Here is a 576,716-nt window from a genome sequence, read left to right as displayed (position 1 = left end):
GATACATTCTTTATCCCTGTTCGTAGAACTAATTATACTAGCAATTGTTTTATTATAAGAGCATGCAACAATTATAATAATAATTATAGTCACTTAGATATTTTTCATAGCAGCTATCCAGCTTTTACTAAAAAAAATAAAGAATATCTTAAACATTCTTAAAATATGTCCAACCGATAAATTTGATAAATTTTGTTTCGACGGTTTCCCTCTGTTAAGATTTTTAACGTGAGGGCCCGCAAGCAGGAACGCGTCGCGCATTTCACGCGTGCCAGACGTTCACGCTCCTCTCAAGCACCGGGCGTCGATCCGATTTGTGATCACGGCGTGTACTGATATTAATACGTTGATACCGCTTCTATTGCGTGTCATCATTTTTATTATTACCCGAAGGGACTCTCGTTACTGAACTTTCATAACATACAATCGGCCCATCGCCGATTTATGATTCGTTCATCGCGCACCATGCCTTTGAGATATATAGTATACAGTGTGCGAACGGATATCTCACGATATGTTCAAGATATCATAGTCGCGACGCCCTAAGGGGAGATCGCGAAGCCCTAAGGGGAGATCGCGACGCATGACGCCCTGAGCGCGACAACAATCGTTGTTTGCAGCAGCTCCCTGGTTGATCCTGCCAGTAGTTATATGCTTGTCTCAAAGATTAAGCCATGCATGTCTCAGTGAAAGCCGTAGTAAGGCGATACCGCGAATGGCTCAATATATCAGTTTTGGTTCCTTAGATCTTACTCAGTTACTTGGATAACTGTGGTAATTCTAGAGCTAATACATGCAATCAGGGTTCTGACTAGTGATGGGATGAGTGATTTTAGTAGATCAAAACCAATCGACGGAGGGCCTCGCGTCCGAATTCGTTAATTTTGATGAATCTGGATAACTTTTGCCGATGGTCCAGTACCGGCGACGCATCTTTCAAATGTCTGCCTTATAAACTTTCGATGGTAGTTTCTGCGACTATCATGGTTGTCACGGGTAACAGGGAATCAGGGTTCGATTCCGGAGAGGGAGCCTGAGAAACGGCTACCACATCCAAGGAAGGCAGCAGGCGCGCAAATTACCCACTCCCGGCACGGGGAGGTAGTGACGAAAAATAACGATACGGGACTCTTACGAGGCCTCGTAATCGGAACGAGTACACTTTAAATAATTAACGAGGAACAATTGGAGGGCAAGTCTGGTAATTAACAGCCGCGGTAATTCCAGCTCTAATAGCGTATACTAAAATTGTTGCGGTTAAAAAGCTCGTAGTTGCATTTGTGCGCCGCGCTGTCGGTGCATCGCATCCGCGGTGATACTGGCACGTCTGCGGAGCATATCGTCGGTGAGCCGGCGGTAAAACGCCGGTACAATAACAAAATCCTATCGCGGTGCTCTTCAGTGAGTGTCGAGATGGGCCGACAATTTTACTTTGAACAAATTAGAGTGCTCAAAGCGGGCTCAAAATGCTTGAATATTTCGTGCATGGAATAATAGAATATGATCTCGGTTCTATTCTGTTGGTTTTCAGAACTCCGAGGTATAATAGGGATAACTGGGGGCATTCGTATTGCGACGTTAAAGGTGAAATTCTTGGATCGTCGCAAGACGAACATCAGCGAAAGCATTTGCCAAAGGTGTTTTCATCAATCAAGAACGAAAGTTAGAGGTGGTTAGATACCGCCCTAGTTCTAACCGTAAATATGTCATCTAGCGATCCGCCGACGTTACTACAATGGCTCGGCGGGCAGCTTCCGGGAAACCAAAGATTTTGGACTCCGGGGGGAGTATGGTTGCAAAGCTGAAACTTAAAGGAATTGACGGAAGGGCACCACCAGGAGTGGAGCCTGCGGCTTAATTTGACTCAACACGGGAAATCTCACCAGGCCCGGACACCGGAAGGATTGACAGATTAACAGCTCTTTCTTGATTCGGTGGGTGGTGGTGCATGGCCGTTCTTAGTTGGTGGAGCGATTTGTCTGGTTAATTCCGGTAACGAACGAGACTCTAGCCTGCTAAATAGGCGTCGTCATTTAGGTGTGCGCGGCTTCAGGGTCGCGCAACTCACTGGCGGCGTATTGAAATTCTTCTTAGAGGGACCGGCGGCTTCGAGCCGCACGAGATTGAGCAATAACAGGTCTGTGATGCCCTTAGATGTCCTGGGCCGCACGTGCGCTACACTGAAGGAATCAACATGTTCTCCCTGACCTAGAGGCCCGGGCAACCCGTTGAAACTTATCGTAACTTTTAACTCAGATCTTATCCTCATCGTAACTCTTAACTCAGATCTTACCCTCATCGTAACTTTTAACTCAGATCTTATCCTCATCGTAACTCTAAACTCAGATCTTACCCTCATCGTAATTTTAACTCAGATCTCATACTCATCGTAAATTTTAACTATGATCTTATCCTCATCGTAACTCGTAACTCAGATTTTTCCCTCATCGTAATTTTTAACTCAGATCTTATCCTCATCGTAACTCTTAACTCAGATCTTACCCTCATCGTAATTTTAACTCAGATCTTATCCTCATCGTAACTCTTAACTCAGATCTTATCCTCATCATTATTTTAACTCAGATCTTCCTCATCGTAACTCTTAACTCAGAGCTTACCCTCATCGTTACTTTAAACTTAGATCTTATCCTCATCGTAACTCTAAACTCAGATCTTACCCTCATCGTTATTTTAACTCAGATCTTATCCTCAAGATGACATCTGACAAGTGGCGTTACTTGTCTTTGGACGGCACGTGGGTTGCTGTGACAGGTGTTGCAGGGGGTGCTCCCTTCTGCAATTGCTGCTCCTTTCCAGAAAGGTGTCCCAGGGGGTGCTCCCCTCTGCAATTGCTGCTCCTCCCCAAACAGGTGTCTCAGGGGGTGCTCCCCTCCGCAATTGCTCCGCCTGACGCCTCTCCAGACAGGTGGCTAAGGGGATGCTCCCCTCAGTTTTAAAGAGCTCAGGCCCAAATAGGTGCTCCCTCGGTACATCGAAGAGTACCGATCACCACAAACAGGCGCTGAACGGACTTGACACAATCAACCGCAATGCACCAGTTAATGCACTCAAGAAGAACCATGTCCAAATCCCAAAAAATATCCCTCTTATTAAGGTATTTAAACACTTATTAAGGGCGTACCAATCATATATTCAACACACACGTCGGTTCTTACGTCCCCCATGACGTTTTTCCTTCCGTTTTTCATCTTTACTTCCTTCATTTGGCTTCTTGGTTGGCGCCCCTGCTTGTCCCGAGCGATCGAGCCCCGTAGGAAGGATACACGGGGCGATCAGCTGGTCGGCGAGGATTTTCGGCTTCAAGACTTCCGGGACTAAGTGTTCTAGTTGGAATGTTTTTATGAAGGAGCCCAACATTCCAAATGCCTCGTCACTTATGTCCTCACTTCGCAATGGTGGTTTTTCCATTATGCGGGTACTCTTCTTTTTTCCTTTGGCCTCTCGAGGCAGGGCTTGATTTGTCGAGGCCATGGGTTTGGGTTCGTCTGCCGCCACGTCTTCTGGTCGTGGGGTTGGTTCTGGATCGCTTCTTTCTGGGCGCAACAACTCTTCATGGTTGTTGCGGGTATCTACACAAAACTCACTGCGGGTAGTTTCATATTCCTCATCTTTTTCCGCTCGCCTTCAACTCAACTATATTCAACAGTTACATAATAAGTAACGTCATAGTTCTATAATAAAATTCTATAACGCGTCCTTGATGGCTTAGGGCGACATCTATGAACAATATCAAACACTATTCGATTACAAACCTTAACAAAGCTTGATACACTTAAGAGGGATACTGTGCCAAAGTTTGTCAAAGCAAATAAATCGTTGCAAACCTCCAGCACCTTGATGGAGTAACACATGTGAACAGAGTGTTATTAAAACTTATGAAGCTTTAAAACTGTACAGAAGGCACCCAACCATTGATAATTACATTAATTACAAAAGACTTGATGCTGTTAAGAAAAAGACTATTTCAGAACATAAGCGCAATGGTTGGGCGAACATCTGTAATACTTTTAACAGAACTACACCTGTTAGTATTATTTGGAAATACATCAAGTTATTTAAACGAATAAAATGCAATAACAGAACATATAAAGACGAATTTGTTGTCCCTCTCTTAGAAAAATTATCACAAAATGGATGTAGGGTTATTGATAATCTAGAAAGTTATTTTCAAATTAGTAATAGCCTTCAGAAGTCCAGTTTCCTCATAGAACCCTTTACTTGGAGTGAGTTTTGTTCAAGTTTACAATCCAGACGAAACACAACCCCTGGTTTAGATGATTGTCTATACATTTTGATCAAAAACCTGAATGAGTCCGTTCAAAAGAAACTATTAGCTAATCTTTGCTCTAACTAATAAACTAATTACTTAAAGAAAATTCCTAAATCTTGGAAAACACAGTGTGTAATCCCTCTACTTAAGCTTGACAAGCCACCTGAAGATCCTAACTCATATCGTCCCGTATCATTGTCATCTTGTGTTGGGAAGCTTAATGAAAACATGATAAAGATGCGTCTTGAGTATTATGTAGAGGTGAAAAATAAGATTCCACATGTTCAATATGGGTTCCGGAGAGGCCAAGTTGTGCTGACAGCTTCATCTCTCTCTTGTCAGATCTGAAATATGCCAAAAAAATAATAAGTCCAGTGTTTTTGTTCTGGATGTTCAAGGTACGTTTGATAATGTAGACCCTGGCATTTTGGTTCAAGTTCTTTCTGACATTGGATACCAGGCATACTTTGCCATTGGTTATTTAATTTTTTAACAGATAGAATTTTGTATTTAAGGCATAATATTCTCCATGGTCCAAGAAGGGACTCCAAAGGTACAATGCAGGGAGCTACATTATCTCCATTGCTGTACAATGTATATACTAGTCAAATTCTTAATTTTGTAAATATAGAAGGTGTAAATATTTTACAATTTGCAGATGATCTTGTACTATATTGTACAGACAATAATGTAGTAAGTATAAATAATGCTTTAGATCAATTGTACATATATTATAATGACAGGTTGGCTCTACAGATTAACCCCAACAAAAGCAAGGCCATGATTTTTAGTAAAGACTTTCCCTCTAATGGCATACTATACAATAATCTATTTCAGTTTTACCTAATCATAAATTCCTGGGTGTTGTCATTGATAACAAACTTTGTTTTGATTTATACATCAATCACATTATAACTAACTCTCTGAAGGGCTTAAATATTATAAGATGTTTAGCTGGTGTGACTTGGGGTGCAAACCCCAAAGTTTTAAGTGTGCTATATAAATCTATAGTCAGAAGCCACTTCGATTACAGTTGTTTAGCCTACTCAAATAGTAGTTGTGTAAAAAAACTAGATATAATTCAAAACAAAGCTCTGCGAATTATTTCTGGGGCTATGTGTTCAACTCCCATACGAGTTATGGAAGTTGAAACCAAAATAATGCCACTGTGTCTTAGAAGACTTCTGCTAATAGAGTGATATTTACTAAAGCTGTTATCTGGTAATGATAAAGTTCTCAAAAAAATAGTGCCTTTTCCTGTACAATGCTTGGTTCAGCAGACTTCGGGAGGTGAGCTTTTACGAGGTTATTTCCCAGTTCTACCTCTCATTGTACTACAAATGAATGAAGATTTAAAAAATGTAATTAAACAATCAAAGTGGACATGCTACTCATATCCATATTCCTCTATTATATTTGAGACCAATATTGTTACTAAAAAATTTTTCAATAATTGTGAATTATTAAGTTTTCTTTCCAACAATAACTACTGTACTTTGTATACAGATGGTAGCAAAAGTGAGCTCTTTGTGCGCAGTGCTGTTTATGATCCCCAATCCAAGTTTACAAGACCCTAAATGCAGTGTTTTCACTGCAGAGGTATATGCGGCCCTCGAGGCCCTGAAGTGGATTGCACGTATAAATAGTTTTAATAATGTTATAATTTTAACAGACAGCTTTAAGTATGGTCCAAAGTTTAACCTATCTCAGACTTTACTTTAAAAAAAACTATATCTCGGAGATTTATTCGGATTTAAAATCGGGCGTCACGGTGTTGGTATCCTCCATGTTGTTTTAAGTCAATCAGTGCGCACAACCGGCGCGGGCGCTAGCTTGAGGACGAATGCGACTTCTCAATGAGCGCTCTACTGATGGACAATAATAACTAACTTCAATCACGTCACCGACAGTGACGTACACAGTGACAACTTCTAACACACTTTGAAAGATGACGTTCGCCCTCAGTTCAGCCCAAATATAAAATAATATACTATATATATACAGGCTATATTATTTTTATATTCTAATTCTCCGACATATATTTTGTATAATATTAAAAAATTGTTATTTAGTTATGCACAAAAGGGTATAAAGGTCTCTTTTATGTGGATTCCATCACATAGGGGCATAACAGGAAATGAGGCAGTAGATAAAATTGCACGTGATGGAAACAACATGTTGGATGTTAGCTCCATAGTAAAAGTACCTTTGACCGACTGCTATCAATCTTATTGACAACCAGGTCAATAGTTTATGGGTCGAATTTTGGAAACAAGACCAAGAATAGAAGGGTAAATGGTATGGAAATATTCAAGCAAACCTACCTGTAGCACCATGGTATAACAAATTGAAAATGGCCAGTCGGGACTTTATAACGACTATAAACAGACTGCGTTTTGGTCACTCCACCGTTCCGGCCCACCTGACTCGGTTGGGCATAGTGGAGAGTAGCTACTTCACCTTCTGCAATAATTCTGTTGGTGATATCGAACATTTCATATTTAAATGTGAGTGCTTTTCGTTTGACAGATTGATTCTTGTCAGTGAAATTAGTGAAATAGTGCAAAATCAATTGACAGTGCAAGATCCCTCCCACCATCTGAGTGATATGTTGAAAAATAGATTCTATTACGTGCCTCTATATAAATTCATCAAAAATACAGTTGGGAAATTATAATAAACCGAATAAAAATACTCAGGCCATAAACTTCAAAAAAAAAAAACTGCAATGACTTTTGTATTTGATGATGAGTGGTAATGGCTATGTGTCAAAACTCAAAAGTTTATAACATAATATTTTAGCTGCGAAGTACTATAGCTTCTCACTATTTTTTCATAAAAAGATATATTTAATTCAAAAGTGAGTCCTAAAAATATAAAAATGCCTGACCACTTAGGCGATGCAATGAGGAAGGTGAAAGATGACAAAGAAGAACCAGAGAAAGAAATAAAATGTGAGTACCTACAATTATTATACAAAATACATATTTTATAACTTATTGTATATAATATAATTAACACCAATAAATGTTTGTTTACAGCCCTAGATGAAGGTGATATTGCATTATTAAAATCATACGTAAGTACTAAATCTAAAGCTACTAAATCTAAGCTAAGCCTTTTTGTAAATTGACATTGTTATTGGTAAATTATAATATTGTTTGCCTTATGCAGGGCCAAGGCCAGTATACAAAGATCATAAAGGAAGTGGAAGATGGTATCCAGACTGTGATGAAAAGGGTAAATGAACTCACGGGAATTAAGGAGTCAGACACTGGACTAGCACCACCGGCATTGTGGGACTTAGCAGCTGATAAACAGACATTACAAAATGAACAACCTTTACAGGTATAAATTAAGTGACATTTTTCTGAATTAATGCTTACACATCACTATGGTTGGGTAATAATATGCCCAGTGTGAGAAAGTGATTTTTCTAAAAATATTAGTTTTTGTGATCTCACTGTGTTTATGTAATATTCCATTTTGTTTTAAATATATATTATCAATAGATACCTTGAATTTGAGAGGTAATTCCTGTGAGAGATGCTGGAATTCATGCACAACATGTGAATTTCTTCTAAGATGATTGTAAGTTTTCTTATCAAATATACATACATATGAATTAGAAAATATAGACATGACTCGGAGGGAACAGACTGGGGGCTTCAAAATGCATATGCCACAGAAACTTTTACTAGTGCTAGCAGAGAATGTGTTAACATAGTTTGAGCATAAAAATCGGATGTATGCTATTGGCAGACTTAAGTATTGAACTAACGAAAAAATAAACTAAACTAACTAACCCTATAACCTATAAATATCTTTTTGTTTTAGGTAATGGAAGATTCACTAATTCATAGTGTTCTCATATTCATGTATCACAGAATGCTACACCAATGATCCCTGAGTTGAATCACTTATAAGTATCACTCATCATGATCTATAGGCCTATTCCTGCCCTAACCAAAAAAAATGAATATGGTCTTCTTTTCTTTTTATTTAGTATTATATTAATAATTTTACTATGGCGTTGCTTAAAAAAGAAACCATCCCTCACACATTCCCAGAAAGTGATGATCTGAGAATGTGATAGATGCACCCAGGGTCATGGTTGACATTCCCACTACAGTAAAACCTGTAATACCCCAAGAGGAATTACCTATATCAGTTGGAGATGTATTGACTGAAGTAATACATCCAATATATCACTCAAAATGGGCAAGCTTAAGTGTAGAAAATATGAACCCACTAGCCTATCTTAACCTGAAAAATCTCTTTTATATACACAGGTAGCAAGATGCACAAAAATCATCAATGCAGACTCCAACGACCCAAAATACATTATTAATGTAAAGCAGTTTGCCAAATTTGTTGTTGATCTTGCTGATTCTGTAGCACCAACAGATATCGAAGAAGGAATGAGAGTGGGGTAAGTAATTTAGAGTCAAGCAAATAGATTATTATTGTATATACAGTTAAGAAGTTATGTTGAAGTTCCCACTGAGAGGCTTCGTTGCACAGGATGCCGGCTATATTATGGGTACTGCAATGGCACTTTTTTCTGCCGTGAAGCAGGACTGTGTAAGCATTATTGTGTTTTGGTCTGAAGCGTGCCGTAGCCAGTGAAATTACTGGGCAAATGAGACTTAACATCTTATGTCTCAAGATGACAAGTACTTATAGTGCCAGTCAAAATTTTTGGGTTTATCAAGAATCCTGAGTGGGACTGAATTGTAATGGGCAGGGTGTATCAATTACCATCAGCTGAATGTCCTGCTTGTCTTGCCCCTTACTGTCATTAAAAAAAATAAGGGAGATCAAAATAAAGCTTTCATTACCTTAAACTTATTTCATGAAACATTTATAATGGATATAAAACTAGTTGGAAATTGTCAAGGCTTACAGTTTCCTGGAAGTTTATCCTATACTAATGTTTACTGCCTAAGGTCATAATTTGAAGATGTAATTGGTGGCTTATTACTTTAAATGACAACTTGTTTAAAATTACAATAACTGCAGTAAATGCGGTTGTCTGTGTGGACTAGCGATGGGTCATCAATGTGTTTATTGTCAACTAAACCAATCATTTTCTTTAGTTGACTAGTCGATGGACTAGTTCAAATCATTGACTGTCGTTCATCTTCGACGGTATTGTAGACACTAAACTTTTGTGTCTATTACAATTTTATGTTGTGAAACAGCCATGACGAGCCCATACAGAATTGACTGTATGGGCTCTTCACCATTGCTGTGGCTTAGAAGAGACTCTGTTAATTCGTAATATAAAATTTTTATTGTTATAATTAAGTAAAATTAATGAGGATTCCATATATTTAAAAATTTATATATTTAATATAGTTTTTACTATAATAATAGTTAAATAGATGATTTAATACACCTTTTCTACTCATATCCAATTTTTATGTTCTTTTAAAAAAAATATTTCTATTTGGTATAATATAAATCGTAATAAGCAGTAAGTGGTAGTAGGTCCGAAACTTATCTGTATATTAGAATGTGGCGAAATATTAGACCAGCCAAGTGCAAATTCCAACCAATGTTTTAATTTTTGCATTTATTATTTGTTGTTCCGGCAATAGTAATACACTCTCTGTAAGATGATGGTCAGTGGACTCTTATTAATCAGGCATTGGTAATCCTCTGGGTACTGAATCCTAAAAGAGAAATCACAAAGGTGTTATGAGCCAGTTAAAAAACATTCAAACATTCTCTTTGGTTAACAGATATGGTTTATTTTGAGTTAATTATGCAAAATTATAGAGTTTTAAAAATAAATTAATGCAATCAACTATAGAGTATAAATTGAATTGTTCCATATGCTTAGTGTTGACCGCAACAAGTACCAAATTCATATACCACTGCCACCAAAGATAGACCCTACAGTCACAATGATGCAGGTAGAAGAGAAACCAGATGTGACATACAGTGATGTTGGCGGTTGTAAGGAACAGATTGAGAAGCTAAGAGAAGTTGTGGAGACTCCATTATTGCATGTAAGTGATTTAGATTTGAGTTTGTCTCTCAGTTTTAAAATCATCAGTTTTATAGACAATCTTGTTTCAATTTTGCACAGGTTACCGGGCAGATTATGGGTACCGCAATGGCGCCTTTTTCCGCAGTGTAGAATTTGTAAGCATAATTGTGTTTCGGTCTGAAGAAGTAGTGAAATTTCTGAGCAAATGTGACGTAACATCTTATGTCTCAAGGTAGGACGTGCGCAATTGTAGCACCAGTCAGAACTTAGGGTTTTTCAAGAACAAAAAAGAAGAAAAAAAACATTGGTGTCACACTATGAGATACTATAATAGATCTTTAATTATTTTTTTATTGAAGTGAGACTCCTTTGGAGATGGTGGGAATTGGATTTTATGAAACAAAATTTGTAGTGATGGACGAGATAAAACTCGTTTGTGTATTTCTATCTATATATTATATATCACCCGAACTACTCACCAATCCATACAAAAGACTGGAAACTACTCTACACTCTAAATATATGAAGAATAGAGAGGGAGAGAAACAATCAAATCTATAGTACATTATTACTTCATAAATGTAGACACATACAACTCCTTTTCTATCATTATTTCATATCATATATTGTAGCGAGTCATCAGTCTATGTCTTCCTGTCATCTCCATGTTGTCTGTTTAATTTCCTTTTGTCTTGTTAATAGAATACTTGTTATTGATTCATAATGTCTATTTCAGCCTGAGAAGTTTGTGAAGCTGGGCATTGAGCCACCGAAGGGTGTGTTACTGTTTGGGCCCCCCGGTACCGGTAAAACATTGTGTGCAAGAGCTGTTGCCAACAGAACTGACGCCTGCTTCATTAGGGTTATTGGTATTATACTTTGTTTAATTATAGACTCTGGTATTAAAAAACGGGAAGTAAATTTATTCAAAATTTAAAACTTTTTGTCTTTGTCTTACCTTTGTTAATACAGAATTATATGACTTGGAGTAACTTTATATTGTGTTTATTAATAAAGACAGATAGTGTTTGTTTCATGTGATACTGCTATACATTGTGCGATCATACTTAGTACTAGGTGTAGCTTTGAATAATAATAAAATATAGTCTTCAATTAGTGTAAGTAATAGTTTTCAAGTACACATAACAAAAACAATCTCTAAGATAGGAGCCACAACCTGAGAGTTGAAGAAGGCATATTAAGATTTGCGAACCATACGTCACTCGAACGGTTATCTCACTTGGAAGAGCGCTCGGACAGTTTCTGAGAGGTCGATTTCTGTATTGTTCATAAATTTTGGTTATAAATATAATCTCTAAATATATATAAATTTTATATTGCATGTCAATTTTTCTAATTACTACCACCATTTGGATATGTGGCGGTCCTCCACTGTGCGCTTTTCAAGTAGCTTTCTTCTACGTACTACAAAGCTGTGGAATGAGCTTCCTTGTGCGGTGTTTTTGGGACGATACGACATGGGTACCTTCAAAAAGAGCGTGTAGACCTTCCTTAAGCCGGCAACGCTCATGTGATTCCTCTGGTGTTGTAGGAGAGTGTCGGCGGCGGTGATCACTTAACACCAGGTGACCCCTGCGCTCGTTTGTCCTCCTCTTTCCTTAAGAAAAATACTTCAGGATTAACAATCACTTGAACTCACCGTGCCATTATAAATAATAATTTTACTCAAACTACGGACAGTTCATACATATGTTTATTATTATTGTCTCAGATATTAATGTAGGTACTGAGTACTAAATATTTCCTTGCATATTTTAGGTTCAGAATTGGTGCAAAAATATGTTGGTGAGGGTGCACGGATGGTGCGTGAGTTATTCGAAATGGCGCGCAGCAAGAAGGCCTGTCTAATTTTCTTTGATGAAATCGACGCTATAGGTGGCGCTAGGTATGTAGTTAGTATAAACAGAATATGATTAATTACTGTTTACCAGTAGGAATCTTTTTCTCTCAGGATGCTGGCTAAATACCACGGCGGCACCTTTTTGATGCGAATCATCTATAGGCGCGGGTAAACCTGATTCTTGGCGTGGCGAATAAGGCCGTGGTGATCATCACCACACCATATGATGGAATAAATTATGTACTATAAAGAAGTCTATTTTGAAATATTTTTTGAGGATTTTTCGTTTATTATTTTTAAACTACATTTCATAGAAAGTTTTTTTTTTTTTTAATATTTATCTTTGAAATATTTTTTTAATGTTTGAAAGTCGAAGTTTGACTTCTACTATGTGCTGGGACACACACACATCGATCGTTTATTTTAGCTTTTTTATTATTTTGTGTCAGTAAAAGGAAAAATGTCTGAATTTTGCATAATGTTACGGCAACAGATAGTCGCCGACTTTCTCCCCGAGTTGCCAAAAACTTGTCGGTAAGTTGGTGGCAAAATATCTGACACCAACTAGTTGGTCAGGAACTCAGACTGAGTTTCGGGGATCCTGTCGTAAATTATCCTTTTAAGCAAATTACCTGTAGATACATTATAATTTCGATGTTTCAAATCTTCCAGGCGTCCCGTGAAGTAAATTTTTTTTTCTGTGTACCTATTTGTATTTTGGTTTGAAAATCGTTGTAGCTGGTGGCATCACTGGGCCGAGACTTCACATATTTTGTGTCAAAGTGACGACCGCGATTGGGTACTTGGATAATCGCGGTTAGAATTTTGGAATTTATGAGAACACTGAGCGTCACTGCATTGTAACGGCAAGGCGTGTCACTTACCAGGTGAACGTCTTGCTCGTCTGAAGAACTGACAAGTTCTTCTCAAAAACGAATATTTCTATCGAATAATTTTCATTTTTCACCGCGTGTCAATACGGGTCACCTCATAGTAAATGATCACCGCAACTCATACTCTATTGTAACACCAGAGGAATGAATTTGAAAACCGGAAACAAATTGGTACGTGACGGGCGAGGATCGAACCGGAGGCTCCGTGGTGAGAGTCAATGGTTTAACCTATTGCGCCACCTACGCTTCAAAAATACGTTATGCAGTGTTTTGATGAGTGGTTAGAATTGAATAGAAACACGTTAATAACAAGAACAAACACACACCTTCAATTTACTGTATTAATTACAATCTTAAAATAATAAATTTAATGAAATAAGTAACAAAAATTATTAAAATATCAAAAAAATTAACTGTGCGGCGCGTGATCCCCTGCTAAAAGGAGCTAACTCAGTACATTGCTGGTCAGTGTAGAAGACACCAACACAACACTGGTTAGGTCATTTTAATATTTACAAAAATCCCAGATATGGATGTCTTTAACACTGTGGTTCGAAATTTTCGTTCACACTGAAACCTAACTTTTTTGGAACATCCGTTGCAAGAGTATTCATATGACCTACATAAAAATATATTAATGGTTTGCAATAGCTTATCAGCTATACCTAGAAAAGTGTGTGTGTGCTTATGAACACATCCAAGAAGTTGTACTTCTTTGGCGTAACAAAACAAAAATCTTTAAAAAAAATATTCCTCGCGTTTTTTCCGTTTGTAGAAAGAACAATATTGTATATTAAATACAACCTATGAAAATCTTATCATAATTTTGTTAAATAACGTTTATTTAAGTCTCATTAGGTACATTATTTTTATACAATTAGAAAGAAATGTTTTTTTTTCTTTATTTAATATACATATTTTTTTTAATTCTCGTCCATTGGTTGTGGTTCAGTAGAGAAGAGGCTTATCGTAGCTGAAATCTGGTACAAATGGTCTAGTTGACCAACTTACGTCAGGGTGTCGAATTTGCGTGACGGTGTGCGCGCGCTACGTAGCATTCACTCTGATAATTTTTCCCTATCGCGTCAAAAGAAGTAGGTATAACCAAAGAGGATGTAAACTAAAATAAAAAAAAAATAAATTTAGTTTAGTATGAAACGTGCAGTAAACATGACATAAGTTTGAAATAGTAGTAATTACAGTATCGCGATTGGCCACGAAGTATAATCCGGCTATGTTTAAAAGCGAACAGTTGCCTAAAACGTAGTGGATTTCGGCTATCTCCGTTTTTTACAAGATAATAGCCGTCATCTGTCAATCTATCAATGACTGTACTTTTTATACAATCGAGTGAATCGCTTTTTTCTTAAGAGTTTCGCTAGGCTGGGTATAACTTCAATATAATGGAGAGTAAAGAAAGAGCACTGCGCACGAATTCAGCCCGTGTTCTGATACACCTCTCCCACAGTATTATATCAAAATGAACAACTGTACTGCATGAAGACAGGCAGTATAGCTACACTATTTGGTACATGCCCTTAGTATTTTATTGGAAAGTCCTAGATTGGGCGTCAAAAACTAACAACCATTTGATAATTTTGCCGTAGACCTGAGAAAAACGGGCGCAAATAACTCGACGGGCTTTTTTTTACTAAATTTCGTCACAACAATACATTTATTATCAACTAGCCTGAGGACGGTCGCTCCATTCCCAATCTGTGGTATTAAGAAAGTCATTTACGTTATACGAGGCACTGAAAATTTCGGGAATCAAGGAACTGACACAACTTTACTATTTAAAAATGTATTTATTGCTTTTCGAAGTATTCTCCGCAAAATTTGACACATTTTTCCATACGATGGAACCAATCATTGAAGCAACCATTCCATTCGGAAGTTGGGGCCTACAAAACGGCCATCTTGGAGACTTCTGCAGGTGATGAAAATCTCTGATCACACAATTTATTCTTTATTTTAGGGAAAGTATAGAAATCATTAGGGCTTAGGTCGGGGCTGTACGGCGGATGGTCTAATAATTCTATGTTTTCTTGCTTTAAAAACTCTTTTGTTCTGTGCGCGGTGTGAGAACTCGCATTGTCGTAATGGGCAAACAAATGCTAGCATACCATTCTGCATTAACCGCTCTTTGTCCCTCAAGAGGAATAGTTGCAACATGGCCGGTTATGGAGACCTTGGAACGTGGTTACCACTTTTTTTAAAAATACTCCGTGAAGGAACAATTTTTGTTGGCTTTAACTCATTTTCGAACACCCAAACTCGTGACTGGTTTTTTGTTTCGGGTTCGTACGTGTATATCCAGGATTTGTCACCTGGTACGATGTTGTATACAGCATTTGAGGAACCTGCGTGGAATCTTTCGAGAGTTCTGACGCACCAAGTAACGCGAGCCGCTTTTTACTCTTCACAGTGCAAATGCGGTATCCATCAGGAAAACAACTTTTTTACACCTAATTATTGTTCTTGCAAGATTATTTGTATTTGACACATGCCAATGTCTAAAGTTGCCTGAATTTCGCGGTATGTCACATGTCGATCTTCCTCATAAGCTTACGCACAGCATCAACGTTTTTAGTGACTGCAGTTTTTGGACGACCTTGACAGGGATCATCACTGAGCTTGACACGTCCACGTTGAAATTCAGCAAACCAACCATATATTGTGGTTTTGGATGGCGCTTCATCACCAAATGCAGAAATCATCCGGTCAACACACTGTTTTTGCGTTAAACTACTTCGAAAGTCATAATAAATCATCGCTCTAGAATTTTCTCGAGTCAATTCCATTTTCTCAACGACTACACAAATTTGTACCTTGTGACAAGACCGAGAATCTTTTTTTAAATAAATAAATGGTATTCGATTTTTAAAACCAAGGAGTTTTCAATTAAAAAGATTTTAATATGACAGGAACAGTGGAAATATTCCATTCCCGATACTTTTAGTGCAGCCCTCGTAGTAACCTTCACCACATAAACGTTTTTAAAATGCGTAACACATTTGTAAATTTCCTGAGATCATGTTGTAAAAGCATAAATCGCACCACAAAAAGGAACAAAAAAACGAACTCGGCTTAAACCGAGTAGTAAGCATAACAAGTTATGTTTGTTCCTGGTGTAAACATTATAATAATAATATTATTTATTTCAGGCCACATATTATAGTCGATATAATGTTAGTAAAATATATATATAAACGGTTGTTTCAAGGATGAAATGACCTCGATAAAGATATTTAGATTTCATTCATATATAGAATAGATAAGATTGCATTCATATATATACAGGTGTCCCAAAGTTATGGGACATGAAGGGAAAGAACCTTAAATATCGATGATAGGCTATTTTACTGAAAGAAGACTTTATGTTATTTTTAAAAGTTAGTACTTCTGCATTCAAAGATTTTCTAAAAATTACTTGCCTCGTCTGGGAATCTAATCGACTGAAATGTAAAAAAAAACACCCCTACTTTTATAATGCCAATCGAAAGAATCCCCAAAAACTAATAACTCTTCTTAAGTAACATAGTATTTTAAAAGAAATCTATCTTCGATATTTAAGGTACTTTCCCTTCATGTCCCATAACTTTGGGACACCCTGTATAGTTCTTATTTTCTTTTGTGGCTTAATTTAGTTGAATAGCATGTAATTTTCGCCTATAACTGAGGCACCACTTACCATATGAATGGTATTGTAGTATTATATTGTTTGTAGAAGTGTATACAGAACTTATTGGAATTGGAATTTTTTAAATAAATATATCTATATATGTAACCATAGAGAAGCGTTAATACCCCTTTAAACTTCTAAGCTTTGTATCAAAGGCGCGGCCACTTAATTTTTAGGTAGATATATATACTTATTTAGTTAGATATATATACATTGATTGTTAATAATATTTGTTTGTAGGTTTGATGATGGTGCCGGAGGTGACAATGAGGTTCAGAGGACTATGTTGGAACTCATCAATCAGCTGGATGGATTTGATCCAAGAGGAAATATTAAAGTTTGTTGTTTAGAAAATTTATTGAAGTAGGCGTTACTTTGCGGAAATCAATAATTATCCAAATGATTTGAGTTTTCTTTAGATAGATTTTGGCGAGACAACACGTCCTGAGGATGCCTCGTGTAGAGGCGAAACATGCGTCGAATTGTTTAAAGACAAATATTGGCGAAATTAACACTAAAGAAAACTCAAATCATTTGGATAGTTTGTTGTTTTAGTTAATTACAACATTTCAAGCTGAAGGTATGAGCTCTATACTATCACCTCAAAGGCCGAATTTATATTACTGAATTTGTCATATGTTCATAAGAAGTAGAGCTTGTGAGAAGAACATACAAGAAACTCAACGGTCACCGTTTTCATTAAAATAGAGTATTAAATGGCTGTAATATACATAACAAATTTAAGGTAAAAAGCGTTTTAAATATCATATTTTCCTTAAAAAGTTATAAAGAATAATTATCGTATATTGGATGTATCAACCTTTAGAGCTTGAATTCATTATTTGTGTAAGGATGCTTCGTGAATATGATGGTCGTGATTACTGTCACAATTAGTAATTGCAGCCAACGAATACCATGATTCATTAACTATAACAGGTCGACCTGGCACCACATGCAGCACCCGTGCTCGATTTGACGCATGGACCAGCCATTGTTTCCTTTGCACATATTTTAGAGTAATTCCAGAAAAACGTTCCAAACCACAATCATTTATAAATTGAGTTGAGAACAGAAAACTGGTCTCGTGATTCATATGGCAAAAAAATGGCTGCCCTACTGTCACTCTTTAAATGACAGCATGACGTAGTAGCCCAACGCACATGTTTGGAACTAATATTTGTTCAACTTAAACACGAATTCCTTAAAGTATGATGTTTGTGGCTTGGAACGTTTTTCAGGAACTACGTCCAATTGTACTATTTATTACCATGTCAGGTGCTGATGGCCACGAACCGACCGGACACATTAGACCCGGCGCTGATGCGTCCTGGGCGTCTGGACCGCAAGGTGGAGTTTGGTCTGCCGGACCTGGAGGGACGTGCGCACATCTTCCGGATCCACGCGCGCGCCATGAGCGTCGAGAGAGACATCCGGTTCGACCTGCTCGCGCGTCTCTGTCCCAATTCCACCGGAGCAGAGATCAGGTGAGAGCATCGATATAACGTACACCATAGATAATTTATACGGATAGAGTCTCTTGCTGCTAGATAACCGATGAAAACAGGCCAGGCTTATTACTTACGGATACATTGCTGTCACCGTTTAGTGACAAGATTTTATCTATCCATACTTATGTCCAGTATAGTTATAGTCCAATGCTTTATGTCGATAGGTTATTGAAATGTAAGTAAGCTTAAAAGGATAGATTTGTCTTACCAAAGTTTTAAGTTAAACTTAGGTTAGATAGGTTATTGAAAACGACCGTAAAATATGATCTAAGACGTACACCTTCCTTAAAGGCCGGCATCGCTCCTGTGATTCCTCTGGTGTAGGAGTAGAAGGTGGGCGGCGGTGATCACTTGCCACCAGGTGACCCTTACGCTCGCTTGTCCTTCTCTTCTTTGAAATAATAGTAAAATCAATTGCATAATATGTTTTAGTTATAATTACTACATATATATATATATATTTTATTAAAGTTGCGCTCTTCATTAGCACGTTTACTAAAGCTCGCACTTTCGCATTACTCGTACTGAAGTAGTTCAGCTACACAGTATGTTAAAAATAATTGATGTTGGTTTGCATTATATATTATGTAGGTAGCGTGGGTAGTAGTTAGTAAATTATGCGGCATATATTAGGTCCTTACATATGAAATTGGTGTTTTCTTTCGGCAAGTTTGTATCATTTTTAAAATCTGTAATACAAACTTTATTAGGTCTCTAGGTTCTCTACTTGTAACATCGACATGATATTTGCTAATTAATATACTTAATTTGTTTTTATTTTCTCAAATTGCGGTTTCACTACTCTGGTGTAGTTCTGCCGCCGGCTTTGCCTCGTTCCTACAAATCACACCCTTATTGAATGGAGTATTGGCGATTTCAAAATTATGCAGAAAAGACACTCATTACGCACTGTTCTTTAAAATATATATTTAATCAAAGTAAAACTATAACTAATAAAGACACGATGCTTACATCAATAGGCTACCGGAACGGAAAAAAAAGTTGTCATATAAACAATACATAGAATATAAGTGCTGCCACTGAATAACCCTTATGCTGGGGCTTCATTAGGTACCGATCTTTCGTGTCGCGCTGTCGAACAACACGATATTCTTGGCCACATATAACTACTCGCCTACCGCGATACCGACGTAAATATTATAATGTAGCGCCGAGGTGTAGCCACGCAGGCGAATGTTGTCGCGACCAAAACCCTTTGACCGTGACCCTTTGATGTGCACTCGTCTGCGCCCGTCACACAACGCGAAGCGACGAATGGCGTGGCTTCATCAGCAGTCGACGGCGAATAGATCAATATCTATTCTCCGTTCCAACATCCTCCGTTTGTCGAACAATGTACCACTTTGTTCCAGATCTGTGTGCACCGAGGCGGGAATGTTTGCGATCCGAGCGCGCCGCAAGGTGGCCACGGAGAAGGATTTCCTTGAGGCTGTCAACAAGGTCATCAAGTCATACGCCAAGTTCTCGGCCACACCGCGCTATATGACTTACAACTAATTATTATAGTCATCCTATCCTTGATATTCAATAAATAATAAAATAAAATAATAGCCTTTTATTTATTTTCATAAATTTGTATTTATTTGTGTGTCTTTGAATTTTTATCATCAAAACTAATGTGGCAAGTTATTTGTCAGGGTGCGTATAAATTACGCGGGGAGGCCACCGAGCCCATGCTCCACTCGACAATTCTAAGTCAAGACCTTTTTTTTATGAAAATAAGGGACTTCCCTTCCCAAGGGAAGGGGGACAGGTGAGTTCAAGACTATCCTGGATGACACAAAACTATGGACGACCTTGTGTCATCTAGAAGATACAAAAGAGTAAGTGACACACACGACTCAACTCTCAAGATACTTTGTTGAACGTACAACCAATCAGCGGCGGATAGAAATTCCTAGTAAAGTATTTTCAAGTCGACAATACATGGGTACTTGGAAAAAGCGCGTACATCGACCGTACCATACCTACGTTCGAAAAAAAAATTTAAATTAGATTAATTATTTAATACGAGTCCGGCGTGGAATTAACACAACTGAAACAGCTCTCAATAAGATTTAAAATATGGAGCGGATACAGTTAATGAATGTATTAATGTTTTTGGTCTAATCGGTCCTGTAAAGGAAACTGACTTGAACAATGAACACCGAGGAAAAGCAGCCACTAAGCTAAATTATGATGAATTGAATGCAATTGTTTAAGCCGATTCGCAACTACCAAAGAATTTGTGGCATGGTTTAATCTTATCATAGCCACAGCTCGAGAAATTAACACAGGGGATGTTCTAAAGAGCTGTTTCACCTGATTCCTGCCACGACACACCACAAAAAACGATATGATCTCCACCATCTGGACGTGTAGCGTTCCTCTACAGTACGGTTTTCAAGAAACTTTCTTCCATGTACAAGCTGTGGAATGAGCTTTCTTGTGCGGTGTTTCCGGGACGACATGACACGGTCATACCTCCAAAAAAACGCGTACAACTCCTTAAAGGCCGGCAACGTTCCTGTGATTCATCTGGTGTTGCAAGAGAATGTGAGCGGCGGTGATTACTTAACACCAGGTTAGCCGTGCGCTCGTTTGTCCTACTTTTCCATAAAAAACCGTTTTAACTCTACAGAACCATTAACGATAGACTTGCAATCACACTCAAAACGTGTCCAAGACAAAAGACTGCTCAACACAACGAGTGAGCAGAGTTTTTAGTTAGTCAGCCTTGTTATGAAGTATAATATTCACGTATGAGTTTAATAGACCTTAACTATATAGTAGAACATATAGTCTAAAATTTAGTAGATCTTTTTACCTTACCAATATAAGGTCAGCTTTACTTTTGCAACAACTCTCGGACAGTTTTTGGTCGCGCTTTCTTAGCTTTGTCCACCTAGGTACTTAGTAAATATTATTGTTCAAAGACTGGTATAGTTTAAATTGGTGTTAAATTTAATAACTTTAAAGTTATTCTATATCTATCTAATTCTACAAAAAATTGTTACGTACATCTAACAACTCCCTACATCCACCGTCTCTCTACTGTATACCTAAGCAATTTGAGAAATAAAAATGAGGGTAGACTTATATTTTCATTATCATCGTTCTAATAAATCTAAAGCAAACTTTACTTAGGTAGTTCTATGTCTTATAAAAAACTGTGTTTTATCGTTCAAAAAATATATTCAACATGGTACGTAAAATTCTACTTTATACATTATTTAAAAAACTGAAGTGTATGAATTATAGAACCAAGATCTCGAGGTAGAAAAAAAACCTTTTACTGATTTAGTTCATCTTGTTGATTTGAAAATTGAAACAAATATTTTCAAATACCCATGTAACCAAGAATGAGTGGCTCAATCACAGTTCAAAACTAAATCTCAAACCTATACTAAGTACTTCGATACCTGCATGAGGATCATAGCATTTGGAATGCCTTGTAATTTGTATCGATAACTGGGAGACAATTTTCAGCGGGCTGAAACTTTGCCAGAGTATGTAATACCTACGATAAATCGCACCAAACCAATAAATAAAACCCAAGGTGCAAATTATAGCCTCCATGCAAATAAAAACTGAAACAAGATTGAACTCTTTCTTTTGCAAAGGCATTTCAAAAAGTAAGGTGTACCTACCTAGTGTTTGGTATTTCAAGTGCAATGGAACAGAGCCTTTCCGAGTTTTGTGTGCAAATCCACCTCACACTATGTGAAAACAAAAATACCTCACCATACTAGGAAACTAAGTGCTTTTGAGTTTTAGGAAGTCAGTGCTGATGTCATAGAACTATGCGGGTTGCTTCAATGCCTTGGTTACAATATCAAGTCTTTGGACACAAGAGATGGAAATACTAGCATGGATCGTCCGAAGACTGTTACAATAACCTGCCAGGTTTATATTTGTTTTATTAATTTTATACAAGTAGATTTCATCTGAGTGGAAATGGATATATTTAAACATAGGTACAGTTGACGCAGTACAGTCAGTATTACTAAAAACGATAGGTACTGTTTGCATAAGTTTCCATACAACATTTAAAACAGACTTATTTTTCAGGCATCTGGAATTCAAGTAATGTTGGAAAGTGCTGATATGGGCTGTTCATGTCCAGGTAACGCCAATGAGTCCAACAGTGGATTCTGGCAAGTCTCTGGAATGACGGGAGGTAAACAGCTCAATAAGGTTGGTATTTATTAACTAAGTATAGTTAGGACTTGTTAGTAAACATGGCCTAGCGAAACATTTTCTAGCAATCTTTAGTACTTAAAGAATGCTAGAAAAATTTGATTAGTTCATGGTCAAATTTAATTTCTATTTGCTATGTTAAGTATTAAAAAAGTACTTGCAACAATCTAAAAATAATCCGTAGCCAAAAACAAATCAGTCAGGCACAGTAAAATTATTAATTAAAATCAGCAATAGAATAATTACAGGATTTCGTTGTGCGGGGGGGCTGTGGGACGCCCCCTGTGGACACAATTACTTACTTTTACAATTTTACCTTTAAAATTCTTTATGAGTTAGTTCTACCAGCGCATAGGAAAAGAAATGCCGTCTGAGATAGAAGAAACGTTTGATTGGTTTTAGTTAATTATAAATATTTTTCTTATTTTTTCACAGGAAACCACCAGTGGTCTGATTGGCTCTCTACCCCGCAAAACGCGAGAAGAAGTAGCTAATAACTTAATAAAAATTATTAGTTACATAAAGGATCATAATGAGTCTGAACTGGACAAGCCAATGCAAGCAAATAAATCTACAAGCATGCTTGAGCTGAATACTCCAGAAAAAAGGTAAATATGTATCTAGAGTTAACAATAGAAAGAATTTGAAGTTACTCTTTCAGATACTCTAAAGGAACAGGGTCAGCATGATGCAGACTAAGTATATCCACTTATCTATAATACTAGGTATGTACATAACTCAGTGAGTCTCTAAAGCTTAGATAGATGTACCGAAAGGAAGACCTTTTCATATCCTAAGCTACAAAATGGGCTCCATGTTTAAAGTCGCTGGCAAATGCAAGGACATTAATTCAGTAAAACCTGTCATGATATTCTAAATTATTTGCCTCGTGGATGTGACTTAGGATGATGTTGTATAGATGGGCAAACGATAAAATGTATCCGAATATGGCGGACTATTAACGCTCTATACTCAACCCTAATTGAAAATAATAATATTCAAAACTCTAATTTTAAATAATAAATAATCCCGCGCTCAAATAATGGTGAACGACTAACCTTACCCACAGAACAGTTTATAGTTATTTATGCAACTGTTGTGTAATAAGGGGTATTAAAACACGAATGTGGATTTGTGATTGTGATAATAGCATCACATGAGTGTTTTAATACCTAATTATCAACAGTTGCATACAAGACTTTACTACATCCAAAATATGAATCCTCTAAAAGATTCTGAAACAGCTTACTGCTAACATTAAAACTTCAGTCCTAGTAGTAACTTAATATCATTAATAACTGATTATATACAAATAAACTAAGTATTTATGAAACAATTATTTATTTTAGTAGTAATTTACATTTTTATAGTGCAATTATTAAAATTCACTAGAATATTATGTTCTTTTGGAAATTAATCGCTCATTTTTTGTAAACAAAACAATAAAAATATCGAAGAAAAATGGCGGGGATTCGAATAACCTACTTTTTTTTACGGCGCGCGACGTTCGGGTGTGTGGAACGCGCGTAAACCAAAATGTTCTTTTTTTGAAATTCATACAGATGCCACGCGTTGAGCAAAAATAATGTGGCTGTCTGTTAAAACTCTTTGAGCATGAAGGGAATGAAAAAAAAAATAGGAGTTGTTATGAAATTCAGTACAACATTACAACACTCTTTTGGATGATGTAATGGTTATTAGAACATGGGGTGTTTTAATGTTGGCAATAAGCTAACTGTTTCAGAATCTTTAATAGAGGATTTAAAGCATGGGTGTAGATAAAAGAGATTACAATATAGGTAACATTAAGGTATATAGATGAAACAAATCTTTGTTTAATAATGAAAAAGAAAGCGACAAAGTTGTATAGAAAATATCTTAAGTACTTACCACAACGCAATCTATTCATCAAACTTTAAATTTTAACATTTTGAAGGCTAGGCAGGAACCTACCGTATTACCGCACCGTTTCATAAAATCATAATCTCATCTACAGTGTGGACGTTATTTGTTTAAGGCAATTTAGCAGTTTTAATTAATTGTTATTAAAAGGCATTTATTTACTCAAAATTGATTCCTTTAGAATTCTTTTTGATGTCATTTCTAATATACTAGATACTACTACCGCTTCGGAAACAAATGGCGCTCTGAGAGAGAAGAAGCGGCGCAAGAAACTCTCCCAGCATTCTTTTTATGCGCTCTTTTCAATAAAATTGTACAATATTGTACCTACAGTAATTGCTATCGCTATAAAATAATCACAATCTAGTCCCAGGCTGTCCGATCATTTAGATATTCAGCTGTGGAGTAATAGGATTTACGACAGAACCATTTATTTATAAAACATTTAAATTCATGTATAGATAATGCCTGAACAGTGGTTGGCACTTTATTAAAGAAGTGTATACATTTACCCTTAAAGCTTATTATGTATCTAAGCCTACTAGAATTAGTTACAAGCAATCCCTTATTTCTAGTGTTATAATAATGAAAATTACTATTAAGAGCAAAAAGGTGACGATTTTTGTGAACGTATATTAAATTTTCATAAATGTACTGACAATGAACAGTCATAATATTTATTTCTTTAAATTTTTCTTTGAGAGACTGTCTATAACCAAGCTGATATATAGCACGAACAGCTCTCTTTTGCAGAGCAAAGACTATATCAATGTCAGCAGCATGACCCCATAGTAAAATACCCTACGTCATGATGCTGACGTATAACTGAAGTACACTAATCTAGCGGTCGCAACATTCGTGTACTCTCTAATCTTTCTAACGGCATATGCCGCAGAGCTGAGTCTATCTGCTAGATGGGCAATATGTGGACTCCATTGAAGCTTTTTATCTAACGTGATATCCAAGAAGACTGTTGTGTCCACAAGTTCCAACCTCTGGTCATTTATAAGTACGTTGGTTTGTACCTCCACTGTGTTGGGTGTAATAGTTGTTTGTGTGGTGTAATGAACCGTAAATACTTTGTTTTCTTACTGTTTAAGTGCAGATTATTCGTCTCAAACCAACGCACTATCTTTGTTTGAGTGCATTGTTTACCTCGTCATCAATATCTGCACGTCGCTTCACTTTAAAAATAAGTGAAGTATCATCAGCAAACAATACAATCTCATGGCTATCATCTACCATAAACGGTAGATCGTTAATATATATAAGAAACAAGAAAGGACCGAGAATAGAACCCTGTGGAACACCTATTCCCATAGGTTTACCCGAAGACCGTTTGCCATTTACATCGACTATCTGGACTCTTTCGCTTAAATATGATTTTAACAGATTTAGGGCTTTATTTTTACTCCATAATGCTTTAGTTTTAGGAGTAAAGTTTCATGGTGGACGCAGTCAAATGCTTTGGACAAATCACAATAAATGCCCAATGCATCTTGTGACTCTTTCCAGGCGTAAAAGATGTGCTCAATGAGTCTAGTACCCGCATTAATTGTTGATAAGCCCCTAGTGAAACCAAATTGATTTTTGTTCATTAATTTACAAAAATGCATTTGTAGCTGTTGAAGCAAAAGTTTTTCAAAAATTTTACTAAAAACAGGCAGTACTGAAATAGGTCTGAATTAGCAGCGTCAAAATTATTTACACATTTCAGGAATGTGGAGCTTAAACTTGAAACTCCAAATCGATGCAAATCTCTGGATACTCTCGCATTAGAAGGTGGCTCAAATATTCCTGGATCATGGCTCCTGCAACGACAATTGACCCACAGCGCTGACGTAATGCCCAAAAAGACAGTACGTTGATAATAATACCTTCCTTAGATAAGAAGTGATGACATAAGTAAGACTTTCATCTGGTAATTAGTGACACGAGGGAGAGCGAGGTCGGATCGTTCCAGTCCCTTCATCTTCCCTCGCATTCGCTCCGCTTCTATCGGTTTCCCGGGTGCGATTAGGACGTAAGAAGGCGAGGCGAGACAATCAACCTCCCTCTCGCCTACCCTGTCATTTGAATCATGGCCATCATAAGCTCCAACTAAATAAATCGACAGTAAAGATGGCTAGCACTCCTGCCGCCTCCACTCGCCAAGTCTTGTCCGAGAATAGTTAGGAAGCGCCATGCGAGAATCTTTTTTCTGTATGATGCGGCCATTTAGATGTAGGATGTTAGTAGATGATGTCAGTAACTACCTGTAGGCCACAGATCGCCGGTGCTACAATATTACAACATAGTTCTGTATTTTTTCTAGCGCGTTGAGTGATATCACTTAAAGCGCTAGAAAACATGCAGAACTAAAAAATATAGCTTTCTTTTTTTAAAGGAAAACAGCTATCACCGCCGGCCAGGCTCTCTTGCAACACCAAAGTAGTCATACGACCATATAAGCTTTGGAGAGTCTTAACTCTTTACACTTCTTTAAACCTTACTTATATTTTTTACAGTCAATGTATCAACGGCAGCGCACTTACACTGTCTCTACAACATCCGGGTCTATAAGAACACGAAATAAAACATCAAGGTAATTAAGATTAAGTAAGAAATAGTACATTGTTTATCAAGGAGACAAAGGAAACGTTTCCTATGAGATTAAGATTTGTAGGCACGAAACACATTCGAGGGCCTCAATACATCCTATTAGTGGCATAACACTTTCTCACGAAGGAGACATAATGCTTTACTACACCTCCGAGTTATAGTTGTGTATTAGTCTGGTAAATTTTGCTCTGGCTGATCGCGTTATATTGCCCAGTGTGACGACTCGGTCTCATTTAATACCCACAAAATAAACTGCTCAGCGAGCCAACACAAGATTACGTAATAAGAACCTAAAAATACAATTCGCATTTTTCACGTCCGTTAACATTATTAATTTTATGATCGTTGATTCTTTGCCGTCAAGTGAGAGTCAAACACGCACACAAATAGGTGTTCCACAATGTCGGTTCTTTCTTTTTCCTTTTCTTTCATTTGACCGCATAGAACGAAGAGCGGCTCTAATCATCGACAATCGGCTTGATTCTTTGCCGTTACGTGGATATGTGGGTTCTCGCTGCATCTTCTACCGCATTTATCACGGGGAGTGCTCAGAAGAGTTGTTCGGACTGATACCAACAGCCGAATTCCAAATTGGACATAACGTCAAAATGCGAAGTTCAACCCGCATCATGTTGACGCCTGCCATTCTACAACTGCGTGATTTACGAAAAAATTTTTACCTCGCACAACAACTTTGTAGAATCAATTACGAATAGCAACTTAAAGGCCGACAACCACAACATCAGATGGGCGGTTACCTCACCACTTCCCATTACGTGTGCCTCCTGCTCGTTTACTCCCCTTTATATAAAAAACGATCGGTAATCGTCGAAGAGAATGAATTTTATTCGCCATTTCCGATTGCGAGTTTGTGAATTGCATAATATACCTACTTTTTTATTTTATTTTACAGCCCCATTAGGAAATGTCCAGTATCACCAGATTTACTTGCCACGCTAGTTCAAGCGGAAACGAATTGTCACGATTTAAAAAATTTACTAAACTATATCATCCACTTACTTGCTGAGGACGAAAAGAATGATTCATCAATGTCTTCCCTCGCCTTGGATGTATCTAGAATTTCACTAATAAAGGTAAAGCTAGTATTTGTCTACTATTCACTCAACAACTTTAATTATTTAGTGGAACGTTTTTATAGATTCATGTTTCAATTTATACTGGGTTGGTACCTTCATGTGTATCGTTAGTTGACCACAAACAATTTTTCAAGGAACTTTCTTCTACGTGCAACCCAACTATAAAATGAATTTCCTTGTATGTCTTTTCCAAGACGATACGACATCTTATCGATACGATACCTTCAAAGTATCGATACAACTATCTTAGAGGCCGGTAATGCTCCAATAATCCCTTTTGGGTGTTCTAAGAAAGTAAGAATACCATCAGGTGACCCGTATGCTCGTTCATCCTCTTCTTCGCTGTGAGCAAGGTACCCAAGTTTATAGATCATTTCAACCTAATCGGAATTTCTAACACTAATAAAAACTTGTCTTGATTAAATAGGTAATTGCAATATTTTTCAGGGTCCAGAACTATCCAAGCCTTTTACATCTAGTCCTAACATATCTTCTTTAGGAATGGCAAACGAAGATATAACAAAACATCTTAGGAGAGCAGAAACGGGTTCAACAACCAGTTTAAAATCCGACAACAATTCTGCGAAACAATCAAAACTGCGTAAATATACACCAGGATTGCTTAAGTTTAAAAAGGAGAGTAAGGAACCACCCAAGCCTGATAAGAAGGAAATCAAGAGTCGTTTATTCAGTAGTGAGTTACAATAAATATTGCTACTTCTAAAACTGGTATAAAACTCCTATGATAAATAAAAAGCATGATATGTTTTTTTTCTCAGACTTTATGAAGCCGAAACCCGGATCACATTCAGTATCACCTAGTACATCAAGATTGAACGTAGACGCGAGTCCGAATTTATCTGGTGCCAAGAAAAAGTACAGTCACATCAAGTCCACAATTCCTAGACCATCATCCAAGAAGGAGTAGCATAAACGTTTTGTACACATTTTCACTAAGTTATTTAAACTGGTCGGCTGGTTCAAGACTAAATAGGAAATAAAATTTATAGTCATTACATACTTATTTCATTAGTTTCCATTTCTAAGCTTGAGATACATCGTTATTATCGCTCGTGCGAACTGGCGACGCAATAATGATTCTTATTTTCAATAGGGGGACAAACGGGCATGATAGTGTTGCGTAGCAACGCTGCAACGTAAATGACGAGAATGTCAAACCGTCAGCCACACCCTGCTCCTAGAAAAACTGCAACACATCGGTATAATAGAAACCGCACACAAAATCCTAGAGTCATACTTAAAAAGTCGGTACCAGATTGTAAAAATCGGAGCTCATCAAAGCAAATCCAAGCTGCTGACATGCGGGGTTCCTCAGGGATCCCTTCTAGCACCTTTATTATTCCTGGTGTACGTAAATAACATACATCAAGCCGGTTTGCAGGGTCATCTTACCCTTTATGCAGACGATACATGTCTATTTTACTTCGGCAAAAACTTAGAAGAACTAATGGGAAATGCACAAGATGATTTAAATATACTGCAAAAGTGGTTTCAATGTAACCTTTTAACTATCAATGCCTCCAAAACATCATATATGATATTTAGTGCTAAAAATAAAAAACTACCTGACATTCCTAATTTTACCATCAACGGAGAAGTATTGCAAAAGACTTTTGAAGAAAAATACCTTGGATTGACACTCAATAAACACTTAACATGGAAATCACACCTAATAAATATAATAAACAAACTTTCATCTCTAGTAGGCTCTCTACACAAAATAGTTCGGTGTATTCCAAAACAAGCTCGACTATTGATATATAATGTCCTAGTTAAGCCACACTTACTCTACCTCATTGAAATATGGGGTAATGCAGGTAAGACTAATATAAAACCAATCCAAACGCTACAAAACCGAATAATAAATTTTTTACATAATTATGACTACTTAACTTCTACCGAAACTATTGAACATTACTCAACTTTACAACTACTACACATGCATACTTATATATAAGATAACTCATAGACTCATTCACTCAAATACAACATTCACAACAAAACACAATACCAACAAATATGTATTACGTCGCGCCAGACACCTTGTATTACCTAGTATTAAAACCAACTATGGTAAAAATAATATAACATTTGCAGGAGCACAGCTATACAATAAGCTTCCGAAAACTGTTAGAGAAGCGACTTCGCTCAACATCTTCAAAAAAAGGCTGCTATATCATTTTCAAAGTAATGAATAAAAACATCTTATCATAATAACAATAAACTATATCTTGTAACTTGGACCACCGCCTTAAAAAACCGTAAAGCACCAATGAGCAAATTCGCCTCTCACTCACTGATTTTATGTTCTCATGTAAGTGACGATAGTCTTAATGAGAAATTAAAGTTCTTTAAACCGAACTTCAAGACATTGTTAATTTCAACAGCTCCGTCAGCAATACTCGTAGCTCAGCGGAAAAGTGTTTACTTTAGACGCTGTAGACCCGGGTTCAATACACCTACCAGTGTATGGAATTTTTTGGGTTTTGTTAAGTTAATGGAAATTTCTAGTAAGTTCAGGATCAAATCGAACAGAAAAAAAGGGATGGAAAATGTGGAAGCAGTATAGAAATAGTTAAAAGAATTTTCTAGTACAATTTAAATTTAAAGATGGAATGGGAGAATAATTTCGAAAATGGAACAGATCCGGGGGTATATAAGCCGTACTAAGCGTGGCCTACGTTCAGTTCTAGTTGTGACTCGAAAGTGTAAAAAAGAAGAAAAGAAGAAGTAGTGAAAAGTGAAAGTGTTCCAAGAAGAAGAAGATAGAAGAGACTTAGTGTTCGGTGCGGTGTGACGCGTTGATGGTACTGCCACCCACAAGAGGAGCAGCGGCAGACCGACGAAGTGAAAGTTCAGAAAAAGTGAACGCAAATAAAAGACTCGTTCCTATAAGCGGAGCATTATTTCCAATCCCTGACCCACTCCCGTGTCAATTGGTGTCAGAAGTGGAAGGTCTGTGGAAGCACTCGGCGCTGGGAAGCAGGAAGTGACATACACAGACCTTCTTGACGCGTTGGAGGCACGTTATGGCGATAAACACCTTGAACATGTGTATCGAGCGTAATTTAAGGACCGCAGTCAAAGGGCCAACGAAACTCTGCAGCAGTGGTCCGTGGAAGCTGAGAAGCTAGTGCGTAAAGCATATCAGTCGTCGCCAGCTGCAATAGAAGAAATGTTGCTCCAAGTGTTCATCGATGGAATACGGGACGCCGAAGTAAGAGCAGCCGTACGATTGAGTCATCATACTAGTTTAAAGGAAGCGGTGGCACATGCGTTGGAAGTGGAAGCGGTTCGCCACGATTCTCGGGCGTTGAGACTCCGCGAAATTGTACCAGCAGATTCCAGCCAAATGCGAGAATACAACCCGGTATGCTACGGCTGTTGGGAGAGAGGACACCTCAGGAGCACTTGCCCCAGACGTGAGCGCATAACGCAAGGTAGGGAGGATGCGACAATCACAACGTCACCGCTGGAGCAACAGGAAAAGGCCAGAGCAGCGGGGTGGGTGCTGGCCCGTAAAAGGAAAGCCCCAAGGATCTTCGTGAAGCAAGCATGTGACGGAAACACTTTGGTTATAGAAGGAATGATTAATGGAAAATCTTGCCGTTTCACTTTGGATACGGGAGCCTCACGTACAGTCGTAAGCCAAAGAAGACTAGAGAGCATCGGAAGACGACATATGCGAGAAAATGTAAACTTAACACTGACAACAGCTACAGGCCAGCGCATATCAGTCCAGGGAGAGAAGGTCGTGGCCATGAAACTCGGGGATACGTTGTACTGGCAAAAAGTGGTAATAGCGGATATCACAGATGACTGCATCATTGGGTTGGATTTTCTTCGGAATCATCAGTGTACCATTGACATGAAACATGGTGTATTGAAGCATGGAGGTGAAGAAATTCCAATAAAAGGCGGAACTTTTGGGTAAGTGTTGTGCTTAAGAGACACTACTTTAAATCCGTGATCACAGACCCTAGTCCCTAGACCCTAGTCCTGCCAAGGGATGACAGAGGAAGACCTTGTAAATGCGAAAAAATAATAGAAAGAGAGACATCGGACACGACATGGATCCCAGCCAGGACTGTTGTGGGAAACTCCCGAATTGCGGTGGTTCCCGTGTTTAATCCTCACGAGGACAAGCAAATCATTGGGAAGGGAACAGTGATCGGAGCTTGTGAGGAGATAGCTTGGTTAAGAAAGTGTGAAAAAGGGAGGAAGACCGTAGCTGCAAGCCAGGATGAGAACATACAGAAACTTCTGGATGGCTGTAAGGACAATCTTACCAAGCTACAGTTAATAAAAGCGAGAAATTTCCTGCTACGCTACGCCGGGATGTTCTCGAAGAACGAAGGGGAGATCGGAAGAACTGGTTTGGTGAAACACAAGATCGACACAGGAGACACTGTTCCGATACGGCAAAGACCAAGACGTATTCCGTTTGCACGCGAACAAGAAGTGGAAGACATGATTCGGGATATGAAAGAAAATGGTGTGATAGAACCGTCATCGAGTCCTTGGTGTTCTCCAGTGGTTCTGGTAAAGAAGAAGGATGGATCAACTAGATTTTGTGTGGACTATCGGCGTTTGAACGATGTAACTAAGAAAGACAGTTATCCATTGCCAAGAATCGATGACACCTTAGATTCACTTTGTGAAATGACGTGGTTCTCTACTCTGGATTTGAAAAGTGGATACTGGCAAGTCGATCTGGACCCTAAAGACAAAGAGAAGACGGCTTTTTCAACTGGAAAAGGGTTATGGCAGTTCAAAACAATGCCCTTCAGATTATGCAATGCCCCAGCTACTTCCGAAAGGTTGATGGAGCATGTGCTGGCAGGTATGTTGGGAGAAACCTGCCTTGTCTACTTGGATGATATAATCATTATGGGACGAAGTTTTGAAGATCATATTAAGAAGCTCGAAAAAGTCTTCGCAAAACTGCAGGGTGCCAACTTGAAGTTGAGTCCAAAGAAATGTCCCTTCTTTCAACGTCAGGTGAATTACTTGGGGCACGTTATCTCGGAGCAAGGCGTTGCGACGGATCCTGCCAAGATAAGTGCTGTCAAGGACTGGCCGACGCCGACAGAAAAGACACATGTGAGAGCATTCCTTGGACTATGCTCTTATTATCGACGCTTTGTGAAAGGGTTTTCCGATGTTGCTAAACCCTTACATCGACTGACGGAGGAGAAAAGAGCCTTTTCCTGGGATGAAGACTGCGAACAAGCTTTCTTAGAGTTGAAGAAACGACTATGTGAATCACCTATCCTCGGATATCCTGACACGGAGGGAAGATTCATAGTAGATACTGATGCTAGCAATTCTGGAATTGGTGGAGTGTTATCTCAGAAGAGGGGAGATCAAGAAGTTGTAATTGCATACTTTAGCAAATCTTTATCGAAGCCGGAGAGAAACTACTGTGTAACTCGTAGGGAGTTACTTGCCGTGGTGAAGACATTACAACATTTTAAAAAGTACTTGTTGGGTCGCAAATTCCTCGTAAGGACTGATCATGCCGCCTTGAAGTGGTTACTAGAATTCAAGAACCCGGAAGGACAAGTGGCCAGATGGATTGAGCAACTTCAAGAGTATGACTTTGAAATCGAACATCGAGGAGGAAAAACTCATGGAAACGCAGATGCTTTATCTAGAAGACCTTGTCCGACGGAATGCAAACATTGCATTCGTCAGGAGGAGAAAGAAAATCCAATAATCCGACTGATCAGAACAGATTCGATCGATAGGAACTGGAGCAACGATGCAATGAGGAGAGCTCAGGAAAATGATAAGGATCTTCAACCACTTTTACATTGGCTAGCAAGTGGATCACTTAAACCAAAATGGTCTGAAGTGGCTAGACACAGTACGGCTACCAAGAGTCTCTGGGCACAATAGAATAGTTTGGTGATGCATGACGGGTTGCTCTGCCGGAAATGGGAAACCCCGCAAGGAAAGGATTGCCATCTGCAACTGGTCGTTCCCAGGGAGAAGGTGAACGAGATCCTGAGAGCTTATCACGATGGTTCTTCAGGTGGACATTTGGGAATAAGAAGAACTCTCATAAAAATTAAAGAACGATTTTACTGGTTGCATTGCCGTGATGATGTGGAAGACTGGTGCCGTAAATGCAAGAGTTGTGCAGCTGTCAAAGGACCTCAAACCCGGAGCAGAGGAGCTGTGAAGTTGTATAATGTTGGGGCTCCATGGGAGAGAGTAGGTCTGGATATAGCCGGACCGTTTCCAGTCACCAAAGCTGGAAGCCGTTACATAATGGTGGTGATGGATTATTTCACGAAGTGGCCGGAAGCAGTTACCGTTGCGACGAAGCTGGTGAATGAAGTTTTCTGCAGATTCGGTGTGCCTTTGGAGTTGCACAGTGACCAAGGGCGGAACTTCGAGTCACAAGTATTTCAAGAAGTTTGCAAGATCTTGGGAATCTATAAGACCAGAACTACGCCATATCATCCACAGTCGGACGGGATGGTGGAGAGGTTCAACCAAACATTGGAGCGACCTCTGGTAGTAAAAGTAGTGGACAGTCATCAGGATAACTGGGATGAGTACATTCCACTGTTTCTTATGTCGTATAGATCCGCAATACACGAGACGACTACGGTGACTCCTGCGTACGCCAATTTTGGAAGGGAATTGAAATTGCCAGCTGATTTACTCTCAGGCTGTCCACCAGACACTCCAAAAAGTATAACAGAATATGTGGATGAGTTACGGAACAAGATGGTTGACATCTACGAGGAAATTAGAACAACTGGGCTTAAGGCAAGTGAACGGATGAAGACCCGCTACGATCGAAGAGCTAATAGTCCTAGTTTTCAAGGGGGAACCCTGATTTGGTTACACAATCCTGTAAGACGAAAGGGGAAGTCTCCGAAACTCCAACCAAGTTGGGAGGGACCATACAAAGTAATCACAAGGATAAATGATGTGACTCTCAGGATCCAGCGTACCCCTCGAAGTCCCCCGAAAATCGTACATGTCGATCGGGTGGCTAAGTACTACGGAAGCAACGATGATCGGGACGATCATGTCTTAGGGGGGGGGGGGGGCAGTGTTGCGGAGCAACGCTGCAACGTAAATGACGAGAATGTCAAACTTCAAGACATTGTTAATTTCAACAGCTCCGTCAGCAATACTCGTAGCTCAGCGGAAAAGTGTTTAACTTTAGACGCTGTAGACCCGGGTTCAATACACCTACCAGTGTATGGAATTTTTTGGGTTTTGTTAAGTTAATGGAAATTTCTAGTAAGTTCAGGATCAAATCGAACAGAAAAAAGGGATGGAAAATGTGGAAGCAGGATAGAAATAGTTAAAAGAATTTTCTAGTACAATTTAAATTTAAAGATGGAATAGGAGAATAATTTCGAAAATGGAACAGATCCGGGGGTATATAAGCCGTACTAAGCGTGGCCTACGGCAATTCTAGTTCTGACTCGAAAGTGTAAAGAAGAAGTAGTGAAAAGTGGAAGTGTTCCAAGAAGAAGAAGATAGAAGAGACTTAGTGTTCGGTGCGGTGTGACGCGTTGATGGTACTGCCACCCACAAGAGGAACAGCGGCAGACCGGCGAAGTGAAAGTTCAGAAAAAGTGAACGCAAATAAAAGACTCGTTCCTATAAGCGGAGCATTATTTCCAATCCCTGACCCACTCCCGTGTCAATATGGTCATGTGATTATTTATTTATTAAATTAAGAAGGATCATCACTGCTCCTTAAGATTTCTGAAGGTTCAGACCTGAACACCACCAAGGAATGTGGATTTAACCCACAGTAAGATTTACGGGAAAGAAAACTAGAGATGCGGGCGGGGGGATGTTTCTGCCATCACGGCGATATAACTTTGTTTTTGCAGTTCTAAACCAGTAAATCAGAGATTAGTAAATATTTGTTTTTAATTTATACAAGTGAGAAACAAAATTATTTTTTATGTTTATTACAACGAAATTCAACATAATTATCATATCTATCATATTCTAGATGAAATGCAACAAATGTAAATCTGAATTTATATAATGTGGTTGCAACAACAATTACAAAATCTACTTCCAGTCTACAGTACCAAATAGATTAGAAACTAGGTATTGTAGGCTGTCTCAATATTTAAATTGTGGCGAAAAATTAGCGTTGATATAGACTAATACACTTCCTTCGACCTTTGAAGGCTGTCCACTGTTAGCTCCTGGAAGTTTCCGAATTATTACAGTTAAAAAAAATTCTTTCAACTTCTTTTTCCAGTTTATTATTCTTTACTTCTGATTCGGCTCTCACTAATATGTTTTCCTTTTTTTGTGATCTAGACTCATGACTCTTTTTTATATTAGCTTCCTCATTTACAGGATGTATAATGCTATTGATCAGATCATCTTTTATGTTACTTGGACCACATTCTCCTTTACTTTTCTTTCGGTCTTGTCTTGCTTTATATTTATGCTCAGTATGTCCTCTGTCAATTTCAGTATAATTCACTACTTCTTCTGAATCAAACTCTGAACCTGTATCAGTATCAGGTGGCTCATGTAACCTATCACTTTTAATACATTTTTTCTTATCTTTTCTTGTCATTTTTAAACAAATTGTTGCTTTTGGATAGCCTGTGAATTGCTGATAACAAAGCCCTTTATCAAGAGCACAAAATTTGTTGAAAAAATTTCTAGGATGTATTTCTTCTGGAGTTTCATTCAATAGATTGTATGCTTTTTTTATAAATGTCTTTTTATCTATCGGGTTCTGGTTGTGAAAAAAGTTTTCTACCTGATCATGTGTTTTCTGTTTTTTAATTGCATTCCTTTGAGTGATACTGTATGACGCTACAGCAAACAAAATAAATGAAGGTTCATTGCTCAGTATATGGTCCCAAAGTATTAACCATTCAGAACATGTCAGTATTTCACTAAAAGCGGTCTCTAATATTTTTAATGCATATGTTTGACTTGTAATTTCAAGCTCACAATAATGATCTAAGAGGGGTTGATCATGTTCAGCAACAATATTCTCAACCATAGCCAGTATACTGATGGGAGGAAATGGTGCATATTCAAACCATAATTGATACTGGTTCAGTAGCACAGTGGCTACACATTCAAATAAAAGTAAGGGATCTTTTTGTAATACTTTTACAAATGGAAAAACAAATCCAGGAAGGAATTTGATAACAGCAAAAAGTGGGCACCAATGTGAGAGACAAGAAAGCAGCCTCTTCAAACTTTTCAGTGTTATTGAGCTGTGAATAGTAAATTGTTTTTCTATATCTTTATATGCAGGATGAATACCTTTATCCACTAAGGCTGAATAGGCCAATTTGTTTCTTGGAGTACGGAGTAATGATCTCCATATAGTAGCTCTAAATTTATCAGGGTATTCTCCATATTGCATTAGTATTCTTCTTAACCTAGCTGTATCCATGCAGATACGCATTCTATCTTCAACTTCTTCTTTAGTTGGTGTTGGTGATTTAGTTATTTTATGACATTTGTGTGGAACAGATGTACATGGCTTATCTACTAACTCTTTGTTACTCTGGGACAAATCCATAACACATGATGTGTTGTAGATATTTACTTCTCCCATTTGCAGTATGCAAAGGAAATACTTTCCTGTTGGACTTACAATAAAACTCCTAATTCCTCCTGATTGACATTGAATTGTGTAAACTATTTTAAGTATTTCAACATTTAGAAATTGAAGTATGCAATCACTACTGAGAATACCCAGAATCTTATTAGCACCCCCATCAAACACTTGAGGAACAAAGTATATTTGCTGAACACCATTTATACCATATTTGGTCAGATCAATAGATTTCAATACTTTCCATGTGTCCATACCAAATAGAATTAATAATGGAGATAAGCCAGCCATAGCCATTGCTCTGCCATTCATTGTGAACGCTATACTCTTCATATGTTTGAGCTCACTTGGAATAATCTGTTTAACCGACTTCATAGTTTCGTGTCGCCATATTTGGATGGTGTCATTTTGAAAGCAAGAAACCAAATAATCACCCGCTGGTGTAAACATGATTTGTTGGATATTAGCACTTGCATATGTGTTTAATGTAAAATATTTTGTATAATTTGTAAGCTCCCATAGTATAGCTTCCACTGGACTAGCAGTGAGTAGGTTTTTCATTTTATTATTTGAAAAAGATATATGTTTAACAGGTGCAGAGTGCCCGGTAAGCTTCAAGGAAATATTTCCATTCTCAATATCCATAAATATTATTTCGTACTTTTTATTAGCAACAACTAATGTATCCAAATGGTTTGGGAAGAACTGTAAAGCAGTGCATGAAGCTTTACTTAATATTTTCCAAAACTTTAACTGAGAAAAGTCGAGTATAAAAATGTTACCGTTATTGTCTGCGCATGCTAATTTCTCTTGAGCATCATTAAATGTGCCGGTGATAAACCTAATGCGACGGGTTCCCCCATTAGAACCACGAATTGTATGGTGAAGCTGTAAAACTAAACCATCTTTAGGTTTTGATTTTATCTTGATGTCAAACTTGTTTATCACATCACTCCGGCCATTTCTATTTTCCATGAAGATAATATTTAAGTCTTATTTCTTGGTCAGTATGGGTGAGTATTTCACTATTTGAGTTTTATAGGACACGAGATATATTACAATTTAAAATTTGGCGGATTCAAATTTCAATACAAACAAACAACAGCTGGTGATACCTGACCTACCTATATTAGTTGTCACCAAAGAGAATTTAACCACTACTTTAGTCATCACAGAGTACTTATATATATATATATATATATATATATATATATATATATATATATACTTACTCGATACTTGAGTAGGTATGTGCAGGATCAGTCGGTAGCTTGAAAGTTGACCAAGTACTTAAACATAATAAAATTAAAGACTCTTCATGTTAAACAAAAATGATAAAGAATGACTTAAATACATTTCTATTAAAAAAAGAGATTTATAAAATATATAACTATACAACCGTACAATAATTTACTTCCAATATTTAACTTACATAACTAAGATCTTAATATTTTAAGGCAGTCAGTTTTATTTTTTTTTTTATTAACCATTATATAATATAATAATATCTAGATTACCATTTTTTGCAGTGATTTCATTTATAAGAGCTCATTGTTCTGTTTAAGGGTGCGGTTTTTTTTATGTTATAGGAGGACAAACGAGCGTACGGGTCACCTGTTGTTAAGTGATTACCGCCGCCCACAATCACTTGCAACACCAGAGGAATCACAGGAGCGTTGCCGGCCTTTAAGGAAGGTGTACGTGATTTTTTTGAAGGTACCCATGTTGTATCGTCCCGGAAACACTGCACAAGGAAGTTCATTCCACAGCTTTGTAGTACGTACGTATACGTACGTATACGTGTTATAGTTTTGATGATTGTTGGCCTGAAAATATTTTTGATAGAGTCTTGGTCTATTTCTAGGGACTGTAAGGTTTATTTTTAAGAAATTCTGGGGATATGATTCTACAATGTATAATTTTATATAAAGTTAAAACATCAGTTCTTGTTCTTCTTCATACAGGCGCTTTCCGCAACTCGACGTCATATGCGCCTATTTTGCGTGCGAGGGTGGTAGAGGCTACTCCAACCAGCCAAGCTCCTCCAAGAAGTCACCCAACTTCTTAACGTCTCGGAAGACTTCCCGAAGAGTGCCTGGTGACCCCAGGTGCTTCACCCTGTAGTTTGCCACCTCACTGCATTCCAGCAGAACGTGAGTAGCTGTTTCCTCTGCCCCCAGGCAACCTCTGCATAGAGGCCTGTCCGTGACACCTATATTAAATAGATGCCTGTTAAAATTGCCGTGACCTGTGGCCGCACATAATATTAATCTTAGTCGACACCGATTAAGTTGTAAGATTCCCTTGGTAAAATGCAAGTCGGCGCAAGGTAAAGCTGCTTTGGCTTGCCTGCACTCCTCAAGGCTATTCCAGTATTGTTGATGTAGTGCTTTTATCTTTTGATTTAAGTGGTTCCTGAACCAACTATGTGGCAGAGGCAGGAAAGGCTCTGGTCCAACCGGTTGGGTCTCAGAACAGTTGGTCTACCGCCCCTGACCCCACTGTGACCTTTGATCCACTGAAGTGTAAGGTTGTTGTTTTTGCCAGCCACCTTATTTAATGCTGAGTGGCATTCAAGTAGTAGGCTGGAATTGATTATATTACCTTGAAGGGATTGTAATACCGATTTGCTATCAGAGAGTATTCTAATGGTGTGATCTTGAACCTCTCTGGCCAAGATAGCATTGGCAGCTAGCAAAATCCCCATGCCTTCAGCCTGGTATACAGTGTTAAGCTTACCCATGGACTCGGATATGCTGATATTTAGATCTTCCGAGAAGACTCCCGAACCTGTGCCTGAATACGTCTTCGAACCATCTGTGTAGAGGTCGAGCTCATGATGTGTAAGGACACTGTCGTTCCTTTCCTCGAGCTCTATTCTGTATTTTTTATCAAAAATGAATGTCCGCTCTATTTTATCACAAGCTGCTTCCACAAGTGGCATAGCTGACCATGCTTCTGAAAGTATGCTAAGATGTCTAACTTTGTCTATTCTTTGTGTTTTCAGATGTTTTAATCTTAGCGCAGTCATTGCCGCTTCTTCAGTCTCAGCACAGCATGCTTGCCTTTGAAATTTTGCTATGCAAGTTGTAAGTCTGATCCTGGTCCACCACACTACACAGCCATAAATGAGCATTGGTCTCACCACTGTTGTGTAAAGCCATAAGGTGAACTTTGGTTGGAGACCCCATCGCTTGTCAATCATCTTGCGGCATTGCCATAAGGTGATACTGGCGGAGTTGATTTTGTGTTCTAGGTGGCTCCAGTTCAGTTTGCTGTCTAGAATCACACCTAGGTATTTGACCTCTTTTGATAACTGAAGTCTTGTATTGAAGATACTGGGCGGTCTGTGCTTTCCTACCAATCTTTTGTTAGAGAAGAGTACTACCTGTGTTTTCTGTGGGTTTACAGAGAGCTCATGGTCTTTACACCATTCTCCGACTTCTAATACATCAGTTATTTTTTGTCTTATCTCCAACTTATTCATTTTGAATTGGTCTAGTCTTGTTTTAAAGTCCGCACGATAGGGGGCAGGTTTTGTCTTGAAAAGCTAGAAAGCAAGTGAAATTACGTTGAATACTCTCTAATCTTTCAATATGGACATTATATTGGGATTCCGTGAAACGTATTCAAGTGCACTTCGTATGAAAGCATTGTAAAGACATGCAATTGCAAATGGATTTATGAAATCTTTGCAAGTACGTTTAACAAACCCCAGCATTTTCCAAGACTTAAGGGTGATGTTATCAATATGATTAATAAAAGTTGTTTCTATATTTATTCTTATAACACCACGCTAGCGAAACACTCTAAAAAAAATGATTCACCCGATTGTATAAAACCTGCAGTCATTGACAGATGACGGCATGTACAAGAAGGAGATAGCCGAACTCCATTACGTTCCAACTGTTTGCTTTCAAACTTAGCCGGATTATACTATTTCAAACTTATATGTGAAATCACTGGACGTTTCATACTAATTAAATTTTATATATTTTGTAATAGAGCCTGGCTAATGAAAGCTGAACCCAGCCATAGGAAGGGAAATAATAAATAAAATTAATATTACATTTTATAAAAAAATATAGATTAAGTATATATAAATATAGCTAATCGGGGAGCCACAATACATCCACTCCCGCTCAACACCTTAGCGAGGAGGGGATGGCTGAAAAACAGCGCTGCATGGAAACATAAATCCATGATTCCATGTCAGGTGAAGCTGAGCTTTTTTCTTTTGCCTTTTGTTTCATCGCGTATCCTAATTGTTCATTTTATATTTGTAATGATTTGTATGGCAATAAAGATTTTATTATTATTAAAATATAATTATGTCTATGTCAATTAATCTGTTGTCTTGCGGTTACATCGGTGAATATTCTAAGCATCGGAGTTTGTTTACATTTAGTTTCTTGAATATTTCTAAGAGAATATGGGTAAAACGATAAAACTTGGCGCACGAGTGTTGTTTAATATTTTTGACTGACTTCAAAAAAGGAGGAGGTTCTTAATTCGTCGGCTTTTGTTATGTTTGTTACATCAGAACTTTCTACCGGGTGAACTGATTTTGATAATTCTATTTTTTATTTGTAAGTTGGTACTTCCCATGTGGTGTCATTGCAATTTAGCCCAGATCTGACAATGACATCCTTGAGAAAACCATAAAAGTCTTCTTATATTTGCCATAAGTATGTGCGCAACAAATTTACTAATAACTCAATATCTATTTCGATGATTCGATGATTCTTTTTTTATTGGAAATAATATTCTGCAGAGTTATTTTGGTAAGAGTTTGGTTAGATTCTGATTATGGGATCCATGACAAAGTAACAGAATCATCAATTCTTAGGAGCAAATTAATGATACTCGGCCGAATCTTTTTTATGCTATCCGAATATTTGAGACACCTACCGTAACATTATGTTCAAGTTATTATAATAGTCGAATATGATGATCATTGGAACGTCTTACAGTAAGGGTGCGATCTGTGGCAGAAGTTCTAACTATCGGTTATAAAATTGCAATGCGCTTACATTCATTGCTGCATTGCAAAATTTAGTAGATCTGTAGCTGTACCTACAACCAATAATATCAATTAATACAAATGTCTAATACCTAACTTGTAACGTAGCATTATAGATTGTAGAAATAGTAATCGTGCATAATAACTGTAATAAGCGTATGCCGAAAGATTCGTTCTGACAAGAACATTTTATTTTATATAACGTAATATTAGCTCTGATAAGAACCATTTCATAATGCTGTACATCAACTCATAGAATCATACAGATCACCAGTAGTCAACTCAGTGAAGTTTCACGTGATCAGTCATATGCTCCGCGTTACACCGCACAGCAAGGCCGAGCGTCCTCGAATGACGCGTCGGGACTCGGGCGTCGATCGCTATTCATGCAATTTTAATCAATGAGCAATAGCGTAGGTGCGGAATACTCATTGACATCGTATGATCGAGGTTCGACGCGAGTTTACACAAACTGCGATAGCATTAGTTTTAGAGCGTGATAGAACACATAATATTATTCTCAAATCTTATTGAATGAAACGTTTTACTATTGGTTAAAATGTAAGCTTTAGTATTGGTGTGTATTTTCTGAACATGTAAATATTTTTTAAGTAACGATTGTAATTGGGTAACTAGTTTTAAGGATTTTGTATATATATCGTGTAATCTTTTAATAAATCATATCTTCCTCACAGTCAAGCAGTTGTTTTATTTAATCGCCAAACGCTCAGTCTCTAAAGATCTATACATATTATTGGTTATTGTACCTCAATTTGACTAAAAATCAAAAAATTAAAATTAAATTTAACAAAAAATCGACGGACTTCAAAAACATTTCTACACAATAGATATAATAATATGCACTAAAAAGTATAAAAATAATTGCGAGTTTTATATAATCGGCTGGGGTTTAGAGTCCATTGGCACGATTTTTGATAAAACAAGATTACTATTATCTATACACTATCACAAAAAAATCAGGAATCCAACGGTGGTATTCATTTTGTGAGGAAACGTCTACTTTACGAGAGATGAATTTTTAAAGTTTTAAATATTTCATTAATTGATAACCTCTTTATGAAGTTTGACTTTGACAGTTAGTGATTGCAATCAGAAATATTTTATGATTCTGTTCATATAAAATAATAATAATCCAAATCCTTTTCCAGAAACTAAAGGTAGGTTATAGAGTTGAGACGTACTAGGCAAAATGCAATACTAGATATGACGGTGACTGTGACTCAAAAGTAACAGCGACAAATACCTGTTACAAAATACTAGCTGTTATTTTAATACTATCTGTGATAATATACTAGCTACTGTAGTGAGGAGTATATTTTTCGTTGTTTGGTGTTACTTGTTAGCGCCATCTATACGTATTACATAGTACTTTCTCTTGTGGTAACTTCGAATTTCAAAAGTTCTGTTTAGGTAAAGCTGTACAGACCTATTGATTATTTTTATAGTTTTGATGTAATAAAAATAATCATTATAATTTCGTATTCATTATGTTTCAATACTACCTGTGCTTAAACAGTGGTCCTTACCTAGTACACAATAAAAATGTGCCCTTATCATACGAATAATTCAACAATAAAGTAGAAATAAACATCATAAAAATATATTATTCAGTAGGTACTATCAAATTACCAATATAGGTTTTTTCTTTCAAAGAAGCGAGCTGTATTTTCCTGCTCGTAGGCACAATATAACTGTGAATAAATACGATTACGAAAAATGATATCAGAGACAGGGTCTTCCATTTGAAATTTACTTCAATATTTTAATTAGGCACCTACCTATCTAATCTTTACAATAGTGTGTTAAATAAATGTATGAAAGTGATGTATTTATTATTTACAAATGTGTCTAAAAGAAAATTATTCAGTAAACAATAAAAGTAAACAGGGTTTTTCTTATCCTATATATTTTAAAAGAATAGTTGAACCATAACTATTTTATTACCTATTGAATTAAAAATAATATAACAGACCTACAAATCACACAATTATAGCTGTATCAAAATACTGTAAAAAAAATACCTACTAACTACTCCTAATTATTTGTTCAATAACAGGTATTACTCAAATATCAGTTGCTACTAACATACTAGCTGTTATTAAATACTTGTTTAGTAACAGTTGTTACTAAAATACTAGTTGTTATCAAATACTTGTTCAGTAACAGGTGTTACTCAGATAACAGTCGTTACTAAAATACTAGTTGTTACAAAATACTTGTTGTTACAAAATACTCCTAATACTTGTCACTGTTATTTTTGATATCCTGTCACAGTGACAACCGGTGATATTTTAATACCTGTTACAAATACCTGTGACGATAAATACGTCTCACCCCTAGTAGGTTAGGCTAAGTCAAAACATAAATACATATGAGCCCGGCCGCAGGCCGGGCAACAACCAATATTTATAGTAATATTTCAGAAAACAGAATCTAGATGAGAATAAAGATTATAGGTATACTAAGCTAAAAGTCATCTGAAAACCAAATCCTTTTCCAGAAACTAAAGGTAGGTTAGGTTAAGTTAGAACATAAATACATATGAGCCCGGCCTGTGTTGCAGGCTGGGCTCAAAGTAATATACCGAGTTTAAGTAATTAATAAAACTAACGAATTTGTGTCATTTAAATGTTATTTATTAATTTTTGAACATTTTGAGGTTATGATATAAAAAAAATCTTAATCTGAAACTAAAAGTTTCCTCACCCTGGGAGTGCTGGAGAGTGTAAAGGGGACCTTTACCCTCTAGGAGCTATTGAAACAAGCTATAAGACCATGTATAAATTATTCATATTGTGTTTTTATTTTATTTCACACAGACTTTTCTTTCGACAATAAGTGTAAAAATAAGTATATTTAGAATAAATAATGATTTTTAATGATAATTACTTGTTTTATTTACTAACTTTTATGTTTTTGTAATAAGCATTATAGGTTCTTTATAAAATAAAACCAAAATATAGATGCCTACATAGTAATATTTTGATATATTCATGCAGAAAGATACCCACCAAAATGATGATCAACAGAAATTGCTCGCGTTAGGAGCCTTTCTTCCAAAACAATTTTATGAATAGATATTTAGCTTCTAGACTTTTATTTATATACCATTCGGTAGGAAATTTAATCTAGATTTTTTTAATAATAGTAGATCAGATTATTTATAAACTCCTATACAGTAACTAGACTGGGGTAGAAAATTCATTCTAAAATCCAAAGATTTTTATCCTGTACATTTTAATAATAGTAATCTATGTTTTCTGTTCATACACAACATCTATCAAAATGGCAATGAAATGACCTTTTCAGCAGTATAAAAACATGTAAACCATAAAGCAAAAACTATTGAAAAAAGGTAAATTTAAGTGGCTTGCGTGGACACAAAACACACGCATGCTTATACAAATGCTTACGTGTATTTACACGGCTGCTCTATCTTCGCGCGCTGCTTGAGTAGTTTTTTATACAGACATAATATATCTGCTTGCCACTCAACGGTAGTTTTGTATACAGACATTATATGCCTGCTTGCCACCTCGGGAGCAATAGCAATTGTAGATTATTATTTATAACTCCACAAAGAACAATCTTCGTGCGCTGTCTTGTAAGTGAACCGCTCGCTGCGACGCCCGGGAAAAAGTGAACACAATAATGTTTTGTCCGTAAAGCTATGACGTCGAATGTTGGTGGACTAACCAACCGAAATCTGTATCGGATTTCATTCGTTCATAATTGTATAGGTAAATAGATCATTTTGTACACGTAATAAGCGCTAAAACTGGGTGAGGTACAACAGTGCCATACGGCACTTCGCATCTCTGCGTGTTTGTAAAATCAAGTGCCAATTGGCACCGACCGATGTTGGAAGGCAGATTGAAATAAAATATTTATATAATATATAAAATAAATTTTAAACTTTTCTAATGCACCAGCAGTGTGCGCTATGGTCAGTGTTGAAAAACAAATATACATAGAGTTAGCAACCTAATAATAAAATAAGATGTTGTCTTCTTCATTTTGACAAATTTGTTCTTTTTCCGAAAACCTTTATTAATTGACGGCTTCATTAATTATTCAATCAAGATTTATTTTTAATTAATTAAATTTATATATTATATTAGAATATTTTATATATCATTATAGTTCTTGTTTATTTTCTGTCACTGAGTTGGTATCGATTACACGCATCACGAGAAAGCAGTAAGTACTTTTGAGAGTGCACGATTGTGAAGTGTTGCTGTAGTTGGAACATTCAACGTTGAGCATTGTGCAACATAATGAGCTTTAGTGCTGTAATTGGTCATGTTCATCAGAAACGCATGTTGTGTTGTGAGGCCGTTTGTCTCGAGTGGAGTTGAAAATTGAGCTCCTTCACATTGTCACCACATCGTCTGCATACAGAATGTTCTTGAAAAGCAATGGGCTAATTGTAGATCCCTGATGAAACCTGAGTTCAATTTTTTTCGCCTTTTCCGGCTGAGCTCAAGACCTGAGTGGAAACAGCCACAGCCTGTATTGGCATACTTGGCGTCGATATATCGAGCGACGTTCAGTTCCGTGGTCACTTGGAAGAGAAGGCCAAACTGGCCTCAAAAAAGCTTGGTGTACTTAGTAAGGCGAGACAGTACTTAACTAAAAGCCACCGCCTGCAACTATATAAGGCGCAAATTCAGCCTCACATGGAGTACTGTTCTCACCTCTGGGCGGGTGCTCCCCAGTACCAGCTTCTTCCATTTGACCGTATACAACGAAGAGCGGCTCGAATCATCGACGATCAAGTCATTTCCAATCGGCTTGATTCTCTAGCATTGCGTAGTGATGTGGGTTCTCTCTGCATCTTCTACCGCATTTATCACGGGGAGTGCTCAGAGGAGCTGTTCGGGTTGATTCCGGCGGCTGAATTCCACCACCGGACATTACGTGCAAAGTACCATCCGCATCACGTAGACGTCTGGCATTCCACAACCGCGCGTTTTGTCCGAAATTTCTTGCCTCGCACAGCCACTTTGTGGAATTAACTACCGGCAGCGGTCTTCCCGAACAGATACGACTTAGGGACCTTCAAGAAAAAAGCATACTCCGGCCTTAAAGGCCGGCAACGCATTTCTTGACACACCTGTTGTTGCGGATGTCCATGGACGGTTGCCTCACCTCTCCCCATCCCGTGAGCCTCTTGCCCGTTTACCAAACTCATAAAAAAAAAAAAAAAAAAAATATATATATAAATATAATGTTCGAAAAAGGGCGGGAAACTTAAGATCGGTCGCACGTAATTTAAATAATTTTTTCCATTTTATTTTTAAATTTCATGTAAATATTTAGATATTTTGATCAGATAAGTTGTAGTTTGTATATATTTTAGTAGTTAGTTTTTATTAAAGTGTTAATTTGTGTAAATTTCATCCTATTGGTAAGTCTTCTTTTCTTCACTTTTCTATGAGATGATGGACCCCCCGGATGTTCCGGGGGGGACAGCCCCTGATATAGGTCATGTAGTGACAATTTCTAATAATGACGAAGGTAGCACTATGGATACAGATGGTTCTGTGTCTCAGACATCTAGTGGCCGTAAAAGAGTGTCAGCTCGACCCAGAATATGCAGAGACTGTAATAAAAGACGACGAAAACACCGTGGTGATAAGAAAGATATTAAGGAAAGTGATTGCAAATGTGTAGACATTAGTGACAAACAAATTCTTTCCAAAGTCGATTCCTGCAATAATTCTTCTATAGTAGTAGAGACAATACAAAAAAATAACACAGACACTCCACAACAGCCACAACCCCCTGTTGCAAGGCTGTTATATAACTCATTAGATGCTGCTCCTTTTGTTATACACATTCAGAAACAGTATTCATCTCCCGATGATAATGTTACTTTACATCCAGTTACATTTGGTCGTTTTCTCAAAAGAAATTCTATTAAAAATATTGTGAATGGAAGTTTAAAAAGGATAGGCCGGAATAGGTTATCTATTTCTTTTTCTAAGTACCAAGATGCAAATGACTTTGTTGAAAACAAAAATTTAGAAAATGAAAAATATAAGGCTTTTATTCCATCATTTTCTGTGAGTAGAATAGGAATAGTCAGAGGAGTACCAGCTGAGTGGTCTGAAGAGGAAATAAAAGATAATGTTTCTGTTCCTATTGGCTGTGGCCCAATCATAAAAATTAGGAGAATAAAACGAAAGATGATGATTGATGGACAAAACCATCTTAAATGTACTGTAGGAGTCTGTGGTATTTACTTTTGATGGACAGTTTTTGCCTAAACGAGTATATATGTGCTACACTTCTCTTACTGTAGACATGTATATATATCCTACTATTCAATGCTACAATTGTTGTCGGTTTGGTCATGTGAAATCTCAATGCAGATCTAAACCAAGATGTTTTAGATGTGGTCAAGGACATAGTGGTGATAACTGCTCTGTTCAAGATGATTTTATATCTTGTTGTTTATGTAAAGGTTCCCATATTGCAACTGATAAAAAATGTTTAGAATATGAAAGACAAAGAGCTATAAAGGAATCAATGGCTAAAAACTGTATTTCCTATTCAGAAGCTTCAAAGATACATCCATCTGTCTCTCGAATTTCATATGCAGATACATTACTGTCATCACCTAACATTACTCCTAATACTTTTCCAACCCAGCATCAACATTCAACACCTAAAGCTATAAACAATACTTCATATAAAAAAACTGTTTTTGTTAAACCAAAGCCTCCACCTACACTTAGCAAAGGATATGACAAATCTGCTCACCAAGAAATTTTAAGGGATTTTAATATTCCCCAACCCTCTAATGGATGTGCATTAATTAACAAAGAAAATGAAAATCCTTTGGAATCCTCAGTAATTGATTTAATTATTTCTCTTATAAAATCTCTTAGTCAATCGAATGAATTTTCACCGTCCAACACTGCCTTATTAGTTTCTGCAATTACTCAAATTTATAAACCAAATAATGGACAAAGTTCTTCAATGGAATTGTCAAAGCATCACTCCTAAAAAAAGTGATCTTATTTATTTATTAAATAAATATAAACCTTATATCTGTGCTCTTCAAGAGACATGGTTGAAACCAGGATCTTTATTTAAGATTCGTGGTTATTCATGTCTCAGAGAAGATCGTGTGGATGGGCATGGCGGAGTAGCCATGCTTGTGAAACACCCTCTTTCCTTTTCTCTCTTCTCTATTCCTTCTCACAGTAATGATTTTTCTATTATTGCTGCTTTAGTTGAAAATATCTGTTATGTATCTATTTATATACCTCATCCTTCTTCTGCAATCTTAAATGAAATTAAAGATATTATTTCCATTCTTCCGAAGCCTTTTATGATCCTTGGTGATTTTAACTGTCGCCATGAATCCTGGGGTTACTTATCTTCTAATAGTTATGGTAACACATTAATAGATATATTTGATTCAGTGAATTTGTGTATATTAAATGATGGTCGTCCTACACGACGTTCTCATCCTGACGAGGGCCCAAGTGCTCCAGATTTAACAGTCACTACACCTAATCTTGCTTCTTCTTTGTCCTGGGATCCATTACGATCTACTTTTGGTAGTGATCACTTCCCACTATTATTATCATTTCCAACCTGCAATAATAACAATAAAGTATTACATAAAACTTATTCTCCTCGTTTAAAATATAAGCTTAATGATGTTGATTGGGATTTATATAAAGATCTAATAAAAAACAAAATTATTACACTTCCAAAAATTAATCCAGGTACAGAATCTCAGTGTGCAGATTCTTTAGCAAGAATCTTTATTGAGGTTGCCAATGAGATATTTCCAAGTAAAAATAGCTCTTTGGGTTTTATTCCTTCTCCTCCTTGGTGGGATAACGAATGTACTGTGGCAGTAAAGAGAAGAAAATATGCTGACATTACATACTGTCAATGTTCCACTGATGAGAATTTTGAAATTCTTACAAAGAGTATGTCAGAAACTTCAAAATTTCTAAAGAAAAAGAAATTTGATGGCTGGAAAAATTTCTGCTATTCAATATCACCTGATGTCAAACCATCTCTTGTATGGCAAAATATAAGAAGGTTTAGATCTGCATACAAAGATTCACCCCCAAAATCAATCCCTTTTCATTTAGTTAATAGCTTTTTAGATAAATTGGCTCCACCTTTCGTTCCTGAAGACTTAATAATTGGTTACCCTGTAATAAATATAAATAATGACAACTGTTTTGGTTTAAACAGTATATTTTCTCTCACTGAACTAAAAGGTGTATTGTCTCATGTTAAGAATTCTGCTCCTGGACTGGACGGTATTCCGTATTCCTTTATCTCTCATTTAGATGATGATGCCTTATTTTATTATTTATCTCTTATAAATTCCATAGTGACATCTGGTAACATCCCCTCCACGTGGAAACGTCAAGAAATAATTCCCGTACTGAAACCTAATAGGTGTTCTTCAGACCATTCTGCCTATCGCCCAATTGCACTTTCTTCTGTTTTGATGAAAATTACAGAACATCTTATAAAAAATCGTTTAGAATGGTTTGTTGAGCATAACGGTCTATTATGTGAATCCCAATTCGGTTTCAGACGTGGGAAAAGTACTATTGATAGCTTAAGTATATTCATTTCTGATATTCAATTATCATTTTCAAATAATAAATCAGTAATAGCTGCGTTCTTAGATATAAATTGTGCCTATGATAATGTCGTAATAAGTATTTTAAAGAGTAAGCTTTGACAACTTAATATACCTCTATTATTAACAAATTTTATCATAAACATGCTTTCCGAAAGATACATAATCCTGAAACTAGATGACAGGAAGTCACTTACTCGACTTGTTTCAAAGGGCCTCCCCCAGGGATCAGTACTTAGCCCAATATTGTATAATATTTATACACACGATTTAAAATCATCACTTAATAGTGTAAATGTTCTTCAGTATGCTGATGATCTATTAATTTACTGTCGTGATATTTCTACTGAAAAAGCTAGTTCTTCTATAACACAACCGCTGATAAACTTAAAAACTTGGTTGGACTTTAATGGCCTTGATCTATCACCTGAAAAAAGTACAATAGTTTTATTCACGAGATCAAGAACTCCTCCTCCTATTTCTATATTTTATGAGGGTTATCAGATTCCAGTTAAAGATAATGTTAAGTTTTTGGGAATTGTCTTAGATTCGAAACTAACTGGTATCCCACATTGTGATTACCTAAATGCTAAATGTGAGCGTACTCTTAATATTTTAAGATGTCTGTCAGGTGTTTGGTGGGGTGCGCACCCTTTTTGCATGAAATTGTTATATAATGCTCTTATAAGAAGTATATTAGATTATGGTACATTCTTGCTAGAGCCTGGTAGTATTAGGCATTTAAAAAACTAGATTTCATACAGTCCAAAGCTTTACGAGTAGTTTCTGGTGCTATGCGGTCAAGTCCTATCAATGCTCTTCAAGTAGAATTTGGTGATCCTCCACTACATCTACGTCGTCAATATTTAGCAGACAAATTTATATTCCGATCTTTTCAGTTTCTTAACCACTCTCTTTATAACAAACTTCAGAAACTTTCTCATTATATAGATTCATCTGTATATTGGTCAAATAAAAAACCACCTTGTCTAATCAATAGTTTTAAGAAATTTATCACCATAAAAGCTCCTATTCATCGATCCATTAATTATCCTCTTTTCAGTACTAGCTTTGAAGCATTAATGTTGCTTCCAGAAATTAATTTTAACTCAGATTTAAATAAGCACGATATTAGTACAAATTTTTCGTTTAATCTTCTTAAAAATACTGTTTGGGTTGATTACCATCATATTTACACAGACGCGTCTAAACATTCCTCCTCGGATCCCGTTGGTGTGGGTGTCTATCACGCTCAATTTAAAATATCACAGAAAATTAAACTACCTCCGGAAACATCGGTGTTTACTGGGGAATGTTATGGTATTTTTAAGGCTATTGAATATATTATTCTATTTAAACTTCCAAAAACAATAATTTTCTCTGATTCAAAAAGTGCCTTACAGTCTCTCAATAGGTTCCCATTTAAATCAAAAAACATTTCTTCTGTTGTCATAGAATTAAGAAATCTATTAAATAAATGCAATCACTTTGGTCTTTCTGTGATGTTTGTATGGATCCCCAGCCATAGCGACATTCCTGGTAATATAAAAGCAGACCAACTAGCTAATGAAGCCGTGGTCGATGGCGACATTTTCCCTTATAAAGTTTTTTGCCAGGATCTAGGTGCTCTTCCTATAGTTCACCTTCAGGATTGTTGGAATAGACTTTGGACTGAAACTGGTCAATCAAAAGGCAGGAAATATTTTAACCTTTAGCCACTTATTTCATTTAAACCATGGTTTTTCCGTGCCAAATGCAATAAGTTAGTATGTTCTTCTATCATAAGAATGCGTTTGGGTCATGTTTGCACTCCTGTTCATCTTAATAGATTAGGCATTGTATCTACTGACATGTGTGAATGTGAATCCGATAAATGTGATCTAGATCACATTTTCTTTTCATGTTCTCTATACGACCGCTCCTCATTTCTGAATGATCTAATATCTCTTAATGTTCCTTTTCCTACCTGTATATCCCGTCTAATTATGTATCCATGTAAATTTTATACAATATTGTCATCTTTCATTCTTCAGAATCATATTAAAGTTTAAATATTTGTAATGTTGTGTAAGTAGCAAGTATATATGTATATTTATGAAATTTTTAATATCCGTTTCAATCCTCTTTCTACTTATCTGATCCTTTCCCATGTTCCGTATCCTTTTTTAACTTAGTTTCCCAATCTTTTAATTTACGTTATTGGCAAAAAGTAAACGCTATTGCCAAAAGAAGAAGAAAAAAAAAAATATAATGTTCTGGCACTGATTATTGCCTCCGTGATTACCAGATGAGGTCCTGCACTCCTGTGTGACATGGTCAAATGCCTATAAAGACCATGTGGAGATTGGTATTATAAGATTTGGCCATTTAAAGAATGAAAAGCCGAACCGGAAAAATAGTATCCGATCAACCTAATTCTAGAGTTATTTTCGTTCTGTGTTATACATTGGCCTCACATCTAGACAATCTAGATGTCATGTAAATATGTCGAATGTCAACGTTTCAAATTGAGTGACAATTGACACGAATTGAAATAACAAATTAAGATGATATCTGCTATACCTAAATGTCAGTTCCTACCTAAACTATGAAGTTATTATTTATGATTGGCGAATTGTTTAGTTTGATATTCTAACTATATAATATTGATAGCAATATTGAGTATCTGCAAAGTTTTTATTACTGGTTTTATTACTCGCGCAGTGTGAATCATACATCTTGAGTGTAATTGATAGACTACTAAGAGATCGGTGTAATTAAATAAACAAATACAATGTCGGGTAAGTTATAACCTATACAACAATTTGAAATTAATTGATTTTGAGCACAGCTTGAGTTGAATACGTTCCAGATGTACCTATGGCAAAAGATGATGCTTCCGGAATTCCAAATGGAGCCGACAACAGTGGCGACAAGTCGCCTCAACCCCCTGCAACACCTCCACCTACCGAAGAAGAAACCCAAGAAATAATTGTTGTTAACGAAAATACAGAAGAATTGGATCTAAATCATGGTCGGATCGGGAAGATCGAAAACTTAGAGCCACTTAAAAACTTAGAAAGGTAATTTTAAATAATATTTAACATCATTTTTTAAAATATGAGTCATAGAGCAAATGCTGTAGCACTTATAAAGAATGTATGATTCATCTTGATGAAATTAAGAAAAGTTCGAACCATATTATTTTCCTGCTGCCATACACAATCAAAGGCCTTAGCTATACTCATAACTGTCAGGCCACTTAATGGAATTCGACCACAGACAGCTTCAGCAGAATTCATAGAAATTTTGTATTCTTGGTCACCTTCAATGGGCTCTTTTTCAGTAATACATACAGATTTTACTTTCATCCATCTCACCATCATTTATATGACAAGACCATTTATAACATTCAATTCTTAATTACTTGAATAGTCTGTTTAACTGATACAGTGTATTTAATTAATTACCATACACCATAACATTATTATGTGTGATTATGTTCAATCTAGATTATATCTGAGATGGAATTTAATAAAGAAGATAGAAGGTTTGAGCACCTTGACTACATTAGTAGAGTTGGAGCTGTACGACAATCAGATTGTAGTCATGGAAAATCTGGACAACTTGGTTAATTTAGAGTAAGTTGAATAAATATATTAAATTTTCAAGTTGGCATGAATGGAAGAATTGTCAACATTGATAAAAATTTCCATCAATTTAAGAAAAACAAAACCTCCTGTATTCATTACATTACTAGAGGATTTTGTTTACATGGAAAAGAAGGAGGAATGATTTTACAGGTCACCGAGTGTTAAGTGATTTCCACCATCCACATTCTCTTGCAACACCAGAATAATCCATCATGATATACCATATTATTTTACTCTGGGGTCATTGACATTGACAGAGTGTTTGCTCTGCAAAAGAGACAGACAGTCTCTCAAAGCAAAATTTAAAGAAAAAAATATTATGACTGTTCATTGTCAGTACATTTATGAAAACTTAATATACATTCACAAAAATTGTCACCTTTTTGCTCTTAATAGTGATTTTCATTATTATAACACTAGAAATAAGGGATTCCTTGTAACTAATTCTAGGAGGCTTCATAAGATACATAATAGCTTTAAGGGTAAATGTATACACTTTTATAATAAAGTCCCAGCCACTATTCAGGTATTATCTATAAATAAATTTAAATGTTTTATAAAAAAATGGAATCAATTTTGAGAAAATAAATGCTATTTATGCCTTTTAATCACAGGAATGTTGCCAGCCTTTATGGAAGGTGTACAAGCTTTATTTGAAGAGGTACCCATGTCATATCTCATTCCACAGCTTTGTGGTACATGGAAGAAAGCTCTTTGAAAACCGCACTGTGGAGAATGAATGAAAGTTGAATTGAAAAATAAATGAAGTTGCAAGAATCCTGAGAGGCACTGCATTGTAATGGGCAGGGTGTATCAATTTCCATCAGCTGAACATCCTGCTTGTCTCATCCCTTAATATCATAATAAAAATAGAGATCTGGAATTTAATAGCCCCTAAAAAATTATTGCTGTATACTGTTCCTGTAGTCTCTTGTGTCTCAGAACACTTTCATGGAAATTAAATGTTTTAAAAATTACAAATGAAATTTTTAACAAGAATAACATTTTGTTGAGTGTTTGTAGGTGATATTATATTAAAGATAAGTTGCAAAACTAGTGCAGCGCAGCACACTGACACTTTGAAATGATGTCAAGAGGGTGGTGTGACTTAAACAATAAGCAAAAGGAAGACACCCAGTGTTTGTCATAATCTGAACTGTCAACAAGCGTCCAAATTAATATGTGTTCAAATCACGCATACAATATCATTGGAGAAAACACAGTTCAAAAACCATGACCAAAAATATTATTATTATTAAGAAAAAGTGATATCATAGCCAGAAATAAATATTTATTATTTATAAACACATATTATCTATGTTCTAGTAAATACTAGAACATAGATAATATGTGTTTATAACTAAAATATCGATTTTAAAGAGTGGCAACAAGTTCATTGTCAGTTGTTCTCATTTAAGCTCAACTTTTTTGACATGGCCAGCATTCATTAGTATTTAATAATTTTTACACTTATTTTATTAATTCACCTATTTCCAGGATCTTGGACCTTTCTTTTAACAGAATAAAAGAAATAACTGGCCTCGAGAAGCTTCTGAATGTAAAAAAACTGTTTCTAAGTTCTAACAAAATATCAGAAATAAAGAATGTCAATCATTTACCCAAGTTGGAGTTGCTTGAGCTAGGTGACAACAGAATAAGGGTAAGTTGTGGTTTTGAAATATAACTGTTAAAATTTTCAGTATTATAATATGCAGAAGTAAAAAACCAAACAAAATACTAGACATATATGTTATGTCTCTGTAGCCCAATTACTTCTCCCACGAGGGCACCAATGAAACGGAAATACGGGTTTTGTTTGTATACTGCTTGGTGGAAGAAAATAGCTAGCATCCCTCTGTGAACAAGTTTATTTTTATTTTACAAGTGGCTCAACTTATTAGATGTTTAATAGATGAGATGTGATGTGTCTTTGACGTGAGATAATGCTCTAAGCTTGAAGGTTCTTAAGTCATGTTTGTTCGGGAATACTGGGACCAGCATATGATTCCAAAAAGTGCAGTGTAGGGGCAACCCTAATTACCAAAAAATACATCCATCCATTTAAATAAAACACTTTTAAAGGATTAAAAATTGCGTAAAAGTTACATTTTTATTTTAGTTAACCCAATGTTTCAAGACCTTTCCAGATCACCAAGTTGTGACTCCATCCAATCTAATGTAAAAACATTTACAATCACACGCGTTTTAATCCTTTAAATGCGTAACACTCACGATAATCAAAGAAAATACTATTCCCTCCATCCATACATCAAAAAAATAAGGAAAAACGGCACATATGGCCAGTTTTTATTATTGTTGTTGAATACTTACTACCGATTATTTTCAGGAATTAAAAAATCTGGATGGCTTAAAATCACTAAAACATCTTTATCTAGGGAAGAATAAAATTACAAAAATTCAGAATCTCGATGATTTGACTAGCCTGGAGATCCTAGTTTTGCAAAGCAATCGGCTGACTGTAATTGAGAACTTAGAGAATCTCACCAGCTTGGACCAGTTGTATTTATCTGAGAATGCAATAACTGCTATTGAAAATATGGATTATCAGGTCAAACTACAGACTTTAGATTTAGCTATGAATAGAATAAAAGTTATTGAGAATGTGAGGCATATGATTGATTTAGAAGAGCTATGGGTAAGTAGTTTGTTATATAATATACTATCACACTTGTTTTGAGCTAGTTAAATTACACAAACAGAATCCGGTTTCTGGGTGGTATTTTAGCGAGTTTCGAGAAAATTCTTATCAAAGAGTTTCTTGTTTTTCCATATCACTGAGTCATGAGCCTCTTGGTTAAGCAGTTACTATTTCTAATCAGACTGGGAGCATTGCAAATTTTTCTACATCTGGTCGTACAATCGCCACCCCTTGAGAATGTAACTTGACGTCAGGTTGAGGGAGGGAGAGACTGAACTGATGATGGCACACCAGTTCTAACACGCGGGGCTGTGTTGTTACGCGACTATATTTTTTTTAATGGAAGAGGAGGATGAACGAGCGTACCCGTAAAGTTAAGTGATCAACCACCGCCCAGATTCTCTTACAACACCAGAGAAATCGTTTTCGTATCTTCCTGGAAACACCGCACAAGGAAGCTCATTCCACAGCTTGGTGGTTCGACGTCGAAGACAACATAATTTAGGTGGTTCGACGTTACAGCCTTACGATGTAAATTCCTACTATACTTGAAGTAGAGATACCGCCTGGATAATGGACCTTATAGGCGAACATAAAATGCGTTCAATGTTATAGTAGTCGCATCGTAAATAACTAATTAAGAAGTTATTTTGAGAAAGACTTTTTTCGGTTGCAGTTAAATGACAATCAAATATCAGAATGGTCATCAGTTGAATATCTGCAGGAGAACAAGAAGTTGGGCACAATTTACCTTGAGAGGAATCCAATAGCATCTGACCCAGCATACAGAAGGAAGCTAAAACTCATTCTACCCTCACTACAACAAATTGATGCTACACTGTGTAGATAAACCTAATTTTATTTGTAGCATAGTATTATCGTGAGGTTATTAAAATTTGTGTATTAAGAGTAGTTTAGTGTCATTAAATTATTATTACCTTAATACGTAGATATAGTTTTGTTTAATTTAACTGTGGTCATGAAGGAAACAAATTATCTAACTTTGATCCAAATGTTTAAAGTAAAATACGTAGCTAAAATATTAATATGTTACAATTTCCTAAATTGTCTTCGTTTTGTGACCATGGTATAGAAACATAAGATCTTTTTACTGTTTCTTAAATATTGTATTTATTGGATTATTTTAGAATATTTTGAGAGCATTAGATATGTAAGCATTACATTGATATTTTGTATGTTGTTCTAGATATTTGAGTAAAAGTCAACCCGTCCTAACAGCTTTACCCAGATAAATCCTAGAAAAGTTTGTAAATATTATAAGCTATTTAGAATAAAATAAATCAATCATGCCTACATACTATCTGTTTAGTAAAATTCGATTCATTTTCTCAAGTTATTCCAATTATTGTATGTGATGTTTGATTGGCATAAAAATAATTTCATCACTATATCGCAATTTCTTATCGAAAAAAATGGTATAAGGGTAATGCATATTATATGATATTAATGTGTACCTGATTCTTGAGAAAAAGTAGAAAATATAGACGGGGTAGCAATGAGATCTTATAAGGGTTATATTTTTTCGTTTAGTGTTACGGAACCCAACTAAACTAACTTCATTTTATTTTTTCAATGAGAAAAATAAGGACCTATAATTGAACCTTGTAGTACACCAATTCACATTACAGCTCTAGTGGTCGTTACTCTATTATCATTAAGTGCAAGTTGTCTTGTATTCATTAAATATTATGTGATAAGATTGCGAACTTTATTTTTCATACCATAGTGATTAAGGTTTTTTGAAAAGGTAGCACGATCCACACTGTCGAACGCCTTTCTTAAGTCAAAAAATAATGCTATTCCATTAATGGATTGTTTTAAAGCGGAATATATTATTCCTACATCATCACACGAACTCAAAAATCTCATTTTAATTTTTTATTCGTTATTAAAACCAACAATAGCATCATGTAAATTGACTGAAATCAGTTTATAAGACGATGTGCTAAGCTGTTCTATTTATTGCATAGTTTAATAATAATAATAATATGCGTGAAGTACGTTCTATACTTATAATGCCAGTCCGTCTGTATCTCAAAATGTTGCAGTTGCCGCAAAAATCCGCCTTATTTGGCTTCCATTCCACGACTTAAAGATGTACTGCAGATATTGTGTTTCCAGGCAGTCTCAGACTCTGCCGGGAGCCTTGTGCAGATGAAGGAGCGAGCACTCAGTGTACCAGCCATCAACAAAGTTAACTTTAAACTATAAATATTATAGCCACTCAATACTAAATGTGCATCAATATGCAACAAGGGTACAAGAAACATAATATGTAACTAGATATGTTCCCGATTTTTTTTTGTAGCAACATATGCTTTTTGGCAAAACTAATGCTAAACCATACTCCCAAAATGTATGTACTTCGTCCTGTAATTTAGTAGAAGTCGCACTAAATGTATGTGCATTGTGTAGTGTTCGTCCGGGTCAGAATAATTGTCGGGGCGCCCAATTTCGCCGTAAAACTTTTTTATAAGAGCAAGTGATAACAGCTAAATATTGTCACAACTGATCGGTGCTGTCATTTAAAAAAAAATCTTAAATTTGGAGGTTGCGCCATTACTTGAATTGGTGTTAACATTACTTGTGTCAAAAAGCATTTTGCTACTGCGATTCCTCGTTATCGGAGGATATAACAATGTTTTATTCTATATTATGTACCTAAAGACATTTAAAGCGATTAGACCGACACAACAACACTATTACTAATAAGTTCGTGCCAACCAATTTTTGCGGGGCATATGGGCGTGGCGTACAAAACGCGATCAAAATTAGCCAATCACATCGCTTTCCGCCAAAAGCGGTCACGAGTCAATGTGTCCTTGCACTGTATAGTATATGACTAAGATCTATGGTAATTGTTTTCAGGCAAAACTCATAATTTAGTAGAATTATACGCTATAACATACGTTTTAATATTTATATTTATAAAACTTAAAACACGTCAATTGTACTCAACGGTGATAGGTAATGCTTGTCAGTCAGCTTTGTTATAAACTACTGGTCAATTTTAACACCACAAAACGGAACAATTCGTAATTTTTATCGTTTTATGTCTCACGAGTCGCGTTGCACGTTGTGTCTGAGATGCGGACTGAACGGAGAACGCGCATGTAACGTTATTTTGTAATTTTTGGTCACTTGACCGCAGCGCGGTTCAAGGGCTGGCGAAAGCTTAGTTGGTCTGCCTATCTCAATAAATGTCTTTGTACCTATACCTACTATGTTAAATAAATATTAATTATTTGTAAATTATTTTGTTGTTTTATTTTCGTCGATTAAAATTTCTTCAATAGTAATATCTGTTATTACTTTACAAACTTGGCCTAGGTAGTTACTTAAATATTCTAGATTACTTTTATATACTAGCATAAAATGTTATTTTTGGAATAATCATAGCTAATTTAAACTTGAATGTGAATTTGGTTCGCTTTCACGCCTTTGCTACCGAATCGAACATTATGAAATTTTGCACACAGAAAATTATATATGATACTAGTACTTTATCCCGAAATTTTAAAGGTTCCTGGGAGTGTGAATACAATTTAACAAGAAAGAAGTCATGGGCTAAATCTAGTTCTTTAAATCAGTAAGTAAGTTTAGGTATTGCCTAGTTATGATATAATTTGAATGCTTTTTCTAGTGAAAATTTCGACTGTAACACAAAACATGGGTAGTTATAGGTATTTCTATACATAAAAGCTAAAAATTAAATACCTAGTAAAAAGAGATACTTGCAAGCGAGGTCAAAAACAGTTATTTCTTCAGAACTTTTGTCTGGCGGTTTATCTATTTGTGCACGCTTATCTCAGAAACATTTGTATTATCATTGTAGCAAGCTCCGATTAATATTTAATGTTCGTGTCACTCCAAAAACCAACAAACAAGTAAATTAAATAATATGCATGTAATAGGCATGTAAATAAATATTGTTGATTGACCTTGAATCTCTGCCCATATAGTACCTACATAGAACACGCACAAGCAGGCCATACGGCCTACCTGTGCATAAGCAAATTGCAGCCAGCGCTATATAATATAATAGGTACCTATTCGTCGAACGGCGCCGTATTTATACTAACTTGAAGTCTCTGGAAGCCAATAAACAAAGTTCACTTCATACTTATTTGCATAAATAATCTTGCTACAAAACTTGTATCAATTTAAACAAGTTTGAAACACGTAACCAGATAAGTACCATTCTTGTGGTGACAAACAACAAAGACAGACGTATCAATATGAAATCTTTTATAGAATATTCATCCAGTTCCGATTTCCCCATAGAAAACTTGCCATATGGGGTCTTTACTTCACATAAAAATGTAAGTACAATAATATAGTAGATCATGCATTAGGTATTAACTTATTTATTTTCCTATTCATTGATAAGTATTTTAGGTTAGGACACATGAAATTATTTTATAAGTATTACCTTTTATATGTTAAATCTACAGTTAGGTATGTATTGTTTTTTCTAAACTTGTTATCAGATAAAACAAATAGCTATCTGCAATCTGCACCTACCAACATGACATTCGTGCTCGTAAATAGAAAATCGCGGCAAATTTAAACTTTGTGAAGTTTCAAACACAGGTTTTTTTTGTTGTTTTAGTGAAATTTACTTAATTTAAAATTGTCATTCATTAACGTTCATTAATTCAAAATAGTTTTTAAAGTTAATTAGGTTATTTACAGTTTAATTAAACTGATTATTTCCTATACTTTTAGATGATTTTGATGACTTTTGTTACTTAACTACTTATTTTACAATATTTCAAAGAAAGTACCTTGTACTAGGAAACTTGACTAAAATTTGTTTGGAATTGTGATGATATTGAAATGCTTACCAATTAGAAGACATTAAATGCTGTTAAATTGAATGTTAAATGATACATATATTTTTGCGTTTTGAACTCATATCAAATAATTGTTAAAAACCTGTGGAAAAAGGCAGATGAAATTCAAATTCATTCATTTATCATGCCTGTCAAAATTATTTGATATAGATAGTCACTATAGTAGGTATATCCACATATATAATAATCACGTCCAAAAAGAGAGCTACATGCAGAGACCTGCTTTTAGGAAGAGAATGTTAGTAGAAACTAATTTGACATCATTAATGTCATCAATTTTTCTTGGAGATAGATGGAGGGCGAAAAGTTGATACAATTTATACCGATCTCAGTACCGCCTTTGATAGAGTAAGCCATTTAGCATTGCTAACGATAATCCTTATTCCGAATATCCGGTTCACTTCTAGAATGGTTTAGATCATACCTGTCAAAAATACTTCGAGCGGTAGTAATATCTAGCTTTCAATCATGCACATATTTGGCTCAGTCTGGAGTTATGCAAAGCTCTCACTTAGGTCCCATACTTTATTTTATTTTTATAGATGATATTACTTCTGTTATTCACCATAGCAATGCTTCTCTTCGATGACCACTTGAAGATTTATAAAACCATAAATAGCCCTCTAGATGTCCGACTACTTCAAACAGACCTGAGTCTGTCTGAACAGTATAAACGATAATGGTATGTTTCTAAATGCAAATAAATATTTTTATATTAGTTTTACAAAAAAGTTAAAGTTCGTTTCAACCAGATATACCATCTAAATGTCATAAAACTGAAGTGAAAATATGAAGTAAGAGATAAGGGTGTTATGCTAGATGTTGGGATTAAAAGCTGCTCGTATGTTACGTTTTATAAATCGAAATAGGTACACGCGGATTAAAAAACTCCCAATTAAGGACTATAGGTACTTTATAAAAGATTAGTTCACAGTCAGCTCGAATATGTCTCCACTCCCTGGAACCCCACATACCGTGCACCATCCCAAAGAGTCGAGACCATACAACGTGCATTCACGAGGCATTTAGCCTATGTGCCACCGCTCCGAACAAGCTTCCATACGATCAAAGGTTAAAACATTTTAAACTCACAAGTTTATGTATGGAACATCATATATGCAGTAGGTAATCCTTATCGCTATCACATTTTATTTGTCAACGTTGTAAATGTCGAATGAATGTCTTGATAACTCATGTTAAAGTCAACAAGTTCAAAAACTTTTATTCTTGATAAAGCCAAAGAATATATAACAGCTTCAAAATATATGCGATGGCTCATTCGATTAGGAATACCGTCTAGTAAAATGTACCGAAAGAACGGAGCACATAAAAAAATCAATTGTGATGAAGAAATAAACATAAAAAAGATAGCACTTTTTAAGGTCCTTGGAAGCGTTCCTCAAGATTTTTAAGATGGTGTCTGTATGTCTGACTGCGTGTGTGTCTATATGTATCTATGATTTTTAATACAATTCGCACCGGTAGATTTTGAGAAATCTCAAAAAACCACAAAAAGTTTTAGGAATAGATCGACTGAAAATCAGTTTATTCATTCAAAAGTAATTTCAGTTTATAAATTTATAAAATAGGGTTTTATTTAACTGTTATTAGACCTTTGATCTCGAAGAGCTATATATAGTTGTCTGGACCCAAAGTAATATTTAGAAGCCTATTCCGAGTTTGAGGCGAGGGCAAAGTATTGATAAAATATAAAGATCAGTAGGTAGGATAATTACGAAACCTTTTTAGGGTTGCGTAGCCAAATGGCAAAAAACGGAACCCTTGTAGATTCGTCATGTCTGTCTGACCCAAACTATAAGAACTATACTGTTGAAACTTGGTAAGTAGATGTATTATGTGAACCGCATTAAGATTTTCAAAAATAGAAAAAAACAATAAATTTTGGGGGTTCCCCATACTTAGAACAGAAACTCAAAAATTTGTTTTTCTTCAAAACCATATGTGTGGGGTGGGGGGGGGGGGTATATATGGATAGGTCTTCAAAAAATTATACTGAGGTTTCTTATATCATTATTTTCTAAACTGAATAGTTTGCGCGAGAGACACTTCCAAAGTGGTAATATGTGTCTCCCAATGATAAGAAGATACAACTAAAGAAATATATGATTTACATTACGATGCAAACTTCCACCGAAAATTGGTTTGAACGAGATCTAATGTCATAAATCGTATTATCAATAACTTAATTGAAAAAAATATACACTTTGATTAACACATCGATCAAAGTTACAGCGAACTACAAGAACTTTTATATTCTGTTACTTGCTGATACGGAATCCTTCATGGGCGAGTCCAACTCGCACTTGGCCGCTTATTATTTCCGCAAGTGAATTTCAACCGAACAGCAATCAATTATTTTCTTCATAACCTATCTAAATCGTAAGAAGGCATAAACTGGACCTTAGAATCTCGCAATCTTTCAGGAACAAAAGCACATTGGTGTGGCGATCGGCGAATGGATACTCGATCTCAACATTATTTCACATCTGTTTAGCGGCCCGCTGTTGAAAGACAAACAACATGTTTTTAAGGTATTTATTAACAATAATTTAACAAATAACAGGTTCTATGAGGTGTGTTCAACTTGTTATGTAAATGGATTTAAAGTTTACCTATAGGGACAACTAGTAGTAGACGTTTCTATGTACCAGTAGGTACTTAATATCTTTATATGCTTATATATATATAAATCCAGGGTTCTGATGTTTGTTTCCAGTGAACTTCTACACTAATGAACGGATTTTAATGGGGATTACTTCATGTTGTGCAATTTATTTCAACTTGAGAGATAGGGTAGTTTTTATTTCGATTTGGGACCCATAATTATTTTAATTTTGTATTTACATATTTTCTATGAGAGAATTTGGCGCACGGTTTGATAGTTCTGCTATGAAATTATTTCATTATAACAACAGGGCGCATATTTTACGCAATAAATCTTGATGTTATGAAATATGATTAACAAAATCATAAAAAACAGAATTTTATTTATTATGTAAAGAACAACGTCTGTCGGGTCAGCTAGTAGAAATATAAATATATAAGTGCCAATTGAACGGAATTACTTCAGCAATTGAGATCTTTAATGGCAGCCTATGGTAGAAGACAGACCGCAATTAAGGCCTATCTTGTAAAATTTGCTCTCGAATTAGGTACTGTACGTAGTTAATACCTACGCGACGTTTCGAAATGAAAGGGATTATGCTTTTCTTATCCCCCTGAAAACGTGCTCTGAAAAGGTCATGAAACGTCGGATAAGCTAAAATAATAATAAAAATGTGACTTTTATGCAAAAACTAATGTATAAACACAGTTACAATTACACGTGTTTTAATCCTTTAAAATGTGTTTAATTAAAGGGCTTATTATTATTTTTGAAAATGGTTCCCTAACTTTGGTTAGGAAAAGTGAATCAGTTTTTTTAAATACTTATTTTTTAAATAACCAGGAACAAACACTTAATTCGTTCATGGGGCTAACGAAGGATCATTGGACCGAAGCAAGGGTAACACTGCAACAATTACTGGACGTGTCCAACCCGATATTGCAGAATGATGCTGCTCTACGGCAGAGGTATAACCATGAGCCATATAATAAGTGTTCAGCTTCTCCAAACCATACATTCAAAAACCGCTTCGCTACACGAGGATAACCTTTGGTGAAGTGTGAACGATCTCTTCGGGTTGTATAGTAAGTTACGATCCTGGGGCGTGCATATCATGTATTCAATTAGGCAGTGCCTACCTTCTTATGAACCTAAAATTCATAGGCGTGCATTGATTTTCCAGCAAGGTAGGCACTGTGTATCTAACTAGTCGTAGTTGAGCTTTGGAATAAGCAAACTAGGTATTTAGAATCTAGTGTAAGGAAACATTTTACGAGTGGAAACCACATTAAACTAAATTAACTTTAATACTAGTGCTACATTTATATGGGTTCATAACGAGGTAGGCACTGTCTTATTGCCTATATGATATGCATTATGCACGCCCCTAACCTAAATAAATATAGCACTAGTGTTAAAGTTAAATAACTACTTACGGTAGGCAGTATACAGATTGCATATACGGAGCAAGAAGCGTTTCATACAACTTATGTCGTATTGTCGGACTAAAGCGCAATTTTACAACTAGTTAGATCACCAGTCCTTGCTAGAAAACCAATCCACGCCTCTAGATACAATCCCGTGTTATTTTTTTAATTTGTATAATGACTGAACTGAGTCATCTAGTTACGTTCCAAAAAATAAGAGTTTTTATTGATCGCCAAGCACGATAAATGGCGCAAAATGATTTAGACATGTGCGTTGAAGAAAGGCATAAGAAAACATTTGAGATTTAACTATTAGTACTATTAAGTGTAATATGGTAAAGTTGAAGCATTTTTTAAATTTATCGACACACTCATGATTATGGTCATCTTTAATTATCACATCACTATCGCATTCCTGAACTGAATTCAACTCGTGCGTTTTCTGTAGGTACTTTTTGTGTATTCTATAATCTTCTACGTGTGTATTGCAGAGCTTTTGTGAAGCAGACTGAATCTCGTATGCACGTTCCTGCAGACATTGGCGACTACACAGACTTCTACTCCTCAATACACCACGCCACCAACGTGGGTATTATGTTCAGGAGCAAGGAGAACGCGCTTATGCCTAATTGGTGAGTTATATGTCGTTTTTAATGACGAACAGTTGACGAGAAAATTTATACCATGACCTATTTTTCCTTTGTGAAGTGCTTAAATAATATTGACAGTAATAAAATTATTGACACACTTTGTTCCAAAGTAGGCGTAGTCTGTACTATGACAACGATATATTTTAACACAATATTCTAATTTAAACATATGTAATTACTTATTAACATCCATATTCATCATATTATAAATGTTTCCACCTGGGCTATAGGGAAAATGAGGGCTCTTCTGACATTCTGAGGTGAAAATTATCTTTGTTACATTTAAAAATGTATGAAATAAATATCTTTAAATTATGATTAGTAAAAATAGCCAGAAGATGCAGCTTACCAATGTAAATAATTAATTTGTAATAATTAATTAATATAATTGGTTAGCTTTTATGCTGTATTCCAACTTGTATAACTATTTGACCTTCTGTAGAATACTTTAAGCGCGGACAAGTAATTCAGACAAAAAGTGTGTAATGTGTAAGTGTGTAAACAAAATGCGATATAATCTTCACTATGTTACACCGCAGTCCGTATTTCAAGGATGTATAGAATGAACTTCCTTGTGTGGTGTTGCTATGGTGGTACGATATGGGGTCCCTTCAAAGAAGCGCTAACTCCCACCTCAAAGGTCAGAAACTCTCCTGTGGTTGCTCCGGTGTTGCAACAGAGTGTAACCTGTAGACTTGTACTACTATAATATATTCTTTATATTCATAAAACCATCCAACCAAGCAACAAAGTTCAAGTACGTATCCTGAGTTGTGTCATTAATTACCTCGAATATTCCACGCGGAGGGAAGCGCAGACCGCATCCAATGTAAATTCAAAACAAATAGTACCCACGCTCCTACCTACGTAACGATGCTCGAGGTCTATATCAACTTGAATTTGCAATTATAAAATCTTTTTTTTATGATATTAAGTCACGAGACGAGCATGACGTTCAGCTGATAGTAACTGGTACGCCCTGTCCATTACAACGCAGTGCCGCTCAGGATTCTTGAGGAAATCAAAAATTCCGAGTGGCACTACAACTGCGCTCGTCATCTGGAGACATAAGATGTCAAGTCTCACATGCCCAGTAATTTCACTAGCTACGGCGGCCTTCAGACGGTAGAAATAGGCGCCGTTGTGGCTAATATAATCTAGCCGGCATCATGTGCAATGGAGCCTCCCACTTGTGCACCCCCCTCCAATCTTATAGTTAGTGACTTACTTAGATAATATTTATGTCTAGGAAGACTGTGACAGCTGTGAACACGTTGAAAAAAATAGCAGCGAACTGTTAGCCTCTATTATCAGCAACGCACGCACACTAAATCAAAGTGACATACGTATCTCGAGTGTAAGATGTAGATTGTCATGCACACTAAAGTAATAAACCTGGCCCGTTGTCATGCCTTGCCTTGTTAGGCAAGAAGCTCTAGACGTATAAAATATGTAAGGTGAATTATTTTGAAACATTCAGGAAGCACCTCCCAGTCGGCTACCACGGTCGTTGCAGTTCCATAGTGATATCTGGTACGCCTATAACGAGACCACAAGGGCAGACTCTACCCGTAGAAGGTAAGACCATGTATTTTTCATCTTCATATATTTGTATAAATATTGCATGCTTCACTAGCGAGCGGTGAGATCACTGAAAATCTAACATTGATAGTTAATTAAATAGATATGTGATAGAAACTAAATAAATAATTGCACACTGTGTGGTATTGCATTATCTGTCTCTCCCCAGCCTTCCACTAGGAAGTAGTTCGTCTAGGGTAAGGATGGTGAGACAAGGATGGAGATATAAGGAATAAGGTATGGCGCGGACACACACGTAACCACAATTCTTAGGTTGTAGGTTCCCTATTATTATGTAATAGAGTTAAAAAACATATTTAACATTAATATTAAAGTTGAAAAGAACATTATTTTTCCTCTTGTTGCGCACCTAGGTAGGTATATAATATTTAATTTTTATTTATTCCCATAAACATATCGTGGGATTCATTCAGTCGTTGTGCTAAACCAATTGAATTGATACTTATGTATATACTTATAGGAGCAGAGCCTCATTTTGGTCCCTGCAGATTGATGGACTTCGAACTAGAGATGGCCTGCTTTGTGGGGGGTCCGCCAACAGCCCTGGGAGAGAGAGTCACTGCAAAACAAGCCAATGATCATATCTTTGGTTTTGTTCTAATGAACGATTGGAGTGGTAAGTATTATTATTTCTGTTTCTATTGAAGCATCTTGAAGTTTTATTTTACTATCGGCCACCATTTCAAAAAAACATATTTTATTTATTTAGTATTTCAGTAAACACAATTTGAAGAACTTCCCTTTTAAGTTCGTAGAACTTAGTCCAATAATCCAAATCTTATTTTTATTTCCATAATTTATCATATTTGAAGGTACTTTTATATTTGAGTGGAACGCACTTTACTTAATGTTGACAATACACACGAAGCAACTTCAGCACTATTTATACTTCATTAGGTGCAAGAATATGCATCCACTGTGACAATGAACTCAGGCAATTTATGATTGATTATTCGAATGTATTTTTTTTTTCAGAAATTCGATAATTGTATATAAAAATATCAATTATGACCTTATATATATCTTTCAAATAATTCATTTTGATTTTAAATTCTGTATAATAATAATTAAATAGAAACTGCCACTCACTGCGAAGATATTCCAACAATATACCGAGGCAAGCCCTAGACGGACGTGCAAATAAAAACCGACGGACTGTCCTTGACGAAGCAAAAGATGCCGGAAATACCTGGAGTGAAATCAAGAGAGGTGCTCAGGAACGATCGTGATTGGGCTAGGGATTACAGGAACTTAAGACAAGTTTATATTATTTTACCCTCACCAGCAGCATCCATACTTTATGTGAGTTTCGGTTTGAAAGGTGCGAAGACTTAACATCTTATGTATTAAGCTGACGAGCGCATCGATGCTGCTTGGAACTTTGGACTTCCAAGTATAAAGCGGCATTAGGTAGTATTAACAGTTCAACGGTACCTCTCGTTACTGAAATAGATAAAAAGTTATAACTATTTATTAAGCCTAAGAAAATTTAAACATAAGTCTATCTCACATTACGTCTAAATTTATCTTGACTCACATACTTGATTTATGCTGCCTGACTCTTAATGTTTGTGATCATATATTAGAATTAATGTCATCAATCGTTTCCATTTTTCAGCTCGAGACATCCAGAAATGGGAGTATGTGCCTTTGGGTCCCTTCACATCCAAAAATCTGGGCACCACAATCTCTCCTTGGATTGTGACCGTGGAAGCTCTGCGTCCATTCCTCATAGACAACTTCCCTCAGGAACCTCAGCCATTCCCCTACTTGAAGCATGATGATAAATTTAATTTTGATATCAAGTTGGAGGTCGATTTGATATGTAAGTTTATTTTAAGTAATATCGCAAAAACTGAGGTTAATCTAAAACAAAGGTCACGTAAAGGCTCATCCAGGAAGCCGCCGGCCGGTTTGGTCCCATCAGTACGTACCAATGGCTAACTATTTCGAATGCGTACGTAATACGTAATTCCGTAATTTCGTGGCTCTTACTGTGAAGGAATCGGGTTGAAACTTACACACACCTACGTATTAATACATAGGTTATTGGTGAATTTGACCCACTTGCACTGGGCCAGCGTCGTCGACTAAAAACTAAAGGCCTTGACTCCGTTGTCGTCTCATGCGAAAGGCCCCACTCGGTTGCCGCCTCGTTTGAGGAGCTTTTTTCTCAACTTTGAACTATCGAAATTCCTTTCTGATAGTTTCGAGGTGACAATGGCATAGAAAACGTTCATAAATATCAGCAGCGCTATTTTAACAGAAAGCAAGTGGGAGGCTCCTTTGCACAGGATGCCGGCTAGGTTAAGGGTACCACAACGGCGCCCATTTCTGCCGTAAAGCAGTAATGTGTAAACATTACTGTGTTTCGGTCTGAATGGCGCTGTAGCTTGTGAAATTACTGGGCAAATGAGACTTAACATCTTATGTTTCAAGGTGACGAGCGCAATTGTAGTGCCGCTCAGAATATTTGGGTTTTTCAAGAATCCTGAGCGGCACTACATTGTAATGTGCAGGTCGTATCAATTTCCATCAGCTGAACGTCATGCTGTCTCGTCCATTTAAAAAAAAGCAATCAAGTGAAAAGCACATGCGTCTGCCCCTACTCTAATAAGTTTCAAAGTCATAAGCCATATATTATTTTTAGTTAACCATAATCACACGAGCTTACGTGTTGGTAGATAGTCATCCACCACCGCAATGTTAAAAACCATATGCTTGCGATTATCTTAATTATATCTGTAAATATTTACCAAGTGAAGCATTTAAGAGTTTCTTGTTTAAGTTTTTCATATATTGCAGCGGACAAGTCGCCGGTAGTAAGCACGATTTGCCGGTCGAACTACCGATTCCTGTACTGGACAGTGAAGCAGCAGTTGGCGCAGCAGACAGTGACAGGGTGCAACCTGCGGCCTGGTGACCTGTTGGGATCTGGGACTATCAGTGGCGATGTTAGTTCACAATTAACTGAAAATATTCCTTTTCAAATATTCTTATTTCTCTTGCAATTAAAATATAACGTACTTCTAAAAACAGGTTCAGCCTTTAAAAGGCTAGAAAAACTCTTGTACTTTTAGTGCGTTTCAAATTCCCATAATTATTAGGTATAAATATAGATTCATTAAATAAATTATCGTTGAATGCATCTTTCTTGTAAGGGTGAAGCAAACGGAAGGAAGAAAAACATGCTTCTTCATCAGAACCTTGTTTGTCTCCCCATTCTGAAAAAAGAGTTCTAAAATGTACAACAATCATTTAGCGTGACGAATAAGTAATTAGAAATTGTTTGATTCTATTTCAGACATCAGATTCTTACGGAAGCATGTTGGAGTTAAGCTGGAAAGGCACAAAACCTCTCCGTTTGAAAAATGGTGAAGAGAGAAAATTTTTACAAGATGGGGATACTGTTGTACTCCGAGGTTATTGTGTTGATGAGTCTGGCCTTCGTATTGGATTCGGCAAATGTGAAGGAAAGTTGTCGCCCGCTGTGCCCATGGAATAGTTTTACGAAATACCTAACTGTGAAATGTGAATAAAGTTTTGTTATATTTTGTTGTTTATTACCTATATCTGTCAGTATAACAAACTCAAACATCGTTTTAAAGATGAACTAATATAATGTTACCTACCCATATGATTTTCTAAAGTATAACAATAGATTGAAATCCGTAGAATTGATGCAATCAAATTAGTTTGTTATTCCCTCAGGCTTAACCTAGTTGACTACTGTAAATATTATTAAACAAATACGCTTATTCCAACATTAATGATAGCGAGACGTCAAGTAAAACTACCTACATAAGAGTATTATTCAATTTTTATTTTAGACGAGTAAAAGGTCTCTAGGCACAGAATGCCTGCTAGTTGGGTAAGGGCCGCGTAAAAGGCTTATAAAGCTAATCAAATTGAATGTTTTGAAACGTGTAAACGTATATGTGTTGTCGGGAATGTAAAATAGAGCTAAACTATATAATAGTATATCTATCAGGGCATCTGTAGGGTCGACGAACCATTCGTATTACCAACGAATGGAATTGTTGAAATTACGGTCACAGTTGTTAACATTAATTATTAATATTTATATATATACATAAGCAAATTGAGGAATTTGCTAGAAACAGTGACACTCATAACTCATAATAATACGAGGAACATACATAAATTTATTATGCCTACTACTCGACTTAGTCGATTTAGTAAGTCTTTTGTGGGGTGTATGTATGTATATACTTTTACAAAAGATCCCAGAAAATGTTCAAAACAAAAGTACCACGATATTCAAAAGAATTGTAAAAAAACGTCAGTGTGAAATCAAATACTGTTACGTATTATGTTAATATGTCGGACTCGAGTGTCCGCGTAAGCGGACACCCCATACCGACTAAAACCTCCTCTGTGCTGTTAGCCCTGGCTTTCACAGCGAAGTAGGACGTGGGCCGTGGAGGCCGCAAATACTACGCAACAACAGTCGCGGGGCGTCTCCTGAGGAGACTTGAACCTGGGACCGGCTGTGTGCTTGTGGGAAGGAGAGAGAATGAAGATGAAAAGATGAGAAGAACACACTCGCCGGCGAGTGTGGTGATGTTTTGTGTAATGTATGTAAGTGTGTATGTATATATATGAATATGTACATACACACTTAATACTATTTTATGATTGTATGTATGTAAGTAGTGTAAATGTTTGCGTGCATGTATGTTTGTGTTTGTGTCTGTTTGTGGAGTGTGTTTGTGATTGTGTAAGTAGTGTATGTCAGTCCGTCAGTCAGTCCGTGTGTGAGTGAGTATAGTGAAACGATTACAGGACGAGGACTAACGTCTCGTCGGGTATCAAAACAATGTGTGGTGTATCTAGGGTGCGGGCCGCTGGCCATCGTCAGAGTGACGAGTGCCAGTGGTTTGCGGTGGTTGACCGCGCCTATGCCTGCGAAGGCGGTGTGTGCGTGTCTGTGTCAGTGTTTGTGTGGGTGTCGCGTTCGCGATGGTGATGTCGTCATCCGGGTCTACCGTGACGTGTCTGGGACGTCTTATTGGGTTGAGACTATGGTGAAGGGGGGTGTACCCACATGCCTTCCTAACCAAGATGTTGGGATGGTTAGGCGCCTTGTCAAAGAAGCGTCGCGAGATCTCTTTAAAGTGTTGAGCTATCGTCGGAAGCTCTAGGTCGCGGTGAAGGTCTACGTTTCGGACGAACCACGGGGCTCCGGTTGCCATGCGCGTGAATTTATTTTGAACTACTTGCAAACGACGTAAGTAGTTCGGTCGGGTGTGCGCGAAAACGACGCTTGCGTATGACAGTATGGGCCGTACGATGGTTTTGTACAGCGCCACTTTGTTATTGAGCGGAAGTTTGCTTCGCCCACACACAAGTGGATGACGAGTGCGACTGAGGACAAATCGGGCTGGGACTCGGGGGTCGATCGCTATTCATGCAATTTTAATCAATGAGCGACAGAGTAGGTGCTGAATGCTCATTGACATCGTATGATCGAGGTTCGACGCGAGTTTACACAAACCGCGTTCGCTGGCCGGCTTACTGCGATAGCATTAGTTTTAGAGCGAGATAGAAACACATAATATTATTCTCAATTCTTATTGAATGAAACGTTTCACTATTGGTTAAAATGTAAGTTTTAGTATTGGTGTGTATTTTCTGAACTTGTAAATAGTTTTTAAGTAACAATTGTAATTGGGTAACTAGTTTTAAGGATTTTGTATATATACCATGTAACTTTCAAATAAATCATATATCTTCCACATATTCCTCACAGACAAGCAGTTGTTTTATTTAATCGCCAAACGCTCAGTCTCTAAAAATACTTTCTTTAAAAAGAAAAGAAATAGAAAATGGACTTGGATATCTCCGGATCGAAAAACTTTAAATGAAATCCATTTTATATTGACTAATATTCCAAAAATTGTAACGAATGTTGAAGTTATTAACAACTTGAAATTTCCCACCGACCACAGGCTAGTGAGAGCCACTCTTACCACAAAACTACCAAAAAGGTCTAGGAAAACCTTCAAAAACACTACAAGCACGACCAAAACAAGCGAAAAAATCGAAGAGTATTTGAAAAATCTTACAGAACTTTTGGGAACTTCAAGCTATCTTAGCAAAGCTACAGACGTACAGATTTATTACAACCAGCTAGAAAGTACCATACTTAAAACACAACAGGTAACAAAAGTCAAAACACATAAAATTTTCAGTAAGGAAACAGAAACACTAATCAATAGACGAACAGAACTAATAAAAATCAAAAACAAGAACATTGATATGAAAAAAGAACTTAGTAGATTGTACAAAACTAAAAATAAATCAATAAAAAACAGATTATGCCAATTACAGATACAACATTATAACTAAAAAATAATTAGAAAAGTTCAGAAGTACAAAAAGAGAAGTACAACACACAAAAAATGAATACATAACCTTAACCATGTATCAGAAGAAACGAAATCGAGGAAATACGTGATTGAACATGCAACAAACTTTTATAAAAATCTGTACATGAAAAATGAGAACGATGTCACTGGAAACCAAACTTGCAGGGAAATAAAAACTAACACTGTTGAATTATTCGACGAAAAGGAAGTGCATATACACATAATACAATTAAAAAAGTCCTGGCCCAGATGGTATCAGCAATGAAGCTATAAAAAGGGGAGCACCAGTCCTACTACACCACCTGACTCAATTATTTAAAATGATCCTGAACACAGAGACTGTTTCCAAAAGTTGGTGCTCGTCAGACATAATTCTTCTTTTTAAAAAAGGCAATCCGCAAGATATAAGCAACTGTAGACCAATTAATCTTCTTAAACATCGACCAGAAATATATCAACATTATAAAAAACGTGTATGAAAATAGTACAAGCAAAGTTAGACTGGAGACCAGTGGACAACCCTTCAAAATTGAACGAGGTGTAAGACAAGGTGACCCACTGTCACCTAAACTTTTTATAGCGGTTTTCAAGACATTTTTAGTAAAGTAAATTGGACACATAAAGCAATTCTGAGAAATGGTAAATACCTCAATCATCTAAGATTTGCAGATGACATTGCGATACTGGCTGAATCACCTAAAGACTTAGAGGAAATGGTAACGACACTCGATCAAGAAAGTAGAAAAGTTGGTCTTGCAATGAACACAAACAAGATAAAAATAATGACTAACCATTACAGAAGGCCAATACAAGTCAACGGACACACAATAGAATATGTTGACAGTTACATCTATTTGGGGAAACAAGTCTCATTCAATATAATAATAATAATAATATTGACACACTTTTTACACAAATTATCTTGCCAATATATAATATATTAAAATATAAACAGCAACTCAGAAGAAGTTATGAGGAGAATAACATTATCGTGGAAAAAATTCTGGTCGCTTAAAGAAATATTTAAAGGCAACTATAGCCTGCATATGAAAAAAAATGGGATGGACAGTTGTATTATGCCATGTCTGCTATATGGCGGTCAAACCTGATTTGATTTGATTCTCAAAAGAAATAAAACAAAATATAGAAAAAACACAAAAAGCAATGGATAGAAGCATAATGCGGATCAGGAAACTACAAAAAGTACGTAGCGAAGATATAAGAAAGAAAACTAAGTTTACCGATGCACTAACTCACGCGCTAACATTGAAGTGGCAATGGGCTGGCGACATTGCATGCTACACAGACAGAAGATGAACAATAGAGACCACCAAATGGAAAGGACCACCAGGTAAAAGAAGCACTGGTAGACCAAAGCAGCGATGGGCAGATGACATCGTGCGGGCGGTGGGGAGAAACTGGATCGATCAGGGCAAGGACAGAGAAAAATGGAAAAAGTTGGAGGAGGCATAGACCTCCTAGGTATAGACCCAAAATGGGGTCCATAACCAAGAAAAAAAATAACTAATTTGGTCACTTTAAATAAAACTAACATTAAATTTTAAGAACTTTCAACTACTAACATTTGTTTGTAAAATAAGTGTTATGGAATAAATGGCTTATTATTATCACTCACAATTTATTAAGAAGTCTAACCATTTTTGCGACGACGAGGGGAAGGAAGATGCATAATAACTCTAGACCTAAACACACTCTAAAATATCTTCTAAGCTCAAAAGAAAATATAGTCTTATAGCCAATGCTCGAAATAAATGAAAATATAAACAATAATTTGCATGTCCATTGTCAATTGGACGAACAGAACCAAAAAAAAACATGTCCATTGTCAAGTGTCATTTGTCAATGTCAAAATCATCCATCATATTTGGCTGATGCTGTTGACTGTTGTTTTCCTACTTGTGAAGTTCTGAATTCTGCATTCTGCAATTTCATTCCTCATTTTTTACGCCATGCTTTGTTTAATTTTTACTTAGTATGTACTTTGGTCTTACATACTTAAATGTGTAAAGTACTTCCTTTCTCTTCCACTTGAAATAATTAATGGCATAAAAGCTTCACGGGGCTCCAATCATGGACGATAAAATCCGAAAAAAATTTACAGTACAAGCAGTGAAACTCATTGCTGATTACGGATCAGATTCTGATTTCGATAATACACCCCCCAACGAGAAGACCGATGAAAATAATATGGAAGAAGAATCTGATTCAGTCGAGCTTAGCGAAATGGTTCTAAAGCATAATATAATAAATGCATGTGCTCACGGTCCGCTTTCGGAGCCCAGCAATAATGAAGAAGTTACTAGGCATATGATAATTGATAGTTCGCAAAACAGTGTGACTGAATATGATGTCACTTCATATAGAGAAGATGATAAGAGTGAAAGTGATTCAGATTCAGACAGTTCTGATGATTCAAGTGATATAGTAGGTGTTAAGTGTGTAGATGATTTGTCCAGTGGGTAAGTCGGGATCTAGACATATAGTTTCAAATAAGTGTATGGCTCTGACCTCACCACTATTTTCAATCAGATATCTTTCACACTATGAATGTGATCATATCTGTGTTATTAATATTGTCATTCCTGACTGTTGAAGGAACTAATAGTGTTATGTGTGCCATCATACCCTTATTATCTTTGTGGTGGTGATACATGACTTGTATGATAGTGATCAACAATACAAGGTATATGTATCAAGACATGCACCTGTTGGAAAGTGATACACCATGCACATTGCTATAGCCTCTCAGGATTGTTGTTTAAAAATGAAATCAAAAATGATTGTATGCCTACACTCAGCTAAGCTTTATGTAAGTAAAGTCTAAGTACACTCTTGAGATTGAGAGAGATGAGAGAGTTTTATTATGTGTTTCTCAACCCACTTTAAATATGCAGGCCATGGACATAGAAACATAATATTGTGATGTGTCAAACCTGTTAATGTGGATGTTAATTATAATTGTAGAGATGAAGGAGGAGACACAAATCCAAGTAAGATTGTACCACCTAAAGTACAAGGTGAGTTAGGTTTAGATGACCTGCCTCCTATTGAGGACCTCACCATTAGTCTGCCAGCTCAAGAAACCACCAACATTGGCAAGGTTTTAAATATAATTGATAGATTAGGTAAGTCTTTAAGAGTTATATTAGTATTGTTTTAATTTACATAACTATATATAACAATACTATGGAATGAACTTTCTTGAGTAGTGATTCCTAGGACTTTCTGACAGGGTTTGTCATACCACATACCTAATGTAAATAGATGCTTGTTTAATACACAAAGGACCTTACAACCCAAGAAATTATCAAATTATATCTAAAATTGGTGATTTGACCCATTGCCTACATAACAAACCATTGGACAAAATGTGTCTTAACAACAGATGAATATCAGCTCTGCTCTTTATATCGTGAACCATATAATTTCTACCTTCTACAGATAATATAATATTATTAATATAATAATACAATGATGATTAGAATATGATAATTAAATAATACACACATCAACTTTATATCAGGATATTTCAATATTTTAATAACTTCATACCTCAAAAACTATTTAAAGTACAAAAAGGAGTTGTATGCTAAAACAAGAGAAGAAATGAATAGAGCAGCCTTTACTGACCAGCCAAAATGTAATCTACAGGTTATGGACATGTTATTGTTTCATGGTAGAGGTCATGGAACAGCATTTGGACAGAAGTTGCACCACAAAACCCAAACAGGATTGTTTTTTTCATAATATAGCCAGAAAATAATGTAACATTACGGCCAAACAATAGTGCAATAGATGTTAGTCAGTTTGTTTATTTATAGATCAAATTATTTGGAGAAGATTGCATGAAACCGGTCAATTCTCGCCGACCACTAAGAGTACCGTTTTTACGGAGTGGCAATTGCGGACAAAGATTTGTGGGCTTAATAACATTTAGAATGCACTGATGTTCAATTATCACTTAGACTCTTTTAAAGTTGTATTTCATAGTACAATTCTGTTTGGGTTGGAATTTGAACAGATCTAATTTGGATCTGTTTTTAAATACCGCACTGATGTAGTAGGACTTGTAATTACCAAATGTCCAATGCCCGAGCCAATAGCCAAGAAATATTGTTTAATTCCATATATCTCTCTCACTCAAGATTTTATCTATAGATTTTCTGAAAATTAAGTAAATGTGAAATATCCTTTAATAAAGTTGACACATCAACTATACCAATATGTAATTATATAAACTTAGGAAAAATATAGACTGGTATTGTGTGCAAGCGTTGCTGTCTTGTCGAATTTGTTGAGTTTGAAAATAGTAATAAAAAACCAATACTATTACCAACTATTATACTATTAAATACTCTTAACCTGCTACTTGGTATTGCAGTTATTGTTCAAGCATTCCCTGGCACCTCGGCTGTGGATATAGATACTATATTATTTTTAGAAAATGGTGCAAAAGCCCTGGGAAAGGTGTTTGATGTTTTTGGACCTGTAAGTAAATCAAAAGATGCTGTTTTATAATTTTAACTTGTATATTGCTTTAGGTATGTAATGTAGAAATTTGTTTGTATAACATTTTATTTTAAGTATCATGATGGTAGGTAGTGGTAGTGTCTGAGTTTCTATAATTAATTTACTACCTACTTCTTAGAATAAATAATTTATGCAATTGTTTACGGTATTGTGTAAATTGTTAATAAATGAAATAATTGACATCTTTTTATTTAAGTGGTTTGATGAGCTATTAAATTTATCTATTTATTTTCCACATTCAGGTTCGAGAGCCCCACTACTGTGTACGGTTTAATTCCCCAGAGCACATAGTTGGGCGTGGGATTGAGATTGGCATGGAAGTGTGTATAGCGCCAAGGACGTCACACACCAACTATGTGTTTGTTAATGAACTCATGAGGTTTGTAATACAAAAAGCGCTCTTACGCGTACTCCTTCCTTAAAGACCAGTAACGCTCCTGTGATTCCTCTGGTGTTGCAAGAGATTGTGGGAGGTGGTGATCACTTAACACCAGGTGACCCATACACTCTATTCCATAAAGAAAAAAATACACTAAGTAAACTTGATTTATAATCACATACATGTAAACTAGATAGACCCAGCTACCCACATAATCCTGACTGTTGCAAGGGATTTAAAAATTATAATTTTTTGTTATAATTTAGTTTATATTTTATAATAGAATGTGATCATTACTTTACCTTTTTTTAAATGAAAATAAGGGACGAGACAAGCAGGACGTTCAGCTGATGGTGATTGATACGCCCTGACCAATTGACTGCATTGATACAATGCAGCGCCGCTCAATATTATTGAAAACCAAAAATTCTGAGCGGCACTACAACTGCACTCTTCACCTTGAGATTTAAGATGTCAATTCTAATTTGCCCAGTAATTTCACTAGCTACGGCGCCCTTCTCACCGAAACACAGTAACCCTTACACATTACTGCTTCACGACAGAAATAGGCGCCGTTGTGGTACCCGTAATCTAACAAGCATCCGGTGCAAAGGAGCCTCCCACTGGTAAAAGCTTAGCTTTCAAATTACAACAATTTAGCCAATGTCAGGCATAGGTAGGCCACTATGTATAGAGTATTTTTACATTGATGAATTTTCAAGTCTTATAGGTAAGGCTTGATGTTTATATACAATAGTTTTATTTAACACTTAAACATATTAATTTTAGTGTTAGGAGTGTTACTTGTAGTTTAATTATCCAAATATATGTTCATCAAGTATTTACAAATGTATATAAGTGTAATAAAAGCTTATATACTCCACATTTCCCATATCTAGGCAACAATCACAGAGAGAGTGATCGCTAATTCTAAGTTTAGCAATAGTTTTAGAGTAGTGCTCAATAGCACATTCATGTGCACTTTCATTCCCCAGGATACCTTATTGGTCTGTGATCCATGCTTAATATATGTTAATATTGATGTTTTGTGACCCATATAAAGTGAATCTCTTAGGATTAGGTTGGAATGATGTTGATTATTGTAGAAGGTAGTAACAAAGAAAAACTTGTTTTTGTAACTAACTCGCAAGATTTTGTTTAATTTTAGCAATCACATAGTTGGAAGGTCGTTTAGTAGAACCAACTTTATTCATGGTGGTTCTTTGATTATAAGTCAACAAACAATTTCACTACAAAAATCGTAAAGACATCGAAGCATTATCTGTTGAGCGTGTAGTGGAAATATCTGCAATAGAGATAAAAAATAATAATTGTATGTGTATATAGACCGCTGCTGGCAAATTTTGAAATTTTTGAAAAAAACTATGGAAGATGTGTTATCGAAACTATGAGGTAGTTCGATCGAAAAAGAAATTAGTTGTATGTGGCGACTTTAATGTTAATATTATAAATAACCGCTGCGATTGCTGAATCTGTTCAAATCATCTAATCTCTCTTATTTGTTTGCGGAGCCTACTAGAATATCTGCGACTAGCGCCACGTGTATTGACAATATATTCACTGATATTATTCCAATAAGCAAATGTATTATTAGGAAATTAGACTCGGACCATTTTGGTCAACTAATAAAAACTAAAGAAATCTGATCTATTCTGAAAAAACAAGTTAAATGTACTCCTGTAACAAATAATCGTTTAAATTAATTGAACAATTGCCTCAGTTCCAATTCTCTATTCCTACCTCAACTTAACTTGGATGCCAATGCATTGTACAACATATTTTTTTTCAATCATTTACTAAACTGTTTAACTCTATTTTCATTTCAAAATCATTTATTCCAAAAAATACTTTCTCTTTTAATGACGGATTCCGTCGATTTACACGAACGTTGGCTACGTTTGTGTAAATTACTACAAGTGCAAAATTTAAAAATGATGTAAGGTTATATTATAAATAATTCAAGAACGATTGTAAATTAGCTAAGTCTCAAAACATAAGTTTAAAGATTAAAAATAGCAATGACAAATAAAAACAACTTGGAAAATTATAAGTGAGGAGATCAGTAAAACAAATAAGAGAAATAATGAGTTGAAATTAAAGATTGGTAACAGAAACATAAAAACAGATTCTGAAATCGCTGATGCATTTGAAAAGTTTTTTACTGGTATACCGGGTCTATACCTATATCTGCAGTGAAACTTCTACAGAAAAAACTTTATGAAGAAAAAAAAGAAAAATCTTTATGTAATACAAACTTTAAATTTAAGCATCTAACATCAAGCATTAATATCGCATAGAGATTATTAAAACGTTTAGACTAATTAGCGTTAAGAAATCTAAAGATCTCTGGGGAATCACGTTAACAGTAACGTAGTGAAATCTGTAATAGAAATTGCAGCCACAGACTTAGCTTTAATTTTCAATAAGTGTGTAGATTGCGGTATATTTCCTAACCTAAGGAAACAGAGCAAGATCACTCCTCTATTTAAGTCAGGAGATAAAGCTGACCCTACTAATTTTAGACCCATATCAGTATTACCAACCATTAGCAAGATTTTCGAAAAAATTATGTTAATGCAATTAATTATCCATTTTTACAATAATAACCTCATGCATAATAAACATTATGGTTTTACTCAAGGTCTTTCAACCACAGATGCTAGTATCGAGTTAATAAGAAATATTTTGGATGCTTCAGAGGATTCATTTGATGCGTTAGGAGTGTTTTGTGATTTATCAATGGCATTCGACTACGTCCATCATGAAACCTTACTTAAAAAAATTACCACTATGGGGTTAGAGATGTTTCTCTATATTTAATAAAATTATACTTGTGTAATATATGTTTGTGTGTGGATTCAAAGAGTAGACAATAATGGAAAAAGATCAACTGGCTCTATCATATCAATGGGTGTACCACAGGGCTCAATCATGGGTCCTTTTTTGTTCCTGGTTTATGTCAATGATTTACCATATATTATTCAAAATAAACATGATATTATACTGTTTGCTGACGATACACCTTTGTTATTTAAAATAACAACGCCAGCAAAAAAAATTCTGTCAGGTTGACGACGACATTCAAACATAATTCAAACACAATACACAAAAGTAGGGGTGTTTTGTATTTTACATTTAAGTCGGTTCGAGTCCCAGACGAGGCAAGTTATTTTAAGAAAAATCTTTGAATGCAGAATTACTAACTTTTAAAAATAACATAGTCTTCTTTCAGTAAAATACCCTATCTAAGATATTTAAGGTACTTTCCCTTCATGTCCCATAACTTTGGGACGTCCTGTATAGTGGCGAAATTAACCTTTGAATTCTAATGTTCTTGTAGGCGTTTCTCATTAAAAACGGATAGAACTACATTTTTTTAAATTGAAACCTAGCTAGATCGATTTATCGCCCTCAAAATCCCCTGTATACTAAATTTTATGAAAATCGTTGGAGCCGTTTCCAAGATTCAGATTTTATGAACAAAAAAAAAATTATAAAGTCTAAAAATAATGAAACTTATAATACTTTCCAGATCTAAAGGGTCGGATGCATCATGGTTGAATGATGTCGAGCCTCCTCCCGGCCACATTGAGTACTCTGATGATGAGGAGGAAAGAAGAGCCAGGAAAGAGAAGAAACAAAGTAGACAACATGCAGATAATCACGACAAAGGAGAGGCTTCTAACAATCCACAGAGAAAGATCATTGAACCTAGAAGAAATAGACCGGTGCAGCAATTTAGCAGATTTGGTGCAACTAGCCGCCCATGTAACGCGCCATTTAGAGTTGCGACTCCTCTGTTAAGCAATATGTTACATCAAGAGTATGATAACAGTATCCCACCTCCACATCTCATGGCTCCCAGATTTTCTGTACCACCCGGCTTCAGTGCTCCGATGCATAATGCATTCCGAATGCCCAGACACCAATTCGGGAGAATGGCTCCTATGCCGCCACCAAATATGCCCAATTTTGGACAGAATATGTCTGTCTTCGGCGCAGCAAACTTTTGGAATTATGGAGGGCCGTTTGGCCAAATGATCTACAGACCACCCCCACCACCCCCCGGGACATAATCAATTGATGATACTCTCCTTGTACCAATAAGTGTTTGATATTCTAGTGTTGTTATCCAAATACTTGTATTTATCTCTAAAATATATAGTTACAGCGTGCATTAATTAATTTTATTGCATTATATTATGTATATTACTGTGAATAAAGTTTGTTAAGATATTCCTAAAGACTTCATAATATTATGAATTACCTACTTACGTAACTATGTATTAATAATAAAAAAAATATTAATAAGTATAACTTTTATTGATTTTAATTTATCAATTATCACCTCGCATTATAACCCAGTGCTCTGTGATCGGCTGGATCACCTAGTGTTGCGTAGAAATGCAGAATATCACCTACGCACGACACGCCACAAATTAGGATGTCATCCCCATCATCTGGATGTGCGTACTACAAAGGTGTGGAATGAGCTTTTTTGTGCGGTGTTTCCGGGACGAGGAAGGTACATGAACACCTTCCTTAACCCGGCCGGCAACGTTCCTGTGATTCCTCGGAGTTGTACGAGAATGTGAGCGGCAGTGATCACTTAACACCAGGTAACCCGTATCTACGCTCGTTTGTCTTCCTTTTCCATAAAAAATATTCGCTACTCGCTCGCTGAATGAAAATTTTACACTTCTCTTATTATCAGCTAACTATATTAAAGCTATATCGACAATTTTTTTTAATTATTGTAAATTATAATATATAAGACATGTTTCTCATTATATGTTTAACATTCCATTGGTGTAAGAATTTTTATAGTATTTTATGCAACAGTTGTATAAAGAGGCTTAAAAGTCACGAGTGGCGGAAGTGGGTTGCGCTGTGAGCCGCAGGCGAACATTTTTATGAATGACGCCACGAGCGTAACATTATGTATCGATATGTGGTACGAGCGTATCGCATATGTGTTGGGAATGGTCGACCTAGGCATACAATTTAGGATCGTCAAGTATCCTTTGAAAAGGATCAAGAGTATCTAGCTAATGAGAATAGTCCAAAAATTCAACTTGGTCGGTTATCCTCGTAAACATCCTCAAATTAAAAAAGGATTTTAAAACTCTCACTTGGTTACACTTAGGCCTCTGCAGTTCTTTCGGGTAGCGGAACTAGCTTCACGGGTTAAGCAAATTAAAAGAACAATAATTTTGTGATTTCTTTATTAAATATTTCATTGTTAGAAATAAACTAACGATCGAACTTCATAAATGTTAAAATTAAAAAAAGTTTATATAAACACTACAGCTAAACAATACTGCTCTCGGACTATGCAGAAATAAATCACCGTCTGCTGCCCTTGCGTCGACTGACTCAACTTACATTGGCTCAGGCTGTATGACCCCCGCGCGATAACATGAGTACGTGCCGCCATCTTAGTGACGTCATCTAACACCCACGTGCTGAGATAAGGACTGGGGCCGCCTTAGTGACGTCATCTCCTGGCCTGCCCCTCAAACACGTCACGCACACATTAATGTGACAAGCATCCGTCCCTTTTCCAACGCGCGGGAGTTAAAATAAAACCTTTTTATTATAATAGTATCTGGAGCGATGTAAGTATATAAGAGGCTGTTAATTCTAATTTATTTTTGGTTATTTCCATTGTTTTAACATTACTTCGGATTAATCATTGATGGTTTGCTAGTATATTTTAACTTCGGTGCACATTTAATTCTTAAACACAACATGTGTGAGAATTTGATTTATATAAAAGAACACGATATAAAATGGAAAACTCTATATAGATTATAAGGTTTTATAGCCTGGATATGAAGTTCAAATCACCTCATGCCAATGAATTTGACTCAGTAACGACACAAAACATAATTTTGCACTCACATGATCACAACGTAAAATGATTGCCATTTCACAACAAAACTTAAACTAAACATCGGTATATAAGTAATTGATTCCATTCAAATAATATATAATATAAAAGATACAAATTTTGTCTCAAAAAACAAATGTCTCATAAAATTACTTGACATATCGAATCAGATTCTCAATTTGTATTTTTGTTAGTTGTTTAATAAATTTAAAGTTTACTGGCAATAATTGTAGTAGGTGGAAATCTTCCGCCATATTTTTTGTGTGGACTGTAAACTACATAGTCTCTTCGAAATTTGGAATATAATATTTTTGCCACACAAAAAAGTTGTTATTTTCATGTCATATAATTTTACGAGACGGTTTATTCAGTTGTATAGGTACATAAAAAGAAAATAATCTGTAATAAGAGATTTTATACTGTGATTAGTAAAGAATAAAAGCAATAAGACACCACGAGATGTATGAAACAAGGCAGTGGTGAGGGTTTTTTAAAAATAACAGCAAGCTGTATTTAGTCTTATAAAACGGAAGTGCGTAAGCCGTTAACAGGCCAAGGACTATGGCCGTTCAGCACTGCGTATGTGGAGTGCGAATGCTAATCGCATTCGCACTACACTAAGTAGGCTGTTAAATGCCTGATGACGAATGGTCGTCAGGATTAAAGTAGGTAAGGCTTAAATTGAAGATATGAGAATATAACTCACATATCCATTACATAGCCTTTGCCTTGATAACATGCATTTTTAAGGTAAGCTTGGGCTTACCACTCAAATGATGATTTATTAAAACAATTCGCTGGTTTTACTAGTAAAATTTACAGTTTTAAATCGGAACCGCGTTTACAAATGCGTATGTATTATTATGAAAATTGTAGAATGACAATACATTGTACTGTTTAAAATAATAATACCAGACTCCGAGAAAAAAATTCACAGAATAACGGCTAACATTCTGTTTATGAAAAAGGCTAAGGGGCGGAGACTATTGACACACCAATAGAGAGATCGATACATCATACGTCACACTAACTACCAATAAGAACGTACAATGGTTGTTATGCCATAAATAATTATTTACTTTGATTTGTACATGATACATCTCGTGGCGGGTAGTCTCAAATAAAATATAAACTTAACATAAATGCAATTAATCGGGCGCCCACGTTTGTAACATCGCATTTATTACCAACAATATGACATATACTCACAATTAAATGCATAGTCTTCCGATTTAAATATTTTGGTGTACATATTATAACATTAATGAAAATAGAATCAGGTAAATAACACCTTATTATTTTTAGTCTGTGACTGCTTTTTTTTTAAATTAAATGTTTTGTTTCTTTTCTTACAGTAAACCATTTCATGACATTGAATATTAAATAATTGTGAATATACACCTCATGGTGGCCATATTGCCAATAGACAATTGTCTGTCTGTCTGACTGTCAACTTAAACAACTACGCACGGGATACACGAGTACTGTCCTGTAACTTATTCTTAGATATAAAAATACAGATTCATTTGTATTAAATTAAACTCTAATCATTGGGTATGACTCGGGTCTGACGGAGGGCGTCGGATTATTCCTCAATGTAATCATAATTCATTGGGTATTGGGCGTTCGCCAGGCGGACCATTAAAATAATTCATAACAAGTACTTTGAAATGGCTTTTTATCTTTAAGAAGCCCATTGGGTTTGTTGCACCCGTTCCTCTCATATCTGAGGTAATATCTTTAGGTGGTAGATTAAAATATCCAACATTGATAATTTATCATTGTTTTAATTTAGTCCATATAGTATAGAGCTTAAAGTTCATGGCTGCATGTCAGTTCTGCGTCCCATACATTTATAACGTAATTAATTAATAAGATGGGCATTAATAACGTACAAATTAAATTTGTAACCATAAACCTCAATTTCAAAGTAAGACATTAATAATGTATGTATGTATGTAATTCACACATCTAGCTGGGAATGCCACTACCTCATTTGCCGAACCTCCGTCAGGTCCGAGTCGGACCTTAGCTTGCCATGAGACTCGAGCTATATGCCTCTTCGGCTTACGATTTATCGGTTATGAAAAATCGAATAAGCGAGCAGTCTTCGATTAAATACGTAAAAAGCGAACTTATAAAATTAAATTACGTGTCTAGTAGTGAACCGCTAGTTGTTCTCGAACTTACGAGCTAAAATAAGTATTTGAAAGATTATAATTTTGTATCGATTACACATAGGGTTTAGGAACTATGCTACTGTACAGGAATAATGAAACAATTAATACTTCAATGCGAACACGAGGAACTGAAAGTAAACGTTTAAATTATAATAATATTCCAATCTTGACTGTTTCACAATGTCGATCGGAGCTGGGATAATATTGCGAATTATGTACTTAATTAGTTTCATTAAATATGGGCGAAAATATTAGAGAAATATTTCATTAAATTAGGTTCGACTAAACATACTTAGCGAACGTATATCACTTATTCATATGGTGTTGCCGTATTATATTTAGAATTTTAACTTTTAAATCTAATCTACTCGCTACTTACTATTCACAAAGAGTAAAGGCATTATACGTTACAGCTGCGATACTACACACATCCAATATTCTCGATTACATTATAGAGAACAGAAAGTCTCAAATATCCTACCAATTTCTACCATCGCAGATATTTATGTAGACAGCCAATGAGCTATTCAAATACTACAGAATTTATAATAATAAGTCTGTGTGGTTCGCTAAAAATAAATCAGATCAAATACATCTTGTCATTACAAACACATTAACTCCGTCACATACGGCTTTGTTCTCGATATAAGGGAAGTACATTTTTTTTAAAGCTAAACATTCCCCGTTCAAAACTAACTGAATATTCCTTAAGAGTTACAATATAAAGCATACGTAGGCCATTGCGAACAGAGTCGTACACCGGAGTGAAGACTAAAAACCACATTGAAGGCAACCAAGAAATCTTATCTTATAAATACACAATACTCAGTAAATATGACACCTCTATGTAGAATATCGCAAAATATTACTGTTGTATACACATTACACACCTTATATTACTAGCAATGTTTTATATAAAAACTATTTTTCTATTTTCAAATAAAAAAATAGTGTATGGCAACATTTGAACCGTTAAGTACAAGCTCTATGGTAGTTTTTATATATAACATCGCTTTGTGACGTATTTGTTCAGAACCTGTTGTGTTCAATGAGTATCACTGTTTTATAATCTGTTTGTCAATATTGTACTAGATTGTTTTATTTTCACAAAATTTAATTTCAACCATTTTCAAAAAATATCTTACGTTCATTTTGGGGCTGCCCCGTTCCGGTTGATGAACCGGTCGTCTGGCCAGACGCGGGGGAACCATCGTCGCTCCAATTACACCAATACTATCAACCGCGACACCCGAACTTGTACAGCAACCAATTTGTAATATTCCCGCATACGACAAACTGTTACCAAAATGTTGGAGACATTTTTTTTTTCACTCTTTCCGTCGCCACCATATGGTCCTTCGAACCCAATCACCGGTTCCCCGCTCTCGTCTGGCTAGACGACCGGTTCATCGGCTACAACGATTTATAAAAATCGTCGAGACATGCACGTAAATACAACAACATAGCTCTTCGTTAACATCTAACTGTAATTAGAAATTTCTAACATATTCAAGCAACTCCAGATAATTTATTTTGTTTATTATAACCATCCAGTAAAATACCAACAAACGACAATTACTGTAAAGCTTACTACAATCCAATCTCAATTTCCAATAAATTACTCCAATTAAATGCATCTACAGTCGCTTAATATCTAGTTATCATTGTAGTAGCACTTTATCAGGATATTCACCATTTCTACCAAATTAGTAGCATTTTCATATCTATCTGGACACCCAACAGGGCAACTTGAAATTGGAAATTACTTTAACGCGCATTAAACATGCGCACGAACACTCACATAAAAACATAAAACTTGATCAACCCAATAAAGGTTTAGCTTATCAAATTAAATTAGAATATGATATAGTTTAATAATAAAGCTTCATAGCGTGAATAAAACTATTTGTGCAACACTAACTATAGTTTTATTCATACTATACGAAATAGGATTTAACATAAACTGAATCACATGATAGAGAAAGGCCTGGCCAAATAAATACTAGTTAGTATAATGTTGGCCATATAAGTCTGTATTAAAGTTATAGTTTACAATAAAGCAAAAAACTTATAAAGGTTATTTTAGACTGAACAGTCTCAGGCATACTTACATACAATAGGAAGACATCATAGCATGGCTAACCCGTGAGGGTCTCCTGATTGTCAATGCTACCACAATAATAAGTCTACCCCGTGGAATATATAGAAGTGGGAAGACATAACATAGGGCTAACCTAATGATTAATAGCTGGATAGTTGTGCCAGATCCAAATTTGTTAATCTTTAATTAATCAATTCATATACGCCAATTTAAATAGACTAACGAAAGGCAATAATTTTAAATTCATACATGATCAATCGATTTTCTATAAAAAATAATAATTTTATTTTATTGGTGAATCATAATACATCTAGTATATAAGATATAACGATATCATACATTTGAACCTGGGCTAATATAAAGATTAACAAAGTTCAACCGCATAGTGGAGGTGGAGGGGTAGACATAAAGTCGTGAATGGTTTGTTTATGTATCGAGCGGCCGTATGGTACAGTCGCCCACCGTACTGATTGGAGTTATCGTCACAGAACTCGGCGTCGAAACAGTGGCCATCGCCTCGGGCTGTACCTGCAATTTTTATTTAGTTTAAATATCATCAATAAGCTCAGCCAATTTCAGAGTCACCAACTTATTTGTAAACTGATCGGTGTTTCAGTGTTGCTACTTAATTCCAATGTGCACAAAAATCGGGGCATATTTACCGCATAAAATTCAGAAGTATCGCAACAAAACAGACGGAACACTCGAAAGCAGTAGACACTGACAGTCGAATGACGTTTCAACATGGCGACCGTAGTTCCTATTTTTGCCACTTCACAGGTAAGTTGGTATAACTATAAAATTTGTTGACAATAGTCGAACCAAAAATGTATAAACACAATTAAGGCAACAGTGTATAGTATGATTGAAACATTGAAATCTAAATAAGGTAGTAGAAGTATCATAGCCGCCTAAATTATAGACCACCAGCACAACACAGTAATGTAACAGTACTTTAACTTCAACTAGAGCGCCCGAAACGACGCAATCTTGGGGAGACAAAACTGTTGAGTCCCAAGCCATACGCCGCTGAGACTTTCTTTTTCATGAAATTAGAGACGAGACGAGCAGGACGCTCACCTCAGATAGTAATTGATACGCTCTACCCATTACAATGCAGTGCCGCTCAGGATTCTTGAAGAACCCAAAAATTCTGAGTGGCACTACAAATGCACTCGTCACCTTGAGACATAAGATGTTAAGTCTCATTTGCCCAGTAAATTCACTAGCTACGGCGCCCTTCAGACCGAAACACAGTAATGTTTACACATTACTGCTACACGGCAGAGATAGGCGCCGTTGTGGTACCCATAATCTAGCCTGGTCGCTGTCCGAGTTTAAAGTAGGTAATAGTCAATCTTTTTGTACGGACGCGCGCTCCTAGCGCTCCGACCAGACATAGGTAGGTATAAATTTCAAGGAGACAGCTGAGTTACGCTACTGTTCCATTATTTGTATTGTGCCACCATCGAGTAATAATATATGATTTAATGTTAATCGGAAAGGCAGACGTGGAATAAACCGTAACTATAAACTGCGGAGAATCTTCCACAACCTGCAATATACCAATGTCTATTTTTTATGGAAAAAGGAGGAAAAACGAGCGTACGGGTCACCTGGTGTTAAGTGATCACCGCCGGCCACATTCTCTTGCAACACTAGAGGAATCACAGGAGCGTTGCCGACCTTTAAGGAAGGTGTGCGTGCTTTTTTTGAAGGTACCCATGTCGTACCGTCCCGAATACACCAAAAAGGGAAGCTTATTCCACAGCTTGTTGTACTAGGTCGAAGAAAGCTCCTTAAAAAGCGCACTGTGAAGGAACATATCCTGATGGTAGACTTTTTTTAACATATCATGTACGATTCGTGCATGTTTATATGTATTTAAGTATGTTTGAGTAAATATATCGTATTAAATATATCAATGTCTTGCACTCATAGTACGGGCTACTGCTTAGTCTGAGGCAAGATAATTTGTGTAATAGTGTGTCAATATTATTATTTGTTTGCGCGTCAAAATGGCAGCAGAATGGTATTTTGTGTGAAAATGTGTTATTTATTATTATTATTAGAGCATTAAAAGTGACCTGGTCAATCTTATCGTCCTTGTCGTCGTTTGCGGGTAGTTTCACAATCTGGCAGTCTCCGACGGTCATTATCTGCGTTTCGCACGCGACCGCGGGCACATTCTCGTCGGCCTCGAGCCTCTGTTCGTCTTCGTCGCTCGACGAGTCGGAGACGTCGATGGTGCGGTCGTGCGACTCGTGCGACTCGTCCGCACCCCTCTCCGAGTCCGCGATACCATACGTGTAGGCCAGCGGGTTGTACATCATCTCGGTTAGGTATGAGAAGTCTCCGAAGGGTAAGTTTGTCGCGTTGTAGTTCTCGTTAGGTCGGGCATCTGAAAACATCACATCATCAGCTACTCGGACAACAGAATATACCGATTATTATTATTAGTTTAAATAAATAACCATATTAACTGCAATTAAGAATTTTTTTTGGAAATTTAATTAAATAATACACCTTAAGATAGATAATTACACCAATAATTTGACTGATTTCCAATTGTATATCAATAAGTAAAACAGTATGATCACTGTGGCAGAACAACAAATAATGAAAGAAGTGGAGAGGTTTAGGGTTGAGGATGATCAACTGGTATCTGAACTCTAATAAATATGATTTAGTATTGTAGAATTGTAATTTTGTTGAATAGAGGCTTTTAAAATTCAGATTGGTGTTAAACAGATACAGCGACAAACCACCGGTTACATTTCTACTGACATCTGGTTGTATTTTTTGGCTTTAGTTTGTGAAACATCCAGGTATAATGATATAAAATAATCTAATCCAAAATCTGTCGTAAATTTTATTGGCCTGAGGTGATCATTACTATAAAATAAGCATTGTTCATTATTTCATGGTTTACAGATTTTATTAATTTAGAGTATTGTAAGCAATTTCTATCATTAAAGCTTGTTTGTTACGAGTTAAAATATAACATTATTGTGTGAACAATGTGTCTAATACTATTTAAATTATGAACATATATTTCTTCGGTTTCGATTAAAAACATGCAAAATTAATAGTAAAATCAATCAACATGCAACTACTACATACTATATTATGTTAAAACCATTATTTAGAGGATCGTGACTATGTTCTTCATCTTACAAATGCTACCATATAAATATATATTATTATTTATACAAAGTATTATTTATTGTTTATGATGCATAGATATTTCAATAAAATAATAAATTATTCTTAAAAAATGGTGCAATAATCTAGTTTAAATTAAATCTCTATTATTAGAAAAAATATAATTATTACATTTATACTTTTTAATTCCTTTCGAGGCGAAAAAAAAATTACTATTTCACTTTTATGAATTAAGCTTTCTATTAAATGTAACATTAATATGTTGTTTTCTCTTAAACTTATCTTAATATTCAGAACGTTCCATAGTCACGACCCATCAAAAAGCTGGTAGTAAAGCGCATGCTTATATAATGGCAATACTAACAAAGTTTGTTTATTTCGGCAGCTAGCCCATACTGCATCGGTATTGCCACATCAAGTCCTAGGAAAATATTTTATTAGCTTCACTTTGAAAAAGTGCAATTCAGGGATACACTTATTTCAGTATTACACCCAAATCTTTCATAAATTGCTACTCAATATAAATGATTAATAACTACCATTACACTCATTAACCATAGAATGAGTTTTGTAAATTATGAAGTTATTTGATCTTACTTCCATCAAAATTGACGGAATTCTTACTCCATAGGACTACAATAAAACATAGAAAAATATAAATGAAATCAAAATGAAAAAGCTATCATGACTAAATCTCTAACAAGCTACAAATTAAAATATAAAATCGATTCTAAAATCTCAGTAACAAAACTGGAAATTACAAAAAATAAGGGTGGAACATGAACACAATAAGCATACAATGGTGATAAAAAATAATTCTCTCAAAAACACACACGCACTCAAACAAATTCATTTATATCGAAAAAATGGTCTAAGCAGTCTACAAATCATATTTATTAACTGTTTTAATCATATAGGTGGGGAAAAAGTATTTTCGCATTTAGTATGTATAAACTTTTACCGCCGGCCAGAACCTTCGATTCGGATCTCTACTGAAAATAATGGATGAGAAATAAAATGAGAGACAAACTGAAAAAACGAGAAGTTTAGAGACAGCTGCCGGAAATGATCAATCGAAAGTGTGTGGTATTTCATCAACGCTAGACCACACACATCTTTAGCCACTAAGCAAAATTTAATAATTTGGTTGGAAAGTAGGTACCTATTATTAGCATCGGCCATATAAATCTGATCTTGCACCTTCAGATTTCCAGAAAATTTGACGAGAAAAACAAAATGGCATCAGGGCATCGAACAAAACGGCACATATTAAACACCGTAATTAAATGTAAATAAATTTTTACCACAGAAATCCTTAAATTTTTATATGAAATGCGAAACTATTTCCCCAACCTATTATATAAGCCATTGACATATTCTTGTCGTTTTTCATTACAAATTTAATACATCCGACTTTAAATTAATTCTTGAGGTCAATAGGTAATTAGGTCTTCTTGTGTTATTATTTTCAATTAAGAAAATTTATCTCAAAACAAGACTATGTGTTTATTGACTGTACCGAGTGTCACGAAATCTATGATAAATACGACTGTCAATGTACTTGATGAAACTTCAAATTACAAAACAAGCTATCAAGCTAAAAAAAATTGTTGGACCAAAATTAAACCAGTCAAAGAAGCGTATGAAATGGCTTAGCGAAAAAATGGATCGTTACAAGTGATCATTAATTGTACACTCTTTGGAACCGAGTGATAAGTGAATTTCAACGCAAGATTAAACCAGATTCATTGATATCAAGAGTGTGGCATTAACATGAAAGTTCAATTACATACCAATAGTGACCATAACAAAAAACTATAAAAGTGAGACAAAGCTTGTCCCACATTCGTTAATCAATCTGCGATCATGGCAGTATAACAGGGCCCAAACATCGGGAGCTATTCAAAGGTCACCACACCAGAAGGATAAATTCGTTTCATATCAAAAATTTGAATAACCGAGTGTTTAAGAAATTTGAAAGATTTGAGTAATCTTGCAGAGTACAGGATAGTAAGATAACCGTCACGTCGTAAAGTGACCGTCGGGTTGTAATGGTACATCGCGACATTCCATTGGCCCACTTTCAAATCTCAGCCTTTTGTCTTTTATCCAAACTCACTAGTTTCAGAACAAACTTATATGAAATCTTAACTATATCAATGTGAACTCAGCCTTCTCTTACCAGGTCTACCAGGCACGAAGTAGTTCTTCGGTGGGCGTCCTCTCTTCCTCTTAAGAAGCAGCTGCTGACCTGCCGGAGACAGTTGTGACATATGCTGCGGACTTGGACCCATCACTGTGCCGCCGGTAAGCACGCAGCCTTCCATATCTGGTGGACACTTAATCATCAATATCCAAACAGTCAAAAAGATAAACAGAGATTGACAGCACTGTATTTATGTATTGTGTATTTATATTTGAATTATTTATTACTTATATTATGATATAGAACAGTAGAATACATTTATAACACCGGAACAAATTTGGCGCATTACAGAAGCAGATGAAAACGATACTAGCATGAAAACCAGTGTATCAATTTACAAATGGAAGGCTCATTTGCACAGGATGTTTGGGTACCACAACGGCGCCTATTTCTGCCGTGAAGCAGTAATGTTAACACATTACTGTGTTTCGGTCAAAAGAGCGTCGTAGCTAGTGAAATAGCTGGGAGATTACTAAATGAGACACAAAAGTGACTTTTGGGGTTTTTCAAGAATCCTGAGCGGCACTGCATTGTAATGGGCAAGGCGTGACAATTACCATCAACTCAATGTCCTGCTCGTCTCGTCCCTTATTTTCATAAAAAATGAGTTTTTTCGGTTTAGATAAAAACGGTTTGTCGTACCATAGCTTAGTTAAATCATGTCTGGTCAGCTCCATACAATTTAAGTTTCATGCCAAGAAAATAACAGACCCTTTCCGGACCTATTAGGTTTTTGCGTGAAAGTGACATATTTGTTATAATAGTTTTTGTGGATCGGATGGACGAGGGCTCACTTCCATGAGTCAGGGATTACGTCTTTTGAATAAGAGTGCCGGAATAAACGCGTTAGCGCCGGTATCAACTCAGGGGCACACGTTCTAAGCACGATTGGGGAAATGCCATCCGGCCCGCTCGACTTCCGGACGTCCAACGAAAACAGAGCTCGCCTAACAGTTTTCTGTCTGAACTGTCTTTCACGCATGGAGCTCTGACCGTTTTCCGTTGACGTCAAGAATCGAGTTGGAGGCAAAAAGAGCGCACAGGAGATCGGCTTTCTCTTTTGCCGTATGGTCCAGGGTGTCATTCTTCATGTGCAACGGCGGCAAGGACGGCTGATTGAAGTTACCAAGAACAGCTTTCGACAACGACCAGAACTTGCGTGTTCTGGTCGGGTAACTGGAAAGCTGTTCGCCGATTTTGACGACGTGCTTCGAATTAGCACGGGCGATTTGCCTCTTAAAAAATCTGGAGGCACGGTAATATTTCCTCTTAAGAACTTTGCAGTCCGAATCCTTTGTGCCCAGCGCCGCAAACCAAGTTCGATATGCCTGTTTTTTGCAGTCAGATGCTGCTTTAACTGACGCATCGAACCAGGGCTGTGATCTGCCACCGATCGGTACCACAGAGATTGGTATAAAAATATCCATGCCCTGTAGTATCACATCGGCTACTGCAATGGCGCAGGCAGCCGCGTTGGCGACTCAACCAATTGGGACAGACCATACGCCAATGCAAAATTATGCACAGATCGCCCTGCGTAGTCTGTGGTACGTGATCCAAGCCATTCGGCATTGTGCCCGTTGAAATCACCCAAGACTACGATTTCAGCGGAAGGGATCTGTGCAAGCATGTCGTCAATTGCCGCTTGAACGCAGTCTATGAGATGATCGGTTTCTGCGTTACCACTATGGGACCTGTAGATGCGGACGCGGTCCTCTAAATCTACGCGCAGCTAGAGAGTAGATAGGTCCCTACCCTCAAAATTCCCGAGACGGCGACAGCAGATATCCTCCCTAACGAACACACATATCCAGGCATGAGGCAAAAAATTGTGCTCAATTTTGTACCCGGGGTACGTTAAAAATGACGTATCGCTAGGTCGAGATATCTGTCTCTCCGTAAGGAAACACAAGGGGCATAGCGGCTACTTCACGCCGGTAGTCTGTGCGAGAGTAGTAAATAACCCGGACGAGTCTGGCCTGATTGTGCTGACGTCATAAGACGGCAGCGTGACTCTCCCACTTCTAAAAAACCCTTAGTCGCCTCTTACGACACCCATGGGCCTGGGTTTTGCCCTATTCTTTTTACGCCCCGGGGGAAGTCTGTACTTTGCCCTGTGGCAAAAAAAAATTAAGCTTAATATTCAAGCTTAAATTATAAAAATATTTTGAACGTATCAAATATTTTTTTAACCATTCGTTGGCCAGGCCAAGACTGAATGTGTTGTAGTAGCACCATGATAGTAGTATTTGTAGATCACATATGATAAAGCATTCTTTCAGATGTGATACTTTTAAACTTGTCTTTTATCATTTCGGTCTGAAGTCAGAAGTCGTAGATTAAAGATAAGCGTTAGATTAGATGTCCATCCGTGTCCCAAAACCAGTGGGAGGCTAATTTGCACAGGATGCCGGCTAGATTAGAGATACCACAACAGCGCCTAATTTGCCTTGAAGCAGTAATGTGTAAATTTTACTGTGTTTCTGCCTGAAGGGTGCCGGAGCTAGTGAAATTACTGAGCAAATGAGTCTATACGATATGAGAGTACATCCCGTCTCAAGGAGTATCAGTAACCACCAGTCACCTAGCGAGGTCTTGGGCGGGCGCCCCCTCCTCTTCTTGACCTTGGGCGTGAGCGGCAGCGGCGTCTTGCGCGGGCGGCCGCGGCCCCGGCGCGGCGGCTCCAGCAGCTCGCCGGGCTGCAGCTCGTGCCGCACGGGCTCCAGCGTGGCGTTGAGCAGCAGCGGCGCGGGCGCGGGCCGCGGCGGCAGCATGACGTCGCCGCTGGCCGTGAACACGAGGTGGCCGCTCTCGCGGTGCGTGGTGCGCACCATCCCCGACATCACCTCCGAGTTGCTCTCGCGCTTCACGGCCGGCTGCTGCTCGCCGGTCATGTCCACCGTCGGGTCCTCCTGGAACATTGCATCGCGAAAACTTAACAGCGATCCCACTGAGGAACCTTCGGCGCTTTTTTTGACCTCTGAAACCGCGGATGTTCGGAAGGAGGATGATGTAACTTTCCGTCAGATGATGGCTTACTCGAATGACGGCCGGTATGATACCATTAATATAGGAAAAATTGTATAGAGGTGCTGACATTTTTGAGGCGAAAACGTTAAAGGCAGTGATAAAAGTAGATTAACTGTTAATATTAAGTGGAGAGGGTGTGCAAATATAGTAAATATAATAGAGAATATAAAAAAAATAAGGTCAATAAGTAGGGATTGATACATATAATGCCAGGGAAGCATGTCAGGACTATTTTTTTTATATGTCCCCTGCAAACGGGCAAGAGGCTCACGGGATGGAGAGAGGTGAGGCGACCGCCCATGGACATCCGCAACAACAGGTGTGTCAAGAAATGCGTTGCCGGCCTTTAAGGTGGGAGTATGCTTTTTCTTGAAGGTCCCTAAGTCGTATCTGTTCGGAAAGATCGCTGCCAGTAGTTGATTCCACAAAGTGGCTGTGCGAGGCAAGACATTTCGAAAAAAACGCGCGGTTGTGGAATGCCAGACGTCTACGTGATGCGGATGGTACTTTGCACGTAATGTCCGGTGGTGGAATTCGGCCGCTGGAATCAACCCGAACAGCTCCTCTGAGCACTCCCCGTAATAAATGCGGTAGAAGATGCAGAGACAACCCACACCTCTATACAATGCTAGAGAATCAAGCCGATCGGAGATGACTTGATCGTCGATGATTCGAGTCGCTCTTCGTTGTATACAGTCAACTGGAAGAAGCTGGTACTGTGGAGCACCCGCCCAGAGATGAGAACAGTACTCCATGTGAGGCCGAATTTGCGCCTTATAAAGTTGCAAGCGGTGGCTTTTAGTGAAGTACTGTCTCGCCTTACTGAGTACACCAAGCTTTTTGAGGCCAGTTTCGCCTTCTCTTCTAAGTGACCACGCAACTGAACGTCGCTCGATATATCGACGCCAGTATGCCAATACGGGCTGTGGCAGTTAGAGGAGTGATCTCGAATCGAGGGAATACGACAAAGGGAGACTTTTTAGTGGTGAGCGCACAAACTTGTGTCTTCTTGGGGTTGAATTGGACTAAATTTTGTCGGCCCCATACCGAGATTTTTGCAAAGCATAGTCTCGATTTCAGACACAATTTTGTTCCGGTTCTCGTCGACGCTATCCCGGGACATATTGGCACGGCCGGTATAGAAAGCATACCCTGTGCTGTCGTCTGCATAGCAATGAATATTGCTGATTTGCAGCATATCATTGATATGCAGAAGAAACAGCGTAGGGGATAGCACGCAGCCTTGCGGGACACCAGCGTTTATGGGTTTTAGGTCGGAGAATGCACCGTTGATAACCTTGATGCTCCGATCAGCCAAAAAGCTAGTAACCCATAGGAAGCCCATAGGATGGCAGTTTCGCTTTGTGCAGTGGCGGAATGGCTGGCTGGCAGAAGTTTCCTTGGAAGTTTACGTGGCGAGCGACCAGAACGCACGAGTTCCTGAGGGAAGGCGTGCAAGTCTCTCGCCAATTCTGCCAATGTGCTTCGACTTCGCGTCAGCAATAACTCTTTTGAAGGACCTGGAGGCATGATAGAAGTGTTTTTTAAGTTCGCTGGAATTCACATCCTTAGATACCACCGCATTGACCCAAGCCTGATAGCAATCCTGCTTTCGGCGAGAGGCCATATTGCAGGAGCGGTCAAACCATGGTTGGTACCTGCCACCGATAGGAACAGAGGAGGATGGAATGGAGTGTTCCATACCTTGCAGTACCACATCAGCAACAGCGTCAGCAGCGGCATCTGGATCTCCCAGCGAAAAACAGATCTGCCTCCAAGGGTAGGATGCAAAAAAGCACCGCATCTCGTCCCACTCTGCTGACCTATAGTGCCACACGCGGCGACCGCCTAAGATGCGGGGCCGTGTTAGGCGCGTGATCGGCACGGTGCTCCGGATCAGGCAGTGGTCCGACGATCCCAGAGGAGGGTCAACGGAAACTAGTAGCCATCCGGATGTGAGGTCAACAGAAGGTCCAACAGTGAAGGAGTATGATCTTGCACATCTGGGATTCGCGTTGGCGCAATAACCAGTTGCGTCATACCATATTCTAAGGCGAAGTCGTGAACAGATCTCCCTGCTTGATCGGTGGTAGGTGAGCCTGGCGTGGTGGGCGTTAAAATCGCCAGGAAACACGATCTCTGCAGTAGGGATCTGCTCCAACACGGAATCTGTAGCCATTTGGATGTGTTCGAGGAGCCGGTCAGTCTCTTCGTTTCCGCTATGGGACCTATACAGGCATGCGTAGATTCGCGGATGGTCATCGCGTCACACAGCTTCTTCGCGAATTTATATTTGAGCGAAGACCCCTGATGTTGCAATAGTACACAGCGAGTGTGGAGGAGGGTGGTTTGAGCCTCCTGCTCTGTTTGCCCCGAGTCAGCGCAGATTTGCCCCCTACAGAATACGCGGGGCAGCCTAGGAAACCACTATTAGGTACAGGCCCTAATTGTGGACGCCCAGGGACCGATTCTCCAGGGCTGCATAGCCTGGTACCGTCCTGGAGTAGTCTATTGCTAGTCCGTGCTGCCATTTGTATTTGGGAGAGGGGGTGTAGGCCTCCACTCATCGGACGAAATACAGCGGCATAGCCGTTATTTCACGCCGGTTTCGAGTGGGGGAGTGGTATTTCACCGGGCGTGCCGGCCCAATTCAGTTGTGTCCGTGAGGACCCAACATGGTACTGTCCATTAGGTCATCGGTTATACCAGTCCTTGTGGCATATAAGCTCTATATGGAGGGCGTTAATCTCAGGCCCAAAAGTCATAATGCATCTGGTCAACTTCAATCACGCTATAGGTGTTCGTTAAGACTAAATCTTTTGTATTTATTAGCACGTATAGGCGTAAAACAAATATGTTGTGGCATATTAGCTGGAGTAAGTGATGTGGAGTGAGTGTGTTAAGAAATAAATAAAAAAATCAATCGTCGTTGGGCCTTTCGATTTGCGGGAATAATCGTGCGAATAAGTGTGGTAATTCATGTTAGATTTTAGGTAGCTGTACTGCGCTACAAAAGCAAATTATTATTAATAATAAATCTTTATTGCAGGCCTAAAATCACAATATTTAATAATACAAATAAATAAAATAGTATACAATACAATTTTTTACAAATATTAAATTCAATCAGATAAAAGCTAAAATCTTTATCTGCAAAGCTATTGTGTATTTGCTTCCCGATGTGTTATCAAAGAGCTATCTATTATTATTGGACTACGCAGGTCCTGGCCCACCACCTGGAGGATGCTGTTACCAGAGCTACGCAATCTTTCCCAGAAGGAAGATATACGAGCTCTGATAACAGCAAAGAAATCTGAAATGACTGACCCGCTCGCAGATCTTGGTGTGCACGCGCAGCTTATCGGAGCGCGCGAATGATCGGCCGCAGCCCCCGCACGTGAAAGGTCGCTCGCCCGTGTGGGTCAGTCGGTGACGGCTCAGGTGCGACGACCGAGCGAACCTGCAGCACGCCGACATTACAACCATCATGTTTCAAATCAAATCATAATCACTTCATTCATGTAGGTCACGGAAATGACACTAATTAATGTCAAACAAATATTTTTTCTTATTGAATCTACCGCTACTTCGTAAAGGGTTGAGGTAATGAGAAGAAGTCGCAAGAAACTCATTGCCACTCTTTTTTATCAAGATTTACAATTACATCGATTTACAAATCATTTCATTTACAATATATAATATCTAAAGTGATGCAAAAAAAATAATCAAAAGTCAAATTTTTTTATTACGACAAAATAGCTTTTATGAAATACAGAAATATTACCTTAGATCACGAGTGATAAGTGATCGTAACGTACCATTAGTCATTAGTCTCTCAGGAGTTCTTTAGAGCGTACTTAGACTCTGCTCAGACTTTACTTACGTAAAACATACTGAGTGTGATAAAAGGCGAACTCGACTTTTGTATTGGGCTGTCTTAGCTTAAGCTCAGCATAATTTCAGCTGTCAAATGACTACAAAAATGAAATCAAAGATTATGCTAAGCTCACACTCAGTTTAGTTTTACGTAAGTAAAGTCTGAGCAATTTCTAAATATGCTCTATAGATCCTCAGCCACAATTTTAAATCCATAATTTAAAAAACCGTTTGTCATGTTTCTAAAGTTATAACCCGTGAGGGTTACACTCTATGAAGTGTATTAATCCTAGAAGTGATCTAGGATTGATACACAAATAAAATTTGAAAAACATAATTTTATGAACGATGCGGGACTCGAACCTACCTCGAAATTTATTTGTGTATTAATCCTAGAAGCGAGGATTATCACTTTAAAAACATAATAAATTGTTTAGCTTTACAAGAGCCACATCTCAAGTCAATTTCCTAATATGCAAATATTGGGGTTGAGCAGGTTATCAACTGTAAAGTAGATCCTGTAGATGAAGCCACAAACTTTAAAAAATAGACTTAAATTATATCTATATAATGCTTTTCTTTCTTGTAAATTGAGAGTTATTGCAGTACTTTGATCTCTACTACACTGGTGGATAGATTACCTGACGTCACAAACATCGCACGCATAGGGGCGGCCATCTTGCGAGTCGTTCGCGGCCGAGTCCGACACCGAGCCGCTGGAGTCTGTCTCCTCGTCATCCTCAGCACCCGCCTTGCCCTTCTCTGAAAACAAACAAACTCTATTAACAACCTTACTTACTACAGAAACCTGAAGAAGATGGAAAGATGAAGTAGGCTGGATTTTGCAACTACCAGTGGGAGGCTCCTTTGCACAGGAGGCCGGCTAGATTATGGGTACCACAATGGCGCCATTTTCTGCCGTGAAGTAATGATATGTAAACATTATTGTGTGTCGGTCTGAATAGCGCCGTAGCTAGTGAAATTACTGGGCAAAAGAAGACTTAACATCTTATTCTCAAAGTGTCGAGCGTATTGCCACTCAACATTTTAGGGTTTTTAAGAGTCCTGGCACTGCGCAAGGCGTATAAACTACCATCAGCTGAACGTTCTGCTCGTCTCGTATCTTATTGTCGTAAAAAAACTTGATGGCAGTTTTCAGCCAGTTGGTCGGACGTCCACTACAAGTTTTAGTTTTATCGGTAGGAGGCCCCTCTGCACAGGATTATGACTAGATCGAAACTACTGCGCAGCGTTTTTCTACCACCATGCAATTGAATAGAACATAAATATATTTATTTACCATAGGGAGTGACAATAACATATTGCAAAAACACTTACGTCATGAAGCTACCAGCTATCAGTTCGTAAAGGGGCTATGATGTATGGAGAAGAAATGATAACAAACTCCCAGCCCATCTTTTAAATTATATAACAGCTTAGCCCACTTAATGTAATATTATACAATTTTTACCAGTGGGAGGCTCCTTTGCACAGGATACCGGCTAGATTATGGGTACCACAACGGTACCTTTTTCTGCCGTGAAGCGGTAATGTGTAAACTTTACCGTATTTCGGTCTGAAGGGCTCCGTGGCTAGCGAAATTACTGGGCAAATGAGACTTAACATCTTATCTCTCAAGTTGACGAGCGCAATAGTGAGAATAGGAAAGAATTAGCAGAAGAAGCAGAATTTTTGGGCTCAAGAATTCTGAGCGGCAATGCATAGCAATAGGCAGGCCGTATCAATTACCTTCAGCTGAACGTCCTGCTCGTCTCGTACCGTATTTTCATAAAAAAAAACCAAACAAGAACCATGCATCATTATTCTCTATATAATCTATTATACTATAATAAACCATCTTTGTCAAAAAAGTTTTAATATATTTCTTGCAGTTGTCCGTAAAAACGTGCTTTTTGGAACAAACGTCTTGCCTCACACAGCAAAATCTGAGCAGTACTGCATTGTAATGGGCACAACATATCACTAACAACCAGCTGGTGAACATCTTACTTGGCTAAAACGGCCAAAGGGAAGGCTATTTAATCGCACGATAATCTTTAATAGTTTTTCGTATGTTAATATTATCATCTCTCTCTCTGGAGCCGATCCCTCATGACTGAGGATTGTGTTCAGCATTATAGTAGCATCTGGAGCGGATGATCTGCCTCCATCGGATTCTGTCTTTTTTCCGTCTCTTCATTTCCGTCTCTAACAACCGTGGAGAACTTGGGTGAAGAGTCTTTAATTTGGTCGGTTCATCCTGTAGGAGAACGACCGCGCGATCTTTTCCCTTCGACAGACGTAAGCACCATTTGCAAAACGACGAATGCTTCCTTACTTCCTGTCTGAAAGTCAGACAAACCCAGTGGCGGATTTACCAGCAGGCTTAGTAGGCTGGAGCCTAGGGCGGCAAATTTAGTTCATAAATTTTTTATTTCGGTTAACAAATTAAAAAAAAAATATACGCACATAAAAGGCATTTCGAAAATTGGAGAGAAATTAAAATATTTAACAAAAATCGAAATATTCTCATATACAGTGCTAATTGATAAATATTTCAACATCTCTGCATGAACAATTTCTAAACGCTTTACTTATTATACATTAATGATTATGAACTTTTACAATATCGCAATAGCGATTCGATACTATAATCTAAATTTAGTAATTTTTACATATATTCTTCACTGATAACTGCTATAATTTTTTCTCCGTGTACCTAATAATTATAAGATCTGCTTACCCAATTCAATCTTAATATAATATCGATGGTTTAATCATGATCGCTGCAGCAAGTTTGCAACTTGTTAAATTCAATTTCAGAAAGTAATTTTATTTTATGCGTAAAAAATACTGACTAAAATTGACTAATTTTTATTAGATAGATAGAGATCATATTAATCGAATAACTGATTGTTGAACGACTGTGACTTGACAATAAAAAATTCCCTCCGCAAAATATGAAGTGAGACAATTTGCTCATTAGAAAATTGATACATTTTATCAGTTAATTATTTTATTTGTAGTAAGAAAGTTTGGAAAATCCAAATGAACAGGCCTTAAGCGCTCATGTCGTACACGAATTATTTAAATTAAATGTTTACATCAGTAGATTTGATAACTTTTCTGCAAAGCCAACTTTTTCAGAAAATGCCAATCGGAATGAATTAATAATAATAAGATAAAACAATACTCAGCTGCAATTTTTTATTCAACGGCTACTTATATTAAAAAAATTGAAGCGAAAAAATGATTTTTTCGAAAGTTATCGAGTTTACTGTGAACACGATCATCCAAAATCCATACGATACGGCATTAAAATTACTTCCTTTTAAATAAAAACTAATCATAACCGAAAAAACAATTTTTATAAGCTCAGCGATCATTTTTCTTTCTGATAAGTTTATTTTTAAATAATATTTTTGTACATCATATTTGTTAGGTACCGGTTTAATGTGAGAAAACATCGGATTTAGATTTTTAGGCAAGAGTAGAGCGTACCTACTACGCTTCGCACTTAAGGCATGCAATTGAGTAGTCGTATTGTATTGTAACGCCAGAACACACGACATGACGAAGTGGTATATGATTGAGATATTTTATCCTTAAAATAATGTTTTTTGATAATTCTTTACTGTTAAAATAATCAAGGATCTAACACGGTACCATAGTTCTCAATAATAATAACTATATGGGAAAAGTTGATGTAACGAGGATGATGGAGCACAAATTATAAAGTTGGAATTTTATTGATAGAAAATTGATATGATTGTGGACTAAGATATCAAAATTTAGAGGCGGCAAAAATTTAATAGCCTACGAGCGGCAAATCTATAAATCCGCCACTGGACAAACTTATTCAATTCGATCGACGGATTTACATTATTAATGATGCAATAGACGAGGAGCCTACAGTCAAGTTAACTCAATACTCCTCCGTGGATGACATAACTAACTGATATATAAAAATATGTTGTACATAAAGAAGTTTTTTAAGAACTTTTACCGAACATATGGTAGATTCAGTAATTTAAAAGAAATATTTATAGTGAAGATTCAAAATTTATTTGACTTTGACTTTGACATAAGCCCACGTACCATCAGAGTCATCGTGGTCGTTATTCATGGGTTTCTGCAACGCCGCCAGTTGCACCACCTTGATGCCGCTCGGCTTTGCCTCCGTGTCGCTTTTGGCCGCCTCAGAGCTGTTCGTACCGTCTGGAATGGAATTAAAACAATTTTAGTATTGCTACAATAAATATAATACCACCAGAATATGCCACTATGAAGAAAGTTGTTTAGCGAAGCATTATTGTGTTCTGTTATTACTGTACTCTCTAATATAGGTACTGTTTTTGGAACGAAGTTCCTTACGGCAGGCTTGGAGGGGATAGGGATTTTGCTGCGCGACCGAACTGAAAAGAATGTGATAGTAAAACCGTAAGAAAAAATCCGTGGAAAAAAGTGCGTGGAAAAGTGCGTGGAATAAAACCGTTAAATGAGACGTGCGCAGGCGCGACAGTCGCATACACAAGCGAGTAGTGTATAATATATTATCAATATTTTTATATTAATATATGATAACGATTATAGCAATATTAGAACGATTTTTTTTGCAATTTGCGTCGATTCTACATTAGCCGAAGGAACTTCGTTCCTACCTGGTGTCCCACGACACCACATCATTTTTTTTATATAAGAGGGGGCACACGGGCAAGCGGCTCACGGGATGGGGAGAGGTGAGACAATTGCCCATGGACATCCTCAACATCAGGTGTCAAGAGATGCGTTGCCGGCCTATTTTCTTGAAGGTCCCTAAGTCGAATCGGTTCGGGACAACCGCAGCCGGCAATTGATTCCAGAAAGTGGCTGTGCGAGACAAGAAATTTCTTGCAAAACGCGCGGTTCTGGAATGCCAGACGTCAAATAAGTATAAACTGCAAAACATATCTATGATCTCTATGTTTTGGAAACCTCCATTAATAGATATTAATATAATTATCACGTCTGTCTCTCAGATAATATTCAGCCATTCCGGAGCTCCTTTTATACTTCTCTCTTCTATTACTCACATCAATCCATTCAGTTCGTGGTTAACATTTTTTCACATTCCATTTATATTCGCTTGTTTAAACAAATTCCATAACAATAAAAAAAACTACTTCATTAAATAACCTGGCGCGATCCAATTCCAGAAGTTATATCTTTTGTTACAAACGTTGATTAACGTTTTTTTTAATCTCGCAACTTATTTTGTACATTTATTTATTTGAACTTGTTTCAGTAACATGGGTACTTTGCTAATTGCTGTTTCCATATGTAAGCTAGTGTGCTATACACATACTATGTCATTAATAAACGCGAAATAAGTTATTCCAAATTTAAAACTTTTTGTCTTTATTTTATCTTTGTCACTACAGAATTACATGACAGGGGGCAGTAATTTTAAACTTGGAAACGCAACGTATAGGTATTTAGCGTTTATTAATAAGAGAGATAAAGATGTGCCTTTCGTACTAAATTTACGTTATATTAGCCATACATGTTCTACAAGCTTCACAAAGTATCCTTTAAAATTCAAAATAAACTCAACGTAACTTTTTCAAAAATTACTCGAATCAGGGGAGAAAAATAAAAAAAAAAACAACCACAAGAACAGAATGTGGCGTTAGAGGATGGCATTTAAACAAAAAATAATAAAAGGGATTTATTCAAGCATAATAAAACCCATAGTTACGAAAAATTTTAGACACTGCAAAGGGGAAAAGTAAAATTAGAGTAACTAAAACTATATATTGCACATAATTGTCATTTTTTGTTCTTGTTAATGTGAACAGAGATCCAACGCTTAAAAAGTTGATTCCTGATGTCGTCAGAGACAGCCACGAGTTTTTTGTTGTCGGAACATCGCAGTCTCCGCCAGAAAGAGGCAATTTGAGATCAAATATTTACAAGAAGTTAACAGAGCTTAAAACAAAATAATTCAATTAAAACATATTATTTAAAAAAATGTTTAGTCGCCCACAGGTTTAAAACTAAACACGTTACAATAACCGGACCAGACGTAAGTATTTTTTATCTTCCAGCGCCCCAAGTATATTGTTTAGAATATTTTATGGTTTTGTAAATAAGCAGGCCTTTAGAAATACGGTAAAAAATTGGGTCGGCTCGCAGGTACCGGCCGCTGTTCTAACAACCTTTTGTATTAAATATTTATATCGCGTTCGCAGAATATAAAATAGGATTACGCACACGTTATATTACTACTCGGTATTAATGAATAATCGATACCGTTACATAATTCTAAGTCTAGTAACTACTATGGAATCATTAGTTAATTATAACATTAATCTATACATATAAATAAAATTGGAGTGTCTGTATGTAATATTGAAATAACCGTTTTTTACTACATGAATATGAATATATATACAACAAAATATTTTTTTTTTACAATTTTTGTCTGTCTGTCTGTTTGTTCCGGCTAATCTCTGAAATGGCTGGACCGATTTTGACGGGAGTTTTATTGGCAGGTAGCTGATGTAGTAAGGAATAATTAAGGCTACGTTTATTTTAGAAGAAAAAAATATTTTATTTTGGTTAAATAAAGTAACGTTGCAATGTCCAAGAAACGGTCTAACTCTAAAAATCATTTATAAGGCAAAACAACGTTTGCCGGGTCAGCTAGTATGTATATGTATTTTAGCGTGATCTGTTTGTATGTACCTATACTTCTTGTTAAATATTATAATTGTATTAATTAGATCTCCGATAACCTAAAGCCATCTGTAAATCATCAATATTAGATATCATTCACAGACTGATTCATTTATTATTGATTAAAAAATAAGCACGTCTTATGTCTCAAAGTGACAAATGCAATTGTTTTTCGCGTGGGGATTTTGATTGTGCTCCTCTTGTATGGGCAATGCTCCTGTGACTTCTCTGATGTTGCAAGATAATGTGGTTGCGGCGGTGATAACTACATAAGGTGACCCGTTCGCTCGTTTTTCTTCCTCTTCCATAATAAAACGACGTGCTTACGTGTCGTCTGATGTTAAGTGATCACCGCCGCACACGTTCTCTTGCAATACCAGAGGAATTACAGGAGCGTTGCCGGCCCTTTAGAAAGATAAACACGATTATCTTTGAAGTTACCTATGTGCTATCGTCCTGGAAACACCGCACAAGGAAACTCATTCCACACCTTCGTTGTATGTGGACGAAAGTTCCTTGAAAACAGCAGTGTGGAGGATTGTGATGATCAAGAATCCCGAACGGCACTGCATTTGTAACTGGCAGGGCGTTCCAATATCAAAGCAAAATATTTGTCACGCGGACAAGATTTAAAAAGGGAAAAATATTTTTTTAAAATCTAATTTAATTTTTTTTAAAGTAATTTTCGTAGCGCTTAGCAAAATTGTAACCGACAAGTAAAACATGATGGCCGAAGTGTAATATTTTGTTTTGTAATTTTCAGCCGTACCGACGCATTGTTCATTTCGAACGCGTATATTGTAAAAACATCACAATCCTTGTATCAACAGCGCAATTTCAAATAAAAACATAATTTTCTACTGATAAGCAAATTATTATATGATTAAAATAAAGTAATAATATTTTATCACTGTGTCGATAATATTTGTTTTTAAATATTTCATTATTAATGGGTTATCGCATAGTAAAAAGTTAATAAAATACTTTAAATATATTTTTATCAATAATACTGATATAGATAGCTTTTTTTTACAGTAAATAATATTGTAAACTGAAGAGGGCGACTCCAATAATAATAAACAAAAGCGAAAGAGAGTGGGGAGACCTTTACATATCTTTATGTGAACAAGACCTTAAAAAAAAAATAGTTTCAAAATGCTTCTACGATTTAATAGACCCCGGCAGGTTCTGTGCGGTGATCAAAACAAATATGCTCACATTGCTTTCTCAATCTATCAATAAATGCATTATATTTTACTAAGGTTACATTCCGCCATAAAAAATAATTCAGCGGCCAGACTCGCTGAAACGTGAACCCCTCTCCCGTTCCCCTTTCTTCCCCTCGCGCGCGTCCTGTTGTGTCACTACGGTTTGCAGTTTCATTGCATCACTGCTTTGTTTTTGAAGTTTTTATTACGTTACAACTTTTGTTGTTAATTAATTATGTTGTTTTTCTTGTTCTGTGTCGCTACAATAGTACTGCCAGAAAAATAAATATTTATTTTCTTAACCCAGATTCTTTCATTGACTTTTCACCATTATTATATATAACTAGTTGTCCCAGCAAACGTTGTCTTGCCAATTATGGTAATAAATAAAATTTTCGGGGTATAAAGGGGCTATTAGATGACGACCGATAAGTATATTCGATTGCCATCTTGCAAATCTATTGTGGATATTCTGTGGATGAAACAGAATAATATAAAATTCGCGATACAAAAATAGGCGTTGACCGTAGACGGATGAAAATTTTAAGTTGTATGTATTTTCAATACTGAATCATAAGAAAATAAAAATTTTGGTCAAAAAAAAGGTTTACGGGTACTTATACAAATCGGCTTAGCCGTTTCGGAGGACTTTGGTAACAAACACTCGGACACAAGAATTTTATTTATAAGATAATCAGCATCACTCCACAGTCCACAACACCGTCACATCATAAATAAAGTGATAATAATGAATCAAATAAAATACTTTTTAAAGGATTAAAACGATTACTATAATACGAACGAAGTGTAATTGTAGCTGTATTTAACACTAGGTCTTTTGTAAGAGTTACAATTTTATCATTATTTATTTAGCCCGACGTTTTGTGAAGTTTGCAGCCTCACGCGTTCAGAGGGACAATGGGTACGGAACCCTGAGTACACTTAGGTAGGACACTTGTATGCACGGCCTGCTAATAGGCGTGGAACACAATGAGAATATGAGAAAAAAAAAACGGTAATTTAATGTAGAGCTCGTACACATCATATACGATAATATATGATGCTACAGCGAGACATATTCTGCAAGTGTATCATGCGGTTTTAAGTGCGATATCGAGGATTCGTCATCGGTTTCGCAGTCTCCCCTCGCCTAGTTGTAAAAAATATAATATCGCGTCTTTAATATTTGAAGTACTTATTTTATTTAAAACTAGCTGACCCGGCAAATGTTGTTTTGACATATAAATTATTTTTAGAGTTACACCGTTTCTTGGACATTGCAACATCACTTTATTTTTGTAAAATAAAAGAATTTTTCTAAAATAAACGTCGCCTAAGTTACTCCGTATTACATCAGCTACCTGCCAATAAAAGTCCCATTAAAATCGGTCCAGCAATTTCAGAGATAAGCCGGAACAAACAGACAGACAGACAAAAATTGTATAAAAAATGTTATTTTGGTATATATATTCATTTACATGTAGTAAAAAACCGTTATTTCAATATTACAAACAGACACTCCAATTTTATTTATATGTTTAGATAAACTAGCTGACCCAGCAAACGTTGTATTGCCGATATTAAAATCGCGATACAAAAGTAACGGTTGATCGTAGATGGGTGAAAATTTGAAGTTATATGTATTTTTTAATGCTGACATGCTTTCATAATCAAACAAATTAAAAAAAAATGTCAATAAAATTAAAAAAAAAAATTCGTGTGGACCACCCTTAACATTTAGGGGGATGAAAAATAGATGTCCGATTCTCAGACCTACCCAATATGCACTCAAAATTTCATGAGAATCGGTCAAGCCGTTTCGGCGGAGTTCAAACGTGCGTTTACATAGTCAGTCGCCATGTAATCTTTTGTGTGCTTACAATTCTATAATAATGTCAAAGACACACAATAACGGACGAGACGAACAGGACGTTCAGCTGATAGTAATTGATACACCCTGTCCATAACAATGCGGTGCCGCTCAGGATTCTTGAAAAACCCAAAAAATTCAGAGCGGCACTACAATTGCGCTCGTCACCTGGAGACATAGGCTGTTAAGTCGCATTTTCCCCGTAATTTCACTAGATTCGGCGCTCTTCAGACCGAAACACAGTAATGCTTATACATTACTGCTTCACGGCAGAAATAGGCGCATTTGTGGTACCCATAATCTAGCCGGGATCCTGTGGAAAGAGCCTCCCACTAGTAGATCTAGTCTCATCTAATAACGTTAGTTTCATCATGATTAACAAGGAGCTACTTTAGGATGGCAATGTATTATATCGAAGGACTAGCTGACCCGGCAATCGTTGTTTTGCCATATAAAGTATAATTCACGCGATAGTTTTATAAGTAATAAAATATTGCCTATATTATAGCCTGTACATTATTTTGTTCTATTGTCAATAGTTTTTGCAGCGCACCCAAAAATAGGTTTTCGATTTTACACCTTGTGTTACAAAATAGCAATTTTATTACGGATCCCTAATTTTGAAAAAAAAAAAAAACAGAATCATTCAAATCGGACCAGTAGTACCAGAGATTAGCGCGTTCAAACAAACAAACAAACACTGCAGCTTTATATATTAGTTTAGATTATTGTTCAATTTCAGTTCTTATGGAACAGGCTAGTGATTCTTCCTTGGGAAATAAATTCTGCGCTATGTCGGAACGCCCTACACGTTCAAATGGTAAATGATAATGGTATCAGACTATAATATTATAATTTCAATTTGGGGGGTCGGGATCGAGTGATATAACTTCCTGGAACATTCTCCGTGATAGGCGGTAGAAGACGTGCAACGAAAAGACGTCTCATAAAGAAAATCAAATGAAATACTATATTATATACCTATATGCCACACTATTGACCATCGTATAATTTATTAACTTATATGCAATTATAATCTCAATACAGACATGGAAAAAAACACTTGAATGTCTGCTTTTAAAACTTGTTTATAATGGGATATTAAATATAAAATTGCCTTTGTTCGACCCGGGTCGACGCGGGAACAACTTCTTTAGAAATGAAATGAAAAAAGCGTAGCGCTGGTTTGTGAGAACTTTAATGGGTGTGTCTTATAGATATCGACCGACTGCGACGCAGAACACACTGCAATGTTATTTTATGTTTAACACATATATTATATACCTTATGTTGTTGATACTCAATGTCTAGGGGAATAATAGCCTTCACACTAGGCTATAAGACTTGCAATGCTTCACACATCTATGAAGATTAACTTACTAACATTATAACTACTAACTTATAAACATTGCTTACAAAAAATACATCATATTTAATTTAGTTCACTGAAACGGTCACTCATGTAGGGTCAATTTGGGGGTTTGCGACCATGCATTACTTTGCGACCGTTTTAAGCTAATACTGCAGCAATACTTAAATATTAAGCATTTTATAGTTTTCTTTCACACGAACTTCAGCTAGCGAAAAGTAAGCTAATACTATTCCTCGGGTTTCTTAAAATTGGCAGGATAACATCAAACGTATGGCGATAGGCTTTCGTTTATTTTGCTACCAGTGCCAGCCGTGTCTGTAAGCTCGCAAAATAGGAAAAAAAAATAAGAAACACATGCTGTTTTCGAAGTGATTATTTTCCTTAATTTTCTACTTTTGCGAGTAATTATAGTTTTTGCAATATCTATAGTGCTTGGTTGATTCGTTTTTGCATTTATTTACTGAATAATATAAACAAATATCTAAAAAACAACGTGGTCGCATACTCATACATGGATTTTATAGATATTGTATTTTGCGGCCGGGTGGTCGGTTAACTGACATCTTGAATCATAAATAATTTGTCTTTTTTCTTACACTTAATACAATTAAAGTCTTGATTATGAATATATTATTAATATTGTGACCACAGCACTACTGTTAGTTTGCAGCCGCCATATCATACTTAAATCTTAAAATTTTTGTGTTGACCACCTAATCATTATAGGCGAGTTCGGAGAGGCTAATCTAGGTCGCTAAGGTAATATGCGGCCACCGTGGGAATGTAAGGAAAATTTTCAATAAAAAAAACCGCGTGAATGCATGAACAAAAACCCTGCTATCCATCAAAAATCTGGAAGTAGCCCTTATAGAAATCAGAGAAGATAATATAAGAATCAGATAAACCTCTAGAAAATATGTGATTCCTACGTACTACCATCCAAGATAGGCTTATCGGGAAACGGGCCGATGAGTTAAAAAACCGAGGACCAGCACCTATCGTAGGCTCAACTAATGACAAGGAAGTTGTACAGTGAATCATAAACTTAGGAAAAATGTGGGTTTTCCCTTAAAAAACAGGAACTATTGGACACTGTTCAAAAATATTGAAAATTAAAAAAAAAAAACCGTTACCGATGATTGCCCCGGCCAATCCCGAAACATCCCTCCGAATACTACGCACATGCTGCAACCTGCCGACGTCAGTGTTTTTGCCTCGTTGAAAAGTAATTGCAGGAATGAATGAAGCCTAGACTTCCTGCTGCCATTGCAAGGAGAAAGTGGCGTGAGTCTTACGGAGAAAAGGAAAGTGTAAAGATTTAAAAAATTTAAGCTGTTATGCGTAGCCAGGAAGTATCAAAAAAGAAAGAAACTGGAAATGCATCAAGCTGAGAAAAAGAAGTTGAAATCTCTCAATTTTCTACAGACAAATGTGCAAGTTATGAAAGATAATTGTGCACCAATAATATATTAAACAGTGACACAGAAGACGATGAAATTAAAATATTGGTTGCGATTTTGAATCTACTTCACATTGCTACTCTTATACTTAAGAAACCCTAATATACGGGTTACGTGAATTTTATATTAAGGCTGAATGTTTTCCGCCTAATTAAGATTGTTCTTTAATTTTAAACTAAATCAGATAAATTTTGAATAATCTATTATTTTTAATTAAATTTTGAACATATATGTTATGTCCACATAAAGTAAAATATGATGATGTTTAAGAAACATATGCTATTCATTTTATTTTACAAAGTCTGCTGTTCCGCTAATCGGTCGCAAACTGGCGAAATGACCCTACAGGAGTGGCCAACCAACGCGAACGTGCAAAAATCTTCGAAATTACGAGGACGCTCCGGGAAGTCTGCGAACATCTCAGGATTGTCCTAAGCTTCTGGAAAGAGTTGGACTGGTTGGAGTAACTGAGCAATACTGCACAGAATATGGAGCCAATTAAATAGACCAACTGCACAAACAACAGCACCATAGATTTTTTTTATGATTATAATTCGTGGAGAATCGCCATACTGTAGTTACTACTATTTCACACTAATGTCAAATAACTGCACGTTTCATACAAAACTAAATTTCAATTTTTACTCAGGCAGTCCACCTCTTATTACGTAGTATCCTCTTTGGGTAGTACTAAGTATACTGTTGTATGTATGTGAATAAGTAGGCAGTATTTCCGTTTATTTATTATAAAAAAAATGTCACTGGACTCTTTATTCCTATAGAACGACTTGCTTTTTTTTTATGGAATAGGAGGACAAACGAGCGTAATGGTCACCTGTTGTTAAGTGATCACCGCCGACCACAATCTCTTGCAACAACACCAGAGGAATCACAGGAGCGTTGCCGGCCTTTAAGGAAGGTGTACGCGCTTTTTTTGAAGGTACCCATGTCGTATCGTCCCTGAAACACTTTTTTACTTTTATACTGATCACTAGTAAATAAAGCGTGTGTTTTACATTTTAGAGTATTTTTTACTTAAATGTCAATGTTAAATGTAATTAAAGAAAAGTCTAGAAATAGTCATCACACAATATTTAAAACAAATTCGTGAATGTCATGTATTTTATATTTTATTATAGTATTTATTATTATTATTTTCAACTTAAATCAGGTTAACGGCCTTCCATTTGACATAAAAATAACGTAGATATAATTTTACTCCCCTAAAAGTCCATACACAAGTCGTTTTTCAAGTTGGAACTGTTTTTTTAAAATCAACGACCGAATAATAACCTCGGAGCATGAAAGAAATAATATCTCATATTAAAATAAATTTTATATCAGCAATAAAGCCAACCGCGATAACAATATAACATCGGATACTTTAAGCGTTTTAAATCTTAATACTTTTTTAATTACTTACTCATTTATTTGGTAATTAATTGAATTAAATAATTGTATGCCATTTTTAATGTATAACAACAAAATATAACTACTATAAAAAAGCCCCCTTCGCGTCTGCCTATTCGCGATGAACTAAAAAAAAACTACTGAACTTACTTTTAAAAAATTTGAAAAAATATATAAAAACTGTTCTTTCAAGACCTCCATCAATTTTTGTGTTAATTGATATTAAGTTTATGTTCGTAGATATATATTATAGTTCTTATTTTATTTTGTGGCTTAATTTGGCTGAATAGTATGTAATTTTCGCCTATAACTGAGGCATCACTTACCTTATATGAATGTTATTGTCGTTGTATTATACTGTGTTTATATTAGTGTATACCATGTTGGAATTTATAAAATAAATAAATAAATATGATTTTCAATATCACTCATCCATGATTTAGGTTTTACTCAGAATACAGAACAAACCAGAAACCGTCAACGCGCTCAATAGTAACAGAAAGTACACCTAAGCTTGTTGATTTTTATAATATTATTTTATATGCCTCAAATAGTATTTATTACATATTGTGAATGTTTTCTTTATGAGTATATATTGATAGGTGTCTATAATTAACATGGTGATTGCGAACGTTTTGTTACGTCGTCAACGATAATATTATTAGTTATTTTGGTTTATTTTCACGTTGTATTTATGTAGATAGTATGAATTACTTTTTTTAATTTAAATGGAATAACTCCATTTAGGCAGCCAGTAGGTACTTTCGTCACGGGCTATTTATTTTTGTGCATAATTCATGCTTGTTCCGAATTCAAAATGATTTTATATTATACTACCTGACCCGACAGACGTTCTGTTCATAATAAGAAAACTCTTGCGGATGGAATTTTGGAAAATCCGTTCTTAGCTGACCTCTACTCGGTGAAATGAATATTCCTACCAAATTTCAAGTCTTTAGCTCTCATGGTTCCAGAGATATCGTGATGAGTGACTATATACGTGGAAATCTCTTATATATATATTAAATGGCTCTGTTGAAAATCTTACTATTCAACTGAACATTTCTAATTCAAAATGTAAACGATGAGACAGCGTGGGAGTATATTGTGATCATCTTAAAGCAACCGCAATGACATAGCACAATATTGTATGAGTTGTATTTTTTAAAAGAAGACAAAAAAAGTATTTGTATTGAGGGAGTTTATTGCGCCGTACATTCTCGTTCACAGATTTATTTCCAAATTGAATAATATATAAAAAAAACATATTTTAAAGTGTTAAAATATTAATTCCTTTTAACAAATAGTCATTTGCAGCCTTGAGCAGTATATGCTGCAATAATAATATCGACACACGAGTTTGATACTGTTTTTATTATTAAAAAACCACTAGCGCTACAGAATAAATTCTCCATATTTATAAATAAATAATTATTTCACTTTATAATATATCTACTAATTCAATAACATATGTATTCAACCAAAAGCTGGTATAAAATTTATTACACAGGATAAGTCCTGTATAGCGATACGCAATGAACAAAACGTGGCATTTGGTAATCTCAGTTCTACACTCTAGTCTGTATCAGAGATGCTAGTCTATGGCCTTACACGGATTAAAATATTTGTGTAATATCTAATTTTAGATATAACTAAATGCGTGAGTCTTTATGTATAATTAGTGTAATATTTCAAATGTATAACATTTTGTTTAGATAATTGAATAAATTTGCATCGTTAATTCAACATATTCTCAGACACTTTATGCATAGAGCAAAGTTTGAAACAAGGTTTCGAAAATAACGGTTATTATTTATTATTAAATAAGCAATGGAAAGTTCCCAAGGTTTATTATTGAGGGATTTTGTGAAATAAATTTACGAAAGTAAGCAGGAAAAATTGTAATAAACTTGAACCACAGAGTAGGGTGGATTACGTATTAACTTAAACGAAAAATGCGATTGACATTCGCGACACACTAATTAAAGGTTAGATAGAGGTTTTGCCTAATATTCCCAGCAACAGTGTCGTCATCACAGAACACCTGCCAAACAGAAATCTAGGAAAAAACTCAAGGAAGGTAAAGTAAAACCATTTCTGTACCAGAGAGATCAACTGTGAAAGAAAATCGAATGTATATAGACATATTGTGTATTTAATCCAATTGAGATACCTAAGGAGACTAATTTAAAAAAAACAGTCACTGGGTTAAATGAAAAAAAATAATGCTGGGAGAGTTTCTTGCGCCCCTTCTTCCCTCTCAGAGCACCATTTGTTTCCGAAGCGGTAGTAGTATCTAGTATATTAGAAATGACATCAAAAGAATTCTTAGGGAATCAAATGAGATTGAGATTTAGAAAATAAATGCCTTTTATGCCTTACGTCAACAATAGGGGAAAATCCAATCCTTTTGGAAGACCATTTCATGAGTCGAAAACGAATTTTCAAGGAACAAGGATTGTTCAGCCATTCATTATGTATACGTGGGAAGACACAGATACCGAAGAATTTACCCGAGAAAGTGATTGATTAAAGAAAATATTAACTGTAAGTAGATTTTATTTAATAAATTAAGGTTATTTAAACGTAATAAAAATGTTTAAATAGCAAGATACATTATACCATCAAAAGCTGATTAGTTCGCATTACCAAAAATCAATAAAATAGATACCTCAGCTCCAAAGATAAAACAGAAAAGGGTTCCAAAAGAAAACATCTCGACTTGTTACTGCTTTCATATTTCTTTCATCTTCCTTAAAATATTTCAAGTGACAACTAAATTGTATTCACCTATCGACTTGTCTCTCTGTGGTAATGGCAGGTAATCGTTTAAAGAACGATTTCTCAAAAACTATTCAAAATTACTAAATTTCAGATTTGTTACACTTTCAAATTCAATTCAATTCAAAAAATATTTATTTTCTCATAAATTCCCATAGTATGAACAGTTTATTAATATATTTATTTAGACATGGTTTGTGAGAGACCAGTGCTTGATACAGGTAATGAATACCTGTGCTACAAGTCACCGGGCCCCCAAAGCACGTGGTTATGATAATGGAATGGATAATAAAAAAATAAATATATTATAATTAAATGTAAAAACAAAATTTATGAATGATGCGGGACTCGAACCCGCGACATCTCTCGTTCCATTCGAGCGCTCTTTCCACTGAGCCAACCGTTCGAGTAACGTATCGTTAATAAATCTTGTATTCTTTGATCTTTCATCTACAGGATCTACTTTACAGTTGGTAACCTGCTCAACCCCAATATTTGCATATTAGGAAATTGACTTGAGATGTCGCTCTTGTAAATCTAAACAAATTATAAAGTTTTCGAACTGAGGGATCGCAACACTACAGCCCTTATTTATAAATCTCAAGCGGAATCCTGCTATTCCATTTGGAATGAACTATGTATATATATATTATTATATAGTTTAGCATATCTTATTATATCCACTGGGCAATTATAGATAATTTTGATACATCAAAACCAAAACAGCAACAATTGTAAAATTATTATGTTTCTTTTCTTGATTTCATTTCATGATTAAGATAATTAGGAGACCGGAATATGTTTTCACTTTTTTTTTATTTTAAATCTTTAAACGGAAAGGTTAACGAGCTTGAATCGATTTTAAACAATATCAACGGATGCAACTTAAGTCGTTCGTCAGGCTTAACAAGGGGAGCTACAAATTTAATTAAATAATAACTCACTGTTCTATTACATTCAAGTAATGGCCGGGCAATGTATTAATTTCATTTTTTTATTTATTTATTTATAGGACAACGAGTAGTTCTTACATTCTACAATACGCTTAAAATATATTGAATATTAACAAAATATGTGTTGAATGTACAACAAATTAAGGTGTCACAACATGCACAATCTTTACTTTCGTGACACAAAGAACACAATAATATAAAATAAAACAAAATTACAAAATCAAGAAACATTTGCGAATTTGAAAGAAGAACAAAGTCATTCGGCGCCTAACAATCTCGTAATTTTTATTTTAAACGCAAGTAACGAATCTATAAAAATATCTACCTCACCAAAGATGGAGTTATAAAGTCTTGATAGACGTGGTATGGGAGAAGATTGCTTAAGGTTAATTTTGGTAAATGGCTGATGGAACAGGCCAGCTCCGACCTGTATGATTTTATTTTTTTATTATTATATTATAATTATATGACTTTAATTTTTCGACGTTTTAGTTGTATAACTAGTTTGTTTGTATGAAAATGCCACGTCATGAGTGGTCCTAATGATTGTCTCGAGTGGTGCGCGACCACGCTTTGTGAAATTTTATCACAAGTATCAAAACTAGTTCATTGACTAGAATAAAACAAATAACAGAACAAGTTTATTATATTTTTTTTATTTAGGTAAAAATATAGTTTGAAAGTGACTTCATCTTCATTAGAATACGAAAATTTAAGGTCTTGGTATATTTTTAAATTTAGAATACGTTTTAAAAATAAGAAAAACATACTAATAAAGACGATAATAATATCGACAGTTAATATGATCGTCTTTTTTTATGAAAATAAGGGACAAGACGAGCAGGACGTTCAGCTGATGGTAATTGATACGCCCTGCCCATTACAATGCAGTGCCGCTGAATTCTTGAAAACCCCAAAAATTCTGAATGGCACTACAACTGCGCTCGTCACCTTCAGACATAAGATGTCAAGTCTCCTTGCCCAGTAATTTCACTAGCTACGGCGCCCTTCAGACCGAAACACAGTAATGCTGACACACTACTGCTTCACGGCAGAAATAGGTGCCGAAGTGGTACCCAAAACCTAGCCGGCATCCTGTGCAAAGGAGCCACTGGTATAATCTTTTGACTCAACGATAGTAGTTTTATCCATATTTGTTTGCACAAGCAACGCACATTTTTTAATTAATATTTACCGAGTAATACAAGACAATTTAATAACCCAGACAGGGGGGCGCGGAACTCTACTCCACCCGGGACGTTATTAAACTGAAAGCAAATTATCCTTTGAAACTTGCAGCATTCCGCTATTGCCTCCCCCTTGCATATACAGACAGACAGTTACATAGTACCTATACCTATGTAGACTTTATTAGTATCAGACATTCATTAAAACTTGCTCGCTCGTATTTATTTTAGACACAAGTTAGATTACACTGTTTAGGGTTCCGTAGACAAAACGATGGTATTTTCTGCACGGGAATAAGTGAGGATATTGCAAGCAGATGATCTCTCCACTTTCTACCTATCACCTGATGTTAAGCTATCACCACCGCCTGCCTACGTTCTGTTGTCAAACTAGAGGAATAACACGAGCGGTTACGGTATTTAAGGAAGGCGCTGCGCTGTATGTTGTATCGCCCTTGAAACGCCGTTGATCGGCGGAAGGTTATTCGCGAGTATTTTATCGTTTGTCAAGCAGCTAGAGGCCCTATCTAGATGTATAAATTACCTAAGCTTATACATATTATACAAAATATTGTGTGCCATGTGGCACACACACACGCACGCACGTACGCATACGCAGTCAGACATACAAACACCATCTTAAAAATCGTCAGGAACGCTTTCTAGGACCTTAAAATGACAAAAATCAATATTTTCCCAACTCTTACAAAATTTTCAACTTTCTCAGGAGGTAGTTAAATGTTATTTTGTAAAAATACTTGTATCACAGTTTTCAAAATTGCATATTTCGCGAATGAATTTACGGATATGACTTCATTTGGTAATAATAAACAAAGGTTTATGTAAATGTTATAGTAAAACACTACTTTTTCGAATTTTCAAACGGCAATAACTTTGAATGAATGGACTGATTGTCACGCAGTTCGCGGCATTTGTGAGCCTCTTTGAGTTTCAATTGACTGAACTCGGAATTTCGAAGTAATTCCGAAAAAACATTTTTGTTTTGGTTTTCTTACGTAAACGATGACTCACGAACGAATCAACCGATTTTGATCGGCTTGATAGCGATCGACGTGGTTTTTTATGTTTAAGAGCTGATAAGATAACAATAACTATTTTTGGAATCGATCAGTAAAGCCGTTTAAAATAAAATCCAAAAAAACCACATACGAAAAAGGTATTTTTGAGATTTCGTTAAATCTACCGGTCCGAATTTCAATCTAAGTTTGGTCAAGTCCTTTCGAATGGTGTCAACCGCGATATAATCGGTCGAGCCGTTCAAAAGTTATAAGAGGTTTACATACGTACGGACACCATGTCGGGAATAGTCAGGGAAGCTTCCTAGGACCTTAAAACGATCTGATGAAAATTCTGATCTGAGATCTGATCAAAATTCGATTTTCGAAAAACGGGGTAAAACCAATAACTTCCCCAATTAAAAATTAAAATTTGGAAAGCTAGACTATGAGCGAATAATACATATAAAGTAATGTAGTGCCCGCGTACAATATATCTGGTAATGTTTTAAGAAATGTGAAGACATCCTAGCTTGCGTTTACGTGACGTAAAGTAATAACCGTCACCCACACAAGACAAGGTAATTACAGGAACTGAAAATATTATGTGGGATGTTGTTAGTTTCATAGAAGAAAGTTCGTTAAATTTCTTAATATACAGTTGATTACACATAGATTTTCTGATCATAATGTTATATTAAATATCCAAACTGAACATGAGCTACACAAATTAACCTCAATTGTCTGTAACCAATTGCTTGAGCCTCTTATATTTGCTCAGTTTAAAAATTAATTAAGATATGTACTCAGACATTGAGTCACATACAGTTTGAGTCAAACTCGTCTCATTTTACTTTTCGCTGAAGTTTTGAATTAATTTTACCCACACTTCTTTTGCAATCACCAATCTGAATTTCTAATAGCAACAAGTTAAGAAAACGATCCGTACAAAACAGATATCTGAAGAGACAAGCTTAAAAAATTCCACACGACTTGAGAAACACCTCTGAAGAACCTTCTAGAAGACCATTAAAATTGAGTGTTAATAGTATCACTACTATAGAGTAGTACATATAGTTCTTAAATTCAGAGAGACTAGAATATTTTCAAACATCTATATATATATAAAGCACAAAACGGCGATGGAAATTTTATTCCTTAGCGACCACAATATTTAACCTTAGAGACCTCCATAATCGAACTAATAATCCTCTATATCGTTGGAAAGGTCCTGATGAGAAAAGCTTAAAATCGTTGTTTGAGTTTCTAGGTGGTAGGGATCAAAAGCTAGTTAGGTTCAAACATTTTCCATAGATTTACATTGAAGTTTGTTCACTAGAATAACATTACCCACAATGACCATTAAATACAGTAAATTTGTGCATATTAAATTTACTCGCAAAAATAATATTATTCTGACAAGATACGAACTGAATGGTAATCTAAAAGTAACTCTTAAAGAAGTTGAACTCATAAGGGTTGGGTGTTATGCTTGATAGGAAATTGACTTATCTCTACCACATAGAAAATGTAATAAGCAAAGCGTCAAATTATTAGGTTTTATTATGCGACAAGGTCGAAATTTTAAAGATGCCAAAACAAAAATCTGTCTTTACAACAGCCTTGTCCACAGTCATTTAGAGCACTGTAGCGTTGTTTGGCGCTCACCTTATTCTACACACTACTTAAGATTGGAGCGTGTGCTGAAAAGGTTCATGTGGGATCTATCACAAATTTGCGAATATTTACAAAAAATTAAAACACTTTAGCATGATGACTCTTGAACAAAGATTTTTGGACTTAGTTTTATATAGATTGCTTAGAAACAATTTAGACTGCCCCAGTTTTCTACTGCACTATCCCTCGCATGTGTAAAGTATATAAAAAATTCAGTTCGATAATTATTATTGATATAAATAATTATTCCCCTAACACTATTCCTAAATTAGTTATCAGCAATCTAGTCACGAGTGTGATAGATCACTTTTGGTCCGAGAGCTGGCACCAATTTTTGGGTAGGTATTTGAGGCAAGCTGAAAACTTGGTCTCTACCTCTCCTGATATACACCAACTCGGAACTGCAAACATGGCTGGTGAGTAGCGGAGCTAAATAAACACCTAAATTTTTAAAAATATTTTTTTTTTTTCAAAAAATATGTATGCGGCAACATACAATTTATATATGTTGCAGTTTGATGTTTACAAAATAAAAAAAATAAGCTAGAAAATTTAGTCGGGGTTTTTACATTGCCAGGCGAGTGCAAAAATATGTAAAAAATGTATTCGAGGCAACTTGAAATTTTTAAAAATAATAATATTCCCAAAAAGACAGGTCATTTTAGTTGAACTTTCTACCTGCCAGGTGATCTAAAAGTTATGTATAGGCGAGTGAGTAGCGCTATAGGCAAGCTGTAGTGTGAGAGAGAGCGCTTATCGGCAGCTGTCTGCGTTCTTGCTTGCCGCGTTACTATTGGCTCTTATAAGATCACGTGACTTACAATAGTCACGAGGTTTCTAATCGAAATTTCGGAGTAAAAAAAAGATAATTTTGTGATTTGTGCTGAAAACGGTTTGTGTAAAAATGATTGTATTGATTTGTTTCTTTTAAATGGACATAATATTTATTACCGATCGCTTTAAAGTAAGCCAGATGTGGAAGGATCCCAAGTGAATAAATACATTGTCAAACAACGGCTTCTCGATTGACTGAATTTGCATCGCTACTTTAGCGATGGCTAAATCATATGTGTCTGTTTCACTTCTTCAGCTATTTTTTGGCTTTCTTTCAATGTCTCGAGACAACGTTTTTAGCTGTTGGTGACTCGTTGATTGGTGTGAGATAACATATCTTCTGTCTTGAAGTATTAAATATCCTTAACAAATTTACTATTGAACCCAACCCACGTGTTAGGGATTTTCAATGCATTTGACAACATGCAAAGTATCAGAGATTGTGGGCGGCGGTGATCACTTAACACCAGGTGACCCGTACGCTCGTTTGTCCTCCTATTCCATGAAAAAAAAGTATATCTATTTTTTTTACTTTTTGTAATGATATAACAGAAATAGACCTTCGCCCACCTGAAGATGATAATAATGTTTCAGATAGTCGTACTTGTTTCTGAAAGGGTTAAGTCTGGAACAATAGCTTCAAACTTACGTCGTCTCTTTTTGGTTTTTGTTTTGTCATTACTTTCAATTTCACATAGTTCTTGATTATCTGGTATTTCTTCAAAAACATCGTCTTCTGAATCCTCAACCCGAGGTGCATTTTGGTAACTAATACCTACAGTGTCGTGCAATGTATTCTTACCAGATGCGGTATCGACGAAACGATCGTAACTATCGTATGCTACTCCAGTACAAAACCCAACTGCTTTAATAATTCCTTCAGGACTTGATAGAGATCAACTTGAAGATGAAACTGTAGCCTCTGTTTCCAACTCCTCAATAGTATTGCAGCTACAGCAATGGCCATATTTACTAACAATCTCAACAACTTTTCGCGAACTTGTTATACTTTTTAATGTCATAGCAAGGGTAATGTGTTTTAACGTTTTTATTTTGCCATGTGACGCATTAAAAATTAAATCTTCAGGCAGTGATGAACTTTTGCCACACTTTTTTATGAACCACATAATACAATTGAGTAAAATTCTTTTATGATTTGGGGTACCACGCATTCGCCTTTTAATAAATCCGAAGTTGTAATGTATTCAGGTAATGGTGTTTTTTTAATATCTAGAATTGTTCGCCTTAAAATAAGCGCCGCGTTTTGGAGAATATCCGATTCTTCTATTAGATTAAATAAGTCGTCGTTGAATAAGTAACCTGCTGGTCCACGAATTTTTTTACTATGTGCTACTAAAATTCGTATTTTATCTTTATATTTATTTCTTAATTTATTTTCAAAGTGAGACTTGCTGAAAACTTTGTTATATTCTTCACCTTTTTCCGCAGCAATATTTGAAATAATATCTAAATAATTATTACAAATAAAAGTGAAAGAATAAAATACATATTTTATTTTTGATCACACTTTCATCGGTAAAGCTGCAAATTTCGTTAAAAGCTTCTTTGTGTGATTTTCTTTGGTAATTTGTTTCAGGTTTGTTTTTCTTCAAGTTCCCGTAATTTATTGAAATAATTCTTTCGGCAAATGCGATGATTATATAAATTATCCGAATTTTGGATTTTTTGGTTAGTTTCTGTTTCATGGATAAATGTTTGGTATCTTTCTAAGGATTTTATTAAAACTTCTTTATTTATCTCAGAAAGCGGTTGTCGTTCTCCTTGATATTTTTTTGAGATTTTGTCTCAAAAAATATTTTTTTTTTGATTAAGTTGGGAATTTTTCTCAATACTGTCATTAAAATTATTATTATTATTGTATCTTTTACCTTACAGAATATTTCATATTGACGGTAAAAAAAGAAGAAGTATCACCTTTTCTACTCCTATAAGGAGTAGAAAAATTAGATCCAGTCACAATATTTTCATAATATTTTTTCATCAAAGCTATAAAGTTCTTATAACAGTTTACATGATATCCATCTATATGGATAGGAATCCCCGGCAAAATAATATTATTATATTTTAATCCATGATGTTTACGGATCTCTAACACTTCGCGACTCTTTTTAAGAGTTTTCTCCACAAAAGCAATCACTCTATCATCGTCTTTTTTGCAAATGACACAAACTAACTTTTCACTAGACATTTTAAAATTATTTATAATTTTAGATTAGTTTATTTTATTTTATTATATATTTACTTAGCTTAGTCGGTCGTTCCTTGTCCAATCTGTAGAATTATTTCTATAGTACCTAGGTAATTAGGCCCAGCCGTTAGGACGTTCACTCATATTTTTATTTTATATTTTACTATTAAATTGAAATATTATATACATTTTAATATCGACCGCGCTGAAATATTTTTAATACATATTTAAGTTTAACAAAAAAACGTAATTATATCTTAAAATATTTGATTCTCTATGAGTTACCCATTACCAAGCCGAAGCTGCCATTAACAAAATATTTCATATCTTGAGCTAATGAAATACAAATATTTATTACTACAAAAAGGTGTTTTAATACAAATACATATTTGATGAAGAAGCCATAAGATATAAATACAGATAAGGAATAAAATATTCAAAATAAAATTTAGATGCTGACTGTACGCCTGCCTGCCGACGTCACGCAGACGTTAATATGACAACAGTTCCGTCCCTGTATCAAACAGCGGAAATTATATATGAGATTGTAAGAAAGATTATGGAGTGAGCTGGTTATTTTTTTTTATGATAATACGGGACGAGACGAGACAAAAATTCTTAGCGGCACTACAATAGCGCTCGTCACCTTGAGACATAAGATGTTTTGTCTCATTTGCCCAGTAATTTCACTAGCTACGGCGCCCTTCAGACCGAAACACAGTAATGTTTACACATTACTGCTTCACGGCAGAATAGGCGCAGTTAAGGTACCCATAATCTAGCCGGCATCCTGTGCAAAGGAGCCTCCCACTGGTTATGATTATACGGTGCACTGAGCACGCGCTATGCCACGATACTCACTCGGTGAAGTGACCTTGTTATGTTCGTCAGCCTTGTCGTCCTGGAAGCGGACGTTCATCTTCTTCTTGGCGCGGAGCCTCTCATCGTCCGGCGACATTATCGACACGCGCTTCTTGGGCCTCTCATCTTCGGACTCCCGCTTCATGTCCATAGAGGTGGATGATGCTGAGAAACACGATGAATTATGAATGACCGTTTTAATTTCAGTTTGGTTTTGCGTAATAACAAATTTACTAAAGGAATCTTGGTAATTTTTGGGAAAAATTGAGGTATAGGTATTATACATCGTGGAGCTACAATATAATACATATAAAAAATAATAATAATAATATAAATCAATGTTCTATATCATTTCGGAACAGCCTGTAAGTAATCTACTAGCGTATTTACGGACACCTACTTGTCCCACGCTGCGCAGTAGCAGAACTCGTAGATGAGTAGCGCCCACGTAAGGGTGAAAATTATAAGTGTAATTTAAAATCTTAAATATTTACTTTACCTTTAAATTTATTTTTTTATGACTACGATTCAGTATTTCTACCCGGGTGTTCATTTGTATGTATTTATTTTAACCAGTTGCACTTATCTATGTTATCTAAACGAAGCTGAAATGTCTGTGTAGCTTTTTATCTTTTCTCGAACTGATTTATATATTTATAAACAGGTGACCAAACCTGGTTTCATACGGATCTAATTCGCAACAGTCTATATATTGTATAAAATATGCATAAATCACTTAAAAGAATTGATTTAAATGAAACCCACGTATGTTCTCACAATACTTGAAGTATCTTTAAAATTTTATTTTCTATCCTTTAGTATACTTAGCATAGATCAAAGAGGATGTAAGTACTACGTAATAAGAGGAAGGACTACCTAAGTAAAATAGAAATTTAGTTAAGTATGAAACGTGCAGTCATTTGACATAAGTGAAATAGTAGTAATTACAGTATCGCGATTGGCCACGACCTATATATATCCGGCTAAAGCGAACAGTTGCTTATAAAACGTAGTGGATTTCGGCTATATCTACTTTTCATACAATCGAGTGAATCGCTTTTTTCTGAGAGAGTTTGAGCCTGATTGGAGTCTAGGATCTTTTGGGGATTTATCGGAAGAACATTTATTCGGGTATATCAAGTTTTCGGACGTGAAGAGGTTCCTAGCGATCAATGCAAACTTTGAACTTACCATCTTGATCTGTCTGTATGCTCGCGACCACTCTGTCGCCAGTCTTAGCGGCCTGTCTGGCTTCCTCCATCTCCCTGACGGCCGCAGCTAGTATGTTGTTCACTGCGGTCTGTGTTGTTGGCATGTCTTCTCTTCGTCTGCGGCGGACTTCTTCAGCTCGCATCATTGATTGCTGGTACATGTGAATCTATAGAATTTTACAATCAATCAATTGGCTATATTCTTGTCACTCATTCAATATGTATAAAAAGAGTAAGGTAAAGGTCAGGTGAGGATAAGTTTTCTCTTAATGTTTATTATAAAGCTCGAAAATATTATTTTAGATTACGCCTTGTTTGTTTCTACTGTTCTTTTTTAAATTGACTTTTACATTGTTGTTTATGTTTTAAAATAAAATAATAAAGTTTATTTATATTTCCATTTACGTATAGTTAAGGTATATTTTTTTTCATATACAAAATGTGGTACTTTAATGTATAATATTTCGCAAATGCAACACTGAACCTAAAAGTACTTATAAATTGTGTCATACCAACAATATTTTTGGAATCTTATTCAACAACAGCACAACAAGGCCGGCCCATTTTCAAAACTTTACCTCTGTTGCCGATTACAGCTGTCTAATGCATATTATATATTATTTGCTAGTACAAAGATCTCCACTTAATGCCCGTAAGCAAAAGTGCGCCTTTGAAGTGCATAAGACATCATTAATATTAATGCATCGCAAAGAACCGTAACCTAGCCAGACATAGTTATCGATTGGTATACCGAACCTACATTACCAACATTGAAATATTATAACTCCCTTTCAAATATTTCGACACAAACTGGGTTTCTACAAGTCACCGTTGTAGGCATTTTTTATAATTAATTTCAATGTACTTTAACTATAAGAATGATGTAATATTTTTGCCTTAAGTACATAATGGCGGAACATTGATGGTTTTTTTGTTACTATGAGTAACTAGTTAACGGGAAAACCGAAACCTTCGACGGTATAAGACGGCTACCATTTTTGGACAGACATATTCTAGTTAAGTCAAAGTTGTTATCATATACAATAACAAAATATCACGCTATGAAAACAGAACACTACTATTATTAATTAATATTTAGATTATAAGACAATGAGAGTCAATATATTTAAAAAATATTATCCTCTACAGTTGTAGAGTGTAGACTGACTGTCTTAGATAAACGGGACCAAACTGAAAGTTCAAACGAATAAAAAAAATCCAAATTAGTCCATAAACAGAAGAGTTGTGTGGTAAAAAACTTAAGCAAATTACACACGACCGGATAACACTGAAATTATGTTTGTAATAGGTAAATAATAAGTAATCTGAGAAGTGTGCGAGCTGTGGATGGATTGACTAATTGACAAGCATTTCACCACCAATATAAGCACGATTGCAGGCTAAGAGGATGTGCAAAAGAGGAAACAGAGTTAAAAAATCGAAATGAGCAGTGTGTTATCTATCGTCGTAGAAGGTCTAAAGTTTAGGGAAAAATCCCAATTGATAATGGGATTACAAAAAGAAAAAAATTAAATTAATTTGTATGTATGTTTGTGTTGTGACATATGTATATCACTTCGAAATGATCATGTCACGCCATTCACATAAAGAAAAAATAGTATGGGGTTTTCTTTTTCCTATATAAGACGTTGCAAACGGGTAAGTGGCACTCCACATGGAAAGTTAAATGCAGCCACACTTGCACATTCTCAATACAATGAAGCCAAGAGATGCGTTGCCTGCCTTTGGGGTGATAGTTTGTACGTATTATTTCTACTGAAATTCCCTTTTCTATATATTAAAAGCCCAATGACGGCGTTGGATATTTTATTCCTCAGAAACCACAATAGGTACATACCCCCATATAGTACATACACGTTGTATAGGTGTTGATGAGAAAAGCTTAAAATCATTTAGTTTGTGTATCTAGGTAGTCTCTAGGTCAAAGGCTCTTCAGGTTCAAATATCTTTCATAGAGTTAGTTTTAATTAGCATTGCATCTGCTTAACCAGACATTCATTTTCTTTGGCCTGTGCTTTGCCGGGGAATAAAACAAAATAGGAATGCCCCTCGTAAGAGGCGTTTAAGGGTATTTACCAGTGGGAGGCTTCTTTGCACAGGATGCGGCTAGATTATGGGCGCCGTAAATAGTGAAATACATACATAAAATAAAAATACATAAAATCACGCCTCTTTCCCGTAGGGGTAGGCAGAGACCACTTCTTTCCACTTGCTACGATCCTTACATACTTGTTTCGCTTCGTCCATTTTCATAGCGAAATTACTGGGAAAATTAGACCTTACATCTTATGTTTCAATGTGACGAGCGCAATTCTAGAACCGCTCAGAATTTTTGGGGTTTACAAGAATCCTGAGCGGCACTGCATTGTAATGGGCAGGTCGTATCAATTACCATCAGCTGAATGTCCTGCTCGTCTAGTCCCTAATTGTAATAAAAACAATGCATACACAGGGGAACGGGGACGAGCGGGTCGTCACTAGTTTTTACATAAAACTCAAACTTCAACTCAGAAGAGGTGCAAATATTTTTTAATTAATAGAAATATATCTACACTCAGACCTCTTTCCACCATATTTCAACACGACTTTTATTAAAATTAATAAAGGCTCGGTTTTATAAATAATTAATGACGTCATAACTTCCACGCAACTTTAATTAACTTTGGTAATCAGTAACGGAATAAATTTAATTAGTACATATCTCATTTAAATTTTTATTAAATGTCAATATGGTTTTAAAAGTAAAGCGTTTTTATTACATTTTTTTTATGAAAATAAGGGACGAGACGAGCTGGACGTTCAGCTGATGGTAATTGATACGCCCTGCCCATTACAATGCAGTGCCGCTCAGGATTCTTGAAAGTCCCGAAAATTCTGAGCGGCACTACAACTGCGCTGGTCACCTTGAGACATAAGTTGTTAAGTCTCATTTGCCCAGTAATTTCACTAGCTACGGCGCCCTTCAGACCGAAACACAGTTATGCTTACACATTACTGCTTCACGGCAGAAATAGGCGCCGTTGTGGTACCCATAATCTAGCCGGCATCCTGTGCAAAGGAGCCTCCTACTTGTAAATTCCAAATAGCTATCTAATGTTACTTTATAATTTAATGTAATGAATTAAGTATTAATACAATATTTTTTTTTATTCTGAGTCGACTCAGTTCGATATTTAAGATTGAATAATCATTTCATTAATGCTTTTTGGCACTAGCACCACTGTCAGAACAGAACAAACTAGAAACAGGATATAACAATTCGCTTTGCAAATATTAAATTAGATATTTTTTATCTCACAATGAGCTCCAACAGCTTAATGTAATTCAATAAGTGACTGTAGCGAGAACATTGAATAGTTTTAATAAGGAAACTTCGGTTTCTATTACCAAGTATAGAAAATAACGACGAAGAAGAAATAAGATATGATTGGCTGTGAAATAATTTTTCCGGTAAACTCGACACAATGAGTGTTAATTACGATAATTATTGTACAATTTTATTGTAGCACTTCGGGTACATGGAATTGATATTTAAAAAAACTTCGATCTATCTCAAGGGCGCCGTAGCTAGTAAAATTACTGGGCAAATGAGAGTTAACATCTTATGTCTCAAGGTGACAAGCGCGATTGTAGTGCCCCTCAGAAATTTTGGGTTTTTCAATAATCCTGAGCGGCACTGCATTGTAATGGATAGAGCGTATCAATTACCATCAGCTGAACGTCCTGCTCGTCTAGTCCCTTATTTTCATTAAAAAAAAAAAACTTTTTTTATGTATTTTTATTATAGTAGCCTCAATATGGGGTTCATTCAACTTTTAATTGAGGCGACCACTATTTTAAATAAAATGATAAATATTGAGATAGAGTTCCGGGGGTCGGGGCCTTTTTACTAGAAATTTCCTTATCTAACACGAAGGTTTTATTTTTTTTTTAATTATCTCTAGCTATATAAAGAGCTATATTCATTATTGCTTATAATTTAAAGACCTTTAAATCTAATTTTCACGTTTTTCAATTTATTACCAGACTAGTATTTAGGCGTGAAAGAGTAACAAACAGACAAACCCACATTTACATTCATAATATTAATCATATAATCAAAATTAAATCTTATTGAAAATTAATTTTATTCGGGAATTTTTTGACTAAGTTGTGGGCCTGTTGCCACCCACAGTTATTTATTTTAAGCCACGTCAGATCTGTCACTTGTCTGATCTCATCATCCCATAATTTATTTGACCACCTCTTTTTCTTTTACTTTCTCTGGGGTACGGTAGGTACCGTATTAATACAAATTTGCTCGATTTGTCTTGTCTTTTTATCATGTATCCTGGTGTGCTCAGTTCCAGATATCATTGATAATAATATAAATGAGGATTAATTGACTTGCGTAATTTGAATAACATTAAGAACAATTCTGATTTATTTTCAGCGCTGATCGAAGTCGCAATGATGCCTAAATGTTTCGATCAAAAATATTGTATGTACATATTTCATCGAAACTTTCAAGACATATCATAGTTTATAATTACTCAAATCAAAATCTTTTTCATTCATTCGCTTATGTGTCAAAAGTTATTGTGATTTTACCATTTACTACTAATTCGGGAAAGGTTGCTCAACTTTAACTTTTTTTTTTTGAATGAGAAGAGAAGGCAAGCAATTATTTTGGATCAACATTTACAGCTTCATCGTTTTACAAATTATTTAAATTAGAATCTATGACTTTACATATGATGCAACAAAAAACACAAGCACTTCGCCACTCACCAGAGCTTCACAAAAATAAAAAAAAAGCTATATATTATGCTATAAAACAATTTCTCCTAATACAGAGTGCATTTAAAACAAAGCAAATTACCAGTATGTACCCATTCTATCTACATTTAAGATCGTTACTTCGGAGCGAGTTGTCGGTAAATCTATGACGTCGCGCTTTTGAATCGAGAACGTGAAGAGAGGTCATTCCCATTTAAGACTATTTGATATACATTTTTTGACTCGAAACAACAGCGTTCCGTCGTTTCATATTTATGGGCGTTGCGAGATTGTCTTATTGCTTCCATATCGTGTATTGTAGTCGTATGCTAAATGATCACGTACATTTCAGATCATGTTAGAGAACGTAGTTTCTCCAATACATGTTCTGTACGCTCAAGATTGTATACGTGCCCTGCGATTTCTACCGCGTAGATTTTTGTCATTGTATTTCTTCTGACTATTTGTAAAGTATACAAAAATTACATTATGGCTACCTACACTACGTCTTCTAGTACGTGATAACCGGTAGATATCCTATCAATTTAAAGCTAAGCGAACTACACGCTTTTTTTAAAGTTGGTATCCCCACCTAATAATAGTAGCTAATCTATATCTTCTAAATTCAAATTAAATTTTGTTATTCACGCATTGGATTGTTGCCTGCATTTTTAAAGGGCCGTATTTGTTGCAATGATCATGCTATTGTAGATATTCATAACGGTGGATATTGACTTGTTATTTATAGACGACAAATTGATAATTCATTTGGAAATAAATTCAATACAATACCAGCGAGAGAAATCATTTATATGCGACTGTAAAAGGATATTTAATACTTGCAAGAAATTAAAAAATGTAAAATGACGATATTATGTTTTTATTTATTAATAATGCAAGGACAAGTGGTTCTCTAGTGGCGTATGTATCAGTAGCAAGTGTCTTCGTATCGCAGCGACCTATGGGGATAAGTTCAAGGCCGGGTATCGAACCGCGAACCAGACTGCAACAATTGATCATGTGGAACGTCAAGGGAGAAAGGTCTTCGGTCCATTGCCATTATACGAGCATATTGGCCACCTGATGTTAACACATTTACAGCTGACCATTCAATGCGTCAATCATGCTAGGTATATTTTTTTTCGAGACAATTTTTAGGATTCCGTAAGGGAAGGGTATTAACGGGTGGAATATCGTTTGCATTAACTTGATTTAATTTTGACGTTTGCATTGATTTGATGTTTGAATTGTCTTGATTTTTTTTTGACATTTGGATTGATTTGATTTTGATTGCGGCCATTTTAGAATGCGCTTTCTTGTTTAAATTTATTTATATTCGTTGTTTCACAGCAAAGCCTTAGTAACAGAGTTCCCCTTGGTTATTCTAAATAATAATAATACCGCCAATATTACAGTACACATAAGTGAGACAAGCAATAAAACTATTACAACGGTAAAATGATATACCGATAAAGTTTCATTGTTAACACAATTTTATATCTTGTAATATTAACATTAACATCAATAGAGTATGCAAATTCTAATTAACCTCTTTGCATGTGGAATATTTACTTTTTCGCGCGTTTTTTTTTCCACAGATTGCTATCAACTAGATAAGACTCGAGTAGCAAATTAAATAAATTACAAACACTTCCCGTCATTGTATGTGTGAGTGTAAAAACATCCATTGTGTTATGAAACATTATTAAACATAATATTCAAATGTTTCACTCTATATTCTAAGTTGTAGTACATTTGCGAGGCGAATTATATTTAATTATTATATCTCTGTTCTGTTCTTGAAGAGTTTTTGTAACTTGTTGTAATAAATCAAACACGCAGAACAATTTCGAAGTGATGTTATTGACTAAACATACTTTGAATTATATGTTGCCATTTTTGGAAATAATGAAATAGCATAATATATGTTGCATTAATAAATAAACCTAGTTTCCTTGTAATAAAAAATATTGTGTTTTATAATATTTTTGATTTTTTGCTTAACAATGTCCCTGTTTGCAGCTTTACTGACGATGCTCTAAATAAATACTATAATAATTATGGAATATTTTAATGAGAAAAAATGTCAAGGCAAGGAAAAACTTTACTCGAAGTGATACGGCCTGCCCAATATAAAACTTGATTGTGCCCAGATTTTGAACACCATCGTAACTGCGCTTGGCAATTTAAGGCATAAGATGTTAGCCCAGAACCTTCCCTAGCTACGGAGCCCTTCTATCTTTTCAATGCGGGATTGCGGATTCGATTTGATGCTCAATGCTCGTTAAAATAAAAGAATTATTATGTACCTAAAAAGTGATGACCAAATCAGCATAGAACCCACTTATAAAATAATCTTTTAAACGAAATGGATGAAGAACTTCAGTTAGTACTTCAGTCAAACTTAAGCAAAAAAAAACAAGTACATATGTATTCTATAACGTTATTATATGTAATTGACGGTCCGCGTCGCCATGACACAAAATACGAAATATTCCATAATAATATACAGCGGCGAAAATGACTCATTGTTTTATTTCGTCATTAAAATCAATTTACCAAACATGTGTCATCTGGCTGGCTAAAATATTAAACTGTGTTATAACTGGTCTACATTATAATGTTTATTTAATGATAATTAACTTAAAAACATCGCGTCACTGCAAATACAGTAACTTCAGGTAGATGATGTGAAAGAGAAGCTTGTGACAATGAAGATAATGCTAATCCTGACTCTGATGATTACGGGGTAAAGTGATCACCATAGGGGAATCGACTTGTTTTTGAAAGAAGCTTTGTATGTAATGAATGCGAAAATTGTCTTAGTCAAAAAATACCATAGAGAAAAGTCGATAAGGAATAAAGTAAGCGAGTTGCTCAATTCAATTCAAATATTATTATTCGATTTTGGATATTTAAAAAAAAACCTGAGAAGCTTCATTTAAACCTTACTTATCAGCTTAGAAGTGAAAAGTAACATTTTTGTGTTTGGCTTCTTTACAATTAATCTTATTTAAAGCATTATGGGTTAATTTTTGAGTCTATGCGAAAATTAAGTGAAAACTGGTGTCGCGCTGCAGGTAAAACCTGCTTTTTTATGGAAAAGGAGGATAAACGAGCGTACGGGTCACCTGGTGTTAAGTGATCACCTACGTCCACATTCTCTTGCAACACCAGAGGAATCACCGAAGTCCCGGAAACTCTTTGAATTCGCTCGTGCTGTGCTCGAAATTATCTCCTCGGCAACTTTTTAGTAGTACATCCCCGGATCATGAGAATTACGCCTACATTGACAGTTAACTTTCGTGAACTCTACATGACCAAACAATAAATGCCTCTTTATTTTTACATCCATTTTCGCATTCAATATAGGTTCTAACAAATACACAACTATACATTAATTACTAGCCTTTTTAAGTTTTTTGCCTATTTCATATTAGTCAATGAGCTCCAATCGGCATCGGTTTAATTTAGCAGACGTCATATTTGTTATAGTACAACAAAAAACGCTTTATCTACTGAGTATATAAAAATATATAATATTATTTTCAAACATTGATTATTTATAAAGTGTTAACAAATATCTAATTATTATTAACTATAGAAATAATTGTACTGATACAAGGTCGCTTAACAGTGTGTTAACCTGGGCCAAAAAAACGATGTATTAAAATATATAAAGCCTCTTTACAATAAATCTATTCAGCCATTAACATTGCCAGGATCAGAAACAATGTTTTATTTTTAGTCTACACTGGTCTGGTTTGAGCGTTCAACAGACAATCTTGTTTTTTTTTTTAAAATACCACTGGCATTATGTACCTTTAATATACTATTTTGTAGTTATACTCTTTGTTGTTAATGCATGCATATCTTGTATTTGAGTGGTCATTGACTTGTGTTTTATTACTTACAATTTAATTATTTAAAATATATCATTGAAATACACGAGTTTCAAGAGTATTTTATTAATTTTAATAATGTCATTCTTGAAATGAACTGCTTATTAGGGTACCGTAGTAAACAAAGAACGCGTATTATTTCGCTATGTTCGTACGTCCGTCTGAATGCGCGGCTTTGCTATGAGACTATTGGTACTAGAAACTTTTTATTAGACACATATATACATACTAGCTGACCCGACAGACTTTTGTACATAATAAATAAAATACTGTTTCTTATTTTTTGAAATATGATTTTGTCAATAATATTTCAAAACATCAATAATTATTTCGTAACATATGCTATTGTTATAATGAAATTGATTCACAGCAGAACTGTCAAACCATGCGTCAATAAATTCTCTCAAAAAAAAAATATGTCCATACAAAACAAATTGGAAATAAAAATAATTATGGGTCTCAACTCGAAATAAAAACTATCCAATCTCTAAAAACTTCCATAATAAAATAAATTCGAATAACTTAATAAATTTATATACATAGGCTAAACAATTTGTTTTATTTTTAAAGTGATAATCCTCACGATGCGGGACTCCAACCCACGACCTCCGGCGTTCCATGCCGGTGCTCTAACCAACTGAGTATCGTCATAAAATCTTGTATGCTTTGTTCAACTCTCAGGTTGTGGCATCATTCAATCATCAATGCCGGAGGTCGAGGGTTCCAGTCCCGCATCGTTCATAAAGTTTTGATTTTCAAATTTTATTTGTGGCATCATTCAATGATCAACGCCGAAGGTCATGGGTTCGAGTCCCGCATCGTTCATAAAGTTTTGTCAAGTTTTCAAATTTTATTTGTGTTAGGTAAGATTCAGACTCTAAACAAGAGCTTTAGACCAAACAGTTAGTCTTCTTCTTCCTGAATGATTAGTTTCGATTTACAATTTTTAAAAATATTTTTTGTTGAAATTCTTGATATAAAAACAATTTCAATCCCTCTAGTAGTGAACTGATTGTCCTACGTAAAAATTGAAAATTCCTACCACATGACTTACTGAAATACCTACACAGTACTTACTGAAATAACATTACAAACACCTAAGTAAACTATTTTTATTCAGCAAATATACAATTTTGTATAATCAAATATGTATTATCATATTAATGAAATAGACATGAAACTTGCCTACAACAATTCAATTTTTTTTTTCTAATTTGCTAACGAACGTATTGTCCAGCTTAAAAAAGCCTAGAAGATATTATTTAAGATTTTCTTGCTTTTAAATTATGACTTTTTTAACTATTTCATATTTTTTGATTATATGAAATAATAAAACATGGCCGATGCGGGATTTGAACCTGCACATCCGGAGATAACACCATCCGACGCTCTCAATGCAACAGATTATAGATATACTTGTTCATTTCTCCAGTAGGTACTCTCTATATGTACAGTGCATAGCGTAGTCAACTGTCATACTTGACTATTAACTTTAGATTTCGCTCTTTCCAATCTAAACGAGCCTACGTCTTTTTTAGGGATCGGTAGGACAGGTTCAAAACTACGGCTTATGAATATGAGTCGCAGAATAAACGCGTTAACACTGGTATCAACGCAGGAACACTATGGAAGAAATTACATCCGGCCTTATGGAATTCTTACTATTCAAGAGGAGCAGAGCCCGCCGAACAGTTTTTTGTTTAAACTACTTTTCATGCACAGAGGTCTGACACCTCAGAATATTCTGTGCTATCTTTCTGTCGTTAAGAGTTTCGGACAGGATGCCCATCGTCATTAAGCATAGAAGTAATCCGGACAGGGTACTGTTAAGCTGCTCTTCTTTCTGTTTGACGTGAAAAGATTTTGCTTAGGCCATATAATATATTTAGCTCTTAAACTGTAAAACTCCAAAAAATCTGTAAGGCATGTCTGTAATTCTTCTTCAAGACTTCACACTCAGTTAAACCATAAGTTTTGTTTGTATAGAAGAACCAGGTTGAGATTTGCCACTGCTTGGCATTAAAGCTACAAAAAGATTTGGGTCATAGAAGGGGAAATATAAACAAAAAGGATATCATCCTAACCCAATCTCCTGACTTCTAATGTTGCTGATTCTCCAACATATTGCACTATTTTATAAAAGGGAAAATATAAACAAAAAGGATATCATCCTAACCCAATCTCCTGACTTCTAATGTTGCTGATTCTCCAACATATTGCACTATTTTATAAAAGGGAAAATATAAACAAAAAGGATATCATCCTAACCCAATCTCCTGACTTCTAATGTTGCTGATTCTCCAACATATTGCACTATTTTATAAAAGGGAAAATATAAACAAAAAGGATATCATCCTATCCCAATCTCCTGACTTCTAAAGTTGCTGATTCTGCAACTCCTGACCTCCCGAGTAGGTTTCAATGCAGACCTGACTGATCTGACAATATGACTCTCCCACATCAAAGAGGTCAGTTGCCTCTCACATTACCTAGTTGCCTAAGATATCCCTTTTCTTTCTCTACCTATAAGGCTTTGTTGTGGATAGGAGAGCCATATATACACATGCCAATTGCCATTAACTACACAAACCTAGGCAGGTATGTATAAACTTATGAATGTTTCACTGTTAAGATGATTTATTGCAAGGGCTTCACAAGTTTTTTAACCTTGAGACCTTTATATTATACCTGAGAGATAGTTTCATATTTAATAAAAACCCCACAAAGTGAAAATATAATTAAAACTATTTTCAATTGACATTTTTATAAGAAACAGATAAGTAATGCCGAGGTCAGGTGACCTTTAGTTGGTAAGGTTTCCTTATATGAATTAATAATTATTATGAAAACATCTCAATGTTTATATACTGTAAAGAAATGTAATGTTTTATATTTGAACCAAAATTTCAGAATATTTAATACTTGGTGTACATAGAAAATCAAAGAGTCCAACATTTTACAACAGTAATGGCTCTGACCTTTTTTTTTTAATAGGAGGACAAACAAGTGTACGGAACACCTGGTGTTAAGTGATCACCATAGCCCACATTCTGGTCTGTAGTCTCCACAGTCTTTGTAGTATTTTATAGTCTATAGCTAAGGTTTACCAGTTTTGTTGTTGTTTTGATAATGCAAGATTACCTACAATGAAGTCGCCTAAATTGATTTGCTTCAATTTTCTATTAGAAAAATTGGTAGAGTAGTAACAAGCAAATTATTCAGACTAAATTCAGGAACTCGGAATCAAATTCTTTCATGAATTCTTGATTATTTTAACATAGTTTATTTCCTTTTCTGTACCCAAGACACCATGTTTGCAAAGTTTATAAATTATTGACTGAATAGTTAATGTTACATTTTGACTGTATCACACAGATGCATATTTGAATTTCTAATAATACAGGTTAGGATTATGAAAGTATGATTAGATTACAAATAATACTTACTTTAATCTTAGCAGTGATCATTACTACTAAACTTAGAAAACCTACTCAAAGCTTGAAATTCTACTTTAAAATGATACTGTGAAATTTGTGGTGTGTCTTCCAAAGACACCACAGTAATAAGAATAGAAGAGAAGTAATATAATATAGAAAAATACACTAAACAATTAATAGTAATTTGAAAAACAAGAGTGTGTACTTAACACATGAGAGAAGTAAAAGCTTTAAACACTCCCTTAGTTGCATAGAGCCGACTTTACCCAACTAAGGCTAGTCTCGCAATCTTCTTCAATACACGAAAGTTTCTACCTCAAAAAACTAAATATAAGAATAAGTTCAATAAAAAATAAGAAACACTATTTAAATCTGATATAACAATAATAGACATAAAATTATTTCTACATCACACTGAGCAAATACAAATTTAAGTAGTTTTTAAATATTAATCATTAATTTAATATTTTTTTATATAGATATTACCAATCTAGATATGGCATACACTACTCTGATATTGATTTGGATATTATATACTTTTGAGTTCAAAAATGTATCTAATTAACATAATATGTAGTAGCTGATCCGATAGACATTGTACATAATAAATAAAATACTATTTTTATGATGTTGTCAATAATATTTCATGACATCAGGAATTATTTAGTAAAATATGCTCCCTGTTGTAATAATAAAATAGTTTCACAGCAGAACTGTCTAACTGTGTGTCAATAAATGCTCTCATAGAAAATATGTCCATAAAAAACAAATAATTATTGGAAATAAAAATAATTATGGGTCCTAAATTAAACTATCCTATCTCACATCATCATCGTTGGATTAAACTGTACTCCAAGAAGTAATCCCCATTAAACTCTGTTCATTAGTTTATGAGTTCACTGGAAACAAACAGCAGGACACTGGACTTATATATATTAAAATATTCAGGAGTCAGAGGAGAGTATTAATTAATAATTACTTTAGAGACAGAAGTTGATGATCACAATAAGGTCTGTCTTTTGAACATAATAAATATTATGTACTATAGACATAGATACATTATAGATTACAGTGTTTCAGAAAACCAGATACAATCAAAAATCATACTTCATATTATGTCGCACGTTGTAATAACATTTAAAATACAATTATAATTGTGTATCTATTATTCTGCTAAAATATGCAGTAACTGTGCTTACATAGTCGACTAGACAATAGAAGTAAACTCTGCATATGTACAAATGAGTGTTACATAGTAAAATATGTCAGCCTAGTCTCTCACTAAATCAGGTGCTCAATGTGTCAAAAGAAGAATTCAAATAATACAAAAGTAATTTCTTACCTGTTTAAGTCTTTCAACATCAGTCCGAGTGGCAGGAAATGACTGAGATGTAGAGACAGAAGCAGTGGTTGCAGTCTGGCTGTATGATGCTGGGTATTCCAGGTTCACATTCAACAACTGTGCTGCATTATCTCTGGCTTCATATGCCAGGCCTCTAATCTCCAGTTCGGATGCTGTATGCATGAGTGACTGCAAATCTAGCTCTTGTACATCCACTGAGCCTTTGTACATAAACTCCACTAAGAGGTTTATTTCCGAAAAAGGTATTCCTTTCAATATCACTATCGGATGCTGACATGGATTGTCCCTAATAACAATTAAATATATGAATATTTCTACACATATCAATTTCATTTATTATTTGACATAAATCTGAATTCTGAGTTCTGAATATCTATAATATATATTATATAATTTAATTATTCTTCATTAAACAAATATAGCATATTTAATTTTGTAATAGATCTTATCACCAGATAAAATAAACTTAAATGACCACTTTTATATAACAAATTTGTATATTTAATACTACAAATCATTTGTGAAAGAGTACTTCATTGATATTAAATTTTGACTAATTATATAAAAAATGAACTCATAGTACAATGACTCACTTGAATATTTGTTCGAAGTAAGGACTGCATGCTGAGAGCACTAGCTTGTGAGCTTTGAGGGTACCGTCCCGGCAGGAGAGCGTCACGTCCGCAAGAGCTGACGAGGAGTAGATCGTGGTGAACAACTGGCTCAGGTTTTGCAGGTGGTTGTTCCACTTCAAGTGGAACGTCTTATCGCTCACCAGCCCCTGCATCTGCACCACAACACTTATTCACTACTTTCAATATATATCCAGAAAACCGTCGCCGCACAGACCGCTACATAAAATTATAATTATTACAATTTATTTTTAGAACGATGCCCGTAAAAAACACTATACGTACGCGGTATGACAGTATAATACTGTAGGTACGCGCCGACGGAATTTAGAGCTATAAAATTTTATTTATATAATATTCGGTTCAACTGAAACATTATTTAACTACCGCGATATATTTTTCTCACCTTGTATCCGATTTTCCCACTTCCCGAATTTTATAAAATATTACTAAAACATCGAATCATTTCACAAAATTTTTTAATACTTATTATGTTACACAGAAAGCCGTGTCGTAAAAAACAGTGGGGCACGCCGTGGCCCCCTCCTTTCCCCTGCCCCCTCGCACACAATCAATATACGGAATATGAGAGCGCGGCGCGCCGCCTCGCCCCCCGCATACTTTATTATACCGTAATTAAATATATACAACTTTGTAATATACGTATAAAATTGTTTATTGTACATTGCTGCACGGGTATCAATATTTAAGCGATGTATTATTCTTTTATATATTCTTATAATACCTATTCGTAGCTATAGTGTAAATAATACCTAAATACTAATATTTTTACAATATTTTTTTAAACAGTAGAATTTATTGTTGAGATTAGACAATAATATTATTCTAATATTATTGTAACACAGTTGTGCATCTAGTTTTATTAATTTATTAAATTAATTTAACAAAAAAACTATTAATATAAGTACTAAGATAAACTTAAAATAAGTATTAAGTTTGTCTAAGGATTTAGCATTTTCAACCCTGCTTGGGCCCCTTCCTAATAATAAATTTATGTCTGCGTCGATGTAAATATGTGTGTAATGCTGTAATAGTACTTGAATATCTTTTAACCACATGCATAAACTTTTACACGCACACATACTCAATAGCTATAGGTGGTATCTGTTTTCTTTTTATTTAGATTCCATCCGTCCTTTCATTTTTTTAAATAGGTACCTATCTACTTATAGTTCGTCGTAGGTTAGTTACGTATCGGTATAATTAATTGTCAATGTAGGTAGGATCTCTATTTTTTATCATATTAATATAAAGATAATAATTCATGAAAATACGTAAAATGTTATTGTAGATATTAAATATATATTACTTAATTATGTACTTATATTATTTTTGTTACCTTAAAGATATATATTACATAAAGTATTGAAATAATAATAAATATTTCTTGTAATATAGAGTTCAATGTAGACTGTGAACAAGGCGTTCAACGTAGTCTTGGCCCACGGGACGAGGGCGCATGAGCGGTTGCATGAATAATATTTCTTCATTACAATTTAAGTATCCTACCTAAGTATGTACATATTATATAAAAGTTATATTCCTCTTTACTTAATGTTTTTGCGAATCGCGTTAGGTTCTTATAACGACATCTGTTCGAATGTTATTAACTATTTTAAGATATACTTAAAGTAATAATAAGAAATTCATTTTATAATTGCTCATATCCAAGTAAATATTATTAGCACTCAATCAAAGAACATGTTTCATAAAATCTATTAAAGTGGAAAATTTAAAATGGAAATAGGAAATGCATTACCATAAAAAAATGAGACCAATGTCAATATTGTCAACTCAGATATATAAGTAATATAATACTGGAAAGTGGAATAGATAGATACTCTATTATTACAATATAAATAATAATAATCTATTTTGTGCAAGGTTACTAGGATTTTGCTCGGAGCAATTAAATAACATGGGGATTTATTAATATAGGGATTTTGTGTTCTTTTAATGTACCTATGCCATATTATGATAAGCCCACGCTTTTTTTTAATTTTATGACCTGGTAACTAAAGGTTAGAATATGCGACACAGATAATATAACAAGACAACTTAGTTTATGACGTGCCTATGACATGTATGAATAATATGTTTAGGACAATGTGTTTTTGGCTTTTTAAAAGAACATAAAGAGTTGATAAGATTGTAAAATCAACTATTTATTTAATTAATTTAAAGCGTTAATACCGATGAAAACAGCGATTAACATTAGCAAAGCCGAAAACATATAATCAAAAACTAACTATAATTTTTTCTTCTATTAATACGATTTGAGACGCTAACGTCTCCCTTTTCTGAAAAAGGGTTAAGTTTTTGAGATAAATAAATGACGCAATGTTACTTTCATAATCCTACCTGAAAGAAACATTATATACTCTGTAATTGCAATAAAGCACAACATAGAAAGAGAATATAAATGTGAAGTAAGAGTTTTAACCTGCCGCGCTAAAAAAATAGTAATTAATACAAAATGTTAGTAATCGGAAATACCATTTTTACATTATCAAAAATTAAATAAATATATCTTATAATTTACGGAAAAACAAGTGCGGAAGCCGATGCCGATGTAACAAAAATATTTAAAGTTTTCTTTAATATATTTTTATGTCGGTTAATATCTTATTTTTTGTAAATACTTAAGCGTTAAGACAATATATTATTATTATAAACTTTTACAATACCACACTCTAGCAAGAATAATTTTTTATGGTAGAGGAAGACAAACGAGCGTATGGGTCACCAGATATTAAGATATCACCACCACCCACACGCTCTTGCAACATCAGAGGAATCACAGAAGCATTGCCGGCCTGTAATGAAGGTGTTCGCGCTTTTTTCGAAGGTACCCATTTCGTATTATCCTGGAATACCGCACGCAAGGAAACACATTCCACAGCTTGGTTGCTCTTGGAAGAAAGTTCCTTGAAAACTGCACTGTGGAGGAACGCCACACACCCAGGTGGTAGGGATGGTATTGTAAATTGTGACATGTCGTGCGAAGCTGGAATACGACGGCAGGAATCAAGCCAAACAGCTCTTCGGAACACTCCCCGTGATAGATGCGATAGAAGACACATAATGAAGTGACGTCTCTATGCAACTCCAGATGATCTGGCCGTTCACACAGTACCGGATCCTCGTGATACGAGCAGCTCTGCATTGCACGCGATCAAATGGCTCAAAGTAGTATTAGCTTGGATCATTTCACCACGTGTGGCAGACCAGGGATGACAGAAATTCTCCATATTTGGCTGGACCTGAGCTTTGTAAATGTGGGCCAGCTGGAAGTACTATAATGCTCTGTTTATGACGCCTAGTTTCCACGATGCCAATTTGGTCTTGCCTTCCACATGTCCGTGGTATTAGCAATCACTTGAGATTTCATGACCCAGTAGTCCGATCCGAGTAGATGACGCTTGAGGGGGAGGGTAGTTGAAATAGGATTTTTTAAGTGAAAACTTCTTTAGCGGCGTTGAGCACTAATCTTGGGATGGGTATAAATTGGTATAAAATGTTAAACTCGCCTCAGGACTCCTGATCTAAAATTCGTAAGACAGTCGTTCAAGTTATGAATGAATATAATTTTTCTGAGATGATAACTTTTTAATGTAAAATAATTTTAATTTTTTTTATGTAATTTAATTCGTCATTGTTGTGTACGATAGCGCAATAATAATATTGTATTTATTCACATTAATGCTAGTACTTTTATGCTGATAAACAAAGCAATTTATGCGAAATTATTCCCTAACTATTCCAAAATATTCAAAAATGCACAACGTTAATGTTCAAGTTTTCAGTTGTGCCGGCACTCCCGGAGTGTAAGCCGTTATTTTAGTGGTATACACGCATACTTAATTCTTCTGGGGGTTAGTGTGAACGAGGTTCATGTTTTCATTTGGCGACATTCTCAATAGAGGACTCGATAGAAGACACAAGTTTCCTACGTCACTGGTCGTCGATTTCCGAAGAGAGACCCTGCATGGCCTGAGCATACGGCATTATCAGTACTGTTGTCTGCATAGCAATGTATATTTGCAGAAACAGTAGGAGATAGCACACATTCTTGGGGAACTGCAGCATTCACGGGCTTTGGATTTGAGAAAAAACCATCTACAACGAACTATATTTTGCGCCCAGTGATAATATGGTAGCCCACTTACTTATGCTCTCGGATAGCCCAAATAATGAACAAAGGTCTTCGTTATATCCAAACTAACTTGCAGGCCTTCTCACTTGCATTCAGTAGCTACCGCCCATATGTATAAGTTATACCAGAAGATCGCCCGTCGACCAACCATGGCAAAACCCGTAGGTATGCCGAGAGTTAAGCGGCAGTTACCAATGTCTTCCATGATTTTGTACAGCAGGAAGGTAATAGCAATGCCCTGTAGTTAGCTGGATCTGATTGTCTTTTTTTTTGGATAGTATGGACAAGGGCTAAGCTCCCTGCATCTTAACGTCCAACGAAAACAGAACTTGTCGTACTGTTTTTCGTCTGAACTGTCCTTCAGGCATAGAGCTTTGACACCGCGGGATGGTCAGGTGGTTTTTCGCAGTCGTCAAAAATCGTGTTAGATAAAAAAATAGTTCACAGAAGTGCGGATTTCTCTTTTGCCGTATGGGCCAGGGTGTCATGCCAAGTGCAGAGGTGGCAGGGTAGTCTGGTTGAAGTTGCCATGAGCAGCTTTCGACAATGCCCTGAACTTGCGTTTTCCAGTCGGTTAACTAGGAAGTTGCTCGCCGTTTTTGACGATGTGCTTCGATTTCACACGGGTGATGTGGCGCATAAAGAATCTTGAGGCTTTGTTATATTTCCTCTTTATAAATTTGCAGGTCAGATTCTTTGTGATCAGTGTCGCAACCCAGGTTCAGTACGCCCGTTTTTTGCAGTATTCTAATAATGCATAATACATACTTATCTATAGACACTAGGTACCTAACGAAAAATAATTGTTTTGTAATCAAACTCAGGAACATTTTCTTTAACCTGGCAACATTATGTACGTTACCAGAGAGCGCGCAGCGCAGTCTTACTACTTGCACTCTGAGTACCTATTGAATTTAATTGCAAGGCTAATTTTAATTCAGAACCGTTGTGCACCTGTTGCGAATATTTTTTGATCCTTAGTCTACTGCTCCTCACAAACTGCGAATTATTGTCAGTTGCAGCATGGTTCCAGAAATCTGCAGTTCTTATACTTCGATCAAGTATCAACTGGACTGGCCATGCGCTCACACCTTTATATAAAAGATATCCTTTGTGCCGAGAGTGGTTATTTAGACTTTTAACATGTTAGTTTAAATATTATAATGGTTTTGGTGTTCATAATATTATCCACATTATTTCAATTGTGTAATTATTTATCGCGTTAAAATATCCTATTGATCTTCAATCAATAACCAAATCAAGGCTTTTTTTTTAACTAAAATCTTATTTACGATTTCCACTCATTACACCTATTACAGTCTAACTGTTCTACATTAGGCTGCAATCAAAATGTTTCGATGAGATATCGCAAAACTCAAATAATTCTTCATTTCACTACCTAGATATACTTTCAATTTACTAATAAATAACATCTACAATCGACGTATCCATCGCTAGTAATGGTTTCGACCAAAAAACAATACAGAAACTCTCACAAAGATACAGATTTTTTTTCCTTGTAATTCCAAACAGTTTTAGTATAATATGTTGAGATCTAGTACATACACTGTATTTTAATTTGCTTGTTATTTCCTCGTTTAAACTTTATCCTATATCTTTCAACCAATGGATGAAAAGTAAACATTGACAAATAAATACTAACTCTAAGTTGATTTAGTTTTAACTATTCCAAGGTATCATTGATATTTTGACAGTAATTATACCAATTTTTATTTTAATTTTGATTGGTCTTTTGTACATACCTACATATTAATTCATATTTCTATTTCATTGATCATAGGTATCTTCCTGCGTTCACAACTATTCATTCCCATTTGACATATCTCATTCGCAATTTCACATTGACGTTTGGGGATTCGTTCGAAGTGGACGAGTGTTTTGATTAAGCTATTTCAAAATTACTGCTAAAAAAGATTAGTGGACAAGAATATTATATTTCAGAATTATACACATGCAATTTAATAACTTGTTATAAAGTTGTATTATCCGAGATTGTCATTCAATATTTAAAATACAACGTCATGGATACTAACACTAGTTTAGTGGTTTCCTCGCCAAATATAAAATACACCGATGAATATATTTATTCAGATTATAAATATCAGGAGTCCTTGGTAACAAGAACAGAAAGTCAGTTAGTGGTAAGTTTGACTTTTTTTCTTGCATGTTTTCTATTATATACACAAAAATATTATTAACATGGTATGAGCTACCGATTACATATATTGCTCTGTATATGAACATAATTTATAATTTTCCTCATAAGTATCAGCTTCTAATGTTAATTCTGTCAATATACCTTTTCACATTGTTCTTATGCTATATTATTAGAGTTATGAACAAGTATAACCTCAAATTTACTATATTTATTTTTTGTTAAGTATTATAAATCATAAAAATATTCTTCAAATAACATATTGGGTAATCTGTATTTTAAAAATCATTACTATATATTGATACTATTATTTTCATTCCTTTTATTGATTAGGTGAAGCCATATCATTCTTCTTTGCAAATCAGAACATCTAGGAAGGTCGGAAAAGTAGGTGTTATGCTTGTTGGATGGGGAGGTAACAATGGCTCCACTTTTACTGCTGCAGTTCTTGCAAACAGGCATCAACTATCATGGAATACGAAGAATGGAAGACAAGATCCAAATTGGTGAGCATTACAATCTTAACATACATTCATATTTATAATATAAATAGGGATTTAAGTAACATTGGAATTAGAAGTTATTGTCGGTCAGAGTGTACCATACAAAAAAGAAACACCTTACATAAACAGGCTCAAAAATGTTGCAGGACTTTTCTAAATTTCTCCTAAGACTTATAATATATAAGGATAAGGATTACATGAGGAAACATACTTTTCTCAATAAAAGACTTAATTCAACTTATGTTTGTTGCTGCTTCATCTACTTTACTTTTTATTAGTTCTTATGATCCCTGAGCAATGATTCAATTTATGATAAGATGTAATTTAATGCATGGAACATGCTCTCCCATACATTCAATTATATGATATTTTCTTAATAAAATTGCATAAATCCCATTTTAGTCTGCACATATAAATATACTTTTGTGCAGCACAATAATTATTGGTTTAGAAAAATTGTTTCCAATGTAAAAAAAAAAACTTTTTATGTTGTGTAGGTTTGGTTCAATCACACAAGCATCTACTGTCAAACTTGGCATCAATGAGAAAGGTGAAGATGTATTTGTTGGCATGTCACAACTATTGCCGATGGTGGACCCTGATGACCTTGGTAAGTGGTTATTAATATTTGACTACTTTTGATTCCATATTGAGTGCTCATATTAATATTATTCCAAATAATAAGACTCTAAAATATTTCCAAAATATAGTCTTAGATCATTTATATGTCTAGATAGACTGTGACAGCTGTAACTATGTTGTAAAACGGTTAAAACCGCTGTAACTATGGTTAACCTGTATTTTCAGCAAATGCACACACACTGTGACATAGCAATGTGACTGACATATTGTTATTGTAAGACATTGCTGTTAGGCACACTAGACGGTTGCTCTACCTAGACATATAAAATATCTAAGAATATAGGATGTCTATAGTCCCACACGTTGTGCGCGACCATACCACGGGATGACGATGTCAGCGGGTAGCGGGTTACGGCAGTCTCACGGGTTGCGCTTCCCTGCAATACCACCCGCTACCCGTTGACATCTTACTACCCCGTCCCCATCGTCTGTCACCACGTGGGACGGTCGCGCACGAAGTTGAGACTATAATAGCCATCTTATAACTTGAAAAGATTTTATATTAAATAGCAAAGTTGATTAACATTTAATACCCAGGTAACACTGAAAATGTTTAGAAAATGAAAAATGGCTTAATGTAGAAAGTTGCCAATACTTTTATTGTTTTTCCAAGTAATCTCCGTTCCTCTCTACACATTGTCGCATTCGATGGAACCACTGAGAAAAGCAGTGGGTCCATTCTTCCTTAGAGGTCTCTATATGGCATTCTCGCACCGCATCTTCAGGGCTCGTAAAGCGAATACCTCGAATTTTATCTATAGTTCTTGGGAATAAACAAATGTCGCAGGGTGCCAGGTCAGGACTGTATGGCGGATGACTCATTATCTCGACACCTGACATAGTCAAATATTCAACAGTCCGTTTTGCGGAGTGCTCTGAAACATTGTCGTGGTGAAGGAGGATCCTGCTTCGAGGGCGCTGCTGTCGAATTTTTTCCAATACAACAGGCAAACAGCGATTGACATACCAGTCTGCAGTCAGTTACAGTCCTTCCATCTTCTAGCACAACTGTCGCAAAATGACCTTTCCGACCAAAGAATGAGGCAATCATCTTTTTTCCTTTTGACTTCTTCCTTTCTTTACATTAGTTGGCCGATCCTCGGAAGGAAACACCAACTGAGCTGATTGTCTTTTGGTTTCGGGTTCGTAGCAATATATCCAGCTTTCATCACCTGTGACGATGTCAAATACAGCATTTGAGTCACCGCCGTCGAACTTATCTAAACATTTGGCGACACCAGTCCATGCGAAGGTATTTCTGGTCGTCGGTTAAAGTATGGGGAATCTATCTGGTACAAAGCTTCCTGACACCTAAATGTTCTTGTAATATTTTTTTAACTTTACTCATACCAATGCCTAGGCATGCCCGTATCTGCTGATAGGTCACTCTCTTATCTTCCTCTATCATGCGTCGCACAGCACTGATGTTATCTTCAGTAGTCGCTGTTAAAAGACGTCCCTCACGCGGATCATCATTGAGTTTGCTACGTCCACGCTTACACTCGTTAAACCAATTGTAAATAGTGGTACGAGATGGGGCTTCATTAAGAAATGCTAATCGCAGCCTATTATAGCTTTGTTGTTGAATGAGCCCACAACGAAAGTCATAATAAATCATTGACCGAAAATTTTCTCGCGTTATTTTCATTTTCACGTGTAACAAGAGTTTAAAATTTGCCGCCAATTCACAAAAACAAATGACAAATGAATGCAATATACTACATTAGGTTACCAAAGAGTTCTAAAATTGAAATTCAAAAAAAGTTTTCATTAGCAATGTTTCTAACTGACCAGTTCTAAATATTTTCAGTGTTACCCACGTATAATTAAAATTATAAAGATTACTTTTCCTATAGTGATTGACGGATGGGACATCAGCCCGTTAAATCTTGCTGAGTCCATGGTACGGGCCAAGGTGATCGACTATGATCTGCAGCAGAAACTGAAAAAGGAGATGTCAGCTATGAAGCCACGACCGGCTATATATGATCCCGACTTCATAGCTGCTAATCAAGTGAGTGTTCCTTTAATAGCGAATTTTTGCCACTTTTCAATATTTAAGTGAAAACTTCTTTACGTGCGTTGGTGTACTTTATGGTGTGGGTATTAAATGAGACAGGGCACTCACGGCTCATGGGCAATAAATTTACGACACTAATTGTACACTATTAAAATAGTATGTTTTTTTTATGACAATAAGGGACGAGACGAGTAGGACGTTCAGCTGATGGTAATTGATACGCCCTACCCATTACAATGCAGTGCCGCGCAGGATTCTTGAAAAACCCAAAAGTTCTGAGCGGCAGTACAATTGCGCTCGTCACCTTGAGACATAAGATGTTAAGTTTCATTTGCCCAGTAATTTCACTAGCTACGGAGCCCTTCAGACTGAAACACAGTAATATTTACACATAACTGCTTCTTGGCAAAAATAGGTGCCATTGTGGTACCCATAATCTAGCTGGCTTCCTGTGCAACGGATTAGTATTATGTAGTGTAAATATTATTATTTTATTAATAAAGAACAAAAAAAAAGTATTTCGTAATATTAACCTCGCTTTGAAGTCTTCACTTCTGTGTCTGTATTAAGCGCACACTGTTTTTTTTTAACACACTTTTATTAACTCCATACATATGTAAGTATTACTTTGAAGATGATTTTCAGCCAGTTTAAAATGTTGGATTCAATTTACACTAAGATAAGTCATGGACCTGTGACAATACATAGTAATTACAACAGTCTGTTCCACTTTTATTAGCTTGGTATGTATGTCTGTTTGAAAGTAACTTTAAGCGTTATTTTCGACTCCATGAAAACCTCGGATTAATTTTAAATTTTTGCGCACTGGTTAAGGATTGTTGTCAATTTGATAATTTATGTAGTCTGATTTTTCGATTTTTTTTTGTCTAATACTCGGTAATGGCTTTGTGCCAAAGACTGGCGCGTGCTACGACATTATTATCTTTGTAAGACGAAAATAGCATAAAACAAATAATAGAAAAATACTAAAAGACCCATTTAAAGAACCTACATATACCTACTTATAAGAAAAGGAAAGGGTTTTTTCATTCTTCGTTATAAATTGAAATCCATAAATCATAAAAATAACTAAAATTCTGTTGAAGCTTGTGCCAATTCATATCTCTCAATGACTTTTGTCTACCGCACTAATGATAAATTAACTTGATCATCGGCACACAGACTTTACGATAATATCATTGATTCGTAGGCCAAATTAGCGCTCTTTCAAATCTGTTGGGCAAATGTCTATGGATAGAATAGACTGCCACGGTGATGCAACACATATCTATCTAATACTACGTTGAATGCCAAACCAATCAGTGTATGTAAGTCTTATCCAAACGCTCATGCAAAAATACAAACAACTACAATATACATAGTTAAATTTACATAGATGCGTAAACATACGTTTAAGGCCGGCAACGCGCCTGTGATTCCTCTGGTGTTGCAAGAGAATGTGGGCGGCGGTGATCACTTAACACCAGGTGACTCGTATACTCCTATTCCATAAAAAAATACGTATCCCTACTGAGATACGAACCGTGGTCCCTGGTTAAGTATTGAGGGTCACTAATTGCCAGGCCAGGCCAAAGTCGCACATATACGAGTACTGGTATATTTTACAATTACTACCAACGCATATTGTGAAATATTTAATGGTTTTTTGATATTTAAAATTTTACAGCCACTTTTGTTTTACTTAATCGAGTTATTTATCAGTTGTCACCTTCATGCCTCGCATAGCCTAGATTTATTACAAAAATTTCCGTAGACACGTGTATGATAAGCCATTTGTTCTGGCATTCATGCAGTTTTGTCAGCAGTAATTGTTCTAGCGGTGACGCAATTTGTGTTTCAATGATGACTTTGAGAATGATGAATTTCGTAAAGGATAGGTATATACTGGATGGGAAATGATATTAATTGTCATCGTGTAATCTGGAAAATTGGAAAAATACAGGCTGGGTAAAACGTATCTTCGATTTCAGTATATAACTGCCATTTTGATCGATGCATTTTTGCCATCTTTTAGGAAGTTACATGATTTCGTTGTCGGAGAAATGTTGGGTCTTCTAATAAACGCGACAAATAGTTTTGGCAGTCCTTTCTTGATATCATCCTAACACTACCTAAAGAGTTGTGAAGGCACCCGTTAGGGGTGACTTAATTCTGATATCTCTTATCATATATATATATACGGTATCATATTAATACAGGTGAAGTCGCGGACATAAAGCTAGTTTTATTATATGTGGGCATGTAATAACGTCTAAACACTTTTACATTTTCATGAGTTGTCAGTAATTTGATAACCCAGTAACTGAGTACTTATAAGTTACTTGTCAACGTAATTTGAAACATATGTAAATAAGGCATTTTTATATTCGCTTCCAATTATGATAGCATACGTGTTATAAATGAAACATTAAATAGAATAAATTAAATGATATATTAACCTGGCGTGATGATATTAATTATTCATACCGCCTGAATATACCCACACAGCAGAACTAACATTAAACCTTTTGCCAAAGAAAATTTCTTGAAATATACCTATAGGTAATCAGGGCTATTTCACGCTACTCGACTTATTCTGTGAGCCTAATTTCCATGGTTGGGTGGGCGTCAAATGTTGTCTCCACAACTCCGCAAGGTATTTGATCAAACATCTGATATTATCCTCACGAATCTCCCAGAGGTCATCCTCGCGGATAGTCTTCCCACACTCCAGAGCGCAATGTGTTAGGAGAGTGGCCTTCATTAACATAGAACTTTGTTTAACAGTGTGGCATGATTTGTAAAGTAGTTTATGCTAAAGCTATGTAAGTTACTGCTAAAATATAAAATGTTTCCTGCAAAGGTCCCAATAAATAGACAAGGAAAAAGTATGATATCCTGTTGTGCAAACCTTCTAAATCATCAAACATTCCTAAATTGTTTTATGAAAATAAGGGACGAGACGAGCAGGGTGTTGAGCTGATGGTTATTGATACACCCTGCAAATTACAATGTACCGCCGCTCAGTATTATTGAAAAACCCAAAAATTATGAGCGGCACTACAACTGCGCTCGTCACCTTGAGACATGATTTCAAGTCTCATTTGCCCAGTATTTACACTAGCTACGGCGCCCTTCAGATCGAACCACAGTAATGCTTACACATTACTGCTTCACTGCAGAAATAGGCGCCGTTGTGGTACCCATAATAGCCGGCGTCCGGTGCAAAGGAGTCTCCCACTGGTAGAATACGCACTAATTATTTTTTTACTATAAGTCAAATTCAAATAAACTTTATTTAAATAGGCTTAAACTAAGGGCTTTGTAATAATTTAAGTTACTGCCTCTCTACCATATATTCGGAAAAAGTAGAGTTCGTGACAAGAACTTCATATACTTACCAAACAAATTAGTTTGCGTGTTCAAATTTAAAAAGATAAACTCATAAACTACTGCACCGATTTTTGTGCTGTTTTCACCAATGATCGCGTGGTTCTCGAGGAAGGTTTTCGTAAATAATTTGTTAAGTTTTTGTTTAATTTTTAGTACTACATATTTATTTAATTAGGCGTTACTTTGCGGAAATCCATAATCATACAAATGATTTAAGCCTTCTTTAGTATTAATTCCGCCAATATTTGTTTTTAAAACAATTCGAAGCAGAGTCTCGTGCCAGATTTTGGCGAGACAACATGTCCTGAGGATGCCTCGTGTAGAGGCGAAACACGTGTCGAATTGTTTTAAAAACAAATATTGGCGGAATTAATACTAAAGAAGGCTTAAATCATTTGTATAGTACCTACTACATATTATAAAATCATGCAGAAATACGAATTTCTTTCTTTTTTAGGGTTCCGTAGCCAAATGGCAAAAAACGGCTTCCTTATAAATTCGCCATGTCTGTCTGTCTATATCATATAAATGATTGCACCTACCGGGATTCGAACCCGGGTCCTCCAGCTTAGTAGTCAGGGTCACTAACAATTCGGCTATATGGATCGCCTGTGTATACTCAATATAAAATGTATCAAATGAAATCGACGCAAGTCCGTTTCCGGCTGAAAGTTATTTATTATTGTCTAATAGATGAAGCGGACTGTGACCTTGCCCTATCGGTTACAGGTACCTCTATAACGCTAATAATAACCGATCGATTCGCAGGCGACACTGTTAGTGGTATTAGTAGCCAAAATTATTCGTATTAGCAAATATTTTATATTCATACAAGATATATATTGGTTTAATCAACATATTTTTTTTATGTTTTACCTTTACATAATTTATTCGTCTAGATAGACTGCGACAGCTGTGAAGACAGCTAAAAAAAGGAGATTGACTGTTAAACTCTATCACAAAGTGACATACATATCGCGACACACTAAAGTAATAAACCTGGCCTGTTTTCATCGGCTGTCTAGCACCAAATGACTCTATCTAGAATTAATATATCTAGTTTAAATTATGTAAGGTTTTACCCAACCTTTTATATTGTCATGTCAATATATCATAGGTATCTTGGTTTTGCTGGTAAAAACAAATCTCGAATTTCAATTTATACCAAACATTGTTAGATTGATAAATAGTAGTAGATTGTGTTTTAAATTTATTTTAGACGGATGTATGTTCTCATAAATACATTTCAGGGTTATCTACTTAACTTGCCGCCTTAAATCGACAATAGTTCCATTTCTAATTACAGAACTGTAGCAAAATTCGTTTGACCAGTGCGAGTATGTAATGTGGTGTGGTTGGCGCCCGGGTGCGATCGTATCACTCTAGGGCTGTCAGTGTCAACATAGATTGGAAAGAAGCTCTTATTATTCATTTAATATAATAATTTTTTTATTGACAAACATACTTCGCATAAAAAACGGCTCAAGTATCGGGTATTTATGTAAGATACAACTTCAGTTCAACAATCATGTCATCTCAGATCGGCTGGCAGATATAGGTTCTCCCTGCATCTTCTATCGCATTTATCACGGGCAGTGCTCAGAGGAGCTGTTCGGGTTGATTCCAGCGGTCGAATTCCACCACCGGACATTACGTATAAATGCAATATTCCACCCGCACCACGTTAACATTTTGTATTCCACAACCACGCGTTTTGCAAGAAATTTCTTCACTCGCACAATCTTTTTGTGGAATCAATTACCGGCTCCCGAACCAATACCATTTAGGGCCCTTCAAGAAAAGGTCATACTTCCACCTTAAGGCCGGCGACGCATCTCTTGTCCCCTGTTGTTGCGGATATCCATGGGTGGTTGCCTCAACCCTCTCCATCCCGTGAGCCCTCTCTTATATAAAAAAAAAACAATTCTAGACGATTGTCTGCTAGCTACATGAATGAGCTTTCTTGTGCGGTGTTTCCAGGACAATACGACATGGGTTCCTTCAAATAAACCGCGTACACTTTTTTACAGGGCCGGCAATGCTAATGTGATTCCTCTGGTGTTGCAAGAGAATGATTAATATCAGACCCGTACGGTCTTTTGCCCTCATCCATAATAAAATACATTTAATTTTTGAGAGACCTTTGAACAATCAGCACAATACATTTGTCTTTAAAAGTTATTCGGAATTTCTTGTAGCCAACTAGAACAACTGCAGATCTAAAAGAACGATGATATTTTTCTATTAGGAGGTGGAGAGGAGCGGTTTTATATTTATTTTTTGTAATCTAGAGATGCAATTTGTAATGTTATTTAAGTGCTTTTTCGTTGTTCCCCAATTTAGTAGAAATGCATTGTTCATTTCGGCCTCATTGCGCAAATGTCCACGTTAAGAATAAGTAAGATCAGCGGTCAAAGGGGAGGTTACCACCAATCATTCATTGAACCGAATCGCTTGTCAATGAATGGCATAAATAAATACGTGGCACAAAAACAGAATACCATCGGCGGTTTGTTTGTAATTTTGATCCATATCTGAAACAATGATTATCTGCAATACAACGCCCAGTACAATTGAAAAGTAAGGAAGCAAGGAAAAACAATTCAAGGAAACTTCTAGAGCGTCCACACAATGAACGCGTGTGCAGTACGTTACGTTTCCACGGCTGTTTACAAAACACATCGTGTCGGACGCATGCTCGATATATGAGATTGTGATGATGAGGCTATTGCCAACATCGTCTATATGTAAGATGATATCGAACATGCCCTATATTTTTTTAATGACAGTAACGGAAGACACGCGCAGGACGTTCAGCTGATGGTAATTGATACGCCATTACAATGCAGTGCCGCTCAAGGATTCTTGAAAGACCCAAAAATTCTGAGCGGCACTAAAAAACATCACACCAGTGGGAGGCTCTTTTGCACAGGATACCGGCTAGATTATGGCTACCACAACGGCGCCTATTTTTTGCCGTGAAGCAGTAATGTGTAAGCCTTACTGTGTTTCAGTCTGAAGGGCGCCGTAGCTAGTGAAATTACTGGGCAAATGAGACTTGACATCTTATGTCTTAAGGTGACTTTTGGGTATTTCAATAATCCTAAGCGACACAGCATTGTAATGGGCAGGGCGTATCAATTACCATCAGTTAAACGTCTTGCTCGTCCCTTATTTTCATAAAATAAAACATGCATATAACTGTTAGGGAATTATTGAGTTCTGATAGCTATAGTCAATGTTTCATCAAATTATTACTGCGTTTTGTGCGAAATATGATATGTATAATTATTGTTAATTAAGCTTATCTATCTACTTATCCATTTTAGCTGAATATGTCTATAATGTCGTCATACATGGTGTTATAAAGAGCTGCACAGTATAATGTAAATATAATATTTGTAGCAATTTTAATGCCGGTTAACGATCTCGTCGTATTTAAATATAAATATTGACACACTTTTACTCAAATTATCTTGCCCCAAACTAGGCATAGCCTGTATTATACACAGTCACAAGACAACGATATATTTAATACGATATAATTACTTAAGCACACATAAACACACATAAACACACATATAAAACATCGATGACTCGGAAACAAACATCCACATTCATCATTTAATTGTTTGTACCTACTGGGATTCGAACCCGGGACCTATAGCTTAGTAGGCAGGGTCACAAACCACTGGGCTAAATGGGTCGTCGCTATATTATATCGCTCATTAAAAGACTTGAAAGATATTTATGCACCAGTCAAAATATTTATTTCTTGAATTTTTTCTCTTAATAATTATTCTTTAGAACCTAGGTTCTAAATGGCGGGAATAGCCCTCTACTGCAGCACAAAGATTGTATTAATATCAGCAACGTTGGCCCATGCCAATTTTTTTTTAATGAAAATAAGGGAAAAGACGAGCAGGACGTTCAGCTGATGGTAATTGTTACGCCCTGCCCATTAACCCAGTGCCGCTCAGGATTATTAAAAAACCACAAAAATCCTGAGCGGCATTACAACGGCATTACGGTTGTCACCTTAAGACATAAGATGTTAAGTCTCGTTTGCCCAATAATTTCACTAGCTACGGCGTCCTGCAGACTGAAACACAGTAATGCTTACACATTACTACTTCACGGCAGAAATGGGTACCACACCCATAATCTAGCCGACATCCGGTGAATCCGAACCACAGGACCATATAGTAGAATACCATAGGCAATATACCGTAGGACATAAAACTATGAAAATAACTAAAGTAAACTCGTGCGCTGTATCTATGTCAGTTAACTGTCTCAAATTTTTATTGCTACACGCAATTAATACTAGTCAGGTAAGATTGTACTTAATCGGTACTTGCTGCAGTTTAGACGGTCACAGTTCCTTTTGCTTTCCTCCGACATGAACCAGGCGCGTGTTTTCAGGCCGACCGCGCCACGAACCTGATCACCGGCACCCGCTACCAGCAGTACCTGCAGCTCCGCGCAGACATCAAGGACTTCCGCGAGAAGAACGGTCTGGAGAAGGTCATAGTGCTGTGGACCGCCAACACTGAGAGGTTTGTGTTTTATTCATGACAATAAGGGACGAAACTAGCAGGATGTTCAGCTGGTAGCAATTGATACGCCATGTCTATTACAATGCAGTGCCTTTCAAGATCATTGAAAAACAGAAAAATTCTGAGCGGCACTATACAATTGCGCTCGTCACCTTGAGACATAAGATCTTAAGTCTCATTTGCCCAGGAATTTCACTAACTCGGCGGCCTTCAGAGTGAAATACAATAATGTTTATACATTACTGCTTCACGGCAGAAAAAGGCGCTATTGTACCCATAATCTACCCGGCATTCTGTGCAATGGAGCCATTGATAGGTAAACTTTTGGTAAAATGTTGACTTTATTTTATTAATGCGAATCGAATCGGGCAGTGTAATGAACAAATCATTTCGTTTATTGTTGCTACAAGGCTAAGGTTTCTACAGACTACCCGTTTTTACTAGTTTTTACCAGTGGGAGGCTCCTTTGCACAGGATGCCGGCTAGATTATGGGTACCACAACGGCTTCTATTTCTGCCATGAAGCAGCAATGTTTACGCATTACTGCGTTTCGGTCAGAAGGGCGCCGTAGCTAGTGAAATTACTAGGCAAATGAGACTTAACATTAAGATGTTAAGTCTCATTTGCCGACGTAAGCGTCTCAAGGTAACTTTTAGGCGTAAGATGTTAAGTCTCATAAGTTTGTCTTGTGCCGTATTTTCATAAAAAAAGACTAGAATTATAAGGTGTCTTTCCAAATGAAACTCGGGCTGAAATCTGTAGAGCGTAGCTTTACTTACGTAAAACTTAACTGAGTGTGATAAAACGCGAACTTGACTTTTGCATTGGGCTGTCTTAGATTAAGCTGAGGATAATTTCAGCTGTCAAATGACTATGAAAAAAACTAAAAACGAAATCAAAAATTATTCTAAACTCACACTCGCCTCAGTTCTACGTAAGTAAAGTCTGAGCAAATAGAAGACTCTAAAAAGATCTCAGCCTCATAGCTTAGGCAAGAACTCATGAACTAGTTCAAACTAATTAGGTTATAAAATGATAAAACTGTGAATTTAATCGTTGTTGTCATTCTTTATCTATACGTTATAGAATTATCGTTGACAGTTTGTGGGGTTGTCTAAGTGACATTTTTTGTATGGAAGAGGAGGACTAATTATTAACCGCCTACATTATACTGCAACGCCAGAAACACAGGGGCGTTGCCTTTAAGTAAAGTGTACTCGATGTGAGCTTATTTCACATTGCTATGTGTGCAACATTTACACCATAAGATAAATCGATATTATTTAAGGCCTATCCTTGGCGTAATAATTATCCACATGTCTTTGCTATATACACATTTTCATCGCCATCAGTGGAAGTCACTCTTCAGTTTTAAGGAAAAAAAAATGTGTTAGTTTCTCTACAAATTCTTCAAAAGTAGTATAGATTAAAAACTTTGTGACGAGGCTAATAAATACTGTTTCTATGTGACATAGATTCGATAAAACTGCATAATGTCATGTCAGTAATATGACACGAAACATGCGTTAAACTGATGAATAGACCATTCCTTCGTACAAGCTGTTTTATAAATGTATTGCGTATACATTTATTGTGAGCAAATGCAATCGCCTTATCGATTAGAATAAGAATTGAACGTAGATTTTGAGTTGATACACTCTGAAAGTAAAGCACATGCAGTTTGTAGAGAACAACTTTTTTTAATTTTTACTAGAATAATCGCGAACAACATTCTAACTGAAACTCTATAAGAATGTGGGGTTTCTCTGAATCTTCTACCCTTCTTTACTTTACTTTAGTTTCACTGCTTAGCCATTATCGACCAGATTTGTTGACCTCTTTCAGATTGCGCTATTAAACTCAGTCTTGTTAGTCGTTGGTTCCATCCAATTCTTCACTGCAGTTTTATGACAGTGTCATTCCATCGTAACTGTGGCCTGCTATTAGGTTTCTTTTCGCCCCAATGCCTCCATTTCCGGGCAGCTTTGCCCTACAAGCCATGTCTGCGGGCTATGTGTCAGTGTGTATGACCCACTGTCAAACTTTGATGGCTGTACAATTGTCGAGGTTAATATTTACAGCCGAGTGTCACCTGAATCAAGTTTATGACTGGCATTCCACAACCTCGTGATTGGCAAGAAACTTTTTGCCTCTTAGAAGCCTCTTTATGGAATCTTTTGGCGGCTGCAGCACCTTCTTATTTCTTACTTAGTAAAATGATATCTGTGTGTTTTGTTCCAGATTCTGCGAGGTGATAGCCGGGGTGCACGACACGTCAGACAACATCGAGAAGGCGTTACGCGCCAACCACTCTGAGATCTCGCCATCCACCATCTTTGCGCTGGCTGCTATCGATGAAGGAGTGAGTTTACTTTATAAAACTCTAGCACGACATCTCCTCGGCGAAATTTGAATTGCGAAATCGCATTATGAATTCCGCTGTGACAAGTGTAGTTTGAGAAGTGGAACTGCGTCGAAACGTCACGTGAATCAGTCGAGTTGATTCAATCGGATGATTTAATAACTAGAGAACAGGTCTATTTATGCTTTAATTAATTTTATAATAAAAACAAAGTCCATTAAAAAATGTCGTTTTGCTCTTTATTTCGATTTCACAACTCTTTATGTCGACTTACACAAACTCGTCAGAAAACAACGCGGCACCACAACAAAATGGCGGCCGGACCGGGGACTGGCTGGCTGCATCGGAGCACATCGCCGAATCTGCGCGGGGAAAGAGATAGAAATATAGTCTAATCTATGCGCTAGAACAAGCAGTTACGCTTATGTTTCGCTCTTCTTACATAAGGACAAGACAAGGCGAAATTACAGCCGTTACGCTTTCATGGTTTCGCAGCAGTGGTGTTACTAGCTTCTTCAATTTGTCATCAAGTCAAGTCATCTCTTATCAGCTTGATTATTTGGCGTTGCGTAGAGATGTGGGTTCTCGCTGCATCTCCTACCGCATTTATCAGAGAAGCTGTTCGGGTTGATTCCAGCGCATGAATCCCACCACCGGACATTACGTCAAAGTGCTACCATAATACCATCCGTATCACGTTGACGTCTGGCATTCCATACACGCGCGTTTTGCAAAAAATTTAGTTCTCCGTGAACGGCTCGACGCCTTGGCGTTGACTTATCGTTTGTCTTCTATCACATTTATCAGTAGAGTGTCGAAGAACCATTTAACCTGATTCCTGCTGCAGAATCAGCCCAACAAGGCATAAACTTCAATATTTTTATCAGTACTTCGTGAATGTCTTGCGTTCCTCCACATTGCGTTTTTCAAGCAACTTTAGTCCACGTACAATCAAACTGGAAAGAATCTTGTGCGATGTCTGTAGGTCAATATAAAACCACCTTCATAAAAGGGCGTGCCTTAAAAAATCGTGCATTCACTTATATAATAGTGTATTTGTCAATGTAACAATATGTTTCAGTGCTGCTACATTAACGGGTCTCCTCAAAACACTATTGTGTCAGGAGTGATCGAGCGCGCAGAACAACGTGGCGTGTTCGTCGCTGGTGACGACTTCAAATCCGGACAGACTAAGCTGAAGTCTGTGCTCGTGGACTTCCTTGTGTCTGCCGGTCAGTATTAACCATATAACAATGTAGTATCGTTATTTATTAACACGGCTTTACTCACTGTTTATCGGTGTGCGATATGGTATTGCGAACCCACTACGATGAAGGACCTCCGAATGGTCCCAAACTAGTCGGTACCCACACCGATAAACCGTCAGTAAAAGTGAAAGTTTTACTAATTTAATGTACTAACGATGTATATATGTGTCAAAGTAGTGAAGCTATGACATCATTGGCGAACAGGCGAAAGTAAAGTCTGTTTTTGCAGAATTCATGAATTAACCAATCTTCAACCTTATCGTGATGGTGTTATGATAAATAGTTGAAGGATTTGACATTGAAGTCTATATCCGGACAGGCGTAGATGAAGTCTATTTCAATGGACTTCGAGTGTCTGCGGGAATCCGCATAATATTTATAAAAAAAATATTTCAAGTTCTCACAGACTGTATGTGCTCGAAGATGTTCAGGTGCATGTAGTTAGTTCATCATCATTGTGAGGTGGTTACGATGCATCGTAATATATTGTAGCGATGGCTTCATTGCGGGTAGAAGGAGACTAAGGCCGTTTGTCCACCGCCGCCGTCACCGGGACGTCACCGAGGACGATATGTCGGCGCCGATTTAGCTTTCCGGGAGTCGGTCCGAAATTGTGACGGGCCGAAGTGGCGGCAATACAAAACACGTTTAAACGTGTTCACCGATGACGTCGCCGCAAATAGCTTTTGGTTGCTTATGTCAAAAATATGTTAGGCACAATAAATAAAATGACCAAGAAATTTAAATACGTCATTTATTAATTAATAGAACTTGTAGAAAGTAAAAAATGTTAGTAGGATAATACTAAGGATGCGTCCAAAGATAACATTTTGTTAAGAAATGCATGACAAACTCGCTAAACCACCGAGATCTTCTCAGTGCATATGCAGATGACGTCTCGGTGCTGGTATACAAAGGGCCTAAAGCGCTATTCGTGTAATTTATAATTATGGGGACTGATATTTTAAGGATGTTACACATATTGAACATTGATTGGCGTTATAATTTTTGTTTTGTTCTTTTCAGTTCTAAAGCATATCTTTTCCAAATAACCGTTCTTATTTATATTCTGACTTTCAATAATTATTTATAAAAATAAATGTTTTATAAAACATTTAACAATTAATCAGAGATATGTCAAATACTTTTTACTTATACATTTTTTTTTATTTGTGTAGGTTTGAAGCCAGTGTCTATAGTGAGCTACAATCACCTTGGCAACAACGACGGCAAGAATCTCTCTGCGCCCAAGCAGTTCCGGTCTAAAGAGGTAAGTCGCCCATATTTTAAGGAATGTCCTTGGTATAAAAATCGAACAGGTGCGAATCGTGGTTCCGTACAGTAAATAAAATATAATAAACATGTTTCGGACCCTCGAAACAAGCTCTTTCTTTCTATATATACAGTCTGAAATTCTTTTTTTGGCCCCCACTAAAACGTTTAAAATTAATTTATTTACTTAATCCGTGATTAGGTCTCTTGTATTCAGAAATAAATCGAAAATAGTCGAGGGGCAGGCGATAGTTCACCTTCCTTCGACTGACTACAGCTTGTGATGTTTGCCCATCATTAGAAAGTATTATTCCACATACACCTATAGGTAGAAGGAATAACAATATTCCCGGATCCTAGAAAATGTTTTCGGTGATAAAATATGGTTGAAATGATCTTTGCAACAGGTGTAAAGTTTTTGAGGATGCAATATTTAATTAATAAGCTGGTTTTATTTGAATTGTGACTTCACGGGTTCTAGTCACACATCGTTCATAAATTTTGGTTCAAATTTAATTTAATTAGGCATAAAAGGCATTTATTTTCTCAAAATTGATTCCTTTAGAATTCTTTTTGATGTCATTTCTAATAACTACTAGATACTACTACCGCTTCGGAAACAAATGGCGCTCTAAGAGAGAAGAAACGGCGCAAAAAACTCTCCCAGCATTCTTTTTTTGCGCTCTTTTCAATAAAAATATACAATATTGTACAGTCATTTCTATCGCTATAAAATAATCACAATCTAGTCCCAGGTTGTCCGATCATTTAGATATTCAGCAGTGGAGTAATTACGACAGAGCCATTTTTTTATAAAACATTTAAATTTATTTATAGATAATACCTGAACAGTGGCTGGGACTTTATTATAGAAGTGTATACATTTACCCTTAAAGCTATTATGTATCTTATGAAGCCTACTAGAATTAGTATTAATCTCGGAAGTGAGGGATATCACTTTCAAAATAAAAAAAATGTTTTCTTTGTCAGATTACTAAGAGCAATGTTGTGGACGATATGGTGGTCGCCAACCATATCTTGTACGAGCCCGGCGAGAAGCCGGACCACGTGGTTGTTATCAAATACGTGCCCTATGTCGGTGAGTGTTCCGCTTGTCGTGCTGAAGAGAATATAAACACAGACATATACCTACAAATAAAAATTGTAGTCGTATAGTAGAAGTGACAATGATTAAGGGTGGTTTTTAAATTTTATGTTGTCACACTATCTCTTGTTCTTTTGAGCATGGTCTTCGTAGGGTGTTCCAGGAGATTTGTACATAGGTATAAAAGTTCGACAAAGCTCCTGTTATTTCTCTGGTGTTGCAAGAGAAGTATTAGAGGTACGGCCAGGTGACCCGTACGCTCGTTTGTCCTCCTCTTCCACAAAGAAAACACTTCCACTCTTTACAAGTTCTCTTACATGTAGGTAGAGAGGTATACATTCATAAAAAATATTTTTAAAAGCAAAATGTTTACTATTTTTATTCCTAGATTGGTGGTCAACTTAATATGTCCAAATGTTTTAAGTTTTCTTTAGTGTTAATTCCGCCAATATTTGTCTTTAAACAATTCGACACGTGTTTCGTTGCTCGCCAAAATCTGGCACGAGACAGTCCTGCAGTCTCAGTAAATGTCCTGAGGATGCCTCGTGCAGAGGCGAAACAAGTGTCGAATTAATTAAAGACAAATATTGGCGGAATGAAAACTTAAGAAAATGTAAAACATTTGGACAATTATGGATTTCCGCAATGTAACGCCTACTTCAATAAATTAATTTAATGTGTTCTTTTTTAATGATAACCAGGTGACTCGAAGCGCGCCATGGACGAGTACACGTCGGAGATCCTGCTGCATGGCACCAACACCATCGCCGTCCACAACACCTGCGAGGACTCGCTGCTGGCCGTGCCGCTCATTCTGGACCTGCTCGTGTTGGCCGAGCTCTTCTCGCGCATCTCCTTCAGGAAGCTGCACACCGAGGGTATGCTGACGAGCCAGATCAATGTCTGGTAGCGGGCTTGTAAAGTCCAGACGCTAAGATGGAAGAATTTCGTTCGTTGACCTTTTATCACCTGTCCCTTTCACTCCCGCATATATATAATGCGTCTCGCTCGCACAGATGCAATGGCTGCCGTCCGCATGGATTGTAAATATTTTAAAGCTAACAAGACACATTATATTTACGCGGAAATGACAGAGACAGGTAATAAAGGTTAACGTACCAAATTATTCCTGCTTGGCGGACGGACTTTAGAAAAATGAATAAATAGATGTGTGACGCCTTGAGTGTTTTTTGACGTAGTAATGCATTGTCGCATACAATATTTTTCTTACGACTATAATTTTAAATAAAACAAAAATTAATCAAATAAAAACCACAAGATTTTGAGTTGCCGTTTTAATGGACGGGAAATGTATTGTGTACATATTTATCTCTGATGTGTGGTTTTATTTTTACTTCAAGGAATAGCAACGGTACACTTATTATATTATATAGGAATATATTGCCAATGTTTAGTCTAATGATTTAAACGTGTAATAATATCTGCCTAATATATCTAAGGAACTACTATACCTAACCTAGATTTATTTGTCTGTACCACAAAAACCACTGTGCTTTTTTGGCGACAGTAAAGTGTTTAACAATGCTTTTTCATTCCAAAGGGCATAGAGTATAAACATTTGCAAAGACTTAATAAACTATGTACTTATATTAGTGATCGTGGCTGTATAAATGACAGATAAAAGTAGAGGAGTGGAAAAAAAAAAAAAATTCTATGTTGTTCAGGCACATGAGATATAAAATTATCACTGTTCTTGTTATTCCATAAAATAATGTTATTTGTACTGTTTGTATGGGTTCTATATTTTCTCATCCCTTCTAGAGTTCATTCATCTTCATACAAATGAACTATGGAATAAGCTTCCGTGCGCAGTATTTCCAGGATGATGTAGGGTGCTGTAGTGGAAGACTGAGAGAAAGCACTCTGACATCGGAAATCATGAGAGAATTAATGATGTATGAAAAAGTAATTTGATCAAAAGGGTTATATGAGAAATAGATTCTAAAAATAATTGAGTGAGGATTCAAGGATTTTATTTATTTATTTATTTAATTCAGAGACATCTCCATATATATTAGTAAATGTATTAATAACAATATTTCTTATGAACTACTTTAGTATTATTAGTGAAATATATATATATATTATATAACCTAATATTTTTATAAATAAAATATTAGGTTATATAATATAAGCTAAGAATGATTCATTCCATAAATCTTATTATATCTTTTGGAGTGAGCTGACATATCTCAAGTGGTTGAAGAATTAGACTTCCCAAGGAGGTGCTACGTTTACGCATTAAAGGACCACATTCAGAGAGAATGTGTAACGGGGTTTTATCTGCACTATTACAGACACTACAAGCTCTGCAATCTCTGAGACCTAAGATTGAGAGGTGTTTGTTTAATCTGCAGTGCCCCGTTAGTGTCCTGGTTAGAATGCGTAAGTTTTCTCTACTTAGCCCTAGTGCCTCATGCGGAGATACAGCTTACTTTATTGCTGAAATAAAGATTTTTACGGAAATAGTACATGTGTACCGACATGCCCGTTACATGTACAGCTCTGCGGTGCACGCGGACAAATATTTAATAATGACGAAAATAGATTTAATTAGTAATGCATACACGAATAAAAATTGAAAATAAAATTTTATGAACGATGCGGGACTCGAAAGAACAACCTCTGGCGTTCCGTGCCAGTGCCAACTGAGCTAACCGTTCGAGTGACGTATCGTCATAAAATCTTATCATCAACTCTCAGGTTGTGGCTTCCTTTTTTTTCAGTTTTTTATTAGGTTCACTAAACGGGATACACTCTTAATATTGTATAAAACAGAAAAATACGTTAACATGTTGGGGTGAGTGCCTCCTTCTGGAAGTGAACATAGCATGCTTTAAAATGTGTTCTAGATTTTATATAAAACTAAAAACATTAACTTAAGCTGGATGAACACAATTCAACCCCACAGTCCCCAAGCTAATAATCCGCTTTTTCTAGCAGAAGTCTTCTGAACCACAAAACCTGAAAGACGAGAGATGACTTTTTGGAAATGTAGTCAATGTGCTCTCTAAAATCTAATTTTGTGTTAAGCATGACGCCAAAATCTCGCATTGTACAAACTTCTTAGTGGATTTATGAAGTAAGTAAGTAGTGAAGAATTTCGTTTTCGAGAAAAGTTTAAGTAAAAACATTTTGAGGAATTCAAAACCATCCTATTACTAAAACACCAATCGCAGATCGTATCAAGATCACTCTGTAATATGATCGTATATTCTGTAGATTTAATTTCACGATAAAAATTTTAAGTCGTCTGTAAACATTTGAAATTTGGATTTTAATTTAGTCGCTAGATCGTTCACAAAGACCAAGAAAAAAAGGGGCCCTCAATGGGAGCCCTGTGGAACCCCTGATGGCACGGCTCTTGAAATTGACTTAAAGCCACGGATCTTTACAATCTGGGAACGGTTCTGCAAATAGAATACGCACCACCGCAGTAGAGAGCCACATATTCCTGCGTGACCAATTTTTCTATGAGCAGTACGTGGTCAACCACATCGAAGGCTTTTGATAAATCAGTGTAAATAGCATGCAATTCGTAATCACTAACAAAATCCACAAGATTCGATGTAGTTGATCTACCAGGCAGAAATCCATGATGTATGAGCAAGGGTTTAAGGTGGAAAAAAATATTTTTCTGAACGAGTAATTCAAACAGCTTACCGATAGCAAACAAAATTGAGATGGGCCGGTAGTTAGTAATATTTCCGGGATTTCCCTTCTTGGACTGATGAGCGCAACCTTCCATCTTGAGGGAAAAGTCCCACATAGTAAAGACTTATTGAAATGAAAAATTGAAAATTTTCATTTATTTGTGTATTAATCCTAGAAGGGTCACTTTAAAAACATAACAAATTGTTTGGTAATACGTGTTGTAGAATGGAGCAGCATGCACGCCGTGCTGTCTCCCCTGGCCTACCTGCTGAAGGCGCCGCTGGTGCCGCCCCGCACGCCCGTGGTCAACGCGCTGTTCAAACAGCGGGCCGCCATCGACAACATCCTGCGAGCGTGTCTGTCGCTGGCGCCCGACAACCACATGACGCTCGAGCACAAGGTACGTGGCAGTACTAGGCCGCCATCGACAACATCCTGCGAGCGTGTGTGACAACCACATGACGCTCGAGCACAAGGTACGTGGCAGTACTAGGCCGCCATCGACAACATCCTGCGAGCGTGTGTGACAACCACATGACGCTCGAGCACAAGGTACGTGGCAGTACTAGGCCGCCATCGACAACATCCTGCGAGCGTGTGTGACAACCACATGACGCTCGAGCACAAGGTACGTGGCAGTACTAGGCCGCCATCGACAACATCCTGCGAGCGTGTGTGACAACCACATGACGCTCGAGCACAAGGTACGTGGCAGTACTAGGCCGCCATCGACAACATCCTGCGAGCGTGTGTGACAACCACATGACGCTCGAGCACAAGGTACGTGGCAGTACTAGGCCGCCATCGACAACATCCTGCGAGCGTGTGTGACAACCACATGACGCTCGAGCACAAGGTACGTGGCAGTACTAGGCCGCCATCGACAACATCCTGCGAGCGTGTGTGACAACCACATGACGCTCGAGCACAAGGTACGTGGCAGTACTAGGCCGCCATCGACAACATCCTGCGAGCGTGTGTGACAACCACATGACGCTCGAGCACAAGGTACGTGGCAGTACTAGGCCGCCATCGACAACATCCTGCGAGCGTGTGTGACAACCACATGACGCTCGAGCACAAGGTACGTGGCAGTACTAGCACCGCACATATACCCTGTGCTTCTCTGGGGCATAAAAAGAATAGGGGATTATTATTATTATTAGGGGAATAGTTCAGCTGATGGTAATTTATACACCCTGTCCATTACAATCCAGTGCCGCTCAGGATTCTTGAAAAACCCAAAAATTCTGAGCGGCATTACAATTGCGCCCATCACCTTGACATATAACATGTTAAGTCTCATTTACCCAGTAATTTCTCTAGCTACGGCTCCCTTCAGACCGTAACACAATAATGTTTACACATTACTGCTTCACGGTAGAAGCAGGCGCCGTTGTGGTACCCTTGCATCTTGCTGGCTTCCTTTGCAAAGGAGCCTCCCTGTGGTAAAGGGTGTCGTATGGCTATGTACTAATGGCATTTCCCAGTAGAGTCTCCTTTGCACAGGATGCCGGCTAGATTATGGATACCACAACGGCACCTTATTCTTTCGTGAAGCTTTAATATGTAGGAATTATTGTGTTTCGGTCTGAGGGTACGGTTGAACTTCTACTGATGGTAAGAGATAACTGTTTAAATAAAATACTTTTAAAGGATTCAAACGCGTATATTGTAACTGGTTTAACATTTTTGCGTAAAAGTTACATTTTTATTTTAGTTAACCCGACGTTTCAACACCTTTCCAGATCTCGTTTTCTGTCCTCCTGAATTACAATTACACGCGTTTTAACCATTTAAAAGTGTTTAAAAGTTTTTATTTGAATGTGTAACACTCGCGTTAATCAAAGAAAATACTAAGAGATGGCTGTAACGTCAGCACACGGTGACACAGGTTATCACTTCTGAGTGGCAGGAGTGTTTTTTTACCAGTAGGGGCAGAAACACCCACGAGTTATGCCGGCTAGGTGTTTAACACAGCGGCGTCTTTTTCTGCCTTGAAGCACTAATGTGCAAGCACTATTTGAGTGTGAGCTAATAAGAGTTATATTTCAAAGTGACAAGCGTAATTATTACGATGCCGCTCAGTATCTTTGGTTCAATCAAGAATCCTGAGCGGCACTGTCTTCTAATGGCAGGGCGTATCACTTACTATCAGGTCTTGCTTCATTTCGTAATTTTTTCTCATAAAAAGTTATATTTTCATTCATCACTTATTAATAATAATTCGTAAAGTGAGGGATTGATGTGGGGCTCGATTCTTAGAATTTCTCCCGGACTCACTTGAAGTTTCGTAATTTTTCGAAAGCTTTGAAGTTTTACTTCGAGTTTTATTCTTACACATGTTATTTGTTCTGTACTGTGGTATGAACCGCCGCTAAGACAAAAGTTATGGATATGACTTAACAATATTTTTTTTATTTCAGGTGCCTTTCTTGATGAAGGAATTACAGTCCGGCGCCATGTTTGCTCAGTCCCCACCCTCCAAGAAACCAAAACTGGGCCACGAGAACGGTGATCAGTAGACACTTATCCTAAATATTATCTCATTTGTCTCCATTGCAATCTCCTTAAAGATCTTTAACACATCAGTATACTATATTTTTTTCAATTTATGATGAACTATCCAAAGTCAATGGCACTTTTATGAGTCGGATGTGTTGAAATTCCTATTACCTTAAAAAAGTCTTTTTCCCTTTCCTTCCAAAACTTGCATTAGCCGAAATCTATATACGTCGAAATAATCAGCGAGATCTTTCTAATTTCAGTTCTGTACTCCTCTCCTTCTTTTAAGTACACGTTGCAATAACCCCTTGAGCTTCGAATTATTCTACGTTTATAAGTAACAAGAATCCTGTAGAGTTAGACCATCAGATATATAATATATACCGACTTATAAAACTCACTCACCTTTTTTCCCTTTCCATACTAGACTGAAATGCTTCTATTGTAATGCCAACGAGATGAAACAAAGAATGTAAACAAAGTTAAGGGCTTAAAAACATTTTTATCTGAATAAATTTTATACAAATTTTGAATTACCTCTTCTAATCGCTGCCGTCTGTGTTAGAAAAAGATGATTCGTCTAAAGAGTCCGAATCCGCCGTATTTATACAATATAAGTCAGCAACGTTCCGTTTGTTTACATTTTTTGTCTTCTCCCGTTGGCCTTAGTATGGTGTGTTTATACATATATATTTTTTTGATTTTAGATTTCGTTGTTTATGTCGTAATAGATCTGATATTTAATTTTATTCAGTACAAATATTATATGAATTAAATAGTTCAGCAGTATTATCATTTTATGGTACTTAAATTATTTCATTCCGTACTTTTAGATGACCAATTAATTAACTTACGGAGCACAAAATATTAATATAGAATTTGAATTTAATTTCTCTTTGACTATATTTTTTTTGGATGATGTGTGAAAGGATTTTTTTGCTTCGGTTTGTCATAGACGTACTTTACGTACGTACGTGTATTTTGTTACGTAGAAGATATATTTTTTCAATGTAGGAATAAGCAAAGTTGACATTAGCTGTGAACAGCCATTATGTATTATTATATAATAATATTTTGTTATATCTAGGAGTAAGACTCGTCTAGTGAAATCTATTTTTGTTTAATTTTCGTTGAATTAAAATTTTATTTAGAGCGACGTTTATATATATATTCATATTGTATAATACACATTACGGTTTGAAATAATTCAGTTAATTTATGAAAATTACTATTCAAGGTTATTAGATCGTAATTGTTTTTATTTACCAATTATATTTGGACCCCAGATTATGAAAGTGAGAACAGTAATTAGAATGAAAGCCATCATTATATTGTTGTAGCTGTTAAAAAAAAATTTAATTTTATATAATTATATACAGTTAAGAGAAGATTACTACTATATTTTATATGAATTGATTTAATAAGTAGTTTTTGCTCTTTTATTTTAAATATTTCTTTGTGTAAAAGATAATTGTGTAATAATTATTCAAATGCATCTGAACAATTTAGTAATTCGTTTTTAAATTAAAAAGCATTCGCATAGATTTGATTATAGAAATGTAAAATTGAGTCCATAATCGTCGAAATCTCTGTATCGATCTTAAAAAATGTACTTGAGTTGTGAAATATGTCTTTAGTTCCTTTTGATAAGTTGGCTTGTTTAAATTTCTGTCACTACTTTAAAATAGAAGATAATTTTTATTTTATAGAAGTTTAATTTAACCATTTTATGGACAGAACTTGAAAAAAAAAACATATTAAGATGTATTAAAGTTCAGATTTGAATGATTCTGTTCCATTTTAACGAAGCGGTTAAACTTGAAAACACCCACCAGTATTAAAGATTCATTCATTTTGTTTATTTCTATTATCTATTTAGATAATTTGATTGGCATTGCATTAATTATGTTGTTGACACTGTGCTCCGCGGGAGACGAGTCTCATCTCAGTATTAACACAAAGTTGGTACATCAGTATTTTAGATTTAGTTTCATTTGCATTTATTTATTTATAACGTGTAAAACACATTTGTTTGGGTTTGTATTCGCACTCAAAGTTTATTGTTTATATAAATATCTAGCGAGTAGAATTCTACTACTTCTTCTATTGGTTGCACTTTTAATAAATTTATTTTATCCTATTTATAGTTTGTTTGACTTTTAGAGACCCTTTTCGTTAAAAACGATTGAGGAGCCAGTTGGACGAGTTTGGTGGAAAACTGGAGACAAGTGTCTGTGTATCAAACATCTAGCAGCTGGTTCAAATCACGCTATATATTTGAAGTGAAAACTTCTTTAGCCGCGTTGGGCATTTTTGGGTAGGGAAAGCCTTATTAGTTCGCGTTACTGACATGCATTTGACTAAATTAACACCCGATAAATTTATGATTAAAAAATAAAATAAATATATATAGTGGAAACTTTTTGACTGCGTGAAATCTCATGAGTTCGCGTCACCGAAATGCTTATAGCAGTATATCTGTAGCTATACAGCTGACGTATTGTGCAACATTACTGCTGTGTATATTTTGTAAGTGAAATTGAATGGATTTAGTGAAAAGTTCAATGTGTATATACTGTGCATTGTTAAAATAGTGTTTTAGTTTGATTAATGTATAATTGAAAAGAAATTTAAAAAAAATAATGAAATTAATAATAATATTGTTTAAACTTTTAAGTTTTCACTTCTATCGTCTCTAATACTGTTTGTAATTTTTTTTCCACGTCGAGGTTCAGTATGTGTGTAATGTGAATGTTTGAATTTAGGAAGACGGAGATTTTCGAAGGGTCCACTGCTACAAATAATCGAGATGTAAAGTGCTGGTAGGAAATTTGGCCACGAAAAATGAACGACATTATAAAAACTTATAAATTAAAAACCACAACTGAGGCAATAATTGGCGTAAATTATTTATTAATAAGTACTACAAATTACTTTCTTGACTCCTGTTTGTTTTCAAGGGGATTGCTGTTGCAATCCCCTTGAAAACGTTATTTTGAAAGAACGTCGGCATAAGTAAATAATGTTATAATATTTACCTTAAATTCTTAAAAAAGTATTATAAATAAACAGTTGTTGAAAATAAAACAACTAAATTCTGATTAATGTATCTTTATTTTCCATTAAGCATAGAATAGTACAGTTTCTCAAGTTCACCAGTCTAATTTGACATTCGCATTCACGCACCAAGCTTCGCCGAGTTACCTGCGGCTACAATCGTAACTATTACACACTAACTGCTTCCGCGCTCCGAACCAAACAACTTAACATAGAACGTGCAAAACTAACTAATTTGTAACATATCAAACCTATAGCGACATTAAATATAATACTCGTCATGCGATTAGTACAATATAGCAAAAATAAAGTGCTCGTCGCATATTACACTTTACACTGATATCACTGACGTGTATAAATACCACTGGACAGGCTGTTCCATATGTTTGAATACCAAATTGTTTGTGCCTATTCGAAGCGCCACTCGCGACCGTCCTGAGAACTAATATTGACATATAATACAAATGGCTGCGAAGGAATGTACAATACTCTGAAGTATTACATTTTGAATTAATTTCGTTCGTTTTCCGTGTTTTTTATACTTAAAGAATCAACATAAAGTTCACTTTTTTTGTGTAAATAGTTTCACACCATGTATGTTGTCCATTACATTGTCAACACTAGTTTTAGTACCACACTCTCGTTACATGGCCAACAGCGCCAAAATGGCGAATATCAAACAAGCACAAAAGCACTTTGACAGCCGCCAGTCCAGTGGTATATAGTAGAGGTCAGTGACTGATATTCAGAAACGCCAATTCTTAACAACAAACTTGTCAAAGTCTCATTTGACGTAACATTTGACATGTCAGTCTTTAGTAATCGAAAATATATGTGTGTCATGTTGGTACTACGTCATAACAGCACAGACATTTTAGCCACAATGTAATATATAATCTGTGATGTGTTATCTCCTCACAAATGGAATGATAAATAAAATTATTCGATTTAAAAACTAAACTTAAAATAAGGAATCTATACATAACATCGCACGACGCAATAACGGTACAGAGCAACGCAACACAGGCTCATCAACCCACAGAGAGACACGACGCATTTACCAACGACCGGAAGCGACGATTTAGTATTTGTGTTAAACGGAAAAGAATTGTTACTAGCGCGGAGAAAATTTCTAAATTAACGTGCAAATATCTAATAGTCTCTACTAATCTGCACATCGTGTAAATAATCTAATAATAGAATATGTTAATTGTAATATGTTAATCAATCATCGTCTCATATTTTACTCACTGACGGAGCTAATAGTACCTAACCATGTACTGAATTTTAAGTACATTTTTTTACTACTTTAATGTTTTCTTTTTTTTATGGATGAGGTCTTCCTGACGAGCATACGGGTCACCTGATGTTAAGCGATCACCGCCGCCCACATTCTCCTGCAACACCAGAGGAATGACAGGAGCGTTGCCAGCCTTTTAGAAAGGTGTACGCGCCTATAGTTTGTTATTACAGTATTTTTTTCAAAACCCAATTCTTACCATTTTTATAACTTTTGGGTTTTTATTAATATTTACTCTTGTAAACATACATTATTTGTAGGTTTTTGGAAGATGATCAATTAATATTAATATTTAATACACAGAAAAATATGTTTTCAGAGGCTAATCGATACAATACATTATCACCATTAAGGAGACTTATTTACCAATGTGCAAGTAATGCCCATGTGATGTTACACAAACATACAGACAGGACACCGTTTCTACTTCAACCACAATGTAATATATAAGTATCAGTGCTCATTTAAAGTATAATTAATTATAAAATTCGTTGGCTACCTAACGATTTTAAGGGGGAAAAGTTTCTACGATAGGAAGGGATTAATAACTATTCGATGCCAAACATCAATATAAGGCTAAATATTACGAGGTATTATTTGAATACACATTCATAAAACACAACATCTTACTATATCTTTAGAGATTGTTATTTATCTTAAGAAGTTATCGACGGCGACGTCATACAGGTCGTGTCATAACAATTTACAATGATTCTTTAATTTATTTAGAATTTTGTTTACACTATAAGAACGTTAATTTATCACGTCTTCTTAATTATATATTATAATACTTAGATCAACAATACTTGAATACAACGTACCATAATGCTTGAAAAGTGAAAACATTCCAAAGAAAATTTATACAAATTGATATCTACAATTTATAGGTATGTAACTATAAGTTATAGTACTCCCATGAAAATATATATAGATTTAGAGTATTACTAGTAAAAATTGTAATATCGTCAACGATTTCAAAATATCAATATTCGAACTTACAAAATCGCAATATTAATAATACATGTACATACATTTAATTATAATTAAAACCATTTATTCAGTTGCGAAAAGGATTTATGAATCAATTGTAGTAAAAAAATATTTGATCCAAAACTTTAGTTTTCAATAAAAAGAGAATTAAAATGAAAGTATCATAATATCGGATCCAAGCGATTGTTGATCATTGATATAACGCCACTATCTTTGATGCTACGAAGCAGCTAACACTAGCTTAGGGCAGTAACACACTATCGAGCGGCACATTTTGATTTTCGAGAAAAAATTGTTTTCCTTCATCGCGGGGTCAGCCAAGATGTTTTAATACGATTTAAATTAATAATATGATTACAGGTGTTAATAACAATCGTTTTATCACAATTAATTAACCATACAAATTTCGATCTTGAGAATGATTTCAGTGAACCTATATGAAAAATTTAATCTTAATTAAGGAATTTTAGGACCTGCTTTATTTTATTTCCCCAATTAGGATCACATTACATTTTTTGCGGGATCACATTATATTTTGTACTTATGTTTTGTTCCTGTATATATGTTGTATTTATAATATACACGATATCGTTAAGAGCCCTTAAACAGGATATACAGAATATTCTGTTTGAGACTCGAATTCGAAACAATATCATACAGAACGAAGTGTGCTCCGGCCCTTATAATCTACGTTCTATTCCCCAGCGAGCGCGTATCGCACTTCGCGTCGGAGACGTCACTACTATTAATTCCTTACGTGCCTTGATGCGGACCGACCGCCATCAATATCCATATATTATATTAAATATCATATATAATCCACGATATACACATATTACACAATGCTTTCAGAAGACGCTCTTCCATAGCTTGAAGCTTGAATGACGAGTCGCGAAGCGGAGAGAACTTACGGTATATTTCTTGTATTTATTTGTTTGGTTTTTCGATTCACTAGCACACAGGCCCCGCCTCGAACGTATGTTTCATCTCAACCTGATTATTCAACCAGCTAAGCACTCGTGATAAACAATCCGCATACATTTACTAACAAATCCATTTTTTATAAATATAATCACTTGATTCCCGTTGTAATTCTCATATTAACTTTCTTATCCCGGCACGCCCTAAATACTCTTTGCTTCGCGAACATAAAGTACGAAGTTCAAACGAACGGCATTTACAACATAATTTAACAATACTTACATACTTTATTCAATTAAATGGAATGCTATTACATATCTACGCATAATTTTGAAAATCACATTTATTTACAAAAAAGCGCTTCGGTGACAAAGTACTATCTACTTTGGATATTATATTAAGTGTAGAATATCGTAATAGGAAAAGTGTCATATTGTATGTATATATACAGTAGTAAAGTGAGATACTATAACTTGTGTATTTCTAGAAACAGCTACGTAACACGAATATTAGATAAATATCCATATTATATATACAAAACTCGAATTATATTCTAATTATTAGATGAGTTAACTTTTGATCACTTTTATAACCATTTATATCGTTCATATAGCTGTCTCCCTCGCACTAAATATCATAGCAACACAACTTAGCACCAGACGTGTTCCAATCTGCTACAATAATTTCAATATTTCCTCCACATTGTATTTCACACACACTAAAGTCAATTGTACGCGCTTTAAATGAATAAATACTTAATTAAATTAAAACTTACATTAAATATGTTTAGTAAGTACACCAAGTTCACGCACACAATGATAGTAAATAACAAAGTGTAAGAGTGTGATTATTAAAGATAGAAAGTGTTTAGAATAAGAGGGTAGTTATAGATTTTATATTGGAATCAAAGTAGAACGATTAAACTAGATAAAGATAATTAGTCGCATAAATTCGGGACAAATTATTGCTGGTTGTCCTGGGAAACATGCTGGCAATGATTCGAAATTTGTTGTTGAGTATCTGAATTGATTCCGGTTAAGTATTCCTGAAAATATGTTACAACCAACCTCGAAATAGTAATAAATCGTCCCGCGATTATATGTATCTTTGAAATGTTCGGAATCATTAATTCGCTCATAATCTGGCGAAATCTGTAGTATACTGTCATGGGCTACGCGTTGCGGATATGGATTATACAAATTGTCCAAAGACAGGTTTGGAGTTGTATAAAATATATTCCTTTCTGCAGTTTGGGGTTGCATGGTTGAAACGCTTGAAGAAGTGTTTGGCTTGTAACGGAGAATAGTTAGATACTGTATATTGAGATCCATTATTGATCAATCTGTGAGATAAATATTGATATGGTTTATACGATGAGTCCTGCGCTCTATGGTGAGTATTGATCCGAATCAAAAGAGACAAATCGATTAATAACTCGGTTTGTATTCTGATTTGTAGTACAGGATACATACCGATTTGTATCTTTTGATACGTGTTTCTTTGTATTCCTGATAAGATGCTAAACTGGTTGAAACGTGTCCTGGTTTGGACTTTGTACTATATCCCGGGATACGGATGATTTTATTCCCCGCTCAGAATACTGGCTACAAGAGGATTTGTGTTGCATTACGTCATGGCTTGTACGTAGTACAACGCCCCGGGATACAAGTTAATTTGTTCGCCGGTCTGAATGCTGGGTAAAACCGGATTCGTGTCGTGTTACTTCCCGGTTTGTATGTAGCACGGCGTGGGATGAATTTCGTCTAAAAGGTTGATGTTGCAGTGTGTGTGGGTGAGGGTGAGGGCGCGTTGGTGTAGCGTTGCGTTGCGTGTGTCTGTGTGTGTGTGTGTGTGTGTGTGTGTATGTCTGCGTGTCGCGTCAGTTGAGCGGCAAGCAGAACATGTGCTGCAGCAGCGTGGGCTTGCGGGTCACGCGCTCCGAGCACACGGAGTCATAGTCGGAGGAGGACGACTCGCCGTACCCGTATATCTGCACAAAGTGGAGCCAGCTGTTATACTTTATACGACTAGTGAGGGTTGTTATCTATTTACATGGTCAACTTTAGTACTAAAGAAGAAATTTCAGAATAGGCTAGGTCTTGCACCTCTAAAAAAATATATATTTTATGAAAATAAGGGACGAGACGAGCGGGACGTTCAGCTGATGGTAATTGATACGCTATTACAATGCAGTGCCGCTCAAGATTCTTGAACAACCCAGAAATTCTGAGCAGCACTACAAATGCGTTCGTCACCTTGAGACATAAGATGTTAAGTCTCATCTCAAGAATCACAATAATGCTTACACATTACTGCTTCACGGCAGAAATAGGCGTCGTTTTGGTATCCTGAATCCTCCCACTGGCGTAAATGTAAATGCAAGGAATACCGCAAAAATACAAAAAGAAAGTGCACGAATAGTTCAAATGGATGAGCTTTTTTCCCTAACTCCAGTTTAAGTTAAGATTATGATTATACACGCAGGTGTCGTGTAACCTATCAAAAGTACCCATTCCAGAGATACAGAAAAAAACGCTATTGATACTTGATGGATAAAGAATCTACAAAATAATTGCTTTGTTAGAACATCACTTCACGTCATTCCCGAGTCCAGATTTCGGTATCAAAAAGATAAAATAGTTGTTTCGCATAGCAGTTTTGAGTTTTTAAGTAATTGATGATTATTGTTATTTATTTTGAAATGTTTCTAGCCAAAAAGCTCCGTAAAGTTAATTAAAATAACAAATACAGCGCGGTTCTATACTTATTTATCTTTTGGTATGGTGTACAATGGTGTACAAGACCTAGCCTAGACAATAGGGCCACAGAAACATTTATTTCAATATAGTCAGAATTGCTTACTTATTTCTTTTTGCTTACAATTTTGTTATTTTTTTTTAATAATTATGCCTTGCCAACTTAATTACTATTTATTTGTATAAAGTTGTCTTTACGCAATTTATTTTAACTTTAATTAAAACATCAACAACACCTTGCCAACTTAATTAAAACATTCCTGCCGAGTTGCTTGCGTCACTTCTTCTAAGATCTGAGGTATAACTTTTCCTTAATGGGAGGTAAATTTTGTCTCAACAAAGAACCCAAAGTTGAACGAACAGTAATGTTTATAGTATCTAGTATCTTAAAACTATGCTCATGACTTAATTTGCAAATTAGGCCGCGAAACTAGTCTGAGCAATCCAATTTATTCTACACCATGCCAATTAGGTGATCACCTGCGTGTGCTCGTGCGGGTGCAGCAGGCAGGCGTGACGTCACACACAGTCCTCCAGCGACATCAGAAGTGGGTTCACGTACTCGAAGCCCTCGAACTCGGACTGGTCAATGTCTGCTATCTCCGTACTGTTTAACATATTTTATATTTAAAGTTTTTCATTCACAAGCGAGAAAATAAAAGAAAATATGTAAACAGACACATGAAATATGACAATCAGATAGTAAAACAGAAATAGTACCTTGTTTTTTAAATTATGACATTATAAACAGAACAACTAAGACCAACACATACTTCTTCAGACAGCGACTTCAGATTTGTCAAGAATAAGTCTTGAAGGAGTGGCAAAAAAACTCGAGTCTGCACCGTATACTTTTTTATGCACGACCACTGCTGCCCAACTTCTCTTGTAACACTTGAAGCACAAGAGCGTTGCCGGCCTTTTAAGAATGAGTACGCGGTTTTTTTGAAGGTATCCATGTCGTATCATCCTGAAAACACCGCAGAAGGAAGCTAATTCCATAGCTTGGTTGTACATGGAAGAAAGTTCCTGGAAAACCGCAATGTAGAGGAACGCCGGAAGTTCAAATGGTGGGGATGATATCCTAATTTGTGGCGTGTCGTGCGGAGGTGCAATTCGGAGGCAGGAATCACGTCAACCAGCTCTTGGGAACACTTCCCGTGATAAATGTGGTCGGAGACACACAATGCAGCGACATCTCTACCACATCGCCAAGTTATCAAGCCGTTCACTGAGTGAGCACTGGGGTCCCCGATAATTTGAGTAGCTCTGCATTACACGTGGTCAAGTGGTTCGAGCTGATACTGGTGTGCTCCATATGTGGCCGGACCTGCGCTTTGTAGCGCGGTTGAATGTGGGCCGGCTTGAAGTATTGCCGTGCTGCTATAGACGCCCAGCTTGTTCGAATTAGCCAATTTGGCTTTACCTTCCAGATAACCGTGGAGTTGGCACTCACTCGAAATTTCGAGACGAGACCCAGTATTCCGATACTTTAAGGGACGTATTTACAAAAAACGGTGATACGACAAATGATTTTTTAATAGCAAACGCGCAAACTTGAGTCTAATACCAGCTTTGTGCTGCAGAAGAATGCTATTCCCGCTATCTACAACTTAGTTTGAGATTAAGAGAAAAATAGTAAGAAATTAACATATTAACTGTTGCCACTCAATATATTCCATGTAATGTAATATCTTATGTAAATAAGGACATTAAAGAATATTCTGGTATTAATGTGAATACGAGGAACAAACACATTTACTACTCGGTTAAGTCCAGTTGGTTATTCTTTTGTTTGGCGAGATATATGTTTTAAAACAAGATCGCAAAAAAAGTTCGATGCATCGCAAAAAAAATAAATACATAAAATCATATTAATTATAAAGGCAACATAACATGAATTACTTTAGCTGTTGAGGCTATTTATTTAAGTAATTTAATTGTAATGTAATTATATAATAATAAATTTTACTGACAATATTTATAATATGTGTATCATGACTTACTCATTATCAGGCGTGAGGTGCACGGGTTCTTCTGTGAACTCTGGAGGGAAGTTGGCGAGGTCCCTCTCTCCCTCCAGACGAGGTTTGAACGGCGGCACTACTTGTTTCTGCTCCAGCTGCAGTCAAACAAACACTCTGCATGTACTCTATCAACAAGTGACTAAAGTATAAAACAATATTCTGTAAGAATGTCTGTACCCTTGAGAATAACGTTAGTCGAAACGTTTAAGAAGGTATTTTTTTTATGAAAATAAGGGACGAGACGAGGAGGACGTTCAACTGATGGTAATTGATAATGATCCCATTAATTGTAATGGGCTGGGCATATTTGCATTGGCAGTGCCGCTCAGGATTCTTGAAAAACCCCAAAAGTTCTGAGCGGCACTACAACTGCGCTCTGCCTAGCTACTTCAATTTCACTAGCTACGGCGCCCTTCATATCGAAAGACAGTTTACACACTACTGCTTAAATACGGCAGATATAGGCGCCGTTGTGGTACCCATAATCTAGGCAGCATCCTGTGCAAAGGAGCCTTCCATTGGTAATAATAATCTAATAAATAACTGTTCCAGATATTATATAAATATTTTCTTTATTGCTGACGCTCTTAATGTTTATTTTAAAACAATTAACGACTCCAAACAAAGTAACTAAAAATTAAACAATAAACTGATCTCCATTCAATGAAGAGCGCACAAAGGCAAATTTCGCACGAATTATCATTTATCATATGGGGAGAGGTGTGGTCTATTTTCACTCCTATATCATATAAAATTTCAACTTTTAAATGCAACAACAACAACTAACTCTTGACCTTCAATCTTAAATAAAGCATACTCCAACTTCTTGACTATTGATCTTGCAGTGCTTTCCATGGCGTGAGTCTGTCTTATCCTCCTAACCCTTCTTCCTTCTGTCAGAAATGTTTTCAGGATGATGCATCCAATATATTATGATAATTTATATTTATACAGTTTATTCTTTATAACTTTTTATAAAATATTTGAGATTATTTAAACGCTATTCATATATTGGATGCAGTACCTTACAACCTAATTTGCTATGTACCTATATTACAGCCATTGTAAAATACTCTATTGATTGAAAAGATTGGCCGTTGAGTTTCTTGTATGTTACTCTTACTTACTCACGAGCTCTACTTTTTCCAAGAATATGATAAGATTCAGTAATTTAAAAGAAATCTTTATAGTGACGATTCCAAAGTTGATTTGACTTTGACTCTACACTTTCTATGAACGGTGGTGGTTACTTAGCGCACGTAGCTTAATTAAATTAAAATATATACACTAGTGGACCCGACAGACGTTGAGATTTTTCAAATTTGAAAAATCGGTCCAGCCGTAAGGAGGATTCCATTAACATACACATGAGCAGGAGAATTATATTATATGGACGAACCAATCTCAATTCACTGGAACACACAAAATATCATCAAAATCGGTCCAGCCGTTTAGGAGGAGCTCAGTTACAACCGACGCAACAAAAGAAATATATATATAAAGATTTGCAAGTGGTTCTCACCATTTCCCATTCGATGCTCTTGAAGAACGGGTGATTAACGATGTCCAGGAATCCGTTTTCTCCGCAGCCCAGCCGCTCCACCGGGTTCTTGTTGAGGAACCCTTTCAGCACAGAAGCTGCTTTAACCGATAGTGAACGGGGAATACGAATTGTCTTCTCCAATATAACCTGGAATTTATTATTTATTTTTGGCCATACAGCTAAAAAGCTTGACATTCATATACTACATCCCACCAAAACACATAAATTACACTAATAAATAACATACGCAACAATCACGGCCAACATTTTGGAAGTTCTTGCTCAGAAAAGAGTTTAAAAAAAAGTGAAAAGCATATCATTTAATTGGATGACGATGAAGAATGACGCATCAAATATTACATAAGGCATGTGTGCAGTGTATGTGAGCAGGCCAATTGCAGGAGACCTCGTAGAACATTCGTCGACCAAATTAGGGACGTTTTGAGAAAAGGAGAGGCGAGCATGTATGAAAAGGGCAATGAAATGAATGTAGAGGAAGCGCGTGAGGTTAGTAAGGATAGAAGCAAATGGCATTTTATTGTCTCTGCCTACCCCGACGGGAACAAGGCGTGAGTGTGTGTGTATCATTTGTTAGGTCTGGAGAAGAAGAGGAGAGGTTGCTGCGTTTTACCTGGAACAGGTAATCCTCAGTATTTTGATCAGGATTGTCAGCGGCGTGAGAGATATCGAAGGGCGACCTCCCTGCTAACATTTCGTAAGTGAGCACCCCCAGCGCCCACCAGTCCACCGAGAAGCCGTATTCCTCTCCGCGGAGTATCTCTGGTGCGATATAGTTCGGTGTTCCGCAAAACGTCGACGTTGTGTCTCCAGGCCGAACTCCTTCCTGAAATTGCCAATAACAATTAACTACACTTTTACAAGATGCATGCTAGTATCGCTCAACACATTCAATTATAGATTCTAAATCAAAATCTTATATTTTCTAAATTGAAGACGAAGGTTTTCAACCAGTGTGTGCTGCCAGTGATGACTTACGGTACACAGACGTGGTCGCTAACTATGGGCCTTATGAGAAAGCTTATGGTCGTTCAGAGAGCAAAGGAGAGGGCTATGCTCGGACCTCGGCCTGCGAGGTCGAATCAGAAATGAGATCCGTAGGAGAACCAAAGTTATCGACAAAGCCCAAATGATTGCGAAACTGAAGAGGCAGTTGGCGGGGCACATAGTTCGACGGAGAGATGGCCATTGACGCAGTAAAGTCCTCAACCACGTACCGGAAGACGCAGTGTTAGTAGGCCCCTCACAAGATGGACCGATGATCTGGTCAAGATCGCCGGAATACGATTCGGATTCGGAGGGCAACGCACGACCGATCGTCGTAGAAATCTGTGGGGGAGGCTTTTGTCCAGCAGTGGACGTCTTCCGGCTGATGATGATATTTTCTAAATATGTTCGGCATTATACGTCTTCAGGGACAAAGATAAAATTTCTGCATCATTACACTTTTGCAAGAATAAGAAGAAAACAAGCACCAATGAGCAAAAGATGGCCAAATGAGGTTACCTTGCACATTCCGTAGTCTGTCAGTTTGATGTGTCCCTCGTGATCCAGCAGCACGTTGTCCAGCTTCAAGTCCCTGTAGATAACGCCACGCTCGTGCAGGAAGTGCAGCGCTAGAGATATCTCCGCAGCGTAGAACCGCGCGTGCTCCTCGGGCAGACGACGCTGTCGTTGCATGTGGAACCTGAAAGACCCTTCACTGATACACCTGAACACCAATGGGAGGCTCCTTTGCACAGGATGCCGGCTAGATTATGGGTACCACAACGGCGCCGTTTCTGCCGTGAAACAGTAATGTGTAAGCATTACTGTGTTTCGTTCTGAAGGGCGCCGTAGCTAGTGAAATTACTGGGCAAAATATCAGACTTAACATCTCTTGTCTCAAGGTGACGAGCGCCATTGTAGTGCCGCATAGAATTTTTGGGTTTTTCAAAGAATCCTGAGTGGCACTGCATTGTAATGGGTAGGGCGTATCAATTACCATCAGCTGAACGTCTTGCTCGTCTTGTCCATTATTTTAATAAAAAAACACCTGGATTAACCTATTTTAAATATTGTAGGTTTGAAGTAGAACGCCTAATTGAACAGTGTTGTGAACTTTTTACTATCGTGATAACCGAAGTCTTTTTTTTCTGGGTACTTATTACTGTAATGTATTATATTACTGTAATTACTTACTTAGTAAATTATTTTTGTTTATGGATGCTTACGTCTCACTTACTAATTATACATTATTGCCAATGAAGCACAGTATTGGAAACTTCGTACACATAGATTATCTACTAAATAACTTGGTATTATTTTTAAATATCTTTGTGCATATGTTTTTCCAAAAGTAAAGAATATATAATCTTACATGAGGTCTCCGCCGCGCACGAACTCAATGACAAAGAATAGTCTGCTGGGCGTCTGGAAGCAGGAGTGTAGACCCACCAGGAACGGATGGTTGGAGGCTGTCTCGAACACGTGCTTCTCTGTCTGCACCCAGTCGATGTCCTCGTCATCCGTCACGAGAGCCTTCTTTATCACCTTCATGGCGTACACCCGCTTAGTTCGCTTCAATTCTACCATCAGCACCTAAGGAATCAAAAAATGTTTTAAACGCAACTTATCGCAAATATTTTTTTTGATGTATATATGAGGTCACCTAGTGTTAAGTGATAACACCGTCTCTTGCTACACTAGTAGAATTACAGGAACTTTGCGGCTTCTTAGATTTCTCATTTACGCATCCGCTTGTCGTATCGACCTAGAAAAATCGCTCAATATAGTTTATTCTACAGTCCCGTTGTACGTGGAAGATAGTTCAGATCTATAGATCGGAAACATTTATTATCTTAAAAACCTCTTTAAATCTTCAAAACCCCCACCAGAAGTGGCCTTTAAGGCTTTCTGCATCCAACCCGGACCAATTTGAATGTATGCTCCAACTATTTCCATTACAGCGTTTGGACATTGTTAACATGTCTCGTTCAAGGCCTCTTTGGAAGTAGCAGTTATTATACGTATTGGATACTTTACCTTAGCATAGGAGCCTCGCCCGATCACCCTGATGAGTTCGAAGTCCTCCAGCGAGTACTGCCGTTGTGAGCCTGGCTCCAGATCCTCATTCCGGACCGTGGAGAGAGGAGCGGGGGGAGTCTCCGGCAGAGGTGGCTCCGGCTCAGCACGAGACCTTGAATTATCAGTTAGGCCAATTGAAAGACGTTTCTAGTAGTGATGCTTTCGATAGTTAAGAGATTATAATTCTTATTAATTTCTAAGAAATTCTTTCGAAAAATTTGAATTTGAAAAGTTTTTCATGCAAATCAACTACAAAAAAAAATCTTGGACAATAAATAATAATTAGGCTTTTGTTTGTAAATTCGGTGCTAAAAATATATTTTAAACCTAGTGGTAACATTTTTAAAATAAATAATCTCAAGTTTTATTCCGAAAAGATTTCTTTTATATATGCTAAGAAGTAATGGAATTAGCAGTAATTACAAATACGGTAAACCTTTTTCTATTGCAAAACAGTAGTAAAAGTGCAAATATCATTAACGTTTCGGTTTGAAGAGGCAGCAGTGACATTACTGGCTAGTGAGACTTAATCAAAGAGGATGTTAATACTTTGTAATTAACGGCGGGACTGCCAAAGTAAAAATTGAAATTTATTTTAGTATCAAGCGTGCAGTGATTTGACATATGTTTCAAATTGGAGGGTGGAGGCAAGGAGTATCATCTCTTATGGGAGAAAAGTTGAAGTGTCCAGTTTATGTAGTAAATAACAGTTTAAACAAACGTGCACCTAGAGTGATAAGTATTATTTTAAATTTGGCGCTTCATGAAAGGCTTACTCTGATGCTACTGTGGCGCCACCCTAATGCATTTTGACGGACACTTTAACACATACCTAGATCATTCTCGCTGCCTCTACCCTCCATAGTTTGAAAGAGTAATTAAAATACTATAGCGGCGAAGTATAATTCGGCTAAGTTTGACAGCGAACAGTTGCGTAAAACGTAATGGATTTCGGCTATCTCCGTTTTTTACAAGATTATAGCCGTCATCTGTGAATCTATCAATAACTGCATGTTTCATACTTTTTCATACAATAGCTTTTTTCTTAGAGTTTCGCTAGGCTGGACTTAACATCTTATGTCTCATGTGACGACTGCAATAGCGCTGCCGCACAGGATTTTGTATTAAGAATCCTAAAGGCAGGTTGTATCATTTATCAATAAGTATAATTAAATATTTAATGTAAATTTTTAACATCAGTACAGTATACAGTTAGTTTAAATATATAATTGAACGCATATTCAAATTCAAATTTAAAAAATCTTTATTCACTGTAAAACTTTATAAGTTATGCAAGTCAGGATGAAGTATAAAAGTTACAAATGAGTGGAACAATATTCATTAACAAAAAATTTAGAAACATAAATCCCAACTATCGGCAACGCTCCTGTGATTCCTCTGGTGTTGCAAGAGATTGTGGGCGGCGGTGTTCACTTAACAACAGGTGACCCGTACGCTCGTTTGTCCTCCTATTCCATAAAAAAAAACTATCTTTATCATATATTATCATTACTTATTTGCAAATTAATACATCTATGGCACTTTTTACTCTTTTGAGATTTTTTTTATGTTTAATCACTTTTTTTCTTTTTTTAAGTAAAACTTCTTTAAGCACGACTTGGGGGACTCAGAATTTTTTTCTAACGGAAGTAACAATCAGTACAAAAGTCTATTGAAAGAATTTTTTAAGCCGTTAAAATATAATGGTTATAAAAAATAATTCAAATTTCCCAGTAATATTTTTTAAAAATCTCCAAGTTTTTTTGTAGTTTATTTATTAATACTATTGCAATAAATAATATATAAGTTTTCAGAAATTTTCTGACATTCGTTAAATTGTTCTTGGTTTTTGTTTTTCGTTTCCATTATTAGGATAGGCCATATTTGTTAATATGCAATAACAACGTCATATTTATATTATGTGCTATGTTATGTTAAAGTGGACCGCAAAAATGTACTTAACATAATATAACTACCTGACAGAAGAAGCTCGACCGAGTGTCTCCCCGTTGGTATCGTCCTTCACCTCGATCGGGTCCACGTGCTCGTTGGAGCACGGTTTCTGCACCAGCTTGTGACACTTCTTGTGAACCAGCAGCTTGCATTGGATGCACTTGAAGCCTTGCCTGCCCAAACCCCAGATACGGTCTTGGCAGAAGGCACAGAAAGCGCGCTGGAAGACAGGATGAACATTTTATTTAAAGAGAATATAATTGCAATGAAGATATTCTTTAGTCAGACACCCTGCCATTGTTTCAGTAGACATTTAAAAAGGTAGAGTTTATATAGTTGTTTTACTTCCTCCTTCAGAAGTCTGTCATACATGACCCGATATGGACAGTAATTATTATTTCGATATTACTTGCGATGCTCCAGTGAACTAAAGCATAAGTCCTGAAAGGAAATATATTTTTTGACCATTCAATTATTATCAAGGTGGATCTGTTGAATTGATAAATTCCGTCGGCGCTTCGAACGAATTATACGTTTTAACCATACTGGATCGGTGGCGAGTGGTCATTGTTAAGGTGATCACCGAATCGACTTGTCAGTGGCATACTCATATATACCACTAACTTGTTGGTCAACCCGATTTCCTTTTGGTTGAATTTGATAGGATAAGAAAAAATGTATATGCTGCTCAGAGTATTTTTGTAGTCGGTCAAGTAGTTTTTGATTTTATTCATTACAAACAAAAATACAAATATTTTCTGTTTATAATATAAGTTTAGTATAATACAAGCGACCGCCTCCGACTTCAGTTAAACACGCAATATTACCTTTGAATCGATTTTTTTCACAATTTATTGGGTATTAATTTTAAAAGTAGTACTCCTTAGAACATTACTATCACCGACAGTCCCCTCAGATAGGTCCAGACAGACAAACTAAAACAATAAAAGTAATTTTCGGGTAAAAACATTTATATTAATGTACACGTACAGAAATAAATTTTAATACAGAAGAAATGTCTGCCCCTCCGGAAGGGAGGCGTGATTATTTGTATGAATGAAAATGTTTATATCTATATTATGGTGTATTTCGAAATCGGAATAATTTAATGAAATTTAGTACGCAAGTTGGTAAATTTTTTGATTTTTGGGGATTGATTCTCATACCTAGGAAAACGCGCTTTTCTGGGTTACCACCGAGTGGAGCTCGTCCAGGTCCGAAAAAATAATTTCTATAAATATTTCCTTCATTAATTAATATATTTGAACAACTTTTAAATAACATATATTTCTTTGTCAACGCTACTAATCATCGACGCATATCGTTATAGATAATAGTTATATATAAAAAGCGCTCGGTAAATTAATATGAGTCCCCAACTCACTCTGTTGAACCGCTTGGCCTGGAAGATGTGTCCGTTGACTCGGTACAGCTTCCGCCAGCGGCGCGCGCCCCGCCGGTATATGCTTCCTGCAACGAGATAGAACCTTCAGATCCTGACTCACACATCGCTAAACACGCTTACTATGGGATTAAGTTATAAAATGAGTAGATAGCCGAACACAATATGTTAATCCTTTTTCTGTCACCGACCAGTAGAGTGCAAGCACTGTTTGTGCTTCAGCTTGAAGAGCGCTTGTGAATTTGCTGTGCTTTCTAGATCTCTAGGTAGCAAGCACAATTGTGTGCCGATTTGATTTTGAGTGGCCTAGAAAACCGGTATCATCACCTACCATCAGTTGAATCTGCTGCTGCAGCGAAAAAAGGCGACATCAACTACCCATGATGATGCGATCTAAGTGGTTAGGCATCACAACATGACCCAGTGCGCAGCGTACCACAATTCGACCCTGATCACATCGCAAATAAAAAGCATAAAAGGCATTTATTTTCCCAAAATCGATTCCTTAAGAATTCTTTTTAATATAATAATATCATTTATTTCAGGCCATAGCCCATATAATGTTAAAAAAATCTTATTCTAGGGTTAAGGTTAGGTTAGGGGTTCTAGGGTAAGGTAACACATTAAATACACTTAGGGCCGATTTTCAATCCTCAGATACATCACCAGATAACTATCGAGAGAATAAGATTAACTTACTGTTTATCTATCGATTAAAAGTTTTGAATTTTTCAATCGCTTTTTATCCAAACAATAGTTGTCTGTGGTATTGTCGAAGCAACTTCAAACTTCATACGTGCAAGCGAGATGGACATATATATTATTTAACGCATAAGACAGAGAAAGGATGCTTGTTTGACATTAGACATTTATCACAACAATTAATAACAACAAACCTCTAATTCAGTCGTTTATTAGTTCAGTTTATTTCAATTAAAATTTGGTTTCGTGGTACTTACTTCTATGATATTGAGGTATCATTAAAAAAATAACTACTACAAACCTTTGCGTTTCATATTTAATTTTATCCTCAATCAATGAGATTAAGTAGGCAACAGTATCTTTTTTTAGTCGAAATCTCCTCTAAAACTCATTATCATTCCAGATAATGTTGTGATCTGGTCTCTCTCTCACAAATCTGGTTTTTCTGTCCGGAGGGTTTACAAAGTTGAGGAAACGGATTTCTTCTTCAATCGCGAAGTCGTCAATTTTCTTAAAAATATCCATCATAATATTATTTCTACTATATTAGATAATAATAACATAAATTACGTGTGTAGTCGTTAAAAGATGATAGTTATTAGATCAATAGATCTTTTGACATGAGGATAGATAATACACTCATAACTAGAGAATTACTTATCTACAATATAGCCTAAAAAAATTAAAAACACGTCCTAATTATCCCACCGATAGCTCTTAACCGGCTCCCAAATGGGCCGATAAATATAATCACCCGATACAGTCTTTATTCGTTCGATAACTTCAGTCTGCCTGTTGAAAAATTCGAAATTGCGCTATCCGTCGATATTCTCTTATCTAGTTGTTTAACTGAAGATTGAAAAATCGGCTCTTATTTGAACATATTAATTTTAACAGCCAATGTCTATTCATTATATTTTCTAAACTATTATGTAACTATATTACATTTAAAACAATATTGGAACTTGTACTAGTGCGGTCTCTAATAAAAAAAAAAAAAATTCTAATCACTGCATAAAAATCATTTACCCTGTACAATATAAACATTAAGGAAGCGCTACAATAACGCGGCAGGTCCATAAACATTCTAAATGCGTTGTTATATTGAACTCTTAAGATGTTCATGGCCTTACGCGTATAACTAACCTAGAGATTGCTTGAATAAAAAGACTGACAATATGAGGTAAACAGAAGATTTTTTACACTTATACTACACTGCTTAAATCTTCTTGTAATCATATTAGATCTTACGGCTAAACTTCGCCTTTCTCTCTCTATGTCAACGTCGTCTCTTAGAGTACTGGTGACAAAGTGACCTAATTTTTTTTTGATGTCACTTCTAACACTACCACCGCTTCGAAAACAAAATGGCACTCCGAGAGAGAAGATGCGGCGCAAGCGCCAGTCATCCTAACATTCATTTTGTGTCACTAATCACAATAGCTGCCAACATTAGTTATTAACATAACAACAGCAAATTATATTTCCAGCATCTAGGCGGACATTTAAAAAGGAGTTGACACCGTAGAAACATGGTTCGGGTGATAGACATAAAAACAAAACCTCTAAAATTAGGTCAATTCTAAAAATCGGTGAGAATATTGAAAATGCTTATATCATATACATTATATCAAATCTTGCAAGATTCACGTCTTTGACCCTGAGGCATAAGATATTAAGTCTCATTTGCCGAGTAATTTCACTAGCTACGGCGCCATTTAGACCGAAACACAATATTTTTATTGAAGATAAGCCTCATGTCGATCTTAAGCAATGCGGAAGGAAGCTCGTTCCGAAGTTTGCTTGTACGTGGATGAAAGTTTGGGAATCGCATTTTTGATTTTGATTTTTCTTTGATTCTGAAAGTCGGCGCATGCAATCAGGTTAGATAGTTCTTCGGAACATTCCCGCATATAAAATGCTGTTCATACTGACTGATAATAAAATGCGAATATAAAAATACGCTCTGATACAACATTGTTTTGTTAAATTCCTTTTAAACTCCGAACTTTTAAAATTTGGTTTAGCGGTCGTTAATTTAAAAACCTCAAGTAACGTTACTAAGCTTAAAATTGTTGTCTTGTCGTGTCCTAAATTGAGTTCATTACACAGCTATTTCTATAAGAAGTGCCTTTAGTTTGTTTAAATGTTATAAGGCAGCTTGGAATAAAGAAACTAAACAATGGGCTTGGATTTTATAGTATATTGAACCAAACCTTTGGTCTCAAAATAAGTTTTGTAATTCGTTTTGTTGTTCTATGTTTCTTATATACATATATATTTATTAGAAAAACACGGTCGCACTTTACTGTGACTAATTTCAACATTTTTCATTCATCCTGTAAAATTAAACAAAAAATGTTTGATATGTAGAAATTGTGTCTGATAATTACTTGTTGGGACCGAAAATAAGAGAAAGGAGCATTTAATATTTTGATATTTTTTGATATACAATGACAGTACAATATTGTATATTTTATTAAAAAGAGCGCAAAAAAAGAATTCTGCAAGAGTGTCATGCGTCGCTTCATCATAGAGCGCCATTTGTTTCCGAAGCGGTAGTAGTATTACAAATGACATCAAAAATAATTGTAAACGAATCAATTTTTAGACAATAAACCCCTTTTATGCATTGCCTATAATTTGTCGCACAGTTCTTGACAAATCAAGAGGTATGCAAAAATGTATACATAAACTTAACAAATTTTATACTAAAACCTTCCTCGAGAACCACCTTATCCATTGGGGAAAACAGCATGAAAATTGCTGCTAAGGACTTTGTTTTATAATATGTAGTGATAATATACTAGTAAAAAATATTAATATTCATTATGATAATGGTTAATAATAATATTCATTCATCACCTACCGGGATATGAGTGCGGATTCCCTAGCTCATTAGTCAGGGTCACTATCCACTATATGTATAGGTATATCAATCACCACTATATGAATATTGTTTATTAGTCATCACTATTCTTTATTGGATGAGAAAGAAGTTCACCTGCGAGTAACTGACACGACGTTCCGCTCAAGATTCTTAAATAACCCAATCAATAAGATCCGAGATAATGTTCAAAACAAATGTATTACGAAATTCAAAAGAATTGTTAAAAAACGTTTGTGTGGTAAAGGTTACTGTTACTATATCATAAATGACTTTCTTGATGATACCTCTGATTGGGAATAGAGAGACCGCCCACAGGCTATTAAATAATACATTTTATTGTACGATTTTACATTGTAACTATATTTATATAAAAAAAAGAAGCCCCCGAGTTTGTTGCGCCCTTTCTTCTCAAGTCTGAGGCATACTTTTTGGAATGGGTGATAGTTTTTGACTTTCAATAAGTGATTTTATATCCTATTTAGAATAAAAATATTTGAATGGTAATACTCTAAGTGGCACCACGATTGCACTCGTAATATTTCAACGAAAAATATCAACTCATAATAGTGATTCCAGCAATGTTTTATCAGCTACAATGCCTTTTAAACATCTGTCAGTAACTCAACTGCTGCTACAGAAAAAGCCGAGTACCTACTTATAAAACTTATTCATAAACAGACAAGGAAATACGTATTCGTCCAAACGAAGGTTTAAAGATTGGTTACAAAATTGTATATTTTTATTGCGTATAGCTTTCATAACATCACGGTTGAGCACCTATGTTGATATCATTTAAATATTTAACAACTGTTGGCAGCGAAATGAGAATTAAAATGAATATTCATACGAGGATAGCGTGTTTTACTTTTTTGTGTTATTTATGTTGTAACACACAAACTATAAAATACTTTATATTTTTATCAAAAAATACGTAATATCTAATATTGTAAGTTATAATTCGATTAAAGTCGATCGGAGACTCATAATTGGACGAAGTTAAACAGAAAGGGCTCAAACCACACAAAGGCACTTTTAAGTTATAGGCTTGTGAAGTTTCAGCTCTAAATAATTTTCCATATAAATATCCAAAAAAATGTGGGTCGAATGTGTTGTCCACTTTTTCTGAACGAAGTAAAATATGTCTCATCATGTGTAAATAGAGAGTACAGATAACATAAAAAAGAGAACAATGTTTCTTTTCTTCACTAAATGAAAGTCATTTGCAAAAAAACTGGCGGTTTTAGCTTTTTCCGTCCCTTTAGGAAATACAATACCAAAAGAGATTTTAATCATTTGAGAATATTACTGGCACATTTATTAAGTGTGCATAAAAAATTTTACTCTAAATTCAAATTTAAGACATAGTCGGACTTTAATAAAAATTGCAGGCGTATCGTGGCGGGAATCGTTGATAGTTCGTAGTAACTCTAAATCATTTTTAGATAATTATAGTCGGAATGTCCTATATCCTTGATATTCTTAAGTCTTTCCATAATTATTTAGAGGTCTCTAAAATGGTAGAACGATAACAGCGAGCATAATTATAGTGCTACTTGAGGAAGGGTGTAGTCAATGTTATGTGTCGCAGAGGCTAATTACAGAGAACTTGGAAACAATATCAAGAGACTGTTTCCGTCAGTATAAGACCTCGCTCTGGAAGAAAACCATGCACAGAACTTCTTATGTCGACCTCAAAAAGACTCTAGAGTAAGTGAGAGGTCTGCAAACCAGCCTATGGACTGTCCGAAGGAGGCTTCTCGCTGCCAATATATGCAGTCGCCGTCCAGCCCGTGGCCCTAAGTTACTAGCTAACACAGAGTTGCAACAATTACCTTCGCTCGAAATTTCCCAAAGTCGCCGAGAGAACTTAGGTAGAGGAGGTAGAGTATTATTCTCAGATTAAACCAGAATATCACTATATGGTGAGGATCGACGTCGGCGAGTACTGCGAAGGCAAGGGGAACATTTCGCAGAAGTTTGCTTTGAAGAAATAACCCCTTATGATGGAGGCTCAATTATGTTTTGGGCAGCGATTAATGTATTAGACCGTACGGAGTTAATCTTCATAGAAAACGGCACTTTGAAGGCACACACACATCAGAAGTCCTTATTCCTTACGTATAACCCGCATTAACGGTTCTTGTAGAAAATTTTATTTTTATGTACGATAACGCTCCCGCTGATCGCCGTTCTGGCGATATCAAAGCGTATATTCAAGAGGTACGGATTCCTCGTTTGGATTGGCCAGCTCGAAGTTCCGACCTAAATCCCACAGAGCACATTTGGGATGTTGTTAAGAGAAGAGTACGGTCGGTGCAGCCCGCTCCGCAAAAGATAGCATGCCAGGACGAATCCAAGTTGTCATTTTAGCAAGATTTTAACAAGAGTGTGGCGCCCACTCGATATTAAACTTTTTATTTTTATGTTAAGTAAAACTTAAGTTCTTAGCCTGCTTTATATTTAATGATCAGATACGCAACTAGCTGTTTAGACTCAGGGATCATTGTTCATGAATTCCATCGAAATGTAATGCGAAATTAACAGAAACTACTCTTTGCCTATTTATTTAAAGGATTATGATGATACAAGCTACTTGTGATTGTGGCCGTGTCTTCAGAAACACCCGATTTTTTGTAATTGGTACCCAAGAGAAAATTTTCTGAGAAAGTCTTGTATGCGTAATATATAATGCGGAAGAGTATTGTATAGTCCTTTAGGAGTGTTTTAGATTATATAGCGCACCTACATGAAATAAAGAGTACAATACTCTATTTTAGAGTACCATACTTATTACATACATGAATGATGAATGAAACATTATCTGTGACGCGGGCAGAAAAGTTGAATGAAAATTCACTACAAAATTGATTCATTGCTTAAGTGTTCTTCGTTTGGTTTTTAGCTTGTACATTAAATACTTCGATAGACAACTTTATATAATATTATATATAATTGGCTAATAGCAATTTATATATAAGTTTGTATATCAATAAAAAACACGTGATTATGTAGCAACCATATTTTAAATTAAAATAAAATTACAAAATTGAAAATTTGTAATATGAAATTTTTAATGCATTTTTAATTTGTTTGTAGGTAATAGTTTTATTATAAAGCTGAAGTTTTTGTTTGTTTGTAAAACACGCTCTGAATCCTCCAAATTAGGCTACAACTTTCCAAACCGAAAGAAGAAAAAAAGAGTTTCGGAATTGCTTTACCCGCGTACGCTGCCCTAATCGTTAACGATTCGTAAAATACAATAATATACGACAAATATTGCAACCCCACTACATTAGCACAAATAAAACCCCGGGGTCAAACTATCCAAAATAAAATTAAGCGTAGTTTGATACCATGACAGACAAAATGAACACTAAAGCCGTATAAAGTAATGTACTAATTTCATTTCTCCTACTGTCCTGCAAATGGACACACATTAATAATCGCATTAGCATTTCGCAACAGTGAAACGTTTAATATTTTCCTTGTAGTAGTTTATACTTACACAATGCATTCTGCTTTGAATTTAACTTTATTAGATTCAAATTATTTACAATTCAGATTTATACTACTTTTGATTTGTACTTTAGAGATTATATCTTTCATATTAGAAAATTTATTGAATTAGGCGTTATTTTTTGATCCAAATGTTTTGAGTTTTTCTTTATTAATTGTAATTGTTAATTCCGCCAATATTTGTCTTTTAAACAATTCGACACGTGTTTCGCCTCTACACGAGGCATTCCCAAGACATCTTGACTCAGGACTCAGTCTGAAGTCTTGTGCCAGATTTTGGCGAGTATTGATATAAGACAAATATTTTTTTTGGATCCCTTCTTAACAGGCCTGAAATAATCTCTTTCTATAATAATGGCCGCTGGCTGATGGGAGCTCACTGGTATAGTACCGGCGAGCTTGACCTCGCTGAGCAGTGGGTTCAAGTAAACCACTGACATTAAATCCTGCCGCAGTCTGCAGATCGCTTGCGACACTGCTCGGGCTCGATCGCACTGCAGCAGGATACCACCGGATATGACATCATGGACAGGACACCACGGACCAACTGGTCCCAACCAGACCCCCCCGGAAGTTGCAGGCAGCGATGATATTAATGAAAGGGGCCATCGCCCCTTACCATTACCCCGAGGACCGTGAGGGCCTACGCGGATGACCCAGGAGGATTCAATTCAGTCTCGTGCCAGAGTTTGGCGAGCTTACATCTCCTGTGGATGCCTCGTGTAGAGGCGAAACACGTGTCGCATTCATTGATGACCAATATAAGCGGAATTTACAAGATAACTCAAAAAGTTTGGATAACTACGAATATTGCAAGATGGACTTGTGTACTTTTGTAAATTTAAAACTGGATTTATAAAGAACTTATTAAAAATATCTATCATGTATTCAAAAGAGAATTTTTCAGGGCTCTTATGAAGGAATACAAAAAAATCTCAAGATAATATATCGAAATTTCTTGACACTCGATGATGGTTTGCATTTATATTCAGATCACTATTAATTTAGTTCTTACCACCTTTCAAAAGGGATTTTTACCAATGTAGATTACGGTAATAAAACAAATTGAACTGCTTATAGTCAGTAAAGCAGTTGATCACAACAAGACATTGGCCGGACTCTTCATTATACCAACTGGATTAAACACCGCCCTATCTTGCTAAACGTATCAGTATCATTTATATCGCATATCTTTATCTTATGCTATCGCTACATTTCAATTTTTTGTTACTGAACTCATATAGTATTTCACTATAAGGTTTGTTTTTATAAAGAGTGGCAGGACAAGCAAGTCGTTCATCCGATTGCAAATGCAGTACGCCCTTGTCCGTTACAATGCACTGCCACTAACCCAAAAACCTGAGCGGCGCAATTGCACTGGTCAATTTGAGACTTAAGATGTTAAGTCACACTAGCCATGTAATTCACTATCTTAGTCCCTTTAAATCGAAACTTTAATCTAAATTAATTTCAGGGTTATTTCGGATATAAAGCTTGAGCTACTGATGATTATTTATACAAGTTTCTTTGTCTCTCTTTTTACCAATTTAGCAGCTTGAAAATATTTTTGTTACATTTCATACAAAGCAAAGAAACCTTCAAACAGTTTAAAAAAAACAAATAGGTGTTTTACCATTTGTGCCTTTCTTCTTGCAACTCTGGAATTGCATTCTCATCACAATTCACCACATCGATTTATTTTTATTGAACACATCGCATGTGCCCTTTCCAAATACACTTAAGATTACCGCACGACATATTCTTATGCGGCTACATACCTGTCTGCATAGCTTTTCTTTACTGCCAAACGTATTGTAGTCATAAAGCATGACAGCCACATGAAATTCGCTATGTAGTCTTTTCGTAGGTTTTTTTTATGTAAAAGGAGGGCAAACGAGCATACGGGTCACCTGGTGTTAAGTGATTACCGCCGCCCACATTCTCTTGCACCACCACAGGAATCACAGGAGCGTTGACGGCCTTTAAGGAATGTGTGCGCGCTTTTTTGAAACAACCCATGTCGTTTCGTCCCGGAAACACCGTACAAGGAAGTTCATTTCAGCTTTGTAGTACGTGCAAGAAAGCTCCTTGAAAACTGCACTGTGGAGGATCGCCACACATTCAGATGGTGGGGATGATATCCTAAACTTGTGGCGTGTCATGCGAAGGTGGAATTCGGCGGCAGGAATCAAGTGAAACAGCTCTTCGGAACACTCTCGGTGATAAATGCGGTACTAACGGTAATGCGGTAATGCTCTACGCAAAGCCAAGTCATCCAGCCGTTCACTGAGTCCCCGACAATTCAAGCTGATCTGCGTTGCATGCGGTTAAATGGATAGAGCTGATACTGGGGTGCGCCAGACCAGAGATGACAGCACTACTCCATGTGTGGCCGGACCTGCGCTGTGAGCTGTTTTTTCTGTCATTAACGCTTTCAATCTATGAGTGTAGCATATTATAATATATTTACATATATACAGATAAATTAATCTAAATTTCCAATTTTGTGGCGCCCACTCAGTTCCTATGCTGGCAGGTTTACGGTACTCATGTATTCATAGCATTCAATAAACAATGCCGATAGTAATTACGAGTACATTGCTATATCAAAATGTATGACACCGCGTTCGGCTGCGCGAGCAACAATCATGAATAACATTACAAGTGCCGAGGAGTTCCCAGTTAATCGAAATTTGTATGATGTATGCCGTGAGAGATGTGGATAATAAAGATATTTGTGAACAGTCTATACTATGCTTGGTACAGCTTTGTAACTGAGCTGGTGTATCATATGAAGTTTCCTGAGGACATTGCGATAATAGTGAAGCAGTGAGAATCCCAGCTGTACATTTAGTAGCGAAAAGGATGAAACACCATGCCACAAACTAAGCGAGTGTAATGCGCTCCACACGAAAAACAGCCAGGATTTTTGGAGGATATGAACTCCCGACAAAGTTTATAAGAGAATTCTCTACTAAGGTTATTTTCGGCTTCATAGAGGCGGTTGCTCAAATAGACTTACTATATAGAAGTACTATACATTGTATGGATAAGAGAGGAAAAAAATAGGTACAAGAGAAAGATAGATAGATAAATTTTGGCAGTGTTAGAGAAAACTCGTGTCCTTTAGCCCGCAGAAACCCTTTTCCCAAAAATAAAATATAGTGTAGCAAAAGGATCCAAAAAAAGGACAGCTTTTCCGAAGTGTAATAATGTTAAAATAATAAAAGTTCACAAGAACACATATTCAGAGACATTGCATAAGAAAAAACCTTGATCCATCAAGGTAATTAAGCACCAGCAGAGAAATGTCAAAAAGTAATCGAAAGCATTAGATTACTTTGTACAACTTAAGTAAGAACGAACAAAAATAATAGATTGTTGATTGACAGTTGATTCATCTACAATGAACAGAACCCAACGCATATCTACTGTTGTCCAAAATAGAACAAGGTTTATTAAAGCAATGAAATTTAAACAGTGTTTGTAAAGCTGCACAAAAATTTCGCAAGCTTATACAATCTGTGTAAATTTTAGGCTTTGGAATCACCGCTTTTAGCAATATTGTTGTCAATATCTTAAGAAAAAAAGATCGTTCATTTGAAACGTAGCAAGGCACAAATATATAGTCTCAGATGATTTGGTTTGGAAGTGGGAACCAGCCTCAATTCGAATAAAAAAGCGATTTTAATACCAATCACGAGCCTGATTCCGTTTTATATTCGGATATTGTGAAGTTGGTGATTGATCTTTTACTTATGCTAACAAAACAAAGAACAGTTGAAAAACTATTTACATCAAAAGGATTTACTAAAATCATTTTGTAAGCTAATTTATTCCGACTCCCGGCATTAAAAGCTCCAGACTAATATGTAGTAAATTTGTTTATTTTTTGTGTGTAATTGTGTATAATATTGAGCAAACTCGATTTGTTTTAAGTCGTTCGAAATGATGCCTATACGCTATTTTTGAACGTATTTTGTCTTTTTAAGACCTTCTCCGACCTAGAATAGGCTGTGTTCCGTCATTCGCATCAATATTAAATAAGTGCGCACCTTTGAATAATTCGCGATTCATATGGCGCCGAGAGGTGCAGAGGAAAATAACTTCTATATAACCCAACAACTGCTATACGAGTAGGGCGTTTGCAATATGCTGCCGCATGTCGCGATAAGGGTCAGTTTCGAACGAATATTTCCCGAAGGCTCCCATTACCATATTGAATTTCAGAGGCGGCTGTGCCTTTTGTGGAAAAGCAAAATAAAACTTTGCGCAGTTGTCGTCGATTTTGCATTGTTTTGAATTCAATTAACAACGAAAGGGTTTCACAAACAGGTTTTATTATCACTATACACAGTGAAAATGATACAAACAATACGTCAAATAAACGCATTAACGACATTTTATACACAAACGATGAATAAAACACGCGATATATTTGGTTAATGGTTTTGGCTTTAACTTTTCAGTTAAATTTTTGATTATCTCGAGTCGTGTATAGAGTTTTATAAACGGTTTCGACGACATGGTTCCTTTTACTATACGCAGCAAGAAAATTATAAAATTTGTGTTATATCATTGATTATTATGCAAAACAGTACGAAATCGCGTAGCACTGTTATTATAGATAAATACTCACTGTCCTCTCCGGCGCATGGCATCCCCGGCGCCGCGGGTACGTTGGGGAACACTGAAACAATACACAATATTATATAATAGACTAGGGCTGCTACCACTACTACTAATCAAAAATTTTATCAGATTCTTTTGTAGTTGTTAACACGGGATTTTATTATTGATGCACCCTTATTCAAAGTCATTATACATATTATCTAAACGAGTGATTACCTAACTGATATGAGTATTGCTGTTTCGAAAAACTACCACCCGTTGGAAAAAGTATGCCTCAGACCTGAAAAGCACGGGCGCAACAAACTCAGCGGGCTTCTTTTTTTTTTAAATATTATGGTTACAATGTAAAATCGTATTATTCAATAGCCTGAAGTTGGTCACAACATTTCCAATCTGAGGTATCATTATGAACCTTTAATGTAATGTAATTAAATGTTTTACGTATGTAACGCGTAAAACATTTGTTTTGAACATTTTCTGGGATCGTCTTGTAAATGTAACAAATTTTTATAATTTTTTTTAATGAATTACTATAATTGTTATTGATATCTTTATGGATTGTTGAATTTCTCAAGATCTTGTAATAAATTGATAAATTTTGATAAAATGAAAAACTTAGATGTCGAACAACCGTGCGGTTCAAGAGGAGCATTCTTGAACAATGTCTCTAATTAATAAAATGGGGCATCTCTTGTCATTCATCTGGTGTTGCATAAGAGCTGTTGGATCTGTGATTGATAAACCGTTCTTTTTCACCTTTGTATTTGTTGTTCACTTTAAGAAAAAACATATAAAAATATTAATTCAGTATACCACTGGTAGGCAGCCCTACGCTTTTAACTTCTGCATAATGAGATACGAAACGACTTTGCTTTTTGTAATATTAGACTTTTGATAACAAATTTCACTTGTTATCATTTGAATTCTAAATTTATACGTTACATTAAAAAGATTATTTGTAAGTCAAACGAAACGACTAATTAATAAGTAGTGGACGAGATGAATAGTAGTTGTGGATAAAAAATTCCGGCTAGATAATGAATAACTCTAGCCGACGATATCACGCACAAAATTTTGGTACCCAGAAAAGGTAACTGAAAATAAAGCGCCTATGCCTATATGTAGAGAACAGTTCATCGACGCACAACGTATAACTAAACAACAACAGTAAAGTGGGAGAAATTAATCGTTCACAATAAATTACCCAAAAACCCAAAAAATATGGTTATCACTTGCATTTCGAATAGGTTAGGTCTTTGCCAGAGATAAACTAGGAAACGTTTAAATAACTTACTATAACGTTATATTTTTTTTTGGAACATAAAGGAGGCACCAATTCAAACGCTTCTCAACACTACGTTGCGACGCCGAAGCCCGTCGTGTTGCTTCCCGGTATTCACGTTTCCAAATCGATACGACATGAGCTACCTAATAAAAGCACGCACTATCCACATCAAAGATTCACTGGTGTTCTTTTTAGATCAGGTTATAATAAAAGTGATAGCCCTTGAGGTCATATCTTGTAAGTCGAATTCGTTGAATCGTAGCAACTCAACCAATTTCTAGCACAAACAATTTTTTTTTATTTCTAAAACGAAATACTAAGAAATGCCTTTATTAAATAACGCCAGCATTTTTGTCATAAAATACTTATAGTATGCCATATACCATGGATGTACTTAATCTGTCTTACTAATAAACGCAGTGTAAAATTACTTGTGAAAGTGGCATAGGTAAGAACATAAAGATATAAACTTAGAATAACTTTAATTCGCGTTTATAAGTAACACAGAGGATAAATATAGATAAAGACCAAAGTTTGCTATATAACACACATTATTAAAGTATAATGACGTGAGTATAATAAAGTTTAAAGTAGTTACACACCACTTTTACTTTTGACTTACATCGCAAAGATATATAAGGCCAGCTAGCAGACAGTGGCCTAATTGCTAGAGGTTTGTTTGTTTAATCGCGCGTATCACTAAAACTATCCGTTGGGTTTGAAAAGGCTATAAGGTCTTTACTTTAATATTACGTTAGAAGTCTCAGATAGCCAGAAATAATACTGTAAGTTTGTTTTATTATGAAAATAACGGACAAGACGAGCTGGACGTTCAGTTCTGGTAATAGATACGCCCTGTCCATGATGGGATTCTTGAAAAACCCAAAACTCCGGAGCGGGACTATAATTGAGCTCGTCACCTTGTGACATAAGATATTAAGTCTAATATGCTCAGTAATTTCACTAGCTACAGCGCCCTTCAGACCGAAACACGATAATGTTTACGCATTACTGCTTCACGGTAGAAATAGGCGCCGTTGTGGTACCCATAATCTATCCGGCATCCTGTGCAAAGGAGCCTCCCATTGGTATATAAAGCAAACCGGAAGAAAAACCGCTACCTAGCTTCATTTTCACAAGCGCTGACTAATAGTTCAACATAGTTAGTATTTATAACTATTATAGACGAAAATATTGGCCATATTTCATCACAAAAGTTTCTGAGGTACAAGTGAACACCTCACAAAGTAACTCGTAGCGATACCGCTGTACGAGTAATATCGAGCGCCAATTATTTGCATCGACGGTCTTGATCCCAAAGGCCTCTTTTAATTAATATATAATCTTGCCTCCCAATTAATCTTCCCCAAAGCGTAAGATTCTGACGTAGTTTAAATCAATTTATGCATTAATTTTCCACAACTTCGATCACAGCAAATATTAAACGAAAAAAGTTGAGCGTGGAGGTTCTTGTGCGATTTTACAGTACTTCTAGAAAATTCGCTACGCTAATGTTTCTCAAGAACCTCATAAGTCCTTGGACCTTCAGCAACGACAAACTTTTATAAAAATGGGCTGTGGAATCTCATAGAATCTCTAGTCTCTTTATGGGGGACAGCACAAATATTTCATTCGTGCCGTTTTTATGACTTTTTCATTTTGAAGGCCAAGCGAACGAAAATTGTTAGTCTTAAATGAGTTTTAAGCATTTAGAGACCCCGCAGACTTTCGATCGGACGATAGTTTGGTTGAGTGCGGCTATTAAGTGCGCACACTGGCCCAACTAAACAGTTGGGTCTGTGATGAGTGCGCACACTAGACAACTATCGGCCGACAGTTTTAGGGACAATTCGCTATTAGTTTTAGAGACTCCGCAAACTGCAGACTTACGATCGGCCGATAGTTTGGTCGAGTTCGGCCGTTAAGTGCGCACACTGGCCCGACTAAACAGTTGGGTCTTGCGCACACTAGACAACTATCGGCCGACAGTTTTAGGGACAATTCGCTATTAGTTTTAAATCAGCTATTGATGAGTCTGGCCGACAAAGCAATCGGTGGTGTGCGCGCCTAGAAGAGCGCTGTACTGATTTAACAGTCGGTCGATAGTTTGCTGACGGTTCAGTTTGAGGGCAATCGTGTAGCCCATCAAACTTTTTTGTCGGCCGATATCGAATCGTTATAATGTGCGCACTCTCATACATCTTCATACTGATTAAGAAACCAACCAAACTATCGGCCGATCTAAAGTCTGCAGTGTGCGGGGTCTCTTAAATCGGCTTTAGATGAGTCTGACCGAGTAAACAATCGGTGGTGTGCGCGCCTAGAAGAGCGCTGTACTGATTCAACAGTCGGCCGATAGTTTGCTGACGGTTCAGTTTGAAGGCAATCGTGTAGCCCATCAAACTTTTTTTTCGGCCAATACCGAATCGTTATAATATGCGCACTCTCATACATCTTCATACTGATTAAGAAACCAACCAAACTATCGGCCGATCAAAAGTCTGCAGTTTGCGGGGTCTCTTAATACGTTTGAATGGGCACAACAATGCAGCTTATTAGCCAATAGGCAAGTTTCACATCGAGATTGCGTAATACCATCCAAAATCTACACACAATACGTAATTGAGCTCAGATCAAACGCTACTTTATCCATCACGGCGTCTAATGATGCGGACAACATCGGTTTACATTTCCATACGCTGATGCGGTCAACCGTGCACGTTAACGGTCATTATTTCACGAACGCTTAGGATCTACATCATAGGCTAGGAGGCGGCTTTAAATATATGTGAGTCGATCAAGATTTTGTAATGGCGTATGTAAACCAATTGTCAGCTATTTTAATCAATTTCTCAATAATGGATGAGCCACAAATAAAAAACCATTAAAATAATACAACTTGCATGAGATATTATAAAGTATATAATAAAAACAGTTTAACTCAACCGCGCCGCGGGTTGTTAGCGCAAGCAAGCAGTGCTTTTAAAAAAATGTGTACACAACGAAGGTGATATTTTGTATACTTAAATGTTTTATGAATAAATTTTTCATATAAAGTTAGAATGTAAAAAAATCATTGATAATTGATATGCATAGTAAAATAATAATTGCAATATGAACTAAATAAAAAAAATCACTTATATGAATCTGTATTAATATCACATAATTTATATATTATTTAATAACAGTAAAACAGTCAACCACAACTTAAAATCGCACTTTCAAAGAATTCCGTAGAATTTTTTGAAAGTTAGCTTTTTAATCATACTTTTTTTATGGAAATAATTAAGCAAATAATGTTGAATAAAATGAAGAAATAATTATAAAATAACTAGATAAATAACTATATTATCATACTAATAAAAATAACAATGTTATGTTAAAATCATAGTTACATAATATATAATTAATAACAGTCGATAGCTAACCGAATTACTAGTTTCACTGAAATGTGTAAAATGTTCTGACTTCAGTATAATTTCTTCAAAGCCAAGTTGCATCAAGTATTAAAACAATTGTGATAAATGGCTTGGAGCCGCCTCTTAGTCTACGATTGTAATAATCCGAAGCGCGAGCGTCTGCTTTGAATATTAACAGCGCTAGGATTTACTGCTTCAATAATAACATATTATGTAAATAAGAACTGAACGAGAATATTTCAATGCATATATTTATTTTCTATGCTATGCTAGAAGCACCTCCGAATATGTAGTTTTTGACATATATATAGCGTATAGTGCTTAAAATGAACAGTTAAATTTTTTTGTGAACGATATACGGCTGTTTTCAAAAAAGTATCTCTAGTTGCGTATATATGCTATCACTGTTTAATGATAAGATCTTATCTATTCATAGTTGTCATGTTGTATAGTTATGTCGATGGGTTATTGAAATGTAAGTAAGCGTAAAAGGAGAGATTTGTCTACCTCTAATAAGTTAAACTAAGGATAGATAAGTTTTTGAAAACGGCCGTAAGACAATCCCGTATTAGCAGAATATATAACGATCGTAAGTATCTTTATATTATTTTATTTCGCATAGATTAATAACAAACATCGTTGATGTTACATTTAGGTGTAATACATCATTGAGTTTGACGAATTTGAACTATTGTGTATATACTTGGTCCGGTGTAAAAATCTATTACCTCGGACTACAATAGTAATTTACGCAGTTTTTTAATACAATCACAAGCCCGTTCGTGAAAATAAAGGCAATAAATTCCAAACAACCTCCATACCTCTAAGGCGTATTGTTTAGTTCACTTCTTCTAAGTGACGCTTGCCCTTATTTACGAAGCGAACGCGCCTGAGAGTGACGCGACTATCTCTGCTTCTGTTATTCTTCGTGATTATTTCAGCGAACAACAGATGACTGTTGGCTGCGACTTTCTATAAATCTTTCGTTGAAGAATTATCTGACCTTACGAATCCATTATCAACTTGTCTTACGGTCGTTTTCAATAACGTATCTCTAGGTACGGATAAATTGCTGTCACCGTTTAATGACAAGATCTTATCTATCCATAGTTATGTGTAATATAGTTTAACGGCCATTTTCAATAACGTATCTCTAGGTACGGATAAATTGCTGTCACCGTTTAATGACAAGATCTTATCTATCCAAAGTTATGTGTAATATAGTTTAACGGCCGTTTTCAATAACGTATCTCTAGGTACGGATAAATTGCTGTCACCGTTTAATGACAAGATCTTATCTATCCATAGTTATGTGTAATATAGTTTAACGGCCGTTTTCAATAACGTATCTCTAGGTACGGATTACTTGCTGTCACCGTTTAATGACAAGATCTTATCTATCCATAGTTATGTCCAGTATAGGTAAGGTGTTAGACGATACGTTATTGAAATGTAAGTAAGCGTAAAAGGATAGATTTGTCTACCTCTAGTAAGTTAAACTAAAGATAGATAGGTTATTGAAAACGGCCGTTAATAGTTCTGTACTTTTAAACTGGAGGAGATACACGAGTAAACCCATGAAGTAGTATTGTTATATAGAGATAATAGACAATTTTATAAAATAAATATGCGTGAAACTGCTAAGAAAAGATTGGGGTACATCCCCCGTAGACCTAGACTGAACAGACTAATCTAAAACAAGGAAAACAGAGTTATGAAAAAGGTTTGATGCTAGTGAAATACACTAGGGGAAGTATGACAGGACCGTTGCAAATGGAGGAATTGACGTGAATAAGTGTGTGTAATCAAGAAATATAGAATCACAAGCAAAATAATATATCTGTTTCTATTGTAACACATGAATGTATCAATGGACTAATATTTTTTCGACTAAATATTTCATTATGTAGTTTCATTTGTTGTATCTTGTATAAGTTGTCACAACAGTTCGCAATTATCTTGCCTGAATTGATGTCACTTTTACGAGATTGTTTAATCACCTATAACAACGATGGTTTCATCGTTCAAAAAAAAACTTAATTACCATATCTTTGTGCGGCCGTAGTAAGCTCACCTCTTTATTTTTTGAAGAAGTCTTCCCAATCAACATTAAGGAATCTTTAACGTCAAATAATCTTAGTAATCATTCGTCTTCAGTGAAACATATTTAGTGTATGAACACAATATAGATTGTTTGTTCCGTAGCCGGCCCCGGGAGGCATTGGGGGAGCGCCGGGAACACACAAATGATCGATGACAAACATACAACACAAACAACACTCTTACATATTGTTTCATAAATCAGTTTTATAAGTTATCTCCTATTCGTAATGAATTCATTTCTTTAGTAAATGAGAAACTATGTCATCTATGTTCACGGAGAAACTAATGTAATTCACGATAACGTCGTAATTATTTTATTAGGTTTTTATTGCAAAGTAGAATTCAGTTTTATGAAAAAGTCGTCTTAAAGATTTTTCCAAATATTTTGATACTGTTCTCAGTTTGACCAATTTGAAAATGATTTACCAGCTATAAAGCTGTCTGCCTTTTCTCCTTTGACATCACTGTGACGAAGATTTCACAATATATGCAGCCACTCTGTCGACTCCTTAGCTTCATTTCTTTTGCAATCCTCATTAGTTTTCCTAACCCTGTCTATTTTAAAGTATTTTACTATAGTATTTTACAACCATAAATATTGTTTTGATTTTGTATTCTTGCGGGTCAAGCTTTTTCCTATATTTTAGAATTAAGTTAACTAATTTTTATGGTCTATGGGTAGATTTCTAATGATGATGAGTTAAGTTTGGCCAGGAAAATATGGCTGCACAATGGCAAATGGAAATTCGTTATCACTGCCCCCGAAGAGATCATAGAGAAGAAGATATAAGAGATGTGTTCTCACCAAACTTCAATCTAAGCCCAATACTGCAATCCCTATGGGAAAGAAAAACGTAAACAAAAAGAAATAGAAAGCTGCCGTTGAGACAATTGAAACAGTGCAGGCAACTAAGGAAGACCAGTAGCCAAGTAAAGCCGTAAGACCAGGATTTCAGAAATTCAATCTGGAGGTAAAATGACACAAGACGAAGGATTGTAAATGATCAAAGAACCCGAGACGCTCAACATAAACATCCGGCGCCACCTTAATTGCACATCGGTGATTTGTAAATTTCCTTTCGAGAACACACTCACAAAGGGTGACTCCAAATTGCGTTTTTAATTAATTACCATTTTTATTGTTTCCTATCGCGATTGGCTCGTTCCTTTATAGACTCTTGGCATGTCATAACACTTTGGGGGAGGTTCAAAGTGATCATTATCGTAGCGGATCGTTAGAAAATTACCAGGAATAAATTGAAATGTCTTAAAAGTAACAATCTTCGATCTGTCGTTAAATTCCATAAGATCCCCCAATAAGGATCATTAAATAAAATTTTATGTTACAGTATTTCGGTTGTTCAATGCGCAACCGCGTTAGTAGTCGCACAGACGACACTGCCGTTACGCCGTTTGTCAATTAAATTTATATATTTAACTAGCTGACCCCGCAAACGTTGTATTGCCGATATTAAAATAGCGATATAAAAGTAACTGTTGATCTGATGATTCTGATTTGAAGTTGTATGTATTTCAATTTCAATCAAACAAATATATAAAAAAATGTCAAAAAAATTAAAAAAAAAATTGGCATGGACCACCCTTAACATTTGGGGGGATGAAAAATAGATGTTCTCCGATTCTCAGACCTACCCAATATGCACTTAAAATTTTATGAGAATCGGTCAAGCCGTTTCGAAGGAGTTTAACTACAAAACACCGCGACATGAGAATTTTAAGTATTAGACTAGCGGACTCGACAGACGTTGTCCTGTACACACGTGTTAAATTTAAAAATCGGTCCAGACGTTACGAGGAGATCACTAACATACGCAGGAGAATTATATATGGACTGCATTGAGAATCTATACCAATCTCAAATTCACTGGAACACTCTAAAAAACGTCAGCCGTTTAGGAGGAGTTCACTGTCAACACACGACAGAAGAATTATACATATATAAAGATTATAAATACTATTATTTACATATTTATTTTTCTTATATTCATTTATTAATTATTATACTCGTGTAGCTCGTATGATGCATGGCAAAAAACTATAGAAACGTGAAACGGGGGGAGGGGGAACTAAGACACAGAACATCAGCGTTGCAACACATGATGGGTGGCTCCTTTTTAAAACAAATAACAAAAATAAATATTTTTCTTTGAAACGAAAAAAAATATTTTGTTATATGTAAGTTCAACCTAATGGAGAGATGGATACTCCATATAGTGCAAAAAATGCATAACACATCAAATTCAAGCGGAGTGCGGATAACTCCTTGTGTTTATACTTGGGTGCCGTCTACACGAGCACAACGTCTTTAAGTGAATACAGATAGTTTGCTGGCATTTAAAATTTCTTAAACGCGCTATCTTCTATACAATCGACTAATCTAGATAAATGGATCAACAGTTGAACCAGTTACGAAAAAAACAATTAAGTATTTTACAATTTGAATTACGTTACCATTTTCATTTTGAGAGTTGCAATAGTAATATATTGTTGCTCATTGAAATACAAGAGAAATAAAATGATAATCTATATATATAAAAGGGATTTCCACGTATATAGTCACTCATCACGATATCTCTCCATTAGAGCTAAAGACTTGAAATTTGGTAGGAATATTCTTTACACCGAGTAGAGGTCAGCGAATTACGAAATTCCATTTTTTTTTACTATGAACAGAACAACGTCTGTTGGGTCAGCTAGTAAATTATAAATAAAATCATTGCCATACTCTGAGCAAGATATCTATGCTTTAATGTCGCCAAAGATATTGAATGTAACTCCTTTAAAAAAACACAATTGCAAGTTTTTTGAATTAACAAATAAAACGTTGTATTTATGATAACATTTACGTATAACTGAACATAAAACACAAAGAAGATAACCACATTAAACCCAGCCGACATATCCCGCTGTTTCCGAGCGAATGAACCGCCTGGCTTTTGTTCAACGCCCCCCGCTTCGTGGACATTAAACAAAATACCAACATAAATTAATGCACGCTGAGATATTACGATCTACGAATTATATATTTTAATTGAACAAAAAGACTTACTACTGTAGATTCATAATACGGCTGTGACAATTTTTTATCATAAATTTTTCCACGTTATATTTGCACGTCTATAAATAGTTGTATCATGCACAACAGAAAAAAAATATAATAAGATAGTGACATATTAATGTTATATCTTTAGTGACTTTAAGATCAAATAGTTTTGAGATAATTTTAAGGCCAACGTTCTCACAGTGTTATCATTCTCAAAGCAATGACCATAAAGTACAAGATCTATTTAATTTTAAAGTATTTGGATTCGTTAATACCTCGATCAGACAGCAGCAGAAAATAAGTACCTTTTTACACATAAAATTAAGGTGACATTTTAACCCGTCACATGGTTTAGATTTTCATAACTGCTTAAAATGTATTTTTTTATGACAATATGGGACGAGATGCCCTGCCCACTGCCTGTAACTTTGGTTCTCCTATGGATCTCCTCATCGCTGATTCGATGAATCTAGCAGGGAAACTCTGAGCATAGCCCTCTCCATTGCCCTCTGAGCGACCATGAGCTATTTTACGAGTGTAAAATTGTGAAATTGAGACATTTCAACTTTATATCTCACAGCGCAGTACGAGACTATCGGGTATGAATAGACTGTGGTATAACCCATCTGTATTGGCGCGTGCGTAGGAAAAATGATTTTTGCGTTGCGTTACACCAAGAACTTTAGGAGAGGCGATTAGATCGTTGATCACTGATAAAGCCTCAATTTACTTATTATATTAAGCAAATATTATGCATATAATATTGCGATTTACGTGCGAACTGTGTTGCTCGGTATCAATTTTGTTATAAGTGACACTGAAAGTTTTTAGAACTGGCCCGTTAAAAACATTGCTGATGAAAACTTTTAATGAATTTCAATTTTAGAACTCTTAGGTAACCTAATGTTGTATGTTTCATTCATTTGTCATTTGTTTTTGTGAATTGGCGGCAAATCTAAAGCTCTTGTTACACGTGAAAATGAACCTAACGCGAGAAAATTTTCGGTCAATGATTTATTATGACTTTCGTTGTGGGCTTACTTAACAACAAAGCTATGATAGGCTGCGTATTAGATTAGTATTTCTTAATGAAGCCCCATCTCGTGCCACTATTTACAATTGGTTTAACGAGTTTAAGTGTGGCGTAGCAATCTCAATAATGATCCGCGTCAGGGACGTCCTTTAACAGTGACTACTGAAGATAACATCAGTGCTGTGCGACGCATGATAGAGGAAGATAAGAGAGTGACCTATCAGCAGATACGGGCAAGCCTAGGCATTGGCATGAGTCAAGTTCAAAAAATATTACACGAACATTTAGGCGTCATTAAGCTTTGTACCAGATGGATTCCCCATACTAAAGTATTCTTATTTATTTATAGTCGGTTAAAACCGACGACCAGAAACACTTTCGCATCGACTAGTGTCGTCAAATGTTAGATAAGTTCAACGGCGGTGACTCAAATGCTGTATTTGACATCGTCACAGGTGATGAAAGCTGGAAATATTGCTACGAACCCTAAACCAAAACAATCAGCTCAGTGGATGTTTCCTTTCGAGGATAGGCCAACTAAGGTAAAGAAAGGAATAAAGATGATTGCCTCATTCTATGGTCGGAAAGGTCATTTCGCGGCAGTTGTGCTAGATGTAAAGACAGTTACTGCAGACTGGTATGCCAATTGCTGTTTGCCTGTTGTCTATAAAAAAATTCGACAGCAGCGCCCTTGAAGCAGGATCCTCCTTCACCACGACAATGCTACAGCGCACTCCGCTAAACGGACTGTTGAATATTTGACCATGGTAGGTGTCGATATATGAGTCATCCGCCATACAGTCATGACCTGGCGCCCTGCGACTTTTATTTATTCCCAAGAACTAAAGATAAAATTCGAAATATTCGCTTTACTAGCCCTGAAGATGCGGTGAAAGCGTACGAAAATGCCATAGAAGAGACCCCTAAGGAAGAATGGGCCCGCTGCTTTTCTCAGTGGTTCCATTGAATGCGACAATTTGTAGAGAGGAACGGAGATTACTTCGAAAAACAATAAAAGTATTGGCAACTTTGTACATTAAGTCGTTTATCATTTTCTAAACATTTTCAGTGTTACCTAGGTATTAGCGGCGCAAGAGACAACTGCGCTCGCCTCAGGTAACAATGAGTCTATTGTCTATGGTATTTCTCTATGTATTTTTCTTTCTACAGGAAATCGTCTGCACTATAATTTGCCATAACCGTAATAGTACAAGAAAAGAGAATAGAGAATTGCGGCAATTAATAAGTTTAATTGTTAAATCATTTCTTCTTTGCACGGGGTGGCCTTAATGGAAAAATCCAATATTTTTCCGTTAATTATATCGAAGGAGGCGATGGCTGGCCCATGATTCATGCTAGTGAACGGGCACTAGTTGTGGTGGCAGGATGATCCTGTTACGAGAAACTCAGCTTCATGATTTTAAAATTAAATATATTATATTTTTTGCGAAGTGGCGGAAAATGTAAAAAGAAAAGAAAAATTGACATTCATAAGTGTCATTTCTTTGACCTACATGAATAAAGTGATTTTGATTTTATTCTTATAGTGATAAGATAAGATAAAAATTCTTGCAAAGTTACTGACTGAGTATAATCAGTAACTTCTGAAAATAATCCTGTAATATTGTCCTAACTTACAAAACATTGAGGAACATAATACATTCTACCGTGTAGTAATTTAATACGAATATAAATTGGGAACTAGCTTATCGAAGATTATAATGTAACACTGAAGGGATAAAACCGGGATATCTCATAGGGATAGCGAAACTATTTGAACTTTCCCGTCCCAATTAAGATATCTACATTAAGGTTTATCTAGCTGTCAGGTTGTTGAAGTTGTTGAGGTTTATCAACCCAGGAGTTGGTTTTGGTACAGATCGCTGATGTAATTATAATGTACTGACACAATCATTAGTAGTAAGCCAAACAATTTTTTTATATGAAAATAAGAGACGAGACGGACAGCAGGACGTTCAGTTGATGGTAATTGATACGCCCTGCCCATAACAATGCCGGCACTCAGGAATCTTGAAAAACATATAAATTCAGAGCGGCTATACAATTGCGCTCGTCACCTTGAAACATAAAGATGTGAAGTCTCATGTCCAGTAATTTCACTAGCTACGGCGCCCTTCACACTGAAACACAATAATGCTGAAGAGAAATAGGCGCCATTGTGGTACCCATAATCTAGCCGGCATCTTGTGCAAAGGAGCCTCCCACTGGTGAACTCTACCTATAATACTGAAATACTGCAACGGTTCCAATCAAAAATATTTCGAATGATTACTAAGGCTGCATGGTACTACTTTAAAAACGACCCTCAATGTAATAATTAATACTATAAAAACGGAAGAAGCAGCCTTACACAAGCGTATACCAAACCACCCAAAGGAACTTGCTAGGAACTATATGGTAAAAAAGGTTCAAATTAAAAATTCAAGCGTCAGAATATCTAATGGAAACGCAGATATTACATTATCTTTGGGAAAATCACTGGATTTTACCTCAATCACGTCCATAGTATAACTTAAAGTCCAGCTGAGTATTCCAATGCAAGCAGCATACAGGTATAATTAATATACTACAAAAACTTTTAACATAAAAATGTCGACTTTAATACTGGATACACTTTAAAATACAAGGTATCAAAAGAAAAATAAATGTTTTTTACAATATATGCTGTAGACAAACATAATATTAAGATTGAAGACCTGAAAATTGTTGCAAATTGTCGATATACAAGGACATGCTTAAATCAGGTAAATAGAGTGGCTCTATAAAAACGCTTGCTGCCTCGATAGGCGGATGAAACATAAATATTCTTTTCACTGATGACATTTTTTCCGGTAAGCAGTCCAAAGAAGATTCACAAACGATCAGAGAATTGCAACTCAGTCATCATCCTGCGTCAGTCACTATCTGGTGTACCCCCCACACCAGATATATGAAGGAGTCACAAAACAATAATTGAGTGATAAAGGAGTGAAGACTGTACAAAAGTATATCGAGAGACTGTCTTAGATTGTATTTAGAAACTTCTTAGCAATAAATACACTTTTCAAATATGTACCTTATCCTGTCCTTACCCTATCCAAGCTTCTCTGGAAGTCTTAAGATTTTATAAGCGTAGAAGATAGGCCCTCGTCTAGCCCAGATCTAAGCCCCTTGGACAACAAATTATGGTCAGTTTAAGAAGACATAGCCTGCCCTAAATGACATACTGACATAGAATTGCTTAAGAAATAAGCAGTGACAAAATTTCCCATGACACAGTACATAAATCCATAGATTCGTGGATAAACATATTAAAGACCCGCATTAAAACCAAAGCTAGACACTTTGAATATGATTATTTTAATTAAGTGAGACTTCAACAAATACATGTAAATTTTATAAACATTACATTACGTAGAAAAATAACGTAATTTTAAATGTAAATTTTAAATGTTTAGAATCTTGAATTGTTTCACTACACACTACAGTTCCAATACGCCAAATAACGGCTAGGATAAGCTTTGTTCGTTCAAGGTAAGTATTTATTAGCAAGGCTTTCGTATTTTATTGCCATTCGTGAATACTGTGCACTAGAGTTAAATAAATTAAATCGGAAACAAACCCGGAGTATTTATGAAAAATAAAACTAATACACAAGACTCGATAACATCCTCCATTTTGTGAAGTCAATTAAAAAGGGTGGAGCCAATTGGGGCACTGTTGATTATTTTCTTTGACGACTTTAAATACTTGTGTATAAGTAAAGACTTGTGATGGAAAATTTTGAAATAGTAATTCTATTCAGGCATATTGTAAGTTCCCAGACTACTTAGTCTTGGGTTAAACTTTATCAATGATGTACTCGTAATGGGTGGAAATAGGGAAATGAACTAGAAAAACATTATGATTGACATTATAAGTTCACGATATTAAGTTCACGATATATGATTGCTTTTTGCATAAACGCTTCAAACATATCTGCTGGTTAGGAATTAGATCGGCTCCTAGCCAGTACCGACTTACGTAGTAGCTACGGACCCTCCCAAAACATAAAATAAATGATATAAATCTGATTTCAAATTATTTATCCCCAGTTGGTCACTACGCAGCATAAAAATACCACAGGGAAGTTGTACAAACAACTATGAAAAGAACAATTATAAAGTCAAATATCCGGAACAAAAGCATCAACTATTATTAAAATGTTTAATCACTCCGCAATGCCAACAAGGCAACATGCGAGCAAAAAAAAACTATGAAAAAAATTGTTGATTGTGGATTCTTAAAGAGATATATACACTCACAGCTCCCGTAGTTTCGGGGACATTGTTCGAGCACTTTCACAGAACTGGGTCAAGTGTAGGGTAGCAATTACTAAAAAATATTACTCTAGGACAAAGGCGTTTAAGATTCTTGCTTTTGGCATTTTCTTTAAATCGCATTGGTTATTTTTTATGCGGAAGCTGTTAGTTACATTTTATGCCAAGTACTAGTACTTGGAATGTATTATTTGTATATATTAGATCTCCTAAATTATCATTTTTAACGCAAGATCATATATTCTGGTTGTCAATAAAATAAGTCTTTTTGCTTCATATATGTTGTGGATAGTAACTAGCCTTATATTGGGCATTATAGTATTCTTACGGCCGTTCCCAATATTCAGTCTATCTCTTACTTGAGATAAAAATCGTAAGTATCGTTGACTTTTCTGTCCCAATAAACTTATCGACGGAAACTCACCTTATCCGTGCACACTGTCTTACAATGGGACGACGTATAGCTTACAAGCGATATAAAGTTTGTATGGAAAATGCAATTCACGCGTCCCACTATAACGCGATAAAAATGACTTATTGAGTATATTATAATCATAATAACATATGATTTTGCTGTTATAGTCCGGGTATTAAGAAGCTTTATAACAAATAATATAACTTCAGGTATTGTCTTTATTTATATATCCCCTTTTATTGTATTGTGTTATCCCTTTTCTGCTAATTGAGCGGAATATATCCTCGAATGGAATGGACTGATAAAATATACCTTGGACAGTCCCCTACGCGAGTACCTACAACCGAATCTCTTAAAACAGCGAGGTAGGTAGGCTCCTTTGCATACTGTGGTATGGAAATAATAAAATATAATTCAATCATCCTGAACAGTAATAGTAAATTTTTTTGTTAATTCTCTTTGGTCACATATAGTTATCCTATATCACAGTTTGCGTAACAGAAAGAACAGTTTTCATCAGTATTAAATCAGTGATTTAAGACCTACATCCATTTCATTTAATTAATAGAACAGATGCGCTGTTTACTCATAATAATTAATCCAACCAAATACGTATACGGCAAACAGGAGATATAAAAGCAACAATTATTATAAACGAGATTCAATAGAACTGATTAAACAACGAACGAAACTCATTAATAAATCACATAAATCAATTTAATTTGTTTAAACTGCAGCGTGTACAGCACAATTAAATCGAGCCAATTGATAATTAATGTTTAAACAGTGTTTATATTGACGATCAAAACATTCACATGTTTTTCATCACTCGTTACCGTTCATATCATTATTATTTAAGTGCACGTACATTATTTGATGCGATTGTAAATATATCAATAATTGCCTACGCCACAACTTGTATATAGGTATTTACATATTTCGCCTAGTCAAGTTTTCGTTCAATTTTCTTTTGGTTACATTTTTTTACCGTTGAAATACAGTTTGCCAGGATGGAGTTTTATTTTATGAAAATAAGGGACGAGACGAGCAGGACGTTCAGCTGATGGTAACTGTTACGCCCATTTCAATGCACTGCCGTTCAGGATTATTTAAAAACCCAAAAATTCTGAGCGGTACTACAAGTGCGCTCGTCACCTTGAAACATAAGTTGTCAAGTCTAATATGCCTAGTAATTTCACTAGCTACGGCGTCCTTCAGACCGAACCACAGTAATGTTTACACATTACTACTTCACGGCAGAAATAGGCGCCGTTGATATAGCCATAATCTAGCCGGTATCCGGTGCAAAGGAGCCTCCCACTGGTGGTCGTAGAGTGGTATACCGTAGGATTTGTTTTATTCCGGAAGTTGTAGGGCAGACTTGGAAGAAGTTCCTTCAGACTGCGGATGAACCCTAAGTAGGTACACATTTCTATTATTGAATGGATGCCTTGTTCACTGACTTGAAATAACTGAGTTAGAACGGAAATTAACGGTAGGAAACAAACAAAACAATAATCTTAACAGCCTTTTGAAAGATGCGGATCAATACGACATATAAAAGGGGTTGTATAAAACACAGGGGGTTGTGTGCACCGGGGGTTAGTAGATACACAACGCCAAAGGAAGATGATTGGGACATGAGAAGACTTAAGCTTCGTAGTGTAGAGAATACATAGAAGGCGTGTCACCACACACAAACAACAAATTGTGTATAAATGAATCAGCAAGAATTTTATCAAACAGGGCAGTGGTGATCTTGATAATCATAAACTATAAGTTTTTCATTCATTTCATTCGTCCATTTTCGAACGTAGACCACCGTAAAAGATGGCCATAACGATCGATCTTGCGGTGAGTGGATAATGCCGTTCCCAATAAACTATCTACAGATAGAGATAAATTACTACCTTCTACTTTTTGTCTTTAGTTATTATCTATTAATAATCGTATCTGCTGTTAGAACGTAACCGTTGCCGATTATTGAAAAAAAAATACTAACACTGTCTACAGAAACCAGGTGCCGCAATAACGACATCTACTGGCGGGTAGCTCGGTGTCATAAACGAGTGAGCGGCCCCTATCCTCTCGCAAGCACTCAGTCCGCAATACACCGTCTGCCACGCACACTCGCGGAGACACTCCGACGCCTGCGTCCACGATACTGACGGAAACCGCATATCGATAACAACTCAACACTACACAATACACATCCCGCTTTACACACGCAAGTCCCGTGCACTGAGCTCGCATTCCTCAAACTGATGTATCGATAGTATCGATGTGTGATGAATCACTGTGTTGTTCCCACTGTAGTTTCATGTGACTGAGTTAAGGCCCATACACAATATCAAGTTGATAAGCCGTGGTTGATAACGCTATCATACTTTGCGCAATGCTTTATTTATGGACATATCGAAAATGTAACGACAATGTTTTGCGACTAATATAGAGGCGAAATTAATATTGTATCATATATTAAAAATACATAGGTACTAACGTGTCATAGTTGTAATCTATTGTTATTATATTTGATCGCTTATCCTGTATTACTATCGCTTGAGTACCTAACCATACACTTTTTATGGAAAGTGAAAGTGAAAAATACTTTTTTTAATCACAATATTATAAAGTATTTAACATAGAAGTATCGTCACATAATACCAGTGGTTAGTGACCCTGCCTACTGAGCTAGAGGTCCCGGGTTCGAATCCCGGTAGGTAGGCAGACATTTATTTATGATGAATATAGATGTTTGTTTCCAAGTCATGGATGTTTATATGAATTTATGTATGTTTAACTAAATATATTGTATTAAATATATCGTTGTCTTGTACCTATAGTACAGGCTATGCCTAGTGTGGGGCAAGATAATTTGTGTAAGAGTGTGTCAATATTATTATTATTATTAATTTAACTTCTACAGATCTGGTCAGTTAAAGGCAAAGTTTGTGGTCAAACTCATCTATCTATCTTGTATAACACAGTAACTTGGTCGACGGTGATTTGTTCTTAGACTCATGGTGACTAAAGCAAATTCTTTGTGGAAAAGAATATTAATGATATGGAGTAAGTGATCACATAACATATAGAAAGGAAATTACTGCAGAATTTTTCACATGAGCGTCTAAAGCCAGTACCAACTCTAATTTTAAGACAGGTAACGCAAATGTAATTCTTGTACCATAGCGTTACACAAATAGTGCGTTAAAACATAAATTTATTTAAAATTATCAGAGAACAAAATCATTTCCATATGTACAGGCTCCCTTATTGTCAGTTACAGTAATTAGAGTGCATTAGAGCAATTTGAGCAATCGCCAAATTAACAACTACAATTATGTACAAATTTTCCGCTGTTTATTATTTTCGTATCCGGCATATCCATTTGTCTAAGGATCTGGTCGTAGTCTGCAAATGAGTATGTATAGATAAATAGAGATTCCCTCATTGTACAATCAAGTTTTATAAATTCTCAATAATCTGCAGCATTATTTTGTAGATTAGCAATCTTTTTCAGCGGATTTGTCACAATGACGTTTAGGAATATTAATAAAAGTATGTAAATTTTCAATACTTTTACATTACATAGGTATCGATATCGCGGCGCTGTGATGCCAATACCTATTTTGCTAAAATTGTATTTTTTCTAACCCAATTCAAGCAAGTACGTTTTGAAAAAGCTATTGCATTGTCATAAATTGAAAATGATAGCTGCACTATTGCACTGAAAATTCGAAATGTTTGATCTAAAATTATTAGACATAACTCTTACATAATAAGCCAAAACCAATATCTAACATTGAGTTACAAATACATTATATAAGAGATTAATATCATAATATGTGTCATGCATTATTTATAAAATCCATTAATAATTTTAAGCACCAACTCTTTTCAATCAGTTTAGTAATTTCCATATTGTGAAATAAAATGTCAGTTTCACTACTACAAACAAAAAACCACGACGACATTTGTAATTAGGACGTTTAAATTTGTAAATGATTAGGATTATTTATTGACACAAGTTCTTATCTGGACAAACAATGGAGGTATACTAACAGACATCACTCTGATCTACATCAAACGGCGACACTAAGTCCCCAGGCACCGCTGGGAACGGATGACTCGCCGCCGCATTCAAAAACTCCGCCCAGAAACTTCTCATGTCAAAACATCGTCAATTTATCGATAGCCCAACACATCACTACAAATGTCCAACTGCAGCCGTATTCAAAAAAGTTTTCATGACATTCCAAAATTGAATTTGCCGCGTGTTTTCAACAAATATTACAGTTCTGTTTACAAATAACTGGCGGGAAAGTTTCGCGGTGAAAAGCACAGATAAAATATACGAAAACTGTATTGACACAGAGTGAATATATTTACATAAGAATGGAACGTTTCAGGGTAGTTTCTCGTTTGGTATTTAGTTTATTTATTATTTGATCGACGTTGTTTTATATAAGTGCACCGATATGCACGCCGCGGGCGACTGTGTGGCGTTATCACGGGTCTCATCGTATCGTGTGATAAGCCGCACCTTCAACAATTAGGTGGAACAGCTGATAATGTTTATTCGAAACCCGAGTTTTGAAACTCTATAGTTCAGTTTATTATCATCGTGAAAGTTACAGATGCACTGACACTTACATATGTGTAACATCTACTATATGTGATTACGAGATTGAACCAGCCGGCCTCCGGTGCAAAGGAGCCACTTTGCACCGGAGGCCGGCTAGGTTATGGGCGTGGTAACGGCGCCTATGTCTGACGTGAAGCAGTATGTGTAAGCATTATTGTGTTGTTAAATTACTGGGCAAATGAGACTTAACATATTATGTCTCAAGGAGACGAGCGCAGGTGTAGTGGCGCTCAGTATTTTTGGTATTTTTCAATAATCCTGAGCGGCACTGCATTGTAATGGACAGGGCGTATCAATTACCATCAGCTGAACGTCCTGTTTGTATCGTCTCTTATTGTCATAAAACAAAAAACTAAAGCTGTTGTTATGAATTTCGTTAACGCCATGCCATTGGCTAACCATAATTGAAATTAAATAGTATTTATCGATGACAAAATAATGAATCTAAAGATATAAAGGTAAATCTATTTATCCATGAAGGTGTGTTAATTGAATATTCTCAGAACTATTCAGTTCTTATTGATAGAAGATGAATATGACTTTATCATTACTACACTAGCTACAGCTAGTGTACTTCCAATCTGAAAATGTCACAGGAATGCATTTCTGTACAAGCAATATGTTATAGTATTCAACCATTAATATTTACATAACAGGAGCGGAGCACAAATGAGAATTCAGGAATTTATTCAACATAATATAATTCACTCCATACAACAATACATACAAATATAATGAAACGTAAATATCACAACACGCTTTATATCGCGGGGTAATGATAATTGTTTAATAAATAATTCAATGTCGGTGAATCCAAAGATAATAGAAAAACAAAGTAGGTCAGACGACAATCTCTGTTTTCCTGTTGGCTGTGGTTTAATGTTATATGCGATGATGAATATCAGAGCGACAACTGTTTTGATAAAAATTATTTATTTTGCGTTCTGTACTAAATCATATCTCTTTTATTGGTTCTGGAACTCTAAAAGATATAATTGTGCGCCATGCCATGAGATGCAACATGCTGGCGCGCAGGTTGTTTAAATGTAAATATCTGGACGACCGAGCCTTGCTCGGATGTTTAAGATAGTACAAAACTCGAAAAAAAAAAAACAAAAACTAATACGAACCGGGTTGTTCTGCTTTCCGGATCCCATGTCACATCTGAGCTATTATAGGCTTGTACATAGTGGCGAAATTTACTTTTGTAAGGTAATGTTATTGTAGCTGTTTCTCATTAAAACACGGATGAATTTACATTTTTTAAAATTGAAACCTAGCTACTCGTAGATCCATTTCTCGCCCAAGAAACTACCTGTATACTAAATTTCATGAAAATCTTTGGAGCCGTTTCCGAGATTCAGATTATATTATACATATATACAAGAATTGCTCGTGATCCTATCTAAAACTTCTCACTTTATTATTGAAACAAAACTTAAAACGCTTAGGATTCATGAAAAACCCAAAAATTCTGAGCGGCGCTACAATTGCGATATTCACCTCGAGACATAAGATGATAAGTCTCATTTGCCCAGTAGTTTCACTAGCTAGGGGAGCCGCCCTTCAGACCGAAACACAGTAATGTTAAATAAAACCACATTTACTATTGATTAACTAATATAAACAAGCAATATATTTTTATCAGGCGAAAGACGTCCATTTTCGAACGTAGACCACCGTAAAAGATGGCCATAACGATCGATCTTGCGGTGAGTGGATAATGCCGTTCCCAATAAACTATCTACAGATAGAGATAAATTACTACCTTCTACTGTCAGTAATTAGCAGTCAATAATACGAAGCTGTCCAAATATACCCGATAAGTCATTCTTATCGCCTTATATTGGGACGCGTGAATTGCAATTTCCATACAAACTTTATATCGCTGGTAAGCTATACGTCTTCCCATTGACAGACAGCGTGCACGGATAAGGTGAGTTACCGTCGATAAGTTTATTGGGTCAGAAAAGTTAACGATTGTTACGACTTTTAACGCAAGTAAGAGATAGACTGAATATTGGTAACGGCCGTTAGTAGAAAATCTCGTTTATCTTGGTTTAAGATGTCTTCTATTTCGCATTCTATACTAGAGCAAGGATATGCCTTCATTAGCATTGGCTTTTTTTGCTCATTGCAATGAAATATTATAATAATTCTAAGCTGATCCGGCAAACATTCCTTTGCCATATCAATTAATGTAAAAAAATGCAATACAAAAAAAAATGGGGCGTATCCTTTAAGACATACGGCTATAAAAATAGTTTACGACCTGCCGAATATACACAAATAAATTCATAATAATCAATGCAGCCGTTTCGGAGAGTATGGCAACTATAATTTTGACACGAGAATTTTATAAATATACACATAGTTCACGCACACACATAAGGGAACAAACATATATTATCAGCATTAGACAAAATGTTGACTAAAGTTGACTTTGATAAAAAATTATAATGATGAAAATCGGCTTAAGGAATTTGGTAAGTTTGTTGATTTACTTTCAATAACTTTCGGCTCACCCTTCCTGTTCGTTTGTCGAAGTTGTTTCCTTTTTAGTGGCTTTCCCTGATCACAAAGTAACGAAAACAGCTCTACAAAGCAATCCTCATTTTTGTTACGAACCATTTTTATTAAAATAAATTCTTTCGAAAAATCGTAGATCACGAACTTTATCGATAAAACATTTCTTTAAAAGGCATTATAAATTTAAAAAAATAATGTTGCAACACTTGAATTCGCGTCACGTCCCGCTCACTGTTCAGCGTTCATTATCGTTCCTTCGAAATTTAAATTTCAAACATCACGTACCAAAGACAAATGCTAGACTGTCGGCAAATTTGCAAAAATATCGATCCGACGTGATATATTGGTATCTGCGTCCTAGTTTCCCGCCGATAAAATGTGAATATCGAATACAAGGCCAGACCGAATCTCAATCTTCGGCAAAGGGTGAGCGTTGAATGAATAATTGGCGTATTTGCAAATATAATAATATTACGTGAAGGATTATCGTGTTTTCGCTTCCATATAGATAATGTATTTAAAGCAAACGCTGGTTATGCCATTGTTTCAAGGTTTGGTATTTAAAGTGAAAAAAATCAGTGAACCACTGGCATATGCCATTGTCAAGCAATATGCTTGGCTTGACAATGCACGAGAAGGTACATAAAACATGAAGTCAATATTCACAATATTGACTTCATTAAAGCGCACACGCTTTGTGGATAGTTAGATTTTATCAAAATTACATTACTCAGTAACACACTATTATTAGGCTTACCAAGGACCGTTATTATGACACATTCTATTTATGGCGTGAAAAAGATACTTTAAAACGATTAAAGCTTTACGGAGATATGAGATAAGGGACGAAAAGAACGCACGCTAATTGTTTTAGCATGACTTCAAGATGAGCGTGGCATGAATGGGACAGGAATGTGTTCCGTCATCACGATTGATCAATCTATTCACAGACAATAGCATAACAGATCTGATAGATAGTTTGTATAGTTTACGAATGAATAATCATTAGAAAGTGTCATCTGTTCGCTGATGATTTTATGTAATTCACCTTCAAAAGAACTTTAGAACATGGATAAGAAAAGGATGAAAACAAACGTATACACGTAACTAAAAAAAAATAAAGTTTTAAAATATGTTAAGTAATTTTAATGTTTGTGCAACGGATAAAATGGGTAACTGATAGGTATATAATACTTACGAACTCGAATAGCGTCATTATGTAACACAGAACCTGGTTCTTACCTGAAACAAAATTAAAATCATATAATATGTACAATTACTTATTCTAAAATAAACACCTTATAATCTGAAGATTTACTTTTCTTCATTGGAAGCAGCAAACATTGGCCTCAATACTTTATTCTAACATTATCATTTCTTTCGCGAGCATAAATTTGTTTGTTGGCAACCCATTTATGTGCCGCCACTGGTCGTAAATTTATTACAGTGTATCAGTTCACAGGGTATACCATATCTGGTTGTATTTGCTGTTAAACGAGTATATTCTGAGTGCAACCAATGTTTACTTAATATACTCCGAGGGCACAGAAGCACTGCAATACCAAATGTAAAGCTGTGAAGTTGAAGTTTGCACGTTTTAACCCTAGTTTTTGTTCCCGAGTAATCAAAGTGAAAATAATAATTCGATCATCCGCTTATTTATGCTGTTATATTAATAGATTCCTGATTAAAGTTGTTAAGTCTTAAGAATTTCTTATCTTTTGCAATATTGCAAATATAATTTGGTTAAGATATGAAGTGGATTGTTGACTAAATATTGTTTCCATTATAATTTATTTTTTATGAGGGCAAATGAGCGTACGGGTCACCTGATGTTAGGTGATCACTGCCGCATACATTCTCTTGCAACACCAGAGGACTGACAGGAGCGTTGCTCGCCTCTTAGAAAAGTGTACGCGCTTTTTGTACCCATGTCGTATCGTAATGGAAACACGGCACAAGGAATCTCATTCCACAGCAACAATGCTGTAAGGAAGTTCCTTGAAAACCGCATTGTGAAGCAACGCCCCACATCCAGATGGTGGCAATGATATCCTAATTTGTGACGTATCGTGCGAAGGTGGTGTGTGGTGGTGGTGTGAGTCAACCCACGAGTGTCGAAAATGTCATTTTTCACATCAAGTATATCAAGAACTGATAGAGATTAAATTTAACATATTAGGAATTCTGGGCGATCTAAATACACCCATTTGTATTTATTTATAAGAAGATATGATACGCCCTGCCCTGAATTTTGATTGAACTCAAAATTCTGAGCGGAATAGCAATTAAGCTCGTCACTTTGAGACAGAAGATGTTAAGTGTCCATAAGCCCAGTAATTTCACTAGCTACGGCGCCCGTAAATAATAATGCTTGCACATTGGTGCTTTACGGCGCCGTTGTAGTCCCCACCTGGTCGGTATCGTGTGCAATGAAGCCACCCACTGCTAAATTAGGTTAGGTTATGAACTTCATTATATTATAACCAAAGTAAGTATTAAAAGCCTATAAGTTAATACTGGGTCACCAATGCCTTTTTTAGGATTTCGTACTTTAACAGGAAAAATTGGAACCTATATCATAAGTTGGATCTCTTTGTCTGTCTGTCAGACAGACAAAGAGCTAGATTTTGGGTACGCATGGAGGTATCTCGAATATCGGTATATAATGTCTCTTGGAGCTGTGAAAAAATCAAACTTCTTAGTATCTAACGTAAAAAAAAGATACGGTCGCTTATGTAGCAAAAAAGTCTATTTCGACACTCTCGAGGGAATCAAAATTTATAGGGTATTGTTGACATAGAACTATAAAATGCGGCAAATAGTAGCGTCTTGTACAAGTGTGGAAAAAACTCTCAACTCTATACATTTGTGATTATACACTGGCCTGCAAAAGTAAGTATCACACTTTTCAAATTAATTTTTTTTCTTAACTGTAGAAGGTTAAGATTAAAAACGTTTTGTTGCAAATTTTATAGGCTTTAATTCTTAGAAACTGAAATTATACATTAGTAACATTTTTAACTTATAAATGATAAAACAATGAAAATAGACATTTTTAGTTAAGTGTAAAAAAATTCAACTAAAATGTATTACATGTTATTGAATTTTTAATAACTGGTATTGCCTCCTCGAGCTCTGATTACAGCTTCGAGCCGGTTCGGCATACTGAACACTAGGTTTCGGAGCCGATGTTGGGGAATATTCTCCCATTCTTCTACCAGCGCCTGCTTTAGTGCCCTGAGTGTAGTAGGTGGTGGTCTGCGATTTCTGACTAGCCTCCCAAGCTCATCCCAGGCGTGTTCAATCGGGTTGAGATCAGGACTTCTTGATGGCCAAGCCATCACGCTGATACCGACCTCCTGAATATACTCTTGTACGATATGAGCCGTGTGTGGCCGGGCATTATCATGTATCAGCATCGATCCATCACCCATATTTGCTAAATACGGCCCTGCATACTCATTGAGAATCTCTTGAGCATATCTTTGCCCAGTGAGGGTGCCATTTTCTATGGCTACTAGCTCTGTGCGACCTTCTGAGGATATGCCAGCCCATACATCACTGCCTCCACCGTATTGGACTCTTTCTGAGATGCAGGCTTGAAGGTATCGCTCACCAGGTCGCCTGTAAACACTTCGCCTTCCATCAGAAGTGTAAAGGGAGAATCGAGACTCATCTGCAAACAAAATTCTTGACCATTCTTCTTCATCCCACTGCATGTGTTCACGGGCGTATCGCAGTCTCGCTACTCGATGCTGTCTCTCGAGTTTTGGGCCACTCACTGGTCTTCGGGGTTTCAAATTTGCTTCAGCAAGTCTTCTCCTCACTGTACTATCACTAATGTAGTCCCTCCGGGTCTGAAGTAGCTGTTGCTGGACTTCAACTGCATTTTGGTGGCGATTTCTTAACACAGTGGAAATAATATAACGATCTTCTCGGGCACTGGTACACCTGGGTCTGCCATTACAAGGTCTCCTCAGATGGTGTCCAGTCTCTTCGTACCTTCGCTTTACCTTCTGGACCGTTCGTACCGTCACACCCACCATTCTTGCAGTGCGACGCATACTGATGCCTAGTTCCAGAAAAGCCATGATCCTAGCACATTCTTCAACTGAAAAAGGCATGATAAATAAATTTTATGTGCTTTTATCATAAATTTTTAAAACAAGACCCATCGATCTCGAAAAAAATTTAAAACAGAAAGAAAAATGTGAATGGTAAAATTGTAATTCGGAAACGTCCACTTTGAAAAAGGAATGGTTTTGTTTTTGAAGTTTTTTTCAGCCAATTCTTACAAGAAGGTTACCAACTATAAATATTTTATGTACAAAATTTAATTCTCTTTGGAGTCCTTTTTATTTTGAAAGTATATCTTGTGAATTTAAAACGTTATCCCAATTTTAAAAGTGTGATACTTACTTTTGCAGGCCAGTGTATTATAAAAAACATGTAAGTAGAATCATAATGAAATAATTTTTTACATTGTTTAAAGTGTTCCGTGTACCATATTAACTTCTTGGAAGTATATTAGGTCGCTCCTAGGAACGAGAACAAAGTAATAAAACGCCGGCAAATTCCCAGTACACTGCTAATATTTTTATGAGCATGCACTTTATAGCGTCCTGAATTTCTTTTATATCGTTAATCATATAAGGAGGTCAGCAGTTTTCAATTATAAACACGATATTAAATTGTTGTTATATTTATAGTCTGCAAGGATCACAAATAAATATTCGTATACTTATAACCGGTCCAATAAGCTAACAAGTTCGCGATAGTACAGCACAAGCTCAAACCCCATTCCCACCATCTGGCTGTGTGGTGTTTTTCATAGCGCTGTTGTTAAGGTACGTTGGTAAGGTTTTTTCACTCACAACTCAATATGGATATTTTTTATGGAGGACAAGCGTACGGGTTACTTAATGTGATGTGATCACCGACGTCCACTTCTCTTGCAACATGAAAAGAATCACAGAAGTGTTGCCGGTCTTAATGAATCAAAATTCTTTCCGCGAAATTTTTATGTACATATACTAGTCAAACAAAATAAGTGCCACCACGTTTTTACAGTATTCTCATGAATTCTTGAGGTTTAAAGGTTGATCAATGTTTCAGTTGGATAAATTGATTGATTTTTATTGTAGACAGCATAAAATAATGATGCATTCCATTAAAAAAAGAAATTTGCTCCAATTTTTCTAAAAATTGAAATTTTTGCAAAAATAATAAGTGAGGAAAAAAATCTGAAAAAAAAAACATAAAATGTTTCTTGATTTATGACTTTTCTCAATATCTAGTATGCCGTCCTCGATTACTAATGCACTCTTGAAGCCTAGAAGGTACATTCTCCACCAGGTGAACCACTGTTTCTTGAGGAATTTGTTCCCAGCTTGATTTCAGTGCCAACACCTGTATACCAGCCTCCTCTAGGGCTTCTCTGGTGGCCCTAGCTGTATGAGCGCGAGCATTATCGTGCATCAGATGGAATCTTGCGCCGATTCTATGTGCATATGAGACCACATGGGGTCTTATGATCTCCTCGATGTAACATTGAGCTGTTATTGTGCCTTCGTTTAGAATTACCAGCTCGGTTCTGCCTGACATAGAGATTCCTCCCCATACCATTGGGGCCCCCAAATCTGTCACTTTCATGGATGCAAGCATCCGAAAATCGCTCACCTTCACGCCTCCAGACCCTAATGCGACGGTCATCACTAAAAAATTTAACTTTGCACTCATCCGTAAACAATACAGTCCTCCAATCATTCATATCCCACGCCAGATGCTGCCTTGCGTATGATAATCGGTTTGCACGATGAGCACTTGTTAATTGTATCCTCACTACACGTCTCCTGGAAAACTGCTGGTCTTCGTGTAAACGATTTCTAATAGTTTGATAACTAACACGTGTACCGGGCGCCTGCTGCAAACGGTTTTGTAACGAACGGGCTGTTAATCAGCGTTCTCTACGCGCAGTCAAGCGCACGTAGCGGTCCTCCTGTGCTGTAGTTGCTCGAACTCTGCCAGATCCCCGTCTCCTGGTTAGTCTCCCAGTCTCTTGAAAACGATTCCAAGCATTCTGGATCGGTCGCCGGGAAAAACCCAGCTGCAACTCCACAGAATGCTGCGAATGGCCTTCTTGAAGCAACGTTACGGCCCTAGTTACGGTTGGCAAGTCCATATGACTTCGAATTCTCGGCATAACTTTTTTAAAATGTTAATTCAGCCACTAGTCAAACGAAACTTACAGTGTTCCTGAGAGAATCGTCAATTTGACTGAGTTGAAATCCGTCTTAAAATCGGGTAGAATCAAGTGGTTGCAATAAATTATGTAAAACTACCCACTTTAAACAATTATGCGGGTGGAATGCTCAAAAAAAGTGTGTAAACAAATAAGGTAACACCACAATAAAGTATCAGCTACTTGAGAATGCATAAAAAATAAATTATCGCTAGCGAGGCTAAAAAAATCAAGTGGCCCTTATTTTGTTTTGACTAGTATATAAATAAGGGATCCTCCACAATAGTGGAAATAAAATTAAAATATGTCAGTAAACAAACTTTAATCTTACTAGTTAAATTAACACAAATTTTCGGGTGGCATTATTATTTCTGACATTATTAATCGGATATTCTTGCAATTATTTAGACGCACGACTACTAAATTAGCTTCATGTGACTGCAGATATAATTTCACTTTTTATTCTATTCAAAAACAGTGAACTTTACTCAGCTGTTCCATCATACTGTAAGACTTAAATATGAGGAGAATGTACGTGTTTCTACAAGGCTAAGTACACAGTTGTGAAGCAGATGTTCTCCGAGAAACTTAGAAATTACAAGAAAACTTGCCTTCAGGTTTGATATTCTAACTCAACGTTTTACAGCACGCTTTTATTAGCTTTGTATGTATGTATCTATGTAACGGAATACTTCAACGTTACTTTCAACCCCTTTAAAACGTCGGACTTATTCGAAACTGCACACAACCCAAGAATCGATGACAATGCAAAAATTTCAATAGTCCGTTTCATTGACCTTGTCAGGATTAGCGATTTTCTTTATAACCCGTAGCGTATGTGTGCCAGCCTAGCGAATCACTCGATTGTACGAAATGTGCACTCATTGATAGATTGACAGATGACGGCTATAATCTTGTAAAATACGGAGATAGCAGAGATCCCCGACGTTTCAAGCAACTGTTCGCTTTCATTCTTAGCCAGACTATAATTCGTTGCCAATCACCATACTGTAATTACTACTACTTCAATTAATAAATAAATAAAACTTAAAGAACACGCTTATGCAGATAAAAACTTAAAAATAGAAAATAATTTTCAATAAGTTCAAATTAGGAATAGTGTAATTTCCACAACATAAATATATATATAATTTTATTATTTAAAAAAAGGTTCTCAATTCGTTGACACCGATTCCAAAAATAATAATAATCGTAACTAGAATAATTAGATAAATTAATTAGATTCTATAAAAATAGGCAATTATTTCTATACCTTTAAGTGCATTATATACTTGTTTTGGAATAGTGTTTATGGAGTCGGTTGTTTTTTTTTTGTTTATTTTTTTTTAAATTTATTTTGTGATTAAGAACTTCTCGTATACATATACGAAGACAATCAAATTTTCTTAACAGTACTATTATAAAATTAATTCCGTGTATAATTTGTTAATATTGTTACTTTAATTTTATTTTACTTTCTTTTAAATTTAGTATTGATAAATTTGTAGTTTTTTAGTTAAATTATTATTTTACAGTTGTATATAGTGTCTTCAAAATTTGTAATAGTAATGCCAATGATGACTACCAAGATAATGGTTTACTGTTAATCATACGTTTATTTGATCCCACGATACAGTCTCCGACTAGTGTGGTGATTCAATGGCAATCATAATTTAGTCATACTTATATATAAGCTTGTAAAATATTTGAAGTTAATGTAATTTATGTAAAAAGATCAATTTAAATAAATTATTCTTATTCTTAATGAGCAATGTCAAAAGTAGGTGTTCAAGACGTGGTACCAATTCAGGAACATAAAGTTAAGGGAGTCTCTCGCATATGTAAGCTTCACAGAGAAACTTCCCGAGCTCGATAAACTTGCTCCCTGTCCGCCAAAAAGGACAACTTATTAATCTCATATAACACGACCCGCCCCAGTTTAACTTGGACGAGCTTTTGTGACACACGGTAATGTACAACAAATTACAATAATTTTTTTATTTAAATAAAATTGAAGTATCCAATAACATGTACATACAAACACGTATATCTATCAAGATATTACTATACTTTTGATATGAAATGATAAGGGTGGACCTATCCCATAATATTTTATTTTTCTGACAATATTTTTTTATTTTTATTTTATTATGATTCAGCATTAAAAATACATACAACTTAAGACTTTTACCCGTCTACGATCAACACCTATTTTTGTACCGCGATGTTTATATTATTCTGTTCCATCCACAGATCCGCAAGATGGCATTCGAATATTATAATTAATTTAGTACGATAAATTTTATGTACGATATATTTGGTAGGTCTGAGAATCGGTCGTCAACTATTTTTTATACTCCAAAAATTTTAATTATAGAATTTCTTTTGTTATTTTTTATGAAAATACAACGTTTGCTGCGTCAGCTAGTATATATATATAATAATAAAATCTTAAAAAAGTAAAAACTGTACAGTAAGTAACACCGAGTCCAAAAAAGTACTTTATAGAGTTTATGTCCAATTGTAGGATATGCTACTGAATAGATTTAATTCGAATTTTGTATAATTATTAACAAGAGATTGGGAGATCATATAGGCTACATATTGTTACGTTAGATTCAGGCATACTTGGTGATGCTTAATACGATAGATTCATGAAGTAATAGTATAGGCTATATAGCATTAAATTGATCTCTCATGAAGCCTATTTTTAACAACTAAGTCGGAAAAAAAGTGCTTCAGAAGTTCGTCACCTTTTTCAATATATAAATACATTTTACACTATTCTACTAAAGAAGTGCCAAGGATCAATAAAATAAAATATAATTTTATAATTATAAGTGCGTGTTATTATTGCATGCATGTGTATTGTACAAAAAACCAAAGGGTATTTTATGTCGAAGATATAGAAGTGTACGCGGGCAAACACAACTAGTTTTAATATATCAGGGATATACTAGGGAACAAGGAATGAATTATAATGAAAATTGACAAAAAATACAGTATTGCCGAGCGAAACGAAATTTATTTTAGGAAATCGAATAAGGAATAACGATCCTGAAGCCGATTAAATCGCAAGAGAACAGCTATTTTATCAATAAAAATCGGCATCCATTGGGGACACTGAATCAGTTGGAATGTAAGTTGTGAATTAATAGATATATCTTCGTGTTTGGCCCGAGATATCCACCGGAGCGTGACCGCCTTACTAACTTCCGCAGCCTCCGAGTGATTGGCCGCGCCTCCCCGCGATCTTACTGTACGAACAGCTCTATTGATAATATCGCGACCTCTTAATCTATGTCTGTTTACACCTGAGTAGTTAGCTGTATATTTTTGCTTATTAAATTATTAATTTAATCGTTTATATTGATACCTTGTACCAAAAATAAAATACTTTCCATTTTTGTAGATTTTTTCTATTCTTTTCAGCAAGCGCTTTCATTTGATATCATGGGTCTGCGTGAAAATGTGTCGTGTTGAATTGGTCTTGTTAAGAACCGATACTGAGATACTTTAAAACCGACTACCATTATTCAAATATTTGTATTCAAACTTGGATATAAAATCACTTATTGAACGTCATATAACGTTTACAAATCAACGATTTCTAAGTCCGGTCCATGTATGTTGTCGTAAATAGATCGAGTGCATAATCAAACATAAGTCATCCGATAAACCGGATGCGGGATCATGCGAGCGTACGTCCGGCTCGGCGACGGACCGGACGTCAAGTATCCGGTTTCAAATGTACAATCGATACCCAGTTAACTAACTTCGTACAACGATTTTGGTGCTATTTTAGGCGCGGTTCTAAATCTATTTACTCACAAGTTCGGTGATAAATAAATAAAGTAAACTGGTACCGCAATTGACTAAACAAATAAAGTAGTAATAAATAGACGAAGAAGTTTTGAAGTAAATAACCCTCAAGGCCACAGTAATTGATTTTAAATTTTGAATGAAATTTTTGTATTCCACCCAGTATGTTTTATATTATAGCGTTCGGGAAGCTCCGTAAAATCTTCTTCTTCTCGTAAAGCTTCCCAAATACCACAGTGTCTGAAGACGAAGGTTTATTAACCAGTGTGTGTTGCCAGTAAATACTGAACGAAGACGTGTCACTAACTGTGGACCCACCTGGTCGCTCAGAGGGCACAATGGTGATGGCTATGCTCAGAGTATCCCTGCAAGATCGAATCAGAAGTGAGGAGATACGTAGAAGAACCAAAGTCACCAACATAGCCCAGATGGATGCGAAACTGTCGAATGGCGACCACGTACCGGAAGATGCTATGTTGGTAGGCCCTACAGAAGATGGGCCGATGATCTGGTCAAGATTGCCCGAACAGGTTGGATGAGGACAACGCGGGACCATTCGTCATGGCGATCTTCGGGAGACGCTTTTGTCCAGCAGTGTACCCGACAAATGTTGTTCTGTTCATAATCAAAGAAAAACTAATAATTTTCGTAAATCCCGTTCTTAGCTGACCTCTACTCCACCAAAAGGAATATTTCTACAAAATTTCAAGGCTTTATGCTTCCGAAGATATCGTGTTGAGTCAATACATAGGTGGAAATCTGTTATATATTTATAACAATTGATTGGAGTTGGTTTTGTTACATAGGACATTGGTCGAAGCCGTAGCCGGGTGGGGACCAACTTGACAATTCTTTCTGTGCGCTCTGAGCATGAGCTGGGGCACCCCTCTGATAATTGTCAACCACCGTACCGTAAGGTCACGTCGAAGTCATCCTCAACTGTTCTTTGTGTTCAAAATATTGGAAGCTGAATGGCAAGGAAGCATTCTGTGACGGGCTGTTTTAATTTTTTGCTCATTGTTGTCGGATTTGTACACTAGGCCTCTGGTTGCGATTAAGCCGTTTTAAGCATTTTTTCATTAAGTACTCTGGCACTTATAAATATAAAATTATTAAAAAAAAGCAAAACAGAAAGATTATTTAATTTATTTGAAATAATTTTGCTCTAGGATTATAAAAGAAAATAAATAAACCAAGGTAAAAAGTCGAGAACTTTTGTAAGGAAAATGTCCACAAATGTTTCCTCTTAATAGTTGGGATTTGCAACGAAACCCATTTGTTATCTCTGCAGCCTATAGATCCGTATTCTAACTCCCGAATCAAATCCAGAAGCGCATTAGGGGAGCAAAATAAAAGTCGAGGTAAAAAGAAAAGAAAAATACCACGGATAGCTTTATTTGCATAATATGCATCCGCAACGACTTCGCTCCAAGATTAATGCTCGGTTTGTATAATCTACTCGTTGTGTTTGCTACTCGCTTGTGTGCCATGGATTTGTCTCCTGTGCTATTTCGCATAAAATACAAATACTACACAAAATGTCCGGAGATCGGATTATGTGCTACAGGGCTCTTATTATAAGTCTGTCAGGAAAGAATTATCAGGAAAATATTTATGTAGGTACTTATATTCTGGATAGTAATACTAAAATGAAAATTATCATCTTTTGTAAAAAAAATAATTACGGAAAGTTTGAAAAAATATATTATTTAACAATTATTGTAGTTACATCATGCTCACCAGGGGTCTGCTGAAAATTAGCGCTGTATTGGTATTATACAAACGCAAACGTAGGTCTGCGGTGTTCTTGGTCTATATTGACACAAACACACCTTATATGTTTGCAAACACAGCAATAATTGAATTATGCTTTTATTTTTATAAATCTTCAAGATTAATAATATTCAATAATTCTATGCTTACAGAGACATTAATTAAAATATTTTCATTTAATATAAAAATATATTAATTGTATTATATATATATACATGTATGTATGTATTGTTATGTATAAGTGTTGTATAAATAAGTGTTGTATAAATTATGTATAAGTGTTGGCGCGTACACCTTCCTTAAAGGCCGGCAACGCTCTTGAGATTCCTCTGGTGTTGCAGGAGAGTGTGGGCGGCGGTGATCACTTAACACCAGGTGACCCGTACGCTCGTTTGTCCTCCTATTCCATAAAAAAAAAAAAATGGCACGGACAAAAAAAAGGAATGTTTTATTAATTACGATCTGAGCGTGGAGAAGATTCGGTGCGCAATTTCAACTCGTTTAATTTAAAGAAAAAGATATCTGGTCCACCAAAAGTCCTCAAATTTAACCTGTTTTATTATTTTACTCTGGAAAACAACCAAGGAAATGTAATAAATTTATGAAAAGGTTTCTAGACGTAAAATAGTTTAAGGAATTGAAGGAAGAGAAAATGAAATAGACTTCAACGAGACAAGATTATGCTAATGGTGGAGTGCCACTGCGCGAGAGCCCATTAACTCAAGTCTCTATTTTATTTGTAGGTTTCATCTATTGAAATGCTCATATACACTGCCTGACATAAATTATTTGCCAAGGATGGATTCGATAAAAAACCACTCTTGGGGAAATTATTGTAGTCACGGACCAGCATTTAATACAATTGCTGGACCTCTCCATCTTTCTATTCAGAGTAATGCGTGTACACTCACGTCATTTCTTTGAACATTAACAGCCGTTCCCATTGATTCTATCTACAGATAGAGATAAATAATTACCTTCTACTGCCAGTAATTAGCTGTCAATAATCTGAAGCTGTCCAAATATACCCGATACGTAATTCTTATCGCCTTACATTAGGACGAGTGAATTGCAATTTCCATACAAACTTCTATCGCTGGTAAGCTATACGTCATTCCATTGACAGGCAGCGTGTACGGATAGGGTGAGTTACCGTCGATAAGTTTATCGGGACAGAAAAGTCAACAATAGTTACGATTTTTATCTCAAGTAAGAGATAGACTGAATATTGGGAACGGCCGTTAAACGTCTAAATAGACTGTTGAATCTATTTAGAGTAATTCACACACACTAACACAAAGTATCGTAGAAATCGCGCGAGTATAAGACACACTCAACTAATATGCCTGGCCTGTTTTTATCGGTTGTCTAACAGCAAGAGACTCTACCTAGACATTTAAATTATCTATTCTTCATTTAAAATGTCTAATGTCATAGATAATTTAATGTCCGTTCATAACGTGGGTGCGTGAGCCGTGACAATGTTGACCCTCTTTATACTTTCGTTGGGATGACTTATTTTAATATGTTAGAGAAAGTACAATTGACGAAAGTCTTTGTTTGATATGAAGCTCTGACAGGTAAATATAAGTGAGGTCTTACAGTCCATTTTATCCTCTGCAAGCGCCTAGAGCACCGCAGCTCAAAGGGTATGAAATCTTTTTAAGACATTATTTTTACGAGAATTTTATTACGGATCGACATCATATGTAGGATTTATTAAGCAATGAAAAACATTTGAGCTTTTAGTTACACGACGATCTATCCATATCTTCGTGAGCTATTCAGGCCTGTTTTCGATTGTGGAACCCAAGTACAATTACTCAGAAAACATCGCAATTAGCTGTTTAACTATTTTTATTTGCCAACCTTACGATCTACCACCATCCATTGGTTTAATATCAGAATTGGTAGTACGGCCTAAGCGACAGTTACCAATCTATGTTGCAAAGTTGCAAGATTGTATCGTAGTATGGTTAACGTATAATATGAAATTACAATGTGGCCCCATATTGAAGGATTGGCGAACAGACTTAGTTCTGCAGCATACGCGGTTAAAAAGATTAGACTATTAACTGATATAGATACGGCGCGACTAGAATACTTTAGTTATTTCCATAGTATTATGTCCTATGGTAATTTGCTATGGGGCAACGCTGCCGATATTGATACAATATTTGTGCTGCAAAATATTTAAATTTGAATATTTAACATACAACTAGTGAAGATGAAGGTATCGGACGATTGGCCTAGCGGTAACACCCGTTGGGCTGAGAGCGTTAGACGCGTAATCTGCAGAAGGTCTTATCTGTGTTATGTTTATTTGACATTAATAGAATTTATAGAAGCAATTTATTTGTAATCTATTAATATTATTTTAGTTATTATAGGTATTTAGTAATTGTTATGTTATTTAACCTTAGTGACATCAATTTGTTATGAAGTTGGTAGTTTCGTATTATTAAGTTGGTTGTATTGTAACAGTTAGGAATTGGTCTCAGCTATTGGGCACTTCTCCTTGGAGCAGTCAAAAATGGTGGACGTGCAGGCTGCTGGTCATCCGACTGCCCTAGTGTTATATAGCATTCAGTCTTACTATGTATATAGTAGTGACTATAATTAAATTATTGAATATATATATTCTGTTCTAGTGGATCGTAGAAGTGTTTTTATTATATATGGTGTATTTATTATAAATGTACAAATATAATCTTTACTGTATACAAACCTATTAGACAGCAAGTAAAAATTTAAGGATTATTTCATTAGTTAGCATACATAAATAAAAATGGATTAGACCATCGATGTTAAGGAATTTGAGATGTTCGCTTATATGTATGAGGATAATAGGAGATCATTGCACCAACCTATGACTTCAATTATTAATAAGTGCTCAGTTGTATTAGTGAATAGCAACTGCTTTTATATTTGAACATCAGTATCGTTACTCAAATAGTAATCAAATGAGTTTATTTCATTATAAAAATAATAAATTATTAATTATATTCGAAAACATTATCAATAAATCATCGTAACAAAAGCGGCCACTCACAGCCAGCGCTGTTACATTTGCATAATAACGCGCTGAAAGCGCTGCCGACATTTTAATAAAAATCACTTCACTCTCATTCCCGACATCAAGCAATCCGTTGAAGCGTTGTTTGCTCACGCTTTTTCCAATACATTTGCTTTGCAGCACTCGAATTGGTATTTCCAATTTAAATAACACTTACTATGATGAAAACCTTGTAGTCCGTAGGCTACTTCGTAGTGGTATGCCGTAGACGTGCTACGCAGAGAAAAAGGAAACGTATATTGTAGCCGATGTATATAGTATGCTACGATAAACTAAGACTACAAAAGTAGCGCATTATTTACTACACTTTAAAACTTTCAACATTATGAATAAACCCATTTCACAGATAGCTAAGTGTGAGCTTACATTGCAATTGATAAATTTCAAGGCAAAGCACAATTAAGATGTTGATGGTGAATAAATTATTCAGTAACTGTATGAAGTATTTGCATTCTAAATATAATTAATTGAAAATCAGGATATGATAAAAAACTCCCTTATTACTCTATTAACCTGGGGTTGAACAAACATCCTTTCTATTTTAATTGAAAAATAAAGGCGTGCAGAGAGATATTTAGTAAATTTTTTCCGTTGCCAGTGAGTTTGAAGCCGCAAAATGACTTTAATTATTATACCAAGTCTATGGATTATAATAAAGCGACCAAAACCATTTTATATGTCGTGTTATAACAGAATCCAAAAAGAGAACCCTGTAACAAATACAACACTCATTATATAAAGTTCGCCGTTTTACCGCAACATTCATGTCCGCAGGGGACTCACAAAGCAACACGTTTCTCTTAGCATTAAAGAAACAAATATTTTATTGTAACTTCAAATGTTAGGGTCCGTCCCTTCCGCCCAATTTATGAACTCATTAGGCGATGCCCACACCTGCACCTTCACGTATAATTGCCGTAATTTCTTTGTTCCAAAATATTAATTATTATCAAATGCTATGACGTGTATACGTGACTCCTTGCCCGGGAATGGAATTAATTTAGCGCGGTAACAACGGTCGAAATTAATTGGGTAAAATAAAATTATTTTGCACAGAAAACTTTTTAGTTGATGTTATACGATGTCTTAATTGTATCAAAATATTTCATTACACTGATGTTGAATGTACTGAGATTTTTTTTCCTCGCCAAGTAGTAAATCCCTGAATTTCTATAATTATATCAGCGCAAATCCAAATTAAGTAATTAAGAAGAAACTAGGTGTCATAAGTAGAGCGAGTCAATATTTTATGCCGCACATGACATGCAGTATTGCTCTCATCTCTTGCCTGGGGTATCCATGTTCAGCTGGAACCTAATGATTTCCTTGTGGCATCTTTCGACCGCACCTAACACGGGGACTGTTCCAAAAAGAGAGACCTATAGGTACTATAGCAATGGTAAGATTTTACATACAACTAACTGACTACTGATTTCGTATGGAAAGTAAATTCAATTTTTTTTTATTGGTACCAAAAGTATTACATGATATAATTGGTTTTAGGTGACAAGCCCTGTGTCAGAAGATCCCGCTCCTCCATATCTATAATCACTAAGTAGGTACATACTTAACACTAATAAGAAGTGGGTGTGTTTGTGTATGTAAATTCTACGTACATACGACGTCAGTAGAAAAAAATATGCGTCAGCGATGAAAGAGAGATGATGTTGATTCAAATAAGCATGGCTGGATAGAAGTAGAGAGAGAGAGAGCCGGTTATTTATCTGACTTAACATTTATTGTTTCTTTTCGCAGACTCAGTTTGAAACTGAACTAAATAAAATTATTCTAAATGTTTACATCTTGCATAGCGGTCTCTATTTAAAAACAAGCATTGCGCTCTATAAAAATGCCTACACTTTCGCTTAACAAAACAAAAGGCCACGTAACCGTAACATTCTAAAACAAACCGTGTGCTGAATCAACCGAGGCATGCAGTCGCGGGTTTGCGTTGAAAATTTAAAAAATTCTAAAAGCATTTCACGCTGAGTGTTTCAAGGAAAATTTAATACGAGAATTCCGTTTTTATACTAACGGCTGACCAAACAACGGTACATGCAGCTCGATATTAAATACCCGACTATTATGAGTTTAAATTTGAGTTAATGAACAAAGTAGAAACAGTCTGAAGCAATTAAAAAGTTATATTTTACAGTGTCGGTTTTGCGAATCCGTTGTAGTTTAATTATTCAGTGTGTGTAGCGAGCGAGTATTGTCACCTGTTGTTAAATAATTTCGTCGTAATCCGATTAAATTGCAAAATAGATCTATCGACAGATAGAATATTGCAAGTTGTATATTTGTCAATTACAGTTTTGTGCCAATTTACACAAAACGTGATGATTAGATTATTTTTTACATTTAAATGTTGCGCTATATCATGCTGAGATTTCATGGTTTATTTTTCTTCGTTACTTTCATTTCATCACAATCATGCGAATACATTTTTTACAAGGGACAAGACGAGCAAGAAGTTCTGATGGTAGATAAAATAATGGAGTGCTCAGGATTCTTGAAAAATCCAAAAATAATGAGTGGCGCTACAATTGCGCTCGTCTCCTTGAGACATAAGATGTTAAGTCTCGTTTGCCCGATAATTTTAAATACATGAAAAGAAAACTTTGTTCCTCTCTCTGTGCTCACACTACTTCGTGTGTGTGAGCTTTGGCACAGTTAGAAAGAAGGTTCATATAAAAAAGTAATGAAAAATACACACTTCTGCTGAAGTGTTTTTTTATATTACAATAAATTTCTTGCACTTTTATCGAAAGAAAAATTTTATTTAAAAAACAATATATATGTAAGTAAATTGTAAGTGCGATTTGTTTCGAAAAAAGGATTGAGTCGGCCTTAATACAAGTGGACGCACTTTACAGTTGCAAATAATAATAATTATCTGAATAATTCCAAAGAAAACTCAATTTAAATGGTTGTAAGTGTTGTGAAATATAGTTGGTTATATCATTATTACTCTGTGGCTAAGACAAATGTATGGTTCTTGTAACATTATCTGTGGTTATCATATTGTGAAACAGAATCTTTGTAAATGGACGCTAAGCTAAATTTGAATATACTACTTCAATTATTAAAACTGGATCTTTGATTCAATGATACTTAAGTATGGGGAGTGCAACCGAAACTATCTTTAAATCCTAAAAGTATAAAATTGAAACAAATATTTGGCACGAGGCGAATAGAAATATGAAGAATTAATAGCGGACTCTGTCACCTGGGGTGTGATGTACGAGTGTGTTGTATGAGACACGATTCGCTGCGCAGAGAACTCCGCCATATATCACGCTACTAAGCGGGTTCACTATTTGCTTGCAATGTGATTTTTCAATGTCATACGAGAACACTTTAAATGTAATCAAAGTGAATCTTTCCTAAGGTTGGCTAAACTTAACTTTACTATATTTCAAGCGACTTAACCAATAAGAAGCTGCTCCCAATACGTGTGATTTGTCATTTGTTTAACCTGATATCTTCATCCTTTATAAACTAATTTGTATTTTTTTTCATTCGAAAGTGTGTATAGTAAAAATACTACCAGACTATTATTATTAGAGCAATTTGTAGATAAATCCTAGACTTTCAACAAACATATAATTTAAATTTAATTCCTGTATCCCCTGGCTGGGGCAGAGGGCATCCACATTGCATCTCCATCGCGATCGGTCCTGAGCATCTCTCTTAATTTCACTCCAGGTCTTTCCGATGTCCTTCGCTTCGTCAATGACAGTCCGCCGCCAGGTTCGCTTTGGATGGCCACGTTTGCGTTTTCCTTGAGGGTTCCAATCTAGGGCTTGCCACGGTATATGGTTGGGATACCTCCGGAGTGTGTGAGCCTATCCAGCTCCATTTGCGGCGATTTATTTGTTGGTCGATTGGGACTTCATGACAGCGTTGCCAAAGATGATAGTTGGAAATTTTGTCGGGTCGATATTTCGAAGGCATCGGTTAACGAAGACCTGAAGTCTGAAGTCGATGAGAGATGGGCTTGGTGACCTTCCACGTCTCACACCCATACATCAATACGGTCTTCACGTTAGAATGGAATATTTTGAGCTTTACTCTCCGTGTCAGTTTTTGTGATTGCCATACGGATCGGAACCGTGCGAAGGTTGCTCGTGCTTTAACGATCCGTGAAGTGATATCCTCTTCAGTCCCTCCAGTCTCTGACATGGAGCTCCTGAGATAAGAAAATTAGTGGACGCGCTCCACCACCTCTGTGCCAATGATCAACGGGCCTGAGTTCGTTGCGCTGCACCTCATTTCTTGATCTTCAAGATTAACATAACACCACTAATTTTGTCCAATATATAAATTATTTACATTTTGTCACTTTGTATTGAACATAAGGTCAGGGAAAAAAGTCTTCTCGAATAGAAGTATGTATTAATTGGTAAATTAATCTCTGTTTTTATTTTATACTTTTTGTGTCTGCATTTGATGACATTAAGAAGGTTATATTTCAAAAGAGAAACAAATTTAAAATTTTACTACAAGAAAGGAAAAATTGCAATGTAAGCTGCGAAAAAACCTTGTACAGTCAAGTAGTTTGATTCGTGTACCTTTTCACTGACTTTCGCTTAGCACTTCTGCACAAACGTCATATTAGCGTTGCAAAGAAAGATAGCCCTTAAAGAAACAAAATGAGAGTTTGGTTTTCAGTTAACTTCATTGTCAGGAATTACCTATAGAATTCCAAAAAATCTAAAAGAGTGTTCACTGTTGAACGTATAATAAAGCAGTGGATTGGCCGTTTTGGCATTCCAGCGCTACACTGGAATAATGTAAACGGAGCATTAGGCTTAAGGCAGTCCGCGAATCAAGTTCCTTGACTATACGTCTATAGATCTACGCAGTGTCAGTAAGAGCAGCATGAAGTTGGGTTAAGCGTTTTCAATCCGGGAATTGTGATGTCAAAGATGCACCTTGCTCTGGTCAAGTTGAGCGAAATCGGCATATTAGTAGTTACGACAAAAAACAAGTTTTTACCAAATTGAAAAAAACTAGGTACACAAAAGGTCATTAGGTGCCCCACGAGCTCTCTGAAGGAAACCTTAAAAAACGTACTCATTTACGATACTTTATTGAGATGTAATGAAACCGCCTTGTTTTCGATGAGATTGATAGGTAGTGACGTAATGTCCGTCACGTACGACAAGAATGTCCGAAAAACGTCATGGTGAAAATATGTCGGTCAGGCTAGCTTAACTTAATGAGGTGATAAATATAAAATTTCGTTTATTTTAAAGATTGCATACATTTTAGTGGTTAAGACTTCCCAGTTAGTTGTCTTAGGACACTTGTATGGGAATGTCTCGCAAGTTCCCAACATAATATTTGATAAACAACAATGATTAAAAACCAAATTTTACAAATATCGCACAATTAAAACGAGTCTGAAAACTGTGTGTGTGAGTGTGTGTATGTGTGTGAGTGTGTGCATGTGTGATAGAGCTTGGACCTTTCATTGGTTTCCATCTATAGACTCCATGGCGTTGTTAATTATGAGAAAAGAAGAAAAAGAATAAAACAAGAAGTTAAGAGCAAGCGACGGACATTTATTAAATAGAAAGTCTGTGGTCTCTCATAACAATAACGCGAGACCACATACATCTATTCTATTTACTATAATTCTCGATAAAGAAAAACAAAACTGAAATCACTATTGTTTTACTTTTCACTTTCATAACAAAAACTAAGTAATTCTCGCTTCACCCTTCTCGTACAAATATAAGTTTATAATAAGTTTGTTCATTTCTTTTGTATTATCTATCCGGTATCTAAATATAGAAATAATATTTTACGTTGAAACAAGAGTTTATGAGTTGGTGAGGAAATAATTGAAGATATCAATCTTGTCGGGGTAAGTGTTTTCATTTACGAGCATAATACACCTACACACAGACCGTAACTTAAGCATAGTCGAGATTAATAGCGCAAATATTTTTAGGACTTTGATTTCGTGTCAGCCATGAAGGTCGTTTAAAATACTTTTATTTTTTATCTCATCTATCTATAGATGAGCATAAGTCTTGTTGTAATTTTTTATTAATTATTTATTATTTTATAACGTAGGTATGATTTCATAGTACCTAAAAATCATCGAAGTTTTTTGCCTCTTTCATTATAAAATCTATATAATTTGATGCGCACCTCTGTAACTCAAAATCGTATTAACGGCCGGTTACACGAGCGCGACAGGCATATAGCCGTACCTTCAGCCCCGCGCCACTAAATACCTGACTGTTTAAGGAATAATTTGAATGAAAATTTTTGATTGAATACTATATTAAAACAGGTTCCCCCTCATACACTAGTACCATAGAAATAGTAGTTATTCACTACGATTGCACCTATGTATAGGATTGTCAATAAACAAAAATTATCTTTTTTGCTATGCATTTGAATCTTTGAGGCCAGGCAAATGCGCATTTGACATTTGGCGTAACCAATGCAAAAATAAGAAGAGAAGCATGATTTGGTACAAAATTTAATGGCTATCCGGAAGATTGATAAGAACTAAAGTTATAAGAGTTACAAGACAGTATACTAGGACTCGCTGAGCACAAATTCAAGAAATATATTATAGATTCTTTGAGAAAGAAGGTTTAAACTATAGTATTGAACTATAGTATAGAAGATTGTAAAGAGGTATAGAGGTAGGTCTGGTTCTGCGCAGGCTACCTAAAATTGTATAATTCTATAAAGTAGGTTAAGATATTTTTTTTAATACAATAAGGGACGAGACGAGCAGGACGTTCAGTTGATGGTAATTGAAACGCCCTGCCCATTACAATGGCGCTACAATTATTCTCATCACCTTTTAAAACAATAATGCTTACACATTTCTGCTTCACAACAGAAAAAGGCGCCGTTGTGGTACCCATAATCTAGCCGGCATTATGTGTAAAGAAGCTCCCCATTGGATTAAAAAATTAAAAGATTTAATTAACAGATGGGGTGGGAGTTTCTTATCAGCTCTTATCCCCATGTCAAAGCCCATATACGAAATGATGTTTACCAAGTGTTGTTGCAATATGTTATATTATTGTCAAAGCCAATAAATATTATTGGCAAAGTAAATAAATATTATATTTCTATTTCTATGAAAGCCTTGAACAGAACAAACACTGGTTGATTTTTTAGGTAATTAAAGTTCTTGTTCCTTATATTGAATATTTAACTCAAATTCACCCCATTTCATAAATTCGTATATAATCTAAGTATTTCAATATGGGTTGCCATTTCGAGCTCATATCATCCAGTGTGTTTAGCAAAACTTAAAGTTTATCAAGCTCAGTGCTCGTATTAGTTGGCCAAACTGCGGAAGTGGAAAACTTGTCCAACGCAGAACACATGGCCATTTGTACGTTCCAACTTAGCTCCTATATTACATCCCGAATAGAAATTCTTCAAGCTCCATTGTAAATACGAAGGGTTTGAACATCATAGCCCTGCTATTAAAATTGTAATTTATTTAAATATATAACAAAATGTTGTTATATATTACAAAAGGTACCGAATTTATTCTCTGGTACTCAAAAACGCTGTTTCCTTCGGTTGTTTGGCCTAGTTATTATAAAAAGACAGGCAGTGATATATTATTTTATTAGTCAGTTTTGTTAGCCCACCAGAAATAGTTAAAACTTTCAGATCTCTAGATATCTTTCAATCGTTTCTAATAGTTGTATTAAACATGGCGGGATTCCTGAACTTCTGAAATATAGTAAAATTAAACCAATATTTAAATCACGACACACTTTGTGACCCGAATAACTATAGTCCTGTTTCGGTGTTGCCGACCCCTAGTAAAAATTTTGAAATAATATTTTCAGCCAAATGCGTACTTTAGCAATCATGAGTATAAATCAAATTAGAATATCAAATTAGGATGGAGGTGGTGAGCTTATCAAGAATATCTTTGAAACATGGGAGGAATCACAGAATGCACTTCTGTTTTTATCGAAGGCTTTCAATTGTGTACAATATGCAACGCTGGTCAGGAAGCTATGTCACTATAGTATATTATATTTTCATATTTAAATATACATATACAACTAGAATTCAGACGGTCGATGTGAGTGACAGGAGGTCTCCTGGGAGTTGGGTAGTTCCTCTTCCTAATATACATAAATGATTTAACTGACTTTGTAGAAAAAAAATTAAAATATTGTTTGCGGATGACGCTTGACTCATATTCAAAGTGAAAAGAAGCCAAGTTTTATATGACGAAGTAAACAATACACAATCTGACATCGTATACTGGTTTGCCGCCAATAACTAATATGTAGTTAAATAGTCATAAAACTAAATATATAAAATGTACACTGCCAAATACCAATAATGTAAATGCGAATATTTTGTTAAGCGGAGAGGTGGCAAAACCGGTAGAATGTGCTATATTTCTTAGCGTAACTCTTGAGTCCAAATAAAAACAAAGTTTATACAATTAACTGAAATAGATACGGCGCGACTAGTTTTGACATTTAATTTGAGGTACCTACTCGAATCTGTTGGAGGTTTTAATGAGCTGGCATTTATTATAACTATGATTTTGAGAAGCTTAGCAACGTATTATGATAACCTACTGACTCCTATAAAATGTGATAGCTACAATTTATTCTATATATGTCTTCTTTGCTCAGGATGTTGGGTAGGCGGGTATCACGGCGGCAACTTTTCTGCCGTGAAGCAGTCATATGTATGAGCATAACTGTGTTTCCATATGTTAGTAAAAGATTTATTATTGAATCTTAAAGGACAAGCTGGTTGCCTTTTTGATTTGTGGTAAATATGTAAGATAGATATTACAGAAAGTTTTTGGTGAACCTAAAAAACAAGCCAGTGAAAGCCCTAGTTTACTTTTCCCTGTCACAACTTTACATAGAGCTTCCAGTCGCATCCGAACCCATTATCTTACAAAATAAATATAGTATACATAAATCTTCTTCTGATTCACACACAGCATAGGACTCATTGAAGGACTCACCTCTATGAAGAAGATTGAATTTTATATCCATAAATTGAAACCCAAAAGAAGTGATTCATACCTATTTGGAATGGTAATTCTTTTAATTCCTTTTGTAAAAATTAAATTGTACCAAGTTATAGCTGCATTAAACTTTAAATTCATTTTACAAAAATTCATAATACATCATAGCCATATTACGAGTAATTACAACTCTACTTAACAGTAACAAACAATTATCATTCACATAAAAGCTCCTTCAACACATGAAAAGTAAAGTAAACAGTCTATTTTATGAATCTCTTTACCCACACAAAGTTTAGTAACAAGAGTAAAATCACAACATCTCGCTCGAGCCGCGCCGAAAAGAGCAAACGGTTTTTCCAACTACCCGCATTCAAAATAGAAAACTCCTTTACAAACGGCTATTTCTATTTTTTATTCACCTTAGCGAGTCTGGCGGAAGCATACGATATGAGGTATATTTTTGTGAATATTTTATGAGTAGTGAATTTTCCAGCATCGTAAAATGTGCCCTGACAAGTTTAAATGAAATTACTTGAATAGGGCACGGGACTCAGTATACCTTCTATCTAATTATAAATATTTCAATAGATATATAAATACAGATATATTATTATAGTTTTATAGTAGCTATGGTGACCGTTCGTAAAAATCGTTGTGTCAATCATCATATAGACAATACTAAAGATTCGAGGTTTAAGACACACGATAAAACCATTCTTAAAATTTTACCCAGTTTTATAATCCTTATTATCATTGATATTTGTATGTCAGTATTTAGGAAAAGTATAAAATACAGCAAACTGGCACGTTCAGTGAACCATCGATTAGTACTATTATTATTATTAGATTATTACCATGACGTAATTTGTATACGTCTCCTATTATAGACAATACAAAGACTTTACATATGTTTGTGAAACTTGAATTCTGTTTTAATCAAATTAAATCTGGAAACTGGTTATCCTATTTCTACAATAGATAGTTAGCATTTTACTTAATAATTATTCACTTTACAAGAGAGAAAAATATTAATTCGTGTGATGGAGTTTTTGAATTAGTATGTATTATTACTTAATTTCCGAAAACTGTGCGCCTATTTTGGGCGGAAATGCATTTGGGTTCAAGCCTTTATTATCCCAATGCGAGTTGGTCAACTTCTTATACAACTCTTGAATTTATTCGCAGGTCTGTGTAGGTTTTCTCGTGTTGTTTTCCATAACCTAAGAGTGTGGAATAAAAATATAAATTCGGAAAATGGAAGGCGTCAACGATACTGCGTACCGACGCTAAAGTTTAGTTTGAAAGTTTTTAAATTACTTAGACGACTTTTATGTTACGATCAGATTGTACGTTATGGATCCAGCTCGACTTTGTGCTTATTAAGTACACTGTCATATTCAAGCATACCATGCACTTCAGCCAACACAATTAGACTAGCACACGAATTGGTTTTTTGATCAAAAACACAAGACGACTGTGTATGCCTGAGGCAGGTATCTGATTAACAAACGTCAGTGCACGGACAGATGATTGATGTAAACAGCCTAATTTGAATCATGCTTAGCTTGCCATTCAATGCGGTTTCAGAACCAAAACTTGTAGACGTTAGCTAACAGTTAGTAATAGCATTTATTTTAGTTTTCGTTCCTATACCATTTCAGACTAGTATGACAAACGCGACTAAATTGCAGTTTGACAAAAAAATAAATATTATAAGTAAATTTTGATACTCTGATTTGGCCTCTACAAACATTATAACTATAATATTAGACTACTCTAGGCTTTGCCGTGATTTCACATCAGCTGAATTTGTAAATAAAATAATAAAAAACCGTAATCACTTGCCTTTTTGATAGCAAATCAACATTTGGTTAAGATTTAAAAAGATTCATTGTTTTGATACATTCAAATTCTTTTGACGCAGTGGTAATATATTAAAATCAGTAAAGAAATTCTTAAGTTTATCTAACTATAACCATGAACGCAAATTTCCCCCTTTATAATATTATTATAGATATTATAGCATATAATTGAAAGTTACAAATATGTTATGATGCAGCCCTCGTCAGATTGATGTTCATTCAGATCGAACATGAAATGCGGGACGGCTCTACATTTTTCATTCGAGCTGGATGTAATTGAAGAGTCTCGTTTTTAAATTAATAACCAACGGAATTTTCAGAATATTGCTATCCACTAAACCACATACAAATTATTTCACAACGGTTCCAGTTTATGTTATATTTTCCGATCGGTTGCATAGGTCATAAAATCGGTATTTTATTATCTACTAGTCACACTGTAGTGCCTTCATGTTTTAACAGCAGTATTGCTTACCAACATTAGCTAACATGTTTACCTACTTTTTTACATAATTGCAACTTATATTAACTTACTTGGAGATCTCTATTTTAACCGACTTCAAAAAGGGAGAGGGTTAACGACTTCTCAATTCGAACGGTATTTTTATGTATGTACACCGATTACTCTGATATTTATGATCCGATTTACGTAATTATTCATTTGTTCGATGCGAAATAGATGCCATTTGGTCCCATAAAAAAATACACAATTTGGCCAGTAGTTTTCATCTTATGAACATTTTTTATGAACATTTTTATCTATCTGGATGACGTAATTGTTTTCTGTGTACGGCTATTTTTGGAGTTTTCATTCAGGTTAATTATATATTATTATTAACTGACACTAAAAAGTAAAAAATAGTCGGTGCCAAGCCAAATGTAATAAAGGTCTACACTCGCCACGCGTGACTTTGAGTGGGAAAGCTTGGTCTGAACAAAACAACCCAAGCGGACAGACAACCTTAATACTTATTACAGTAAGTAAGCTGTTCATAATATAAAATTTTATTTTGTTTAGGGCTTGGCACTGACTTAAAACCTATCAATAGGTAGCACATATAAATAATATTATTTTTATTAATATTAAAGGGAAAGGTTTGCATAAGAGGTGTATGAAATAAAATTTTTAGTTATTTAATAGTTTTCAGTTTTTGAAGTCAGTTTTTTTAGACGTAGTTTTTTTTTTCTTAATTAAAATACAGCCCATGCGATAAAATACCAAGCTACTGGTGAAATAATGTTAAAATCGCTTATTTAGTATCGGGTTTATGAATTACTAACAAAAATACAAAACTTTCCTCTTTATAATATAGGTGTATTTATTTACTAATCAACTAGTCTGGAACTTAATATTTACGACTTAGGGGATACATAAATACAATATATTTTTATTTTTTAGTCCTGAGTTTTAAGTGAAGATTGAGTGGAGGTAAGGTCAATAGGCCCTTGAAACTATAAAAACAAAATTATGGCCATGTGTCCTACACACAATATTTAAAAGAAATTAAAATGGATTTATAAAACAAGCAGTCATAGAGTAATAAAAAAGTGAATTGAAATAAATACTGTCCTATTTACATCACACAAAATATACAAGTAATAAAAATAGTTTCTTATAAGAATGTTATTTGTGAGACTGATATTTCTTGCATTTTTCTGTGTGAGTTAATATAACTTCTGGTCGAGATTTTTCGTGTAGTGTTATAATATGGATTAATCAAATTAAGCCTGTTACCAAAGCGACAGTGTTATCGGCTATTTCCACTGTACTAAGATCTAGTAATATATAGTATATAATATTGCTCTTCGTTGGTAAAATGAAAAGAGATGATACTGAGAAATCATGTGGGACCGATTTTGCTACTTAAGTTGGTTCTCCGGCAACAGAATTTGCCTCTATCTTTGAATATATTCGAAGGGGTGTATTGGTTTTTTCTTAACCGAAGAGCGTCGAATACATATGAGTCTGAAAGATGGAAAAGACATTGGTACGTGCCGTATATGCGAGACCACGATATCATCAGCAACGTATAACTTAAGACTTATTGTTAACTGATCTCGAATCAGTGAAGTTCGTTCCACGGATCCTGTGATTTAATACTTATGTTTTAGGCACAGCCTTAGGTTGTAAAAGCAGTACGTTTACAGTTTTTACGATTAAACTTTACGATCTGACCCAGTTTGAAACTTGAAACGTATCCAAGAGAGAGGTTTGCGGTACTCCCAAGTTACTTACTGCTAAATAGCTGGCTTCATTTATTATTTATAAGTATGTTCAATTTATTTATAAACCGATTGCGGAAAAGATCAGGACGAGAGAAACGTGTTCGACTTACGCTAGTCCCTATGTTATTTCTTTTTATGCACAAACATTTTGAATTTAATTTTGGATGTTGCAAATTAGATCATTTAAAATAAAATGCTGGGTTTGATTGAAATAGTTTATTACGTAGAAGTATTAGAAGTAACGTATATTCATTCCTCTTAACAATAGATCAGTTGTCTTGAAGTTATTTCATAGTAATTACTTAGAAAATTGGTACCAATTGGTAAAAATTTAAGACCAAATACTAACTTTGTATATGTGCAGTTTATATATAATTCTTTTCACATTTTTTTAGTAACAATAGTGATGTATTGAATTATTTGTTGAATTGTATGACAACGACCGAACTCAGTCATATCATAATTCTCACGGGGTGTATTCCGAAGATCTGTTTCACCTGATTCCTGCCGCCGAATTCCACCTTCGCACGACACGTCACAAGTAAGGATATCATCCCCACCGTCTGGATGTGTGGCTGTCCACCACAGTGCGGTTTTCAAGGAACTTTCTTTCACGTGCTACAAAGCTGTGGAATGAATCTTGTGCGGTATTTCCGGGACGATATGACATGGGTTCCTTGAAAAAAAGCGCGTACATCGCCGGCGTAAAGGTCGGCAAAGCTCATGTGATTCCTCTGGTGTTGCAAGAGAATGTGGGCGGCGGTGATCACTTAAAACCAGGTTCAGACCAAACTCGTTTGTCCTCCTTTTCCATAAAAAAAAATATCACGAAACCTGTTATGACGTAGCATGTCGCGATAGGATCCCCATTATACAGCACTGCGCCTATCACTCAGATTAATGTGGAATAATAATATAATAATATGTAATAATAAACAACAAGAATAAATATATGTCTAGGCGAAAATATTAATTTAACTCTTTCATCACATTAGTTACATTTGTATTTAATTGAAAAAACGATAGGAATGCAAAATGAAAAAATACAGGGAATGCTGCAAGTAAGTGATATCGCTCTCTCCTTGTGACAGGAAAATAAATAAATGTAAAAATACCTATATAAATTTACAAACAAGAGTTTACGAGAGATCGGGAGGAATTTCATTTCTAATGGAAGTCTCCCGACAGCAATCATTTGAAACTGAGCAATTATTGTCGAAATACTTAAAATACATCCAACAGCTCTATTATATTACTGTAAAATAAAACAGTTGATTGTACTGTTTATTGAGTCCGTGGACTGCCATTAAGTTTTTACGTATAACAATTAATTTTGATTGTATTTCTGTTTCGCTTGATTAAGTCATTGGTGGTCGATGTCCGATGTGACCCCGTTTCACTCAGCAGTCCCCAGGGTGATATGACCGATCGCGCGAATATGAGGTATGTATTGGAACAATAATTTGAATTTATTATATCAGGCCTCCTAAATTTTTAATCATTCCTGATACACAGAGGGCAAAGGGAGAGAGTTTTTCCTTCGATAAAGTAATCAAATTCTGAAAAACTTATCTGGATTCTTCTTCTCACATCAAACCTTTCATACAGAGAACATACTCTTGTTGTTCGAGGTTTCAGGTCTCTTTTTATGACACCCGAACTGATCATGGATGTATGCTTTCATCGCTATTCTATGAGACTTAGTAGTCAGAAAGGGATAAATATATAATAATGTACAAAGACCACCGAACGGATTTGGACTTTGGGTTAATGTAATAATATTCCATTAGAGCAAACGCAGGCTCATAGAAACAAGATCTTTTTTACCACGTCTTTTCTTTCAGGGGATGACCTGATGTTAGTGATCACTGGCGTCCATGTCGCCTTGCAACACCACAGGAGTCATAATAGTGTCACCTGTCATAAGAATATTTTAGTTAATATCAGGCCCGGTATCCACCAAAGCGGAGAGGAGAGGAGACGACAGCCGATAAGCCACGAAGGTGTGAGATTAATTCCACCAAACCGGACAGGAGATGTGAGCTGTGCGAGCTCAAACTAATGTCTACCAAAGGAAGACGTCTTCACGCCCGCCTATATGCATCTCCACTTTGTCGGGTAACGCTTCATCGCTGGACGCGGCACAAAATCCTATGGAAAAATGACACATCTTCTCTCCTCTCCTTTCATTTCAACCGAAGCTAAGCGGAGAGGAGATGTGAAAATAACGAAATCTGATTGGTTATCAAAATAAATCTGCCCTCCTCTCCGCTTTGGTGGATACCGGGCCTCAACCGAGCTAAAATGGAAGGCAGGGGTAAAAAATTTTGTAGGTAGGTTTTGAATACTATAAAAAAAAATAATAGAAGAAGCCGATAATGGAAAATAAGAACATTTCAAAGACGAGTCTCAGCCGCACATTGCTCAATTTGGCTTACAGACTTGGAAACAAGTACGTAATAAGTATAAAGAAGTTTCGCTCTAAGTTACCAACATTCGTGTCGAGCGCGGTGAGGGCTATAGGCACTTGGCATTTGCATATTAATTACGTTAGTGTACATTTGCATAGATTGTTCATTCCATGCCAGGAACGTGATTCACATGTTGTTCTACATGTTCGATAATATTCATTCATTATTTTATTCGCGTGAACTCACATATTTTACAAAATTTGTTTACAGTGTGTGAGTCGAAGCATCAACTGTACTCAATAGCTCTTTGGGTTTTTCTATATATTATTAACATTTTTAATGTAACAGCAATGACGTAAGTTTCTAAAACAGCACAAAAAGAAAAACTGTTAGAGTTTTATGTGTCGTTTCTTTTCCCTCAGACCCCCATTTGAACCCGAAGCCGTAGTAGGCTTTCATTGACTTAAAAAATTTACTTGAAAATAAATGCATTTTATACTATATATAATAAAATCATAAGTCTTTTGTATCTGTACGTTGAACAGTTTTTCAAAAGATTTTAACAAAAGAATAACCAAAATAATAGATATAATATGCATTAAAAAGTAAAAAAAAATAATTGCGTATACAATCTAATTAATATAATTCAAGTTAAAATTATAGTTATTATGGGAGTCGGTGTCAGCCAAGGTAGGTATGAAGCTATTTACTTACTTATTTTTATATTTTTGTTGTTGTTGTTAAGGAGTTCCATTAATTATCATATTCGACTACGACAATTACATGACTATAACGACGTTACGGTAGGTGACTCAAATATCCGGATAGCATAAAAAAGATACGGCCGAGTTTCGTTAATTTGCTCCTAACAAATGAAGAGTTCCGTTATTTTGTCATGGATCCCATTATCAGAACATAACCAAACTCTCACCAACCTACCTTTAACATCCTAAATATCCTTTCCAATAAAAAAGAATTATCGAGATCGGTTGGCGTAATATTGAGTTATTTGTCCATTTGTCGCGCACATACTTTTAGCAAATGTAAGACCTTTATAGTTTTCTAATGGATGCCATTTTTAGATCTAGACCAAATTGGAATAATGGGAAAAATAAGGTTTTTAATTGTTGTCTGTCTGTTTGAGCACACTAATCTCAGAAACGGTTTAGCCGATTTGAATGCGGTTTTCACTGATATATATATACTGGCAAGTTTGTCATAATATTTAGTGTTTATATTATTGATTAAATTGAAATAATACACCGAAATCTTCACGGGCAAAATCACCGACCCCCCCAAATATTTAATATTTGTACTTGGTACAATATCTGTATCAGTATGAGGCACCGATGTTTAAAAGCGCAGTGCGGTACTCAGACGGGGGTACTTTATGAGCCGACGAAGTACGACATACCATAAATCAAATTAAGAGTTCATGTGTAATGTGCCGTTGCTCTGTTAGCTTTACCATCGAGCGTGAGGGATGGATAAACAAAATATATAGCTTAAATGACGAACATTAAATCAAATTCTATGCACCGTTTAACATAGTCGTGTACCGTAAAGGGCGGTAACGTTCTGTTGATTGACAAGCAAGACTCCTCGAAAACACAAAATCGTAACCGGCATTACATACTACTCGGTGGCAGTAAGATGCCGCTATGATGTGCCGGATATCTTGAACCAGATCGTTCCCTGTCAGATCCAGTCAGATCAGGTGGCTGGATGATCTTGTTATCGGGAGTTTGCTTCATATTTTTTTCCATTTTGTTTTATTTCGTTTATTTAATTATGTTAAAGTTATTATATATTTTATTTCATAAAATACTCGCATAATGCCTTAATTTATTTACGGTATGTGTGGATTGATGCATCTACTGTACTCAATAACTCTTCTGTTTATAATTATAAATTTACTTTTTTTTTTTTCTGTTTATGACGTTTCAGTATTTTTGTTGCGTCTCTTTGCATATATTGTAATTGAAATGATTTGTAAACTGCATGAAAAATTAGAACTTGTAAAACCTTATCTGTTTTGTAAAGAGCAACCTTAGAGTTTCTTGGTCATTCTTCTCCGAGGAAAAGTGCCTTCCGAATGAGCTGTATGAAAAAAATTACATATTTCAAGTGTGATATGATTTACCTATGAAATAAAATATTTTCGATAAGATTTGATGTGATATGCATCATACCGATGTACCATATTAACTTGAAAACTTCCAAAGTTTGCTTACAATTTTGAGTACAATTTACTAATATCTGTCACCTAACAAAGCTTCATATAAAGAAAGAGCGAAACATGAATCAATTACACAGAATAATAAAAAAATATATATGCATTAACACAATGCTATAACATGTGAAAAATATCATATCAATTATCCACAAACATCACGTAATACGCTCCAGTTCTAAGGAATACTGTTTCACAGCGGCAACATATTAACCCCAAGAGCAATCAATGAAGTACAAGATAGAAATAATGAAAGAGTCCCCATTCTCCAAGCGTATTAATCTAATATTCAAATGATACTTATAGACGAGAGGTACTCCCGCTAAGATTCTTATGGTACAAGGGTCATTTAAATTAAGGTAGCCAAAGAATATTAACCGAGATGTTGGCTTTTCAATAAAATATTGCTTCAAAAAATATTATTAAAAAGACATACAGCGGCATAATGAACACTCAAGGATTTTAAATAGGAATAATATAATGAATTAAGTTTTGTAATTTAAAAAAGTAACTTAATCGGACACCGGTTACAAAATAAACCAGTTACAATAAATAATTGTTAGAAACTTCACTGGTGAAAGTGTGAGTTTTAAGACTTGTTAATATTTATTATAATACTGTTTGTTTCCTATACATGAATAAATAAAATAAAACAGACAAAGGCAGCTCACAAAAGCAAAGAGAAATAACAAAAGGATGCGTTCCAGTTATTGCTAATAATAATAAGTATTTAAAAACTGTTTTATAAATTTATAGATTTCATATTAATTTGATATATGTACACAACATAGAACTGCAGGAAATACTAAACAATAAAATAACGCTTCTATTTCATGATAATGATGCAACTGATGATGATGCATTGAGTGTAAGCAAGTGGCTACGCCGTAGCTGCTACATAATATCTATTGTAGCTGCTACATACTCTCTCTATTGTAGCAGTACATTCAGTAGTTTCGAAGAATCTTCGATAAAATTTACTCAGTTATTCAACTGTAAAGAGCTTACTTTATCAGTTGCTAATGCGGTATGGCTGCTCCTCAAGACGTTGGCTGATAAATAGTGGCAAAAACGAAAAGTCGGGTGTCGTGAGCGACGAGCGGTTTTTACTCCAAGTGACACGGGAGAGGCGGTCCGAGACGGATTCAGCGAATTGAGGTCGACCTTCAGCGTTCTGTTTCTATTTCACTATTTATTATCCAATCATGTAGGTCAACGTCTTTGGGATATGGATTTTTTCGCAGTTCTGAAAGTGCTTTCATTTTAATTCAATATCTATAAAAAAAAAGCCGAGAAACATATGTGGTAATTGATGATGAGATTAGATATTAATTCCATCTCTTAGATAACTCTTTTAATTCAGCTAGTGTAAATAACATTGTGATAAATTATCATTTTTTTTACATTTTCTAAAGCAATTTTTTTTTTGTGTAAATTTGCGTCAAAAGCCAGTATTATAAATAACTTCATAAAGCTACAGCCAATATAGAAAAGAATTTGAAACATTGTACGAACCGAAACTGTATTGTAAAAATTAGTTATGTATAAATTTATATAATATTATAGTTTAATACAAAATGCTGTACAATGTTCCTTCCATTGTAACTGTTATGGACGGCCATTATTCACATAAAAAATAGTAGAAAAAGAAACTAAAAAACACGCTTTTTTTGGAAAACTAACTAAAATATTTAAAAATTGATTTTGAAATTTAAAATTAACATCAATTACTGCCTTACAGACGATTGATGAAAATTATATAAAATAACAAAATTATTATTTTGCATATTGGAAAATGGAATAATTTTATCAAATTAATAAATTGTCATTGGTCCTCGAAAAATCATCGAAGTTTGAACTAAATCAAGCCCTTTAAAGTGCGTCTAAACCGCGCCCGAATGAGTCGGTTACAAACAAACATACATACAGGTGAAGCAAATAAAAAGCGTGCAAATGCGCCTAATAATCTACTACAAAAGACACATAGAACTCAAATGACCATTTCAAAAACGCACATTACCTTGAACAAAACGTTGTTACGTAATAGGTACGTAACATTAGAGTAAATATGAATATTTTTATGCGTCGTTTTTATCCCTGCGGCACACTAGTTGAAGTTGGTTTCCCTCACACTTTATTTGTTTACTTGTCCCTAACTTTAGCCGACGTTTGGTCTTTATAGGACCGTCCAGTGCCGTTACATAAGTTTTTTAATTTCACCTCGGCGTATCTTGCGGATGAAAGAGCAGCTTTTTCTCCATCAGACTTTACGACTCCGATACTTAAACAAAGTTCATTATATACGAAACATGAGCCCGAAGAAAGTTGAATATTAAAATGTTTCGAAAAATCTTTTGAAGTTGATCGTTATGTCCGGGTACCGCTTTAAATGTTTATTGAGAATACAGTTTAAAATGAAAAACAAATGGAATATTTCGGATCGTTGCTAATATGAGTCACAGTTAAAATAAAGACGTCATAATATAGTGATAAAATTATTTTATAGGAGCTTCGCACGGATTTAGGTCTGATTTAAAACATAATTCCTGTCGAACTTGCAATTATTACTACGCTGCGCTAGCTTTACAGCATACATGGTCATCACTTATGGACGATTGAAACAAACGAGAGCGTAATAGCCCAGAGATGGATCAATAGTGTATATTGCCGCAATAATTATAAATTAAATTCATCAGTCCTAATTGCACGTGAATAACGCGGGTTTAATCCTGAAAAAAGTCGTTCATGCAAATATTTACACATGAATGTTCACAAATCTTAGTTTGGGAAACTTATGTCCCAAACTACCAATCTTTGATAAAAGGTTGGGTAGTGTCAAAATTCTACTCACTTAGATACAGTTTTTTACCTGATACCATTTGCCCCATACAAGAAGCGGAATTGCTTATCGAGCCTCTTCATAAGCGCCAATATCCAAATAATGAAATAAACTTCCTTCAGGTCGTTTTGCTCAGATTGGTTTACATATTCAAGATGATATCCGAATGGTACGGTAGAGTAAGAACCCGCGACGGCCACATAAAAATATTTAAAAACTCAACCTTTCAATGCTACCATCATTTAAACTTCAAAGTCAGAATTTTTTTACTTTTATTAGTTAAGGTAGGAAGTTACTCTATGTATCTCACATATAAACAGCTTGTATAATATAACGAAAGTCTGTTCGTCGCTGTCTCTTGTATCGCAAGATTTATCACGTTAAATGGCCGTCTATCCCGCCCGCTGATAAGTCAGTACGTCCAAATAAGATTTATCCATCCACATCCACAGTTCATTCTTACTGAAACCGTATTATTTGAAAATCTTTGATAGGTAATAATTATTCAAAAATGGTTAATATGGTTTTCTAATCCATAGCTTTCCATGCCGGAACGAGCAGATGACTCAATAGATTTTTGGATCATCAACTGAGTCGTAACGCAACGAATCGAAATCAAAACGAATGAATGCGTAGAGTATCGCGATACCACACCGGTTACACACTTTGAGTGCTTCATTCTAGTTTGCTTAACAGGCAAACTCACTGGATGAAAAGGCTCCAATTTATAAAATAAAAAAATATTTGTTCTTGCAGTAGAAACGAGATTCAGTACGTATTATGTTCAACGGTTAGACGCAAGGGACAACTCACGCTGTATGTATCCGGCCCTTTGAAAACCCGTCCGTTATCTCTACTCAGAATGACTGGAGTAAAAACTATTGAGCGAGCGACACCTGTTGGCGACGCGTCGGAAACAAAACATTCCTTATCAGCCGCTATTCAACCCTTGTTTAAAAGGGACTCCATTAGAATTTTGCGATTACAAAACCGCATCGACGTGAACAGATATTATTACGGAACGACGAAATGTGAGAATGAATTTGAAATGTTTTGTGAAAATATTTAAGTAAGTGTATATTATAATACAAACAAGACCAAACTGATTGTGATTTAATGCTTATTATTATTTTTAATATAAGATGGGGCAAATGGGCTATAGGTTCACGTGATAGAAAGTAGTGGAGCAACCACCCATGGACATTCGCTACACAGGAGGTAAAACACCTAGACATCGACATTAATTGTGCTGTAGCTCGGGGTATATTTCTTCTCCGGCCGTGCCAATATCTCGGGGTATAGCGGCGTGAACCGGAACAAAATTATGCTAAAATAGAGATTCTATGGAGACGTTCATATGTGAACATTCCACATCCACAAGTTCTACGGCAAATTTGTGTAATCATCTACCATCCGAAACAATTATTCGACTTAGAAACCATCACAAAGGATGGAAACGCATCTCTTAAGATGGATATATATTTGTCGAAGGCAAGAACGTCGAGCTGTAGAAACGAGTACGAAGATGATTCGGTATTCGTCTTAGCTCGGGTGTAATCAGCGTGTAGTGCGAGTGCGGACGAGAGCGGGCGCCAGGCCAGCGCCCAGCAGGCAGTCAGGGAAGAACTATCGAGCGCAGCAGTTGTGTTGCACGAGCATGCCGGGAAAACCACGCTCTTATAACATAATCAATAGGCTTTGTGAAGTGTACCTACCATTACGATTGTAGCGTTTGTTACAATATTGATACTATCATCATCATCAGCCAGAAAACGTCCACGGCTGAACAAAGACCTCTCACAAAGATTTCCACGAGGCTCGGTCCTGCGCTGCCCTCATCCAACGTATTCCGGCGATCTTATATTATATACTATATTGTGCTATTATTACTAACGTGTGTTACATGCTGTTGTGATCAACGCCCACAACAATGGACAGCCACGAAGATCGTGGCCATGTGACTATCTAAGAGCGACTAGTTTTAAACCTTGTATCAGGTGAGCTAATCGCTTGTTTCCCCCTTCTAGTACATAATTTATAATCATCGTCTAATACATGACCGCAGGCCGCAATCGTCGACCGGTCGTTAATAGACACAAATAGTCCGTATCGAGCTCTCCGCTGCGCCTTTGTTTCCTCTCGTTAATATTCCCCGTCGCTCTCTCTTCATTATTTATGACCAAGTATAAGTTCGTATTTTCATTAATTATTCCCGAAACGGATCGCTATTTATTTCTATTATGAACAATTAATTTGTGTTACAATTTCTGTTATGGCCTACTACTTTATAATGTATATAAAATCATTCTGATTTTCCAGTAACTTCAGCTGAAAATTTTTATACTTTTTGAGTGATTGAATATTTCGTAGATGGTGGATTCATAGTACTTACCTATGAGGTGATGTCGACTACGTAATAAAATCTCATAGTGTTGTCCACACGTCCACAGGGGACCCGAGTTCTAGTTCAATCACAAAATAAGTTCTGTAGTTTGAAGCGTTGCCAATGTCATGGGCACCTTACCTGTGGTCTGAGTCTTAACGAGGGATACAAATTAGTTTATTCATAATAAGTTTTGCTGTAATAGTTAAATTTTATGTAAATTTAAAGGAATATTTAATTTATTCATTACGAGAGAGCACACCACTGCTCATATTATGTATATGCATCTTGTGTGACGCTTAGTACTCGAAACTAATGACTTAATAGAAGTAATCGGCGGGATGTTATGATTACATTTGATCCGGTTGATCATTAAGAATACCTACAATCAAATCCGTGCCCCTTGTAGGCGAGTGATATAAACTTTATATGATAGATTCAGTTAATAAAATGAAAAATATACTGTCGATTCAGGAGTATAGAGCTTAACCCTTTTTGAGTTTTAAATACTAGGAATCACATATTGCCAAGTAAAACATAGTTAGTTAAGTTACATAACTTACCACTACTTTTGAAAAATCTGCTTATGGAATTATGGCAAGATAATGTGTCCATCTTCAATCGCGGCACATAATTACAGTGTCAGTATAACAAGAGAATTATATTCCAGTCGCAAGAAGCATCTTGTATGTAGCAACATCCAACGAGAAATTGTTTTACCGTTTATTAATAGAAAAGTAAAAACATTAAAATACTAAGTTTAAATTTTCCGTGAAAAACGTGCTTTTTTATATTTATGAGAAAGTTACCAGAGGAACAGGAAGTTCATCTGATAGTAAGTGATACGGCCCGCCAATTACAATGCAGTGCCGCTCAGGATTCTTGCAAATTACAAAATTCTGAGCTGCATCAAAATTGCGCTCAAAACTCTGATACATAAGATGTTAAGGCTCAGTAGCCCAGTAATTTTACTACCTATGGCACCTTGAAAACCGAAACACATTAATGCTTCTATATTACTGCTTGATATATGCGCCGCTATTGTGCTAACCCGTGCTAAGAAGCCTCCGACTGCTAAAGATTTTTGAAATTTATAATTACCATAAGCAATGTCGTATATAGACAAATTACGCCGTATAAAAACAGAGCCAAAATATGGAACATGCCACAAATTACACCATAATAAGCTTCAACTGCAATATCTATACATTGCCGCATTTACTCTTGTTGTTTAGAATAACTTGGTCAATGAGCAGCAATGTAAATCATTTATTCAGTTTAGGTTACGTATATAGAATTTAGAACTTGATTCGGACAATGACAGTTGACACACGACTAAGGAGAAAAGTGTGCTTAGTTTGTCTTTAAGCAAACTTTCCGCTATCAAACTACGAATGATATGTCCTTATATTAAGTGTATAGAATGTCACTGACACTAATAAATAATAATAATTCGTACACATACACAATTTCAATATAATCTCTCTGTCTACTTTGCAGATAATTAGCGCACCTCTAGCTGTCAGCGAAGGCGAGGCAATACATCGCGAAGGATACTTGCTGCCATTAAAATTTAATATCAACGAGTACTCAATAGGGTTGCTTTCAGAGTGTACTTCGCTACGTAGAGTGCTCCTGTTCAATTTTACGACGAGTGCTTTAAACATTCAATTAAATGAAACGTCCGTAATTAACTGAGTATGCTATTTTCGCTTTTATTGCACCCTATTTACTGTCATTATTGTTGTTAAAAAGCAGCTGAAGGATTAAATTATTTTTCGTCTACGTATCCTCATACAAAAAACTAGAAAAACTTTCCAATTTGAAGTTACCTTGTTATTTTTTTACGACACATGAAAATCTTCAAAACTCTATTCAATTACAGCTGGCAATATCGAGTGTCCAATTCAGTTATTGTTCGAATTCATGGTGATGACAATCAAATAATTTGGATGAAATTATCACAACTGGCTCATCCAGTAATGTATAAGTCATGTGAAATCATTTTGCGGAAGACTATATTGTCATGACTGAATACAACGACAATTCATCTGGATATATACAAGCATGAAATAGGATACATTTAACAATCATTCCATTAATTCACTATTCACATACCCTCCTTTTCAAATCTCCCAAAAATATTGACATTACAAAACCCTGTTTTACAGCACAGATAACGCCAAACCAAACAATGTGCGTAATTTTGGAATCAGTACGTTATTCACCCCTTAATTTTCTCTATAACAGTACATGTCTCTAGCGCAGGTCTAGTGCACATTCGGATTTTTGTATTTAATTTGAATAAGTCCAATATTACGATATCCGGCAGCAATATTGCTACGTTCATAGTTGACCAAAATCTATGTTTTATTTTTAATCATTAATGTATGGTTTGGCCAGGTTTGATATTTTGGCCACATGTATTCCTTATTATAAAAATTATATAAATTATTAATTATAAAAATATTATAGAATTAACTTTTGAAAAACATCGATACTAGTTATCAAAATAAAGTATACTCCGCTTCACATAAATATATCAAGACAACTTGAAAAGTAATGGTTGCCGTTGCGCATTTGACCGCAACCTCTTCGTAAACAGGATCAAAGATACACCTTCATACGTTTATTTATTTTTTCCCCAATAACTATCAAAGTAATTCGGAATCTTGCGTCATGAGTTCTATAATCCTATAATAATGATGCCTCTCTCCACTCCAACCAACTGTTTTATATATTTTTTTATTTTCTTAATAGTCTTGATCTGGACCTTCTTCAGTTCAGTTAGTTATATTTGTGCAATCTGCCTACTGTACTTAATGATACTCCCACTGGTGGTGGGAGGATCCTTTGCACCGGATGCCGGCTAGATTACGGGTACCACAATGTCGCCTATTTTTGCCATGAAGCAGTAATGTGTAATCATTACTGAGTTTCGGTCTGAATCGCGCCGTAGTTAGTGTAATGACTGGGCAAATGAGACTTGACAACTTATGTCGCAAGGTGACGAGCACAGTTGTAGTGTCGCTCAGAATTTTTGGGTTTTTTAATAATCCTGAGCTGCACTGCATTGTTATGGGCAGGGCGTATCAATTACCATCAGCTGAAGGTCCTGCTCGTCTCATCCCTTATTTTCACTAAAATTTGTCTATGTCTAAATTCTCAACACTAGTAAAATCAAGCAACAAATCGTTTGCAAATCGTAAAATAAATAGATTTTGTAACATACATGACCAAAGGTTATATTAAATAAATTTGCAGGAATAAAATATTGTAGAACGTTCGCCAATAAGCTGCAACAGAGTCTCAGTTACAAGAGCGATGCCGGATAGCAAGATTCAAAAGTTCAAGTGGCGGTTACAGGAGTTTCCGCTCGACTGAAAAGTTTCGCCTAAAGCACTTCCAAAGCTCTATTAAGTCGACTACATGCTAGAAATTTAAAATGTATTATCAATAATAGACTCTAACCGTGACTTTGTCCTCGTTAAATTGTTAAAGGAAAATTTAAAATGCATCCTAATCTTTTTCTGTACATCTGACGACGTGTGATAACTTTAAATACTTAGCGATACAATACAGACAACATAATAAAAAAGAAAGTAAGTAAGCTTACAGTACATAACAGGATATTAAAAAAGGACTCAAGGAGTTTTTAGTTTCCTTGATATTTCTAACATCTCGCTGATTAGTTATTTATGTTTATTGTTACTTATTGGTAAATATATCGATCTATCTAATTATGATAAATATTCCGGTATAAAAATTTCAGAGTATTTCACCATGAATGTGTAAAAAGTGTTATGTAACTGAGCGTATCCATCGAATTACAAGCGACGTAATACCCGCTAACCCCACAAAAGTGGTTTTGACGAATACTTCCTAAAACATACACAAATTCAAATCGATTTAAGGTTAACCAGAGGAAGTCTACTTTGTTTTTTTTTCTCTATAGAGATAATATTATCGGGTTTTCCTTTCCGCCATTTTCAGATCCCAAATCAACTTCACTCTTCAATACTAAAATTAGACATATTATATTCTCTTAAAATTACAAGTTATGATGAATCAATAAAGGGGGCTATATTTTCTGGTATCCTTTAAGATATTTTACGCGATTACATAATCTAACTTCAAGCATTTTGCTGTGATACCCATACTAACATCAAATAATAATTTTTTATTTAAATAGTGAAATATACAGTTTGTATCCAGCGCGAATGTGTAGGTATTCTAAATTTAAGTGAACCATTTTGGAAATCACACCAATTCCCAAGCCTCCACAGCGCTTAAATTCAGCCAGTGTTTAAAGAATTTTCTTTCAGGATGAATCACCAAGAAGATCATCATTATAATTAAGTATCATACACTGGGGTAGGCTGAGATTTTTCAGTTAGCATTGATTTTATATTCTTTCCTTTCTTTTTTATTCTCGACCTCTTATTCAAAGGTACAAAATTATGATTACTGATTACACCCGAGCTAAGACGAACACCGAATCATCTTCGTACTCGTTTCTACAGCTCGACGTTCTTGACTACGACAAATATATATCCATCTTAAGAGATGCGTTTCCGACCTTTGTGATGGTTTCTAAGTCGAATAATTGTTTCGGATGGTAGATGATTACACAAATTTGCCGTAGAACTTGTGGATGTGGAATGTTCATATATGAACGTCTCCATAGAATCTCTATTTTAGCACAATTTTGTTCCGGTTCACGCCGCTATACCCCGAGATATTGGCACGGCCGGGGATGAAATATACCCCGAGCTACAGCACAATTAATGTCGATGTCTAGGTGTTTTACCTCCTGTGTAGCGAATCTCCATGGGTGCTTGCTCCACTACTTTCTATCACGTGAACCTATAGCCCATTTTCTTTGTTCGTCCAGTACAGGACCTCCTTATTCTTGGTACTGTTGTCCTGATCTTGAATTTTAGACTAGTTTATTTTACTATAGAGCACAGGAGAGAAACAATACTGAGACCGAAACGTGCTAACGGACTTCGAAATAGAAATATATTTATTCACCATAGGGAGTGACACTAACATAACGTATTGCAACAATACTTGGTAAACGTTATGAAGCTACATCACTTCGTAAAAAGGCTTTGACATGGGCAGAGGTAACGATAAGAAACTCCCAGCCCGTCTTTTACAACATATAACAGCTTACCCTACTTAATATAATATTATTCAATTTAAGGTGGCCTGCGCAGAACTAGACAAGAATTATGCATTATTATCCTTAAATACTCTACTACAGTATAGTAAGCCTTCTATGTCAAAGAAGCTCAATTGTCTGGTCAATACCAAGACCTATGAAGGAGCCCTTAACTCTAGCTAACTTAATAATCGACACGTACAGTTTCTTGCTTCTTAAATTGGACTGAACATTACCAGTTCATTATGCCCCACCGTATGCATCTACTTCACTAATTACCTGAATTGGTATTCTACAGTATCTACAGCCTACCTTCTCGGATACAGTATAATTTATGATGAGAACTTAGATAAGTTACTGCACAGGTTAAGGTCAAAATAACGATAAAGATACTAACATCCACTTGATAAATAAATAAAGTATAAGGCGAGTGAGCCGCTGTACAAGTTGTTGAGGCACTGGAAATACACTTGAAGTCGGTATCGGCAATACGAGTGTGTGCCGCTGTACCCTCAGCGTGATTCATAACGCTTCAATTAGTTTTAAAGAAACTTATTCGTGCCATTACTAGATCTGACTGCGTTTACGTGGAAGTTATATTAAATCAATGATCATAGTTCAACCTAAATTCATGCTTAATAATAACAAAACTTTACTTCTTATCTCACATAAAACATCGTTTTTAACCGACTTCGAAAAGGAGTAGGTTCTCAATTCGATTGGTATTTTTTTATGTGTGTACGCCAAATGTAACAGCAGATACCTACACTCGCCACGCGTGAATTTGAGCGGGATAGCATCGTCTAGAAAAATACAACCCAAGCGTTGCCCGCTTACACGTACCGACCTAAACCGTATCAGTGTGTAGTACATACAAATAATAGTATTTTATTAATATTAAAGGTATAAGATTTGCATAAGAGGTGTGTTAAATTTAATCTCTATTAAGTTAGTTTATATTTTGAGTTTTTGAAGTCGGTTTTTTTTTTCTAAATTATAATAAGGCAGTAGTGTAAGGAGTACAGTTTTGTAAACATACTCTTTGCGAGAGACTGTGATCTGAACTAAGAGTATGACTGAAAATATAGTACCATTATATACCAGATCGATTAAGCTGAAATTTTAGATATCGACTCAGTGACAATACATTTTTATGATAACTATGATCCGGATTGACAGCTAGCAAAAGCTCTACATACGAATAGTAGTTTTAAGTGTCCCATGAGATGAATATGAGCTCAAGGTTGGCTCTTAACACACACTCCAACAGTAAACAGCACAGATATTTTTAATGATACCAAGAATTGCCATCTAAAGTTCAAATATTTAACCACTAAACGAACACATCAACCAATAAGCATGTATTTTTTCTCGATCTCTCCCTTTCGCTCTCGCTCTCTTCTTACTTACACTCTATAGCTATGTGCTTAATGCTAAGTTCGCCCTTTCTCACTTGTTCTCAATCGGTCTCAATCGTTCTTTCCCTCTTTCTGGACAAAAACGTCCCACATTTTCGTGACACTTTATTGCGTTTCATCCGTACCCTCATGTGTACAAAGAAGTTTCACTTCAGAAAGATCGTCAGTATAAATTCTCCAGGTTTGCCTCGCAAAAAGTAATATCTGGGTATTATTGTAAGTCGAGTAAAGTTATAATGCCATCAGTGAATATCTTCCAAGTGTTATGTAACATGTAACTCGACGTTAGCGCTGGCAACTCGCCCATACCACTCTTATTACTACGAGCATTGCGACGCAAACGACGCTAAGTTGCCGTCCCAGTAACGTGCTTACCGATTGGCTTATATTCTTTATTCCACATTCAAATATTCTGCATATATTCAATATTTGAATATAGTTTAAGACTTTTACATGATCCTTTGGTATATTTATCGCGTTTCAAATGCTTAACATCAGCATGACTGATGCGATGTCTGACTTAGTATCAGTATAATCCATCCATACATCGACTATCGCATCGTCCATAAATTTTGTTACAAATAAAGTTTGTGTACAATATATGATAGTTGTTATAGTTATGATCTTGTAAGTACTTGCCGATAATGTTCTTCGTTGCTGCTTACGACTTACCTGTAAAAATAAACGAAATTTAATATAATAAACATATTTATAGGTATGTTTAACGGTCCTTAGTCGAAGTCATAAGCCATGTAAATTATATCTTTACTTTATATAAATGCAGTACTTAGACCCTCCACGTATTACCATTCTGGCAAAAGTTTTTCATCGCGAAATACTTATAAACATATATATTAATAAAGTAAAACAGCCAATGGCATACCTGATGGAAAGTGAAAAATAACTGCTCATAGATATTACCCATACCAGAGGTTCATAGATGCATTCCAAATTTTTGAAGTGAGAGTATGAGCTTGAAGGTTTATAAGACGTATCGGTTTGGGAATGCTGTGGCTGTTGGAGGCAAGAAGTTTCATGATTACCATGAACGGCTGAGGACTGCTAAACATCAAAGTGATACGGGTAATTACGTATTTTGACGTAATAGCCATTGCTGAAATACGGCCGCTGGTTTTAACCTGAGCAATTCCTCCAAACAGTCCCCGTGGTATATGCGGTAAATGATGAAGAGATACCCCATATATAAGCGCAGCGCGAGCCGCTCTGTGTTGTATGCGAAGGAGTTAATACTGGAGAGATCCTTCTTCAACTGCAAAATAAACATAAACACCAAACTTAAAAACCGGCAAGAGGTCGATGATCACCGTACAAATAGATAACCCACACCCACGTTTATCCTCAATTCATCATTCACACTTCAGCAATATATCAAGTTTCATATAAATTCAAACATAATGCTCATGAATTGTAAATTAAACAACTCTATACATTTGCATAAACAATGTCACATTCTCTAATAAACAACCGTTTAGTACGTATAGACACTCAGATGTCATCAACCCTCGCATTGTCCTAGCTCCTTCAGAGGCTCTTTGTTGTAAGCATAATGGCCCTCCGTTCGCATTCTATAATGTCCATTACTAATTATTAAACGAGTAATGCTGTAACGTTGCAAACCAATACACTAATGGGCTTCTACTGTTCACAATATGTTGAAAACATATTAGATAACATTACGTAAGAACAAATGTATATTAAATTTCCAGCGCCTATTTCTGCCGTGAAGCAATAATATGTAAACATTACTGTGTTTCAGTCTGAAGGGCGCCGTAGCTAGTGAAATTACTGTTAAAATGAGACTAAACATCTTATGTCTCAAGGTGACGAGCGCATTTGTAGTGCCGCTCAAAATTGTTGGGTTTTTCAAGAATCCTGAGCGGCACTGTATTGTAATGGGCTAACAATTACCATCAGATGAACGTCCTGCTCGTCTCTTCTCATATTTTCATTAAAAAAAACAAACTAACTTTGGGCCTAGTGCAATCCATCGTACAAAGAACAACCGCGAACTTCTTTTCTTTTACTTGCAGCACATGCTCTTTCTCGTTTTTTCCATAGCTTTATTTCACCGTCGGTCGTTAAATGTAGACCCAACTTATAATTCGAATGGCACTCACGAAAATTTCGAGACAAAATATACTCATGTCGGGATAATTGTACTACACATGACAACGTGAGTGCAAAATTACGTGATGATTGGTCAAGTGGTTGAGGTGTGTAAGCGTAAAACCCAATTGGTTTTATGATTTAAGTATTTATAATATTAGTAATGTAAGGGAAGGAAATCTGCCAAAAACCTGAATTATTAACGTGAATAACTTTTCCTTCAAGTGATACATAGCGCTTTAAAGCACCAACGAGAAAAATAATACAATTAGTTTATATCTAAATAAAATTCGTAAGTCGAGAATTATATAACACAATTTTTGCCGTGTCTACTTCAAAAATATTATTTATTTTGTTTAACCTTAATGTTCGAATACCATCATAAAATCGTCCTGGAAAATGTGTTGAGTAAATTAATTTCTGAAATACTATGCTATATTATATAATAATGATTTATTTAATTGTGTAGGAGACTTAATCGCTTTTAAATGTAATACTATCAAGTCAAAATTATTTTTCACTCAAATCACAATTTATATGGTAAAATTGGAATTTGAATTTTTAATTGCAAAAACTGCAAAATATTGACGCAAACATTGTTCCTACAACAGAAACAATCGTTATCAATCTTTTTCCTCTAACAAGCGAGCTTGAATAGAGCTATTTTCTGCTTGGACGATGTCAAAGAATCTACTTTAGTCTGTATTTATTGTTGCAAGAATAACCTAAAAGGAACAAGGCTAATGCTCTGGTTAAAGGTTGTCAAGTCTCATATATAACAGTATGTTTACTCGTAACTGGCAATCAAGCGTGAAATTTTAAAAATGGTTCCGAAATTCGCGTTTCCGCCAGCGCAAAATTTTATGCAGCGTTTTATGCGAAATTATGTCTATGGAGCTAAGAATTACCAAGCTAAAGGATTAGCTATTTTGAGCTTAACTTAAAAACTGATTGGCAATGGAAACCTACAATAACAAAAGATCTTAAGAGTCCTGTTTTATTTTTTTAATAGCGCCTAACGCTGCTTAAAAACCGCACCAAGATCCGTTGTCCCACGTTAAGAGCATTAGGCCATGGTGCTTGGCGAAATGAACAGTAGAGATTACACTAGCTATGATGTCAAAATGTAAGCTATGCACATATAACAATAATAACATTAAACCCCAGCCACGGTTCTCTCTGACTCATAGTCATACTTATATTATAGAGATCGTACATATAGTACATATTATAATACATATAGTGTTCAGAGGCATAAAAATAACAAAAATCAGAAATAAACAGCATAAATAAATAAATTAATAATCAAAATATGTCCTGTTTAATAAAATAAATATAAAAAAAATATTTTTGAAACTATTAAACTAACCTTTTAATTTTACTATGTATGCATGTTTCCTGTTGTCATGAATAAATGTATACTTTACTTTACCTTTACAAAGAAAGGCAACAAATTTCATCCAGTTCCTCCTTCTTTTTCACTCACTTCGCAACACTTCATCTTTCTCCATAGGAAACAAAACATATGTTTATGTATAAAATATTATCCCAAATCAATGCACTTGACAAAAACAGCAAACAAAAACCAGCCAGTTAACAGAACTGCGGATTCTAATTGTTCAAAACATTTAAAATAGATTCTATCCTTATTCGATGGCGTATCTATAGAAGCTTATTTGAAGGTAAAGACGACAAACTCAAGACGAAAACACGACACGTCCCAAATAAATATCTATCTCCTTCACAACTTTCCGAGACTCTCTTTGAACTTACACATTAGCAAGTTATTTTCTGGTTTTAAATTTAATGCTGTATTTGCCCTTTTGTACAAACATAGCGAAAATTATCAAAACAACGTTTTATATATTATCTTGTCATTAAACGGAGACGGCAATGTATCCGTAACTAGAGATACGTTGTTGAAAACGGCCGATAGTCCATTGCTTTATGTCGTCGATAGGTTATTGAAATGTAAGTAAGCGTAAAAGAATAGCTTTGTCTTACCTCTAGTAAGTAAAACTAAGGATAGGTAGGTTATTGAAAACGGCCAAATGGAACCGTGGTAGTTAAATGTCACAGCAGAACTATCAAACTGTACACATTGTGATTTAATTCATAAAATAGGCTCTGTAGTTTAGATGTTCAAAGCGGACAAAAAACGCACGTTATGTTTAAATATAAAGATTGTGTCACTAGCGTAAGTAACAGAAAATATAATAAACATGTCATTATAAAATATAAATATGAGATGAGCACTCTCTCATTATTCCTTTGTAGCAAGGCTTAAAATAGTTTATTATTTGTCTTTCACAAGTTTCGCCGAGGTTAATTGAAAAAAGCCATATCTCAAAAAGTAGGCTAACACTCTTTGTCCGTGTAGAATCTCGGGAAAGATACATTTTCACCACTGCCCTTATAGGCCAAGAGCTGAAGTAGACGAATTTAATTATGACGACGATGACGAGTTTGATTGAGGTCAAGACATATATACTTTAAATTTATAATTACTGAAATAACAAGGATTTGTTCTGTTCTTAGACTAGAACCGATTTGTAGGCCGGCTCGTGCAATATATTGGTCTATTTTATTATTGTTCAATTGTTAAGTTCAATCGACAATTAATTTAGTCCATTTAAGCGCCAAAACTGACGCACAAGTATCAAGCAACTGTTGGTGATAGAAAATGCAAAAAAGAGACGGAAAAATAGGAAAAGAGAGATAAGAATCGAAGTGGAAACAAAGTGATCGTTATCATAAAAAATACGATTAAGAAATCAAACCACACTTAAATCTTTTTAAAAAAAATAGGCAAAACAAACAATAAGTTATTCGAATCCAAAAATACTGCATAAATCAATTATAGATGCAGGCAAAGTTTCTTAACTCAAATTTACATGTATTAATCTAAATAATACTCTGGATTAGTAACTATTTATGTTATACTGAGCGGAATTTAGTAATTAGAAGGGACGAAGGGGCCGAACCCATTAATTAGAGCTCCAGACAACATTCGTTGAAGCACGCACTTATTAGCACTTCGCATTGTGTTTTAAATTAAGTCGATTTAAATAAACAGTTGAACTGCGTCGAACCCTTATCATGTGGCTTACAATGAGATAGTGTAGATTGACGATGACAGAGGAGCGGGATTATATTATGAAGTGTTGATCTTTGAGCTTAGTTTTAGATCACATTTATGGAGAAATTCGTTAAAAAATATTCTCACATCGCACCATTGTGTTGAACTAATTTTATAGTTTTTTGTTAATCAATAATTCTTTCGTCTATGAAAAGGCCAAATAATAATCATATTATAACTAACAACATTTTCTGCCCGTATTTTATATCTTTTTTCATGTTACAATGTGCACAGTCTTATTCATACTTAAGGTAATGTAGATTAATAAATCAAGGCGCAAGAAAATTTACTATCTTCCATGTGACGTCTTAAATGATATATAGTTAAATTATATTTTTAGATATGATTATATAGTTAAAGCCATTTCATTGAGTTTTTCCAGGGCTTCCAAGAAAGAAAGTGAATTTAAGTAGACTTAAAGTAGTCGTAGTTTACCAGTAGGTAATTAAATAACTTATTAAATCTACTTGTAAAACTCGTGGAATAGATAAAATTAATCTTCAGTAGACTCCGTGCTAATAGTTGCGGTAAAAGATGTACAATAAAAAGGGAAAGATAATAATATATTATTTTATTAAAATCACAAAATGGATACGTCATCTCTTAAGCTATTATAAATTCGTTCTGTCCGTCTGACCTAGATTTCAGTGTCTACATTTTTCGAGATATGGAGATGAAATTTTACGGCCCGTGATGGATGGCCAGCCATATTCGGTTTTTTTTTCAAAAACACAATTCTAACATTTATCTTATTCATTGAACTGCTTCGCTGAGATGGAGATTGTTCGGAGCTACGTTACCTAAATACCTAAGAATAGAATTTTATCAGAACGGCACCAAAATTTTGATAGACATTTCAATTATAAAAGTCTGTCCTGTGTAATTTATTATATAAAACTAGCTGATACCCGGGACTTCGTTTGCGTAAACACATGACTAAACACGTAGTACTTATAAAAATCTTTGTCTTTCATTTTATTTCATCTCTATTTCTTAAAACTTTATTAACTTTATATTAAATGAAGATATCGCCATATTTTATCAATTTATATAAAAATAATCTGATAGATAGTTAACAACTGTAAGTAATCTACCGACTATAATTAGCTAAAATTAAGTTTCTTTTTTACCTCCTAAGAGAAGGAAAGATATAAAAATTCTATTTAGTTTTTAATTTTAAACTATTCTTTCAATTGTTTTGTTTTCTAAACGACGGGGGTACATCAAAGGAATAATGAAATTGTTGTTTTTATATAATTCCGAGCATTTTCATATTTATTCACCTTTTAAACCTTCTCTGGGCTTCCACAAACAATTCAAGATCAAAATTAGCCAAATCGGTCTAGCCATTCTCGAGTTTTAGCGAGACTAACGGACAGCAATTAATTTTAATATATATAGATATAATGAAACGATTTGATTTTTTATACATTTAGGTAAATCTATCTAGAAAATAAATATACAGTAATCGATTTAATAAAATAAACATTCGCCGTGCAATTGTTTTAGAATAAATATGTTTTGCTATAATATGTGACTTTTGCTTAGTATCTCATTACAAATTTTTCGAAATTAACTTTTTATTTTTTTTCCAGTACTATTATTTTTTTTTTGTTAATTATTAAAGATTTTAAGTGAATATTTGAAAATTACCAAGGTCCGCCTTGTCCGCTTATATTATTTGCGAAAACACAAATCCAAACGTAATATTTCCATCCAATCGAAACCGAGCCAAATTCATTCCTAATACCGCGCAACACAGCAACAGCCGGAAAATCCGTTGAATATGTAACTACTAACCACAGCCGTCGCCGAGTTGTTGAATATTTGACATCTCGCCATAGCCGTAGCACAGTAATCACATTACCTCAATGTGATCGACACGCGAGGGAGCTCGACAAAATTGGAGACAAATACGGCAATAAATGACATTTATTTCGAACTACCCTCGGCCTGTGTATATAGTTTATATATTTTCTATAGGGACATAGCGAAATATATTGTAAGGGCCATGTTTTTAAATGTTGTACATTACCTGTAACATTATAAACTTTAATCAAGCGTCGGGCCTGTCTTGTTACGCCAACGACCTTGATATAATTTTTAGCAATTTCAAAACCAGAAATCCCAAATTCACGGCTTAAGACTAGTAAATTTAGTCCTAGAACTTGTAGTTTTCTAACATTGGGACAGACCAATTACCAAGCTATTCTGCATTAAGCGCGTTAAAGTCACCCAAGACTACGATTCAGGGGATCTGTGCAAGCAGTTTGTCCTTCAGAAGATACACCCACTTGAACATTGAAGGGCCAGTATACAGGCCCGTAGATGGGTATGGTTCTAGAAACTAGTATGCAATGTAGACAGGTGCAGAACACAAAACAAATATAAAATTAAAATACCCCAATAAGGGACAAAATTACGTTGAATTTTTCACTGGGGATATGTTAAACTGCCGTTTGTTTGAGATATCTGCATATCCATCACCCAAGACCCATTTTTGACAGAAGCACTATTTTTTTTTTTAAATTAAAATCAAAAACAAGTCTGCGGTCTATTGAAGCCTCTAAATATACAAACAAATCAAGTTTCTTAATCAACCTATTCTTTAAAGTTTAATATTTTAATCAAATTTATCTAGAATCATGAAAGACTGGTTGAATGGACTTAACAGTTTTAATCTAGTTTAGATTAGAATCTCAGAATCAACGATGACTGGAGCAAAAGCTAGTCCGGAACACGGACTTCAGTAGACAGAACCTAATAATTTAGCAACGAGTCCCAGGTGTCACTGTCGTAGTGCTAGCCAGCTATTCATCATCATTAACGACCTGTTTATTATTTAAGGCTTCCGATAATAGAAACGCATCTGTCCAGTTCCCATGCAATTAATGTAAATTATTTCGTTTGGGCTAATTCTAATAACAATTATTAGATGAATGTATATGTATAATTACTAGTAGCTGTGCTTTGTGGTTTCACTCGCTTTAACTTTTGTTATAAAAAGCCTATCTTGGTTAATATTTTACAAATGTTTGGACTACGTCAATATTTATGCAGAAATGGTATTTAAATATCACTAAATATTGATAAAACTGTCCCATTCCTCTTTTCTTCCGACTTACTCTAATATTAATGGAAACCTGGGAAAGGTTCTCAAGAAGATATAGCGTTTTTTTTTACTACAAATCAAGCACTTGTATACAGACTGTATCACTTGGGAAAGTGCAACGGAAATGGTCACTGGAACAACCAAATTGATAGTGAATGTGAATAAATACCCTCGAACAGGAGGCAGCGACACTCCTTAACAGAACCATCCGAGTCATGTATGTATGGGCTTCTTATTTTTAGTCTAATATATTTATCTTGTGTTATATATTATATCATGTATCACATATTACATATTATTTGTGTTACAATTTAAACATTGAACAACTTTAAATTGCTGCTCGTAAGGTAGTAGGATTATACACAAATGTGTTGACTTGATTCTCCTTAATCAATAAATAGGTTATTTAAGAATGTCTAGGAAAAATTTTTGTGACAAAAAATATCCAGCTACAAACATGCATAATATATTTAAAAACGACGTAACCAAAACGACAACATACAACATTTTGAAATTGGTGGTAATTACCACCTGAGACCAATATATTGGTTATGTCGAAATTTTATGTTTAATTTGGTATCAACTGTTGAGAAAATAAATTATTTTATATTACACAACAATCAATTCTTACGAATTAATTAAATTGAACACTAAAATTGTGTCACAGACATAAAAAATTTTGGAACCGCTAAACATGTAGGAGGCCCTTACCCAAAGAGGGGACCATACTACGAATTAAACATTAATTATTAAGAAATAGAAAAAAAAATACTAACATAAAACTATTCTCTTTTTAAGTTCTCATAATATTAGGCTTAAGTTGAGTTAAGTTTACTAACAATTATTATAAATTTGTTTTAATTTTTAAATTTAGTTTAACTTAATTATGTAATTTTGCATGGGAATAAAAGGCTTTTTTATTTTTTTTTTATATTTTTTTTTATAAGCATGATTGTTTATCAAAGAATAGGTTTATCACAAATATGAAGGCAACATTTTCCAATTTCCAGAAAACTTAAAGTGCTATTTAAAATCCCTACTATAAAAATAAAACTTAGACCCGTTCGCACTGGCAAGGCAAAAAAAGGTTCATCGCTTGATTTTCGATTAAGCCGACTCTCATAAATTGAACAAGTTTAATAAATAAAGTTATGATTGTTTAACTTCAAGGAAGGTCCGATGGGGTTCTGATTTCCACTTGAATAATTCACAAGGTATCAAAGTAAAATAATAAAATATATTTATATTCATCATATAAATGTTTGCACCTGCCGGGATTCGCACCCGCGACCCCTAGCTCAGTAATCAGGGTCACTACACACTAGGCTATATGAGTCTTGGAACAAAAACAATTTTGTAACTGCTATCCTATTTACATTATTAGTTTAGTATAATATGAATAAAATATAGAATTAAAACATAATTGCATATTCTAGTTATTAAAAAAAAATCAATATTTTGATCAATTTAATATCTTAGTTGGACTTTGTATGACATACTGTCGTTAACAGAACATTTCTATACGATATTACTTTACAGGTTGGTTTTTTGAGATGGGCGATGATGGCTTAGTCGGAAACTACGAGACTTAGAGGTAAGTCGTGAAAGGAGTCTTGCCCTCGATTTGTAAGAAACCAATAACTGCATATTTAGTTTTTTAAAAGTTCTTGAACTTCAAAAAAAATACATCCTGTATTACTAGACCAATGGACTCTGTTGCTTTTCCTCTAAGTCTCGTAGTTTCTGACTTGACCATTACCGCCCTTTTAAAAAATAACACCCTGTACTAACTGTGTAAATAACTATTATATTGACTGGAATTCTGTTTAACATGAATTGAATGACAATGGACGTGTATAGTATCTAATAACCGCAAAAAAATTGGCTAATCTAGGGACAAAGCTTCGGCTACCATTCAATATTTTACATCAATGGAAGTTCATTTGACATTCGCTCCAATATTTGACACTAGCCCGCCCCATAATTGAGTTACCCGACAAATATTTATACGCGCGTTCATTGCTTTATGCACTAACAAAGATTTATAATAAATCCGATATACACGTTTGTGCCGATGGAAAATTTAATTGATGGATGCTCACGAAACAACAAAACCTTTTTAGTTTTGAAACTATATTTTACGCTGTCAAAAAACTATTACATTGAATAACGTCAGTTCGCAGTCCAAATAGATAGTAATTGCGATATACTGGTTTTGTTGGTAGTTCCAACTTTATATTAGACTAGCTTTTACTCGCGCCTTCGTTCGCGTGGAATAGTTACTTTGGGCAGCATTTTCTTTTTTTAGGATACTTTGCAAATAATACACATACAAACTGATCTTTCCGCTGCTGGTGGCGCTCTTTTAAGATACAGCGGATATCTCTTGTCATTGTGGACAGTCTCTTTAATAGTATTTCCCTACGAACTTTAATATCCTATTTCATTCCCATGTAGGTCAAAGTTTCCCATTTATGCTCGAAACAATGTTTAAAAATTATTACTTATCAAGTAACTAAATACAAAGTATATGGTTTGACGAATTCCCTACAAAGTTCCATCCCCTATTTCAACCCATTCATTTATGTTTTCGCAACTAAAGGTAGCCTATGTCCTTTTTCAAGCTCTAGTATTAAATTTCATCAAAATAGGTTCAGTGGTAAACCACTGAAGGCGTGAAAGCGTAACAAACAAACTTACATTCACATTTATAATATGAGTGGGGATTTTATATCCCTGTCTTTTATATCATTCCTGATTAAGCTAAACGTTACTTGACAATAATTAAAATGGAGGTCTCAACTACATTAATTTTTTTGCACATAAGCTTATTTTGGGCGTTTCTTACGTAATTGATTAAATTATTAAAATATTCTTCTATTAATGGGTTTGGCATAGATAATTAATACGTCTAGATAGTCTCTTGCTATTAGACAACCAATAAAAACAAGCCAGGAATAATGCATTAGTGTGCGTGTCAAGCTACGTCCTACACTCGCGGTTTGTATGACACTTGGTGTTAGTGTGCGTGAATTGCACTAAATAGAGGTTAGGTCCACATAAATTTTTTTTCGACGTATTCACAGCTGTTATAGTCTATCTAGATTCTAGACGTATAAATGATCTAAGGTGTTTGATTTGAAGAGATGGTATCGTTACCGATGCTCAAAATAAATAAAATAACAATTATATAGACAGTTTGGTAGGTTTGAGAGGGGATCTGCCAATTATGACATCTTCTAATATGCCTACTACTCGGCTAAGTCGAGCTTTAGTAAGTCTTTTGTGGGGCGACGTACATGCTTTTACAACAAGATCCCAGATAATGTTCAAAACAAAAGTCTTACGTTATTCAAAAGACTTGTTAAAAAACGTTTGTGTGGTAAAGGTTACTATTTACATAAATGACTTTCTTAATGATACCACTGATGGGTAAAATGGTAAGAGACCGCACATTGTAATCATATTTTTATATAAAAAAAAGAAGCTCGCTGAGTTTTTTGAACTTGAATTGAATTCTTCTCAGGTCTGAGTCAATCATTTTGGAATGGGTCGTAGTTTTTGACTTTCAATAAGTGATTTAATATCCTATGTTGAAAAAAAATATTTGAATGTGAAAAAAAGCCTGGAAATTTCATCAAGGTTCAGCCATATTGGAATCTTACGAGAAACATAGATATTTATAATAATGGACGATGGTGATCACCAACTATCCAGTGACTTCCGTGGTATTAAGTTCAACATTGACTTTTAATAGTAAATAGTTTACAAGATGAAAGTCTATCTTTTAATGTACAGTTCTTAGTTGTTTTCCCCGCGATGCAATCTTCATTGTTCTAATTGCGAAGTAGACTCCCGGGAGATAAAAGTTCAACTTAGCAGACAATGTAACAGCTGAATCGATTCCACTTAAACGTACTGTTCATAAGTACAGTCGCTATACAAAAACGGTAGATATATCACAAATTTGTATCCTTTTTATGATAAAAGTGACGAGACGTGTAAAACATTCAACTGATAGTAAGTCACATGCTCTGCTTACGCAGTGAGCCCAGGAGAGGCTTTTATGACTTACACGTGTAAGGCATTGACTATTTGACGTTTGAGTATGTTTGTTGCATCAGTTTACATATTATATTGTAATTGAAATGATTTGTAAAACAATGAAAATGAAAATCTGGAGTTAAAAGAGTGGCAATAAGTTTCTTGCTACATCTTCTCATTAGCTTAACCCTTTACGAAGTAGCAGTAGATTCAATGAGAAAAAATATTTTTTTGATATTCATAAGTGTCATTTCCTTGACCAACTTACCTTTTGACTTACCAAGCTGACTTTTTGCAGGTAGTCCTAGGCCAAGAGAGCGTGTTCAATCAGAGCAAAATTTACTTTATTTTCGTAAGTTTTTGCTAAACTGTAAAGTGTAGATTGGGCATCCAATGCTCTAGCATGCTTCATATTTAGCGGTGTTTCGAAATCGTTTTTTAATGATAATAAGGGAAGAGACGAGCAGGACTTTCATCTGATGGTAATTGATACGTCCTGCCCATTACAATGCAGTGCTGCTCAGGATTATTGAAAAACGCAAAAATATTGAGCAGCACTACGATTGCGCTTGTCACCTTGAGACATAAGATGTTAAGACTCATTTGCCCAGTAATTTCACTAGCTACGGTGGCCTTCAGACCGAAACACAATAATGCTTACACATTACTGCTTCACGGCAGAAAAAGGCGCTGTTATGGTACCCATAATCTAGCCGCCATCCTGTGCAAAAGAGCCTCACATTGGTCGAATTTTATTTTATGATTAAGGTTTCGTAGCACTACCCGTGTGCTTATTTGTAGCCACGTTGAAGTAGCATAAATAATCGTGAATGTTTAAATGTAAATCTAATAACAATAGAATAAAATCTCACGCCCTCAGTTCGTATAAATTGGCGTATCTCGAACGACCTCGAAAGCAGCTTGTATGTCGTACGCCCAACCCCTCTAATTGTGATCCGTTAATTCTCAAAAATAACCCGAGTTACGTCGCAGGCGCCTTGATGCCGGATCCAGTTGTACTAATGCGATTTTTACTGCCCCACGTTTCGTTCCTTTTGTTAATTCTTAGGGTTCCGTCTTCCACGCGGTGAAATATCAAGTATTTTACAGAATAACTTACGTTTATATAAAAACTGGCTACCCGGACTGACTTCGTTCTGTCAATAGTTAATAGTAAGAATTAAATAAAAATAATGTCATTTCCGAGTGATCCTTTTGTTTATAATATTACAACAATAAACTACGATAACATATAAAAATAAGTTTCGTAGACTGCATTACTTTCCCGGCCAGTGCGACCGCCGCCGCTAAGTCTCTGCATTTTAAATCTTTAATATCTTCGAAACTATTCATTCAAATTACATACTCTAAACGGCCATATTAATTTTTATTATATGCAAAATGTATTTAAGGTACAAAATTGGCTAAGCCGTTATTTCTCGTAAAAAGTAAAGGATAAATAATGGTTATCCCTAAGATAACGACCATCGTGGACTTTTAAAGGTGTACAATTCTGTAGTAAATTATCTCATTGGGTTTATTTGGCCAGCGTTTACAATGTAAGCGCAAAAATGTTGTTTATTGACGACATGACATTAGAAACCTTTGAAATTATCAGTATTTCTCTACTATTATGCATGTTTTATACATATAAACTTTCCTTTTGAATCACTCTATCAAAAAAAATAACGCATGAAAATTCATTCCGTAGTATTATAGATCTACATATGCATACATAGGGACAGACAGCGGGAAGCAACTTTGTTTTATACTATGTAGTGTTTTATAACTGTTTCAGTAACGCCAATTATAATACTTCTAATGTTAAATCTTTATTGGTTTGAAAGGCGCCGCAGTACTTAGGTGTACAATCTTTGGACTTTGGGTATGTCAAGAATCCTTAGCTGAACTATCACTTACCATCAGGTGAATGAGACGAGGAAGTCTGGTCACTTTTTGTCATAAAAATAACGTACACGATTTAGTCGTACGTGGAAGACAATTCCGAATGAACTCAAAATTTCCCAATTGTGACAGAGCTTCAGGGAATTTTGGATTTGAAATAGCTTTTTTCATGCGTAAGAGACGCGGTAGAATTTGAACAAGGCAACCGATATCAGAGATTGTTTCTCAACTCTATCATTTCTACATGTTTGTTTATCTCACGCTGTACGGAACCTCGGTTCAGCAGTCAGACTCGCACTTGTCCATTTTTTCGATTGGAGCGAGGCGAATATCATCAGCGATATAGGTCGCTTCTAGCTCGGCCTTAATGACGGGCCATCAATTAAATTAATTCCCGCAGCGCTATTGTCGTATTTTGCCAGTTTCGGGGTCGCTGTGGGCTGTAGCTGATACATTCGGCACCAATTATATAGACTTTGTTAAGAAATGTATACATTCGTAATAAGATTATTTTGTTGGTTAAGCTTTTGTTAGTGACATTCTTTAATATCATGGAATCACAAATAACATTATAATTAATATCTCGGTCGGTCAGATTGTAAGAACCTAGAGAAAACCGACGTGCTTGGAAAATTGCACACGCGCTGTATTTTTTTAAAGTAACCCTAACAAAATGTAGTATCGTCCGAAAAACACCTGGTTTGGAGGCTCAGAACATTATAGTCGTACGTAGCAGAAAGTCGGGTCACCTGAAGTTAAGTGTTGTTTTTAGTTGCGGCGAGTAGTGGAAATATAGTAGCAGGAATCAGGTTAAACAACTTTGGAACACTCGCCGTGATATTTGTGGTAGAAGTTAAGACCTACATACAACGAAGCGACGTCTCTACGCAACACCAATTTTATCAAGCAATTCACAGAGTACTAGCTATTTTACAATTCGATCAGCTCTGCGTTGTACATGCGCAGGTACTAGGGTACTTACTCAATCCATCTTTAGTCTAGTACCAGAGATAAGAGCAATAGAAAGCGCGAGCTTAAAGTATTGCCTTGCTTTATTAATCACTTATTTGGCTTTGCTTTCCGACCGCAGATTTTGCCAATTGCTAGATTCCGAGACCCAGTATTCTTTTACAAAACGAAGCATTAAGGTGAGTATTATCGATGCACGGTCACATGACAAGGGTTTTTTTAGTAGCTACCGCGCAAACTTGAGTCTCCTAGGCGTCAAATTGTACAAGCTTTTTCTGCTGTTTTTATATATAAAAATAAATAGAAAAGAAAATATCTGCATTAACCCAGTGAGTAAAAAGCAGTGTTTAAAGTGAGAAAAAGTCGAAAGCAAATGCCCGCCAACAGCCGGTTTGTGCGCGAAGCATGTAATTGCTTGCAAAAAAATGATAATATAATTTTATATATTTTTTTAAAACTTTTTAACAAAATAATCTGTTTTTATGATATATTAATAAAATAACTATTATGAGTTTTCGCACTTAAAGGTGCGAAAGCAATGTTGAATATCTATTATATGTTACTACTATATAAAACTATTTCATACTTGCTTAGGTTATTTTAGGTAACAAGTTTACATTGGTTGTAGGCAACTAACTGTTGTTAATAGCAAAACTCATTTATAACGTACTTCAACAAATACAACTCCGAAATACGCAAAGATTTTAAAACGAAACGAAATACGAGAGTAACAATTTCAAAAAGTTATTTATATTTCCGTGAAACCGGGATCGATAGGCGCGAGACCCATTCGAATGTAAATTAAAAAACCTGTAACGAAGGTTCAATATTCGGTTGGTGACAGCTCAAGTAACGGAAAGAGTGTATATTTGAATTTATTATTATTACTTTAGAGTCGAAATTCGTTTGTGCTATCGTTAACTTGTTGCTATCTGTCCGATTTGTATCTGGTATTCTGTAATGCTAAATATAGCATCTCAATGATGATGAAGAATTTCCGATTACACCCAAACTGAAATGCTTCAATTTGCCACTTCGTGTACTTCTTAATTAATTTCCGTTTAAAGGTCTCTTCACACTGCACTGATAATTTACAACCCAATGTTTACAACCTTTAAGATATTTAAGTATGCCTACAGGAATAGAAAATATAGTAAAAAGCGCTTCATGATTTTCTAGGGCATTGCCGATGTGGCTATGCTTTTGAAATTCCGATGGTATTACAACTCAGTAATTTGTACTAATTTACATTTAAAATATTCAGTGTCAATAGGAAATCTAATTAAGAATTTGTTTCGGAAGTTTGGAATGCACATTTCGACCTGAGTTTTACAAACGCGATTTCTCAATATGCAAATTCAAATTAGATTGAAACTACTTGGAAGTGCGGTGTCCTTTTATCTCAATACCAGATAAAAGCAACTTATGTAAGCACCGTATGGCATTTTATAAATTATAATGATACTATAATAAATATATCCGGAGTTAGAAGCAAGGATTCAAACCACCAATTATTTTTCCAACCCATCACGTTTTGTCACACATACTATTCCCGTCATACCAGCGATAATATTTATGTATACCCTACAGATACACATGATATTAAATAAGTGAATAGAAAAACCTCGTAATTTTTTAAAATACTATAGTATTTTTCTCCTTTCTTACTCCTTAAGCAGCCTTATTAAACATATTTTAAACAGTTTTCATATACAATAATATATCCTGTTAATCCTGGTATAATTTAATCTATGGTAATAATATTAGATAAGACGTCATTGAATCAGGAAATTTTCTTGGCACTAAAGCAGCATTACTTGTATTTTAATCTTTGAACAAACAAAAACTACAAAATACATCATACATCTAATATCTATATATAATAATAAATCTCATATTTGTTTTGCCGTCCTCTTAAGTCTCATTAGCCCAGTAATTTAACACTAGCTACGGCGCCCTTCGAACCGAAAGATGATTGATGGCAGAAAAAGGTTCTTGTAATATTTTTCATAATAGTCAGTGATTTTTTTTACACTGACACTTAAATATTATACAATAAGGGGCATGAGGCTTACTTGATTGGAAGATTCGGCAACCGCCTATGGGCATTCGCAACGCCAGGGATTCAGCGATGCCTTATTGGTCATGAAGTTGCTACTGGTAATTAAAAGGCATAAAGACATAAAAGGCGTTATTTTTTCAAAATTGATTTCTTTAGAATTCTTTTTGATGTCATTTCTAATATACTAGACATTACAACCGCTTCGGAAACAAATGGTGCTCCGAAAGAGAAGAAGCGGCGTAAGAAACTCTCCGCGCTTTTTAATCAAATATACAATAATCATAATCTAGTCCCAGGCTGTCCGAACACTTAGATATTCAGCTGTGGAGTAATAGGATTTACGACAGAGCCATTATTTAATAAAACATTTAAATTTATTTATAGATAATACCTGAACAGTGGCTGGGACTTGAATTTGCGAGCCAAGAAATTTCTCGAAAAGAATATTGAGGTTATTTATAGAAATGCTATTTAAACGCGCTTCCTAATCAGCATTATCTTTATACCTTGCATTACAGACGTTGGCAATAAAACCCTATGAAATGGGTAAAGTTAATATTTCTTCGCATTAATAGTTCTTTAATCACTTTCGAGTATTATTAACAAGTGGATCGCCGCGGGGGTAACGAGTAATCTATAAAATGGAGGGTTGCCATTGGGGCACGAAAACTTTTATATGAGGCTTGGCAGAGTAAACATCTTGATGATTTATAGTTTTATTATTTATTATAAGGGCTTTAACGTAACAGTATGATAACTGTTATTATACAAAAGAGGCGGCCAAGTCTTCGTTACTGGCTGGCACCGCTTGTGGCAGCGTCATGGGGCGGGTCGTTCCCTTCCCTAAAATATGTCCGAGGGAGGCGAATGCATGTCCATGCACCAGGCTCGTGAAGGCGTTAGATGATCCCGATATCCGAAACTCTCCCTCATCTTTTTAAAATTAAAATTATTTAATATATACGTGGTTTTATATCATTTTTCTTCAATCGCTAATAAAATGGTCGCATAATACCTTTAATTATTTACGGTGTGTGTGGATTGATGCATCTAGTTTTTATTTTAATTAATTAATTCACATTTATTAAAACTTACCTGAGACATTATTAAGTTAATTTATTTAATTCGTAATTTACTCACGGTTCATCGATGTTGGTACTGACAAGTTTAACTTAATAATTATTATTTATAACTTATATACTTTTACTCGTGTCAGGCATTGAGTATTTGACGGATTTATAAAAAAATGTGAAACAAATGAATATGTAAATGTTTCTTGCCACTTTTTCTTATTAAATCACCTTTTCCGAAGTGGTAAATGTAAAATAAAAAAAAAATGAAATTAAATAGTGCCTTGACCTAGTTGAATAAAGTGATTTAAACCAGCGTACGGATCATGTGATGGTATAACACCAGAGGTATCACAGCTGAGCTATATTCGTTCACGGCGAGTGCAACTTTACAACTTCTACGAAACTCATTCACTCATGAACACATTCATATTGAATGCAAAGCAAATGACTTTTGGGGCGTTCGCGCGAGCGGCGACCCTGAATGGATTTAGTTTTTTAAATTTTACTGTCCCATCGCATATTGTATTCTTATGTTTAGAGATGTGACGTAATAATACGGTAGACTACTTAAGGTAGTTACCACTACTGTACCTGTAACACGAATATTTTTATTAAAACCTTAAAAAAATTAAATTAGAAATTAGAAATAATTGGAAAATTAGAAATATTGGTATAACGGTTCCAATAATATTTAAAAAAAAACGGGGTTATCCTGCATGATCGTATCAAATTAAAAACCGTTCAAGTTCGAGCAGGTTTCCCACACATAGGTTTCCATAAATAGGTGGGAGGCTCCTTTGCACCGGATACTGGCTAGATTATGGGTACCACAACGGCGCCTATTTCCGCCGTGAAGCAGTCACAGCAGTAATGCGAAAGCATTACTGTGTTTCGGTCTGAAGGGCGCCGTAGCTAGTGAAATTACTGGGTAAACGAGACTTGACAATTTATGTCTCAAAGTGACGAGCGCAGTTGTAGTGCCCGCTCAGAATTTTTGGATTTTATCCTGAGAGGCACTGTATTGTAATGGGCAGGGCGTATGAATGCCATCAGCTGAACGTCCTGCTCGTCTCGTCCCTTATTTTCATAAAAATAAGGTTTTACTACTACATAAAATATATTATGAGGTGAGAGGAGATTCCTTATGTGGATATTGAGACTGAGCTGTCACTCGCGCTGTGTCGTTCGCTCGGGCTAATTCGAATCGACTTGAGTCTATATTTACAATATTATGATTATATATACTGCAAATTTTAACTTTATCAATATAGAAAAAAATAGTTGTATTTCGTATTGCTCGCTTTGTAGAATTTTGCGATGTCGTATTGGCCTAACTAATATTTCTTATGAAATAAAAAAATTTGGTGATGAGATACAGGGACATTCATGCACATCATGTAAATCAAAATAATGAACTAGTAATCTCCTACATCAAGCTGTAATTGCACTAAATGTATCAGTAATTTGATATCAGCGTATTATCCGCTACTAATTAATGCGGGCTTGTTTCGTCATGACATGTATTTCTCTAATTAGTTTACTTCGAATAATGTTCGCTATTACTATTCACAATGTAAATTACCTACTAATATTTAAACTGGAAGAGCCAAGAATAGTCAGTCTTTTATGTTATTTTTATAACCACTCTAAAAGCCTCGGAACCTGATCTAGAAATCTTCAGCGATTTCAAATGCTTGGGTCTTCTAGGAAGTAAAGCAAAATTGGCTTCAAAGAAACTGGGGGTCCTTATTCTTGCGGTCATTTTTTTATGGAAAAGAAGGACAAACGAGCGTACGGGTCAGCCGGTGTTAAGTGATCACCGCAGGGCACATTCTCTTGCAACACCAGAGGAATCACTGGAGCGTTGCCGGCCTTTAAGGAAGGTGTACGCGCTTTCTTTGAAGGTACTCATGTCGTACCGCCGCTGAACCACCTCACAAGGAAGTTCATTTCACAGCTTTGTAGTACGTGGAAGAAAGCTCCTTGAAAACCCATTGTGGAGGACCGCCACACATCTAGATGGTGGGGATGATATCCTAACTTGTAGCGTGTCGTGCTAAGGTAGAATTCGGCGGCAGGAATCAGGTGAAACAGCTCTTCGGATCACTCCCCGTGATAAATGCGGTAGAAGACACACAATGAAGCGACGTCTCTACGCAACACCAAGTGAACCAGCCGTTCACAGAGCACCCGACAATTCGAGCTGCTCTGCGTTGCACGCGGTCAAATGGATGGAGCTGATACTGCGGTGCGCCAGACTGGTCTATTGCGCTCTCACTGTCCAGTTTCAGGTGGAATCGTTGGCCACATTCAACGCACAGCCGCTTGACTTCTTGTAGATCCAGTACTCAGTTGTGTACTCATCGGCATACGAACAAAGCCCATGAATATGCTACGCCGAAAGCTCTCCAAATATTATATGTGTAATAAAACAAAAAGTGCCGCCACATAAAATACAAGTGCCATAACGACATTAATACTGGTAAGTGAGCACGGTTGTCGTCCATATTTAGTACCTAATGTAGCGTACATGACCCGGCGGCCGTGCACTAACGACTTAGTAAAACCAACATATTTTGTTTTTAAAAATATACAAAATAAAATGTACTAAAAATAGTTTAGGTATCAACCTTTCAGTAGGTAGGTAGGTATCAACAAATAGTGGATGTATTTGCTGGTGAATTGCGAAGTGGATTATAACATGTTTTTACCCACTGCCACTTCAGTTTCGCAATCATTTGGGATATGTCGGTGACTTTGGTTCACCTACGGATCTCCTCATTTCTGATTCGATCTCGCAGGGAAGCTCCGAGCATAGCCCTCTCCGTTGCTCTCTGAGCGACCATGAGCTTTCGCATTAGTTAGCGACCACGTCTGTGTACCGAAAGTCATCACTGGAAACACACTCTTGTTAAACAATTTCGTCTTTAGACACTGTGGAATTTGGGACAAGAAGATTTCACGGAGCGTCCCGAACGCTGCCCATCTACGATGGATTCGACGAGTGACTTCCTTCGCAAAAAGCCTGCCTAAGCTAACTGGATTATTTGTCCAAGGTAGGCGTCTAATCAACAATTTCGAGACTACAGTTACCAACTGTTATCTTGTCCATGTTAATTGGAATATAAGGTTTTGTTGAAGAAGTCATCAAGGAATCACACAGCTTCAGTTTTATGAAAAAGGAGTGTAGACTTCAGCAGAAGTGTACCAAGAGCCTGCTGTGAAACCCTTCCGCAATACACTTTTAAAAATGTTCCTTCGACGTTCACTACGTTACAAGGCACGAACTACCCAAACTTGGCTGGAAGCCGGACTTTATAGGAGTCAAAGACTGGCCTGTGTCTATCCCAGATTTGCACCCCTTGGACGACAATTTATGGCCAGTTTTAGGTGGCCTGCACCAAACGATACAGCAACATGGAGGCGCTAAAGAAATCTCTAGAACAAGCAATGACAAAATTTCCTATGCAACAGTGCAAAATTCGAGAAGATATAAAGGTTAATACAAACCAACCACAAAATTTGTTCGTATTGCGTAACGATAAGTCAGCTGCCAAAACAAAAAAAAGCATCATAATTTTCTCCTTTTTTTCTTCTTGTTTATAAGTTATAGGTTTTTACAAATTTCTTCGTATAGAACATTTTGTGTGGAATATAATGAATAAAAGAATATTTTCTTTTTATTTGGATGCCAATTTAAAGATATTTTACATAACAATTTAGAAAACGCAGATGAAGTTGCGCGAAATAGCTTGTCATAAATATCTAAGTTCCACATTAGTTTAAACACATTGAAACGTTAACAAATATGCGAAAAAAGCTTTCATTCAATGGCAATCAAAAAGTTGTAAATAAAGGGGAAAAACCAAAGATAATCCAACTAAAGGGTTTTCCAGCAGTGGTTTTTCAGCCGTAAGGGTATTTTGTATACGCTACAACTCACGTACACTTCATAATTTACAGTCGAGGCTCAACAACTCTGAAAACAAAATGTTTCCAGTACTCTATCGGTTACTCTTTTTCTGCCTACTTGTTTTTCACTGATTGATATTTCCTATTTCAGGAAATTTATTGGTTATAAACTTTATTTTACCATTTTGTTTTTCCATCTACTAAGCTCCGCAAAATTTCTATTAAAGTGGTATTATATTTTACAATAAACTCCCATATGATACTTAAATATAACTGTAAAAAAATTAAATGTATCGTAGCTCTAGGCAATTATGCGACAGCCCATCATAAACAAAGCGTAAATATAAAGCACCACCGTATTAACCTTCAATTTTAAATTAAATAGTATAAATACCTGTAGCGTATGCCGGCTCTAAGTCGTCCTCGTCATCGGTATGGTGCCTGCTGGAAGCGTGAGAGTGCGAGTGTGAATGGGAGTGATGAGGCACGCCCACGTGCACCGGCTGAATCGGAGCTTCATAGTGCTTGTGATGATCCACGTACACGCGGTGATGGTGAGGACAGGGCGTCGGCGGCAGGTAATCAGCCAGTGTTCCCCCGCGTGTTAACGTCGAACCGGCACTTAATGTCCCTCCGCCGGAACACGAAGCTAAAGCACTGCGGACTGATCCTAAGTCTAGTGATGGTCTTCTAGAAAGATCTCCGTAGCTCTCCCCAAATAGCGCACTAGCGGGCACGGCATGTCGAATTTCGTGATGGTGTGAGTGTCCGCCGTTCGATGAAGAATGCGGAGACGCTGAATGGTCTCTACTATCTCTGGATGTGGAAGCCGTATGGATTATACTTTCATGGGTATCGTGCGCGTCCATAACTTCTCTGGCAGTGGGCGGGTTGGGATGGGAGTGTACCACTGAAGTCCCAGCCCGTCTTGGACTTCTCCCACGGTCCGGGAGCACGGATGACGCTGACCAATATCCCCAAGCCATCTTCAAGGCTACACGAACTCGGCTGTGAGACACAGAGCTGTGTAAACGAACCTAATCTCCTTTGACGCTTCGCCCGGGGCCTGTCGCCGGCCGCTCTCAGGTGAGCTTCGAACATTCACAAAAGGTAAGTTGAAAGCGAGATATACTTTGTTATTACAACGAGTGTACACATCCAGTTTAAGGAACGTAATGAAAATATTATTAAAGGTTTAGACCGTGTTAAGATAATGTTATTATTGCCTTTTTAAATACATAGCGTAGAACTTCAAATATGTTATTAAAATAGATGCCGATTTCAAACACTTATACCTAGGTTTAACAGTTATCACATCCACCAAGTACGAGTAACTTTAGAATTTACAAAAAATTTTACCTGATTTATCTTTTTAAAAGCCTTATAATCTCACATTTATATTATCAAATTATGATGCAACACTTCACGCGACACAGAGCGCTGAAAGCCTCATTATTTAACTGAATAGAAGATGTAAATCTTGTTCTGTAATGTAGTATTAAAAGGCAGTGAAACGGCCAAGAGTATGTTCGCTACATTTGTTTGTGTGGGTGAGTGTGTTAGTAGGGTGCTGTAGAATGTAGAGTCAAACAACGCTATGCAGCGTTACATAAATCAGACATTTGCGATTGGCACGTATACGGCCTTTAATATCCAATGTTGCGCCAGTTCTCGTAAAAATCTTTTTATATTCGCATAATTCTGTATGGATAATGTGGTATATTCGGTATGGAATAGAAGCAGAGAGTTTTATTATTATTATCAGCTTCACTGTTGGTGGTGATGCTTTTAATTATTTACTACAAAGAAAGCCTGCTATAACCTTCATATTAGGCTGCATTTAGTGCTCGACCGATGGTCAGCGCTGACGTCGGTCAAGCGTAGCTATAGCAATGGAAACATATGTTCAGTCCAGCGCTGATGAATTTCCTAAGCGCGTACAGCTACGACTCGTTGACGAGAATCATCGATCGAGCTCGTCGAGTCTGCTGACGCGCTATGGCGATAAATTAGCGCGTTCAGTGTGTTACTCACCGAGCGACCGACCGTACACACGTTCGTAACATCGCCATCCAAAATCGTAAACAAAAATTCGTGTTCTGGTCATTTTCGAATGTATTGTATAAATTTTGTCATCGATTTGACGCTCTATAATAATTTAATAACAAAGATAATCTTCTCCGTCTTTTAGTCCATAATCGTTTGCGTAAGTAGAACGCCCATATTAAAGAGGTTAAGAATTGATTTATTTTTCTTTGCAATCGTACGCGCGCAATCAAGTTTGCTGTCAGCCTAGAGAAACTCTATAAGACAAAAGCGATTCACTCGATTGTATGAAACGTGCACTCATTGATAGACTGAAGATGACGCCTATAATCTTGTAAAAAACGGAGACAGCCGAACCCGATACGTTTTAAGCAACTGTTCGCTTTCAAACTTAGCCGGATTATACTTCGTCGCCTTATTATTGTAATTACCTATTTCAAACTTATGTCAAATCAATGCACGTTTCATACTATACAAAATTTTAATAAATACCTAGACAGTCTCGCCTATTATTACGTAGTATTTACAACCTCATTGTTTGCTGTCACCTGAGCACTACACGCAACATGGTTAGCGCGTACGGCCGCGCTACGCTCGACCGACGTCAGCGCTGACCGTCGGTCGAGCACTAAATGCAGTCTCAACGTGGGCATTACGTCGGCAAGCAGTCGTCAGTTTACAAACGATAATTTTGATTGGTGATTTTTGAAGTGCCTGTCACTGACATCACTAAGCTACTTGTGACAACTACAAAATAGCCTATTAGATAGTCAATTTTGTAGTTATTGAAATTAAAACATATTTAGGCGCGATGTGCACTTTATTGATGGATATATAAAGAAACTGAGCCGTAACGCTCAGATATGTAACTCTCACAAAGTTGGCTCGAAACAACTAAGAGACACTCGGGAGTTTTCACTTGTGTCATCAGACTGTCTTAGGCACACACGGACTTTTAAAATGAGAAGGGTTTATTAATAAATTTGGACGCAAATTGGATCTATTTTTTTAGTAACTGCTACTACTACTACCTACGAATAATACAAACACTAAAAAGTGTTTGTTTTACTTCAATAGGTTAAACTTCGATTGAATTCTACGCAATTGAAGTTGCAGAGAAAATTTCAGTAAATAATTGTTTAAGGTTATTCATTACAATATGTTTTGGTAGGTTTATCTATTTAATAAATTCAGTAACTGTGACATCAAGTCTTCAGCCTGATGAAACACGGTCTTTTTACAGTACATCAAAGATTACTGTATTATGCGTTATGTAAACATAATAAAATATATCTTTGTCGATACAGTTGTTGCTCCCTTTGTTACCAACATAAAAAATAATTACAAAAATGAAGATAAATTACCTTTTGACAAATATGCTGATAGATTTTTATCGGCGCGCCAACCTAATACGTACATAATGAAAGTTCCCGAAATACAGCCGCACATAAACTATTCAGGCGCGCTTATTCAACGGTTTACGACTACAGCCGCTCGTAAATTTGAATTTCGACGTGTATTGCAAGCGACTTAATGTATCAAAGTGTATGAAACGAGTCTATAAAGGCAAGGGCGCTCAGGGCAAAGTTTCAAGTTATTGCCGCAAATGAAATTGACACCGAAGGTCATAATATTATTTTGAATGTTCTCCTTAATACAAATATTAGGTTCTTGTTCATTACTTTGCTCAGCCAATATTTTTTTTTATGAAAGATGAGGACAAACGAGCGTACGGGTCACCTGATGTTAAGTGAACAGCGCCGCCCACATTCTCTTGCAACACCAGAGGAATAACAAGAGCGTTGCCAGCCTTTAAGATAGGGTTATGCGCTTTTTTTAAGGTAGCATTAGTGTCGTATCGTCTCGGAAACACAGCACAAAGAATATAGAAAATGCCTAACATCCGCGGTAAGTGAACTTACTACACTCAGATACATAAAGGGAGGTGCCCTGTTTTCCGGGCCGCTATAAGAAGAGAAACCAAACTTAGGGTGAAAGTTCCTTGAAAACTGCAGTACTCACTTCTCTGGGAATATGTACTTAAGGATTTATATACTTTATTATTCACAAATTCATGCCACAGTATACTATATTAGCATATAGCAACTGTTCGCTTTCAAACTTAGCCAGATTATACTTCGTCGCCTTATTATTGTAACTACCTATTTCAAACTTATGTCAAATCACTGCACGTCTTATACTAAACTAATTTTAAATTTTTTCTTCAGCAGTCCCGCCCTCTTATTACGTAGTATTTACATACTCTTTGTTTGCTATCTTCTCTGGGAGCCGCGTGATTATATGTATGTACTTAAGGTTTTATGTACTTGATTATTCACATATTCATGCCAAAGTAAATGTATGCAATATCTTTTGTATAAAAATTAAAATTAAAATGTCAAAAATATCCTTCATTAGCATAACGGACTTAAACAACGTCGAAAGCTCACTCGAGTAAATTAATTCAAGGCTCACAGTAGTTTCACATTCAACTTTTAGCGTGGCAGACTTTAAGAGGGTTTATCAACGCGCGCCCAAATTAAATAACCTCTCGCGCCACCTATTAACAACGCGAAGCGAGACATCGTGTGAAATTGATAAATACAACATACGGCTGGTTTACAGCTGAATTATGTTTATCATTATATTGTTGGTGTATCGTATGTTAAATCATATTTCGAAAATGTTCATTGCGATATAACAGTGAGCGGATAATATAGCTCACCTGTTAATGGTTCATAGATTTACAGTCAAATGATACAGCAATACATAGTCCCGCATGGTTCACAAATATCTTTGACAAATAACAAATCGTTTAGATTTCAAAGAGCGACATCTCAAGTTAATTTCCTGATATGAAATTATTGGGGTTGAGCAGGTAATCAGTTGATTACCTGCTCAACCCCAATAATTTTGTAATTTTGATTTCTTAACAGTTGTTAAGAAGATCCTGTAGATGAAGCCTTAACCTGAGAGTTGAACAGAGCATACAAGATTTATCAACGATATGTCACTCGAACGGTTGGCTCAGTTGGAAGAGCACTCGCACGGAACGCGAGAGGTCACGAGTTCGAGTCCCGCATCGTTCATAAATCTCGTTTTCTAATTTTATTAGTATCTTTAATTCAAGAAGTGAGGGTTATCACTTTAAAACATAACAAATTGCTTATATTAGCGTATCGCGAAAGAAAGCTACGAAATAAGAGTCTAAAACAAGCGGAGAATTTTCACGGAGGCTGCGAGCAGTAACTCTCAATGATATAATTGGAGTGTTATTATTCAACGTAATACTTCAGCGGCTCCGAACTTTAACGTGATAATTTATTTTGTAATACAATGCTTCAAGTTTCTAACCAAGTTTTCCCGTTAAGAAAATACGGTTAAATAAAACTTTGATGGTTAAAAATATTTTGCGGTTCAAGGCGAGAGATTAGCTTAGCATCGGAAATGGATGTGAAATGTTTTGGGACTTGTTATCTTTTTTTGATAGATGACTTTTCGCTTAAGTTTGTCAAGTCGGCGCAAGACGGGGGAGGGGGAATTGAAAATCAATCATGAACGCTATCAAAGTAGGAGGCATTACAACAACCAGAAGGCCTACCATGAACTATTAATTAGCGATTCAATTCCGATGCAGTTCATTTAAGGTACCTAAACTGATTCGCTGAGATTCCTACCATGTAGTGTCTTTAACTGAATGGCGTTTGAATCGCGTATGGTCGAATGACCGAAAGAAATTTGTTTGTGGTCCACGGTGTGAGAAAGAGATGACACTGTAAAGTCGTTGCATAAGTCTGTCTCTCTTACTCGAACCGATATGCGTTGCGTTTCGAATCCTATTATGATTCGATGTTAGCGGTTTTTTTGCGTAGAAATGACTACAAATAACACTTCAAAATTGCGCTTTATAGCGTCAAATTATAAACCATTAAGCCCTCTTAAGTACTTATTAAATAATAGTAATATATATAAATATAGTTCTTTAAATTACAAATTAAAGGTTTGCTTAGGTGTTTACGTAAAAATAATCTGATTAAACAAGCTATGAACGCACCTCCAATCATCTTGATTTGACAGGAGCACACAGCACAATTTTTTATTTCGTTCTTGCGAACAAGCTATAGCCAGGGGCCTTACTGCCTCACCTTTAGTATATAAATTTTCGGTATTAATTTTCAGTATTTTGTTTTACAAAAAATTCCAATAAAGTATTCTCATCACACCTTTCATCAATTCCATTTTCCCTTTTATGTATGATTTCACTATTTCTTAAAAGTTATTAACAAAATGATTCACTTTCCGCAAAGAAAGGAGCAACTTTTTTTTAATCGCTCACTTTGACACATAAGCTATCCACCTTAGGTTGAAATATTACCTAATGGTACGAGTGAATGAACGAACTAAAACAGTTTCGACGACGACTCAGTTTCCGACTTGATTTTATTTATATATTATAAATCTATGTAATATTTCGGATCACAACACAAATATTTTTTTTGTACCGATATATAACACGTGTTGTGTACATTTAGAAATACCAGAAAAAATATGTTCAATATGGTATATATTTATCCAAAAAATTATTGAGGTACATGTATCGACCAATATAAACCTTGAGGTTAATGTTGATTAATCTTTCATGTTGATGTGCGCGCGGATAAAATCACGGACATAAAGTCCAACATACTTCAGAAAGCACAAAAGTTATGAGTACCAAATATTAATATACCAAACTGAAAACGTACCGGAATACGGACGTACAGTCAGAGCCAACAATATATCACCCCAACTACAAATTTTTCCAAAGTAAAATTCATAAGTTTAATTCGATATTGTATCACACCGATCACAGTCTAAGCTTCAAAATTATGTAACACGTGAAATTTTCATGTGGTTGAGAGAAATGTTAAATTTCATTTGAGAAAGTTTGATATAATTGATGTAATTTGGTTTTTCAAGAAAAACATCTACGGTCATTAGATTAATCCACAAGGAGTATTAAACATTAAATTTCACACACTTATTGCCTAAAGTTAAATGCACGATTAGCATGCTCACATAATAATAATGTAGTAAGACCCAACTATTACTACTCGTACCTATGTTAAGGAGGCGCAAATAGAACTCCCAAAGTTTGCTACAATTTTGCCACTTTGTGGCACAGAAATGTATAAAGGTTGTGGTATTATGGAAAGGTTGTTCGCGCGTAGCCAAGATCAAATATATTATAAACCTAACGTTTTGAATCAACCGAATTCTCGAATAATGCCGCGGCGATTCGGCCTATCTCTATATTTACTATTTTTGCAAATATTTCGAATTTATTGATGCTACTCTTTTGTAGTTGACTGTACGAATGCCGTGACAAGCTGGCGTAGGGCCTGAGGTTACCCACTTACTCACTTCCTGGACAAAACCAACTGAATGACTCTTGTTAGTATTGGGTATTTGACATATTTTCGAGAAACACGCGAGAGATACGCCTTCAGAGGTATTTCTAAAATTACGATGCTCTGTAATAACAATTTCCTCATAGTTTTAAAATTAACAATTAGAAAAAAAAAATACAATATAATTGGCACCAATATAACTTAAGTTTTTAAGGTCCGACTTAAAATCTTTGGGTTAATTCAAACGGATGTTAGATATTGTTGTAAATATTGTATGAGAATTAAATAAAACACTTTTAAAGGATTAAAACGCGAGTTATTGTAACTGTGTTGTTAAATCAGATTTTTGCGTAAAAGTAAAATTTTTATTTTTATTTAGTGAACCCGACGTTTCAACACCTTTCCAGTTCTCGTTTTCAGGGGGAAACCCTGTAAAAACTAATCTAATGTAAGAAGACAGTTACAATTACACGCGTTTCAATCATTTAAAAGTGTTTTATTTAAATGTGTAACACTCGCGTTAACCAAAGAAAGTACCGTGTTTTACATATTTGTAACTCAAGCACTAAGATAATAGATATATAGACCAATATTTCTTTTACCTTTGATTTTAATGATTAACACTACAAATTTATCGAGAAGTTGTTGCAAGAAAAAATAACTCGAAAACCAGATACAATTTATGTTTGAACTGCATTGAAGTAGTTGACAGGCGGACGTTATGCGCAGTGCAATGCGGCCTAACTTTTTCAATTTCACAGCACGCTACAAGAACGATTAGCCTTTCAATGAAAATGTGAAGCCACTTACATAACTCTAACATTTTGGCTGCAAAACGATATTTTCTTCGTTCCCGAGATCCCGACAAGGGTAAGCAGCAGATGCTGAAATATCGCTAACAATTCTCTATATTTTACTATTTCTCATAGGTGTATTTTGTGAGAACGCCACGACTTCAAAAATTTGTTATCAAATTAAATGACTTTACTGTTGTTATCAACGATAAAGAGCCATGTTCACACACATTTCTTTTTGAAATATATTTTAAAATGAAACATTTTGCAAAATGAAATCGATGAATTAACTGTGTGTTTGTTTGCCTTTAATACTGAGCGAATATATTTTCTATTTAACGACCATGTTTTTTGACTTCACTTCAGTGAATCGCTTTATTTATGGTACGTCATTCAATACGATTTAAAAATGCGTAACGCAGCCTAAACTAGTTCTTTTTTTATGACAGTAAGGGACGAGACGAGCAGGACGTTCAGCTGAAGGTAATTGATATGCCCTGCCCATTACAATACAGTGCCGCTCAGGATTATTGAAAAAGCCCAAAAATTCTGAGCAGCATTACAATTGCGCTCGTCACCTTGAGATATAAGATGTTAAGTCTCATTTTCCCAGTAATTTCACTAGCTACGGCGCCATTCAGACCGAAACACAGTAATGCTAACACACTACTGCTTTACGTATAACCCACATTCTAGCCGACATCCTGTGCAAGGTAGCCTCCCACTGGAAAATATTTATATTCTTTATTAAGTAATACAATATTATGTTAAATGTTTGTTTCGTCCGGATTCTGTTACACATACTTAATAACATTATAATACTTGACGGGAACAGACCCGCGATATTTTATTCACAAGCCATTTGGCCGACGGTATATTATACTCATATAATACAATAAGGCTGCTAGATATGCCAAGATGGATTTAAGTCAACGCTGACGAGGTAGCGGGCACAGCTAGTTTAAATAAATAAAAAAGCATCCTTATTTCATTTTAAGTACCTCAAGTTCATTTTATAAGAAATGTGACTGGGCTATTTACACCATATCTGTATATAGTTTGATAAAACGATATATATTTACTATTCACAAGTTTCATTAGAAATATTTAAAACGACATAAAGAAAATTTTAAATTAATTAATGAACACATTGAAGAAAACCTAAATAAGAATTTTACGTTACGAGTCGCGCCTTTCAAATGAATGCTTAAACAAAATTATGCCGAAATTTCAAATTATCCAAGAGCCAACCATCATTAATTAGCTGAAGAAGTCATTAGGGGCGATTTAAAAAGTTTAACGTCAGCTGTGGAAATATTACAGACAAATCGAACAAATGGAAATTTAAGTTCAATAGATTTAAGCTTCAACATTTATTATGACTAGCTTATGCCCGCGACTTGGTTCGCGTTAAATTCATTACACGACAATCGGTATTTTGACAACTAAATTATTTGATACTGTGTTTAACATATTATATACATATTACATAACACATAGTCAAATATTTTAGTTAAAAGAAATTTATTGAAGTTTGTTTTCTTGAGTGTAAATTCCGCCAATATTCGTATTCAAACAGGTCGACGAGACCATGTCTCGTGCCAGAGTTTGACGAGTCAGCATCTCCTGAGGATGCCTCGTGAAGGGGCGAAACACGTGTCGAATACCAAGAAAATAAAGTGCTCGGCACGCCTAATGAAGTTGCAACTAAAAAAAATTAACTTATAACCGACTCTACAAAAATCCGACGGGATTCGACATTTCACTGATTCCAAATTAGCATTAGAAATAATCCTGTAAGGCTAGATGTAAGTGTTGAAAACAAATAAATATTTTAAAAAAATAGCCGTTTTTTCAAGGGAAGTGAGTGGCGGAAGGAGCAAACATTCCACCAAATGTTCCGCGGCATCGTCTTTCCTAGCCTATGACGAGCTTAACATCTTAAGTAGTAACGTCACAAAACGACATGAGCGTTGAATGTCTTTAAGGTATGTATTCGGTTTTTTATACGCATTTGTCACCACTATACCCAGAACGACTATATTTTTTTTAATTTCCAGAGTCATGCAGGAAAAGAACAGGATAATTTTTGAAATTTTATGTTGTTCAAAATTAGTAATAAGTCATGCTGATCATCATAGCATGCTGGCGCATGTTGACAATTCGGTGTCGGTAACGGCGTCGGTTTACTAATATCTAAATATCGTTTAATGCCTCTAAAGTGTTAACACATCTATTGACACCTGGTTTTGTCCATGGGTCATGGGCACGTCCTATGTCGTAAGGCTCTTGCCGTTCGCTCAGTTAAGCAGTAATGTGTAAGCATTATTGTGTTAGCATTATTGTGTTTCGGTGTGAAGGGTGCCGTAGCTATTGAAATTATTGGGCAAATGAGACTTAACATATGTTATGTCAAGGCGACGAGCGCAATTATTGTAGTGTCAATAGAGAATTTTTGGGTTTTTCAAGAATCCTGAGTGGCACTGTATTGTAATGAGCAGGGCGCATCAATTACCATGAGCTTAACGTCCTGCTCGTCTCCCGTACTTTAATATCACTAAGAAAAATCATGACATGAATTAAATGGGCGGGAATCGTCTCCTCTCGAGCCGACTTTACCCTAACAGCAACTGATAGGCGAACGCGACGGCCCACTGTCATTCGATACCTATATAACGAAGTGACCAGCGAGCCTAAAGAAGTTTTCAATTCAAAATATAACCACATAATTGTACCTGAGTACTTCATACGTTACTCGAGGACCCAGACGACCCTACACTTTTAATTTCTCGATATCATACAGGAAAAAATAAGTTTGCTTGCAAGCTCTACATCACCAACAGTGACGGGCGCTGATTTTTTCACAAAAGTGTTATTACGATAACGCGGTTCGAAGCGTGTGTGATTTTAATTAAAAACGTTCATATATTTTTATAACCGTCGCCGGCTACGTGAAGTATCTCACGATTTTAGTGGGCTACAATATACTCTGCGCAATACTGACTCAAACTTGGCTACTTTATAAAAATATAGCAGGGTTCTTACGGCAGATTCTATTGCCACAAGGGTCTATGACACACAACCTCACCGAAGTAACTCATATTAAGAATTTTACTATTGACTTTTAATATTGTATTTGAAATTTTCCAAAACTATATTGTTGGCCGAGTGGTATATATTTCGAACGCCGGGTTGCGAGTTCAATCCCTGCTGGGAAAATTTGGTGGGATATCACCACTATCAGCATCGGATATATTTGCTTATTTGTGCATATTTCGGGACCATCGAAGCACCGCCCATAAATATATGTATAAGGGTAATAAAGTTTATATCGCACATGGTCAAAGTTTGTGAATCATTCTATACCCACCCCAAGTAAGAATCTTCATCACCAATCAACATCACGTAAGTGTGATGCCTTCTGTAGATGATTGACATAAAAAATGTAGAAAGGTTGGATGAGATTTAATATCTATTTCTCTAGAAATACCTTAGCCCTCATTTTCCAATATATAATAAAAACCTAAACATTTCGACGATTATTTACCGAGAACAAATAATATAATAAACCAAATAATCCTTCAAGGCAGAATAGGTTTTGTCACCAAAAATTAACCACAATAATATATACCTAGTTAAAGAGTAATTTCATGAAAACTATGATGAACATGACATGTATCGTTTGTTATTTTAAATTATTATTTAGCATTAGCTTAGTTTTAATCCTTACAGTACACAGTACAGCTATAACAACCCTACTAGATTATTTAAATACGCTTGACGAAGCCCATGTTTCAACGCGAATATCACACCAAATAAATTTCAAGAATTAATAGATGAAAACCCACTTGTTGGTGGCCTACAATAACATTGTGATCATATAAGAAATTGATGGCCAATATAAATTATAAGTACATCTATTTGAAGATTTACAGACCAAGACATAAAGACCACAACTCTAACAGTGGTGAAGTGTTTAATTTAACGTAAAAATTTTAATTTTTATATTTCTTTCACTGTAACTTTAAAACTCAATACCCGGGCGGAGATCCGTTCAAGATTTTCAAATCAAATTTAAATAATATATATTGAAGTTGGCTTTAATTAAGGTTTTTGAATCGTCGTAACACGTAGAATACACGAGTGGAACATATATGAAACCCAACAGATTGGCCCATGTGGAATACTCATCACAATTCGCGAGGCAAATGGAGTATTGAGTTATTCAACGTGAAAAGTTTCTCGGATCAAAGGTCAACCAGCTCTCGCGTTCCTCGAAGACTTGAGGACCGCGCCCGCCACGAAACACTTCCACCGAGACACCTAGACAAATACTTACACTCGCCTAACACTTACAAATTTGAATAAATACTTAATCGATACTAGAATATTTGTTTTCTCGCGTGCCAAAGGAGATATCGGTTTCGCTTACGCAACCACGTGTGCTCCGGTGTCCCGTCAACTTGAACTCAACTGCACTTATAATAAGGGCTAATTATGATTGTTTGTTGGTCTGTCTGAGTCGCCGCCGGGTTCGGGGCCCGCTGAGTCGACGTGCGGCAGTCGACACGGCCTGCACCGGACTGGGCCACTGATAGACGCGCCTGCGTACTACACACCCCCGATTGATATAATATTTATCTTGGATTAAGAACTAGATAAGGAGCTAAGCGCCATCATCACATGTCACGGCTGTATGTAATTAAACAAAACAAAAAAAAAATCACTTAATTGTTATGTTTTTTAACAGTTCAATATTAAGATTTTATAATTGCTAATAATATGATTTACAGATGATGATGTTTAATTGGGTAAGTATTTACGAGATCAATTCGGTTCGGTGATCGGGCGGGTTCGGTCGAGTCCGGCAGGGTAGTGCGGTGCGGTGGGGTGCGGGGTCGTGACGTCACTGGTGGGACGCACGCGCGTAGCCCAGGTGGGTGCAGTGCGTCTGTTAAGTGGGACTATCATATGATTATGACGTTTGCTAACGGAGAGTTTGACGGGCCTGGTCAAGACATTGTAACTACGAGTAAAGTCGGGCTAGGCGTTTCCAGTCCAGTATTTATTTAATAACTTTAAGATTAACACGGTGTTAATATACAGTATAAGATATATACAGACTGAGTCTGGTGGCTCGTGATGCATTTTCATATAAGATCATTTTATTGTCTACCAATACCCTTTATCTCTGTAACGCGTGGAGGTATCGAGTTGAAATTAATATAATACAATCAAGTCTACAATCACAGACTTCTTAGCTAATGTAAAAAAGAAGATACGGCAGTTTATGCCGCCAAAAACGTATATTACGATTTTTTTGAGATAGTCAAATTTATACGGTATTTTGCGTTCACCAAGATCAAGAACTATGAAATTTGGCAAGTTATACCGTCATATACGATTTTAATTAAGTCATAAAAAACAGGGTATGCCTCCCACTGGCACCTTTGCACAGGAGGCGGGCTAGATAACGGGTACCACAACGGCACTTATTTATGCCGTGAAGCAGTAATGTGTAAGCATTACTGTGTTTCGGTTTGCAGCATCTTGTCTCAAGGTGACGAATGCAGTTGTAATGCCGCTCACAATTTTTAGCTTTTTCAAGAATCCTGAGTGGCAATGCATTGTAATGGGTAGGACATATCAATTACCATCAGCTTAATGTCCTGCTCATCTCGTCCCTTATTATCATATAAAAGGGTATTTATGCAAGGAACAGCGGTCCAAATTTTAAATTTAGTTAAACGTGTTATGTCGGATATCGTATGAAAGGGCTTCATTGGCACAAGCTTAAACAAATTTTTAATTATTTTTATGATTGTATTTTCAATTTATGTCGAAGAATAAAAAAAACTTTTCCTTACCTAATATATGTATATGTCCGGAACCCTCAGTGGTCGAGTCCGACTTGCACTTCCTATCTAACCATTCACAAACTGCAAAACCTTAAAGATTCAAATTTATGTATTAGTATTTCCGCTATAACATCATATTAAAATATATTATAAATTATAGAAGCATTATAATTTACATCAAAACGTATTCCAAGTTATCAATTTTTATGAAAATAAATGCCGTTTATGTCTTTATGAAGTGAAAACTTAAAATCATAGAAGAAATTTTAAGGTATCTAACAATCCACTTCTTACGGAAATATATTTTATAAAACGTAACCACATAAAATCCACTTCAAATTTGGTTATAAAAATCCAATTATACGTGTATTAATCAGGTTAGTGAGTTCTAGCATCGCCTTATAATGAGAATCTAGAGTAAAGCATTATCGTAGCCACTGAAACGGCTACGTATCAGCACCGCTGCTACGGTGCTACGGCTAGAACTACGTGATGAGCATTCCTCTATACCTTACGATACCATATTATTCTAGATAAGTTACGTTACGAACTATCTTAATATTCCAATAAGTGACTGCGAAAGATGCAAGGAGATTGTAGAAAAGACTTCATAAAATATTACTTCGTGTTAGCCTTCAATCACGTCTCATTCAAATTCAAATATTTTTATTTAAAATAGGATTAAAATTCAATTATTGAACATCAAAAACTACCGCCCATTCGAAATACGTACCAAAAGAAGCATATAGAAAAATTAATGAATCAAATTTGTATCTTATTTTTTAAATCATTTCAATAAATCTTTAAATGATCTCACGATATTCATTCGTGAATGCTAAATAATCATATAAAAAAACTATTGCTATTAATATTACGTCCCTGCTCTCCAAGATCATGAAGAGCATAATTAACCGCCAGCTCTTGGTATACCTTGAGGGTCACCAATTGATCAACGACCGGCAGTACAGCTTTCGACATGGTCGGTGGACTGGCGGTCTTCTGGTATACCTAACACATAGATGGGCAGCGGCTATTGAAAGCAAGGGGGAAGGCCTGGTAGTTAGCCTGGATATAGCGAAGGCTTGATCGTGTATGGCACAAGGCACTCCTGTCAAAACTTCCATCATTTGGGCTTCTAGCGAGCTTATGCAAGTGGACCTCCAGCTTCCTCACTGGGCGCAGCATACAGGTCGTTGTCGACGGTTATTGCTCGAATCCCTGGCCTACAAGCGCGTACACCTTCCTTAAAGGCGGCAACGCTCTTGTGATTTTTCTGGTCTTGCAAGAGAATGTAGGCGGCGGCGATCACTTAACACCAGGTGACCCGTCCGCTCGTTTGTCCTCCTATTCCATAAAAAAAATATATAAAAAAACTAACTGAAAACGCAATTACACCCGCTAGTATTTTGAAAACCATATCTACTTTAAATATTATTGTATTTCTGTACAGAATTTATCACAATAGTTGTAAATTGCAATATATAATTTTATATTTAAACGTAGCCGCGGACTGTTGAGCAATTCTCGAATTATATGGCGCGGCCAACCCGCCTTCGGCCTTCGCATATTACTTTTATTACTTTTGGCTGAGCGTTTTTTCTGACCGACACTGCATATATTTGCAACGCTACTAAGGGTCACAAAGTAAAATGAGGTAAATAGATAAGTGCCTAAATTATACATATGTGACTCAACTGTAATTATGTATGTATGATGGGAATGATTGATAATGAATCAAGGAATGATGCAATTACAAATTTTGTATCAACTAATATACTAACCAAGATAACACGAAAAATAAAAGAAATATCGAAAACATAAGATATAAGAAGAAAGCAAATATTTTAATTATAAGAACTTATATCGGTGTTAGAAAAAAAATTAAAAAATCACGCTCATAATAATAAAAAATATTATACAAACTTGGACAGTTAATTTTATAGCGATAAAAGCAAATTAGTTTTCTTAAAATCTCAGTCGACTTCAGACTTATATACAAATGATTTAAGTTTTCTTTAGTGTTAATTCCGCCAATATTTGTTTTTAAAACAATTCGACACGTGTTTCGCCTCTACACGAGGCATCCTCAGGACGTGTTGTCTCGCCAAAATCTGGCACGAGACTCAGTGTTTTTAGTTATGAGTCTCGTGCAAGAACTTAAATCATTTGTATAATTATGGATTTCCGCAAAGTAACGCCTAATTCAATAATTTTTTTAGACTTATACTTTAGAACAGGCTCCGCATATGAAGAAAATATTTACGACATATTTAAGGCCAATTTTAGGGTTCCGTAGCCCAATGGCAAAAAACGGAAACCATACAGATTCGTCATATCTGTATGTCACAGACACTTTTTCCCAAAACTATAAGAACTATACTGTTGAACTTGGTAAGTGTATTCAGTGAACCGCATTCAGACATTCACACAAAAAAAACAATAAATTTTGGTCGTACCCCATACTTAGAACTTAAACTAAAATTTGTATTCATCAAATCCATACGTGTGGGGTATCTATTACCCCCCCCCCCCCCCTTAAAATTCTAAAATAAGAATTGGATTCTAATTTGGTTTGATCGAGATCTAGAAAGCGGTTTTTTAAAACGTCACAAATCATTAGAACAAACTACAAGAACTTTTATTTAATGTTACTTTCTGCTACAGAACCCTTCCAGGGCAAGTCCGACTCGCACTTGGCTTCTTTTTAAACTTTATTTGTATGATAAAGAGTTGACAAGAGGTTCGGCAAATGACAGTACAATGGCAGAACCGCGCCAGTTATCTGAAAATTTAACATTCTTACCGGCATCGAGATTGCGTTCATTTCACTAGCTACAGCGCTATAGCTGCTTCGCAGCTGGGGGCAGGAAAGGCGCTGATATACTAACCCAGTGCCATCCAGTGTATACAATCTTTCCACCGGTGAATATATCCTATACTTATAGCCATCCGAAGTATTTAAAAAAATAATTTATAAAAAAAGTGTGTCTGTACTTATGTACACACGCAAGTTGGTTATTCCTCTTAGGCGTAACAAAACAAAAATTCTGAATAAAATATTCCTCGTGCTATTTTACGTTTGTAGAAAAAACAATATTAAGGGTATGCAAGCCGTATCGACCTGGAAACCGGAAGCTCATTTCATCGTTTAGTTGTACGTAGAAGAAAGTTCCTTGATAATCTCGCATTGAAAGTAGGCAATTCGGTGGTAGGGATCAGGTGAAACATGTGGTGAAACGACGTCACTACACAACGCCTAACGATTAATCAATTCAAAAGGCTGGATCCCAGACAATGAGAGCAATAATCCATATGTGACCAGATCTGCGCCTCATATTGCGTAGATTTATTTAAACCAAGTAAAGTTATTATTATAGAAAAACTTTCAATACATTTTACGGTTTAATTCAAGAACCCCAAAATTTCCTTTCAATATATGTTCAATAAGTACCCATATTGTACCCGAAACTTGACATGGGTAAGGCAAGGCACGTACCCATTCAGCATTACATCAACGTGCGCAGCGAACCGCGAAAGTGGTTCCGCACCAATCAATATACCTACTTTGTTTATCCTATAGATTGAGGAAAGAGCATAAGTATCTAGGATCAATGTTGCTACAATCCACTTTGTTGACAACGAATGCGAATATTACGTAGCGGCTTTTTTAGTTAAAAATAAATTGGCATAATATAAAAGTCAAAAAGAATTAAGAGCATACCATGAAGCACACTGCAATAGCGACAAGAGTGGTAAGACAAAACGAAATATTTAATTACTATCGGTAAATAGTAACCCATTAAACCCTCCGATAGGCCCTCGTTCACCACCTACTACAAAGAGGATGTAAATACTACGTAATAAGTTGCGGGACTATTTTAGTTAAAATTGAAATTTATAGGAAGTTTGAAATAGTAGTAATCATAGTATTGCGATTGACGACGAAGTATAATCGGGCTAAGTTAGAAAGCGAACAATTTTTTAAAAAGTAGTGGATTTCGGCTATCTCCGTTTTTTACAAGATTATAGCCGGCATCTGTCAATCTATCAATGACTGTACGTTTCACACAATCGAGTGAATCGCTTTTTTCTTAGAGAGTTTCGCTAGGCTAACGTACTAATGCGTTATCGGTATTCGACTTATCTAAATTTATTCGAGGCTAAATAAGGTCGGCAATACTCTTGTGATTCTTCTGGTCTTACAAGAGGTTTTGGACCAAGGTGATTACACACCATCAGGTCTTACCTGTGGGAGGCTACTTTGCAGACGTTGCCGGCTAGATTATGGGTACCACAACGACGCCTATTTCCGCTGTGAATCAGTTATGTGTAAGCATTACTGTTTTTCGGTCAGAAGAGCGCCGTAGCTAGTGAAATTACTGGGCAAACGAGAATTAACATCTTATGTCCCAAGGAGACGAGCGCAATGCCACTCAGAATTTTTGAATTTTTCTAGAATCCTGAGCGGCACTGCATTATAATGGGTAGGGCGTATCAATTACCATCAGCTGAACGTCCTACTCGTCTTGTCCCTTATTGTCATAAAAAAAAGGATGACCGATATTGCTCGTTTCTCCTCCGTTTTATTACGTAGAAGTACACGTTTGTTCTCTCCAACATTGCTGTTAATTTTAACTTCAATTGCTTCATCAGTTTATTTTAAAACAGACACCATAGCGTGCCGTTGATTAAGTTATTTAAAAACACTGGGTAAAGGCCTCAATGCGTTGCATAATTTTTGGAAACTTCAATGGTGAAGATGTTAGTTTAATGTTTTGTCACTATAAATTATTGTAATGCTGTTTATTTCCTCTACATAAATAAATAATTATTTTTTTTTTGCAAAATTCATCTTGAAGAATGGCGTGTTAAGGAAAAAAGAAGTACAGTTATTGCCTTGCACAAAGTGGGTATGGAGGCGTAGGTCACGACACTTCAAAAGCTAATGCGAGCGGAGGAGTTCGCCGAAATCCTATATGGAAACAAAAAAAAATAATTGAACTGAAACTAGCTTTTGTCTAGCGCAGATTAATAATTTTAGTCCTTAGGGTTACCTTGGACTAAAATTATGGTCAGTTTTAGGAGGACACACTCGATTCCGGCGCTTAAGAAATCTCTAAGCAAACAGTGACTGAATTACCAAAGAAAATTTATAGATAGAAATAGAAAAGTACAGACAGATCAAATGTTTGCAAAGGTAGTAATTTCGAATAGAATTCTAGTCGTATATCCATCCGGTTTTATCTTACATTTTTCTGAAATAATACTGATATTACACAAATTTGAAAAAAAAAATTCAACCAACCTCTCGCGTTCCGTGCGAGCGCTCTTTCCACTAAGCCAATCGTTTGAGTGACGAATCGTTGATAAATCTTGTATGTCTTGTTCAACTCTCAGTTTGTGCTACGATCTACTTTATACTTGATAACCTGCTCAACCTTAATATTTGTATATTAGGAAATTGACTTAAGATATCGCCCTTTCAAATTTAAACAATTTTGTTTTCAAATTTAATTTGTATAATTAATCCCAGAAGTGAGGGTTATCACTTTAAAAAATATCAAATTGTTTAAATTCTGATATTGTGGAAATCAGTCGCCTTTTTCGTTTGCAAAAAACTGTGTGTTCTGCTATGATTACATTGAACACATGTAAAGTGTTGAAAGAGAAATTTAATTTTAATAATTTCAAAGCGATCAGCCGACAAAAAGTTGAGACGCTTTGCGGACAGCGGCGCTAATCCCTCGCTCGTGATTAAATTTTCCCGATCGTGTTTTTTACGTTGAAATATTTTCTGAATTACACATATTTCTACTTTACCGAGAATAACATATTTTGTAAGTATTTTTATGAGAAAAAGTGACGAGACGAGTAAGACGTTCAACTGATGATGGGTGATACGCCTTTATATATATATATTTTTTTTATAGTCGCTTATAAAATGCTCACAATACCTTTATTTATTTACGGTTTGTGGGGATGATGCAGCTACTGCACTCAATAATTTTTGTATTAATTTAAATTTACTTTTTTGACTTACTCCTGTAAGGCATTGACTATTTGACGTTTGAGTATGTTTGTTGCATCACTTTACATATTATATTGTAATTGAAATGATTTGTAAAACGGTGAAAATGTAAATCTTGGTATAAAAGAGTGGCAATGAGTTTCTTCCTACTTCTTCTCATTAGCTCAACCCTTTACAAAGTAGCGGTAGATTCAATAAGAAAATTTTTTTTTTGACATTCATAAGTGACATTTGGTTTGATTTGATTTGATTGAACCTAAAATTTCGAGCGACATCGGAACTGCGCGCATCACTTTGAGACATAATATTGATTTTAAACTCATTAGCCCAGTACCACTAGCTACGGCACCCTTCAGACCCAAACACAATAATGCTTGCACATTAATGCTTCACGACATGAAAAGGCGCAAAAGAAAAATTCGCTATGCATAGAACCTCCAACTGGCTAAAATGATTTGATTTATCAACTATCTACTAGATAATGTTTTTTTTAATTAGTACTTTTTTATAGAAATTGATCTTATAGGGGCGTTTTTGTTTTGTTCTTTTAAATATGCAATAAATTAGACACTTGTTATAGTATTAAGACGCGTGTATTATAACTAAGTTTTATATTAGGCGTTTGCGTAAAAGTAAATTTTTTATCATTTATTTATTTTACTCGACATTTCGAACAATAATTCTGTTGCAGGTTATTACTACATGATAAGGCTACGTATGGCACACATGCACATGCTTAAAAGTGAGCTCTCCTTAATCAATATAATATAAAAGTATGTTACTGCAAAGTACCGTATACAAAGTATACGTCGATAAAATATTTTGGTCACGTTTGCAACGGAAGGAAACCAACAGCTTATCAGAATCCCGCAATATCTTCGTTTTTAATAAAGGGTTGATGTCCCTTTATTGGAAGTGTTGAGTACTTTTGTTGGCAGGGCATAATAATTAGGCGAGTGTATAAGTAACTAGCATTATAGGGCTCCATACAGTAATGAGGCCGATACTATATTTCAAGCTTTTTATATATTTTGTGAAGGGTGTTTGTTTAATGACCGAGAAGGATTTAATATTATTTTAACATTATAATTGTTATTCACCTATGGTTTAAAATAACAATAAGACTGGAGCAAAAATTCATTCCAGTCTAATTAAATACTTTCAATTGCAGAATTACGTAAAATGTGAAAATTTGTAATTTGACTTCAGGATCTAGATAAATAATAAAAATAATGAGCAAATATATTGTACCTATTTTTGGACACGTTTAACATTCAAAAAACAATAAAAAACTAAGCAGCAAGTGTTTATCACATACAAACTTTTACACAAAGTTGTTTACAAATGATGATTACTGTCAAAACGCGTCCCAATTATGACGATTACAATTGCGCGATGAGCGTGCTAATAACATCTGATATAATCCAGGGTTACGTTCCAAAAGATAACCAACGAGAACTGTATTATTAAGACACGTCTGTACGTCCGGACGTCTGTCAGCGAGTTGTATCTCATCAAAGAGGATGTAAATACTACGCAATAAGAGGTGGCACTGCCTAAGTAAAAATTTAAATTTAGTTTAGTATGAAACATGCACTCATTTGAAATAAGTTTGAAATAGTAGTAATTACAGTATCGCGATTGGCCAAGAAGTATAGTCCGGCTAAGTTTGAAAGCGAACAGTTGCCTAAAACGTAGTGGCTTTCGACTACCTCCTTTATTTTCAAGATTATAGCCGTCAATGACTGCACTTTTCATACAATCGAGTGAATCGCTTTTTTCTTATTGCTGCCACCGTTTAATGACAAGATCTTATCTATCCATAGTTATGTCCAATATAGTTATGTCCAATATAGTTATAAGCCTAATGTCGATAGGTTATTGAAATGTTAGTAAGCGTAAAAAGAATAGATTTGTCCACCTCTAGTAAGTTAAACTAAGGATAGATAGGTTATTGAAAACGGCCGTTAGAGAGTTTCGCTGGGCTGTATCTCATTAACCGCAATATCAAGACAGTTAAAGTTTTGACAGATCATGATGGCAAATTTCAATAATGAAGTATAATAAAAGAAAAGTATTTATAAAGTACAAATTGTGTTAAATCTAAGGGTACGGAAGCCTTCGTATGCGACACGCGCTTGACCTTTTTTTTAATATAATAAATTTAACTGGAAGTAGAAAATCAAAAGAGTCAAATAAATATTTTAAATGCAGCAGCTATTCTAAATGTATTGTACAAGAACTACATTTAAAGTTTCGTGTGTTGTTTCACCTGCATTCCCCACCCGAGCTGGTTCGTTGAAATAATCACACGGAGGAGAGAACATAAAATATTTTACTTCCGACTGAGCTGGAATAACTCCAATATACAACGCCGCCGTATATTGTGAAGCATCAGGTATGAATATTAACTATGGAGCCGGGGATATGAGCGTTGTGAAATGAGGAAACTTGCTTATGGTAGAAATAACAGAGGCAAATTATATACATATATGTTGTTTAAAAAAGAGAATTCTGTTCGGGGATTTGAAATGATATGAACTGTTCCATCAAAGTCAAAGTCTAAGTCAAATAAACTTTATCCCAATAGCCTTAAACTAAGCTCTTTTTAATCATAATATGCTCGCAAATAGGAGAGGTCGTGAGAAGAACATACAAGAAACTTAACGTATGGACCAGCCATCGCTCCCGTCGCATATATTTGAGGGAAGGATACAACCCGATACACGACGCCGACGCAAAAAATGGCGCTCTGAGAGAGAAGAAGCGGTGCAAGAAACTCTCCCAACATTTTTTTTTTTGCGCTCTTTTTAATGAAATGAAATAATGATTTTACACTCACATCTACGAGACTAGAAGAAAACAAAAACGCGCTTGAACACATAATGGGGACACACTACACCCAAAGTATTAAGTACTACAGCCCTTAACTTGGAAAGAACGCACCATCGATAAAGTAAGTTCCGTGTCTCCATGGCTCCTAAAAAAGTACGATATTACTACAACAGGTATACGATGCAAGCTGCTTCTAACGCCGCTCGCGAACAAAGCATTTTTCCTTGTAAAATATTCCGTCACTGGCTCACGGTCTCCTTAAGAGCTCGAACATTGGATGTGGTGAATATTTTTAAAATTTTAATTCGGGGATATGAGGAATAAAGAATTTTTGTTGGATAGGTAACTCGAAAGTTACCTATAACCGAGTTGAGAAAACGTCGTGATAAAGAAATAATGTTTAATTTCCGCAATAATTACTAATGTTAAAATTCAGTTACTGAGGGTGGGGATTACTGGGGGTGTACTGTAAAACGGCCAGGTTCAAGATTACCAAGAGTTAGGAAGATTGTATGAAATAGTTGATGCGATTAGAAGTGGCCAGGCTAGCGAGTCAGGACTGTGATGAATGGAGATCTGAAATCTCTGCCTACTCCTCTGGGAGACAGTAAGTAGTTGAAGGGTTATAAGTCGAAGTATTTGTGTGTTACCTTATCAGGTAACTACTTACTTATCAGGAACTATTGTTCAGAATAAACGAAATGCACATGTGATACGAGAAAGAGCATTTATGAAACTCGATATCATTCAAGTCAAAAGCTTCACGTAACTTTTCTGCGATTTATATTACACAAAATACTCATGGTATTAATGTGCTTAGTTTCTCAAAATTGATTCCTTTAGAAATTTTTTTGGTCTCAATTAAAGTACTTCCACCGCTTCGGAAACAAATGGCGCTCTGAGAGAGAAGAAACTACACAAAAAGCTCACCCCCGTATTTTTGAGCTCCTTAAAACAATTATACAATAATAAAATGTTGCATTCTATTCTATTGCGCTAAAATAATTACGATACAGAAATATTCCGATCGTTAAGATATTCATAATTCATTTACAAGGCCTTAACAGCGACAGGGACATATTCATAAGTGTATACCTATATTAAAAAGATAAAGTAATTTTGTGCATCCATTAATGGCTACTGTTTGTTTTGATAAGATTGAAAAGTCTTCTAAAAACTGCTTCGGAAACTAGTTTACACTTTGCAGAGAGGAGCCAACGAGAAATTCAAGAAAGTTTCTTAGCAAACAACCGTCTCCGACAGTGTTCAACATAAATAAAAAACTAGATTCATTAATGTAATTAATGAGTTTGTACCTTACAACATTCTTACAAAGTATTTCCGCCCGTAAATTGTATCTAGTAATTGAGAACTATTAAAATCGTCCATTTCTTATTTGTAACAATGTTAGGTTATACAAGTTCAACCAGATTTTATATAAACATTTAAAAATAAAAGTAATAATTATTGTTTAAATGTAATTTACAACTGGCTTGAGACCATTTATACTCTTATATTTAAATCCCTACAATTTGATTTTCCACTTTACGTAAATAAATTCAAGAGTTCCAGGCATAGCGATTAAACATCTTAATTTCAGTGCTGTAAAAGATCGGTGACTTATCTTGAATAAAAATATTACAAATTATTCAACATTGCATTGAAATTTTGAAAAAGTAAGGACATGTCAACTCCAACAGTTTTATTGATCTGTGTACCATCGTTAGACTACGAGAGTCGACTGTTGTGTCTTAATGTGGGTAAGTGTAGGAAATAGGTGGAACACGTGGCACGAATAATTTACAAAATACATTAAGCTTTATCAGTAAAACTCACATAATGTATAATGTACATTTTTACTGAAGTTAACAGGAAACTAGAACGAAAATATTGATAAATCTTTTGGTTAGCATAAATTTTGATGTCACACGAGAGCATAATTTATCATTACTGTATGTACTAAAATAAACGATATATTACATTTGAATTTGGAATCTGTCATTTTTATATGATTATTCATTGAATTTTCTCATTTTTGACGCCAAAACATTGTATAATATTTTACGATATTAAAATGGAGTGGGGTGATAAAGAGAACCAAATCGCTGTGATTGCATTACACAAAGTAGGTATGCAGCTAAATGCTATTTATAAAATGCTTGCTATTAGTAAAATGTTTGTGTGTCGGGCTATAAATAGGGACAATCAGACCTCCTCTGTTTGTGACAGAAATAGATCTGGCCATCCACGTAGTGTTCGTACGAGAAAGGTGGTCAATGCAGTAAGGGAAAGCATTCGAAGAAATGCCGAAAGCAAAAGATTTTATCTCGGGAGACGCAGATAGCACCTAGAACCGTGTCGCGTAATTGAAAAGATGACTTAGGACTTGCAGCCTATAAGAGACGTACTGGGCATTTCTAAACTGATAATTTAAAAAATAATAGGGTTGAAATGTCGAAACAATTATTGAAGCAGTACGCAAACGGAGGTCACAAAAAAATAAATAAATTACGTTACTCTAAGGAAGCTCAGTTTTATCTTTGTTTCAGTATTAATGGCACAACTAGGTACATACTCTGTACTAAATAAAAACACTGGATGAAACAAATTTTACCACAAAAGTCTTAAAAACAAAAACCTGACTTTATAACTTGCTCTACAACATTTTGAAGCTCTTAGTAATTCCGATATGAAAGCTCACTAGCTGAGCTGAGAAAAGCCTGAAACAATTTCTTTTTTTACACGCTTTTTATTATATTAGCTTCACCTGTATGTGTGTTTGTTTGTAACAGGGGTGCGATTTTGACCCACTTTAAACGGTCAGATTTCGTTCAAACTTCGTTTAATTATCGAAGACAAGACATTAATTTGATAAAAATATTCCATTTTTGAATTTGCAAAATAAGGTTTTTTGTTAATTTGTATAATTTTCATCCATCGTTTATAAGGCAGGAATTTATGTTAATTTAAAATTTCAAAATAAATTATCAATTTTTAGTTCGTTTTTCTATAAAAAGCGTGTTTATTAGTTTTTTTTAACTACTATATATTATTTATCAATTCCAAACATTGAAATTGTATTGCTAACATTTTCGTTATGAAATTCGATCCGAAATTAATAATTAGTTAGGGATTCGTACGGTAAGAGTATCAAAGTATTCAGTGGTAACGCTTACCATTACAGTGGTATTACCATAGTATTAAGACATGTTTGTTAAGTTCGCGACCCTGTAGCATATATACACTTAGCATCGCAACTGAGAGACCTCATAAGATCAGTCTCGTAACTAAACAACCACAGTACATACATAATGGTATCTAGCAGTTAGCTGTAAGCATAATTAGTAATATACACCCGTCATTGAGCAGTAAGTTAACGATAATTTAATAAAGGTGAACTACTGCAGCTATATCACGTTGCATTGCTTGACTACCGGCCCTAATGAAGTGATGCTATTTAGAGGTCTATCATATTATTTACTTATCTTATATCTTTAAACGAGCAATTTCTTTATGTATATATAATCTGAATTTCGGAAACGGCGCCAACGATTTCCATGAAATTTAGTAGGCAGAGGGTTTCGGGGGCGATAAATCGATCTAGCTAGGTTTAAATTTTAAAAAATGTAGTTTTATCCGTGTTTTAATGAGAAACAGCATGAATAACATTAGAATACAAAGGTTAATTTCGCAACTATATACAAGACTGTAATAGCTCAGGTCGGACATTGGGTGATCCGGAAAGCAGAAGTCCCCGGTTCGAATCCAAACGTCCTATTAGGTTTTTTTTTTTGTTCAAGTTTTGTACATTCTTAAAAATCCGAGCAAGGCTCGGTCGTCTAGATATTTTATATATAAATTGCGTTACATGCGACGTAGTGACTACACAAATCATGAAAGTATCAAATGCACCTCGTAACGCATACCAATTACTATAATAGTAATTTTTTTCTTTAATTTCGATTTAGTTTGAAAAATATTATTTTCATAGCAAGGTATCCTCACCTAACTCGAAGCCTAGTATGTCTGTCTGCCTGCCAGTGTCACTGTGTCTCATTAATCGTTATAGTCGGACTGCAGCTGTAATTTTGACGGTGTATTTTACAATTCGTGCTACAACAACAGCAAATTCCAAAATGCCCATATGCAAATTAAACATGTTTCTGTTCCAAATATTTCAAAATATTTTCATATGTATGTTATACAATAGTAACTACGGAACATTTTGTATACCAATTCAACTTGCAATTGAACGACTTTTTGAGAAATGTATGCTTAATACACACGTCTTTGCTATTCTTTAAATTTTTACTTTTACTTTGTTATCAGAAAAATATTTTAAATGGAGCCGTTGCTTTTATATAACAATTCATCTGAACAATTGGATGTAGTTCCTGAAAAACGTTCCAAAAATCACATTTTAAGGAATTCGTAAAGTTTAATAAATATTCTGTTTTCCCGAAAACACATCAGCGAAACAGGAAAATGAACGGGTGTTCCCCTAAATATAATAACAAATAGCTATCTTATATATTATTCTAAAGATAAAGCGAGTGGCCGTCAACCGCCTTTCGCTACCCCATCCCATCCTGACGATATCTGTTTTGTGTGCGTCCTAAAAGCTTTATAAAAATTCAATTTCATTGCAATAAAAGCAGTGACCGCCCAAAACCATTTGTATAATCCCCCATCGACCCACACGGCCGGGATATTCTCCAACGATTACTATCTATGGACCGATCGCAATTCACTACACGGACGAACGCTTGCTAAACAAAGCCGTTACGGTCCCCGAGCAGTGCGACATCGTATATTGGCGAAGGTTTCGTGGAAATTGTGCTGTTTAATAGAGATTGTTTTGAGAGTGTTACCAGTAATTAATTATAAGCAGATCAGATTCGATGCTATGAGTTACAATAAACATCTATAACTACTTTCAATAATCTAGTTTTTGTTATCTTTTTCTCTTTTATCTTACCGATTAATATTGAGTCCATGTATGCGGTAGCAGTGCGGTGCGGTACAGATGAGTGACTTAAGGCTTAAATCTTTCTCTGAACGAACTAGCTACACGGTGCGCCCGCGTAGCAATCGTAGCGTGCGTTCTGGGGCGTTCGTGCGCTGATTTTGTAAACATTTCGTCTTATTTTTAGTAAATTTCTTCCTTGCATTTCTGTGCTACAACTAAGTAACTTAAGTTATACTTTGTGTGTCAATCTCATCTATCTCACATCCAATAAAACCTATCGTAAGTTAATCTTTAATTTCTAAACGCCGTTCCCAATATTCAGTCTATCTCTTACTTGAGATAAAAATGGTAACTATCATTGACTTTTCTGTCCCAATAAACTTATCGACGATAACTCACCTCATCCGTACACGCTGTCTGTCAATGGGATGACGTATAGCTTACCAGCGATAGAAGTTTGTATGGAGATTGCAATTCACGCGTCCCAATATAAGGCGAAAAGAATGACTTATCGGGTATATTGTGACAACTTCAGATTATTGACAGCTAATTACTGACAGTAGAAGGTAGTAATTTATCTCTATCTGTAGATAGTATATTGGGAACGGCTGTTAGGTGTTGTAGGATGAATGTCACAAATAATTAATTTTAGTCTATGTTTGATATTAATTAGATTTAATTGCAAATTTACTGTAGCCCAATCAAAGTATGTCGGATTAATTGGTCATTCGATATAGGTACTATATAATTTTAATTTCATGTATTTCTTTGACTTGTTGATTGCTATTATTTGTAAGTTGAGTGTAAATTTTAATATTATGTGCACCGGTGAAACTGTTTTAGAAGACATTTAGTCTTACGTCCTTATTTTTTATATTAGTAAGATGTAAATGTTTATAAGTATTTTAAATAATCTCCTTACCAGAACTATGCAAAGAAAGCCATGGAGGTGTTCAATGGCTATAAAAGGAAGTTAATTAAGAGCTAGGCCCATTCTGTTCAGGTGTGCTTCTATTAATACAATAGTGCAAGTCATGCTTGCTAAATTGTTTTCACTACTATTGTAATTAAACGAAGCGATATACTCATAGTATTAAAGTGTAGAATAGATTAACATAGAGTATGTGTTCTTATTGTGATATGTTGGGTTGATAACGCTATCATAGCGACGCGACAAGTGATGACAATAATTTCACACTACTGACTATGTGATCAGTGCAAATAGGGTTCAAATAATTGAGACAGTTAACGGCACAATTTAACTTAATATGATTACCAATAAATAAACAAAGTGAGTTTATTACGAAATTATTATGTTTGAGATCTGCAGTATTTTCCTAGAAAATAATAATGCATATTAAGCTAACCTATGCTAAGCTTGAATTGTGGAATATGTAGTGGGCTTATTAATATTATAATTAATTCTGTTATGGTCTGACATCGTGTGTCAGTGTGGCGAAATAGATAATAAATGGGCGATCAAGCGTACTAGCAACATTTATAAGAATATTATAAAAAAGAGCCTCCTCAAAAGTTTCTTGCGTCGTTTCTTCTCTCTTAGAGCGCCATATGTTTCCGAAGCGATGGTAATGTTTGAACTTACATCAAAAAGAACTCTAAAGGAATATATTTAAAACAGATTTGCCGACGAGTGTTCATTCTCCGATTATTGGGAACACTTGAAATGTAAAATAAATTGCATGCGAATTATGCGCCTATGATTAATAAATAAAAAAATAATCTTCTTAGTTGATTAAAACTAATAATGTATCAATTAGTACTTTTCATATTATTGTCTCTATTAAGGGGTAGATACTTTGGTTCTTGCAATCTTTACACTTCGTATATTCAAGTTTTACTCCACTACACTTCATTAGATTTCCACTACATTCACTGATAAAAATTCACTATTTTTAATTTTTTTATTTAATACACCTTTACCTTTAATATAAATAAAATACTATTATTTGTGTGTGCTACATATTGATAGCTTTGAAGTTGGTGTCAAGCCCAATGTAATGTGTGTACCTTCACGCGTATGTATGTAAGTACATACACGCGCCACGCGTGACTTTTGCGGGATAGCTTCGTCTAGAACAAAACAACCCAAGCGGACAGACACGCGTGGCCAGACAACCTTAATAATTACAGTAAGTAAGCTGTTTATAATATTAAATTTGTTTAGGGCTTGGCACCGACTTAAAACCTATCAATTGGTAGCACATATAAATAATAGCATTTTATTAATATTAAAGGTAAAGTAGTTTTTAAACGTAGTTTATTTTTCTTACTGTTTCCGTGTTGTTAAGATGCTGAATAGCTTCGACATTCATGTGATGAAGTATTTACCTATGAGCTTGTGCGTATTTTTGTACTATATTTACTTTAAGGTCACGAAGAAGGTCGTCGATGAATTAATGTACCTTAGATGCCCACACGCAGGGTCAAAGCTAGCTAAGACTTCAAAATAAGCTTCTTATATACAAAGTCATAACTAAACCGATATGGACATACGGAATACAATTATGGGGCACAGCCGCTAACTGGAATATTGAAATACTGTGACGGTTTCAATCCAAAATGCTCCGAAGGATCACTTATCTACATCGAAAACAAAATTTTAAAAAATTTCAAGAAGAAAATAGCAGACTCACTACAGACTTACCAGAAGCGTATGCAAAAACACCCAATCCAACTTGCAAGGAACGTACTGAAAAGGAAACCCGGCACAACATTCAAAAGATTAAAAAGACGAGCGCCACAAGATCTGATAGACGAGTAAAGAATAAAAAAGACAAATATAATAACTTATACTTGGGAAAATCACTGAATTTTGATCAAAACACGACCTAATATAAATCTTAAAAGTCCAGCTTAACGTTATTAAGACAGATTGCAGGAAAATAAAAAAGCGGGTACACCTTCCTTAAAGGCCGGCAACGCTCCTGCGATTCCTCTGGTGTTGCAAGAGATTGTGGGCGGCGGTGATCACTTAACAACAGGTGACTCGTACGCTCGTTTGTCCTCCTATTCCATAAAAAAACGTCATTATTTTATTTCATTTGGTGTTATATTATATATTTGAAGAGGAGTTTGCAGTAGATAATAAATTACTGATATATAAAATCAAACGCAAACGAACGGTGATACACCATAGTGTGATGCGAGCCTAATAATTATAGGTGCATTGCATTTACTACAAATTGTATTTATTTTCCCCGTGGGTGTAATATAAGTGATGAATGACGAAACAAGCCTTCAGGGACTTTTTAATATTTCATCGCACATACAAACTATAAGGAACAATATAACAATCCAGACATTAGTAACATAGTGACTTACCAAACAATTACTTCATACTGTACTTAAACAAAGTTAAATAGAATCAACCCAATTTCGTTTCAAGTGAAGCTGTATATCAAAGTAGTTTAAAGATCTGGCAGCATTTCATACTGCTATCTTGTTTCAAATTGCCTCGCCTACAACGTTATCTAATTATCTCTGCTGGGAGCAAGCCAAAATTAGCAAACGGACAACAGAAACCTTTTGCGCTTCTAATTTAATACAAACATTGTCCAAGAGTTACGGCGCTCTATCATTAATTTGCGTCATATTTAGGGTTCCGTGTCCGAATGATTTATTACTATTTGCTCGAATGGTGACCACGTACCTGAAGACGCAGTGTTAGTAAGCCGTCCACAAGATGGACCGATGATCTGGTCAAGATCGCCGTAATGCATTGGATGAGGGTAGTGCAGGACCGATCGTTGTGGAAATCTTTGAGGAGGCCTTTGTCCAGCAATGGACGTCTTCCCGCTGATGATGATGATGATGATTTACTTAATCTAAGTTTATGGTAATTTTATTGTTATTTTTTACGATTTTTGAGATATGGTTACCAAATTGGGTAAATTCCTCCAACTTAATCCACTACTTTCTGTCAAAAGCTTACTGCATCCATTGTTTTCCTGCTGATTGTGCATATCATCAGCCCACCGTTTAAATTGGTCTTCTTACATTTCGTTTTCTTTCTGTAGTCCACCTTACAAAATGTCCAGCATATTTCCATTTTAGTGCCAGTCCTGTGTGAATGCATGAACCAACCACAATACTTAGCTTAATTTTCTCAGTCTGTATGTCTATGAAAACAAATAACAAAATAAATATAAAATGGCGACTTCCAAAATGGTTCAGACCTGATGACAATACGTAATACGAAAATGAATGAAAAAAGTTCAAAGAGCTAGGTCTTATAATAACGTGAACCCTTTGTTTGGGATTCGAACTCGCATTTGATCAGTTTTTTTAACTTTCCGCGAGTGTGACTTCCACAATAATTATAGTATACTCAAAGAAAAAGGGAGAGGACTGGGTGTAAATATATGTAGGTATAACTTTCCACACCTAGATATAAACATTTAAGCTTCTTATAAGTGTTGAGATGAGAAAAAATATATATATTATTCACAAACACACTATAATTCATCGTTAATTTTGCAATAAATTTACTTGGCTACTGATGAAGGAGTGTATTCCCCATGAAACTACGTTTTGTGTGGCAATATTTATGGTAAACATCACCAATCAGTAGATAGCAAAGACACCTGCTATATTTAAATATCTGGAATTCCAATAACTTCTAACACTAAGTATAATTGTGCAACGATTCAAAAATGAGTGTAATTCTCACTTTTTTACTATAAATGATATTACCAATATTGTCTAAACACTTACTGCCTTATTCGTAATAAAACGCTTTTCGAAGGTATAAAGCTATATAAGTTAAAACGTGTTTTAAGCCTATCGAACGTTTGACAAAATTCCTTATTCGTATTCGTTAGATAAATCTCCCATAACTAAAACGTCTCTATAGCACGCAATGTTGCCATTTCGTACAGAAAAACATGATTTTTACTAATTTAATGAGGAACTGTCAATGGAAAGAGACATCTTTTCAATGTCAATGGTTTGTCAGTTGTCAAAGGTCGATATCAAAATATTTCAAACTTCAAAAATCAAAGTTTTGGAGTCTGCCGGTTGTCAATCTATGACGGATATCCAACAACTTTGAGCGGGAAGCTATTTATCATATTATTTAACGAACAGCTGATCGATGTCGGCCATGTTTTTTTGCGTTCGAGTGCTTAAAATAGGTTTATAGAAGGGTCCTAGCTACTATAAGTCACGTCAGCTTTATCGAAGAGATAATGAGCGTTTTAGCTCTAATATCTAATTTTTTAACAAGCTTATATTAGCGATGTTTTAAATCTCCGCTAAGTCATTATGAATAAGACAGGCAATATTTAAAAAGCCTATATTAGAATTATCTATTTCAAGTTCTGATTACTACATTGTATTAGAACGTTAAAATGCATACAATCAATATGTCTAGCCTTCATAAAATTTTAGTGTCGATATTAACGATGCCTACGAAAGCTTAATACGTAGACATTAAGTACTTAACGATGATAATACTGAATATCATTGGTTTCGAATTCACAAGCGCGGAACGTTATACTTATATGATTTGCATGTGTTATATTACCACAGTAACAGTTACATTTTATATGTCTGTGAATAATAACCGATCTGCGAAAAATATGTCCAATGACACAAATCCACTGAGTATTTTACCAGAGGCTCATTTGCACAGGAAGCCGGCTAGATTATGGATACCACAACGGCGCTTATTTCTGCTGTGAAGCAGTTATGTGTAAACATTACTGTGTTTCGGTCTGAAGGGCACCGTAGCTAGTGAAATTACTGGTCAGATGAGACTTTACATCTTACGTCTCAAGGTGACGAGCGCAATTATAGTGCCGCTCAGAATTTTTGGGTTTTTGAAGAATCCTGAGCGGCACTGCATTTTATCAGCTGAATTTCCTGCTCGTCTTGTTCCTTATTTTCATAAAAAAAAAATTCACTGCAATCCTGTCTGTCTAACATAGGTTGACCATTCAACTTACTACTGGTACACGAGCTCTACACAAAGAAAACGCCATCGTATTTCTATTAAGAAAGACTAAATATAAATCTTTGAAAAGGCATCCATATCTTTTGTTCATCGCGAACAATCCCGAATTCAATATCAGCTTCCTGCTTCCATTTTGCTCTATTAAATTATCGTAAAATTATATTTGGAGCGTTTTAAAACCTGGCACGAGCCGAGAATTCCCACAGTACCTTCCAGGTTTTCGCGTGCGTTTTATCTGAGCTCGTATATTTCGATCTACAATTGAACGGCACATTGGGTCTGATAGTCAATATTCAGGGCTTCCACATTGTGGCATTTACTTTTCTTTATTTTTAATGAAAATAAGCGACGAGACGAGCAGGACGTTCAGCTGATGGTAATTGATACGCCTTTCCCATTACAATGCAGTACCGCTCAGGATTCTTGAAAAACGCAAAAATTCTGAGCTGCACTACAATTGCGCTCGTCACCTTGAGACAAAAGATGTTAAGTCTCATTTGCCCAGTAATTTCACAAGCTACGGCGCCTTTCAGACCAAAACACAGAAATGTTTACACATTACTTGCTCCACGGCAGAAATAGGCGCCGTTGTGGCACCCATAATCTAGCCGGCTTCCTGTGTAAAGGAGCCTCTCACTTGTAAATTGAAGTCTTAAGTGAAACTTTGTATGGGCTTCAGCACATTCGGAGCAGCGATCTCAACAAAATCGATGATCAGTTTTTTTTTATGGAATAGCAGGACAAACGAGCGTACGGCTCACCTGGTGATCACCGCCGCCCACATTCTCTTGCAACACCAGAGGAATCACAAGAGTGTTGCCGGCCTTTAAGGAAGGTGTACGCGCTTTTTTTGAAGGTACCCATGTCGTATCGTCCCGGAAACACCGCACAAGGAATTTCATTCCACAGCTTTGTAGTACGTGGAAGAAAGCTCCTTGAAAACCGCACTGTGGAGGACCGCCACACATCCAGATGGTGGTGATGATATCCTAACTTGTGGCGTGTCGTGCGAAGGTGGCATTCGCTGCTTGATATTGCAATTCACACCAACCAAATTGTACGATGGGTGCGGAAAAGCGCTTTGTCACTCTTAGCACCTGCCGCCAGCGAGATCTTATTTATGATTTCTGAGCATCCAATGACTCCGCTAAATACCCGTTCTGGGCCCTATATTTTACTTCAAAAGAATATAAAATCATTTTTATATGGCTTTTATGTTTTATATCCTTTTTATAAGGAGCAGGGTTCTCACCCCACCCCAATACTTAATATTTAAGGCACATATATAACTAACTATCCTCAAACTAGGCTATGCTTAAAGTACTGTAAGTACAAGAGATTATATGAATAAATATTAAATATTGTATTAATTTATTGATAAAAACACCCATGACTAAAACATGGAATAAACATTCATATTCATCATAATCTAAAGCCCATAAATCAAATCAGGGTCACTAATTACTGAGCTAAGATATAGTGGAATATTAATTCTATGGTAAGATTTTCCAAAAAAAAAACATATAGTTGAGACAGTCGCACACGGCACACTCCCCAGTCGGTGTATAATGAATATCAACAGAAGCGCATACACGCCACTCCCTGCGCAGTTCCGCTGTAAAAGCTATTCGGGTCAAGAGTATGTTATAACAGTTCTAAAAGGAAATGGACACACCCTCAATGGACATATCAACTATCATTTAATATCACAATACAGTACACACCAGAAGTGTTCAGTAATATATTTCAACGCAGCGCATTATGTGCAAAATATGTCCCAGGTCGCACCTCACAGTAAAGTCAATGTTTTAATAAAATGAATATACATACAATAAATGAATTGTAATCCCATTCAATTTGTTCGCATGCCTGGTAGCATTTTTGCGAGAACGACACACAAAGGCGTAATTTTTTCAAACTGACAACTGCAAGTAATTGTAAACATTACGCGGGTACGCCGTTTCGGCGTAGTTTACACCGCCTCACTATTGAGCATTTTGACGGTTTCTAGTTGTTGTTGTTCTATATTCTGAGCGTTTAATTTTTTAAACGATTCGCTTCGATATATATTCTGCCAAGAAATAGGGATTATATTATGGGTATAGCTAACTATATAACCATTTAATTTAAAGCAGCCATCAAAACTGTAAACTAAAATATACAACAGATAACCAATATTACAGGGATTTCTTGTAATATTTATTTATATGCAGATTAGATATAACAGTAAAAATGCATGTTATCTGCAAAACAATGGAGCCCATTTATTCAATTAAGACTCTCTGCCGAATATATCGAACGCTTCTATAAAAGTTAAGTGTCTGCCGACCTAGCATTCCCCATTCTCTAGAATTATTCGACACCTCGAGTCAAAACATTATTCCAACATAGATTTTAGATCTATATTTGTAAATTTTGTGCCGTTTATGTTTTTGAGAATTCAGGTCGAAGTATTTTTTGTTAAGTTTGTAAACGTTTGTTTGAAAATAAGTCTAGCAACACTTGTGTCTCTGGTTGACATATTATACTTGTCTATACTCTGTGTGCCTGCCATCTTGTTTTTCTCTGTGATCGCGGCTGCGATAAGGTGATTGTCGTTCTTGTGTAATAAGACTGTTTCGTGTGCATCTTGATTAAAGGTAATCCAAAGGAATCAGTATATTTCATTCACCTATTCCAAATAATCTACCAGTTTTTAGAGAATCATATTTATTAATTGTACTAGTTAAACCCGTTATTAAAGTATAATGAAAAGCTGTTTGGATGGAATTGAATGGATTTATGTTTATTTATTTTTATTATTTGGAAGTCACAAGTGATGGGATGTGCATTTTTTGGTGCCTGTATGTGACCTGGTATTGGTAGGGACAATCAAACATAGAAATCAATAAAAACAAAATTATTGTTTGGATGGTTATAGGTTGTCCTCGCGATGTATTGCTCGACAAGTACTTTTTGATAGACTTTTTTTGTATGTATTAAAGGGACGAGACGATCTGGACTTGGTATCTGATGGTAATTGATACGCCCTGTCCATTACAATGTAGTACCGCTCAGGATTCTTGAAAATCCCAAAAATTCTGATCGGCACCACAATTGCGCTCGTCTCCTGGACATAAGTTAAGTCTCGTTTGCCCAGTAATTTCTTGCAACTAGGTACAACGCCCTTCAGACCGAAACACAATAATTCTTACACATTACTGCTTCACGGCAGAAATAGGCGCCGTTGTGGTACCCATAATCTAGCCAACATCCTGTGCAAAGGAGCCTCACAATGGTAAAAGTCTAACCAATCAGTACACTCTAATCCACATCAAACCTGTAAGACTCGTTCTTTTCACCACCGCATACAGTTTAACAACAACAGTTTTTACAAGTCATATACGTATTCTTCCCAAACACACATTGAATTGCGTACTTATGCAGCATAAAAACAGTTTGTCTGTTCATCAAATAGTTTTTTTTTTCAGAATGAACATTGCGAATCGGGCGGAAAATATTCACTCTTGATTAAAAATAAGGGGAGTATTAAATTGTAATACCTTAATCCGACGTTTATCCGCAACTCGCACTTACCTGTAAACAAACATTTTACATTAAACAGGGGTGATTCTGTAATAAAACGGGAAATATTAAAGTCCCAGACTAGATGATTTATAGTCATAAAAAACCGACAGATTTGGTTTGATGTTTGCTAAGGAGTCGCCTTTGAAGTTTGATGCTAGATGATTACTTGACGGCTTCCGTTTCTTATTTCTAATCATGGTTGGTAAAAAAATATCGATTGGTGGTTGGTTAAAATGAAGACCATTATATTGACCAATTAAATTTTACATTGATTTCGGGGCGACCAGACAGCCAACTATAACCATCCAAAGGTATAGAAATGTACCTTACTAGTAGTTTGTAACTTAATTTTCTAATGATATTTAACAATAAAAGGCATACAAGGCATTGATTTTCTCAAAATTGATTCCTTTAGAATTCTTTTCGATGTCGTTGCTAATTTACTAAGTAGATACTACTACCGCTTCGGAAACAAATGGCGCTCTGAGTGAGAAGAAGCTGCGCAAGAAACTCTCCCAGCTTTCTTTTTTTGCGCTCTTTTTAATTAAATATACAATATTGTACTGTCATTGCTATGTGCCATAAAATAATCATAACCTAGTCCCAGGTCCAGGTCCCCCCTGGGACTTAAAGCTATTATGTATCTAAGTTCCATATACCTAAGTTCCACGATCATAAAATTTTTAATCTATTTCATATATCTATAAAATATTATATACTGGTTATTTTTGGTTAAATGATTAAATTATAAGGATTTATATTATTGGGGCGACTTACATTAACGTCTTATAATTCTGATGCAGTAAAGATATCAAGATCACGAACTATAATAATTCCAGCCAGGGAAACGCCATTAGCATGGTGCCTTCAGATGCAATTAAGTGAACTTAAGCTCACTCAAATTAAAAAAAAAAGTTCTGCAGAGAATGCTATTTCTCGGCATTTGGCTGAATAATAATAATAAGTAAGGTAGTAATAACAAGATAGGTACAGATTTTCAATGATGAAATGTCAAATTGACAAAATACCAAAAAAAAAAATTATTGAAGTAGGTGTTACTTTGCGGATATCCATAATTATCCAAATGTTTTGAGTTTTCCTTAGTGTTAATTTCGCCAATATTTGTCTTAAAACAATTCTACACGTGTTTCGGCACGAGAGTCTCGTGCCAGAGTTTGTCGAGTCAACATGTCCTGAGGATGCCTCGTGTAGAGGCGAAACACGTGTCGAATTGTTTTAAAAAAAAATATTGGCGGAATTAACACTAAGGAAAACTCAAAACATTTGGATAAAATTCCAAAATACAAAGTACTTCCCTATCACAGTTCCTTTTTTTTATGACAATAAGGGACGAGACCAGTAGGACGTTCAGCTGATGGTAATTGATGCGCCCTGCCTATTACAATGCAGTGCCGCTCAGGATACTTGAAATACTCAAAAATTCTGAACAGCACTACAACTGCGCTCGTCACCTTGAGACATATGATGTTCAGTCTCATTTGCCCAGTAATTTAAATAACAGTAGTTAAAAAATCTTATTTACAAACAATTACCGTAGTCGCTGATTGTACAACGAAAACAATTATTTAAACAAAAAAAATATAGCAATAACCAACGCACTAGCAGTTGATGAGCTCACTTAATGACTGATGAACAGTATTACGCAATATTATTATGTAGCCGCGCGCTGATTATTTTCTTTTCGAGGAAATTTGGATATAAAGACCAAAGCGTACAATACACGCTTCCAATTATTATGTCTGTAATTGGTGGCTCGAAGCCTCGTCATTATTTATTACTTACCATTCCTATCCCGCGAAAATAAATCTATTATAAAAGATGTTTACTTCGACGTTGCGATACAACGATGAGAACGACAATCGCAATTGACCGGATTTTTATCTAACCGTATAAACAAAGATTAATTATTAGACACAATTGCATATAACAATAATTGTACCAACTACCAGGCGTCAGTAAATGATCAGTCACGGTGACGCACGCCACAATTGTTCTGCGCCAATAAAATACAATGGGGAAAGCGACACGCAATTATACGGACTTCACCCGATATACCGTTCGAATGGCTTTGAAATCTAATATTATCACCTCTTGTTTATTATACCCTGGTACTTTTAAGTGGTCAAATTAAATTGACTTGAACGGAGATACGAAAGAACATTATTTGTAGTAAAAAAAAACACTTCAATAGGCGTGCTGAGTACTTTTATAACGAGTATTGAAAACGATTGACATAATTGGGAAAATGGCTATCGATCCATCGCCTAACATTGACTCCAAAATGTACAGGACATCCGTCTTGCTGGTATTGCCTTGTAGCCAAAGGCACGTCTTCGAATAGGTCAAATATTTCATAGGTCAAAAATTTTTTGTAAGCTGCAGCATTTCGAATGCTCGGAAAAAAAAATTGTGCGATTAAATTGTCGTCAATTATTCCCATCCACTGACCGACAAAAGGCGAATACGTATTTCATGCCTGCTTTATTTGTGATCTTTTTTTTCAGTTTCTTCGAAATAAGTTCCTAGTTGTTATATAGATTTTAGTAGAGCTAAGAAAACAGTCACGTTTTTTTAATAATCTGCAAGTCATGTTTCAAAAGGTTATTTATTTTGTTTTGTGTTCAGGCATTTTATCTAACTGTTTCATCGCATGATGACCTTCCACGAGGTCTATTACCATCCGCTTTTTTTTTGTTTCGCAATGAAAGTCGTACTGTACTTATGCAGAAGAAAAACGCAGTTGCATTGAGATCTTGCAGTAACGAGACGATTTAGTGAAATTTTCTATCCAAGGCTATCCCAATATTTTCTCTGTATTAAAAATGGTCTACATTCGCCTTTTGAATTCCACGCAGAAACCAAATTTTCGAAGCGCACAAAAATTAATGTAAACAAGAGATCGCACGAACCTGTTAATGGTGCTTCAGTACTTTCTATTTTTACGAGCATTCGCGTCTTTATTTAAATAGCATGAATATAATGAATAACATCTAAATGAAAAGATTAATATATCTCATTGATAAATAATAATGATACATGGATGATTGAAACATGGAACCCCAGAAAATACATAATAACGCCAAAAGCTGTTCTCATCTATGTTGGATATTTCGGGGAAACGTACTATTGTGCATTTCAATTTCACAGTCGCAATTAATAGACGTTCAAAGACGTAATACGATGAAAGGGTAACTACAACGCTATTGCTAATCGTACTGGCAATCTTCGCTCTAGTGTTGCCAACAGGGTTGCAAATTCAACACTGCTCGAATATTTCATGTTTAAATAACTGCAGGTGAATTACTACAAGTTGATTTTTATTTTATTTTCTAACATGAAAAAATATCATAGAGGAGCTAAGAGTCACATTTGTAATCAAATCAGATTTATTCAATAAGGTCAAAAAATAACACTTATGTGTGTCAAAAGGTATACACCATATAATATATAATATAAGGTAATATAATAAATATTACCATTTACCACCGATTCGGAAAAAGTTGAGATTTTTGCAAGAGTTTCTTGCGCCGCTTCTTCTTTCTTTCTTCTTTCTTTCGCTTTTTTTTTCTTTGTTTTTTTAGCTAAATACTAATTACTTTTGTTGTAATGACTGATTACAAATAAAAAAATATCTATAAGTTATATTTAAAAATTAGATTATTCGCCTTCTAGTGTATGTACCATTTGTAAAATTATTTGATAATCAAAGTTTGGTATGGGGGAAGGACGGCACCAGAGGTCGTCATACCGCTGCGTGACGGCAAAATGCCCGTATTTAATGCCATATTGCGTCAATAGATGTCTCCCATAAAAAAATATCGTTTAAATTCTCAATCTTATTATAAACACGACTATTAACACCAACCATTTCAAATCATTAATCATAACAGCGTATATCGAGGGAAATTTCAATGAGCCGGCAACACAGCCTCGTAGACAGGGCCACTCTCAAGATTGGCACGTATTGAAACGCTATGAATGCTCTCGGGACATGACAATTACTAGGCCCGTTGTTGCAGGATTCGGTCTAGATTGGTTCTTTGTTTGTGACGTGGGGAAATATAACTACAATGCTGATGGTTCATTATTATTTTTTCGCTAATGTAGTCCCTTCCGAAATCGGCAAACCAGGCGCAGCGGCTTGTCAATGCGTATTATTTTACGTGTATTAATAGATTACTTATAATTATGATGATTTGAGTGAATGTGTAAGAAAGCTATTGAAACAAGCTATAAGACCATTCAAAATAGAACTTGGTCAGGGCGTAGTGTGCCGTACTTCCAATTTTGGTGTATCTGAAGAATCTAGTGACATAATGCCCCTCCCGATTTCGGAAGGTTACTTATAGTTTGAAATTCTTGTTTGATCAGTGTGATCGTTCTCTAGGAGAAGCCCTTACACAGAAGATACCTCTAAAGGTTACCGTGTAGCATATTAGAATCATCCGCTTCACAGATCGCATAAACTAGCATTTTATAAACAACTGTTATTTTGACTTTTCCAACAGGCATTTAAATTTTATTCGTATGATGGTTGAGTCTCCTCTATTACTGTTACATCCCTGGAATTTTAATGAATTAAGATAATCTGACGATTAAAAACAAATTTGATATATATAATAAGTTGATATTTTATCATGGATACTTGTATTATAATACTCTTACTAAGAACGTTTTAGCATAAGATGTAAAGTTAAAAAATTAAAAGGTGTTCAAGGGCTATCCTACCCAAAACTCTACAGCTACTTACTGTGCGCCAATTTTGTGTTAGCCTACTTCAGACACAATGTTTGAATTATTTTTATTTAAGAGAAAGTGGTGAGGCAATCGCCCATGGACATCCGCAATACCAGGAGATGCGTAAGAGACCTTTGGTTTGGGAGTACGCTCTAATCTTGAAGGTCCCAAAGCCGTATCGGTTCAGGAAAACTGCAGGCGATGCCGATTATACCGTTATAATCTGCGACAGTTAGAGGAGTGATTTTTATATATAGTAATTAAAACATTTTTGGGGTATAAAAAGTAGATGCAACCGATTCTCAGACCTACCAAATTTATCAGACTACAATAATTATTGTATTCGATTGCCATCTTGCAACCCTTTAGCGGATTAGTGGATGGATTAGAATAAAATAAACCGCCGATATGCACGCTAAGATTCACGAAAATCGGTTGAGACGTTTCGGGGGAGTTCAATTACGTACACCGTGACACAAGAATTTTATATATTAGATATTACTTCTCAGGAGTGTTAAGTAAGTTTTCATCACGAAAGAGCGTCAAAAAACATACATATGAATTCGGAATACTGAAAACCGCGGTGCCTCCCGGGTAAAAGATAACGCCTAGCTAACCAAGCCTCCACCTGGGCTCATAACATAATATATTGCAACAATTCCAATTTCCGCGATTACATAAAATTGATATGAAAATCAACATAAAATAATTATTAATTATACTAACCAACGGATATGTTATGGAAACATAGGTTACAACACAAACGTACTGTATGTAACACCTGTGGACAATTAGCATGCAGCAGAGCTACATAAGGTAATCGCAATCTATTGTTAATACAATTAAAATAATATATATATGCATATTTATATTACGACTAAGGAGCGTGCTGGTCACCTGAGGCTACCTTGGTCAAGATATTTTTCTTTCTAAGTAAATGTCGTAACGTAAATACCGGACTGCAATAAAATGTCTTATGTCTCAAGGTGACGAGCCCAATTGTAGTGCCGTTCAGAATTTTTGGGTTTTTGAAGAATCTTGAACGCATTGTGACAGGGCGTATCAATTAAAATCAGCTGAACGTCATGCTCATCTCATCCGTAATTTTCATAAAAAAATAAAGTTCAAAAAGTTATTTTTAGTTTTTCTTTGTTTTTGAAACTATTTTTTCATATTTTCACGTGGGCCAAAACGCAAATCTCGCAAAAAAACCTATCGATTTATTATTTCTTTTTATTTATCGTTTTATTTAAGATAAACCTTGGAACTGAAATAAATTTAGCCAGCCAAGCGTTTTTACTCAAGCGTTTCACGAAGACTGCACCGCTGGCATAGAATTCAAACGTAGCGATGAAATTAAGGATTAAGCGGTCTAGATCTGTGGTAGGTGTCCGAGCAGGAAGCGATCTTATAACGACTCGGATCCATCGTAATGAGGGTATCTATGAAAACCTCTAATGAGTTCGCTTTAAAAATCATCCGTAACCTCACTCTTAAGCTGTGTCGACACTATCGTGACTATAAAAGAAATCTGAACTATACAGAATCATATATTTAACGTCTTGTTGACGTAATTATATAATAATGGTACTAAAGGCTCGAAAGGCAAAAGGACACAGAGCGCATAAAAAAAGAATTAACTATTTCTAAAAATTATACGAATAAACCAATCTCATATGCCACTCCTACGTGGAAACGTGTTTTTCATACTCGTTGATAGCCTCTTCTGGCGATGAAAGTGCCAGGTTGGGCTTGTGTGTAGGATGGCTTATAAGGTCTAGGGTTTTCACTTCAAAAAATCATTTCAATATCTGGCCGTGTAAGAACTGACATTATTGTGGTGGAAGATAAAACCACGTTCACTGTTGTTTATACGGTACTCTCGTCAATACCTACCTCCCAACAAATGGTAGTTTACCAATCAGCGTAGGGACGTATCGTTTCATTAAATTTTTGGAGCAATCATCCGCTTACAGGCACTTTGCACGCGCGCCTCATGTCAAAAAAGTGACAGAAAATAATCTGTATTCTACAACCAAAGATTCAAATGTTGTAATTACTTCACAAATATTAATTATAATTAAATGATAGAGGCGGTATTAAAACCGATGATGACTGTATCCAACTATTCGTGGTTATTTGCTTTTTTAATATTTATATTAGATTATTGATTATGTAAGTGTCTAGAACATAGAGTGCCCTATGTAATGGAGTGGTATGAATGAACCAACGGTGTTGCTAGCATTGAGATGTACCGCAGGTTTCCGCTAGCATTCAGGCCTTACATTAAAATATATTTCTCACTGAGATTCGATGAATTCAAGTATGTATTTTTCTTGGAAATAAATCATGGTGTGCAGTGCAAGGAAAAATTCAATTTGACTGTACTGTACTACTCGACCTTCGGCACTTGATACACTATATATAAACCCCACGCTCCAACTTAAAATAAGAAACACTCGGCAGCACAGCAATTCTGGCGTTGGATGGCATGAAAAACTGTTAAGGATTTTACTGAGAAGTATTTCCGAGACTATTCTTTGAGTGACGAAAAATATCTGGCTTCTTGCCAAAAGCCTGGATGAACCCGTTTTCACGAATATCATGATTTTTCGGTGAATAAAAATATTCGCATCACTGCTAGAAGCGTAAGATCAACTCATTTGCATTGCAATCTTGTAGGTTACATTTGATAACTTAAACGCGACTTAAAAGCGACCTATCGCTTTTGATTCATTTTAACATAAAGTTGCTCTAAGGAGCAGCGGTCACGTAATCTTTAAAACCGACGCAATTGATAACTCAAACCTTGTGCTATTCGGTGAGTAAGCAAAATTTTCGTAAAACAGGTACCAATTATTTATCATATGTTCCAAATGGAAGGAAATCCTAAAATTACACAATACACGTTAGCCGAAACATTTGCAATAGGAATCAGCATAGACCCGGCGTTACAATGCTCCACAGTACAATAGTAATTTTCTACGGATTTAGACGCTGGCTCAATCTTCCCGCATCGGAAATCATAGATTAAAGAACGTTGAGATTCATAACAAAAGAACTCAAGCATTTATTGAACATTTTAGAATTGTTCGATCATTTCTCCTTTCAACTTCTATGTATTTATGTACAATCTGACTTGTTCAAATCTTTTGATAAATCGCTCGTGGAATTCTTGAAAAATCGCAGTAAAATGAAGAACAGCCAAGCCACGAGCTATTCCTTGTGTATAGAGTTTATTGGAATTTGAAACGCTTCATTTCACCGAGTTATTAAATTCCGGTTTAAACATTTACAATACAAAAATCATTTATATCATTTATTTCAATTATTTGGGTCCTACAAATATTTTATTGTCTTCTATAATGACTATGAGTCATTTTCGAGTCTATTTGAGAAATTTGGAAAAGTATGAGGATGCAGTACTTTGGACACGTTACACGAAACCAAAACTCCATGGAACGACTCGTCGTCCAAAGACGAGTGGAAGGCAAGCGGTCACGAGGTCGGTCACCTACGAGAGTTGGACAAACCTGATAAAAGGCTGCGACACAAACCACCATAGTCCAGAGTTCCGGTAACGCTGAAGACGGTGGCAAGTGGAGGAGCATTGCGAGGGCTGCATTATCCACCATAGATACGTCTTGAGTGTACCTACAGTCTCATTAACCACGACCACTCTGTCAAGAGTGAACGACTAAGGAGGATGAGGAAGCAAGTGAAGCAAGCGGTTCATTCGAACCTGATAGATGCCATACAGCTGATATTAAAGCATAATTTCTAAGCGAACCGAACATCTTGATCATACAACTTTTCTTTAACATTCAACATAGAGGGTACCTAACAAATATTAATATTAAGGCTGCGCCCTAAGTTAGATAATAACCTTTTGCTAAAGTATGACAACTGGGTTCTAGCTTGTAAACGGCCGCTGCTGGGCGTAACTGGTTGATCGTGTCATCTCAAACTCTGCAATATTGATATTGAGAATGTTAATCTTAACAGTAGTATTTTCTACAAAAAATTTTCATTTTGGTACACAATTCACAAAGAACTTTTAGTATAGCCTTTTATTTTACCAGTGGAAGGCTTATTTGCACAGGAAGCCGGCTAGATTATGGGTACCACAACGGCGCCTGTTTCTGCCGTGAAGCAGTTATGTGTAAACATTACTGTGTTTCGGTCTGGGCGCCATAACTAGTGAAATTACTGGGCAAATGAGACTTAACAACTTATGTCTCAAGGTGACGAGCGCAAAAGACCTACTCTTTCGGGATATTGTTTTAAGATTCGAAACTATCTAGAATTTCTGTTGCATATCATATCCTATCAAACTCTGCATAGATTATATGAAGAATTGTAGAATGATGTAGCATTGTCAAATTCGTGAGACAGTCGTTGAAACTATATTATATGAAAGTTAATTTTTTTGAGAGATAACCTTTTTAGTGAAAAATAATTGTAATAGTTCTGAAGTGTAATTTTTTTATGTAATATAAATTGTCATTCTTGCGTACGATAGCGCAAGAAATGAATTTTGTATTAAACCTCATGAAAAAATATTCTTCTGACGGGATCTTCTTCGCCTTAACATTTAATATTCCCATATATTTAATTACCATATGATTCAATAAATAAAATGAAGAATATAATGTTGATATAAAAGCCCTCAGATTAAACCGTTAAAGAGTTTGATATGAACTGCTAATATATCATAATCCTACGTATTAAGGTTCACAATACCGTTAACTTTACTAAGTACCCTACCTACTCAACTAGAACAAGATAGCTCAGGTGCAGTCGACATCGATAAGGCCCGAACTTCAAACTTACACCGAACAACTAGGTAATAGTTGGAGCATGCTTCCGAATGTTTGTTTAAGCCATTAGATTAATAGATTTACAACGGAAACTTTACTATTCACATTCTAATTAGCTGTTAAGGTTAAAATTTAGTAAGAAAGGGATGTTTTTATACGCTTTTTACTAGCTTCGCCTGTATGTATGTTTGTTGGTAACCGACTCATTTGGGCGCGATTTAGACCCACTTTAAGCAGCCAGATTTCATTCAAACTTCGTATATTTATCGAGGACCGATGACAATACATTAATTTGATAAAATTCTTCCATATTTCAATTTGAGAAGTAAGATTTTTGTTAATTTATATCATTTTTTCATTAATCGTCGATAAGGCAAGAATTGATGTTCATATTAAATTTCAATCGTTATCTTTTCAACCAAAGTGTGTATTTTAGTTTTTTTTTAAACTACATTTATTTTAAGTGATAACTTCTTATGGGAGGGTTATCCGATTTGTAACGTTATGCCAGCGCCAGTCTGTCTGGATTCCCTTTCCCTCACGCATACAGCAGCGGTAGGCAGGCTCCTCCTTTCTCACTCTAACCAATTGTTTCTTTTATAGGATTTAATAATGATACTAAATATGTGCATAAATACAATAATGATACGCATTTTGCTGAGTTATTATTATGGTTTTTTTTATTATTACTGGGTTTATATTCCGCTGTTAACTAGTAAGATTTAAATAAAAGCCATCTTTAATAAAACATTTAAGTTTATTTATAATTAACGTCTAAACAGTGGCTTGGAGTTTTAAAGTGTGAACATTACCGATAGTAATTCTACATATCTTATTTTTTATTTGTATTTTTACAAGAATGAAAAATCACTACAGCACAAAAGTGTACATTTTTGCGGCCGTATAATAAGCTTTCATAGTTGGAGAGTGAAGGAGTTAATCAAACATGTATACCACGTAGTCGCATATCATCAATTACACTAGAATTTGCGAGCCAACATGTCCTGAGGATGCCTCGTGTAGAGGCGAAACACGTGTCGAATTGTTTCAGAGACAAATATTTGCGGAAATAACACTAAAGAAAAACTCAAAACATTTGGATAATTATGGATTTCCGCAAAGTAACGCCTACTTCAATAAATTTCTTACACTAGAATTATATTCTCACTCAATGAATTCCCTTAAAACTTTTAATCTATTCCATATTATATAAAATCAAATACGATGACTGCAAGACAACCAATAAAATCATGACAGAATCACATCCGAAGTAGCAACTTTCCGTCGGCCATCTCAATCAGAGCGCGGGAAACAATTTACAGCAATTGAAAATAAATAAACGGTATAGTCGAGTGGCGCTTCAATCTAACACGCCGAGGATATTAAATGTTTTCTACAATACAATCTTACATAGTACCTATCGTTTTCAAAGTCCGACAACGCTCCAATGATACCGCGTCAAACGGTAAATTTGTATTTATTTTATTTATTTATTAATAAAAAACAAATTTTACATGGAGTTTTCAAAGCAATAAAAACCACTGAGTTTGAGACACTTGAGAGAGTTTGTACTATTGCTAAATTAGTCTACACCAACAGAGTTAAATTAACCAAACAAAAAATAGTTCACAATCATTAGAAATGAAATGAAATAAAATTTATTTACGTAAACTTACAAAAAGCATCTGTAAATAGTCATAAAATGTTCACAAGTGCGCAAAAGCGTCAAAAAGTAAATTGATACTCAGCTATAAGTCAAAATCAATTAAATCAAATCAAAATCAGTTTATTCACGTAGGTCACGGAAATGACACTTAAGAATGTCAAAAAAAAAATCTTATTGAATCTACCGCTACTTCGTAAAGGGTTGAGCTTATGAGGAGTAGCAAGTACATATAATACTTATACTTTTATAAATAAAAATAAAAGTAATTGTTACAAATAATTGTTACGCAAAAGTTAGTTAAATTTATCTCATTAGGTTGATCGGTGGTCAGTCAAGTATTAAAAAGTATATTTTTTAATGCGAGTGTTTTGTTAAACTGAGAGATAAATAAAGCTAAATGGGGATTCTAGTTCTTCAATATGCATATTGAAGATTTTGTTAATTGCCTCAGCTATAAAATATTAAACAATTAACCGACATAGATACGACTTGTTTAAATATTATCATCGTATCGTCCTTGTAGATTATTATTGCACAATGTAGCCGATATTTATGCCACCTTTGTGATGCGCAAGAGTGCTATATCCGCTATTTATTATAACTTAGTACTTAGAGAATCATTACGAGAAAAATTTAGAGAAATTTACAGATTAACTGTTGCCTCTCAATACACGCTTGATAATGTAGTGTATATGTATCCATTGCATTCAGCGATTTTTTTAGAAATTGTACTACAGTTCATTGTTTTAATTTGTTATGCTTACATAAATAAACTTCTACGATAAAACCACACCTTGTAAATAAAGCGACCGCTCTCAGGCTTATTATGATGAATAAATTTTTATTGTTACAAAAGTTTCATTAAATGCCCCTGATTTCTTTAAATATAAATATAAAAAATATAGTATAAAATAACTATTTTCTACGATTTGGTCATTTTTATATGGTACAATTTTCTTTTCAAGAAGCAATACAAAATGGCCAAACAATGGCTTTGAGTCCAGGTCCCCAGAGTTCTACTGATGTTATGGCAGATATGTATAGGCAACAACTTCCATAAAAATAGATTGCACTCCGGGAGTGCCGGCAGAAGTGTAAACTTGAACATTAACGTTGTTCATTTTTGAATATTTTGGAATGGTTAGGGCATCATTTCGCACGCGATGTTTTATTTATCATTATTAAAGTAGACAAATATGACAATTTATATTAGAAACAAAATAATAAAATTAAAACCAATTTTTAAACAAAATAATAAGTAACAAAGAAATATAAGTATAACTATCGCCTTAGGGAGTGTCTTCGCTAACAACAAAAGTTTAAAAACCAAATAATTATACTGTAAAAATATTTCACAGCTGATATTCGATCCCTCGACCTTCGCAGTCACAATGATTCAACCACTGGTCCAATAACCGTGTCATCCATAATTTGAACACTTACGAATTTTCAATCAGGTCACATGTCCTGACGCTAGTTTAACATACCCATCCCAAGAAAAGTGCTCAACGCCGCTAAAGAACTTCAAAATGTGCAGCATAAAACAACAAATTCACACTTACCCCCTAATATTAAAGCTCTGGAATTTGCCCAAAAGCAACGCTATAAATATTTTTGTTTAGTTGGTAAAAACTTTCTATCTACTGAGGTTATTTCTAAAGGATTAAAAACCTTGGGATAAATTATATAGCAAAAGTATTCATGTACAAAACATGTTTGTTTTTTTTATTATTATAACCTATTAACTGCAAATTAAATTCTGTTTGTAGATCTTGTCAAGCCTAAGTTGCAACATCGATTGTTAAATAGGCATTATGTATCCTGATGACTCGAAGATATATTAAATTAAAATACATACACTCAAATAACAGGTAAATCGACAGAAGATGATATATGATCTTCCAGATCAAAGGAAGTAATGAAGATTCACAATAATCCTTACCGTTCCTCGATATGACTCTCCGCAGGATATGTCCAATCCGCCGTGCCCCCAAACACTTCCTCTGCTCACGTCCTACATCCGTGCAATCACTGTCAGTCACTGTTCCGTCATCACTCTCATTTTCAGACACTAGAGATTCTCGATTACTACTAACACTTAAACCTAGAATGGGTTCGCTAGCTCCCAAAGTCTTTGGCTGCATACTTTTAACATCATTGAACAGATCGTCTAAATTAGTTTCCAACAAACCTTCCACACATCTCTCATTGGTCATTACATCTACGCTTATCGATAGATGCTTTTCACTTGGAAGTTTATTTAAACCATCAGCCATATTTAAATTAATGTTGTCTAAAGTTCTTCTTCTTTGTCTTAATCGTACCGAGCCGATCGATGGCACAGGTCGCTGCTTCTCCGTTTCGTCAATATTACTTTTATCGTTCGGCAACACATTATGCGGATGTCCGCGAAATATATTCGATAGTACAATCATTTTGACAACCTTGAATGTACCGATTTGAGTAAGTAATTCCATCACTGCGATTCCAATTTCACCTCAGTATTTACATGACCAATGACGAGGGTTTTGCTTGTTTAAAATCCAATGCATTTTATTGAATTATGAAAAGAGAAATTGTTACATTGCAATGTATTCAAACATTTTATGGAATACTGTGTCATTTAGATAGGGTTATTTTGAATCGGCCTGTTCTGAGGTAATGCTATGCCAGCACCTAAAGCTCAGGACTTTGATATTTGAATAAAATATGAGCAACACTGCTTACTTACACGAGTCGCGCACGTTTTAAACGATGCATTAAACGAGAATCGTTTAAAAATTCAACCAAGATTGATATTAATTAGCACAGACGAAAAACTAACCTAGTTTTTATATTCTTATACGTTAATTAATTATTATTTAAAAACTATTTGCAAAAATAAACAGTTGAATGAAACATTGATTCGCAAATGATGGTATTATCGTAGATTTCAAATTAGATTTGAATAACCTATGTTTCCAAATATATAATATGTCAAGCAACTTTTATAACTATTCAACTAAAAAATTCAGGAAATGTAAAATGTAGGCTATATATTTGGTTCTAGTACTGAATTCAGGTCGGTCGTAAGATTACAAAGAACTTTACTTTATATCTATGTAAACAATCAAACTAAGAACTAAAAGATTGATTTTCAAAACAAAACATGGTCAATATCTTAAGACAACGTATTTACGTAATGCTAAATTGTACGATAATGATGTCCCGGTGCTTGTATGTAAACAAATCTTGCAAATTGAAGGGAACATTACTTAATCGTAACTAATAGCAAACCGAATCCCGCTATGTCATAAATATCAAAAAATTGTTGAATTTTAGAGATATCAGAAATGTTAAACATATATTCTAACGAGGCCAAGAAGATATCAAGAAAAACAAAGATAAGAAATGCAATGTCAATAATAATTCGTTATATATTTAGAATCTTTAAAGAACTCCCAGTAAATTTTAAGTAAAAAAGTACAGCGGTATATTTGGGGATTAAAATGCACTTAAATCCTAGGATCTATTGTATCAAGTACAGCGGTAGCTACAGTATTTTGTTTTACAAAAATTGCACCGCCATGTCAACGATTGACATACGCGTCAATCATAATTTCAAATGACTTGGCGGTATGCTGCACTTGTTTTACCTTTTTCTTTCGTCATCGGTACCAATTACCTAATGTCAATTATTTTTTACGATATTAATATATTATTTGCTATCTAGGAAGAATATAAACTGATTGCTGTCTAGTTTTCTCTATGAATCATTATAAATCAGTAGTGAGGCATAGCTTGTATTGGCAACTGGTCAAAGTCAAAGAAAACAATGTTCTATTTTGTATAGAGAAAAAAAAACTAAATATATAAAATTTACAGTGCCAAAAGACATAAATGTATAAGCGTATATTTTGTTTAACGGAGATGTTATAAAACTAGTGGAATCTGCTATATTTCCTTGCTACTTAACTACTCTTGATTCCAAATTACAGCGCGGCGCCCATATTAAAGGATCGACCAATAGACTTCGTTCTACAAATCTACAGCAAACGCGGTTAAAAAGATAAAACAACTGACATAGATACGGCGCGATTAGTTATTTTTATACCATTATATTTTATTATAGCGTAATGTAGCCCATATTAAAACGATCTTTGCACTGCAGTAGAGGGCTATTCGCGCTATTTATAACTTAGGTACTAAATAATCACTAGGACAAAAATTAAAGTATACCTGTTGCATCTCAATATATTCCTGACAATGTTATTTTACAGTTATATTTATACATAGGCACACTAGCAAATTTGCTAGAAACTGTGATAATCATAATGTTATCACCAGGAACAAAACATTTACTTGTTATGCCTACTCTTCGGTTAATTCTTCTGTTGGACGATGTAATATGCCTTTACAACATGATCCCACAAATTGTACAAAACAAACGTGCTACGAAAAATGGCAATTATAAAGCGGTAATGTTAAAGCTGCTAACACTTAAACGATATTAATCCTTGTCATTTCATTACTACATAATATTATAAAATCATTCAAATATACGTTTTTGTTTCATTTTTTACTTTTCTTTAAATTTTAATCTTTTAATGTTTTGTTTACACATTTCTGATGGCTTTAGACTACAATATTAACGAATACTTACATAATTTTTTTTTGACAGAACAGCGTCTGTCGGGTCAGCTAGTAATATATTATAATATCCAAAGCAAATATTCTCAAAATATCCAAGAAATGCAAATCATTTGAATCCAGTTAAGATTTAAACGTTCCTGGGAGGGATCTGTGACAGAATTAGGTTTAAGGGTGAGACGGGGTGAGAAAGCCCATCTGTCACTAGGTGTAAAGCCGCATTGTCTCAGCGGCGCCGTGATAAAATTACTAAGCCAACTTGGCATTACAAGGCTTGTGGAGCCTCGGGAACGATTCAATCTATAGCCGTCTAGATCTATTGATACGGCGAGCGAAGTTATCACAAAACTGAAAAAATATCGCAAAGGCATTGTACAATTCGTTTATCTTTATTCAATAGTAGGACAAACGAGCTCTGGTTCACGGTAGGTGATCACCGCTGAACAGAATTACTTCTTGAAACCGAGTGGTTATATAATTGCTGAATTTAATTATAATGAGAGCACAGTCTATGTTGAATACAGAATAAAAGTTAAAAACAATACATAATATATACAAGCAGCATAAAGTAAAACTGAAAAAATGTGAAGGAATTATTATTATATTACAAGATCTAACGTTCACATGTACCTAATGTAAAACATATATTAGAAAGATATCGAAAATATCTTTAGGCGCCTCGGTGGATGGCAAACGACCGCAGATCTATCGATATCTGTCAAAGCTGGAGGAAGCAAAAAAGGGGTGCAAGAATCGAAGTGCTGAGTAATGAAAGACGTATAGTTCTTGTTTTGATTATAATAATAATAAAGCCTCATTTATTCCATAACTCCTTTAACACAAAGCAAATTATTATTAGTATTAGAAGGTAAGATAAAATTCTAATTGTTTGGTTAAGATAAGTTGCTTAAGATTCTATTTATTTGAGTTGTGGATCTCGTTAGAGTAAAGGCCTCCTCCAGTTTTTTTCAAAGTGTTCTATTTTTGCTTTTATGCATCCAGTCTTTTCCTGCAATCTCTATTATGTCATCAGTCCACCGTTCGGTTGGTCTGCCGACTCTTCGTTTGCCTAATGTCTTGATATAACATATATAAGTGCGGACCGTTGAAACGTTGTTTAGCCATATAAATTAAGTATCCTGCTCCCGCTCATTGTATGAATTGACATAATATTATGTAATGAAATGTCATTGACTGATATATTTGTATTGCGAATATATACTAAGTTAGGTATTGTCAAAAAATATGGGTTCCGGATAAGCAATCGCCAACATACCATACTAATGCATTCTCCGAAGAATGCTTTTGGTTTAAGTATTATTCCGATCGGTTTATTTATTTTTTATTTGTGAAAAAAGGGACGGGACGAGCATGACGTTCAGCTGATGAAAATTGATACGCTCTGCCCATTACAATGTAGTGCCACTCAGGATTCTTGAAAACCCCAAAAATTCTGAGCGGCACAACAATTGCGCTCGTCACCTTGAGACATAAGATGTTAAGTCTCATTTGCCCAGTAATTTCACTAGCTACGGTGCTATTTTATTATTTATTCATGAAGGCTTACCAACTAAATACAATTCATTAACTTATGCATTGAGAATTAAACAAATACAATAAAATAGTTTAAATGTACTTAAATTATAAGAAGGCACAACATTACTATACTAAATACATCAGATAAGATATCAATGTTTTCATCTATATTAATAATCTTATATATAAAATTATCGTGTCACAATGTTCGTTCCCGTACTCCTCCGAAACGGCTTGACCGATTCTCATGAAATTATGTGAGCATATTGAGTAGGTCTGAGAATATTTTTCATACCCCTAAATGTTATGGGGGGTCCACACGTTTTTTTTTTTTATTTATTTTTTTTAAATTTGTTTGATTATGAGTCAGCATTAAAAAATACATACAACTTCAAATTTTCACCCATCTACGATCAACAGTTACTTTTGTATAGCGATTTTAATATCGGCAATACAACGTTTGCTGCGTCAGCTAGTACTATTATATAATTGTAACATTAGCTCTTATTCTTCATTTATTATTTATTTAATGTGCATTGGAGAAAAAGACTAAGCCCACAATTGAAGTCAGGCACATGCAAACCAATTTGTGATAAAACCAGTTTAGTTTAATTTAGAAGTTGTCGCAGTATAACCGAAGGAAAAAACCGGCTGTCGATTTATTAGTATAAATAAACGTCATCAATATCGTACAAATATTTCAGCTGGATTAAGATTTATAACAAAGTTAAGCTGAATGCAAAATCTTCATAATTTCTTAATAACATATGATACAATCAGAAAATTTTCTTGCGAAATAAATAAGACGAAAAATTAATTAATGACTAGAAAGATTTACCTAAAAAGGCAAGACTGATTGATAAAAAACCTATGAACATTATTGAATGAAAGCCAACCAATCTATTTTCATTAACCGAGGCATCGATACAAAAGGGGGAATTGACGAAATTCACCAAGAATAACATCGAAATTTTCGTGCAATAGCTTATTTAACAAAGGCGACATTCTTCCACTTTTCAAACGATTGGACACAAAGAGATGCGGACGAGGTGAAATTTTAGAATCCTTTGAAATGATGCCGAGCACTCCGAAAATGATGAAATGGAATTATCAGAGCCGTTGTATTTATCATAGCCTTGGCGTCATGGCAATATTAAAAAAGGGTTAAAAGTGAACACGAAACAAATACTATATACCTTTTTATAAATTGAAATACTTTTTATCTATAGTCAGTTTTCTACGGATTGTTCAATGTTAAAGGCAAAAAACAACATATCAAACGCGAAATAACATTTTATTTCGGCAGTTTCACGATTTCCACGGAATTCACTCGTGGCTGTAAACTGCGTTCAGTTTACGATTCTATCAGAGATTCGGATGGAATGTTATTCCATGTTACTGCGCGATATTAAAGTAAGCTAAAACCTTTCACGATGTCTACACACGTATAGACGGAGCCTGGCGTGCTATCGATTCGTTCACTCAAGCAAGATGGATGGACTTTTGATTCGCACATACTGATTCATATAAAAATCGGGCACAGATTAAATAATACAATGTATATAATATACCATATATACCTTTAGCTGAATATAAGCTGTATCTTATAACTTGTAAGCATAGAGGCTCAATACAATGTTAATTTGCAAATAACTGCCAGTCTGTCAAAAAACCCTTAATTAATATTTCGTTACATTCCACTTTTACACTAGCGACGCGATTTTCCTCATGGTAGGTATTCGGGTTATTTGTTTTGAAAGTGCGTGAAAACATATCCTAACGTAACCGATAAAATTTCATTGCTAATCAAAAAAACTATGAAGGTAATTTTATGTATGTCTATCACACATTGGAGGCGATCACTCATACTTAAAATTAGGTTGTCAATGTCGTGCTGGGGGTATGAGGTCCCATGTTTTTGTAAACGGCCGAAAAGTTGTTGTTCCGTTATGAAATTGGGCGGAAAATCCCTCAAAGCCCATCGCTGTGCCAGGCATATTCGATTGGACTTCATTAGAGCGACTGAGTAGGCTCAACTCAAATTGCGTGGTCTCGGAGAATGGCCGACACTTATGGGAAGGTGCATTATGTTGCATGAATAGAAATTCCTAGCCCATTTGGATTATGTGCGGGACTGTTAAGATATGGACACTTTGTGGGTATCAGTGCAGTTGTCAGTTTTTTTTTCTGCTGGAGTTGTTCCAACGAGTGTTCATCGTGAGTCCGGATTAATTGCAAATCGGGACTCATCAGTAACCAGTACCAATGACCAATCTTGGCCACTCCACGGCAAAGGCCAACTTCATGCTACCTCCTTCATATAGTTTGATCGCTGGTAGCTGGTAGTCCTCCTGTAGCCCTCGCACTAGTCTGTCTGTCTGCGAGGCTGTGACGTTAGGTTGTCTTGCAGTCATTGGAAGAACTCGATCCTGCCTCCGAGTGGTAATACGATATCTACTCGTGTGCCGTATCCCCAGTAGTGAGATTACGTGACTACAATCTCGATATAACGTTTTGGCCGGTGATCTTAATAGCGCCTTCTTCTAGCATGGCCATTTCTCGTGACACTTCATCTCGACTCAAATGACGACGTGATATAACGAAAAACCTCATATTTGATTTAAGAAAAATACAATCATTTAGCCCCCTTCATTAATTCAACTCAATAAATAATTTTAATTATCCTTCTCGTAACCAAGTATGAAGAATTTTGCTACCGTATTTTCTACTATCTTTTGATTCTTGATTACTATTCTTAAATTTTAAAAGTTTAATTAAAAAGGTTTCAATCCGGATATATAAACTTTTTAAGTAAATAAGAAAGGTTTTAAACTAGACTTGATTAATTTCGGAGTAAGATATCCCTACATTTTGTTGATGTGTATATCTACTTGATCTTGTTTGATATTTTGTTTACGGAACGCCAAGCATTAATTGAATCTCACCACGGATCCCCGGTTCGATTCTCGTCCGCCACGTACCATTAGGTTTTTGATTTTCCAGATCATATGTCGTTTTTATTATAAGGTCGGCAACGCTCTTGCCCTCATCACAAAGCATCAGTAACAAATCAAGTAACAACATTTTGTTAGAAATTTTTAAGGCGAAAATTTTCTTTATGATTTTTTACTATGTAGGCATTGAATGAGAGTAAGCTGTTACGTTCGGGTAAAGACGACTAAAGAACAGTCACTCAGTGAGCATAGCATATTTCATATTATTAGCCTCGCATTGAAACTACACGAGGTTCGCTGTATAATCGACACACGTCGACAACAATGTATAAAACAGGAACTTAACTCGTTTCATTGATATAATAGCGTTCTCATAATGTATTGATTATTAAATCATTTGTATTCTCAATGGTGAGAAAGTCTGGAGACATAAACATATAGTTAAACGCGAACCGTATGTCACACAGCAGCCTGAAATAATCAATTGCGCCAATTTATAACAAATTTTAAAGCTTAAGGCACACTATACTTAGAAATTCTTTTTTTTTTCTAGTCAAGTATATTTTTGGTTTAAATTTGAAAGAAAACATGGAGAAAATTGTGTCTCAGTGGCTCCTTGACAGCTTGCGTTGTACTCTGCTGAATAATTGATAAGCTTCTTTGGAGCTTTGAGCGTAAACTTGTATTTAAGAAATGAAGAAATTAGTAAATCACTCCTTTTGAATATCATTACAATTATTATTAATTATGCGAACTATGTTTGTTCGCTTCAAAGCAATTAATTATTTTAAATATAGAAAAGACAGGTTCGAAAGTCAAACGTAATATTATTGCTTTTTTATGTACAATATTTTATCAGCAAATATTTATAGTTACGTAATATCGACGCGATTTTAATGTTTCAGCACTACAGCATATTCCGCAGGGCAACTGTTTCTATGAAGTTGAAAATGTTGAGATAGACTTAAATATAGTGAGGAGTTCTTTTCCGGAAGCTGCTTCCTCCTCGAAGAGAGCGCACTACATTCGCTTAGGATATGATAAGGTGATTCTTCCTTATCGCGGCAATATCTACATCGAGGAGACTGTTTGAGCCCTAAGGCATGATATATGCTGCTTTATTATATATGTACATGTACAAATACAGTACAGAATATTGTTTATCATACAATATGAGCCTTTGAATGTCTTTGTTCCTCGGTTCGCCCCCAGTGCTGTAATGGTGCAGAAGAATGCGGAACGAAGCAAGAACGCGAAATAAATAAGAGTGACGGTAGGACACAATTTCTTCTTACAAAAAATCCCAGAACATCCAAGAACCCTAGCGGCCATTGACAATTTTGTTTTGAACAATCAGTTTAATTACCTACTATAAAAAATATTCTCTGATGTGTCACAGTCTTTACAAGTATACTAAATTGATTTAATAGTGTCGCTGTGTTCATTGTTGAGTGACGTCACTCTGCAATGGCTTCGCACGAGCTGCCACAGATCCATTATAACGTGCATTGTTGGCTCTGTGCTCTTAGTTGATTATAATTCACCGAGTTTATATTGTTTTAATCTAATGTAAACCAACAGCTGAAAGCAATCCAGCCGATAGGGACAGAAAAAATATTGTCCGGCAGCATAAACAGTAAAAATTATTATAATATTATTGTTATTATTCAATATTTGTCCGAAAGATTTTCCTTGTAGATAAAATCTTGTTTGCAACGGACTTAATAAGATATTTAAATCATCGAGCTGTCTCATTTTACTTCTAAGAGGAGTCTCAGGTCCGATTTTCATCGACGACTAAAACTGCATTATTGGATTTTTGAATCGATCCTGTTGATTTTGAAAAAAAAGCACACACTTTTAATATGACACTATTTGATATTGCCGCTAATAAAGAAGGAATTCTGGAAAGTAAAGATATATGGCAAACTTGAGGAATAATTAATTTAAATAAACTGCTTCATGTTTTAAAGTAATTTGCTTAGTAATAAATTATACCTACATTACTAGTTCTTGTTCTAAATAATGCAAATTTTGTTTTTCAACACAAACCCGCAATGCAGTTATATCTATACAACATTATGTTCTATTTTCAAATTTCTATTCTCTTCGTGGTTAAAGCCAAAACAAACAGTAAAAGAAAAAAAAGTTAACAATTGAAATAAGAACGTAAACGAAAATGAGGCCAATAGTTTTGAGTTTTCTCTGCTTGCGTACTGGATGTCTATTACTAAAATCGAAAGCCGAAGTTTCGGTCCGAAACGAACGAACGACGAACTTCGACTTACATCCTATTACCTAAGTACTTCGGATCCGAATACTGCGGACGGATTTTGTTTCGGAACCATAGACGTAACCATAAAAAACGTAGTTGTAGTGACGATCATAATAATGTCAAACAACGAAAAAGGAAATTTCAAATGAATTTGGGAATAATTAAAACGAAACACAAAATGTCTAATTGCGAACTTCGTATCGTATCCGAAACACTTTCGTAATAGGAAAATGTACGATCCGTCAACCGAAACTACGTATTTAGATTTTGGTAATAGGGCTCCTGTTTCGTACTTCGTTGAATAATTCATAAAAGCAAGGCCTACATGAAACTTGAATTTTGTAATTCGAAGATGAATTCAACCAATGATTAACAATTTGATCTATTGGAGGTATATTTTATCTACGTGTCATTTCCTTTTTTAAGCTCTTTCCTTAAGCTTTCCTTATATCATTACTTCCCAGAATGCGTTCTTTAGTAGCGACACTATCGAATGGTAGACACTTTTAATCAAAATCAACGGGTTCGATTCCTGGGCTAGGAAAATTGATTTTCAAAAATCCAATAATTCAGTTTTCAGTTTTAGTTTTCATGAAAATCGGGAGCGAGACTCTTTTCAGTATGGCCATGCATGCCAACTTGAAAATTTTTTTATGTCAATCGTCACATGAGCAAATGAGCCTCTCACCGAAATATATGTACCAACCAATAAACCAATATGTATAGTTTATCCTCGAAATTAGCAACATATGTTTATAAAGTATTCCGTTCCGATATATATAGGATGTTTCAAAACCGAAACAGCGACAGTAAACTTTCACTGCAGGTGCCATTGTAAGCAGTGAGAAATAATTCTAATCCCTAATGGATAAGGTATAAATTACCGTGTCAATAAAGTCGATGGCAACACAGCTATAATGACAACCGACTCTGGCAACACTTTCACTGTTAGGCTGAGAACGGATGTTGGTAATTTATACTTAAGTATTAATTTTACAGTTCATTTCATAAAAGCCTTTGATTGAGGCGCTTCATTGAAGTTAAAGGTTATCACATATACTACAATTATCACCAACTAATAAGTGGACCCGTTGCGGGTCTATAAAATTAATTGCGTGATTAAAACTATGTCCATAAAACTTCAATATTGCTAAGCCGTTTCCGTGCAAAACTTGTTTATAAGACTTTAAAATCTGTTTTCAACTTCAGATTTTTAAGTAATTAAAACAACACCAATTACACCAGCGAATGATAAAGTCTATTACTTCTTTTATCGTATGTGAGTCGATAATTTTTTTTAAAGATTTTTATAAGCACTGTATGCTGTTATATATATTTAAATGGGTTTTTTAGTTTTCAGGTAATCCTTAAATGGTCTCTGCAGTTAGTTAGTTTGATTTTGAGATAATATAACCGCAGCTCTCATCAATATTTTGCTAACTGGTTTATTTATAGAGAGAGCAAGAGGACAAACGAGCGTTCGGATTGGTTCGGGTAACTCACCGTCGCTAACGCTTTTTGTAGACCCACCATCCCAAGACCACAAATGGAATCACTAGATAGTTACCTTGTATATAAATATATGACGACCCCCTAAAGCCCAGGGACCCTGCGAAATGAGCTTGAGGTTCGAATTCCGGTAGGTGCAATCATTTATATGATGAAAATTATTTATGAATATGCATGTTTGTTTCCGAGTCATGGATGTTTATTTGTATTTATGTATGTTTGAGTAAGTATATCTTATTAAATATACCGTTTTCTTGCACCCATAGTACAGGCTATGTCTAGTTTGGGGCAACATAATTTGTGTAAGAGTGTGTCAATATTATTATTATCCAAAGAGATATAATGTTAAATAGGAACATAGACATAAGAAAAAGTCAAAAGAAATGAAATGGTAATTTGTACGCAATTTGCGACAATTTCTCTATTGATTCGAGCGTATTCTGTGAATATAATTTCCCGCGCAATTTGTATTTTCCAAATTGAAACACACGCATATTGATGACATCCTTTGATCTAAATTTAAATGTATTCAAATTTCTTCGTCGAATATTTTATATGTTGTCATCTATATATCTAATACTTTTTTTAAATCACGTAATAAATGGAGCGAATGAGTGATGAAAGAAAGACATACCAAATATATAAGGCAAGTGTGTGTGAGCAAGTTGGTCGCGGGACACCTCGTACAATATTCGTCGACCAAATTGCGGACGTTTTGAGAAAAGGAAAGGTCCGAAGCACTCGTTACCGGCGAGCATGTATGAAAAGAGTAATGAATGTAGAGGAAGCGCGTGAGGTTTGTTAGGATAGAAGCAAGTGGCATTCTATTGTCCGACGAGAACAAGGCGTGAGTATGTGTGTGTGTGTGTGTTAGTTGCCAAACTCCTCCGAAACGGCTTGATCGATTTTTATGAAATTTTATATGGAAACTTGGAATCGATCGCAATCTATTTTTAATTCCCAAAAAAAAATTATTGCATTTCTTTATTAATTTATATGGCAATACAATGTCCGTCGGGTCAGCTAGTATACTCATATGATAAACTCGTAGGCTTGTCGTGTGTGTACATTATAAACAATAATAATAAAACACATTCCATACACATAATATACGGAAACAAAGGGCAAAGTGTAGTTTTTAGAATGTTTTTATGTTGATCTGTTTATTTGTTCGCACTTCTCTCAGAAACGGCTAAGCCGATTTGAATTTGGTTTTCGTAGATGTAATATAGCAAGCTTCCTGTAATAATTTGTTATTGTTTTATTCCAATCAGTTCACGAACAAAAAGTTTTGATAATTGTAATGAACACGGACAAAACCGCGAGCGCCCGGTAGTTTTTTTATAAGCCGACAAGTAGTAAGTACCTATACAATTTTTTTAACGAAAATATTTACTATTGGACAAATAAAAACTAACAAGACCCAATGAATTTTTTTCGTACGCAATTTGCAAAACAATAATAGTTAACATTGAAGCGTGTATGCAATTGTCCGTATGAAATTATTTTTGAAATAGTAGTGAAAAAGGGCCGTGTCAGCTCTGGCATTGGCCGGCCGCTGCCGCGGCACGCTACGCTCGGCTCGACTGCGTTGTGATTAACAATCTAAAATTTTTTTTAGACGTACTATAGTAATAAGAGGCCGATTCGCGTAGATAACAATTAGTAGATTACAAGAATGCATAACTAAAAAATAATGACTACACAATAAATACCAGAAACACACCAATCAGAGACGGCCTTATAAGCTAACCGCCAGTAAAATTGTCAATATATAATATTGCCGTACAATATCACTATAGCGTACCCGAGACAATGTCACTAAAACCAGGCCGATAAATTGTAGTAAATGAAGTCGATTGACAATCTACCGTTTAATTACAATATCACTAGTGCAAATTGTAATATCACGGCTTTGACAATATAACTAATATATTACACGTCGTACAATTATATATACATACTAGCTGACCCGACAGACGTTGTTCTGTTCATAATAAAAAAAAATCTTGTGGGTATCGTAAAATCCGTTCTTAGCTGACCTCTACTCGACGAAAGGAGTATTCCTACCAAATTTCAAGTCTCTACGCCTTATGGTTCCAGAGATATCGTGATGAGTGACTATATACGTGGAAATCTGTTATATATTATACATATATAATATTGGTCTACTACGCGGACGATGAATACTAGTAGTACTAATAGTACTTTTATGAATTACTCCTAATTCAGAGCTCAAAAAGTAAACATAATGTTAATGAAAAGCAAAATCATTTCGGTACTGTTACAAGCGCCATTATCGTGGGTTCACTGTCGAGAGCGTGTGGATGAAAACTTAAATTAAAAAGATGAAACAAACATGTTCCTGTCTTTTGTTTCGCTCACTACTGACAAAGTATATGACGAATGTGACTGTGTTCTCTTTTTAATTAAACGATCCTGCAGTCAAATCTTGGTCAGTCAGTCGATCGCCATTCTCACTTGCAGGCCCGGAGAGCCCATCATAATTGCCTATCTTCAAATTAACACTTTTTACATGCTTTTTATTAGCTTCACCTCTATGTATGTTTGTTTGTAATCGACTCATTTGGGCGGGATTTTGACCCACTTCAAGCTGCCAGATTTCGTTCAAATTTCGTAGATTTATTTTTCAATTTGGAAAATTAGATTTTTGTTAATTTATATAATTTTTTCGTCTATCGTCGATATGGCAGGAATTTATGTTCATTTTAAATTTCAACCATTATCTTTTCAACCAAAGCGTGTTTTTTTGTTTTTTTTTAAATTATTTTTATTTTGAAGACAAAAACCAATGTGATATCGTCCTGTACATCGGAACGTGGTTTATTCGAAAGAACTATCGCGACTAGAGACTTTAGCATTGAATGGTAAAAATTTCGGAGCTCGAGTTCAGAATTTAGAGTGAGGTCCGTTTTTGTAAGACTTTAGCATTAAGGTAATAAACTTATTCATCGGAATTAAAATTGTCTCGTTTATCATCATTATTTTTAAACAATTAAGACAATTAAGACGAGATTATGTTTACTGATAACTTCATTATTTATACATCTATCTTTATATTATCATTTAGTAATAAAATACGAACAATATTACGAATTCACACAAAATTGATAATTGTGTATGAAAGAAAAATCGTATTTATTCGTTGGAGTTACGACTGTTTTTAGTTTAAAGTAATGCAGACCTCCAACGAAATAGTGCACGACCATAACACTATTTACTTTTAGACAAGTCTAAGACTAACCGGTAAAGCAGGCTTAAGTAATAAAAAAAACCTACCTCAAATCTGCTAACTGCTTGCAATTTAAATTTTATGATCTAACCGATTATCGCCGTTAATATTAAGCAAATAAGAGCCGCAGTTGGTTGTTTTATATTTAGAACATTTATTTTGAATTAAGGTCATCAGCTTCACTGGCGCTATGAAGTGTGGGAATAGTGTTGCTATTATATTGAAAAAGTCAATTCAAGAAAGTGTTTTATCATTTCCTAAGCGGTTCTTTTCGCAAAAATTATCTATGCTCCGGTATTCTGTCTGAATAAGTTTACCATTGCCTATATTGACATTTATATATATTAATTAGGTAAATGATAATATATATATATATATATGCATATATAAAGTATATGATAAATAATGAGGAGTAAATGATAAATAATATCTTATATATAAAATTCTCGTGACATGGTGTTAAACTTTGAACTCCTCCGAAACGGCTTGACCGATTCTCATGAAATTTTGAGTGCATATTGGGTAGGTCTGAGAATCGGATAACATCTATTCATCACCCTAAATGTAAAGGGTGATTCACAGGAATATTTTTGTTTTCGCATTTTTTTTAAATTTGTTTGATTATGAGTCAGCATTAAAAAATACATACAACTTCAACTTTTCACCTATCTACGATCAACATTTATTTTTTTATCGCGATTTTAATATCGGCAATACAACGTTTGCTGGATCAGCTAGTGTTTATATATATATATATATATATATATATATATAGTGAAAACAGCCTAAAAATCGGTGCAGTGGTTTTTGAATTTATCGCAAACAGGCAGACAGACGCGGCGGACGACTTTATTCATAAGATGTACTGATACAATCATCAATTAATTTAGTCGATATAATCTGTCAATCCTAACCTCGATTCATGACCAAAAAGCTAAGTTTCTACAAGTTATTTCCACTTAGTTGTACAAACTTCGTCCTTGTCATATATAGCGTTGGCGTCTGTGACAAACGCCCAAACTTATACTTATGCCTTCGTTTTATTGAACTCCAGTCAGATATAAGTTTAAGCTAGGCTATAAATCTCGGCAACCTCTAAGGAATTTCAGAAATATTTTTTTTATGGAAAAGGAGGACAAACGAGCGTACGGGTCACCTGGTGTTAAGTAATCACCGCCGCCCACATTATCTTGCAACATCAGAGGAATCACAGGAGCGGCTTTAAGGAAGGTGTACGCGCTTTTTTTGAAAGTACCCATTTCGTATCGTCCGGAAATATCGCAGAAGAAAGTTCATTCCACAGCTTTGTAGTACGTAGAAGAAAGCTACTTGAAAACCGCACTGTGGAGGACCGCCACGCATCCAGATGCTAGGGATGATATCCTAAATTGTGGCGTGTCGCGCGAAAGTGGAATTCGGCGGCAGGAATCTCTTCGGAACACTCCCCATGATAAATGCGGTGAGGACACACAATGAAGCGATGTTTCTACGCAACGCCAAGTGATGCAGCCGTTCACAGAGCACAATTCGAGCTACAAATATCCAGTAAAAGAAAAAATAAGTAAATTATATTATGACAATGTTTAGTGACCCAGCTACTGAGCTAGAGGTCCCGGGTTCGAAGCCCGGTAGGTGCAAATATTTATATTATGAATATTGATGTTTATAAGTACTTATCTATGTTGAAGTGATTATATCGTATTAGATATTTCGTTGTCTTGTTCCCACACAGGCTTATGCCTAGTTTGGGGCAAGATAATTTGTGTGTGTCATTATTACTATTATATTTAAATATTGATATTCATCAACTAAAGATACTTCAGTGGGGCTTATTCTTATTAATTAATTTATGAATTAAATGCGAATGTAAGTTGTTCTTTATAATTATTATAATTAGGAAAATTCCATTCATTTTGGTTTAGCTGTCAAAGTTAGATGCGGAGGTTTAGTTTCTAGGCAGTTGTTATCGAACACCCGATCCAAAGTAGTACGTACGTACGATATTAATTTTAGATTTTTAGAGTAAGGATTCGTTTTGTTAAAAGTGGAACAAATTCTGTTATCGCTTTGACTATTTATAAGTTATATTGGTATTATGTACAACAATTACTTTTTGATTTTTTGTACTTCTGTTATTTTTTTTTTATGGAATAGGAGGACAAACGAGCGTACGGGTCACCTGGTGTTAATTGGTCACCGCCGCCCACATTCTCTTGCAACACCAGAGGATCACAAGAGCGTTGCCGGCCTTTAATTCCTTAAAGTACACCTTCCGGTGTACGCGCTTTTTTTGAAGGTACCCATGTCGTATTGTCCCGGAAACACCGCACAAGGAAGCTCATTCCATAGCTTTGTAGTACGAGGGAGAAAGCTCCTTGAAAACCGCACTGTGGAGGACCGCCACACATCCAGATGGTGGGGATGAAATCCTAACTTGTGGCGTGTCGTGCGAAGGTGGAATTCGGCGTTAACTGGTAAATAACTTTGTCCACCGTAATTGTACAAATATTATAAAAGAGTTCGTAATTATTTCTAATTGTCGTACAAACCGACGAGATGACAACGATATTTTGCTTGTATTAATATAATAAATCGATAAATATACTTATCATTGACAAAACAGCGGATACATGATTCGCTATATGAATGTAACTATAGAGATAATGTTTGGTCCAGCGCAGAGCGCGCAATTTGCATATGAGTCACGCTCGTAGGATCAAGGCTACAGGTGACTGGCCTACTGGCGAATAGGGCCTCAATTTAACGTACTCTTTGTTTACAAAAAATATTATAATCTTCTATAAGACATATTCTGACTAAATAAATTCTGCTTTACTGGGCCTCAATTTAAGGGCATATACTATGATAAAATATAATGTACCTGGTTAATTACTCAAAGGGAATTTGTAGATTTTTTCTTGCAAGCGTGAACTCAATTAAACTTGGATTATGATAATCTAAATCGAACCGTTGATGATGTCCAATTATAGACAGTACAATTATGTACGAAATGACGCTAAGGGTTAATTCAAATATTTTTTGATCAAAATAGGATATGACATCACTTATTGAAAGTCAAAAACTACCACCCATTCCAAAAAGAATGCCTCAGACCCGAGAAGAATGGTCGCAACAAACTCAGCGGACTTTTTAATTTAATTTCGGTTCGCACTTGATATGTTGATAAAATCATCAAAATATTTTAAGGAGACTTTAGCGTAGAAATGCGAATAATAAAAAAATATGATCCGTATTCACGAAGTGTACATCTTTAGAAGAGTTCAAGGGAAATTCATGTCAAAGTGGTACGAAGAAGAATATTTATAAGGCACCAAAAAGTGTTTTGTTTAAGAAGTTTTTAACTAATACGCAACGAGTATATATAACAACAGTACCGGGGTGTATTTAAGTTCTGTAAGTAAAAATTGCTGCTAAGTGAAAAACGATGACTGGAGAGTAAAAGATATGCAGCTAAATGCGAAGAAGATAACTGTGCAAAAGGACTCGGTAATAGTTCGGTTTTTTATCCCAAAAAATCCCCACATAGTAAATTTCATCAAAATCACTGAAGCCACTTTCGAGATACATTAGATATTTACGAGAATTGCTCGATTAATAGTTTAAGATGCTGTAGGCACGCTAGTATCTAATAGCTCGTGCCTAACAGTATTGACCCAGACATATTTGCCCGAGACGTGATAAACTGAGCAAATTATTTGTCCTACCGGAGGCGTACGCACCATACCTACAGAGTATTATCTGTTCTGTGAGTTAACTTTATTGTTATTTTATCTACAACTATTTACGACCGCAATAAATCCAAATTTATGTCAGCAAAGACAACGAAGCTTAAGTTTGGCCCTCGTCTGGCAGTGATCACTCAGCACTAAGCAACTCAAATTTTTATACACTTTTTATTCCCTTTTTTAAAATGCCCTTGGAGTGCTGTTTTCACTGAGAAGTGCAGGCGAAAAACGCACATTTTAAAGCTTTTCAAAATATTAAGTAGTTTATTTATAAGATTAGAAATAACAATTGTCGTGAGAAGAAATTGTTTTCCACGATTTATCACATTATCTTAAAGCTTTATTAGAGAAAATTTAAAAAGCGTATATTAAATAGGTGTTCATAAAACACCATCTCGGAGAGTGCCTTTGTACTGTTGTGAACTTCAGGACAGAAACTGCGTGATTTATATAGTCATTTTCCATTTCTAACTTGTTATAATTTTTGTTTGGGCTTTGAATATATTTGGCGGTCTAAATGTTTTTTAGAGTTTTAAGTAGTACGATGTCCAATGAGCACACCAACCTTGAGCCGCCGCGAAACAAATAAGGATCATAAGGCGCTGTTTCTTAGATCCGTAGGTATTCAACAAGTTACAATAAAAAGAACGATCAAGCATATTGTTGTCTCTTTAATATACAGCTACGAAGACAGTGACAGCAATATACTTGATCACGCCATCTTCAACAAAGGAGCTTAGTTCTTCTTTAACCTTAACAACCTAGAAATTACAAAGCAGAACGGAAGTTTTGGTCTGTCTTACAATATTTAGACAAAAAATGGATATTCATACAAGTTAAAAACGAAACAGGACAGTTAACTTTCATGCCTAATCGGTTATTAGATTTGTCCTAAACATGCTCAAACTGTTAAAAATGACAATTAAAAATGTCAAGATCGCCGGAAAACGTTGGATGAGGGCAGCGCAGGACGAACGTCGAATCCTTGAGGGAGGCCTTTGTCCAGCAGTGGACGTCTTCCGGTTGATGATGATCATAACATAAATATGAATTTGACTTTTGTTTTTTAATTAAACGTATTATCCTTTAGCAAAACGGGGGCTCAAATAACAATTAAATTTAAATAAAATTATAATCTAGAAGAAATATCTAGAAACTTACAGATCGATCTTGAATATTATCTCGCTGTTATATAAAACATTAACGTTGCAAGAACCGAGATTTCGTAAAACATTTCCCGTTGCACGTAACAAAAGTAAACAAAGCGACAAAAACATAAACAGAACACCGCTCCCGTCGAAGTCACAAGATCAATTCTCAGAACGAACTATATAATAACATAATACGAGAAGAAACTGTCTGACTTTTTATGTTTCATAAAAAAGTACTTGGGTATATTGACCTTAGTTGGATAAAGAGCAAACCTCCTGAAATTCAGAAATATAAGTAATATGGATCCGAAGATGTCCAAAATTCCTTGGCCAATGGCCGACAAAAAAAAACAGGTAAATTAAAAAATAAAAACCAAAATACAAAACATATCCACACTAATATTAGAATGTGAAATTTTGTTACTCCTCCTACATGGCTAACTCACCCAACCGATTTTATAGTGGCAAAGTTTGAGATAAGGGTATATAATATCATTTTAATGTTATCTCCACTTTTTAAAGAGTTTCTGGAAGATTTTGATATAATTGAATACAACAAGGACGAAGTCGCGAGCTGAATTCTCATTTAAGGTAAATTGAATGACAATAATTAATAAGGTAAGATTATGCAGGCTTTAAATACTTGGATTAAACCTAATATGCAGCATCGAGTACAACATTGTTTCTTTATTTTTCCACAAGAAATAATTCTACGTCAAGTTTTGTACCAAAAAAAAGCTATTGTATAAAATAAACTCTCATTTTTAATCGACTTCAAAAATGAGGACGTTATCAATTCGATCGGTATTTTTTTTTTATGTAGGTACACCGATTACTCTGATACATATGATCCGATTTACGTAATTTTTTTGATGCGAAATAGATGCCATTTGGTCCCATAAAAAAATTACATAGTTTGGTCCAGTAGTTTTCATTTAATGAACATTTATATGAAAATTTTCGTCTACCTGGATGACATAATTGTTTTCTGTGTACGGCTTTTTTTGGAGTTTTTAATCAGGTTGATTTTATATTATTATTAACTGATACTAAAAAGTAAAAAATAAAAAAACTACGTTTAAAAAAACCGACTTCAAAAACTGAAAAGTATCAAATAACTAAAAATTTAATTTTATACACCTCTTATGCAAACCTTTACCTTTAACATTAATAAAATACTTTTATTTGTATGTGCTGCATATTGATAGCTTTGAAGCCGGTGCCAAGCCAAAAGTAATTGTAGGTATATACACTCGCCATGCGTGACTTCGAGCTGGATAGCTTCGTCTAGAACAAAACAACCCAAGCGGACAGACACGCGTGGCCAGACAAGCTAAATAATCACAGTAAGTAAACTGTTTATAATATTAAGTTTTTTTTGTTTAGGGCTTGGCACTGACTTAAAACCTATCAATAGGTAGCACATATAAATAACAGTGTTTTATTAATATTAAAGGTAAAGATTTGCATAAGAAGTGTATTTAATTAAATTTTTAGTTATTTGATACTTTTCAGTTTTTGAAGTCGGTTTTTTTTATACAAATACAACCCAACGTTTAACCAGACATTGGGATGCCGATTTTAAAATTTATAGAAATCACAGAAAAATACTTGGATTAAATTGGAGATTATAAGTGGCGTTAACGACTGAGTAGAACTAACATTATGCGATGTGTAATGTAATAAATATTTTAGACCCAGTGGAAATTAAAAACCAAACAGCAAGCCAACCATGTCCCACAAAACTAGCATGTGATACCTGATCCAAGTACAATATTAATACTTGACTATTTCAAAACCACTTCCGCAGATTTGAGACAAAGCAACAATTTTTATTTCGCAACGCAAGGTCGTATCACACACATAAAACATACGTACAATGGCCGACATTATTCCACGTACCGAGTTATAACAGTTTTCTCTGCAATTTGCGTTTAGATAACAAAATGAGTGAGCCCTTGTTTGCCGTGTCTCAGTTCCACTGAGAATACCGACTTGCATTAGAAATACTCCCGAGTTTAAGCATCAAGTTTACATCTGCGATATTAGGTATTTTCTCAACTGCACTTGCAGTTCCTTTGATACTATCCATTGGTCTATGCTTTGTATTTTTGGTATCTTTTTTAATATTTTGTAATCTTGTTACAAGCAAGCAATAACAATCTCTCTTTAGTATAAGCTATAATGTTTAAAAAGTTTCTATTTTTAATTTTTGTAAATATAATAATTAAACAAAGTGATATAATCCTTTAATTTCAGAACTCAAATCAGACGAGTTCTATAATAAACAAGCATTTCTTAGTTGTATTTTCGCTACAAAACAATCACGACAACAAAAACGGCGTCGCTCAAAGCACTGCAACAATCTCTCATTTGTAAACAAACGGGTATCGCATAAAACACGTTCGAGTGAAATTGGAATGATCCGGGTCAGTGGTAACAAAACAAAACCTCGCCGGTGTGCCACGACATTGAATCCACAAACACCATTGCACCACGTTCACATATCACTACTATTCACTGGGACGAGGACGTCGCGATTACCTCGCGGAATGCGCGCACACGCATGGGTTACCAGCAAGACACTGCTAAATAGATGGCCGCAGACATAACTGGCAATTAAGCGTCACGGCCCCAATGTCGATTTGATTCAGAACGTTGAACTGACAGAGCGTTTCATAACACTATATTATACCATTAGCTCGGTTTTATAAAATAAAATCGAATATTAACGATTATTACTATAGCTGATAATATATGTTTGTTTGAAGGAAACATATCTTATATAAACGAGAATTTTATGACAGAAATTATTTTAAAAATTGTCACATAATTTTAATGCAACGATTACAAATAGCAAATGAATATGACAAAGGTATTGGATTTTGTTTTCTTTATTTCACCAATTTCCTATTCTCTCGTAGATACGTATTATGCAACCAATGGGTTTTTTATTACGAAAAAATGTCGTGCTATGTAAAATAGTTAACATTATTATAGGACGTAAATATGCAATCAGTACTTTTATGTTTAGTGCAGACGGAATATTGCTTGCTTTGTGGAAGTGTGAAGGACAAATGGCAGAAGATTAAGCAGATATTTATTTATAAGGCAAACTTGAATGGAATTGTGCCAAAAAGGAAAAACCCAATAATCAAATACAACTGAAAGATCGCGCATGAGAAAGGTCAAGTATTCCATTAACTGGAGAAGATGTAAGAAAGCTTGGTAAGTGACCACCTCACCATATATATTTACTTAATCTATACTATACTATCTTTACGGCAGCCATATAGCCCAGTGGTCAGTGATCCTGCCGACTTGGCTAGAGGTCCCGGGTTCGAATCACGGTAGGTGCAGACATTTATTTATGATGAATATAGATGTTTGTTTCCAAGTCATGGATGTTTATATGAATTTATGTATGTTTAAGTAAGTATATTGTATTAAATATATCGTTATCTTGTACCCATAGTACAGGCTTATGCCTAGTTTGAGGCAAGATAATTTGTGTAAAATTGTGTCAATATTATATTATATTAATAAATGGAGAGCCGTTATATTCCAGCGAAAACTACTAAACCAATCGGATAAATACTTACCCCCTTATTCATAATAGTCTGCTAACTTAAAGCATTGCTAATTCTCACTCTGTCTTCTTCTATTGACCTAAGTCAGAATGAGAAATAACACTCTTTAGCAGGTGTTTTAAGTTAGTGGACCATTATGAATAAGGGGGTTATACCATAAGATGCAGCGTGTTTCGGAGAAGATTTGTATTACGGTATATGATGATATGTTGGTGATTATTTATCCAGAATCTATATTTTTTGATTTTGAAAAACATACATATTCGCAATACAAATAATTCAGCCACTGACATCTGATGACATAATATGATAATTCATACCCGCACCCGTTTATTAAGTACCCCTACTTAATTTATATGGCAAAACAACTGCAACGTTCGCCGGTTCAGCACTTGTATACCTATATCCTATTAATATTATAAATATGAAAGTTTGTATGTCTGGATGTATGTTTGAACTACTTTAACGCAAAAACTACTGAATGGATTTTGATGAAACTTTACAATAATATAGCTTACACACCAGAATAACACATAGGCTATTATTTATAAAACTATCGAGTGAATTATACTTTATATGACAAAACAACGTTTGCCGGGTCAGCTAGTATTAAATATTTCTGATACTTAAGTATCAGCGTGTGAATGGAAAATTTATTTTTAGGATGCATCACAAAAATAAATCTATATCAGATATTTTAAAAGTGAATTGAGCTGTTCATACCATCAAAGCTACCAATGAAATGCTAAAGTTATTCACATAAAGCTATTTAACTATTAACTTTTGTTATAAGTACGGTAGTACTATATGTTATTAAAGCCGAAACATCTATTCCGATATTATTTTTGAAATACTGTCCCCTGTAAACAAACATATTATAAATAGGTGCCACAAACAGTTCTCTTTGCAAAATATATAAATTATTGCTGAAAATTTGGATGCCCACGTAATCATGTTCGGTAAATGACCTGACCTGTGAAGTCTCCAGAAAATTGTTGCATTACCGAGAGGAACTTAATTCGTTGAACTAGGCAGGATTATCACCCACATTGAAGAAATGAGTGTTTGAGAGTGGAAATAGAAGTCCATATTACTATCACCTTTATTTTCCACTTTTAGGGCCAGCAACGCTCTTGTCATTCCGCTGGTATTGCAGGAGAATGTGGGCGGCGGTGATCACTTAACATCAGGTGACCCGTACGCTCGTCTGTCCTCTCTTCCATAAAAAAATATAAAAAGGAATTCCACCGCGCCGTAAATACTTTCAAAGAATTCTAGTTTTTCAACTTTGATGGTGTATGAAGTATTACTTTTAAGTGTACACACCCTGTTTTGTTTCATAATGATTACAGCTGTGTAAAATGTAATTGTTAAATAGACCATAATAGCGAGGAGTGCTACAATATTTTATGCGACGATGACCTATTTAGAGAAAATAGTCACAGTACAAAATAGCTCGGGTTCATGACATAGTCATCACGTTATTTGACGTGTATAGATTGGAAACCACATATGAATACGTATCTCGTCTGACATAAAAATTATTTTACTTAATAGGGATCTAATCAAATCAAAATCTTTTTATTGCAATTTACATTCAATACAAAATGGTGGCACAATATAAAAAGAGACAGTATGTGACGCCCTGCAAGGGCACAACAACACTTTATGTAAACAGAATAATATTAGAATATTTACACAAATACAATTTCGTTCTTCTATCGATTTCTATAATAATAACACGCTTTTTATAAACTTCATCTGTATGTAGTAAATATAGTATTCATCTGTATTAATAAAGTATATATGTAAATTCTACTATCTGAATTAAGGCTACATTATTATCATTATTTATAGTGACAGCTATTGAGGTTTGCAGGATAAAATCAATACAAATTTTCCGATACCTTCCAGATTGTGTCAGTTACAATTTAAAGGGGAGAAAAAGGAAAATGAGATTTATTCAATTTTATATTTATTTTTGTTATTACCAACGAGCAGACATAGCGCTCTGAATACTAGGAGATCACATTCTCCCATTATATCATTAATAATGCACTGCCACTTGATGAGCACGACCCTTTCGGAATTCAATAATGCAACTCAACAGAAACAAGCAAATCCGATTTCTAACTCCTCAAACACCCTTGGATGAAGGTCTATGCTCCGTGATTTGAATCATAAATGGTCGCAAATCTTCAGACCTGAGGTAATTTAGTTTCACCACAGCTTATGACGGCTTACGAATACGAAATCTAAGACACAATAAACTATTTTAAGCGGTTTTTTGACAAAATAAACAACGCGTGTGGCTGTTTCAAGGCACCCGACGTGATAATTTATATCAGCGAGAGGTTTTAGAGTCAAGATATTGAAATTGTAACAAAATGGACTTTATTCTAAATATAGGTGAGCGTGGAAGGTATTTTCATAGTCCATTGATACAGAAACGGTAAAAGATAAAAGTTGCCGTCATAACAAGTCTGTGTTGGTAGCTTTAGGACGTTCCTGAAAAAGCATCACTAGCCCCATGTTTTTTAAAATAGTCCTTAATATTTAAGTTTGACCAAAGACGAGCTAAGGCCGGCCATAAATTTATTTAATTCCTGGATATTTTACCTATAAATGTTATCCAAATTTATGGGGTCTATCAACACACGAAAAAACCGCGCACTATCTTATGAATCGTTAAAAACACTAAATAGAATGGAACGAGAGCGCCGGTTTTGGTTTAAAATTAGTTTAAAGACGGCTTAGTGAGCTGAATATAATCTGAATAAAACTAAAATGGTACTAATTTTATTTTCTCCGATAAACCGTTTTTTAATTATAAATGTAAGCCGAAATAGACTTTTTGTTACGGTCCACTTTTTAGTCAAGGTGGATGATTTTAAAGACGCTTTACATCAAAACCGCAAAATTAGATCGTTTATATTAACATCTAAATCGTCGCGAACACAACCGTCCGCGTCGACTAATTGTATTCGTCTAATCTGTGGCACTAGTCAACATTCAACAAAGTACACTGGACAGTACACGGAAGCGTATTTTAATTGGTTCAATCAGGGCGTGTCGCTACGCACTAAATTGGTCGCTAGTCGCTACTCTGATTCGCGTCAGCCTATAAAAATATTTTGGTTTAACGAACAAACAAGGTCATTAACATCACTCAATTGTCATAATATAAACAAAAACTTAGTATAATTACAAGTTCCATACATCTTCTAATATATATAAAACTCGTGTCGCGGTGTTTGTTACCATAATCCTCCGAAACGCCTGAAGCGAATTGTATGAAATATCTCAAATTTTTCAAGTTTTTAATTAATTTGTATGGCAATACAACGTTTGCTGGGACAGCTAGTATTGCTATAAAACAGCCACATACACACTTAATGTAGCCGTGTAGTAGAAGCTTCTTAATAAATTATTAATATTGTTGTCACGTGAAAATGATACCAATGTTTTTTTTAGTTAACAGCGGACTATATGATGGTGTTATCTCCGCCATTAATTCTTAAATTTAATTTTATTACAATGTCCACATAATGCCACTGCAGATCCTAAGCTTATGAAGATTATTTACCATGCCTTGTGCGAATCTAGTTTGTTACTGTATGTACTTGGTGAGTTTGAGTACTTTATACCTTTATTTCTTATCTGCTGCTTCTCTACTCATAACTCTTTTGAGGTTTTTTTATATGATTGGTTCACTTTTTTTACTTAGTCAAGTACGCAGTCCCGTTCGATAATTTTCATTGCGTCACCTTGCTGAGATTGTCTAAATGTGTTGTGAAGCGCTGAAGCTATAAATTTTTTTATAAAAGAATAGGAACGAGATACGAGCCGCTACTTGTCATTAAACCTCAACTTTGACATCCATATGTTATGTTTAATTCATGTGTAATTATTGTTCTGTGTACGCAGCTTTGTACTTTATTGTGGAAGCTCATTGTCGCTAAGAGGACAATGGAGATGGCTATTGCTCGGAGTTTCCCTGCGAGATCGAATCAGAAATGAGGAGGTCTGCAGAAGAACCAAACTCATCAACATAGCCCAAATGATTGCGAAACTGAAGTGGCAGTCAGCAGTGGGCACATAGTTAGACGGACAGGCGCCAGGTGGGGTAGTAAAGTCCTCGAATGGCGATCACGTACCGGAAGACGCAGTGTTGGTAGGCCCCTCACAAGATGGACCGATGATCTGCTCAAAATCACCGGAATACGTTGGACGAGAGCAGTGCAGGACCCAACGTCCTGAAGATCTGTGGGGGAGGCTTTTGTCCAGCAGTGGACGTCTTCCAGCCGATGATGATGATGCTTGTTTGTTACTTGATTTTCTCACCCGACGGTTATTCTCTTTTCGATTTATAAAAAGCGATAATTTTTACTTTTATTTATCATCATAAGTAAAGAATAACTGTTAAATTTGCAGTAGTTAACAGAGCTCACTATAATGGCGGTATACTATATAAGTTCACGTAGCGTAGCACCTATTGTTTGAAACTGCCTAAACAAAGCTTAGCCGGAGGTAACACGAAAATCCCTAGCGCTTCGTGGGAAAGCCTAACAAATAGCGGGCCGACAAACCGACAGCCCGCAACCAACTTGTATACTCACGTGCGAAACGATTACATTAAATTTTGTTTTACTTTTAATTTTAGACAATTTCACTGTAAATTTCGGGGGATTAGTGATAAGTTTAATTATCAATACACTTCATTCGAAATCATAAAGGCTCAAACTCTCCAATCTTTCAAAACAATGCTCCATAATTATTATTTATTACTGTGACAATTTCAATACTAGTTCTTTTCTTGGAATTATTTACTGTATGTTTAAATTATATGCATATCGATAACAACCTTTTGTTATCTTTTCAACTATAACTGATTCATTACAGGTTGCCTGGTAGAAATCGCTCTTAAGCGATAAGGCCGCCTATTGCTTTTTGTAGTCTCGATTTTTGTTATGTTTCATTATTTTGTGGTATGCAATAAAGATATATTTCATTTCATTTCATTTCACTTGTTTATTTATTTATTTCATATAGGAAGACCAATAGCGTACAATAGTTTTAAATAAAATGTAATAGTGACAAAAAGCCAATTAAAGGTCCTCACGGATAGCGACATATTAGTTTAAAATAGTTACGAACACTTCAGTTAATACTGTCAACGATAGTGATAGATATACTTATATACTAGTCAAAACAAAATAAGGGCCACTTGATTTTTTTAGCCTCGCTAGCGATAATTTATTTTTTATGCATTCTCAAGTAGCTGATACTTTATTGTGGTGTTACCTTATTTGTTTACACACTTTTTTTGAGCATTCCACCCGCATAATTGTTTAAAGTGGGTAGTTTTAGATAATTTATTGCAACCACATGATTCTACCCGATTTTAAGACGGATTTCAACTCAGTCAAATTGACGATTCTCTCAGGAACACTGTAAGTTTCGTTTGACTAGTGGCTGAATTAACATTTTAAAAAAGTTATGCCGAGAATTTGAAGTCATATGGACTTGCCAACCGTAACTAGGGCCGTAACATTGCTACAAGAAGGCCATTCGCAGCGTTCTGTGGCGTTGCAGCTGGGTTTTTCCCGACGAGCGATCCAGAATGCTTGGAATCGTTTTCAAGAGACTGGGAGACTAACCAGGAGACAGGGATTTGGCAGTGTTCGAGCAACTACAGCACAGGAGGACCGCTACGTGCGCTTGACTGCGTGTAGAGAACGCTGTATAACAGCCCGTTCGTTACAAAACCGTTTGCAGCAGGCGACCGGTACACGTGTTAGTGATCAAACTATTAGAAATCGTTTACACGAAGACCAGCAGTTCTCCAGGAGACGTGTAGTGCGGATACCATTAACAAGTGCTCATCGTGCAAACCGATTATCATTCGCAAGGCAGCATCTGGCGTGGGATATGAATGATTGGAGGACTGTATTGTTTACGGATGAGTGCAAAGTTAATTTTTTTAGTGATGACCGTCGCATTAGGGTCTGGAGGCGTCAAGGTGAGCGATTTTCGGATGCTTGCATCCATGAAAGTGACAGATTTGGGGGCCCCAATGTTATGGTATGGGGAGGAATCTCTATGTCAGGCAGAACCGAGCTGGTAATTCTAAACGAAGGCACAATAACAGCTCAACGTTACATCGAGGAGGTCATAAGACCCCATGTGGTCTCATATGCACATAGAATCGGCGCAAGATTCCATCTGATGCACGATAATACTCGCGCTCATACAGCTAGGGCCACCAGAGAAGCTCTAGAGGAGGCTGGTATACAGGTGTTGGCCTGGCCTGCAAACAGTCCGGATCTAAATCCCATTAAACACATGTGGTATTTACTGAAATGCAGTGTTCGAAGCACAAACCAACCCGTGCACAATGAAAGACAGCTAATAAACGTTCTGAAATCAAGCTGGGAACAAATTCCTCAAGAAACAGTGGTTCATCTGGTGGAGAATGTACCTTCTAGGCTTCAAGAGTGCATTAGTAATCGAGGACGGCATACTAGATATTGAGGAAAGTCATAAATCAAGAAACATTTTATGTTTTTTTTTTCAGAATTTTCCTCACTAATTATTTTTGCAAAAATGTCAATTTTTAGAAAAAGTGGAGCAAATTTCTTTTTTTAATGGAATGCATCATTATTTTATAATGTCTACAATAAAAATCAATCAATTTATCCAACTGAAACATTGATCAACCTTTAAACCTCAAGAATTCATGAGAATACTGTAAAAACGTGGTGGCCCTTATTGTGTTTTGACTAGTATATAATAAATCACATACTTATACTTATGCTCTAACAATTCATTGAAAGAATTCGTTACTCAACATGTGTCCAGCCGATGTGCTGAAAAGGTCTAAGCCTACTCGCTTATCAATTTTATTAAAGTTATTATTTTGTTACACTTACAGACACAAAGGCAACGAATACAATACAGTAAGTAATTAGTAGTGGTGATTGATACGCCCTGCCCATAACAATGCAGTGCCGCTCAAGATTAACTACAACTGCGCTCGTTACCTTGAGACATAAGATGTTAAGTCTCGTTTGCCCAGTAACTTCACTAGCTACGGCGCCCTTCAGACCGAAACAGAGTAATGTTTACACATTACTGCTTCAAGGCACTGAAGAAATAGGCGCCGTTGTGGTACCCATAATCTAGTCGGCATTCTGGGCAAAGGAGCCTCTATATATATAAACACACACATACATATATATTCATACATATATGTATATTACAGTGGGTATTTTTTATATATTTAATTAATATAAATGTGCCGTCAGAATCAACACAATTATATTATATTATGATATCAGGTTCAAATATAATTTGTTTCCAAAGTAGTAAAATGGTTGTCCCCCCCCTGTAACTTCTTAAATAAGAGAATGATAAAACTAATAAAAATATATTATGTACATTACTATGCAAACTTCCACCAAAAATTGGTTTGAGTTCGATCTAGTAAGCAGTTTATTGTAAAACGTCATAAATTACCTTAATTTACCTTTAATTCAATCATCTGCTACGGCACTATTCATGGGCAAGTCCGACTTGCACTTGACCGCTTTTATGGTATTCACAGGTTATTTTCCGCATAAAGATGTCCTTGCACTTATTTTGCGTGAAAACGACACGCAATAATACTAGCGTTGCCGGTATACTACGAAGTTATACGCACTATCTTCAAGGTTCCTAGGTTTCTAGTTGCCCTAATCAATTATTTATTTATTAACTCGGCAAGCGCTGAAAGAGAGATGTTCACTCTCGTTCCATAATTGTTTGCATTCTGCATATAGAGTGCAGACTAACAGAACTTAGCAGAAGTAAGTAGTAAATTATAAACAAAAACTACATAATAGAAAAAAGGTAGTACTTGCTGTCCTGTGAAGCATAATTTCTTTTATGGTTTCATTAATCAAGTACATAACTTCACAGTACCTGCTTTTTTTATGACAATAAGGGACTATACGAGCAAGACGATCAGCTAATGGTAATTGTTACGCCCTGGCTCAGGATTCTTGAAAAACCCAAAAAATCGTGTATATTTAATACAAATTCAACAAGTAATACAAATAAAAAAATAGTATATAAATGCAAAATAAACTAATACAATATAAAAAACATAGACAATCATTAAAAAATTGGTTAACTGGTAACAATTACGGAATTGTTAAATACAAATAAATAGTTAAATTTTATTTATATGGGCTATTTATTTTACGACACGATATAATAATCCCGATCGGCTCGTATTATATCGAATGATCCAATTTAAAACAATTCCATTACATACCATAGCGTTTTACAAATGAGTGGACGCAAGCGCCCGCCGAGCAATTAATAAAATCCCCAAATAATTTGCGCTCAAACCATCACGGTAGGCGACAGAAATGTGATTATCGGGAACACACACGTAACAAACATCCAACAAAGGCCTCACAAATTCAATTAGCAGATATGGGATTTGAAATCGGCTTTTATAACGTGCATAGTTAATTAAAACCTCTTTAATTAGGCTACGAAAGCGCCTGAATAAGTTCACAATGAGCCGAAGCGTTTCGCTTTGCGTTAGTGATATTTAAATGAATAATGTGCATTCATATTCAAATATTTATTGCATGAATAAGAACATAAATCTGGTGTAACAATAATAGAGTTGATAATATGTGATGCGCTGCATGGGCATTAAAAGGCTTATACCAGGCTTGTAACATTGACAAAATTGATTCATGACGGCACTTTGGTGATAATTAGGTTTATATTTGCACAAAAAACATTATGACAATAGGATAACTGTCAGTGTCTGATAAATTGATAACAGTTACATAGGAAATATATGTTCAAGCTAATTTCGACCTACTTGTTTATTATGACTGTAGAAAAATGTCATCAAGGTGGGTTACGATATTAACAACAATTCGTCGATAGTAATAATTACAAATAATATAAGAAACAAGTGATATAAAAACACAGTCACCATTATACGATATTATCCTAATATTAAGTTAAATTACAGTAATTTTGTTTAGTAAAATATTACTTATTTCTAGTCCTGGCCACAACCGATTCATGTCCAAATTTCAATTTTTACATTCATTGAACGTCAAAATCAACCCCACCTATACCAAAATATATGCTAAAGATCTGAGAAGAACGCGCAAATGTAAACTAGTACGGCACCTTTTTTGAATAAAAATTTCGTTACAATAAAATTTATTAGTTAGGCAGCCTGAGACATTCGCTGTAAAAGGCTATTAGAATCTATTTGACGCTATCAGTCTTAAAATTAGACAAGTCGGCATACTCACCTATGCCAATATGTTAGGAATTGTAGGTAACTGAACTTTTATTTCAAAAAAAAAAATGGATATTGACGGAACGATGGCTGACCTCGCATCATCGGCCCATAATATAGACTATATAATTTGAGACAGAGCATCGTAATAAGATACAATCCCATTCACATCGCCTTGCGTTCGTCGTTCTGAGAATTAAGATGAAATGTTTCATGTATCTTTACATTATAACATACTTCTCTGGCTGCTTCAATTTGTATCAACTCTTTCATACTGTGATTCTTGGTACTCTGCCACAGAATATAGAGTAGTAGCCTAGTAGGTAGTATACAGAAGATTCACTAAGCACATTATAAAGAAATAGTTACTTTATCTGCCCGCTAATAAGATTAATTTTCAATCGTATTTTTTCAACTGCATTTGGATTCATAATACATTGAAAATTAGTTTACGCACACTACGACCTGCTCGTATAATCTACTTATTGGGTAGGTACTTACTCATGGCCGAGGCTCGCGAAAAATACTGTCGACGCCATTTTCACGCTACTTAGAAATTTACTTCTGTCTGTAAGGTCCAGGACCAATCTGACAAGGCCAAAAGCCCAAGCAAAGACAGAATAAGAAAAAATTACCTACTTTACTTAACCTAATTAGATATTATAGGTATAAATAGGTGTAATGTTACTACATTTTGTTCTGTTTATTCAAAACTTTTTTATGCTTCTCCACGTTTGAAATTTCTTACTTTCGTTTGATACTTCGGTCAATTAAAAATGGAAAAGAAAATTTGTACGTACCTAGGCAACACTGAAAATATTTAGAAAATGAAAAACGGCTTAATGTATAAAATTGCCAATACTTTTATTGTTTTTCGAATTAAACTCCGTTCCTCTCTACACATCGTCGCATTCGATGGAACCACTGAGAAAAGCAAAGGGCCCGGCCCATTCTGCCTTAGGGGTCTCTTCTATGGCATTTTCGTACGCTTTCACCGCATCTTCAGGGCTCGTAAAGCGAATACCTCGAATTTTATCTTTAGTTCTTAGGAATAAATAAAAGTCGCAGGGCGCCAGGTCAGGACTGTATGGCAGATGACTCATTATCTCGACACCTGCCATATCAAATATTCAACAGTCCGTTTTGCGGAGTGCGCTGAAACATTGTCGTGGTGAAGGAGAATCCTGCTTCGAGGGCGCTGCTGTCGAATTTTTTCCAAGACAACAGGCAAACAGCGATTCACATACCAGTCTATCAACTGTCGCGAAATGACCTTTCCGACCAAATAATGAGCCAGTCATCTTTTATCCTTGACTTCTTCCTTTCTTTACCTTAGTTGGCCGATCCTCGAAAGGAAACACCCTCTGAGCTAATTGTCTTTTGGTTTCGGGTTCGTAGCAATATAACCAGCTTTCATCACCTGTGACGATGTCAAATACAGCATTTGAGTCACCGCCGTTGAATTTATCTAAGATTTGGCGACACTAGTCCATGCGAAGGTGTTTCTGGTCGTCGGTTAAAGTATGGGGAATCCATCTGATAGAAAGCTTCCTGACGCCTAAATGTTCGTGTAATATTTTTTGAACTTGACTCATACCAATTCCTGGGCTTGCCCGTATGTGCTGATAGGTCAGTCTCTCATCTTGCTCTATCATGCGTCGCACAGCACTGATGCTATCTTCAGTAGTCGCTGTTAAAGGACGTCCCTCAGGCGGATCAACTCGTTAAACCAATTGTAAATAGTGGCACGAGATGGGGCTTTATTGAGAAATGCTAATCGCAGCCTATCATAGCTTTGTTGTTGAGTAAGCCCACAAAAAAGTCATAATAAATCATTGACCGAAAATTTTCTCGCGTTAGGTTCATTTTCACGTGTAACAAGAGTTTTAGATTTGCCGCCAATTCACAAAAAATAAATGACAAATGAATGCAATATACTACATTCGGTTACCAAAGAGTTCTAAAATTGATTTTCAGTGTTACCCACGTATGGCAGGAGCAAAACAGCACTTGCGTTGCGGTGAGCGATTGACAACCGAATGCATGTTACGTCCATAAAGCAAGGAGTGACATACGCCTGCTGTTGACCTTATAGTGGATTGTAAGTCAAGGTTGAACTTGTCCTACACACATTTATTCCGAACAGCTGTGACCACTCGCCAGAATCTTAACTATCATCCTCACTTTTGGGAAGTATGACATTCGTCCACAGTGCGGTTTTGAAATTATTCCATGCACAGCCAAACTAAGGAATGAAATTCGGTGCGCGGTATTTCCAGCACAATTTGACATTGGCATTGTTAGGCCTGTAATTTTTTTTTCAATTACTCTCTCTCTGTGTTGTAAGTGAATGAGCAGCGGTGATCACAAACAATCAAGGGACCCGTGCAATTGTTTTTCTTCTATTCCATAAAGAAGACATAAGTAAGATATTTAAAAGTATTATATTTATAATACTTTTACAGATATTTATCTGTTACAAAAAAATATATTTAGTTACGTAGATTTTGGCCCTGTTATAGAATTTATATATATTAAATTATTAAAACTTTCGTGAGACATTATAAACTTGTCAGAGATCAAGATGGGTTGCCAGCCTTTAAGTATGGGAGTATGCTCTACGATTGAAGATACTTAAGTCGTATCGGCACGGTACTACTGCTGGCAGAAGTATCTTAGTAGTCTTAAGTAGAAACGTATCGTTCGGTAGGCTGGAGATGCTGCCGATGATATTTCAGTTCTTTAAAACTATTGTATCTATTGTTTGTGTTGTACACGGCAATTAAAACATCCCTAATTAGATAGCGACGTTCCGATGCGCCTAAATAAACCGTGCCCACGTCGAGTGCCAAAGTCCTCTGTTTGTGTTTATTAAAGTAAGTTAGAGGCACTGTTTGTGTACAAGTTGGGAACATTTCCGCTTTATTTACTCTCTGGTCGGGGCGCGCGCCAACTTAACCACTAAATCCATAAAGTATCTCGTACATACAATATCCTCTTCGATTGCGATACCTTCGAAGTTTACACACACATGCATAGAGCCTTGATGTTAAGCATTTAGTCAATCATATCTTTCTATGATCACAAAAGCGATTGTAGAGTTTCTTGCAGATTTATCTGAATATAAGCATCTTGACGAATCGTTGGAAATGTTAAAGAATGGAATTGATACTTCAAAAGTACCTATTTTTAATGAACTATGATTTTTAATTAATAATTATACTGTTTTTTCATGGTCGTGAGTTTATTTTGTCTATAATACTAATTTGAAACAGGTCATATATAGATCAATACATGCCACACTTGTAGCGCTTTACTGCAACAAGTTTTTTATGACAAAAAGTGACGAGATGAGAAAGACGTTCACGGAATGTGTTACGACCTCCCCACTACCACGAGTACCGCTCAAGATTCTAGATGTAAGCCAAAATTCATAGCGAAATCGCAACTGCGCTCGTCACACTGTAACATAAGATTTTAAGATTGGCCCAGTAGTAATTTCAATAGCTACGGCGCCCTTCAAACTGAAACACATTCGGATCCTGTGCCTCTGTCTATGTATGGTTAAGTCTGTGTTGTTGCCCTTAATCTTTAAGGGATTTTACAAAACAAATAGTCTTTTAATAATATGACCATTTATCCTATAGTTATTTTCACCAGTGGGAGGCATCCTTTGCACAGGATCCCGGCTAAGTTATGGGTACCACAACGGCGCCTATTTCTGCCGTGAAGCAGTAATGTGTAAACATTACTGTGTTTCGGTCTGAAGGGCGCCGTAGCTAGTGAAATTACTGGGCAAATGAGACTTAGCATTTTATGTCTCAAGGTGACGAGTACGTGTGACTTGTGCCGCTTAGAATTTTTGGGTTTTTCAAGAATCCTGAGCGGCACTACATTGTAATGGGCTGGGCGTATCAATATCCATCAGCTGAACGTCATGCTCGTCTCGTCCCTTTCTCCAAAAAATTATAATGATGCTATAGTATAACCACTACCACAATTTTAGAAATTATACTTCTTTCGTTGCGTTATGAAAAAATATGAGAGTGAAATTTTAAGATACGCGCGCATCACTGTAACACAAAAGTATCAGGGTGAAGTTGGTTCCTAAAATTTTCTAACGTTTGCGTCATTCGTCATATTTTTTTGGTTTCTTCTTCCATTATTAGGACAGGCCCAGGGTTCAAGCCCATACAGCCATATTCATTATTAAATAATTAATTGTCAAAGCTATCTGTGCAAGATTTTTACAAAATTGATCTTTCAAAAAACGTAGAATAGCACGAGGAATAAATCATTTTTATGATTTTTGCTTCTTTAGGCCAAAGAAGTATAACTTCTTGCGTGCATACATAAGTACACACTTTTATTTTTAACAAAGATACTTAGCCGAATTGAAGGCCTAGCAAATTTATATTTGTTCGTAGTACTATTAATACATGATGAAGACCATAATATGTAATGGGTAACCTTGTTAAATTACTGGCTACTGAGACTTAACATCATTATGGTCTTAAGGTGACGATGAATCGTGGTGCCGCTGCAATGTAACAGGACAGGGGTGCCATTCACGTAATTGGGAGGAACCAGTGGGAAGCATCTGTGCACAAGATGCCGGTTAGATTATGGGTGGTACCCATAATCTAGTGCGAATAAACCATAATAACGGCGCCTTTTTTTGCCGTGAAGTAGTCTTTTAATAATATGACCATTTATCCTATAGTTATTTTCACCAGTGGGAGGCATCCTTTGCACAGGATCCCGGCTAGGTTATGGGTACCACAACGGCGCCTATTTCTGCCGTGAAGCAGTAATGTATAAGCATTACTGTGTTTTGGTCTGAAAGGCGCCGTAGCTAGTGTGCGAATGAGACTTTCTCAAGGTATATATTTACTGGGCAAATGAGACTTTCTTAAGGTGACGAGCGCAGTTGTAGTGCCGCTCAGAATTTTTGGGTTTCTCAAGAATCCTGAGTGGCACTGCATTGTAATGGGCAGAACGTATCAGCTGAACGTCCTGCTGGTCTCACCCCTTACTATCACAAGAAATCATTTAGTGATTGAATGATGATGAATGAACCATTATTGGATCAGAGCCGCGCGTCAACGACATTTGAACGACGAGCTCGCTCGAAGTTACCAATAATGTACTACCAAATCTAAAATATTTCTACTAATTTTTTAAGTTTTCAACTCAACTAAACGTCAACATTTTGCAGAATACTCATCTCCCAACAATTGACGGACGATCTTGATTTTCGATTGAAGTCCGAACAGGGCGTCTACTCTCTTTCTCCAAAACGAAACTTCATAAACGAATGAAATTTAAACGAAAGATAAGATTTCACTAAAGATAGGAATACCACTACTGTTAGAAAGAAATAAGTTGGATAAATTTCTACCTTCATCCTTTCTAACAGTTGTACTAATGCAGCTCATGCCCTTCGACCCGCCTGCTTCTTTCACATTAGAGTTCAAACAGACGCAACTCGGGAATATCAATACCATCCCTTAAACATAACTTATGTAAAACACAACAGGCTGTAATTTATTTCAGTTTCCTACACACTCTGTCGGGAGAATCATTAATATTTAATTGATTGCGCAAGCGGCGACAGTTCCCTCTACGTTCTAAATGTTCTTCAGGTAAAGCAGCCTCGAATAAAAACATTATTGAAGCCATTTCAAGCAAATTTGCAACGAAAAGAAAATCAAAAACACCTTTGGTTTCATCAAGTTGTGGTTAAAATTCTGAACAAACAGCTGTCATATTTAAATTTTCGTTCGCGATGTAAATGAATTAGAGTGGGTTTAGAAATTTGAAATGTCAAACCAAGACGTAGGGGCGAAAATTCAAAACGAATAGAACCGTAGTAGGAAACACGCGAAACTTCGTTTTTCGTTGAATAAGAAAAGGCCCGCTGAACCGTCAGTTTGTGTTAGACGAATACGAAATTAAACTTGTTGACATAAGGCCACTTCGATCCTATATTCCCGTTTTTAAGAGAATATGGCTACAAGGCATATCACTTACAACCAAGTGGACTTCTTGCGCGTCTCATCACTTTTCCTCATAAAAAAAAGCTATAAAAAAAACACACACACACACACACACACATTAAATTCAAAGAAATAGAAATCGCTACAGACATGGCATCTTATACGCCGTATTATTAATAGCAGTTGCACCAAACACGACAAATCCTCGTAAACCCAGAAACAAATACAATTGTACTGAAACAATGTTATTAGAGATACCAAATGTACGTTGAACGTGACTAGCCATACGCATGATTGGCAAAAACCCGGGAACATAAAGCCAATCTGAATATGGTAATGTCGGAACGGATTCGCAATGCTGCTAGATAAGGATTTTATTGGGAAAATGTACATTTTGGTAAACATCTGAATATAGATGTTGGCTTCAATGTTATCTTTAAACATCTTTAGCTTGCCTTGTCATATACATATCGACCGAAATCTATTTATTATATTTGCTTATGAAGAAAGAGCTAGACATTCGATAAAATTAATTTTAGATAAATAGTAACGCAAATGTATAAGTTCGTAGAAGACCTAAATTAAAAAAAAACTATAATTCATAAAGGTCGGGTTTTAAATATCAATTTTGGCCATTTAATTCAAAATTTTATATAAGACGAAAACGCTGTGTGCAGCTGTGCTGTACACAGCTGTACTGTAGCATATGCTAGCATTTTACAACATCGTAAACAACGCAATATTTAATGTTTTAATTTACTTTGGTTGACCTATTTTATTACAAGATGCACAGTTTTACAAGAAAAGAACGAAAAAAAACTATAACCTCAAAACGGGTAAAACACCTAAATAAAACGGTACAAAGCGCTGGCAAGGCGGCGGAAGGCAAAAAGCTGTCAATTGTAAATGAAAATTATTGTGAAAAGAGATGTAAAAAAAAGTAAACGCCACATAGGTAAATATTAAAATTGCTTAGGTTAGGTTATGTTGGAACAGTTGCCCGAACCGAATTGTAGGCGTTTCCCTCCTTTTCATTATGAAATTAGTACGTGTCAGCAGCGACACCGCACGAACAATGGCTTAGAGTCTTGGCATAGCCGCCTGAGGAGGATGCGTACAAACCCCAGAGTTTTCATGGAATAGGAGGACAAACGAGCGTACGGGTCACCTGTCGTTAAGTGATCACCGCCGCCCACATTCTCTTGCAACACCAGAGGAATCACAGGAGCGTTGCTGGCTTTTAAGGAAGGTGTACGCGCTTTTTTTGATGGTACCCATGTCGTATCGTCCCGGAAACACCGCACAAGGAAGTTCATTCCACAGCTTTGTAGTACGTGGAAGACATCTCCTTGAAAACCGCACTGTGGAGGACTGCCACACATCCAGATGGTGGTGATGATATCCTAACTTGTGGCGTGTCGTGCGAAGGTGGAATTCGTCGGCAGGAATCAGGTTAAACAGCTCTTCGGAACACTCCCGTGATAAATGCGTAGAAGACACACAATGAAGCGACATCTCTACGCAAGGCCAAGTGATCCAGCCGTTATCCCCTCCACTCTCACTTCGTAAAGAAAGTAACTACCAGACAATTAAGAAACTCCTTTTTGAAAAGCAAAACCGGAAAAGATATGAGATTATTTTTTATATAAAATACAAAAAGCTGCTAAAGCAGCTTATGAACGATGATACTACTAGACGATTGTAGATTTCCTGACAAGTGTTGTCGCTATCAGGAATAGATTTAGTAAAGATTAACAATAAAAGTTTGTGTTATTATTTATATATACGAGCATTGCTACGTTCATATAATAAAAAGTAATTTAACACTGATCAGTTTTTTTCAGTAAGTAGTACGCACATATTAAAGAGGTTAATAATGGATTCATTTTTCTTCGCAATAGCAGGGTACTGACTGAGCTTGAAGCCTCGAGAGGAAGCCTCAGACGTTTGCGCGGCAGATCTCTTTGTCAGGCTGCGCCAGCATCGAGCTCTGAGCTTAACGTGATGTTGAACAGACTGCACGTTCCTAACGCAGCTTACCGTACGTTAAAAAAGAGAACGAAAACAAATTACAGGCTATCCAGAGCAAGAAGAATTGTGGAGAGCGCCTTTGGTGTTTAAGTTCTGCGTTCAGAATATTGAGGAAACCCTTACTATTAGAACCACAAAAACATTCCGTCGTTCGTCGGACAAGAGTGACAAAATCGTCTTGATTGTGAGCGGCAAACTTACCGACGCGCATTTGGGAATGGACAAAAACCGACAACATTCAGCTCGGGCCGCGACAAGCTCGGGCGAGACAGGAGGTGTACTCGCAAAATCGACAACGATACATTCGGAACGATACGATAATACTCCGAATATATCGCAACTAACCTACTCTAACAAATGTTCGAATTCCTTATCGTTTATCGTTACCATAGACTAATATGTTGATTTTTTTACGATGTTAGTGTGAATGTAATATGTTCAAACCTAAACATTATCTGTCCTTTGTCGCTGTGAAATGTCAAAAGTCAAAACATAGTTTAGGCGCTAAGGACCATGCCTGACTCTGCACCACCAATTTGGTAATTAAACCAATAATACAAAACTCGCGAATAATAAAATGTAAAAAAAAAGTAACTCATTGCCCTGTGCTGCCCCGGGGCGTAAAAAGAATAGGGTAGTCCCAGGTCCAAGGGTGTCGCGTAAGAGGCGACTACGGGCTTTTTGAAAGTGGGAGAGTTACGCTGCTGTCTTATGACGTCAGCACAATCGGGTTAGACTCGTCCGGGTTTCTTATCACACTCGCACAGAATACCGGCGTGAAGTAGCGGCCTAGTTTCTAGGCCGCTATGTTTCGAATAGGTTAGTGTCGAGGACCGGAGGCCATTCCCCTCCGTCCTTAACCCCCCCCCCCCCCCCCCCCCAACAAAATATGAGAGCGTAGGTATTTAAAGAGAAATTACCCGGGTACCGGCTCTTGTAGAGCCGGAGAATCCCTCCCCGAGCATTCGCGCTCGGGCTGCCCCTCGTATTCTGGGGAGGGCACAGTACCGCGTACGTCAAAGGACAAACAGGGCAGCAACACCACGGCACCCCGCTCCACGCTTAATGTGGACTTTTGTAACATCCGGGAAATTCACTCCAACTTAAACGCCGTCCACCACCACCTTGAGGCGGCGCAGCCGGCCTTGTGTTTCCTTACGGAGACGCAGATATCTCGACCTAGCGATACGTCATATTTAACGTACCCCGGGTACAAAATTGAGCATAATTTCATGCCTCATGCCGGGGTATGTGTGTACGTTAGGGAGGATATCTGCTGTCGCCGTCTCGGCAATTTTGAGGGTAGGGGCCTGTCTACTCTCTGGCTCCGCGTAGATTTAGAGGACCGCGTCCGCATCTATGCGTGTGTCTACAGGTCCCGTAGTGGTAACGCAGAAACGGATCACCTCATGGGCTGCGTTCAAGCAGCATTTGATGACGTGCTTGCTCAGATCCCCTCCGCTGAAATCGTAGTCTTGGGTGATTTCAACGGGCACAATGCCGAATGGCTTGGATCAGGTACCAAAGACTACGCAGGGCGATCTGTGCATAATTTTACATTGGCGTATGGTCTGTCCCAATTGGTTGAGTCGCCGACGCGGCTCCCGGATGTGGATAGCCACATGCCGTCCTTATTAGATCTTCTGCTGACTACACATCCCGATGGTTACCAGGTCTCTGTCGACGCCCCTCTCGGAACGTCCGACCATTGCCTGGTCAGGAGTGTAGTGCCTATCCGACGCCAACGTCGCAGACCACCAGCGAACCGCCGCGTTTGGCACTACAAGTCAGCAGATTGGGATAGGATGCGTTCCTTTTTTGCATCCTACCCTTGGGGCAGGGTTTGTTTCCCTTCGGATGATCCTAGTGCCTGCGCCGTTGCAGTAGCCGATGTGATACTGCAGGGCATGGATATTTTTATACCAAGCTCTGTAGTACCGATTGGCGGCAGATCACAGCCCTGGTTCGATGCGTCAGTTAAAGCAGCATCTGACTGCAAAAAACAGGCGTATCGAACTTGGGTTGCGGCGCTGGGCTCAAAGGATCCGAACTGCAAAGTTCTGACGAGGATATATAACCGTGCCTCCAGATTTTTTAAGCGGCAAATCGCCCGGTCGAAATCGAAGCATGTCGTCAAAATTGGCGAGCAGCTTTCCAGTTACCCGACCGGAACACGCAAGTTCTGGTCGTTGTCGAAAGCTGCTCTTGGTAACTTCAACCAGCCGTCCATGCCGCCGTTGCACATGAGAAATGACACCCTGGCCCATACGGCAAAAGAGAAAGCCGATCTCCTGTGCACTCTTTTTGCCTCCAACTCGACTCTTGACGACAACGGAAAAACACCGCCGACCATCCCGCGGTGTCAGAGCTCCATGCCTGAAGTACAGTTCCGACAGAAAACTGTTAGGCGAGCTCTGTTTTCGTTGGACGTCAGGAAGTCGAGCGGGCCGGATGGCATTTCTCCAATCGTGCTTAGAACGTGTGCCCCTGAGTTGACGCCGGTGCTAACGCGTTTATTCCGGCACTCTTATTTAAAAGGCGTAGTCCCTGATTCATGGAAGTCAGCCCTTGTCCATCCGATCCCAAAAAAAGGAGACAGTTCAGATCCGGCAAACTACAGGGCTATTGCTATTACCTCCCTACTCTCCAAAATCATGGAGAGCATAATTAACCGCCAGCTCTTGGTATACCTTGAGGGTCACCAGTTGATCAACGACCGGCAGTACGGCTTTCGCCATGGTCGGTCGACTGGCGATCTTCTGGTATACCTAACACATAGATGGGCGGCGGCTATTGAAAGCAAGGGGGAAGGCCTGGCAGTTGGTCTGGATACAGCGAAGGCCTTTGATCGTGTATGGCACAAGGCGCTCCTCACAAAACTTCCATCATTTGGGCTTCCCGAGAGCTTATGCAAGTGGAACTCCAGCTTCCTCACTGGGCGCAGCATACAGGTCGTTATCGACGGTTATTGCTCGAATCCCGAGCCCGTGAACGCTGGAGTGCCCCAAGGCTGTGTGATATCTCCCACGCTGTTTCTTCTGCATATCAATGATATGTTGGACACCGCCAACATGCATTGCTATGCAGACGACAGCACTGGTGATGCCGTATACACGGGCCATGCAGGTCTCTCTCGGGAAAATGTCGACCAGTGCCGGGAGAAACTTGTGTCTTCTATCGAGTCCTCTCTCGAGAAGGTCGCGGAATGGGGTAAGTTGAACCTTGTCCAATTTAACCCCCAGAAGACTCAAGTTTGCGCGTTTACCACTAAAAAAACCCCATTTGCCGTATCACCGCTCTTCGAGAACACTTCCCTTAAAGCCTCGCCTAGTATCGGAATACTGGGTCTCAAAATCTCGAGCAATTGCCAATTCCGTGGCCATCTGGAGGGCAAAACCAAACTGGCTTCAAAGAAACTGGGCGTCATGAATAGAGCACGGCAATACTTCAAGCCGGCCCACATTCTAGCGCTCTACAAAGCGCAGGTCCGGCCTCACATGGAGTATTGCTGTCATCTCTGGTCTGGCGCACCCCAGTATCAGCTGAATCCATTTGACCGCGTGCAACGCAGAGCAGCTCGAATTGTTGGGGACCCAGTACTCTGTGAACGGCTGGATCTCTTGGCGTTGCGTAGAGACGTCGCTTTATTGTGTGTCTTCTACCGCATTTATCACGGGGAGTGTTCCGAAGAGCTGTTCAACCTGATTCCTGCCGCCGAATTTCACCTTCGCACGACACGCCACAAGTTACGATATCATCCCCACCATCTGGATGTGTGGCGGTCCTCCACAGTGCGGTTTTCAAGGAGCTTTCTTCCTCGTACCACGAAGCTGTGGAATGAGCTTTCTTGTGCGGTATTTCCGGGACGATACGACATGGGTACCTTCAAGAAAAGCGCGTACACCTTCCTTAGAGGCCGGCAACGCTCTTGTGATTCCTCTGGTGTTGCAGGAGAGTGTGGGCGGCGGTGATCACATAACACCAGGTAACCCGTACGCTCGTTTGTCCTCCTATTCCATAAAAAAAAAACTCAACCCTTCTCGTCGACTTCCTATTTCTCAGGCGGCCATTTGCATTATTTCTACGCATAAACGATCAACAAAATGACTTAAATAACTTAGTAGTAAAAAAATCCTCTTGAATAGTAAATCACATATAATTATTTTAATAATATTTATTAACTATGTATATTGTATGGCAAATATATCTATACAACTTGAAACGATAATAGCAACGACAGCCTAGATGGTGTCGTTGAGATTATCGTAAAAGTGACGTTTGATTATTTGTGAAATTCGAATATTCGTCTCTGACATTTTCAACTAAGAGTAGGGTTAGGACCGATAATATCGAATAATGTTGCGTTCGTTCAATCATCGTTTCGACATTGAATACGACGTAACTAAGAGTAGGATTCGACACGACTAATGCCACGATTTATCGAATATCGATTTTAGGAGTAGGCCCCCAGCACGTGCGTTTGTCGCGAGCGAAGCACGTTTTCACCGACCGAGGATTTGCGTCGCGCAGCTACTCGCTCAGTCAGTACGTGGTTATTTGTACACACGCAATCAAGTTTTCTGTCAGCTGAGCACTACACGCGACATTGTCAGCGTGTACGGGTACGCGGTAAGCTCCACCGACGTCAGTGCTGACCGTCGGCCGACCACTAAATGCAGCCTTACTGCTTCACAGAATACAGGGAACTAGTATTTTTTTATGCAGATGTACGATCTCTGTGGTACTATTAAGAGTCGTAGTGAATATAATTTATTATTATTAATTTATTAAAATACCAGTCTTAACGCCATCTGTTGTCTCGTAGTTGTAATACTGGAGTAGGAGGGTTAGTTTTGTTGCACAGAATGCCGGTTAAGTGGGTACCACAGCGGCACCTTACTATGAAGTGTGATTATATGCAAGAATTACAGTGCTTTGTTGCAAGGTCACTGCAGCTAGTGAAATTACTGGGCTAATGAGGATTAACATCTAACGATTTAAAGTGACGAGCGCAACTGCGTAACGTAACTGCTGAACTCTTGAAAATCAAAATGTACATACATATATATAGATACAAAGCAGTTCCACTTATATAGTAGGTATATCTATAAAAAAAAAAATCTAGTATAATAATCTAGTTTAATATCTATTAATTTTTTATTTATTAATTTTCAATTAGTGATGAATTATTATCAAAGTGAATTCCACATTTCTCTGAAAAATTGTGATCCTGCAGCAAAAAGTCAATTGGCGATGCTTTTAAAGGACCTACCAAAAAAAACAATTTTTTTCGAAATCCTTACAAATACAAGTTTAGAATATAGACTATATTTACTGAAGAATAATCACAATAACACACTTACCATGAACAGTCAGCTCCGAGTCCCGGTTCAGCTCATACAGCCTCAATGCCTCATCCAACTCCAGTTGAGTAGATATTGTGCACGGATCTCCCTCTTCATCCACCCATTTCATGGTAAAAACCTGAAATATAAAAAACAATTGCAAATTTTCACATTTAGTCACTATTGAGATTTAGATTTCAACACTTTGTATTTTATTTAAATTCATTCACTTCCTCTACATTCATACATGCTTGCCGTTTCCGGGTGCTTCGTACCCACTGAGTTTGTTGCACCCATTCTTCTCAGGTCTGAGGCATTCATTTTGGAATGGGTGGTAGTTTTTTTTGACTTTCAATAAGTGATGTCACATCCTATTTTGAATAAAAATATTTGAATTTGAATTTGAATTTGAATTTCCTTTTCTCAAAAGTTCAGCAGTTGATACTTGGTGGGAAATGAAATAACACCTGCCCGTCAACAGGAATAGGACCATTGTGTAAGTGACACCGTTTAACACATGTAACTAACTAATCCATAGCAATAACACCATTTATTTTTTAAATGTTAGCTAGCACTTACATACATATGTTCCACCAGTGGGAGGTTCCTTTGCATAGGATGGCTAGATTATGGGTACCACAATGGTACCTTTTTCTGATGAAGCAGTCTTAACATCTTATGTCTCAATTAATGAGTGCATTGTATGCAACTCAGAGTTTTTGGGTTATTCAAGAATTCTGAGTGGCAGTGCTTTGTAATGGGCAGGTTGTATCAATTACCATCACCAGAATGTTGTGCTTGTGTCATCCCTTGTCATAAATAAATGTAAGCATACATAATAAGAAATATGAAAGAGTGTTTCATACAGCTGGAACATCATAAGATGTCGTACTCTATATTATGTTGACTACCTGGAGAGTATATAGAATATTTTGTTCTAATTACCAAGGAACCTTCACTTATGAAAAGGGGGGCACTTAGGGGTAGATATCTATATTGGTTTTATGGTAAAAGTATTTATTTACTTAAGATACTAAATTAATCTATGACACTTGCTAAATAACTATAATTATTTGTTCTACTTGTGAGTATGCGGATCTCTACTATTAATTGGTTAAAATGGTTACTCAGACCATTCCTGTAATGGTTATAGACAAATGGTTAATGGTAACTAGGACCGGACCGAACAATGGTTACTCGCGTACTGCCTTACTAAAGGCAACACATGGTTATAAGTAATTAATATTATCTACTAAGCAATATTTGTAATATAATGCTGTTCGATGGATTTACTTCGAACAACTTAGACAAAAAAACTTTTATAGAATTCACCATAAAAAATAGCAATCTTTAAAAGTATAATAAATGTGAATGTAAGTTTGTTTGTTTGTTATGCTTTCACACCTTTAGTACGCACAATTGGTACATATTCAAGGCAATTTGATGACTGCTATGCACCTATTTCTACTTATCACAAAATCACATAGGTCATGGCAGGAGGGAATCAAACCAGCACTTTTCAGATGAGAGGCAACAGCACTAGCCTATGAGCCATTTGTATTCCATAGAGTTGTCAACAAAACAAAATAAGAATTTTATGTCAAGTCAACAGGGAAACTAATGACACCAAGAAAGCTCTCAATAACTTGTTTCAATAGGGAAAAAAAATAATTTTATATATTGAATTATTTTATAGAGAATATTAAATATTTAGTCAAACGTACCTGGTCAGGTGCAAATCGGCAGATTGCAACCATCTCTTGAGTAAACTGTTCCAGAGTTATGCTATGGTTTATGTATGTTATCATCACTTCACCACTATACACAGTCTTAACACGAATATCATTAGCATGATTATCTTGCACCACAAGTTGTGTAGGCATTTCAACTCAAATAAAGAACCTGAAATATTAGATACAAGATTAAATTACTGCACTGCTTAGATATAAAAACAACTAATATGAAGTATAACTATGTTAAAAGTAATGGAAAATGGTTTTGGTCACTGAGTTTGTTTATATTTTACAGGGGTATATAGTTATATCTGAGTTTAAAAAAGTTTACAAAGGTTCATACTACCTAACTTAATAAAAGGTAGTCATAATATAACCTAATAAAAAGAAACAATACAGTACGGAGTTTCTGTAAATGAGAATCAATTATGTAGTGCATTTATGGTATGTGGACAACATCCCGTTCTTTTCGTTCAAGTATATGAGATAGTAAAATATTATGTATTCCGAGTACATTCTAATAACATGATTCATTGTTATGTCAATCGCACTATGTGAAGAAACAAAAACTATCAAACTAGTCATATAATGCGCACGTTGTTAACACATAATGTGTCCAAATTACTATAATATGTAATTTAATACATACCTTTTCAAATGAAAATTAAAAAGTCCACTGACTTCTATAATCAAACTTAAAAAACTTTTGAGTTTTGACGAAGTTTTGAGTTTTGACAGAACAACAAAATACAAATTACATTTTTTTTTTGGAATTTATGGCCTGGTAACGATACCTTAAACAAATTACAAATACTGGCACAAAGAGTAGTTTTATATTTCATTGAACACAAAGTCTAAGAGAAAAGACTAAATAAATGAGAGAGGGTCTCTCTGTTTCATTTATTTATTTATTGGTCACCAATAGAATTACAATAATTACAAAAAAAAAGTAATTAGTAAATATTTGTATAGTAAATGTAATTCTACATTTACTATACCTGCCCTTTTAACTTGCACGTAACCAATGATATCATAACCATAGTTGTCTCATGCCGATCTGAAATAGCTACCAAACGTATAATATATTAAAAATGTATCTATTAAGAAACATCACGTATTATTATTATACGCCATATAACAAAAAGGTTTAGTAAATCTGTCCAAATTCCAACTAACAGTATTTGCAACAAGAAAATTTAATTTTTAACCTTCACAGAAATACACTATTTCTAGGGTTAAAGTATGAAATTGCCGTTTTATTGTAATAGGTACTTCGAATTGACATAGAATCTTCATGGTTTGATATTTTGTGTGAAACTTTTTTTACATGGTACCTATGTAGTTTTCTTCTTGTAAAAAATGTGCAACATTCGATTATCGACTTTCAGTTGTTTTTTTTATTCAGATTAAGACAATAAAGATGGATACTTACTTACTTACGAGTTTCAAGGCAGAACTAGCGCGTCACAAGCAGCTCGCAATATTAATTTTGCTTTTGGAGAGAGGACTGCTAACGAACGTACCGTGAGATTTTTGTTTAAGCGCATTCGTGATGGAAAATTTGATTTGAAGAACGAACCACGTGGAAGATCGCCTACATAGGTGAATACCAATTAATTGAAAGAGATGGTGGAATATAAATTAAAAATAGTTTATATCACATAGAAAATGGAGATTCATTGAATTTTGTTGTTTTATTTATTTAGAGCATTGGTAACAAGACCATCAGCTCAAACCAAAATACAATAAAAGAAGAATATTTAAATCATTTTTCAATATTTTAAAATTAAAAAGAAATTGTCCTGAGAAGATAAGTTTTTATCACGTAGAAAATTGTTCAAATCACGAAAAAACTGGAAGTCCCTTGGAGCAAGGTCTGGCGAATACGGACGGTAACGAACGGTTTCTAATTGCAGTTCCTGTAGAGTTAAAACAGTTTCTCGTGCTGTATGAGGTGTCGCGTTATCATGGAGGAATAATGGAGAAGATCGATTCATGAGTCGGGGCTGTTTCACTACTCGTTTTGCTATCATTGATCGGATTTCAGCACAGTAGACATCTGCCGTTATTGCTTGTTCCGATCGTAGAAAGCTTTAGTGCAACACCAATGCTGAGACCAACAAACAGTTGCCATTACCTTTTCATTGGTAAGCTTTGCTTTAGGACGCCGTAACTATTCTATTATAATTAAATAATTATATATATTATAATTAAATAATTATAATTAAATTATTATATTATAACAAATTAATATATTATATTATTAAAAAAATATTAATTTAAATTATTCGTTTCTTTTTACGGATCAGTCAAATCACGAGGCACCCATTTTTGATATTTTTTTGTTTTATTGATTGACGAAATGAGTCAATATTGTTGGTAAGGTAACGGTTAACCATGCCGTTAATCCCTGGGTACATTGGCTCGGATTGGCTTCCACCATCTCTTTCAAAAATCTCAAACCATGAAGATTCTATGTCAATTCGAAGTACCTATTACAATAAAACGGCAATTTCATGCTAAAGAAATAGTCTATTTATGTAAAGGTTAAAAGTTAAGAGTCCTATTACATTTTTTATGCAAATTCATGATTTTTGACGCTGTAATTCTCAGCAGCAGTAAGATATTTTAATTATATGAATAACGATAATACGATTCTTCCTCTTGTAAGTTGGACTTACATATTTTCATTTTTCTTTTCATGTAATCTACTATAAATATTTTAAGAACTAAGTTTGCAAGAAAAACTGCCGCCGATGGAACTTGAAGCTCTAATTCATTTAATTCTTATAAAAACTATAATTACTTTATGATAAGTTGAATGTTTTACTTGTTTATTGGAGTTCTAGAATTTCTTTAAGTTCCCTGAATTTTCAAGGAAAAAATCATAAAGAAAAACTAATTTAAGTCATAAATGTCTTGATTCAGCGTCTATTATATTCAAATAAACACAATTTTATCAAATAAACTAATATTATATAAAACTTCGACATCCATTGAATACATTTAATTGGTTTTCGTTTGTCAATATAATAAGACAAAATTACAATAAATAAAATTCAAGTACTATATATTCTGCATCAATTCAATTAGCTCCTCAGTCTGGCGCGAGCGCTTATCGAGGTGGGATCCACGAATATTTCGCGCGCAGTCATCCGGAGTCATCAAATTCAAATTCAAATATTTTTATTCAAAATAGGATTTAAAATCACCTTATTGAACGTCAAAATCTACCACCCATTGAAAAGAGACTGCCTCAGACCTGAGAAGAATGGGCGCAAGAAACTCAGCGGGCTTTTTTTTTAATATAAAATATGGATTACAATGTAATATCGTACAATAAACATTTATAATTAAAGAGCCTGAGGGTGTTCGCTTTATTCCCAGTCCATGGTGTCATTAAGAAAATCGTTTATGCTATAATAACCTTTCCCACATAAACGTTTTTTAACAATTCTTTTAAATTTCGTAACACATTTGTTTTGTACATTTTATGGGATCATATTGTAGAAGCATATACATCGCCCAACAAAAGACTTACTAACTCGACCCAACCGGGTAGTAGCCATAACAAGTTTATTTTTGTTCCTCGTGTTAACATTATGAATGTCACAGTTTCTAGAAAATTCTGCAATGTGCTTATGAACATACAAAACATTATCAAAAATGTATTGAGAAGCAACAGTCAAAATGTTTATTTCTTTAAATTTTTCTCTTAATGATTCTTTAGTACCTAGGTTATAAATCGCGCGAAAAGCCCTCTTCTGCAGCACAAATATAGTATTAATATCGGCCGCACTGCCCCATAACAATATACTATAGGACATAATACTATGAAAATAACTAAAGTATACTAATCTCGCCGTATCTATGTCAGTTAACCGTCTAATTTTCTTAACCGCATATGCTGCAGAACTAAGCCTATTCGCCAATCCTTCAATATGGGGGCCCCACTGCAATTTGGAATCAAGAGTAATGCCAAGAAATATAGCAGAAATCATAACATAAAGTCTTCTTTCAGTAAAATAGCCTATCTTCGATATTTAAGGTACTTTCCCTTCATGTCCCATAACTTTGGGACACCTGTATACATCAAAACACATGATTCTCTTTCTGAAATGTGGAAATTTGCTGCCGAAAAATCGATGAAAGACGCTGCCAAAGAAGAGAAGGATGCATCCATATTACGAGGTGATGTCAGAAACCCGGGAATTCCCATGATACCTGTAAAAGCAGATGCTTGTTGGAGCAAGAGGTCGTATAAAAGTAATTACTTTTATACGACCTCTCTTTTTTCTATTTATTCGGCTCTTTCTGGTGTTGAGGCAATAATTGGCGAATACTGGTAAAGTCTTCCACGTAGGAGTTCGAAACAAATATAGTGTAATTTGCGCTCGTGCTAACGCGATAAAAGAAGAACTTCAAGCACATAAGTGCACTAAAAATCATGGGAGTTCGTTGACTTCTATGGAACAGGCTATATTAGTAGAAGGTTTTAAGCAGTCAGTGGAAAAAAGAGGTCTGATATATAACACATTGATTATTGAGGGGGACGCCAGTACTTATTAAAATATTTTAGAAAGTACGCCATATCCAGATATTCCTGTTCATAAAATAGAATGCACGAACGGTCTCCTACGAAATTATAATGGCAGGAATTTGCAGCTACAGAAGGATACGTCTGTTCCACTATCTGATACTACTGCAATACGATCTGCTATAAAATATAGGAAATCGGAGGTTGGCACTTTATCAGATAAAATAAAAAAAATACAAGAAGACATTTTAAACAGTCCACGGCATGTGTTTGAAGACCACAATCTTTGTAAGAGCTACTACTGTAAGCAAGAGCGAAAACAAGAGCCCAATCATGTCTCGACGGCAGCGACTTTGATGTTAAAGTTGCAAAATAATGTCTCTCAACTTGCCTTCCACTCATGAAGCCTTTTGCAAACCTTCACAAATAATCGTGCTGAACAGTTCAACAGTGTCGTGGCCAAAATGGTGGGTGGCAAAAGAGTAAATTTATCTCTTAAAGACTCCTATAGTGTGAGATATTATGCAGCAGTAGTAGCCTTCAACACTAGGAAACCACAGTACACATTATATAAGTCTGTCTTCGACCAAGTCCAGGAAAGTATCTGAAATGCATTGAAGAAGCAAGACAACCTCAAAATTTAAAACACCTGACAAAGTCCCATCATCGCAGAAAGCTTAATTTTGCTAGTACAGTCTCAAACTACGGTCAAAACTGTGAACATCCAGATATGGACAGTGACCATTTTGAACTAGCAAAAAGGATTTTCTTAGATCATTTGAAACAACAAGCTTTAAACAGGCAAGAAATAGAAAGGAGCACTATTTTGCAGGACGAAACTGCTTTATGGCTAGAATTGCGTAGATGTATTAAAACAGCATCAATATTTAGTAAAATTTGCAAAAGGCGGCCAAACCAGAACTCTGCACCTCTTGTGAAGAATGTTTTATACAGTATAACTGTATTTGCCTTCATCGCGTACCTGCAGTGAAACATGGAAAAGAAAATGAATCCAAAGCATTGGCAAAACCAAGCATTCAAGAGAACATTATTATTGACAAGTGTGAATTGTTCATTGACAAGGATTTTTTTTTCTTATTCTTTTGAATGGATTGTTTGAAGATGGTTTGGTGGAAATAAAGTGCCTCTTCTCCGCGTTTGGATTAGATTTTGAAGAAGCTATTCGACAAAAGAAGCTGAAATGCTTCAAATTGAATGATCGCTCTGAAGTTATTTTAGATCGGAATAATGACTACGGAACCAAGTCCAAGGCCAGTTCCATATTGCTGATAAAAATTTCTGTTTGTTCGCGGTGTGGACTGGGGATGACTACCCGACGAAAGTCGTTAAAGTTTGTTAAGATGATTTATTTTGGCGTGACAAATTTTACCGTTTTTTTTAAGTTGAAAATATTTTACTATAACTGTGTACTTCCCAAGTTGATTGATCCCCGTAAAGCACGATCAATGCCATTGCGAGAGATATTTTTGAAATTTTTTTTCTCTACCTTAGATTTTTTTATATATAAGAGGATATTTTTTTATTTATATAATTATAATTTTTTTTATATTATATATATATACACATATATATATATATATATATATATATATATATATATCGACATCATCTATAGTGGTTGAGGACTTGGTTTGGCGTCATGAGGGTAAAGTGCGAGCACAAAACACGATGATAATAGTTTTTACAATATTTAATTTAGTTTCAGCACGTTTAAATCACAGTTACCCATTCAAGCCGATAATTAATAATCAGAAAGAGAAATTATAACTGTTAAGACCGAGCAGTGAGTTCAAAGCGCCACTCTTTAACACCACTAACGAACCAACTTCAAGGACCCAACTCGATCCGCCTTCACTCCACGACTGAACCCGTAACATTTTATTTTTTTTTTTGCGCCCAAGCAAGGGAATGGGCTACCCTTCGGGATAACGACGGGAGGGAGGTGGTGAATGCTCATGCATACCAACGGAGCCTAAGCCTGCGTTGGTTATGTGGGACTCACGTGAAAACCTAGGTGCCTACCCACTAAACACCACCTGCAGTTGGCTTTGGGCAGGTGCCCTCTAAGCCTACATCGAAGGCGACCTTCTCATGGGGAGAGAGAGGCGCAAGCGGCATTCCCTATGGAGTTTCCGCTGGGATCAGAACCCGTAACAACTGTCAAACTACCTTATATAAAGATGGCGCCTCGACCTCACTCAAGCCACGTGCTCTGCACTGATTGGTCGTTACTTAAATTACGATAATAATGTTATTTAGTTAAAAACGTAACTTATAAAGTAAGATCAAATTAAAAGTTATTAGAAGCTTTAACAATTTCAATAAACATTAAACATTGCACACTATGCGTTAAACAGTAATTCAGTTGACAATGGCTACTTAATAACTTCCTACTTTAAATATAATCACAAATCCGTCATTAGAAACATGTTTTAGGCTTTACAACAGTGTAAAAATTCGTATTAAATTATATTAAGATTTCTAAAATGTGTTTACATGATAAAGAGACAATTTTATGCAGTAACGGTACAATCAACAAGCAACTCCTTCAATGGCTTCCTCCGACATATATATATTTTTAATTTGTGGAATCTTTTTGGGTGTTTTCGATTACTATCCCTGATTTCCTGCCTAATAGTGTTCAGACTCTGGATTAAATATATATATATATATATATATATATATATTATCATATTCAGACTAATATCAAAATTTTATTTAATTAACACGGCTTTACTCACGGTAAATGGTTTTGGGTGCCGACTAGTTTCGGACCATTTTGAGATCAGGGTGAGTGTAGTGGGTTCGCAATTTTGTCCCATCTCATACCCAAAGCCGTTTTAATAAATAAAGTTAAAAATGTCCTACGAAAATTTTAGTTTTGTATCAAAATTATTGTTTTGTGAACCATAGTTGTACTCCCAACGCACACCAACGTAATTTCGTGTATTGCAAACGAACACTTGCGCTCGGACACTATAAGCGAGCGTTGGCGATTCGTAATAGGACTCTTAAACCTCTGTACCGAATATTAGGGTAACAATATTTGAGAATTAGTGAGAGTTCACATTACTGAGAGGTCCTCTGTGCCATCGACGGTCCCCTACCCTTTTCTATTCATATATATTCTCTGTCACAATAAATTTACACACTTGTCTAATGTCAATTGTCAATTTCATATTTCATTACAAATGTCAGAGGACAGAGTTATTCATTGGCTAATCACCTTTAACTTTTTTGTGGTGCTGTATTTTTTTAGTTTTTCGGAATTCAATATTCATTCATCCACCGAAATTTAAAAGCATTTACTTATAGCAATTTGATTGAAGGATCAAATCATGGTATATCAAACTTTTTAGAAATTTACTTTTGTCTCTAGGATTCGATCAATTTCAGTAATTAAATTGATGACTAATGCTACTTTTATCAATTATTTACGACAAAATTAAATATTTACAGACAGAACAACAAATGGATTGTGCGCTAGACCTAATGAGGCGGCTACCGCCCCAGCAAATTGAAAAGAATTTAACAGATTTGATTGACCTAGTTCCTAGTTTATGCGAGGATCTTCTGTCATCAGTCGACCAACCCTTAAAAATCGCCCAAGATCGGAGTAACGGAAAAGATTATTTGCTATGTGATTATAACCGCGATGGAGACTCCTATAGATCGCCATGGTCAAACACTTATGATCCACCACTTGAAGATGGTTCTATGCCTTCAGAAAGATTGAGGAAACTGGAAATTGAAGCTAATCACGCTTTTGATCAATACAGGGAAATGTATTTTGAAGGCGGAGTCAGTTCTGTTTATTTGTGGGATATGGATCATGGCTTTGCAGGTAAAATTTAGTTTTTACTCATTCAGACAATTTGTCAAAGTATTTTAATGAAATGTTGCATTCCAACTGAGAATTCAATACAGATATAAAACTTAATCAGTAGGGTTAGGACACTACCTAAAGTTGTCTAAAAATATAAATAATCCTTATACTAATGTACCAATGCTTGTAAAAGTCAAGTAATTTCAGTTTGATAATTGTTTTTGTACTTGTACCATGGTACTTTATCTGAAAATATCAGCCCACAAAAAAGTTAAAGGTGATTACCCAATGAATAACTCTGTCCTCTGACATTTGTAATTGCATAAACTTACCAAACATATATTGATGTGTAATTATTAGAAACCCTAGAGCAGCATATTGAATCCACTTTCTTTAATTTCAGGTGTAATTCTAATAAAAAAAGCAGGTGATGGATCTCAAAAAATTAAAGGATGTTGGGATTCTATTCATGTGGTTGAAGTTCTTGAGAAGAGTACTGGTCGCAATGCCCATTACAAGTTGACATCTACAGCCATGTTGTGGCTGCAAACTAACAAAGAAGGCAGTGGAACAATGAACCTTGGTGGAAGCCTTACCAGACAGGTGAGTGCTCTACATTGTTTTTAGTAACATAATCTGTTTAAAAAACATGTTTTACTGTAGAGACCTCTATAAACTCTCAGGAACATATAGGATGTACAGTTTAAATTAACATAAATTCAAATTAAAATATTTTTATTTAAAATAAGATATAATATCACATATTGAAAATCAAAAACTACCACCCAGTCAAAAAACTTTAACTCAGACCTGAGAAGGAAGGGATTAAAAAAAATGCAGTTTAAGCAATGATATTATATACAATAAAGAGGTAGATATCGCACTTCAGAATGCACGTAGAAATTCAGACAATTGTCGTAATTTCATTTAGTTGGCTACTAGCAGTGAGCTAATAATCAATCAATAATCTAAAATGCCAACCTGTGTGTTAAGAAAATGTAAACACTATGTTTGCGAGATATATTAGAGTGAAGGTATTTCATACCATACGAAAGTATATAAAAGAAAGTCGTATTTGTATTTTATCACGATTTTATTTCTTATTTAGAAATAAATCTCGAATTACTAACATGGTGGTTCGAGCAAGATAGAGAATATGATGTCAACTGCAGCGCGACAATGACAAATAGTATGTGTCATAGATTAATCAACCAGAAGTGAAATCGTAAGCAGAATACATAGCGTTCGTAACCGCTTGATTGCGGAAGTTGAGTTTTCTTGTTAGTTAGCGAGCATCTTTCTTAAATAATATTATGATGATAATAATAAGTTCTGGCTTTCAAAGTCTTATAATAAAGGTGGTATAGAATGAGATTAGTAATAGCAGGCTATTTGATATTTTATTAGTACTTAATCTTGGAATGTATGTAACGTACCAGGAGGTCTACTCGCAAAATCGACATCGACACATTTGGAACAATACGATAATACTCCGAATATACCGCACTACCCTGTCTGCAGCGGTATGATCGAGGTAGTATATTTTAGGACAATTTCGGAAATGATGTAAAAAAGCCTTTGTTGCAGTAAAAGTAATATGAAATTTAATATTTTTTTATATACAAGTGCATATAGCTGAACTATCAAACTACAAAAACAAGTTTTAGGGTAGGTAGCGGACGTATACAGTAAGTGCTATCTGCTTGCATAGGAGTTTTTTCAGTAACACTGCCCTTTCGGTATATCCCTTGCTAACTGCAGAAGAATCAATGGATCATTTTCTGTTTCTCCCATATGTTATTGTAATAAACCCTCAACAGAAATACATTCATAAATAATATAATATACAAGAAATAATATATGTAAACTTAAAACTTTTTGGGAGCCGTCGTTAGTAAAATTGTAAAAATGGAACACTTATTGTTAATACATTTCGTTTTTGTTTTCATATGTCTGAATTTTTTTATTATTTTATGTACAAATAATTTATATCATCGTTATGGCTATTTATAATCAATATTAAACTATTTTTTTTAATTTAATAACACCTTATTTACCTAATTTAAATGTAGTTTTACTACTTTATAACTTTTATTACATGAACTCATGAATTAATCGTATTTTAGGCATAAATCACGGTGTCAGGTAAAAAATCATATCTGGTGAATGATTCTGTGTTTTTGCTACGCAAATACGAAGAAATTAGCAAATTAGACTTATCTCTTTTTCACTTGTGATAATTGCATTTACTATCCTTATTTGACGTCTAATCGTAATGTAGTGTGCTATTGCAATGTTAAATTATTCATGTGTGTGTTTGTGTATCATTTACAAACACCAAATGTTGTCTAGGTAACCTATCTATACTTTTAAATATCATTGAGTTTAAGACTTTATGTTCAATTGCACACAAAGACATAAAATAAGACATCATAGCACATTATAATGTTTGTATTAGTCCTAGATGATTTCTTAAAAATAATAATAATAATATAAGCCTTTATTCTGATAAGATTATCGTAGTGTTTTACTTAGCCAAAGGCAAACAGTGTCTATTGTTGGCAAAGGCCTCCTCCGATTATCTCCATAAATGTTTAACCCAGCAGTCCTGGTCGATGTCAAGTCTTTTTAAAAAAACAGTCATCAAAAATTATATTTATACTCTGTAGTGCACTAAATCAATACTTAAACTTTCTTACATCATAATCATCAAATAAAATGCATACACATCACACATCATTCCATGTGTACTGTACATAATTTTATAAATAGACAATGTAATATTATTTTTAAATCAAAAAATAAATCCTTGTAATATTACTAATCCTAGAATAAGTTAATACTAAAAATATATGGGCAATGATGCCTGAAATAAATAAACTTATTATTATTCCGATATAGCTCTGGAAAAAAAATTGGTTGTCTGTAAAGTCGGTTTACTGACAATAGTTGAACGTGACAATGTCTTAAGAAAATACTGATGGAATGGTAGCATTTTTCAAAAGAAAATTTTAATTTCATTTGTTTAATAGATTTGTATGTATATAGAGAAGGAGGTAATTGGAAATCACAATGAAATTGATCAAGTTAGATTTATTTGTACGCATAAATACAATTATGTCAATTTTTTTTTACAATTTAATAGTTTTTACAAGTATAAATGTGCGTTGAGCAATTGTTTTACAACTTTTAAACATGTGTAATATTTAATTTCTTACAATCTGTGTTATTCTGATGTCGAACGCTGCCGAACGCAAAGGCCGATTTTGCTTCTTTGTCGCTCGTTCCGCGCTCTCGCTTGCACTTCAAGCCTTACATGGAACGCCTCAGAGCGAGGTAACGCCGCATGAGTCATGTTTTTTCGTGCGTGCAGCCGGCTCTATCGAATTATAAGACGTTGTCACGTCAAAAATTAAAAACATGAAGTTTTTGTTGTGAATCGAATATGCTCTCCCTTAATATGTTAGAATATAATTTAATTAGTCTTAATCTGACCAAAAAAGTACTATATATATACCACAACAAAATTGAAACTTGAAATTATGCACATATGTTTACATAATAGTTATAATGTGTAAAGCAAAATTACAAACAATAATTTAAATAACTTTAACAACCAAGGTAACACTTCTTGCAACAAGAATTAATCAATAAATTTGTAACTTTAGAGGTGACAATTTGTGTTATAAATATCTAAAGAAATAACCATTTTAACTATTGCCTCTCAATACAATCTTGATTATGCATTATATTCTCAACTGCAATGGGGCCCCCATACTGAGAAATTATCATCTAAATTAAGTTCAGTTTCCTACACTGTTTGGAAAATAAGGCAACTATCGAACATAGCAACAGCTAGTTTGTTATATTTTTCGTATTTCCATATTATAGCATTATGTCTAATAGTAGTATGTATGTCTTGGAATTCAAGACTCATTACAAAATCTGTTTAAAGAAATAAATATATGTACAATGCCATCAGAATATATATCTATCAAAATTTTATGTTAACTAGGAAAAAATGCATGTTTTAACTACATAATTTTAACACTAGGCATAAACAAGTTGCCATACCCAGTTTTAGAACTAGTAAGACAAATAAGTAATTTTTGAGAAATTCAGTATGATTCTATATAATAATAAGATAATAAACTTCCAACAATCATAACAGAATTGCCTGACAAAACATTCAAGAAACATTTAAAAACTGTTGTAATGCCAAGGGGTTATTATAATATTAAAGATTAAATTGAGGAAGAAGTTTGGTTCCTTGTATATTGTGAGTCTCTGCAAATTTTGTAAATAAAAAGAGGCTCACTGAGTTTCTTGCACCCCTTGTTCTCAGGGCTGAGGTATACAATTTTGAATATGTGGTAGTGTTTTTGACATACATTAATAGGTTTAAAATCCTATTTCTAATATAAATATTTGAATGTGTGATTCTCATTTACAGGCTGAACAAGACTCATCAGTGAGTGATGTTACACCCCACATTGCAAATATTGGCCGCATGGTAGAAGATATGGAAAATAAAATTAGAAACACATTGAATGATATTTACTTTGGTATGTCCATTAGATTTATCTAGAATTTTTAATAACCTTATACCTTTCAAATTAAATAGACTGTGTCTGTCTTCAAAGTCTTATAGCAAATAATAATCTAATGCAAGGTTTTATTTAATGGATTAGAACAGATTGAAATCAATCTTACTGACTTCAAATGAAACACCAGCCCTTAAGTTTGTAATCTATTTTTGCTGAGAGTAATAAAACTGGAGGATACCTAACATAGGATTGCTATAAGGCTTGGGTTATTGGGGTAATCTCTAATGTTGAAAAGACCAGCAAGATAAAAAACAGTACAGTCATGGCTCCAGATCGCTCAATAGAGTCACTAATAAGTGAGGCGAAATCGAGGCATATTGCTCATGCATTCTGGTGAGTCAAGGATTTCTAAGAAAATGTCAGTCAGCCTGCTATTCACTGAACAGGGACGAAGACTCACTTAGATACCGCGAAAGACAAAGCTGATATACTGACTGATACTACTGATACTGATAATACTAGAAGACTTAGGTGCTACCCCATCGCTTATTCCACTGTGCAACTCATTCATCCTGTTGGTGATATGGCATAGAACCGTGCTTTAAGGCTTTTCAATCTTATAAGATATAAATACAGAATGAGTCAACTTTGAGTATGAATAGAACTATGTGATAATCCAAGGCAGCTTGCTTGCTTTAGGGCCAATATTTTAATATTGATGCTCTAGTACTGTTGTAGACTTAAAGGGTGTAGGAGTAATTACAGCACCACATGCAAGCCTAGTTCACGTTTCGACGCTTTAAAAAGTTGGCAAGTGGCAACACTCTTGTGATTCCTCTGGTTTTAGAAGAGACTATGGGCCGCATGGAGCTGTATCACAGTAGCATTATAACTCCTATCATACTGTTATGTGATCATCATGTGATGAATTTCAATCAAATGTTAAATCTATTTATTCTGACATAAATATATAATTGTCAAAGGTAAAACCAAGGACATAGTGAACGGTCTGCGATCAACTGTGCCTGCGAATGTCGCGCGGCAAAAGGCGGCCCTTCAGCATGACCTCGCCGAAGCGCTGCTGCAACGTCGGCAGGTCACGAGGGCCGAATGAGATCAGGTTTACATGGGTATGATATTAAATTTACTGAGACTATTCTGTCTTATAAACCTGAAGATGTCACATAAGTTGCTTGAGTGAATTGTTTACATTGCGAGTCCATCAGGAGTCTACTGGGTTATAAGGTCAGACATATTAATGTCTCTGGCTTATTCTAGTGACATCTAAGATGTCATAGGCAGGAGTCAGTGTCGTGATCCTTGAGGTCTCGTCAATATTTATTGATGTGTAAACGCGGCAAAAATAGATATTGGGTATATTGACACAAATTCTAGATTTGTTGTGATCCATCAATATAGCTGTCAATATTTATTGGCTGTGAGCGTGTGTGCTATCAATATCGTCAGTACGTAATCGATCCCCGTGAAATAAAGAAAATTGGTACATGAAAATGTTCCATTACAGGTACACACGAAATTTACAGGCCAAAATGAGAGAGAGATAATTTTATTCATTTACTTACATTAAATTTAATTTATTAAAAATTAATGCCAATATTATAGCAGTACAGGCCTTACTTTTATCGTCCATAATGACGAAACTCGTCTACTCGGAAGAATGATCATCTGAATACTGACAATATTGAAGTCAATATCTATTGAAAGTGTATATATATATTGAGACAGGTATCATGATATTGGATCGTGATATTTATTGACTGACTGACCCCTGCCATACAAAGTCTCATATGTTTTGTTATTCTTAACCTAGTTTAGTCTCACCAGAGATTAATGTGCCTTAGTCTACTATTTCAGGCACCTCCTTTCCCTTTTTATATATAAATATACAATATGATTTGGCACAATTTTAGAGACAATACTCAGATATATAGATAATTGATACACAATTCCCTCTAAACAATTTGTTATTTATAAGTGATATCCCTTACCTCTGTGATTAATAATTATACAAATTAAATTTGTAACTGTTTTTTTTTTAACTTTTTTACTGTTTTTTTTAACATTATCATAAACGTACTACTTTTTTAGAGACAATACTCATATATATAGATAATTGATGCACTATTTTATTAGTCCACCTGGCCCAGTAGTTTTCATTTTATGAACAATTATATGAAAATTTTCGTCTACCTGGATGACATAATTGTTAGCTGTGTACGGCTATTTTTTGGAGGTTTCATTCAGTGTATTATATATTATTATTAACTGTCACTAAAACGTAAAAAATAAAAAAAAACTACGTTTAAAAAAACTCGACTTCAAAAACTGAAAAGTATCAAATAACTAAAAATTTAATTTAATTCACCTCGTTTGCAAACCTTACCTTACCGCATAATAAAATACTATTATTTGTATGTGCTACATATTAATAGCTTTGAAGTCGGTGCCGAGCCATATGTAATAAAGGTACCTACACTCGCCACGTTGACTTTGAGCGGAATAGCTTCGTCTAGAACAAAACAACCCAAGCGGACAGACACGCATGACCAGACAACCTAAATAATTACAGTAAGTAAGCTGTTTACAATATTAAGTTTTATTTTGTTTAGGGCTTGGCACTGACTTAAAACCTATGAATAGGTAGCACATATAAATAATAGTATTTTATTAATATTAAAGGTAAAGGTTTGCATAAGAGGTGTATTAAATTAAATATTTAGTTATCTGGTACTTTTCAGTTTTTGAAGCAGGTTTTTTTTATTCGTAGTTTTTTTTATTTACATTTGATTACCATCTCAACCCCAATATTTGTACGACGAAATTTACTTGAGATGTCGTTCTTTCGACTCTAAACATTTTTAACATCTAAACGTCTGTTAATACCAGCCTAGCGAAACTCTCTAAGAAATAAGCTATTCACTCGATTGTATGAAACGAGCAGTCATTGGTAGATTGACACATGACGGCTCTAATCTTGTTAAAAAAAAGGAGGTAGCCGAAATCCACTACGTTTTAAGCAACTGTTTGCTTTCGAAATTAGCCGGATTATACGTCGTGGTTAATCGGAATACTGTAATTACTACTATTTCAAACGTTTAAGTCAAATGAGTGCATGTTTCATACTAAACTAAATTTCAATTTGTACCGAGGCAGTCCCGTCTCTTATTATGTAATATTTACATCCTCTTTGGTTAATAGTATGAACAGCGACAGTGATACATTCGTATGCTACACATTCCTGTCTAACACCCAGTGAGCAGCAAACCAATCAGTGTGTACCGTTTGTACTCGAAATTTAAAACCTTTTGAAAAAAAGAGTTTATTTTTTTCACAGATGATGTGGAGACTTTGGGTTAAAGACAACGATGAAATGTTCAAGAATAATTGTTATTATATAACATGCATGTATAAATTTAATTGAAATTATATTTTGTAAGAATTAACTACCCTGCATCCAATATGGTGCTTCTATAGTTATTATTGTATATAAATTAAGAATTCCTCCTCTTTACTAGAATATTTCATGTAATAAACTACATTTATTAATTATCATTCTAATTACTAGATATTATCTAATTGTATGATATATCATAATATTAAAATTTGAATTTTTGTGGATAAATGATGGTAGGTAAATTAAATTAAAGAAATTATGTGGATGTTATGTTGTTGAGTTAGGAACAAAACTGACTAGAAAAATCAAAAATGCAGACAATTTACTTCTGTGTTTTTTGGGGCATTTATTATAAAATATGTCTACAATATTTCATATTGTCGAACCCAACTGTCCATCTCATTGTATGCTGCATTTTTTGTTACAAGTTATTAAGTAATTTAGTTTTTTATTAATATAATTAACTGTAAGATAATAAATATAAAACAATACTTATTTACTGATTTTATTGTATTAACAGTAATTTATGGTAGACATGTATGTATGTATGTGACCTTTATGTTGTAGTTTATACTGGCCTCTCTGAATAAATAAATTATTTATATACTTTTGTTTTATATCTTATAATAACCATTATCATCAATAATAACCATTTAAATGGAAATGTCACTTTTTTTCGCGAGGTCTTTTATTATCTTCTGAAATCTGCATGGTAAAAGTAGGTTTTATGTGTATAAGTTATGATAAACATTTAAACAAATGCCCTGTTTACGATGACAGAATGTCTAGCCACCACAAGTAGCGCCCTGTCACGAGCAGGTCGCATGGACCCATCACTTGAAACGATGATGCTGTAAAATGGTGGCAACTTAATAGTTTATACGTCTAGATCGAGTCTATTGCTGCTAGACAACAGGCCAGGTTTATTACTTTAGTGTGCGTGACAAGCTAAGTCTTACACTCGCGATTTTTTTGTCACTTTGTGTTAGTCTGCGTGCATTGCTGAAAATAGAGATTAACTGTCAACCTTAATTAATTGACTTTTTTACAGCTATCATAGTCTATCTAGACGTATAAATTTTCTAAGAGTTGCTATTAGTTTCTTTCCACTTCTCAATAAAACCCCTCTTTTTCGAGGTGTTGATAATAATTGAAAATGATATAAATTTAACATATAAATATCATTTTTCGACCCTCACTTTTGGACCTTACCTCGATACATTAATATGTACACGTCTATGAAGTCCTCTACACGTCATTGAACTAGACTTTCAGGTCATCCCAAGTACTTCTCTCATAAGTATTAGATCAAACCAATACTTGGTATAATTTATCAACTGTAAGTTTCACTACCTTTCTTAGTGACATCTATTAGTGACTATTACTACTAACTTTGTGACATCAATAAGAATTCTAAATGAATCAATTTTGAAAAAATAAATGCCTTTTGCTCATACGATCAAAGTTAAAAAAAAATTATTCAATACGCTCCATTGAGCCTTCTCTGAATCACTTTCGAACGTTACGCTTAAATGCTAAATTTTCTTTTGCTTCACTATCGCAACTCAGCTGAGAAGAAGCCACAACAAACTCAATATCTACCTATACAATAGTAACAAAGTAAAACTATATAATTTTTAAAGAATATTTGCTATGTGTTCTACAAACAATACCGGAACCAAAGGAAGGTTGTATGAAAGTCCTATGTTTTTGAAGTCAGAGACGTGAAAATCGACATTACGGTTACTTGCTTTAAATAATAAAAATCTTATCTTTTTCTCCCTTTTAAGGGTGGTAAAATTGGAATTTGAAATATGAATCTGTGTAAGTCGTTATGGGTAAACCCCTTTTAAGGGTGGTTAAAGGGTTGAAGTGTGTATAGAAAAGCTGTAACTTTAGTTATTTTGAAATGTAGGTTCTTTATAGGGGGCAAGTGCAAGAAAAAAGGATTCTATGAAAACACCACCCCAAACGGGGTGAAATGGGGGTTGGAAGGTTGCAGGAAAACCCTATGTTCTACCTTTCGATGATAAAATTATTAAATTTTTTTTTTTATACTTACACATTTAGAAGAGGGTTTGCTTGGTGGAGGCAAGACGGATTAATCTGCTTTCAAATTACCTTTGAACCTGAACACGGCACAAGTGCTTCGAGAAGCCAAAATTATTGTATGGGATGAGTTATAAGAAAATTATTCTATGGCCAATAAGAAATAAGTTATGGGCGGAGTCACGGTCCTATTGGGTGGTGACTTCAGACAGACGTTGCCTGTTGTCTCACGAGGGACACGTGCAGATAAAGTAAAGGTTTGCTTCATCAAGTCATCAGTTCTATGGCCTAAAGTTAATATTTTCTCCTTAAAAGTAAAAATGGGTGTCTATCTTGAACATGATCCAAAGGCGGAAGAGATCTCCAATTTGTTGCTAGACATTGGTGATGGAAACATTTTGAAGGACATATGTAAAATTCCCAGTAATCTTGGTCATGTTGTGAAAGATCTGACTAGCTTGACGGACAGAATCTACTCTAATATTGTTCAATCTGGAGTAAATTGCGCTGCATAGCTGAGAGAAGAAGCTATTCTTTCTCTAAGAAAAGACTCAGCCAGCAGCATTAATAATTTTTTAGTTAGTTCAAATAAAACATGAATCTTTAGACACTATTGGAGGTTGATGATGCTGTGCGTTATCCTGTAGAGTTTCTTCACGCTCTTGAGCCACCATGAATACCACCTCACATCCTATACCACAAAGTTGGCACTACAATTATTTTAATTAGCAATCTAAACCCTCCAAAACTTTGTAATGGAACCAGACTTCAGGTCAAGACTTGCATAAACATGTGATCGAAGCCACCATTTTTTCTGGCGTCAACCAAGGGGAAACGGTCTTCATCCCTAGATACCATCGGATTACCAATTTGAATTGAAACGTCTGCATTTTCCGGTTAAACTGTGCTATGCGATGACAAATAATAAAGCACATGGCCAAACTTTGAAACAAGCCGGTAGGTATAGATTTCAGAAATGATTGTTTCTTGGATGGCCAGTTGTATGTGGCGTGCTCTAGAGTCAGCAGATTTTTCTTCAATCCGAAAGAACAAGAAAGGTTGTATAAAGGGAAGTTTAAAAAAATAGGCTGTCAATTCTTTTTTCCATACCATCGGATTACCAATTGCACTGCAAAAGCCGGTTGCGGCTTTTTGGACTGCCCGTATTTGAGGTGACCGTCGACTCGATAAGAAGAAGAAGACCAATTGCACTTTAAACATACCAACAATTTCTGGTTAAAAAATTATGCTACTCGATAATTTATTATAATAAAAAAATCCAGTATGAAACTTTGAAAACAGCCGGTGTACCTACATCTTAGAAAATGTTTCTTTCACGACCAGTTTTACCTACGTGGAGGCATCCTTCCACAAACAATGAATTCAAGCTCTAAAGGTTGATTAATCAAATATAGGATAATTTGTAACTATACAATTTGTTATTTATAACTTTTTATAAAATATTTAAAACGATTTCAACTTTGGACACGATTCATATATTGGATGCAGCACCTTACAAACTAATTTGTTTTGTATATTACAGCCATTGTGAAATTCTCTGTTGATTGATATAAGTGGCCGTTGAGTTTCTTGTAGGTATGTTCTTTTCACGAGCTTTACTTTTTCCGGACATATGGTAAATTCAGTGATAAATATTTACAGTGACGATTCAAAGTGCTTATTTTAATAAAGTTTATTTGACTTTAGCTTACTGAAATTATGTGATGGTTAATTTTGATCTCGACGCTACGCTTTTAGGAGTGGTAGTGCCATGTTGGGTCCTCACGGACACAACCGAATTGGGCCGGCACGCCCGGAGAAATACCACTCCCCCACTCGAAACCGGCGTGAAATAGCGGCTATGCCGCTGTGTTTCGTCCGGTGAGTGGGGTATCCGGAGGCCTACACCCCCCCTCCCAAATACAAATGGCAGCACAGACTAAAACGAGACTACTCCAGGACGGTACCAGGCTATGCAGCCCTGGAGAATCCGTCCCTGGGCGTCCACAATTAGGGCCTGTACCTAACAGTGGTTGCCCAGGCTGCCCCGCGTATTCTGGAGGGGGCAAATCTGCGCTGACTCGGGGCAAACAGAGCAGGAGGCTCAAACCACCCTCCTCCACACTCGCTGTGGACTTTTGCAACATCAGGGGGCTTCGCTCAAATTTAAATGCCGTCCACTTTCACCTGGAGACGGCGAAGCCGGCCCTGCTCTTTTTAACCGAGACACAGATATCCTCCCTGGCTGATTCATCTTACCTTTCCTACCCGGGGTATAATTTGGAACACTCCTTTATACCACGGGCTGGCGTGTGCGTTTACGTCAGGGAGGATGTCTGTTCTCGACACCTGAGTTTTCTTGAAGGACAGGACCTATCCATCATCTGGCTGCGTGTAGAATGCGATGACCATCCGCGAATCTACGCATGCCTGTATAGGTCTCATAGCGGTAACGCAGAGACTGACCGGCTCCTCGAACACATCCAAATGGCTACAGATTCCGTGTTGGAGCAGATCCCCACTGCAGAGATCGTGTTTCTTGGCGATTTTAACGCCCACCACGCCGAATGGCTAGGCTCACGTACCACCGATCATGCAGGGAGATCTGTTCACGACTTCGCCTTAGCATATGGTCTGACGCAACTGGTTATTGCGCCAACGCGAATCCCAGATGTGCAAGATCATACACCTTTACTGTTGGACCTTCTGTTGACCTCACATCCGGACGGCTACCTAGTTTCCTTTGACCCTCCTCTGGGATTGTCGGACCACTGCCTGATCCGGAGCACCGTGCCGATCACGCGCCCAACACGGCCCCGCTTCTTAGGCTGTCGCCGCGTGTGGCACTATAGGTCAGCAGAGTGGGACGAGATGCGGTGCTTTTTTGCATCCTACCCGTGGAGGCAGATCTGTTTTTCGCTGGGAGATCCAGATGCCGCTGCTGATGCTGTTGCTGATGTGGTACTGCAAGGTATGGAACTCTTCATTCCATCCTCCTCTGTGCCTATCGGTGGCAGGTCCCAACCATGGTTTGACCGCTCCTGCAAAATGGCCTCTCGCCGAAAGCAGGAGTGCTTTTAGGCTTGGGTCAATGCGGTGGTATCTAAGGATGTGAATTCCAGCGAAAAACACTTCAATTATGCCTCCAGGGCCTTCAAAAGAGTTATTACTGACGCGAAGTCGAAGCACATTGGCAGAATTGGCGAGAGACTTGCACGCCTTCCCTCGGGAAGTCGTGTGTTGCAGTCGCTCGCCAAGGCTGTCCAAGGAAACTTCTGCCAGCCAGCCATTCCGCCACTGCACAGGGATGATGACTCGCTGGCCCATGACGCGAAAGAGAAAGCTGATCTCCTGGGCTCCCTCTTCGCGTCCAACTTGACTCTGGGTGACCAAGGTGCACCACCACCGCATATTCCGCGGTGCGATTCATATATGCCGGAGGTAAAAATCCGGCATGGTGCCGTGCTTAAGGCGCTTCTCACCTTGGACATTCACAAATCGAGCGGGCCCGATGGCATTCCCCCGATAGTGCTGCGGACATGTGCTCCGGAACTGGCGCCGGTCCTTACCCGACTTTTCCGGCTCTCCAACTCATCAGGCGTAGTCCCGAAATTATGGAAGGTGGCTTTAGTGCACCCGATCCCTAAGAAAGGTGTACGCTCAGATCCGTCCAACTACCGCCCCATTGCCATTACCTCCATTTTCTCCAAAGTAATGGAGTCGATCATCAACCGCCAGCTCTTGGGATACCTAGAGGGGCACCAGCTGATCAGCGACTGCCAGTACGGCTTCCGTCAGGGTCGCTCAGCTGGTGATCTTCTTGCGTACCTCACCCATAAATGGGCGCAAGCGGTTGAGTCGAAGGGAGAGGCGTTGGCGGTGAGTTTGGACATAGCGGAGGCCTTTGATCGGGTGTGGCATAAAGCGCTTATAGCGAAACTGCCATCCTATGGGCTTCCCGAGAAGTTGTGCAAATGGGTCACTAGCTTTTTGGCTGATCGGAGCATCAAGGTTGCTATCAACGCTCCGACTTAAAACCCATAAACTCTGGTGTCCCGCAAGGCTGTGTGCTATCCCCTACGCTGTTTCTTCTGCATATCAATGATATGCTGCAAATGAGAAATATTCATTGCTATGCAGATGACAGCACGGGGTATGCTTCCTACACCGGCCGTGCCAACATGTCCCGGGATAGTGTCGACGAGAACCGGATCAAACTTGTGTCTGAAATCGAGACTATGCTTTGCAAAGTCTCGGAATGGGGCCGACAAAATTTAGTTCAATTGAACCCCAAGAAGACACAAGTTTGTGCGTTCACCACTAAAAAGTCTCCCTTTGTCGTATCCCCTCGATTCCAGATCACTCCTCTAACTGCCACAGCCTGTATTGGCATACAGGTCACTTGGAAGAGAAGGCCAAACTGGCCTCTAAAAAGCTTGGTGTACTCAGTAAGGCGAGACAGTACTTCACTAAAAGCCACCGCCTGCAACTTTATAAGGCGCAAATTCGGCCTCACATGGAGTACTGTTCTCACCTCTGGGCGGGTGCTCCCCAGTACCAGCTTCTTCCATTTGACTGCATACAACGAAGAGCGGCTCGAATCATCGACGATCAAGTCATCTTCGATCGGCTTGATTCTCTAGCATTGCGTAGAGATGTGGGTTCTCTCTGCATCTTCTACCGCATTTATCACGGGGAGTGCTCAGAGGAGCTGTTCGGGTTGATTCCAGCGGCCGAATTCCACCATCGGACATTACGTGCAAAGTACCATCCGCATCACGTAGACGTCTGGCATTCCACAACCGCGCGTTTTCTTCGAAATTTCTTGCCTCGCTCAGCCACTTTGTGGAATCAACTACCGGCAGCAGTCTTCCCGAACAGATACGACTTAGAGACCTTCAAGAAAAAAGCATAAAGGCCGGCAACGCATTTCTTGACACACCTGTTGTTGCGGATGTCCATGGGCGGTTGCCTCACCTCTCCCCATCCCGTGAGCCTCTTGCCCGTTTGCCCCCTCTCATATAAAGAAAAAAAAAACGCCCATATCCCCTCAAAAATTAAATTGGTTGCCGCCGACTTCATAGTAATAGTTTGTATCGTCGCTCTAATCTCTTTAGACTTATGTCTTTGCTTCTACGTTGGTCACACTAAAAGTTTTGCGTAACTTAAAAAAACAACATGTTATAACCAAAATATTATGTTTATTGCTTTTCAAAATACTCTACTTTACATTTTTAACATTTTTTCATGCGATCGATCCATTTTTTAAAACAGGAGGACCACAGATCTGAAGGCATGTTTTCTACGTGCTGATTGAACGCTATCACTGCTTCTCCAGAATTGGTATAATTGAAATCTCTCATCAAATCTTTGATTTTGGGGAAAATACGGAAATCACAGGGTCCTGGGTCGAGGCTATGTGCAGGATGGGTGACGAGTTGTACTTTTTCGGAAGTTAAAAATGACTTAGTTTTGTTGGCCATGTGTAAAGAAGCGTTGTCATTATGTAGGAGAACGCGGTTTTTTGGTCGTCTTTTGCGATTTTTTTTTAACAGCCTGGTTAAACAAATGGTAGAATACCACTCGGTATTAACACTCCTTTGATCTTCAATTAGAAAAAAAAATGCGATCATTTTACAACGTTTCTCACCTGGCTCACTTTTGTTGGCCTGTTCTCATTTTCAAACTCCCATTCACAAGATTGCTGTTTTTTTCGGGTTCAAAACAATAAATTCACGTTTCGTCGCCTGTGACACAGCATAAGAATGTCCGTGGTCGTACTTCAGTAGTATCTGTGAGCACCATTCTACGCGAGCCCGCTTCTGCTCCGCTGTCAGTTCATGAGGGATCCAACGACAACAAAGTTTCCAAACTTTCAATTCTTCGTGTATTTTTTTTTGTATTTGGCTCATACCAATCCCCAATAGTCCTCAAATTGTCTCATAGGTAATCCGCGGGTTTTCTTCTATAAGACGCTTAACAGTAGCCACATTATTTTCGTTGACGGCAGTTGAAGGCCGCCCTTCACGAAATTCATCATGTAAAGAAACACAACCTCTCTCAAATTCAGCAAACCATCATCACGATGGTCAAGCAAGGTGCTTCTCTCCCAAAAGCATTTGGAAGACGAGCGGCACAGTCTTGCGGGGAGAGTGAACTTTTCAAATAATAAAAATTCATCGCTCCACAATCTTTTCGACTTAATTCCATTTTCGTTGCGTAGATACGTAGTACATATCAAAATGTGTGATAAAAACAATTGACAAATGATTTCCTGCCAACTGTTTTTTATTATAACTAAGAAGGTTGCAACGATTAAAAAAATGTAACATTCGAAATTCAAATAGTTCCAATTAGCTCGAAGTGCAAAACTTGAGTGCCCCATGTATAGGAACATACTTTAATATAATAATATCGTAAGGAAGTATAAAATGTAAGTATATGTAATGTATGTTAAATCTATTAGTTGTTGACAATTATTGAGTATCATTCGGCAGAATATTTTAATACCGTATACAGTAGGTACCTACCTACAAATGAATTACTTATTTTTTAAGTTTTCGCCAGTACAGTTTATCTTACATAAATACTTACATGGGCCCATACCTATATGGTGCGGAGAGCCCTCTTCTACAGAAGAGTATACACACAACTAAAAGACTAGAATAAAAATAAACAAAGATGCAATTAAGTACCTAAAGTAAATAAGACGTGCGGTTTGGTTAAAAAATCCCATAAAAATAAAAAACTGTAAGAATGTCAAGTATCTGTCATGCAAAGTGGATGTAATTTGTAAATACTACGTAATCTGTCAAGTATCGAAATTGAATTTCACATCATCAAAATCAAAATCCCGCTCATTTTCAATTTACATACCAGCAGTCAATGGATATTATATACAATAAAGAGGTAGATATCCCACTAGCGCGCGCAAGATGTTGCAGACAAATTCAGACAATTGTCGTAATTTCATTTAGTCGGCTATTAGCAGCGAGCAAAGCGGAACGTTTTCGTGGCGTGACAATAATAATCTAAAATGCCAACCTGTGTTTAAAGAAAATGTAAAAACTATGTTTGCAAGATATATAAGAGTGAAGGTATTTCATACCACACGAAATTATATAAAAGAACGTCGTAAATTATCACGATTTTATTTCTTATTTACAATAAAATCTCGAATTATTAACGTGGTGGCGAACCACGTTAATACGAACACGTTTGCTCAAAAGCAAGATAAAGAATATGATGTCAACTGCAGCGCGACAATAACAAATAGTATGTGTCATAGATTAATCAACCAGAAGTGAAATCGTACGCAGAATACATAGCGTTCGTAACCGCTTGATTGCGGAAGTTGAGTTTTCTTGTTAGTTAGCGAGCGTCTTTCTTAAATAATATTATGATGATAATAATAAGTTCTGGCTTTCAAAGTCTTATAATAAAGGTGGTATAGAATGAGATTAGTAATAGCAGGCTATTTGATATTTTATTAGTACTTAATCTTGGAATGTATGTAACGTACCAGGAGGTCTACTCGCAAAATCGACATCGACACATTTGGAACGATACGATAATACTCCGAATATACCGCAACTACCCTGTGTGCCGCGGGATGATCGAGGTAGTATATTTTAGGACAATTTCGGAAATGATGTAAAAAAGGCGTTGTTGCAGTAAAAGTAATATGAAATTTAATATTTTTTTATAAACAAGTGCGTATAGCTGAACTATTAAACTACAAAAACAAGTTTTAGGGTAGGTAGCGGACGTAGACAGTAAGTGCTATCTGCTTGCATAGGAGTTTTTTCAGTAACACTGCCCTTTCGGTATATCCCTTGCTAACTGCAGAAGAATCAATGGATCATTTTCTGTTTCTCCCATTATCTTATTGTTATTACCTCTTAACCCTCAACAGAAATACATTCATAAATAATATAATATACAAGAAATAATATATGTAAACTTAAAACTTTTTGGGAGCCGTCGTTAGTAAAATTGTAAAAATGAAACCCTTATTGTTAATACATTTCGTTTTTGTTTTGATATGTCTGAATTTTTTTATTATTTTATGTACAAATAATTTATATCATCGTTATGGCTATTTATAATCAATATTAAACTATTTTTTTTAATTTAATAACCTAATTTACCTAATTTAAATGTAGTTTTACTACTTTATAACTTTAATTAATTAATTAATGAATTAATCGTATTTTAGGCATAAATCACGGTGTAAGGTAAAAAATCATATCTGGTGAATGATTCTGTGTTTTTGCTATGCAAATACGAAGTTATTGGCAAATTAGACTTATCTCTTTTTCACTTGCGATAATTGCATTTACTATCCTTCTTTGACGTGTAATCGTAATGTAGTGTGCTATTGCAATGTTAAATTATTGGAAGTGTACGTTTGTGTATCATTTACAAACACCGAATGTTGTCTAGGTAACCTAGGTATCTATACTTTTAAATATCATTGCCGGCAGTAAATCAATATATAATTTATTTTGTCCTATTAGTTTACGCGATATAGAGTTAAAAATATTAATTGTACATATTATTTAAATACCAATTAGATTGTAGATAGCATGTGAGATAAGATTCGCTTGTTAGCAGGTGTTACCGTAATAAATAATTCTTACTTGTTAGTAGGTTATGTTTATTTTAAGTTACCGATCTAAAAACGCTAAAATACTTATTTAAATTGTTTTTTTAGATTTAATTGATAAAGATAGAGTTATTTCGAATAGTTATGTTTCTCCATTTACTATGAGTTGCAATGTAGTGATTGATTTATCACACGAATCTGCTGATGAGGACTGTGTAAGTTTTATTTTTATATATGTACTTAACATCATTTTTAATCCTTCATGCTCATCTTAAGATTTAATTACTTAAGCCAATTATATTTTTTGCTTATTACAAATAATACACTATGTGTATAATCTACCTAGCCAGGTCAAGTTCTGTCACATTAAAACACTTGAATATTCAGTGTTTAATGCGCTTAGGATTTAAAAGATCCTACATTTCGTGTAAAGGTATGTGGGGAAAAAGCACTTAGAAATTATTTTTTGGATGAAATAGTTTAAACTGTGAAGTTGAGCTACTATAAATAAAATGATTGGCAAGGTACACCCACAACATTGAGTAAGCAATCAACCACATTCAACATGTCTAGTGAGATAATTTTCTACTGTTATTTGTGGTTTAGCTGGGAGTCTTAAATTGGGGCTTAACTTAGATATATATTTTTGTGAGAAAGGTGAAAAAAATATAATGTTGTTGCATATCAAAATACAGTCCTTACACATCTTGTAGAACCCCTTTCTAATACCGTTTTCAATCATAGACACTAGGTATTTTGGCAATATTGTGCTCCAGCTCACAGCAAAAAGCACACAAAACTGGCTGCTGGTCTGAAACATGTCTTAATTCTTTCACAATAATAGTGTGGCAGAAGTTATGAACTGCCTAGGTATATACATAACTACTATCTATTATTAACAATAAATAGCAATATTAATGTGTTTATAACATTATGAATGTGTAAAACTATTATAGTCACATCAACTACAATTACTATGTACATCAATTTTGTTGCTGATACATGAATGCATTGAATTTCAGCAAATTATAGATTATAGAGAAGCTACCTTATCTTATGATGACCTATACAGGGAAAGTCCACCTATACTAGCCCAATTTTTCGAACAATGTTTATCATTAGACAACTCTCAGGGTATGATGAAAGTTCTGTATAAATCATTACTAAAACCATATCAAAGGGCCACAGATGAGTACAAGACATCAAATAAATTTCAAAATGCTATTAATCATGCAGAAACTTTAATAAAAACAGAGCCTTTACGAAAATACTCACATATCAAATACTTGTGTGAGGAATTGTGGGGCGCTAAGGCTAAGAAGAGAGCTAATTTAGTTACTTTGGATAAAGCAGGAAGTAAGCTCTTATTTTATTTATTAATCTGTTATTGGTAGAGAGCCCCATTGTTGCTTTGACACTGAATGGATCGCTTGTTGTATGACTTGATTAAAAAGCTTCTCAAGACATCCATGCCAAAATCATTGACACATTACTTAAAAGAAATGTTTCCTTTGCAACTGGCAAAGTAATTTTGATGAAACAAACTTCATCCTTCTTAGTGACACTATCAAAATATGGTACTTACATTAAAAGAGGTGGGTTTTTCCACAGAGGCCACAATAAGAAGAATACAAAAGAGTACTGATTCCTTAGATTTTATAATTCCAATATTGAAGCTAGTTATAATTCTCATCAAAATTGGTCCGGACAATCCTTCAACAGTTGTCCTAATAAATTTGGATTTGTGTAGCCATCCCTTCTTCAATAATTCATTGTGTTTTATATAATATTGTGTTTCCTCAGTGTATATATATATTAAATATCTATAGTTCAATAATACTAAAATTGGTGGGAGTAATATTTTCATTGATAAAGTGAAGGAAAAAAATTGTATAATTTATCCTTTACTTTTGAACTTTTTATAAAGATCATAAGACAATTATTATTTTCAATGATAATTTAAATGAAATAAAAATAAAATGTATGTCTCTAAATGCTTTCATTTTGCAGAAAGAAAAGGAGAATTTTTTGGAGAGAGAGGAAAGAGAAAAATACCATGTGTTATAAATAGTAATGATAGTAATATAATAAATTTAGATGAAATAGAGGATACAATTGTTATTAGAGATGATAAAGAAAATGAAGACCAAAACCAAGATCAAGTAGCAACAAACTTGTTGGAAGTCAATTATAGTGTGGCCATTCCGGAAGAGATTATAAATGAGAGTGAAATTTTAGCATACCAGAAGCTGTTAAGGGAAACACAGATCAAGGAGAGGATTAAGTTATATGAGACTGAAATTTCAAAGTTAAAATTAAAAATAGATAAATTAGAAGAGCAAGAAGTCAAACTTCATGATACCTCTTCAGCATATATTAGAAGTGAAAAGTAAGATTCATTTTCATTTTAAATTTAAATTTTTACCCGTTCACAGTTATATGTATTACAGTATTAGAAGGTGATGATAAGTCAAAGTAGATTAATAATTTAAAAAAATCATAACTGCAGAGTATAAATAAATAAAAAAAATAATGTTATAAAAAGTCTAAAGTTCTACAAAATCCTAAATGTTATTTCAGTTTGATTATTTTATAAATAATAATTTTCTCAATATATGTAGGTAAGTACCAATTATCAATATACTATATCTTCATCATATATAATATACAGCTTGTTGTGTAGAAACATCAGCTTATTGTGTATTTTCTACTACATAGATCCTGTGATGTGTTTGATGAGATGTTGACCTAATTCCTGCCCCCAAATTCCAAATTTTGATGTAATATATAGCACATATATTAAATTTTCTGACATTTGTGTTTTACTTTTTGAGAAAATCAAATCGTCTGATCAGAGTTAGTTGGTGACCCAGTTTATTTGCTCTCCAGTGTAAAATGAGCTTCAGCAAATTGTGGCCTGGTTTAGCTAGTTAAAAGCATGCTAAACAGATTGGCAGTTTTTGAGATTAGTGTGCTTAGCTTTACTCAAAATCTGAATGCTGGTAGTCATAGAGAAACTGGAATAGTCTCTGATGTAGGTTGCATGTTTAGTCATAGAAGATTAAAATTAGTGTTATTGGTCTATCTAATTGAATCACTACCAAAACAGAAATAGGTATAGTTAGTATAATTTTAAGTTGATAGTCTTGTAATATAAATATTATAACTTTTTCATTATTTTCAGACTGAAAGCTAGAGTTGTTCAATATTATAAAAAACTGTGTGAATTAACTGGTGCTGAAGTAGTAAAACGCAGAGAAGTTACACTTAAAATTAGAGATGGAAAATGTGCATCAACTGTGAAAGTACTTGAGGATTTTCTAAATAGCAACATTGGTGATGATGGCTATCCACCATTTCCTAATTTCAATGATGTATTAAAATGTGTTGTATTGGCCAATGATAAGTATAATCTGGGTTGGGATCATTTAAAAATAGGAAATGAGGGTAAGTTTTCAAAACCTGATTAAAAACCTACCATGGGAGAGGGCTAAAGGCACATCTGAGAAGGCTTTATTTACATTATTATTATATTAAAGACAAAATAGTAGCAGTGTGAAAGCAACTTTAAGTTTAAAACTGGTGAGATCAGCATAATAGAACCATAGTGGGGTTGGAGTCTAGAATCGTCGTTACAATTCGTTTACTGTACCTTTGCTAATAATGTACCAGAAAATGCCAGGCCATCCTTTGAATTGCCAATTATGTCTTGTATTTGTTTTTGCTTTATAATCTAGTTTGGCCAACTGTTCTGTTTACATTCTTTTTTTTTGACATTATGTAATCTAAATAAAAATGACTACTCCTGGCATGTGTGATGTGTCTGTTTACAATCGATCTATGTAGGGTGTAATTGTTAAGTGTGAACAGGTGAGTATTCCATAACTGTTACATATATCAAAGAACTTTAAACTGATATCGGAAGTACGTTACCTAATCTGTAAAATGACATCAAAATCAAATGAGAAGTATCCAAAATTTATATTATTAACACATCCATTCATTTACTATTAGTAGATTAGTACCAAGGTTTTAGTGTCCTTATTTAAAAAGATTATTTTAGCATAGTACTGATATTGATGGAAATCGTTTATTAACCTAACAAGATATAAAACCATCTTTTAATTAAATAATATTTATTTCTTAGTACAAAATTTTGTATTTGAGATGACGCCCTTCTCGTGCGATACAGTGAATGACCTACTAATATCATATAAATGTATGGGAGTGTTTAATATCTAAATTTTGGGTACTTCTGGTTTGATTTTTAAAAAGTTATTTAAAGTTTAAAGTTTTTTGATATCTGTAATAGTTACGGAATAACCGCCTGTGCACACCTAACGATTACACCCGGTATATTCACACGTTTCCATGGCAAATCTAGTTAATGTTTGTTCTGGAGACTTCTAAAGAGACTCTATGTCAGCGTGTCGTTTAGAGCAGGCCATGTTTTCTAAAATTGACCTTATCTTGTAGTCTTGATTTCTGAATTCTTGAATTTGGGTTAGGCGAACAGTAGTCTAAATCTTTTTTGTCTATCCCGAAGCAGACATTAAAAATTGTATACTGTCATACAATCGTTGCAAGTCCCTTAATTTATACTGTTACAAGTGACATTTCTTATAGGGGTTAAGTATGGATTACTTAGTGCACACCTATATAAGGAACCTTTTTGAAAAATTTCAAGTTTGTTACTCCAGTGAATTAGGAATCTGTGTTCATTAATCAATCAGTCAGTCATTACAGGTAACATTAGAAAAGATGCAAATAGTAAAAGTGAATGATATTCGATATATTTCTATGAACAATTAAAATTTCAGCTAAAGGACTGTTTATTCAATGTGGGCGTACCTTACAAGCATTGAGACAAAAACGAGAATGGATAGACCTGATATCCAGAGTGAAAGAAGATATTGATGATCCTGCAGATCGGGATGCAGACTTGTCAGCTAAACTAGAGGCAAATAGGAAACTGGGAATCAAGAATGAATCTGAGTTATTGGAAAGGTGAAGCCGATATGTTATTATATTAATAGTAGTTTAAGATTAAATTAAATCTATGATAATACTCATGATATCTACACTCTCCTATTAGTAATATCATTATTGCCTATATTTCCGTTTTATTTTCACACAAATAATAACATACACTGCAGTAAGAGTTATTACTATGTGAAATATGAGAAATGCTTAGATCATCATCAGCCGAAAGACGTCCACTGCTAGACAAAGTCGTCCCCCAAAGTTCTCCATGACGATCGGTCCTGCGATGCCCTCATCAAACACGTAGATAATATTTTACAACCTCCGCGCCTCTAATCACACGGGACAAATGTCTGCACCAAACGGTAAAAATAGCAGGTATTTCTTGTTTTCAAGAGGACAAACAAGCGTACAGATCACACAATGGTAGGTGATCAACGGTAAATCTCCGATCTCCTTTGGTATAGCAACAAGATCACAGAAGTGTTGCCGGCCTTTTAGGAAGGTGTGTGCGGTTTATCTCGATCGTCCTAGAAACACAAGAAGCTTATATCACAGGAGCGCACCAAAAGAACCTTAAACTTTTAGTCTGAGGATTTCCTTATCAGCATGTAACTCTCGACTCAAACTCGACCATATATTATTATAGAAGTAAAGTAACGCCCATATTTAATATTCTTTTAGATATGCTAAAATGGAGAATCAAGTTCATTCATCAAAGATGGTTGAACCAGGGACTTTGTATGATATTGAAATGAAAGAACATAGCAGTAGTTCAGATGAATATTTCGATAATCATAATAACACTGAGAAGAACAAAGCTAATAATGAATTAGATTTAGATAGAGCCAGTGAAGTAATAGCAGAAAGTGAATTGAAAATTAAAAATGAAATTAAATTAGAACAATCTGATATAATAGAAAAATTGGAGGCTCTTGGCGATGATTTTACTACAAGTGTATTTGATATTGAAGATCCATTCCTGGTTGTTGAGATTTCATCAGATACTGATGATGATGATGATGTTAATGTTATAGAGAATAGTTCAAAATCAACTGATGGATCTTAGAACACCTTTGCAAGATATTTTTCAAAAGAATAACATTTACACAGATTAACAAAATATACTCAGATGGAGTAATCTAAAACACAAGGTGAAGTCGTGTAATATTTATGTGCGTAGTGACATTTTTGGGACACATACATCTTTCTGTGTGTGTGTGTAATGTTGCTAGATGTTTGGGAAAAAATCGCAATTATTTTTGGAACTAATGTCTCGCACTATTAGTACACATTATTTAGAATACTGGTCACTAAACAAAAAAATAATAATAATACAAGTTAAATGGGATACCTTTACCTGATTATGTCTCTCTTTAGGTCCATTTATAAAATAAAACAATAATTATTGTCTTTATTTATTTTATATATTTAAAATAGTAAATTATATATAGATATTAAGTTTGAACTTGGCACTGGCTATAACGATTTATATGAAATTTTGTATTAAGATAGGGTGAAGTGAAATTTCTTTACGCGCATGAGGGTGTATTACCCTGGTAGTTACGGTTGAAACGCAATAAAATGACACGAAAATATGGGACGTTTGTATCCAAGAAGAGGGAGGGAGCTATTGAGAGAGAGTGAGAAAGGGCGAACGTAGCATGAAGCACATAGCCATGGATCGAGAATAGGCAATTAGGCAATTCTGTCGCATAATGTCTTGTCACAGATCTTTTTATTTATTATATAGTGCGTAAACCTTGAATTAAATTTATAAATATTTTGTGATAAATTTGTAATTCATTCAATTCATTAATTATAGTAATACTAAGCAGGACGTGTTCAGAGTAAGTTAATATATGTATTTGTTATCTTTTTAATTTACAATTTTTTATGTTAATTCGTTTGAAGGTTAGGAGATTCCAATATTTACAAATAACATGTGTCATTTTAATTTGCCACTCGTCATTTGAGAATTCCACATACTGTTTTTCATAAAATATAAAATATTTAATACATTCCTTTTTTCTATATTGACCAATAAAATTAGATTTAGAGAACAGATTAAACCGGATTTAAATTAGTTTGCCAAAGAAGTTTCACTTCTGACACGTGTACTTTGTATATACGCATTTTTTTTGCTAATAATGTAACTAGCAATATTATTTGTAACACCAAAATTTTATACAAAAATATTTAACTTAATCTCCATAGTATTGCAGTGGTACTTGTATTATAATTTGGAAGATTTAGTTACAGACAGACAGATGGGTACTTTTCTTACTTTTATTGTTGATGGTTTTAATTGGCCCTCAGTCGCTTTTGATGTGCAAAATGCCATAAAAGTGGCAAGAAACTCATTGCCACTCTTTTTGTTACTTTAGCTACGTATATTCCTATAACGTTAACTTTAATTCAAGGCATACTTTTTAATAAAATAAGGGTTAATCGGGAAGTGAATAAAAATAAACTTGCAATATTTATTTATTCATTACAGTGTTGGTGTGTCGAAGTCATAATTATATATAAACAATAAAAAAAAATATATAAATAATAGTACCCTATGGAAATGATATTCCATTTTCATTATATTATTTTTGGAAACAACTGTAAGGCCCGATATCCACCAAAGCGGAGAGAAGCGGAGATGATTTTGATAACCAATTAGATTTCGTTATTTCCACATCTCCTCATGAAATGGATCAAGCGGAGAGAAGAAGAGATGTCTCATTTGTTTATAGAATTGTGTGCCGCGTCGTGCGCTCGCGCGACCTTTCGCCGCGCCTCGCACACCCGAAAGCGTTACTATAAAGTTATAAACACAGCTCACATGTCTCCGCTCTGGTGGAAATAACCTGACAGAAGCGCGTTTTATCTCCTCTCCTCTCCGCTTCTAGTGGATACCGGGCTTCATATGTTATTATGTTATTTATGTTTGATGATACAAGACGGCTTTTTTTATCATCATAAAACTATTAGTATCGTGTAGTGTAAACAATGCGACTCGTAGTGTAGTAATGAAGCGAGTTTATATTCGCTTTTGAATTTGTATTTTCTTTGGTGGCTTCACTCTTGTGTTCAGTGCGCTCCATCTGAGTATAATTTATTAATGTAAGGGGCTGTTTCACAATGTTCAAGTAAATTTACGAATGTACTTGTGTATCTATAATGTACTTTCTACTTATCTACTATCGATTAAAGACATCTTTTGCATTTCATAATGTATAGACTATAGATTGTGTTATCTAGCAGGCAAGGGCCATTGAAATTATAGGATGGATCTAGTAGCAAATATCATAGTTATCTGCCGGGTACGGGGATTGACAAGCGTTTGATAAAATAATGTCAATTTATACAATGGTAGGGGAGCCCATGCCCAAAAGCTAAATAGTCACTTAAAACTGACTATCGTGGACACCTATTGGATTGGAGGATTAGGTGCTAAAAAAAATATATGATATGTACCTACCTACCCTGTCACTACCCGTTAACAACAATTTAAAAAACAGTCACAAAGAAATACTCAAGCGCTTCAGATATTAATAGTGTATTCTGATTACGGAAAAATATTAATCTGCCGGTTTGCATGGTGGGCCATACGAAGGGGTAGAAAATAGGATAAAAAAACTTATAAAGCGCGTCATTGAGATGAGATATTAAGTGAACCCTATTTATTGTAGCTCCTATTCATAATACTGATTTGGATGTGACCAAAAGTGATGAACGATTTTTGAAAATGAAAAAAAAAAAAGTGACCATGAAATACTCAAGTGCGTCAGATTATTATACCTACAGACGCTTCACCTTAATGTCCTTGTCGTGCTGATCCATAATCTGATAATTATGTGGAGGAATTCTGACGGTTTTTAAATTTTTGGTTTGAAACTTGACTTTCCGATTTCCTTATGTAGGGCACAAATTGCTAGATTATTGAAATTCACCCTTTACTGCATATAATTAACGTACCACAATCTGACGCGCTCCAGTTGTTCTCCCGATCGATTTTTTTTACTAATCTGATCGGCTGCTCTAGACGTTCGACCCTATAAACAGGGCTCAGGTATGATGGGAGTACTTCACAAGGTGCAAGTTTGTCTCTCTTATGTTATTCTGACGCACTCGAATAAATCCCAAAATTCCCGCTTGACTTATGGACAATTATAAAAGGCTCATGACAATTATTACCTATTTAGTTGAAATTCTCAAATTTCGTTGCACGAAAGCGGAATACAATTATGTGATGATTTATTTTACCTATTGTGAAAATAGTGGTAGAAGTAGGTATTATTTAGTTATACAAATTGGTCGCGCGGGTAATCTAAAAGATTATTTTGAGTGGACTGTATGGAAAAAAAAGGTAGCGGGGTTCGTCTCCTAGTAATACCAATTAGCTCAATGCAGTAAAATTCCAGGGACTAACCTTGATATCTTCTGCAGGCCTCGCCAGGACGTCCTTCTCTTTATTACACCACAGACACAGCTTATTTTCAAATTAATGTAAATTATGAAGAGCTCAAAATATTAAATAAAAAGTTTATAATATGAGGTAGCGGCGCGGGCGCGTATCGAACGCACGTTTTGAAAAATGCGGGGGTCGACGTATACTCTTCACGGTCGCTTCGCGGATAATGCCGCGATCCAAGTTATCCCTTTCATTCTATGTAATGAAGCTAATTGGCGCAACCATCCCCCCAGCCTTAGGGTGTACCCTAAAGGAAAGGATGTAAAAGGAAAGGAAATGTGAAACGCGAAAAAGAGAGGAAAAAAAAATAATGATACAAAAATTGAACAAAAAAAATAAAAAAAATTGCATCACGCCCGCTTAAAAAAAAAAGAAAACTGTAAAATATGAAATGCCATTATGCTTGTGTTACGTTATTTCGTATTTTCATTTTCACAGTTTTTTTCATATCGTCTATCGGAACTATTAAGTGCGAGGTTGCCAGACTAAGCTGCCAGATAAGTCATATATTAGAGTAATTAAATATAGCTGTGAAGTGATTGTGAAACGCAATCTGTTTTATCTGGAATTTTTACTTTGTACATTGTTAAACAGCCCCTAAGAGCATTTAAAATATTATGTTCGCTTAAACTGCATTTAATTATTTATATCTACTTTGTTTAAGGATTTCAACATGTTATTTATTCTCATTGTTATGTAGGAATATCTCTATCACATTTGAGAATCTCTCATTAATGTGATTTACGTTAGTGTTTTTTAATTATTTCTCGCTTTTCAAGTTACTTTTATAACTTATATTAGAAATGTTACCTACATTAAAGTCTATAACTATTGCTGTTTCTAGTCAAAACATGTATAGGTTTAATTTTTATCTAGCAATTATTATGCATCAACGCATATTGTACTGTACAGTGCAGTAGCCATTGAAATCTCTGGTAGGCATAAGCCTATACCAGGGGTGGGACAGACGCCTTAAAGTGACATTTTCAGAAGACTGTAGTGCCATCTGTTCATTGGCCCGAAAATGAAAGCCTTGTCAGCTGTCTCTCGCTGTGAAACCTTTCAACTTTTCTTTGTTTGTGTCACTGCCTACTGGTCATAAAATGGCGGCTACTTCTAGCGTTTGCGCATGTATGTAGCTCTCGTGTTCCAATTTGCATATTTATACTACTAAATCTATTCTTTATGTTCTATGTTGTGACAAAATTAAATAACTAACTCTACGCGCAATTTCAACATGGTAAAAATTGCAATACCTACAAAAGTAGAGTTAGTTATTTAATTGCGTCACAACATTAAAAATTAATTTTATAATTTCGAGCTTATATATAGTTATTTTCGGGGCCAATCTCCAGATGGCGCTAGTTTTCAAATAGCTCATAATGCGTAGAGAGGGTTCTCTTTTCCCTATATATTATTATACTCTTTGGCTTATACCATGAGCAAGTAAGATTTTCTAGGCCGTTGCTTTTCTAAAACTTGTTTCAGTGATGAGAATTAAATTGAGTTAGCCAACCTAGTATTAAAAAATAATTGTTTGTTTATAAATAAGCATTTTATTTTCATGTCTTTCATTTATACCTCACCTTTTGAATTTTACATTAAAATTAGTCTTTTTGAAATAAATTTTTTTAGGGGTGACTTGAGGGTAACTCCGAATTTTTTTTTGCCGGAAGTTAGCGTTAATTTCGTGGTAAAAATCAGTTGAACCAATTATTACCGTTAAAATATGGATATTTTATTTGGACAAATTTTCACTGAACACTTTGTCATTGCGTGGCGTTGTATTCAATGCGCGGTCGAAACAATTGAACGAAAACTGCCTAATAAACGCGTAATCAGAGTTTTGCTTCAGACAATTTTTGTGCGTGATTGTGAATCTAGTTGTTTATTATACGTCATTGGTGTGTACTTGTTTATTTTGTTTAAAAAATAACGCTTAACCTCTTTACGGAAAAAGATGAAAATGACTGACCCACAACCAGGTTTTAGTCATTACGAACTTTGTGACTAGGTAAACATGTGCAGTGAAAGTCGAACAACTTGCATCCCCTTCTCATTCATATGACCATAATTTCGACGTAATGTAACACTTATTAAAAAGAGGTAAAAATAGGATCATATAGCACCTAGCAGTTCCAGAATTAGAAGTCACAAAATTATATGGAACGCAACTAACGCAACGTGTCCCAAATAAAATAAATTAAAAATGAATACATAGTGGAAAACGTTTGAATAGTAATCACTATTAAGATAAAACCACCGACATATATTATACAACTGACGTTAGTAAAATACATCTATGCTTAAAACATTTTAATAAAGTTCTATAATATAAGAAAGTACAGAGCTTTATTCTTCTTGACATCACAAGTAATAAATAATAATAAAAAAAATATTTGGAACAATTTAACAAAGCTAATACAAACAAGTAAAAACGATGATAGCTGCAAAAGTATAAAATGCGCAGCTAACAACGACCTTCTCCGAATACATACAATAAGGAATGATGTTCCATGCACAAAGATCTAAATAATTAATAGAGAATGGTAATTGATAACAAGACATTAAAAAATATTATGTGTTTAGTTTTGGGTGAGTGTAAGAGATATGTATATTATAGTGATTGTGAAGTTAGTTACATGTGTGCTGTGTGTGGTTTTCTTAGGTGTGTTAGGGAATAATGAATATTTTACACATCCACAAGTTTCTCTGTATCTTCATAATCTAGTGTTTTTAACCAGGAGTCAAGTTTCGCTTTAAATTTCCTCTTGGTCAGTGAGTAGATGTTTAAGCTTTTGTTATAAATTTTAGAGCCATGTGTTTGTAATGGCGACCTGCAGGTATGGTTCTACGTTAATCAATGTTACATAACCTATTTGAGCGGCAAAGGTAATTTCGGAGTGTTTGCAAAGAGCAGTATGAAATATAAATAGCTGTCTGACTGAGCGGACCTGTTAAAGGGTATACAGATCGGTTGACGGATTGGTTTCCTTGCCAGCACTTTCAAGACTGCTCTCTGCGCACGCTCGACCCTTAGCATGGCCGTTTTACCGGCACCACCCCATACCGTAAGGCAATACCCCAGAACAGACCGGGCAAGCGTAAAGTACACAGCTATTAAACAGCTGAAATCGGCTGCGGCTCTGAGATTTTTAAATATGTATATGAGTTTCCTTACACGAGCTACAGTTAAAGGCAATATGTTGCTTCCAATTGCTATCAAGAGTAACTCCAAGATATTTAATAGTGTAGCTGTACCTACAACCAATAATATCAATTAATACAAATGTCTAATATCTAACTTCGTAGCATTATAGATCGTAGAAATATTAATCGTGCATAATAACTGTAATAAGCGTATGCCGAAAGATTCGTTCTGAACAGAACATTTTATTTTATATAACGTAATATTAGCTCTGATAAGAACCATTTCATAATGCTGTACATCAACTCATAGAATCATACAGATCACCAGTAGTCACCTCATCGACATCGTCACGTTCTCCCGACTACCGCAGATATACTCACGTGATCAGTCATATGCTCCGCGTTACACAACCGCACAGCAAGGCCGAGCGTACTCGACTGACGCGTCGATCACTATTCATGCAATTTTAATCAATGAGCGACAGAGTAGGTGCTAAATGCTCATTGACATCGAATGATCGAGGTTCGACGCGATCTTACACAAGCCCGCGCTCGCTGCGATAGCATTAGTTTTAGAGCGAGATGGAACACATAATATTATTCTCAATTCTTATTGAATGAAACGTTTTACTATTGGTCAAAATGTAAGCTTTAGTATTGGTGTGCATTTTCTGAACTTGTAATAGTTATTTATGCAATTGTTGTGTAATGAGGGGTATTAAAACACGAATATGGGCTTATCACACGAGGCGAAGCCGAGTGTGATAATAGTATCACATGAGTGTTTTAATACCTAATTATCAACAGTGGCATACAAGACTTTATCTACACCCACAATATGAATGCTCTAAAAGATTCTGATATAGTTAGCTTACTGCTAACATTAAAACAGCGAGTCCTAGTAGTAACCTATTATCATCCATTACTGATTATATACAAATAAACTGAAAGAACTATTTATTTTAGTAGTTATTTACATTTTGTATAGTGCAATTATTAAAATTCACTTGAATATTATGTCTTTTGCAGCGTTTAAAATATCCGGCGGTGTGTTATCAAAATTATCGCTCATTTTTTCAAGAAAAATGGCGGGGTTTCGAATAACCTACTTTTCTTTTTACGGCGCGCCCCGTTCTGGTAGTGTGGATCGCGTGTAAACAAAAATGTTCTTTTTTTAAATTCATACAGATATCACGCATCGAGCAATAAGTATGTGGCTGGTTGTTGAAATTCTTGGTGCATGAAGGGATCGAAAAAAAAACGAAGGAGTGTTGTCATGAAATTCAGTACAACATTACAACACTCGTTTGGATGATGTAATGGTTATTACGACACTGGGTGTTTTAATGTTGGTAATAAGCTAACTGTTTCAGAATCTTTAATAGAGGATTTAAAGCAGGGGTGTAGAAAAATATTTTTTAAGTAACAATTGTAATTGGTTAACTAGTTTTAAGGATTTTGTATATATATCATGTAACTTTCTAATAAATCATCTTCCACATATTCCTCACAGTCAAGCAGTTGTTTTATTTAATCGCCAAACGCTCAGTCTCTAAAATAGTATCAGTATTTTCTATTTGTTGACAACCACAGTTTCCGTGTCGGTTTGGACAGGTGTTGCGCACGAATTTCAATCGGTGTAGAAGGCTAGATTAGATTTTGTAGTAGAAAATGAGTACTCTTAACGTAATGAGATTTTTGGTCAGCCACCTTGGTCAAGGCATATTCAGAGTTGAGGCAAGTATCAGTCCAGTCTCTACCATGAACAATTAGAGCCGTGTCATCGGCATAAGCTATAATTTTGCAGTTGGGTAAGGATACCTGACACAGCTCATTCATGTAATTTACACATTACAATAAACTTTTCGTAAACATACTACAACTTTTGATATATTGGCTATAGGAATAGTGTTTTCGTGAAGGAATTGCATCCCAAGTTAAGAAGATAGTCTTTCCAGTTTTCTTTAAGCAAAATACTGTTTTTTTTTAAAATAAGTTGTTAGACAATGTTGTGTGTTTTGGAAACTTGTGTTGTGTGTGATGTGCAAAGGCTCCTGCTCCTTCACCGATCAAACTGAATACAAATTCATTAGTAGTTTTGAGGCTGATGTTGAATTTTGATAGTGTTGTAAGGTGCATATCCTAGATGAAAATATGGTAGGTACCAGCTTACGACCACGACCACTCTGTTTAGTTTAGCGACTGTGAAGATAGCAGAAGGCTTGGCCTCTACTATATTAAATTGATATAATTTACGAACTTCACAATGTAATTGCATAGTTCTATTCGTTACTTAATTGCCTTAACTAACATATTTTAGTGTTATTAAAATTTGATCCTGCTAGGAAGGAAAAAAAATGATTTATTATTCAATCGATATCCATCACGTCTGTAAAGTTTCTCCACTACGTAAAACCCTTAAGGGGTTATTTTTTGCTGTAGGTAGGTATAGAATTAGATAACTCATATTAATCTATTGCAGTTGAGTGAAAAAATGAGTAAAAACAAACGGAGCAGTAATTTCGTCATATGAAGCATCTTTGGGATCCCTCGTCGGACCATCGTTTGCCTAACTCAAAAACATTCATAAACCATTTGGCCGACCCACAAAGTTATCCAGTGAGGAAGAACCGACATCGCAGACGTAGTGAAATCTTTCATTTCAATTTATTGTTGATTATGTTAATACGTAATCATGAGACATATTAACAAAAACGATTAAATTTGTCTGTTAGACAGTTAGTTCGATTAGATTAAATCTGTTAATTTTTGAAATAAAAGGAATTAATAGTAATCCGTTGACCTGTCATCAGTCAGCCAACAGTCAAGATATTTTTTGTAGGGAAAGTTTGTAGTGCCTGCTACAACTTTGCTGATTAGCTGTAATAAAAAATAATACACTATGCTGCATTAATTTAACTGGGGAGAACAAGCACGATGTCTCAATCACATCGATAAAAAATACTGGAACGATAAGTATATGTATCGAGTTATCCTTCTAGACAAAGTTGCGTCTTTTACATACAACTTATTTTTCATTTCTCATACTCGGAAAGTAATGTTGTTTTGATCTGATTATTGGGTGGAAAATGCTGCTTCCCTCCATAGAGAGGGAAAAAATCATACAAATTATTTCCAACCTAAGGGCCGGAATGAACTATAAAAATAGAACTGCTTTCAGATATGAAGTTTTATGTAAAAATAAATAAATTAAAGAGATGTCGTGTCTTTCTAAACAGCCAGTGTGAACTTAGCGCAAACTTCTTTGAACGCAATAAGCCGCAACAATTTCACGGTGAGTTCCATATTTAAAAATTAAAAAGTCGACATAAATTGGCGCCGATTGACATAAATCTGTAATGTATCTGTGACACAATTAAAAAAAATAGGTAATAATCTTTTATGCTAAGATTTGAATATTAATAATGAGTTCAAGCGATTCTGAAATATTAAAGTAATATCAAAAAATGAGACCTAGTGATGTAAAAACGGACCGTTTTTTTCTCAACTATCAGAAGGGAAAATGCTATAAACAAGTGATCGGTAAAAATAAAATCTCAGGTATGCCGAAGCAGATAGCAACATATTTGAATTTACCAAACTGTGAGCAGTATACCGGACATTGTTATAGACGAACGTCAGCAACACTTTTAGCCGATGCTGGGGCAAACATGACGTTAAAAAGACATGCGAGGCTGGAAATCCAGCAGTCGCCGAAGGCTACATTGAAGATTCAGTCCAAAATAAAACTAAAATTTCAACCAAATTAACTGAAACAATAAAAATACGCCCTAATTCGCCTCGGCCGACAACTTCCAGGGAGTATTCGCCATGGAATGAATCGTCTGATGAAATACCAGTCTCCCACTTTTACAGATATCCAGAACAGCCAAATTTGTCATAATATATCAAAGAGCATAAACAGTTCAAACAAAAATGTAACTTTTAATTTCACGAATTGTCCTAATTTGACAATTAATTTTAAATAGGTGTTACTAATATTATATATTATGAATAAATAGTTTAGATAAACAACTAGTTTTATTTTCTTCGAATCGAAATGAAAAGTACAGTGTTTAACACGGGTAAAAAAATCATTTCCTAGTCGGACTATAGCCGCCATATCTAAATAGTAAATACCTCGGGAAATGATTCTTTCGACCCTCTTTAACAATCTACTATATTATTTCTTAGCTTACGTCGTTCTTAGAATGAACAAAATTTGATTTCTACCTGGAAAGCCATAAGGTCTGTCTTCCATTAAACTCATTTAGAGCAATAGTAATGAATAGGGTTGCGAGATAGGAACAAAAAACATCAAAATCCAGGCGCAAAGTTGCGGCATTTCAGTACTTATATTACAAAATATTAATAATTATAAGATTTTAATTATAGGATTAAAATAAAAAAAAAAGGTTTGGAATTTACAAGTCATGGTAAATATTTTTTGTAGATTTTTATTTCGAATGACTGTTTCAATAAGTAGGTATACAGTAATTTCTGTAATTCGGTAGAATTATAATATGAAGTACAACATTATCTACATACATAACTAAAATGCGTTAGGTTTTTAATTCTTACATCCATTCAAATGATTGATTTGTTTGTCGCTTGCTTAATTCTTGAACACTTAACATACATACCGTAACTATTTTAAAGTCAAATAAACGTAAGCTACTAGACAATTTTTAAATAAAATATACCTATCACTATTCCAAGGCTTAGATGTAAATAGCACTATTCTTTAAAAAAAACATGTCTGGCTACAGCAATATTATTATTAAGGTACCCCAAATTAATTGTTCTAGGTACCTACCTGTTGTTTAAATTCAGGATAATTTGCACAGAAGCAATATATTAATTCAAAATTATTCTTAGGAATCGATTTCTTCCGAGGTTGGGAAACAATAATATATTAAAACTCAGTAGTAGCAATACTTATTACTTATTGTTAAGCAGCTTCTTGACTGGCTTGCGAAAATAGGTTCCCAAATGAAAACTGTTTTATCAGGACAAAGTATTATATTAACACCACCTGATGTCAGTACAAATACTTTGTATTTTATTTAAAAATCTGATTACAAGCTGTTTAAGTATAAAAAACCAACAATAACGATTATGCAATTTCGACAAAATAATGTACAATACGCGAATCGGTGATGATGACACTGTCCACTAGTTACAGTTAATTCTAAATGCGATGAAATAATTCTGAATGCATAAAAAAATATCTCTCAATATAGGGCCTTACCTTACATTCTTACATTAATTTCTCTTATAACCGTCTTTGACAATTGATGTTAGGAGTCCGTACACTAAGTTTTACCCTATACACAAAACCTTTCTACGCAACACTTGCCATAAAATTCATCAGAGATGATCAGAGAGCAAGGAAAGAAAGTCTTTCTAGTATAAATAGTATTTTCAACCTAGTTTTCTATAAAATGCAAATTCAGTCTTAACTGAAGACAACGGGTGACTTTGTTCAGTCTCATCACTATTACAAAATTATAGCTGAAAAATTTGAATAAAAATATATAGATCTGTCAAAAGACTGGCAAGTGTTACACCAAAAGGGAAAGGTAGACGCGAGGCGTCCCATTTCGAGTAAAGGACCAATCAATCACACACCACATTCAAAAAATTTTCCTTTATTTCTATTTTTTTTAAGAATTTTCCTTTCTTCTTTATTTTATATGTATATTAATTTAGCATCAAAGTATGGTAGTAACTTCAAGTTTGCGTCCATCTTTTCGTACGGTTAAATATCTATAAAACAATTATATTAATTACGAGGAGTCTCACTGAATTGATCAACAATACCAGCATTCGCAAATCAATGTTAAGATAGATAAGCGAAAAGAGAACAAACAAAACAAAACAAACGTGAATTTACAGAAGTGATCTGACAGGACGTACATTCAGCTTAGCCTGCACTTGCACATCAAGTAGTTTATATTTTATCAACAACACATGTCACAACATATAATATCATACCCGCAATAAATTTAATTCACCACCAGAAATGAAGTTTTTGATGGATGAAACCCAGATATGATATATATCTAGATCGAAGTATTAATATGGCATTCACTGATGGCAAGCCCGGTCAGACCACCCATTCTCATGTTAAATTATACATAATATTATGTTTTACATTTATGTAAGAGTTGTTTGATTGTAAAAAAATTATAATATGTTATAGTCCCTATAAATGCTGAAGTGGTTTATTTGTCCAGAGCCGTATTTGCCTTGACTGCAATCACACATTCTTCACCACAAGACTTGAGCACGGTACACTGAAAACAAAATTTATCATAGTTTAGAATCATAATTGATAAAGTTAAGCAACTAAACGAAAAATGATTTTATAATAAGTCAGGGAAAAAGTATTTTCGCATATAGCATGTATATATTATAATAAAATCTCTTTGGCTGTTCTATTTGTAACTAACATATTAAATTGGTTATACATCAACAAAAGTAAGTAATACTTTGGAAAATGTTGTTTCCAGCTATTTTTCATTCGTTTTTCTTTCTGCCAAAATGAGTTTCTTCATTAGATTTAATGAAGCAGATGGTTATATTTTTAAGGTTTTTTTAACAGATAAAATGGAAGCCATTTCTGAAAAAGCGACCCCATAAAAAAGCTAGGTATACAAATAATCTCGATATTTGGGTGCCACATGATCGATAAACCTAATGAATCATGTACTCATTTGAGATTCTTTATTAAAACATAATGAAAAGTGGGCTACAAACATCCAAGAGGGTTGTGGTCAAAAGTAGCTCATCAGGCTTCAGGGATTAGAAGGATATTGGCCTATCAACTAGTGTTGAGTAGGACATACAAGAGGCGGTACATTTGTCCCGTACATGACGTCAAAATGTAAGAGCGGCTCGAAATTTAAAATTGTACTACTTCAAATTTTATGTCGCGGGAGTCGCGTGACGCGCTCTCACTACTCAACTACTCAGTACCCACTCTGTAACACTATAGTGAACTGTGAGAGAGTGAGGGAGCGAGTGGCATGCTACAAAACAATTAAAACAAATGCACAATAAATAACAAAAAATTAAATTTTGTTAAATGGAACATCTTATTTTTTGTAATACATTAAAATCACAGTTTATTAAATAAAATTTTTATTATATATAATTATAATCTATACTTAAAATTATATTTGTTATATTTTTTTATTTACCTACATAATAACATTACTATGTCGTTCATTCCGACTGCAATAACATCAAATGTCATATTTGTACTCGTAACATCAAAAGTGTCGCCTCGCCTCATTTGAAGTAGGACATTGTACTGACTCAGTGCAAAAAAGAGGCTACTCTTACAAACTCATTTTCAAATCGTGTCCTATCCATCACTACTATCAACAAGATATTCTCATACTTTTTAGCCGCCCCCCAAAAAAAGGAGTCAGTCCTGGCAGTGTTATTGCCACTGCCATATTAGACCTTGCACCTTCAGATTTTCACATTCTTGGTGTCTTTAGAATTCTTTTTTAAAGTCCCAAAATTTCTACAGCAAGTGGATCATGTCACTGCCTACAAGCTGGCAAAAAGTCATCAAACAAAATGGCAAATATACACTGTAATTAGGTGTAAGTATATATTTACAATAATGTCTTAGTTTTCTTATAAAATATGAAGAAACTTTGCCCAAAACATAATAGTAGTAAATTAAATAATGTATATTACACATTTGATAGTGACAATAAGTACAATAGTAATCTATCGTTTTTATCAAATTGATAAACAGAAAAAAATATCAATCACATTCAACTTGGATTAAAAGATTAAACATGAAGCCAAAAATCTATTAAAAAAATATATTTATTTATCAATTTTATATTAGTGTACACTCACAAAAATTGTAGTTGAATATGATACAAGTTCTGTATATTTTTTTTTCTATTCTGAAAACAACTTTAAATATTTAGCTTGTAGTCAAAGCCTATGTCTCCATATAGCTCATGATGTACATTAGCTCAGGTATGAGGCTGACAGTTTTATCTACGAGTGTATTTAGCACCAACACACTATTAAATATGTTAGAGACTCTATACTCGATTTTTTCAACCTCTAAAACCCATCTATACTGCTATGAGTCTGTGATATATTGCTATTCACCAGCTGAAATCTGATCCATATACACTCCACAATATCGATCATAGGATATGTATAAAGAATATTGTAAAAATAAGAACTCACCAACAACTCTTTGCCAACATCAAAATCGGCGCGCAGCTGTGTACCAAGGTCGCCGTCAGGGATCTTGAGATCTTCACGTAGGTCGCCGTTGTCCGCCATGAGAGTGAGGTAGCCATCGTCGGAGATGTCTGTGAGCTGGTAGTCCTCACGTTTAACGTGTGGAACATCCATGTTGTGGGTGGATGGGCAGATATCCTCATATCTGTGGATAGGTGTTAAAAATAAACATATTATTCAGAACACCATAAATTCATTTATTTATCTAATAATAATAGTTATCTGGATAGCAGAAAAACATTAACATGGAAAGAATGAAAAATTTTTACCAAACAATTAATATATATTTTTTATAATTAAACCTTTATAAAGTACTTTATTTGAATTATTTATATAAACAGTTTAGTAAATAATTGGAAATTATTGACAATGTACTATATTAATAACTATAACATAAGTTGCTACATTTTTTTTGTGTTAAAAATTATTTTTTTAAGGTAGTGGTCAAAATTCCAGTATTTCAGATAAATATATGATGTAATAAGATCATTTCATTGAAACAATAAAAATGGTTTGATTGTATACATCTGAGGTGATCCCAGAGAACAGTTATTCAATGAGACGCATATTTAGTACTGTTGTTTAATGTTCGAGTACCCGCAGCACAAAAACGATATATTCATCATATTCGCGACTCTATGGGCTCGAAAGAGTTTAAAATTTCTATGTTCACTATGACACCATCAGGGATGGTTGTATTTCCAAAACAAATACAAAATAACTATATATTTATTTAGGTCAAAGAAATAACACTTATGTCAAAATAATTTTTGGTACACTTTGGAATAATTCACAAAATTATTTTGTTTGTTATTTCTTATATTATGTAGATAAGAAAAAAATATGTAAATAAATAAAGATAATAGTTTTATATAACTACCTCATATATTTAATATTAAAATTCTACAAATCAAGAGGCAATAAACTCATATCCACCCAATTTAAAATTAACATGCACATCTTCATTGTTTTACAATAATTATTATAATTACAATATAATATGTAAACACAACAATACTCAAACATCAAATATTCAACACTTTGTGAGTAAATCAAAATTATATAACAACAATTGTTAAGGCAGCTGCTGATGTCTGAACTTTGAAGTAGAAAAAAAGATTGTTAAAGCAACACAAAAACAGTAAATATATTTTTAATATATAAAAATGTTCATTGTATGTTAAGATTATTATCATAGATTTATATAAACTTCTTTTTTACTGCTATTGGGATTTTAAGATAGTATTGTAGTATGAGAGAAATATTTTTTACCAAGGCTAAGTGTGAAAAAAACTAGATCTAATGTGCTTGATATAAATTTATATTAATTTGGGGTAGGCTTAATTTGATTTTATATAAATAAAATCAAATAACACCTGCTATCTATAATACAATAAAATAACTCACTTCTTTCCATTAAATATATCAATTCCAACAAGGTGAACTTTAGCGTGGCCGTGTTTTCCAGTCTTGGAGGTAGACATTTCAACAATTTTGCATGGACGTCCTTTAAGCATAACAAATCCGTTCTTGCGTAGAGCCGAGCATTGCATAGGGAAGGTAGCGGAGGCACCAGAGTCTCCGGTCTCAAAATGTGTGTCCTCAATATCACTCATTGTGTGAGATTTTTTTACAGGAAGGTGTGATCTGTAATACAAATAAATTATGTTTAAGTGATTGTTTATTTACTTATTAAGAATCAGAAAGTACAATATAAACAGGATCTTTTAAAGTAAAGATTTATAACTGACAATATTATAATGACATGTTTACAAAATAATATTTAGTTCAATTTTGGAAATGAGAGTTGATGCTATTAAATATATTTACACTTAATATGAGTTGTGCCTTTGTTCGGTGATCTCAAAACACACAATAGTATTGTGAGACGCATATGAGAGACTGGTGTTTAATTTTCGAGTACCCACAGCACAAATGCAATATAGATTACATCTGCGACTCTATAGGCTCGTAAATGGTAAAAATAATTTTGGAAGAAAAGGTTAAGAATAAAAATATGCTACAAATTCCATTCATTAAAAATATAAAACACACATCTCTTTGGACCCTAACAATATACACATCTAGCATGACAACACCACATGGCTATATTATTAGCTTTCTGGGGTAGCATAAATATGATAGTGATAAAATATCAATAAAATGACTAAGCAACATTTACAATTATTATGTAAACGAATTTCATAGAAATGAATAAACTTTTCAACTAAATGCTTCACCATGTGCTCGGCTGTCATATATCTACAAGATCAATATTGATACTATTCATACTTGGTGTCTAAATAATATATCCTTGACATTCGCTGTATGATTAAAATGACTAAGCTATATATTAGCATTAAGTTTATTGACCCTGTAATATGAATGAACTGAAGTTTATAAAAATAGAAGAAAATTGTACTCATGTATCAATAAACATCATGGTGATGACATCATCATAAGATGAAAGATGCATGCTGCATTGCTAATGAAATAGGAAATATAACACAAAAAGGGGATACATGATTATGTTAAGCCTTTTCTACAAAGACTGAAGTTATGTTAAGTATTCACAAAGCAGACTAACAGTGAATTGGTAACTGTTCATTAACTATTAGTAATCCTTTGGTACACATCTGATGCACGAGTGGTAAAATATTATAAATCATATGTTCAAGAAAATTTTGTTATTTTACATCTGTGGACGCAACACGTACTGATATTAAGCTTAATCTAGATAGGTTTACAGTCGAGATTGTACATTTATAATATGCAAAAATGACTGTTAAGAGAAAATAACTTGATATTACATTGTGTTTTTAGATTGTACATGACCTAACCCCACCTAGTGTATCAAGACGAAATCCTAAACCTTAGAATATCAGATGAGAAAATCAATGATATTCTAGGATATACTAATCTATTATTATAACATAATTATAATAAAAACTAAGCCTTAAAATCAAGCCCGATTTATCACTTATTGGCGATGGTGGAAAGTGCCTTGTGGTATCCGGACATGTGGCTTCATAGACATATTTGACAATGTCTTCATGGCAAAACACATAATTTTCACAAAATTGTTTACGGACACTAAACTTTCCTAGCACATTGTATTTAGCAAGCAACTTATTTTTCCTGGGGACTTTTGAAAATGCAAAAAATAATTATGATTTATGACAAACGTGCCGGCGCCACGATAAAATTTTCAAATACTTTAGCACAAAATCCACACTAATTTGTTATGATATTTACACAAATTCTTATCCACCACATTAAATACTTACGAAAAAAGTTAATTTACTTAAGAAAAGGAGGAACACGATAAAACTAATATATTTATCTACACTCACATGTGACCGACGGGTTCTTCAACCGAAAGGTCAATTTGCGCCTGCGTAGCACCTTCTTCATTCACTTCCTGTCGAGGGGTTCTCAAATTGATAAAAGCGCCGCCATTTTACGGCGGGAAATATAATTAATATGTCAAATTAATTGTCACAGTTTGCCTCATACATTAAATTTCTTACTAAATTAAAATATTAATATGAACATTAATGGGAACGCCATAATTTAGCTTCATTGTTATGTACAAATTGAAATAAATATAATGTAGAGAAAACAAAATTATTTTACGAATTTGAAAATTGGCGGTAAATATATGACAACTTACAACACTGGTATATCGACGTTTTATTTTAACTGTATTCTCTGATAGGTGGCAGTATATTTGCAATACATCATGGCGTCTACTCAAACTTCCGTTTACAGAGTGTCTCAGCACTCTGTCTATGATCTCAATAGTCATTGCTATTTAACACAGACTTGAAATGATTCGAATCGAGGTTTTCAGATAAAAAATAAAAAAATGCTAATAAAATGAAATTGTATTGTTAGACGATATTTTATTGCTGTTATTGATAATTTGTAATATAAGTCGTAGACCGTTTATAGAAGTAAACAAACTTAATTATAACTAATATAATGGTCTAATGGTACTAATTTCGTAATAGTGATATCTTTCACTATTTTTTTATGTCCAACTTATTCGAAAGCTATGAAGACGCCAAGCGCATCTCAAGTTTCCTCCCAGGCATAAATATATATACATATCCAGGCGCCGACATTTCATAACAGTCATTATGTCTTCACTGTCACAGTAGTGTTTTACCCACGGAATAGAAAAAACTAGTGGAAGTGGCATGTGGGCGTCGCCACTATTGTGTACAAGTGTACCTACTCGAGGCTCAAGTGAGACCAGTCATTTGATATCAAGTGAAGCATAATTATCTTTTTAAAAAAAATACAAATACGCCTTTTTGTGCCATTTTTGAGTGTAGAAATCATAGCCGCAGTAAAAATATGTCCAACGAAGGGATTTCCTATCTTCGGTAATCATAATTTCCCGATTTAAATATAATTAACAATTTTTTGTGTTGTGCACAATATATAATTAAAAATGAACTATAAAATTACGACGGTTCATTTACCTTTACGTTTAATCGATGTTACTTATTTTAGAATAATTAATGTACACAATAAAAATATCTTGCTACTCAACAAGTGCATGCATGTACATATCGATATAATTTTATCGAAACAAATTTTATTCTATAAATTATATTCAAGTATTGCTTTTTTCCATGCATCATGCGATAAGGATATAAGTAAACAAAATGTTATAATATGTTTGTGGTAATTGTGTACAAGAAAGACTACGATGAATTTAAATTAATAGTTTTAATTGTCTCTTAGGTACATCTAATTATTATTTAACAAATATGTTGTAAGATTCCAGTCAAACTAAATGAGCGTTAATTTTTAAATATAGACAAACAAAATTTTAATATTTGGCATATATTGAGGTTTCACCGATAAGTTTGAGTCGAGGTGGAGTAGAAGAAAATTCCTATCACATCACGGGGTAGAGGAAATATGCCATAGAATTGTAAAAAAATATTTCAAAAACCATGAATTCTGGGAATATTTGCCATCATTGAAGCATATGTATATTCTCTTTTTATTAATCATTCGTTACTGCTTGTACTTACTTATGGAAGCATTACGATTTATAATATCTCACGTCTTACTGAATAACAATGAATACTTATAAAAAACTATGTTTTATGCGTATAATAAATGCAATGCAATATCAATAATTTATACTTGATATTGTAACTTTCCAAGACTATTCGTGTACGCTGTCTTGATTTTATTTGAATTGCGCTTAATATTGTCCATCCTCTTAAATGAAACTATACAGAATAACAATGAATACTTATAAAAAACTATGTTTTATGCGTATAATAAATGCAATGCATTATCAATAATATATTATTGATATTGTAACATTCCAAGACTATTCGTGTACGCTGTCTTGATTTTATTTGAATTGAGCTCAGTGTTGTCCATCCTCTTAAATAAAACTATACCTAAGAAAAAATAATGGTCTATTATTATTTTAGCTTACGACGTACTTTATCGGTAATATACTTTATCAACCCTGATTACAACATTTATAGTTTCCATTATCCATCCCTATCGATATGTTTATTCATTTTCGTACAACACTAGGTATTTTGACAGAAGTCAAATCTATGGTTACAGAGGTACTATTTCTTCAAGTTTTTATATGTTATTTTCGCAATTTAAGAAAAAGTTCTGAGGTTATCATAATCACTTTAAGAATAGGAGATTAGCGTAATTGTATTAAGTTCGAAATTGATGTAAATAAATTTGTAGTTATTTGTTTTCGTGATTGTGAATTTACGCCTATCTTAAAGCCGGAATTAAGCTGAATTGTGTGTATTACATATTTAATAGATAAATGTGTGAGTTTTGCGACATCGGTTTCCATAGTAAAATGACATGATGCTACTTCTACTAGTTTTTTCTGTTCTGTGGTTTTACCGATTCTCGTTAACTTTTTTTTAAATGTTGGCTGTCATCTGCTATGAGTTTAAAATTATTAAAAAAGCTAAACTCAATACATTTCGCCATAGGCTACTTTATTATGATTTTCTTTATAATATGTCAGAATGATTGGGCTAACAATGATATATATAAAACTTTAACCATTAACTGATGCCACAAAATGGCAGTGCGCGGCAGAAAGTTTTTCGCAAAACACGCGGTTGTATAATGCCAGACGTCAACACTATGTCCGGTGGTGGAACTCACGTGCTATTATCAAGTTGAACTGCTCCTCTAAGCCACCCCCGTGATATAAAGACAGCACACGGTAGGACATGCAGAGAGACCCCGTAATCTCTTAGGAATTCGAAAGAATCATTCTGCTCGGAGATGACATTGTAGCCGTACCTGAGAAAAACAACATCAATTGATAAACTGTCTATTTAACTGTAAACCTTAAACTACTTCTACTACTTTCATAGAAATAGATCTCGGAAATTTAAATCTTATAATTATAATTGAAATATTAGCCATAATAGCTGTTTTGCAGCAAACTGTTTTGCGCTCAAAAGTACGTTTATAACAATATTAGCTCTGAAAAGAACTGCTTCATAATAATTCACATTCAGTTTTTATGAATCACGATAATTCACATGTGTGGATTGTGGAATACGAATGAAATAAATTATGTAGTGGGATTATGGGTTAGCGCTTATTGTAATTCTCTTGAAACGTTCAAGTAGTGGTGAATATGTAAGCTTTAGTATTGGTGTATAAATTCGTAATTTTTATTTATTAAGTAGTAAAACTGTGATTGGCTAATCGAATTTAAAGATTATATTATTTCTTCGTATATGTTATGTATGTGTGTAATTGAATCAAAAAATATATTCTTCATATTCCTCAAGAATCGTTAGTAGTCGTTTTATTTACTTGATAAATCCTCTATCCCTAAACTTAATAGTCTATGATTCGAGCCACTCTTAGTTGTATACGTCACCGAGTACACCAAGCTTTTTAGACGCCAATTTAACCATTTCTACCAGCCTGACGCAACTCTCTAATAAACTCGAATATGTATGGTATTGCACTAAAGTATTATTCAGGATAATGTGCTTAATTATTTATAGAATAAATGCGTAAGACTTTCTAAGTTATACCATGTAATAAAAAAATGTGTTATTTTTAATGTTATTTCATCTAGACGTAGAGTAAAAATTATAATATTTTTAATCTATCTGTGTTTGACACTTTTTTATCGATTGTCGATATTTTATTTTAAATTATTATTAAATTTATTTTTATGGTATCTATATTTTAGATTAATAAGTTTATTGAACTTAAAATAGTTTATAAGTTTATAAACCAATAAAATCCTTCTTATTATTTTATATTGTGGTTATGATGTGAAAAAAAATATTTAAAGCCTAATAATTAGGGTTGTATCCTGTTATAATTTCAGATTCAGGACCCACGCCTACGACTTTATTGCAACATCGGAAAAACGAATACCAAAGACTGTGTAAACCCAAACTACAACGCAAAACAAAACTATTAATTATGTTAATTGTTTTTCTTTTGATAACTAAAACGTATATATATTGTATATATATATTAGTTAATTATCGATAAAAATTATGGATTGATTCCAACCCTATATATTTATAGAATAAATGCGTAAGACTTTCTAAGTTATACCATGTAATAAAAAAATGTGTTATTTTTTAATGTTATTTCATCTAGACTTAGAGTAAAAATTATAATATTATAATCTATCTGTAGTGTTTGACACTTTTTTATCGATTGTCGATATTTTATTTTAAATTATTATTAAATTTATTTTTATGGTATCTATATTTTAGATTAATAAGTTTATTGAACTTAAAATAGTTTGTAAGTTTATAAACCTTTAAAATCCTTCTTATTATTTTATATTGTGGTTATGATGTGAAAAAAAATATTTAAAGCCTAATAATTAGGGTTGTATTCTGTTATAATTTCAGATTCAGGACCCACGCCTACGACTTTATTGCAACATCGGAAAAACGAATACCAAAAACTGTCTAAACCCAAACTACAACGCAAAACAAAACTATTAATTATGTTAATTGTTTTTTCTTTTGATAACTAAAACGTATATATATTGTATATATATATTAGTTAATTATCGATAAAAATTATGGATTGATTCCAACCCTATATATTTATTATATTGGCAGCTCTGATATTACGTCATTAGTTGATTATGTTGGTATCAAGATTTAGTACAATACATTACAAGCGACATTTTCTCATTATTTTGTATGGCACTCTCGAACTCTCTTGAACGTAGCGCTTAAATTCTCTTTGATTTCTACTCAGTACCTATCCATGGAACTAACGTCGCTCGATATATTATCAACTCCTAGTATGCCGATACAAGCTGTGGCAATGAGAAGAGTGAGCTCCAATCGAGGTAACATGACAAAGAGAGACTTTTTAACAGACAAACATGTGCCTTCTTAGGGTTAGTGTTGACACAATTTTGCCAGCCCCATTCCGAGACCTTGCATAACAAAGTTGCGTTTGCGATTTCAGACAAAAATTTGTCCCGCTTCTGGTCGACTCTATCCCGGGAGATGTTGGTGCAGCCGTGTAAGAAACATCTGCTATAATTATGCTGTATGCTGTCGTCTGCGGCTGTGCCACCATCGTTTATGGGTTTTAAGTCGGAACATGCACAATCGATAAGAACTTTCATGCTACGATCAGACATTTTCTAGAGACTTATTTGCATATCTCCTCTAAAGGCAGCTTTGCAATAAGGGCTTTATGCAATACTCTGTTGTAGGCGTTTGCTATGTCTAGACTCACCGCTAACACATCTCCATTCGACTCAACAGCATACGCACAATTTTGAGTGAGATACTAGAAGATCAGCAGCTTTGCGATATTGACGAAATCATACTGGTTCCAAAAGCTGGTGGTTGATAATCGACTCCATAAATTTGAGGAAAATATAAGTAATAGGGCAGTAGCGTATCCAACCGTATCCAACCGTACACCTTCTTAGAGTTCGGGTATAATTTTGGGACTACGCCTGATGAGTAGGATGAGCCGGAAAAGACGGGTAAGGACTGGTCACTGGCCCCATCATGTAGCACCTTGGTCATCGAGAGTCGAGTTGGACGCCTAAAAAGAGCCGACGAGATCAGCTTTCTTTCACGTATCATAGGCTAGCAAGTCATTGTCATGCAAAATAGCAGGCTGACAGAAATTAAATCATACTAATATGTAAACATTAATGGGTCTGAAGGGCGCCGTAGCTAGTGAAATAGGCAAATGAGACTTAACATCTTATGTCTCAAGGTTACGAGCGCAATTGTAGTACCGCTCAGAATTTTTGGGTTTTTCAAGAATCCTGAGTGGCACTGCAAGGTGTATCAATTTCCATCAGCTGAACGTCCTGCTCGTCTCGTCTCTTATTTTCATAAAAAAAATAATAATTATATAAAGAACTGCTTGTGTGTCGCGATTGTGCAAAACAAATTATCTCACCATGACTGATGCAGGATAGATGACCACGTTACCCTATTCCCACCATTTTTAAGGTCCTTTGGAACTTTGAGCGAATGATGACTTAACTTACAATACTTTACTTTAAAGTATTTTATATAATTATTTAATAAAATGAATTAAAATTCTTTTATAATTTTTGACATCCTATCTTTTAATTGTCGTATATTATTTATCGACACATAAAATGTGTATTATTACCTGTACAGAAGTCATTAAGATTTCTGTGACTACATTAACACTAACACTATATTTTATTATAAATCACAAATAGCTAGGTACAAATATATGAATTGTAGAAACATGTGGATACGATGCATAAAAACATATGTAACACCTACCTATTTACCATGTTTGACGCATATGCTTCATCGTTTGTCCTCCTCTCCCATTAAAAAAAAAAAACAAAGAATGATGAATTATTCAGCTTTTGTTGTAAAGCCCTGCAAAGTTTCAGCCATTATGAGCATGTAGTCTATATATCTCAAGTGTGAGGTGTACTCGGGATTATTGTAAATTCTAGCTAGTGAAATAGGCATGCCAGTTCAGTGTATTAAACATATCCTCTAGAGCGTTTGAGACCAATTAGGCTGTATCCTCGTCTCATACGTCGATGCAATTGGATATCTTCAGTCTGTTGCTTCTGTACTATCCATTTTATTTCAACCGGAAGACGTCCACTGCTAGACAAAGGCCTCCCCCAAAGATTCGGTCCTGCGCTTCGGATCCAACGTACTCCGGACATCTTGACCAAATTGTGATCTCCTCATTACTGATTCAATTTCGCAGGGAAACTCTATCGCCCATAGTTAGCGATCACGTCTGCGTTCCGTATGTAAAAACCTTCGTCTTCAGAAAAAGCTTCTGTACACGGATGGTCATTGTCGCAGCGTCATATTGTCGCGTAGCAACGCTTCGACGTATAAGACGAGAGTTGTCAAACGTCATATCGTGCAACAACGTTCATGACGAGTATTGTCAAACTTCAACACATTGATAATTTCAACAGCTCCGTCAGCAATACTCGTAGCTTTAGCGTAAAAGTGTTTACTTTAGACGCTGTAGACCCGGGTTCAATACACCTACCAGTTTATGGAATTTTTTGGCTTTTGTAAAGTTAATGGAAATTTCTATTAAGTTCAGGATCAAATCGAACAGAAAAAAAAGGATGGAAAATGTGTAAGCAGGATAAAAATAGTTAAAAGAATTATCTAGTACAATTTAAATTTAAAAATGGAATGGGAGAATCATTTTGAAAATAGAACAGATCCGGGGGTATATAAGCCGTACTAAGCGTGGCCTACGGCAGTTCTAGTTCTGACTCGAAAGTGTAAAGAAGAAGAAGAAAAGAAGAAGTAGTGAAAAGTGGAAGTGTTCCAAGAAGAAGAAGATAGAAGACACTTAGTGTTCGGTGCGGTGTGACGCGTTGAAGGTACCGTCGCCCACAAGAGGAACAGCGGCAGACCGGCGAAGGGCAAGTTCAGAAATAGTGAACGCAAATAAAGACTCGTTCCTATAAGCGGAGTATTATTTCCAATCCCTGACCCACTCCCGTGTCAATATATATACTCCTGTACATCGCCATTGAACTTGGCACCGTAGGCGCTTAGCAAAAACCAGACTTTGATAGACACAAAAGTCTTCTCATACTCCACAAACGCTAAACACTGGGGCTGACTGTACTCTTCCTACTTTTGTGTAGTCTGTCTAATTTTCCTCGAAACTCGGTCTGCTCTGCGGGTTGATACTCGTCGAACTTCGCGCGAGACGAATCTTTTTGAATCTTCAAAACAACTTTTCGACATGTTTTAGGAAGGAAATGAGTCCATAGTGCTTTCATAGTGCCTTATCCCTTTTTTAAAAGAACAAAACTCTTATTACAAGTCTTTGGAGTATACTCCCAGACAACATGGGAGAATTCAATTATTTCAATAGCTTTGTTTTTTATTTTATTCTTTGCTCGTTGTTTTCACGAGCTGGTTCTTCCCTTCTTTTCTATAGAAGCTACAGAGAATCTTTTGAAAGATTAGATTTTTTCCTTTGCGCTGAATTTCTCAAATTTTTTGACCCTTCCTCTCGGACAAATCCTACCACATGGTTGAGTGCCTTTTTGAACGTCTATTGTGCTTTCCAAGGCAGCGAATTCGTTCTCCAGTTTGATCTGGAGCGTTTCTGACCCAACTATGGTTAGGAGTATATTAGTGTAAGGCGTAGACTTCATCAAACGACCCGTGCCAGGTTGAAATAAATATTCAGAGTGCCTCGTACAAATCTCTTTATATACGTTTCTTGTCTGACATAGCGTTGGGGTTTTGCCAGTTGCTATATCCACGCTATATGTGGCTGTTTATTACAAAATTAATAAATGAATGCTCCTCTTTCTCGAAGAAGTTGACAAACATTTTTCCCTAATGATTCCTGCTACCAAATCCCTGCTGTTACGTACCCATCCTAAAATTAAGCAATAAAAATTTGTTTTTACGTTATTAGTTTGAATATGATAGAAGAGAGAATATTAGAAATAACTTTCTTCTTTTTGATGATACAAAAATAAATAAATCATTAGCAAAATCTTAAATAACACTTTTATAGACCATATAACAAACCAGACAGTTATAATTACAGCATTAAAAATCATTGCTGCCAACATTGAGTTAATGAATAAATCCACAGATGGGTAATGACCCGTGCGAGGAAGACGAATCAGTAACAATGGGATATACGCAAGGGTTTAAAAGCTTTCTTCAATAAATCACTTGGCCGCCCCCACAACCCTTCGGGAACAGCCCCTACAAAAGATATACGCAATTACTCAACATTGATGTAGTTATTATGGTGTGATTAAGTGTTTGAGAAGTCATTGTGGGCTGACCATATTAGGATCTATAATATAACAGTTTGATATTACTCTTACATTACATATTATTTACTTACTTTGTATTCTATCTATCTCTTATCTACCTATGTATTTTCTTTACTATTTCTATCTTTTATCTCTTATCATAAATAACGAAATAACGTCTAGATAGACAGTCATACGTACAGATATAGTCAGATCTGGACCAAAATGCAATGCAGGGCCTTCGGTCTTTATCGGCCGCCGACGGGATGAATATCTCAAATTATTATTATAAAAACATATATATTTAAGTTTTGTTTTAGAAAGAACATATAAAGTTATTTAAAAACACAACCAACTGTTTTCATTGAAAACACTAATTTATTCTAAAATATAAAGGATTTTCAAGTTTGAGTTGTGTGTGTAAAATAAAATAAAATATATGAATAATATATGCATGCTCTTATAGCTTGTTTCAATAGTTTCATCTATTCATTTCATATATTCAAAGTATTAGCAATTATCCTAACTATAGGTAAGCAATCTTTTGCGACACGTAAAATTTTCAATTCCAATTCCAGATCCAAATCTCACTTTCGCGTGCATAAAACAACGGATTTGCATCTTAGAGAGATCGGATCGCGAAGGGTTAATTAAGGTGGGTCACGATTCAATATTGTTCATAGTACCAATGACGCTTTTTACACATACACATATCATTCGCAGTCTGATAGCGGAACAGCAAAAGTGTGCTTAAAGGCAATGTAAGCACACTTTTCTCTTTAGTCGTGTGTCACTGTAACTTTCACTATCCGAATCAAACCTGAATTAATTTTTTTTTAAGTTTTACATTGCTGCTTTTTGACCAAGGATATTATAAGCAACTCGAGTAATTGCGGCAATGTATACAGCATTATATAGATATAGCAGTCAAAGCTTATTACGGTGTAATTTGAGGGATGTTCCAAATTTCGCCTTTGTTTTTATGCGACGTGATTTGTCTATATGTATAGTAACTACCAATAATAAGTTTTTTTTTGAGAATAAATGATTCGACCCAAAAATTCACTTGATAATAAATGATACGCCCTTTACAATCCAGTGCCGCTCAGCATTCTTGAATCAGAGCACAAAATACTGGCCGGCATCGGAATTGCGTTCGTCACTTGGAGACATAACATGTTAAGTCTCATTAGCCCAGTAATTTCACTAGCTACGGGACCCTTCAAACCGAGACACAACAATGCTTAAACAATATTGCCTGACGCGGATGCTAGTTAAATGCTCCGCTGTGGTAGCTTTCTAGCCGACAGTAAAAATACACTTCCTACTGGTAATGTGTTATGGAGGGGCGGAATTAAATCCTATCGCATACATTCACGTTTAAATAGCGTTGGTGGCGCAATAGGTTGAACCGTTGACTCTCACCATGGAGCCCCGGTTCTATCCCCGCCTGCATCGTACCAATGTGTTTTCAATCAAATTCATATTATGTACGTTTGTTTATTCGACGCTTTATAAGGTCGGCAATACTCTTGTGATTCCTCTGGTGTTAGAAGGGAGTAGGGTGATCACTTACCATCAGTTGACTCCAGTGCCGGATTAAGCAAACGCGGGGCCCGTAGCAAATTCTTTCAGAGAGCCCTTGGTCTATATTGGAAATAGTCTCTTACCGAGTGTCTGACTTAGATTGTCTAAGTTGTAAAAGTTTCACGTTTTTGCGACTTCAAGTAAATTCAATAAACCACATCTTAATAGGTTTCATTCAAAAATTACGCTCAAGCAGAGATGAGTTAGAGAGAGATGGGTTTAATATGCGGAGCCCCCTTTCGCGCGCAGCCCGTAGCAGTCGCTAATATTACTACGTGGTTAATCCGGCACTGGATGACTCGTATGCTCGTTTGTCCTCCTTTCCATAAAAAAAAATCACACGAATACAGAGGCTACGTTTGCGACGATCATTGTCAACTATGGCGATCTTGTGCGTGAGAGGTAACCTAGCTTCGCTCGATTCCTCAAGGCCATTGGCTCGCTCTCCAGCCTTAATATCGGCTAGGCTTATACCATAACGGAGCGTCGTAGCTACGACGCCGATTAAGTGCTACCTAAATGAGACTTAATAGCCAAAATGACGACTAGCTGGTATTCTAACTGTATTTCATAAAAAAACATGTTACATTAGATTCGTTTTCAATGTTCACTTGTGTTCTTGTTGATGCATCAGTCACTGCAAAAAAGTTTTTATAGCATAGATCACTGGAGTGACAAAGTGAATGATTTTAAAGGCAAAAATGATTTTAAAAATCAATGTTAAGAAAAATGTAAATAGCTAAGGCTTTATCGGTGCGTCAGCTTTATATCCTGCATACAGTTTATAAAAAACATAGCCTTCATAGATATATATATAGTAGATACGGAAAAAAAATCAACGACGAAAAGATAGAATCTGTGAAAAATTATTGTTTAATACTAGTTTCTCCCACCGATTCTTCTGTGTTCAAGGTAAACAACCTTTACAATAAGGTATACAAAGTGCTGTCAATTAACTATCTCAATAGAACTAAATCTAACCGTATCTTGAAAGAGTAGTTACAGAAATTGGACTATACCTCCACTGAAAACCTTCTACACTGATAGTAACTGAGAGTATAATAGGTACAAGTGTATCACACACACACACATTATTTTGCTTATAAGTAATCTATTGTTATTTTTAATGCTTCTCTAGCTACTAGTACAGATGTGTAACGTTTAAATAATTCTGATCCTTATATGTACGGTTGAGGTCTTGGTGATCTGTAACACAGGGTCAATCTACTTCAGACACCAGCTCCACACCTAATACCAGCTGCTAAAAATGTTACACTTATGTACTGTATTAGCTTTAAGATGTTGAGGATAAATATTGTTGTTGTAATATCGATCAATTTTATTAGTTGTGCGCTGAAACTAAAGAAACTTTACGTGAAGCTAATCTTGGATGTCAATCCAGGTTATGTTTATTAAAAAATTGTAATGTGTGAAATTAATATGCGAAGTATCAGCTCATTCGATACTATAATAAATTAATTTATGATATAATATTTAAGATTTAATATCGGATTTAAAATTAATTTTAAGAATAATTTACCCGGATAAACATGTTTGCATGTCCCATATTCCATAATAAAGAACTCGAAAAACTGTAAGTCTTAATCGTTTTATTGCATCATTCTCTTTCTATCAGTGGTAGATCGTCATAATTAGCTACAAATTCTTCAAATGAATTCGAAATTCATATACTTAAATTCATTGTCGTCTTCTAAGGAGCTAAACGACAATGCTAAACCCATGTTATAATATAATATAGACAAAAACATGGCACAGCTTTTAATTTTTTTCGTAATAATTAATAAAAAGTTGTTTATCCAAATAAATAATTGAGTTGTACCTATATTTGTTTAAAGCAGTTAACTCTTGTGAATTTGTGATATCTCTGGTGTTGCAAAAGTGCATAGTAGGAGATAAATACAAGATATTTGAAAAAATATAATAAAACAATTAATGAATAGACTCGAACAATAAAACCGAGTGCCACGATAAAAACACGGGAAAATAAATTAACCAAAATGGCGACCGGACAGTCGTTACGCGTCATTAACGTAAGATCTACGCGACCGTACCAAATACCAATATAATTTACCATATTATTTTCATTTGCGAGACTCCTCGCCCGCAAACTCGAATACAGCCAATTTTTTAAGTGTTGCCCGCTCAAATAAATTATGTAGAAAATGGGGTAGGCGCAATGGACAAACAAGAAATAAAACGGTTGAACATTTCGTGCGAGGGAGATAGCTGTGACTCCTCCCTTCCCCCCACTCGTCCCACAAGACGGGGATTAAGCTACGTTTATTGTCACTTACCTGGCAAGATTTGTTTACCGCTCAAAATCTTACCTAATCCAATTTTCGTCTATTGACGCAGAGCAATAAAATAAATAGAACAGAAGATCAATAACATTATGCGTAATATTTCTATATTGCTAATATATTGATGTAGGTATATTATAATGACTTAGGTTAGTACACCTACCTACATTATAATTTATATGTAGTACTTAATAATATAGATTTTTTTTTAGGTACGGTGTGTGTGCATGATGCAGCTACTGTACTCCATAACTTTTGTTTTGTATTAATTTACAATTACTTTTCAACTTGTGTAAGGCATTGACTATTTGACGTTTGAGTAATTTTGTTGCATCACTTTACATATTATATCGTAATTGAAATGGTCTGTAAAACGATGAAAATTTTGATTTAAAAGAGTGGCAATGAGTTTCATGCTACTTCTTCTCATTAGCTCAACCCTTTACGAAATAGTGGTAAATTCAATAAGAAAAAAAAAATACATTCATATGTGTCACTTCCGTGACCTACATGAATAAAGTGATTTTGATTTAATTTGATTAAAGATAAAATATTTTAATTTTAATCAATTTTATCCTTAAGGAAGAGGAGGACAAACTAGCGTACAGGTCACCTGATGTTAAGTGATCACCGCCACCCACATTCTCTTGAAACACCAGAGAAATCACAATAGCTCTACCATGAGCACTGAATCCTCGATAATTCTAGCAGCTCTGCGTTGCGCGCGGTCAAATGGTTCGCGCTGATGCTGGGGTGCGCCAGACGAGAGATGACAGCAATACTCCATATGTGGCCGGACCTGCGCTTTGTAGAGCGCTAGAATGTGGGCCGGGTTGATGTATTTCCGTACTCTATGATGCCCAGCTTCATAGAAGCCAACTTAGCTTTGATATCCAGATGACCACAGGGGAGTATTCCGAAGAACTGTTTCACCTGATCCCTGTCACCGAATTCCACCATCGCACGACACGCCACAAATTAGGATATAATCCCCACCATCTGGATATGTGGCGGTCCTCCACAATGCGCTTTTCAAGGAGCTTTCTTCCACGAACTACAAAGCTGTGGAATGAGCCTCCTTGTGCGGTGTTTCCGGGACAATACGACATGGGTACCTTAAAAAAAAGCGCGTACACCTTTTTCAATTGCCAGCAACGCTCCCGCGTTTTCTGTGGTGTTGCATGTTGGGCGGCGGTGATCACTTAACACCCCGTACCCTGACCCGTACGCTCGTTTGTCCTCTTTTTTCCATAAAAAAAGAATTAGCAATCGCTAGCGAGTTCGATTGGCCGTTTTTCATTCTTTTTCTTTATATATTGCAAAATGCATAGGGTAGGTACTACTTAGATAAACAAGAGGAGGACAAAAAAGCCTTACACATTTCATCTATACACATAAAAGTTTTATCTTTAACATCAAGATACAGCTTTATACTAATTAGAATAATATGATCATCAAATACACGAAACATATCTTCTCTCATCTCTATGGCTGCAGCGATTCTGACGAGGCTTGGCTGGCCTTATACGGAATAACCTAAGCTATTTTTATATTAGAAAATGAATAAAGTTCTGCACGATTTTCCAATTAGCTGCTAATGTTGGTATATAAACTCTTTTGCAAAAAATAACCGGGCACCTAGGTAAATAACTTGTTTCACTGGCATCTTCACATTATTTCATAATTCTAAGTAGCTTGTATCAGCATAATACTTTAAATAAATAGGCAAAAAGTAGTTTCTGTAAATTTCGTCATTACATTTCGATTTAATTAATGAAAAATGATCCCAGAGTCTAAGCAGTGTATTTGTTCATTATACAAAACAGCGGGCTAAAAACTTAAGTTTTATTAACATAAAAATAAAAAGTAAAAGTTTAATATCGAGTGTAGCCCCCTCTTGCTAAAATGATAGCTTGTATTCGTCCGGGCATGCTATCGATGCTTTTCTTAGTTATTTCTTGAGTAATGCGCAGTGGCGCAGCAATTACATTCCTTACCTCCCTGATGTTTTGCGGAGCAGGCTGCACCGATCTTACTCTTCGTTTTAGAACATCCCAAATATGCTCTGTGCGATTGAGGTCGGGGCTTCGAGCTGGTCCAAACGACGAATCCCTACCTTTTGAATATAAGCTTCCACATCACCAGAACGGTGAGCGTAAGCGTTTTCGTCCATAGAATAAAATTTTATCCAAGAACCGTTAGTGCGGGTTGTTCGTAAGGAATACGGTCTTCTGATATGTACCAGTGTGCATTCAAAGTATCGTTTTCTATGAAGACTAACTCCGTACGATCCGATACATTAATCGCTGCCCAAAACATATCTGAGCCTCCATTAGGCTCAGATATGTTTTGGGCAGCATAAGGGATTATTTCTTCAAAGTAAACTTCTGCGAAACGTTCCACTTGCCATTGTAGTACTCGCTAACATCGGTCCTCACCATATAGTGATATTCTGGCTTCATCCGAGAATAATACTCTACCCCAGTCCACTTGAGTCCACGTCGCGCAATTTAGAGCGCAGCTTAGTCTAGCAGCTGTGTGCTCGCGGAGTAATTTAGGGCCGCGGGCTGGAGGGCGACTGCATATATTAGCTGCGAGAAGCCTCCTGCTGACAGTCCATATGCAGGTTTGCTTACCTCTCGCTTCCTCTAGAGTCTTTTTGAGGTCAACATAAGATTTTTCAATGCCTGGTTCACCAAGTAGCAGTCATCTCGAGCTTCTGCGCATGGTTCTCTTGATATCGTTGCCAAGACCTCTGGACAGTCAAACGACTCACATTTAGCCTCTGGCACACATAACATTGACTACACCCTTCCTCAAGTAGCGCTATAATTTTGCTCGCTGTTATCGTTCTATCATTCATTTTAGAGAACGCTAAATAATGGTATCAAAACATAAAAATATCAAGGAAATAGGACAATCCGACAATAATTGTCTAAAAATGATTTAGAGTTAATACGAACTATCAAGGATTCCCGCTACGAAACGCATATTTTGCAATTTAAGTTAAAGTCCATGTCTTAAATTTGAATTTGGAATAAACTTATTTATATACTACAACACTTCACAAAGGTACTAAACATATTCTCAAATGATTCAAACCTCTTTTGGTATTGTATTTTCTAAAGGGACGGAAAAAATTAAAACTACTCGTTTTTTTGCAAATAAGTTTGTAAATGGTAAATTAGAGTAACGTACCATTAATATAGTGATTTTTTCAAATAAGCTAGTTCTTTTGCAATTCACTGATAGTGCACTCGAATATGCAAGATTTCTTTATCTGGCGAACAACTGACGGCTACTATTACCTACCTACTACCTTGGTAATGATAGAAATAAATCACGGTTAAATGATTTGCTCAAACGATAACAATATTGCTTTGACAACCATTACAGCTTAGTAGTTAGTGACCCTACCTACTAAGCTAGAATTCCTGGGTTCGAATCCGGGCATTCATTTATAATAATGAATATGTATGTTTGTTTGTTTCCGAGTCGCGGATGTTTAATTGTATCTATGTATGTTTAAGCATGTATCGTATTAATTAAATAAAAAAAATCCTGAAATAAATGTTTATTTAGTTTGCTTAGGAGAAAAAAGTACAAAATGGGTACCTTCAAAAAAGTACATATACCTTCGCTATATATACGCTTCTAAAAGGTCGGCAACACTCCTATGATTTCCATGTGTAGCGGTGATCACTTAACATCAGGTGACCCGTACGCTCGTTTGTCGTCATCTTCCATAACAATGAGAGCTTCGCCTTGCAGTTCTGATCAGCTACCATCAAAATTCATATACTCCAGCCTCCTACCCCACAAAAAAACCAAATCTGTTATTTACAAACCGATTTGAAGTCTTTCTAAGTTCTAGCCACGTACGGCCACTTTGTGGGATCAATTACCGGCTGCTGTTTTCCTGCTGAACGATGCGTTTGCTTACAAAAAGTATTCAATGGTGGAATAGAACTGACGGAGAAGACCATATATAGCTAGAGGTACTTCTCCATGTAGTTATAAGATACATAGATAACTATCGAATTTGTAATAATATTGACTATTTGTTGTTTAAGAGTTCAAAAAAATTCAAATATTTTTATTCAAAATAGGATATGACATCACTTATTAAAAGTCAATAAGTTGAAAGACAAAAGTGTGGGATTATTTATACAAATTAAATTAGTTACCAAAAAATATGATAATATTTTATGTATTATTGAAAGGTAGGTACTAGAAATCCTTAATAAAACAATGTAGGTAATAAACCAATAAATCACAAGATATCTCTTTTACTAATAACACCGTCTAATGAGACAGGCTCATTCTAATAATGATTGTGATGGTAATCTGTTGTGTAAAAAGTTATTTTAAAATTCATAATGACTTTCTTAAACATACCACTGATTGGGAATGGAGCGTCCGCCTTCAGGCTATTTAATAATAAATTTTATTGTACTAAATTATATTGCAACGAAATTTCATTCAAAAAATAACAAAGAAGAAGAAAGAACAAGACCGCAGAGTTTATTGTGGACGTTCTTCGTTCCTTAAGAGATTGTTATTGAAATATCCCTGAATAAAAATATTTGAATTTGGATTTTTGAACCTATTTTGAATAGTAGAAGTATTTGAATTTTTTATTATAATAAAAATAATCTCTGCGGATTTTATATCCCAACAGATAGAAGTCCTTTAAGTGATAACATACTCTATTATATTAATAATTGCAATGTAAAATTCTTCCACAGTGCGGTTTTCAAGGAGCTTTCTTCTACGTACTACAAAGCTGTGGAATGAACTTCCTTGTGCTATGTTTCCGGGACGATACGACATGGTTACCTTCAAAAAAGGCGCGTACACCTTCCTTAAGTGGCCGGCAACGCTCCTGTGATTCCTCTGGTGTTGCAAGAGATTGTGGGCGGTGGTTATCACTTAACAACAGGTGATCCGTACCCTCGTTTGTCCTCCTAATCCATAAAAAGAATATGCAATGCAGCACTACGAGTTTAAAATAATTATTTCCTCTTGTCATGTGGGTCTATCGTGATAAAGGTAACACAGAGTTAAAAACTTATACTTGGAATAACTAACCATCGCGTTTATTAGGAACACAGCTTGGATATTTAATGAAACTAAGCTGTTACGCTGGAGTTGGTAACGTTCGATTAGTTAGAGGCGGCTAGTAGAGCGAGGCGGAAGTATACAGCCAAAGTAACTTAATACACAAATATGTACGCCAGAGGCTAATTCGAATTCAGAATCAAGCCAGGTTCGAATCAAGCAACATCTAAAAATATTGCTGCATATAAAAATCTCATCTGAAAAATTGTAATTATTTGTAATCTGTATTTAAAAAAATATACATTTAATAAAAATATACTTTAAAATATATAATATATGTACCTATGTGTTTATCTCATTCTATTATTTCAGTTCTTTTTAATGCATTTTGATCATTTAATTTGGGTATCTACGCAAGTTACTACGTAGATCAAAGTTTTGTCCAAATTAAATTACACGGCTTTCGTTAATCCTACCTCTCTACCACCAACTAACTAAATTAATTCATCCTCAATCATCCCAGTATCCGTTAAATGTATTTTCAAACGAATAAATAATTTACGTAATAGGACAAAAAGTTTGATGCGACCCCCGCATGCAAATTGAAAGAAAGAATTCGAAATTGACACTGTCTCTTTCCAGCGTCTTAGCGGAGTGAGGGAGGCGGTTGTAGAGTGAGAAAGAGTCGCGTTCTAAGTGAATCAGTGCCCGCGTTCGGTATTAAATCAGCGCGCGGGGGTTTGAGGGGAAGGGGGTTCGCGTTAAAATACTTACGGGTGGGGTTTTGTTTGCTGAGGGCGGTTTCAGAGCGATTATTCTCCGCTCGGTTCGCTTGTCGCGGAGTTCAGTTGTTATATATCTCGCGGCGCGTGTGGACGTGTGTATGTGATGACAACGCGGTGACCGCGCTTTCTCGCACGTGGTAAGGCGGGAAAAGTTCCCGCCTCCGTTAGGCAAAATATTTTCCGACGCTAATAAGGTAAAGGTGCTTCGAATGTTTAGTGATTTTTTAAATTTTTACACGTAGACAATATATTTAATATGCAAATTTTAGGTATAAGGGTAGCGAATCAATATTATAGTAAGAAATGAAAAATTAAACTAAGAATGAAAGGAGGAGGAGTAATTGTAGAAATACTATCTTATTAATAACTTAGTGACAAGGGCAGCAACACAGTGAAAGTATAAGAATTATTTAATGTTAAGTCTAGCGATAGTTAACGTCAACATCAATCATATTACAGCTGAAGACCATTTTTTTATTCCGACAGAAGGATCCATGGTCAAGAAATAAATTAAAAAAAAAACACAACCGTAGTTGTTGAAGATATTGTAGATTTACGTAAAAAATAATCAATATTTATTATTAAAAGCACGTATAATTAATATTTATCTCCACATATATATAAAACTGTCGAATACGTAAACCAAACAAATATAAAAAAATATTTCAGGAATAATAAATATTTTTTTTTGAAAACTAATGTTTTACTTTTATTACAAAAATGGAAGGATTTATATTAAGTATTATATTTATTTATTTGTTTGCATGAACATATACTAGTTCGTCCCAATGTAATTGCAATTGCGTAGAAATATTTAAACATTTTACACGAGGATAATTACTGGTGTAGGTTGTTACACGACTTGTAACAAACTAAACCAGTTGTTAAATAACAGGCTGTCCTTAGATTCTAGATAGAGAGTCTTACTGTTAGACAACCGATAAAAACAGGCTAGGAATATTAGTTTAGTGTGCGTGACACTTTGTGTGCGTGCATTGCTCAAAATAAAGGTTAGTTTTAAATTTATTTTTTTTAGACGTTTTCACAGCTATAATAGGCTTTCTAGACGTATAAATAAATCTAAGAGACAGCCCATTGCACTGCAGCGCTGCTCAGGATTCTAGAAAAATCCAATATTTTGAGCGGCTGATCAATTACACTCATTACTCAGTGATAAATTTCTGTCTAGTTAGTCCAGTAGTATAATAGTAACATTACTATCTACAGCGCTCTCGAACCGAAACAATAATATTTGAACATTACTACTTGATAGCAAAAAAATGCACACCCGGTGTATACCCACCCGGTATTCTATGTAAAGAAGCCCACTGGCAAAATTAATATTCAAAAGAATTACCATATAATTTTCACTTTTGAGCCTGCATTAAGTCAGTGTTTGAACCACACTTAAATATTCATTACATCGGAAAAACTCGCAGTGATCAAACTGAAATTAATGTTGGTTACGTCCTGTTTTCAAGACTCGTTTGCAATGCTTGGGAATACTGATTAAAATAACAAAACAGCTGTAACCGAGTGCTGCAAGTTTATATCTAATATATATACATATCACGTGTATAAAGTATTATGTTTATTGAAACACTTCTTATAACTATATTTACAATACTATGACTACATAAAATTAAAACTATCATTACGTGGAAGCGTACCAAGAATACTTGCAGCATTTTCACGTTGGATAGCTAGGCTGATCCGTTGACCGAAATAGCTGCCAACGCTTGGGTTTCCAGTAGCCTTATAATTGTAAAGATTTTAATGAAGGATTCCGTGATTAATAAATATTCTAATTATAATGAATTTAGTTAATTTTTTTAGTTTAAGAAATGTTAAACCGCAAATTTGTAGTTAGTTTTTATAAAAAAGAAACACTGACCTAACTGCTGACTACGCTTCTAAGACATCTCTCATGTTACACCTCATGGTAAGCGATACGCCCTGCCCAACATTCAGATCCGCAAGAAATACTGAGTCTAATTGCATTTGAGTCACTTTGAGACACGTGTATGATGTTAAGTCTGATAAGCCCATTAATTCTACTAGCTACGGCACCCTACAAACCAAAAACCCACCTAGTTGCAATCCTGTACAAAAAAGCAAACCACAGCAGTTCATCTGAACCAGAAAGCAAGAAAGAAAAGCATGTCTTTAGCCATTACTGATGTATTGGAACTGTAGTAATATTAATAACTCAAAAAATAATACAGCGATATGTTTTTATACGCTGTTTCTTCTACATCAAAGTGCAATATAGGATTTTTTTGTTTGTTAAGTTAGTAATTTTGTTTATCTTTTGTTTGAGTGTTAATATACTAAGATCCTAGGACCTAAATATACCTAAAGGCATAAAAGGCATTTATTTTCTCAAAATTGATTCCTATAGAATTACTTTTGATGTCATTTCTAATATACTAGATACTGCTACCGCTTCGGAAACAAAAGCCCTTAAATAAATAAAAAAAGAAAAAGAAATCTGAAATTTTATCTGACATCCGGTGGTGAAAGTCAGTTTCTATTACTAACCTGATCAAACTCTTTGGAACCCACTTCGGTAAAAGATAAGGATTTTGTAAAGGCCTATAGTAAAAGGGTTGGTCTCAATCACTTGTAATAGAATAAATGCCAATAAGAATCATTTTGCCGGTGTTCAATTACAATGGACTACAAATTAGTATGCAATCGCGGCGGCGCCGAACGCAATTATATTCACAACAAAATCGAAAAGATATAAGCGACTTAGACTCAAACTGTCTCTTATGTAGGTTTTTTTTATGTTTGTGCTTCCTAAGAAAACGTTCTTATGATTTATTTAGTGTTATAAGAGAGTAAAGGCGGCAGTGAACATATAACATAATCATCGGCTTGTTTTTTTTAATGAAAATAAGGGGCAAGACAAGCAGGATGTTCAGCTGATGGTAATTGATCCCTGCCCATTAGAATGCAGTGTCGCTCAGTATTATTGAAAAACACAAAAATTCTGATCGGCACTATAGCTGCGCTCGTCACCTTAAGACATAAGATGTTAAGTCTCATTTGCCCAATAATCTGTAGCTATGGCGCCCTTTGGCCCGAAACACATTAATGCTTACACATTACTGCTTCACGGCAGACTTAGGCGCCGTAGTGGTACCCATAATGCAGTGCGAAGGAGCCTCCCAATGGTTTGTTATTTGAATCAACAACACTAAAAAGCTTAAATGCGTCTGTGTTTAAAAAAAATCTTATTAAAAATTCCATTGAGCAATTCCAATGGATATTATTATTTTAAATAACTGACAAACTTTCAACCAAAATCATTAATGAAAATACCTGAACATAATATACCGCAATATGTTAAATTTCGAGGAGTTAAAAAAAATACTACCTTTTTCTCTTTACCCAAGTCATCGTAAGTATTGACACATTAATAAGTCTTTCTCATTATACAGGGTGACTAGCATTAAGGATATTTAAGAAGAAAACTCTCGTTATAATAACAAAAGATTCTCGTTATAATAATGCAACAGAGAAAATTAACTAATTTTCAATAAAATTTCCCTAAAAATAAATAAAGTGTGGATACACTGTGTGACTTTTTGTTAGTTAAGCGCAAGCGGCAACCGGTCCGTGTGTTCTTTCTGCTTTCGACTTCCACGTCCCATAATCCGTGCAACCGGCGGTGGTTACGTAATTAATTATTTAACTTTCGGTTAAGTTTCATAAGTAGTCAATTGATCTTTTTTGTGTAATTTTTTTCTTTTTTTTTCATTTTTGAAGCTTAGTATCATTACTTACTCAAATAACAACTTATTAAACTATTTAGAAAATCCTGCACTGTCTGGTTGAAAATGAAAATGCGTGCTACATGTATCTACGATTGCTACGAAATGCTACGAGACATTAGAAATTAGCACTTCCTGCTTCTACAATTAAAATTTTACAAAACCACGACTAAACTGAAAACTAGTAAAAAAACTACAATACACGCAAAAGACAACAAAACTATAAACTAGAAAATATTTATAAAAAAGCATTAATTACTAAAAGTGTGATTAAGTAATAAACATGGGTTTCTTGAGGTCACTTTGCTTTATGTTTTATTCACAAATATTTGTAAAGGATGAGTCGTTTTGAAGATATCTTAAAAATTACCCCATGCTTTTATACGAGAAAATACTTAACAATTTGTTAATTTTAAGGTTACAAATTAAATTCGAAAATAAAATTTATCAACGATGCGAGACTTGAACCCGCGGGCTCTCATGTTCCGTGCGAGTGCTCTTTTTATAAAAATATATTTGTGTGAAAACTTTTTTTGTTACTCTATCTCGCAAATTGCTTTTTTCGTCTTAGAACAATGATAATATTGTAGTAACGTATAAGTACGCGCGCAATAGTCTTTAGCGCAAAGGGGAACCGATAATGATGATGATGACCGAAATGATAGTTTTAATTTAATGTAATCATAGTATTGTTTTGTTAAGAGTGTAATTTATTCAAACAAAACAAATTTTATAACTATATTTACTAATACTACGATAACATATAATTAACACTATCATTATAGGGAAGCGTACCATGAATACTGGCAGCATTTCCGTGTTTGATAGCTAGACTGATCCGTTGATTGAAATAGCTGCCAGCGCTTGGGCTTCCAGAAACCCTATTGAGGCGTGAAGATAGTACTTTGTACATTCTCCGCGCCTCTGGCCCCACGGGCCAAGTGTCTCGACACCAAATGGCACAAAAATGTATGACTCACTGAGACCGACATTCTTAAATTACCCTTCGTCCATTGAAAAACTAAAAAAACCAAGCTTAAAAAGCAAAGAGGCTAAATGAAGATTGTTATTTTTAAATTTAAATACTATGATTTATTCGTACGTTAGTTAAAATAAGTTTTATTATAATTTGAGTAAAACAGCAGCGGTGAATCAGTTCGCTTACTTCCATTTAACTAAAAGCTCCCAAAACTTTTAATGCAATCCAGCTAATATTGCTAATTCCTACTTAATACTTGCATCGCATCTAAATGAGGACTAACTCGGTAGACTGTTCTATGGTTCCCCAACTAGAATTTAACAGGTAAAGTCCCGAATATAACCAACATTCCCTCAGAGCTCCGTGTCTATCTAAAATGAATTGATAAAAATAACTGTATACGATATCGTTGCATTTTCTCTATAAAATTACAACAGCTATTCTAGCAGCTTTAATTTATTTAGGCTTCCATATCTTTAATGAAAAAAAATTTTCACAAAAAAACAACCGACTCCAAAAAGACTATTCCAAATCAATAGATATAATATGCACTAAAAAGTATAAATATAATTGCGTATTTTTATACAATATAATTAATTAACTTAGTTAATTAATTAGTTATTAATTAATTATGTATGTATAGCAAATTTAAGACTTTTATGGTTTGTCTCATGGATGCCATTGTCAGATCTTTACCAAATATATACAATGGGATGACATGGGAAGCACCAGCTTTCAAATAAAAAAGAATTGTCAAAATCGGTTCACCCAACAACGTCACTCACTTCACCCAAATCGTAACAAACATAAAAAAAAATTAATGATGAATTGAGAACCTCCTCCTTTTTAGAAGTCGGTTAAAAATAAATACACTTTGTTGTCTGTCAGCGTCCTTTTTTCAGGAATGCGTGGAGAAAAACAGTTAAATAAGTGCCTTTAAGCCTAAGATTTTAACGCTCCTGCAAAATCAAAACTATATTTTATATATTTACTAGCTTTAAGTAGTTAGTCTCTTTAATAGTATGGTATCGTATAATCGGGCTAATATCCGCAACTCGACGACTGCTGAATAGTATTCCCCTGTGAACTTTAATCTCCTATTTCGTCGCCATGTAGGTCAAAGTTTCAAAAATGCTCAAACAAATGTTTATAAATTGTTTCTTATCAAGTGCCTAAATACAAAGTTTCATGGTATTATCTTCGATAATGATGAATTTCCTTACAAATTGCCATCGCATATTTCAACCCCTCTATTTATTTTTTGTTGCAATGAAAGGAAGCCTAAGTCCTTTTTCAAGATCTAATCTATCTCTGTACTAAGTTTTACTAAAATCGGTTCCTTGGTTTAGGCGTGACAACGTAACAACACATTCACATTTATATTATTAGTTGATATTGTCTCTAAGAACACGTAATAAATTTATAAATATGGAAACCGTTACTTGTAGTACTTTTAAATATAGGAGTATATAAATAAGATCTATAAACTATATATGATAGTCATCCATTTTTCAAAATTTATTCTTTGAAAATACATTTTTGATAACATTTAAATCACTAACATCGGTTCGAAAAGAAACGACCCTGGGATAGGAGAAACTCTCCAAGTATTTGAGGTCTCTTAATAATAATATTATCATTACATTTAAATTAATTAAATAAACAATTTGTTCTTCTGGAATTAAAATTTTATAAACGTTACGGGACTCGAACCCGCAACCTCTCGCGTTCCGTGAGAGCCGTCTTCTTTAAACCTGAAGCCACAGCCAGAGAGTTAAACTACTTTAGAGCTTAACTATTACGTAACATTACATAAAGTTAATGTCAGTATTTTATCAAATTCAGAACGTCAAAAAATACACGATAATGTAATTTTTTTTTTCTATAATAAGTTTTCCCGTTTTGTTTAAAATATTTCTGTTATTTCACCCAGCCTATCGAAAGATTAGAAAAAAGCGATTCACTCGATTGTATAAAATGTGCAGTCATTGATCTATCAAGATTATAGCCGTCATCTGTCAATCTATTGACAGATGACTGCTATAATCTTGTAAAAAACGGAGATAGCCGAAATCCACTACGTTTTAAGCAACAGTACGCTTTCAAACTTAGCCGGATTATACTTCGTCGCCATATTGTAATTACTATTTCAAACTTATGTCAAATCTCACTGCACGTTTCTTACTAAACTTTTAATTATGCAGTATTTACATCCTCTTTGATTTTACAGCCCTTGTTCGTTTCTTTAGGATATGTCTTATGTCGTTTTGGTATGCCAAACACACATAAATTTTGACATTTATATGCCGATGAAAGTATCATTTAAAAAGGCCGAACAAATAGTGAGTAATATATAAAGCGGAAATAGTTATAATTTTAATGATAAAAAATCAAAGACTATGTAGCAGTTAAATATAATAAGACCAATTAATAAAAGAAAATTATTTCTGAAAACAAAAAGAATAATAAAGTTTCATCCGGCAGACATGATTCGATAAAGTAGAGTCAATTGCGTCGTGACACAGAGAATAATTGATTATAATTGTGCATTACGGTTACGGTTGCACGCATCTACATGACTACATGAGACCACATAGAAAGTATTACCAGATCTTATTTGTTTATAACGATCCAGAATTTGAAGATTCTCTTGAATCTCATTGAAATTATATAATTAGTTATAATTTTTTTATTTATTGGTTGCGATTAGCGACTAACAAAAGGCTCCTTCTCGGCGTCTGTCTGTCTGCGATAAACTCAAAAACTACACACCGATTTTTATGTTGTTTTCACCAATGAATAGCGTGGTTCTCGAGGAAGATTTTAGTATATAATTTGTTAAGTTTTTGTCTACAATTGTGTTTAAATTAACGATATTTGTTGGAGATGACGGAAAAAAAAGCCGCCTGGGAGCTTTCAACGAAAACCCTTTGAGATATAACAATATAATGTATGATGGAGTCGTGTATCTTATGTAGGTCTACAGAAAAATCCGCAAGGGCATATGTTTATCTCTTAAAGATAACATACTATATCCATTTTAATGCCTCAAAAAATTGGCAATTATAAAGCGATATTGTAAAAGAGTATTATAAAAACATAAAATCAGAAATACGTTTTTGTTTCATTTGTAACTCATTAACTTTGATTACATATTTCTCATGGCTGTACACTACCGGTCGTTTTCAATAACCTATCTATCCTTAGTTTAACTGACTATAATATTTAATACATAATATTTTATTTTCTATTGACAGAAAAGAGCCTAGGTCAGCTAGTTACATATATTATTTCAATAGTGACAGTTAAAAGTGCGTTATTCAAATTCAAATTTAATATTTTTTTGAAAGTAGGATGAATGAATATGAAATCACTCATTGAAAGTTTAGATCTGATTCCTGCCACCGAATTCCACCTTCGCACGACACGCCACAAGTTAGGATATCATCCTCACCATCTGGATGTGTGGCGGTCCTCCACAGTGCGGTTTTCAAGGAGCTTTCTTCCACGTACCACAAAGCTGTGGAATGAACTTCCTTGTGCGGTATTTCCGGGACGATACGACATGGGTACCGTCAAAAAAAGCGCGTACACCTTCCTTAAAGGCCGGCAACGCTCCTGTGATTCCTCTGGTGTTGCAAGATAATGTGGGCGGCGGTGATCACTTAACCACAGGTGATCCGTACGCTCGTTTGTCCTCCCATTCCATAAAAAAAGTATTTAACTAGATTTTGATCAACCCCCATTCGGAAATTTATGCCTCAGACCTGAGAAGAACGAACGCAAGAAACTCAGCGGGCTAATTTTTTTTTCATAAAATTTCGATTGAATCAAGTTTAAAATTTATGTAGCCTGAAGGCGGTCGCTCCTTTCCCAATATGTAGTATCATTAAGAAAGTCATGTATGAGTAACATTTACCACATACACGTCATATAACAATTCTTTTGAATTTCGTAATACTACGAGTATTTTATTATTTTGAACATTTTCTGTGATCATCACCCCACAAAAGACTTACTTACTTGACTTAACTGAATAGTAGGACTTAAGTTAGTAAATGGTCTTTCTTTCTTTATGTCTTGGAGGCTAGATTAAATAGTAATTTCGTCTTTGAGCCTCTCCCCACCTGCACCTGCTCTTTCATATAAGCTTAATCATTCTTTGTACTGACCTCTATTCAGTACATTGTCGATCCGACCATGGTACGCTTTTTATCGCATAATTTGATTGATAATGTAAGTTTAATCTTATAAAGAATTTAACACAAAAGTAATCGCATTAAATATTGAATAATTGACGAAGTAAAATATAAATATTTGAAAAAATAACATAAGCGTATCGTCCTTTAAACCGATTAAATGCCACTGAGACCCGTTCACGCAAATTATGAGTGACAGCTCACGAACGCAGACCTAGGGTTGCCATAAATTTTTTACAATGTGTAATATTTTTATATATGATAAAATTATTGATATTTTCGTCATGGACGATTGGGAATTGGGCTAACTTGATAGATGATTAAAATATTTTTACTATAATATAATATAACTTTATGTACTGTTAGAAGTGGGCCCAAGCCGGCTTCACTAGCTTCAATTTAATTCATAATCTCGAGTGATTGCCAATTCCGCGGTCATTTGGAAAGAAAAATCAAACTGGCTTCGAAGAAATCTGCGTTATTAATAAAGCACGGCAATACTTCAAGCCGGCCCACATTCTAGCGCTTTACAAAGCGCAGGTCCGGCCACACATGGAATATTGCTGTCATCTCTGGTCTGGCGAACCCCATTATCAGCTCGAACCATTTGATCACGAGCAACGCGGAGCTGCTCGAATTATCCCAGTTAATTTACCCAGTGCTCTGAGAACGGCTTGATAACTTGGCGTTGCGTAGAGATGTCACTTTATTGTGTATCTTCTACCGCATCTTTCACGGGGAGTATTTCCAAGAGCTGTTTGACCTGCCACCGAATTCCACCTTCACAAGATATGCCATAAATTAGGATATCATCACCACCATATGGATGTGTGGCGTTCCTACACAGTGCAGTTTTCAAGGAACTTTCTTCCACGTACGAACAAGCTGTGGAATGAACTTCCTTGTGCGATGTGTCCAGGATGATACGACACGACGAGCCGACAACGCTCTTGTGATTCCTCTGGTATTGCAGCAGAATAAGATCTCCTTGCTACAACATCTACTAGGCAGGTTTACTAATAAACACTGAAGTGCATTAAAATCAAACGACGGCTTGTTCAATACAAGAATTATATTATATTCTATCAAAACGTTACGCCTTACTCTATTTTAACAGCAATGTCTTAATAAACTTTGACATAAACACAATAGTATAGGAAAGCAACGGTTCTACCTTTATGCTATGCTATTTTTTCATTACGTAAAATATTTGAATGTTACAGGACGGGTAAGTATGAACAAATTACAACTATCCAAATTTACAAATTTAACTTATAAATAACGGTCGTGGAGATTTAAGAAAACACTTTATTTTAATAAATATGTCGAAATAATCAAATATTTTTCATGGGTAGTAGTTTCTTTTTGTTTTGAGATAAAAATGAGCATGCATACGTATCCTTTATGCTTGAAGGACTTTAAATAGTATCGGTTCGGAAATAGGCTTTGGAAAAGAGGCTTACGTGGTGAGAAGTGGTGGGCATACGCCCATGGACACCTGTAACACCTCCTCCTTACCTACATATAACCTACATATATAAATATTTTTTTTTTGCCCACTAACCTAACTGGGTTTTTTCTTGTAATAATACCAGTGGGACGCTTCTTTGCACAGGTTGCTGGCTAGATTATTTTTGCCGTGAAGCAGTAATGTGTAAGCATTGCTGTGTTTCGGTCTGAAGGGCGCCGAAGCTAGTGAAATTACTGGGCAAATGAAACTTAAGAATTTTTAGATCGGAATTTTTGGGTCTTTAAAAAATCCTGACCGGCACTGCATTGTACCTAATGGGCAGGGCATATCAATTAACATCATCTGAACGTCCGGCTCGTGTCACCCCTTATTCTCATTAAAACAAATCGAGTATATTGAAAAATAATTTAAATATTGTATTCTGGTTTGACCTGACGTTCTTACCAATTCTCTAAATAAATAAAACATCAAATACAGGGGCCGTGACTGCTTGCACTAGCGAGGCTTAAAATGTAAAAATATAAGGAACCAGTGAATAACCCAACTGATCTTCGAATAATAAGATAATCGAATGGCCAAAGCTCTTTTATTTACGAACACCGTCGCCTTCGAAATGGAACATTACAGCACGAGTGACTCAATAGCCTAATAATTAAAACAAAATCAAATAATATGACATCAGATAGTGATCAATAAAAATGTAACGACATTTAATAAATTGAAACAAATTAAGTATCTCGAGACGCGTTAGTAGCCGCTATGCAACATATTCTAAACTATCAATAACTCTAATCACAATGCCTTGATAGCTCGTTCATTTAATATTGAACTTTTATAGAGTGTAATCGATATCAATTGAATGTTTAAATTAGCTGTTTATAGAAGCGTTCAATTGGTGCCACATTCTGAGGGTCTAGCGCCGCACGCCAGCAGCGTTCACTGCAACCAATTGCTAATTAATAAAACTAGATTTTATTTATTTAAGCATTGATTTATCTCTTGTTTCGCGGCGATTCAATACGCATATTCCAAAATACAAGTGCTTTAGTGGAGAGGGTAGCGACGACTGGGACACGGGGTTTTCATACCAAAATATCCAAATCTATGACATGGTCATACGTGACAGAGTATTCAGGCTTCATGTCCGAGCAACCGGTCGTTTTGTCGCTTCTGGATATACGATGAATCAACAAAAAAAATGTTTAAAGTAGAGAAATTACGGTATTGTTCGTTTCTTTGGTGTGTATAGAATATAGGAAGAGCCGTAGGACATAAATAACAATATTTTTACACGCTTTTTATTAGCTTCACCTGTATGTATGTTTGTTTGTAAACGACTCATTTGGGTGCGATTTTGACCCACTTTAAAGGGCCAGATTTCGTTCAAACTTCGTAGATTTATCGAGGACCGATGACAATACAATAATTTGATAAAAGATATCCCATTTTTCAATTTGCAAAATAAGATTTTTTATTTATTTATATAATCTTCATCTATCGTAAATTTAAATTTCAATCTTTAACAGATTTATCTAATATTCGGAAATTGTCAAGTGTAATAATTTAGAAAATAATTACAGTTACTTATAGTTTTCACGGAATTAATAATAGATTAGAACAAATAATAGTTAAAATCAATAGTTTTTTTAACTATTATTTTATTTTAGATAATATATGCGACAAATTGATAGCATAGTTGTTGTTGGTGCAACAACAGAATGTTGAAATTCTTGTGTAGAACCAGTAGACAAGACCAAGACAAAGAGCAGCGAATTGTCGAAGTGAATACTTACAGTGACAAATTACTGTTTGTGTATTCTATGTAAAATTATTTGATAGTTAATTTAAATTTGTTAAAAATATACATGGGCCATTTGAATTAAATAAGTTGGGGTGATCACCTACTATCAAATGAGCACTGATATCCTTTTGTATGGAAGAGAAAGTCAAACGTACGGGCCACCTGATGCAAGACGAGAAAAATCACATAAGCGTTGCCGGCTATTACTGCTCATTACTGGCATGAAATTCATTACTAAAGTTAATTATTAAGGGAGAAAGTTTTGTGTAAAATATATCATATGACACAAAAAAAGAATCAAATGCACTATAACTACAATATAAAGTACAAATATCATTGAATATCAATATCGCTGGCTGTTCAAATATCAAATCTCGATTCTGAAAGCAAACACAATTTACTACGAAATTATATTTGTATCGCTCCATTCCAATACGACTGGCATCCAATTGGATTAATTTGTATCAACTCTACTAATTGCTTTAATGCTTTTATGTTTGATTCAATTATTATTTCGTTCATTAATTAACATTTAATTGCAATTTTAATGTATTTAATTTCGATGTTAATGTTTTGCATAATTGCAGCTTTCGAATTTTTGTTAAGTGATTGTTGTTAAGTAAGTATGGGTCCATTTTATGTGCAGTATTGACCAGTCACTCCAACCAGCCCAGCTCCTTCCAGAAGTTCTGAACATTCCTGGGGTGTCCGCAGACTTCCTGGAGCGACCTCTTATTGGTTAAGGTTTTTGCCTGTTAGTTGGCCACCCCCGCACATTCCAGGATTACGTGTGTGACCGTTTCGTCCTTGGCTAGACAGCCCCTGCACTTAGGACTGTCCGTTACGCCGATTGTGAAAAGGTGCTTCTTTAGTGATGTGTGACCCGTTAGGGTGTCCACCATTATACGGATGTCACGTCTGTTGAGGCTGATAAGTCTATGGCAGTTTGGGTGACAGTGCAAGTATCGCTTCTTTCGACTGTCTACAGCTTGAGACATTCATCCATCGGGTGTTGTGTAGGTTGTTGGTGAGAGTGTCGCGCATGATTGAATAAGCGCACTTGGCTGAAGGGCAACTAGTCTTGCCATCTCTGTCCGATCTGAACTCGTATGGAATTTTTCAAAGAATATTTTCTACTTACAAACTCAAAAACTTCATCTAATCTATTAGTATAGAAAGAGTAAAGCTGAAATATTATAGGCGTATTAGGACTTCATAATTCTTCATTTAAATATTGTAGGCCACAGCTATTATAAAAGTAATCCTGAGCAATCCTTATAACATTAAATTGAAGATTATTTAACATCCTTTACCTCAGCACAACATAGATAATGATCGTTCTTATTCAGCCACTTAATTCATTAAATAATGAACATTCCTATGTTTTTAAATTCTTTAGAAATTCAAGTGCCTTTATACAAATCACTCAAGGTGAGATTATTGTCACTCATAAAAACACGTAGGTTTTTGTTCTTTCTGTGGGAATTTAATAAGATTTTATTTTAAAGTAGTTTGAGTCTTCAGCATGTACGTTCGATCTCAATACAGGTAATAAGCTACCAAATAGTAGACTCCTTGGTGAAATAGTATGTCAGTCGGATTAGAGCTGACTCCTAAATAATATTTGTTTCGATACATCCACGTGTTCCCGACCGACCATCCACCGTTACGTTTTCTTCTTTTGATGTCAGTACCTCAGGTTAGGGTTTTATGCCTTTTTATAACTCTAAAAACGCGTATGTACCTTTTTGGCTTTGGCAGGGAACGCTCCTATGATTTTTCTGGTATTGCTAGAAAGTAAACTACATTACCATTCACACCATCTGGAGGTGTGGTGATCGACAGTAATAATTGTGAGTGCGTTTCTAATGGTACTTACTTTCACGAGTTGCACGTGAAGTGAACAAGTAATGAAGATATAAAAGATGATGCATGTTTCTCTGCCAAGGTTGCTGGCTGCAGTCAGATCCTGTCGGTGGGTGTAGCGCGGTAATTGGCCAATAATACAAATAGGATTAGGCGGGCCCCACGCGCACACAGAGCAGTTCACACTGCACATTCGAGCTGAGAATATTTATTGTAATAACTGAATAAAAAGTTTATGAAGTAAAAACTTCTTTTTCCCCACACACATTTTTTCGTAGGTAGTTCGGCTGATCCGTCGCGATCTGAGGAAAACGGCTCGATCGGTTGAACTCGGGACCGCCGAGTGTACCCGAGCGCAAGAGGTGTTTAGTATATTCAATTAATACATAATAATTGTCATTATTTCATAATTTTCGCATATTCAAAAGACGTAGTCTCGGACTCATGGAAGTCAGTTCTTGGCCATCCGATCCAAAAAAAAATGGAAACAGTTCGGATCCGGCTAGCTACAGCCCCTCTGTTATGTTACCTCCCTGCTTACCAAAATGATAGAAAGTATTTTTAACCGCCAGCTCTTGGTATACCTAGAGGGTATTGCTATCATCTCTATTCTGGTGCACTACATGCACTACAAACAATGATGTGCAATATAGATATACTCGAGTTATCTAACAGTGCTCTGTGAACAGCTAGATCACTTGGCATTGCATAGAGACGTCGCTTCATTGTGTGTATTCTACCGCATTTATCACAATTTCACGAATATATCTAAGGATTCATGTGTTTAGGATCGCCAACAGAATAGGCATATTATTTGAAGCATAATTTAAAAGGATTCCAAAAATTTACCCGGTTTTGTGATAAAAATTGAGATTTATAATACAATTTAATTCGACCATGTCAACTGATAAATTAATCATAGTGAATGACGTCATGCCTCATCATTGTGTTGGCCACATATTTAAGTGCGTTTTCGCAAACGGAGCAGATCTAACTAGTCGTAGTTGAGCTTTGGAATATGTTATCTGGATATTGAGTATCTAGCTAGCGTAAGGTTAACGAGGACACTCTCTAATTGCCTATATGATGTGCACTCCTATAACTATACAGTCATCAGAAGTGGGAGCAGTCTTGTCGAAATCTAAATATATACGTAATAACTTTTGATATTTGAAAATTGTGATATAATAGAGGAGAGATCATTTTAATAAAATAAAAAAAAAGAAGAACAGTTTTGATTAACATTACTGCATTGTAACGGGCAAGGCGTATCAATTACCATCAGCTGAACGTGCTGCTCGTCTCGTCCCTTATTTTCATTAAAAAAAAAACAATTTTAGACGGACTTAAAGAAAAGAGGAGCTACGGAGGCAATCGAGTACTGCGTATTTTTATTTTATTTCCTAACAGAGCATGAGTTACAAAATAAATAGGTTGCTGTTAAAAATAAATTATTATTAATATTTTTGAGCGTTATCCCGTAGTGTGCACTCCGTGACGTCACTAGCTTCGAATGCGCCCGCGCATCGCTTAGTTTAACGCTTTATTAATGTCATTACATGCAGGAATCGTCGTCGATCCGCGCCGTCGCACACGTGGGCCTCGCCTAATGTGTGCAATTGAATTTCATTGCTATTTTCCTCTCATAAGTATTATACTTTTGCAATTACATGGATATTTTTATTCGAAAAGGTCATAATGTCAAATAATAGAACATTTCTATGTGCAATATTCATCCGGGACATTAAAGTGTCTTCACACCTATCTCTGCTGAAATAATGGTATATGTATCTTATTTTGATCCGCTTTTGAAGGGTCTGGATACGGTGATTTTAATAACAGTCATATGGGGCATTATATCTTTAAGTAAGGGCACATTGTGTTGTTATCGGGTTGTAATCGCAAATAAAATACAAGTATATCGAATATTTCTTTCAGATAGAAAAGGAGTGTGCTTTAAACCAAGCGGCTGATGTAAAACAAAATATTAATTTATAAAATTATTCAAGAACAAAATGAAATTACCAAATAATAAATACGTTAGCATTCATTCGTAACGCTCTCATCACGCACTTTCCAACCAGCTTACTCCCCAAGTCAAAAAATCACCGTTCGCGTAACGTTAGCATTAGCATTATTTCGTAACGCTCTCGTCACGCATTCACCAGCTTACTCTCTAAGTCAAGGGTGCGTATCTTGAATTCAATAAAACTTGCGAATTTGTACGATTGATTAGTATTTAAACAAAATAATTATAAAATTTTTGTTGAGCCAAGATCGACTCACTCTTGGCTTTTTATTTGCGAGTAGTGTTAAAAGCACGGTAAGGGTGTACCTCAAGTACTACCATGCTGCACCGCAGTATATTTACTTTATGAGGTTATCAGTAAATATGAAGATATTATAATATTTATAAAAAGTTTATTTGTTATAATTATTAAAATAACTTTATAACATTAAACAAATTATAAGTTTCGTGCTTTTAAGCTATTTTCCAAATTTAATTGCGATGCCTATTATAATTATTCATATTTCTAGAATTCAGAGAGGTTTCTTGCCGGTCTCGTCACTTCCGATGATTTAAATTCAAATATTTTATTCAAAACAAGAATGAAATCATTTATTGACCGTCAAAAACTACCACCCATTCGCAATAATATGCCTCAGACCTGAGAAGAACGTACTATCGTACAATAAAATTTATTATTTAATAGCATCAGGACGGTCGCTCCATTCTCAATCTGTGGTATCATTAAGAGAGTCATTTATGTTATAGTTACCTTTCAAATTCAAATATTTTAATTCAAAACAGGACTTAAAAATCACTTATTGAACTTCAAAAATCCCACTCATTCGAAATAGTATGCCCCAGACCTGAGAAGAACGGGCGCTTGTAACTCAGCGGGTTTTTTCCTTCATAAATTTATCATTTAAGCTCTGTTCAAACTGAGGCGAATAACGCGCGGGAATCGGGACGCATTTTAGCGTAATTCGCTCGCTCGCTTAGCCTCTCAAACTGACGCGACTTCCCGCGTGTCATTTTTGATTCTTCAGTGGAGAAACATCATGCATTGTGAGATAAAACAATCCCGACGGGCGTCCCTCTCTTGTTTCGCTTCAACTTGAGCGACTACTCGCGTCAATTTGAACACGTCCATACAAGTTAGCTGACACAATCGGCGCGAGAGACTCCCGTTTAGTAGCCTCAGTTTGAACAGAGCTTTAATAGCCTGAGGGCGATCGCGTTTATGTGAATATCATGAATTTCATTTAAATTATAGTAAACTTTACCCCACAAACGTTTTATAACAATTCTTTTGAATTTCATAATACATCTGTTTTAAACAATAAAAAATAAAAATATTGACGAAAGGTCTCAGAAAGTGAAACCTTTAATGTTGATTACAGAATACAATGCAATTCGCACATACATAAACGAGTGAATCAAATAGATCGGTCTGTGATCGCTAGATCATTGGCGTACAATCACAATGGGAGATATCTTAATATTCACCTCGCACAAATCCCGGCTTGTTATTAACGCGGTGTCATTTTATATGCTAAATATTAATACCTACTTGATGGTCGGCTTGTGAAACTTATGAATATGTAATAATGCGGTGATATTTATTGTGTGTTTTATTACAGTTTAAATATCATTAGTCAAGTGTGTGTCGGCAACGATAGCAAAATCTCATGTAAATTTGCAATGCTTGTTTATGCAAGTCATCATCGGACGTTCATGTCAATTGATAGAAAAATTTTTTTGTTTATCCTTTACATTAAGGTTTGTTTTCCCCTACGCTCCAGCTAGATACCGTACTACCTAAGAACACTAGCTTTTTTAATTACAGCAACTTTCTATTGTAAATAACATTTATTACTTTTACAGTGTATTAGTTTGTTACATAAATATAAAACAATTTAAAATATAAACAGCATATTCGGAGTTGTCTCCATTGGCTGCAACACAGTCCTTCAAACGTTGAGGCCAGTTATCAATAGAATCATGCACTCTTTCCATGGGAAAATTCTTCACTGCCAATCAGACGGATTGTTTTAGGGACTTCAAATTATCATATCATGGCGTTTAGAGCAAGCTGTACTCTCTAAAACTTTCCATAAATCATAATCCAGCGGATTAAGATCGGGACTAGACGATGGCCAGTCTTCAGCTCTGATGAAGTCCGAAACGTTCGTTTCCAACCGTGGACCGAGCTTTATGACCCCGCCCCGAAGCTTGCTGGAAGTACCATTCTTTGTTATTGAACATGGTGTTGTTAAGGGGTTTCACTACTTTCTCAAGAATGGTATCTTGATACACTTGTTTACACACCGATGTTTTGATACCTTTTTCACCACCACCCCCAATCCATCACTGAAATCGGATAGTACTTTGAATAAGATTTTTTATATTTTAAATTGTTTTATATTTATATATTAAAAGAATACACTGTAAAAGTAATAAATGTTTTTTGCATTAGAATTTTTTTTCTGTTTCAGTATTTATGGCGAGACTAGGTATAGTAAGCCGTCAATGTTTAGGAGCTTTAATATATTTTGTGCCCAGTAAGTCCTAGTATACCTACTGTGTAGTGTTTTATTGTAAAATTTAATACCAAGACGTATGAAGGAGCCCTTAACTCTAGCTTACTTATTAAACGGCACGAACAGTTTATTCTTTTTTCTTGAATTGAATGAAATCAAATCACGTCAGAGTATAGTCGGTGATCACCTCTGCCCATCAAAAATAATATAGTCCGTCACCTATCAATTTATCAGAGAATGTCGGAATTTATTTATATATTACATTAAAAATAACAAATTGTTAAATATAGCTCTACCTTTAGTAAGGGTTAATTCGGGTGTTGGGTCTAAGTTGTTTTCTCTTGCAAGTGTCGCAAAGCTCACACGAAAGTCAACATATTTCAATAGTATTGTTTAAAATCGATTAGAAACAGACAGAACAGTCATGCTAATTCTGGTGTTGTGGTAGGTTTTATATATTTAATATACTTCCAGCTGGCGAGCGGCGGCGCGGCAGGACGTGGTCTGTTCTGCTACCACTGTCCACCAAGTCTGCCGCCACACCAGCACCGCCTTCCTACCCTGGAGTATCCCTTCTCTGCCTCACACCCATGTAAGTAGTATTTAATAACAACTATAATTAAATGCTTTATTGGTATTGGGTTGGATTTACTTGGCAGGCGTCGTCATAATCACATAAATGTCTTTGCTTGTGGCTTCGTCCTGGGAAGGGTCGTTGCATCCTCTAAATATATCAAAGGAAGCGATGGATTTTGCGCTGCATGCGTGACACTTGTGGTTATCAAGTCATCGAGAATTCCGTTGTGGTTGATGACAACGTTACATATTTTTGTGAACGTATTTCTGTCATCTTATTACTCTTAATCAGCTGGATCAACAAAATAATCGAAAATTGTGAAATATTATATGTTTATTATTATCTATATATATAAAAATTAATTGCTGTTCGTTAGTCTCGCTAAAACTCGAAAACGGTTGGACTGATTTGGCTAAATTTGGTCTTGAATTATTTGTGGAAGTCCAGAGAAGGTTTAAAAGGTGAAAAATATGAAAATGATCAGAATTAAATAATAACAACAAAAATGTTTTTCCTTTGATGTGTCCCGCGTCGTTCAGAAATTGAAAGAATTGCTTAAAATGAATAACTAATTAGAATCTTTATATCTTTCTAACTTTCTCAGGAGGTAAGAAATAAACTTAATTTTAGCTAACTATAGTTGGAAGATTAACTACAGTTATTAACTATCTATGAGATTATTTTCAAGTAGATGTTTAATCTTAAGTGTTCATCTATTTCTCATTTAACCCAATATGTTTAAATATTGTTTTTTTTTCTTATATGGCAATACAGCGTTTGCTGGGTCAGCTAGTATGTTAATAAAATATTATAGACTCGCTAAGTTTCGGTATTTCGTAGTTTTTACATACTCTTTGAGTTCTCTCACCATCTTTAATATAGTCATAATATACAGTGCTTCTCTTAAATTATTAATTTCTTAGTTAATCAATCAATAAACTCAGTGAAAAATTAAGTGCAATTTAATTCAGTCCACCCTCTCAGTGAGTAAAAAGTGACTCACAACGATCACACCTTTCATACGTTATGTAGGTACGTTTTATTTATATTCTATGTTCTCTTAACCCTTTTTAAGACATCCCCGACCTGATCATAATATACGCCTTAGTCATACCTAACATTCCATTAAAATTTTTTGCAGACAATTTACTTTAATCCACCCACTCTGCTGCCCTGTGGTTCCCTGGGTCATAAAAAAACTAGAGAAGTCTCAGGCTAAGAGCATTTGAGAAACTTCTTTGCAAAGGATGCCGGCTAGATTATGGGCACCACATCAGCGCTATTTTCTGCCGTGAAGCAGTAATGTGTAAGCATAATTGTGTTTTAGTCTGAAAGGCGCCGTAGCTAGTGAAATGAGACTTAACATCTTATGTCTCTTGTTGCCGAGCACAATTCAATAATTGTACACGGCGCAAAATTTTGGGTTTTTCAAGAATCACGAGTGGCACTGGTTTGTAATGGGCAGGGGGTGTATCAATTAACATCAGCTGAACGTCCTGCTCGTCTCGTCCCTTATTGTCATAGAAAAAACTCTACTTGACCAAACCACCCCAAGCTTTTCTTACCAATACCAGTCACTATATCTTTTTTATTAATGTAAATTATTCAGCCTGTAAATAGATTATGTACCGCACTGATACATAGCGCTAGTAAACCACTAGTAACTAAATAATCGATTACCACGATCAAAATCGAATAAGCATCTGAATCGAGTTAGCTATCGAAACAAGAGATCTAACTGTGTTAGCCAGTTAGCTGACTGTGGCTTCACGAATTCTGTTAGTGAAGTTTGCAAGCTGCAGCCAGTACTTCCTACAATTTAAGATTATATAGAGTGAGAGCACTTGGGTAAAATAAAATTTTATTACTATGACTTTGACATCATAAAAAACTCACAATAGTGTTTTTTCGATATCTCCAGTCAACGGTTGAGCACGTTTTTTATGAGAAAATGTATCAAGATGGACCTGATGGTATGTGTTACTTTACGCACTTAACAATATAATGCAGAGACGCTCAAAATATTTTCTTTTTTTCGAAAACCCAAATTCTAAGGACATTCTCATTGCTCTCGTCACAATGATATATAAGATGTTAAGTCTAATTTCACTAGCTACGGCGCCTTTCAAATCGAAACTGAAATGGTAAATTCCTGTTTCAAAAATTCAAAATCAGATATTTTTTTATTCAAAATACGATATGGAATTACTTATTGAAAGTCAAAAACTACCACCTGAAGAAGAGAACGGGTGTAAGAAACTCAACGGGCTTCTTTTTTTTCATACAAATATCGTTACGATGTAGTATCATACAATAAAATTTATTGTTTAATAACCTGATGGTGGTCACTCCATTCCCAATCTGTGTTATCATTAAGAAAGTCATAATAAATCATCGCTCTAGAATTTTCGAGTCATTTCCATTTTCTCAACGACTGAACAAGTTTGAAAAGACTTTGTGACAAGACCGAGAATCTTTTTTTAAATAAATAAATGGTATTCGATTTTTAAAACCAAGGAGTTTTCAATTAAAAAGCTTTTAATATGGCAGGAACAGTGGAAATATTCCATTCCCGATACTTTCAGTGCAGCGCTCGTAAGCATGCATAAATTAACAAATAAGGAGGTTTACCAGTGGGAGGCTCCTTTGCACAGGATGCCGGCTAGATTATGGGTACCACAACGGTACCTATTTCTGCCATGTAGCAGTAATGTGTAAGCACTACTGTGTTTCGGTCTGAAGTTCGTCGTTGCTAGTGAAATTACTGGGCAAATGAGACTTAACATCTTATGTCTCAAGGTGACGAGCGCAGTTGTAGTGCCGCTCAGAATTCTGGGTTTTTCAATAATCCTGAGTTGCACTGCATTGTAATGGGCAGGACGTATCAATTACCATCAAGTGAACGTCATGTTCGTCTTATCACTTTTAAAAAAAATGCTTCAGAGGACATTGAGGTAGCTGTACTTCCGTTGGGTTAGGATTCGCAGAGGCATAGTCCTTAAATTTGGTCACAAACAAAAATTTTTGTTCATATTAATTTAAATATTGAATAGGAAAAGGTAAAACCAATATCTCACTAGTACGCTACTAAAGTTCTGGGTGTGGTTCCCTATAATATACTCTTGTGTTTATAATTATTAATTTACTTTTTTTTAACTTACTTGTGTAAGTATTTTAGTTTTTAGTATTTTTGTTGCATCACTTTGCATATATTGTAAATTGAAATGATTTGTAAATTGAATTAAAAATAAGAACTTGTAATACCTAATCTGTTTTGAAAAGAGCAACCTTAGAGTTTCTTGCTCGTTCTTCTCTAAGGAAATCTGCCTTCCGAATGAGCTGTATAAAAAAAAAATTTGATTTGATTATTTTATTAAATTATTCTAAGGGTAAATGCAATGACGTTCTATACACATGGACATATCATTCGCAGTCTGACAGCAGAACGGCAAAAGTGTGCTTAAAGACAATGTAAGCACACTTTTCTATTTAGTCGTGTGTTAATCAACAAGCTACAAGAAGTGCTTAAATAATACATTAACGACTCAAAAAAAAATCATCGGTAAGGTTATTTTATTTATATAATTGAATGATTGATATGTAGAATGCTTAAGTAATTTAATAAAACGAATATTTTTTCATTTAATATTGTATTAATTATTGACAAGTCCCCAGACAAGACCCTCTTGTCAGAATGAGACAGATGAAAGGACACAGTCAGAAATGAAAACAATAGAGTCGCTCTTTTTAACCGACTTCAAAAAAGGTGGAGGTTCTCAATTCGTCGGTATGTTTTTTTTATGTTTGTTACTTTCGACTGGGTGAACCGATTTTGACAATTATTTTTTTATTTGAAAGCTGGTGCTTCCATGTTCTATGTTGCTAGAATGAGATCTATTAATTAGATTGTATAAAAATATGAAATTATTGTTATACTTTTTAGTGTATATTATATCTATTGGTTTAGAATAGTGTTTTTGAGGTCGGTTGTTTATTTGTTAAATTTTTTTTAAAGGCCTATTGAACAATGATTAGCAATATTGTATTTTGTGTAATGTGAACGGCTTACAAGAATGTGAACGCTTACATACTAGTTCTATTTACACGTTATCACGGTATCGTTAAGTATCGTTACCTAGTGATAATTGATACTTATTTACATCGCAAATATGTAAAAGCTTATATTTTTCAGCTTTCCCGTACACGAGATAACGAAGAAAATAACTACATGTAAAATTTGACAAAAACTGTCATACAAACAATTGTTAATGTCCGCTTACGCTACTTATACCAAAAAGATACCCTGGAAAAGATATTTAAGTCTAAGAGACAAATTTAATTTAATTCAAGGAACTCAACATTTAAATAACCAGTTAAACTAATTATTTTATGTGAATTAAAATATTATATTTGAGTATAAGTTTCTCTCATTAAACCTTACCTTAACTTATTAAATCCAAATCCCTTTAGAACGTATAGAAGTATCAAATATAAACTCAAGCCAATAAATAAACATACAAACTTTCCCCTTCAGCAACCCACTTTTTGTCTGGAGTTAAAAAAATACATAACTGCTACTCCACTGATGTCACTGTCCAAATCGGGTTCTAAATTCAAAATACACCTCTGAAACTGAAATAGTGTTTTTACATTGCTGCCTATTGACCACTAATATTTAAAACAACTTTAGTAAACGCAGAAATGTATAGACATTGCAGTCGAAGGTTATTATGGTGTCATTTGTGGCATGTGCCATATTTCGGCTTTGATTTTGTATGAGGTGCATTGTCTATATGTATAGAACGTCATTGGGTAAACGGATAAAGAGGCTTGGTACGGAATTTAAGCGATGTCTTTGGATAGGTAGAAGTTAAAATAGAGTTTAATCTATGTTTAGAGCCCCCACCCCACGACACCGCCACAAGCAATTACATCTAACGATATTTCAAAAAATATTTATATCAAATGTATGTTTAAAATACGGTTACTAAAAATTAAAAATAAATGCACTCAGCAAATTTTAAACTTGGTGCCAATTGAAATTGAAATAAAAATTACGATATAAAATACTTGTGTTGTGTGTTGTGCTAACATCGGCAGTAACTTACCATAAAGGGTTGCAATATTTTTTTTAACCATAGCGCGTCGAATTTCATAATAGTTATGTTCTTAGTAATTATTGTTTTAAGTTAACAGATATGTTTGTCTTGTCTGTCTTATTAGAAACAGATGTTCTTATTTAAACGAAATAGGCAGAATGTGAAAGAAATAACGATCAACCAGCAAACAAGTGACATATTTAAATACCAATTAATTTAACATATTTCGATTTATTTGGCGACAATATACTTTAAAAGTCTAATAAATATCAAACATTGCGTAACAGTGATATTCAACTTAAGTGTTTTATTTTAAATTTATACGTTTGAGTGGAGAACGAAAACATATTATCCTCATTTATATTATTTTTTGTTTTGAAAAGACACACACATTCTGTAGATGGCGCGTTTGCATATGTTTAAATTCAGAAATAATAAATTACACATATTTGTATCAAAGAGACACAGTTAATAAAACTACATAGAAAGTACCACCAATATCACTTTAAAAACTTAACAAATGAGCGAAATCTCAAGTCAATTTCCTAATATGCAAATATTGGGGTTGAGCAGGTTATCAACTGTAAAGTAGATCCTGTAGATGAAGCCACAACCTGAGAGTTGAACAAAGCATACAGGATTTTATGACGATACGTCACTCGAACGGTTAGCTCAGTTGGTTAGAGCACTGGCACGGAACGCCAGTAGGGTTCGAGTCGCACATCGTTCATAAAATTTTGTTTTTCAAATTTTATTTGTGTATTAATCCTAGAAGTGAGGGTTATCACTTTAAAAACATAACAAATTGCTTACATAAATAGTGTCTTCTATAATATATATTTATATCTTAATATATATAAATTACGTGACACGTTGTTTGTCCGCGATGGACTCCTAAACTAATGAACGGATTTTAATGGGGGTTACTTCATGGAGTGCAGTTTGGTCCAACTTAAGAGATAGGATAGTTTTTATTTCGATTTGGGACCCATAATTATTTTTATATCCAATATTTGTTTTGTATGGACATATTTTCTATGAGAGAATTTATTGACGCAAGGTTTGACAGTTTTGCTGTGAAATATTATTGACAAAAACAGTATTTTATTATGTACAGAACAACGTCTGTCGAGTCAGCTTGTAATAATATTAATAAAATACCTAGACTAATGAATACGTTAGAATGTTAACGAAGCGCTTGTTAAACTACTCACTTAAAATCAGTTTCTTTCGCATTTTCCATCTCACATGTCCGAGGGGTGGTAATGTGCTAATGAATAGAGGGTAGCCCGGGGTAGTCGTGGGCGGGGCGTGCGTCCCCTGTCTCCCCCGGGATTGGCCGCCGCCGGCACCATCTATTATTCATAAAATAGTTTTTGAGTCGCGCCGCCGCTCATTTTAACTTTGTTACTGTAACTTAATAAGGATCATGTCACTTTAACTTAGTCCCAACACGAGAATTTTTAGCAAACCTTATGATCAAAGAGATTAAACGAATTAGGCGGTAATTTTGTTAGCGAGATGGACGCAAATGGATAATTGTGTGAGGCTGTTCATTTTTTTAAATCTTTTAGGAAAATTGTTTTTATAGTAATTAGTTGTGGCTTTTCATTGTTATAATTCAAGGTAATTAATTAGAAATGTACATACTTGATATGGGACAGGCTTAGATCATTTATACGTCTAGATAGACAGCTGTGAAAACGTCAAACGTCGAAAAAAAAAAGGGTTAAACCTCTATTTTGAGCACTGCACGCACACTAAAGTAATAAACCTGGCCTGTTTTCATCGGTTGTTTAGCAGCAAGGGGCTCTATCAAGACGTATAAATTATGTAAGGGGACAGGAATAGATAGGTTCAAAACAGTGGTAATGTCAACAAATAAATATGATTTAGTTGTGTTATAAAATATTATGTATAAATAAATAACCTTATATGTATTAAGTATATTAAAAATAAAACCTCTAATTTTATGGCGCTACATATGTATCTCAGAGTAATCAACCTTATTTTTCAAACCTGTAGTAGTTTATTTGTTAAATAATGAATAGAAGATATTTTAGAATTGAAAAGGTAAGTTAGCACGCACTAGGCTCGCAGAACACTTATCTTGTAGGTATTCAATGAGGCTGAGCAGTCACACTCGTCAATGGAACGCTAAAGTCGACTCGAGTTAAATAAACGGAGCGCGATAAGTTGAATAAAATTAAGCAGGTTATACAAAATTATAATTTTACATGTTGTGATTATGTATTAATTGTTAATGTTATTACTCTATGAATATGAATGAATATTATGACTGTTCATTGTCAGTACATTTATGAAAATTTAATATACGTTCACAAAAATCGACACCTTTTTGCTCTTAATAGTGATTTTCATTATTATAACACTAGAAATAAGGGATTGCTTGTAACTAATTCTGGTAGGCTTCATAGGATACATAATAGCTTTAAGGGTAAATGTATACACTTCTATAATAAAGTCCCAGCCACTGTTCAGGCATTATCTATAAATAAATTTGAATGTTTTATAAAAAAATGGCTCTGTCGTAAATCCTATTACTCCACTGCTGAATATCTAAATGACCGGACAGCCTGGGACTAGATTGTGATTATTTTATAGCGATAGAAATGACTATACAATATTGTACATTTTTATTGAAAAGAGCGCAAAAAAAATGCTGGGAGAGTTTCTTGCGCCGCTTCTTCTCTCTCAGAGCACCATTTATTTCCGAAGCGGTAGTAGTATCTAGTAGTTATTAAAAATGACATCGAAATTCTAAAGCAATCAATTTTGAGAAAATAAATGCCTTATGCATTAGGCAGACCTTATGAATATAGAACAAAAATATATTATGCTTTTTGTATTATTAAGTTCGTCGTGGGGTCACCGTTTTCTTGTAGTAGTATAGAAGCATCTATATTTAGAGTGTAGAGCTTTCGTCCGGTGCAGTATTAATTCCACTCCAATTTCTGCCTCAAATCAATAGTATCCTTGTACTACAGACAAAATTGATTCTTGACCCACTTTCCTGATAATACTTTTAAAATCATAAAATGGTTGTGTGATTGCACGACAATGATCACTCAACATAAGCTTAGCTCGTTTGTACTCCTCTTCCATAAAAAAATACAGGTTGCACTACGGGAGTGCCGGCAGAAGTGAAAACTTGAATATTAATGTTGTGCATTTTTGAATATTTTGGAAGGGTTAGGGAATAATTTCGCACGAATTGCTTTATTTATCAATATAAAAGTACTAGAATGTATGTGGTTAAATACAATATTCATTTATTGCGTTATCAATCTTATTTTTCAACAACAATGACAATTTATATTACATAAAAAAATTTATACTTCAGAACTATTACAATTATTTGACATTAAAAAGTCACTCAGAAAAATCAACTTTCATCCATAGTAAACTAATCTGTAAAAATATGTCACGGCTGAGATTCGATTCCTTGACCTCGCAATCACAATGATTCAACCACTGGTCCAGTGACCGTATGATCATTAAGTTGAAATAGCCGAACTCTATATTTTGTTAAAAGTATAAATCTTTCATCGATAATTTCAACGACAGTCTTACGAATTTTCGATCAAGCCACGAGTCCTGACGCGAGTTTGACATTTTATTCCCATTCCAAGAAAAGTTCAAGAAGTGTTCAAGAAGTTTTCACTTCAAATAAGGTAGTTTAGGTAGGTAGGTACGCATAAGGTAGTTTTATATTACGTTACAACTCAATTTATGTACTTCTTTATTCGTACGAAAATAATATCTTAAATACTTTTTCTTCTAAACAATTATCTCGAAAGTTTTCATTACATATAAAGTATTTTTCATTTCACGGTACTAAACCAATGATATTAATCAAATGAATTAATAAATTAAATGAATTGCTCACGTACATATTATACTATCTAGTAAGTAGTGAAAATTAAACCTTACCTGTGTAACGTGAGGTCCATATCGACAGTGTTTAATAATTACTCAAATGACACTTATCAATTGTTTCGCCTATCAAATCTACTGCATAAACTAACACACAACTGCATGTTACTAACACATTATGATCCTTTGCTGGTCGAAATAAAAAAAGAAGTTTTATTCTTACACCGCCCGTGTTTATTCTTATATACGTCGGGATAGCTTCGACGAGAATTGCAATAAGCTTGTGTCTGTTCAGTTCCACCTAGAAGACACAAGTTTTTGCGTTCACCGCATTGATGTACTATAAACAACTAGGCTCCCAATCGCCTATTTAAAGGTCGTCAAAAGTATCCAAGCGACGTTGTACATACGTATACATTAACTTATACAGATAACAAAAAACATTCATTCAAATTAGCATCTTATTTCATGGTAGTAATGTTCAAAGTCTTTTGTATACGCTCATGTGCGAAAGAGACGCTCTGGCGATGGCGATGTACTTTGTTTTAGCAATTGATATGTAATTAGGTATTTAGCAAAATGATTAAAAAGTAAAAACGTCAAGTTACTCACATATTTTTGTTCATTTAAAGGGACACTAATCTGAAATACGACACTTTATCCATTTTATGTTTGGATATGCTGTTATTTTGACAGTTTTTCACTGAACACTTTGTCGTTGCGTGGCGTTGCATTCAAAGCGCGGTCATAACACAACTGAACGAAAACTCTGCCTAACGACGCGTAAGCAGATTTTTAGCTCAGACAATTTTTAACCGTGATTGTGAGTCTAGATAGAACCGTCAATAAATAACCTTTTTATGTTAGTACAATTTCCAAAGGAGCCCTCATCCACCGCACCCGCACGTTGTTTATGGTTCAATCATACTAAACACTAACAGCGTAAGCTTTAATCAATTAGATATTTTTTCGAATTTCAAAAATATAAAGGATACTTAAAATCATGAATAGAAAATGCATTTAATTTCATGTACACAGATAGTTAATAAACTATAAAATAATAAGTGCACATCTCCATCCGGTTTAACTTTTCTCGTTGCACTTAAGCCTCGACCACTTCCGGCGGACGTAAAACACTTTTTAATTTCCGCCGCCGAGGGATTTTTCTACAAAGTTGATGAACTCTCAATTATTAATATTCAATTATTGTATATTTATAATGCTAAGTAATCTGGATTAGGTTTTAAACTGTTCAAATGGAGGTTTGCTTTTAATAATAATAATAATTATAGAGATTAGTTTTATATTATATTGTGAGGTTTAAGAATCTTGTTTAGAAATATTGTAATTGTTGGGGTATTTTAAGGGTTCCATAGGTATCAAAGGATAATGACCGAAATATTGATGGATAGCGCGGATGAGGAGATTGTCCGAATGGGAACCACCTCTGCTCGAGCTCATCAGCTCATAGTCGTCTGACTGATTGCATGATTAGCTTGAAGGAAAAAAATATTCAAATTTAAATATTTTTACACAAAATAGGATTCAAAATCACTTATTGGACGTAAAAACTACCACACATTTAAAAAGACTGCCTCAGACCTGACAAGAAGGGGCGCAAGAAACTCAGCGGGCTGGTTTTATAAAATATGGATTACAATGTAATATGGTACAATAAACATATGGTATCATTAAGAAAATCATTTATATTATAATAACCTTAACCACACAAACGTTTTTTAGCAATTCTTTTAAATTTCGTAACACATTTATCTTGTACATTTTCTGGGATCATATTGTAAAAGCATATACATCGCCAATAAAAGACTTACTAACTCGACTTAACCGAGTAGTAGTCCATAACAAGTTAATGTTTGTTCCTTTAACCGCTTTCATCATTATTTTTAAATGAAGAAATCGGTTATTTCCATGGTTTTAAATGATGACGAAATGATGTTTTTATAATATTCACATGTGAAATTGAATTCACGTAAACATGTATTCAAAATATATTTTTGGTCTCAATTGGGAAATTCAAAATATGTAGTACACGATTTTCTCTCTCGTGAGCGTGAAACTTAATTAACGAAATAACTTTAAATCACCAGTAAAACTTCACAATATTATTGTAATAAAAATCATATCTTAAGTCCTTATAAGTAAGACGTTAACGAACATAACGTAATCACAGACGGCAGCTGTAATCCCCACGCTAAGGGTAATTCCGACGCGTAACGTCCGGAATGACATTATCCCACGTAATAGGAAAGTTGATCTCACCCCAATACGAGCGATTTGTCATTGATTGTGCTGTGAATAACATTTTGTTACTTACTGAGCTATAATATCTTATTTGCGACCAATCTTAATGTTGAAAGGGACGAGACGAGCAGGACGTTCAGTTGATGGTATTTGATACGCACTGCCCATTACAACAGTACAGCCGCTCAGGATTCTTGAAAAACACAAAACTTCTGAGAGGCTATATATAGCGCTCTTCACCTCCAGACATAAGATGTTGAGTTTCATTTGCCCAGTAATTTCACTAGCTACCACGCCTTTTAGACCGAAACACAATAATGTTTACACATTACTGCTACACGGCAGGAATAGGCGCCGTTGAGGTACCCGTAATCTAGCCGGCATCCTGTGCAAGTGAGCCTCCCACTGGTGAACCTAGTTAAGTTCAGTTTTAGTTACACCGATGCCTGTATTAAACGGTAAATTTAAATCGTCAAACAACAGCTGTTGTGATGACGCAAGAAATTGTTGATCTCCTTTTTGTTTGGCTTATAATCCGAGTTTTTCCCAAATCGTCGTTATGGCGGACTTAATCTTAAGCCTAGCTAGTCCACTAAAAGCTTATGTTTATAAATATGGAATTTAACTTAACTCTCTCGATCAGTCTGAGCAAACTCTAAGTACGCTCTATAAATCTCAGTCTATGACTCCGCTGTATTACTCGTCTCGTTGCTACAGAACCCAAAAAAAAGTGTCTGTTTACTTATGTATGCACGTAAGAAGTTATACTTCTTTGGCCTAACGAAGCAAATAACATTAAAAATGATTTATTCCTGCTACGTTTGATGGCTATGAAAATTAATTATTAAGTAGTGTATACGGCTGTATGGGTTTGAACCCTTTGCCCTAATAATGTAATAATGGACGAAGAAACCAAAAAAAAATGATTGACGCTTAAAAATTTTAACGACTTTGGCAGAATGCGCAAATAGTGCAGCGTCAAAAAAAAACTTCAACCCGTTACTTTTGTGTTACAATTTCACTCTCATTATTTTTTCATAACGCGCCTAAAGAAGTATAACTTCAAAAATTATCCAATTGATTTCTTACATAAAAACGCTTATACATTGCTCATTACTTATGGTAAGTATTCTAAGACTTACAAAGGACGCATTCATAAAATATCGTTTAACAGATCGCTCAAGTGGTAAAAGGAGATCGCAATAAAACCTTATTCATATTCACCCTCCGAGGGAGGCACGTCATCAATTCCTATACTTGTGATATCGTACAAATAAAAGCACATATAATATCTGTTAGGGCTGCGATTTAGCACTCCGGCTTAATGGGCCGGTCCATCCGGACTCGCTGTTCTTATGGACACCCTTGACATAAATATTTTAATTTAGTTTTTGAAGTGAAAACTTCTTTTGGGGCACCGCACACATATTTTTCGTGATCCGATATCTGATATCCGTCACGCTCTGAGGTGAAAGGCTCGGGTAGATAGGGTGAACTCGGGACCACCGGGTACACTACCCGAGCGAAAAAAATAGAGTCAACTGCTCTTTGCTGTTGTGTCGCGGTGTTTAGTAAATTTATACGTAATAATTGTCATTATTTATTATTTTAGTTATCACAAACCAATGGTAGGCTCCTTTACACCGGATGCCGGCTGTGAAGCAGTAATGTGTAAGCATTACTTCGTTTCGGTCTGAAGGGCGCCGTAGCTAGTGAAATTACTGGGCAAATGAGACTTGACAACTTATGTCTCAAGTTGATGAGCGCAATTATTGTAGTGATATATTTTTTAAATACGATATGTTCACAATAAGAACGATGCGGGACTCGAACCCACGACTTCCCGCGTTCCGTGCGAGTGCTCTTCCAACTAAGCCAACCGTTCAAGTGACGTATCGTCATAAAACCTTGTAGGCTTTGTTCAACTCATGTACAGACATTCGTTCTATGCAGTTTGATTATAAGTATATATAGTTTATATAAGATTATTGTTGCAGATACAAGCTACTCCTATCACCCGGCGATACACGATGACACATTCGTTCGTCGAAAACAACGTCGCAATCGTACAACGTTCACTTTACAACAGGTATGTATTATAATTAGTCTAGCCATAAATATAATTAAAAAAAACCTTTTGAATCTGACATTCTTATAATAATATTCACATATTATAATTTATACCGATCCACGTATAAAATAATGATCTAATTATTCATGTTACATTGTGTTCTTAATTTTCGCGCCAATCACTGTTAAATGTTGTGATATTTATTCATTTATCTAATATATATAAGGCAAGTGTGTGTGGGCAAGCCGGTCGCGGGAGACCTCGTAGAACATTCGTCGATCAAATTGGGGACGTTTTGAGAAAAGGAGAGGTCCGAAGCACCCGCAACCGGCGAGCATGTATGAAAAGAGTAATGAATGTAGAGGAAGCGCGTGAGGTTTGTAAGGATAGAAGCAAATGGCATTCTATTGTCTCTGCCTACCCCGACGGGAACAAGGCGTGAGTATGTGTGTGTGTGTGTGTATATAAAATTCTCGTGTCATGGTGTCAAACTTTGAACTCCTCCGAAATGGCTTGACCGATCCTCATGAAATTTTGAGTGCATATTGGGTAGGTCTGAGAATCAGACAACATCTATTTTTCATCCCCCTAAATGTTAAGGGTGTTCCACACGAAATGTTTTTTTTTTTTTTGACATTTCTTTTTATTTGTTTGGTTATGAGACAGCAGTAAAAAATACATACAACTTCAAATTTTCGAAGCATCGCGAAAAGAAACTTCAAAGTATCGCGATTTTAATATCGGCAATACAACGTTTGCTGGGTCAGCTAGTTAAATTATATTATTCAAATGATGATAATATCCTGCAAAACTATTCTGACAGTGCGGGAACGAGTAACTTTAAATATATATTATAAACATTTACATATTTGTATAGAATTAAATAAATTAATATTTTAAATACAAGAATAACAATATTTACACTAGTTAAGGAAGGGTGCCCAAAAAGTATTTTTTTAACTTAGTTTTAAACCTAGATTTATTTGGCTCGAGGCGGATGTCCTAAATGCAATGAAATGCACATGCACGTACACCTCAACTCGTGATGTCTCTAGAAACAGAGTATGAGCGATCGTCGTCGGGTACTCTTGTGATACTTATCTTCAAATATTTAATCAACCATCCGTTGATCTTCAAAATATGTGAGTATTAACGAACATATTGGTTACATGGTGGTAAGTTCCACGGTCGCTTTAGGAGACCTTCGTATTTAATATGCTACGTAGATTAGTATGATGCTTTACAATCTGTGCTTAAAAACAACTCTAATCTTCAAAGTGTACTGATTTTCTTTACATTTTATTTCTTTAAATATATTTTTTGTCTATTTTGGTAAGTGTTTGGCAAGCCTTCTGCTCACGGAATAGGGGTTGCTAGTTCTACTCATAACTGGACGTAATTCCAGAAAAACGTTCCAAGCCACAATCATGTCGAAATTGAGTTAAGAACACAAAACTGGTCACGTGAGTCATATTAATGGACTGACAAAAAATGACTGCTCTACTGTCACTCTTTAAATGACATCATGACTTAGTAGCCCAACCAATATGTATGAACTACACTAATATTTAGTAAACTTTAAACACGAATTCATTGTAATTGGCTTGGAACGTTTTTCAGAAACTGCGTCCAACTAAAGAAGCCAACTTTCAGTATTAAAAGTTCAAGTTGTCGGTTGAAAGTGCTTAACTATGCCATTTTTGACAGTTGGAGGAATTGGAAACGGCCTTCGCGCAGACACATTACCCAGACGTCTTCACCAGAGAAGACCTGGCTCTGAAGATCAACCTCACTGAAGCTAGAGTACAGGTAACTTGAAATATTACTAACTTGTTTATATAACATTACCAAACTCACGTTTTCCTTAATACTGCCTATAACAATAATGTTTGGCATACAAAGCTATGCATGCCTTGAGACCTAAATCTAGTGAATGCTAATGAAAAAAAAAATTGTGTGTGCGTCTCGGGATGCCTGACTGAAGTAATGACTTAAAGTAATCAAAGTTGACCTATTAAATATTGAGATTGTTTAACATAATATAAGGAAAGATTATTTATTACTAATATCTTTTATTGATTATAAAAAATATTTTATTCTTAGTTACAATGCTTGAATATGTACATTGTAGTTTTGTGTATATGTACATTATTAGTATCATTATTTAATCCTATAAAAGCAACAATTGGTTAGAGTGAGAGAGGAAGAGCCTGCTTATCACTGCCGTATGCGTGAGAGAAAGGGAAGCCAGACAGACTGGCACCGTAACGCGTTACTTTACCAATTGTTAAAGGGTAAACCTCCCATAAGAAGTTATCACTTTAAAAATAAATATTCTTATTTTCATAATTTTCATTTTAGTTTTCATTATTTACCCAGACATAATATTACATTTGTAGTTGGCAGACAGTCGCCGTAACGCGTTACGTAACCAATCAGTTTACGCTCCCATAAGAAGTTATCACTAAAAAAAATCTATTCTCATTTTGATAATTTTCGTTTTAGTTTTCATTTATTTACCGTACATGGTTGTATTTACCGATACATAATATTACATTTAGTTGCCAATACATCTCTGCTTACAGCCGAAACAAAAAGTTGTTCTTTCCAACTTCATCGTAATCTCTCCCATCTGCAATAATCCCCACAATATATCACTAGGTTTATGCTAAGACGTCGCGCCACCTAAATTATGAACTTTGATGTTGCACGTAAGCAGTTACGTGTGACTCCAGGAGTAACGTCTCTACGGTTTTAAGCAAATTGCTTGACGCAACCGCGTATGTTTTATTTATGTTGGAGTAAAATTTGTTCAATTTCGACAGCGAGGCACGCAGGGGATATTTAGTGGCTCAGTGTCGCGGCAACTTGAATGTTTTATTACTTAAACTATTGCATATTAAAGTTTTGATGACTTTTTGGCAAAACTATGATTGTCGTATCAGAAACAGACTAATATGATAGGCGTGTTGGAATAAATGTTAAATCAATTGTTTTATTGTTACTCTAATAATACAAATCTGACTTATGCAGTATAACTTGAAATATACAATATTCTTATCTTATATATTTATCTATACAATTCTAAATAATAACGATACTTCACTCGAATGGTTGGCTCAGTTGGAAGAGCGCTCGCATGGAACGCGAGATGTCACGGGTTCGAGCCTCGGATCGTTCATAAAATTTTGTTTTCAAATTTTTTTTGTGTCCTTATCCATTCCTGCCTTAATTCAATATTTTTGTTTCACGACGACAAAAGTTTATACTTTGAATAGCTATATGACTGCGAGTTAAAAGAGTTTCTGTATGGATTCTTTGGTTTGGGTGAAAACTCATGTAAGTTTGTTTCTTACGGTGAATAAAATATTTAAACTTATAATATACTAGCACACATTTGTTGTTAAACTTTAACATTTTTACTTAAATATTACTTAACAATAATTTGATATTTATATTTAACATCGGGTATTAATTTAACATTGTAATTTTGATACTATGTCTTCTGTATAGTAATATTATTTTAATTGTATTTTAAGATGCCAAAATAAAATGGTAAACCGAAATGGTTTAAAATTTTATCCTATGGTATCTAATATTTTGTGAACATTCCTTTGTCCTCCTCTTCCATACACTAAAAAACTTCTTCTGATATGAAGAATAAATTTCTTGCTAATTTATGTCTAAAATAAAAGCCTTAATTTAAACTTATACAACTGAGTTCAATACTATATTTGAAACAAGGCACTTAAGGATGGTATTAAAAAAGGATTATTCTTGTGGTATAATGTTAATTATCATTGTTGGGGTTGTAAAAGCCAAAGTATAAACGCAAATGTGCAAGTGTTGCTCTCAAGAGAATAAGTGGCAATGAGTTTCTTGCGACTTATTCTCTTTTAAAGATCAACCTTTACCACCTCCTTTGTTAGAGTCGGTCAAGAACAGCTCTATAATAAATAGGCATAGATATATTTTTTTAAGCGCAAGAAAATCCACCAATATACAATTTTATGGACAGAATTTTTTTTATTATTATTCTTACATCGGTATCAAATTTATATTTGAATTACTTAAAACTACAAGATATTAATTTTTTTGATATTTCTTTCGGTTACAAGCGTGGTTGTGGTATTCCGCTCAGAATTAGGGGTTTTTCAACAATCATGAGTTGCCTGCATTGTAATGGGCAGGGCATATCAGTTACCATCAGCTGAAAGTCCTGCTCGTTTCGGCCCTTATTTTCATAAAAAACAAACGAACGATTAGTTATCATAAAATAATATATCATGAAAATCATTTAAAAATATAAATTCCATAAAGGAATCCTCATATATAAATTTATTTGATTGCTTATCTTAATAACAACCCCAACACAAGGAAAATTGTCGAAATTGCCAATACGTCGGAAAATTTTCGAGCATTCCCATAAAATGGGCAACATGTCAATTGAAACTCGGATATATAAGTGCACTCAACGAAACTAACACCCGATATCGAATTCCATACGTCGATATGTCCAATAGCACTTCCATTAGTTAACTAGCATTGTCCAACGAACCAATATCAAAACTTGAATTGAACGACCAGTGTTGCAAGAGCTCTGGGCTTGATTGTACCATAAATTAATAAAGAGACGTACAAAAGGTTTTTTATTTCTGTATCTCATTTAAGTTATGTTTTTGTTATTAATAAATTATGTTTATCTACTTATTCTACAGTTACTGGTCCTACTATAAATATTTTGTTTTTAAACTTTTTGAACTTTAACATTGTTATTATTATGAAGGATACATCCCATACTATTTTTTTGATTTAAAATATCAACCTTCGTCAGTAGTGTGTGTCCTGAATTAGGGAATCAAAGACCAAAACGAACAAGGCGCCAAGTGGATAGATTGATGTACGTGTAGTGTCAAGTGTTTTTCGCCGCCTGCGCAGTTCCTTCATGACTACGATTCATGCAATTGGATCGAAATATCAGCATCAAATTAATAAAATATATATCGTGAGTACTCGTTATAATAATTACAATATAAATATTTTTACAACAAAAACTTCAAGTTTTTATTATTTTGAATTAAAAAATTGGAATGCGTTTATATTGATAGAATCTTCAATAATTTCCCGCCATTTAACAATTTTTTTTCAAGGTTTATATTTTTAATCAAAAAAATAGTAGATATGGCATGTCAAGTAAAACAGAATTGTAGAGGAAACGGACACTTGACTAATAGGGTAAATTAAAGATTAAAGAACAGGAGGTCATTATATATTAACAAAATTTTTAAATACAAGAAAAATTGAAGCAAAGCGCGCCAAAAATTTGAATTTGGCGCCAAAAATACACCATTTTCTATTTTTATTTATTTTGATATGCCCAGTGTCAATCTCAAAGTAAATATGAATCTAACGACACCTCTTAATCTAAAATTCATCGAGTTGTTCAGGCCTCAGAGCGTGCCAAATAATTATACATACGTTATACGTGGGTATATTTATATACATACATAGTCTCAAAAAACATAACCCTCTTTCTGGCGCAATCGGGTAAAAAGGTTGCTGTTGAAGCAAGAATTCACCAAAATCCTAAAACGAAACAAAAAATAATAATTGTGTATATAATAATATTTAAACCGCCACATCCACACAAAATTACGCTGAAAGAACTATTTTATTTCTTGATATATCAAGAACGACCGTTTTGTTGTCTTGTAGTTCAACTTATGTTGGTCGGCCATAACTTGTTTAAGTCGTTCATCTATAAACGGTATTATAGTGCTGTCGTGTTTGAATTCCCTTTTGATATTTGGAGTTTCAGTATCATTAAAGCACTCTTGGGGTTATAAAATAATATTTTTGAGATGAAAACTTATTTAGCTGTGCTGAGTATTTTGTTATTGAATGAAACATATTATGTTCGGAAAAAGTAAGCTCGTGAGAAGAACATACAAATGAAACTCAACGGCCACTGTTTTCAATCAAATAGAGTATTTTACAATGGCTGTATTATCATTACAAATTAGTTCGTAAGGTGCTGCATCCAATACATGAAGCGTGTTTAAATAATATAAATTATTTCATAAAAAGGAATAAAGCATAAACTATAAATAAGCTTTCGCCGAGTAGAGGTCACATAAGAACGGATTTTACGAAATTCTGACCCGCAACAGTTATTTTCTATTATGCTTATGATATATGATATTAGATATATGCCATAGCAGTCTTTTCTGTAGACCTATATAAGTAAGATACACAATTCCACCATACATTAATTTGTTATTATTTCAAAGGGTTTAGGCAGCGTTTTCGTTGAAAGCTCTCAGACGGCTTATTTTTTCCCGACACCTCAAATAAATACCGTTCATACAAAAACTTAGCATATTATATACTCAATCTTTCCTCGAGAAACACGCCATCTATTTGTGAAAATAGCATGAAGATCGGTGCTGTAGTTTTTGAGTTTATCGCAAACAGACAGACAGGCAGACGCGGTGGAGGACATTGTTTTATAATAACATGTAGTGATATGTACGAATATTTGTGTAGGTGACAATTATTTCATTCTCTACATTATTTTCTTATTATTATTAATTATGTACAAATGGTGCCATAGTATTAAGGTACGCCGTGGTTTTGTACAATTGTCCGTTTACAATTTTCTTAAAATAGCGTCATCTTTTTGTATTTATAGAACTACAATAGGAAAAATGAATTTTATTTTTCAATCCTAGAGTAAAATGTTAATGAAACCTATATTACCCAATTGTCAAAGTCAACGCCATTTACGCCGTATATTAACTTACAACGTGGTTGGTTGTATACGGTGGTTTACTTAAGCTTGTTGAAAAGTCTTGATCTCGGTTTAAGACTTAGTGATTACACGACACACGGTTTCACCAATTCGTTTCTTTTCCATACCGTTATGTAGTTAGCGAGTACAAAAACTTGGAGATGGAATATCTCCAAGTTTTTATATCGTCTCTTCCCTGGCTTCCTTCGTAAAATTTTTTCATTTTATAATGGGTCTGTTTCAGATATTGTATTCAGATATCTTTCAATGTATTTTTTTTATCTAAAAATGTAGATTATTATGCGCTTTTTTATTACAATTGATGCTACCTTTCTAAACAAACAAGCAAGCTCTAGAAATAACTTTCTGTAGGGTGCTTGTCATGAGTTTTTGATTCAATGTAGATTCCAAATGCTTTTTTTATATAAGAGGGGGCAAACGGGCAAGAGGCTCACGGGATGGGGAGAGGTGAGGTATCCGCCCAGGGACATCTGCAACATCAGGTGTCAAGAAATGCGTTGCCGACCTTTAAGGTGGGAGTATGGTCTTTTGAAGGTCCCTAAGTCGTATCGGTTCGGGAAAACTGCAGCCGGTAATTGATACACAAAGTGGCTGTGCGAGGCAAGAAATTTCTTGCAAAACGCGCGCTTGTGGAATGCCAGACGTTGACATGATGCGGGTGGTAATTTGCACGTAATATCCGGTGCTGCAATTCGACCGCTGGAATCTACCCGAACAACTCTTCTGAGCACTCCCCGTGATAAATGCGGTAGAAGATGCAGTGAGAACCCACATCTCTATGCAATGCCAAAGAATCAAGCCGATCGGAGATCACTTGATTGTCGATGATTCGAGCAAGATTCGCTCTTCGTTGTATACGGTCAAATGGAAGAAGCTGGTACTGGGCAGCACCCGCCCAGAGGTGCTGGCAACTCTGTTGATAAGCTTTGGTGTTCTGGTCTATGGATATGCATCCCGTGCCACTAAATAAATTAAAAAAAAAACTTTAGTCTTCTTAGCAATAATATGCGGGGTAATCAGATGAGTAATGTAGTCGTGACGTGAATTGTTCTGAAATAAAAAGCAGCAAGGCGATCCGAAATAGTTAATAATTTAATATTGTTGAACGAAAACATGAAATCGAATAATGATGTATAAAAGAACATTAAAAGCCACAGTCCATTCGTAAATTGGATGGACGTCATTTATCAGAACGTTCTGTTAGTGGTACGGAGGGTTAATCCAATATGGCGGACAGCTTTCTCACCTTTTATATTTTTCGGTCGAATTATCGCCTTTTATATTACATTCATGGTGAGGATAAATCAACCTAAAAATAAAATATTCTACCTCCGTGTTTTATTTTGATTTCGTAATGGGTAATTTTAATTTAATAATTTAATTAATTTCTATTTAACTATTTCATTTTTTTAATTACTTTTGGGCTGTTTGTTATTTTTTCAATGAAACTCATAATTATTATTCAATTTTCAAATTTTCAAAAACTACCACCGTTCAAAAAGTATACTTGAGACCTGAGAAGAACGGGCACAACAAACTCAGCGGGCTTCTTTTTTTATATAAAATATGGTTAGAATGTAAAATTATGCAATAAAATTTATTATTTAATAGCCTGTGGGCGGTCGCTCTATTCCCAATCAGCGTTGACGCGACTTGTTGCGCCAGCGTGGTGTACTTCATTACGTCCACCGTAGTCAGAAATTTGCATTCTGTGCGGTACTTTCGATTAGAGTTTTTGAAGTGTTGAAGTGTGTGCCAGGATCTGACGTGTATTTTGGTGTAACTGACTTCTTGAACTCAAATAAAAATTTAATACGAACACATACGAGGGGCGGTCAAAAAGTTCGCGGAATGGCGGGGTTGGCGGGGGTGAGGTCGCTCCTCCAGGTAGCCGCTACTTGAGTAACTCATAATTACTATATATGCCAATTTCTAGCCTAATTGGGTCATTAGCTTTCGAGTTACAAACGAGTGAACAAGTAAATCGGGAACAAACTAGCCACTATGGAGAAAATTGAACATCGCGCCGTCGTAAAGTTCCTCACCAAACAAGGAAAAACGCCTCAAACTATTTTGCAAGAGATGTTAGCTGTTTACGGAGACTCTGCTCCTGGTAAAACCATGATTTACAAATGGCACGGCCTTTTCAAGCAAGGAAGGGAGTCAATTGAAGATGATCCTCGACCTGGACGGCCCATTGAGGCCACTACGCCGGAAATCATTGAAAAAGTTGAAAAACTTGTATTGGAAGACGGAAGGTTGAAGAAGAAACAACTTGCAGCATCAGTTGGAGTATCAGAAACCACAATTTTAAATATTCTTCATCAACATCTTGGCATGAGTAAAGTGTGTTCAAGGTGGGTCCCGAGAATGCTCACGCCGCTGCAAAAACGTGAGCGCGTCAACTGTTCCCGCGAGTATTTGGACCGCTGTGGAGAAGTTAGGGAAGAAATTATGGCCCGAATTGTAACCGGTGATGAAACTTGGGTTCACCACTATGAGCCTGAGTCAAAGCAGGAGTCGATGCAGTGGCACAAAAAAGGCACACCACCCCCAAAAAAATTTAAAGTGTCGCAATCGGCCGGAAAGATCATGGCGACTATTTTTTGGGATACTGAAGGTATTCTTTTGATCGATTATAAAGAACGTGGTGTTTCTATAACGGGAGAGTACTACGCTTCCCTATTGGACCGATTAAAAGAAGCTATTAAAGAAAAAAGAAGAGGAAAACTGACAAAAGGTGTACTCCTTTTGCACGACAACGCGCCCGTTCACACGAGTCATGTTGCGACGGCTGCCATTCATCGATGCGGTTTTGAACAACTACGCCATCCACCCTACAGTCCAGACCTGGCCCCTAGCGATTTTTATTTATTCCCAAAGATGAAGAAAGAGCTGCGTGGAAAAAAATTTAGAGACGATGATGAAGTCAAGTCGGCGATTTCGGCGTATTTTGACGCCCAAGACAAAACCTATTTTTTCGACGGTATTAATAAGTTATATGCCAGATCCCAAAAATGTATTCGTGTTAAGGGGGAATATATTGAAAAGGAAAAATAACATAATGTATCATTTCATCTTTTTTCCCAGTCATTCCGCGAACTTTTTGACCTCCCCTCGTACATGCCTTCAGGTCCTTCAAAAAATTACTGCAGAGGTGAAGTTGAAGCACATAGGCAGATTTGGCAAGAGAATTTTGCACAGTCATTTGCCAAGGCTGTCCATGGAAATTTCTGTCAGCCTGCGGAATGACATTCCGCCACTGTTCTGCACAGGAGCACAGGGATGATGACTCACTGACACATGAAGCGAAAGAGAAACTGATCTCCTGAGAAATCAATTCGCGTCCAACTCGACTCTGCTTGACCAACGATGATACAATACTGTTTAAGACACTATTCACCTCGGGCATTCATAATCGCTGATAGTGCTCAGAAGACGTGCTGCGAAACTGGCGTCGGTCGTTACCCATATATTCCCGTTCTCCTACTATAATTGCTTCCAGTGGCGTCCTATATCTCCTTCCCTCAAATATGTGCGACGAGAACGACGGCTGGTCCATGCGTCAACTAGTGAACAAGTGTTGCTTGTGGTGTCTGGTTAAAAAATCATTGTATTTGTTTGAAGCGATTGAAGTCATTATGACAGTAATCACGGCCATCATATTTACGAAGCATCCTAACACAAACAATGAAATAAACAAAGTTCTAAACTATATTACAGCCATTGTAAGTCTCTTATTTGATTGAAAAGACTGGCCGTTGAGTTTCTTGTATGTTCTTCTCACAAGCTCTACTTTTTTCGAACATACGGTAGATTCAGTGGTTTAAATTAAATATTTATATAATGCCTCAAAAGCACTTAGTTTAAGCCCATTTGAATGAAGTTTATTTGACTTGACTTTTATTTTGACATCAATCGTAATCCCAAAATTAAGGAAGGCTGCTTAAGTGCACCCAATCCCGGTGCATGCTCGAATCTGTCCAATCCTAGTATACCTCAACAGCCTTCGATCGAGTGTGACACAAAGCGCTTATAGCAAGATACTATGGGCCTATGCGCTTCTCGAGAAATTTTACAAATGCGTCACTATTTAAATTATTAAAACTTTCGTGAGACATTGTTAACGATTCACGATTCAATCGTAAGTAAAGCCGTATTAATAAATAAGGGTCACTACTTTTTCACTGATCAGGGGATCAAAGTTGTTATTGACGGTCCATGCAAGACTGTGTGCTATTCCTTAAGCACTTTTTTACAAATTGAAGCTTAGAGCATACTCCAACATTAATGTAGTATCAGTAGGAGGCTCCTTTGCACAGGATGCCGGCTAGATTATGGGTACCACAACGGCGCCTATTTCTGCCGTGAAGCAGTTATCTGTAAGCATTACTGTGTTGCGGTCTGACGTTCACCGTAGCTAATAAAATTAATGGCCAAATGAGACTTAACATAATATGTCTCAAGGTGACAAGAGCAGTTGTTTTGCCGCTCAGAATTTTTAGGGTTTTTCAAGAATCCTGAGCGGCACTGCATTGTAATGGGCAGGCCGTATTAATTACCATCAGCTGAACGTCCTGCTCGTCCCTTATTTTCATAAAGAAAAATATGTATAAAACCAAGACCTTCGCAAACTTTATCATCCTGGATCCAGATTTAAGTCTACGTCAGACGAAGTTGCGTCTAAGCTCGTACTTTATAAATCCTCTCACCCAATTAGAAAGAATCTCAAAGCAACAGCGTTACACTCAATTGGTTTGAACGACATTGACACAGCACTCGACACGGGTGCAAATGCCATGACAAAACAAGTGAAAACACACAGACTGAGTGAGCTAAAACAATAGCACTTGGGGCGCCGGGGGAGACGCAGCCCGTAATGAAAGGGCGTTGATGTGCTCCACGTGAGGGCATGAGTTGTTCAGTTTTATTCATATTTTTTTGCGATCAATTATTTAAACAAATTTAGTCATAGCTAATTAAAAAAATAAAAAAAAACCTAAAACTTGTTGTATTATCTGCTCGCAACAGAAAGCATACATACATACTTCAGCATTTTTTATGATAAAGAACTGCGCTATCAACGGCGGCTATTTCTGCCTTGAAGCAGTAATGTGTAAGCATTACTGTGTTTCGGTCTGAAGGGTGCCGTAGCTAGTGAAATTACTTGGCAAATGAGACTTAACAGTGCCGCTCAGAATTTTTGGGGATTTTCTCCGTCTCGTGCCAGATTTTGGCGAGACAACACGTCCTGAGGATGCCTCGTGTAGAGGCGAAACACGTGTCGAATTGTTTAAAAAACAAAAATTGGCGGAATTAACACTCACACTGAAGAAAACTTAAATCATTTGTATAATTATGGATTTCCGCAAAGTAACGCCTAATTCAATAAAATTTTTCTAAGAGATCTTCTTGAAGCGCTCATATGGTGCGTTTGGGAAAATTTACTATACTACACTATACTAGTCTGAAGTGATAGTATAGTCTGAATTGATCTCTATAAATAAACTGACTATATATAAACTGACCAGACAGACGTTGTTCTGTACATAATAAATAAAATACCGTTTTTGATGAATTTGTCAATAATTTTTCATTGTAACATAATAATATGCTCCTAGTTGTTATAATGAAATTGTTTCACAGCAGAACTGTCAAACCGCGCGTCAAAAATACTCTCACAGAAAATATGTCCAAACAAAACAAATATTGGAAATAAAAATAATTATGGGTCCCAAATCGAAATAAAAACTATCCTATCTCTTAAGTAGGACTAAACTGCACTCCATGAAGTAATCCCCATTCAAATCCGTTCATTAGTTTAGGACTCTATCGCAGACAAACAACGTGTCACGTAATTAAATATATTAGGATTAATAAAACAAGCTAGATCTAGAACAAGTATTCAAAGTGAAATATGCAATATTTTTAATTCTCTTCACGCTCCCTTCGCAGTTGAGTGGCGCTTCGAAAGTCATACTCCATCACCATTGAATAAATTGGATTCACGAGCAATTAAACGCTAGAATACTTATAAAGTACTTCGAAAGCATTATCTTCATGCTTATATAAGAAAAATAAAACATTGTAGACCCTTTTAACTTCCGTAGTCACTAAGGACGACCACCTATAGTTTATCACTGATGTATCCTAAAACGCCAAAAGAGTAAGAAAAAAGAATGAAAGAAAGAAAAATTTATTCTATGCCACACATATAAAAATACAATCTTAATACTTAATATATATTCCTAATCCTAACTTAACTAAATATGCTGTGTGGCAAAAGAAATGATCGATCCTCAGCTTTTCAGCATCTGCCTGGTTAACTGTCGGAGTGCCAGAAAACAATAAAATTTAAAAAAGAAAATAAACACATTAAAACACTTACATGTCTGCCATCTTTCATATAAAAATAATTTTGTAAACGTATTATATACATAAAATACTATAAATGTATTGAATGTGATAGAACCGAAAATATATATTTATATTAAAATATTGTATAGTGTATCAGCGACTAAGGTTTGTTCTTGTACTCGGTATAGTAGATGCGATTTTTATTAACAATACAATGACTATCGGGACATTTCTAATAATTCTTACGATTTCAGCCTATACGGTATATCCTCTATACGCTTTAACGCATCAATTACTTGTCATCTATCGATTTGATTGCTACAAAATAAATATCCGAACTTAACTGTTTCATAACCTCAATGTCCTCCATAGCTGCAGATGAGTTTAACTATCTTGGATGATAGGAACTCGATATAACAGCAGGACAAACTTGAACAGGTTGCAACCTTGTCACATTAACGTGTACGTGATGTTAGGATGTAAAGGGTCCTTTAGATTGGTGATTTTTTAAGTATTCACTGAACCTGCGTTACTATCATTTCTTCCTGTCCCATTTATCGCGCGGTGACTACGAATAACACTGCGGCGTAGTAAAACGACCTAAAACTACAATTTCCAAATGAATTCGAACTTGTATAAATCTTATATCTATTAATATGTATTAGATTACTGAAAAGGTAAATTCTGTATGAGTTATATAAATTCTGAGGATAATTAGTAACAAACATGATAAGTATACATCCATTTTACGCGTATTAAACCACTCAACACAGAATCTTATTACCCAACGTAGCTATGAGCTTTGTTATTGGATGTGGCATTTTTTAAGTACTACGCTACTGTATCATAATATGACATCCACCATCTTATGCTAATGGTGCGAAGCAAGAAAACGTGAGAAATATTAAACACATCAGATATCAGTGTAATATCAATATTATATACACATACTATCTACTAAATCAAATAAAAATCATTTATTTATTAGTTTAAGGATGTTATATGTATATATAACTAAATTAAAAACTAAATGCCAATGGCAAAAGTTGAAAGTTAAATGATGGTTTCACGCTTTGATTGTTAAACTGACCATCAGAAAGATTGCACAAAAAATATATATAGGCTATCTACATACAGAATAAGTTTGTATTACATTAGTAAAAAAACAGAAAGTAAATATTGTAGCGCAGTTACTGTATATTTGTAAAACCTAAAATGGTTCAATTTATAATCACAAATGGCGAGAATGTAATCTACAATCACTTTTGATACAATAGAAAATCATGCTACAGTTAATAAATACAAAATACATGCCACATCCTTTACATTTCGTAGAGCTGTGCCAAATGAAGCTCTGATTATATAAAGTCGGTATGAAGACGGTTTATACGATCCCTAGAGTCGTAGTCGGAGATAAATTTGCTGTAATCATGTGATGAAAAACTTATCTGATAAAGTTATTTACTCATTTAGCTTTGGTCTGCTAATATGACTGAAAATATATTCTCCTACTACTACTAAATACTACTAATACCAGAATGGTAATTGATTAGGAATTGTTTTAAATGTCTTAGGTAAAGGCCAACTTAAAGGTTTTTTTAATTTGAGAGTGAATTCCTTTGTCACTAATGTCTAGTTTTTGGCTTAGAATCTTAGGCTTACGCCTCCAAAGCACCTTAATTTTGAATGTAAATATAAATATATTTGATTGTATTTGGAAAATAAGATTTAAATTTACACAAAATTTTGTCCAGCAGTGGACGTTTTCCGGCTGATGATGATGAAATGATGCTGTTATTGTTTCTTTATTTAATTTCTCGAAACCTTTATTTAAAATATTAGGTTTGAACTAATAAATAATTAGGCACGCTTTTATCAAAAATTATGGCTGTCTGTCTTGTAATATAAACAATGATGCGCGATTGTGTTATACGTATTTTTATGTATGGAAATTCTCGCAAACATTAAGCTTGGTACACACAAGATAACCCACTTACGTTTCCGCAAAACCGTCATTTATCGACATTAATATGTCACTTTGGATGCTCTCGTCGATTTTAACTTCAGCGGAGCGGTACAATTTTAATACATTAACCGAGCGACAAACTCCATATGACCTGCCACTTAGCGAATGGCGCGTTCCTTCCCTACTTCTTAATAAAGTCGCGGTAAAGCTGTGTACATGCTTAACAAAGTCTTGACGTAACTCGTTACTGACGATAATGCTCTGAAATTTTGTAATGGTTTTGTGTATTCTTATATTGATGTAAAGTTTTTAGGAGTTTGAGTGTGTTCGTGAGATCTTAACCAAAAGAAAGTGACCTCGACCATGCAACACTTATACCTCCTTTAGATTGTTTTAATGTACATAAATAAATAGTTATAACAAAAAGCACATTTAAACAGACAAGCCTGTCTTCTAAAGAGGTAGGCAGATATAGCGGACCTTCATCGGCGAATCCTCCTGGTTTATAAGGCCGGGTCCAAATACAACGAACGTCGGCGAACTATACCTATGGATCGTAAGTGAATGTGTAGTGAGGTGTGTTATAAGAAGGGTCTGTATATATTTTTGTACATTACATTTATACGTATACTATTCTAGTTTTTGTTTGTTGAAAATCGCTTATATCCTAAAGTTATTAAATTAAAATAAAAGAGTTATTGTATTATTTACATACGTGCAAATTTTGTTGGCTTCCACGATGTTGAATAGAGCATGTTAAAAAAATTGTTATACAATCTTGACATATTATTGTGTTTTTTATTTTCTGAGACTGTATCTTTTTATTTATGTTTACTTATTGTTGCTGTAAGGATACACGTAATTAAGATCAATGACGAAGTATTTTACACTGAATGGTATCATTTATTTATTATTTATTTATAATTTTATGAATATACTGATATAATACTTTTATACAAATTTAATTTATACCAAAAATGTATAGACGATGCAGAATTCAAACCCGCGCTTCTTTGTTTACATCCCAGCGCTCTTACCAACTAAGGCAACCAACGGTCCGCATGCTGCATGCCGTTTGTTTAACTCTCGGGAACTCTGAAATTAAACGTTCGGTGCTATTAATGGTATTATTAATCTAAAAAAATATTGTAGTAACTTCTATTTCATATTTTTATTCATTTATTTGTATATAAAAACTTACAGCTGTATGTATAACATATGTGGGTGGTAGTTTTTGACGTTCAATAAGTTATTTTAAATCCTATTTTGAATAAAAATATTTAAATCTGAACATAGTTTCATATTTTATCATATATAAAATAAATATTACACCAGCCAAAATAGTTTCTTGCTTCTTCAAAATGCTTAAAACACTGTCAAAACATAGAAGATAACTTTATTAAAAAATAATTAATAATAATTAAAAAAAGAGCCAATTGCTTAATTTACCGATAAAAAACAACCTTTAGGCACCATAAAATTTTAACAGAGGATACAAAATTGTAAATCGAAATATGAACATGTGCAGTGTGTACGTAGCAAGTCAAATTAACATCAACTCAGGTTAAGTTCCCGTATGAAGTGTTTTAAAACATTTGAGCTCGCTGACGTAATTAGTCGCGTGTTCGTAAACTTTTTGCAACGTGGGCGGTTCCAGACTTCGTTCCGCGAACAACTTTATTACTTATTAATGGTGCTAATACGATGACATTCACATTAGCCGTTGTTGTGGAGATGGGAAAATGGATGGAATCACTTCATATTAATGGTTACGTATTTTCAAATGACATGCAATCATGATGACACTACAGAATAGGGATATTATAGTTCATTGCTTTGTGTAGATATATCTTATTTTTGAATAAAAATAACTAATAAATATGGTCTAGGATTGATTTGTATTTAGAATAAAGTTTTTGATCATTGTATGGTTTTATGAATTTATTCAATTATTCCATGAGTACAAAAATATAAACATTTATCTATTCATCTAGAAAGTTGGTAATTATGATAATGAGAGGTGATCAGCACCGTTCATCATTTTTCGCAACACCAGAGGAATCACAGGAGCATTGCCTGTATTCAGATAGCTTTATGCGCCTTTTTTAAAGTACCGCTAGGGGGATCCTATTAAGCTTCTAAAGTTGTAAGTATTTGATGATTTAAAAGGGTGACAAATAAGAATTTTACCAAAATCCTATTTTTTATGGAAAAACTATTTTATCTTAACAATTTCTTATGTTTTCAAAGTGATGATCCTCACTTCTAGGATATTGTTTTCTTTATTTGTGAACTACATATATTATGTCCTCCTTAGCTGATGCTGAGGTACGCGCTTCTTTTGGTATCCATGTCAAATGTCCTGCAAATACCGCGTAAGGAAGCTCATTCCACAGTTTGGTGGTATGTGGTAGAAAATTTATTGATCGCCATAGATCGAGATGTGGGGATGACATCTTAGTTTATTATAATAAAATATTGACATTCTAAGGAATTATAATAATATTAATGGACCTTAGTGAATGAATTATTTAAAATTGAAAACGAGCATACGTGTCACCTGATGTAGTTCAAAAAAAAAGTATGTGCGTGTAAACTTTACGCGTGATTGAAGTAAAAATTAACTGTAGGAATAATTAACAGACACATAATATATACATTAAATTAATATATACTATTACATTAAATTTACATTAAATAAAGCCGGATTACCAACTAAGAGCTAGGAGCATTGTTAGATATTTTGCTATTTTTTTTCTCGGAAACGCTGACGATACTACCCCATCTTTTTCCATGTTTTTCATAGCATTTTCTCTACCTAAAATAAAAAGATACCTTTATATACATATATAATATAATTAATATTATTTGATGAAGTGAGATTTTATTTATATTTTACAAAGAATGATATAATGTTATATTTTGATATTATTATTCATCAGAAAATAAAGACTTACATTTTTTACAGGTCATGTCATTATCAGGTTCATGATTTTCTCTTTTATTAAGAATAAATTGATTTATTGATGAAAGAGTAAAATGTTCCTGGGATTCCGCCATTTTATTTGACTGATTATTATTTTGATTTTATATTCGATTTATAATTAATTAACACCATTCACATATTTTAAAATTTCACCCATTAAATAAAAGAATTGATAGTAAGAAATTAAAGATTATATTATTACTAGTAGACCCGACAGACGTTGTCCTGTACACACGTCTTAAATTTGAAATATCGGTCCAGCCGTTAGGAGGACTTCACTAACACACACATGAGCAGGAGAATTATATTATATGCACGGAATTGAGAATCTAAACCAATCTCAAATTCACTGGAACACACAAAAAAAATCATCAAAATCGGTTCAGCCGTTTAGGAGGTGGTTCAATTGTGAATCTAAACCATTCTTAAATCCACCTAAAGACACACACCAATCACAAATTCACTGGAACACACAAAAAAAATCATCAAAATCGGTCCAGCCGTTTAGGAGGTGTTCAATTGTGAATCTAAACCATCCTCGGATCTCCTCGGATTTCCACACAGAAAGTTTCATCAAAATCGGTCCAGCCGTCTAGGAGGAGTTCAGTGACATACACACGCACACAAGAAATATATATATATAAAGATTAGCACATATCAATATGACGTTGTTATTGGATATTAACAAATATGGCTGTATGGGCACGAACCTAAAGAAATGTCGCAAATATCAGACTGAAAACTTATTTATTGTTTATTACAAAAGTAGGAATAAATAAACAAATTATACACTTGGAGGCTTAAAAAAAATATTACTGAGCAATTTGAAATATTTTTTAAAAATATAAAATTATAACGGTTTAAAAAATTGTTTCAATTTACTTTTTAACTGAGCGTGACTTCCGTCAGAAAAAAATTCTAAGTCATTTCGAGCCTAAACAAGTTTTACTTCAAAAAGCCAGTACAACTTCCTTTAAAGCCGGCAACACTCCTGTGACTCCTCTAGTGTTGCCAGAGAATGTGGGTGGCGGTAATCTCTTAACACCAGGTGACTCCTACGCTCGTTTGTCCTCCTCTTCCATAAAAATGAAATAAAAACCAAATCGATTCTCGGCAATAGCCCAAATCAAGAGCAACAGCACAACTCTATGTACCAACTAAAAAATAAAGAATAAAAAATAGTAGTGTCACAGTGTAAAGAATTAAAAAACACTTCACCAAAGCGATCCTCAACGAAGTTCATTACGCAGTAAAGCTTTGTACACACAAAAGAAACAATAGCGACCTCCCGGTTCAATCATTAGGCTCTTACACCATGCAATATTTGTTAATATTTAACACTACACTGTAACAATATAAACAATCAACTAGTACCGAACAGTAGGTAATTACCGAAACCCCTGCAGCGAAAATACGATAAACTAAATTAACATCTAAAATCAAGGGCGGTAGGTTGAAATTGTATTGATCGAAGTTCAAGCTGACGGCCAATTTATCTTGACCCCCGACGATTTATTACATCTCCCCGTTTTCATACCCTAAGTGGTTAGTCGGAGGGTTGAAAAGCTCTGGAAGCATTGGTTGAAAATTAATGTGACATGTTCTTATGTTGTGATAAGTGTTTTTGATGTTTGAATCTGAATTTTTTGCAATTAATTATTTAGGTAGTCACTTTTTAGGATTCCGTACCCTTTGGGTGATAATCAGAAAGCCTATTACATACTAAGACTCCGTTGCGTGTCAGCGGGATGAATCTCGTAAACCACAAAAGTTAGATAGTTTTGATTGCTTGATAAATAATTCATATCAATGTATACATGTACATATATCTCATATAATGTTCGAAATCTTTTCGTCCCAAATATCACAGTGTTTGAAGACGAAGGTTTTCAACCAGTGTGTTTTGGCAGTTATGACTTACGGTTCGCAGACGTGGTCGCTAACTATGGGCCTTATGAGATAGCTCATGGTCGCTCAGAGGCAATGGGAGGGCTGTGTTTGGAGTTTTCCTCCAAGATCGAATCAGAAATGATAAGATCCGTAAGAGAACCACAATCACCGACATAGCTCAAATGATTGCGAAACTGAAGTGGCAGTGGGCAGGGCGCATAGTTCGACGGACAGCTGGCTGGTGGTGCAGAGAAGTCCTCGAATAGGGACCACGTACTGGAAGACGCAGTGTTGGTAGGCCCCCCAAAAGATGGACCGACGATCTGGTCAAGCTCACCGAAATACTTCTGATGAGGGCAGCGCAGGACCAATCGACGTGGAGATCTTTGGGGGAGGCCTTTGTCCAGCAGTAGACGTCTTCCGGCTGATGATGATGATGACTAAAATATGTAGATGTTTTAAAATAAAAAGTAGTATTAAACGAAATATATAGCGACAAGCACATATCTATAATACTACAGTACACCTATATTTACAACACCAATGCTACTAAAGTTGATCTTGTTTTTATCGTTCCAACATTTCAATGATGTTTATACCGCAAACATTTTTTTTAATACTTTATATGGCAATACAACGCTTGCTAGGACAGCTAGTGTTAATATATAATCGTGCTACTCTGCGAAACCAGTCGAAAAAAATCAAAGTCAAATTATCTTGCCCCAACCTAGACATAGCCTGTACAATGGGTACAAGACAGCGATATATTTTATACAATATACTTACTTACATACATAAATACAAATAAACACACATTGGTACGTGGCGGGCGAGGAAATGAACCGGTATCGTGGTGAGAGTCAACGGTTCTACCTATCTATTTGTCATTCTTTGATCAGCATATGAAACTCTTATTAAAAACCCGTGATAGGCGAATATTCAGACATCTCTTATAACTAATGGAAATCCCTTCGGAGGCCTAATTTTTTATTATAATAAGGGATAAGATGAGGAGGACGTGTAGCTGATGGTAATTGATACGCCCTGCCCATTACAATACAACCCAAAAATTCTGAGCGCCATTAAAATTGCACTCGTCACCTTGAGAAATAAGATAAAAGTCTCATTTGTCTAATTTCACCAGCTACGGTGCCCTTCAGAACGTAACACAATAATGCTTACACATTACTGCTTCACGGCAGAAATAGGCGCCGTTGTACCCATAATCTATCCAGCATCATGTGCAAAGGAGCCTCTCACTGCAAATAATTGTGAGCATCAGCTGATGTGACTCAGAAAATGCTAACTCATAAACATCGCCACAAACCCGACTATAATAAGAATTTATACACGTAATAATTTCTGTATTACATTATCGTATAATATTACACGTAATTTGACAGAATGTCAGGAGTACCGTTAGGGTCCACGTCGCAAATATTAATTCTACCCTCAAGTTGTAAAAAGTATTAGGGAGCCGGTGGATTATGGTGGGATTGTTGTAACAAAATTAGCTTACAGTAAAGGGGCTCTTATCGTTAACGTCAAAGATTATTAGCGCAGATGTAGCACCAACTTATTAAGTGCCCACGCAATGAAAATTTCCTCCAGAGTGGCTTTTATTATTATTAATGAAGACAAATTTTATAATTAAGTAACTATTATAACTTTGTTCACGGTAAATCTTGAGGCTTAGCGTTCTCTGGTTTAAGGAAAGTCCTTGCACTTTCTTACTTACATAATTCATCATTCAAATTCAAATATATTTATTCAAAATCACTTATTGAACGCCAAAAACCACCACCACCCGTTCAAAAAAGACTGCCTCAGACCTGAGAATAATGGGCGAATGGGAATGGGAAATTATCATCATCGGCCGGAACAGGTCCACTGCTGGAAAAAGGACTCCCCCAAATATTTCCGCGACGATGTGTCCTGCACTGCTCTATCTCTCTCTCTCGATCTATCATCATATATCATCATAATATAAAATAATATAGTCATTCCTTACCATAAACTTAGTAAACTACTGTAATAGACGCATCAGTGTGAAAGTGAGATAACTATATATAACTACATAAAAACCTAGATCTAAGAAAGAGACGGAATAGATGATAACAGTGAAACCATTTTGAAACAATTTAGTGTCCATTAGTCTCCTATCAGGTTGGACCGCATTTTAATTTTAGTGTTTTTATCGTTATTATTCTGTCTTTTAACATATATTAATTAATAAATATAATAGTGTCGTGTTTTGCATTAGATTGTGTTGGTACATTAATTAGTAACAAACCAACGAAATAATCATTTCACAGCTAAATACTAATTCTTCAAAATTACTGTCGTGATGGTTATTTTCGTAGCACATATGCACTAAAATACTAAATATTACGTTTTATATACGAAATAAACACTCTTTTTTCTGAAGATTATATTATTAAAAAAAATAGGTATTAGAAAATAAAATATTGTATACGTGAATATGACGCCGTGTATCAATATTTGTCATTGGGATTGTCTAAAAGAAAATACTACACATTTCACTAACTCACTAACACATCAGTAAAACTAGCTCACATGAACATTTTAAATTTAGTCTCGCCGTAATGAGAGTATACTAAGCATATAGTCCTTACATGGTTTCATAAATAGTAAGTATATACCCATTATCATATTTCAAAAAAAAAAACGCATTCAGACAACAACTTACACGAGTGCTTTTGAGCAAAGCAATCTTGAGATTCAGAAAGCATCTTCTTTTGTTGTATACATTTACCTAAATATAACTAATATTTACAAAATAAAAAATCTCCTTATTTATCTATTAAAACTTGATATCCCAAATATTTTAATTTCTCGAATCGAATCTAGAACAACAAAATTTAAATAATTTTTTATACAGATACACAATTTCCTACTATAAAATGAATTCAAATCTATAATACATTTTTATTTTAATCTTTCACTTACTCCAAAGTCTCAACACAGGGCTTATTAAAAGTAAATTACGAAAATTGCAGTGCAAATGTGGCTCGCCTCCACACATTTAGCTAACCAGCTTAATAGCCAGCCACATTGAACCCGCGTAGCCTGTAATTCATAACAGTTTAAGAGTTCTTCTTTATTGGATACTGTGCCCGTGCCTAGTATAACATAAACCAGTGATGCCTGTGTCAGATATTGAAACGTAGTTCTAAATAAACTGGGCATGTGCTCCCTCACGGAATGGTGTAATCTTTGAGTTATTTGTAACATAATGGGGTTGCAATGAAATATTAATAACTTTCAATGTTGACAGGATTAATGTTCAAGAAGATTACCGTTTATGGGATTTTGGGATAGTGTCTTCGTAATTAATTTTGATATTTTAGCACATAGACATAAAGTAGACATAGACAACTTACACCAAAGTAAATAATTCAAGATAAAATATAATTATAAATGCGAATGTGAGTTTTTTAGTTTGTTTGTAATGCGATCATGCCTAAGCTAATCAACAAACCATCATGAAATTTTGTACATTAAAGGAGATAAGGTAGGTACTTTTAATCTCGGAATTATTAAACGTTGCAAAGGGAGAGTGATACGTATGTTAGGTCGAATCCACCTAATATAACGAATGACAGCGAAAGAAAGGTATTGAAGGAAAAAGAATCGAATTATTTGTGAAATCTAAGATGGCTGCCACATAAAACTCTTATTAATCACGGGTGAGTGAAAAAAGAAGGACTCCGCGCCGTGATATTAGCAAGTGAAGCACCTTTATGCTAGTGTGTGTGCGCTTACGGGGTATACCAGATACACAATTTTTTCTCCCTTAAATAATTATATATCCACAAATAATTTTACAGCATTGTTCTTACACTTTTTCACAATGCGCGACGGTATTTTTAAAACATTTTATTGGGACGCAAACTGATCTGTCACAGACGATGGCAAATCTCATAATGGCGGCCGATCGGCTTGTATTAGTGTGTATGCGTGGGGCTATGTATTTACACGTTTACCGGCTTGTTTCGGTGTCTCACTGTTTTGTAAGGTGACACGGAGTCCTTCTTATTTTACTCGTCCGTGTTACTAATATTATAATTTTAACAAAATGAATCAAAGAAGTATCTTTGAAATCCAAAATGGCGTCCGCCCAAAATTATAATTTCAGCAATATCGAAGATTCCCTGTTCAATCAGGCTATTATTTAAAAATCTATCTATGAACGCAGTTTAAATTATTATAATTGTGTGATTTCTGTATTCAAGGTGTGGTTTCAAAATCGGCGAGCAAAATGGCGGAAAGCGGAGCGGTTAAAAGAAGAGCAGCGGAAACGGGAAGGAGCCGAGGTGATGGCTAAAAGAGACCCCAGTGACGACAAGGTGGGAACAGATTTACTAACTATATTGTTAATTTTTAAAGTTATACTTCTATAGGCGCGTTATAAAAAAAGGATGAGCGTGAAATTTTAAGTTGCGCGTGCATCATTGTAACACAAATAACTGTAACACTGTAACAGGTGAAGTTGGTTCCTAAAATTTTCTGACATTTCTGACACAATCGTTTTTTTTTGCTTTCTTCGTCCATTATTAGGATAGGCAAAGGGTTCAAGCCCGTATAGCCGTAGTCGGTATTTAATAATTAATTGTGAAATCCATTGCTGCAAGATTTTTACAATATTGATATTTCTACAAACGTAGAATAGCACGTGGAATAAATAATTTTAAGGATTTTTGCTTTATTAGGCGAAACATACATACGTGCATACATACAGTATTTTTAGTACACACACGATTTTTCCGGTACAATAAGCGTAGATTTAGATACACTTCCACGTAATAATAGCAATGGTGTGAATTTTTTACATTTAACTATACTAAGTATTGTAAACATCGTTTAAAAGTTTTTTTTTTTAAAAACTTAATTAGTTTTACTAATATTTGTAATATTTATTAAAATAAAATGAGTATCAATGTTTGTTTACATGAAACTTGATGAGCAATGAGCTTTTTTTCATTAATTATTAACAAATTACATATTATAGATATCATAATTCTTGTAGATACATAAACTCATTCATGTTTTACCGTGTACAAAAGGTCGTCGGAATACATAATATTATTAAAATTTTTCAGTGAAATACTTAATTAATTATAAAAGAAAAAGGAAACAACTTAAAACTACAAACAAATATTAATTATGTAGAAAAACACAAAACAAAAGCATAAATACAAACGATGGAAATCTGTTCACATGGAGAATAACAAAAAATAAATTGGACTTGTAATTAATATTATGAATTTTTATATTTCGGACACCACACCCTTATACAGTGATGGTTTTCTAGTTTTTAAGTTTACTTTTAATTAGAATAAAGAATTAATGTTAACTATGGGACGTAATAAGTCCTGAAATAAAATAATAATTATTATTATATAAACATTAAAAGCTACTAATACGTCTAGGGTTCATCCGAGTGTATGTCGCGAGGTTCTGGTGAGGTGTCTCCAATGTCAGCGGGGGTGTCTCCACGTGCCTCACCCCCCGCAACACCCGGCTCCCCGCGACGCTCTCCGCTACGATCGCCGCGCCGCTCACCTAATAGATCACCACGCTTAGACAGGTCAGTAGAAACAGAGGCTAAAACTAACCTATAAAGGAGAAATAACATTACGTCTCAGATAATTTATACATCTAGATAGAGTTTCTTGCGGTTAGACAACCGAAAACATGCCAGGTTTCTTACTTTAGTGTGCGTGACAAGCTACGTCTTACACTCGTAATTTGTATGTCACTTTAGGTTAGTGTGCGTACATTGCTCAAAATAGAGATTAACAGTCAACCTCAACTTTTTTCGGCATATTCACGGCTGTCACAGTCTATCTAGTCGTATAAATGATCTAAGCGTTACATTGATTACGTTTGTCCATTTTTATTATTAAGTAACACATTTAAAACACAATATAGAATCACTATACCTAATAACAATAGGTGTTTTTTTTAATATAACAGATTTCCTATCTATAATTGAATGTATATTTTTACACAATCAACCTTATTTGTAATCGTTTAATATGTATAATGTGCGTGCTATACATTGATCGCACAGCAGGGAATATATCGCCTATTGATTTTGGTTTGATTTTATAATTTCTTTATTCACATTGAACATGCATCAAACATAGGTAAAACACTTATGTAAATTATTTTTATTGCTTAACTAACTTACAGGCTAAGTATATACAAGTTTAGTTTCAGAACAACTGTTACATTTTAAACATAAATACTTTATGTAATCTTATAATAAAATGTTACAAATTCAAATTCAAATATTTTTGTTAAAAATAGGATTCATAATCACTTATTGAACGTCAAAAACTACCACCCATTCAAAATAGACTGCCTCAGACCTGCGAAGAACGGGCGCAAGAAACTCAGCGGGCTTTTTTTTATAAAAATATGGATAACAATGTAATATCGTACATTATATCGTACAATAAACATTTATAATTAAAGAGCCTGAGGCTGTTCGCTTCATTCCCAATCTGTGGTATCATTAAGGAAATCGTTTATGCTATAGTAACCTTTCCCAAACAAACGTTTTTAACAAGTCTTTTAAATTTCATATCACATTTATTTGTTACATTTTCTGGGATATAAGTCGCCCAATAAAAGACTTCCTAACTCGACTTAACCGAGTAGTAGGCATAACAAGTTTATGTTTGTTCCTCGTGTTAACATTATGGTTGTCACAGTTTCTAGCAAATTCCTCAATGTGCTTGTGAACATACAAAATAATAAATAAATAAATATACCGAACCTATTAGGAATGCGCCCGCTCTTGTGTAAGCGAGATGGAGCGATATCTATCGATGTAAGTAGATATTCACCTCTGTTGATTAGTGACTTAAATATAACTGGACATAATAAAGTTTGGTGATATTGACCTTGAGAATATTTCTTTCGTTTAAGTATCGGATTGATTTGATTTAATTAGTTGATTTTATTTCAGATCGGAGGGTTGCTCGTCACCAGCACCATCAGTGGGAAGTGCAGGGTCTAGAGAAGCTCCATTGGATCCTCGGCCTCCTCATCACCTGTTCTCACCGTTTGATCAGTAAGTGCTCACACATTGATACTTACAAGATGAGAGGCGCTAAGTAATAAGACAAATTGATATGATATTATATTTTTTTTACAACTAATTGTAGGTTGTTAGGTGATTCCCAACTTATCATGGTTATGGTATGGGGGCTCCTGTGGTCCTGCAAAAAGTCCTTAATTGGGTCCGTTTTGAATTAAGTGTTGGCCAGTTGCTTCAACCAGCCCAGCTCATTCCAGAAGTTCAGAACATTTTTGGGATGTTCGCAGACTTTTCAGAACGACATTGTATTTTCAAGGGTTTTTTCCCTTTGGATGGCATGAATATTCCATTATTACTCAACTCAACTTATTATAAAAATCTCTAAACAAATATGTTGAGGTGGTAATAAAAGCGTTTTTTCTATTTACTACTCTAGAGGCCTGAAAATTTAATTTGTTCGGTGCTTCTTTTTTATGTAGGAGTAGGGTAATCAAGCGAGACTGGTCATCTTCTGCCCACATTCTCTTGCAACATCAGAGTAGTCACAGGTTCCGGTCTTTTAAATAGTTGTACGCGGTTTTTTGAAGGTACCTATGTCGTATCGTCCTGGAAACACCGCACAATAAAGCTCTTTTCACAGCTTGGTTGTACGTGTAAGAAAGCTCCTTGAAAACTGCACTGTGAAGGAACGCCACATATCCAGATGGTGGGGATGATATCCCAATTTGTGACGTGTCGTGCGAAGGTGGAATTTGTCATTCATAAGCAAAGTGTGTGTCTAAAACCAAATTAAATTACAAGAACGATCATCATAATAGTGTTTATGCTGACTTTAATATAATTGTTCTATTTGTTTGTACGTCGTTGAATCATATCAAATTCCAAGTGTCGTCAGCTGGTGGTCGGGTTATGAGCACTAAACAATATTACGTCATGCTACAACAATCATTAACAAATTTAAGATCTAGTTCACTATATATAAAGTCGAGAATGGTTTGATACGTTGGATGGAAGTTGTTGTAATTTAGTTGGTTCGTGTTTAGCAATTAGTTAATTAAGGCTACGCCGGGCAACGCTAGTCTAATGAAGTGTAATTATATTGCGCTCTTAGCAATCATAAATGTGCGGGTTAGGATAGATTAATGGATATAATGAAGGAATTTTTCATCTGTAGTCAGTCTTTTGTTGGACAATGTAAAGGTCTAAACATAAAAGTCTTTTGAAAATTCAAAAGAATTATTAAAAGATGTTTATGTGGTAAAGGCTACAAATCAAATCAAAATCACTTTATTCATGTACGTCACGGAAATGACACTTACGAATGTCAAAAGTTTACTTTCCTTATTAAATTTACTGCCACTACGTAAAAGGTTGAGCTCTAATGAGAAGAAGTAGCAAGAAACTTAAATCAACATTAATATCTTCATAGTTTTACAAATCATTTCAATTTTGTATATATTATGTAAATTGACGCCAACGTCCAATAATGCCTTACACGAGTAAGTCAAAAAAAGTAAATGTAAGTTAATACAAAACAAAAGTTATTGAGTACAGTAGTTGCATCATCCACACACACCGTAAATAAATAAAGGTATTTTGCAAGCATTTTTTTTATGAAAATAAGGGACAAGACGAGCAGGGCGTTCAGCTGTATTGATCAGTAATTGATACGCCCTGCCCATTACAATGCAGCACCGATACTACAACTGCGCTCGTCACCTTGAGACAAGATGTTAAGTCTCATTTGCCCAGTAATTTCACTAGCTACGGCGCCCTTCAGACCGAAACACAGTAATGCTTACACATTACTGCTTCACGGCAGAAATAGGTGCTGTTATTGTACCCATAATCTAGCCGGCATCCTGTGCAAAGGAGCCTCCCACCGCATGCCTCGCATTTCGCTAGCGACTATAAAAAATTTAATAACTTTAATTTTAAAAACGTGAAGCAGAGCTTCTGGTAACATGATCATCCTGCCACCGAATGTACAATAACATAAATGACTTTCTGAATCATATAAAAAAGTTATCCCCTTCAGGCTTTTTTATTAAGCTCGATGAGCTTTTTGCCCTTGTTCTTCTAGCGTCTAAGGTCTTTTCGAATGTGTGGTATCTTGAATAGAAATATTGTTTGTCTAAGATCAAAGTAAGCTTTTTGTAAAGTGTTGGTAAGCCGCCCATATTTCTTAGCAAGAAAATCATGGACGTTTTAGAAGGTGCTATTTTAACTAAATAATTACAACATAGAATTACTATCAATGTTGGTCCGTTACCTTTAAAACATTTTTCTTACTTAATATTAAAGAAAAACCATATTAATCGAATTTCAGTTCAAAACTTAACGTAATACGCAAAGAAACATTACTACGAATAACTTCAGTCATGAGCTTAACGCATTTACGCGCTAAGTCCAGCGTTATAAGCTCGGCTTGGAGCTTTTCGTATTTCCGGTCAACGTTTCACCGCCATTTTGTATCACTTCCGGATCTACGCTGAGAGCAAGAACAAACGCTTACGTTTTATTATTAATTTATAAGAAATAGAATAGGATTTTTTCTTGCTAATCTATATAAAATTTTATCAATTCTCTTATCTATAAATATTATAAGTTGGTACAAATGTACATTTAAATAAATGGCGTTTAGTTTTATTCGCATGTGTTTTAATCTCATGTATATAATGTGATTCTGCACTAGTAATGAACTATACTATACTGTGACAACATTGCGTTAATGGTTATAAATATAATACAAAGTTAGACCCTATATACTTCTTTAAAGAAATATATATAATCACTGTCACCCACTGTAAGTGGTAGACAGGAGCTATATGCTTTATTTTCATTTTATTTTAAGTTGCTGAACATTATTTTTATTTGTTGAAAATTATTTTTTATTATTATTTTACAACGCGTTTTGTAAGGAATTTCTTGCCTCGCACAGCCACTTTGGGGAATCAATTACCGGATGCAGTTTTCCCGATCGATACTCCCACCGAAAAATACATCTCTTGACTCCTGGTGTAGCGGGTGTCCATTGGCGGTTGCCTGACCACATCCCATCACATGGGCCTTTCGCCTGTTTGCCCCCTCTAATATAAAAACGGCCCTAGCCTTTGTGCCATCGACACTTCTAACGCCTTTAAGTATAACCTAACAGACTCGAGCAATCAATTAAACTTAATATAAAGTCTTATTACTTAATTCACGGGAAGACTCGAAGTTGTTAAATTGAAGAGTTAACCCTAACTCGTTATCGGCAATTAAGACGCTCAATTCGATTACACTGAATCTTTGGACAAAGTTCACTTAACGAGAGAATACGCTTTGATATTGATACAACTTATTTTTATGTAGGTGAAATCGCCACGTTAATACTTCGGAAAAGGAAAATTTTATTTTAGTGGTATTATGTTTTTTCCCCTTTAATCGGTTTTGTCGTCGTCGAGCTTAAAATAGATAAAATAATCCATGAAAGATCATTTTTCATCAAGATTTTAAATCGCTACCTTACCAATATGACGGGAAATATTTTACAAAATGTGTTTTTCATTCATAGCCCGAAAATTTTTTTTTCACTATCAGCCAGAAGACGTCTACTGCTCCAGCAGAAATTTTACTTTACCTTTGTCCACAAAGAACGTAATGTAAGATTTCTACGACGATCGGTCCTGCGCTGCCATCATCCAACCGATTCCGGCAGTCTCAACAAGATCATCAGTCCATCTTGTTGCATACGAAGACATCATGTTTTTTGACTTTACTGCGGCCATCAGTCCATCGAGTTATGCGCACTCCCCGCTGCCACTTCAGTTTCGCAATTATCTGAGATATGTTGGTGACTTTGGTTCACCTACTGATGTCTTCATTCTCTTTGTCTCTCTCATATTCATCTGATTTGATCTCGCAGGTAAACTCCGAGGTCTCTCCATTGCCCTATGAGCGACCATGAGCTTTCTCAACAGGCCCATAGTTAGCAACCACCTGGGCGTACCGTAAGTCATCACTGGGATCACACACTGGTTGAAAACCTTCGTTTTCAGACACTTATATTTAAAATATATAGGTAGAGTAATTATTAATAGATTATTCTATTAATAATATAAAAAATAATTGGGTATGGCGAAAGCCATCAATCGGGTGTGGCAGAAAGTTCGACCGTGTATAATAATAATAAAAGCCTTTATTCACTGACCATACTACATTTTAACGTATGTTCTACTATTATAAAATATGTTTTCTTAAATCTATAAGTAAAATTACATAAAATTATATTAATGTACACCAACCACTTTGTTGGTCTGGTTGTCTTTCAGTTCAGTTCTCCAGTTTCTTCCACTTATCTCTATCTCGACCTAACCTATCCTGTTGGTAAAGCGTCCTCCCATCTTTTAATTTAATGTCCTCTTTGTCTTTTCCTATTTCTAGGGTACCACTCTAATACGTCCTTTGTCCATTTTCCTTTGTCCAACCTCATTATATGTCGAGTCCAATTCTAAGTCCTATAAAATCTGGTACCCGCAAGTCTTCGTGTTGTTTACAATGTTTCTTCTGCAAATCACTGGCATTCATTGCTATGCAGACAGCAGTACGGGATATGCTACTTACACCATCTGTGCCTACATCTCTCGGGATAGCGTCGACGAAAACGCAACAATCTTGTGTCTGAAATCGAGACTATTTTATGCAAGGTTTTGGAATGGAGACGATTAAATTTATTTCAGTTTGACCCAAAGAAGACAAAATGTATTCACTGTTAAATCACTTCCCTAATTGCCTATACTGGCGTCATTGGCGTAGATACATCAAGTTTCGTTTAATTACGTGAACATTTGAAAAATAATGCCAATTTGGTAATGCGAGACAGTTTTTCACCTCAAACCATCGCTTGTAATTTTATAAGGAGCGATTTCAGCTCGGCTCCCCCGTACCGTTTTTCCTTTTTTTGATAGAATTATTGAAATATTGGGCTTCGCAGAGCCACTGAAACCATCTGCCGGCTGCTGCTTCCCCAATTTGATACAACTAAGGACTTTCAAATTACATATTACAGCATACGCCCATCTCAAGAGCCGGCAATGCATCTCTTGACATTTAGTATTGCGGATGTCCATGAGCCGCTGTTTTTTTATATTCATCTGGCATAACTAGTAGTGCTTAAGCTGCGATCTTTTTTTTTCTTCTGTCTAATACATATACAATTAAAGTGATGCGTCTGACTGTAATGCTAAAATTGCACTATTTATTAAAGTATGTGTATCACCCGCCTTTTCTGTCTTTTTTTATCAGCTTATTTTTAGAAATAAAAATAACAACAAAAGTAGTATAAAATGGGTGCAACGTAACCCTATCTTAGCCACGTCAACCCTTGCCCGCATGCCGGTCTAATTGGCCGCATTAATATGACAAATAGATTTACATCGGCCTGTTTCACCCGCGTTACAATATAGAAACGATTCTTTTTGTTTACACATTCGTATTTGACGTAATGATGATTGCATATTCGTAAATTTTAATTTTACTGGCGAGCTCTCTTTTTATTTTTTGTGTGAAAGCTAAACAATGTCTATAAACATTGTGTCTATCGTTAGTTGAAATACTTTGAAAGATTATAGAAATGCGATGGAGGTGAATTGATATAAGTACCTTATTATACCTTTGTCAAAAACTAAACAAAATAAAAAGTGTGAACTTGTCATTTAGTTAGTCCTGTGTATGCTTCACTGTGGAACTTTACGGTAATTTAACTGCTCATATTCAAGCATACAAATTTAATTTATTTATTTAGTTATAGTTTATTGTTTTTTACAAGATGTGCCTCTTGTTTTACTTTTATATTGAACCTATCTTCAACAGCATAACATACAAACGTATCTTGTAATTATCGGATAGACGCTAATCATGTTTCGGTCTCTAATACCCCAGCAACCCTGCGAAGGGTTGTGTGGTGTTAGGCTGTGCGTAAGTTCGTTATGTATCCCATTTGTCGTAGAACACGTCCAGTAATTACAAGGGCTTAATCATATAATATAATAAATGTTCTCATGATTTTAGCTCTTAAAATTAAAGTCTTAGTTACATTTAACCAGAAGGAGGCGCGGGGTAAAATGAGGTGTATAAAACAAGTTTAATTTGCCAGAGGAGATGTTATAAACGTGCTTACGGTTCTTACTCAAAAGGTAACAATCCGCGGAAATAACTTACCAATATCTGCTGTCAGCAGAGGTTATAAATATATATAAGAAAACGTATTTAGATGCAAAGTTAACAGAGTATGTGTTACTATTACTGCTCGAAGAACAAAAAATTGAAACCAACCTGTCAAGATTTTAGAAAAAATACTAATTCTGCAAAATTACGTGCAAAGTGATATCCCTTCGTGTGTGGGTGGCACTTGCCTTGTTTTTTTACGTACCATCCATCATACACCATCACCTACGTCATATCAAGCAGGTTACACTGCCATCGTTGCAAGATTTTTACAATATTGTTCTTTCTGGAAACGTAGAATAGCACAAGGAATAAATAATTTTAAGGATTTTTGCTTTGTTAGGCCAAAGAAGTATAACTTCTTGCGTGCACACATAAGTACACATACACTTTTTTTTTCCAAAGGGCCGGTAACCCGCTTGTATGGGCGGCGGTGATCTCTAAATATCAGTTGACCCGTACGCTCGTTAGTTCTCTTTTCCACAAAAAATCCTATTTTTTAACAAATTATACACATATATGTTCGTTAAATCGTGTTGCATTGACAGTAATGCTTTGTATCTAGTTAATCATTTATTTCTAACACATCCACGAGAGAAGGGCTGAACGCACAATAGCGCTCAATGTTCATTAGCGACATTAATTAATGTTTAATTGAGCTAAATAGAGTAGCAATTTAGACAACTTCAATTGGATCATGCATCCCGCCACGCGGTTGTAAATACGTACATAAGAACATTGTGTACCACAGACTTACAGCCTTTTCCAATATTCAGTCTATCTCTCACTTGAGATAAAAATCGTAACTATCGTTGACTTTTCTGTCCCAATAAACTTATCGACGGTAACTCACATAATCCGTACACGCTGTCTGTCAATGGGAGGACGTATAGCTTACCGGCGTTAGAAGTTTGTATGGAAATTGCAATTCGCGCGTCCCAATATAAGGCGATAAGAATGACTTATCGGGTATATTGGGGCAGCTTCAGATTATTGACAGCTAATTACTGACAGTAGAAGGTAGTAATTTATCTCTATCGGTAGATAGTATATTGGGAACGGCCGTTAGAAGAACTTATCTAACGGAGATACAGCAAGATAGAAAAGGTAATTGAACCTAATGTAACTGTAACCGATTATGGTTAACAAATAAAATATTTAAACACGCTTGAATAAAGCTCCTTATTTTGAATATGCCATGGCTAACAAACACATTTACTAATCTTTGGGAGGCTCCATTGCACAGGATGCCGACTAGATTATGGGTACCACTACGGTGCCTATTTCTGCCATGAAGCAGTAATGAGTAAGCATTATTCTAAGGTATGGAGGGCGCCGTAGCTATTGAAATTACTGGGCAAATGAGACTTAACATCTTATGTTATCTTATACTGTTTGCTGACGATACATCTTTGTTATTTAAAATAAAACGCCAGCAAACAAATTCTGTCAGGCGACGCTGAAGGAGTAAATTGGTTTAATGTTAATAACTTACTTTTAAACGAAAGGAAAACAAAATATGTAAGGTTTACACTTCCAAATATAAAGCACCAACCAACACCTATAAAAATTAATAATGACAAACTTGATGTAGTAGAAACGACAACATTCCTAGGCATTACATTAGACTTTGAGTTACAAGGGGGTGCTTATATAAAAAACTAATGTAATCGACTTAGCTCTGCAGTATTTGCGCTAAAAAAAATTTGGCACCTGACAGATGTTGAAACGGCTAGACTTGTATATTTCAGCTACTTTCATAGTGTCATGTCTTACGGAATTATATTGTGGGGTAGGGCTGCAGATATTGATAACATATTTGTGCTGCAGAAAAGAGCAATTCGAGCAGTCTATAAAATGCGTTCAAGGGAATCATTGAGAGAAAAGTTTAGTGAAATAAATATTGTGACAGTACAATGCCAGTACATATACGAGAATACGCCCATAAAAATAGTAGCCAATTTAAAAAGAATAGTGATGTACATAGTTTCAATACTCGAAACCAACATAAACTCGCAATTCCATCTACTAGGATCCGTAAAATTGCTAAATCTTTTAAACTGGATTGTGTTTTATTTTAAAATAAACTCCCAAATGATATTAAAATATTACCTATTGAAAAATTTAAACGTATCGTAAAAAATAAATTAGCATCTAAGGCCTATTATAATGTGAAAGATTATTTGAATGATAAAGATAGTTGGAATTAATGTTCTAAATTTTGTTAATGAATATTGTTATACTCATTTGAATGCTATTGTAACTTTTGCACTTCATCCTGACTTGCACTAAATAACTTATAAAGTTTTACAGTGAATAAAGATTTTTTGACTTTGACTTATGTCTCGAGCGCAATTGTAGTGCCACTCAGAGTTATTGGGTTTTTCAAGAATCCTGAGCGGCACTGCATTGTAATGCGCAGGGCGTTTCAATTACCATCAGCTGAACGTCCTGCTCGACTCGCACCTTATTTTCATAAAAAAGGGCTGTCTGGTTGTATATCATATATATATATACTCTAGTATATTCTAAGCTTATGGCTGGAACGTAGTAATAATTATTAATATAGGCACATACTATATAATAATTTAACTATTTTAATTTCCACCAAGGATGCACATGAATATAATTCTTAAAATTGTACACATAAGACCAAAAATCGTGTTCTTGTAACACACGCATATAAAATCCAGTTGTTTTGAAGCTATTATTACTCTGATCATAAGACTATTTTGGTTTCTTGCTTCGTGATGCCGAAACGTAAATAAATATGTCAGTGCCAATATCCCGAACATAATGTTAGAACTGTTTGGATTAAACTACCGAATTTTTTATAAAAAAAATAATTTCAATCGTTAGAAGTGTTGAATGGACTTAAACCTACCTAATATCAACCACACAAAAATCGACATAATTAAATACCGATTTATAAAGCAGTATCCCTCACCAACATAATAAAAACACTCAGCAGTCCATCAAAAAGCCAGCGTAACTGATTTCAAACACTTGGACAAAGGCGGCGTGCACACTGCGCGTAAATCGCGGCGACCCGTAGCGCGTTAAAAAAAGCGGAAAGCTGGTCATTAAATCGTAGGGGTGTCGCCCCATTCGAAATAGCTGATCGCTTAATGTTAAATTGAGTCTATGATAAACAAAGCACAGTGCCACGTGCCTTGAGACGAGTGCTTCTTTTCATGCTAAATGTACCGTAATTGGATCTTGGATTTCCTGTCTCAATACAATTGTGGAGTCAGTCAACTTGAATTAGACTGTTTTGTTTGATTTTTGTATTTATATCTGCAACAACATAATAGAAATACAATGTTATGTAGGGTAAGTAGGTATTTTTAAATACTTAAGTTGTATTTATTGTCTATGATAAATGCGAGTATTATAAAAATAGTAGGCACATAAGAAACAAAAAGGCATGAAAAGGGCATAAAAGGCATTTATTTTCTCAGAATTGATTCCTTTAGAATTCTTTTTGATGTCATTTCTAATATAATAGATACTACTACCGCTTGGGAAACAAATGGCGCTTCGAGAGAGTAGAAGCGGCGCAAGAAAGTCTCCCAGCACTCTTCTTTTGCGCTCTTTTTACTAAAAATATACAAAAATTATTGTACTGTCATTGCTATTGCTAAAATAATCATAATCTAGTCCCAGGTTGTCCGAAAACTTCGATATTCAGCTGTGGAGTAATGGGATTTACGACGGAGCCATTTTTTAATAAAACATTTAAATTTATTTATAGATAATGCCTGAACAGTGGCTGGGACATTATTATACAAATGATTTAAGTTTTCTTTAGTGATAATTCCGCCAATCTGGCAGGAGACGTGCAGATTTTGGCGAGACAACACGTCCTGAGGATGCCTCGTGTAGAGGCGAAACACGTGTCGAATTGTTTTGAAGACGAATGTTGGCGGAATTATCGATAAAGAAAACTTAAATCATTTGTATAATTATGGATTTCTGCAAAGTAACGCCTAATTCAATAAATTTGGGACATAATAATAAAAATGTATACATTTACCCTTAAACCTATTATGTATACATATTATATCTTTTAACAATTCCAATCATTATCAAGATGTTTTCCACATAAATATTTTTTTCACTTAGGATAAACAATGACACTAATTGTGAATATGAAACGTACGTGTGTCAAAGTATAATTTAAAAAGCTTTAATGGTATAAGTGGCAAGAACGCATTATTCTATAAAAATTATTTATACACTTGTCATATTAGAATCTGTATACGTGTAATGAGAACTTCCATCTTTAAGTTGCAGGGTGACGAACCTAATGATATGTATTCAGGGTCGTATTGTGTAAGCTACTCTATTCAGATTATATTCTCTTCATCATCCTATTCCATTTTTATATCTCAAAATATTTTACAATGTATTGGTGCCAAAATGAGAAAACTCAATGAACAATCATATAAAAATGACAGATTCCAAATTCAAATGTAATATTTTGTTTAATTTTAACTGTAACAGTATTTACATATAGCATATACATACAGCATGTTACGGGTTATTAGAACTATATTGGTAAAAATTTATGACTTTCGTCTATGTAAGCATATTAAATTTTAAGCATTTAGGAAAAGGTAATTAATTTATTATCAAAATAACATCTTCTTGTCATTTCTCACATGAAAAATATATTTGTGTAAATAAGTTTTATATCGTTTCCTTGCAAAATATACACCTCTTTGTGAATTATTGATGTTTTAGCGGGGGTGGTCATACATATGCCCCTCGGCTAGCAGTAAGCAGATAACTTACATAAAAAAAACACTGAATCTGTTCGACTCGGTTACAAGTCACAGCTCTTGAAGAGTCAATGGGTAAATAATAGGCGACCTCCCGCTGTGGGCGCCACAGGGTCTCAATATATTGAGCGAGCGCGCGTGTCGACGCTAGTGTAAGCCCTGCTTAATAGTGATAATAAAACGAATTTATATTTTTTTTGCTATTGCTTGATATAGTTGCGAGTCATGTTTGATTTGAAGTTTTGTTTTTGTTAAATAGAAGGGCTATTTGATTCCAGTATCGGGCCAATTGTTACAAAATACACAATCCAAATTGTCTGGATGTGTGGCGTTCTTCCTCGGTGCGATTTTCAAGAATGTATCTTACATATTTGGCCGAAAACTGTGCTATTGTTGAGCAATAGATTCAGTCAGTAGACGTTAATATGTGAGTGAAACGTACAATGTTTTAATTTTTTTTTCCGTATTTTTCTTTATACCTTTAGCTAGGTTTTTTAACAGCGATAATGCGTTATTATTTACTATATTTTTTTTACTCTGTACTGATATACTTATGAATTATCAACAATTGTTTACATTAAAAAAGGCTTCTGATCAGATAAACAACTACATCAATTAACTCGACTTTTTTTGGCCACTACAATTGCGCTCGTCGCCTTGAGACATCAGATGTTAAGTCTCATTTGCCCAGTAATTTCACTAGCTACGGCGCCCTTCAGATCGAAAGACAATTATGCTTACACATTTACTGCTTCACGGCAGAATAGGTGCCAATGTGGTACCCAAATCTAGCCGGCATCCTGTGCAAAGGAGCCTCTCACTGGTTACATTGTTTTACCGCAGAAAATCGCAGTGAAACCTTTTTCAATTACTTTCACCAGAATTAGCAACGCCGGCATGCATTCATTTGAATCAGATAAAGTGGTCATAAAAAATAAATCATAGAAATGTATTAAGCGCGTAAATTGATCTTTAAACCCTTTTGAGTGACCCCGATGCGGGCGTAAAGAGTTGACCTAGGATTATGTTGCTTAATCAATTGATTCCCAACTCATTCATTGTATGTTCTTATAATAGCGGTCAAGTGTGTGTCGCGGGCACCGAGGGGTCTCGATTTAGATTTTGAAGTGAAAACTTCATTTTTTTTTTATTGACCCACTTACAGAAATTATCTTGCCTCAAACTAGGCATAGCCTGTACTATGGGTACAAGACAACGATATATTTAATACAATATTCTTACTTAAACATACATAATTACATCAAATATCCATGACTCGGAAACAAACATCTATATTCATCATATAAATGATTGCACCTACCGGGAATCGAATCCGGGACCTCTAGCTTAGTAGTCAGGGTTACTAAACATTCGGCTATATGGGTGGGTATAAAATGTTAAACTCGCGTCAGGACACGTGGCCTCATCGAAAATACGTAAGACAGTCGCTGAAATTATGGATGAAAGATTTATACTTCTAATTATAGTTTGGGTATTTCAACTTAATGATCATACGGACCAGGACGAGGACCAGTGGTTGAATCATTGTGATTGCGAAGCCGAAACACCACGAGGTCGAGGTATCAAATCTCAGTTGTGAAATATCTTTACAGTCTATAATGGATGAAACTTAATTTTTATGAAAGATAAACTTTTTAATGTAAAATAATTGTAATAAATCTGAAGTGGTAAATTTTTTATTTAATACAAATTGTCATTTAGTGTACGATAGCGTAATAAATGAATTGTATTTAAACACATAAATGTAGAAGCTTATATATTGATAAATAAAGCAATTTGTGCGAAATCATACCCTAACCATTCCAAAATATGCAAAAATTTACAAGTTCATGTTTTCAGTTCTGCCGGAACTCCCGTAATTTTTTGAGTGAGAAGTGATGAGATAAGGAAAACGTTCACATGATGGTTAGTGTACCAAGTGAGATACCGCTCAGGATATTTGAAAACTCACAGGCACATCTCTGATCAAAAACGCTTAAGACTTGAGACTTAAGATAGATTTAAAGTTACAGTAGCGCTGTTATCTATATTTTTTATTCCTCAGCAACTACAATAGGTACAGACTCCCATAATATATCTCGTTATCAAATACATCGTTGGAAAGGTCTTGAAAAGTTTAAAAACCTTTCATGTTGGGTTTCTAGTTGGGATCAAATTTATATTCAAACATTTCCCAGACATACAATAAATTGAAAATGAGGTTTGTTCGCTAGAACGTGCCAAAATTGACCATTTTGAGCAAACTGGTTTGTTTACTGACACTGTACATTCTTTTTGAACTAATTGGAGCATTTTTTTATAAGTTTTAACGTTACAAATTCAATTAGTTACCAAAATTTATGAACGATGCGGATCTCGAACCCACGCCTCTCGGGTTGCGTCCGAGCACTCTTACCAACTTCGCCAACAATTCGAGTGACGCATGGATCGTAAATATCGGAGTGTCGTGTTGAACTCTCAGGCTGTGGCTCCTAATTAATATAAATACTTATATAATTTATACGTCTAGATAGAGTCTCTTGTTGTTAATACACTTATAAAATAGGAAAGGAGTATAAGTTTAGTGGGCGTGACAAACTACGTCTTACACTCGCGATTTGTATGACACTTTGTTTTAGTGTGCGTGAATTGCTCAAAATGGAGGTTAGTTCTAAAGTAAATTTTTTTCGACGTTTTCACAGCTGTCATAGTCTATATGGACGTATAAATAATCTGACTATAAAAATATGTATAAATTTTAGCAACAAATTTAATTTGTATAATAATTCCCGAAGTGAGGGATATCACAGATCACTTAAAAATAACAAGTTATTTAACCAGGCATGCACAGGTAGGAGACAGTTGTAATAGTAATTTTTCTAATCGAAACACAGATTAGGGCTTGGAATTTGCAAAAAAATGCTTGAAAGTACAAAAACTCTTCGTTTACATCCTCTTTGACTGTAGATAATCCGGCAAAGATTAATGGCAAACAGTTGCTTAAAAATTAGTGGATTTTGGATATCTCCGTTTTTTACAAGATTATAGCCGTCACCTGTCAATCTGTGAATGACTGCACATTTCATACAATCGAGTGAATCGCTTTTTTACACGCTTTTTATTAGCTTCACCCGTATGCATGTTTTTTTGTAACGACTCATTTGGGCGCGATTTATGGAGGACCGATGACAATACATTAATTTGTTAAAATTATTCTATTTTCAATTTTCAATATAAGATTTTTGTTAATTTATATAATTTTTTCATCTATCGTAGACAAGGCAGGAATTGATGTTCATTTTAAATTTCAAGCAATATCTTTTCGACAAGCGTGTTTTTTAGTTTTTTAAACTATTTTTATTCTTCGAGATTTTCTCTAGGTTGGTTGTAGTATCAAGTAAGAATCCTGATTAAATTTAAAAATAAACCTCACTTCACTTTTTTTAAATATTAAAATACGTTACTGCAAGAGTTTTCAATTTTAAATAAAATGTTGGCACAATGTGGTAAATAGTATAAAATACCAGAAGTAAGGCTAACAAAACCGTAACTGAACTAACTGCGTTCATTCGATTGGCCAGCCAGCTCGCTAATTTGAAGAGAGTTAAGCTGTGATCACGAAAAGCACGAAAAAGCGTTTTAATAAAATCGCTGATTCTTAATTATTTTCACTAAACTTAATTGCTTAAATGCTTCCGTACTACGTTTATACTAAAACTGTAAATATCGATTCTTAAATCGATTAGTGGAAATGCAAATTTTTGCAACTTCTTCCCTCTAAGATTGAACTTTTCCGTAGATAGTGGCGGTAAATGGTTAAACAAGAATGTCTGTAACCTAAGTGAAGTAATATTTTTTTTATTCTGTTTGTTTGTCTGGTATTCTCAATACGTTGCAGTAAGACTGGCAAGTTATCATAAAATTAATACGGCAACTTTACTGCTGAATACTATTTAGTTGTGTGTTCATGGTTCTTATTAATGCTGTTCTTATTATTAGTGTCATTAGGGGAGCTACTTAAGCTTACTATAAATTAAACCTGAAATAATAAATCCAATGGTTTATATCATAGATCATTTACACGTAGATATTACTTAGATATTAAACGAAGAAAAAAAATGAGGATGACAGTTAACCTCCATTTTGAGCAATGCACACACACAAACACAAAGTGACGTACAAATCGTGAGTATAAGACATAGCTTGTCACGCACACTAAAGTAATAATTCTGACCTGTTTTCATCGGTTGTCTATCAGCAAGACGCTCTATCTGGACGTATAAATTATCTAGGCTATATGCAGAAATTACTTTTGACAGTTGCATCGCTTATGTATTCCTCGACCGCTTATCAATGTGACTTCAGCCTTACCCGAACCGTAATGAAACTGGCGTCAGAGTAGAATAACGAGCGTAACTGCGTTTAGCACTTCGTTTGTTTTAGCAGACTCGTTCAACAATATATCGTATCACAATGTTAATTGAGATGAAATCGAAATGAAATCAATATGTAACTTTGTTATCCTAATACGAATTTAGCAACTTTGTGTAGATATTAATTACAAATTTGTTTGATATATGTTTGTAATGAAAACAATATCTTATTTGATACCTATTATTTAATAATCAATACTATTAAATCTTTAATCGTGTTATTTAAGAAAAAAGGCATCTATGGAAAATTATGTGTGATTTTCATTAAATAATGATTTTTTCTATGGGTTCATATCATGGGATCAAATTGGGTTCCTCCATTTGATTTTTAAAATCTATGCTCACGATGCAGGCAAATGTGAACTTATAACTAATAACCTAAACACATGATCGGATTTGGTACGGCCATCGGACGGTCCGGTGGGCGTGTGTGAGCACCTCGCACCAACTGGTCCGCCGTCGTACTCGGGAAGGTTCGGACGGTAATAATACTAATTTTGTGAGGAGGATAATGAAATGTTATTGGGAAATAATAAAAGTACACTAAGTCTCCAACTAATATTTATATTGAAATCTGTGTCTTAGCCCTGGTTAAAAATATTATATATATAACTATATTGTATATATATGTATGACTCACCGAGACCACCATATTTGCGACGCTTGCTGTCTTCGGCAGTCGAAGCAGCAGCCCCAGCACCAACTGACGTAACTTGGACATGAGAAGGAGCGAGAGTGTCGACGCAAGTAGCGTCCCACACCAGCGCCCTTCCCCGTGCCCAAGCCACAGCAAGCGTCATTCCATCAGGACGCTTGCCATCGCGGCGGGCAATACCATTTGGCTCTAAAACAGCTGGTATATTAAGAGCGGCAAATGCCCTGCGGATGACTTCATTAATGCTGGCAATACTTTTTCATATATAGTATATATACAGTTTACATGGGGTGACTGATTCCCTATACTTTTAATCAATATTTTTAATCAGGCAGAGTACGACATACATAATACTTAACAATTATTTAGATTATATATACATATTAATAAATAACAACATTTACATTAAACACTGACTAAAACAAACAAAATAGCGTGGAGCACTGGCACTAATGATTAATAGTCTATACACTACACGGTTAGCTGCTGCGAACTATAGGCGCCGCCGGACCGTCACGCGACATGCAACACACAGACGAAATAGTTTGAGACGATATAGTAATAAAAGTTTCACTTTAATAATAAATTTTTAAAGATTTTAAACAATTTAAATACCTATTTCGGTTTATACGCATGGAATATAATATCTCGATTAATTTGGGATAGAAAAAAAAAATTAAGGTTCTTAAGGCGGTATTATTTGACTATACTACTTCTTTTGCCGCATCTAGTGGCCACCGCCAGAAGAGTGCTTCGCTAATTTACGTGATTCCTTTTGCCAAATTCTCAATTCAATTTCATTCAGGATGGTAATCCATCCTCACCATTTGGATGTTTGGTTTCTATCTAGAATAGTGTTCTCTTGTAACTTCTATTCACGTACCTACTGCCCCAAGGCGGGGTAAAAACTAAAAACCTCCTTGCTAAGGAGGTATTTGTTTTTCATTGTTTGTTTTGTTAGGATTATAATAACATATCTATCCACTATCTAAAACTATCAAAAAAATTAAGTGCAAGACTAAATGTGTTTTCGATTCTTATGCCTACAAACATCATGTAGGTACCGCTCGCTAAACTTATTGTTCGCTCCGACGTTGCTGCGAATAATTGCACGAGGAAATTTCAGAGCGAACTAGAACTTTGCCCAGTTTTTGACGATACATTCCGTATTCCTAATGGATCTCGCACGCATTGCGTTTATTAATATTAATTAATGATATAAATGAAGTTACACACAAAAAACCAACATTCAAGTGCCTGCGATCAAGATTAATAGTACCGTATAATTTACATTTGTAATGATATCTTTACCATTCATGTTATTTGATTTGACTCGAAGTTATTAAAACTTTTATCATTTATCATAATCATGAGTTTCGCTATGGTAAAACGAAGTACTTCGTAGACTTTGTGATTACACTAACGGCCGTTTCCAATATTCAGTCTATCTCTTACTTGAGATAAAAATCATAACTATCGTTTATTGTTCTGTCCCAATAAACTTATCGACGGTAACTCACCTTATCCGTACACGCTGTCTATCAATAGAACGACGTATAGGTTACCAGTGATAGATGTTTGTATGGAAATTGTAATTCACGCGTCCCAATATAAGGCGATAAGAAAGACTTATAATATTTGGGACGGCTTCAGATTATTGAAAATTTATATACTAACAGTAGAAGGTACTAATTTATCTCTATCTGTAGGTAGTATATTGGGAACGGCCGTAAGTCTACGAAATACTTCGTTCTACTTACTGACTGCGCGATTTTGTGTATTAATCCAAAATCGCGCAGTCAGTAAAAACTATTTATTGAATAGTTCTATCTAGAGGTAAATTTAATAGGAGGTAATCTCTGAATATACCTAACCGATTTTGAAAACTCTGTCACCAAAAAGCCACATTATTTGTAAGTGTCATAGGCTAGAAATGAAAAGACTTTCGTGGTAAACGCATTTGCAAAGTTAGTCGGAGAAAAGACGGTAGAACGAAAACATTTCTTTCGAACGCTGCCTTAACGATGATTTTGTATGTATGTGACAGGAACACCAACTAATATAGTAACACTGGTAAATTCAGACGAACTCGCGCGGAACAGCTAGTGTTCTAATAAGAATAAACTTAAACAGTAAAAACACATAATATTAATTCACGAACCGACTTGCGGACGGGAGGAAGAAAAGTAGGTATCTCCCTCTTGCAAGGAATGATTTACTCAATAAAAATGATTATGCAAATCCAGTTAGAACTTTCGTCATTTCCCACAAGCACAATTTGCACCGCACTCTACTTATTTACTTTACTATGCAAATAAGCCTTGCATTGAAGATTGTCTTTCTCGACAAGTTTTTGATATCTACGCTATCCACAAATATTTATGTTTGGTGATTGAAATACCACGATATTGTGTGGTTTGTCGGTATTTATGTTGTAATTACTATTGGAACAATCTATTACATATTACCACAACGGCGCCTTTTTCTGCCGTGAAGCAGTAATGTGTAAGCATTACTGTTTCGGTCTGAAGGGCGCCGTAGCTAGTGAAGTAACTGGGCAAATGAGACTTAACATCTTATGTCTCAAGGTGACGAGCGCAATAGGGTATATGCATTTAACTTATATTTAGTTAAAATATTATTTTTTCTAATCTTTATTATTATTTGTTTTATCTTAAATAGTTCTTTTTTTTTATTAAATTTGTGCTGAATAATAAATATTAAGTATACAAAAGTGCAATAAATACGCGCGAAATATAAAACATTTCGATGTTTTATTAAATTAAACATTTGATGACGCAATGCTATTGGTTGAAACGCAGTGTGACGTCAGAATCTATCCCAAGAATCTATATTGTACTAATAAGTGTATCGCCGGTTTTTACCTTCGGTTATACGGCGAATACTACTGAACCGATCAGAATAATTCTTGTACCATTAGATGCAGCGTGTGTCGGAGAAGATTGTAGTATATAATATGTACTTATAACCGAAGGAAAAGACCGGCCATACATTTATTAGTACAATATAGATTCATGGGATAGACTCTGACGTCACAGAAACCCCGCGCAAAGTGGTGCGTTTGAATAGCCGAAATATCTTGCCGGGAAAGAATATTTATTGTTTAATTGAATAAGAATGTTTTATTTATAATTTGATATGTTTAACAATTTTTAGAATGTAATAAATCTTGTAGGGCCGCTCAGAATTTTAGGATTTTACAAGAATCCTGAGCGGCACTGCATTGTAATGGGCAGGGTGTGTCAATTTCTATCAGCTGAACGTCGTGCACGACTCGTCCCTTAATGTTATAAAAAAAAACATATTTGGAAAATTAAGGGCCACAGTTGACGGGCAACAGCTAGTTCATGGAATAAAATCAATTCTTTATCGAAAAATCGATAGTCTATTGAAACTTCATCTATACATTTCTTATTTTGATGTCTTTAACGAGAGCAAACAAGCAGATCTTCAAACGAGAACGTCAAAGGAGCGCTTCGCAAATTGCATTTACGCGTCCCGTGGGTACGCCCTTATCGAGTTTACTATCAAAGAGGAGCCATTTTTAAAACTTCCATTTCAGGTAGATCGCTCCGTACGGCCAATTGTGGCTTTGTTCTTCCTTTATAGGGTTGATGAAGTTTCAGAGTTTCGGCGTTGGAATAATTTGTTGCCGGCCGCGCTACTCAATTACAAGTTACTTGAATCCGTTTCGAGAATTCAATTCTGAGGCGTTTCGTCGATCGAGTTGAGAGTGAGAATTACATTTGTATTATTCTGTGAATAATTAGTTGAACGAGTTTGTCAGAGGAAATTGAGTCTCCTTGAATACACCAAGGTTTGGTTATGATTTTGTAATGTCGTTCGTAGGAAGAGTTATTTAGTTCTAATTATTTAGAAGAATATCTACTTATACTTATTTTAAAGTCCGAAGCATATTATTAAAATTCAAAATTTTCACCATTCCTCATAGTTTCGGATTTGGCCATACGCGCCCACTTGAAAAATTCATCCTGTATATATTTGAAAAAGTGTACTCTTATAGGAATGCAAAGATTTTAAAATAGATATCACTTATTCTCATATTATTATTGAATTGTCAAGGAGTTGGTATTTGGAAAGGCCCACCTATTAGATATTAGTGAACCTTTCTTTTGTTACTTTTCTTTGCTTTATATGTAAATTACTTACTTTTTTACTTTTAAGATAATTTAAGTTTTCTAAATAAGTTAATTCTTATAAGAAATAAAAATTCTAAAACCATAAACCATATCAAATTAAGAATTATAAATATAATTCTTAATGTAAATGTGATTTGGAATAAAGGTAATCGTGTATGAATGATTTATTCAAGCTTTGTAGATCTGTTATGAAGTAGATTATATTTATACTTGTTTTTTAACATGTGAATATTTAAAAAACAATTTTACAAATTTGAACATCATCATCATCAGCCTGAAGACGAACTTCCAATAAAGACTTCCACAACGACCAATCTTGGGTGGTCTTGCGGCTCCCCGCTACCCCTATGTGATCAACCATGTTGTAGGGTGGCCGTCCTGTATTTCGTATTTTACTTATTAATAAATTTAATAATAAAAATTTGCAATTTGTTCTCGTAATCCGGCCATATTATCATTCAAATCTAGGTAAAAGCTTTTGTAAAACAAACTGTACAACAAGCAAGCTTTTGTCTAGTACCTACCGGTCAAGGACGAACGGAACCATTGCCTCGATTAGCCGAAAACTAATTCCACAGCAAAACGATATTTTTCCAATCAAGCACTCGATGCAGTGATTGGTATAATGCGAATTTGATATCTTTCGACGCTAGCAGGCCTGTCTCATTCCCCGTGTAGGTTTCGAAATCGTAAGTACATGCGGCGACCTCTACAGAGTAAGTCAGCCTTAAAGGTTATTGCGTAGGTACACTTTCAGGTAAAGAAGTCAACCCTAATTTCGTCTGAAGAGATAAAATTAAAACTCACGCGATAGAAAGAGAGGCAACTTCTAGGTGAATAAAAATGTAGGTTAATAGCGCTATGCGATCTGAATTACACCTCATTGTATGACCGAAAGAGTTCCTATTTCTTTAATTGATTTTGCGGAGTGAGTCTTCTGTAGGTACTTGTACTATTACATATTCTTCGACGCTAGGCACAAAATATGATGAAATAAACATTAAAAATAATCGCTATAATAATTAACATTTTTCCCAAGCAACCCCTCTTACCTATCTAATCTACTATACGAATGACAGATGATTCATAAAAAATCTAACTTATTTATTTACAAAGTTCTCCAATAATGCTCGAAAGTAATACTGACAAGTCAGGAACTTTACTTTTCTAATTATATACAAAACTGTATCAGATTTTTTTTGTGGAAGTAGAGGATTACCTGATGTTTTCTCCTCCAAAATCAGAGGCATAACAAGAGTGGTACTTTCATTTAGAATAGTGTACCCGCTTTTTTTGGAGGTACCCAATTCAATAGTCCTGGAAACACCGCACAAGAAACCTCATTCTATGGTTTGGTTATGCGTGGAAGAAAAGTTCTTGAAAACCGTCCTGTATATGAACGCTAGATATTCAGATGGTGAGGATGATATCCAAATTTGTGGTGTGTTGTGAGAAGGTAAAATTCGGCGGTAGGAATCGAGTCCAACAGATTTTTGCATCATATACAATTTTGGGATGTGACGAAAATAATTGTGTAAAAGAATGATTAAGATTTGATTAAGAATAGCAAAGATCGATACACAGTTAGATAGACTTACCAATTTTTTACTCTTCTAACAATATGGGAATAAGAGATGCTTGCAGAAGTGTATTAAAAAAGTTGCATTCAAATTACACTTTTTCCACAACTTCAACAACAAATAAAAATCTATTAAATATCCCATGGAAACGGAAATAAGCTCATTTCTATTCCAGTCGAAAATAAATTCATAACTCGCAGAAACTCGTAAAATCGTCCGCGAAATACAGTTTCATTAAACGAAAACATCGCCCGTGCATAAGTTAACATAACATTGCTTGTTAAAAGATAATTTATACTGGCGTTAGAAATGTATTCCGATCCAATCTCTCGCTCCCCGAGGCGTCCCCGTAATTGCTTAAGAGAAAAATCCAAATGAGAAATGAAAAGATATTCCCTTTTTACCAGGAAAATTATATAATTGAATATCTCTCTCGTAGGCATTATGAGGTATAAAATATGATAATTGAGTTTTTGCTTACGGTAACTCGGGACGGCCGGCTGAATAAAATCGGTTTATAGCTTTTATAGCAAATGATCTTATCCCGTTAAAGATGAAATCATGTCTATATAACCATCACTATTCTATTCATAAAATGAAATCTAACTTAACAATCTTTTGAAATATTTATGACGAACGACAAGCCTACACTTCAAATTAGGTTTTATAAAAATAAATTGTCTCTAATCTAATTTAAGTTAGATTTGAAAGAATTGTAATATTATAAATTTTAAGTACCTACCTAATAATACATATATACATACATTCTTCTGTATAAGTATCAAGTATCAAGTTTAAATACTTAGTTGATCTACGATTACTTGGCTTCCAAATCTCATTTAAATAGAACTCATGATTTGTTATCTGTCTATGTTTCTAAATCTTTACTTATAAGAGTACACTTTGTCAAATTGTAAAAAGCAAATAGAATTGTATATCCCGTGGCTCCGGTCGTTAGCAATCAGTGTGTTTGTAAGTAAAGTAGTTACGGTGTGACTGTCGTCGTTCGTGACTCGATTTCTTATGCTGTTGGGGCGGGGTGCGGGTTGCGGGCGGGACGCGGACCGACAAGCGGAGCGGGCGGCGGGCTTTGACATTCAATCGAGACGACACCCATAACGATTGAGGACAAATTCAATTGGTACAGTTGAGTTGCATTTCATTTTATAAGGAATGGAATATATTTTTGTATCTAGTGATTTTGTTTGAGAGGTATCGTTTACTTTACGTTCTATTTAGACTTTCACAGTTATTCACGCTGGTACAATAATCACTGATGGGATACTCAAATGACTACTGAAGTGATTTAGACTTCTGGAGAGACTGTTGCAAGAGCAGGTTTACAGCACTTAAATTTAAAGTTTAAATCTCTCGAGTAGAGTAGAGAGTAAACTCAAGATAAAAAACTCGATTGGCAGCGTATTATTAATGATCTAAGGGTGGGGTTGATGGGTATCCGATGGTAGGGATTAATAAGCGCGGTATGAAGAATTAGCGATTTATAAAAACAATTTTGAAATGAACGATATTTGTCAATAATTATAGATATTGTTTTAATTTATTTATCTATTCTTTTCAGTTATGACTACATATAAATCAGTTTTTTTGGTAATTTGAATATAACGGTGTATAGATAGATAATTTATCGTGTTGTAAATCGATAAAGACAATGTCACATCAGTCTATGTATCGAATTGCATGACGCCCTAACTGGATTATACCTAACAAGAGAGGGCGTGGCCCGAGCGTTTATAAATAGAGAGCAGGTAAGCGATGCGAATAGCAATTTCACTTACATGAATAATTCAGCAGAGTCCGCGAATAAACGCGTTACGATTTTTCATAATATCTCCCTTTTGATATGCTTGGGGAGGGAACGCCTCCGTTATTTATGAGAGATACGCTGTGCAGTTTCTACTATGTTATGGTTGTGGCGCAAATGAGGCGTATTTACATTGATGTTTCATTCTTAATGGCGTGATTACATTTTTTTATGATAATAAGGGACGAGACGAGCAGGACATTCAGCTGATGGTAATAAATACGTCCTGCCCATTACAATGCAGTGGCGCTCAGGATTCTTGAAAAAAAACAAAAATATTGAGCGGCACTACAATTCCGCTCGTCTGCTTGAGACATAAACAAATAAACAAACAAAATTTTTTATCTTAGGTAAATTGCATAACACTTGAAATATGTCATTTTTTCTTACAGTTTGTTCGAAAGGCAGAACAAGATAAGATGTTAAGTCTCGTTTGCCCAGTAATTTCACTAGCTACGGCGCCCTTCAGACCGAAACACGGCAGAAATAGGCGCCGATGTGGTACCCATAATCTGGCCGACATCCTGTGCAAAGGATGTGGTTAAAAGTAGGGTGTGCGACTTCAAAAAACATGATAATTAAGAATTTGGCCTGCCCGGCTCGTGGTTTTAGATTATTTGTACGTCGAAAAAAATAAGAAGGTTGACAGTTAACCTCTATTTTGAGCAATGCACACACAATAAGTAATGACCCTGGCCAGTTTTCATCGGTTGTCTAGCAGCAAGAGGCTCTATCTGGACGTATAAATTATCAAATATTTTTATAGCAAATAAACTTATCCCGGTACAGGTAAAACCATGGTTATATTACAATGAACCGATCAAGTGCGAGTCAGACTGGCGGACGGAGGTGTCCGTATCAGCGAACAAGATGCTACATCTTGTTAAAATTATCTTATAATAATTATTTTTAACAGTGATAGATACTTATTAAACAATAATGCTTACACATTACTGCTTCACGGCAGAAATAGGCGCCGTTGTTGTACCCATAATCTAGCCGGCATCCTGTGCAAAGGAGCCTCCGACTGGCCTAGTTCAAAATACCTGCCAACCTTAGTTTCTGTTAGCCTCCCTATTGAGAAGCGTTAATATCTCGACACAACATCGTAATGGATTTAAATATCCCGTCATTTAACCTTCCCAACTAATTTAAATGTCATCACTGATTACAATATTATGGTAATGACCCCCATAACGTCGCAACGATATCATTTCATAAATATAATACAGGGCGTTCTCCTTTTATCAGTTTGTGACGTAACCCTTCCAAGCTGCTTCTAATTAATACAATTAATAGTGTTATTACTAAGCAGTTAAGTTAATTAATGGATCGAGCTGAAATACTGACACTTAAATAATTGAGTAACTTTTTTAATGTTTCTTTTATATCTAATTTAAAGGTAATATTATTTTAAATTTAATCTAGGAGTGCTTGACGCGAAAAGTGTTATAAAAATTAGAATAAAATATCTCGTAAAAATGTAATACTAAAAAACGCTCTTGGTACAAAGGATTTTCCCGCATGGAACATCTTATGTTCCAACCTTCACTGCTCACTAATCTTGGTATATCTGTTCATGTCTCCTGTTGCCCTGACTCTTCAGTCTACGGATCCTACTCTACTACAGGGTCTACTTTACAGTTACTGCTCAAACTGCTCAATCAATTGTATACTAAGATATTATATATATATGACTTGGGATATTACTCTTTCAGAACTATTGCTCTATATCAAATCACTTTATACATGTAGGTCAAGGAAATGAAACTTATGAATGTCAAAAGTTTTCTTTTCATTTTATATTAACCACCACTTCAGAAAGGTGGCAAGAAACTCATTGCCACTCTTTTAAGTCAATATATACAGATTATCTTTTTACAAATTATTTCAAACACAATATATGTAAAGTGATGCAAAGAATATTAAATTCCAAAGTTAAACTACAAAGTCAAATGAACTTTATGCAATTAGGCTTAAACTAAGCGCTTTTCAATCGTCATAAAGATATTTAAGTAATTTGAATTATTATCGATCTAGTATATGTTCGCAAAAAGTAGAGCTCGTAAGAAGAACATACAAGAAATGTCAACGGTCACTCTTCTTTTCTTTCACGTCTTTAAACCACCAAATAAAATTTCCGCAATAACCTTACTTGTCATCAAACTATCTCATTGACCGTATTAATTTATGCCTTTTTTACGCAATAAAATTTAATTGGACTTTATTAGTGGCATTTAATTTTTCTAATTTGATAACTCGTGAGCTGTTTTATTGGAATTTACGAGCGAGGGCGACGCGACATAATTATTGTATCAATTCAGACGCGTAATTTGAATAAATGCGTTTGAATTACTCGGGTGTGAACGTAAGTTACGCACTACCAATAATCATTTAGGATTTGGAATATCAAGTTCTTTAATGGGCACCTTGTAATTGAATAACATTTAAACAATGTTAAATATAACAGTTATTCTTAATTTATATTTGATATTTTACTAACAATTTTTTTAAACTGGGACACGTTTTTGCTTGTTACGTGATCCGTGTCAATTTTTTATATTTAATAAACGGTCACACTGGAATAATATAAAAACTAACAGACTTTTTTTATTTTATTTTATTTATTGGGAACAACAAACAACTATACATGACATCTTACTTAATAATACAATTCTTACAATATAAATACATGTATAATCAACTACGTTATCCACAGATTACTTATTTGTGTTGGAGAAACAAATTCACTAAACTCACCTTATCCCAAAGGTTTTAAAATACATACATATACACATACATAGAATCATACAAATATATATATTTAAACTTATCCACATTATATAACAATATTAGTCACAAAGATTACGAAATTATTTTATGCAACTTGTTAAATATCAGTTTCTTAAAGGTGTTCCCACTCTTGTTTCTAGTATGTCAATGTCAAGGAAGTTTTGGTTATAAGATGAGACCATCCTATGAATTGGAGAGCGCATGCCAGCATTTGTACGACACTTTTTTAAGGCAAAAAGTTGATGAGCGCGTGTAGCCCTAGAGAGATGACGTACAGGAACTCGGTAATACAGCTTGCGTGTTAGATCAATGCAATCATATTTATTATGGCATATGTCGTATAGAAGCATTACTTCAAGTTGTTCACGTCTGGCTTTTAAATCTAGAATATTGTATTTTTCAAGCAATTGATCATACGAAATATTGGCTCTTGCACATCTGTAATGCATACTGCGTAAAAATCTTTTTTGTATTGATTCAAGATACTGTATGTATTTACTGTAAAGTGGGTTCCAAATAGAAACAGCATATTCAAGTTGTGATCGTACAAGCGTTTTGTATAAAAGTAAAAAAAAGGCGCATAGTTTAGTCGTCAGTGTCTGTAAAAGTCGCTTATGATTAATTTACTTTTGTTAGTTGTATTGCATTGTAAACTTAAATAGTTTGAATAAAAATAAACAAAAAATCTTAGATTAAGCATTGGTCTCCGCTGCGCTCCAACTTGACACTCAATGGCATCTGTAAATTTTTGTAACATACGCTTTTGTAAAATACAAAATACTTACTGATGATATGTAATCCGAGTGTATTTCTTATTTCTTTTAGTATTTTTTTTACAAAGTTTTACTACGCAATTTCAATTATTAGCAAAGTTGAACAGAACATGTAGCACGTCAACATCACACATTGTTCGAGACTGGCCCGAGTACGCCCACTTGGGTGCAGTAGCAGTTGCAATTTACAACTACGCCTGCGGTATCTAGTTGGAGCGCAGCGGAGACCAATCCTTAATCTAAGCATAAAATGCTAGATCTGTCATTATGTTGATTTAATAGAGTGCCAATAAGTATCCACTTCTTCTTATCAGAGATCAAATTTTCTGGAGTGGTGTTAAATTATAATACTTTAATATGATCACCTTCAACCTACTCTCAAAGCAATCAGTAAATTATAAAAACTTTTAATTAAAGTATACGTCATAAACTATTTATCAATACTGACTTATGGCTAACAGTAATTTTTTTTAGGTTCTAAGTAAACAAAAGTATTTTATCTTTTTTGTTACAGAACAACTGTGCATATCTATGCATATGCATTTTATATGAAAAAAAGGAAAGAGACGAGCAGAACGTTCAGCTGATGGTAATTGATATGCCCTGCCCATTACAATGCAGTGCCGTTCAGGATTCTTGAAAAAACGCAAAAATTCTGAGTGGCACGACAATTGCGCTCGTCACCTTGAGATATACGAGTAAGATGTTAAGTCTCATTTCCCAGTAATTTCACTAGCTACGGCGCCCTTTAGGCCGAAACACAGTAATTTTTTACACATTACTGCTTCACGGCAGAAATAGGCGCCGTTGTGGTACCCATAATCTTGCCTGCATCCTGTGCAAAGGAGTCTCCCACTGGTAAAATGTATGACATGCATACTACATGATGTAACATTTTTTAGCTATTGCGTTATTTCTCTTATATTCAGCGTAATAATCGACCTAGCTTTACAATCGAGTATTCGAGTAACATAATAATTTAAATAACCTTAAAAATAACGTAATCCGAATTATCCATCGAGAAATAACATTTGCGGGGAACCCAGCTAATGCAGTCGTCTCCCAACGGACTTTAAACTGCTTACTGTGCTTTAAAACATTGTGCTTTCGTTATAAGCTGTCTGCCGGGGGTTTCCGATTGTTCGATTTTATTTCCTCGTTTTCTACGTATTTCAAAGACGTGTTTTGTTCTTAGATGATGTTAAGCCTCTTTAGTTGCATTAGGAAAACAATTTTTCGATTGCGACCAGGACTTAAGATTATATCCAAAATCATAAGGGATTTTCTGATTCAGTAAGTTCACAATATTCTATCAAGGAATATGAAAAAAAAAAGATCAAAAATGAATTTATCACGCAATCAGATTTAAAGGCTCGGCACGGGAGGCTCCTTTGCACAGGAAGCCGGCTAGATTATGGGTACCACAACGGTGCCTTTTTCTGCCGTGAAGCAGTAATGTGTAAACATTACTGTGTTGCGGTCTGAAGGACACCATAGATAGTGTAATTACTGGGCAAATGAGACTTAGCATCTTATGTCTCACGGTGACGAGCGCAATTGTAGTGCTGCTCAGAATTTTTGTGTTTTTCAAGAATCCTGAGCTGCACTGCCTTGTAATAGGTAGGGCGTTTCAGTTACCATCAGCTGATTGTCCTGCTTGTCTCGTCCCTTATTCTCATAAAAAAAATGTGTGCGTATATTTATGACACTGTTCCCTGTGGACTTTAGAAAAGTGTACGCCCTTTTTTTAAAGGTATCGTATCATCCTGAAAACACTGCACAAGGAAGTTCTTTACACAGCTTGGTTGTACGCGGAATAATGTTACTAGAGAAACCGCACTGTGGAGGAACGCCTCATATCCAGAGGGTGCGGATGGTATCCTAATTTGTCGCCCGATACACAAGCAAATTTTTTTACAAAGTAAATTCCTTCCGCTATCATGACTATCAGACATGGCTCTGTTATCAATAAACGCGAAGTAATTCCAAATTTAAAACTTTTTGACATTACCTTACCTTTGTCACTATATTTAATATATAACTTTTCAATCGTGTTTAATTATAAGACATGTGAAGTTTAACTTAAACAACGTGAAGTATACTCACTCCAAAGGCTGGGTGCTCCTGTGATTCCTCGGGTTTTGTACATGTGGTATGGCATTAAAAATGTCCTCCTAACATAAAATGTACTATGGGTACAAGACAACGATATATTATGTACAATAAACTTACTTAAACATACATAAATACATATAAAAATCCATGACTCGGAAACAAACATCCATATTCATCATATAAATTATTCGAACCCGGGACTTCTAGCTTAGTAGTCAGGCCCTCAGGGTCACTAACCTAGGCTATATGGATCGTCAATTAAGCGCAGTCTTCTACTTTCAGAACATTAATTTCGATTAACATTACGTTACATACGAGTTGTAGTGCAGAGTGATGAAATTACGCTGAATATGAAACTCTGAAAGTGTTAGATATAACATTAGTTTATTCATGCTCTCATCACGAGCGCATTACGCGATTAGATGCGGACCGCTCGCCACTATTCCGAACTGTAGGATACGATTTCATCACGATACGATTGTTTAAATGTAATATTACGAAACAGATATTTAATCACTTATTGAACATTAAAATTTATCATACCTGTTCGAAAAGATATGCTTACTACCTAGACTAAACCCAGCAAAACTTTTTTTTAAATAAAATAGCTTTATGTTTATATTTATTCACACATAAAACTGAAAACAAAATTTTATGAACGATGCGGGACTGGAAACCGCGATCGTGCGAGCGCTCTTTCCGACTGAGCCAACCGTTCGAATGACATCCGGTTGTATTTTCATTTGTTTTCAGTTTTATGTTTGTAATTAATCCCAGAAGTGAGGGTTATCACTTTAAAACATTACAAATTGTTTTGATTTGCAAGAGCAATATCTCAAGTCAATTTCTTAATATGCAAATATTGGGGTTGAGCAGGTTATCAACTGTAAAGTAGATCCTGTAGATGAAGCCACAACCTGAGAGTTGAACAAAGCATACAAGATTTTATAACGATGCGTCACTCGAACGGTTGGCTCAGTTAGGTTCAAGTCCCGCATCGTTTATAAAATTTTGTTTTCTGTTTTATTTGTGTAATTAATCCCACTTTAAAACATAACAAATTGCTTATTTTTTTTCATTAAACAATCTGGAGACTATCGATCCATTGGCAAAGTGTGAAGTTATTAAAAAGGTAATTTATGCTATTAATATTTTTTTAGGATACACACGTCTTTAAAAAAGTTTCTAAACAGTAATTTTTGCTATTGGTAAATATTGACAGTGACAAATTGTATGTGAATAAAATACTTTAAATATATCACTTTTAATATCAATACCAAAAAATCTGAGTAGTTCCACGATTATTCTTAAAGGTTGAGATATATGATCTAAGATTTGAATAGCCCAATAATAAATAGTTTGATGTTTTTTTTGTCATATCCCTCCCTTGTGGGATTAAATGTACCAAAATTTATTGACGACGCAAGATTCGAACACCTGTCTCTCGGGTAACGTCCCAGCGCTCTACCAACTCTGACGACGAACTAGATCCAGATAAATTAGAGTCCGAACCGACGTCCAAAAATGTATATCCCTATACGAAATCCATGACTTGATCTATAAAAATTACATAAGATAGAGTCAGACGGCTAATCTAATACCTATATCGTAACATATATTACGCACAATCACACACAAGACACAAAAACTGCGCAATAACTATCAATAAATAGATTCTGATTTTTATTACCATTAATAACAGTTAATTAACCATTGTAGTTACAAGATATTTGAAAGTTAATTTAACAAAATACTATTTGAGTTTAATTTTGCTCGTACTCGGACAGAGTTTATACAAAAATATTTTATATACAAAGCACTATTATGAATAATTACTAAGAGATAATGTTATGTGTTATAAAAAAAAATTGTAGTGTGGTAACGCAGCAAAATTGAAACCTTAAAAAATTTTGGCATCAAAATAAATGTAAAATGTAGAGTTTCGGAAAGAGTAGAGTTTGATAATTATTTTATATGTATTTTCCGACTCAGATTTTCGATATATGATTCAAGAGGCTTATGGTAACTAAAGTATGAGATAAATACTTTGGTCTTAATCTGGTTCATATATCTTTGGAATAGTTATGTATAGAACGTCATTGGGAATAGTGCGTCAATTACAGTTTGTGATCTTGTTGTTGATACAGTTGAATCGGTGTATCCGATGCAATATTTACGTTAAACCTGTAAACTCCATATGAAGTCCTGGTACGTGTTGTTAGGATGACACATGATTTCAACCGCTATGAAAGATATTACTATCACCGCTACCATATTTATGTTCTCCTGGTGTCTATGTAGTAATACGTCGAGCGCAAAACGGTAAGAATATATTAAGGTATACTCGCCTCATACATAAGACTGGTACTAAAACACTTCCTACCTGATTCACTCGCAAGCTGAATCCTATACATTATTTACTGCTTGTGTCTCTATCGTCTCGCTTTTTCGTTTCATCGAGTTTCAAATCACAACGAATCTAAAGAAGATTCACTTCAATAAAAGAAATGGACAAACTCTAAAACAATTCTAATAATCATTGGACTATCATAGGATGAGCATTTTGTTCAATTGGTTTTTCATAAGGTTACCTATATGCAAGGTTTACCTGTAGTACTAAAGAAGAAACGTAATGTAATAAAAAATATCGTGCGGTACATAAAACAGTCGTAACGTAATCGTGGTCGTGTCGCCCCGGCACCGGTCTAACCCCGCTCGCCACCGTAATTCCACAAATGGCTGTAACTCGAGCCTCGCGGGTTTAAAATTGAAATTTATATGCACGCATTATACATGAGCGGGATTATGGCTCAAAGAAAATGATTGCGGGGTACCCTGGAGACTTTATAGTTCACTTGGATAGTAATGGATTACGAGCACATTGGACGAATGGTTACTTGTTTGCCTAAGCCACGGTACGCGGTATCGATCCCGGAACTTTACATTTTATTCAATAACCGAGTCCATGATGCGTTTTTCGAGTGGTAGGATTGAACCAGTGGGATTTCGGAATTACTATGCGCATTACTATGTTTCGATCTGAAGGGCGCCGTAGCTAGTGATACTATTGGGCAAATGAGACTTAACATCTTATGTCTCAAGGTGACGAGCGCAATTGTAGTGCCGCTCAGAATTATAGGGTATTTCAAGAATCCTTAGCGGCACTGCCTTGTAATGGGCAGTGCGTATCAATTACCGTAAGCTGAACGTCCTGCTCGTTCCTGATTTTAATAAAAAAAACGAATATGTTATTATTTACCTAAAGAATTATCGTTATTAAAGAGGGCTACTAAAGCAGTTTATAATATGCGACCAAGAGACTCGCTTCGAGAAACATTCAAGAAGATAAACATGCTAACCCATTCCTCACAATACCTATATACGAATAATTCAAGAAAAAATGTGTAATTCATTCAATTCATGTAGAAATAATAAACTGTAAGTGCCGTTTTACCAATATTTCATTATAATTTAGTTCTCGCACATGAATAATTTGTAAAATGAAGACGCTGTAAATATTTGTTTGAAAGAGAGAATTTAAGTTTGAGAGAGCATATTGTACAAGTATATTAATACATAGGTAGGATACAAGAGGAATAAACCAGTTAAGTACGCTGGGATTGTTGAAAAGGTAAGGTTTATAAACTCTACTTTTAGACGTGACAATCATAATATTATACCCACCTTTATTATCCATTTAAATACCGCGTTATTTTATTATAACTTTATTAGATATAATAATAATTTTATTATGTGACAAAAGATTTTATTTAACTTGTGCATAAAGTATGTCCACAGTTGTGACTTCTATTGGTGCTTTGGTACTTAAATAATGGTTTGGTACTTAAAATCAATGACTTTGTGAAATAAAAAAAATATCATCTATAACAAGCATCTCAGTTGTATTGTTAATCCACAGAGTACGGCTGGATATTTAAAGAGATATAGCTCACATACTACGAATGAAACTACCGTAAAGCACATTGGAAGAGCGTCAGTGGTTAGGTGTATGAAGTAAAACAAATAATCTTACTTAGTTCTTACCCGCGTTTTGAATATGCTGTAGTTTAGTTATGTTATTGATATAGATTGTGCTTAGCACAAAACTTGTTGTATGTAATATCACAGAGCAGGGTTGGATACTTACATATTGTTAAACGAACCATCTGCTTAAGATTTCTCCAAGCCATTGCAAACTGTCGCTTTTCAAAAAGGGACTTTCAAGGAAAAATCATACTCCCAACTTAAAGGCTGGCAACGTATATCTTGTAAAAGTAAATCAGAGACAAGCGATTCCTGCCGCCGAATTCCACCTTCGCACGACACGCGACACATTAGCATATCATCCCCACCTGGATGGTGGCGGAACAGTGCGGATTTCAAGGAACTTTCTTCCATGTACTACAAAGCTGTGGAATGAGCTTCCTTGTGCGGTGTTTTCGGAACGATACGACATAGGTCACTTCAAATAAAGCGCGTACACCTTCCTTAATGCTGGCAACGCTCCTGTGATTCCTCTGGTTTTGCGAGAGAATGTGGGCAGCGGTGATCATTAACACCAGGACGACCCGTACGTTCCTTTGTCCTCACTTTCCATAAAAAAATATTTATTCATGTGGGTCAAAAATAGGAGAAATGTTAACTATTTACACCACTTCGGAAAAGTTTCGTAGAAAAAGATTACCGGTTTGGAAATTTATTTATATACCAGTTTTAAGATGCCATTCAAACAGTATGTAATAATTATTATTCCATATGCTACACAAAACCACAAGAGCTTTTGACTACTGAGTGGATGCATTATTTTACACACATTGTAAATAAATAAAAATAGTTTAAATAAACTGAAAAACACGCTCTGCTTGAAATTCAAAATGCACTTCAATTTCTGCCTTACGAACTATGAAAGAATTATTAAATTAACAAAAATCTTATTTTGCAAATTGAAAAATGGAATAATTTTAGCAAATTAATGTATTGTCATCGGTCCTCGATAAATCTACGAAGTTTTAACGAAATCTGACCGTTTAAAGTGGGTCAAAATCACACCTAAATGAGTCGGTTACAAACAAACAAACAAACATACATACAGGTGAAGCTAATAAAAAGCGTGTAATAAAAGTAATACGTGAACATTTTAAACATTTGACTCTTCATAAAAATATAATTAACATTTACAATTTGATCTTTTTGATGTAAAAATTTCATTTTACGTTGAAGACTACGAAAAACAACAAATTCTATTATACTTTTAAAATATTAGTGTTCCATTAATACAAAGAGTAGAGGGGGTAGGCGTCTGCCGCCCTAATTTGAGGGAGAGACGATTATGGCGATTAAATATGCATTAACGAATTTTTCTCCTTAAAAGCTGAAAAAAATTGTGTAAAGAGAAAATTGGCAATTAGGGGCCGGCACGCCTCGTATCTTATCTCGTCTCAAATTTAATTTTTACTAAAATGGACATTAGGTGCTTTATTAAACGTTTGTTAGCTGCTTACGAACTCTCTAAGGATAGAGGTATTTACGAGTTGCACGAAATTTGTATCGAGATGTTTGCAAATCGATTAGAGTTCGAAAACCTCGTGCGGTGGCAGAGATTGTTGCAGGGAAGGGCAGTGCGTGAGACTGCCGCAACCCGCACCCCACTGTCTATCACCCCGTGGGACGGTCGGGCACGAAGTTGTCGGACTAGTGTATCAGTCAGTATTCTTTATTGAAGCCAATAATCAGAGCGGCATCGCAATTGGGCTCGTCACTTTGAGACATAGGATGTTAGGTTCTATTAACCCAGTTATTTCACTAGCTACGGCGACCTTCAAACCGAGACACAATAATTCTTGTACCTTATGTAAGCTTAATACACCACTCTAGTACCCATAAAGGCCTACATCCTATTTAAAGAAGCCTCCCACTGGTAAAATGTATTGCGGGTATTTTGATATAATCATTGCAAAAAGGTCGTGAATGCCGTATAACGAACCTCGTTCAGTTTAACCCTTAGAAGACTCAAGTTAGCGCGTTGAACACTAAGTCTCGTATTCAAGAAAGCATCTCGGTACGAAGAATAGTACATTATTCCTAATGAGGTTGCAATTTGTAGGTACGAGACGAAGTCGAGAGTCTCAATCGCACTCTCCCTATTGAAAACAGCGGAATCAGCGTTTTATTCTGAACTGATGCGAAAAACATAAACAAATCGAGACCAGAATCGCAGTTTATGAAAAATTTCTAAACCCATGGATAAATAACACTTTTAGCCCAGTTGTCACGTCAATACCACGGCTCTTTTGGAGCAAATGTAGTAAAAATAATATTTTGAAAAATTTGCAAGATCACCGGATCAGCAGCTTTGATGAATATCTAAAGTATATTATTATAAATATATTATATGAATTGATAATAATAAATAATTAATTTTATTTCAACTATGTAATAAGTTAAAAGAGTCCTTTTTCTTAAATCAGTCTGAATGTAATAAAATATAAAATGTAATAGTGAATACAACTATACTACATTTTATTCGAAAATTTAAGCAATACAAATGTAAAACAGATATATTTATGAGAATTTTATCTTTTACACTCTTCAATTAAGTATGTACTCGTAGTATAATATATATTAAGGGAACTAACCGTAAAATCGGCAAGAGCAATATGGCCTCAAATAAATGTCATTCACTATTTGTGTTTGGTATTTTCAAAACAGAACCAACGTGCGGACGTTGCCACAGCCACAGCTAATAATTTACAAATACGAAGCATGCCTTTTAAGTTTTGTCGTTTGAAGAAACAAACACCGTAGTAAAAAAAATTCGCTCAAACCAGTTATTATAACATTTATTCCACTCTAAAGTGGGGGTGTTCAAAATGGCTGACTTGAAAGCGTCGACTGCTTCTTCACCGGACTGGAACTGTTGACCACGAAGACTTTTCTTAATTTTAGAAATTGTAGAGAAATCGTCAGGGCTTAGGTCAAAACTGTATGGAGGATGGTTAAGAATTTCTATTTTTCCTGCTTTAAATACTCAATCGTTTGACGAGTGCTGTGTGAGCTTGCGTTTTCGTGGTGCAGGATGATGCATCGCTTTGAGTTAGATTTTCGAAGTTCGGCGATGACTTGTGGTAAACAAACTGTGGTATACCAAGAGTGGTAGTAATAACGCAGAGGCGTTAACCGTTCTACGGTCTTCAAGTGCAATAGTCGCAACATCGTCGGCCAACATCCTCTTTGAAGTGCTTCGAGAACGAACAACTTTAGTTGGCTTTGGCTCGTATTGGAAGACCCGGATTGTAGATTGTTGTTTGGAATTTGGATCGTAGGGATAAATCCAAGATTCGTCACCACTGGTGATGTCGTAGACGTGATTTGACTCTCCTCGGTTGAACCTTTGCCAGAGTTTTATTACACCATCCGACATATGTCCTCATAGCACTGATGTTATCTTCAGTGTCTATTTGTCACTAACACTAGTATGTCCACGCTGGAATTCTAAATACCAGCATTCGACAGTCCGCAGACATGGAGCTTCATCCCTGAACACAGATGTTAGCTCTTCAAAACACTTAAGCCGTGTCAGGCCTCTTCTAAAGTTGCAGACAGTTATTGCACGAACATTTTCCTTAAGAAGATTTATTTACGTACGTAACCTGACAGATTCCAATCGACGCTGTGACTAAACAATAGCATTAATCCTAATACTTACAACTGTTTTAACATTCAAAATTAAACACTTTCGAATATAGAACAGTTCCAAATACAAAATTGCCGAGAAATATGGAAACGGCAGAACTTAAAAGGCATGCCTAGTAATTATTATACAGAGTCTACTTCGAGCTTTAAGTTAAATGTTTGAATACTATGTAAGCATATTAAGAAGCAGAGAGTTATATAATGGATACCCAAGATGAATGCTGCTGTATTATGCTACAGCAAAGTTCATCTTGAATCATACTATGGTAAAGATGCGCTACGTGTTGCTACGACGTAGTCATAATATGTATTGTCATATTCGTAGACCTATTTTTCTATCATACTTATTATACGTTACCCTTATCATATAAGTTTTACGCTTATAATCCAAAAGACAATATTATAATATGTTACTTATGTAAAATACGCGTGCTGTTTACTTTATACAGCGATATTGCGGTAATTAGTATTTTATTTTATGCCGGTTATGTTGCCTTGATACATCATAGCAAGTTATGTGTTTGTAGATGACACATTTGTTGATATCTCTCACAGTTATTTTAATATTAATAATAATATTTTATGCAAAATATATATTATACAGGCTTATATTTAAGCATTCGTGCTATTTAGACACATTATTTTGAAAATCTGTCTTCGGAATGAGCTGTAGTATAAAAAAATTACATTATTTAAGTGTAATGTGATTTACATACCTTAATTATCGCAATATATAGATTTACATTGATAATGAGTTGAGTTAAAGATTGCTATGCACTGTTTAGTAAGTAGGTTTATACGTTACCATTTTCAACACGATTATTTTAAAAAATCTGTGAAAGTGTGTAAAAAAACGTAGTGTACCGTTCCCTTATCGCAGTCGCCTAACAAAATAAGTGTTTGACAGTAATTGATACGCCCTGCCCATTACAATGCAGTGCCACTCAGGATCCTTGGAAAATCAAAAAATTTTTGGCGGCACTACAGTTGCGCTCGTTGCCTTGCGACATAAGATGTGAAGTCTCGTTTGCCCAGTAATAACACTAGATAGGGCGCCCTTCAGACGGAAACACAGTAATGTTTACACATTACTGCTTCACTGTAGAAATAGGCACCGTTGTTTATTATGCGGTATTGATGTTATAACACATTTAACGTAATGACCACAGGTTGTTTCATAATGTTCTTTAACTCAGCGCACCGAGCTTTTGTTTGATCTACGCAGTGTTGAAACAATAGACTTAGATTATACGACATCACAGCTTGAAATTACGTGACCAATTTTGATTTGTCAATGTGTCTAGGAGCTAGTATAATTTTCAAAATACATACATTATTATTCATAATGACTTACCGGAGGTTTAAAACATCGCTAGTAGACGCTTGTGAAAAAATGGTATTCATAATCGCATATGAGATCTAAAACCCTCATTATCCTATCGATGACGCCGATGTGAATTATAGTAGCAAGGACCCTTCTTTAAACCTATTTAAAGCCCTATTATAGCTAATAACATGGCCGAAATCGATCAGCTACTTGTTTTTCGATGTCAGTTCGTAGATAGCTGCTATTCTACGCTACGGCTCTCTACTCAAAATTAGATTTTCGAAGTTTGAACTTCTATTCTTTCTATTGGCTTCTGTGGAAGGGGCACCACAACTCGCCAATGTCACGTTTCAGTAGACCAACAAGCTTAGAGTATGTCATTTGATCGGTGTTAACGAATTTACAAGTGATTATAGTAATGACCGGTGCACCAAACAGATTTATTTTCTTATTATACCTGAAACAAATATACATGCTGTTAGATTATAATGGACAAACACTGATAATATTACTTATATAAAACATTTATTGTGTTAGTTATAACTTAATATTATTTTGTTTAATATATTTACATAAAGTATTTTGACTTTTGACAACTGAGAAGAAATTGACACTGACAAGATGTAATATCATGCACAGTTCCACGTTAAATCATGTTTTTTCGTGCGTAATGGTAACATTGCGTTCTATAGAGACGTATTAGATATCGGAGGCTTATTAAACGAATATGAATAAGGAATTTTATCGAACGTTCCATAGGCTTAAAACACGTTTTAACTAATATGGATTTATACCTTCGATAACCATTTTATTATGAACTACCTGACCTTGCAAACGTTGTTTTGCCATATAAATTATATATGTAAACCTTCCTTGAGCTCCAACGAATCTATTACCAAAGATTTCATTGAGATCGGTCGATAGTTTAGGAGTTATTAGGGAACATACAAACATACATTCTCTGTTATATATATATAGATAAGGCGGTAAGAAGTTAACTCCAAACGTGGCTGACTGTTAACGACTTGCCTTTTGTATCTCCCTTACAGATGTTCTTCACTCTTGGACGCTTTTAATTGTCTATAGATATTTATGGTGCTTCCACCATATACTTGGATGAAGCATAATATGGTCTCGTGATATAGGTATCACTATGCCTTTTATCAAATTGTGCTGTGCAACCTAAGACATTATATAAAGTATTCTCTCTCGGAAATTCTCGAATATACAACAGCAACAATGCCACTACTTAAAGGCATAAAGGCATTTATTTTCTCAAAATTTATTCCTTTAGAATTCTTTTTGATGTCATTTCTAATACTACTAGATACTACTACCGCTTCGGAAACAAATGGCGCTCTGAGAGAGAAGAAGCGGCGCAAGAAACTCTCCCAGCATTCTTTTTTTTGAGCTCTTTTCAATAAAAATATACAATATTGTACAGTTATTTCTATCGCTATAAAATAATCACAATCTAGTCCCAGGCTGTCCGATCATTTAGATATTCAGCAGTGGAGTAATAGGATTTACGACAGAACCATTTTTTTTTATAAAATATTTAAATTTATTTATAGATAATACCTGAACAGTGGCTGGGACTTTATTATAGAAGTGTGTACATTTACCCTTAAAGCTATTATGTATCTTATGTCTTATTATGTATCTAATGTGTATATCATACTTATTTGAAAACTTTGTGACTCAAATTTCATTTTTCCTTCAGACACCATCCAGTTAATGTAACTACACCTTAGTATATATTTCTACGTACACACATTGAAAAAGCTATGCAAATCCATTTACGTTCAGCGCCCGCCCTCCCGGAACTCGATCACCTTTGATATTCAGAACGTCTATGAATAAATGATCAAATATAGTTAGTTGTATGTTACGCGGTATTCACAAATGAAAATTAATTATGCAATGAGATAAATTGACAGTAATTCGTGGAAACAGACGCTCGCTTAAGTGGTAGTTAATTATCTTGCCGGTGTGTAAAACGTTTTAACTTGAGACAGGTGTAAGGTAATATGTTGATCAGTTTTAATAATTCGTGTGTTGAAGTGCTGGAACAAGATAAGAGTGAATACCTTTACTAGGTCTTGTACACGGCTTCGTCCGTATAAAATTCGACTCTTAAAAATTTCATCACCGTTGACGAGTTTGGTATGATAGCGTTGTGAACAAAATCTCATTTCCATTATTAGAATCTATAGGTATATCTTTATCTGAAGTAATTTAAGGTTTATATATAAAAATTAAATAATAATGTATTCATTCTGAATAAATGACTGATATTGACGCTTCTACTATATAAAGATTAAGTTAAATATATTATTATTCTATGTTCAACATCCTCTTACTATTATAGTACTTATAAAATTTAATCTAAATCAGTCGGGTTGTTAAGCGTTGAACAATATTTAAAAAGGCTACATTACATATGTAATCTGGAATGCTTATAGAGAAATACTCTTTTGAGTTTCTAATTCTGTTAAAAGCTTAAGATACTGTTTGATTGTACTAACAGTAACTATGGTTTGTATGTACTTAAACTTATATACAGAAATATCTAACATAATTCGTTATATCTACACAAAATATTACCATAGCTATTCATTAATATTCGTATGTCTGATGTCATCTATACATGTCTCCAGGAGAAAGGATACTAAGAAGAGCTAAGAGTAACTAATTCACTCAAGCAATGAAAAACTAAAAACAATAAAAATAAAACCATAAACAATATATAATAATTATAACCAAACAGATTCCAAAACTGAAAACGTACTTCCAACGCCACAAGCAGTGCACTAAACATTTCAAAACTCCTAATCTTCAATATGATAATTGCGCATTTGCAAGCGAACTTGCATATCAACATATGCATAAAGTGAAGCCCCATATTCACCTGCGCTATAATTAATGTAGAGTAGATTGCTGGCAGAGTGTTAGGTGTAGGTAATGAATACTCAATAATTCATGCAATTAACTGATTATAGCGACACGGGACCGGGGCGCCTCGCCCTGCTCCTGGCGTTATCTCTGACACTATTTTATAACTACCGCTGTTTATGGTTCACTTGAGATGTGATTACCAGGTAGCGATGGTTAGATAATCCTTCAAATTCATACCGACTTCAAACATATTGTATGTTAATAAAATATAACTAAAAGTTACAGCTCTTAGAAGTAGGTGGTAAATTACCTAAGGCTAGTATAACCTATTTGAAGTCCGTTTAATTTTAGATTGTTGTAGTAATATGGAAAGTTAGAAAATCAGTGAAATAGAAAAAAAGATTATGATTAAAAGATCCATTTAAAACTTATATTTTAGTTTTAAACATCTATGTTTAAAAAGAGCAATTCAGATTGCTTTGCGTGAAGTCTACACTCTTTTCACAAAAATTACGCTTTGTGACTCCTTGATTACAAATCCCACGCCAAACCATGACTGACGCAGGATAATGACCACTTGTGAATGATTCTTTATCACGCGTGTCGGGACTCCAAGCATTTTGATCGAGCCACTGAGATATTTAGGGCATATACAGTATACCGAAAATAAGCACCATATGCGAAAGAGTCGAGTGGGACGTAGTACGTCCTACGTACGTCTTGTTAAAAATTAACAATTAAAAAACGAATTATCTTCCGAAATTTAGTACAACACTATAACATACGTAAGTATCCATCCCTACTTTGTGCAATCTACCCTCGATAGATCGCTGATATTATGGTTATTGTAACACTAATTAATGTAATATAGAAATAATTATTCCAAAAAAACCGCTGTAGGCCATTTTTTTTAACAAAATGTATAATAATACTCGTTCCTCCCATTGCGTTGTTTTTTGACTTGGTATTCTTTTCCAAACTTTTATTTATTTATAGTTTATTCTTTTTGGATAGCTATAGATGCCTTTTAGGGCTAAACTATGCAGCCGCCTCTATCTTTTATGGTCTTCGATAGAGGATGTGTAGTAACTACTATATTACTATATACACCCTTACGACTCATACCTAGTTCTTAGGTATCTTGAAAATGACCGACGGCTCCACAGTCGCTTTGTGGAAGGAAATCACAGCAACTCTGTGTAATTAAATACCCCATATTCTTGAGATTTAAAATTAGCCTCCAAAAATATATCAAAGGGCGGGAAATGATCGAAGCTTCTAGCATAATAAACGCGAATTATACAAAATATTTTGATGCTTTTAAGTTGTAACAATATCAATTACTTTGTAGAGAATATTCTACCCAGTTCAATTTACCAATTTATTTGAAACGGTTAGTTTGAGTACATTTTGCCAGGAAAATATTACAGAACACCGCAAATGGAGTTCGGTCATGTCTGCTTAAGCCTCTGCTAGACGGGCCTGACTTTATGTATGTATGAAAGTAAACACAAATTGGAATGCAATTTCCAATTTAGTAAAACAAAGCAATCAGAATCACTGAAACATTATTCATAAATATTCCATCACACTCAACTTCTGGAACTAATCAAAATAATAATTAACAATATTATAGGTTATATTAATTCTCTTTGTACATTTTGGTAGTTGAATATTCATATTATCTTGAAGAAGGACATTTTGGAGATGTCTCTCCCTTTGAAAACCAATTAATGAGAGCAGGCTTCGTTAGGCCGGCTGTCGCTCCTGAATTGACCCCTTGCAAGATAATACAATTTGTGTCTAATATTTCCTTTCCTATTTATTTCTCATCATCGGTTCTATTAAAGCTGCAGTCCTGTGTATTTTTTGTGTCGGATTAAGTAGTTCAGCATTAGCTATATAAGTTTTAATAAAGCGCGTTATTATAACTTCAGAGTGATTCCTATTTTTGGAACGAAGTTCGTCGTGGAATGTTTAGTAAGTTATTTTCTATAACCATTCGATTCGGAATAAGACGTTCCCGCTCATAAAAATACAATAGTATCGAAAACTTATTTAAATAAGTAAAATATATAAAATAATAATAAAACAAACCCCCACAAATGTAAGGCAAGTGAAGCGCAGATTGCATGCTTCGGATTATTTTTGAATCTCTCCACATTTCTTGGGGTTATAATTAATACTCAATCTATGGTGAATTATAAATTATGTAATGAGTTACATCAAGTGATTTCCATCCCATCTTCCATTAGGGCGATATACAAGTAGATATGATGTAACCACACAAATGTAATTACATCTTTAAGAAAATTAAAAATAATCACAATTTGATACTTACTTTAAACGCTATTAAATTGGATTGATCATCAATTCATCATCATTTGTATTTCATACAAAATCCGTTACGATCACGACATAAGATAAATTTAGAAACGTCTTAAAACTGTACGATTAAATAATATTTGACGTTGTGTTGAAAGCAAATTCTCAAGAAACATCAGTTGCTGTGTTCGTGGCAGCAATAGTACATAGTGTCATCAATTATTTGAGGTTGTAATAAACGCAAATCCTTTGATTCCATTGGACGAGTGCTCGGGGAATGTTTGCCTTAACTTACAAGCGGGAGCGGATTTTACAATGTTTAAAACGATTGGTTTTTCGTGTAAGCCATTAAATGGATAAAGGTGATTTCCCCTACCTATATGGTGCAGCTGGTTTGTATTGATACAACTTATTTTATCACTGAAGTTTGTATGAGTCATGAAATCTATTTTATACTTTATATTCATTAGTATTCGAATAGATTCAGTAGAACCTAATACTTATTACTCAATAACCAGATATTCTTAGTGCTCACCTGTTAAGGTCAGCAAAAGTTTAGTTTAATGTAATATTTAATGACTTTTTAAAACTTTATCGGCTAAGGATGAATAAAAATGGATACTTAATATCTATTATTAAATCTTAGGTGGTTTTATATAAATAATTGAGTTTCTATTAATATTACTAAGATTGCTTTTGTGACACGAGCTAAAATAGGTTTATGACTAAGTTTTATAAGATATTAATAGTAAACATATATATCGTACCATATACATATATATTGTATACATATTTATTCCATTACAACAACTTTAATTCATATGTTAGAAAGTTGGGTACTAAGATTAATTTTTCTATTACATCAACTATAATGTAATTGAATTTTTGAATAATTAGAATGTATTATAAATTTATTATTATTATTATTATTATTATTATTATTAATTTGATTAGTTAAAAACACCAGCGCATCTTTAGAACGTTACCTGCAAACATTATCCCGGTAAAATAGGTTGTACAGAAACTGGGTGGTAGATAGAAGCTGGACGATGGATAATACATTATATTAAATCAGCTAAAGGAACAGTACCAGGACAGGACAGTAAAAATGACGATTCCCAATCGCCGCTACCGCGTATGGATTGTTCCAGCTGACACCGCATCAAGTATGCACTAAGGGAATGTACAAGTGCCGCGACACCTAGCAGCATCGTTCACTTCATTGTCTAAAATCTACACTCCACGTCGCCCCCCAACCCGCGCCCCGTCTACCGGCCGCGACGAGGACGGCTATGTGTCCGTTCTCCTGAATTTTACACAACATCTTGACACATTCTTTGTGACGACTCGTTTAAAGTAATTCGTTTGTTATCTTACACGACACGACAGCTTTCGTTTGTGGATGTAAAATGAATCAACTTTATGAATGCCTTTCACTGTAAAAAGCCTAGCTTCAAATAGTTTTTTTAATGGTCTTAAGTCCTGACGTTTATAACAATATTACGAAATGTACCCATTAAGTAATATAAATATAATTAAGTTTTGTCACTTTTAGAAATTTAGAAATTTATTCTTAAAAAAAATATATTTATTCGTTTTCTTCTCAGCAACCCTTTTCGTTTTATACCTACATCATGGGGTTGAAAAGTTCCCTCACTATGCAAGCTATATCATGGGGACCCTAACGCCAGCTATCATAAATAACGTACCTACACAACATTTTCATGTTCATTTATTGAATTAGCCGTTGCTTTGCGGAAATCCATAATTATACAAATGATTTAAGTTTCCTTTAGTGTCTCGCCAAAATCTGGCGCGACACTGTTCTCATGCCTGTCCATACAACACGTCCTGAGGATGCCTCGTGTAGAGGCGAAACACGTGTCGAATTGTTTTAAAAACAAATATTGGCGGAATTAACACTAAAGAAAACTTAAATCATTTGTATTTTCATGTTAACCAATGACCTTCAAAGAGTTCCCGTATTTGGAGCTCGTCTTGTATTTCAGTCCAGGTCATCGTAACTGAACCAGCATGTATTGGAATTTGTAGGTGTAAGATAAAATGAAGAAGTTCTGCTCTAATTAGCATGTAAAAGTGTACTTTTAAGAAATTAAAAGAAAAAACTGGGAAGTAAAACGTGCAGTAAAATTGAGAACTCCTTTATTAGAAGTCAGTGGAAAAAGTAACATTGCAAAAAGCTTATAAAAAGCTGTGTTTCCTGTAGAGATGTTATAATAACCATTGAGTATTGTTGCAGTTCTGGCGCGTTCCGCACGTCCGGAGGCAGTTCAGACGCGCCCCCGCCGCCTCCACTCTTCCTTCCCCCACATCTCTCACACCTGTCGCAGCATCTGAACCATCTGTCGCAGCCGTTCTTCCCATTGAAAGGTATCACTATATATATATATTAAGGTAGTCTTAATTTAATTACTTAACTTATTGGATACTGGGATCGACCCAGCTATTTTTAATTATGGGACAGGATATCAAACAGACGGAGCTTTTCAACCAGTGTGTGTTGCCAGTGATGACTAACAGTATGCAGAGGTGGTCACTAACTATGGGCCTGATCAGAAAGTAGACGGTCGCTCAGAGCTATGGAAAGAGGCTATGCTCGGAGCTTTCTTGCAAGATCGAATCAGAAATGAGGAGATTCGTAGGAGAACTAAAGTCACTGACATAGTCGAAATAATTGCAAAACTAAAGTGGCAGTGGGCAGGGCACACAGCTTGACAGAAAGATGGCTGTTGGGGCAGTAAACTCTTCGAATGACAACCACGTAACAGAAGACACGATGCACGTAGGCCTCATAAGTTGGACCGATGATCTGGTCAAGATCACCGGAATAGGTTGGATGAGGGTAGTGTATCATTGCAGAGATCAGGGGAGGCCTTTGTCCAGTAGTGGACGTCTTCCGGCTGATATGATAATAATGTCAAAAAAGCATGACAGCTACCCACAGAACTCTAAATAACAAGGTGCAAGAAGTGACTTTGTAGCGTTAACATGTCACTTAAGTATTTTTCACACCATTGCTACGCAAGACCCTCAATATCGTCGAGAATTGCAAGCAATAGTGCTTATGTCATATCGTGCTGGAAACACCGTGAAAGAAATTCATTAAACAACTTTATTGTACGTGGAAGAAAGCTTATTGAATCCCGCACTTAGACGGACGTAGCAATCATGGTATTTAATATAGTTTGTGGCTTAACACGGCATTTGTGGCCGCTACAACAAGTAGAAGTAATTTGAATCGAAATCAATAACCCATTACAGATGTAGAATACCTGCAATGTAAGTCATGCTTAGCTTTAAGATAGAATCTAATCGAATTAAGTGATATAACCATATATTTCTAGTTCTATACTATCAATTCATTCCATAGGATGGGGAGCTTCCTGCCCTTGCTGTCCAAAAGAGGAGGCTAGATCGTCGAGCGTCGCCGAACTTCGGCGTAAAGCACACGAGCATTCGGCGGCGTTACTTCAGTCACTGGCAAATTTCCAGTCGCGGGCATTGCTGCCGTTGCCACTTCATCTGCCACCGCTACCGCTGCAATTAATGTCACAGGAACACCAGCCACCGCCACACTCTGATACCACAAAGCAATCTGAGTGATCGACACATGAGGATTCCATGCCCCATAATAATAAAATATTTCAGCAGCACGTTATATTTATATATTTTTTTATTTCAACATTTTTATTAACAACAACATAAAGCTCTTATTTTTAATACTTACCTTATTGCTTAATATAATCAAAAGTGTCAGAGTGTATTAATCGTTTTTGGTAGTTTACTAAGGTACTACACGGTAGCATAGCCACTTTGGACATATTATCTTTGAATAATTATGCTAGAAGCTCATTTTGTAATTAAATAAATAAATTAATTGTAATAAGAGTTATTTTCTCGTTTTTTCCACAATTAGTGTCAGATTTTGTAGTAGGGGAGACCATGAAAGTAATTGAATAGTTATTCAAGTGTAATGATTACCGATTAAATTGAAAACTTACTTTTAAGAATTTGGATGATTAAAGATAGGTATTTTTATATAAGAGGGGACAAAAGGCCCACGGGACGGGAACTGGGAACTGGCGAAGCAACCGCCAATGGACATCCGCAACACCAGAGGTTAGGGGCATTCGTTCTTAGGTTAGGAGTCTATATAGTCTAATGGGTAGTCTATGGTCTAAGCTTGAAAGTCCCTGAGGCATATCGGTTCGAGAATGCTGCAGTCGGTAATTGATACCACAAAGTGGTTATATGAAGCAGGAAGTAAATATGATTTAAAGTTGGATTTCTATCAGCATTGACTTTTGACAAGGGTCAAAAAAATTCTCTTACTTACTTGTGTTTATATATTTTATTAATAATATATCTCGCCGTCTTGAAATATCGATCGAGTCAGATTTTCATACGTTTCAGCTTGATCATTGATTGTGATAATACTTAAAATCCGATGCGTTCGAGTAAATCCTAAACTTCGTCTCAGGCTCCCCTATTATTGTTCTGGCATTATGTTATAAATGTAATAGTGGTAAAATTGGCCAAGTTATATATTAGGATTGCTTGTTTATTAACTATTTTATTATTATATTAACATAGCAATTGTGAATTATCATGTGCCATACATTTAAATGCCAATGAGTTGAGCCATATAATGAAACTTTTACTAACTGTTTTGTTTAGTTGTTTTATGGTACGATATGATCGTTTTTTTTTAAATAAATTTTAAATTTCTCACAAATCTTTAACTCTTAAAATCTCAGTGCATAGATAGAAAAAAAAAATTGTTTGCGAATACTAAAATCCTTTGCACGAACGTAATATAATGTATTTTAAAATCAATTGGTAATTTTTTATTTTATTTTTGCTTCTCTCTATATAAATAGTTACTACTATTGTATAAATATGTAAACGAGGTAAATTAACTGCTGTCATTATTTAGTTAAATTTTTAGGAAACCATTCAACAAATAAGGGTTTGTTTTGCTTCTTATATTACGTTAAATCTTTAAAAATATATATGAAAACCCTTTTTTATTCTCTTCTAGTGATAAGGAGAGTATACTCTATGTATTAGATTTTTTTATCATATAAATTGTAATGTAATATAGTATTCAGACATATGTTACCGAAGTCAGTATTGTCGAGAAAATATTTTGTAAATAGCACTATTTCTAATTAATACTACAATTAGTGTAAATATAACTACAATTTTAATCTTGTCTGTTCTAAGTAGCGTCTTAACTAAATTTGTATATATATAAGTATTTTAAATTGTTATTTACTAGAATTTAAGAATTTGTATTTTGCCTTTTGTTAGAATAGTGGCAAATTATTGTAATTAGCTATTCAATTTCTCAACGCAATTTCAGACGTTTGTTGGGAGTTAAAATATGTGTTGATAAGTCTTCAAATATGGTAAAAAAATACATTTGATAATATAGAAAGACTATCTCATGTCCCATGGCACTTGTGGGATGAATTCAAGTCTTTTTAAATATTTGCCGTTTATTATTTTTATATAATCTAGAAGCCGGCGTCGCCTTTATATATTATGTTATAAATAAAGTGAACTGCTGCATTATGCACGATGGGTGGAATTGTTGACGTCGGCAATGTATAATATATAATTAGTTTTCTATTTTTAAGGTTATCACTTTCTCCATAAATCCAACTTGACTCTCTAAGATCCCGAATCCCCTAGATCAGCTTTATCCACAGCGGTCTTGAGCTTCACAGTTCACTTCATGTCTTTCCAATTCTTTATTTACTTCACTTCTGCTACGGTTAATCTCTGTGTCTCACTATCTAGAGTGAATTAAAAATATTTATTAAAAATATATTTTAAAACACGGCTTTATATATTAAATAAGGATTTAAATAAACAATGTTATTGCATAAAAGAAAAGGCTGACACATGTCATTTTACCAGTGCGAGGATCCTTTGCACAGGATGCCTTCTAGATTATGGGTAGCACAACGGCGCCAATTTCTGCCGTGAAGCAGTAGTGTGTAAGCATTATTGTGTTTCGATCTGAAGGGCGGCGTAGCTAGTCAAATTACTGGGCAAAAAAGAGATAACAGAATTTTTGGAATTCTTGAATCTTGAGCGGCACTACGTTGTAATGGTCAAGACGTATCAATTACCATCAGCTGAACGTCCTGCTGGTCTCGTCCCTTATTTTCATAAAAAAAATGACTGGGGTATAACAGAACGATGCCTCATAGAAGTCTTAATTTGTGATTTTCTCGTGTAATTATATTCCAAGTATACGGTAAAAGACTGTGGTTGATAAATATTTGGTATTAATTCGATTTAGTCTTTCGGTGGTCTTTTTAAAAAGTGATGGACCAGAATACTTACAGCCTTACTGTCCCAGTCAACTTTCGTGATGGCATAATTTCAAGACAAGAATTGTATTATCAGACAAGAAGTAATTGTACTTATCTTCACAAATTAGATTCTTGGACGAGTTTTTGTCAATTGATTCGATCAATTCTGTCATTTCTTTACACTGTGCGCTCCACATTCTTTTTTCTACTCTTACCGTCGGCTTCGGTCGAATGTCTCGTATTACGTCTAAGTTATCCGGTGGTGGATATTGTAGCAATAGATTTATACAGTATTATTATATTATAAGAAGTTTAAGGTAAATTCACTATTATACTCATAATTGGACGTAATTCCAGAAAAACGTTCCAAGCCACAATCATGTCGAATTTGAGTTAAGAACACAAAACTGGTCACGTAATTCATATTAACGAACTGACAAAAAATGGCAGCCACTACAGTCACTCATAAATGACATCATGACTTAGAAGCCCAACCCACATGTATGGATTACACTAACCTTCAATAAACTTTAAACACGAATTCCTTAAAATGTGATATTTGTGGCTTGGAATGTTTTTCAGGAACTACGTCCAATTGTATTTTGCAATAATATCTTATATTATTATATATTTAATATATTTTCTACCGCATTTATCATGGGGAGTGTTCCGAAAAACTGTTTCACCAGATTTCTGCCACAAAATTCCACCTTCGTACGACACGACACAAATTAGGATATTATCCCCACAATTTGGATGTGTTGCGGTCCTCCACAGTGCGGTTTTCAACTTTTCTTCCACGTACTACAAAGATGAGTACCTTATGAGCATACACCTTTTCCTTAAAGGCCTGCAACGCTCCTGTGATTCCTCTGTTGTTGCAAGACAATGTGAGCGGCGGTGATCGCTTAACACTAGGTGACCCGTACGCTCGCTTCTCCTCCTTTTCCATAAAAAAAAAATAATAGTCTTATAGAAAGTGAGAATGTATCATCTATTTGTAAATGAAATGCCGCAGAAATGAGAAAATCGGACAAAAACTACACGTTGTCACTATTTCTTAAGACACATATTATATTAAACATATTATTTATCTGTGATTTTTATTGGAACGAAGTTCCTTACGGCAGGCTTGGAGGGGATAGGGATTTTGCTGCGCGATCGAACTGAAAAAAATGTGATAGTAAAACCGTAAGAAAAATTCCGTGGAAAAAAGTGCGTGGAAAAGTGCGTGGAATAAAACCGTTAAATGAGACGTGCGCAGGCGCGAGTAGTGTATAATACCTTTCTTTTTCTCCCTCTTTTTGTCGATTCTACATTAGCCGAAGGAACTTCGTTCCTACCTGGTGTCCCACGACACCACATCATTTACTTATTTCTTGAAGTTTGGTTAAATTGTTGCCAAAAGTATTATTTTTGGCATCAGGACCGCTCACCTTATATTTTTTTATTTAACCAGATTGATGGCTGTAGACATTGTGTACAATCGTGTATAGTTAAGGCTAATGTTATAATATGTAAGTACACGTAGAATACTAGAGTCACTGTAATAGTTGTTTTAATTATTATCAAATAAAACATTTATCAAATGAAGTTGTTTCATTTTAAAATTAATTATATGATTATAATTATTTTTGTCGTTACCTGAATGAAGTTCAACTATTGATGACAACTACACTCAACACTTTCAAAAATTGTCTGAAGCAAAACTCTGGTAACACGCCTAATAACGCAGAGTTTTCGTTCAGTTGTGTTTCGACCGCGCTTTGAATACAACGCCACGCAATGATAGTGTTCCGTATTTCAGGTAAGTGCCTCTTTAAATTAACAAAATTATGTAACTTGAAGTTTTTATCATTTTGCTAAATAATTACATTTCAATTGCTTAAACAAATTCTAAGACATAATACATCGCCAAAAAATTCGTACCACCTTCATTGAGTATCTTAGAGCGTATAAAATAGATTTTGAACATTACTGCCACGAAATAAGGTGTTAATTTGAATGAATGTTTTAATTTCGCCTGTATGTCTGTTAATGTTCAAAGTTAAAACGTATAACAGAGCCACTTGGACATTTTTGACGAACTTTTAATAAGCGAATGTGAGTCTTTGTGTTTATAGTACGTGAATAGGTTTAAAGGTTTAATGAAATTATTGGAGGCGCTTGTTTATAGAGAGAGCGCGTAGCCTTTAACTACTTTCTCGTTCAAGAAACGTACAGCAGACACAGGTCCCGCGTGAAAGAAAGAGAAATACATAGTTTAAACAGCTCGCGAGGACTGTCTCCACTAGATTGTCGTAGCGACAAGAGCTGTCAAAGATTATGCTCGTTTGGTGGTTGGATTCCCTCAGTAATAGCTCAAAGCACTGCTATACTCACATAGCAACAAAACTATCGAATCTACACTGTCTTCTTCATTTTTGAAGTAAAACTTCTTTAGGCACGACTTGGGGGTAACTTAGAATTTTTTATGACGGAAGTAACGCTCAGTAAAAAAGGAAATTGTAACAATTTTTTAAGCCGTTATAATTAAAATTTAATGGTTTAAAAAATACATTTCAATGTGCTATGTAATATACTTTGAAAATCTCCAAGTATATAATTCACTTATGCATTACTACTTTTGTAATAAATAATATATAAGTGATCAGAATTTTTCTGACAATTGCGACATACGTTAATTTGTTTTTGGTTTCTTCGTGGACGATATAATGGATTATTAGGATAGGCATAGGGTTCGAGCCCATACAGCCATATTCGTTAATATTCAATAACAACGTCATATTAATTAATATGTGCTAATATAACCTTCAATTTCTCGTTATCAATTATTTTATTTAATGAGTGAATATTTTAAAATGTGTGAATCGTATTAATGAATTATAAATATAATATAAAATGAAAATAATAACCAGTGAAATAAAATGGCGGAATCCCAGGAACATTTTACTCTTTTATCAATAAATAAATATAAAAGAGAAAATCAAGAACCCGATAATGACCTCACCTGTAAAAAGTTAAAAGTGTTTATTTTCTGATGAATATAAAAACATATCATTATATCATTCTTTGTAAAATATATAAATCTCACTTTATATTATTATAAAGGCATTCTTTTATTTTAGGTAAACAGAGTTTGAGAAAATGCCAACTTTTCTCAAAAGATGAAGTTATATCGTTAGCGTTTCCGAGAAAAAAAAATAGTAACAGCTCCTCAGTAATAATACGTGCTTATTTAATGTATCTGTTAATTATTCCTAAAGTTAATTATAATTAAGTTTTGTTTCAATCGCGCGTAAAGATTACACGCACACACTTTTTAATTTCTATCTCTACTTGATACTTGTTCACCACCGACGATAGAACAAGTTTTTAAAAGCACTCAGTCTGCAGTCACACTAACGGCACTACGATTGCGCTCGTCACCTAGAGACATAAGATGTTAAGTCTCATTTTCCCAGTAATTTCACTAGCTACGTCGCCTTTCAGACCGAAACACATTAATGTTTATACATTACTGCTTTACGGCAGAAATTTGCGCCGTTGTGGTACCCATAATCTAGCCGGCATCCTGTGCAAAGGAGTTTCTCACTGGTAAGTGTGAAGCCAACGCCATAATGAGGACGGGATGCCTCAAAGCACTCAATCTCCATGCAGAGAATTTATCATACCAGTGCCCCCTGAACCCCCTTGGATACTGCTCCTCTTAAAGATCATAGGCCTGAGATACAATTAAAAACTCCGATTATGCAAGTGAATAATCTCTGTAAACGTTTCCCAACAATCTCATCAGAACGAGATTAGTCATCACTAGGGCGTGCCTCTAAGGACATGTAGGGACAGAAAAGATCTACAGAGTTAAGTGTTAATTCCCCAATAATAATATAAGCTTAACACACCACACGCTGCATTTACTTGGTTTTGACCCGTAAATGCAGACAAACCAACCAAAGGCTGAGAAAAATTATCAAATATAAAAATAATAATAATAATAAGGATTATCCATCAGCAACTTGCTGCAATCATGTGCGTTTTGAAGTATTACAAGTATACTCGGGAGCTAGTTCTGGAAAACAGCCGTGCCAAGCTCTACTGGAACCAATCTATCATCACGGACAAATCTATCATTGCTAATAAGACTGATAATGTGTTAGTACATCGGTTAGAGCGTCGGATATTTATTGCTGATATCACCGTTTCGTGTAACGATAACGTCGTGAAAGCTGAGATAGACAAATTGTCGAAGTATCTAGATCGTGTGCTACACGAGGTTACTGACATGGTATGTTGATTCAACAAACTCGATTAAGAGTCAGATAAAGAAGGTTGCTATTTCGGAAAGGGCACGCATCGTGCAGAAGTTCCTCAGTCTGTCGCCGTAACCACCGGTGGCATTGTAGTGAACCTATGCAGGTCGGACTCTGTTTTTATATTTATATAAAAATTGTTGTTTTTTTAAATATGTTATAATTATAAATACAGGAAATAAGATTCAGTTGTAATAAAGTGTACAATAATAAAAATAAATAGTAGCGGCGACGTGGAATAGGTCGTTCCCATCCCTAAAATATGGTCGAGGGAGGTGATGGCTGGCCCATGTGTCATACTCGTGAACGGGCGTTACTTGTGGTGGCAGGATGATCCTGTTAACAGAAACTCTGCTTCATGTTTTTAGAACATTTAATATATTTTTTATAATCACTAATAAAATTCTCGCAAAATACTTTTATATATTTACGGTGTGTGTGCATTGGTACATCTACTGTACTCAATAATTGTTGTTTTTACGTAATAATTTACAAGGAAAGGCAATGAGTTTCTTGCCACTCCTTCTCATTAAAGCTCAACCGTTTCCGAAGTTGGCGGTAGATATAAAAAGAAAAGAAAACTTTTGACATTCATAAGTGTCATTTCCTTGAACTACATGAATAGTGATTTTGATTAGATTTACTGCAGGGGTGTACTCTGAGACAGAGAGAAGAGCCAACTCTATATGTAGCGCTTGCTCCGCTCATCAGAGCGCTAGTCAGTGGGCCGGCTTGAAGTATTGCCTCATTCTCAATACCCCACAGTTTCCTCCAAGCATTCTCATAAAATCAAGTTACTAACCACTAGGTTACAAGATATTCATACCTCGCGGCCCAGTGTTCAGATATTAGGCGATAAACTATGATAATTATTAAAATTATCACAAAATGTAATATATTGTTAAATGGCGCATACGTAAATAATTTTTGTACAGTTTTGCGGACTTGCCTGATATTGAGATGACGTCGTTATACCACGCCCGTGCAGTTTTATCCATTCGGAGATCGATGATGTCTAATGTTCCAAAAAAATAAAAACTTTATTGTCATTAGTCCGGTCAATTTAGACATAAAAATAGTGGTCAAATAAAAAAAAATCCCGGATAATAATTAAAATATTGGTGGAGAGCTGGGGTTTACCATTACAAATAAAGTATTAAAAATCCCCATCGATCCTATGTGTGCTACAAAAGTAAGGTTTTTTTTGGATTTTTCTCAAAACTTGTAGATCTAAAAATTCTCTACAAAAATGGTCCTTCTATTTTTTTCCCTAAGAGTTACCATTCGTAAGATATCGCGATTCTGAGAGTCACATAATACAAAATATGCACAAATTTCCACCAATTCCAGCTCTCCACCAATATTTGGCTTTCCGTTTTTTTTTTTTTTTTAAATGTGTGCATTGACCGGACTACATTGTAAAATATTCATAAATAACGAGCTGTAAACTTTTCTCATAAATTTTCAGATTTCTACGAGTTGCACGTATAATCCATGAAATATTTAAATGTTTCCATTAAAACAATCCTTTGAGAACAAGAATCGTACATTAAGCAAGTTAAGCAATAAGTCATCTCTTAAGAAAAGCAATAAATATGATGCTGATGT

General features: G+C 35.3%; 12 protein-coding genes and 1 long non-coding RNA gene across 31 annotated transcripts; 9 read left to right on the top strand and 4 right to left on the bottom strand.

The window, feature by feature from the left end:
* Window positions 1-7,049: 7,049 nt before the first annotated feature.
* On the top strand, window positions 7,050-19,805 carry LOC126967613 (26S proteasome regulatory subunit 7). Its single transcript, XM_050812140.1, has 10 exons — window positions 7,050-7,245; window positions 7,333-7,370; window positions 7,466-7,639; window positions 8,584-8,723; window positions 10,140-10,308; window positions 11,026-11,158; window positions 12,069-12,195; window positions 16,969-17,065; window positions 18,004-18,212; window positions 19,610-19,805. Exons 1-10 carry the CDS (start codon window positions 7,173-7,175, stop codon window positions 19,752-19,754), a joined length of 1,305 nt encoding a protein of 434 aa, XP_050668097.1. The 5' UTR covers window positions 7,050-7,172; the 3' UTR covers window positions 19,755-19,805.
* A 1,515-nt stretch (window positions 19,806-21,320) lies between these two features.
* LOC126967478 (uncharacterized) lies at window positions 21,321-29,022 on the top strand. Its single transcript, XM_050811968.1, has 9 exons — window positions 21,321-21,326; window positions 22,014-22,142; window positions 22,308-22,433; window positions 22,872-23,044; window positions 26,056-26,197; window positions 26,846-26,922; window positions 27,853-28,033; window positions 28,484-28,730; window positions 28,816-29,022. Exons 1-9 carry the CDS (start codon window positions 21,321-21,323, stop codon window positions 28,962-28,964), a joined length of 1,230 nt encoding a protein of 409 aa, XP_050667925.1. The 3' UTR covers window positions 28,965-29,022.
* Window positions 29,023-35,985: 6,963 nt separating this feature from the next.
* LOC126967511 (TBC1 domain family member 31) lies at window positions 35,986-38,505 on the bottom strand. Its single transcript, XM_050812003.1, has 2 exons — window positions 38,426-38,505; window positions 35,986-38,348 (listed from the first exon to the last, which is right to left on the bottom strand). The coding sequence occupies exon 2, from the start codon at window positions 38,286-38,288 to the stop codon at window positions 36,249-36,251; it is 2,040 nt and encodes a 679-aa protein (XP_050667960.1). The 5' UTR covers window positions 38,289-38,348; window positions 38,426-38,505; the 3' UTR covers window positions 35,986-36,248.
* Window positions 38,506-53,623: 15,118 nt separating this feature from the next.
* On the top strand, window positions 53,624-60,883 carry LOC126967727 (protein phosphatase 1 regulatory subunit 7-like). Of its 3 annotated transcripts, none has more exons than XM_050812353.1 (7): window positions 53,624-54,096; window positions 54,168-54,378; window positions 54,808-54,936; window positions 56,446-56,608; window positions 57,296-57,604; window positions 58,284-58,449; window positions 59,750-60,883. In XM_050812353.1, exons 1-7 carry the CDS (start codon window positions 54,090-54,092, stop codon window positions 59,824-59,826), a joined length of 1,062 nt encoding a protein of 353 aa, XP_050668310.1. In that variant the 5' UTR covers window positions 53,624-54,089; the 3' UTR covers window positions 59,827-60,883. The 3 variants fall into 3 exon arrangements, with proteins under 3 accessions (XP_050668310.1, XP_050668312.1, XP_050668311.1); XM_050812355.1 differs by having other exon boundaries at window positions 58,284-58,492; XM_050812354.1 differs by having other exon boundaries at window positions 58,284-60,883.
* A 901-nt stretch (window positions 60,884-61,784) lies between these two features.
* On the top strand, window positions 61,785-72,340 carry LOC126967717 (fumarylacetoacetase). Its single transcript, XM_050812332.1, has 9 exons — window positions 61,785-61,950; window positions 64,929-65,036; window positions 65,954-66,078; window positions 67,029-67,169; window positions 68,668-68,765; window positions 69,250-69,405; window positions 70,408-70,614; window positions 71,595-71,743; window positions 72,094-72,340. Exons 1-9 carry the CDS (start codon window positions 61,867-61,869, stop codon window positions 72,292-72,294), a joined length of 1,269 nt encoding a protein of 422 aa, XP_050668289.1. The 5' UTR covers window positions 61,785-61,866; the 3' UTR covers window positions 72,295-72,340.
* A 4,745-nt stretch (window positions 72,341-77,085) lies between these two features.
* On the top strand, window positions 77,086-84,371 carry LOC126967716 (H/ACA ribonucleoprotein complex non-core subunit NAF1). The gene is made up of 5 exons (XM_050812331.1): window positions 77,086-77,661; window positions 78,167-78,327; window positions 79,584-79,690; window positions 79,975-80,111; window positions 83,665-84,371. Exons 1-5 carry the CDS (start codon window positions 77,273-77,275, stop codon window positions 84,206-84,208), a joined length of 1,338 nt encoding a protein of 445 aa, XP_050668288.1. The 5' UTR covers window positions 77,086-77,272; the 3' UTR covers window positions 84,209-84,371.
* A 2,600-nt stretch (window positions 84,372-86,971) lies between these two features.
* LOC126967695 (zinc finger and BTB domain-containing protein 44-like) lies at window positions 86,972-144,030 on the bottom strand. Of its 2 annotated transcripts, XM_050812283.1 has the most exons (13): window positions 143,869-144,030; window positions 143,424-143,617; window positions 142,810-143,116; window positions 129,330-129,516; window positions 128,139-128,303; window positions 106,682-106,801; window positions 103,225-103,345; window positions 102,035-102,167; window positions 98,262-98,589; window positions 95,654-95,800; window positions 93,836-93,892; window positions 92,394-92,707; window positions 86,972-90,834 (listed from the first exon to the last, which is right to left on the bottom strand). In XM_050812283.1, the coding sequence occupies exons 2-13, from the start codon at window positions 143,615-143,617 to the stop codon at window positions 90,733-90,735; spliced, it is 2,175 nt and encodes a 724-aa protein (XP_050668240.1). In that variant the 5' UTR covers window positions 143,869-144,030; the 3' UTR covers window positions 86,972-90,732. The 2 variants fall into 2 exon arrangements, with proteins under 2 accessions (XP_050668240.1, XP_050668242.1); XM_050812285.1 differs by lacking the exon at window positions 93,836-93,892.
* A 5,359-nt stretch (window positions 144,031-149,389) lies between these two features.
* On the top strand, window positions 149,390-175,260 carry LOC126967707 (inositol-3-phosphate synthase). Of its 2 annotated transcripts, none has more exons than XM_050812311.1 (12): window positions 149,390-149,801; window positions 150,149-150,321; window positions 150,816-150,928; window positions 152,817-152,974; window positions 160,799-160,932; window positions 163,175-163,295; window positions 164,377-164,527; window positions 165,742-165,833; window positions 166,826-166,934; window positions 167,642-167,818; window positions 170,840-171,091; window positions 173,042-175,260. In XM_050812311.1, exons 1-11 carry the CDS (start codon window positions 149,682-149,684, stop codon window positions 171,064-171,066), a joined length of 1,575 nt encoding a protein of 524 aa, XP_050668268.1. In that variant the 5' UTR covers window positions 149,390-149,681; the 3' UTR covers window positions 171,067-171,091; window positions 173,042-175,260. The 2 variants fall into 2 exon arrangements, with proteins under 2 accessions (XP_050668268.1, XP_050668267.1); XM_050812310.1 differs by having other exon boundaries at window positions 149,393-149,801; window positions 170,840-171,015.
* A 955-nt stretch (window positions 175,261-176,215) lies between these two features.
* LOC126967697 (atypical protein kinase C) lies at window positions 176,216-392,013 on the bottom strand. Of its 11 annotated transcripts, XM_050812293.1 has the most exons (14): window positions 391,934-392,013; window positions 391,276-391,453; window positions 389,570-389,690; window positions 203,901-203,951; window positions 192,136-192,221; window positions 190,775-190,971; window positions 188,757-188,910; window positions 188,092-188,312; window positions 187,239-187,419; window positions 186,346-186,558; window positions 185,694-185,861; window positions 184,151-184,266; window positions 182,625-182,751; window positions 176,216-181,378 (listed from the first exon to the last, which is right to left on the bottom strand). In XM_050812293.1, exons 2-13 carry the CDS (start codon window positions 391,432-391,434, stop codon window positions 182,664-182,666), a joined length of 1,755 nt encoding a protein of 584 aa, XP_050668250.1. In that variant the 5' UTR covers window positions 391,435-391,453; window positions 391,934-392,013; the 3' UTR covers window positions 176,216-181,378; window positions 182,625-182,663. The 11 variants fall into 11 exon arrangements, with proteins under 11 accessions (XP_050668250.1, XP_050668247.1, XP_050668248.1 ...); XM_050812290.1 differs by lacking the exons at window positions 389,570-389,690; window positions 391,276-391,453; window positions 391,934-392,013 and adding exons at window positions 344,157-344,658; window positions 365,719-365,846; XM_050812291.1 differs by lacking the exons at window positions 389,570-389,690; window positions 391,276-391,453; window positions 391,934-392,013 and adding exons at window positions 344,157-344,693; window positions 365,719-365,824.
* A 7,021-nt stretch (window positions 392,014-399,034) lies between these two features.
* Window positions 399,035-408,234, top strand: LOC126967729 (F-actin-capping protein subunit beta). The gene is made up of 6 exons (XM_050812358.1): window positions 399,035-399,183; window positions 399,302-399,686; window positions 400,072-400,271; window positions 404,122-404,233; window positions 405,199-405,345; window positions 407,571-408,234. The coding sequence occupies exons 1-5, from the start codon at window positions 399,181-399,183 to the stop codon at window positions 405,327-405,329; spliced, it is 831 nt and encodes a 276-aa protein (XP_050668315.1). The 5' UTR covers window positions 399,035-399,180; the 3' UTR covers window positions 405,330-405,345; window positions 407,571-408,234.
* A 9,754-nt stretch (window positions 408,235-417,988) lies between these two features.
* On the top strand, window positions 417,989-429,296 carry LOC126967710 (uncharacterized). 3 transcript variants are annotated; one of them, XM_050812318.1, is made up of 7 exons: window positions 417,989-418,133; window positions 418,396-418,502; window positions 419,310-419,643; window positions 420,298-420,676; window positions 421,472-421,734; window positions 423,108-423,294; window positions 423,955-429,296. In XM_050812318.1, exons 2-7 carry the CDS (start codon window positions 418,449-418,451, stop codon window positions 424,337-424,339), a joined length of 1,602 nt encoding a protein of 533 aa, XP_050668275.1. In that variant the 5' UTR covers window positions 417,989-418,133; window positions 418,396-418,448; the 3' UTR covers window positions 424,340-429,296. The 3 variants fall into 3 exon arrangements, with proteins under 3 accessions (XP_050668275.1, XP_050668276.1, XP_050668277.1); XM_050812319.1 differs by lacking the exon at window positions 417,989-418,133 and adding an exon at window positions 418,149-418,323; XM_050812320.1 differs by lacking the exon at window positions 417,989-418,133 and adding an exon at window positions 418,150-418,295.
* Window positions 429,297-435,326: 6,030 nt separating this feature from the next.
* Window positions 435,327-442,559, bottom strand: LOC126967738 (eukaryotic translation initiation factor 5A). 3 transcript variants are annotated; one of them, XM_050812405.1, is made up of 4 exons: window positions 442,525-442,559; window positions 440,579-440,818; window positions 439,115-439,316; window positions 435,327-437,184 (listed from the first exon to the last, which is right to left on the bottom strand). In XM_050812405.1, the coding sequence occupies exons 2-4, from the start codon at window positions 440,785-440,787 to the stop codon at window positions 437,113-437,115; spliced, it is 483 nt and encodes a 160-aa protein (XP_050668362.1). In that variant the 5' UTR covers window positions 440,788-440,818; window positions 442,525-442,559; the 3' UTR covers window positions 435,327-437,112. The 3 variants fall into 3 exon arrangements, with proteins under 3 accessions (XP_050668362.1, XP_050668361.1, XP_050668363.1); XM_050812404.1 differs by having other exon boundaries at window positions 442,459-442,548; XM_050812406.1 differs by lacking the exon at window positions 442,525-442,559 and adding an exon at window positions 442,476-442,499.
* An 18,733-nt stretch (window positions 442,560-461,292) lies between these two features.
* Window positions 461,293-569,699, top strand: LOC126967742 (uncharacterized). The gene is made up of 9 exons (XR_007730071.1): window positions 461,293-461,429; window positions 480,353-480,470; window positions 493,711-493,802; window positions 495,492-495,593; window positions 518,051-518,164; window positions 519,248-519,405; window positions 520,795-520,899; window positions 566,712-566,842; window positions 567,843-569,699. It is a non-coding gene; the product is annotated as an uncharacterized LOC126967742 (long non-coding RNA).
* Window positions 569,700-576,716: the final 7,017 nt, after the last annotated feature.

Source organism: Leptidea sinapis, chromosome 13 (assembly GCF_905404315.1).
Source record: "Leptidea sinapis chromosome 13, ilLepSina1.1, whole genome shotgun sequence".
Taxonomy (NCBI): domain Eukaryota; kingdom Metazoa; phylum Arthropoda; class Insecta; order Lepidoptera; family Pieridae; genus Leptidea; species Leptidea sinapis.
Note: the sequence above shows the minus strand (reverse complement) of the source record. Positions and strands in the feature narration are given on the sequence as shown.

Excerpts from the sequence above, each read along its gene's own strand:
- LOC126967613 (XM_050812140.1), top strand. The coding sequence starts at position 7,173 with ATGCCTGACCACTTAGGCGATGCAATGAGGAAGGTGAAAGATGACAAA. Across the intron at positions 7,246-7,332 it reads ACCAGAGAAAGAAATAAAAT|CCCTAGATGAAGGTGATATT; the intron begins GTGAGTACCTAC and ends GTTTGTTTACAG. Across the intron at positions 11,159-12,068 it reads CTGCTTCATTAGGGTTATTG|GTTCAGAATTGGTGCAAAAA; the intron begins GTATTATACTTT and ends TGCATATTTTAG.
- LOC126967478 (XM_050811968.1), top strand. Across the intron at positions 26,198-26,845 it reads ACGTAATGCCCAAAAAGACA|TCAATGTATCAACGGCAGCG; the intron begins GTACGTTGATAA and ends TATTTTTTACAG. Across the intron at positions 28,731-28,815 it reads CAAGAGTCGTTTATTCAGTA|ACTTTATGAAGCCGAAACCC; the intron begins GTGAGTTACAAT and ends TTTTTTTCTCAG.
- LOC126967511 (XM_050812003.1), bottom strand. The coding sequence starts at position 38,288 with ATGGATATTGAGAATGGAAATATTTCCTTGAAGCTTACCGGGCACTCT.
- LOC126967727 (XM_050812353.1), top strand. Across the intron at positions 54,379-54,807 it reads CCACTTAAAAACTTAGAAAG|ATTATATCTGAGATGGAATT; the intron begins GTAATTTTAAAT and ends TGTTCAATCTAG. Across the intron at positions 56,609-57,295 it reads TAGGTGACAACAGAATAAGG|GAATTAAAAAATCTGGATGG; the intron begins GTAAGTTGTGGT and ends GATTATTTTCAG.
- LOC126967717 (XM_050812332.1), top strand. The coding sequence starts at position 61,867 with ATGAAATCTTTTATAGAATATTCATCCAGTTCCGATTTCCCCATAGAA. Across the intron at positions 66,079-67,028 it reads GATGCTGCTCTACGGCAGAG|AGCTTTTGTGAAGCAGACTG; the intron begins GTATAACCATGA and ends TGTGTATTGCAG. Across the intron at positions 67,170-68,667 it reads AACGCGCTTATGCCTAATTG|GAAGCACCTCCCAGTCGGCT; the intron begins GTGAGTTATATG and ends TGAAACATTCAG.
- LOC126967716 (XM_050812331.1), top strand. The coding sequence starts at position 77,273 with ATGGACGATAAAATCCGAAAAAAATTTACAGTACAAGCAGTGAAACTC. Across the intron at positions 77,662-78,166 it reads GTAGATGATTTGTCCAGTGG|AGATGAAGGAGGAGACACAA; the intron begins GTAAGTCGGGAT and ends TTATAATTGTAG. Across the intron at positions 80,112-83,664 it reads TTTGTTAATGAACTCATGAG|ATCTAAAGGGTCGGATGCAT; the intron begins GTTTGTAATACA and ends AATACTTTCCAG.
- LOC126967695 (XM_050812283.1), bottom strand. The coding sequence starts at position 143,617 with ATGCAGGGGCTGGTGAGCGATAAGACGTTCCACTTGAAGTGGAACAAC. Across the intron at positions 106,802-128,138 it reads TAACAAGGTCACTTCACCGA|ACGGTACGAACAGCTCTGAG; the intron begins GTGAGTATCGTG and ends ATTCCATTCCAG. Across the intron at positions 95,801-98,261 it reads CCCGCCCAAGACCTCGCTAG|ATATGGAAGGCTGCGTGCTT; the intron begins GTGACTGGTGGT and ends AGTGTCCACCAG.
- LOC126967707 (XM_050812310.1), top strand. The coding sequence starts at position 149,682 with ATGGATACTAACACTAGTTTAGTGGTTTCCTCGCCAAATATAAAATAC. Across the intron at positions 160,933-163,174 it reads TGGACCGCCAACACTGAGAG|ATTCTGCGAGGTGATAGCCG; the intron begins GTTTGTGTTTTA and ends GTTTTGTTCCAG. Across the intron at positions 167,819-170,839 it reads CAGGAAGCTGCACACCGAGG|AATGGAGCAGCATGCACGCC; the intron begins GTATGCTGACGA and ends TACGTGTTGTAG.
- LOC126967697 (XM_050812287.1), bottom strand. The coding sequence starts at position 294,495 with ATGGCTTGGGGATATTGGTCAGCGTCATCCGTGCTCCCGGACCGTGGG. Across the intron at positions 203,952-293,903 it reads AGAGCCGGCATACGCTACAG|TGTTCCCCAACGTACCCGCG; the intron begins GTATTTATACTA and ends GTATTGTTTCAG. Across the intron at positions 188,313-188,756 it reads GGCGAGGCTCCTATGCTAAG|GTGCTGATGGTAGAATTGAA; the intron begins GTAAAGTATCCA and ends TTGATTCCTTAG.
- LOC126967729 (XM_050812358.1), top strand. Across the intron at positions 399,687-400,071 it reads TATGGATCATGGCTTTGCAG|GTGTAATTCTAATAAAAAAA; the intron begins GTAAAATTTAGT and ends CTTTAATTTCAG. Across the intron at positions 404,234-405,198 it reads ATTGAATGATATTTACTTTG|GTAAAACCAAGGACATAGTG; the intron begins GTATGTCCATTA and ends TAATTGTCAAAG.
- LOC126967710 (XM_050812318.1), top strand. The coding sequence starts at position 418,449 with ATGAGTTGCAATGTAGTGATTGATTTATCACACGAATCTGCTGATGAG. Across the intron at positions 418,503-419,309 it reads AATCTGCTGATGAGGACTGT|CAAATTATAGATTATAGAGA; the intron begins GTAAGTTTTATT and ends ATTGAATTTCAG. Across the intron at positions 420,677-421,471 it reads GCATATATTAGAAGTGAAAA|ACTGAAAGCTAGAGTTGTTC; the intron begins GTAAGATTCATT and ends CATTATTTTCAG.
- LOC126967738 (XM_050812405.1), bottom strand. The coding sequence starts at position 440,787 with ATGAGTGATATTGAGGACACACATTTTGAGACCGGAGACTCTGGTGCC. Across the intron at positions 439,317-440,578 it reads GATATATTTAATGGAAAGAA|ATATGAGGATATCTGCCCAT; the intron begins GTGAGTTATTTT and ends ACCTATCCACAG. Across the intron at positions 437,185-439,114 it reads ATGTTGGCAAAGAGTTGTTG|TGTACCGTGCTCAAGTCTTG; the intron begins GTGAGTTCTTAT and ends TTTTGTTTTCAG.